Source organism: Takifugu rubripes, chromosome 13 (genome assembly GCF_901000725.2).
Source record: "Takifugu rubripes chromosome 13, fTakRub1.2, whole genome shotgun sequence".
Classification (NCBI taxonomy): domain Eukaryota; kingdom Metazoa; phylum Chordata; class Actinopteri; order Tetraodontiformes; family Tetraodontidae; genus Takifugu; species Takifugu rubripes.
In genome coordinates, this window is record NC_042297.1 from 15,174,357 (window position 1) to 15,679,451 (window position 505,095).

At 42.4% G+C, this 505,095-nt stretch overlaps 51 protein-coding genes, 5 long non-coding RNA genes and 1 other non-coding gene across 115 annotated transcripts in view; 30 read left to right on the plus strand and 27 right to left on the minus strand.

The window, feature by feature from the left end:
* Positions 1–7,924, plus strand: part of mapk6 (mitogen-activated protein kinase 6) — a 12,212-nt gene extending 4,288 nt beyond the window's left edge. For 3 of the 4 annotated variants that reach the window (XM_029845962.1, XM_029845963.1, XM_029845961.1), the window contains exons 3-8: positions 1–132; positions 4,237–4,381; positions 4,736–4,900; positions 5,026–5,221; positions 5,336–5,456; positions 5,574–7,924. The exon at positions 1–132 is cut by the window's left edge and continues 186 nt beyond it. In XM_029845962.1, the coding sequence (XP_029701822.1) occupies positions 1–132; positions 4,237–4,381; positions 4,736–4,900; positions 5,026–5,221; positions 5,336–5,456; positions 5,574–6,719 (1,905 nt within the window). In that variant the 3' untranslated portion in view covers positions 6,720–7,924. The remainder of the gene's footprint in view (positions 133–4,236; positions 4,382–4,735; positions 4,901–5,025; positions 5,222–5,335; positions 5,457–5,573) is intronic. The other variant, XM_003969650.3, reaches the window with a different exon arrangement.
* A 3,391-nt stretch (positions 7,925–11,315) lies between these two features.
* LOC115252031 (ubiquitin carboxyl-terminal hydrolase Usp2-like) lies at positions 11,316–14,296 on the plus strand. Of its 4 annotated transcripts, none has more exons than XM_029846234.1 (7): positions 11,316–12,252; positions 12,400–12,554; positions 12,645–12,788; positions 12,977–13,403; positions 13,494–13,636; positions 13,814–13,940; positions 14,034–14,296. In XM_029846234.1, exons 1-7 carry the CDS (start codon positions 11,338–11,340, stop codon positions 14,226–14,228), a joined length of 2,106 nt encoding a protein of 701 aa, XP_029702094.1. In that variant the 5' UTR covers positions 11,316–11,337; the 3' UTR covers positions 14,229–14,296. The 4 variants fall into 4 exon arrangements, with proteins under 4 accessions (XP_029702094.1, XP_029702093.1, XP_029702091.1 ...); XM_029846233.1 differs by having other exon boundaries at positions 11,316–11,626; positions 11,693–12,554; XM_029846231.1 differs by having other exon boundaries at positions 11,316–12,554.
* A 61-nt stretch (positions 14,297–14,357) lies between these two features.
* Positions 14,358–22,698, minus strand: usp8 (ubiquitin specific peptidase 8). Of its 2 annotated transcripts, none has more exons than XM_011610021.2 (19): positions 22,594–22,698; positions 21,818–21,992; positions 21,519–21,663; positions 21,312–21,397; positions 21,092–21,230; positions 20,627–20,669; positions 20,373–20,544; positions 20,091–20,253; positions 19,847–19,988; positions 19,482–19,768; positions 18,892–19,401; positions 18,486–18,560; positions 18,105–18,394; positions 17,768–17,989; positions 17,474–17,684; positions 16,407–16,643; positions 16,069–16,211; positions 15,844–15,976; positions 14,358–15,734 (listed from the first exon to the last, which is right to left on the minus strand). In XM_011610021.2, exons 2-19 carry the CDS (start codon positions 21,919–21,921, stop codon positions 15,576–15,578), a joined length of 3,261 nt encoding a protein of 1,086 aa, XP_011608323.2. In that variant the 5' UTR covers positions 21,922–21,992; positions 22,594–22,698; the 3' UTR covers positions 14,358–15,575. The 2 variants fall into 2 exon arrangements, with proteins under 2 accessions (XP_011608323.2, XP_011608324.2); XM_011610022.2 differs by having other exon boundaries at positions 22,564–22,629.
* Positions 22,699–29,034: 6,336 nt separating this feature from the next.
* On the plus strand, positions 29,035–33,094 carry hdc (histidine decarboxylase). The gene is made up of 12 exons (XM_003969845.2): positions 29,035–29,251; positions 29,327–29,499; positions 29,586–29,699; positions 30,067–30,189; positions 30,264–30,401; positions 30,481–30,624; positions 30,850–30,916; positions 31,002–31,164; positions 31,259–31,349; positions 31,425–31,523; positions 31,693–31,794; positions 32,214–33,094. The coding sequence occupies exons 1-12, from the start codon at positions 29,050–29,052 to the stop codon at positions 32,745–32,747; spliced, it is 1,950 nt and encodes a 649-aa protein (XP_003969894.2). The 5' UTR covers positions 29,035–29,049; the 3' UTR covers positions 32,748–33,094.
* A 284-nt stretch (positions 33,095–33,378) lies between these two features.
* Positions 33,379–37,162, minus strand: LOC101077645 (very long-chain acyl-CoA synthetase-like). The gene is made up of 10 exons (XM_003969651.3): positions 36,140–37,162; positions 35,650–35,859; positions 35,380–35,538; positions 35,156–35,280; positions 34,738–34,932; positions 34,554–34,644; positions 34,280–34,478; positions 34,090–34,187; positions 33,707–33,837; positions 33,379–33,622 (listed from the first exon to the last, which is right to left on the minus strand). Exons 1-10 carry the CDS (start codon positions 36,618–36,620, stop codon positions 33,449–33,451), a joined length of 1,863 nt encoding a protein of 620 aa, XP_003969700.2. The 5' UTR covers positions 36,621–37,162; the 3' UTR covers positions 33,379–33,448.
* LOC115252075 (uncharacterized) lies at positions 35,854–36,353 on the plus strand. The gene is made up of 2 exons (XR_003890513.1): positions 35,854–36,014; positions 36,120–36,353. It is a non-coding gene; the product is annotated as an uncharacterized lncRNA (long non-coding RNA).
* A 1,340-nt stretch (positions 37,163–38,502) lies between the features above and the next one.
* Positions 38,503–51,118, minus strand: LOC101064997 (immunoglobulin-like domain-containing receptor 2). Of its 3 annotated transcripts, XM_029845746.1 has the most exons (10): positions 50,188–51,118; positions 47,677–48,063; positions 46,425–46,544; positions 44,469–44,525; positions 43,261–43,407; positions 43,005–43,172; positions 42,606–42,734; positions 41,925–42,270; positions 41,063–41,768; positions 38,503–40,393 (listed from the first exon to the last, which is right to left on the minus strand). In XM_029845746.1, exons 1-10 carry the CDS (start codon positions 50,255–50,257, stop codon positions 40,358–40,360), a joined length of 2,166 nt encoding a protein of 721 aa, XP_029701606.1. In that variant the 5' UTR covers positions 50,258–51,118; the 3' UTR covers positions 38,503–40,357. The 3 variants fall into 3 exon arrangements, with proteins under 3 accessions (XP_029701606.1, XP_011608327.2, XP_029701607.1); XM_011610025.2 differs by lacking the exon at positions 44,469–44,525; XM_029845747.1 differs by lacking the exon at positions 42,606–42,734.
* Positions 46,679–48,890, plus strand: LOC115251931 (uncharacterized). Its single transcript, XR_003890412.1, has 2 exons — positions 46,679–47,111; positions 47,709–48,890. It is a non-coding gene; the product is annotated as an uncharacterized lncRNA (long non-coding RNA).
* A 139-nt stretch (positions 51,119–51,257) lies between the features above and the next one.
* LOC101065221 (cell surface A33 antigen-like) lies at positions 51,258–56,941 on the minus strand. Its single transcript, XM_003969847.3, has 7 exons — positions 56,802–56,941; positions 55,329–55,670; positions 54,452–54,615; positions 54,138–54,354; positions 53,169–53,333; positions 52,958–53,074; positions 51,258–52,851 (listed from the first exon to the last, which is right to left on the minus strand). The coding sequence occupies exons 2-7, from the start codon at positions 55,366–55,368 to the stop codon at positions 52,745–52,747; spliced, it is 810 nt and encodes a 269-aa protein (XP_003969896.2). The 5' UTR covers positions 55,369–55,670; positions 56,802–56,941; the 3' UTR covers positions 51,258–52,744.
* Positions 51,258–74,605, minus strand: LOC115251929 (cell surface A33 antigen-like). Of its 2 annotated transcripts, XM_029845749.1 has the most exons (8): positions 74,387–74,605; positions 73,495–73,658; positions 73,181–73,397; positions 72,212–72,376; positions 72,001–72,117; positions 71,756–71,894; positions 71,051–71,480; positions 51,258–52,406 (listed from the first exon to the last, which is right to left on the minus strand). In XM_029845749.1, exons 1-8 carry the CDS (start codon positions 74,424–74,426, stop codon positions 52,392–52,394), a joined length of 1,287 nt encoding a protein of 428 aa, XP_029701609.1. In that variant the 5' UTR covers positions 74,427–74,605; the 3' UTR covers positions 51,258–52,391. The 2 variants fall into 2 exon arrangements, with proteins under 2 accessions (XP_029701609.1, XP_029701608.1); XM_029845748.1 differs by lacking the exon at positions 51,258–52,406 and having other exon boundaries at positions 69,903–71,480; positions 74,387–74,604.
* LOC115251930 (cell surface A33 antigen-like) lies at positions 60,353–65,165 on the minus strand. Of its 4 annotated transcripts, none has more exons than XM_029845751.1 (7): positions 64,883–65,165; positions 64,011–64,165; positions 63,697–63,913; positions 62,727–62,891; positions 62,451–62,567; positions 62,206–62,344; positions 60,353–61,930 (listed from the first exon to the last, which is right to left on the minus strand). In XM_029845751.1, the coding sequence occupies exons 1-7, from the start codon at positions 64,920–64,922 to the stop codon at positions 61,486–61,488; spliced, it is 1,278 nt and encodes a 425-aa protein (XP_029701611.1). In that variant the 5' UTR covers positions 64,923–65,165; the 3' UTR covers positions 60,353–61,485. The 4 variants fall into 4 exon arrangements, with proteins under 4 accessions (XP_029701611.1, XP_029701610.1, XP_029701612.1 ...); XM_029845750.1 differs by having other exon boundaries at positions 64,011–64,174; positions 64,883–65,164; XM_029845752.1 differs by lacking the exon at positions 64,883–65,165 and having other exon boundaries at positions 63,697–63,879; positions 64,011–64,152.
* A 2,409-nt stretch (positions 74,606–77,014) lies between the features above and the next one.
* Positions 77,015–80,721, plus strand: grpr (gastrin-releasing peptide receptor). Its single transcript, XM_003969848.2, has 4 exons — positions 77,015–77,401; positions 78,836–79,187; positions 79,441–79,554; positions 79,640–80,721. The coding sequence occupies exons 1-4, from the start codon at positions 77,094–77,096 to the stop codon at positions 79,916–79,918; spliced, it is 1,053 nt and encodes a 350-aa protein (XP_003969897.1). The 5' UTR covers positions 77,015–77,093; the 3' UTR covers positions 79,919–80,721.
* Positions 80,722–84,694: 3,973 nt separating this feature from the next.
* On the minus strand, positions 84,695–88,160 carry vegfd (vascular endothelial growth factor D). 2 transcript variants are annotated; one of them, XM_029846181.1, is made up of 8 exons: positions 87,954–88,160; positions 86,282–86,483; positions 86,099–86,219; positions 85,824–85,893; positions 85,596–85,723; positions 85,408–85,517; positions 85,171–85,336; positions 84,695–84,980 (listed from the first exon to the last, which is right to left on the minus strand). In XM_029846181.1, the coding sequence occupies exons 1-8, from the start codon at positions 88,053–88,055 to the stop codon at positions 84,962–84,964; spliced, it is 918 nt and encodes a 305-aa protein (XP_029702041.1). In that variant the 5' UTR covers positions 88,056–88,160; the 3' UTR covers positions 84,695–84,961. The 2 variants fall into 2 exon arrangements, with proteins under 2 accessions (XP_029702041.1, XP_029702042.1); XM_029846182.1 differs by having other exon boundaries at positions 87,950–88,073.
* On the plus strand, positions 87,179–87,260 carry trnas-gcu (transfer RNA serine (anticodon GCU)). The gene has a single exon. It is a non-coding gene; the product is annotated as a tRNA-Ser (tRNA).
* A 740-nt stretch (positions 88,161–88,900) lies between the features above and the next one.
* Positions 88,901–94,316, minus strand: pir (pirin). 3 transcript variants are annotated; one of them, XM_003969850.3, is made up of 10 exons: positions 94,183–94,316; positions 93,336–93,432; positions 93,171–93,263; positions 92,279–92,359; positions 91,672–91,878; positions 91,040–91,124; positions 89,988–90,032; positions 89,586–89,668; positions 89,414–89,480; positions 88,901–89,296 (listed from the first exon to the last, which is right to left on the minus strand). In XM_003969850.3, the coding sequence occupies exons 2-10, from the start codon at positions 93,426–93,428 to the stop codon at positions 89,178–89,180; spliced, it is 873 nt and encodes a 290-aa protein (XP_003969899.1). In that variant the 5' UTR covers positions 93,429–93,432; positions 94,183–94,316; the 3' UTR covers positions 88,901–89,177. The 3 variants fall into 3 exon arrangements, with proteins under 3 accessions (XP_003969899.1, XP_011608333.1, XP_029702277.1); XM_011610031.2 differs by lacking the exon at positions 94,183–94,316 and adding an exon at positions 94,047–94,108; XM_029846417.1 differs by lacking the exon at positions 94,183–94,316 and adding an exon at positions 93,917–94,025.
* Positions 94,317–95,071: 755 nt separating this feature from the next.
* Positions 95,072–98,971, minus strand: LOC101066132 (uncharacterized). The gene is made up of 10 exons (XM_029846415.1): positions 98,882–98,971; positions 98,445–98,634; positions 98,150–98,334; positions 97,856–98,071; positions 96,660–97,050; positions 96,434–96,567; positions 96,112–96,351; positions 95,870–96,031; positions 95,680–95,769; positions 95,072–95,597 (listed from the first exon to the last, which is right to left on the minus strand). The coding sequence occupies exons 2-10, from the start codon at positions 98,632–98,634 to the stop codon at positions 95,427–95,429; spliced, it is 1,779 nt and encodes a 592-aa protein (XP_029702275.1). The 5' UTR covers positions 98,882–98,971; the 3' UTR covers positions 95,072–95,426.
* Positions 98,972–99,787: 816 nt separating this feature from the next.
* il1fma (interleukin-1 family member A) lies at positions 99,788–102,765 on the plus strand. 2 transcript variants are annotated; one of them, XM_011610033.2, is made up of 7 exons: positions 99,788–99,944; positions 100,022–100,140; positions 100,361–100,454; positions 100,650–100,989; positions 101,241–101,366; positions 101,460–101,599; positions 102,083–102,765. In XM_011610033.2, the coding sequence occupies exons 1-7, from the start codon at positions 99,933–99,935 to the stop codon at positions 102,299–102,301; spliced, it is 1,050 nt and encodes a 349-aa protein (XP_011608335.1). In that variant the 5' UTR covers positions 99,788–99,932; the 3' UTR covers positions 102,302–102,765. The 2 variants fall into 2 exon arrangements, with proteins under 2 accessions (XP_011608335.1, XP_003969901.1); XM_003969852.3 differs by having other exon boundaries at positions 99,789–99,944; positions 100,358–100,454.
* Positions 102,766–103,216: 451 nt separating this feature from the next.
* Positions 103,217–109,951, minus strand: ace2 (angiotensin I converting enzyme 2). Its single transcript, XM_029846414.1, has 18 exons — positions 109,708–109,951; positions 109,463–109,621; positions 109,269–109,362; positions 108,791–108,934; positions 108,543–108,658; positions 108,362–108,467; positions 107,911–108,008; positions 107,645–107,817; positions 106,807–107,033; positions 106,314–106,458; positions 106,089–106,187; positions 105,814–105,936; positions 105,487–105,665; positions 104,632–104,690; positions 104,407–104,504; positions 104,202–104,318; positions 103,880–104,074; positions 103,217–103,728 (listed from the first exon to the last, which is right to left on the minus strand). The coding sequence occupies exons 1-18, from the start codon at positions 109,900–109,902 to the stop codon at positions 103,635–103,637; spliced, it is 2,421 nt and encodes an 806-aa protein (XP_029702274.1). The 5' UTR covers positions 109,903–109,951; the 3' UTR covers positions 103,217–103,634.
* Positions 109,952–112,220: 2,269 nt separating this feature from the next.
* Positions 112,221–140,672, plus strand: nhsb (Nance-Horan syndrome b (congenital cataracts and dental anomalies)). Of its 3 annotated transcripts, none has more exons than XM_029846221.1 (12): positions 112,221–112,856; positions 132,312–132,464; positions 132,556–132,689; positions 132,876–132,923; positions 133,021–133,065; positions 133,172–133,222; positions 133,771–133,969; positions 134,105–134,236; positions 134,396–134,548; positions 134,812–137,973; positions 138,136–138,259; positions 138,347–140,672. In XM_029846221.1, the coding sequence occupies exons 1-12, from the start codon at positions 112,577–112,579 to the stop codon at positions 138,960–138,962; spliced, it is 5,097 nt and encodes a 1,698-aa protein (XP_029702081.1). In that variant the 5' UTR covers positions 112,221–112,576; the 3' UTR covers positions 138,963–140,672. The 3 variants fall into 3 exon arrangements, with proteins under 3 accessions (XP_029702081.1, XP_029702082.1, XP_029702083.1); XM_029846223.1 differs by lacking the exon at positions 112,221–112,856 and adding an exon at positions 129,622–129,760; XM_029846222.1 differs by lacking the exon at positions 134,396–134,548.
* Positions 140,673–143,278: 2,606 nt separating this feature from the next.
* scml2 (Scm polycomb group protein like 2) lies at positions 143,279–160,122 on the minus strand. 5 transcript variants are annotated; one of them, XM_011610205.2, is made up of 14 exons: positions 160,008–160,122; positions 157,097–157,182; positions 156,838–156,903; positions 156,412–156,482; positions 156,064–156,298; positions 155,644–155,732; positions 155,147–155,390; positions 147,023–147,339; positions 146,659–146,788; positions 146,341–146,547; positions 145,715–145,888; positions 145,351–145,563; positions 144,842–144,993; positions 143,279–144,557 (listed from the first exon to the last, which is right to left on the minus strand). In XM_011610205.2, the coding sequence occupies exons 2-14, from the start codon at positions 157,116–157,118 to the stop codon at positions 144,432–144,434; spliced, it is 2,046 nt and encodes a 681-aa protein (XP_011608507.2). In that variant the 5' UTR covers positions 157,119–157,182; positions 160,008–160,122; the 3' UTR covers positions 143,279–144,431. The 5 variants fall into 5 exon arrangements, with proteins under 5 accessions (XP_011608507.2, XP_029702086.1, XP_029702084.1 ...); XM_029846226.1 differs by having other exon boundaries at positions 145,351–145,560; positions 160,004–160,104; XM_029846224.1 differs by having other exon boundaries at positions 160,004–160,103.
* A 1,046-nt stretch (positions 160,123–161,168) lies between these two features.
* cdkl5 (cyclin dependent kinase like 5) lies at positions 161,169–188,651 on the plus strand. 3 transcript variants are annotated; one of them, XM_029846095.1, is made up of 22 exons: positions 161,169–161,302; positions 161,480–161,591; positions 163,630–163,951; positions 166,061–166,095; positions 174,654–174,699; positions 174,791–174,927; positions 175,488–175,608; positions 175,867–175,926; positions 176,549–176,639; positions 177,346–177,448; positions 178,224–178,310; positions 178,666–178,746; positions 178,845–179,023; positions 179,748–180,688; positions 180,853–181,193; positions 181,766–181,867; positions 182,095–182,200; positions 182,291–182,426; positions 182,900–183,005; positions 183,785–183,949; positions 185,113–185,316; positions 185,725–188,651. In XM_029846095.1, the coding sequence occupies exons 3-22, from the start codon at positions 163,915–163,917 to the stop codon at positions 186,139–186,141; spliced, it is 3,495 nt and encodes a 1,164-aa protein (XP_029701955.1). In that variant the 5' UTR covers positions 161,169–161,302; positions 161,480–161,591; positions 163,630–163,914; the 3' UTR covers positions 186,142–188,651. The 3 variants fall into 3 exon arrangements, with proteins under 3 accessions (XP_029701955.1, XP_029701956.1, XP_029701954.1); XM_029846096.1 differs by having other exon boundaries at positions 183,785–183,907; positions 185,113–185,358; positions 185,725–186,141; XM_029846094.1 differs by having other exon boundaries at positions 161,170–161,302; positions 185,113–185,358.
* A 40-nt stretch (positions 188,652–188,691) lies between these two features.
* rs1a (retinoschisin 1a) lies at positions 188,692–193,247 on the minus strand. The gene is made up of 6 exons (XM_011610035.2): positions 192,258–193,247; positions 192,068–192,093; positions 191,779–191,905; positions 190,318–190,459; positions 189,558–189,753; positions 188,692–189,445 (listed from the first exon to the last, which is right to left on the minus strand). Exons 1-6 carry the CDS (start codon positions 192,310–192,312, stop codon positions 189,293–189,295), a joined length of 699 nt encoding a protein of 232 aa, XP_011608337.1. The 5' UTR covers positions 192,313–193,247; the 3' UTR covers positions 188,692–189,292.
* An 84-nt stretch (positions 193,248–193,331) lies between these two features.
* LOC101077867 (uncharacterized) lies at positions 193,332–193,836 on the plus strand. Its single transcript, XR_172527.3, has 2 exons — positions 193,332–193,492; positions 193,574–193,836. It is a non-coding gene; the product is annotated as an uncharacterized lncRNA (long non-coding RNA).
* Positions 193,837–194,315: 479 nt separating this feature from the next.
* On the plus strand, positions 194,316–201,793 carry ppef1 (protein phosphatase, EF-hand calcium binding domain 1). Of its 5 annotated transcripts, XM_011610206.2 has the most exons (19): positions 194,316–194,493; positions 194,982–195,124; positions 195,540–195,572; positions 195,739–195,866; positions 195,971–196,031; positions 196,819–196,982; positions 197,060–197,174; positions 197,499–197,545; positions 197,652–197,818; positions 197,902–197,938; positions 198,023–198,172; positions 198,326–198,474; positions 198,559–198,784; positions 198,860–199,045; positions 199,118–199,260; positions 199,344–199,450; positions 199,526–199,689; positions 200,263–200,347; positions 200,428–201,773. In XM_011610206.2, exons 2-19 carry the CDS (start codon positions 195,040–195,042, stop codon positions 200,643–200,645), a joined length of 2,265 nt encoding a protein of 754 aa, XP_011608508.1. In that variant the 5' UTR covers positions 194,316–194,493; positions 194,982–195,039; the 3' UTR covers positions 200,646–201,773. The 5 variants fall into 5 exon arrangements, with proteins under 5 accessions (XP_011608508.1, XP_029701959.1, XP_029701958.1 ...); XM_029846099.1 differs by lacking the exon at positions 197,499–197,545 and having other exon boundaries at positions 194,982–195,115; positions 196,819–197,174; positions 200,428–201,793; XM_029846098.1 differs by lacking the exon at positions 197,499–197,545 and having other exon boundaries at positions 194,316–194,589; positions 196,819–197,174; positions 200,428–201,791.
* A 2,083-nt stretch (positions 201,794–203,876) lies between these two features.
* Positions 203,877–206,112, plus strand: LOC101067937 (kelch-like protein 10). Its single transcript, XM_029845708.1, has 4 exons — positions 203,877–204,324; positions 204,579–205,196; positions 205,374–205,523; positions 205,708–206,112. Exons 1-4 carry the CDS (start codon positions 203,911–203,913, stop codon positions 206,047–206,049), a joined length of 1,524 nt encoding a protein of 507 aa, XP_029701568.1. The 5' UTR covers positions 203,877–203,910; the 3' UTR covers positions 206,050–206,112.
* A 3,203-nt stretch (positions 206,113–209,315) lies between these two features.
* On the plus strand, positions 209,316–212,039 carry LOC101068166 (kelch-like protein 10). Its single transcript, XM_003969860.3, has 6 exons — positions 209,316–209,324; positions 209,408–209,590; positions 209,767–210,250; positions 210,357–210,974; positions 211,366–211,515; positions 211,622–212,039. The coding sequence occupies exons 2-6, from the start codon at positions 209,469–209,471 to the stop codon at positions 211,925–211,927; spliced, it is 1,680 nt and encodes a 559-aa protein (XP_003969909.1). The 5' UTR covers positions 209,316–209,324; positions 209,408–209,468; the 3' UTR covers positions 211,928–212,039.
* A 201-nt stretch (positions 212,040–212,240) lies between these two features.
* On the minus strand, positions 212,241–223,884 carry phka2 (phosphorylase kinase, alpha 2 (liver)). 7 transcript variants are annotated; one of them, XM_011610036.2, is made up of 33 exons: positions 223,638–223,884; positions 223,416–223,514; positions 222,531–222,689; positions 222,283–222,330; positions 221,800–221,968; positions 221,626–221,708; positions 221,077–221,157; positions 220,912–221,010; positions 220,694–220,840; positions 220,359–220,412; positions 220,132–220,254; positions 219,947–220,042; positions 219,777–219,884; positions 219,590–219,668; positions 219,384–219,518; positions 219,161–219,270; positions 218,930–219,074; positions 218,358–218,436; positions 218,110–218,273; positions 217,860–218,030; positions 217,020–217,129; positions 216,806–216,942; positions 216,536–216,698; positions 216,170–216,249; positions 215,974–216,052; positions 215,765–215,894; positions 215,596–215,697; positions 215,236–215,354; positions 215,083–215,106; positions 214,839–214,892; positions 214,003–214,236; positions 213,736–213,936; positions 212,241–213,653 (listed from the first exon to the last, which is right to left on the minus strand). In XM_011610036.2, exons 2-33 carry the CDS (start codon positions 223,491–223,493, stop codon positions 213,480–213,482), a joined length of 3,735 nt encoding a protein of 1,244 aa, XP_011608338.1. In that variant the 5' UTR covers positions 223,494–223,514; positions 223,638–223,884; the 3' UTR covers positions 212,241–213,479. The 7 variants fall into 7 exon arrangements, with proteins under 7 accessions (XP_011608338.1, XP_011608339.1, XP_029701564.1 ...); XM_011610037.2 differs by having other exon boundaries at positions 223,416–223,530; XM_029845704.1 differs by lacking the exon at positions 214,839–214,892.
* Positions 223,885–224,693: 809 nt separating this feature from the next.
* On the plus strand, positions 224,694–227,741 carry LOC101078094 (AP-1 complex subunit sigma-2). The gene is made up of 5 exons (XM_003969652.3): positions 224,694–224,870; positions 225,270–225,448; positions 225,734–225,842; positions 225,945–226,082; positions 226,487–227,741. Exons 2-5 carry the CDS (start codon positions 225,270–225,272, stop codon positions 226,532–226,534), a joined length of 474 nt encoding a protein of 157 aa, XP_003969701.1. The 5' UTR covers positions 224,694–224,870; the 3' UTR covers positions 226,535–227,741.
* Positions 227,615–231,544, minus strand: zrsr2 (zinc finger (CCCH type), RNA-binding motif and serine/arginine rich 2). The gene is made up of 11 exons (XM_003969862.3): positions 231,307–231,544; positions 231,025–231,104; positions 230,867–230,942; positions 230,657–230,765; positions 230,326–230,412; positions 229,871–229,909; positions 229,523–229,653; positions 229,214–229,427; positions 229,053–229,108; positions 228,864–228,973; positions 227,615–228,772 (listed from the first exon to the last, which is right to left on the minus strand). The coding sequence occupies exons 1-11, from the start codon at positions 231,345–231,347 to the stop codon at positions 227,898–227,900; spliced, it is 1,818 nt and encodes a 605-aa protein (XP_003969911.1). The 5' UTR covers positions 231,348–231,544; the 3' UTR covers positions 227,615–227,897.
* A 94-nt stretch (positions 231,545–231,638) lies between these two features.
* LOC101068843 (transmembrane 6 superfamily member 1) lies at positions 231,639–235,708 on the minus strand. Of its 3 annotated transcripts, XM_029845709.1 has the most exons (11): positions 235,098–235,705; positions 234,930–235,005; positions 234,739–234,839; positions 234,542–234,639; positions 234,357–234,460; positions 234,179–234,261; positions 233,928–234,043; positions 233,664–233,768; positions 233,494–233,586; positions 233,301–233,420; positions 231,639–232,194 (listed from the first exon to the last, which is right to left on the minus strand). In XM_029845709.1, the coding sequence occupies exons 2-11, from the start codon at positions 234,977–234,979 to the stop codon at positions 232,003–232,005; spliced, it is 1,062 nt and encodes a 353-aa protein (XP_029701569.1). In that variant the 5' UTR covers positions 234,980–235,005; positions 235,098–235,705; the 3' UTR covers positions 231,639–232,002. The 3 variants fall into 3 exon arrangements, with proteins under 3 accessions (XP_029701569.1, XP_003969912.1, XP_029701570.1); XM_003969863.3 differs by having other exon boundaries at positions 234,930–235,708; XM_029845710.1 differs by lacking the exons at positions 234,739–234,839; positions 235,098–235,705 and having other exon boundaries at positions 234,542–234,630; positions 234,930–234,948.
* A 238-nt stretch (positions 235,709–235,946) lies between these two features.
* LOC101069070 (BTB/POZ domain-containing protein 1) lies at positions 235,947–239,227 on the plus strand. 2 transcript variants are annotated; one of them, XM_003969864.3, is made up of 8 exons: positions 235,947–236,558; positions 236,803–236,959; positions 237,038–237,143; positions 237,223–237,420; positions 237,564–237,756; positions 237,849–237,936; positions 238,506–238,652; positions 238,743–239,227. In XM_003969864.3, exons 1-8 carry the CDS (start codon positions 236,143–236,145, stop codon positions 238,899–238,901), a joined length of 1,464 nt encoding a protein of 487 aa, XP_003969913.1. In that variant the 5' UTR covers positions 235,947–236,142; the 3' UTR covers positions 238,902–239,227. The 2 variants fall into 2 exon arrangements, with proteins under 2 accessions (XP_003969913.1, XP_011608342.1); XM_011610040.2 differs by having other exon boundaries at positions 237,627–237,756.
* Positions 239,228–245,754: 6,527 nt separating this feature from the next.
* On the plus strand, positions 245,755–262,543 carry homer2 (homer scaffold protein 2). Of its 3 annotated transcripts, none has more exons than XM_011610042.2 (9): positions 245,755–245,971; positions 253,058–253,214; positions 255,977–256,111; positions 256,341–256,433; positions 256,857–256,996; positions 257,584–257,740; positions 258,135–258,245; positions 259,636–259,716; positions 260,900–262,543. In XM_011610042.2, coding segments are annotated over exons 1-9 (1,065 nt in total). In that variant the 5' UTR covers positions 245,755–245,969; the 3' UTR covers positions 261,089–262,543. The 3 variants fall into 3 exon arrangements, with proteins under 3 accessions (XP_011608344.1, XP_011608343.1, XP_003969915.1); XM_011610041.2 differs by lacking the exon at positions 245,755–245,971 and adding an exon at positions 246,111–246,565; XM_003969866.3 differs by lacking the exon at positions 245,755–245,971 and adding an exon at positions 246,111–246,565 and having other exon boundaries at positions 255,980–256,111.
* Positions 262,544–263,689: 1,146 nt separating this feature from the next.
* Positions 263,690–272,042, minus strand: whamm (WASP homolog associated with actin, golgi membranes and microtubules). Its single transcript, XM_011610043.2, has 11 exons — positions 271,371–272,042; positions 270,090–270,263; positions 269,805–269,955; positions 269,345–269,514; positions 268,170–268,377; positions 267,786–267,967; positions 267,619–267,705; positions 267,429–267,524; positions 266,753–267,173; positions 266,229–266,371; positions 263,690–265,067 (listed from the first exon to the last, which is right to left on the minus strand). Exons 1-11 carry the CDS (start codon positions 271,947–271,949, stop codon positions 264,912–264,914), a joined length of 2,367 nt encoding a protein of 788 aa, XP_011608345.2. The 5' UTR covers positions 271,950–272,042; the 3' UTR covers positions 263,690–264,911.
* A 223-nt stretch (positions 272,043–272,265) lies between these two features.
* Positions 272,266–276,792, plus strand: fsd2 (fibronectin type III and SPRY domain containing 2). The gene is made up of 13 exons (XM_011610045.2): positions 272,266–272,577; positions 272,774–273,018; positions 273,261–273,356; positions 273,517–273,750; positions 273,838–273,860; positions 274,096–274,217; positions 274,346–274,510; positions 274,584–274,718; positions 274,873–275,026; positions 275,295–275,428; positions 275,546–275,678; positions 275,751–275,927; positions 276,433–276,792. Exons 2-13 carry the CDS (start codon positions 272,785–272,787, stop codon positions 276,680–276,682), a joined length of 1,857 nt encoding a protein of 618 aa, XP_011608347.1. The 5' UTR covers positions 272,266–272,577; positions 272,774–272,784; the 3' UTR covers positions 276,683–276,792.
* A 5-nt stretch (positions 276,793–276,797) lies between these two features.
* On the minus strand, positions 276,798–282,224 carry LOC105417272 (KH homology domain-containing protein 4-like). 2 transcript variants are annotated; one of them, XM_011610044.2, is made up of 14 exons: positions 282,068–282,224; positions 281,321–281,594; positions 281,112–281,231; positions 280,953–281,026; positions 280,811–280,863; positions 280,497–280,702; positions 280,109–280,317; positions 279,756–279,816; positions 279,418–279,475; positions 278,826–279,061; positions 278,515–278,619; positions 278,335–278,399; positions 278,138–278,256; positions 276,798–277,738 (listed from the first exon to the last, which is right to left on the minus strand). In XM_011610044.2, exons 1-14 carry the CDS (start codon positions 282,094–282,096, stop codon positions 277,608–277,610), a joined length of 1,740 nt encoding a protein of 579 aa, XP_011608346.1. In that variant the 5' UTR covers positions 282,097–282,224; the 3' UTR covers positions 276,798–277,607. The 2 variants fall into 2 exon arrangements, 1 of the variants encoding a protein (XP_011608346.1); XR_003890410.1 differs by lacking the exon at positions 276,798–277,738 and having other exon boundaries at positions 278,180–278,256; positions 278,826–278,879; positions 278,986–279,061.
* A 1,243-nt stretch (positions 282,225–283,467) lies between these two features.
* Positions 283,468–317,256, minus strand: pde8a (phosphodiesterase 8A). 2 transcript variants are annotated; one of them, XM_003969869.3, is made up of 22 exons: positions 315,732–317,237; positions 299,170–299,226; positions 296,763–296,953; positions 295,433–295,489; positions 295,226–295,280; positions 295,042–295,130; positions 294,839–294,917; positions 294,384–294,524; positions 293,763–293,851; positions 293,603–293,654; positions 293,467–293,509; positions 292,163–292,237; positions 291,947–292,017; positions 290,520–290,684; positions 289,359–289,407; positions 289,067–289,202; positions 288,775–288,973; positions 288,013–288,230; positions 287,055–287,187; positions 286,043–286,207; positions 285,838–285,967; positions 283,468–285,552 (listed from the first exon to the last, which is right to left on the minus strand). In XM_003969869.3, the coding sequence occupies exons 1-22, from the start codon at positions 315,882–315,884 to the stop codon at positions 285,446–285,448; spliced, it is 2,454 nt and encodes an 817-aa protein (XP_003969918.1). In that variant the 5' UTR covers positions 315,885–317,237; the 3' UTR covers positions 283,468–285,445. The 2 variants fall into 2 exon arrangements, with proteins under 2 accessions (XP_003969918.1, XP_011608349.1); XM_011610047.2 differs by lacking the exons at positions 283,468–285,552; positions 285,838–285,967; positions 286,043–286,207 and adding an exon at positions 286,564–286,978 and having other exon boundaries at positions 315,732–317,256.
* A 5,832-nt stretch (positions 317,257–323,088) lies between these two features.
* On the minus strand, positions 323,089–326,668 carry gatm (glycine amidinotransferase (L-arginine:glycine amidinotransferase)). Its single transcript, XM_003969870.3, has 9 exons — positions 326,516–326,668; positions 325,757–325,975; positions 325,459–325,654; positions 325,097–325,287; positions 324,816–324,953; positions 324,544–324,708; positions 324,398–324,461; positions 324,201–324,317; positions 323,089–324,109 (listed from the first exon to the last, which is right to left on the minus strand). Exons 1-9 carry the CDS (start codon positions 326,582–326,584, stop codon positions 323,997–323,999), a joined length of 1,272 nt encoding a protein of 423 aa, XP_003969919.1. The 5' UTR covers positions 326,585–326,668; the 3' UTR covers positions 323,089–323,996.
* Positions 326,669–329,256: 2,588 nt separating this feature from the next.
* LOC115252029 (uncharacterized) lies at positions 329,257–331,392 on the minus strand. Its single transcript, XR_003890475.1, has 3 exons — positions 331,226–331,392; positions 329,554–330,527; positions 329,257–329,481 (listed from the first exon to the last, which is right to left on the minus strand). It is a non-coding gene; the product is annotated as an uncharacterized lncRNA (long non-coding RNA).
* Positions 331,393–331,707: 315 nt separating this feature from the next.
* LOC101070682 (very long-chain acyl-CoA synthetase-like) lies at positions 331,708–337,417 on the plus strand. 2 transcript variants are annotated; one of them, XM_003969871.3, is made up of 10 exons: positions 331,710–332,251; positions 332,509–332,718; positions 332,808–332,966; positions 333,393–333,517; positions 334,685–334,879; positions 335,380–335,470; positions 335,568–335,766; positions 336,008–336,105; positions 336,195–336,325; positions 336,418–337,417. In XM_003969871.3, exons 1-10 carry the CDS (start codon positions 331,768–331,770, stop codon positions 336,592–336,594), a joined length of 1,869 nt encoding a protein of 622 aa, XP_003969920.2. In that variant the 5' UTR covers positions 331,710–331,767; the 3' UTR covers positions 336,595–337,417. The 2 variants fall into 2 exon arrangements, 1 of the variants encoding a protein (XP_003969920.2); XR_003890419.1 differs by lacking the exon at positions 336,418–337,417 and having other exon boundaries at positions 331,708–332,251; positions 335,568–335,749.
* Positions 336,877–341,741, minus strand: LOC101070913 (immunoglobulin-like domain-containing receptor 1). Its single transcript, XM_011610048.2, has 9 exons — positions 340,926–341,741; positions 340,211–340,381; positions 339,459–339,608; positions 339,210–339,329; positions 338,955–339,101; positions 338,755–338,877; positions 338,484–338,665; positions 337,785–338,375; positions 336,877–337,633 (listed from the first exon to the last, which is right to left on the minus strand). Exons 1-9 carry the CDS (start codon positions 340,972–340,974, stop codon positions 337,595–337,597), a joined length of 1,572 nt encoding a protein of 523 aa, XP_011608350.1. The 5' UTR covers positions 340,975–341,741; the 3' UTR covers positions 336,877–337,594.
* A 132-nt stretch (positions 341,742–341,873) lies between these two features.
* tmem39a (transmembrane protein 39A) lies at positions 341,874–348,940 on the plus strand. Of its 3 annotated transcripts, none has more exons than XM_003969873.3 (9): positions 341,874–342,011; positions 344,006–344,216; positions 344,487–344,709; positions 344,900–344,983; positions 345,108–345,262; positions 346,121–346,478; positions 346,589–346,776; positions 346,869–346,989; positions 347,413–348,940. In XM_003969873.3, the coding sequence occupies exons 2-9, from the start codon at positions 344,104–344,106 to the stop codon at positions 347,650–347,652; spliced, it is 1,482 nt and encodes a 493-aa protein (XP_003969922.1). In that variant the 5' UTR covers positions 341,874–342,011; positions 344,006–344,103; the 3' UTR covers positions 347,653–348,940. The 3 variants fall into 3 exon arrangements, with proteins under 3 accessions (XP_003969922.1, XP_011608351.1, XP_029701632.1); XM_011610049.2 differs by having other exon boundaries at positions 341,890–342,029; XM_029845772.1 differs by lacking the exon at positions 341,874–342,011 and adding an exon at positions 342,371–342,801.
* A 975-nt stretch (positions 348,941–349,915) lies between these two features.
* LOC101078320 (serine protease 23-like) lies at positions 349,916–352,579 on the minus strand. The gene is made up of 2 exons (XM_011610050.2): positions 352,330–352,579; positions 349,916–351,582 (listed from the first exon to the last, which is right to left on the minus strand). Exons 1-2 carry the CDS (start codon positions 352,353–352,355, stop codon positions 350,403–350,405), a joined length of 1,206 nt encoding a protein of 401 aa, XP_011608352.2. The 5' UTR covers positions 352,356–352,579; the 3' UTR covers positions 349,916–350,402.
* Positions 352,580–364,995: 12,416 nt separating this feature from the next.
* Positions 364,996–370,090, plus strand: LOC105417273 (interleukin-1 receptor accessory protein-like). Of its 3 annotated transcripts, XM_029846401.1 has the most exons (11): positions 364,996–365,232; positions 365,859–366,017; positions 366,800–367,049; positions 367,276–367,462; positions 367,553–367,694; positions 367,775–367,837; positions 367,912–368,035; positions 368,128–368,273; positions 368,417–368,566; positions 368,679–368,825; positions 368,901–370,090. In XM_029846401.1, the coding sequence occupies exons 2-11, from the start codon at positions 365,960–365,962 to the stop codon at positions 369,263–369,265; spliced, it is 1,632 nt and encodes a 543-aa protein (XP_029702261.1). In that variant the 5' UTR covers positions 364,996–365,232; positions 365,859–365,959; the 3' UTR covers positions 369,266–370,090. The 3 variants fall into 3 exon arrangements, with proteins under 3 accessions (XP_029702261.1, XP_011608353.2, XP_011608354.2); XM_011610051.2 differs by having other exon boundaries at positions 364,996–366,017; XM_011610052.2 differs by lacking the exon at positions 368,417–368,566 and having other exon boundaries at positions 364,997–366,017.
* A 369-nt stretch (positions 370,091–370,459) lies between these two features.
* On the plus strand, positions 370,460–373,825 carry LOC101071369 (interleukin-18 receptor 1-like). 2 transcript variants are annotated; one of them, XM_011610053.2, is made up of 10 exons: positions 370,460–370,672; positions 371,361–371,592; positions 371,688–371,856; positions 371,935–372,079; positions 372,163–372,234; positions 372,303–372,426; positions 372,507–372,655; positions 372,735–372,884; positions 372,963–373,115; positions 373,195–373,825. In XM_011610053.2, exons 1-10 carry the CDS (start codon positions 370,618–370,620, stop codon positions 373,527–373,529), a joined length of 1,584 nt encoding a protein of 527 aa, XP_011608355.2. In that variant the 5' UTR covers positions 370,460–370,617; the 3' UTR covers positions 373,530–373,825. The 2 variants fall into 2 exon arrangements, with proteins under 2 accessions (XP_011608355.2, XP_011608356.2); XM_011610054.2 differs by having other exon boundaries at positions 372,510–372,655.
* Positions 373,826–375,172: 1,347 nt separating this feature from the next.
* Positions 375,173–379,007, plus strand: LOC105417274 (interleukin-18 receptor accessory protein). 4 transcript variants are annotated; one of them, XM_011610058.2, is made up of 12 exons: positions 375,173–375,288; positions 375,457–375,658; positions 375,794–375,965; positions 376,047–376,206; positions 376,476–376,547; positions 376,650–376,779; positions 376,855–377,009; positions 377,233–377,370; positions 377,616–377,696; positions 377,765–377,902; positions 377,977–378,092; positions 378,406–379,007. In XM_011610058.2, the coding sequence occupies exons 1-12, from the start codon at positions 375,186–375,188 to the stop codon at positions 378,625–378,627; spliced, it is 1,689 nt and encodes a 562-aa protein (XP_011608360.2). In that variant the 5' UTR covers positions 375,173–375,185; the 3' UTR covers positions 378,628–379,007. The 4 variants fall into 4 exon arrangements, with proteins under 4 accessions (XP_011608360.2, XP_011608361.2, XP_011608359.2 ...); XM_011610059.2 differs by having other exon boundaries at positions 376,494–376,547; positions 377,762–377,902; XM_011610057.2 differs by having other exon boundaries at positions 377,762–377,902; positions 378,406–379,004.
* Positions 379,008–379,068: 61 nt separating this feature from the next.
* LOC101078545 (PEST proteolytic signal-containing nuclear protein) lies at positions 379,069–381,243 on the minus strand. Of its 2 annotated transcripts, none has more exons than XM_003969653.3 (5): positions 381,116–381,243; positions 380,300–380,532; positions 380,036–380,110; positions 379,901–379,956; positions 379,069–379,781 (listed from the first exon to the last, which is right to left on the minus strand). In XM_003969653.3, the coding sequence occupies exons 1-5, from the start codon at positions 381,159–381,161 to the stop codon at positions 379,670–379,672; spliced, it is 522 nt and encodes a 173-aa protein (XP_003969702.1). In that variant the 5' UTR covers positions 381,162–381,243; the 3' UTR covers positions 379,069–379,669. The 2 variants fall into 2 exon arrangements, with proteins under 2 accessions (XP_003969702.1, XP_011608358.1); XM_011610056.2 differs by having other exon boundaries at positions 380,300–380,535; positions 381,116–381,235.
* A 699-nt stretch (positions 381,244–381,942) lies between these two features.
* Positions 381,943–385,338, plus strand: stk16 (serine/threonine kinase 16). Of its 2 annotated transcripts, none has more exons than XM_003969875.3 (8): positions 381,943–382,051; positions 382,488–382,613; positions 382,711–382,930; positions 383,012–383,145; positions 383,403–383,490; positions 383,570–383,698; positions 383,803–383,924; positions 384,073–385,338. In XM_003969875.3, the coding sequence occupies exons 2-8, from the start codon at positions 382,528–382,530 to the stop codon at positions 384,194–384,196; spliced, it is 903 nt and encodes a 300-aa protein (XP_003969924.1). In that variant the 5' UTR covers positions 381,943–382,051; positions 382,488–382,527; the 3' UTR covers positions 384,197–385,338. The 2 variants fall into 2 exon arrangements, with proteins under 2 accessions (XP_003969924.1, XP_029702435.1); XM_029846575.1 differs by lacking the exon at positions 381,943–382,051 and adding an exon at positions 382,064–382,205.
* Positions 385,339–396,720: 11,382 nt separating this feature from the next.
* Positions 396,721–399,810, plus strand: mnx2b (motor neuron and pancreas homeobox 2b). 2 transcript variants are annotated; one of them, XM_003969654.3, is made up of 3 exons: positions 396,721–397,390; positions 398,157–398,317; positions 398,817–399,810. In XM_003969654.3, exons 1-3 carry the CDS (start codon positions 396,985–396,987, stop codon positions 399,222–399,224), a joined length of 975 nt encoding a protein of 324 aa, XP_003969703.1. In that variant the 5' UTR covers positions 396,721–396,984; the 3' UTR covers positions 399,225–399,810. The 2 variants fall into 2 exon arrangements, with proteins under 2 accessions (XP_003969703.1, XP_011608363.1); XM_011610061.2 differs by having other exon boundaries at positions 398,160–398,317.
* Positions 399,811–402,578: 2,768 nt separating this feature from the next.
* On the plus strand, positions 402,579–407,341 carry atic (5-aminoimidazole-4-carboxamide ribonucleotide formyltransferase/IMP cyclohydrolase). Its single transcript, XM_003969655.3, has 15 exons — positions 402,579–402,741; positions 402,935–403,061; positions 403,139–403,282; positions 403,849–403,937; positions 404,031–404,182; positions 404,923–405,079; positions 405,243–405,368; positions 405,471–405,578; positions 405,661–405,746; positions 405,819–405,908; positions 405,987–406,112; positions 406,202–406,294; positions 406,384–406,566; positions 406,754–406,909; positions 407,052–407,341. Exons 1-15 carry the CDS (start codon positions 402,723–402,725, stop codon positions 407,169–407,171), a joined length of 1,776 nt encoding a protein of 591 aa, XP_003969704.1. The 5' UTR covers positions 402,579–402,722; the 3' UTR covers positions 407,172–407,341.
* A 422-nt stretch (positions 407,342–407,763) lies between these two features.
* Positions 407,764–423,737, minus strand: fn1b (fibronectin 1b). Of its 3 annotated transcripts, XM_029845717.1 has the most exons (46): positions 423,439–423,736; positions 423,097–423,222; positions 422,744–422,881; positions 422,485–422,616; positions 422,098–422,235; positions 421,871–422,011; positions 421,613–421,783; positions 421,319–421,501; positions 420,979–421,155; positions 420,707–420,862; positions 420,455–420,583; positions 420,208–420,351; positions 419,050–419,171; positions 417,970–418,138; positions 417,718–417,894; positions 417,499–417,627; positions 417,320–417,409; positions 417,032–417,226; positions 416,345–416,623; positions 416,006–416,269; positions 415,807–415,901; positions 415,495–415,663; positions 415,295–415,378; positions 414,938–415,129; positions 414,098–414,376; positions 413,709–413,900; positions 413,532–413,621; positions 413,119–413,385; positions 412,916–413,029; positions 412,666–412,827; positions 412,426–412,581; positions 412,203–412,319; positions 411,688–411,957; positions 411,419–411,609; positions 411,237–411,324; positions 410,953–411,132; positions 410,768–410,857; positions 410,461–410,649; positions 410,273–410,362; positions 409,711–410,132; positions 409,487–409,625; positions 409,058–409,219; positions 408,847–408,972; positions 408,661–408,767; positions 408,488–408,580; positions 407,764–408,381 (listed from the first exon to the last, which is right to left on the minus strand). In XM_029845717.1, the coding sequence occupies exons 1-46, from the start codon at positions 423,572–423,574 to the stop codon at positions 408,310–408,312; spliced, it is 7,332 nt and encodes a 2,443-aa protein (XP_029701577.1). In that variant the 5' UTR covers positions 423,575–423,736; the 3' UTR covers positions 407,764–408,309. The 3 variants fall into 3 exon arrangements, with proteins under 3 accessions (XP_029701577.1, XP_029701576.1, XP_011608364.2); XM_029845716.1 differs by having other exon boundaries at positions 411,419–411,957; positions 423,439–423,737; XM_011610062.2 differs by lacking the exon at positions 414,098–414,376 and having other exon boundaries at positions 411,419–411,957.
* Positions 423,738–433,137: 9,400 nt separating this feature from the next.
* On the minus strand, positions 433,138–436,328 carry psmd14 (proteasome 26S subunit, non-ATPase 14). The gene is made up of 11 exons (XM_003969656.3): positions 436,190–436,328; positions 435,501–435,556; positions 435,098–435,169; positions 434,902–435,021; positions 434,726–434,796; positions 434,428–434,578; positions 434,199–434,306; positions 434,007–434,081; positions 433,806–433,931; positions 433,515–433,577; positions 433,138–433,310 (listed from the first exon to the last, which is right to left on the minus strand). Exons 2-11 carry the CDS (start codon positions 435,546–435,548, stop codon positions 433,212–433,214), a joined length of 933 nt encoding a protein of 310 aa, XP_003969705.1. The 5' UTR covers positions 435,549–435,556; positions 436,190–436,328; the 3' UTR covers positions 433,138–433,211.
* A 2,856-nt stretch (positions 436,329–439,184) lies between these two features.
* On the plus strand, positions 439,185–450,451 carry rbms1a (RNA binding motif, single stranded interacting protein 1a). The gene is made up of 14 exons (XM_003969876.3): positions 439,185–439,743; positions 441,512–441,654; positions 443,241–443,299; positions 443,796–443,887; positions 444,896–445,053; positions 445,439–445,518; positions 445,615–445,715; positions 445,791–445,840; positions 445,919–446,009; positions 446,785–446,835; positions 447,603–447,704; positions 447,888–447,956; positions 448,173–448,247; positions 448,529–450,451. The coding sequence occupies exons 1-13, from the start codon at positions 439,684–439,686 to the stop codon at positions 448,239–448,241; spliced, it is 1,125 nt and encodes a 374-aa protein (XP_003969925.1). The 5' UTR covers positions 439,185–439,683; the 3' UTR covers positions 448,242–448,247; positions 448,529–450,451.
* A 2,770-nt stretch (positions 450,452–453,221) lies between these two features.
* On the minus strand, positions 453,222–455,306 carry LOC115251922 (uncharacterized). Its single transcript, XR_003890408.1, has 3 exons — positions 455,175–455,306; positions 454,697–454,947; positions 453,222–453,766 (listed from the first exon to the last, which is right to left on the minus strand). It is a non-coding gene; the product is annotated as an uncharacterized lncRNA (long non-coding RNA).
* Positions 454,795–462,237, plus strand: itgb6 (integrin, beta 6). Its single transcript, XM_003969877.3, has 15 exons — positions 454,795–454,931; positions 455,207–455,286; positions 455,402–455,600; positions 455,686–455,932; positions 456,002–456,173; positions 456,251–456,412; positions 456,573–456,668; positions 456,821–456,910; positions 458,080–458,214; positions 458,940–459,357; positions 459,432–459,654; positions 460,109–460,200; positions 461,097–461,213; positions 461,288–461,454; positions 461,669–462,237. The coding sequence occupies exons 1-15, from the start codon at positions 454,877–454,879 to the stop codon at positions 461,768–461,770; spliced, it is 2,355 nt and encodes a 784-aa protein (XP_003969926.1). The 5' UTR covers positions 454,795–454,876; the 3' UTR covers positions 461,771–462,237.
* Positions 462,238–462,365: 128 nt separating this feature from the next.
* pla2r1 (phospholipase A2 receptor 1) lies at positions 462,366–475,092 on the plus strand. Its single transcript, XM_011610065.2, has 30 exons — positions 462,366–463,350; positions 464,139–464,519; positions 464,605–464,778; positions 464,920–465,084; positions 465,225–465,338; positions 465,498–465,647; positions 465,908–466,099; positions 466,182–466,342; positions 466,601–466,711; positions 467,802–467,914; positions 468,012–468,193; positions 468,304–468,512; positions 468,743–468,888; positions 469,036–469,120; positions 469,211–469,346; positions 469,427–469,462; positions 469,635–469,795; positions 469,990–470,054; positions 470,139–470,239; positions 470,314–470,450; positions 470,686–470,803; positions 470,909–471,009; positions 471,335–471,449; positions 471,574–471,812; positions 472,258–472,435; positions 472,523–472,657; positions 472,844–472,966; positions 473,040–473,216; positions 473,833–473,868; positions 473,947–475,092. The coding sequence occupies exons 1-30, from the start codon at positions 463,206–463,208 to the stop codon at positions 474,159–474,161; spliced, it is 4,401 nt and encodes a 1,466-aa protein (XP_011608367.2). The 5' UTR covers positions 462,366–463,205; the 3' UTR covers positions 474,162–475,092.
* Positions 475,093–475,504: 412 nt separating this feature from the next.
* Positions 475,505–490,107, plus strand: ly75 (lymphocyte antigen 75). Of its 2 annotated transcripts, none has more exon segments than NM_001190363.1 (35): positions 475,505–475,758; positions 476,620–477,002; positions 477,571–477,744; positions 478,002–478,163; positions 479,035–479,154; positions 480,199–480,339; positions 480,648–480,848; positions 480,937–481,097; positions 481,210–481,308; positions 481,415–481,503; positions 481,582–481,745; positions 481,864–482,063; positions 482,340–482,482; positions 482,573–482,651; positions 482,925–482,996; positions 483,408–483,531; positions 483,713–483,748; positions 483,837–484,006; positions 484,114–484,181; positions 484,297–484,373; positions 484,601–484,737; positions 485,002–485,110; positions 485,246–485,406; positions 485,882–486,011; positions 486,158–486,378; positions 486,457–486,619; positions 486,706–486,870; positions 486,956–487,078; positions 487,244–487,429; positions 487,522–487,745; positions 487,827–488,034; positions 488,136–488,297; positions 488,399–488,515; positions 488,607–488,786; positions 488,969–490,107. In NM_001190363.1, coding segments are annotated over 34 exon segments (4,884 nt in total). In that variant the 5' UTR covers positions 475,505–475,758; positions 476,620–476,866; the 3' UTR covers positions 489,151–490,107.
* A 93-nt stretch (positions 490,108–490,200) lies between these two features.
* Positions 490,201–496,965, minus strand: marchf7 (membrane-associated ring finger (C3HC4) 7). 2 transcript variants are annotated; one of them, XM_029845718.1, is made up of 11 exons: positions 496,772–496,965; positions 495,419–495,611; positions 494,346–494,489; positions 494,104–494,251; positions 493,680–493,868; positions 492,430–493,540; positions 492,158–492,327; positions 491,965–492,068; positions 491,596–491,700; positions 491,421–491,469; positions 490,201–490,896 (listed from the first exon to the last, which is right to left on the minus strand). In XM_029845718.1, exons 2-11 carry the CDS (start codon positions 495,602–495,604, stop codon positions 490,808–490,810), a joined length of 2,295 nt encoding a protein of 764 aa, XP_029701578.1. In that variant the 5' UTR covers positions 495,605–495,611; positions 496,772–496,965; the 3' UTR covers positions 490,201–490,807. The 2 variants fall into 2 exon arrangements, with proteins under 2 accessions (XP_029701578.1, XP_011608370.2); XM_011610068.2 differs by having other exon boundaries at positions 496,690–496,964.
* Positions 496,966–505,095: the final 8,130 nt, after the last annotated feature.

A 505,095-nucleotide genomic window follows, 5' to 3' on the forward strand; every position in this document is an offset into this window, starting at 1 on the left:
TATATCCACTCTGCTAACGTGCTGCACCGAGACCTCAAGCCCGCTAACTTGTTTGTCAATACGGAAGACCTGGTACTTAAGATTGGGGACTTTGGCCTGGCTCGCATCATGGACCCCCACTATTCTCACAAGGTAGGGCCTGATTCATGATTCTACTTTTCTATCCTAGAAAGTAGTAGAAACTATTCCTCCTACCTCCTACATAATAGTTTCTGTACTATTCTATATGACTGTGGGCTAAATGTGACTTACTTGTAATTCTGAATATTCAATTGAATGTCTGAAAGAAGGAAATGCTGCATGTTGCTTAAAATAGCAGTTGTTTAAATGGTAGAGACACAATCGGGTTGTCGGTGACAGCATATTCCTGGTTATTGAAGGAGAGGGGTCCACACACCACATGTTAAATGGACGTATTTTAGCACATGTTAAACCTTTGTTTTGCTTTCCTAGACAGTATGATGATGTTGAAAAGGAAGTTGCTTTAATCTTTGAGGAAAAACATGACTCAGCCTGTTAAATTGTAGAGAGCTGCAAGGAGAGAATGGCCCTTTTTGGTGTTCCTGACACGTTTCATACGACTAAATTCTAGTTGAGGGCCATGTGGTGTTTTAATATGAGCAAATCTAGGTTGGGCTGCATCGACTCTTCCCCATTTCTGTTGCAGCTGGATCCCTTCAGAGCACTGAGGCAGTCAGATGCTTACACGTGTCTCAGATTAGTCACCAGAGAGTCTGAAATGGGCGCACATGACGTGATCCTCTGGCCACAGCCTTGTTCATTTTATTACTCATACAGGATTGGGCCACATCACTTGCCACGAGACAGACTTGCACTTATTCAAACCGCTTATTTGCAGCCTCCATGATCAAGTCATACCTCTATTTTCATATGAGTCACCTTTGAAAACAGTAGGTGTTTGTGGAGAAAAGCAATCCAGTTGATGGGAAGCGAGTGAGTTTCTCACCGTTCGCTCGCTGATACTGGACACTGCTGCTGCAGCAGGGTTTGCCTTGTGGGCTTTTTTCCCTCTACATAAGCAGTTTTCCTGATGGGGAAACATGCAGACAAGTGGATATTTAAAAGCTGCTTGTCGGGGGTAGCGCTCTTGTTTGACTATTGTTCGGCTTTGGTGCTGTGGCACAGCGGCGCTACCGAGTTTTTGTCAAGAACACAAGTGCCGTAATCATGTTGTCAAACAGATTTTAACCCCATTTTCTACAAACGGTGTTGCCGTGACTGACAGATCACGGGGCTGCTGCAGCGCTTTGGTGCCCTGTCGAGGCGACCGACACTTTAAAGGACAAAGCCCATTTCCAGTGTTTAGCAGCCTCTAAATATATCAGACGGGGTGAGTCTCTGCAGCTGGGCTGCTGAGTGCAAATCATTTGAATAATGTTGCTAAATAAAGGACTGGATGAACTTGAGTTTCAATAATGTGCCATTTGTTTCACCCTCTTCTTCATCCTGTCACCCTCCTGTTGTTAATTAAATCATTGTTCCTCCCGGTTCCTGGGAAGGGTTACTTAACGCTCATGTTTGTTCTGTAAAGTCCGTCAAGATTATCCAGTATTTGTCCCATCTCTTATTTTGGGAGGCTGGTTCTGAAGGTTTTTAAGTTGGCTCACCATCAGGAATGTCAGGCATTCACGTGCACTCGCTGAACCTTCCCCCCCCGAGCACCCACCCCCATACCCCAGCCTGTGTTGTTGCAGGAGCCACACACGCTTGGGCCCTGACTTGAAATGGACCTGAAGTCTGCGTTCATGGGCAGTAAATGGAGAAAATGCTCTTCTTGGAAAAACTCATAAATACACCAGACTTTATATGTAGGGTAATTCTATCATTTGTGGTCATCCACGGAACTAAAATGTTTTAAGAGAGGGAGTCACAGGGTTCACTGAGGTCATTTTTTCCCTTCAAATTCAAACCTGGCTCTGAGAACATGCAGGCTTCTGACCTAATTATTCAAAGCTGTGAGGGTTTAAGGTGTAATGAATTTTAGATTAAAAAATCTTTTGCAGTGCGGTTCTATTTACTTTGTCAAGTATTGTTGCAGATGTATCCTGTTTTTTTAAACTAATGTGGCTTTTTAATCATGTTAACGTGTCTTGGGCATTTGGGAACTGTGGTAAATCTATCCCATCATTTAAAGTTAAATGGGTTGATTTATTCCACTTTTGGTAGATCTAACAAGTACTGTGTAGGTGCTTAGTTTTCATTGAAAATAGGCACCATTCTAACACGTAATCTGACTTTCTTATCTCTACTAAGAATGACATCAGTATACAGTTTAGAAGTTGTGGAATTGTGACCAAGAGCAGACTATTGTAGTCACTATAGCACATGAGTGAGACCTGTGAGATGCTCATCTAGTCTCCACTACAAGATGAAATATTGACTGAGTGCAATTTATTTCCTCAGCTGGTAGGTGACCCGTCATCTGCTGCTTTTTAGTACAAAGTCCATCGAGCACATAATTGTTGTTGCTCAATGTCCAGACGCATTGAAGCTAACCTGTGTGGCTGTAGCAGCGCACTGCAGCGGCTGGGAAATAGTGCAGCCATGTCACAAAATGTGCTGGTTGTGGGTTTGCAGTGGGGGATGGGTCTTTTTTTGAGCTTTGCCCAGTAAGCGTGACCCGTCTGAATGTCATTACTTTTCAATTTCCCGTGCGGCTTTTCCAGCCTTCCTCTCGCAAATACTGCTTAGGCTGGAACTATATTTGCCATCAGCATATTGTGTTGTGTTCTAGGCCTGTTAAAACAAACCACAAACGAACCCACACTCTTCAACACGATAGGGTGTTATCAAATTCTTGTGGCTAAATTAAGATGGAAACAGGAGCTGAAGTGATAATTTTGGGCAGTTCACCAACTGGATTTACCAGGCGTGTGGAGGGTGGGACTGGTATTGTTTCACCACCCACCCTGCATGAATCTAACACACTTACAGGCCAGGTTGCTTCATGTGTTGTTATAACCCCAGAGGCTGGGCAACTGCCCTGCATTACTGCTCACTGTGACATCATCTCGCCACCAAAATGAGGCATAGGTTTTTAAGAAAGATGTACATGCTAATAACCTTTTGTATATTGTGCTGTAAAATATGGTAATCGTATTGGATAATGACGCTTTGGTATTGTGTTTGCTGTACTACAGCATCTGCACTGATCCAGTTTTTTCCTGATCCAATCCAAGTACTGAATAAACACAGTTGTGCTGATACAGTTGCAGTGCTCATTAGAAGTAGAGTTAAATTCAAGTTGCTAATGCCAAAGAAGCTATGTTTTACTGACAAGTTACATGGGGGGGGGGGTACAGCCCACATCCAAGCTGTTCATTGATACATTGATATTCAAGAACTATGCTTATAAAGCAAATACCTGGAGCCATTAGGAGGTAGTTGCCAGAACTTAACTGTCTGAGAATTTCTGGTCACTGGCCAGACAAAAACAAACACTAAACAGAAGCATCAGCCCCCCCCCCCCCATTTAAAAACTAATTCCACACTAAAGACATTGCGGGTGCCAAACAGTGCCGCAGTATAGACCTATTTGAAGCTATGTAATCAAAAAACTGCGCATGCAACATGGCAATGAAAGCATTGGCTCGGATGGTGTACCACCGCCATACAGATGAGGAAGCGGGACCAAATTTAAGGCTGAACAATAACCACCGCCTCCGTCATAATGTCAAAGGTTGTTCAAGTGGTTCAAACCGGATGCCATTTGTTATGGTTAGTTTTTAAAGTGAGCTTTGCGATGTTTCACACTAGTGTAGCTTGACTTCTATTGTTTTAGTGGGCATCAGATTACATAGCGCGTTCCTTTTAACTGGTATTAAATTGTGAGGTGCACAGAAAGTAGAGAACAGTCTCGGTGGTTTGTCATTTCCAGCAGAATGAGTCGGGGGGGGCGGGGGATTATCCTACTCCCCCACACTGCTGACAGGGTCGCACATGTTTGACCTGGGTCCTTTGTCTCTGTACGTGCTGTGTTGCGTACGTGACCACTACCAAGTAGGGCCATCAAGGAGTTTTCTCTGGGGTTCTGGGTAGGATGGGAAATGTTCAAGCACATGAAGCACAGTTAATCACATTTTACTCAGGAGAAGGGACTAAACTTCAACTGGAAATGAGCTTAAGGGATCACAGCAGTGTAGAAATGTGAGATGTCTTTTTTTTCCCTAGGTTCTCAATATATATCCATTTTTGTCTCCTTTTTCCCAAATACAGGGCCATCTTTCAGAGGGCCTAGTCACCAAGTGGTATAGATCGCCCCGTCTGCTGCTCTCTCCTAATAACTACACCAAAGCCATCGACATGTGGGCAGCTGGCTGCATCTTTGCCGAGATGCTCACAGGGAAAACCCTCTTTGCTGGTAAATGCCTAAGATTTTCATGTGCATGTCATTTCTGGTGACTAATTATATTAAAAAAAAACATGGAGCACCGGTCTGATGGGGATGTATGCTCCCACTGTTTGCCAGCATACCTTTTAGAATAAACTTGGATTCAGTCTGCTGTCTCCAGTCTCATTGCCCTAAAAATCCAGTAGGAGCAGGGACAGTCTGTTCCTGAAACTGCCTTGAGCGCAGCACAAGGCAAATAACTGTTCCCGTGATCCAGCGAGCTCCAGTTTCCTGAAAAACAAACTGCATGTCATGCAGAGCTGGGATCTTATGCAATCGGACTAATTCCAAGACATTATCTGAAGTCTTTTCCTAACGTTTCAGGTGCCCACGAGCTGGAGCAGATGCAGCTGATCCTGGAGTCCATACCTGTGCTGCGGGAAGAAGACCGCCAAGAGCTCCACAGCGTCATCCCGGTCTTCATTCGTAACGATATGTCCAAGCCTCACACACCACTAGCCAAGCTGCTGCCTGATGTCTCTCCCCAGGGTGTGTATAATTTAGTTGGTTTTATCTTACCTCCATGATCACAAACTAGAAATGTCAAGCGGGTCATGTGTTCAGAGGTCCTGTGCCAGTCTCATATGCTCGTCTTTTGGTTTATCTCCCCGTAGCCTTGGATTTCTTGGAGAAGATCTTGACGTTTAACCCCATGGACCGCCTGACTGCTGAAGAGGCCCTGGCCCACCCCTATATGGCTGACTACTCCTTCCCTTTAGATGAGCCAGTCTCTCTGCACCCCTTCCACATAGAGGATGAAGTAGATGATATCCTGCTTATGGACCAGAGCCACAGCCACACCTGGGACAGGTATGTTTGCTCATCCTATTCTTCTCAAATGTCTCAGACATTTTTCTGGTTTCTGAGCTTTCTTTAAGTGGATGGTTTACTTTGTACTTCTAAAATCCACTAATTTTGTGCTAGCAGATGTCATGAAAGTCAGCTCTCTGAGGCTGACTGGCACCTACACAGCATCCACGACCCAGATGAAGTTCAGGTTGACCCAAGAGGACTCTCTGATGTAACAGATGAAGAGGAGGTTCAGGTAAGCTTAAGAATTATGATTAGGTCAAGTTTTGCACAGTTCTAAAAGTAGCAATCAGATTTTCTTGAGTTGATCGTGACTAAACGGTGACGGTTTTTTTTTTCTTTTTTTCTCCAGGTGGATCCTCGCAAATATGCTGATGGAGATTGGGAGAAGTTCCTGGATGAGCCATCCTTTGACTACTCCCTTCATTTCCTTCCAGACAGATCCTGGCAGGACAATGACCACCATGAGAATAAATACTGTGACTTACAGTGTAGCCATACGTGTAACTACAAGGCCGTGTCACCCTCATACCTAGACAACCTCATCTGGAGGGACAGTGAAGTCAACCACTACTACGAACCCAAGCTCATTATTGACCTCTCCAACTGGAAGGAACAGCAGAGCAAGGAGAAAGCTGACCGCAAGGCCAAGAGTAAGTGTGAGAAGAATGGGTTGGTAAAGGCACAGATTGCGTTAAAGGAAGCAGGAAAGACCCAGGATCCTGTGGAGAAGGACAGCGAGCAGGAAAAACACCAGACAGAAAGGCCTCAAAGCCAACAGACCCAGGGCTTTGATTTTGACTCCTTTATCGCCAGCACCATCAAACTGAGCCTGCAGCCAGAACCCTGTCCGGAGGTGACGCTGCTCAACGATGTGGGCTTCCTGAATGAGCTCAACTCCTCCGTCTCCCAGCTGGAGGCTCCCCGCTCGGGCTCTATGTCCAAGTCTGTGAGTCAGGAGAAAGAGGAGAAGTGCCTGGTGAACCTCGCCCAGTTGGGCGGAGGAGGGCTGGGATTCGGGGACAGCACCTGGCCCGTCGAGCCTTGTCCGAGTTTCGCCTTTGGGCTGACGGTTGAGGAGAGCGGCTGTTTGATAGATGAAGCATGCTGGGACATACGCAAAGAGGACCACCTGCAGAAGGAGAGCACTTACACCAGCTACCTGGACCACCTGTTCAGCCGGAAGGAAGAGAGTGTTGTGGAGACTGTGGCCAGCTTGGAGATGGAGTCATCGGAAGTGAGAGAGGTGGACGAGGGCTTCCTCAGCAGGAATGCAGAGATTGTGCTGAACGTGCAGCTCGATTCCCTGGCTCTGCCCCTGCCCCTGCCCCTGCCCCTGCCCCTGCCCCTGCCCCTGCCCCTGCCCCTGCCCGGCTTTGACAGCTCCGACGATTTGCCTCTAAAGTCCATCCAGGCCTCCCTGACTCCCTGTGCTGTCAAATGCTCCCCTCAAATTGCCCACAAAACTTACAGCAGCATCTTCAAGCATCTTAATTAAAGCAAACATCTTCCCTTACAGTGCAAACATAGGCTGTTTTATAAATGATATGGTATATTATTGTACTTGAATCATTTCATACCTTTTTTAAATTGTTACCTTTTTTTTTAATTTTTTTTTTTTTTTTAAAGAGATTAGTGGGATGATTTTATTTAAGAGTTTTGGTCATCACTTTGAGCCTTGATCATCAAGCCTTCATGGGTTAATGTGTAGCCCTCAATGCCAAACAGGCATTCACTCACACTCAAGTACTGTAGGAGAGGGAATTTAGAGAAAGCCGAATGATGGGAGACAAATTCCAACGTAGAATATGGCTTATGGGACATCAGAAAGAATACTGTCAGCATTTTGAGTGCTTTCTTACAAAAAAATTAAATCAAATTAGGAATTAATCTTCTTTGACCACCCTGAACAACCCTGTCATTCTGTATCTGTGACACATGATGCCAGCAGCAACCATTATCGTAGGCGTTAACGTAAATGTGTTATCTACCTCAAGGTAACAGCCGCGAGAGACACTCGAAGCCACACTAGTGCTTTACACACATGACCATCCTCATGCCATGATATGATGTGGTCGCGTAGATGAAATCTGTCTCACTTTAGCATTTAACATAGTGAGGTGTTTCAGTAATCATTATTTATTTCTAGCAGATGTGCGATATTTATTTTATCGAGATGTGTTCTTTCAACGTGATTATTGAAGATTATAGAGTTGGACAGACTTCGTTTTTCCTAATTTGGCAACATTTGGGCGTGCAAGTGTTCCTCTTGTTTTTACGGTAGGATGCAAATTCATGAAAAAAAAAGTTGAGGCTTTCCATTTTCCAGCAGTATTGTCCAAATGGATTTTTTTTTTTTTTTTTTTTTTAAATAGGTGTGTTCAGTCTTTAGTGCGGGAAAAAGAAGCCTTTTGGTTTAATAAAGCGCCTAAAAGTCTTAATTTTTTTGTACCTAAATGTAACGTAAAAAACAAACGTGTGCATGGAGGAAAAAGTAAGGTACATGGAAAGTAAAGTTATGGTGAGTATACTGTACATCGGTTTTAATTGTATGTTTGTTTTTGTTAAATTTCTATGTACTTTTTCCAGGCAAGCATGATCATTAGTTTAAGGTGTAGCATGTAGAACACATATGGACTTTTTTTGTAATCATCAGTTCCCCTGTTCTACAGAATATCTCTAAATAAAATTACTGGCTAATAATTTGTCTTGTCATCTTTCCATTTATTTTTATTAGGGTAACTTGGTCTACCCTGTGGACCCTTGGTCTGCCCGTATATCTTCAGGTATCTAGGTTAACAGGTTAACAGACACTTCAGGCGTCTAGTGTACTGATCCTGATCGCAGTCATTAACATTTGATTTTTATTTTCTGAGTTTTTCCACTGCAGCTACTTCCTTATAACAAACTCATCCACTTGTATTGTCCTGTTTTCTTGGCAGCGATATAAACTTTACTTTCCTGGAACTCTGATAAGTTACCTGGTTTATACTGCGTGACACAAGAGGCACATTCAATTGAGGTCACTGTAAACCCGTACTCATATTTTTGCTGCAAGCTGCGTGTCATATGCACTTTTTTTCTTTTTTTTAAATTTACAACTTCCTCTTTGTTCTGACGTCAACGTGCGCAATCACCAAATGGGCTTTCTTATCACTTCTGTTTTCTGGTCTTCCTCTCCTGGTCTGGCTCTGTCCAAACCTCCGGAACACTGTCTTCTCAGTTCTGGACCCTCCTTATGACCAGTATTCTTCTTCTACCTTCTTTCCTGCCCCCCCCAGTATCAGGTGTCTCCAGGTTAAAAATAAAACCCACGAGCACCATGATAAGCGGCTCAGCTCGCCACCTGTCAGCTGACCGAGGCACGAAGGAGCTTTTCTCTCTCCCGATGGGTCCAAACTGAAAGACACTGTTCAGCAGTCAGGATCAGCAAGGTGGAGATGGGAGAGACAAAGCAGAAGAGTTCTGAGCATGGAGCTGCTTATTGTAGCTGCTCGGTGTCAGAAAATGTGTCCATGTTCAGTCCAGAGATGTGCACATGCTCCACACTAAAGTTAGAGCAGACAGTGCTTTTATAAATAGATGTCTGTGCTCCAGGATCTGCTTCAGCACGTGCCAAAGCTCAAGAACGTCCTGACCAAAACGTTCCATCTCGTCATCTACCGGTGCTACTGTAGCATCAGCTCATCTGCTGGACTCAAGCCAGCGTAGCTGCAATGACACTTGCAACTTTCACTGAGAAATGGTGATCATTTGTGTACAAAGTTTCCAAGGGAATAACGACACTAACCAAGTGGATATAGATGGACAGTAGATTTATTCATCTATTATTCTCAGTCTTTTCCATCTGTGCTGGATGGAATTCACTTTCATGCATCTTTGGGGTGTATACTTTGACCTGTTTAGTCATATTTGTTTTCTCTGCGCACAAGTTAACAGGTTCAGATGTGCCAGACACTCTCTGAAACTGGAATAGTGGTAAATAAACTGGCATATATAGAATTGCTACAATATATCACCAAGGTGAGACCAAAACTCTATTGGTGAGGTTGATTGGTCAAAATAAGACAAAGAACTCCATCCAACCACTTCTGTAACCCTTTTCTACAGGAAAATTCCAGAAATTGATTCAATTTCAATTTAACACCTGATGCTGAATTCCTGACTTTTTTCAGGATCAAGAATAAATCCAACGGTTTTTTACAGTTATTGCATGTCCAGACACATTTCAGGGGTAAAAACAACAGATATTAGAAAACATCAAAGAAAAGCTGCTTAGCTGTTACCTATGGGACCGAGTAGCAAAATATCCTTTGAGTGTTTATCCTTTGAGACTCCCACGTGAAATCAAATCCTCAACACTGTATTTTCTTATTCACTGTGTGGGCGAGGCAGACAGGCCGCTCCACGACATCGAACATCCTATAAATGCCACAAATGGATTGAATGAATAGGCTTCACGACAGGAACAATGAGGCTCCAAAGGGTTCAGCAAATCAATAAAGATGGGCTTTGATGATAATGGATTAGCATATGTTGATGTTGCAAGAGGATATGGTTTATGCATGAGAGCTTTGAGTGTGCTCGAGGTAATTGTGTAATTCTTCCTCCCCCGTTGTGGATTGTCACGACGCCCTGATGCTGTAGCATGTTCGCCAGTTTCACCCTGGAACAAAACACTCTGCTGGTGAGACACATCATATCGTTCCGTTCTGCTTTTCGCAGCAAGAAATTAGTGTCAATCTTACATTTCACCGTGTTGCTTATGCTGTGCTTAGAAACTTGCAGGTTATATTACAAAGCAGAACTGGATAACCGAGGAACACTAAGGTTCTATCGAGACTTACACACAATGTGACCCTAATCAGGAAAAAGAAATGTGGATGCTTGTACTGAAGCCGAGCTGGAGGCTTCCATGAAGAACGACAGACCTAATTTGAGAGGAAGACGAGAGGTCCTTCTCGCTACCCTGACCTTCTCCTTGTGCACCAGTTTGGAGTGCCCGCTTATAAAAATAGGCACAGGCTGCAAAACGTCATTAAAATTGCTGCAAAATCACAAGGACGCAGTTATATGACCTATGAGAAGGTCGTAGGTAAAGTCAAGTCTCTGACAACCCCCCACCACCACCACCACCACCACCACACACACACACAAACACAAGAAAGCTAATTTTTGTGGTAACTTTAAAATCTATTTACACCATCTTTTTTTCTTACATAGTAAAGGTTAAATGCTTTGCTACGTTGCTGGTTGCACCCCCCCCCCCCCCCCCCCCCCCCCCCCGCCGGGCAAAGCATAGACTCCTCTTGACTACGGCTCCCCCTTGTGGTGCACATGAGACTTTAACTATAAATAGCTGTGAGGCAGATTGTTGTCTTGACGATGCATCAGCATTTGAGCTGTAAATAATCTGCTTTTGAGCCCTTTTGGCAGACTGATGCTGTGGTTGTGCACCAGAGGACACTACTGATGTAATTCGTGTATCAATGGAAAATTATTTCTTTATCCAAATGTGGCATGAAAACAAAGAATCTTGACGTCATGAATAAAACGAGTTGAATCCAGTCAGATCACAGCAATAGTTGAGGCAAATAATTGAATTGAGACAAAATTCATTGGTGTGTTCAGGAGTTATTTTGGAGGATTCATCAACAAAATCACCCTGAAAAAAAGCTTTGCAATAAAAGACAACTGTGCTTTCCCTCTGAGCAAATATATTTTAATAATAATATAATAATAATATATATTTTCCACACAGCAAAATTATTAGCAGAGTTGTAAACCTTCACAAGAACCTTCAACGTTGTGTTTATAGGTTGCCAAGTCACTGTCGTCTGGCGACCGTGGATGCCTGGTGAACTACTAACAACAGATTCTCAGGAGTGTAGAGAACATGTGTTTCCACCTGAGAGTAGGTGTACATGGACCTTTACACCCATAGGTCCCTCAAGTTCACAGTCCTTTTTTCTTTTCATTCCAACAACAAGTGTAAGGAGCAGCACACCCCGAAGCTGTATTTGGAAGTTCCGTTGGCCATAATGGGACCTTGTCACAGCTTCCTGTAAGGATCTTTTTTGGAATAGCTTATCTTCTGATCCCGTGTCAAGGATGAGATGAAGGCCAAGGCTCTGTCTGTAAGGGAGTGCATCTGGGAATCAGAGGAGTGCCACCTGGTGGACGAGATACCCGAGGACCTCCAGACAACAAGCGTATGTTTGCCGAACATCTTCAGGTCCAAAAAAGTCAGGCCCCTCACCAGGCTTCTGACTGGACCCACTTACCAGGTCTACTACACTGCCAGGGAGCTCTTGCTCAAAGTGCTGGACAGAGGAGCCATCCAGAAGCTGATCCGGAGAGCTGCAGGCATGAGGGCAGTTGCCAACCGCCAATCATACAACCAGGGTAAAGAGCAGAGTGCAAGTCTGTCTGAGGGGGAGTATACCGAGGCATTGACCTGGTTCTCTATAGTCCTACAGAAAGGTGTGACCGAGGGCTTGAACAGCAGTTATGACCCTGATCTGACCCTGACACTGGATGGATGGCAGGGTTTCCTGAAGAGAAACAGCTTCCAGAGCAGCCTGGTGTCACTTACCAGACTGGAGGATGGAGAGAAGCTGGAAATCCTGTCTGCTTTCTGTGGCCACATAGCCAGATGCTACCAGGCTTTATACACACCTGGTCAGAACCTGGCTGTGAAGAAATACAGACTTTTCTACCAGCAGGGATCGTGTTCGCTTCATCTGGCCCTTCTCTGTGACATCAGCTCTGGATTCATCTGTAATATGCTCCTGTACAGTCCAGAGCATCTCCAGAAGCAGAGCAGGAGGACAGTGGTGGAGCAGGTGGTCGAACACCTTCTGAGACCTTTCTGCAGCCAAAGACTCACGGTTCAGCTGGACAGCTCAGCATGGATGGACGGCACGCTCACGGACACCTTCTCCGGATTAGGGGTCGATGTCCACTTTGTTCCGACATCGTGTCCAGTGAAGGAACCTGGTCAACAAACCCCTGACGATTCACCGGTTCAGGTCAGTGCCCACCTGCAGGGCTGGACCGGACCCGCCCTGTTCCCTCTGTCAGACCAGAAAGGCTCAGGGGCAGATGTGTTTCTCCCGGGGATCTGGGTGACGCTCCACATCGTCTGCATCAACACATTTACACTCCACACGCTGCAGAACCAGGGTTCAGGAAAGCAGGTCCATCTGATGGAGTTCACCAGGACTCTGGCCTCCCAGCTGGCCATGGACAGCAGCACCGCCGTGCCCGCTCTACCACGCTTAAACAGCATTTCATACCGAGAGAGCAGTTCAGCCAATTCATCCAAGCAAAGGTTGGTTTTAACGTGCGTCTTCCAGACAGGCTGCAGTGTGACAGAACAATAACGTCCCAATTTACTTTGTTTTGATCGCTGCTCTTGAAGAACTAACATCACCAGAGCAGGAGTATGCGGTTTGGACAACTCGGGCAACTCCTGCTACTTGAACGCCGTGTTACAGTGTCTGTGCTCCACTGTGCCCCTGGTGGAGTACCTCCTTAATCAGGACACTCAAGCAGAACTGGCCCAGTAAGACCTCAACAACTGCTCTGTCTGCTTCTTTATCACATACTTCATATGTTCTCCTGTTTGTCCATAACTTGCCCCCATACCTCACAGGGCAGTAATGTGGGAAGTATTAGGAGTAGAAGGTGGTGGAGATCAGAATTCATGTCGGATGGCTGCAGTTTTTTCTAGGTGTTTGACCCTTCGTGCAGGTCTAAGTGCCGGCTGGGAGGGGTGTTTGTGCAGCTGTTGAAGAAGATGTGGATGGGGGGTTACTCCAGCTGTGCCCCTGTGGAGGCCAGGTCTGTGCTGGGCTCCATTCTTCCTCAGTTCAACAACTACAGCCAGCAAGACGCCCAGGAGCTGCTGCTGTTCCTCCTCAACGTGCTGCACGATGACCTAAAAAAGGTGACGAGGCGGCAGATGCGCTCGTCGACGCTTCAGCAGAGGCGGAAACAAGGCGATAAAAGAAGCATCGCCGCTGCAGCGTGGGAGACCACAGCCGTCTCTCAGCTGTTTGAGGGTCAAATGAGTTTCATGACCCTCTGCATGCACTGCGATCACCAGGCACACAGCTCGCAGACCTTCACAGTGCTGTCGCTACCGATTCCCACGGACACCAGTAAATGCACCATCGAGGTAACGTTTTAGAGCCGCAGACACACTGGGACACAATATTATTTCAGATGATACCCCCCCCCATCTCTCTCCTCTGCCTGTGCTGTGCAGGACTGTCTGTCACTGTTCTTCCAACAGACTATCCTTACTGGGGGGGAGCAGATGCTGTGCTCCGTGTGTGGGCTGAGGAGAGAAACCACAGTCTTCACGTGTCTGGATAACCCCCCCGAGATCCTCACGCTGCATCTGAAACGGTGGGTTGAGATGTAGGCTATGACCCAGAGTGCTGGTGATGGGCGGCATCATTAGCGTCACTGCCAGCCTTCAGGACAAACATCATGCTGTCATTTAGGGAATCCTACATTTATTCACCCTAAATGAGCCTTTTTATTAGAGGCTGAGAAATGCTGCACCCTCCCTCCCCCCTGCAGGTTTGGATGCAAAGGGAAGAACCAAGTGAAATTAAGGACCAATGTTCTTTTCAACATGAAGCTCAACATCAGCCCGTTTCTGTCCAGCCCAGAGCAGAACTCCTCGTACAGCCTCTACGCTGTGGTGGTGAGTAAAGACAAGTGTAATCCGAGATTAGACATTTCTTTAAGACTTAATGTGATAATATAAGAACCACAATCTTCTGTTTGCCTTTTCGAGAATCACACAGGTAACCTGAACATGGGCCACTACACAGCGCTGTGCCAGAGTACCATAACTGGGACCTGGCACCATTTCGATGACTCTGCGGTCAAAGAGGTGCAGGAGGACTTTGTGCAGTCCTCTAGCGCCTACATGCTGCTCTACAGCCGCAGGCTTTTTCAAAAGCCGAACATCCAGGGACTGAGTGTCTGATCACCTGGTGGGACAAATTCTCAACATTTTGTGGGGAATTTTAACTAAATAAATGGATCGACTTTTAACCGTCTGTACCGAGATGCTTTCCTCAACAATTCCGCAGTAACTGAGACACAGGCGCAGCCATTAATTTGAAGCAGCTTTAATAAATACAGATACGAGTTGTTTGAGATTAATATAATTGTTATATCTGAAAATATGGTTACGGAGGATAATGGGGAAAAAAGAATATACATATGTATAAGAAAACTGATTCTGATCTCATGCGAGGCAATAAAGCTGTCAAAATCTCTGGTCCATCCAGGACAAAAATAACAAATAAAGGTTTGTGCTTGCTTTCGTCAGTCTGTCGATCAGCAAGTCAGGCAGTGAGGTTGGACACCAACACCTAAGTGTCAAAGTGTCTTCATGCTCCCCTGGGTCAGCACTGAACATTAAAATAAAGTTAATCAGACTAATCAAACCTATATCCTCCTAGAAATGTGTTCCATCCCAACCACTATACCATTGATTTTTTTTTTTTTTTAAATAGTGTTTAAGCGGATTTAAATATGACATAAAGTGAGAATAAATTTTACAATAAACCTCTGCCACTGGCAGGAGACAAGCCATTATACTTGAGAGTATTGTTAGCGATAGATGCCTGCTGTTAAACAAAAATCTAGATTTAACAACTTAAAGTGATTGCATAATGTATAAGTATGGGAATGCAAGTCATCTAAAGAATGCTGAATTTCTGGATCCTGTTCAAACAGGTTAAAATCCCCGAAAACTGGTTTGCTCCTTTAAATGTGCTAATACTACAATGGCTGCTAGATAGACAAAAAAAGCCCCAACTTAATTTGGTCACTTTAAAAGATTGGAACACTTTGCCTTCGAGTATTTACATCTTCATTGTGCAACATTAGCATTTTTTAATGTAGACGGCATCTATGTGTTAACCCTGGTGTATAAGGTGGAGAACAGTTCCATCCACTCTAAATGCAACAGTTTTAACCAACCCTAAAGCACAACCATTATGGTCTAAAAAAGAAAAAGAAAAAAAGTCAGTAAAATCAGTAAAAGCACCATCTGCTGAGTCTCTAGATTATCAAGATTACAAACAGAATGCTCGTTTTAGCAGATGCAAAGCCCACTTCCTGCTGAAGCGGCGGGTCTCCGACGAAGGTGGGCTCCCCCTCACCCTCTTCAGAATGGCCTTGCATGCGTGTACATGACCAGTCACCTTGCTACTGCGCCTGCCCAGTCCTCACATGGATTTTATTTTAAGTGAAATTAAACACCCTCTCTCTCTGAGCATCACTGCTCAGGTGAAGTGTTTCCTCTTGTGGTCCAACAGCTCCATCACAGGGTGGAGTAAAACAGAATGTAGGCTGCGGAGGACTTGACCGAGGAGGTGGAGATGTCAGACACCTCGTGGTCATCAAACTTGAACCAGCGCTGTTTAAGGGCACTCTTACAGTAGGCTGTGTAATGGCCACCATCCAAACCCCCATAGTGGTTCTGTGGGCCAAAAAGGGAAGGTCAGCACATCAGAATATAAACAACGCTGACATACTTTACTCCTCATCATACATTGCTAGTTTTCAATAACTAATCATTTTTTACTTACTGAAACCGCATAAAGGCTGTATCTTTTCAGGCTCTGTTTGGGTCCAATGACATACTGGGCCAGGTCCAGACTGTCTAATGGGAAATCCACAGACGTTTGCAGCTTCTGTTTCCATCTGCCCTCATAGGAAAACCTGCACAAAAAAAGTAAAAGTATTATTTTTACACATGATACCAGAAACATGGGGAAAAGAAGCAAAAATGGGGAGGGAAAAGTGGTACGGACCGTTTTAAGTGCACCAGCAGAATGGGTGGGACCTTCCAGATCTCCAGTTTCTTGGTGGAGTCTCTGTGGGCTTTGCAGTGTCTGCAGAACACCTTGTTGTTGTCAGTCAGCTTCTCTTCCTTGGAGAACAACCTCAGACAATCCTGTTAAGAAACGGCAAAACCTTTAGAGAAGGCAAACAAAGCTATCCAACATTAAACATATTAAGGGTGTAAAATAGTTTCACTTCAAAGAGTTTTTGGACGCCCCCCTTAAAAAAAATAGTCAAACTATTCTAAAGTTGTCAGAAAACTAAAAATCTAGAGCCGCTTTTGATGGACAGGTGCCCGAGGACTGACCTGCAGGGAACACTTGCTGGTGGAAGCCAGAGGCAGCGACAGGTACATAAAGGTCTCAAAGGTCCGTGACTTGCGATGGCAGGTAAGACACTGCACAGTGGATTTGAACTGGCCCTGAAACAGCGCCACAATGATGGACTCATTCAACAGCTTGTGTTTCCTCCAGGCCACGTCTGCTGCAGTCTGATCATCTAGATGGTCATTTTCCTCCTCTTTGTATCGCTTTCGGTTGTCCGCCTGTCAGCAAAGAGATAAAAGTGTCAGAGGAAAATGGTACACAAGAGCACCAGCAGCGTTGGACATATGGAACACGTATAATAGTGAAGTCACAAAGCTAATGTTGACAAGAAAAAAAAAAACGGTGTTAAATTTTTAGTCTCGGCAGCATGCAGTTCAGCCAGTTCATTTCCATCATGACGAGGAAAAAAAAACTGGAAAAATAACAATTTTTGACAATAATATTGGATTATTAATTAGCCTGGAGGTAAACTGAGCTGGGACAGTCTGGATGTCACATGGTCCTGAACATCACACAGGAGAGATGATGAAATGGAGAGTGTCGTGACAAACACACATAATCAGCGTTGACAACCAAACAACTGACATGTACGGCAATACTGTACTTAACCACAGGTGGAAACAGCTTTTACACTGCTGCCTTTACCTCTATCTTTCTCTCTCATATCTTAGGAGATCTTACCAAAAATGTGAATATTACACAATCAAATCGATATCATTTGAGTCCATTACCCTATTCAAATGCAGAAGAAATCATTTAAATAAAATCAGTCCATACAGGCAATGAGGCATGTCTTGGGTCTACATGCAGATTCTGACAGCATCAGACCAGACAGATGCAGACACGCCACGCACGCTGCTGCAGGAGGAACAAACTTACTTACTCTCTAATTTGTCATCAAAATGTAACCCAGCAAAAAAGAAATAAAGAAAACTGTAAAAAGGACTAAGTTGAGAAACGTGAAAACGATTGCAAAAAACACATATTCACTCTGTATTTGATAGTTTGTGCACATCAACTCAATCTGTTGCTAAACTCCTGAAAATACCTTGTTGAGGTCCTCATGGAGCCCGTCCATGAGGAAGAGCAGCAGCTCCTGAGAGTCCTGTTGTTCATAACCAGAAAACTGCTCATTGATCTTTCCAATGGTGATCTTGAAGTCCCTCGGGCTGATGCACTTGTATAGACCAGACCACAAGGCTTTCATGATGACCCCAAACTCTTCTGCCACATCCCCTTTATGGCCAAGGATGTTGGACCTGGAGCGGAGCGGAAAGGGCGACACGGATGTTAAGTATATGCTGATGTCTGATTTTTTTGCTCACTTTATTTGACCCCTGACCGATTGATGTCATCCATGTAGTAGTTGTTGTTGAAGTACTCAGTCAAGGCAGGAGCATTGCACAAACACTGCAAGACGGAGTTCATGTAGCATGTGTTTCCAAGGTTACGCAGGCCAGTCAGTGACGCACCCAGCCCCCCGAAAGAAGGATTCAAGCTGCGAATTTTGGCTGCTGATGGTCGTGCAATTTCAACTTTGGAGTAGACTTTGGCAGGGGCGGGTCTGGAAAGCAATAAGCAGATTACTGATAGGTACCAGACAGAAGATGCTGCCCCCTTCTGAGAGTCAGCACATTTTCATTTTAACTTAAAATCACCAAAACATCCCAGGCCCTTACTTGGTGTCCCTGTTGATTGTGGGTATGACAGCAGCGGTGGTTGGAGCGACCGCCTTCTTCTGGGCCTCCTCTCTCAAGTCTTGACTGATGTCAGGGGAGGAGTAGGAACGTTTCAGTTTAGACTGCTCCCGCTCTCGTTCACGGCTGGCATCTGGCTGCGGTGCTTTCTGCTTGGCTGTCGGTGGTGTGGACGGTGGGGTCTGGGGAACGGTGACTTCAGGGGGGTAAAGGTGGACACGATTGGTAGGGGAATGGTAGTATCGGTAGGTCCCCGTCACAGTGTCGAGAAACTGGCCAAGTGAAAGTAGAATTTAGGATTAGGTGAGGATTTAACAAAAAAACGATCATGTCGAACTAATTAAAGTCAGTCAAAAAGCGTACCTTCATCCAGCCGTCTGGAAGGCCAGGTACAGTCCTACCCATCTCCTCACTCCGAGCTCTCGTCAAGGGCTCCCTCTATAAAATAAAAAGAATAAAAAGATGACATATAGCATGTAGATTCAATTTAGGGTTTGGAACAGTGACTACATTGATTATTAAATAATTGTTTTTTGATTTGAAAGGGCAAAGCAGAGCTTTCATTTTATTCTAAGTTCATTCATTTGCACAGGTTTGGGTGACGTGCACATTTCAGCCACAGGACCACACAGAACACATGAGGATTTGTCATTTTATCATCCGATCGCTGCGGTAGGTTTATGGAATTATCGATGACTTTACGCCAACGTGTGAATGGACGGTATAAGTGTCAGAATATATGCTTTTAATTCAACACTAGGGGACCCACCTTGATTTCATTGACAACATGATGTGGAGCAGGAGAGTCAAGGGACATACTCTTTGAGGGTGTGTCAGAGCTCTGCTCCTTTCCCCTCTTCTCTTTTCCCTCCCACACTTTGCTGCCTTTGTCCTCCTCCTCTTCCGCCTTCTGTCGCTCCAACTTCTTTCTCTCCTGATGCCCCCTCTCCTCCTCTTCCTTCTTGCCATTTTCCCCTTCTTCTCTTTGCAGTCTTTCTTTCTGCTGATACTTCTCTTCCTTTTCCCGCCTCTCCTCCTCTGAGCGCCGCAACTGGTTGCGTTTCTCCTGCTCTTGCTTTGCTTTCTCCATCACCGCAATGGCCTCTGAGTGGATCTGACTCTGTTCTTCTTTAGACAGAGAGGCTGGCGGAACAAAGGACGGTTTGACTGAGCGATCAGGGACAACTGGGCCATTCTGGGTCGACTCCTTTGCAGATCCATTTAGACTGTGCTTAGGTTCGTCCGAAACGTGGACTGAAGGTTTCTTGGCACGGTCGAACTAGGAGAGAAAACTAGAGGAATTAACCAACAATTTGTTTATACATTAAATTCTGTTACCTAGTATGATTGATGAAATACCTGTGGGAAAGCCTTGGCTGTTGTCGCTGTCTGGTTGGACACGCCTGCAACCGGCCCCATCTTACTGAGGTCCGGCCCAGAATTTGTGGAGCTCGTGACAGGGGAATCAACAGTGTCTGGCAAACTCTGAGCAACCACTGAGGTTTTAGAAGAGGAGGATTCTGCTGGGACTATGCCATTTACCAGCACAGGAACAGAGGGCTCCTGAAGGACCGCTTCAACATCAGGTTCTGGTTTGAGTGCAACGGGAGGCTTTGGTTCCTCTAAAGAGGGGTAACTAAAAGTCACTGTTCAGAAAAAAAGAAAAAGAAAAATAAATGACAGTGTTAAAGTTGTAATGTTTAAAAAAGGCCTTTGATACTCACATTGAGGGAGGGTACTGATGATGTTCTGTCTTGGAGGGTGCACTTTAGCATTTGTTGTGTACATGGGATAAAACAGCAGCCAGTTCTCATATCCTCCCTCCAAAACCAACGGCTCACTGCGCAGGATGGTGATGCTGTCCCACTGCAGAGTGTGAGAAAATATTATTATTGCTAATCCCACAATTCTATTGCTAATATTCAGTGTGTTTGACCCAAATACTTAAAGGTTAAGGCACACAATTACCTTAAAGAGGGCATCTTTGAGGCTCTTCAAGGTCGTACCAAGTTCAAGGTCTGTTACCGAACTGAACCAATCCAGAAGGACTATATAATCCACAAACCCCCGATGGCTCCACTTTTCTTTGGATACATCTGGCAACTTTGTTTCAATTTGATTCACAGTGATTCTGATTCAAAAATCACAAAACGAAAAAAACTATTAACACTGCAACTGAGACAATCAATCCAAATCAACATTCCCAATGTGAAGTTATAAAGTTGAGCTATTTCAAGACACAGAAATTACCCTGGAGTAATTGCCTCCTCAGGCACAGAGATGCAGGTCTGGGGTGGAACCTGTATGTGAGACTCTTCAAAATCTTTTTGGCAGCGCGCGTCCATGACAATTACTGTTATTGTCTGATCCTTCATCATGTGGAACAGCTTCTCAGCAGTGATGCCACCAGCTGGCACAGAACCTTGTAAGCAAAAAGTGTGAAATATGAATGTATGCGATATGGACATGGTCATGGCGTGGTCATCTTATGGTATTCTCCTCACCTTTTGAGGTTGAAGTCTTGAGTTGATTCTGTTCTCCTTTGATCTAACAACCACACACAGATCAACATTAGAGCCAACATATTGTCAACAACTAAAGAACAAAGATGTTGTTGTAGATAAAGTAAAGCATAATGATAATACCACTGTATACAATATTACTTGTTTTGTATATGCTATTGCGTCCAGTTGACCAGTTACTGACACATTAAATGTCATGCAACACGTAATACATTTGACTTTAATGTTTAAAATGCATATAATAATAAGCTGTTAACATGACATTTTCAGAATGAGATTATTGCTGGTTGTATTCTTCATGTAAAGTGTAAATTATCTCAGCATCTGGCAGCTTTACTAGAGTAAATGTTTTATGCTCCTGCAGAAAAGAAAAAGCAAGCATCCATTTGCAGAAAGAATAAAATATATCTGATAGGTATAAAAGTACATATACCGGTACTTCTTTACCTTTTTGCTGTCCTTGTTTGCTGCTGATGCTTTTGGAGAACTTTGACCACTATCTTTCTCTGTTATTTCCTCCTTCTTTTGCTTCTCTTCTTGTCTCTCTTTCTCCTCCAATTTTTTTCTTACCTCCACCTCCTCATATCTGTTTAAAATGGGGAATTCACAACACTTAAGTCTTGGGAGACATTAAAACTACGTGAAATTACAAACTAAACTACCCGACCTGAGTTTAAGGCTTCCAGACAACTTCTCAGCTTCTTCAATGGCTTTTTTAAAGCTGCTTGGCCCAAGCAGGGTCATGTAGTAATCCTTTGTGCATTGAAATAGTCACAATAAACTTTAAATTATACATTATCACAGGTCAAAAAAATTAGTGACACATTTTTGCATAAGGAACTTATAACAGACAGCAAATCTAACTTATCTGTACCATCTGTTTCTTGAAGTCTGGTCTTTTCTTGATTATGTCATATACTGTTAAATACTTCATGTACAGCACGTATGATCTCTCCTCATCTCTGTCCAGACGGCACTCCTCAGCCGCCTTAAAGATTTTGCAGGCACTCTGGACATAACTGCAACACAGAAAACAAAATACTTATAAGGAAACAGCCTTAAATCATCACAAGGTTCTCTTGTTCTTGATTCCAGTTTGAAGCAGGACATTTGTTACACGTTATACCGATGACCAACTACTATGCTGGCTTCATTGCAGTTTTGGTCTGTTACCTTCTGGTGCTCGTCTTCTCTGGCTTTACTTCAGCCTTTTTATTGAGGTCCCCCAGAGATGTGGACAGATACAGCTCCTTGACCCCGGAAGATACTGAAGGCATCTTTGTTGTGAGTTTGGTCTAACCTCGACAGCGGACAGCCATTCACTGCTGTAGCATAGCTCGAAACGTGTCTAGAAAAAAAACAAAATCATAAAAAGTATTTATGCTCTGCTTCCGTACCTTTTGCGTTCAGCACGGGTGGCTGTCGTAAGCTAATACTTAGCATAAGTTACTACTAGCCTCCGACATTAAAAGCGTCGGAGCGATATAAAAAGTGTCTCTTTATCGCCCAAACACCACGTTGAACGTAAAGAGACCGGAATGAAAATGTTGTAACCTCCAAAACATGACCTGTTGTTGACAAAACTTGGACTTTGATAGCGCTACCATATAATGCTGTCACTGTTAGCACACTAGCCCACATTACTTCGCTGGCGCAGAATATGTCAACATTGACGACGGGAACAGGGAAGTTCAAATTAACTTACAAAATGAAGCCCTGTACGCCTGCTAGTAAGATAATAATAATTTTACTGTAGCATGGGTAGCAACCTAACCACCAAGTTAATACAAAATGCATTTAACTAATTGGGTAGATTTAATTTAATTTGTTGCATTCCGAAATAGCAGTTGGCTACAGCGTTAGTAGGCGCTTTCATAACTCTAATAGGAGTGCGATAGATTAACAAAATTATGACATACTTAGAAAGATCGGGTAGAATATATAAATACCTCTGCTTCTTTTTTAAAAAAAAAAGATTTTTCTCCTTCCTCCTCTTCTTCTTCTTCTTCTTCTTCCGGGTTTACGGCGGATCTCATCCAGTTATGGGTCTTTTACCGCCCCCTACTGCTCTTTTGCAGAACATGAAACCAGGAAGTCCTTTTCTTATCCTGGAGAGAATGGTCTCCTTTTATGAAAATACTTTGTAAAGGACATAATCAAAGTACATCCTGATATTGAAAGAAAAATACTTTAACAAAAGAAGGCCATTGTGGGGAAATGTGACTTATACATGGCTTACAATTAATCAAGGAGAGCACTCTCAGATTTTACTCCTGGGCTTATTCAGTGTACGTCTGTCCCAATGTTATTCTTATTATTTATGTTTTAATAAAGAATGTCCTATCTCCTAACATTGCTTGTCACATTTCCAGACAATGCAATTTCATTTCTAATAAACTGTTACACTGTACTACTCCAGAGTGTGCAAATTTAATATTCTGGAGCTTCGAATGCCTGCACACCTGTATTGTACTATGCTTTAGCATAATATTTTTCCTTCTTCATAAGTGTTGAATATAGAATAAGAGCTCTTTTAATTTTTCTCTTCTCCATTGTTATAGTGCAAGATAGATTTCCTTTAAAATTTCCTTCTCCTCAGGTCTCGGTGCCCAGCCATGTCTCAGCTTGTTTGTGTGTGTGGGTGTGTGTGTTTGAGTGTGTGTATGCATATGTGTGTGTGTATCTGTGTGTGTGTCCTTTTTCTTGATTCTCTTGTTTCTCTTTGTTGTTTTTATCCTTTGTGAGCCACTTTGTGCTACCCAGTGTATGAAAAGTGCCATATAAATAAAGATTGAATTTAATTTAATTGAATTAAAAATTTCCTTGCCTTATTATTTGATAAGGCTGATTTTGAGCCTGTTTTATAAGTTATAAATACTCACCCTGTGTGAGTGTTGTGTCACTTTTACCCATTAGACAATGCACAATCTGTAAACTGCTTCTCATTATCCTGTACAAATGGATTTTAACCCTTTTTCACTCCTTTCCTTTAGGCGTCAGAAGTTGTCAACATTCTTTTCCCTCTCTGAGCACATTCATATAATAATTTATCCAAACAAAGAAGTGCATATATAGGTGACAAAAAGAACTACTCTTTTACATGTACGCACAGCAAGTACACCTAGAAGTTTAAAAAAAACACAGTACTTTATTTTTGTAACTAATATCAATAGCAAGAGTTTTCCCTACTTTCATGCTTACATTAATCTGTTTTTTTAAAAATAAAAATATAAAAAATTGTCTGACACGGTGCTCCTATTGGGTTACTTCTGTTCTTAATATTTTAAACTAGCAGTTTAATTTTAAAAAAGAGATCAGTCTGTTACGTTACCACCAGCTTCTCTCTCAGATCATCAAAATTGTGTCTCTTGTTGTCATACACTAACTCCAAGCTGAAATTTACTTGTTTCCATAAAAGCAAAAAAAAAAAGGTCCATCAGGAAGCATTTTCGCTTTGATGCCAAAAATATCAAGTTCCAATTGTACCCTACTGATTAGGAATGCTTTGATCATGCGCAGTCATCTGGATGTAAAGACATAGAAGAGGAACAATAGGCTCAGTGTATTCAATGTCCCAAATCACAAACACACAAAACATTTTATTGTGTTGTGCGAAGTAGACGAGCAGCCATTAGTCTTGACGCTACCCGTCTGGTTTCCTGCCTTCATCACGATCAAAAGTCAGGTATATTGCTCGGATTGAGATTGTGCTCTTCCAAGCAAGAAGGTCAGAGAACAACATGGCAATGTTTTAGCATTCAAACACTTGATTAGCAAGGACGATCTTGTAGAAGTTGGAATTTAAGCCATGGGCATATATGGGTGGATGTGGAGAATCTGTGACCTACATTGCTGCTTTGAAAAAATTAAAGCGGTAAATTGACAACTGAATCAAACTGGTGCAATTTTGCCTACATTGTACAAGCATGGCTTAATTATTCTCACACCTGATTTGACTGCAGATTACACTTTCATGACCTTTATCTGTTATGGACTCTATCTGGCTGCACAGAGGGAATTTAAGAATGAAAAAAATCTGAGGACAGTAAAAGAAAACTGGCGCGTAGCCACCAGCCATCATTTTGATGAGAGAGGCTCTGAAGTAGCTGGGGATTATATTATTATCATCTCCACAAATAAATTTATTTACCTTATATCCATTTGGTTAGTTTTTCCATGGATAGTTTATAGGTGCTTGCTTGCATCAAATGTCCATTGTACATTAAATCGGGGTTGTTGATGGTTGTGAAGCAATGGATTGTCATTAATGGTTACAAGAGATGAGATGAAAACCTCACTTGGTGAGGGATCTGAATAGAGCTGCTGCTCCTTTGCAATGAGAGGATCCTGATGAGGGGGCTTGGGCATCCTCAGATGCCTCCTGGACATCTTTCTGGTAAGATTTTTCAGGACACAACGAAAGGACAATGTCTGCCAAAGTGCCTTGGAATCTCCCTGGAAGAGCTGGGTGAAGTATCTGGGCACAGGGGGTCTGGGCCTGACCTCCATGACCTGACTCCACATAAGCAGCAGAATGTGGACTGATGTTTCCAGAATAATTAAAATCATGTGTGGCCTGCAGTTTTTGTTTTGTACTTTATGACTGGATCAAATGTGAGTGAACAGCCCTTTCGGAGTTTGGATGAGTGTTCCTACGGAGCTGTGAGTTTCTCTGCAAACAGTCTGAGACTGGTTGTTCAAGTAAATCTGAATGTTGTTCTTTTAAAAATACTTAAAATAGTCTGGTTAAGAAAACAAAAGAAGAAAAAATCAAATAACAAACTTAATGTTATTTTTTAAATTATATATTAAAACTGAACCTGACTTACAGTATATTGACTGTTATGTGTTTGAGTATAACATTTATTTACCACAAATTAAAGAGGAAATACTTGTTATTAGAAGTCCCTGAGGGGGCAGGTACAGCATCTCAACTAATTTTATTATGCAAATATATTTTATTTTTTTTCATGCCCATTTCTTTTTATTGGCATCTTCCCCCCAAGATGGCAGACTCTGTTACTGCAGGTCCAAAGCATTTTACTGGTGTGAAACTTTTCAAACAGATGTTTAATGGCTGTGGATGTTTAATTTTAACCTTTGGAAAAAAAACAAAACAATCAAACAACATTCTAAGGCCAGTGTGGCAAAGGTCACTCATAACTTTATGGGTCTACTAAATGGGAATTGCAGACCAACTGTTGAGGAAGCCAAGGTTGCTCCCTCGTTCAAGAAAAGTTGACTTTCAGATGTGGGAATACTCTGGTCACATTTGAAGTTGCATAAATGCACACATAGATGATCAACATTTTTGAAAATAAAATTCAAAGTAAATATGACTTTGCGAAAGCTTGAAGGAGCAGCATGTAAACGTATGGTAAAAGCACAAGTACTGTCAGGGAGAGGTTATTACCACATGCATGAATAAACATACATAATGTTATTCAACTGAAGAGAATATTTGAAATGTCTGTACCTACATTAATTAGAGCCAAGTTAGCCAAACTTACTTGAATCTTAACTGTCTGAAAATAAGCAACTTCAGAAGTAAGAAACAAATAAAAGAAAACAGAGATATGAGCAACATTATCTAAAATGAACGAACAATCTCTGAAAAATAGAATTTCATGCAGTGTCTGTGTGCTGCTACTTTTATCTCTGTCATCTTATTCTCTGACATCTGTCTCCTGCAGCAGTTGGTGTAAGCACATTAAATTGCTTTGTTGCTTTACAAATACAAACTGTCTTTATTTTCATGCCAATTAGATAACATATCTAGTGAAAAAAAAGTGGTTTAAACCTTAGGAAAAGTGAATGCTGTGACTCAGTTTCCTTTTTATTTTTACTTATACTACTACTTACACAGTTAGGCATCGGGACAAGACATTGCCCATCTTCAATTCTGTTGAAATTTATACCAAATGATTTAGATACATATTTACCGTACTGTCCTGTACACCCACATTTGTTAGGAGTTCTCCCTAGTGTTTTCCCTCTTCCCATCCCGTCTGTTTCTTGTTGGTCTTTCCCCTGTGTGTTTATTTTCAGATTGGGTGGCGCTGCTTCCCAGTTCATTCCAGTATGCCAATTACTCACCAGCAACTCATCTCTGGCTAATAATATCACGTGCCTTCCACTTTAAAAGACTAGATCACCCTTCCATCTTCGTCAATTCGTTGTTCAATCCTCTGTGGTAACAGTCTGGCTTCAAAAACTCTTTGCTTTGTATGCTCGATTATTTCTATTCTTGTGTCTTGGATCTCGTGTCTGATCCTGCTTGTCTCGCCCCTCCTGCTCTGTCCTCTTTGTGGATTTCGTCCATCTTTGTGTATTTGTCAATTTCACCTGCCCAGCCCACAGTACACTTCTGGTAACCATTATGAGCAGTTATCATTCCTTGTCATTTCAGCACCTGTGACACTGGGCTACCCTTGGTCACGCTGCCACAACCCTCAAATTGACTGGGTACTGGGTGAGTTGGAGTTCACATTGTCATTCATTCTGTCTCAGATCTGCTTTGACTCCTGGCCCCGAGTTCCTCACCAGTACTTCCCAATCCCTTGAATGTTCCCGGACATTATCATGATTCATGTGAGGTTTTCAGCAAAGAGAAGGCTCTCTCCTTGCCTCCGCATCAAACCTATGATTGCACAATTGAGCTGTTGACACCCTCAGTAGACTATTTGATTTATCACCACCTGAGAGGGAGTTGATGGAGAAGTACATCGCTGTGGGGATCAGCCGACCAGCCTCCTCACCTCTCGGGGCATGTTTTTTTTTTTTGTTGAAAAGAAGGACAAGACTCTTCGTATATTAATCAATTACAGAGGCATGAACAGCACAACGGTCACAAACAAATATCCTTTACGTTTAATATATCCTGTGTTGGAGACTCTACAGGAAGCTCAGATCTTAACCAAGCTGGATCTTCACAATCTTGGTTAGGATCCTTAAGGGTGAGGAATGGAAGAAGGCATTGAATACCCCATTAGGCCACTTTGAGTATCTGGTCATGCCTTTTGGACTCACCAATGCCCCAGCAGGGTTTCAGGCCCTAGTTGATGACGTCCTACGAGACTTCCTTAACCGCTTCGTGTATGTGCACATTGATGCTATCCTGATGTTCCCTCTCTATTTCTCAAGGTGAAAAGTGTGATTTCCATATTAACTCTTCTCCTTTCCTCGGCCTAATTATCCAAAGTGGCAGCATGAAGGCAGACCAGAAGATCACCACCCCGTGGTGGAGCAAATCGAAGGAGCCGCGGTGTCTCCCGGGATTCACCAAGTTCTACCACAGTTTTGTCTGGAATTACAGTAAGATTACCTCACCTCTCATGAAACTCACTTCTGTATATCAACTGGTTTTAACTGGTCTCCTGAGGCAGACAAAGCCTCTGAAATGCTAAAGGTGCTATTCTTCATGGCTCCAGCCTGCCTATACGGTGCGGCATTTGGTGGATGTCTGACGCCGGGGCCGAGGTCTCCAATACCGGGTCGATTGGGAGGGTATGGGCCTGAGGAGTGCTCCTGGATGCCTCATTCTTTTATCCTGGACCTGGATTTTGAGTTCCACCGCGAAAATGATAGGCCAGGTGGGATGCCTGGAGGCTCCCGTTGAGGGGGGTAGTTCTCCGGAGTGTTTTCCCTCTCCCCCATCCCAAAGACTATTTCTCGATCTGTATGTTCGCTTATTTCTATTCTCGTCCTTTGTATTCGCACTGCCTGTGTCTCATTTTCAGATTACCAACTCTGTTGCCTGATCCTGCTTGTCTTGTCCAACCTGCTTGGTCCTCTTTGTGGATTCTGTTCATCTTTGTGTACTTGACAGTTTTACCTGCATGTCCCTCAGTGAAGATTAATTCCTGATTCACTTAATTCAGTCATGTGTATCTGCATTTTGGCATTTTGTGTCTTAAGCTCTCAACAGCCTTCGCATCACCCTCTGGCCTGAAACAAAAAACTGACCAGAAATCTTTGTGAGGTAGTATAGGAATTAGGAATGATTCAAAACTATACATTGTTGATCTAAGAAGTTACATTTTGAGGGTGTTTGTGTTTTTTTTTCTTCTGTCTTTACTTATACATACCCTGTTACATTTGATCTCCATTTAATAAAGACCTTTATCTAAAAATTATGATTTTATTCTCAGCCTTATTTTTCCCAGAGGAGGATTTGTAGAAAATTTGGACTTCTAATTATCATACAACATCATGTGGCTGCAAACAGATAACGAATCTTGAATTGAATATATCACATGCAATGCAAACTCTCTTTTCTTTACGGTAACTAAAACTGCCCCGCAGCAAATGTAGTTTCCTTGTTACATAGTCAGTACTTTTTTACACTGTTGTGCTTGACAATGTTGAAAAATAAACAAGTAAACAATGGAAGGCAAATATTTGTTATGGCAGTTGTCATCAATTTTAGCAGTAAAATCCAATGTGTCAACCTTGTAGGGAGTGTTCCTCACAACAGGTTATATAGTGAGGTGACCAGAGCCGCAGTAGACACAACTTTCAGCAACCTCTTCTGTAACACATCCACTGGAAAGGCTTTCAGCCGTGGCAAAACCCTTCAGATGCAGGCAGAAGAATACAATCGCAGAGGTACTAAGAGGCGTAATTTACTATATTGACTTGTTTCATGTGTGCTCTGATGTTACAGTACGGCTTTGTGTTCAGGTAAGGAGCTGGTGGACTACATCACCCAGTATCTGCTCACCATCAGGGAGAGGAATGTTGTTCCCGATGTGAAGCCAGGTTACATGAAAGGTCTCCTGCCTGACACCGCGCCTGCAGAGCCGGAGGACTGGGACACTGTCTTTAGTGATGTGGAGAGAATTATCATGCCGGGAGTATGTTTTCAGTTTTATAGAGTTTGAGGCAAGAAATTCTGGAGTTTGAGGCAAGAAAGCTGGAATTTTTGTGTATTTCCCCACAGGTGGTTCACTGGCAGAGCCCTTACATGCATGCTTATTACCCTGGCTTGACTTCCTGGCCCTCCATGCTCGGGGAGATGCTGTGTAATGCTATCTGCTGTGTCGGATTTACCTGGGTAAGGCAAATTATTATTATTACATTTACTTCCTCTAAGAATGCCATTTTTCCCCACTTATTGTACCTCTACTAAGGCATTTGCTTCCCTTAGACTAAATCAGAGAACTGGATCATTTTCTGTATTTACGGGAATGCAGTGTTATATGAAGAATGATAGATTCAGAGCAAAAAAAAAACAAAAAAACAACCAGAATTCTCATAACATTTTTGTATATGTTGCAATTGTTATAATATTGTTACCCATAAAATACATATTTGATTTGTGTTATTAATGTAAGCTATGTATGTATTATTTATCTAAAAAGTATATTTAAATACGTATCAACGTCAAAGTGATCTCAAACACTTATTAATTATTCTGGCAGGCTTCTTGCCCGGCTGCCACTGAACTGGAAATTCATGTGATGGACTGGTTGTGTAAAGCCCTCGGACTTCCCTCTTTCTTCCTCCATCACCATCCTGAAAGCAGAGGAGGAGGGGTTCTGCAGGTCGGTGACCTCTAATCTAAGTCTTTCTTATTTCTGTGACTAAATGGAGTTGTTTCTTCTCTATATTGTGCCAGACATCCGTCAGCGAGAGCACACTTGTCGCTCTGCTGGCAGCCAGGAAAGAAAAACTACTACAGCTGAAGGCTGAGCTCCAGGAGGATGTTGAGGATTCAGTCCTCAATGCCAAACTGGTGGCCTATTGTTCAGATCAGGTCAGGGTCATTACAATAACTTCAAACTGCTCTTTAATATTTGTAAAACTGAATTAAATCTTTATTTTTGATTTCACAGACGCATTCTTCATTTGAGAAAGCGGGTCTGATCTCTCTGGTCAAGATCAGATTTCTGCCCACCGATGAACATTTATCCCTGCGAGGACATACTCTGAATCAAGCCATAGAGGATGACAAGAAGAGGGGTCTTGTTCCTTTCCTGGTAAGTGTTTCACACAACAGCATTGGTGGTTATTTAATAGGAAGATTTCCCTGAATATGTTTGCATGATTGCTTTCAAAAGTTTTCCTCGCTGTCATAAAGGTGATGTGGTGGCACTGAAAATTGTGTTGCTTCCAGAGCAATATGTCTCCAAAAATTACTCTAAATTATCTAGATTCTTTTTGGCATATATTAAACAGATTATTGATTATACGTCTTTTTTCAGGCTTGCCTAACTTTGGGAACAACAGGGGTGTGTGCATTTGACAACCTGTCTGAACTGGGACCAGTCTGTACGTTTTGACCTTCATTTCTAATACAATCCAGTTTTTCCCCGTCCCATTAAACAAATGAAATGAGGTTGAATATATCACACAGGTGCAGAAAACAAACTGTGGCTCCACATTGATGCTGCGTATGCCGGGGCGGCGTATCTGTGTCCAGAGCTGCGCTGGTCACTGCAGGGTGTCGAATATGCCGATTCATTGGTCTTCAACCCGTCCAAGTGGATGATGGTCAATTTTGACTGTATAGCTTTCTGGTGAGCACAACAGGGGCATAAAAGCCATAAAAATGGTATCATAAAAATAGAAATCCGGGTGAAATTTATTATTGCCTGATGCTGTTTTCTTCAGGGTCAAGGATAAATGTAAGCTCCAACGAACGTTCATGGTCGACCCAGTTTACCTCAGACATGAAAACTCACAGTCTGCCACTGATTTTATGGTATTGTGTGTCACATTTAATCAAGACTGTGTAAAATCCTCTTTTGTTCTAACAGTACTGCTTTCTGTGATTTAGCACTGGCAGATTCCCCTCAGCAGACGCTTCCGTGCCCTCAAACTCTGGTTTGTTATGCGCTGCTTAGGACTGAAAACTCTTCAGGCACACATCAGACACGTAAGGGACAGTCTTACTGTTTAATTGGGTCCAATTTAAGTGAATGGATCGAGGTTGAAGAGAAATCAGACATTCATGACACTGAGAAAAACACAAATCTTTTAATCTTTATAACTTTAAGTGGTCTTTTTTTTTTTAACAAGCAGCGTTTATTTGCTTCTTTTTCCAGGGGATTGAAATGGCAAAACTCTTGGAGTCGCACATCAAAAGTGACCCAAATTTTGAGGTTCCAGTGAAAAGACAGCTCGGTCTGCTGGTCTTCTGTCTGAAAGTATGTGATGTGAATTCCACCTGAAGTAGGGGTGGATTGTCTGTTCTATTCCGTTATCTTGACATAAAAAAAGAAATGATTGCCTTTGTGATGAAACCTCCCTCATTGTAGGTAATCATCATTGAGGTGAATGATGATTACCTACAGATATCATCTTTGAGCTGAATGAACCATCCTGTCACACCTTGTTCAAAGGTTAATTGCTTTTTTGATTTTATTCCACTGCAATTCTCCAGACAAAAGAAACCCGGTCTGGTCATTAAAACCAGTAAGAAAGTCAAACTGGATCATCATAAAATGTGAACTGAACTCCATTTGGGGTTAAATACTTCTGCAGCCTTCCCCCTTTTTTTTGAATCACATGACATCTTCCGTCTCAATAGGTTGACACCAACTTTGAGGTCATTTTCTTATTCTAGGCAGGAAATGCTTTGACCAAGGAGCTCCTGAGAAGACTGACCCATTCAGGGAAGATCTACCTCATCCCTGTAACCATACGCAACAAGTATATCATCAGATTTGTGGTGACCTCTCAGTTCACCACTGCAGATGACATCCTCAGGGACTGGACTGTCATCTCCCAAACCGCTGCTGTCCTCCTGGCTGAGACCACAGCTCCAAAAGAAACAAATCCTTCAGAAGCTGGGAAAGATGCCGTTTTGGAAGGTCAAGAAAAGGCCATCTCTGCCGCCAGGAGTGACAACGGAGATGCAGCCGAGTTAGAGAAGATTGAGAAGGAGCTGTGGATCGATAAGGCCCAGGAGCAGTCCAGGAAGTCAAAAAACCCTCCCAACTGCAACAGCGAGCCTCCAGTTTATACTTGCTTGGACAGCAAGAACAGTCATGAGTGTGACGAAGAGCCCAGGCTCAACGGTGCTGTGGCAGCGCCGAAAGCTGGGCCTAAACCCGGGATCAAGACTGCAGATCTAGGCATGGGTACAAAAATTCTCTAAACAAAACATTGATTCTTTTTCTAATTCTACTAAAATAACATGTAATGATTTAAATCCATTTTAGTAAGAAAGGGAACATTTATTCATAATGTAGAACTTTATTTCCTGTGAAGGTCACTAAAACAGAATCTAGATTCGCATCTTTAAGTCATTTGATGTAGTTGTTGTGTATCATAACAAACTGGTACTTAAGAAGAGAACTGACCTGAGCAAAAGTAATCAGCAGAAAACTGATGTAAAAATCTTATTGTTGCTCTGACCTTTATTATGTTATGTTGAAGTCACTGACAAAAAGCAAACTGCATGACCCTCATCGACAATATGATTAAAAAGCTTATGAGTTTAGGCAGAGTTATAATGTGAAAATAAGGAGGAAGAGTAATTGAAAACCTGATCTCCAACTATATCTGTGGTAAAACTGCCTCAGATAAACATTGGGAGCCACGAGTGCTGAAAGTGACGCCATTATAAGCACGATTCTATGTCGCATGTGTTTGTAAATTGATTTTTGTTGTACTGTTGTCCTACAATAAATAAATGTAGGGTTCTTTAATCCTTACTCAGCCAAGTTGCTTTTGAGTTTTGTCTTCCTGTTAGTAATCTGATCAGTTTAGTCCAGACCTACAGACAGTTTCTTTCTTTTCATCAATTTATTACCAGGTGTGTTGCATTGCAAAAATCCTACACATTCAATCACACATTCAGAGCCTGAGTCTCCCCTCAGTGATAGAGTTAAATATTTCCTCTGTCATGGGTATGTAACCATTGTTGTCCTCCAGGTAGAACAACCGGTCCTTGCTAACAGAAGGGTTGAAGCCCTCCTCTGCCAGAGTCATCTTCATTTGTTTAAATGTCCCTGTCACCACCAGAGTGTCCTGGCAAAAACAAAACAGTGGCAGTGTGTTTGAAAGGCGGTCTGATTTTGTTTACTTCACAGGTTGAAGGCCATATGTCTTTACCTGTATGCGAATGAAGCGTGGCCTCGCGTAGCTGGGGAGATAGTTTTTGACATGCTGATATATGGCCCCGCTGTCAAAGTCCATGTTTTCTTTCAGTTTCACAGCCGCCATTCCAATTCTTCCCTCGTGTCCTGAAGTTAGATTCAGAGAATGAATGGTGAATGAGAGGTGAATAGTGATCATAAGTTTGTTCATTTACATTCTGTTCATTAAGGCTAATTACTAATAATGTCACAAATACAAGAGGTTCAAACCAACAGTCATGATTTACACCTTAAGCAAACCTTAAAACTACGTATTTACAAACCCAAATAATATATTTATTAATATTAAAAGTTCATCATGAGTTTCAAATATGTGATGGTTACTGATAAACATTTTACCTGGCACCTTCACACCGTAAACATTAGCCTCCTCGATACAGTCAATCATGAGCAAATGATCAGCCACCTCTGTGGTCGCCACATTTTCTCCTTTCCACCTAATTTTTAGGACGTCCAAAATACAATACAGCCATGATCGCAAAACAGGTAAAGTGTCTTTAAAGCTCAGGACCGAGCTCTGTTTGCATACCTGAAAGTGTCCCCAATGCGGTCCTGGAAGTAGACAAACCCCTCGTGGTCTATCCTCAGAAGGTCCCCACTGTTAAAGTATTTGTCTCCTTTTACAAACACATCGTAGAGTTTCTTCTTCTCTGTCTGCTGCTTGTTGTTGGCGTAGCCGGTGAAAGGCATCTTGTCTCCGATCTTGCCCACCAGTAGGCCGGTTTCTCCTGTGAGTGGGAGCGGGCGGCGTTGGGAGCTGGGAGGCTGAGCGGGAGCCACATTTCGAGTGGAGATTCACTCACCTTTGGGGACTTCAATACAGAATCCCTTGGAATCTCGGACAGGCTCCTCTTTCTCCGTGTCGTACCGAATGAGGGCATATAGAGATCCCATCTAAAATGTTGGTCGCATTCAAAGTATTTCAGAGTCAGTTACACCAGCACCAACAACACGGCCCATGCAAAAATCTCACCCTCCTCTTCTCACCTTGTGAAGAAAATGCTCCTTGCCGATAGCACCGATCTTGCCAATGTGGTTGACAAATCCGATGTTTCCTTCTGTTGCTCCGTAGCATTCACAGATACGGATGTCTCCGAACCGCTCCAGGAAATCAGCCCAGGTGTCAGACCGGATCCCGTTCCCCATCGCCAGTCGCACTTTATGGTCTCGGTCTCTGTCACTCTGCAGGGAGGGGAACAAGAGCGTTGCTCACTCCCTAGTACTGGGGGTGTCAAAATTCCAGCTTTTCAGATATCAAATTTACAAAAGAAGTGTGTTCAGTTTCCCGTTGACCGCTGCTAATACAGAACCAAAACTCTGAAATCTAAACTTGAAGTCAAGTGGAAATTGCTCTTAAATCTACAAAGGGATAAAAGACGATCCAAGCATAACGCTGGAGTTTTACCTTTGGTGTGTTGCAGAGATAGCGCATAATTTCTCCGATGTACTGAATAACCGTTACGTTATACTTCCTGCAGTCGTTCCAGAACTGGGATGCCGAGAACTTACGGCGCAATGCGATTGTGATGCCTGGAAACGAAGAGGTTTGGACATTATCTCCTGCTGAACGCCATGTTGTGACCTTTCGTAAAGTTTGAATTCAACCTGTATTCATGATTGCTAAATCACCTTTTTCTATGGCTCCACACAGTCCCATCAGGAAACCAGAGCTGTGGTAGAGAGGAAGGTATAAGTAGAGGATATCATCGGAGCGCACACCAGCAATAGACTGTAGAAAGGATGCCATCCAAATCCTTTCATAGTTAATGACCGCAGCCTTGGGAAGCCCTGAAAGAGAACGCCACTGTTGAGAGCAGAATATCTTTATAGCACTAAGTCTATTGTTCAAGGTCTGCACACCTAAAAAAGAGCCGAGATTAGAGGTGAAGGCCAGATTACCTGTTGTTCCTGATGTGTAGATGTACAGAGCGGGGCTCTTTATGGTAACAGTGGCCCTCAGCTGAGGTGGAAGAGGCTCGTCCGATGCCTGCTGAATCTTATCCGAGAGGCTTTCGATTCCCTCCACGTCGCAGTGCTCTCGGAGGATCAGCACACGGCTGCCGAGCTTCTTCAGCGAGGGCAACACCTCCTCTGCAGCTCCAAGCATATCTGGGTAGAGCAAATAAAGGGCGGGTGATTCGAGGTCAATGCACCCAGAAGGAAAAACAACACACCTCAAACCAGATGAATGCAGAACATCGGAAACACATGGAAAAAGTGAGATTGGACAACTGCCTCTACTTATTTCTTTCTACACATTCAAGGTAATATTTCTGTCAAAACTAATATTTTCAGGGCTGTCCACATTTGAGACAAGCACTTACTTAAAACTACAGTACCTTCAGATTTCTAATGCAGCTATAATGCAGGAAATGTTTGCCAATCTTACCGGCGCCAACAACCAGGACTTTGGCATCACAGCAGGAGAAGCAGTGCAGCAAAGACTTGGACCTGATGTTGAAGTTCAGCAAAGAAGCCGTGCACCCCAGCTTGGCCAGGGCGAGCCACAGCCACACGAACTGGGGCTCGTTGCCGAGCAAAAGGGCGACTGTGTCACCCTCCTTCAGCTGGGCATGCTGGGACAGAGCTCTGGCCACCCTGTTGCTTTCTTTGTCGGCCTGGCTGTACGTATATGAGCTGTCCTCAAAGAGCAGAAATGTCTTCTGTGGCTCCTTGGCCGCCCTGTCCAGAAAACGATCCAAAATGCTGTAAAACGGTTTCCGCCTCCTGAATCCATTCACCTGTATGCCGATTTTAATCGCGGTCACAGCGTAACATAAATCTTGGAAAAAATAAGGGTTTCTCAGGTACAACAAGAATGGCAAGAGGGCCAGTCCTGCGAGAGCGGTGTAGAGACAGTAAGCCATCATGATTTCGACCTGCCAGTTCTGCAGCTTCGAGACCAGTAATGTTCAGATTACAACAGCAGTTGAATAAACCTGCTCAGTTTACACCTCCTGAACTTTGAACATGTTTAGAGGAGCAACACAAACGGGGTCGGCTGGTTATGCGTGAATCACACCAGAACGCGGTGTCTTTTCATGCCCTACAAATATTAATGCCAGTTAATTGATAGTTGGGAATTGGTGACAAATTAACGTATTATGACAAAATGGTGACATATTGCCTAGAAAATACTCGGTCACATAGTTTTACCGGATCAAAGTTTGATCAAAAATGTAATTGTAGTGATCTGATTTCAAGTTGTTTACAGAATTTGCTGCTGTGACAAGTTTTTAAATATATTTATTACAGATGTGGCAGAAAGTTCTGTTATCAGTTACCTTTAATGCGGTTAAAATAATCCGCAGTTGTGACTGGTATTGATATATTTAGTGATTTTTTTTCTCTATCCCGCAAAGGTTAGTGAGGTTTAAATATGCGTTTGTTTAAGATAGTGAAGTTTTATTCCGGGTGGAGGCCCCGGGTCAGACCCCGGACACGCTGACTGGCTCCCAGTCAGCGTGTCCGGGGTCTGACCCGGGGCCTCCGTATTCCTAGGCGCTCCGCCTAGGAATACGCTCCCAAGACCTGGACGGAGGAAGTGTCCGCGGAGAGACAGTCTGGGCATCTGTACATAGGCCGCTGCCCCCGCGACCCGGTTCTGGATAAAGCGGGAGAAGAGGAGTACAGACGAGTATTATTCTAAGAGCTGCTCCTCGCTCCACGTTATCCGTAACTCGTGACTTCAGAGCGGATTAAAAATATTTGGTCCTGCCTTCTGCCAACTTTTCTTCAGCACGCATGAAAGCTTCTTTGCCTCTCTGCAATTGTCCAAACATTACACGGTCAAAAAAAGCCTTTAAATTTGCAAGACTTTATTTTTCTTGTTTCAATTTTCTGAGTTCGACGTCACTGAGAGCTTTGCTCACTAGCATCCAGAATGTGCAGTCGTCGCACTTCAAAATAAAAGCATGACACGTTGTCTAAAGGATTTCTTTGAACGAGAAGCTGATGGAAAGTCATTTTTATTAGGAAAACCTTTTCCTTTTCCTTTGACGACTGTGTGAGCCGCCAATACATATAATATAATGCGCAAAAAAAGTGTGGGCTCGTCGCCTCGTAGGTTCTCATTCATCCAGGTCACGGTTATAGCATATAGGTTTTTAGCAGTTTAACAGTAATCACCTCTAGAAATATATCAGCCATGTGAAATTCATAAACCAAAGCATAAAAATAAAAGAAATAATAACCTGTCGATACCTAGATGTAACCACTAGATGGCGCCGGAAACAAACGCGCTGCAGAGGTGGCTCCTCTGTTCCCGATTGACGATTTAAATCCACAAACCGAGCTCGTTAGTCTCTGAATGAAATATGCCCTCAACATTCATTTTAAGGATATGAAACATTGTAGGACAGTTATACACCGGATTTCTGAATAACTCAAATTTAACTAATACTCATCTTCTGCTTTAGAATGATCTATTAACATTCTTTATTCAAATAACTGTGCATACTATACAACATATACATAAGATTAGTATTAAACTGAAGACTATATTTCTCTGTTGCTGAACAATGATTATCATAAGCATTAGTTGGTTGTGTTCTATGAAAGTGTGTGTATGACATCATGCTTGCTCCTTGTGCAGGAGTTGCTCAAAAACATTCTTGACATTCATGAGTAAATGTTTCTAACCCTCCCTTTCTAACCCCCCCCCCCCCCCCCCCCCCCCCTCCAACCACACACACACACACACTCACACACACAGATCTCAGCTACATACTCAAGACACTGAAGAAAATGAAACAAGATAACACCTTTTATATTGATAGTCTCATCCTACTTGATGTGCTTGGTTCTCTTGTATGTAGAATCCCACCAAACAATAAATCAACAGGCTACAGTTACATTTAAATATTATATGTTATTGCAATTTACAGAAGTTTAACTTTATTCTTTTTTAATCCTCACGTCTATAAGACAACTTTCACATTGACTTTCTTATTTATGCTGTTTACCAAAGAATTGAGAGAGCATACAAGCTGGATATTGCCCGTTTAATTGACACTTTCATTGATGTAATGAATTAATGATGATTTAACTGCAAACAGAGGCGGGACGGTGACGTGTGAGTTCTGACACAGCTGTGCAGCAACAATAGACAAAGATGGAAGTCTTTGTGCCTTACAACCATCTCATACAGAAAACCAGAGTCATCACACACACACACACACACACACACATACACACACACAAAACACACAGCAGAAAACACAATGTGAGAAGTCTAAAAGAAACATTATTTACCGAAGATGGGCAGGGAGGCAGGAAAAATTGAAATCATGCACATTGTTAGGTGGCTGTGACATAATTACAGCTGGAGATAACAGGAGAAAAAAGTGATGACTGTTGACTTGGTTAAGGTAAGAAAAAAGCTTAATCACATTAATCAAAGACAGCCATGCACATGGACACCGTGTAAAGTTTACATATTACCAATATAATAATTAGGAATTTAAAAAGTCAAAATAAAATCCCGTTACAGAACACATTTATACAGTGTACAAAAATGTCTCCAAAGTTATTTTTCAACGCAGGTGGGAATATCCTTGGATATAAAAAAAAACATGACTGATAAACGGTGATTTAAGTAGCGCTGGACGAGGCTGGACATCCCCGTGAAACAAACTCATTTCTTCTAGGCTATTAAATCAATGACTGGACGTCCTTAAGTTGCATTAAAATACATAACAATATTAAAATAGCTGAAATGTCATTTTCAATGCAGGTCAGACACCTGTCATTTAAACATTAGTTGTTTTAATTTTGCCACATGGTGGCAGTAGAGGCTGTAGACAAGAAAGGTACACTACCTACAGAATAAACAGTAAAGATGACGCTCCTCCGAAATGAAGATATTTCTCGGACGTCCTCTGGGGACAGGATGTGGGTACATACCACAGTTTGGCAGGACAAACTACTTACTGACTTGTCGTTTGTTATTTTCAGTGGATCTCATAAGGACAATGCACATGAGAGTCATCAGTACTTAGGTTAAATGTCATGTATGCAGCTGGATGGGCTAAATTGACAACTTAATCCATCATACTATATTATTAATATCAAAACGACTTTGGTGGATCTTGTAATATGCAAACAATAGACATTTAACTCATTACAAGGCAGTACTGTTTAGTATAGCCTTAAGAGCTACTGTAAGAGATGTTTACCTTATGATATTCCACTGTATGTGTCCAGATTGAAACTGTTATAACTTTTATTCACCTCAAACACATTTAAAGTTGCTTTTTACAAAAGCAGTGTTGTTGTTGTTGATCTTAAGTTTTAGAACTGTAAATGTTAAGGCCATTTAATGGAAATGAAGGCAGCCATTGTGTTGGAGGTGTGAAGCTCATCTGTTGTAAAGAGAAGAGGGGGTGGACAAACAGCGTCCTGCAGAGTAAGACAGGCCAGGTCATAGATCCACATTCAGTCCAGATGAGATATAAGACACAGGGTGACGGTGATGAACTCATCGCTAGGCGACGTCACACCCAGGAATGCGAGAAAAATGGTGCCTGCTGTCCATTTCATCAGTCAGCTTTTCTACACGGCCTGTTCCTCTCTTCATTGTCCTCGCTCAGGCTCTCTCTGTCTTTCATCAGACAATGAGGGAATCCCGGCTGAGAAGAGTGTTCTGGTGAGGTTAAGAGAAGAGTACGTGACAAAGCACAAAGTTTACTTAAACATGAAAAACATAGCTTTCGGATTAGAATGACTGATTAGTCGTACTGAAGGGTTAAATATAAAGTGGGACAAAAAAAAATCGATCCTTCAATTGAGAAAAAAAAGTAAAATTCGATTAAAATGTGATTCCATTAATGAAGTCATATTTTATATCATAAATTTGCCTTGTTAGAGTTTGGAAGGGAGGAAATAATGAATGTTACTGAGAGCATTTGAGCTGAGTATTCTACCTAGTATTCAGTGTTGTAGCATCTGAACCTCACCTGTCAAAGGTACAACAAGAACACTTACTCTGGGTTTGTACTGTAGTGCTCAGCTTTATGAACTCAATACAGCATTTAGTCCCAATTATTACCTCACAGACTGCACTGCTGTGCTCAGGAGACATTTATATATATATATTTTTCAATTACTCAGCTAAAAGCTCTTGATTTTTACAGTTCATCTAGCCTTGTGTTTGACACTGGCACTGTTCCTGATGATGTTCTTCAGATATCCTGACTATTTTCTAATATAAGTGATAAAAAAACACTAAAGGTTAACTCAAAAATATGCCAGAAGTGCAGTTCTACTCACACGTGGAGTCATTATTAACACTATGGCGAAAAAAGCAACTCACCGCTTTGCGGGTTTTGTCTCTGGGTTCTTCTCTGCGACTGGTCAGGGAATGTGCCAGAGTTTGAGAGGAGCGAGCACTTGTGGGGGGCGGCCGAGGTGATGGCCTCTCAGTCCTGCTTTGCTCTGAGTCATAGTACAGAGGCAGGGATTCCACCTCAGGTCTGCTACTGGGTGACCGGCTGCAGTGCCGACTGGACTCCCCACTGCTTTTCTTTGAGCTGCTCTTGGAAGGCGTGTCTGAATCGCCCCCACTCTTCCCCTGGACAATTCCTCGCAGCTTAGCCTTGCGCTCCAGGAGGCTGCTCAGGAATGCACTATCATAGTCCTTGTCATGAGAAGAAGATGGTGAACTGGCTGTTGGACGTGGTGAGGCAGTCCACTCGTCCTCCTCGGCGCCTCTCCTCTTAGGTGAATGAAGTGGACTTATGGGTTTCCTGCTTTTCTTGTCCTGTCTGAGGTGATCTTTAGCAATGCCGCAGTATTCCGGCTCATTGTCCTGAAAGTGCTGAGAGGCACCAACCCGGTAGGAAGGATATCGGCTGAAGTCCTGAAACTCCATCTCATAGACTCCTTGTTCTTCTTCTCCCTCTCCTGCGCCTCTTCGCTGCTTGTAGGAGGCCACAAACTCCTCCAGTTCATCAAGTGAACCCGATCGTCCCGCAGAGTGGTACTTCTTTCGATGGAGATGTTCCGAACGAGGATTCCACCTGCAACAAGCAACACAAGGTCAGTACCGAGCGTTTTGGTCACAGATTCAGGTCACCGAAGTGTTCCTAGACCCACCTATCTAAACAGTCTGATGATTCATGCTGTTCCTATCCAATGAAAATAAAGACATTTTAAAAGAATATGGATTTCTGCACCTGCTGTGGTTCTGCTCCTCGCTGTGATTCTGTTGCCGATAATTTCGACTGGGCCTGCTTGACTGTGAGGAAGGAGGCGGGTCATCGCTGTACCGCCGCTGAGGAAGAGACTCATCCTGGCTGCGGCCTGGCTCTGGCTCCCGGTCACCGCGATGTCGCTGGGGTGATGGCAGATTGTCACGGTGATGTCGTGACTCTGGACTGCGGTTGTCAGAAGAGCGTTGGGGTTCCGGCTGAGCCTCGTGGTCCAGAATGGGTGGCAGAGCTTTTTTCTGAACGGTCCGGTATATTTGGTGGAATCCTGTTTCTCCCTCATGGAGGGAGCTAAGTTCAGACAGGTTGCAGGCTGGGTGGGACAAAATAACACAAAATAGGACATAAGAAGAATGTTCTGTTTAAGAAAGAATCAGACTTCAAGAAGATCCGGGAGGTATTAAGGTCAGCGTCTGCAAGTGGTTGAAGAAAGCTCCTAAGATTGTTAAAACACAATATTTGTTCAGATGAGTAAACATGCACGACGGTTCTGCAGGAAATTTGATCAAATCCTAGGCGAAAAGGCGTGCAAGACAAGCCAAGAGAAAAATAAAGCTAAAAGACGGCCAGCGCTACAGAACATGCACATTGAATCAGCATGCTGAGTAGGAGATCCAGAGATTTCCAGGATGCAATCATGGCTCTTACACTGGTGGCTGAGGGACCTGGCAGGGTTGAAGTGAGCCAGCTGTTTTTCTACATACTGTAGCACCCTGAGAGAATCCTGTTCCTGAGGCGAGGGCACACGATAGGGCAGCCCTACAGGATGGACGGGCACTGCAGATACACACTTGATCCATCAGCATGGAAACCTTGAAGGCATCTTTCAAGTTGGGTTTCATGGGAAGGTTTTTTTTTGGCTCTAGGTTGTTTACCACCTCATTCATTGATAATTGTACCAATATTTCTGGCTAAAATGGTGGCAGGAAGTATTTAACAATGTATTAACCTGAGTACTACGAGCATTAAAACAGATAAACACAGTTTAACAAATAAAAATCTAACAAGAGGAACACTCACTAAAAAAAGAGTACCATAAATGCTTACCTGCTGTGAGCAGGCTGCCTTCTGAAGGGGGGACAGTGGAAACCTTGTCCACTAGGGAGGGGGGAGCAATTGGGACCATCGCCGGAACACCAGTCACAAAATATGGAGGATAAGCAGGAGTTTGAGGGGTGGAGGTGCCTGTCTTTATGCCTTTACCTGCTTCATAAACTGCAAACAGCAAACAATTTTTATTTAAAATAAGAATTCTCATTACTCTGAGAATAAAGTCAGAATTTCCGTCTGTGTTTGTACTGACGGTGTCTCGGGCAGCAGCATGTGTCAGGGCAGCACCAGCAACTGACGTAGCAGCAGCAGGAATGAGGACAACACTGACACCAACAAATCCCAACCAATAGCAGGAATAACACACTGCCCAGCGCTACTGAAGCCACAAATACCCACTCTGGAAGCAAGCACAACAAAGAATGCATATAAGTCACAACAAACAATGTGCACTATACTTACATTCAGTGACACACTGATGAAAGTGTGTGTTATTGGCATGAGAGTGAAATGCTTGTGACGGCATGTGACATCAGTCTGGTGCAGAAACATCAAAGGTGTTGAAAATCCCAAAAAACAAACCAATAAATCTAAATTCTAGCAATATGGAGCGTAACAATGTTGAAGTGACCACAAATTACAAGTGAATATGGCAGATACAGTATGTGCATCTGTACACAGGGACAATGGAAAGGAAGGCAGACAAGGAAATGTTCGACATGGAAGAAAGAAACACAAACACTCCGGAAATTTGGTTTAGTGCAGGAAGGAAAATGACAGTTTACGCTGCTCTGGAAGATACAGGCTGTGATGACGAATCGGCTCGTAATGGAAAAACATTTACACAATCATGACCCCCATCTCACACACACACAGATGCAGACACACACACAGAGCCACACGCTTCATAAACCGATAGGGTCACCAAAGTGGACAGTATTAATACTGACACTAGAGAAAATGGAGCCCTGGATGAGTCACTCATGTGCTATTCTGGGGGCTTTACACACAGTTAAAACATTTATCTATCACTGGCCACCGCCTCTGTTGGGGATTAAATCTGTTCCAAAAAGAATTTGTCACAAACAAACCTCTTCTGTTCTTATTCACTGGATGTGGAGGAGGCTGCGTCCCAGCGGTGATGACAGGCTGCTGACCTCAGCCGCAAATACCTCTAATGAACATAATAGCTGTTTTCCATCACAACCTATCGTAGTGGCAACTGCATTGTCATTATCTGGTGGGTGTGATCAAAACTGCTAAATATAGCGTTAAATATTTTGACCTTTTCTGAAGCTCAAAAGCAAGAGAGCAACCTGTCTCAACAGTTCTGCTTTATTCGTCTCGGTCTGTGGGTTTAGTGGTTGATTTGTCATTCCAAATGTAGCATTAGTGCAGCTAATTGGATTAGTTTGTAAATGTAAAGAACCAGGTAAGGGGGAGAGGATATTACGCCCCTACCTGGCATAATCTTCAAATCAAAGTCTGGCAGAAGGTCTTCAGGCACACTTGAAAAACCTGGAGAAAGACAGAGTGCAAGTGCAGAGAAGGGAGGAGAGGAAATGAGGTTGTTATAAATTAAAATGATCGGTTCCAAGAACGTGGCAGCTGCAGTGGCATGCAAGCAGTAAATGGATTTAAAAGAGATATAGAATAAAAGGAAGTGGGCGCCGGCATGCACTGGAGAGCTAAGCCAGAAAGTCTCCAAACCTGAATGATCGACAGGCCAATCAAACATCTCAAGGTTTCTCTGTCTCGCATGAAGGCGACCTTCAAAACAACCTGGCTGCCCGAGAGGCTGAAGCTGTTGGCAAGCTTGCGCAGCAAAGATGACAGGCAGGCACATTTTTCATGGAGACAGCCAGGAAACTGTTGCTGGAACGTTTATTTCCCAACAGATATTTTGTTTCCAATCTCTGATGTTTGACCAGCAAATATTGCATTAAACCATAAAAACACAACAAAACCGATCATCAAACCCAAAACAACGGAACGACATTAGACATTTGTATCAACTTCAAAACTGTACTGAATGAGTTCTTTCATGATAATGCGACATGTGCAGAGGTTTGGACTATTCCGTAGATTTGCTACTTCTTAGAGAAGTGTTATGTCTCATCCTAAAGCTTCACCAGGATCCACACAAGGTCACCAGATTCCACCAGGACAAAACATTAACATGGCAGATAGGGATGAAAAGCTTTAGCCTTATATTTTTGAAGGAGCAAGAAGAGGAGTCGGATATGTTGTGCCGTTTATTTAACGCATTTCTGAACCATAAAGACAAAAAACGGATTTCAAACTGGGAAGCAGCGATGTGAACTCCCTCTTGCTACACTGCCTCAGCCACTCGAAGTTCCACATCAGTCGAGAGTCTCTCTCCATCTTTTGTATCTTCCTGCTCTGCTGTCCTTCCTTTACATCATTAAATCATCCACTTCTTTATTCTGAAGCCGTTGCTTTCTCGGACAAAGGACTCTGTCCCCCTCAGCCGTTTATGGCGGCCTCAGCTGTTGTTATGGAGACACGAGTGCCTCACACGCCACCGTATATCAATAGACGACAAAACCCATTGGGATTTGAAAAAAAGTTACTTATCTAGCATCATCGTGTCCAATAAACTACATATGTACCAAATCTGTAGAAACATTTAAGCTAAATTTGCATAAACTCTTTATAAAATATAACTGCTACGTGTCTAGTGCTGGACCGGGTGTCTTTTGTGCATACACATAATTCTCTGAGTGCCAGCCATACAAAAGTTGACCTTCAGAATAAATCAGGAGACCAACAGTCACATAGTTTCAGCCGAAACGATGGTAACATTTGAGGAGTACACAGACATCGTAAAGCCAGTCTAATATCTGTTTCACTCTCCTCGGTCCTCACACAAGTTCCGTGAGGTGGAATGAAGGTACACTAATAAGCTTATTAGTGAGAATAATCAAGCTATTTCCAAGTAGCACATTTGCTACATCCAGTAGCAATCACTCTGAATGGATATACTGTAGTTGCTATGGCTACAGATTATACCCTGTAACCAATAAACCTGGGCGGTCAGTGTTGTCAGGGAAAAGCATCAGCTTTTCAAAATGGCTGAACATAAAAGAAAAATCATCTCAAAGGAGTTGGTTTGTTGATGCTCAGCACATATGGAGCACACCTGCCACAGCGAGGGATCAATCAATCAATCAATCAATCAATCAATCAATCAATCAATCTTTATTTATATAGCAAAATTGACCCCCAACAAGCAACAGTAGCAAGGAAAAACTCCCCTTTAACAGGAAGAAACCATGAGCAGGACCAGGCTCGAATCAGGACATGTGCTGCATGCCGTGGTCTTCGCCCCATGTTTCCTGGGCTATCATAAACCTGCTCGTTTCACATTAAACAGTGAAAACATTCACAACTTACCAAGAACCAGTAGCTCCACTGAGGCTTCATTCTGTCCTTCCAAATCATCAGATATAACCACCTTACACATGTACACTCCACTGTCTCCCCACTGCACCTCTCCTATCCTCAGGTCGGCCTCTGAAGGACAGAAAAAGGGAATTATTTGTAAATAACCAGCAACTATTCTGAACCAAGTCATTGTCAAAAATATAGGAATGCACACAAATATACAGTACCTACAGGACTTAAATTTGTCTAATAGTGCTGCCTACATGAACAATTCAAATACAATTTGGGAGGAAGATTGTGCAGAGAGTAATTGTGCTTCTGAATAGGTCAGACAGAAATACAGCAAACAGGAAATGAGTTGCAAGGTTCACTTCCTTTTCCTCTTGAATGAGGAAAGGGGAGGAGAGATGTGCGGGATGAACTGCAGAAGCAAACCCAGACTTTACTGCCGCCTTTTCGCATGCTTAATTTCCCTTTATTTCATATAATTTCATCCATTTAATATCTTAAACACAAGTATTCTACTGGTTTGCCATTTAAAGGTTGAAATCCTTGTTTTGGTTTATCCATCTGTTCCGTGAAATTGAAAGTCTCGAACAACCACTGGCCAGTGCACGCTGGGACAGCTTCCCTGTGGCCCTGAATAGGATAAAAAGGACACGGACGGTTGGGCATCGCAAGAGCCAACACACTGAGGTGACAACTTTCTGTTTTGTCTAGTTTGTCAGTGTATGACGGGTTTCAAGGGAGGAACTAAACTGGGAAAAACAAAGTGCCGTGGATGCACATGAGCGCAGATGATGGAGAACCAGAGAGACGGAATAAAAGTGGAAGATCAGTGGGGCAGAGTGAGAGGTCAGGATAAATGAGAGGACGGCGTGAAAGCGGCTCCTTTTGTCTCTTGTTCTGGCTGCTGAAGAGACGCTTGATTCTTCGCTCAGAGTTACAGCATCGTAAATCTGAGGCCTGCAAACAGGACTACCTCTCTCTCGCCAACCAACACACACTCTCATACACTTACTCACGCTGTCCTTCAGCTAATTTAAATGGTGTGAAAGTAACCCTGCACTCTGGACAGGGAGAGGCATGGCAATACTGGGCAATCTGCATGAACTGGTACGAACATGGCAATGCAAGTGCCTTTACTGAGAGGTTTAACACTACTGCTTTTAAATGTGTTCTAATGCTGCAGCATTTTTGCAAGCGTCACTATTAAGGTCGATATTATTCCTTTTGATAAGGTCTTAAAATTAATTCTTACTGTTATTGATGGAGATGTCTCTGTTCTTGTAGTACTCTGACAGAGTGACAGAGGAACCCGAGATGGAGGCAACCATTCGGACCGTCCTGCTGCTGTCTGCGCAATCTAGATAACTCGCTCTCATCCCCGTCTCGTATCCCCCGCCTGCCCCTCCGGACCCGCCGTTCAGCCCGCCTCCTCCCAGGCCGCCACTCAGTACATCGGCGTGGCTGAACGAATCCCGCGTGCGGTCACGGCAGTACGACTTGTACACCCACTGCACCACGGGGGTCTGCGTGGACACGCTGTTGTACTGGCACGGCAGGACCACGGACTGGAACAGCACAGCATACCGCTTCTCATCCCTCACAAACACATGGACCCCAAAGGAGGGAGGTGGGAGGACACCTGTGGGAGATAATGAGGGAGGGTTGTGGAAGTGTGAAGAAGAAAAGGTTCACTAAGACTCGGATAATCCCACCTCTAAGGCCATCTGAGCTCCACCTTTACTCAACCGAGAGAGATAGACCTTGAAGACTAGTGTCCAACATTTTTTGTACATGTATAGCAGTAATTAGTCTTCTGTTTTTACTGTAATTGGTACATTGTGTTACATCTGTTCTGCTCTGTACATTGTTAAAGCCCTCAGCCCATTGATGGGTTCTGTGTGTGCGCGCCTGTGTGTGTGTGTGTGTGTGTGTGTGTTGGAGGCTCCTGGATTTGACGGCTGGCTTGGAGCTGATCGCAGGCTGTCTTTCTCCCACTCCTCTTTGGAACCTCCATCGTGCTGCATGCTGAACTGTTTGGTCTGTTTGTCTTAAGAAGACCAGGTACAAATGAAAGTTGCAATTATATCTCAACTAGTTTGATTTAGCAGCATTAAACCACTGAATGCGTGCCTGCATTTTTTTTTAATCAGAAAAAAAAGGACTTGGAAGTGCTCTGGCTTTTTCTAATCCACCACAAATGTGAAAACACAAAATAGCCATGAAATGTGGTATTGGGACTCAAGGTTTAAGGAGACACCTGTTCTTTGCTTTTTGTACAAATCAAATCCCAGATCTGATGCTTTCCTTGAATAATGACATGTACGGTAGTAAAATCACTGTGCTTTCCAAAAGTACACGTAGTAAAGGAGACATACCAAATGTGGTTTTCCTTTAGTTTGAGTGTAAAAATCACTGTAAAGGTAGGTACAATTAAATAAAGCTGACTAAGTTGGCCAGGACTCTGTAGCTGCAGGATGCTGCTTATGAGCGGAAGCTGAAGCTCTGCAGAACAGTAAGATACAGATCAGAGGTGACCATGTGAGGAAAACACCCCCCCACACACACACCCATAAACATCTGTCTGCGCTGCCACTGCTATGTTGTGTTTCGAAGGCTAAGCAGCAGGAGATATGAGGGAATCAGACTAGAGGAAGGGGAATGGAAGAGACTTCAGCCAATTTAGGAAAACAAGCGGTTCTTTCTTCTACTAAGTGCTTCTTTGTGCCTTATAAAATATTCCCAAATAACACCACTTGCTCATCTTTAAGGCTACATCTGCCTCAAGGATTTTATATTAGGTAGAGGCCTGTCAGTGCCTCCAGAAAAAGATTTGCTGAAGTTGGTAGTCTTTATTTAATTTTCCCACTGCCCCTGGTATGTGCAGCCTTTTGTGTTTCATCTAAAGCCAATCTGGATCTGGAGCAGAGGTTTGGCTTAAGTTGTGAGGCTTTATGAAAAATGAAGCATTGTTTTGTGTCAGACTGAACAGAATCACGCTCACTAAACACATGGAAGAACTTCTTTTTCTACCTTGTTTAAATGAAATAGTTATGTTTTTTAAGGGGAAAAGCCAAGAGGTTGTTCTTCCTAGTGTTGGGGTGATCCAGGATTTATTAGTTTTGAGAATAAGCCACCCCCAGAGAAGAAAATGAAAACAGGAGGAGGCTTTTCTAATTGGTTTGTGATGGGAAAATATCATCCTTTCCGTTTGCTTGAAATTGTGTCTTAAGGTTAGTTTAAAGTGCACGGGTCAAGAGGGAAGAATTTGATAAATTACAATTTTTTGTGCCCATCCCAAATTCCCCTCACTTAAGGGGACTGTTTAAAAACTTTATGACGTCCATATGTCACAGGTGTGGGACATTAAATTATGTTAAATTAGATTATTACCGATATACGAGCGGACGGTCCATTTTTAAGGTGTTGTGTCTTTAAAACGTAGAAAATTTGAGTCAGTTAGGCCTCTTAATCCACAAACCTCAAAGCTGCTGGTCGAATCATTTACACATGGCTAAACATAGTGCTACGCTAGCATCAATTCTTTATTATTATTATAGAATCTTGTTTGAACTGGGATGTCCTCAGAACAACAAGCACCATCGTAAGAATATCTGGCGTGGAATTATGATAAAAAGATCGCAAAGTTGGAATCACTTCTTAAAGGCTTAGCTCAGCTGTTAAACTTCAGTCCCCAACTCCGACATCCAGTGAAACAACCTGCTGAACCACTTCACTCGCTGGATTCCATCTTTATTTCTCTTACCTGCCAGGCAAACGATAAAAATCCACCACTCCATCGACAACATTTTCCAAACGGCACGTATGAATTTCATCTTTGGGAGGAGGTCGTCCACCTTTTCTTTTTCATCTCACGTTGGGATTCCAGACGCTCCAGACTCGGGATAGTTTGAACCAGCAAATAACGGGACAGCGGCAGCGGGACAATCAAACTCAACAAAATAAAATTCAGAACTTCCGGTTATGACTTTCAAAATAGTAATGTGACGAGAAACTAGGATGCGCACGGATGAACTTGTTTTTTTTTAGTTTGTTCTCATGCTAAATTTACAGACTAAACACATATCTAACACATTACCACCCCTTCTTTTTGTACAATTGTGAAGAAAAAGATATGTGTGATGAGGAAAAACTGGTAGAAGGCCACTATGCTACTTAAGATCTCGATTAGCCTCATGAGAAAAAAAATATCTCGTCTGGTCAAATTTTGTTTTATTTTGGAGTTTTAATACTGCATATCCGGGGGTCGTAATCGCTGTATAAGCGCCAACAAAACTACGAGACAATGGATTGATTAAATCCGAAATAAAAGGGGGACGGTTTTACTAAAGGGAAAAAAACAAAACAGAAAAAAAATTGGCAGCTGTCTAAAGTTAGACCAATTCATAACCTGCTTTTAATTATACTGAATTTGCATGCCCATCATATGTAAATGAGTAGTAATGTTGCCATCTAGTGCACAGGATCGGTACTGTTAGACAACAATATGGCTGAAGGCAAAATAAATAACAGGCACAGCAGAGTAAAGATAGAAAAAAATATTACACACTGCTCATATTTTCGCAAATGAATCAATGCCACGGTGAATGCATGGCTGAAAAATGTAAAATTAGAGAGAAAGATGAAAAGACTTCAGCCTGCTCTCTGATCCCGGCTGGTCAGCGACGCTACTGAATTACACATCAAGCTCCATTTTTTTGTGCTAATGCAAATATGTATTCCATTACAATTTAGCATTTATTGACTAATTTGGACACAATAATATGCCTACATGACTCTATCCTCTTTATCTCATCCTCAGTCACTTGCAAAATATTGCTTTGCTTATTTTATTGAATCACTGTTTACGTCACACTTCATGGGCAATCACAAAAGGGGTTCCAGAAAACTACGACAAGGCTGATAATATTACAAAGGCTGAGTTGGAAGCATATAGCACATCCTCATATTTCTGTATTAAAAAGTAATTCTAAATATAAAAACATACATCACTGTAATGTGGCACATAAACTTTTGCTATTTGACTGCTGTACATGTTTGACATGTTTAAGTCATTTCCACATCAACATGAAAGCTTTGCACCTGCTAACATTTGCAACTCTGATGATAAAAACCTAGAGACATATACAGTTTTTAAAAAAAAGACAACTTTTCATGACCCTAAAAGTTACCCATTAAAAAAAGCATCACAGGAAAACCGGTGACCTAAAAAGTTAACCATAAAAAACAAAATTACCAATGTTTGTTTAACAGGTGTGAAATTAGTGGTGGTGGACCTATAAAATGTCATATAAGCCTTGGTATGCAATAAAACAAGGATTTAAAATAGATATCTTTAAACTCTGAATCAGTGTATGAAACTAGTCCATCCTGTCTAATGGATTCTAAAATCTTCCACATTGAATCTCTCCAAAAATGTTGCACAATACCAATTAACTAGTACAAATGTGAGATCAATGTGATGGATGCATTTTATCCAGCCTTCCCTCAGTGTATATTTTATCCAAGGTTGTGTACTTACTATACCGTATATAACAGTAGATATGGGTTCTTGGGCTGTGGAAGGAAAATACTGAAATACTGAAGTCAACGAAGAATCCTGACAGCAAAAAGAGAAAAGAAAATGAAAGAAGCTATCCAAGAAAATTGGAACCATTCCAGATAAATGCTATTTTACAGGTCGAGGTCGGTTGCTGTGGTTCAATCCCACAGCAACTAGTCTTGTGGGCCTAAGCTCTCTAATACCCACAATGACCTTGAGATCTAGAACCAACAACATATTATTATTAGTAGTAGTATCAATATCATTATTATTAGCTATTATTAAAGCCTAACAAAAATACATTACAGTGCTTAACTTCGCGTGATCAAAGTTTGATCGAAGCAAAAGCAGTAAATTTTTGTCAAACCTTACTGCAGAGATGACAAAAGAGAAAGTGGTGGATTTAATTAATCGTCATAGTCCTTTTTTGGTGGTTTATTGGCTGGCACTCGTGGTCTGGATGAAAAGGGAAATGCAGCTTTACCCAAAATGTGTGCTACACCGTCTCACTTCCCTCGCAGGTTTAGCCACCCATCTGCAAGCTCCAACAAATGATCACCGCTTCCAAAGATCTCTCAGATCGTATAGATTTTCTCTTCTTGATATAAAATTTTAAAAATCTTTGTTTTCAACAATGTTGTGCATTGCCTTGTTTTGGTCTAACCTTCCACTTCATCAGTATCACACAGGTTTCCATCACAGTGAGTGTGTGTGCACTCATGCCCTACCCCATAGCATATTCAGCATCTTGTTGCTTCTTCTACTTCCGGCGGCAACAACAATAGACGATAACGATTATTGCGATGAGCCCGATTACACCTGCGACAATGCGGATAATTGTTCCAGTGGATCCAAGGTTCATGGTGGCTGCAAGGAGGATGGGACCAAGATGTTGTGATGAAAAGATGGAGGAACTATTGATTGGATAGTTTTGATGGTGGTTTTGGTGACAAGAGGTCAAATTTATGCTTACGCGGCATGACTGCGAGGGTGATGTTGCATTGAGCGGACCGGATCTTGTTGGATGAGGTGCAGATGTAATATCCTGATGTATCTTTGGAGATGTTGTAGAGAGACAGGATGCCGTCCTCTGAAAGACAAATAAACAGCTGAATCATTAGACAATTATCAGGCAGGATGGTGCTCCATCACCACTGTTCACTGTAGTTTAGCTTTTTACTTACTGTCAGTTGTTCTAGGGTCTGGGACACGTGGCATGTTTCGGACATCACGACCTTGCCACTTATAAGTGGGCGGCGGGGAGCCTTCCTCAGACTTGCATGTCAGGTTGATGTTCTGGCCATACTCTTTCTTTCCTTCAACGGCACAGATCGGGACAGAAGGTGCAACTATTGGAAAACAAACAGATTTGACATTTGACTACTCTTGTGATTAAGGCTGAATCTCAATTCTTTTTTTTATCCCTTCCTCTTAGTCCACCCCTTTCCCTCAAAACTGAACGGTAAGGGGAGGGCGTGAAAACTGAGCACCACTTGGCTACCACTATGTTGTCAAAAGTTGTCAGACGCTAGTCTGTTGCTATGTCAGCAGAAGCGACAAGTGATAGTGATAGACGCTGTGGTTCTGGTCAATTCTACGACAAGGTGTTTGTGAAATGTAGTGAAGTACTTCTGCAGTGAAGTTACCAACAGTGTAGCCATTATTGGCCATGGATGCGTTTGATTGCTATAACGAACAATTTTGAAATAGAACTGACAATTCCAAAGGTGACTAAATATTTATGTGCAACAGCTAAGGATTTAATATCTGTTAAAAAATACGAGTGCCATAAGTGTTAAAATCAATAATTATGCTCAATTACAGATGCATGCTTTCCTTTTTTGTCTACGCTCCGCCATGACGTCAGTGGGCATGGTATATTTTGGAAAATTTATGTTCAAGTCAGGTCCTGGTTTGTCTGCATTTCAAGGCCTGTGCAGCCCTTCCCCTTATCCCTACCCTTTAAACTTACGCAGATTTGGGACCTTTGCTACAGAACATGGAAGAGTTAAAATCTTAACAGAACTCAGAACTGCACATGGAAAGTAAGAGTTTTCAAAAAAAGGACTTATTTTCTCCCTAAAACCGCCAGGAACTGCAGGATATCATGAGCAAGAATAAACTACAACTATCACGACTAAGTCAATGGTTACCTAGAACCACCAGTGTCGCTGTGTCGAAGGGTTTGCCTTCATCATCACGCGGGATTTGGACACGACACTCAAAGACTTTGTTGTCCTCCATCGTGATGGAGGACAGTTTCAGGTTAGCCTTCCCCTGGTCAACATCTACATCCAGGCTCGCTCGGCCTTCGTATGGCGGTGAGATGTCGGTAATTGCAGGAGTAGAATAATATGTGAGGATCAATGTCTGTCAGATGAAGAGCACAAGAAAAATGGGAAGAATTTGAGTTGTCTTGGTTATGAGAAACAGCCAATAATCCATCACACAAGGACAGCAATCTGACCTCTTTAGCGCCGGCTGCTTCAGCCTCAGCGGACCACCTGATGATGATCATAGATGGTTTTACACTTGGTTTAAAGTTGCAGGGCAGCGTGATGTTGTCCCCTCTGGCAAACTCATAGAGATCTTCAGGGATGTCCACGTTCAGGGCTTCGACACCTGGCCGCGCTTTCAGGCATGCACAGGAGAAACAGTAATGACAGTAAATGTGACTTTCACAGAATTATGCAGATAAACGTGGTGAAATGAAAATTGGTGAATATGGTCAGAATAGAGAAGAATTTTAAAACCGGAGACATAGCCTTCTTGATTTTCAAAACAAAGCGAACATTTCAGGAGAATATGGAAGAAATGCACTTTAAAATTGACTTTTTTGTTTAGTTTTTGTCATGGCCTGACTGTATTACTATCTGTGAGTAAGATATACAGACTGGGAATGAGATCTACAGCAGCCATATTACCGCACCCATCCTTGTACGACTACGACTACAGAAACACACACAATTTCCCTGGAATATAAAACTTCACTAAACGGGAAAAAACAAATATTTCTATTTTCATTTCAACTCGATATACATGTTAAATGTGTGTCTAATAAAGCAACAAACGTAAATATTTGTTTTCTTTGTTGCAGTAACGAAGAGTGATATTTAATGCGTAAATGTAAAAGGTGAAACATCAATTGCGCGTTGTTTTAAAAAACAATTTGTTACTTGAAAAAAGTGAGTTGTGCCACGAAAAAAGAGTAATCTAATGGCTGAACTGCGGTGGATCTGTTCTAAAAAAAAGAAAAAAGCAGGTGTAGCGGGTTTGTGGCAGGCGTTTGACAAGCGCAAAAGGGAAACATATTCAAATTCTAGACAGAGTTAATCTGTACTCACACAGACACAGCAGGGTCCAGATGAAAAATCTCCAATCCATTACCAGGAGCTATAAAGTCAGTCGATTTCTCCAAAGAAGGGCTAAAACTTTAGCGGAGAGATGCACAGCCTGCCGGCAAATACAAACGCGTCTGAGTCGAAACCTGAAGGCCTGTTCCGAGCGTTGACGGGCGGCGCTCTCCGCCAATCACAGCAGCTCTCGCAGCTCAGGTCGCATTCTACGAAGAACCAGTAGCTCCACTGAGGCTTCATTCTGTCCTTCCAAATCATCAGATATAACCACCTTACACATGTACACTCCACTGTCTCCCCACTGCACCTCTCCTATCCTCAGGTCGGCCTCTGAAGGACAAAAAAGGGAATTATTTGTAAATAACCAGCAACTATTCTGAACCAAGTCATTGTCAAAAATATAGGAATGCACACAAATATACAGTACCTACAGGACTTACATTTTTCTAATAGTGCTGCCTACATGAACAATTCAAATACAATTTGGGAGGAAGATTGTGCAGAGAGTAATTGTGCTTCTGAATAGGTCAGACAGAAATACAGCAAACAGGAAATGAGTTGCAAGGTTCACTTCCTTTTCCTCTTGAATGAGGAAAGGGGAGGAGAGATGTGCGGGATAAACTGCAGAAGCAAACCCAGACTTTACTGCCGCCTTTTCGCATGCTTAATTTCCCTTTATTTCATATAATTTCATCCATTTAATATCTTAAACACAAGTATTCTACTGGTTTGCCATTTAAAGGTTGAAATCCTTGTTTTGGTTTATCCATCTGTTCCGTGAAATTGAAAGTCTCGAACAACCACTGGCCAGTGCACGCTGGGACAGCTTCCCTGTGGCCCTGAATAGGATAAAAAGGACACGGACGGTTGGGCATCGCAAGAGCCAACACACTGAGGTGACAACTTTCTGTTTTGTCTAGTTTGTCAGTGTATGACGGGTTTCAAGGGAGGAACTAAACTGGGAAAAACAAAGTGCCGTGGATGCACATGAGCGCAGATGATGGAGAACCAGAGAGACGGAATAAAAGTGGAAGATCAGTGGGGCAGAGTGAGAGGTCAGGATAAATGAGAGGACGGCGTGAAAGCGGCTCCTTTTGTCTCTTGTTCTGGCTGCTGAAGAGACGCTTGATTCTTCGCTCAGAGTTACAGCATCGTAAATCTGAGGCCTGCAAACAGGACTACCTCTCTCTCGCCAACCAACACACACTCTCATACACTTACTCACGCTGTCCTTCAGCTAATTTAAATGGTGTGAAAGTAACCCTGCACTCTGGACAGGGAGAGGCATGGCAATACTGGGCAATCTGCATGAACTGGTACGAACATGGCAATGCAAGTGCCTTTACTGAGAGGTTTAACACTACTGCTTTTAAATGTGTTCTAATGCAGCAGCATTTTTGCAAGCGTCACTATTAAGGTCGATATTATTCCTTTTGATAAGGTCTTAAAATTAATTCTTACTGTTATTGATGGAGATGTCTCTGTTCTTGTAGTACTCTGACAGAGTGACAGAGGAACCCGAGATGGAGGCAACCATTCGGACCGTCCTGCTGCTGTCTGCGCAGTCTAGATAACTCGCTCTCATCCCCGTCTCGTATCCCCCGCCTGCCCCTCCGGACCCGCCGTTCAGCCCGCCTCCTCCCAGGCCGCCACTCAGTACATCGGCGTGGCTGAACGAATCCCGCGTGCGGTCACGGCAGTACGACTTGTACACCCACTGCACCACGGGGGTCTGCGTGGACACGCTGTTGTACTGGCACGGCAGGACCACGGACTGGAACAGCACAGCATACCGCTTCTCATCCCTCACAAACACATGGACCCCAAAGGAGGGAGGTGGGAGGACACCTGTGGGAGATAATGAGGGAGGGTTGTGGAAGTGTGAAGAAGAAAAGGTTCACTAAGACTCGGATAATCCCACCTCTAAGGCCATCTGAGCTCCACCTTTACTCAACCGAGAGAGATAGACCTTGAAGACTAGTGTCCAACATTTTTTGTACATGTATAGCAGTAATTAGTCTTCTGTTTTTACTGTAATTGGTACATTGTGTTACATCTGTTCTGCTCTGTACATTGTTAAAGCCCTCAGCCCATTGATGGGTTCTGTGTGTGCGCGCCTGTGTGTGTGTGTGTGTGTGTGTGTGTGTGTGTGTGTGTGTGTGTTGGAGGCTCCTGGATTTGACGGCTGGCTTGGAGCTGATTGCAGGCTGAACTGTTTGGTCTGTTTGTCTTAAGAAGACCAGGTACAAATGAAAGTTGCAATTATATCTCAACTAGTTTGATTTAGCAGCATTAAACCACTGAATGCGTGCCTGCATTTTTTTTAATCAGAAAAAAAAGGACTTGGAAGTGCTCTGGCTTTTTCTAATCCACCACAAATGTGAAAACACAAAATGGCCATGAAATGTGGTATTGGGACTCAAGGTTTAAGGAGACACCTGTTCTTTGCTTTTTGTACAAATCAAATCCCAGATCTGATGCTTTCCTTGAATAATGACATGTACGGTAGTAAAATCACTGTGCTTTCCAAAAGTACACGTAGTAAAGGAGACATACCAAATGTGGTTTTCCTTTAGTTTGAGTGTAAAAATCACTGTAAAGGTAGGTACAATTAAATAAAGCTGACTAAGTTGGCCGGGACTCTGTAGCTGCAGGATGCTGCTTATGAGCGGAAGCTGAAGCTCTGCAGAACAGTAAGATACAGATCAGAGGTGACCATGTGAGGAAAACACCCCCCACACACACACCCATAAACATCTGTCTGCGCTGCCACTGCTATGTTGTGTTTCGAAGGCTAAGCAGCAGGAGATATGAGTGAATCAGACTAGAGGAAGGGGAATGGAAGAGACTTCAGCCAATTTAGGAAAACAAGCGGTTCTTTCTTCTACTAAGTGCTTCTTTGTGCCTTATAAAATATTCCCAAATAACACCACTTGCTCATCTTTAAGGCTACATCTGCCTCAAGGATTTTATATTAGGTAGAGGCCTGTCAGTGCCTCCAGAAAAAGATTTGCTTAAGTTGGTAGTCTTTATTTAATTTTCCCACTGCCCCTGGTATGTGCAGCCTTTTGTGTTTCATCTAAAGCCAATCTGGATCTGGAGCAGAGGTTTGGCTTAAGTTGTGAGGCTTTATGAAAAATGAAGCATTGTTTTGTGTCAGACTGAACAGAATCACGCTCACTAAACACATGGAAGAACTTCTTTTTCTACCTTGTTTAAATGAAATAGTTATGTTTTTTAAGGGGAAAAGCCAAGAGGTTGTTCTTCCTAGTGTTGGGGTGATCCAGGATTTATTTTTTGAGAATAAGCCACCCCCAGAGAAGAAAATGAAAACAGGAGGAGGCTTTTCTAATTGGTTTGTGATGGGAAAATATCATCCTTTCCGTTTGCTTGAAATTGTGTCTTAAGGTTAGTTTAAAGTGCACGGGTCAAGAGGGAAGAATTTGAAGAATTACAATTTTTTGTGCCCATCCCAAATTCCCCTCACTTAAGGGGACTGTTTAAAAACTTTATGACGTCCATATGTCACAGGTGTGGGACATTAAATTATGTTAAATTAGATTATTACCGATATACGAGCGGACGGTCCATTTTTAAGGTGTTGTGTCTTTAAAACGTAGAAAATTTGAGTCAGTTAGGCCTCTTAATCCACAAACCTCAAAGCTGCTGGTCGAATCATTTACACATGGCTAAACATAGTGCTACGCTAGCATCAATTCTTTATTATTATTATAGAATCTTGTTTGTACTGGGATGTCCTCAGAACAACAAGCACCATCGTAAGAATATCTGGCGTGGAATTATGATAAAAAGATCGCAAAGTTGGAATCACTTCTTAAAGGCTTAGCTCAGCTGTTAAACTTCAGTCCCCAACTCCGACATCCAGTGAAACAACCTGCTGAACCACTTCACTCGCTGGATTCCATCTTTATTTCTCTTACCTGCCAGGCAAACGATAAAAATCCACCACTCCATCGACAACATTTTCCAAACGGCACGTATGAATTTCATCTTTGGGAGGAGGTCGTCCACCTTTTCTTTTTCATCTCACGTTGGGATTCCAGACGCTCCAGACTCGGGATAGTTTGAACCAGCAAATAACGGGACAGCGGCAGCGGGACAATCAAACTCAACAAAATAAAATTCAGAACTTCCGGTTATGACTTTCAAAATAGTAATGTGACGAGAAACTAGGATGCGCACGGATGGACTTGGTTTTTTTTTTAGTTTGTTCTCATGCTAAATTTACAGACTAAACACATATCTAACACATTACCACCCCTTCTTTTTGTACAATTGTGAAGAAAAAGATATGTGTGATGAGGAAAAACTGGTAGAAGGCCACTATGCTACTTAAGATCTCGATTAGCCTCATGTGGAAAAAATATCTCATCTGGTCAAATTTTGTTTTATTTTGGAGTTTTAATACTGCATATCCGGGGGTCGTAATCGCTGTATAAGCGCCAACAAAACTACGAGACAATGGATTGATTAAATCCGAAATAAAAGGGGGACGGTTTTACTAAAGGGAAAAAAACAAAACAGAAAAAAAATTGGCAGCTGTCTAAAGTTAGACCAATTCATAACCTGCTTTTAATTATACTGAATTTGCATGCCCATCATATGTAAATGAGTAGTAATGTTGCCATCTAGTGCACAGGATCGGTACTGTTAGACAACAATATGGCTGAAGGCAAAATAAATAACAGGCACAGCAGAGTAAAGATAGAAAAAAATATTACACACTGCTCATATTTTCGCAAATGAATCAATGCCACGGTGAATGCATGGCTGAAAAATGTAAAATTAGAGAGAAAGATGAAAAGACTTCAGCCTGCTCTCTGATCCCGGCTGGTCAGCGACGCTACTGAATTACACATCAAGCTCCATTTTTTTGTGCTAATGCAAATATGTATTCCATTACAATTTAGCATTTATTGACTAATTTGGACACAATAATATGCCTACATGACTCTATCCTCTTTATCTCATCCTCAGTCACTTGCAAAATATTGCTTTGCTTATTTTATTGAATCACTGTTTGCGTCACACTTCATGGGCAATCACAAAATGGGTTCCAGAAAACTACGACAAGGCTGATAATATTACAAAGGCTGAGTTGGAAGCATATAGCACATCCTCATATTTCTGTATTAAAAAGTAATTCTAAATATAAAAACATACATCACTGTAATGTGGCACATAAACTTTTGCTATTTGACTGCTGTACATGTTTGACATGTTTAAGTCATTTCCACATCAACATGAAAGCTTTGCACCTTCTAACATTTGCAACTCTGATGATAAAAACCTAGAGACATATACAGTTTTTAAAAAAAGACAACTTTTCACGACCCTAAAAGTTACCCATTAACAAAAGCATCACAGGAAAACCGGTGACCTAAAAAGTTAACCATAAAAAACAAAATTACCAATGTTTGTTTAACAGGTGTGAAATTAGTGGTGGTGGACCTATAAAATGTCATATAAGCCTTGGTATGCAATAAAACAAGGATTTAAAATAGATATCTTTAAACTCTGAATCAGTGTATGAAACTAGTCCATCCTGTCTAATGGATTCTAAAATCTTCCACATTGAATCTCTCCAAAAATGTTGCACAATACCAATTAACTAGTACAAATGTGAGATCAATGTGATGGATGCATTTTATCCAGCCTTCCCTCAGTGTATATTTTATCCAAGGTTGTGTACTTACTATACCGTATATAACAGTACATATGGGTTCTTGGGCTGTGGAAGGAAAATACTGAAATACTGAAGTCAACGAAGAATCCTGACAGCAAAAAGAGAAAAGAAAATGAAAGAAGCTATCCAAGAAAATTGGAACCATTTTAGATAAATGCTATTTTACAGGTCGAGGTCGGTTGCTGTGGTTCAATCCCACAGCAACTAGTCTTGTGGGCCTAAGCTCTCTAATACCCACAATGACCTTGAGATCTAGAACCAACAACATATTATTATTAGTAGTAGTATCAATATCATTATTATTAGCTATTATTAAAGCCTAACAAAAATACATTACAGTGCTTAACTTCGCGTGATCAAAGTTTGATCGAAGCAAAAGCAGTAAGTTTTTGTCAAACCTTACTGCAGAGATGACAAAAGAGAAAGTGGTGGATTTAATTAATCGTCATAGTCCTTTTTTGGTGGTTTATTGGCTGGCACTCGTGGTCTGCTGCTTTCGCGATCATCGTAGGGCTCATCGTACCGGCGGTCGTCATAGTGGTCTCTGCGTCCTCTGTCATCACGACGATTGTAGGGCTCATCGTACCTGTCACGGCGGTCGTCGTAGTCGCTGCGCCGGTCGTCGTAGTCGCTGCGCCGGTCGTCGTAGTCGCTGCGCCTGTCGTCGTAGTCGCTGCGCCGGTCGTCGTAGTCGCGACGACGGTCCCTGCGATCATCATAGTCGCTTCGCCGATCGTCATAGTCGCTTTGCCGATCGTCATAGTTGCGCTCACTCCGTTCCTCGCGACGGTCACGGATGTCAACAGGGTCCTCCTGTCCGTCGGGATGCCGACTTTCACCATTTTTTGCTTCCTCTTTGTCATGGTACTCATCTTCACGAACTCTGAAAATGAAAAGGGAAATCCAGCTTTACCCAAAATGTGTGCTACACCGTCTCACTTCCCTCGCAGGTTTAGCCACCCATCTGCAAGCTCCAACAAATGATCACCGCTTCCAAAGATCTCTCAGATCGTATAGATTTTCTCTTCTTGATATAAAAATTCTAAAAATCTTTGTTTTCAACAATGTTGTGCATTGCCTTGTTTTGGTCTAACCTTCCACTTCATCAGTATCACACAGGTTTCCATCACAGTGAGTGTGTGTGCACTCATGCCCTACCCCATAGCATATTCAGCATCTTGTTGCTTCTTCTTCTTCTTCCGGCGGCAACAATAGACGATAACGATTATTGCGATGAGCCCGATTACACCTGCGACAATGCCGATAATTGTTCCAGTGGATCCAAGGTTCATGGTGGCTGCAAGGAGGATGGGACCAAGATGTTGTGATGAAAAGATGGAGGAACTATTGATTGGATAGTTTTGATGGTGGTTTTGGTGACAAGAGGTCAAATTTATGCTTACGCGGCATGACTGCGAGGGTGATGTTGCATTGAGCGGACCGGATCTTGTTGGATGAGGTGCAGATGTAATATCCTGATGTATCTTTGGAGATGTTGTAGAGAGACAGGATGCCGTCCTCTGAAAGACAAATAAACAGCTGAATCATTAGACAATTATCAGGCAGGATGGTGCTCCATCACCACTGTTCACTGTAGTTTAGCTTTGTGCACATTTTTGCAGCACATAAAGGCAGGACGTACAAGCAACAATAACAGAAATGGATCTTCCTCTACTTACTGTCAGTTGTTCTAGGGTCTGGGACACGTGGCATGTTTCGGACATCACGACCTTGCCACTTATAAGTGGGCGGCGGGGAGCCTTCCTCAGACTTGCATGTCAGGTTGATGTTCTGGCCATACTCTTTCTTTCCCTCAACGGCACAGATCGGGACAGAAGGTGCAACTATTGGAAAACAAACAGATTTGACATTTGACTACTCATGTGATTAAGGCTGAATCTCAATTCTTTTTTTTATCCCTTCCTCTTAGTCCACCCCTTTCCCTCAAAACTGAACGGTAAGGGGAGGGCGTGAAAACTGAGCACCACTTGGCTACCACTATGTTGTCAAAAGTTGTCAGACGCTAGTCTGTTGCTATGTCAGCAGAAGCGACAAGTGATAGTGATAGACGCTGTGGTTCTGGTCAATTCTACGACAAGGTGTTTGTGAAATGTAGTGAAGTACTTCTGCAGTGAAGTTACCAACAGTGTAGCCATTATTGGCCATGGATGCGTTTGATTGCTATAACGAACAATTTTGAAATAGAACTGACAATTCCAAAGGTGACTAAATATTTATGTGCAACAGCTAAGGATTTAATATCTGTTAAAAAATACGAGTGCCATAAGTGTTAAAAATCAATAATTATGCTCAATTACAGATGCATGCTTTCCTTTTTTGTCTACGCTCCGCCATGACGTCAGTGGGCATGGTATATTTTGGAAAATTTATGTTCAAGTCAGGTCCTGGTTTGTCTGCATTTCAAGGCCTGTGCAGCCCTTCCCCTTATCCCTACCCTTTAAACTTACGCAGATTTGGGACCTTTGCTACAGAACATGGAAGAGTTAAAATCTTAACAGAACTCAGAACTGCACATGGAAAGTAAGAGTTTTCAAAAAAAGGACTTATTTTCTCCCTAAAACCGCCAGGAACTGCAGGATATCATGAGCAAGAATAAACTACAACTATCACGACTAAGTCAATGGTTACCTAGAACCACCAGTTTCGCTGTGTCGAAGGGTTTGCCTTCATCATCACGCGGGATTTGGACACGACACTCAAAGACTTTGTTGTCCTCCATCTTGATGGAGGACAGTTTCAGGTTAGCCTTCCCCTGGTCAACATCTACATCCAGGCTCGCTCGGCCTTCGTATGGCGGTGAGATGTCGGTAACTGCAGTACTAGAATAATATGTGAGGATCAATGTCTGTCAGATGAAGAGCACAAGAAAAATGGGAAGAATTTGAGTTGTCTTGGTTATGAGAAACAGCCAATAATCCATCACACAAGGACAGCAATCTGACCTCTTTAGCGCCGGCTGCTTCAGCCTCAGCGGACCACCTGATGATGATCATAGATGGTTTTACACTTGGTTTAAAGTTGCAGGGCAGCGTGATGTTGTCCCCTCTGGCAAACTCATAGAGATCTTCAGGGATGTCCACGTTCAGGGCTTTGACACCTGGCCGCGCTTTCAGGCATGCACAGGAGAAACAGTAATGACAGTAAATGTGACTTTCACAGAATTATGCAGATAAACGTGGTGAAATGAAAATTGGTGAATATGGTCAGAATAGAGAAGAATTTTAAAACCGGAGACATAGCCTTCTTGATTTTCAAAACAAAGCGAACATTTCAGGAGAATATGGAAGAAATGCACTTTAAAATTGACTTTTTTGTTTAGTTTTTGTCATGGCCTGACTGTATTACTATCTGTGAGTAAGATATACAGACTGGGAATGAGATCTACAGCAGCCATATTACCGCACCCATCCTTGTACGACTACGACTACAGAAACACACACAATTTCCCTGGAATATAAAACTTCACTAAACGGGAAAAAACAAATATTTCTATTTTCATTTCAACTCGATATACATGTTAAATGTGTGTCTAATAAAGCAACAAACGTAAATATTTGTTTTCTTTGTTGCAGTAACGAAGAGTGATATTTAATGCGTAAATGTAAAAGGTGAAACATCAATTGCGCGTTGTTTTAAAAAACAATTTGTTACTTGAAAAAAGTGAGTTGTGCCACGAAAAAAGAGTAATCTAATGGCTGAACTGCGGTGGATCTGTTCTAAAAAAAAGAAAAAAGCAGGTGTAGCGGGTTTGTGGCAGGCGTTTGACAAGCGCAAAAGGGAAACATATTCAAATTCAGAGTTAATCTGTACTCACACAGACACAGCAGGGTCCAGATGAAAAATCTCCAATCCATTACCAGGAGCTATAAAGTCAGTCGATTTCTCCAAAGAAGGGCTAAAACTTTAGCGGAGAGATGCACAGCCTGCCGGCAAATACAAACGCGTCTGAGTCGAAACCTGAAGGCCTGTTCCGAGCGTTGACGGGCGGCGCTCTCCGCCAATCACAGCAGCTCTCGCAGCTCAGGTCGCATTCTACGAAGAACCAGTAGCTCCACTGAGGCTTCATTCTGTCCTTCCAAATCATCAGATATAACCACCTTACACATGTACACTCCACTGTCTCCCCACTGCACGTCTCCTATCCTCAGGTCGGCCTCTGAAGGACAAAAAAGGGAATTATTTGTAAATAACCAGCAACTATTCTGAACCAAGTCATTGTCAAAAATATAGGAATGCACACAAATATACAGTACCTACAGGACTTACATTTTTCTAATAGTGCTGCCTACATGAACAATTCAAATACAATTTGGGAGGAAGATTGTGCAGAGAGTAATTGTGCTTCTGAATAGGTCAGACAGAAATACAGCAAACAGGAAATGAGTTGCAAGGTTCACTTCCTTTTCCTCTTGAATGAGGAAAGGGGAGGAGAGATGTGCGGGATGAACTGCAGAAGCAAACCCAGACTTTACTGCCGCCTTTTCGCATGCTTAATTTCCCTTTATTTCATATAATTTCATCCATTTAATATCTTAAACACAAGTATTCTACTGGTTTGCCATTTAAAGGTTGAAATCCTTGTTTTGGTTTATCCATCTGTTCCGTGAAATTGAAAGTCTCGAACAACCACTGGCCAGTGCACGCTGGGACAGCTTCCCTGTGGCCCTGAATAGGATAAAAAGGACACGGACGGTTGGGCATCGCAAGAGCCAACACACTGAGGTGACAACTTTCTGTTTTGTCTAGTTTGTCAGTGTATGACGGGTTTCAAGGGAGGAACTAAACTGGGAAAAACAAAGTGCCGTGGATGCACATGAGCGCAGATGATGGAGAACCAGAGAGACGGAATAAAAGTGGAAGATCAGTGGGGCAGAGTGAGAGGTCAGGATAAATGAGAGGACGGCGTGAAAGCGGCTCCTTTTGTCTCTTGTTCTGGCTGCTGAAGAGACGCTTGATTCTTCGCTCAGAGTTACAGCATCGTAAATCTGAGGCCTGCAAACAGGACTACCTCTCTCTCGCCAACCAACACACACTCTCATACACTTACTCACGCTGTCCTTCAGCTAATTTAAATGGTGTGAAAGTAACCCTGCACTCTGGACAGTGAGAGGCATGGCAATACTGGGCAATCTGCATGAACTGGTACGAACATGGCAATGCAAGTGCCTTTACTGAGAGGTTTAACACTACTGCTTTTAAATGTGTTCTAATGCTGCAGCATTTTTGCAAGCGTCACTATTAAGGTCGATATTATTCCTTTTGATAAGGTCTTAAAATTAATTCTTACTGTTATTGATGGAGATGTCTCTGTTCTTGTAGTACTCTGACAGAGTGACAGAGGAACCCGAGATGGAGGCAACCATTCGGACCGTCCTGCTGCTGTCTGCGCAATCTAGATAACTCGCTCTCATCCCCGTCTCGTATCCCCCGCCTGCCCCTCCGGACCCGCCGTTCAGCCCGCCTCCTCCCAGGCCGCCACTCAGTACATCGGCGTGGCTGAACGAATCCCGCGTGCGGTCACGGCAGTACGACTTGTACACCCACTGCACCACGGGGGTCTGCGTGGACACGCTGTTGTACTGGCACGGCAGGACCACGGACTGGAACAGCACAGCATACCGCTTCTCATCCCTCACAAACACATGGACCCCAAGGGAGGGAGGTGGGAGGACACCTGTGGGAGATAATGAGGGAGGGTTGTGGAAGTGTGAAGAAGAAAAGGTTCACTAAGACTCGGATAATCCCACCTCTAAGGCCATCTGAGCTCCACCTTTACTCAACCGAGAGAGATAGACCTTGAAGACTAGTGTCCAACATTTTTTGTACATGTATAGCAGTAATTAGTCTTCTGTTTTTACTGTAATTGGTACATTGTGTTACATCTGTTCTGCTCTGTACATTGTTAAAGCCCTCAGCCCATTGATGGGTTCTGTGTGTGCGCGCCTGTGTGTGTGTGTGTGTGTGTGTGTGTGTGTGTGTGTGTTGGAGGCTCCTGGATTTGACGGCTGGCTTGGAGCTGATTGCAGGCTGAACTGTTTGGTCTGTTTGTCTTAAGAAGACCAGGTACAAATGAAAGTTGCAATTATATCTCAACTAGTTTGATTTAGCAGCATTAAACCACTGAATGCGTGCCTGCATTTTTTTTCATCAGAAAAAAAAGGACTTGGAAGTGCTCTGGCTTTTTCTAATCCACCACAAATGTGAAAACACAAAATAGCCATGAAATGTGGTATTGGGACTCAAGGTTTAAGGAGACACCTGTTCTTTGCTTTTTGTACAAATCAAATCCCAGATCTGATGCTTTCCTTGAATAATGACATGTACGGTAGTAAAATCACTGTGCTTTCCAAAAGTACACGTAGTAAAGGAGACATACCAAATGTGGTTTTCCTTTAGTTTGAGTGTAAAAATCACTGTAAAGGTAGGTACAATTAAATAAAGCTGACTAAGTTGGCCGGGACTCTGTAGCTGCAGGATGCTGCTTATGAGCGGAAGCCGAAGCTCTGCAGAACAGTAAGATACAGATCAGAGGTGACCATGTGAGGAAAACACCCCCCACACACACACCCATAAACATCTGTCTGCGCTGCCACTGCTATGTTGTGTTTCGAAGGCTAAGCAGCAGGAGATATGAGTGAATCAGACTAGAGGAAGGGGAATGGAAGAGACTTCAGCCAATTTAGGAAAACAAGCGGTTCTTTCTTCTACTAAGTGCTTCTTTGTGCCTTATAAAATATTCCCAAATAACACCACTTGCTCATCTTTAAGGCTACATCTGCCTCAAGGATTTTATATTAGGTAGAGGCCTGTCAGTGCCTCCAGAAAAAGATTTGCTTAAGTTGGTAGTCTTTATTTAATTTTCCCACTGCCCCTGGTATGTGCAGCCTTTTGTGTTTCATCTAAAGCCAATCTGGATCTGGAGCAGAGGTTTGGCTTAAGTTGTGAGGCTTTATGAAAAATGAAGCATTGTTTTGTGTCAGACTGAACAGAATCACGCTCACTAAACACATGGAAGAACTTCTTTTTCTACCTTGTTTAAATGAAATAGTTATGTTTTTTAAGGGGAAAAGCCAAGAGGTTGTTCTTCCTAGTGTTGGGGTGATCCAGGATTTATTAGTTTTGAGAATAAGCCACCCCCAGAGAAGAAAATGAAAACAGGAGGAGGCTTTTCTAATTGGTTTGTGATGGGAAAATATCATCCTTTCCGTTTGCTTGAAATTGTGTCTTAAGGTTAGTTTAAAGTGCACGGGTCAAGAGGGAAGAATTTGAAGAATTACAATTTTTTGTGCCCATCCCAAATTCCCCTCACTTAAGGGGACTGTTTAAAAACTTTATGACGTCCATATGTCACAGGTGTGGGACATTAAATTATGTTAAATTAGATTATTACCGATATACGAGCGGACGGTCCATTTTTAAGGTGTTGTGTCTTTAAAACGTAGAAAATTTGAGTCAGTTAGGCCTCTTAATCCACAAACCTCAAAGCTGCTGGTCGAATCATTTACACATGGCTAAACATAGTGCTACGCTAGCATCAATTCTTTATTATTATTATAGAATCTTGTTTGAACTGGGATGTCCTCAGAACAACAAGCACCATCGTAAGAATATCTGGCGTGGAATTATGATAAAAAGATCGCAAAGTTGGAATCACTTCTTAAAGGCTTAGCTCAGCTGTTAAACTTCAGTCCCCAACTCCGACATCCAGTGAAACAACCTGCTGAACCACTTCACTCGCTGGATTCCATCTTTATTTCTCTTACCTGCCAGGCAAACGATAAAAATCCACCACTCCATCGACAACATTTTCCAAACGGCACGTATGAATTTCATCTTTGGGAGGAGGTCGTCCACCTTTTCTTTTTCATCTCACGTTGGGATTCCAGACGCTCCAGACTCGGGATAGTTTGAACCAGCAAATAACGGGACAGCGGCAGCGGGACAATCAAACTCAACAAAATAAAATTCAGAACTTCCGGTTATGACTTTCAAAATAGTAATGTGACGAGAAACTAGGATGCGCACGGATGGACTTGGTTTTTTTTTTAGTTTGTTCTCATGCTAAATTTACAGACTAAACACATATCTAACACATTACCACCCCTTCTTTTTGTACAATTGTGAAGAAAAAGATATGTGTGATGAGGAAAAACTGGTAGAAGGCCACTATGCTACTTAAGATCTCGATTAGCCTCATGTGGAAAAAATATCTCATCTGGTCAAATTTTGTTTTATTTTGGAGTTTTAATACTGCATATCCGGGGGTCGTAATCGCTGTATAAGCGCCAACAAAACTACGAGACAATGGATTGATTAAATCCGAAATAAAAGGGGGACGGTTTTACTAAAGGGAAAAAAACAAAACAGAAAAAAAATTGGCAGCTGTCTAAAGTTAGACCAATTCATAACCTGCTTTTAATTATACTGAATTTGCATGCCCATCATATGTAAATGAGTAGTAATGTTGCCATCTAGTGCACAGGATCGGTACTGTTAGACAACAATATGGCTGAAGGCAAAATAAATAACAGGCACAGCAGAGTAAAGATAGAAAAAAATATTACACACTGCTCATATTTTCGCAAATGAATCAATGCCACGGTGAATGCATGGCTGAAAAATGTAAAATTAGAGAGAAAGATGAAAAGACTTCAGCCTGCTCTCTGATCCCGGCTGGTCAGCGACGCTACTGAATTACACATCAAGCTCCATTTTTTTGTGCTAATGCAAATATGTATTCCATTACAATTTAGCATTTATTGACTAATTTGGACACAATAATATGCCTACATGACTCTATCCTCTTTATCTCATCCTCAGTCACTTGCAAAATATTGCTTTGCTTATTTTATTGAATCACTGTTTGCGTCACACTTCATGGGCAATCACAAAATGGGTTCCAGAAAACTACGACAAGGCTGATAATATTACAAAGGCTGAGTTGGAAGCATATAGCACATCCTCATATTTCTGTATTAAAAAGTAATTCTAAATATAAAAACATACATCACTGTAATGTGGCACATAAACTTTTGCTATTTGACTGCTGTACATGTTTGACATGTTTAAGTCATTTCCACATCAACATGAAAGCTTTGCACCTTCTAACATTTGCAACTCTGATGATAAAAACCTAGAGACATATACAGTTTTTAAAAAAAGACAACTTTTCACGACCCTAAAAGTTACCCATTAACAAAAGCATCACAGGAAAACCGGTGACCTAAAAAGTTAACCATAAAAAACAAAATTACCAATGTTTGTTTAACAGGTGTGAAATTAGTGGTGGTGGACCTATAAAATGTCATATAAGCCTTGGTATGCAATAAAACAAGGATTTAAAATAGATATCTTTAAACTCTGAATCAGTGTATGAAACTAGTCCATCCTGTCTAATGGATTCTAAAATCTTCCACATTGAATCTCTCCAAAAATGTTGCACAATACCAATTAACTAGTACAAATGTGAGATCAATGTGATGGATGCATTTTATCCAGCCTTCCCTCAGTGTATATTTTATCCAAGGTTGTGTACTTACTATACCGTATATAACAGTACATATGGGTTCTTGGGCTGTGGAAGGAAAATACTGAAATACTGAAGTCAACGAAGAATCCTGACAGCAAAAAGAGAAAAGAAAATGAAAGAAGCTATCCAAGAAAATTGGAACCATTTTAGATAAATGCTATTTTACAGGTCGAGGTCGGTTGCTGTGGTTCAATCCCACAGCAACTAGTCTTGTGGGCCTAAGCTCTCTAATACCCACAATGACCTTGAGATCTAGAACCAACAACATATTATTATTAGTAGTAGTATCAATATCATTATTATTAGCTATTATTAAAGCCTAACAAAAATACATTACAGTGCTTAACTTCGCGTGATCAAAGTTTGATCGAAGCAAAAGCAGTAAGTTTTTGTCAAACCTTACTGCAGAGATGACAAAAGAGAAAGTGGTGGATTTAATTAATCGTCATAGTCCTTTTTTGGTGGTTTATTGGCTGGCACTCGTGGTCTGCTGCTTTCGCGATCATCGTAGGGCTCATCGTACCGGCGGTCGTCATAGTGGTCTCTGCGTCCTCTGTCATCACGACGATTGTAGGGCTCATCGTACCTGTCACGGCGGTCGTCGTAGTCGCTGCGCCGGTCGTCGTAGTCGCTGCGCCGATCGTCGTAGTCGCTGCGCCGGTCGTCGTAGTCGCTGCGCCGGTCGTCGTAGTCGCGACGACGGTCCCTGCGATCATCATAGTCGCTTCGCCGATCGTCATAGTCGCTTTGCCGATCGTCATAGTTGCGCTCACTCCGTTCCTCGCGACGGTCACGGATGTCAACAGGGTCCTCCTGTCCGTCGGGATGCCGACTTTCACCATTTTTTGCTTCCTCTTTGTCATGGTACTCATCTTCACGAACTCTGAAAATGAAAAGGGAAATGCAGCTTTACCCAAAATGTGTGCTACACCGTCTCACTTCCCTCACAGGTTTAGCCACCCATCTGCAAGCTCCAACAAATGATCACCGCTTCCAAAGATCTCTCAGATCGTATAGATTTTCTCTTCTTGATATAAAAATTCTAAAAATCTTTGTTTTCAACAATGTTGTGCATTGCCTTGTTTTGGTCTAACCTTCCACTTCATCAGTATCACACAGGTTTCCATCACAGTGAGTGTGTGTGCACTCATGCCCTACCCCATAGCATATTCAGCATCTTGTTGCTTCTTCTTCTTCTTCCGGCGGCAACAATAGACGATAACGATTATTGCGATGAGCCCGATTACACCTGCGACAATGCCGATAATTGTTCCAGTGGATCCAAGGTTCATGGTGGCTGCAAGGAGGATGGGACCAAGATGTTGTGATGAAAAGATGGAGGAACTATTGATTGGATAGTTTTGATGGTGGTTTTGGTGACAAGAGGTCAAATTTATGCTTACGCGGCATGACTGCGAGGGTGATGTTGCATTGAGCGGACCGGATCTTGTTGGATGAGGTGCAGATGTAATATCCTGATGTATCTTTGGAGATGTTGTAGAGAGACAGGATGCCGTCCTCTGAAAGACAAATAAACAGCTGAATCATTAGACAATTATCAGGCAGGATGGTGCTCCATCACCACTGTTCACTGTAGTTTAGCTTTTTACTTACTGTCAGTTGTTCTAGGGTCTGGGACACGTGGCATGTTTCGGACATCACGACCTTGCCACTTATAAGTGGGCGGCGGGGAGCCTTCCTCAGACTTGCATGTCAGGTTGATGTTCTGGCCATACTCTTTCTTTCCTTCAACGGCACAGATCGGGACAGAAGGTGCAACTATTGGAAAACAAACAGATTTGACATTTGACTACTCTTGTGATTAAGGCTGAATCTCAATTCTTTTTTTTATCCCTTCCTCTTAGTCCACCCCTTTCCCTCAAAACTGAACGGTAAGGGGAGGGCGTGAAAACTGAGCACCACTTGGCTACCACTATGTTGTCAAAAGTTGTCAGACGCTAGTCTGTTGCTATGTCAGCAGAAGCGACAAGTGATAGTGATAGACGCTGTGGTTCTGGTCAATTCTACGACAAGGTGTTTGTGAAATGTAGTGAAGTACTTCTGCAGTGAAGTTACCAACAGTGTAGCCATTATTGGCCATGGATGCGTTTGATTGCTATAATGAACAATTTTGAAATAGAACTGACAATTCCAAAGGTGACTAAATATTTATGTGCAACAGCTAAGGATTTAATATCTGTTAAAAAATACGAGTGCCATAAGTGTTAAAATCAATAATTATGCTCAATTACAGATGCATGCTTTCCTTTTTTGTCTACGCTCCGCCATGACGTCAGTGGGCATGGTATATTTTGGAAAATTTATGTTCAAGTCAGGTCCTGGTTTGTCTGCATTTCAAGGCCTGTGCAGCCCTTCCCCTTATCCCTACCCTTTAAACTTACGCAGATTTGGGACCTTTGCTACAGAACATGGAAGAGTTAAAATCTTAACAGAACTCAGAACTGCACATGGAAAGTAAGAGTTTTCAAAAAAAGGACTTATTTTCTCCCTAAAACCGCCAGGAACTGCAGGATATCATGAGCAAGAATAAACTACAACTATCACGACTAAGTCAATGGTTACCTAGAACCACCAGTTTCGCTGTGTCGACGGGTTTGCCTTCATCATCACGCGGGATTTGGACACGACACTCAAAGACTTTGTTGTCCTCCATCTTGATGGAGGACAGTTTCAGGTTAGCCTTCCCCTGGTCAACATCTACATCCAGGCTCGCTCGGCCTTCGTATGGCGGTGAGATGTCGGTAACTGCAGTACTAGAATAATGGGTGAGGATCAATTTCTGTCAGATGAAGAGCACAAGAAAAATGGGAAGAATTTGAGTTGTCTTGGTTATGAGAAACAGCCAATAATCCATCACACAAGGACAGCAATCTGACCTCTTTAGCGCCGGCTGCTTCAGCCTCAGCGGACCACGTGATGATGATCAGAGATGGTTTTATACTTGGTTTAAAGTTGCAGGGCAGCGTGATGTTGTCCCCTCTGGCAAACTCATAGAGATCTTCAGGGATGTCCACGTTCAGGGCTTCGACACCTGGCCGCGCTTTCAGGCATGCACAGGAGAAACAGTAATGACAGTAAATGTGACTTTCACAGAATTATGCAGATAAACGTGGTGGAATGAAAATTGGTGAATATGGTCAGAATAGAGAAGAATTTTAAAACCGGAGACATAGCCTTCTTGATTTTCAAAACAAAGCGAACATTTCAGGAGAATATGGAAGAAATGCACTTTAAAATTGACTTTTTTGTTTAGTTTTTGTCATGGCCTGACTGTATTACTATCTGTGAGTAAGATATACAGACTGGGAATGAGATCTACAGCAGCCATATTACCGCACCCATCCTTGAACGACTACGACTACGACTACAGAAACACACACAATTTCCCTGGAATATAAAACTTCACTAAACGGGAAAAAACAAATATTTCTATTTTCATTTCAACTCGATATACATGTTAAATGTGTGTCTAATAAAGCAACAAACGTAAATATTTGTTTTCTTTGTTGCAGTAACGAAGAGTGATATTTAATGCGTAAATGTAAAAGGTGAAACATCAATTGCGCGTTGTTTTAAAAAACAATTTGTTACTTGAAAAAAGTGAGTTGTGCCACGAAAAAAGAGTAATCTAATGGCTGAACTGCGGTGGATCTGTTCTAAAAAAAAAAAGAAAGAAGCGCAAACAGGTGTGGCGGGTTTGAGGCAGGCGTGTGACAAGCGCAAAAGGGAAACATATGCAAATTCTAGACAGAGTTAATCTGTACTCACACAGACACAGCAGGGTCCAGATGAAAAATCTCCAATCCATTACCAGGAGCTATAAAGTCAGTCGATTTCTCCAAAGAAGGGCTAAAACTTTAGCGGAGAGATGCACAGCCTCCCGGCAAATACAAACGCGTCTGAGTCGAAACCTGAAGGCCTGTTCCGAGCGCTGACGGGCGGCGCTCTCCGCCAATCACAGCAGCTCTCGCAGCTCAGGTCACATTCTTGGCCAGCTCACCTGACGTGTCACGGCTTGTTGTCTGATGTGGAGGGATCTTCAGAACACGCTTCTCTCTCTTAGGGTTGTTGTGGCAACGGTATCGCACAGTTTTGCAAGGCCAGCGCGGTTTGGTGCACTGACGTCACAGAAAACCTCGATAGCATCATCCTCATTTATTTAATTTTAACGCATAATTGCTTTATGTTCCGAATAAACCAATGGGAGAGAACGAGAGAGAGGGAGGGGGGAGTGGGATTTTAGCAACTGACAACACTCCGTCGTAGGTGTGGGTGGTGCAGTTTTGGTCTTGTCATACTGGTTTAACCGGGGTTTATTTCCCCTACACACACGCACACACAATAACACAATTCGTCTCTCTGGTAAATACTTTCCCACAATTGCTGCAAATAAAAGAGTCTCACTATAGCCTAAAGAATTAGATCTTTATGGTGTGATGGCAGGCACCAGTTTTGATTTGAATGTTTTGGACTTCATCTAGGTCTCAACAGCTTTCTTAGAATAAACGTAAAAATGTTAATTTATCATTAAAATAGTTATGTTTAATGTGTTTTGGATAAGGTTTCCATTATTCACATTGCCTTCTAATAATGCCATTGAGTGCATTTGACATGTATGTTGCCTTCAATACTTGAATCACGTTCAAAAAAGACATATTTTCCGTGAGATGGTGGGGGGGGGAATGAGCAGTTTGTTCGGTCCACACCTATAATGCCTCTATTTTGTCATGGCCACTTGGCTCCGAATGACCACAACATAAAAGGGGAGACCACGCACTTCTAAGGATTTTAACAAAAAGGGATTTATTGAATAACTAAAGTGAAAAATCAGTGGTGAAGGTGAAAGCATGAGGTGCAACATGGTATAACAAAATCCAACGAGACTGGCACTCTCAAGTGGATGCGTTCGCCCGGCCGCAGCTGACCCTCGCCCCGATCAGATTCAGGTCCTTTATTGTCCCACACGGGGAAATTTACAGCCCCATCTCCGTCCCCGAACACGGGTTTTAAGCCATCACCTGGCTCATCAGGTTAATGAGCCCCACCTGGAGTGGTGGCTTCCCAAACAGCTCCAGACAGCTCCATCTCCAGGCCAAACACAACCCCAGACCAAGCGCAGCCAAAGACACCATTTCCAAATATTAACCCAGACGTTAGGCCATCTAGTGGGCCGTCACAATTTATGGTAAATGAATCAACATCCTGTTGAAGTTCAGAGACTGGATGTGACATGTCGTGGTGCGCAAAGCATGATTGATCTTTTAAATGGTGTGTTTAACTGTGCAAATGGCAATTACAACAAGCACGGAGTGATTATCATTGAAGATCTTTTCTTTGTAAGACGCTATATAAATATAAACATGAACTCAATATAAGGTTGTTTGTTTTAAGCTGGACAATATAGTCCATTGTGCTTTTTTTGTCATTATAGTTTATTTTGTAAGAGTAACCAATTTCATCTCTGGCGCTGCAGGCAACCTTATGTCTGCATCTCCGTTCAGAGTAATGATGTAACAACACCTTTCTTTTCTATATAATACATGGTAGCATGCAGAATTCAGCTCAGGATAAAAACACAACATCAGTGCCTTCCATGTCCCTGGAAAATTAGGTTTTGCTGGTTCATCAGTGTTCCTGTGATTTTTTGAAAATCTCATTTAGAAATTTCAGTGGATTACAAATAAATGCTTTTCATGTCTTACTTCCTGACTTAAGCCTGTTTATAGCCCAAAAAGCCTTTGTCATTTGTGGCACCCGTGAAGTTCCATTAACCTGACACTCAAGAGCCTATAGAGGCTTCATTTTCTAAAGAGAATCTCTGGGTCACTGTAGGACTCGGAGCTGCTTTAAGAGATCCGCCAGTGTGTGAAATCACCATCCCGCAGCTTAATCATGCTTAAGGTGTAATTAATCACCCTCGGCCATCTCTGGACCATAAGCTCAGTGTGAGATGCCATCGGACATGACATCAGGGTCCTGATCTTAAACAGGCACTGCATACATTTTCAACTGCTGAGCCCAAACCTTCTCAGGGTATTAGTATAAAGAGTTTTCTTCGGAGAAAAGGGTTCCCTGAGGTGCTTTTCCGTCTTAAACTTTGGGGGTACTGTAGTCCAATGGAAGATGTTGCTGTTGTTAAGATGTGATGATAAGCTGAGCTGGCTGGGCTATTTACGCCCCCGCTTCTCAAGGTCTAAAACGTGGAATATTGATGGAAACTTGTGAATGAATCAAAAAATGCTGAAGCACATAACAACGGTGGATGTATTCAAGTGCGTCAAACTACCAAGGTTGCGTCTCTTTGAAAAGGGAAGCTTTTTTATACCTCTCTATAAGGGAGTGGGAGAGAGAGGGAGAGGAAGAGGGAGAGAGATGTACAGAGAGGGAGAGAAAGGGAGAGAGGGGAGAGAGTAAACGCATCTGTACCCGAACGTTTCGCATCGCGTTGTATTTTCGGGCGAATCTTTTTGGGAACATGTTCGGCGCAGGCGTTGCCATCGCTTCTGTCTACAGTGTAATCATTGCTTTGGGACTTATTGGCAATATCACGCTCATTAGGACATTTTGCTCCTCCAAATGCGCCCGCAATGTTCCAAACCTCTTCATGTCGAGCCTTGCGCTGGGAGATGTTGTACTGCTGGTGACCTGCGCTCCGGTGGATGCCAGCCGTTACCTGACAGAGGAGTGGCTGTTCGGGAGAGTGGGCTGCAAAATCATCCCCTTCATTCAGCTCACTTCGGTCGGAGTTTCTGTCTTCACTCTCACGGCACTGTCTGCCGACAGGTAGGATGTGGGTTACAATTTACAGGTCAGAACAACTGTGACAGATAATGTCAAAGTGCACCCGTTTTAATAGTATTGGTTTGGTCTATTTAATAGTAAAGAACGTGTGGGTTTTAATCTGTGGCATTTTTACGCACAGGAGCTGTGCGCCTCACAGGGCCACCTTAACAACAGATATGGAGATGGTCGCCACTGCATCACCAGTCATCAAACGATATACAACGCCAATTTAGATGACTTTTATGGCCAAAACATTGCTGTCAAGCAAGGGAATCTATGAAAAACAATAAACTTTTGGATGATATGCCTATTATCTAAACGTAATTGTTCAATTTTTTTAAAATATATATTTAAAATGACAAATATTTGAATAAGAGGTTTCAAAACAAAAGTGATGTGAATCCATTTTTTCTCGCAAGGAAAATTTATCCTTGAATGTCTTTTCAAATGGTTTAAAACGTCTTTTCTGAGGCAGTGCAAACAGAGGGCCCATGAAAAATTAAAAAAATGAAAAGAAAAAATATTTTGTGGCGTCTTGTCAACAGGTTCAAAAAATACAATTAAGCATTAGACTGTGTCCCTTCGCATATTCAGCTCACGATGTTATCTTTGACATGAGGCTTGTTTTCTTTGAGCCTCATTTCCTATATTGCTTCCTCAACGTTTTCCATATTACAAGTCCAACAGATGCCTTCAAGATACATGCTTAAAATGACATTTGAGAGCATTCTCCTTTCAGCTTCAGCCTTTTCTCTGTTACTGATTTCACTTCATGACTCCTCCAGTGGACCATCTGATAACAAACCTGCACCAAGTCAAGTGAAGCATCAAATATACTTTGACTCAGGTTTACGTAATCCAAGCCTTTATAATCTATGGTGCAGCACACCAACACCCAAGGACAATCAATAGTTTCTGCTCTGCATGAATGTATGGAGTTTAAATAAAAATGATTTGTATTGGACATTGAAAGCTATATTATTATCATCAAACATCAAGGGTAAAAGATTTTATTAGTGAATAATATAGTGTTCCAAATGCAGGCATTAAATGGTTGTATTTGTAATATCCCATGTGTGAAATCGTAAATATGCATCAATATTGAATCTAAGTGTGGTTGACAACCAGAGAATGAGACTTGTACCCTTTGCCCTTTTAAAGTAGCAACGCTCAATATTAGTTTTGTGCTGAAGCAATAATAATCATCCATGTAATGCCTGGTTAAGGCAGACTATCTTCCAGCTCTGCTGATGTTCTGGTCAAGATGTCACTCAAAGTTTTAAAACAGTGTAATTATGTAGTGATTCATGTTTAGTATAATGTTTTTTGTTGGGCTGGTTTTGTTGGTTCACTGTCTCTTTCAAAGAAGTGGTTGCACTATAAACTTAAAAATGCAAATTAATGAGAAACATCTCAGATCTATGTGTCTCTCAGGTACAGGGCCATTGTGAAACCCCTAGACATCCAAACATCGAGCACCACTGCCAGCATTCTCCTTCGAGCAGCGCTCATTTGGGTTTTGTCCCTGGTTCTGGCGATCCCCGAGGCTATCTTCTCGGACCTTCACACATTTAACATCACCTCCACAAATGAGAGCTTTGTTACATGTGCCCCTTATCCTCATGCTGGGGAACTGCACCCCAGAATCCACTCCATGGCCTCTTTCCTCATTTTCTACGTTTTCCCCCTGTTGGTCATTACGGTGTACTACACCTTCATCGCCCAAAGCTTGATGCACAGTGCCTCGAACCTGCCCGTGGAGGGGAACACACACGCACAACAACAGGTGTTATATCTATCTATCTATCTATCTATCTATCTATCTATCTATCTATCTATCTATCTATCTATCTATCTATCTATCTATCTATCTATCTATCTATCTGTCTGTCTGTCTGTCTGTCTGTCTGTCTGTCTGTCTGTCTGTCTGTCTGTCTGTCTGTCTGTTAAAACAGCACTTTTGTTTAATTTTTAAATGCTCCTTTTGTGAAGTAGCATGAAAGATTAATTTGGTGGAACCCTGGTGTTTGATTTTACAGGTTAAGTCAAGGAAGCGCTTGGCCAAAACTGTCCTTGTGTTCGTCGGTCTCTTTGCAATATGCTGGCTCCCCAGTCATGTCATCTACTTGTATCGCTCCTATCATTATTCTGAGGTAGGTCAAATTCACTCGTTTTCAAAGGGGACATTTTATTCCTGGATTTTAGTTAAGGTTTTCCTGCATGCTGCCCCTCCAACAGGTGGACACTTCCATGGTTCACTTTGTGGGCAGCATCATTGCTCGTATCCTGGCCTTCACCAATTCCTGCCTCAACCCTTTTGCATTGTACCTGATGAGCAAAACCTTCAAGAAGCAGTTCAACCAACACCTCTGTTGCTGCTGTCGTACAGTCCTCAAACGTCCATTACCGAGCCCCACCAATTATACCGGACGGGTGACCTCCGTCCGCAGCACGCATCACTCCGTGGCATCACTTAGTATCAATGGCCGGTGGCTGTATCAGGAGGACTGTGTGTAAAAACTGTGGGCATGTGAGTGAGAGTGTGTCTGTGTGTGTCTGTGTGTTTGTGTGTGTGTGTGTGTGTGTGTGTGTGTGTGTGCGTGCGTGTGTGTGTGTGTGTGTGTGTGTTAGAGAGAGAGACAGAGACAGAGAAAGAGAAAGAGAAAGAAAGAAAATGATTGTGCTTTTCATGTTTTATTTGAATTTTGATTCACATAGTCTGTTTTTGTGCTGTACTGTACTAATGTATGGTTCTGCTGCGATAGCTGCCTTATAATGGTCTCTTCCGCTGTGATTCTTTCTGCCATTTCATTTCTGTCAACATTTACAGCTAAATGGTGATGCAGTAATCTTAACATTATGGTAACAGCAGTTCTGCTGTAGACCCATTGATGCTCCCGCGTATCAAGGCTGATAACAACAGATTCACGAAAGAAAAAACCTTTTTTGGCAGCTCGTACTATTGCTTGTTTCAATCTTTTCTAACATGTTTGATGGATTCACATGTAATATTAGCCTTTTTTCATTTATTATTGTTGTTGTTATTGTTGTTATTATTATATTGGAGTAGCAAACATAATAGAGGCGCTGTCAGGAGGATTGTATGTATAAATAACCTAGGCCAAGGTATCTTATCTTGGCTGGTTCTCTGCACCTTCACAGCTGTGTTTCAGTGTTGTCCTGTGTGGTATTTATATATGTGCTGTTTAGTACATTGTTGACAATCATTTATTGTATTGGAGTTAAGTTTGTTGTTTGTTTAATGTAACGTGGAGCAAAATTACTTATCACCAGCTCATATTCATTAAGTGAAAGCTTGAAAGACAAATGTTGATCAAATCTCTCCTTAAATTTTAGACCACATTTATGCCTAAATGGCACTTTTGCACTTCTGTGAGGAGAAACATAAAGGTGTAGGTGCACCTTAGGGATGGGGGGGGGGTTATTTTATGCAGACTTCATTTGCATCTGGTCCAGGTGTCACGTGAATGACCAAAAGTTGACAGACACCTATACCTCTTCAATAAATCTCAACTGTGATGCGAACACGAGGCATCAAAAATCCACCATAAAGCATCAAATCAATGTGACGATCTCTAGTGAAATTCAAATGATGCACACAAATCTTATCCACAACCACTGTAATCCAAACGATGTCGATGTTGGGCAGCAGCTCCTGAGCAATATTTGACAATTTCAATGTTAGAAAAGATGGAGAATTCCAGAAGAGACGGCTTCACCCTTCCTCCACTTCAGACCTCCGTGCACACCAGTTGATAGCAACACCACCAGTTTCACCAGCACACCAGGTTTGCGTCGGATTTAAGATACCACCCAAATCTTTGAAAGAGGCCACTACTACACAGGATATTTGTATGTGGAAACTAATAAAGAAGTAAAATTAGATGCAAATCTTTTGTGTCATCTTATTGGGGCATGCGTTGGCTAAAGTCTCCTAATCCTAAGCACTATGTATGGGCCATATAGTGTTATTGCTGTGTTTACTGCATGTGATTGTTCTGCTGGGTTTACAGTCTCTTCATGAAGGTCCTAATTTGCTATTTTTGCACAGAAGTGTTGCCCAATTTCCCTCCATTCTCAAAACAAATCTAGTTTATGGTCTGGAACATTTTTTCAGAAGAAAATATAAATAAATAAAGACTACCCAAAGCAGGGTGTATAAAGGAATTCTGCATAAATCATCTAATGTGAATGTTGGTAAAACAACATCTCTAAGTAGATATAGAAAGCTTTTTCTTAAAAAAAAAGGTAATAGACTTCAAAAGGATACATGATTATTTTCCTTCAGAATTTGTTGCATGAGGAGGGAAAGACATGTTATTGATGATGAACATAGAAAATGTTGCAGCAGGTTCATTTAAAAGAATAAAACAAAAGAAAAAAGTAAACCATTCTATGCAAACATTTATATCACACTTAATCATTTAAACATAGTAAGATTATAACACTAAATGTGCAGCACAAAATAAAAACAAAATTCTGAATGATGTCAGGCTTTGGTGACATGTTTTTGTACCGTTGGTAGACCTTAAAGTCTCCGTTTCAACACATCTTAAGCTCTCCCAAACCTCTTCCTCAGCCACTTTAAAGGTCGCCGTGGTGCGTAGGTGTTGTACCTGCTCACTGAGCAGAAACGCCAATGCAAAGTGTCAGAGCTATCAAAGGACATCAGACCTCTGAAATTACCTCAGTTTTATTCCCACAGTTGGTGCCAGTGCTGCTTTACAAGGAATTAGAGTTATACTTCATGAGGGGACACTGGGGCCTCTTTATAGTTTCTCTTTATCTACTAGCACAGCCACAAGCACAAATTTATTTTCCGTTCAGGTTTCAGACCTCTGCAGCTCCCTGGTACAGGAGTCAGATAAAGAAAGTGAAAAGAAGTTAAAGTAGGATTGTCTGTGGAATTCTGTTCTTGCACAGGCACCAAAAAGCTTTTTCTGTTTAAAAAATATATTTCAATCAGAAATTGAAGGTGTATATATTTTATGTTCCAAAAAATTGTAGGATAAGATGTGATTTGTTGGCTTTCACGGCCATTGTAATTGAATCTGCATTAATATGACAAACCTGATTAAAACTTTAAAAAACTTTAATACTTGAAATGACATTTCAAGAAGATTTTAGAATTTAAAAACGGACAATTGCCAGATTGGTCCACCATGCAGCCCTAGGCGTATTCACACATTTTCACACTATAGATCATTGATCAACAGGTGGCAGTATCATTCTATATATGCTGGAAAGGTGTTTCCATAAACAAAGAGGAAGAAGGTGGCAGGCAATTTTATTGTGAAATATTGAGAAAAGGTTATTTGTCAGATTGGAACTATAAATATTGAATAAATATTGTGTTTTGGTAAGAATGAAAAGAAAACATTTCGACCACTATTACCAGCAGTCTGTCTTCTGCTGCCGTTTGTATTAAACATGCTGCGGTGCTGCACCTGCTTAAGAAACCTGGTCTTGATTGTGGGCTGCAGACCACTTTCAAACCTTTTGCATAAAAGTTTTTAATGCTCAGTTGAAGTCATTTCTGGATGGGCAAGATGTCATGGAGATCTTCCAGTGGGGTTTTTAAACCCTGTATAGCATAGAGTGTTTTATGACATCCTCCTGGCAAATAAGTGGGCGACTACGTGATTATTGTCCTGCTGGGCCTAGTTTAGGCCTAACCTAAACTACCCTTAAGACTGTGGACCACAATGTCCTTGTGGCTCAGTTGCAGAAACTAGTGGGCATTTGTGGTAGCACCTTGGATTGATTCCGATCTTATCTGGCAGACAGAACTGTGTGTGCAAACTGTGGTGGTTCTGAGTCCCATTCCGCTCTGCTTTTCTCACATTAAAGCTTGGTTATGCGCTAACTTTAAAAAGAAAAGAAATTATTAAAGAAAAATTGATGTTATGGCGTTTGATCCTGCTGCTCTTGTGCATCCCCCCTGTTGACTAGGGCCCTTCGAACACTATTTGAAGCCAAAGTCTCCAACTTAGGTTGTAAGATTGACAATGATTTTTAAATTGGATCAGCAAATTGGTAACAGTTTGGTAATCTGTAACACGTTGTCAGTTGGTGCAAAATACTGCTGTTCAATTCTTGACTGCAGTACGTAAGAGGGATCACATTCATCCCATTTACTGGCTCCTTGTGCATTTAAGAGTTCATTTTAAGATTATTATATTTGTTTTTAAATCTTTAAATGATCTCACCCTGCCCTACCTCTCTGAGTTGCTCCATCCCGACGTGCCAGCTGGGTTCCTCAGGTCAGCTGATCAGCTGGAAGTACAGTGGTTTAAGAGGAAACTCTACCGAGCCTTTTCTGCTGCCAGTCCCAAACTCTGGAATGACTTATATTTTATGAATTATAATTTAGACAAGCGCCTTTATTGTCCATTTTAAAAACTCATCTTAAAACACAATTGCGCTGCATGTTTTATTGTCATTATGTTATCAGTTATTCGTATTAATGTAAAGCACTTTGATTCAGGTTGTTCTTAAACTGCTTTATAAATAAAGTTGCTGATAAATAGAGCTGATGATATAAGGAATGAATAATTCAATACTAAAATGTTCGCAGTGTATCAATTTCTAACTGTTCCAACAAAATATGCACACGTGATATCACTACTGTTACTATAGCAACAACAGTATATGAATGACATTTACAAATGTTTTGTGAGAAGTTTATCTACAGTCCAGTCACGTATTCCACAACCTTTGATAGTCATGCTCAGGTCCAAACACCTGCACCTTACATCATTTCAATGGGTTTTTATTGTTTTTATGAATTCAATATGAATATTTTCAAACAACAATTATCCCATCAGAAACTGCCAAAGTGAAAACAAACATCTTTTGTAAAACACAGGGGACGCTACACAATTGTAGCTGTGTTAAAGGGAACGACCTATTTCTACAAACATCCAAACAATTTATGTGTGCGTGCATTCGGGATGGAGGTCGCCCATGCAGTGAAGTTGTCTCAAGGTGATTACAGCGCAGACATCCGCGTGTAAAAGGTCAGTGAGCCTCAATTAAATTAAATCCATCAAGCACACATGTAAATCTGCCAGTAGCAGGTCTTTACAACCTGATGGCTGCAAAAACACAAACTAGGGAAGACGCAATGCCTGCAGGTAACATCAATATAATATAATATAATATAATATAATATAATATAATATAATATAATATAATATAATATAATATAATATAATATAATATAATATAATATAATATAATATAATATAATATATGTCAGATGTATGTCAATCCTTAACAATCATTTATCATAATATCCTATACACTATTGATGTCAATCATTTGCAGTTAAATTTACAATGAATTCAAAACAAGTTCAGAGTACAAAAATAATCTAATTAAAAAAAAATCCATTGACAAGGCCATGCAAGTTAATAACCTCTTAATTAATTAAAGCAATAGTCATAAATAGGAGTGTAAATAAATTATGAGCCTTTTTCTCTGCCTTCAAGAATCCTTGGTGAGCAGGTTGTCGTGACGAATTCCCCAGGTTGACTTCTACTTTGACCATTTGCATCTGTGAAGGTGAGAGAAACTTAAATTTTCCATTAAAACTGCTAAGTTAGCCTTCGCTGTACCAGAAGCTGCAGGTGCGTATGTTATTAAATATGCTATAGACTTGTTTGCACTAAACCCATTCTTAAATACTTTGATTTCAGATGTGTGTGCTCCAAGAATGAGTTCTTAGTAAATAATCAGTTTATTGCCTGCAGGAGACTTGATCGAAGCGCTGATGTTTGTTGGCGCAAACAGACGAGTTGAGCTGACAGCGATGGCTCAGTCGAGGCTGGGGAGTCGGCGCGAGTGGGGGAAGACAGTCGCAGCTTTCCACGTCTATCTCGCAGTCAGGCATCCATGAGCTGAGTGGAAAATCTAAGCAGGATGGTGTTAGTGTCGTTAGCCAGTTGTGTGTTGGCTTTATCTATGCTTACACACACGCTCACCTGATGTACTCGAGGGATACGGTACACATCTGTCTGTGGAACAGTCCCAAATCAAGCCATTGGCACACAGTCTTCTGGAGTCTTTTGACAGCTGTAGCATTTGAGAGCAGCTGCAAGAAGAGATAATTTAGAAGAATCCAAACATTAAATCTCCTTTGAGAAAGAACAGGGGATAGGGCTGTACTGACCCATTGCTCCTGTGGAGTTGAGCATTGCGCCGTATTATGGCAGGTTCCATGCACCTGCACTCTGTATGATTCGCAACTTTTATTAGGACTGGCTCAGGTACAAATTTGAATGTAATAACGCTCAGGACCTGCAGCACAAAGAAACACAAAAAAAGCACAAAAATAAAAGCTTAATAGGAGCATGATAAGAACTACCCATCATAATTATCCATTTGTTGACTGACTTACAGTTTTATTCACATACACTGTTGTTGTGTTTCTGCAGGAGATGCCCTCTTGGTTGCAACAGCCACCGCACCTGACAGCGACCAAAAAGAATGATCTCAAACTGTGTGTGAGGATCTGCCAGAAATATCATCCTCATTGACATTTGTGGTCTAAATATTTTGCAAACAGCTGGCTACAGCTAGGAACATCTGGAAAATAAGTTATGTCATTAGCTCAAGGCTGCAAGCCAATAATAAGCACAATCACTGCTTAAATTTCAGGAAAGGGTAACAAACCTGTGGACAGCCACACAGGGGGGCTTGAAGAATATAGAGGGATCTGTGCCCAGCTCCTTGGCCACATCAACACAGGTTTCCCTGGGCATGCACTGAGTACGCTGCCATTCTTCATCTATGGCTAAGAGGCAGACAATGTTCAGATTCATACTCCTAGCATGGTCTCTAGGTCAAAAATCCAACCTTTAAGGATCTCCGGGCTGTAAAACTCAGTAGCATAGCGTGTTGAGCGATGGGAGCCCACTGGCGGTGAGGAAGAGCTGTTCTCTTGCTGCTGCAGCCTGAGACGACACTTCCACAACTTCCAGTCGGGGAAGTCTGTGAGCCTCAGCAGCTCATCCAGACTTGAGGCTGATCGCACCTTTCTCTCCCACTGTTTCATCACCTGCACAAATCCCCAACATTCAATCCTAATGAACTTTTATCTTAACTAACTTTGCGTTGAAATGTGTGATTGAGGTGTGGGAGCTTATTCCAAGGCTTAGGTGATACCACATTTGCTGGTAATAGCACCTGTTCCCATGTCAATCCAAGCCAAAATGTGATTATCAGTGGCACATTTGTCTTTCTCTTAATCTACTTCAGCCTGGGGAACACATTACTATTCTATCAGACATCTACCAGACCACTGACACAGACCATAGAGATGAGTCCAAATTAACCCAGGACTCAAGAGAGACACATCCATCTGCAAAGTGAACAGCTAAACAGTTCAGTTCAAAATATAACTTGATGGTTTGTCACTGAGGATCTGTTTTCTCTGGGGAAAAAAACTGATGCAAAGATATTTGATCTGGTCCTCTCTAAAATACTTGGCTGAGCAGACAACACATTATTAATGTTTTGATGGTCAGTGCATAACTGTTGCCTGGAAGACTGAATCAGTGAATCATGACCTTAAATGGTTCCGTCTGAATCACAATGTTAGTTGGCTCTCCTGCTAAGAGATCCATCTGAGACCCACCTGGTAACCAGAGAGAAAGGACGCAGCTTATGGCACAAGTCCACATTTTCGAGCAGTGAAATTTAAGTCCTACCATTTGTTCATGGAATGAGGACAGTACCGACCACGGCCACTAGGACGAGGTGGCCGAGTGGTTAAGGCGATGGACTGCTAATCCATTGTGCTCTGCACGCGTGGGTTCGAATCCCATCCTCGTCGAATTGCATTTTTGAGGTGGGACCTTCCTGCCCCGCCAGAGTTGGTAACAGGAGAGGTTCTCTGACCACCTGCCCATTGCAGTAAATTACCTCATCACCTCCACTTCATTGATTTGTGTTGTGTTGTGGGTAGAAACGCTGTGAAAATGGAACTTTAGTAAATTAATTAACAGCTATACTTTATAAATGTGTGAGCCTTTGTTACACTGACCTGCAATACCATAGATCTGCAAAGCTCCAGAGATGACCACACTTGAATATGTACAAATAAATGTACCGCGATATGCAATAATACATAATTTACAAAATCAAGAACTAAAAAACATTTCTTTATAATCTCTGGGATTGGATAAATCATATATATTCAGTGCTTTAAGTAAGAGAGGAGAGATTTACACAGTGTTGCAGTACAGAGAGTGTGGCAGGTTGGATACATAAATAAATCAGAGAAGACATTTATATAAATGGGAAAATCCGATAAAGGTGGATCAGGTAGGATTGGTTTAGAAATGCCTACTCTGCTGAATTTGGTTAAAAGAGAAGTTTAGAAACTATTCATTTTGAGATTTCTTTCCATGAGAAACATTGAGCAGAGAATCACTAGAAAATATAGAAACCCTCAGGTTTGAAGATGCAGACTAAATAAGCTATAAAAGGGGTATTAAATCAGTTTAAAAGTAACTGACATACTTGCCTTACTTCCTCCCTCTCTGTACATGCCAAGGGCCACGGATATGCAGCTAAGTTCCATCGCCAGAGTCACAAAGCAAGATATTCTGTACAGAGTCCTTCTCATCTTCGTCACTCTCTGTGGTTGCACCCGCTGTCTGAGAAGCCCGCAACTGTATGAACTTGTCTCCTTTTATTGCTCAGCGCTCAGAGCTGGCTGGCTGACTGAGACTCAGTTTGCCAGACCAGTTGAGTTCATCGGACCACACATGCACACACATACGCACACACACTTTTTCATCAGCAGATACCTGCACTCAGAGAACTCTGTGTGTGTGTGTGTGTGTGTGTGTAAACCCAGCTGTATACTGTCAGACATCCACGTCTGAGTGCAGAGACTTGGGTGTCCAATTTGATAACACAGCTTGAACTTAACGAATACAAATTATTCCAGGAATAATATTTAGAAGGCCTTTTACCACCAATCAGTTTTAGGTGAATTGATAAGGTATTACAGGTACTTCAGGGGCTTTCAGATTGATGTTTTGGTTCTGATAATTCCAGTAAAATCATCCAAATCTCTATCATTTTTCCAGGGCCGGATGAGACCGTGTGCAGAGGGATTTATGTCCCATATTCACATCCCTCTAGCTGCTCCTGATGTGTCACAGCTCTTCTTATCCATTCATATGTTGTTTATCCGCTTCTATTCAAGTGCTGCCTGTTTAAAGCCCTAACAGAGGTCTTTTCCCCTCCAGTTGGCAAAGCTCACAAAGAGCAGCAACACGTGTTTTAAATGCGAACCAGACCTGTCTGATGTGTGAAGCCAGGAAAAAGCCCCACCCATGTCCTGTTTTCCCATCTCACTCATGTTGAAATCTGATGGGAACATACCTTTAGTAATAATGGACGTATGAGAACAGCCGATGAGTCACTGCAACTTGAAATCTTCATTTTCCTTAGCCCAGAATATTAATTACTTTTATTTTAATGGATTATCCTTAATAATAACAAGCAGCATTTAACTAGAGAATAGGATGCTCATGTATAATTTTTTCTTACATAAGGCAACTATGTGGATTATTGAGATCGTTACAACAGATGGCATTTTAGCTTTTCCTTCATTGATTTTACGACTTCATTAAAACATTCTTAAACATATGTCACTCAATTCGAGTTAAAAAATGGAACAAAAGAGAGAGCCTACTGCAACAACAGACACAAATAAATAAATGCAGAGTGCAGAGGTTCAGAAAGAGCCTGCAATCTTTGACCTCCAGTTTCTGGCCCTCTCAAATCCATTTCTGCCTGACTGGTAGTCGCTGATTGCTTGTTGGATCTCTTCTTCTGTGGTCATTACAAACGGACCTGAAAAGCCAAAGCAGTACATTGCAATACTTGTTCAGGTTGGGTAGTGATTTCAGCAGAATTGTTGTTTACTTGTGTGGAGTGGAGAAAAGTGGAAAAAATAACACTGTAATATACCGTGTTGAGCGACAGGTTCTCCAATCGGGTCTCCAGCGATGAGCACAAAATGGGAAGCTTCAGAGCTCTGAGGAGGAGATATGGCAGTTAGTGTACATTATCAAGCTTTAACTGTAAACTATAGAGAAAATATCAATAAAGAATATGTATTGACACAGAAAAATGAAATCACCTTGTTTTGAACTTTGACACAGTCTCCATCTCCAAAGAGGATTGTGTGATGGGCTTCTACTTCCTGTTCTTCCTCTTCAGGGCCTATAATATACAGTAAAGTCTGTGAGAACAGTTTTGTTTTCTCCTGGATTTCTACTAGATATATGATAGCAGCTATTTTTTTAAACATGTTCTCGGCATAAAACTGCAGCTTGGAGACTGAACCCAAGAAATGTTAAAGTGGGAACACATGTCTGTTGGCTCATTAGATTAAGATCAAGTGTAGGTGGGAATCATATCAGACACTTTTCATTTTTATGAAATTCAGTAGTCATAGCAACAGAAAAGTCCACAAAGACAAAATAAAACTGCAGCAGATTTGGCATTTCCTTCAGGGAATTGCATGGGGGACAAACCTTACCAACATGGATGGATCCTGAGAGGGTGTAGATGAAGGCAGTCCATCCTGGTACACACGGAAAGATTATTTATATGGATAATAAATGTGGTAAAATCACTTTTAAACCTGCACTATAAAAGGTTGGCTGCCTGCAGGAGAAAACATCACACAAATATAACAACCATTTATTTTGAATGGGAACATTTGCCTATTTACTTGTCTGGCAGACACAGACCATTAGAAACAGCTAAAATTAGATTTGTTTTAAATATCCTTGACTGAATTGACTGGGAGGATCCTACATGTAAAAAACATAATTAATGTGCCTGTTTAAGCGAAGACACAATATAGAATACATTTATGGTTGACTTTTTGTTACCTTCTCCTCTCAAGGTGACAAAAATATGGAATTTTAGAGATCTGCACTGACAACAGATTAACTGAGAAATAACACTGGACGTAATCATAAAGGGAATTTCCCTTATTTCTTGAATCACAAAGTTCTGTTTCCCATGTTTCTCATTCACTATTCATGTAAAAGTGCTTTACAAGCTTTGTGAGCCTCAGGGTTATTTTGCTGTGAGAACGGTAAAGAACTGCTGGTAACGTTTTATCGAGAGCTTTTTTACTCAGAGGTTTTGATTGAAAAACAAGCACAGGCCTTGTGTTTATTAGGGCTAATCACTTGTGAATAAATGAACCTTCTCATGACTAACAAATTTGCATGCATTTTAGTGAAAATGTTCGATTTGGAAGATGCAGAACATGAATGACAGATCAGAGATTATGAGTTTAGTGTGACTTGATTGCAGCCTTTGCATGTGTAAACACTGATAAAGAGCTGCATAAAGTTATGATCATAATTCATGTTGTTCCAGTCAACACTGAGTATGCAATCAATCATTAACAATACATTTTTACAAGGAAAATGCCTCGTTAATGAGTGATTGATTGATTGGGTGAGGGTACTTCAGAGGGAAATCATGGTTCTTATATGTAATCATGTAGATTGTGAAAATGTATTCTGGGAGTTTCATTTATTTACATCATTATTTTTTAAACAGTTCGTTTACCTGAGGGAACAGGCTGCACATGAAGGGCTCCTGCCTGCAACCAAAAGTCAAGGTACAGGATCGACGTCCTCGTGAAGACTTTAGACTAGATATATAAATATTATAGAGCAGAAAACATGCTTAGTATTGCAAAAAAATTCCTCATACTTACACACATGCACAAAGACAATATATGACAGTATATGACTGTATATTGCATATCCCCTCAGGTCTATTGCACTCGTTGCTTCATTGGATATAGTGTTTATCCTGTTATTCCATGCATTAGAAATTTTCAAAGTATAAAGACAAGAAATTATTGGAAAATAAAGAGTGAATTCACTACAATAGGAGTTCAGTGAGCTGTGTTGACTCAAGTTTTTAAAGCCAAATTAGAATTCCGTGTGTCTGGTGCCCTGCAGTAACCTCTTACACTCCAGTCACACACCAGCCAAGGCAATCTGTGTCTCATTTGCTGTTTTCTCATTTTAAACATACTCCTAAAACACTGCGGTTTACAGGCGATCTCACTTATAAACACACCGCATGTGTGAATACATGTGCGTCTATGTCACTGCTTCTCAGTTTTTGCCTTCAGCACATTGAGGTAAGTTGGATAAGAATTATAAAGACAGACGCCCACATGCACACACCTTTGCTCCTAAAGCCTCTCCAGATATCACAGCCACTGCAACGCCTCCCTGGCTGCATTTAGGGATCTCCGAGCCTTTCAGTTCCTGGTAGCTTGGCTCTGAAAGTTTATCCCGGCTTGGCAGGTTCACCCACAGCTGTAAACCCACCACTGGCTCCTCGGACATGGGCATCTCAGCGTGGACCACCCCCCGGCCTGCAGTCATCCACTAATGGAAAAAAAATTGAAAGGAACAAAAAAAAAAAAACCCATAAGGCAAATGTGACTCATGTACCCAGCTGAACGAGAACTTCCTGTGGAGGTCCACACGGTCCAATCAAAGAGGCTGCCTAGTCTACAACGGAAATGTCTCCTTCAAAGGCATCTACATGTAAGCATTCACATGTAGCATTTGCTCATCTGTGGTTTAATGATATAACTTTACATTATTTTGACTTTCTTAATGCAGATTTGGGGCATAATGTAATTTTTTTAGAACTGACAGCAACCAACATCGCACATGATAACAAATGCTCAGTGGAACGAGTTATAAAGGTACATTATTATACAAAATGAAAAGTTACTGACTTTATTTGTAAGTGAAAACAGTAAAATAATCATTGCAATACTTGCAAATCTCCAGGTTTAAGTCGTCCTGAATGGCCACAGAAGTCTTCATGGGCCAGACACCCCTCTAAAACATAAGTGACCTGTTTGAAATACAATGCTCAATCAAAAAAATGCACCTATTTACTTCATAAAACAAACATATTTGTTGTATTTTGGGGGAATTATACAAGAACAACAATTCAGTTATTAGTGAGCATAATCCTCCAGGTATGCCTGGCTCCAGTGCAGCTTTGTGAGGGTGCAAGAGTTTCACCGGCCCAGTGGAGACATTTATGAAGTTACGAGTTCAGAGGTGAACATCTGCCTGAGGGAGGATGCCTCGAACCCCTGATGCGAGCTGCCTGTGATCTATTTCCACAGCTGCGCAATTCCAAAAGTCATGTAAAAGTGTCCAAACACACCTGCTGAAAGGCACGCTGAGAGCGCAGTCTAGACCTACCCCGATCGGATCGGGTGCCAAATTGATTTGAACAGCATCTGCCAAATCAAATCCACTCTGAAGACATTACATAGAAAACAGTTCGTACATTACTTAGTCTATAAATGACACAAGAGTTGTAACCAGCTGTGAAAATTGTTGTATCTGAACATAAAAAGATGAATTATGCCTGTAACTGTTAACAACTACCAGGGATTATCTTCATTAGTTAGACAAATGTAAATTAATTAATTGAAAAGAAAAAAATCTAGCTTGATTTTTTTTAAATCCCACACTGTGCCTTGCAGTGCACTTTGACTACTTCCTTTTTCTTCTTCCTGTAATTATTAGAGGGGTCACTGTTATAAGGTACTAATCTGTATATGTACAATGCAGTTGGAGTCTCAATAAGTCACAAAATCAAAGGTTTAATCAACTTCTTAGAAAACTGGCAATGATAAAAGGGTACTTGCTGTCTCAAATCCCCTGTGAGGATGGTCTGGAAAACCTGCCGGTCTAGTCACTCTAAACTCATCCAGCATCAGGAAAGGATCCAGATTCCTGAGCTGGAAATCAGAAGTGCACCACAGTCACATTTACTGAAATGCTTTGAAATAATGACCCCAGAATGAACTTACCTCCCTCCTGCCGATGCTCCTGCGTACCCGAGCGCCAACTCCCTCTGACTGCTCCACACTCAAAACTGCCTTTTCCACCTTTCTCACCTTCATTGTTCTGAAAAAGTGGGGAACGATAACCCTCGCCATCATTTAATGGTCTTTAATTTTGTTTTTCTTAAAGGCATAACCATGAATGAAAGCCTGGAAATTGTTATGCCTGCCCACACTCCACACACGAGTGTGCACAAACAATACATAAAGAATATTATTCAATACTATCTATCTATCTAATGAAAATAAATGTATTATTCCTGACATACACCTGTCAGAAGAAGGACCCAAAAACAAAAACGGGTGCCCAGCAACAAAGGTCATCTGCTGCGTATCACAAGAAGGAAGGAGGGGGAAAACCAGCAATAATAAACACTACCAAAACCCTTGAGAGTGAATTACCGGATGTGTGACACAATCCGAGATTTCAGAGTTTTCTAAACTCCTAATCTGGTCAACTGGAAGACACCGTCAATACTGCCAACAGGCAACTTGTTTTGAGTCAAGTGAGCAGTCATCTGACCAAGATGTGACCCCATTTAACTCACTTCTCTGTCCTGGCATGATTTTCTCAGTCATGAGTTTGTTATTGCCTTTTCGAAACTACACGTTGCTGCTCTACTACACTACACCTAAACGTAGTAAAAACAAATAAATAAAAATGAGATTGTACTGTACATTCATTGAGCAAAACAGAGAAGCGGCGCGATGCGTTGGACTTAAGGGAGCGTTGGTTTAGTCGTGTGATGTTACGTCTAAACTTTAGACGTAACATCACACCATCATCGTGAGTCATCTGGGAAAATACACCCACCTCTCACGCAATTCTCAGTCGAAAAAAACCCGAGTAAATATGCGTTTTTGCAAGGTTTACGTCAAATTGTTGACAACGGTGATTAACTTGGAAGGTGACAGAACCCGGAAGTGTGCAGGAGGCGTGACTAATACTCATTTATTTATCGCTACAGTGGAATTTAAGGTAAAGATGAAGTTTACAATAGTTACAGTACATCACAACATGTGTGACACAAGTACGTATTTAATGCAGTATAAATCATTTTTATTGACATTTTAAACTACCAAATACACAACAAAGCAGCTCAATATGGAGCTACAACAAAATTGGTGATATGAAAATATTAATTTGCGTTTATCATAATGATTTACCTCAAAAATGAGAGATAAATTACAGAGAATGATTATGCATTAGGTTTTTTTTTAAAGAGGTAAAATCCACATACTATGCATGTATAGTAAACAAAAGCATGTCCCAGACATTCATTCTATGGGTATGTGTAATCAATTGATTAATTTAATGATTGAAATATATGTATCGAATAATAAACACAAAATAAATTTTAAATGAAGACAATAACGTTTAACATAAGATATACAAATACACGTTTGGTGAAGTTTATCACCACAGCATAGGAAAAGCTAGAGTTCTGCTTTTGACTCAGAGTTTGTTAAACCTGCTTTCAGGTCTATAGTTTGGGAAAGTATGTTCAAGTTATGTCTTTTGCTATTTTCATTTTATTTCAAAATGAACCGGTTTGAAATGATAAATAACAGCTTGATGTTAATGGTTTACAAATGCCCTCAATGACCTTTTCCTTCAACCAATGACATATTAACATTTTTTGCAACAATATTCCAAATTTCCTTTTCATCCACTGCTTGAAGAAACAATGAGCAAGGATTTCTCTCTTACGAGGAGTTTATTAAACCTATCATGTTATAATTTTTAATATCAGTAGCAGTGAAAAGCTTAGGCACAATATTCTGTTCAAAACCATTTCTTGTAATATTGTTTTTTATTTTCATACCTTTGATTTTACTCCTATTATCATCTTATAAGCTCCCCTAGTACTCTCTCATTGTTGTTCTTATACTAGCTAACTTATTTGTATTGTCTTCTCGTTTATTTCTCTATGTGTATGTTGAAATCTCTGTAAAGTGTATTTTTCTTTTTACATCTTATTAAATTAAATGGTTTAAATGACTGTAAACACACTTTGTCAATCTGTCTCGCTTTAAAAGTCGGTTTGTTCGCACCACTCAAAGCCACAACAGACCCTTCATTTGTTGGATGTATTCCTCTGTTTTTGATTTCTGTCCACTCGGCTGAGAAACCTTGAGGAGGTCCTGTTGCAGACGGCGTGTGATATCCGTTGTGATTCGCATGCTTGCAGCTTGTCCACCAGCCAGGTTCACTGCATGAGGACCGATCTATGTGGGGGGAAACTGAGGTTTAAGGAAGTCTGGGGGAGAATACAGGTTATCTGTTGTTTAGCTGCCAATGCAGACCAACCTGAAGAGCGGTGTACTGCCCCATCAGATAGAGTGGGCAACCCTCTGCCCACTGTAAGCTTTCTGATATACACGGCCAGCCATTAATAACCTTCATGGTGACACAGGTTGCATGTGTGATTTTAAGAGCATTCAATTTCATTCGGGTGCACATTAATATAAGCGTGCAAATGCATCTTTATAAAAATCACCTGAATTGGGAATTCCTTTATCACCCCAAAGAGCAATGGATCCTGTTTGACGTCAAGTTTGCAACCAGTGGCGAGCCAGATCATGTCTCCATTCCAGCGCTCCCCATTGCTTAGAGCAACACTCCAGGCCTGGCTACTGTAGCACCAACTTGTTTCTCTCACCTGGACAGCAGTATCAGTTAAATTAACCCAATGGGGTGCTCTGACATCGTGGACTACCTAATTCCTGCCCCGGGGGATACCTGACAGTACGTCTTCACGTCCACCTGTCCTCGCTGTATGTATGGCTGTAGATGGATGTAAGCCTCTGGGGTGACGGCGCCTCCCTTCCTCGCCTGGTGAATCATGGCCAGCCTTTTATGGAGGCTTCGTTCATTGTAGAACTGTCGCAGATAGGCTTGACCATCCATCTTTATGCCGTGCTCCACATGAGAGTAGCGACCCACTAGTGTCTCCACGTCCCCTACATCAAACTGTTTTAACTGTGGTAGAAGCGAAGAGGTGTGTTGGTGGTGGATTGCATTAACTCTTTATGATTGTGACACATGAAGATTGTGACTGGACCTGCAGGTGCTTCCTCATGAGCCAGGTCACATGACTGGCGCCTTGCTTCAGGGCAATTGAGACGACGTGAGCGCTGGTCAAACCTCCACCAACTACCATCACCCTCTGCCCTCCCTCACACACTACACATGATTCTAGACAATTAAAACCATATAGGAAAGGAATATATGGCAATTTAAAATATCACACGAGAGAGTGGAATGTGGAACGTGAAAACTGGGCTTACCTTCAACGTCTTTCTGTTGTTCACAAGCTGAGGCTGCAGCTACGTGTCCAGCAGCGGGTCGGTGGTGCATGAGCTCCACTGTGTGTCGCAGACGCTCCTCTGGGAAACTCTCTCCAATGCTTTTAACCCATGATGGGATGTTTGCCATCTGGGCGCGGGTTGGCCCCGTCGCCAGGACAACCTGTCTGGCTTTTAGGATGATGCCCTCTTGAAGTTGGACTAGAAAATAATCTACTTTTTTCTTTGAGCGTTCACTTATGCTTTCGGTCACTGTCATGGCCTCATCCTCATCTCTCTGCCCCATGACTTTGTCATGTTTTCCATCCAGCACCGGGATGATCTGTTCCACGGTTCCCTTTGTCAGAACTTTGTCCAACTTGTATCGCTTCACCTGCATATTTATATCCATCAGTTGGGTAGAGATATTCTTCTATTTGCTTATTAATACTTAACAACCTTTTTCATTCCTACCAGCCTTTCAAAATAAAATAAAAAACACTTTAATTAAGGACTTTTTGTTGCTCTGTATCCAATCACGTTTGCACAATCACATGATTAGCATGAGCATCTGATTTCAGTCATCTGGCAAAGCCATTATGTTCAGAGAACCTCTCTTCCTGCAAAGGCTCTTGAACAAACAGCTCTTCTGAGAACACCTGCTCTGATAACAGCACTTGTATTTCTTGTCCTGCTCTTATGACTTCCTCCCTTTATTACACGTGTCTTCTTTTTATAAGCTGCTGGTTGGCATTCAAGGAGATGAGCAGTCAAGCAATAACAGATAGAGAGCAGGTATGCTCATAGAGTTTTATTGTACCATTCTTTTGAGAATTTAATAAGAAATTGTTCCGCTTTTTACAAAATAAATAGTTCAAAACCTCTTAAATGTTTTACTATTGACTTAAATCACAAAATGGCACAATTGTTATTCATTCATTCTGAATTAAAATGCACAATGCATCCACTGCAGTGATGAAAAAGTCCAAGCAAGCAAAAACAGGTCAACTGATATGTTAAAAATTAGAGCATCATGCGTTTTACTTTTGAGCTTTTGAGAATTATGATAAACCAGCCAATTTTTCAAGTTATCAATATTTTCCTTGCATTCCCATGAACCTGATGATAAATGTTTATCATATACATACATCCCATATCATGCAGAACACACAGTTGCATCAAGGCTGTCTTTGTTTGACCTGATCTTTAAAGAAATCCACACTCAGTTTGGTTCCTGGCAGACTGAATGGTAAGCTTTTCCTGAGCGTAGAAGTGATGTGTAAGCGTCTCCTCTCCTTCTTCCCAAGTCTCATGTCATTAAAAAATGCATTTTCATCCAAAATGTAAACACGGTCAGGAAGGCTGTGAAGCTCCCTTGCACGATCGTGCTTTGACACAAACTCCTGCAGCGCTTCCTGTCCAAGAACGTACAGGCAATCTCTCTTAGATTCATACTAATTCATACCCTCAAGAAGAATCGTTTATGTTCATACCTTGTTGAAAGGATCTGTGTGCACCAGTGTGTGTGAGCGAAGATGGGGGATATTTAGAGATGAGAACTGGCTTTCCCACAGTGTTGTCCACTCTCCGTAGGAATCTACCACTCGCAGACTCAACTGTGGGCTCACAATCCTTTCTGATATTTCTGGTTTTGCTAGTAGTTCCTCTAATGATGTGCCTGCACATGTCAGTGACAAACCATATACAGAACCCATGCAATATTTGCTAAAACACAGCATTTGTGTGAAAAGCTGAGAATTTTCTTCCAACTCTAAAGTCAAGTCACACCAGCAGCCCTCCTTCTCTTCTTCTTGCCACCACTGTGTTTGGTCTTGGATGGATCCCGGTTTGACCCTGGGCCCTTAGGAGCCATGCAAGTGCTGGAGAGTGATAATTCATGTCCAGGGTTAGACAGCAAGCTGGCCAGTGTCAAGGCATGTGGGCCACCACCAATAATTACCACATCAAGTATCACCATCTGAAACACACACAATGCTGAAAAGTGACAGACTAAAATACAGTCTAGAATGTTTTAATTTCAAATCAGGATTTCTCTTCCCTTAACTGCAACAGGCTTAAACAATGGCACAGAGGTCACAACATGAGACACCTAGTTTTACTTTCATAGCATCATTTGTACATATTTCTCAACTCTTTGAACTGTTGTGACGCACTTCCACAAATTCAGGACAAAACCATGCACAACCTCAAGCACATGACTGTACCTGGTTCAGATTTTCAGGTTCTATCAGAGAATCCTCTGACTGTCAGAAACGTGGTAAGTATGATTCCATTCAGATTGGGCAACCTGAAGTGCTGGGACAGTGGCCGCGTGCCCCTCGTGTAACACAACCCACCTAAGCGCCTTGGAAAGCTAGAAATAGCCTCTGCCTCCGAATAGATTTAGCAACACAAGCCATCACAGTATAAAAACACACTAAAGGCAGCAGCTGCTATGTTTGCCATCATACGCACCGCAAAAACAGAAAATTCCTGTTGTATTCCGTGAAAGTTATCTCTTTCAATGACACGTGACCAAAGCAACAGTCAGTATCGTAACCTGTCAAACATTATTCAGCACTAGATGTACGTTTTTACATTTTAGTACTCTTTACATTGAGTTAAAAGATAAACTACATTCTGCCTGTGACTGATAACATGAAGAAGACTGCAGTCATTAAATGGTCATTTAATAAACCCTTGGAAAAGTGTCCACCTATATTAATGCTCATTTAATGCTTATTTGTGACCAGGATTTTATCCTGCTTGGCTATATGAAGAAAGTCCCACTGAAATAAGTAATAGAATTACATACAGTCTAATTAACTCATATTATTAGAGCATTGCTTTTCACTGTTACAGGGGAAGTTCTTCTTCCCAGTGGTAGATGACCACTTTCCGATATATGCCAATGTCATTTCTTCTTTTTTAGATGCTTATTTGACAGTTAATGACAGCTATTGTCCCTGTGTACAATTTTACAGAAAGACAATGGGCACTGAAAGGGAACAGTATATACTTAAACAGAGGCGGATATTGGTCAATAGTTTTTGTATAAAATGACCGCCTCTGCTTAAATATGGATATTACTACTCCATCACTAGTTCCTCTTGGGTCTCTGTCACAACAGTTCCACATCTATGACTGTGTCCCTGCTCTCGCTTCTTCTACTTCTTCTTCTGTATCCATAAAGCAGAAGCAGAAACCTGCCGCGGACTATAAAAGAGAGGTGCTCTTTCTGCATCGTGACTCCTGACAGCATTCGTGTTCTGCACTATGGACCTGAAGGTGGGTGAAGGAACATGATCTTGACCATGAATACTGCTAATTATGAGATACATTTGTGACTATCATTAAATGTTTAGGAATCAGAGGTAAAGGGGGGCTTGTTTCTTAGCCACAAGCTCCATGAAGGGAATCACCAGTATGAAGTGGAAAATGTGATGAAATACAAAAATGGGAGTGGAGAAAAGACATTTGCCAGGTAGCATCTATCTATCTATCTATCTATCTATCTATCTATCTATCTATCTATCTATCTATCTATCTATCTGTCTATCTGTCTATCTGTCTATCTGTCTATCTGTCTCTGTCTCTGTCTGTCTGTCTGTCTGCCTGCCTGCCTGCCTGCCTAATCTGTCTGTCTGTCCATCCGTCTGCCCACCCGCCTGCCCTGCCTAATCTGTCTGTCTGCCCCACAGAAGAGGAGACAAACTGATGCAGATAAACAGCATGAGCCTGTGTGATGTGACACCTGAAGAGTTGGCACAAATGTTAACTGAGGAGAATCCAAAACTAGTGAGTTCACACTTTTACTGTTGGTGCTTTGCGGTGGTTTTCCACCCAGTCATACAAGGCCCGCAATTCAGCAGGGTTTTACCCAGGTCGATTTGTTAAAACGGGGCAGGAAAAAGCCCCAGCTGTGGGTTTTTGTTTTATTGAAACTAATGATCCCCGCTTTACCACTCAAACTGAGACATTCATCTCCCTCAGACAGTGTACAGCATGAAGGATCACCTCAAAGAGCCTGTCCAAGACGATGACGTCTTCTATCCAGTTTCAAAGGAGTCCACGATTCTTAGTTTCAGCATGGAGATGAGGAAGAGGGATGAAGACATGGAGGAGAGTGAAGTGAGGCCAGAGAGAGAGAATGAGGGAATAAAGGAAGGTAGCTGTAATGCTGATGAAGGGGAAAATGGTGAAGGAGGAGATCTGGTCATTGTTGCCATGAAGAAAACAAGTATTTCTGTGATCAGGGGGCGGGGCTGCACGGATACAGGATGTACTGTGAATGAGGTTGTCCTGGTGGCACAGTCCAGCAAAGTGATGCTTGGTGAGTACAGGTTTGATTTATTCTCCGTGAACTTTCTACACTGATATTTTATCATTTTGTATACTGATATATTTCCTTGTAATATATTTTATACAAGAAAGTGTCATTTAAGTGTAACAATAACAAAGAGAAAACTCACAGAATCGCATAAACAGAATTCATTCAAAACTCACAATACTTTTATTTAAAAAAAACTGGGAAGGCGTTGTAACATTCCGTGACCTGTGTTTGATTCTTCCTTCGACTTACAGTTGCAAGAGGAAGCGAAAGTTTCAAACAGGAGAACTCATCGAACGTTATGATCGAACACGTGGCCTCTCATTACTACCTCAGCAGCCTCTGTTCTCAAAAGGCTATTTCTACATCACCAGATCCAGGTGTGTCATCCAGAGTCACAGTAGCAACGGCTAATTAATTGCAGAACGTGTCTTCGGAGGATTCAGCGTGTGTCATCTTTTTTCAATATTCAGAGAGAATTACCATCTACCGCTACAAGGCAAATGAGGAGGAGGGGGAGTTCAGTGGCATGCCTGTGGTCCTGAACTTCACTGAGTCCAACTGCTTCCTCAGGTGCTGCAAGAAGGACGACAGTGTGTTTCTGCAGGTGGAAGTAAGCATTGCCCTGTAACTAAGCACGGCCTAACTATACTCACCTATATGTGAGATTTAGCAACGCTACAGGTTACAGATTGCAACAGCTGCAACCTCCTTTTCGAGAGTGAAAACCTATGGTTGCTGAAGGGGGACAAAATTAGTTTTCCACACTCTTATTTCTAGCCCCAATATTCGCTGTTGCAGACATGTTTAGAAATTTGCAATGGGATTTAAAATATAGGTTTTTTTAACACTTAATCTTAAATAATAAATAAAATCATTTGAATTGAACAATTGTTTAGCGATTACAGGTGTATCATAGAGAGTATTTAGCCAATTAAAATGAAAATCAGTAAGCGTGAAATAAATAAAACGGATTACAAGAAAAATTAATGTAACAATCACCAGCTTGTCTGTGTCTCTCCATCTGTCACCATGATTTGGTAAATATTGGATACAAGACTATTGTAACAATGGTTACAAAACTGGTGTTTTGTAGGCTTGTGATAAGGGGAGGCTGAGGCAGATCTCCAAGAGTGACAAGAGCACCCTGTCCTTCGTCTTCTACATGAAGGCTGACCGAAGCAATCAGCGAACGTTTGAGTCGGCTCTGCACCGAGGCTGGTTCATTCAGGTTGTCCAAACAGACGTGGTGGAGATGTCACACCTGGAGGCAGAGACGGATGAGTACTCCTTCCTCTTTGTCATTAAGAAATGAAGGAGATTCTTTTTTTCCTCCTTCGGTTCGCACTCAATTTTGAGAGAAAGTGAATAAATTTGCAAAACAACCAAAAAAAACAACCAAAAACAAACCAAATTTCAACCATATTATTTTCTGCTATTGTAGAATTAAGTAGATATGTATCATATAAATACTGCATATATTATTCAGCATGGACTGGAAGCTTTTGATGCAACTCTGGATTTTTATTTTTGAGTTCTTATGTTAGCTAAATAAATACAACTGTTATTTCCTGGTATCATTTAAGAAATGAAATAAATCAAAAATCAAAAATAGCAACCGATTTTTTTTGTTTATTTATTTCTGTTAACATGTATGAACCTGCTTAAATTAAAAAACTGATATCAAGTGTAATAATTTCAACTTTACCTCAAGGGGCTTCACACTGTGTTGTGGATGGAAACATAGAATATGAAGTATTAAAGAGCATCAAAACTTAAGATTTCGTTGTTATAAGTGATTTGTTTTAACAGGTTCATAACATTTCACGGGGGAAATGTCAACTACAAACACACCTGATATGTGTTGAAGATATTGTAATGTCCTGTTTTAAACCAAACAGTCATTTATAGAGTGTGCCGGAGAGCACAAGAGCCTGTAAACTCACTATTGTCCCTGATGATCAGTAACAACATGACTGGACAGGACACGTGTGTCTGCAGTGACCTTCAGTCATTGTTGATGCTAAACTGCGTAGGCCACGTGAATAACAAGTGTAAAATTGTGCCTTGGAAATATTGAGCAACATTGGAACTACATGAAATAATACCAAATTTATAGTGGGATGCCGATTCATTTAAATTTCAGTCTTGTCTTGTGTCTTTTTCAGTTTGCTGAACTTCAGCTTATGCTCCTCATGTCGACTTTAGTAAATATAACTTATTGGATTGATTCATAGTTTTAAGGTCTTTTAATGAATAGTGGCAGAAAATATACAATATGCAATTCAGAGCTGAGAGCTGTAGACAGCACTTAATCAAATCATTTACACCACTTTTTTAGTCTATTATACAAATCTGAATGTCAGTGCACCGTGGATGTACTGATAAAACAGTTTAAATATGACTCCCTGTGTCTGTTTCTTGTTATAAAATAGAATTTTTACATACAAGTCAGCTATACAATTAAGTATTATTACTAATAAGAATAGCTTACTTCAAAGACAAAGACATTTACTATACATGTGTCTATAACGTCAACATTCTTATAAAATATTTAAACATATACACATTTGACATTGATGTTGTGGTTTTATTGATAGCCCTAAAATACTGTTAAGAGAACTAAGACAATTTCAGAAACCAGAAACTCAGAAACCAGTTTGTTCATTGTCACTGTCATCATAGGCTTTGTTCATGTGTCCGTCGTTATCGATGTAGGGATTATCCACAGCTATAGGTTTCCTGCAAACACACCATAGACACACACACACCATACACACACACACGCGCGCACACACACACACACACACACACAAACACACACACACACAAACAATGAGTCTCTACTCTGCAGGAATTTGTATAGTCATTATTATCTGTCTGTCTAACTCACTTTCTGCGCTCCCGGACACCAGAGATGATGAGGTAGACCCCCCCTAGCACAACGATTCCCATGACCACCCCGAATATGATCAGCCACACTTCCACCGGCTGCTCCACAGGAGGGGCCAGGGTTGGTACAATACCCACAAACTCCAGGGTGGAGTCATCCAAGTTGAATGCTTGGTTGATTCGTCCCCGACTTAACCTGAGGTCGTTGTCAAAATGCAAAGGTTGGAGGTCAGAAATTAAAGCTGGGGACTACGAATTCCAAATTTCAGAAATTCAGAAAGTTTTTTGGTTTTTTTTAGCAACAGCTATGGCAGAGAACTAACCGTATCGCCTCCTCCACAACAGCCTTTGGAATATATTTGGAGGGAGTTTTTGGGTCCATGACCAAAATGTAGAAGGAAATTCTGGGAGTCTCCTTATATGCCAGGACATTTTCAGCTCTGTGAATCCAGAGGGAACAAACATCACAATAACTGTCACTGAAGGGAAAAACAAATCGCCGTGACTTTTGTAGAGGTTAGCACCTACGTGAAGGTGGTGGTCTCATTTGTGAGGCTGTAGAATTTGTTCAAAGCGTACGCGATGTTGGCTCTGAACAGGTACAACTCATTAGGGTTCCAGGGATACTGAAAAAAATATTAAATATTTATTAGTCCTAAGGGTGGAAGTATCGGGTCACTTCAAATTTGCAAAAGGCCAGTTAATGTGTAATCCCTGATGTAATAAAGCCTTATAATGATTAATAACACTCACAGCATTATCACCCATGGCAGCCTTCAAACTGAGTCTGGTTAGAATGGCATCCTCTGAATCTGAAACAAAGAAAAATGTGTAAGAATGAACACATTCGTTCCCTCCTCACCAATACAGCCCCAATGTGACAGCAACACAAGTAGAACCCAAATTGCTGATCCACAATAATAAATGGTTCCCAGAACATATATATTACAGCACATTAAAAGAGATCAAAGGAGAAAGAGCAATAAAAGAGCTGAGCTAATCAAGTACGACTGAATGGGATGATGAGATAAACAAATGCTTATTCACGATCTTTATCTCTGTGGAGCCAATTACTCAAAAACTGGACTTTTAGCCTTAACCTTGGAATCATCTGAAGTTTTACACAGTGTATTACACAACTGGGAGAAATGGTTCATAGGTGATTGAAAAAAATCTGAAAGACTGCCATTGGAAGGAGAAAAGAAGAAGTGACAGTTGTGTATGGTAGAAAGAAAGAGGATGCGAGCTCACATCTTTTTTAATCTCAGAATCAGAATCAGGGTACTTTATACTTTAGGGTACTCAGCAATAGTTTATATTCATGTTATGGTTTCTCTCTAGTAAATGCTCTTTCTAATGAACATGGTTCGACATTTAAAGCTGTTACCCAAGACTGGGTTTTTTTCTTAGATATATACTTCCTTAAATATGCTTAATGGGATTTTATTTTGTTTTTTCCTCCTTCAGTTAATAAATTGAGGAGAGCATGTGATGCTGCTTTTGCAAAACACTTTCAGTTGGAAAAGAAGCAATTTAAAAATGATAAACCCAAAACCTCCGCAAAGGTGCAGCAAATATGTTTGTATTCTTTGGTAATTTCATACTTACATGGTTCTGTTTCGGTCTTCCAGCCTACAGTTCTGTTGTATTTTTGGTTTTCTTCTATCAGCCACTCATGAAGTTTTTTAAAGTAGTCCAGTAGGGGGCGTGCGTCCATTCTTCTGTCACCAGAAATTGTCTCCAATGCTCTGGTCCAGGACTGGGATCTTCCCAGTTCCAACATATTTCTGGCAGGAAAGATGATGATGGTGGTAAAAGATTGTTCTGTGGCTGCATTAGTACCGTGATAAGGTGATAACATTGACGCAATGTGAAAAAACATGGCCTTTTGTCAAACGTCATATCCAACATGGTACACAAGAACCTGTTCCATACCTCAGTTTGGTTCCTGCTTCTTTAGAACCAGTGATGTCACATGAGGACAAGTCACCAGTATGATTAGCTGCATCACACAGAGCCTTCTGGAACTGAAACTGGTAAATGGTTCTGGTGAAATACCTGCAGGCAGAACCGGAGGGGGTCACGATACGTAAAGCAGAAGTGAGACAGCAAATGCGCTTCCAAGGTTCTCCCTTGTTTGAACAACCATGTGCACATTCGGATTACACATGTATATGTATATGTATCTGTTTTGTTCTGTTCATTTTTACCTTATGAAAGAATAATCTCCTGATACATGGAAGAGCGCAGGCGGGTCACAGTAGGTCTCATCTCTTGGCACACCTTCCATCACTCCCACCATTTCCCTCCTGTGACAACAACACCGAGTCAACTCAGTAACATCTGGAGGCGACATGTGACCCACTCCGACCACAAATGAGCCCTTGCACAAATTGGGCTTTTCTGTGGAGTTGTCCCCACCAGTCCGTGCTTACTTCATCTCCCACCACTGCTTCATCCATTCGTCCTTGGTGATGTTCCCAGCGAACACCTGCCACCTCCACTCCTCCAGCATGTAGGTGAATGGCAGCGTGGCCACAATGGTGAGCGCCTGTTTCAGCAGGAAGTTGATCTCAGTTTCTGAAAACAACAGCTGCCATCAGTTCTAGTTAAAAATGCCTCTGAGGGATGTTAAATAAAGAACATTTCAGGGAGAGCAGTGAGATTTAGCAGTCTGCATTCACACCTACGTCAGAGTAACTAAGCTTAAAGGCTTACTTACGCTCCTGTTCTATTTGATTATGCACTTTCACTAAGGTTATGTGAGATAACCTGCTCTTTTTTGCTTGGATCCTTCAGTTTAAATCCTGGTTAATCTTGGATCTTAAACTGAAGATAGATTTTAGAGATATTGCCTGTCAGTGTGCTTCAAGACCACTGTCACAACTGTATATCAGAGAATAAGAGGAGACATCTCTCCGACAGTACCCTTGTCATAGGTAAAGTTATCAGGTAGGAGTTTCAGGCTCTGCAGATGACCGGGCGTCGCAGCAGAGAGGGACATGATTTCCCCAACAGCCTCGTGGAAGCCCTCGTTGGCTCCATCCCTCAGGAGGTAGGGCAGATTACGGTAAGCCATCTGATACTGGTTGTGCCCCATCTCGTGGTGCGCTGTGAGGAAGTCGTCCATGGTGACCTTCGTGCACATCTTGATCCTAAAGACATGGTGAAGTGAGTTCGAGCATGTCAAACAGAGCCTGGCCTGATGCCCGGTCAGATAAATTGCACCATTAAAAATAAAAATTAAGCAACAATCAGTGTTCAGGTGAGTCATCAACCAACGTCATGAAGTTGTTGTTAAGCACCTTTTATGAGATTTGGTCGAGATTAATTTACAGCTGAGGAAGCATTCAGCCCACAGGCTTTCAGGGCATTTAGAAAAGAGTCAACGCTGCACTTTGATTAATATTTGACATGTCTTATCTTTATAAGTGACAGAAAGGAAAAACAGAAACATTTATCAATATCTTTGTTCCCGCAAGTTCGTAATTATAGCTCTCATATACTGATATCTAAAGGCTCTGCTTCACATGCAGTACATGTGCACTTTATCAAGTATTGTGTGCATTTTGAGGAACCTTCATTGGATTTAATGCAGCTTCTGACTTTATCCTGTTTTATAGACATTAACTCATTTCTTCTTTTCATTACAACATGTGGATTACCATTAATGACACTGGACTCAGCATTTATGAGACAGTTTTCTAGATTTATCACCAGCATATTTTTTGTGTGTCATGATATCTGGATGGTACGTCCATCCTACCTGAAGTCCTCTCTGTTCCCCATGTCCCAGGCTGTAGGGTGACAGACCACCTGCCGCCCATCAGTGGGTTTTGTCAGCATGGAGTTTGTCCAAAAGTTAGGAAACATCTCGTAGAGTCCAACTGATACAAAGAAATCCTCTGCTGATCTGAAGATATCAGTCTCGTTCCATCCCTTGAAAGTTAAGATGACATATTAAGGATACCGTCAAACAGGACCAACACTGAAATATGATTTAAAAATGAAATATTTGAGGTGGAGTGATACCTTCGCCACCATGGTTTTGCTGACATCAATATCTGTTTTGTCAGGGTAGGGAGTTGCCAGGGAGTACAAGTTGGTCCAGAATCTTCCCCACATGTCACCTGAAATATTTAAAGAAAATCAGTCTAGACATGAATTAGTCCTTAGATATCCTTAGATATCAACACATCCTTAGTTTGAAATCGGGAAAGAAATTGGGAGGTTTTAACAATTTTAGGTGGTCGTATTAATGGTTGTACAGCAGAGGGAGCCAGAGAGACTTTCAAACGAAACCAGTTTTACTAAAATAAATCTCATCCTTTATTGTTTGCCTTATCTTTGTACTTTTTCACAATTGGCGCTGTAACTAATAATGGTAATGAAACTTGGACTCCTTGATCTATACATGGTCTCTTCCACTGTACTTATTGTGTTTCTGCCTGACATTCGAGCTCTCCCTAAATGATCAACATACCGAGGAGGTGGGCTGGCAGAGGTCCGTCTGAATCGATGTGTCCTGGGTAGACCTCCATGAGCCTGGCCCTGACGTAGGCATGCAGCTCTTTGTATAAGGGCAAGATCTGTCAGAGAACCACAATATTGGTAACCACTTACACATGATGTTGCATTAATATTTGCCCCACAAAAAAATCTACCTGATTGTACACAGAGCGGACATCATGCATGAGTTCATCTCTGGTGTAACGGTACTGGGAATCCTCCTCGATGGTCTCATAATTATACCGCCAGTAAGCTCCATAGTCTTCAAATCCTGTAAGTGCAAATGTCAGAGAATCAGTGGAGTTTAGATCTTCACATCTCCTCCATGAGACATTTATACTGAAGCATCCCGAGTGATAAAAACAGCAAAATGAAGGGACAAATATACTCTATCAACCATCACCGTTTAGTTTAGAAGCTTCATTCTTCAGATCCACGTAGTCCTCATACAAAGGCCTCATCTTCTTTCCCACAGCTCTCCTCCAGCCTTCCCATACATGCAGGCGCTCAGAGTAGTTTCGGCTGTTGGCCATTACATTTTCCAGGCCTGTAGAAAAAAGAAGACACCATCCACATTAAAATGGACATCAAACTCCTAATAATATTTTGGGCTGTTCCTGTAGTTTAAGGTCAAGGCTATTATAAAAAAAATAGTATTTTTACAATGTAATTTAATCAAACAATGTAAATAAGAATTAAACAGTTGTTTTGCTTGGGATATGAAAGAACTTCAAAATTTATTTTTTCAAACAAACCTCAACCATGTTTAACAGTTTCTTCATCAACTTTTAGAAGAAGAATGTTAATAATAAACTGTTTTATATGACCACCAGGAATCCGCGGTCAGCTGCTGTAATTTATTCTCTACTACCAGACCTTACCTGGCTCCAAAGTCTGGCAGTTATAAGGATCATCCAGAAGGCAAACAGTGGCTGTGCTGTAGATGGTGTTCATCTCACTCATGACCTTACTCAGCTATGACACAGAAGATAAGGAACCGATACATTATCAGAATAAAGCAGGAACATTAGGAAGGGGACAATTCTATAGCAGTGAGAGGAAGAAGGACACGTACATGTTGTGCTTTATCCGGAGACAAGGCACCAGATCCTTTGTCTTGTAGGAAGATGAGCTGTAGTTTAATTTCGGCATTCTTGATCTGGTCTATATTAAATTTCTGGGACTCATTTGACATTAGGGTGTAGAATTCGCTCCAAATCTGCCCTTCTTCCGCCTGATGATAGTGAAATCCAACAACAATATTGTGAGAATTGTTCACTAGGAGCTGCTTTCTGATGTTACAGGTGAACGAAGGCTTACCAGTTTCCGGGAGTTCTCCTTGGTGATGTTGGTGTTGTATGCCCATGATGCCAGTGAGTAGTTGTACATACGCTCAGTGGCCTTTTCATCAAATTCCTTTAAGAACTGTGCAGTCTGGTTCTCCATATCTGACTGGCCAAAAACGGCACAGGACATGGCCAGCAGTGCCACAAGAATCCTGATCCTCGCAGACATCCTTAGCTCGATCCAACCACTCGCAGACTGACTGTTGGCCACACACTGTACTCTGTTATACAGTTTCAATAATCATCACTGCTGCCTTGGCCTTTGGACAGCAGAGTCATATCTTAGGGCTGTATCTTAGTTTTCCTTCACAGATTAGATCTTTTGCTGCCGTATTGGACGGTGCTGTATAATTTAACTGCAGTTACAATAGAGACACAGCTTATGTGCTTTTCATTATGTTTTATAGAGGGATGATTAAGGAGGATTTAATTAAAGCTGATAAATTAAAAGGCCATGGTAAATATAAGATTAAAGTAAAATAATGCGTAAACAATGCCAAATACAGTAGATTCTAGTGCACGACTAGTAATATGTTCTTTCCAATGTCCTCTTGACAAATCCTGTTTACCTAGGAGATAATGGTGTCTTCTTTTATATGGAATTGATTTATTTAAACTATAAATAGCAGCAATTATAATACTAAAAAATAAATTAAAAAGTTATCATGGAAACAGGAAACAACATAATTCCCAGCCCATCTTATCTAGTTGAGTTACCTGTGTTTTCCAACAGCTTAAAAAATGCAAGTCAGAATCAGATAAGTCCTAAATGTTGATAAGAATTCATTCAATCATCAACACAAAGGCAAGATACAGTCACTATACAGTATATTATTGTTCTTTTTCAATCAATGATCTACGAAAATGTCTCATTTTGTCCATCTATTTCATACAGCTACATAAAATTTAGAGGTATGTGTGTATGGGTGTGTATGCATGTATTTATGCTTGCATGTGTGATTGCTTATGGCTGACAGTTGCAATTATACACGTAATCTTAAAAAGCAAAAAACACCCACCATTAACTTTATGTAACACTGACCTCAAGTGGTTGAAGTCGGTACTGTTAACACAGGAAAGCGAGCTGTTTGTTTTTTATTTAATTCTGAAGGGGGGGGTGTTTGGCTGGGAAAACAAGGACCTTTTTTTGAGCAAGGTTCAGTTGGGGGTGGTAGTTCTGTCCAAGAGAGGTCCAAAACTGGGGGTTCATCTTGTTGGAAACGACAGGTACAGCTGTGTGTCATCCATCTGGTGAGTGGATGATTGGCCCCAACGAAGTCCTGTATATGGCATTGAGCAGCAGCCCTACTGATCATTGGGGGACCCCAGTGGAGAGCTGGTGAGGAGCTGAAGGCTGACCCTGAATGTCCAGTTAAGTTAAGACTGACAACAGGAAAGAGCACCGCCAGTGGTGCCCATGCCTAAAAGAATGGAGAGGAGGAGTGGGAATAAATCTGAATCAAGGATGCTTATAGAACTCTTCAATGTGCTTAGATTACAACTAAACATAACAGCTAAAGTCAGAGTAAATCCAGATAAAAGTGTACTTTCTTCACACGTACACAACACTGTACATATCTCTAAATTTTAAAAGTGTGAATAGTCTACCTTATAGAAACAGGAAAACCAAAAAACCAAAATGTTGAACCTGAACATCATTCTGTTAGGTTGCAAAGTTAATTTTTAATTTGAGCCTAGATTGTCTCTCCTGCAGGTCTAAATGAGGCCCATGATAGGTTACTGTCAATCTCTGCTGCCTCCAAATCTGCTGAAACAGCAAGTTTATTGCACACACACCCATCTGCAGACCAGGGCTGGCGGCTATAGGTTAATCACTTTGAATGAAATACAACAGCCAGGCTTAACATCCTGGAAATTCAAACTCAGCAAAAAACGTAGAAAAAAAACCCCCCAAAACAACACCAAAAAACACTCAGTGGACAAAACAACTTTACATTCATTACGTTACTCAATATTCAGTTTCCCATATCCATGAAAGTAACATTAAATAGGGGGGAAATCCTTTTAAAGCCATTTTTGAATGGACTACCGTACTTTTTTTTTTTTACATAATTAAATTTTTCCTAAACATGTAATTAGAATCAGCATGTTTTGCATGATCAGAAAAATTATTTTCTGCCCACGCACATGTCACACATTTTACTTCAAATCTCTTTCGCCCTCTTAGCCTCCACGATTTTAAGGCCACGGCGTCAATTTATCGCTAATGCAACCATGACATAAGCGGAAACTTCAAAACCTGTACTACAAAATAAAATAAAAGTATTTGGATAATTGTGAATTCAAATGCGCTTCTTTTGGCTCTTTGTAAGGGTTGATTTATGCTTTTCCATTCGATTTTGTGGGACCACATATTATGCACATTCTTTGATAGCTCCAAAGGAGTCCGGCAGAGATCGATGCTCGTATTTTGAAAGAGTCTAACGCTGTTTTCCTGTTTGCTGTAGCTCATTTGACGCTGCACGAACGCGTCCCATGATCGCAGACTCAACACGCATCCTCACGCCACTGACCTGAGCTTAGATGTGTCCTGCATGTGTGTGCATGTGTGTGCGTGTGTGAGCGGGAGTGTGAGTGATCCCCCCCACCCCCCAACAAAAAAAAAAAAAAAAAAAAAAAAGGGAGCAGGATGGAGGATCTCAAGGAGGATCTGGGAACTTTGGATTGACGCCCGGGAATAACGCGCTGTCGGCCTGAACCTCATCGGGTTTCTGGTGGATTTAAATTATTTGGATGTTGTCCGTTTCCCGCTTTTTCGTTTTCCTTCAGCTCAGTGGGAATTTACACCTGGCTTCTAACTCCCGTTATTTCTGGCGTGCAAGATGCCATTCGCGAAAAGGATTGTGGAGCCACAGCTTCTTTACAGGCATCAGATCCCCAATGATGAGGGTCTGCTTTTCGAGGATCTCTGTGCCATCAGTAACGTGGTTCTGTCCCGGACCCTGCGACAGCTGTCCGACCTGGCCCGGCACGCCTGCTCCTTATTTCAGGAGCTGGAAAACGACATAATTAGCACCAACCAGCGGGTCTGGGTCCTCCAGAACAAAATAGTCGAGATGCAGCAGACTGCCAGTGCCCTAGACCCCAAGAAGGAGGCAGTGCGTAAGTAGAGACCACAGAACCGCCTCACGTGTGTACCTGCGCCTCAAAAAGACGCAGAAATCACCGTGTGATCTGCACCTGATGAATACGTGATCATATTCATTCATGGTACGCGTGCTTTCAGACTCCGAAGGGCGCTCGCCTCAACATTTACCCAGCGCGCACGCCCGACTGCACCCCCACTATCACCACCATCACCACCACCCCTTCATTTAAATGTGTCACACGGCTTCTTTCGCACGTTTGAGCATCCAGCAACACTGAGAATTATTTTCACTGCGCCTGATTTCGTTGACTGCTCACTCGTTTGGTGTTCCACATCGGGATGCAAAAGTGTGTTCGTCTCCGTCGACACGCGCGCGCTACGCGTGTGTATGTGTGTCTGTACGCGTGTGCGTGCGTGTGTGTGTCAGAGCGCAGGGAAGGGGCGTGTTGCGGCTGCATTGGCTCAGCCTCATACTGCGGGTAGCGCACACGTGAAGCGTGTTTCACACGCCGGTTTCGGAGAGGTGGGAATGGGATGCTCACAGTCGAGCATCCGTTAAAATAGCACGTTTATTTTAATGTTTGTAGATGCGGGTTTGCGCGCGTGCTTGTTCCAGTTTTCGCAGGCGTTTTCCCCCACCCGTGCGCCAAACCCACCCTTTCCACATGCGGCGGCACCGACACGGCATCAATAATGAATCCAGATGTTGGGGCTGCAGACTGGGCACAAACAGGCCAGGGCGAGACATCCAGGTTGATTTTTAGGGGATCGATCACATGAGGGGGAAAAAAGGGACCAGGAGGATAAATCAACTCAGCGGCTCGTTCCGTCTGTGCACCATATTATTTATGTCCTCTGCAGTCCCGCCAGTGTGGAGCTTTAGATGCCACATCATTCATCTGAATGGTTTAGTCTAATTCTGTCGGTTCGCCGGTGCTGCGGCTCATCAGAATTAGAGGACAATCGCAGATCTAAAAGCTTTTAAACATCTTTGTGTGTATATGTCTCTCTCTCTCTCTCTCTCTCTCTCTCTCTCTCTCTCTCTCTCTCTCTCTGTGTGTGTGTGTGTGTGTGTGTGTGTGGGTGTGTGTGTGTGTGTGTGTGTGTGTGTGTTCACGACCCTCAGCTGTGGATCTGTAGGATTGTCTGAGAGGAACCTTGTTTGCATCAGCCTCTCTATGGGAGGATGGATATAGTTGCTATTAATATTTGTACGGCGATGCTGATGCCGCCTGTTTCCTCCACTTCTGATTCACATAGGACTCCAGAAAATGTACTTTTTTTTGGATCAAGATCTTTTTATTTTCTTTTGTCCAGCAGAACAAGAGCGTTCGCTTGTTGAGTGGAGTCGGTGGACAGTCTGAGAACACAGTCATTGATGCTCAAAGTTGAGTTTTTCCAAAATGAAACTGATCTCAGATCCACAACTCACCAGTTTGTAACTCGTTCCCAGTATAAAAAGGTCTCATATTCCTACATTTATTGGCATCTGCTGCGTGTTCAGGATATGCAGCCACCTGGTCTCCCTTTCTGACTGTTTGCTATAGCTGTATACATCTTACTTTTATTACCTGTTGATATAATATTTATTAATGTGCCAGTAAAGTGAATATACTTCAGGAACTGAAGCTAATCTCCCTCCAACAGTTGGATCATGTGAGACTTCCTCTGGTCGCCCGACAAAGTTTGGCTATTTTTGCATAGCTTTTAAAGGGGTTATTATCTGGAGCTCAAATGGCAGCAATGACCCAGAGGAGGGGGCCACACACACACACACACACACACACACACACACACACACACACACACACACACACACACACACATTTCCTCACCTGAGTGTGGAGTGTTTGATGATTCCAGGAAGTTGATATTGCAATTAGCTTGGATTGATTGTGTGAAGGACAGCCTGATGTTTATGTAAACAGCAGCTGACATCTTTTATGAACACAACTTAACATAATTAATGCTGCCAAAACACATGCTACACAATAAACTATGCTAATTCCAAAAATGTTCTTGATTACTTAAATTCAGTCGGGGCATTAATAAAAATCTATCTTTGAACAAGCATTTGGACCATTTTGATGTCATCTTGTCCTCCGGGCCTCTTTAATCTTTCTAATGTGAGCCATATAATGACCTGCTAGCAGCAGGACATGTCAGTCGGGTCTGGGCTTGCAGAGTGGAATTTAATGTTTGGAGCACAAATGCTAATTTGCAGGGCCGTGTTTTGCAGAAAGTGTTTTTTTTTACTGTCTGTCTCTGTGTTCATGTCTGGCTGACTTTGCCAATGAAACACTCATCACCCACCACCACCAACACTACTTGTTCCACATCTACGTAGTTATTTTAGGCATAGACATGTTCTGTTACCTTCAGCCTGAACAGCATCTACATTTTTCATGCAAATAAGCTCATGGCTATGTTGCTAACACACAACAGCACTTAATTTTAAGACTTTGTGATTAGCTCCTTGTACAAACAATGTATGACCAAGGACAGTCACTTTGAATTAGATAACTCATTCACTTGTGAAGGGAGACTACAAATCAGTGTGATTCAAGACACTGAAAGGAAGAACAGCCCCGTAATGACTGACTGGCAGATACATTAAAGGCACATTTAAATTTAAGATAATACTGCCTGCAGGACTGGGTTGTTCTAACTGGCTAATCTGCATAGTAACAGCAGAGGGAGGAAACCTCTTTCTCTGTCTGGCTTCTCATCAATTTTTACTGGCTCTGTTTTGTAGTACAACTTGCACAACATTCGTCATACTAAGTTTGTTGTGGACAAAATAAGAAAGAGAGAGAGCGCCAGAGAGAGAGAGAGAGAGCCTGGCTGCTAACAGTGATGTATGGAAAACCTCAGTGGTCCAGAAGTCAATGTGTTTTATTCCCACTCACACATGCAAGGTTAGAAAATAGAGAGACATTCTCCACATTCATGCAGTTCTACTGACTTCAGACTTAGAACGTCTTTCTGTGCAATGATCATTGTTTTCTACCAGGCAGGTCATAGGTGGCCTGCTGTCTTCACATATCACATCGAACTCCACACTCAGACACACCAAATGCATCGATTCAGATGTTTTCCAAAGCCCGCCTGTGCCGATGGCTACATCTTCAATGCCTCCATCTGGCTCTCCCTCCATAATTGCACATGTTTGTGTCCATTCTTCTGTTCTTCATCCATACCTCTTCCCACACTGCCCTAGTTTCCCCGTCATCAGCAGCATGGGGAGACTTCTGCCTCTTGACAGCATATTTAATTTTTAATGCACTCTGATTTCCACCCAGAACTTTACAAGCCTGTAAGGACAGGGAAAGTTTGATAACAAAGACTACAAAGGATTGATCTGATGCGGGAGGACGCATATTAGTAAAAAAAGGTGCCTGTTGACCCAGCAACACCAGGAGTCACTGCCAACAACAGCAGCAGCAGCATTTCTACTACAGCCTGTCTAACAGTATAATTTATCTTTGTTTGCATTGTTTAATGTTGGGAAGGGTACTGAGTGAACCATTCCCCCACCTATATTTTTAGCACAGATTTTTACTGGAGTAGCAACAGTGCAAATGTATAGGTGGATCTAGAAACCCCGCAGATTGTCGCCAATCAGCTGGATCACACATGAGACCGTGACACTACGGTTTCAGCTCATCGCTGTTAACACCCTGCAAAGATATGTGCCAAAAACAAACTACCCTGAGCCACCTGCTGCATGGCAGGCAGAGACCTGGTGTCAGCCATGATGTTTAATCCCACTAATCCCTCGTCGAAACCAAATTGCTCTGAAAATTTAAATGCTTGAAGCAAATGCATGTGATAAGAGCTTCCGACAACTACAGAACTACCTTTCAACTGCCAGGTTTGGTTTGCTAGCTGGGCTTTGTGGCGTCACTTTTCCAGAGGACAGTTTTATCCTAAACTCCTCTTTCCATCTTTATTTAATGGACAAATATTGCCGGTGCAAACTCTCCATGCTCATAGAGGGTGCTAGTTTGAATCTCTCTAGAGCTTTTTATTGTACTTTATTACAGATAATCTTCATCCAATGGTCGGTTTTTTCTTGTGCATTTGTTTGCTAAGCAAAAAGGCAGTCAGAGTGAGACGTCTTGTGCAGTGAGACCATCTATCTTTCCAATTTTCCAGGACGCAGTCTCCAGTCAACATGATGTGTAATTTGACTGTAGTTGGAATCTGCATTGACCAAAATTCTAAAAGTCAACCATTTTTTTTTTTAAAAAAAGCACAATATAGAACAAGCATTCTGACTGGAATCAATAGCTTGTCTTTGTTGGTGGTGTGTTGCTGTCTCTGGCCAGCACAAACCCAGAGTTGATGCCATGGCTTGTTCAAAGCCATCTTACAATTTAATACTATTATGAGCATAAAAACCAGCGGCAACAGCCAATATAGCCGGCTAGTTGAGTCACTTATGTCATCCAGTGAGCATAAACATAACTGGACATGAAATTGCGCGCACACACACCAGAGCATCTTACACACCAACAACCCATTGAACTCTTCGGAGCCTCTTGTCTCCGTCTCTCATGTCGTCATTTGAAATTCTGCTTTAAGTGCCTCCGTCTCCACTCAGCCTGCAATAAAACATGCATGCTGAACCTCTCGGTGAGTACATCACAGCGCTCAGTCGGCTGGCATGCTTGCTTTCTGGAGATGATTCCTCGTCTGCACGAGCTGGCCCTTGGCTTTTTTCATCTTCTCACAGTTCATCGTTTTGAAAAAAAAAAAAGGGTACTTGAAAGTTTGGCTTAGGAGAAAAAGACCCAAATCTCAAGCACAGACTCCAAGAAATCAATGCAAGTCTGTATCACAGTGCAGTAATAACATTGTACATAACTACCAGGCAGCAGCACATATCAAGGGTTTGCCTTCGTTTACTCTGATTACATTAATAAGAACATTGAATGTCGGCATGAGAACTCGAAAACCTCATTGTTGTTAGATTTTCTACAGGACGTAAGAGATTTTGCGACGATTATTTGTGGACTGTGGCTTGGAGACGCCATTGATGGTTTCTTTTTTGATCCTCAAGAGAGATTAGTGTAGGGTTTTAATATGAAAAGCCCCCCAAAATCAACCATTTTTGCCAAACTGTGGGAAGCAGGAGCACAGATGTACCACCTCTTTGTGTGTAATGTCCTATTTTCTTTAAATCTGAGAGCACAAGACAGCATGAGACCTCAAGCTGTCTGATGATATGAATGAAGATATGAATGGGCCTTGGGCTAAACAGTAAAATATCTTTTTTTACTGATGTTAATCATGCTACATCCTCTTTTGCATTATTCTGTAGTAGCAGCTGTTTAGTGTCTTACTCTAGCATAACCTTTAGCAGATGCTGCTCAGAAACTACACACGGATTGAACGTCAGGCCACTAACTACCATTTGCCTGATCCACCCCTGAGTTTCAGATGTGTGTAGGTCAGACTGACATGCAGCAGAAAAGAGAACTCATTAAGCATAAGTGATGGTAACAATGCAACATGAGACTGAAAAAGCTATTTCACTCCAGTTTTTAACATGCAAAAATGATCCTGAAACAATAGGAAAGCTGAGTCGCTGTGACCCTTAATACAGACAGACAGAATACTGTCAAAGCGCTGATATGATGCAAAGTTCTCAGGCTTTCAGAGGAAGACATTTCAGGCGTTGAGATAAATCCCTGTCTGCTTTGTGCACATTTGTATGAGAACCTCTGGTGAAATGTTCCAACTGAACTGGCTGTCAGATCTGTCTGGAGACCCCATAATCATCACTGCTCTCCCCCCAAAAACCTTTGACAGATGGCTGAGGACCTCAAAAACAAACGCTCATTCTCAGCAACCGCCCCATATTCATGTGTCCACAATGCAGCAAACAAATATTCTAAAATAAAATGTCAGCACTGCTCTTACACTAAAATTGTAAAATGAGAAAAAATGTTTGTGAAGGTTCTTAACATAAATAAAATCAGGTATTTTATTTAAAAAGAGCCTGGTCCTGTGTGTCCATGCTGAAATCTAATGAAGAGGCCAAATTGTCTGTGTCTAAAAAAAAGTGTGATTTTGCCCTTTTTCTCATTCATGTGGTGATTTCCTCTCAGCATCGTAGGAAAGTCCCACACTGAGGCTCTCACACACTGACGTTTTTGTGCTTAGCAGGGGTGCTGTTGGCAACGAACAGCAGTGCTAAAACAGACATCACAGGAGAGATGCTGGAAAGGCGGAAGAAAACAGGAATATGTGAATAAATTGGACCGAGGCGCAGCGATTTTGCAAAGCCAAAACTTGCATTATATCTCATTTTCTACCCAAATCAGATGCTGCAGTGTTTAATATCTTCTGCTATTATTTCCTCTTCAGCTCTTTGCTGGAGCTGCGCTGCAGATCTCTGATTAGAAGCACACACACAAGGATTACACACACAAATTAGTTCTAATTTTGTGAGGACTTTCCTAGACACAATGCATTCCCCATCCCCTTCCCCTGTTTTCCTCACCCTAACCCTTACTCTAACACCGACCTAAACCCAATTCTATCCTCAAAACCATGTCTTAACATCAAAGATTCCTTTGAAGTTGTGATGACGGCTGACCAAAATGTCCTCACTTTGCTTGTGTAATGAGTATTTTGGTACTCAGTATGTATCAGTACAAGATAAATAAGTAAGTCTCGTATAAGTACAAGAACAGACACACACACACACACACACACACACACACACACACACACAACAGCACACCCCACAGAAACTGTAACTATGAATATGCATTTGCAGAACAGTTTTATCCACTGAAGATCCGCTGTATAGACAGCACAGATTAAGAGCATCAAGTGGGAATTTAGGGACAAAAGTAGGGACAGTTGACATGACTTCGAGCGAAGAGGCTTGAGGGTGGATTTAGTAAAACTAGCAGCACGGTGGAAACAGATGGTGACAGCAAAAGCTTAGGGGAGGTTATCTGCCACTTGTTTTAATGATTGAGCTGGTCTTGATGAGTTTCTTAGAAACAGATTGTCTTCTGTAAGAACCTTAGCGCGTCGTAAAGGAGAACCAACCTAATTGGACTCGCGATGCTGTCCTACCTCTGCAGGCATGTGTGACTGAGGAGTTTCTACCAACATTTAAAATTGTTAATGCACATTTTAATTTTTTCTTCTCCCCAAATTAGAAGTAAACACAAGCAAACCTGCGACTGGTTTATCTCCATAGATAATGAGTATATTAATCCAATTTCACAGCAGGCTGGTGAGAGGTGAGGACAGCCAAGCCAATGCTGCACTAATTATCTATGTATCTGTCACTATCAATTGTATCAGTCCGTCCACCAAAAGCAAACCACTTTTTTCTCCATCGCACAAAAATGCTTATGTACACAAACACACGCTCAGGGGTTTCAAATCAGCTCACAAACAGGCGCTGCATTTCAAAAGGCTATCGAGAAACAGGGAAACTGGCAGTAAAGATATTTAAATGCTTAAATATACAAGTACAATTTTTGTGTTGTGTTTGTATGTGAGTTATAGCCCAATTGATGGGCACGCCACCCACGCACACGCGTGCGCACACACACTCACGCAAACACACACCAGCAACATACGGCTAAATACCTCCACATAGACCAGGTCTCCGTTAGCATCTGTGCTAAATTAAGACTGTTTGATAAATAATAGGATGAAGAGGGAAAAAATAAAACTTGTTTGCAAAGAATAACATATACACAGTACTCAATATTTTACAAAAGTGTGAATAATTACAATATAGGGACAGATTCAACTCCCATTCTATGATCTGGTAATTATCAGCACAGTTAAATAATTACAGTGGTAAGATACTACAATTAACTGGCTGCTGTGTGACTTACTTCCTTCAGTGTGTGTGTGTGTGTGTGTGTGTGTGTGTGTGTGTGTGTGTGTGTGTGTGTTAGCCAGCCGATTACTCCACAGAGGCCAAGTCCCTACAGATGACATGTGATAACAGATTAATAGCCTTACATAGTAGATTCACAGGCTCTGTCATTTTCCTCCTCTTAGCTAATATCTAGAAAATTTTATTCACGATTCAGAGCTTTTAATCACAGCAAATATGTATGTTAGAGGCCGTTGAGGTTATTGTGTAATAAGATGCAAAAATGACTTTAATAATTTACACTGACTACAATCGACTCGGGCAAAGGGAACCTTTGTAATCCATATATGTAAAAGCAAAGCGGAGCCATATGGTTCGCTGTGGATGGGAGGCAATTATCCCGAGGATGATACAGCCTCAGCTGAACCTTTGCGCAGCGCGTTTAGACCATTTGATGTTCATCACTGCCGCATGAGCGTATCGCTCCTTATCACTTTCTCTTGTGCAGCTTTGGCGTTTGGACGTGGTACACTTGAGGCACTGGCGTTTCGGTGATCGTGGTTTCCTGCCTCACAAATTCCTCCTGACCTCCGACATGTACACAAACTGGCACAGAAGTGGAGATCCTGTGACCACGGCGTGGACGTCCCACGGAAACTGGCCTTCCTCTCATCCTCGGGATGAAAAGGGGAGATAATACATTATACATGTTCCCTTTTCTTGAGCTGCTCATTATAGTACGCTCAGCAACGTGGCCTAAAAACAGGTTTCTAATGAGATGCTGCTTCCCTGTATCCTCACCATCAACATGTTTCTGGGTGCGTTGGCTGCTACAACCTTGCAGACACAAACCCCAGTTTTCAGCCCCCCTGACACTGGTTAAATGTGGTCCATTTATTCATAACCAACATGCATATTTATCTCATTATATGGTGTGTTAACTATTTACAGTAAATTACTGTTGATTTCATAGTGTGAGTGTGATCTTATATTTCTTATTCCAGGAATGCAGCAAAGAGGTGAAGTCAGGTAAAAGTCATTCATCTGCAGTGACTTCTTACAGCAAATCTAGAAACTTCTGGTGCCGATAAAGAGGAAATTATGAATTAAAGTTTGAGAGTTTGGGATTATTAAAATCAAGATTATGCAGGAGCTGCTCAGTGTCAGCGAGGTGTGTTATTAAGGTCAACCAGGATCTTATGTCGCCGCTTTTGTTGGAAGCCGTTTTCTTTTGCCTTTTTATAATCATGGATTAGATTATTGTAAAATGTCATCATTTTATTCCAGAAACTACTCCTTAAGATAATTCTTAAGGAAGTTTTTGCACGAGTTTTGATCTGATATTTAGCCGTTATTGTAAATGCAAAAAAGGTTCCACCAACTCTGACTGAGTCTATAGAAAATAGCATAAATCAGAGCAAATAATTTTTGCTGACATTTATTCAGAAAACAGAAGTAAAACAGAAGTAAAAATCTTTTGCTAGAATCCCTTCTTTGTAAACAAAAGAACACACTTAAGACAGTAACGTGGTCGTAAAATCATGTAAAGGGTTTTTCTGGTTGAGGCTACAGTCTGGACAGAGCAGGGTTGGGGTTGGGATGGAAACCGGAGCTCAGGTTTTAAAACTGTTGAACAGATTGAGACAGTAGATACGTAGCTTAACTCCTGAGTAAAGAGATCTGGTGGATATGACTGACACTGATCTTGTTATGGTCCATCCATTTGCAGTGGAAGCAGGTTTGAGAGCAGGATTGAGTTGAAAGCTTGTTAAGAGCTGCCAGAAAGTCTAGTGCTGGGAGTCTGTGCATTTCAGCCCATGGTACCGGTGGACCAGGAACACATTAAAGAAGAAGTGCAGTGTGGCCGGAGCAGGACAAAAATAACTGCTGACTGCTGGACATCTTTAAACTTAAGACTTTGACCTCCTTAAACCACAACCATGACCCGGACGACTTAGAATCCACTAAGTCCACTAAGCGTTCGGACTCTGCTGCTTTTGTGATTACAACCACGGCGGCTTTGCCAAAATTTGCAAGTGGCCACTGAATAAAAGTCCGTCCAAGAGCATAATCGTGTTGCCCCTGGAAATCTTCTTGCCAACGGGTTTTACAGAGCCACGATCTCACTGCGCTTGCACTCACGAGCACGTGTAGGAAGCTTTTTTGCTCTTGTTCCGTAAGTTTCTCTTCTGACTTTCTGCGGCTGAACAACAACATCTGGACTTTCTGTAGCTGACCGGCTCAGCTGCAGGTTTACACGCGCTCACTACGGCAAAAAAGTTGCACAGGAGTCAGCTGGTGCCGACAGAACAGTGCACGTCAGCACACACACACTTTATCCAGAGCATTGAATCTCTGCAATGCCTTACCTTCTAAAAGTTAAGGTCAGTCCTGCTGGACCTGCAGGAAGAAAAAAGGTGAAGGGATAAAGAAGCGAGCAAAGCACAATAAAGTGGGAACCAGTGACTGTTCACGTGTGTCATACAGTAAGAGACTGAGCATGGTGTGTGTGTGTGTGTGTGTGTGTGTGTGTGTGTGTGTGCGTGTGTGTGTGTGTGTGTGTGTGTGTACGAGAGCAATAAGGCCGGCGCTCACTCACAGCGTCTGCTGTGGAAAATGGAGCAACGGGGTGAAGCAATGAGGCAACTTTCCTTCCAGGGCTGCAGGAGGAGATTCCACCCTTCCGCTTGAATCGTCACTCCGAAGCTGCAACAGTCAGACTGACTCAAAAGTCCCTGTCTGGCTGTGTGACATAATGTAGAATATAAAGCAGCAACAGCACTTGAGGAAGATGGCGGTGTCACTCAGCCGCACCATCACAGCCATGTGCCACAATCTGAAAAGAGAATAAGGATTTTTTTAAACCATGGATTATTACCCCCCTCAGATAATTTGACTGCAGTGTTTGATTGCGAAATAGGACAATATCTTGTCTTCAAACGGACTTTTTCATGCTCATCCTGGTGGAGAAGCTTGGTCCTAATGGTCCTTGCAGCCATCTTATCAGGATCATGGTTGTGCCATAGTGAAGAACCAGAGAAGGGGAAGATTTCCAGACGCATTTACACATGCTGCTCTGCACACTGATGCTTCTGCTTTGGTTATAACTCAAAGTGCACTCAGTGATTCAAGTGAAATGGATGAGACACTGTGAGTCCGTAAAACTCCGCAGTCTTATTTGCAGACGTGCGCTACTGAGAAACCGGTGACAGAATATATTATTGCTATTGTCCTCCTTCTGCAACAGCTTCTGGGAGGAGATTTGAAAATGGGGCAGCGCAGGCATAAAATATAAGATGACTTTTTCGCCAGTACACCAAACCTATTAATAATCAGAAATGTGTTGTGGATTCTATCAACATGCACACAAACACAGCCTTGTTGGGCGTGCCCTGCATCACCCTGCATGAGAGAACTGTCTGTGCTTGTCCTCTTCTTACTTGTGCCCTGATTGGTTCCTTTCCCATTCTGCTGTCCAATTGCATCAGCCAGAGAGAGTCTGGGCGCAGACTTGCAAATAATCCTCAGTTTTACAAACGCAAATTTAAAGCCCACAAAAACACTTTCTCTGTGCTTTTTTTAAATTATTATTATTATTTTTTAAAGAATATGCTGTTAGCCACACGTCCTGTTGTTGTTAATGTCAGTAAGGTGACATGGATCCACCCATGTCCTGTGGTCCACAAACTATTTATAGTCTTTACCAAATGCAGCTGTGAAAACTGTTGTTTTTCTGATCCTGTCATTTAATAGAGTGGAGGCTTTTCAAGCTCTGAATTATTAAGCAGGGTGAATTATGGGGCTCGAGTGGGTGAGCGACGATAAGACACACAGACAGACAGACAGACAGAGAGAGAGAGAGAGAGAGAGAGTGAGAGAGGTCTGGACAAAAATAGGTCAACATCAGCAGTAACCCATGGAAGTAGAACTGATTCCCTTGTTGAGGAGGAGCAATGTGTGTGTGTGTGTATGTGTGTGTGTGTGTGTGTGTGTGTGTGTGTGTGTGTGTCTGCTTGTTTGCATGTTTGTGTGTGTGTGTATTGGTGTTTGTGTGTGTCTGTGAGTGTACGTTGTAGAGTTGGAGTAATCTTGAGGTGCATTAAATATCGTTTTTAACAATATTTGTGTTTTGTAATGAAAAACACACACTTCTGTCAAGCAGGTCAACTCTCCACAGACCTTAGTGTGACTTACCCTGGCGAATGGAAAGAACGTAAAATTATCAAGTTCTAGTAGGGTACTAATTGTAATATTGTCCTGTACCTGTTCAAAATTCAACCACAAATTATACTTCTACATTTTACTTACTTTTGAGGAACTTGATTTTCCTGTTACCGCTATGATTTAATGTTGCAGTGAAGAATAGATATGAATATGTTTATGCCACTGCATCTACCTTAATGAAGACATATATAACAACACAACGCAACCAAAAGTTCAATAAAGTGTGTGGTGACACTTTTGTTCATCTTCTGAAGGGAAAACTCAGAGTTTGCAGCATTGACACATCTAAAAATGTTGCCTCTGTTCAGACTGCTTGTGCCTTCCTGCAACAGAAGCAGAATAAGTTCAACAAGAGTTCAAGGAATGCAGGAGACCCCCCCCCCCTCCATTGTTTGATCTACTCTGCAAATAACCGCTCATATAGATGGGAAGACGATGGGTGCGGAGGAAGAACCTAGCCTCAGATAAACAGCGTGTCCTGCGAGAAACAGCCGCACCAGTTGTTGCCAAACAGCTGAAAGTGTTGCCACTGCATGGTGCACCACCCCACCCTGAGTGAGAGACCATGTGAGTGCATGTGGAGAGGTGAGAGATGTGCTGGTGCAAGTGGGCACACCTTTGTCTGTGTGTGGCCGAAATATCTTGACGTGTGTGTGTGTGTGTGTGTGTGTGTGTGTGTGTGTGTGTGTGTGTGTGTGTGTGTGTGTGTGTGTGTGTGTGTGTGAGTATGAGTATGAGATAGAGAGAGCGAGAGAGAGTGGGGGGGAGCATGACCTACATTTGGCAAAGCTCATCGTATGAGCATGAAACTGCCTAACATCACCCCAGAGCTCCGCAGCAAAGAGCCACACGATTGGCTGCTTTCAACTCCAGCCTGACAACAGCATTGGCATCACCCAGAGGGAGGGGGAGGGTAGAGGTAGAGGAGGACATGGAAGGCACATACATTAAACCCAAAGAAGAGAAAGATGCAAACAGACAATTGGATGGATGGAAGGAGAAAGGAGAAAGGGCGGTGAAGTGGCTGGAGACGGTCGTTCACACGGTTTCACCTTGATAAAAACATCACAATTTAAGGTTGAAATGAGAAGAAATGGGCTTAAGCTATGTTCCATTAGCCCCAGGAGGGCCAGTATCAATTGTTGATGGATCACTACTTTGGTCCAAAAAGTCAACAACAAACACAAGTATGATCCGAAACATAATAAATTTCATTGTTCTTTTAAAATACTGCTGTCATTTGAACTTTCAGGTGTGGTTTTTGTCAGGTCTTTTGTCTCTGTTGTCTTGTGATGCTTTGCTGATTGAGGGCATACGTAGTATTTAATGGTGAAGAATGCCGACAATATGTATGTTCACACACAATATTTGTGTGCTTGATGCTGAGTTTAGCGTCTTCGGTCATGTGAGCTGTCACAATTGAGCGAGGATTTGTAGCACAGCACCTCTAGAGCTGACAAGCACATATCCCTCTCTCTCCCTCTCTCTCCCTCTCTCTTCCTCTCTCTCTGAGCTCCCCAGGCACAAGGCATTATGGGAATCACTCTGGCATGGCTCTCGCTCTTCACAGCTTTAATCTTTAAGTTGTTTCCATAGAAACGACTATGTTCACTCAGTTCATAACTGTCTGGTTGCCGAAGCTATAGAAGAACTGTTTTCACTGCACTTAAAACTCCTCCACAACACCGTTTCAGAGGAACATCTTAGTCACTGCAGGCTCATTGATCCATTAATTACAAATATGACAAAGCAGTTATCAATAATGTTGCGTGTCCAAGCCAAAATAGATCACACCTTGCAATTCCTCCCATAGTGGTTGGTGGTTTTTTTGGTTTTCAGTCCACCTCCAAGTCAGCTGCTACTATCTAAGGTTAAGATACCAACAACTGACCCCTCCTGGTCCTTAAAGGTTCAACAGTCAGCAGGCTGGTGTTTCCTCAGTTGCCTTGAAAGTTGCCTCAGAAGCCCTTTTTCGCTCCCCACACTCCCCTGCTTCTGTTTCCTAGCTCAGGTTGTGCACGTACACGCGCACAACACGCACACAGCATCAATGTACAGCGAAACTAATTAAGAAAAAGCACTTTTCTTATGAAGAGAGTCACAAATCACAGACAATTAATAGATTTTCACACACCCAGACACACACCCACACACACGCACACACACACGTGCACACAGACGCGCACACACACACACAAACTGCGGCCAGCGGTAGACGTCTTCCTCAACACTCGCACAGCAGGAGATTACCCACTCCTTGCATATGTGCCCGTTTCCATGGAGACACGTAGTTAAAAATAACATGGGCGATGGCTTGTCTCGTGCCATTCCGCCAACATGGCTGATGCATTCACAAACACACGTGCGCGCGCACACATTCACAGACACGAAGACACTCTCATGCTGGTCAATGCACAGCCAAACAGAAATAGGTTGCCTCTGGCGTTGGCACGACGGTGGCATTTGTTCCTCTGCTTCCTGCCATGGATACACACAGAGCTGGTATCAAAGATTAGATCCAAATGATCTGGCAATATTTCTTGATGCCAACAGTTCAACTGAAAGGAATATGTTGTAAGATAGTATTTTGTTACTTCCCAGACTGACTGAGACGTATTCTTAGATGTAATAGCTACAATAGTATATTTATTATTTATATTTATGTCAACAGGATGTTGGATCAATAGAAACGGCTCTTTTTGTTGTAAAGGGGAAAATCAATTAACACTGTTCGGACTAAAGATAAGGCGGGGAAGTCACAGGACTTTAACATGTTTTACAGAATCTACATGACCCTATTTTTCATTTCCTTCTATAATTTCTGCCTCTTTAGGAACAATGCTGCAATATTGATGAGGATCACCAAAATACTGAAGCTTCCAAATGTTTCAGCAAGAAGATGAGACCTTATAACATCTTGAGATGATAAAACATTCATTTGCTGCTGCTTTTCTCAGAAGCCAGCCTTCCACTGGCAGCAGGGCATTGTTCTCAGACTCTATAAAAATATAAAGGTTAAAAACTTCTCAAATCAAAAGGATGGATTTTTTGTTGTTCTTATTTTTTGTTTTCTTCTACGACCCAGACCCAAAATGGCCGTATGCTTGTTAACTTTCTTTACATAGTTGGGAGATTCTGATCGACACCATTTAATCTGACATGTTTGTTACTACTGTGGTAAACAAAGCTGCATCAATCAGACAGTTAGCTTTTGTAAAGCACAATAAGACAGAATGTAGCCTCTAAAGATTAATTATTAACAATTTCTACCATATTTGCCCCCACATGTCTGTTGTCTGTGCTTCTACGCAGTTCCCCTGCTGTGCCACTATGGGGCAGTAGAGGAGCGCCTGCTAAGGAGGCTGCAGAGATTGTGTAAACAGTGTTCGCATAATCCCTTGAATATTTAACCTATTGTTTTCTTCTTGGTATTTTTCCCATCCTGTCAGGCTCTCTGTGGCATATCAGATACTATAAGCAAGACTTGTGTGTATGGTCAGATGCTGCGGCCCACCTCATTCAGCACATGTGTGTTTTAATTGCAATAAAAGATGATGCTCTAAGTGATTTGGACTAAGCTTTGACAGCGGGATATTCCGCTAGCATCACAGGAATTCATGTTACAACATAGTCTGTAAATCAGCAGTGCAACTCTAATGTTGTCACACATCACTCAATACCACAACTGACAAACAACACAGACGATGACAGCCCACTAATGGACTCCTGACAGTCTTTAGAGAAACCCCCGTTAATAACAGGAATGCCCCGGGAAGCAGCTGTGCATTGAAAATTAAACGCTTTGTTTGTGCTACGCGTTGCCCTCTGCTGTAAACACGCAAGCAGAAGCCACGAGTCGTGGTTGATGTGTGCGTGCAGGCATGTTTGGCGTGTTGCCGTTCTTCCCAGACATCAGGTCAAAGGCTGAACTTTCTTAAGCAGACTGCTGCTCGTGCCAGAGCTCTGCATGACAGCAGATTACAGGGTTTGTGAGCATGTGGGAATATGTGTGTGCCTTGATTTGTTTTTTAGGTTTAGGAATGGTTTAGAAAAAGAACTTAACATTGAGGTTAGCTTAATATTTAGCTTATTGAAATATTGTTTTCTGATTAATGGCCTTTTCCAACATTGACCATCTATTTTACTGCCATGCAAACAAAAAAGTCTGGTGCTTTTTACACATGTGTTCTTAGAGCGTCACTCTTTGTTGTCAGCAGCAGAACGACCGATCACGTGATACACATTCCCAGCATGCAGTGGATTAATACATTAGTACTTTGCTGCTGAAACGCCCATCCTCTCACATATTACTGCATCATAAAGAGATTACGGTCAGAGACAGGCCATGCCAAGGCAGGATCCTACCACACGAAACCAAGGAATGGGGGGGTGGGAACTCGGGGAAAAAAATGGGAAAAAAGGGAAGATTAACTTTGTGGAACAAATGTGTCACTTTCTTTGACGGCTCCATGTGACCCTGGAAGAAGAAATACATACACAAAGCCAGATCAAAGGGAAATGTTTCGATAGTGATGTGCAGGATCCTTTGGAGGGAGGCAAAGCAGGAACAGCAGGTGGGTGGGTGAGGAGGGGGAGGGTCTGTGTCTGCAGATGCTGATAGTCTGGATGTTGAACTTGCACAGGAATGTTTAACAAATGACTGACAGAGTGGCTAAGGTGGCAGTGGTTGAGAGACAAATGAGGAGGTGTCTGCAGGAGGAAGGAAGAAGAGAAAAAGAAAAGCAGCAGTAGAAAAAAAAGGAGAGAGCAGATTGCTGCCGACCATGGCTTTGGCTTGTCTCGGGCTAGGATGTACCCCCGTCAGATCGAAAGGTACTGTCTGAAAAAAAATGTTTTTATTGGTTTACATCATGCTATCGTCATATAACATAATTTAACAACATAACATAACACTCAAGACACATTATCTTCATATTGTTACTCGTATTTTTGTTCTATTTGTGGTCCAACAGGGGGAAATAAAGAAAAACTCTGGCAGTTAAAGTTTTATATTTGAAATGTTAGTTTGAAAACTGCATGGAAGGACATTAAAGTTAAAGACTAACTCCAGTCCAGCTGTTGAGGTGTTGTGGTGTTTGGTACAGGCCCACTGATGTGCTGAAAGTGTACAGTTTTTCCTCCGCAGAGCTGGCCAGTGAGCGTTCCTTATATAACAGCTGTCTGCTATGACAAGATTCTGCAGCTACTGCCACAGGGTGTGCTGCCTGACCCAGATACACTCTAATACATTCTCCACTAATGACTCACATTCACTCACATCTGGATGAGAGGGAGAGAAATCACATGGCTGCACCAAAAAGAACTATTACATAAAAACGTCTGCGTTGCCACTGCTTGTTTTACTCTAGTATCCTCTCTCTTTAAAATGCTGGAATTGTTTACAGGCTTGCTGCAGTCCTTTAACCATCTTCATAAAATTGTCAAGACCTTTTAGCTGTCCAACTTTTGTTTTTTTAAATACCTTTTTACAGATTTTGCTATTCTCTGGATCTCAGAAACCATATCGTTTACATCCACTCTCCTGGACAAGCCATTATCTCCTCACCTGCATTTCACACATCTCAGTCTCACACTGAGATTACCCTCTCAGTTTATGACCGTCCACATGCACCATTTAAGTCATTAATTCAGTCTTGGTTTATTTTATGAGTATAGGAAAGAGACCATGCAGTGGCAGTAACAGAAGGGCAAAAAAACCCCAAACATATGAAGATGGCGATAAACGCCACAGTGATAAATGTGCTGATTAGCTAAGTGTCTCTACTCTGTGGATGCATTTGAAGGACTTTTTTGTGATTGACTTGTCAGACTCTCTTTATATTCCAATATTTATCATAGTTACTACCTTTAATAAACAAATTGCCCTAGAATAATTTTTAGCAACACATTATTTTCACTTCGGCAAAAATAAAATGTATGGCCATTAGTAAACATCGTTACCTCCGCCAAGGAGGTTATGTTACAGCTGATGTCTGTTAAAACTAAATCTAAAAGTCATACATTTATTTTTTGTTTAAAATTTCCAGAAAGGTTATTAATGGGCTAAGAAAGAGCTGATTAAATTTTGGTCATGTTTCAGATTTGGGAGGGAGCTAAGGGAGTTTGCTCATAAAGCAACCATTATGTAATGTTGCAGAACAACTGACTATATAGAATATATGCTATACTAGTGGCGTGTAAGTGACAATGTGTGGAGAAATGGTTGGGTTTTTTTGTAGTAGTAGTTTTGTAGTTTTACCCTTATTTAACAGTGAGAGGGGGGAAAATCTTGCACCTTTTCTGTGTGAATCAGGTAGCCTGATGTGCATTGTTTCCTTTTTTATCTTGAAGAGTAAACTGGTTGATGCTGCCGCAGGAGCTCTCTGGTTTAATTGCAGGCAAATATGGGCCTTGATCAACAACAAAAGGTTGCCTGGCGACTGATGTGCCATGTGGCTCTCAAGGACACAAATCCACTTTGAATTTTAGCTAAATATGAGATTAGAAAAGATGTAGTGGTCCTGAGAGCTGATAACAGAGCTGCATAATTACATCATCCATTTCTCTTTCTCATTTGTAAATCAATTTTTTTGTCCCTTGAAATTAAAGCTATATTGATAGATGTACATATTCAACGGTAGGCCTGTCTTGCTTTGTTAATATTGAAATATTGTGGCGTTGCTAAATATTAAGCTTTGATGGGGGATGAACCGGCGCAGTGGTGTCATGTGCTGCCACCTGCTGGATGATCGTGGCTTTGTCTGAGCTCTTTCATGAATATTTCAATGTAGTTCAACATAAACATATAATGTGTATATTTCTGCATTAGTTTGGCCCATATGAGACTTTTAAATTCAAAAGGACCCAAGCTTGTATTTTCAAGTAACAGTACATAAATTGTTGGTGCCTCCAGTGTATGGATGTGTGAGAGTTGTAATATATATGATGTTTTTATGGGTTACAAATCGGCAATTACTCTCTATTTAACATCTCTCTGTTATTTCTTTAAATTAGCTGTTCTTGCTGAACAGTAGGGCTCCGTAATATCGACCAAAAATCACGTCTCCGTATTTTTTTTAGCTGAATGGCGATATACGATATATATCTTGATATATCGGCCAGCCCTACTGGACAGGTCATAGTCCAAGACAGGTCACACACAGCATTCACTCACACAAAACTCCAGAGGAAACCAGGGTAGTTGGTGATAACCCTACACTGAAACTGCAAATTCCAAAACCCAAAACCTGGGTATGATCCATGTTAACGCTGTGTCTTTTCTAGAAGTCACAGCAGCAAAACAAAATAAAAGAAAGAATGTGGAATATCTATATATAGAAACGTTTAATTTAACCTGCAATTCGTTCTGTTCCTCTCGTCTCAGCGGTGTCAAACCTGGATATAGAGAGCAAGCTGTCGCTTCACTATCAGGCGCCATGGCACCACCAACACAACGTGTTTCATCCTTGTTCCCGCCCACCGTGTGTAGAAGAACTGCACAGAACTGCTCAGTTCAGCCTCAGAGCGCTGCACCGAGGTGAAGGACGCAGATTCACTGAGTTGAGGACTAAATGTAATCCACAGACATTAATGGCGTTATTTAACGTGCTGCACTTTGGGCCTTACAGACGAACAAGCCCAACGCTCAACAAGTCGGGAGAGGAACAGAGTGACTATCTCTATCTCGGTGGCGCCCCCAATGCCCACGTTCCCCTCGCCACACTCTATTCGCCGACAACAGAGGAGTCGCTTGGCAAGAGCGGTGAGGCAAACCACGTAGGACTAGAAATATTCTTAAGCCAGAGAAGAAGAATATACACTTAGTCCCTCAATGGGAAATTCAGAAACATCAATTCATGACTGATAAACAGACACTGATCACTTTTATGTCATTGCACGTGCCGTCCAATCCATTTTAACAATACTGCGTTGTTGTGTTACCATGCAGCAAGAGAGAGCAGCAAGGGAGCGGGAGTTGGACTATCAACCAAGGAAGGTACACAGACATTATTTGTTATTTGTCTTCTCTGTTGTACTGTTATTGCAGTTTGTTTCTGGGATTTCATGCAATGTTTGTCTCTGAATCGATGAAGGAGAAGACTGTAAGGGAAACAGAGATCCAAACCATACAGAAAAAAGTAAGAATACTAATCTTTTCTGAAATGGAACACATTTTATGAGGATTCATGTGTTGTTTTTGCTCCAAAATGTGTGTGTGTGTGTTTTGTTTTTTTAATTTTTTAGCACCAGGACAAGCCGGGGAGAGAAGCAGATACTCAAGCAGTCCAAAAGAAGGTGAGGCACTTGTGTGAATATACATAAGTATACTCTTCCATTCTGAAATGTAGTGTAAATGAGAGAAAATAAAAAGTTAACTGGCAAGACTGTGTTTTTATTACCATGCCGGGTGTTTTTATAACCACTAGAGTGGGACCACCTTGCTTTGTTAGCTCACTCATATTTCATCCGCTCCTTGAACCATTTTGATTCAAGTTTGGAATACTGTCAGTCATCTCTTCTTTTTCACTTTTGTTTCATTTTTTTACTTTTAGTTTAAGTGCTTTTTTTCACTTCAACCTGTTGAAAGTTGCATTCCATGGAAGACGCAGGTATTAAGCATTCACATCTTTTAAATAACTTTATACATTTTGAGTTGTGCACTTTGTTGGTTTAGGGTTCATTTGGCCATCCCTCAATCTTAGAAGAATGATACAATAGTAGTTCCTTGTATTCATTACTTCATACTCAATCATTGTGTTCATGTTTCATAAATCATCATTTTAACAGTCATCGGTACACCAACCATGTTGTATATGAGGTAATTTTTTTTCTGCTTATTTCAGGCTACCTCAACAGAGGAAATTGAGGTTGGTGAGGTCACAGGAGGCCATAGAGCAAAAGCTTCAGCTCCAACTCCTAATGCCACCTCGTGCCAGGCTAAACAGACAAATTGGTCCAAGGAAAAGCTTCCACCTTCAGAAAAGAGGACGAATGCAGATTCAAACTCTGTCTCCTCCTGTATCATCCCGATCAATGTCACAGGTAACGCGGGCAGAGAAATCAAACCAGTGCTGTCTAAATAACACAACTCATAACTACCAATGGTAATGAATGCGAGGCTACTGTATATTTTCCATAGACTGATATGAGTGTTTGGTGTCTGTGCTGTGACTACAGGAGTTGGATTTGACAGGGAAGCAAGTGCTCGTTGCTCTTTGGTACATTCACAGTCGGTTCTTCAGAGGAGAAGAAAGCTGAGGAGAAGGAAGACAATCACTGGAATCCCCAAAAGAGTGCAACATGACATAGGTATGTAATGGAGCACAACCGCTCTTGCGTGTATTTCACAGTATTTGATAATAAATTTTATGTATTGAATTGTAAAACCCAGGGACATTGTCACAGGTCATGTAGACACTATACAGATGTGCTAACAGGCCTTTTTCCCCCTTTTTCCCTTACATTTAGACTCAGATGAATCACCTGTAGCACGAGAGCGCACAGTGATCATCCATGCTAATCCCCACCAGCTCTCTCTCTGTCAAGAAGATCTCTCAATTGGCGGTCGTCTCCATCACACTCGCGACTCTGGCTGCCAAACAGACGATTTTCTTATCGCGTGTATGTTTCAGAAAAGATTATCTTTTCTTCCCTATTGCAGTTCACTTGGTTACCAAGAAAGTGGTTAAGCAAAGGAGTTTTTTTTTTTTTTAAAAAAGCTACTATTGTGATCATTGTAGGTTAAATATTGGACATCTTATACAGCTGACATTTTGAACAGTGTGATGTGACACAAATGCTATCGTGCACAAAGTTAGAAATTAAAAGTTCTTGTTTTTTTCTGTGATCCTAATGGTCCCTACCACAACTTTTTCACTTAACAGGCACGGCTGCTCCCTCCAGAAGACGCATCCGGGCTCAACGTGGCCATCAAGGAATCCCAGCATCACTGTCCCATTCAACTGGGAACATTTCTTCCCTGGGTGACCAGTCAGACTCCACATACACCAGTGTTACCACCCATGGTGGACGGCTGCGTTCTCGTAGCCTACCAAGAGAGGGTGGACGACTGATGGACAGTGATGAGGATGATGATGATGACAATTATGATGATGACGATGAAGATGAGGAGCTTTCACCGTATGAAGCAGAGGACTTCATTCCCTCCGGTCCGAGTCCAAGAATGAAGATGATGATGATGAAGGATGAGGAAGAGAGTACTGATGACCAAGCTGCTCCTGAGCCACTGCAGCTCGGAAGCCTGAAAAGGCTGCAGCGATCTGGAGAAAGAGACAGAGGCTGTGGAGGAGGAGGAAGCCCAGAGCACAGCTGGATGGAGAGAGGACGGTCCCGCTTGCCTCGCAAGGCTGACATGGGCAGCTGTGAGATCTCATCAAGTTCAGACACTTTCAGCAGCCCTATTCACTCTGTGTCAACAGCAGGAGGTCTAGGCAGCCATGTGGATCATAAAGAGGATCACCAGTCTTCAAGCGGGAACTGGAGTGGTTCCAGTTCAACCTGTCCCTCTCAGACATCTGAAAGTATTCCCCCTCCCTCTTCACCACCACTGACAGGCTCATCCCACTGTGACTCGGAGCTGTCACTAAACACTGTGCCCAATGCCATTGATGAGGGATTCTCCTTAGATCCATCATACCACTCTGACCTCAGACCCCAGGGCCAGGGCCACAGATCAAGCTCTTTCACATCCTCAGCAACAGACCAGTTGGATGACGCAGGTGTTAGTACTGCTAGTGAAGGAGAGTGGGCATATCCTCCTGACCAAGACCAGACTGATCAGGACACTGAGCCTGATCAGACCAGAACCCTGAACCGGAGTCAGGATTTACCCCAGGAATACAACTCTAAAGAAGGTCCAGAAAACCAAGTCTGTTTCAGTGACATAAAGACCAGCAATGTCGATAAAGACCCTAGCTGTACTTACTCACCTGATACAGAGGGATTCTACAGCTCATCTGAGCATTTTGGAGACTGTAATCAAGGTTATAGAGGATACATGTGTAACTATGCAGACCTAGGACCTGACTGTGCCCAATCCAACCCTACAGCAGCACCATATCCCCAGCACATAACAGGCTTAAGAGCAGGAACAATGACGCTAGGGAGGACATGCCATTCGCTGCGTAAACCAAAAGTTAAACCTCCACCACCAAAACGGTCTTCCTCTCTGAAGGAGCCTATTTGTGGTGTTGATATTGAAACAGACACACAGACAGAACAAGATCAACCAAAGATGGCTAGTGAACAAGAGGATACCTTGTCTTCCACAGATACAAACTTGGAACTGGAGCAGGATCTTGAAAGTGCTCCAGAACCCTTGCAAACAGCTTGTTTAGTGGCAGAGCCTTTGGGAACCTGGGGAATGGGACTACATGAAACAGTGGATATAGTAGAGCCCATGTCCTTCAGCTCTGCAGATACACATTCTTTTAAAGATGAAGGTGCTGTGCAATCTGACTATGCAGACCTGTGGCTTCACAACAGTGACCTGAAGTGCAACAATGGTGAGTACACATCCATGTCCAACTCAAGCACAGCCACAGGCACAACTGTCATGGAGTGTATGAAGTCACCAGACAGCTCTTCCTCCTCAACAGAAGCTTCAACACAGGCTCTTTCTAAGGCTTCAGATACCAGAGCAGCTAGTCCACCTCTACCATCAGGAGACTTCAAACTTGGGTCACCTGAGAAACTGGCTGGCCTGGCATCACCGTCAAGTGGCTACTCCAGTCAATCCGAAACCCCAACATCAACCTTACCCTCATCTTCTGCGGCATTTTTTCCAGGACCTCAGTCTCCCTCAACTGGCAAAAGAAAGCCCAAAGTGCCCGAGAGGAAGTCTTCTCTTCCTTCATTACAGCACTTCTCCAGAGATGGAACTTTAATTTCTTCTGGCTATAGGAGAGATCCAGATTTCCCTCCTCCACCTTCTCAACTCGATCTCAACATTCTTCATGGTGGTTATATCAGACACACGCTATCCCACCGGACACACCACATGCACACGCTACACCACAGTAAACACAGAGTTACAAATGCTCTAGCCACTGGAACAAAGCTTGTAAATGAGGTGTCAGATGCCAACCAATCCCCAAGTTCAAACTTATCTCAAACAACTGCCAGCCCCAGTGCATCTGTAATAACTCCATCTATGCCTCATTCAGTGCAGTTCCATCCTGTGAGCCAATCTACTGGAAGCGCTGCAACTATAGAGACTGAGGCTGCGAATGTAGCAGAAAGGGTCATCAGGCCCAAATGTCCTCCAAGCGCTTCGACTATGGCTCCGCCGAACACTAGGCCTCTTCCGCCGCGCAGACCACCTCCCAGACCACCAGTTCACGACAACACGTCCTCTCCTGAACATTTGCAACCACCTACCCCAGGCCGCCATCCAGATGGACCGCCATCATATGAAAGTCTGCTGTTCAGACAAGACCGCTATGGACCTGGCACCTTTTGGGCAATGACAGCCTTTAGAACCAGGATGGACACGTCGTCAGAACTCTCTGAGGACAGCTCACCATTACATCGACCTGTTCCACGTGCTCCTCACCCTTCACCGGTGGATCTACATACGCATATCCACTCACACAGAGAGTTCAGAGGGCTAACACACTCGGCCAGCGCACATCCCGAATTTAGGGTTTTAGGAGAGCGCTCATTTTCCCAGGATGATGATGACGATGAGGAAGATGATGATGAGGAAGAGGAAGAACACGTGAAGGAGCCCCCTTTGGCTGCATGTTCGAGAGTAAGTCGGCGATCAGACCACCCTCCGCCCCCAGCGTACGATTTCGCTGCGGGATACCACATATACTCAGGGCCTTGGGCTAGTCCAGTCAAAGTGCCTGGTACCAGAACTGAGACATCGCATCCTTACCTAATCAGCGATGCAAGAAGAGGAGGAAAAGAAGATAAGGAAGCTGATGAGAAAGTGACATCAGGTGCCACCAGAAGTGCCCATCATCTGCTGGAGAGCAAAGATGACTCCACCACTCCTGACACTGAGGATTACTTCAGTAAAGGTGGAGTTTTGATGTATTCATAAATTAAAGACAAAATAAAAGAACAGAGCAGCTGTTTATTCAGTCAACTGGTGCTGCACAAGTAAACATTAAGCTGTAAACGTTAAATGCTTGTTTAGAACTGATCCAGATGACGAGTGACAGGAATGTTGTGTCCTGCAGATTCCACACCAAGTGATAATTCACTCTCTCCCCTGATGGATGACGGCAAAGTGGATGATGACATCATTATCACATCACCGAACAAGAGTCGAACAACTGAGGACCTCTTTGCCATGATACACAGGTGTGCTAAAGTTTGTGTTGACATTGCATGACCTTGTAAAAAGTCTCTTCAACCATTCATTTACCATCCCACTACCTCTTTTTCTAGATCAAAGAGAAAGGTCCTGGGCCGAAAAGATTCTGGAGACTTAAATGTCAAATCTCGGCTCTGCCCTCCTACACCAATGGCACCTGTCCCCGCTGTCATTATGCCGCCAGCCCCTCCTTTGAACAGCCAAGTCCCCACCGGATCACAACGAGCTCCTGTTCCAATCTACCGCAGCGCCAAGAAGTCCAGTACTTCAAACGAAGAATTTAAACTCCTGCTGCTGAAAAAAGGTAGCAGGTCTGATTCCAGCTACCGTATGTCAGCGACAGAAATTCTGAAGAGCCCGATCACCCCAAAACTCCCAGGGGACTCTGTCCAGGAAGGGACCATTAGACAGTCTGAGGATTCACTCTCTGCCCTCCAGGAACCTCCTGTGTCTGGCCTGGAACCAATCCAAATACCAGGCCTTTTTCCTAGAGCCAATTCTGAGAGTTTTACACCCAAAACTATGCCTATGTCAGCTGCATCGCGACAGGGACGTTCCAGGATCCCACCTGTAGCCAACAGCAGTCGCTACAGCACACGCAGCCGCCTCTACACAGCACCCATGCAAGCCATTTCTGAGGGGGAAACAGAGAACTCAGATGGGAGCCCCCATGATGACAGGTCATCCTAAAATCACCTCTAATCTTAAATATGTGCTATATTTGCAAGTATCACTTTTCTAATATTAGGTGTGTTTTCGCGGCCGACGGTGTGATTCAAACATACAAAATTTGTTGCTGAGTATATATCTATATATATATATATCTATATATGTGTACATATACACACGTGTGTGCGTGTATATATCTATATATATACACACACACATATAGGTGTGTGTATATGTACGCATATATATAGAGAATTTTTGTTTCCTCTTAAGGGTGTCAGACAGAGTGACGTGAAAAGGCTGAATCGTGGAGAAAATTTGCAGCTACACCTACAGTAAATATTGTATCATCATAAGAATAGACCCACTCCCAATATTAAAAGAGCAAAATTTAAGAAATGTTTTGATTGAACCGTCTCTTTTTTTGTGTTTCGAAAATTCTGATAGGGAACAAAAATACGAATGAGTATTGACAGTTTGCTTGTGCACGAACAAGCACATCCAAGAACTGTGGATATTTCTGACATCTGGTGTGTGCGTGTGTGTGTGCCTCTGCTTTCACATATGAAATTTTAAAACTCTTATAAAATCTATTATTCTTACTATTTTGGTGTCCAAACATTGGCTAGCATTTCCATAATCCATATTCTTAACAAGATGTTAAAAAGTTGTTAACCACCTCATCAATACCAACTTCTTAACCCTCCGTCTGATCTGCAGACCTGGAATCAAAATCAGAGCCAATCCCATTTGTCTTTACATCAGTTATTTTAAAAACAAATAAACAGCAATGGATTCTGTCCTATTTTTCCACCTCAGAACATTAAGCTCACAGTGTTGCATGACCCTATATGGAACAACCCTCCCCCCGATCCTGGTTTCCATTGACATTTTAGCAAGGCTTTTGTATAATTATGAGTTATATTTCACTGTGAAAGGTTGTAGTGATATTTGTACCACGTTTCCACTGATCTCTAGTAATTTGTCTTGGACTTAAGTGACAAAGTAAAAGGAGCAAGGGCTCACATCTAGATGGGACTGACTCTTCAAAGACACAGGTTAATTTTGGACAATCGCACAGTGGCCTTTCTCTATTAGCAGAGGTTGTAAGCAGGGTGATGGTCCCTGTATGTGCTGGCAGATCTGCAGCGTGTTCCAACAGATACAATTACATGTTATTTTAGTCCATCCTTGAAATCTAAAATCTGCAGACAGATTTAGGTCATCCAGCGACTGGCCAGACTGTGCCAGCTTGACATAAGAAGTGTGTGGGCTTTTGTTTTTTGGCTTTTGTTTGTCTTTTTCTGCTGTTTTAAGCATTCCGTTGTGTGCGGAGGGTGAAAATGCTTGAACCCAGTTTAAGAGGAGGGTAATTTGGAAGTTTTTCCAAAAAATGACAAAGAAAGAAAGAAATTTAAAATTAAAAAAAAAAATCAACAACTCACTTTTGCACTTCATGATTCTTCAACAATATTCATTGAAAAGAAAATATATCTTATAATTAAATTACATATGTATATTTGTACTGAATATATAACACATAAATATATGAAACAAGAAATTTTATAGGGAATCAATCTGAGTGTAGCATAGAAGAACAGGTCTCACTGGCGCGTTTATTCCAGACGACTCAACAGTGTTCACTGCTCTCCTCTACTTGTTGCCTCTCCTTAATTTGCACTGACCCAGTAGCATCAGACAGGTGAAAGCTCAACCAACCCAGTGGCTGGTGTACACCGTTTTGTCTTACCATTCACACTTCATATCTCACGACCTAAAAGAGAGGACACAAGAGACGGAAACAAACCTCATGCCGGTTGCATTGCTGTAGCCTTTTTTTTCTACCCAGCATCGGGATTAGAGCAAACTCTCATCTTGGTGTGTGACGGAAGCTAATTATCAGCGGTGGCGAGGTTGGACCGTCAACTGCCTCTCGCAGCAGACACAACACGTCTTAAACCCAGAGACCATACTTCAGTTGGAACCATTCACTGTATTCTGTGAATACCTCAGCAAACATATTTTAATGTAAATCAGATAGATAGATAGATAGATAGATAGATAGATAGATAGATAGATAGATAGATAGATAGATAGATAGATAGATAGATAGATAACCACTCAGCGAATCTGAATTGCAAAACTGACACTGTGTTAAGAAGGAAGGTAAAAAGCTGTGAAATGACTATTACAGTTTTCATGCCCATGTTGCTGATGCGCACTTGTTCCTGTTAATTGTTTAATTTGTCGTGTTTGCTATCGCATGCAATAAGTATAGAAACAAACAAAAAAGATGAAGAAGAAAAAGAAAGGGCACCACCATATAATTATTTTTTATCAGAGGGGTGTCTCCCCATGGTAAGAGGAAAATTTGTACTTTATGTTCAAATGTCAAGTTCAATAGTGGGTTCTATAGTTGTACAAACTGTCTGGCTAATTCTGTTCTGTATAGTTGTGATCACCAACAGGGGTTTATCTTGTACTGTATATCTACTCACTGGACAATCATAAGGAACTGTAAAGAAAATCTGTTCAGATGGAGAATATAAACATGTATTTTGGGGGGGTGCTGGATCATATTGCTGGAGCATTAGACTGGGTGTGAGGAAAACACTTTAAAGGTTTTCTGGATTTGTTCAAATTGCATAAATGGATAATGTGATTATTGTGTAAAAAAAAAAAATCATGAGGAAACATCCACAGATCCCATAACATTGGTTGCTGTCATTGACTCCAACTGTTTACTTTCAAAGACTTTTTAACGCTGATACATTATGTATCTCGTAAAATCTTACGCGGGAACAAACGTTTAAATATTAGCGGACAAAGAATACAAGACATGTTTGTTTTTCATGATTTTCCTGTCCTTCCATTGATACAATTGTTTTTAAAGACTGTTTTCTTTACTTACAAAAGCTGCATTGACTAATAACAATTTAATTAGAAAGTAGATGTACGTATTTGCCATGAGTTTTAGCCCTGTCAAACCTAAAAATGAGAATAACTCTTTTTTTTTCATTAGATTTATTAATATACGGCATGCGAATAATCCAAAAGATAATCAATGAATATTTTTTTCTCAATTTTGTACAGTGTGGGATAAAATAAGACAGGATGTGTGTGGAGGCAAACAAAAAGCAGTGTAACTATATTATAAAAAAAATTTCCCTGTTTAAAACCAGCTAGGATTTAACAGATTTGAAATTGCTTTTGTATTTTTGTATATTGTAAATACATTTTTAAATGGAAAAAACTTTCAAAATTTCTTTTATATAAAAAATGAAGTGAAATCCAAAAAAAAAATATTTTTTTTCAAAGTTTACATAAATATTCTCAAGCATTTGTAGATTTTGGAGCTGTGCAACACATTCTGTATTTTATTTATCAGGCGGAGATGAAACAAGTGTGAAAATGTCATCATTCTATATCTAATTCATTTTACCAGCTCATCAGACTGCTCAGTATCTGTGCATAGAAAAAAAGCCAATAAATGTGATTGCGTTTAAATTTTCAGCTTTATGTGTGAGACTTCCTTCCTCCATCTGAACCGAGCGCATGTGTATGCATCACCAGCAGGGGGCGGTAGTTTGCCCAATTCCCCTGTTCTGTCCTTCGTGTCATCAGATGGGTCTAGTCACACCCATCAGCTAATCACACACTCATTCTGCGTAACTGAAAATTATGATTGATGCAATATTTGATCTTAAAAAAAATCAGAGTAAATTGTCTTCACAGCAGAAGAAGAGCTTGGTTTTAAAACTTTTAAACACATTTTTTGTTTAAAAGAATTACAAATTTACAATCTGCAAAATGACACCCCATATTTAGCCATAACAGTGTTTGACGTTAATAATTCTATGCTTCTGGTGAATATAAGAGTGTGCATCTTTATCACAGAAACATTGTCAAATACACTGAAAAAGGGTGAATAACTTATTTTCTGCTCAGGCATGTGACCTAGATGACCTTTAAACAATTACTCCATTTTGACTTTCTTTAAGTAAGACATCCATGATCCTTTGACCTTTAACCTCAGACCCCAAAGGCACATACTAACAAGCACACTTAGAACTGATCCAAACTAAAAGAACACCGATATGTTAATTTGTGCTAATTTCTTTTCCATCTTGCATTTTTTCCCATCTATTTTCACTTCCGCTGCCAACTAAGAGTTTATTGCTGTACACCCTGAACCGACGGCCAAAACACCTTGGAAAAGACCCCCGATGGCATGTAAGCAAGAAAGAACTGTAACTCTACACAAAATCCTAATCCATCACTTCATTTTGGCCTGTTCCAAATCAAAATTTTAGCACTGGAATAGAAAAAGTTGAAAGTCGGTGGATAAACATTTAATTGTGCAAATGTATACTAAACATATTTAACAAACTTTTTTATTGAACGTACAGTAAAAACATATATACACATATGTGAAATGCTGCTGAGTAGTTGATGACAAAGGCATTAAAAAATACTCATAGGTGGTTATCGTGCAGTCCCTCTATAACGAACACAAAACAATGATGTAAAACATCTTCAACAAAACAAACCCCGACCTAAAACCTGAGGTTCACATTAAAGCAACATGAATTCAAGTATCAACTTGTTACCACTACAGGAGAGCAACAGTGTGAAACGCAGGTAGGACACAAATAGTTTGGTCTGCAAAAACGGTTCTGAAATGTTCAGAAAAACCTATATTTCCACCATCCAATAAATACTAAGACCTGAATTATCACCTGGACACAACATCATCCTGCAGGTAGTTAATTGATGATCCACGCAAAGATAAGTTCAGGCAGAAATTAATCTGATTACAAATACGCTGATTATAGGTTGGTTGGTACACTTTGAGGAAGTACAAAATGATATTTAAAAAGAACAACTTTTTGTCTGACTTTATACAAAAGGGTTTCTCATGAATTGTTCTCCCAGGAGCACTTGAACAAAAGAAGTAAACAGCTTTGACATTGGGGCTTATCTGTGTTTAAATGTCAGTATTTCCTCTCAACACACCTACATGTATGTAACATATGCGAGGTGCAAAGCACAGTACAAACCTGTAGGGATGTCAGAGCCCAGGCTGAACCCACTCACGTTAGATGTCCTCTAACACAGAAAACACAAAAGACTTCAGAAACCGGTTTTCTACATTTAGAGTCTGCCCTGCCCTACATTTATACCAGCCCCACGCTGCCAGGGTTAATAAGAACCCCTCTGCTGAAAAAAAAACCCTTAGGTAGGGGTCCCTCAAGTACGGTACGAGGTGGCTCCTTCCACACATTTGAAAGAAACTCTTCCACATGTCCGAGAAAGAGACGGGACCACCACTCTTTCACGAACTTTATTGCATCGCGAGGCGATCGCCACCAGTACCTGAACTAGCCAACTGCAGAGCATCCCTCCGGAAACATCTACTCCAGAGATGAAATGGAGAGTAAGAGATGTGGCTGCCAGCGAGGAGAAGGGGAGGAAGAACGTCTCCCTCCTTTATTGTTTGGTCTGTTTCAGTTTCTCAATGTGATGACAGAGTTTGAGTGCTGGCCCCAGCTTGAGTCCCATGTACTTCATGATGATGTCACTGCGCAGCAGCATCAGTGCTTTGCCATCAATCTCCTGAGGAGAAAGAAAGTGGGCGCGCCACGTCAAAATATGAGAATACGACAGGCATTTCCTCTCAGAACAATTCAATCAGCGGCTAATCGCTGGAGACAGGGAGCTGAGGGAGGGTGTTGTTAAAGAATCGTTAAAGTTAATCTGATATAAATCTTGCTCATAATTCCACATCTATCAACATTTGCCATCACTGAAGTACCAACCCAGTTCCTCTACATTGGACAAGAGATTTTAGCATCTTTTCCATGTGTTCACGTGTAATCATTATGCCCAATAGTACTTACATGCTTCCTGAAGAGATCAATGTGTGGGCCCAGTGTCTGTGGATCAGCCTCCTGTACAAACCGGATGACGTCATCAACTGACCAGGAGGAGGCATCATTCGCCGAAGTGTCTTTGTCTTGTTTTAAATGGTCGGGGCCAGTTGTTGAACTGGCTGCTCGGAATAAAGGTGGAAGAGGACAGAGAAGCAGTGAAACAATGGCTTTGTTTCCCGTCCATGGGCAACGGGTCGTTGCTAGCATCAACAGACATCACACAAGAATATTAGAATTCAGTGACTCGGGGTGTGTGTGTGTGTGTGTGTGCATGTGTTCTCATACAAGGTACATAGTGAGGATCAGAATGTGAATTTCATCTGCAAAATGAGGACATTCTGTCAAGTCTCATTTTGTAGCTCTTTTTGAAGGTTTTAGGATTAAGGTAAGAATGTTGCTTTAGTTAAGGTTAGAATTAGGGTTAGGTTTAAGGTTAGAATTAGCGATTTAGTCGTGGAGGCCAGTGGTGGCCCTACCTTCCACTCGTCTATGTGCTGACACTTGGCCGAGCTCAGTGGGGTTGGAGCTGACACGTCGCAGAGGTGGTGGCGTGTGTGTCTGACCCGGATAATACGGCCGCTCCTTCTTTGCTGCTCTGTAGTCTGATGAGGCGTGAATGGCGCCACCAGCAGGATCCTTTGTAGAATTGTCATTGGACACCCCGTTTTCATTGTGAGACAGTGGTTCTGCTTCATGAGAAAAATAATATACACATATATATGTTTATAAAGTCATCTATATGTGTGGTTATATATACACACATGCATTATTGTGCATGGTATAGAATTTCAATTAAAGCTTTATGTTTATGCTTTTACTTCCTCCACATATTCTGCCCACCTGACTTTGTCCTGTTGTAAAAGCGCACATTATTGTTAAAGGGGCTGAAAGGCTGCGAGCTGAAAAGACAGTCACTTTCCAGATACTGGCACATGTTTTCCAAGAACCGTAGCACAGAGGATGTACTGGAGGCGGTGGGTAGCTTCACGTAGCGGATGCCATGTTCTGATCGCACTGCACAGCACAAGAAAACACACACTTATGTTTAATGCATTCATAGATGGGCAGGGAAAGAGTAGCAGATGGCTCAGGGTTAGCACCCTCCCCTTAATAAGCACAAACATAATTTTTTCAACCCATCTCACAATGCACCTCCCACCCAAGCCAAGCTTGCCCACACACACAAAATCATACCCCATCCACAGCTTTCAAAATCTAAATTCCCAAGGGAGAAACAATCCCAGCATCCCAAAGCAGGTTAGATGCACTTGTCATCTCTGATTACAGACATCACCTGATGCCATAGACTGTCTATTATTTCACTCATCTCTACTCTGACCCAACGGAGTGTCTCTGAACACCTTTTGATTTGACTGATTTCCTATGAAAGGTTTAATAAGGACAGTTTAAAAGAACAGTTTTGGAGAAATCCTTAATGGAGACTTGGGGGCTACCCTTTTCTTTACCTCGGATAACTTCTCCTCCTGTGTGTGACTGGCTTTGCAGGAATGACAGCAGCACAGAAGGCTGGTATGTGCAGTCCACACAGGCCTGAACCGCCTGCTGGAGGACTGCATTAACGGGAGCTGGACCAAAGTGGTCAGGAAGCTGCTGGACCAGTTTCCGGTCAAGATGTGGGCCATAGGCTCCATGCTTGTTCACATACACGCAAACTGGGAAGACAAAAATTTAAAGATTAACCAGCGGGAATCTTTAATAAACCTAATGGGAATAACAACACAGTTAATCATCATAGTTGATGCGTGTATTCACTGTATTCACACCTGTGCAAACTACATTTGAGCCGTTTCCATGGTTGTTCTCAGTAGAGATGTGACTGGTGCTCAATCGGGTGTCTGGTGGTGGTGTTGGAACTGATGATGCCCCATGGGATTGGACCACTCGAGGCTTCTTCTGCAGTTAAAAATAAGCAGACACTCTCATTAACTCCATAACAAATGCAGTTAATAAATGATTTATTAAAGGTGACCTGAAGCAGATGCCGCAGCTTCTCATATGTTAATTGTGCTCCACATCAAGCCTTGTTCCCTCAATACACGCAAACCTATTTCTGCTTATTACAGTTAATAAAAATGGGACTATTCCTGGATCTTGGAACGATAGCTCATAAAAGCTGTAACATCTCACCTTGTTTTTGGGCTTGGGCCCTCTCTTCTTGTGTGGTCTTGGTGCCAACTGACCCTCAAAGGCAGTTCTTGCAGGACTGAGTGAGGTTCCGTTTACTGCTGCCGCCGCTGCAGCCTCGGCTGCTGCCTTCAACAGAGCAATAGTCTGCGACTTTGGACGACGGCCTCGGACACCCTTCCGCACCGGTAGGGGCGGTAAGGGGTTTGGCAGTCGGTATGACGTCTGCATGGATGAGGAAGAGTTGGCAGAGGAACGACGTGTGCTGAAGGAGGATGAGGTGGAAGACACAGGAGCAAGGAGAGCACCAGGGAGGGTAACTGTGGATGGAGGAAATAGGACATTTGTACTGGAACTATGACATATCATTTGCAAACCAAAGGTTTTGTGTGGATAAAGCAACAATTCAAAAATATTTGATGACATATTTGCATATGTAAAAGCGTGTGCAGGTGAAAATAAAAGCGTATTGTTGAGAAATCTTACTAAAGTCAATAAGGTTTGCATTTAGAGCACATTTATAGTGGCAGGTCCTTTGTACAAAGCCCCTAACACTCAAATGTGTCAAAAGTCACATCTTTGAGACGACCTGTCCACTAGATGATTTCCCAAATGACATCTAAAATATTGATTATAGTGAAGCAATAACATTTTATCTTAAATAATATGAGCATAAACAAATATAATATCAAAATATTGAATGTGTTTTCAAATTTAGAGAAGTTGGTGTTTGCAAGCTAAGACAGATATTACCCATACTCCATGAAAATGGTGGTGGAACACTCTTAACATAATGCTCCATGTTCATGTCAAGTTAAAACCAGTTGGTGCATGCGGCACATGTCGACTCCTGCTGAAGAACATGCTCCATTTTTTTATTTTTAGCTCAGGATAGCTAGCAGGTGGTCAAACAGAAATACAATAAAAGGCAATCGCTGGCATGTCAGCAGAGCAAAACAACACAATAGGGCTCCTATTCAGTCTGGAGCATTGAATCAGACTTGATAACAAAATCATCGTATTGAACATGTGAAAGAAAGAAAACAAAAAAAGAAAGTGAATAAAAGAGAGGCAAAAAAGAGAAAGATAACATCTCATATTTAAATACAAACTCATGGCTTACTGAAAGCAGCAACCTGAGGGAGCGTAAAGCTCTCCGGGGACCGAGGCTTTCATTAGAGCCACTTGACTGAGGCGATATGAAGAGAATGTGGAAGCCTTATGGTATTCTCTGAGGGGCCCCTGAAAGCTGTTTATTTAGAGGGCACATGAATGTGCCTCCAGAAAAGACCAGTATTTGGTTTCAGACATGGTCACACAAAGCACATTCTCAGAGGACCAAACCAGCTAGCATGGTGGCACACTTATTTCACACAGCTGTAAGCTCAACGAAGGCAGATTAAAGTTTGTTTGCGGGGCACCAATCAGTATCAGCGGCTTCTAATTCACCATAGGAAATAGAGTAGGGGGGCCGACTGTGATCTCCCACTGAAAATCTAATCCATTCATGTTATGTGATGGCACCAAGGCAACACGTACCGTTTTCCCCCTGGAGATTAGTGTCATTTCCCCCGTATACTGTTTCAAGATAACGTTTACTTTGGAGAACACCTCTGCATGTTTAACTGACACTTCAAAAAAAACAGGCTGCTTATGAATGCATTTCATTCAATGCTTTCTGACGATGAGCGATCTGTTTTAACCAAAGACTTTAATTTTTCTCAAAGGTGTCTTAAGAATCGCAGGGTTTTTGACATATGTGGAAACTTTATGTAGTCAGACTTGTAAATCCTGCCAGTTTGGTTTGCAAGGATTTAATGACAGAGCCAGTGATGGAACCAGAAATGTTCATTGGAGTGGCCAGGAAGGGTTTTTAAACATCCCAGTTCTGGAACACAGTTTTCCAACAGTTTTGTTTTAATGACTGTCACATCCTTACATTGTTTTTGACAAATGCCACTTTTTCCTAATAAGAGGGCTGCACAGGGGCTGTTACAATGGGCATGGTTTTGGATTATGGGAGGAAATAGCAGTAATGTAACCAGAATACGGCTTAGAACATTCTCAATATGAGCAAACACCACCCTGGAGGCCTAGATGAACTTTTATTCAAAATAAAATGCATAAGAACACATTTTTACTTGACGCAGAACATCAATTAAGGGGATGAAGAGATGCATTCATTTTCAGTACTGTCTGATTCAACCAAGTCAAACAATTAAAAAATCATCACAATTAAAAGCTGTAAGACAACTGATCACAACCCTTCTAAATCATTAGAAAGGTTTAGCTGCTTAAACACTGGTCTCCTGATCTGTACCACCCACTGCATTCCTGGCCTATCTTTGTGGTTCATGTGTCTATTTGTTGATGAATGATTTTCTATTTAATAAAAAAAAAAATCAGAAAGTCTCTTCTTGCTTCCAGCCATCCAGGTCTGCTCTCATTGCCTTTAATAATTAGTGTTAAAGATGGTAGAGTGAAGTTATTCACCAGGAGAATAAGAGCTCCACTATCACTGATACATCAGCTTTTATACCAAATGGAGTGCTGTGATGCCCTTTTATCAGTTAAAAGTTAAATATGTGCTTTAAATAAAAGTAACAGATTTTTGTTCAAGGAAGGGGCATATTAGTCTCTTTTACCAGTAAAAGGCCTGACAATTCTGAAATAATTGAAATAAAAAAATAATTATTATATATATATATATATATATACTGTGTATATACTGTGTGTGTATATATATATATATATATATATAGTGTCTATTACTGTATTTAAACAATGTGTAGTTTTTTACACTGTTAAGATGCAAATCAAGAAAATTACAAACTTGAGTAGAGCATGTCTAGCAAGCAAAACAGAGACATATGGTTCTGATCATGACTATAGTTCTTACCGACCTGCTGGCCTAAGCCACAGCCCGAGGAGACATGTGCACATGCAATCGTGTGCACGTGTGTGTGTGTGTGTGTATGTATGTATGTGTGTGCACGCACATGCACTCATGAGAACCAGGTCGCTGAGAAGTGTGTCTCTGTTGTCTGGGACGTGGGGGAGGGCCTGCTTGGAGTTGCCTCTCATCTAATTACAACTCCCCCCAAAAGGCACCTCCTCCTTAGAGCAAACAGTCCATTCAACCACACACACACACACACACACACACAAGGCTGTATGAAAGTTATAAAGTGTAGCTTCAGGTGTGTGTAAGCGCACTTTTGTGCATGTATGGGTGTGTGTATGAGAGAAATTTTTTGAAAGTGGAAGTCACTTAAACAGTAAGAGTATAAACTTAACACACAAGGCACAATGAGTATCGGTCTTAGGGAAACTTTAAAAAAAAACTACACACTCCTATAAATACTACATATACCTATGTATACATAAATGTTGAAAACTTAAAAGTATTTCAAATCAGTGCAGTGGAAAATCTTGCTTGACTGAGCCTGCAGCAAAGTAATTATTTATGAGGGCCACACAAAAAAAGGCACGTGATCAAAAACACATGGACGCGCATGCAAAGAATACTGTCAACTACACAAACATCTTTCAGCCAGCCTCCGCTCTCTTAAAGCAAGCCAAGAAAAGTCCAAATGTCTTCAAGCCAAACAAAGAAAAATGTGCGAAAAAGGATCTTAAATCTTTTCTCCAGAGCAGGAAGCTGCTGCACGTATGAGCAAATTTAACTCTAACTTCCCATTTTTAATATTTTACCCCCCCCCAAAAAAAGGTAACGTAAAAAAAAATGCAGTTCTGTAACTTAGATTACCAGATTTTTAAACTATCAAACTATTTCAGCTTGTGTAGTGTTTCACTTCAAGTGGCACAAACACCAACACGGAGTAAAACGCTACCATTAAAACTTTACCCAATAGAGAACAACCTAAAAAAACAACACCCCCCACCTCCTCCCAAACACTTTCATTTACCGTAAGAATAGCAGACTCACCAGTAAACCATCTGCTGGTGCTACAGCCAGAACTGGAGCTGTGGCTCTCTGCAGTGGCGGAGGAAGTGGTGGTAGTGGGACTGATATATCCGTAACAATGTTGTCACTGTCGGCAGCTGCTTCCTGGTTCTCTCTAAGAAAGTCAGTCTGGCCTGATGGGTTCTCTTCTCTCTTCCTTGTTTTCTGAACTTTCTGGATTTTTAGCCTCCTTGTCTGCAACTTAATTGTCTCCCATCAGCTGCTTTCGTCTTTTTTACTCCCTGGCAGTCGCCCACAACAAAGCCCACACTGCTGCTGAAGCCCCTGCACGGTTTCCCCTCCCGATGAATGAGGAGGAGGAGGCTTACGGGGGCTAGGGGGGAGGATTTGCATAAGTGCTAAGGAGGGGTAAAGTGGGGAGAAAGGAGAGAGGGAGGGTGGGATGGGGAGGGGAGTTGAGCCTTTTATTCATGTTATCTGTAGGCTATATGGACAGACTACATCGGTCACCTGCTTTAGCGTGAGCCTGTGGGGGAGGGAGAGCGGGAGAGAGGGGTTAACGGTGGAGCTCCAGGAGTGGATGGGGGATGGAGAGAAGGGCAGGAGGGGGTAAAAGGTTAAAATGGATCTGAGGTGTCTTGATTGAAAAAGGGGCTGACTCCTGAAGTCGGTGCACACAGAAGCAAAGCTTTCTCTCCACACACAACCTCTCAGGACCCAGAGGGAGGCGTCACCTCTGTGTAACCCTAAACCATTCAGACAGTACCCGATGAAAGACGGCCGAGTCCAGCGTCAGGAAACTTTGACATGGCCCGATATCACCCCTGGCTCTGCAACAATGCGGACCGCAGTCAGAGGAAGCCTGCATGGGAAAAGTCCCTTCAGGGTGAAATGTCTTAATCTGCTTCTGAATGGACAACATGCAGAGCCAATGTTGTTCATGAAAGAAAAAGCCTATCTAAGGATATTAGATTAAGGTTTTAAGAATCGTAGCATGTGCAGTCCGTCTTTATTATTGCCAATACGCTTCCTTTGAATGAGATTAATTGGCAGTATAAAGTGCAAATTGCGTTCATGATGTTTAAAATAAAGGAAATTCACTGATAAAATAGAAATGTTGAGTATTACTTTAATGACAGTAAAGTGTCTGGCATATTCTGGTCATTTGTAAAAACATTTTGAAAATTAGATAGAGGTTTAATTCTTTTCGCACGCTTCATCATGCTTCGACATGAAATAGCAAACATGCTAGAGTTAAAATGCTACAGTGACCTCATTTAATGCTAAAATAAAGATGCAGTTTTGCGTGGTGAATGTAGTTAGTTAATTATAACACAAAGTCCTGGCACAGCATCTTGTAAAAATAGGTAGCTGGGTCAAAACAGGACAGTTTAAATTAGAAATTCCAAATGTATAAATAATTAGAGTGTCTGGCATTCCTTTATTGCACATATAAAACTAATTAACAGCTCATTAACACTTCAGCCGAGCTCTACTGTTCACCTATAAATATGCAGGGGCTGTCTGGAGGATTCTATTCTCCGCCTTCTCTCAATTACAATGTTTTGTTGAGAAAAATATAAATATGGATAGAGAGGGCTCTTTATTACTATGGCACAAAAAATCCTGTCCAGAAAATGTGTTTATGTGATGCAAATCTGCTTCGGTATGCACACATTTTCCTTTTGCATTATTTTTTCAGCTATTTTAAAAAATATATATATAAAGTAACTTGTTTGTGAAAATTTTTAGTACCTGTGAGCAACCCACGGAATAAGAATGATTACAGGAACCCTCTTCTGTGATGTTAGATTATATTAATAAATTAAGTTTTTATATGACTTGAACACAATAACCACTGAATGTAGGACTAAACAAGATCTGTGATGTCAATATTTATAAATCATACTTTATAAAGACTTTAATAGTAAGTTAATTGCTAAGCCAACTTTATTTGTAACACCTCCTTTCAAGTCGAGACTCACAACTTGACTAAACTCCAACTGGGTGTTAATGATGAAGAGACACAATTAAACATTAGATAAAAAGATATTAAATCTAGCTGCTGGTGAAGGACACGGATGAAGGTGTCACATGGCTGGCCAGTGTTTAAGCCAGTGTTTCGTCAGATCAGCCTGGTTTATGTACACATAAACAAGCTGCAGGCCACTAACTCGACTGCTGCAATCCATCAACAAAGAGGGAAAATCCAAGAAAACACACACACACACACACAACACACAAGCGTTACAGTAGCCAAGACGTCTGTAAATCTGGGTTAAAAGCCAGACGCTTTCTGATGGAGCCCGGATCATTTCAGCCAACATGAGGAGTGACATGAAAAAAACTGATGCAGTTTCTTTAGTCGCAAAACTTTAAAAAACATCTTTAGTCAAAAAACAGCCTTTAAGGGTGACAAATGTCTACAGAAACTGAGCAGCTAATCTCTAATAATGTGAAAATCACACAGTGGTAGTTCCGCAAGAGCTCAGAGTAATTAGCTGGTAATTACACCCTGACTGATAATTAGTAGTCTGAATTAAATTTCCTTTAATTTAATTAATTAACACTCTATTTCATAATTTTTTTCAAATGATAATCTGGATAATTGTTTTATCAATACAAACTGTATAATATATTAGGTCAGATGGCTTTATATATTGTAACCATAAATATTAATGTGTTATTTAGGCTTAATTGCAATAGAAAAGTTTTAAGCTAGCTGACATGTAAACACTCTATAGGGGAGTGCAGTCAGGAATTACATAAAATCACACATATAAATATATTGAAGATGGACCTTTGGGGAACTCTGCAGGAGGAAAGGAGAGCCTCTGCAGGAGGTCAGAGGAGGTCACAGAGACACAGACTGACTTGGTTCTCCAACAAAGCAAAGACTACCGTAAATTAGTCCGAAAAATATGTACAGTCAGAGGAGGTGACATTTTCTGATCTCGAGCGAAGCTGCTGCCTCTAAAGACACGACTGACGGCATGAATAGTGTTCAGAACAAACACAGGCCAGTGAAAACATCCATAGGTCAATGATATGGAAATGGGGCAGGACTCTAGAGAAGCCTTAAACCTCTCAATGGACATTTTTAAATAGAGTGTTGAATGGATGAAAATAAAATTTGATGCGTTTTGAAGAAATGTCGCATTCAAGGGTGTTTCTGCTTTTTTAAAGAATTGATCAGTAACTGCAGACCATGGTGTTTCCATTTCTTTGTCCCATCTACATTGGCATGAAAGCATAACCAAAAAGACAAATGACAAAAGTGAATAGCCAGTCACATCAGTCCTGAAAATTACTGTTAATAATTGATGACTTCAAGAATGATTCATGAGCAGTGCAAAAGCCTAATCAATAAATTAAAAGAAAAAACACTTAAAATTTTTATCAGATATGTCATGTAAAATACAAAAGCTTACCAGATGAATAGGAAAAAGAAAATTATTTTCTGCAGTTTAATCTGAAGCAGATAGAATTCTCTCACAATATGAAAGAAAGCTATTGCCTTTTTAAATACAAGTGTGCTTTATTACATATCTTAAGCGCTTTGTATCCGCAGGACTAATTATACCTCATAAACTAATCCAAATGGCCAACAAACTCTAAACAAACGGTCGAGTTATTTTGATTTAGGGATTGCAGGGATTCCGTTTGTGCTCTGCTTCCCTCTAGTGGTCAGAAGTGGTAACACAACAGGTCGACAAAGCCTGTTACTCAAAACAATAACAAGAAAAGAAAAGAAATGGCAAATAATCTGATAAACGGATTTCATGTCCAATATTTGCTGCTGATCTATATTCGCTTTCAAATAACTCATGGCACAAGAAATAAATTGCTTTATTTTAGCCATTTGGGAACTGGTAAACTGGATATGTGTCCCCTGGATTTACTTAAATGGCCTAATGATCATTAAAAAAATAATTATTTGATTTTTAAACAAGGGAAAGGCAGGCAGTCAATGAGATAATCAATTATTGTTTTTGTCATAGAACTTTTCTGCAAAATGAACTTCTTCCATTTACAGAAAATAATATACAAGCAAATTTGTGGCTATTTATATTTATTGTTGACCTTTAAAATAAAGATTCATCCAATTGATTTTCATAATGTTATGGATACAGAATGTGACTGATCTGTTATCACTAGTTATTAAAAAGCAAGCTAATGAGAGAGAAAAAGTGACTTACAGAAGTTTCCCGGTGGCTGTAAAGTGTGTTTGGTCAGAGTGCACCATCCCACGGGGAAGATGTCTCTGGAGTCGAAGGGACACCAGTAGTCGAAGGCGCCTCGCCAGCCATCAAACATGACGAAGATCTCCTGACCTCTGACCTCTCCCACTGTTGCAGGACAAATAAGGTAGGGGTTCTTCCTGTCCACAGCCTCCAGCTTCATACCAGGCTGGAAGTAGTTTTTAGTGGGACTGGGGGGTTCCTAATCATGACGAGATTTATCGTATGCTCAGTACTGATGTGGCTTACAAATCAACAACAACAACAAAAACAACAACAATAATAATAATAACCTTTATTAGATATGGAGAACAGGGAGCCTTTCAAGTTTTTATGAAGACATGAGAAACCCCTTGAGTTTTAGGTCACATTTAAATGCCACAATTAATATTAGACATTAGCCTGGGCCTTTAGGGACATCCAGGGGTTTAGCAGCGTGACTTAGGTGTGATTACCTTTTTAAAGGCAGAGGCGGGGGCCATCTCTGCCCCACTCAGGGTCCGCAGGAGGAACATGGGCCACGAAGACGCATTCATCCTGAAACCTGCACACAGACGAGTGGGAGACAAAAGTTCATTTGGGACTGAAGACGCTGAAGATCAGGTGTGCATAAAAAGATGAGACAAGCAGAAGACTGACTTAGACTTTACGTTTCTAATTATTTTCATAAGAATGACAAAAATAACAAGTGAAATCACTTAAAGTAAGTAAAAACAACACATTAAACACTGCAGGCAGCAGCCTGGAGTTAAAAAATAACACTGAGTGAAAAAACTGGATTTAAAAGCAAATTCTTTGTTCGTGTTTTTAAAATGTGATCCTGGAGAAAAGCAGGTCAGGAGTGGAAACTCCTGCAAAGAGTTTGGGGCGCTGACCCAGTGGTGGCTGCAGCATGTCTCCGTTCCTCTCACAGGTCCCTATCGGCTGGATGTCGGACGAGTCGATCAGTCTCCAGAAGTCGTTGGTGTTGTCGCTGCCGTCCAGACGCAGGCGCAGGCGAATACCCATCATGCCCATCACCGTCGCAATGCAGACAGAGTTGGAGTTGCGGGGGTCGCGGGCTTCAAGTTTCATACCTGCTTTGAATTCATTGGAAGGGGGGACTCTGGACTGCGGGGGGAGGGGGAGGGCATGGAATACAGCAGAAATACGGAATATCTTCACACAGATCAACAACCATCAAGAAAATGAACACAGGATCTTAACAATATAGATCAAGCTACCTGTTTGAAGCACGTAGGCGACGCTGCAATAGAAGAAGTCTCTCTCAGGTAGTCTTCCCAGCTGAAAGGTTCTACCAACAATTCCAACAGAAAAGCAACACTGAATACTGAGAGGAAGGAACGGGGCAGCCACCACTGAGCCTAAATGACCAGTTATTAATCTGTCAGCAGGTTCGTCTGCTTATATATTCACTCACTGTAGACTAGTTGTCACATTAGTCTCAGGTTTATGTAGCCTGCTGAACATTTATCTTCTTTTTGTTAAGCCAGGAGGAACACAGCAGCAGTTATTTACATGCAGTAATACAAGACTAACCCCAAAACCCGCTGAGGCTCACTGGCTAATAAGTCAAAAAGATTTCATTCGGGGGGCTTATGAAAAGACTAACAAAGGAGGGGAAGTGGGGCGAGATCAGAGATACCAACCGTTGGATTTGTCGAGGGCAGAGCCTGCTGAGATGCTGCTCTGTCTTTCCTTCTCCTCTTTCTGATCTGGAATCAAAAGATGATTGAAACGCTCATCAGGGTTTGGGGGAGACTGAAGCGCAGGCTGTAATTACTGCGGCATAAAACATGGGTTTGAAGCAGTTCAAGGCAAAAAGGAAATTAATCTGAGGCGCAGAAAAGAAAAAGTTTAATTAAATGAGGGAAAACATCAGTTTAAAGGTCGTGCGGGGGGGCTTACCTCTGTGTGGTGTTCGGCCCATGCTGAGGGGAAAGTGCTCTTGCAGAGGACACGGGGGCTTTTAGCGGCTTTTACCTACGCAGACACTGAAGAGGAGACACTGATTAAATCAAGGGAAGCACATCTTCAAATAAAAGGACACATTTAAGCGAGAATGCAGTTTAGAATCAACCTGTAACAGATTCCAACTCTGCTGGAGTGGAACATGCTAACAAAGTCCACCGACACCTGCTCGATTAGGCAATCTCTGCTGTTACTTCCATGGCACAGCAGCATTGTTTTAGTGAATTACTCATTTATAACAGACTTTAGTCTACAAGGAGTTTAGAAACCTGTGATAAATCACTCATAATATTTTGAGATTCTGACTATTGGCCTGTTTTAAATGCTGATTTTGTACTTTGTACTACTTAAACTGTCAAATTACCTAAAAACACAATTTACCTTTCTAGTTATTATTAATCATTATTGCAGATGACAGAACAAAGGTAGGTTCCATTTACAAACTCCTCACATTTCTGCAAAGTGTTTGTTGCTCAGACGAGTCAGCGCTCATATAATCTACAACAGTTAAGCACAAATCAACACCCTAAAATCTACTACCGCACTCTCTTAGGCAAAAATTCTGGATTCCAGTGTGCAGAGACCTGAGCAAAGTCCCACTCCATGTGAAGACAGCTGAGGGAAGACACAAAAAGAGCCAAATCTTCCAAAAATTAGGAACAGACTCCAAACACAATGAGGAAAATCTCCCGAAGGGGCCGTGTCTCCCATTCTGTTTTGTATCTGAAGCGTTCCTCTCCCTCCATCTGAAGATACCACTCCCCCCATCTCCACTCCCCCATCAGCAGCAAATCCCATTGAGCCAAAAGGAGCCATAAAGATTCCAAGCTGCCATAAAAAGCCATTAAGGATGTGGATGTGGGGGCTACATGAAAAGGAGCACGACTCTGCAGACGGGCTCACAGGTCTTCCTCCTGAGTCTTCCTCACTCAACAGGCTCAGAGGAAAAGTCCCGCAGACCAGGAACTACTTCAATTTTACTGCCTCCATTTCACCTCAGGAGGTGATAAACGACCTCACACATGCCCTAAAGATTAAAGATTTAAAGATTAAGATTAAAGATTCAACACGTGCTGATATTTATATGTTGTTTCTGAAATTTTAAAGTAATGTCAGACATTCTTTGTTTTTTTTAAACCAAAAAATAGAACTTTAGATGCCAACAGCAGATAGGATAAGGAAATTCATGGTTAAAATATCAACAAAGCCCAAAACAATTTGCTATAATATCCATAGCAAATGTGAAATTTTGTGCCACAAATCAAAGCCAACTGTTCATTTTTCATTTTCTCTGATCCTCATTTATTCATTTCAGACTCCAAACACGCTCAAATCAATGTGACATTTTGATGATTTTCCTCTTTTATCTGACATTAATGAGGATATCTTTGTTTTAAACTCTTAAAAATGTATTATTTCCAAAAACGTTAGAGAGGAAAATGACAATTACTGCACTGAGGTAATATTCAAAAGACAAATTTCCAGGGTTTGCACAGAAAACGGAAACAAATGACGGATCCAGTCAGCAATATAAATTTAAAAGAATAACTTGAAATTTAATTTTCAATTGAATTCCTTTGGACACTAAAGCCAAATTACAGAAACAATATTCTGTTCAGGAAGCAAAATAATATTAAGTAAAGCTAAAAACTAAATCTTACACACCTTTTCACTCTTTACGAAAGTAACAACTATTTTTTTTCACTAGGTGCTGCTGTAGATTTCTGAATAATCAAATTTCATTTTTCATTGCAAAGCAGAATAAGTATTTATCTGCCATGTTTTGTCTGTGGATTTTATATATATATAATGTAGGGAAAATTCTGATGAAGGGGAAGATATTTCTCATAAGATTTTATAGATTAAAAAGTTTGACAATCCTATTTCAAGACTAATCATTTTATTGGGTTATTTTTGATTGACTCAAACATTAAAATCCAGGTCTGTGTCTGTCAGAATACATTAAATAAAGATATGAAACTAGTAAAACCTTAAAATAAAGGTTTCATGATCTAACACTATTTTTGTAGAGATAAATTCCAAATTTCTTATTAAATAAAATTGATGTGATTAACCTTCAATATAATGTAAAGATAAATTGAGGGTTTTGCTGGGGTGGGGGGGTTACTTGATTTTTGTCTTTTCCTCATTCGTCCCACGTTAATGTTTTAATCAAGAAACTGATCTGAAGCAGAAGATGTCTCCTCATCCTCTGACAACATGTGAGTCCAGATGAAGCCAGCCTGAGGACTCCGTGCGTCTCCTGGTGTTCTCAGGCTGGATCACATTACTGCTGAGAGCCGGAGGGGTGTGACTCGCTGCAGGGCGTCACCTCCACGATGGGAACTTAAGAAACGGTTTCAGGCCAGCAACTTCCATCACTAAACACCCCTCCCCTCCTCCCAGTGCACGCACAGTTGCAGCCCGGCTCCGTCCAGCTACTCTAACTATCCAGCAGAGTCTTTACAGCAGCTCAGGATACATTTCATGCAAAAAGACGTAACGAATTTTTGCTTTACGGTCACATTTTGTGGGCGGGACTGGTCGGTCTGAGGGCTCGGAACTGACGTGAGAGCTGCGGCCGCGGTCCTGCAGCAGAACTGAACCGACATAAACGCTGCGTTAGCTGCGGCGGGAGGAGGTAAACAGGCGGCGAAGGCACATCTGCACGCTTGCATGTTCCTGCTGGAACGCTGGTGCGCACCATCTCTCCACCCGCACGGACGCCCCTGTAAATACGCACTGCTGTCTGCGCAGAGGCGCAGCCAATCCGGCCTCCTCCGAGCACACACACGCGCGAACCTTGTGTTCGGAGTGAGAGTAATTATGAGATATGAACCGTACCAACCGTCTGAAGAGGCTGTTTTGATGGAAGCGTCCTCACTATCTAGCAGATACATGCCGCCATATTCGCTGCAGCTCCGCGCATGTCCACAGCGCAGTGCTGTAATACACATTTTTCCACCGGAGGTTTTTCTCTCTCTCTCCCTCTCTCACACACACGGAGACACACGCACAGACACCACCAGGGTCAGAAATTATTATTTTCAGCCGTTTTATGAAGATAGATCTCGCCTTTCGTGTTGTGACGAAACTGCACACTGTGCCCGAACGAATTTTTTTAAAATTTTATTTGATTTCATTTGTTTTACATGGGGAGATTTAATTCCCCGCTTGTGGAGGGGATGTGAATGACAGATGACTGCAGAGGGTCAGATTTATGACCGGCTGCTAATCAAAGGAAAGGAATTATAAACCCCATTAGGAGATTAAATCGTCCCATTATAACAATGAGTCCGTTAAGGAAATTCACAGGATGAGATGGTTCCTGGATGGACCGCTTAGATTTGATGGAGGAAGTGCAACAATGCCTGCTGTACTGCAGTCACATTCACTCTTCAGTGGAAATCAAAAACAATAATACAATTTGATTTGAAATCATCCCATTTGAAATCTAGAGCAAGACCTTTTTCCATCGGGGATGTGATTAAATGTCCTCCCATCTCAAAAAAAAAGTCCTAGATATTGATGATGATTCATTTCCTTTAACTTGTATATGCCCTTTGGATAAAATAACAAATATGAAGTCTAAAAACCTAATAAATGCTGAGAAATAATGCAAATTCATGCAGTTTTAATCAGGCCAAAAGCATCTGGGGATCAATCCAGACTAAAGAAGTTGTTCAGCCCACATTGTGACTTTGAAGCTCAGTCGCTGCGGGACTTTAGGTGTTTAAAACTGTCCACTACAGCATGTAAAATCGATATCACGCCTTACGGTTGCACAATGAGTCTGTTACGAATGTGTCCGTGACATAATTGTTATTCTAATATTAGAGAACATTCACGGGAACAACGACGAATGGGGTTAGATGACGCAATACACGGTCTGTGGCTGCAGCCTTGAATTTAAAAGCAAGATGCATTTTAATACCAGCTGATGTGAAATAGCTCAAGTGTTCGTAAAGCCACGAGTACCGCCGATTTCGCCAATTAGTTACTGAAGGGGAGGTGTAGGTGGGGACGGGGGGAGGCAGACGCTGCAGGAAGATTTTTAATCACTTACGCCATCAACTGACCGAGAGGGACGCGGCCACAGCACCGACGCCCGCTGACGCCCTGCACAATGTCTCTAATTGGAAGGTAATTGGCTGCGTTTGCAGTATAGACCATTGCCAGCGCAAAGTTTTATTCATCACAGCCGAGAATGGCACCAGCAGTGCTGGAACGCGCGCTCGTCCGCGTTTCTATTGGCTGTGCGCAACGTCGCTCACAAGAATGACGATTTTTTTTTTTGGTTTTTTTTTCTGCTATAACCAGCTGATGCTGAGGCCATGAACACGGAGGCTCCACAGAACTACGGATGGTCCATGGATACCCCTTCATCGGCGCAGTGCCTGCGGAATCATCCTCACCTCTATCCAGACATTGAGTAAGTCCATCTTTGATTGTGTCACGATGCAGGCCCGGGCTTCCCCTCCTAATGTCGCTCCACATGATGTTTCTACGTCTCCTCGGCTATTTATTTTTAGGGAGCAAGACGCTTTGTGTTTGAGAGACAGAACATTCGCACCTTACACAGACGACAGATCACACCAGGAGGTAAAAGAGATGCGCTGGCCTTTTTTTCCCTCTTGGTTTTGTGTCATTTAGCGCGAACTGGTGTGTAATTATGGGGTTTCGGGGGCTCTTTGCGGATCTTGTTGTGCAACGCTGTCGTGAACACGGGTCCGTGAACTGGGCTTGGATATAATTTATGCACTGGTGCTGTGTAGGCTGAGAAACGCGTGGACGAAGGTGGAATGGTGGTGCGCTCCGCACCGCAGCGATGAGAGAGACGCAGTTTCGGTGCAGAGAGAGAGGCAGGAATACTAGCCCCCCTCTCTCTCTCTCACACACACACACCTCATCTTTTCGTGCACGTGGACTGACGCATGCACCTGCCTTAAATTTACGTTCCAAAAGTCAGTCATTCCACCGTGTTCTGTGCACGCATTCGCCCTCAGGTGCAAATATCCCCGTGGAAAACACGGGGATATTTGCATCTTGTTTCCATCAGCCAGCTCTTTGCGTGACGGCACCATGGGGGAAAGCAGCAGTTTATCAATGAGCAGACCCTGATGGGATCGTTTAAGGAAGAATCCACAGATTGCAGGAGGAAGAGCAGCCTTTTAGCTCCAGTTCCAGGCTCTCGACGTATATTCTGTCGAGTAAGACACGAAACCGGTCTAATATCTCACCAGTGGCGGCATTATCCTAAACTGACTGGCAAGCGATGGCCTCAACATCCACCTTATCACTTCCCTTTGGAGTGTAAGCTGCATAGGAAAACGCCCACACGGACACATGAGCCAAATGAACATTTTCTTTCTTCACTGCTGAATAAATCAAGTGTTATACAAATGATGGTGGAGTGATATTGTGAGAAGCTCGGCTGGTTCCAACCCAACAGCAATTGTGTTACACAACAGAAATTTGATAACTACAGACTTTTCCCTAAGAGTTCAAGAGTAAATGTTGTGTGTACATGTTCTGTATCAGTTGGGTTTTTAGTTCTGCCTTAGTTCTTTAGCGACAGTTTACGTGGAATCAAATAGAGTAATACTATTTCCCACCTGTTACTGACTGTTACTACTGGTGCTAGTTCCTTTAATCAGAATAAATTAAACAAAATGACTTATGTGGACAACACTGTCTTGTTTATACTGTGGGTGTTCTTTTTTTTTTTAACCTCAGCCAAGGAGGATATTTGACAGCTGTCGTTAATCTGTTGGGAACATAATAACTCCATGGATTTTAATCAAATTTGAAGAAATGCTGACAGTGGGCAAAGGAACTAGTAAGTAGTAAGAAGAGCTGATTAAAGTTGATGATGTTCCGGATTCCAGAGGGACTTCAACCTTTGATCTCGGCAAGGGGCTTTGATCATATGGCAAGCTCCTATGTTGCGTAACCTTGAATTACTACTGTATATATGTGTATATACTGTACTACAGCTGTAAGGATCATTAAGGGGGGACCTACCTGCTTGGTGGGACTCAGCACTCTGAGTGCTTTTCTAGGTTTGGATTGCATTTGGTCAGATTTTCCATATCCTGTCATTCTAAATGGGTCCACCTATCTACAGCAGGGTTAGATGGCTGTTTCTGATTTAAGATCATTAACCCTTGAGAGCAGTTTGTTGTTGCATTCCAATATAGAACAAAAAATCACGGCTTTAGGAGCCTGTGTGCACAAAGGTGTTGGACACTGAGGCAGACTCGTACACTTCCCCACTTGACAGGTGCTTTTTGCATCTTCTGATCTGACAGGAAACGACGGGATGAAATGAAGTCATGATTTAAATATGACCTCCAAGAAAGGCCATCTTGCACATAGTATTCCCCTGCAGGAGCTGCTGTTAGCGTCTGGAATGATGAATGTGAGAATAATCACACATCCTGATATTTGTGATATTTGTCCTCCTCCAGGTACTGCGATGAGCTCTGGATAGAAATTAAGGATAAGAAGCCCCCAAGCATGGAATCCTGAGAGCACTAGAAGAGATCTGTCGTTAAAAAAGTGACTTTTTTAAGAAAAAAAAGCGGAAGGGGGTGGATGAGAGAGAAGGAAGATGGGCCGTGATCAGATGCTGGCTACGTCGCTCCTGAGCGCCACAGTTTGCTCCATCAGCCATCGCTCAAAACAGGACTTCCCTCATTAAAACCCAAGAGCTTATTTCGTCTGCAGGAGGAACCCCACCCCTCTGTGATGTGATGAATAAGTTTGAAGTCCTTGGCATTGTGGGAGAAGGTGAGTGGTTGTGCTGAATATTTATAGATCACGTTTCGACTGGACGTCCATAATTGTGGACCCCGACGTCACAGTCTCACATCCTTTTCATTTAATTCCTTCCATTGTGCTGGAACACACTCCAATATTCCAATATTCTGCACACGATAAGGTTGGATTGATTGATGTTTTAAGAATGTAATGTACATTTTTTTAAACCAGATATCTTTGATATAATTCAAAAGTTGATTCTCCATTTAAGCTTCAGCAGGTGAGATTTGGTCACATTTAGTGGTGAAGACAGAAACTGCGGAATGAGATTTCTGCTGTTAAAGTCTGGTGTTGCTAGCTGTTGGGAGCTTGACAAGATTTCAATAATTTGTTGTAATTACGCACATAATTGTTAAAAGCTATAGTTGATGAAGTAAAAAGATAGAAAAGAACTACCGTCCAATAAAGCTAAGGGTCGATACACTTATGTCATGCATGCAAGTTAATATATTAATGTTTATCACCTCTTCTGAAACATTTATTGAAATGTTAATAAAAGGTCACACGTGCAGATTTGTTTATATCAGCCATTGGCAAACTAGGGCTTGTTGGGCTTCATAATCCGGCCCAATTTACTTGTTCCCAATTATAATAAAATCACATTTATTTTGATCTTGATCAAGTCAGAACTTGTTTCTCCAATGTTTCCAAATGTGCATGGATGCAGCATTACTCTTAACTTCACATTTTCACATTGCACGTTGAAAATAACCAGACCAAAGAAAATAAAATTGTACACTCCGTGACGAGTGTTTATTAAGCAGTGGGCAGCAACATATATTTTCACTGATCCGATCATTGGCTGGATGTCAGATATGTCAGGAAACTGCTTCAGTTTTTAAAGAATGCAAAACCAATGGTCACTTTGCATCAAAGCATGTTAACTATGCTAACAAGCAAGAAATAAAACATGAATTGCTCTGTTACGAAATAAGTGTATTCAGTAATTTGAATGATAAGCCTGTCATACTCATGCATTGCTGCCTGTTAAAGGCCAATGCCTTTTATAAGGCCATTTACATTAGTTCACATAAGCACACATGTGCCTGGTCCCCTGTCAAATTGTCAATGTGACCCCCCAAATTAAAAAGTTGTCCCACACCAGTTTGCATCAATGTCTAATTAGCTTCTGTTAAGTAAGAAAACCAGTCAAAAATCTGGACGGCATTAAGAAAGAAGGTTGCTTTTGTGATGCAAAACCAAGGGACAAGGTCACCGGAAGACAAGACAATTGTGGCACATTATGAAACTTGCACTGTCAGCTGAAAGATTTAAAAGAAAAAAAGAAATACACTATGCACACAGTTGAGGCTGTCAAACATGTATAATGATTAAAATGATTTTGCTTGTTTTGGGTTTTTTTATTGAAACTTTTTCACTTCGGCGTTGCTGACGTTGGTGCGGAGGAATCCCCAACGAATGTATGCTTTGTGGTGATGTGGTGCAAAAGACCTTATGAGGTTCTGTTGTTCTGTCTTGGGTTTCCTGGTGATGGGTGATGCAGTGGATTTGTTCAGAAATGAAAAAACAGTTTCTGGAATTTGATTTTAAATTGGATTAATCATTAATAGTGTGTCACACTACAGACTTATGTGACTTCGGCTCAATGATTATCTCCCTCTACATAGCTGATGTACAACACTCTGTGTGTGTGTGTGTGTGTGTGTGTGTGTGTGTGTGTGTGTGTGTGTGTGTGTGTATGTGTGTTCTAGTACATGTTACAGAGTGAGGGCCAGCTTACACACTGCACTGGCAAGGTGAAGATGTTTTTGCAGAGTTGCGACATTTTGTTTGGTCTTCACTTCATCAGACCCCCCTGATTGAAGGTTGAGACTTGGATTTAAGAGTAGAATTAGGTTAGAGTTCGGCGCTTTGATGAGAATCCTCTCAGTATATAAGTCTAAATGTGGAGGTGCTTGCGGCCATCTCACCTGTTAACTCTGTTTCTCTGCTGTTCTTTCTAACTGTTTTTGCTTTGTAGACACTTGTTCAAGGTTCACAAGACCTGACTGTAACTATAATGATGAAAAATGACTTGACCTCAATTATCACTGATCTTTTCTTCATTTCTCTGTTCAGGAGCATACGGGGTGGTGCTTAAGTGCAGGCACAAGGTAAGATAATCGTTCTTACACACCCAACTTCCATTTACATGCAAATACCAAGACATTTTTGTGCTTTAATTCCAGATAAACACAATTCTGATGATGATACAGGTCGTAAACTTAGAGTAAGATGAGATGGCTTAAGTGCTTTGTTTTGTTAAGAGCTGTTCAGCCTTCAGCTGCACATATTTAAATGACACTTATTTTAATTGTTTAAAATAATGCCAATATTCTCTTATTTGAGTGAACATGGAAAATAACTTTTCTGTTACATATCAATCTGTTGTTGATATGTATACTTTTGTTGATTTGTTCACTAAACCTCCACTGAAGAAGTTAGTTTTCAAGTACTCTGGAGTAATAACAGTATTAAAGTGTTACCTATTACTCTGGTACTTTGTGGGAACAACTATAAAACAAACACACTGTTATAAGAGATAATGGTTAAACACCCATGGCATAGAAGGTAAAGTTATCAGTTGTTTAATTTTGTAAATGTCCTTATTTAATGTAGGTCTATAAATAACATATATGATATTGATTGGCATTTCAGGGAACCAAAATTAATTTAAAATCAATGAGAATTAGGTCAATGGCAGATTACGGTCACTATTGTTATCACCTCCATTAAAGGCCTCTTTATTAAAATGACTTTTATCAAGTTTAATCAAAAAGAAAGGGGACACTTTAAACGATCACATTTTCATTTTCATGATGTAATCATGGTATAACGTCTGAAACGTTTAAACTCATATCGCATAAAGTAATTTTACCTACAACAATTAACATAGTCTGTTCTGTTGTGCCGCCATCTTTCTACAGTAGCCCAGAAAGGACAAACCTGCTGTTGGGGTAGTGCTCTTATAACGGGAAGGTTGCAGCTCTTGCAGTCTCATTTCTGACCACTAGATTCTGACAAATCTAACACAATCGATCTTTGAATAAACAAGCGCAACCAGAAAGGCGTACATTTACCTAATCAACTTTGTCATATTTATACAAAAATGTAGAAAACAGGTGAAAATGTAAAAAATATGTTTTCAGATATTGGCACGTTTTTGATACAGTTGTCCAGTGCGTCCACAGTTATGAGACAATCGTGACCTCATCTCTGCAGTGTATTTTTGTGTACTGAGCAACAAACACCATGTACACAGTTCATGAATATATACTGTATAACACTCTGCCTGCAAATCCTTCAGATAATGAAACCCTCTGCAGGCTTTATACCGCTGGCACACTGCTGTATAACCCACTTCATGTTCAAATTATTTTACTATGTCACAGTGTTAGCCCTGTTATTGCTCGTTTAGCAACACATTAATTATTTGTGGCTGTCAGGGTACTATCAGAGGACATGACTGGTCTTGTGTGCCAGAGATCAGTTATTAAGAACACTGTCAGGCAGTAAAACAAAAAAACAGGGTGCTGCATTGGCCTTTTAGGTGTGACTGGTAGTACTTGCAACATGTTAGCATGGCGTGATTCAAATGTTGCCACAGCGCCTGGACAACCTGGCTGTACGCAGACCAGAGACTGACTGCAGATGAAAAATTCAGACCCCTACTGGTGGTAAATAAATTATGACCGGCCAACCTTAACTAAAGCTCAGTGCTCTCCTTGTCAGGAGCAACATCAGCATCTCTGAACACCCACTTCTCTGCTCAAATCAACCTTCATCTATTGAAAACCACCTCCCCGGTTCTGTGGATGTGGCAAATGTGTGATTTTAACCAGCTCAGATGTATTTCTGATCCATGCTATCTGCTTGCCTCCATGACTGCAGAATGATGTTTTCATTTGTGCTTCAACTGATAATCTGGGTGTCCAGATGTTGCTGGCTGTGATACCGGGAAATCTGCAGGAGGTATAATTACACTGGGGGGAAATAAATAAATTTAAAAGATGACACTTCAAAGGATTTAAAGCATAAACCTAATTTAAACTGTTTGGTTGTTCTAAAGGTCATTTAATGGTTTACAGTAAAGACTTGAATTTAGCACAGTTTGGTTTTACTTTAAAGAAAAGCACTGTAACGCTCAACATGGCCGAGGCTATTTCATCATACAAACCTTCCCATTTTTCTGCAACAGTGGCTTGCTTATTTTAAAAATAAGTCATTTTATGGTCATGTCACGATATCTGTCATGAACAACTACGTCTCTAGATACAATTTTAAAACCAGAAATGTTTGCATTGTTTGATGATTTGACCTGCAGGAAATGTTTGGTGTTAATCCAATCTGAATGTTCAAGGAGAAAGGAGTACTAAATCAGAGCTCAGTTAATTTACAGTTGATCGCTGTCAGTGTTTGCGTTCACTCTGGAGTCTCCACAGCTCATTTGGCTTTCATTCACTTCCTACCCTGCATTCATCTGATGGACCAGAAGATCCCTCAGCACGTCATGTTTCATGAAACTTTCACATGAACCATAAATGATTCACAGGAAGTAAAATCCTGAAGATGCACGTTCGCATTCATGGATAAGACACATGATGGTGAGAGAAACACGGCTCTCACAGCTTTAGAACAATACAGTAATATCTACCCCCTAAAACATGCCTACTCTTAATGAATATGGAAAATGTCCGCAGGCAGACAAAAGCCTATATTTCAGTGTTTAGTAAATATAAGGAAGTGCATCAGATGGTGAAAAAATGTGTAAGAAAATAAATAAACTGGGAAGAAGAACTACTGATCTTAGGTTGTTGTGGGAGACAGGAATTGCTGTTGTATTTATTTATTTATTGGTGCTAGTGGTGTGAATTTTGATTTTGTGAATGGACAGCAGGGGAGAGCAGAGGGAAAGCACTGGGCTCTGGATGAATATTTTTAATTATGGACCAATTTATTCACATATGGCAACCCTTACCCATTGAAAGTGGATGACTGGTTATATTAATATGTGATCGGGCTTTGATCCTGTTGTTTACTGCTTGGATGACTTTGGAAATGTCGCTGCCATGACTGGAAATGGGATGACGTTGTCTCTGCCCTTTAGTCCTCCTGCAGGGTTTTAGATGTGCACGGACCCAGTGTTTTTTAAGTTGTTCAAGGTGTATTTATGCAGCTGTTGTGACTGATGTTACTGGCTCTCTATTGGATCTCCATTATATCTATCACCCTCTATCCTGTACTGGACCTCTTTTTTTGGTGATCACCTGCCTTTTTTTGCCACTCCTATTTTGTTGTTGGATTACCTCGGGATCTACATTGTCACTCCTTACAGAGCTAATTGGGGAGGCTCTTGAAGGCAAAGAAAAAGAAGATGAAGGCCTTTGTGTTCAAGATGATACATGAGTATATCAAACCAAAGCAGCAGAAAAAACAGATCAAGATCTTCTTCTATCAAAAACCTACTGGAGCAATGGGCTTTAAAAGCACATAAGCACATAATAAGTGGACTTAGGAAAGGCTACAGCTTTAGACAGATATAGTATCATCTATGGCAAAAATGAATGTCTCGAAGACCTCCGTATCATAAATTGGATGGAATCCTATATCAGAAAGGGAGGAAAAACCTAAACTTTAAATATTGACACTGATACATTTGCATCATCAGATGAGGATGAGCATGAGAGCAAACATCATATTGACTCACAAACCACAGGTACAAGGCCAAAACAAAAAGGGATAGATAACACTTCATACTACCATCAGGGGTCCCCAGTGCTCATACCAACTAGGAGCATAGTGGCTAGGAGCATAGCGACCCGTCCCCAAAGACTTTTGACCACTAATTTTGCTGGGAACATAAACAATGAGCAGAGTCCTATGAAATCAATTATGGAAAGGCAGAATGAACTGACCTCGATTGTGGTATGACAACAAAGTTTTTCTTCCCTGTCTAGAAGAGATGTCCAAGTATTTGTCCAAGTATATTTTCGATGACAGTCTCCTCCAGTATCATGCCTTTATGCACTCCTTTGAACAAGTCAGTGAGAGAAAGACAATACCAGCTGAGAGATAAGCGACATACGGTGGCATGTGACAGAAAGACGAGGCTGCAAGCAAAGATGGCAGAATGAAACTATCACCACATTGCTTGAAGCCACAAGGTAGTAGCTTTGCCACTACTGCTGGTTCAGTTGATAAAGGAACTGAATCAGAGAAAAATGTAAATGATGGACCCTTACCTGAGAGGATTTGCTCATACTACAAGAGTGGACACACACTTCAAACTTGCCTTCTATTGGAGTAGAAATCTTACATTAAAAAGATGGATTTCCTGATAAAGAATGGAATTTGTTTCAGCTGTTTGTGCACTGGGCATGTCAGTTAGGAATGCAGGAAGTACCTCTTGCAGGGTGTGTGGCAAACACTGTAGTTTGTCTCAATTCTGTTATTAGGAGAAGGGTCCAATGGGCAGTTCTTTGGCTGTCGTCCTGACAAGTGTTCTCACTGGGGCCGGTGACAAGACTGCAAGCTTTCCATTGTACCTGTGAAGGTCTAGTCAAGTAAGGGCCTAAGATCAGTGAAAACCTAGGCCTTTCTAGAACCAGGCAGTTAAATATCCTCTTGTACACTGGGTCTCATGGAATAACTGCATCTCTGGAAGGAAAAAACAGATTATTTCTCGCACTATAGCTGGATTGCATCTGATTTGGAGGAGGCTGGTTTGGTCAGTGATTGGAGACATGTTTATGCAACATAAACATGTCACTTAATAGCAGTAATATCCCAAGAAATTGAGATGTACAAAAATCCCCATAGATAATGAAATAGACACCAATGAGGGAATTTTAATTGTCATGAATGTCCACCGAGTATTGAAACCGCTGGAGGTCGTCCTTAGTGTGGAGAAAGGACGGCATGCCATCAGGATGATGCTTGGTTGGACTCCATGGGCCACGAGGAGAAAAACATGGTTATCTTCATGTCATCAGTCTGCCATTACCATTACAGGACCTCAGCAAGTGGCACAGCAGAAGTCCTGTAATGGCAACAGCAGACTGATGCCCAAGATTATCACAACGTTTGTCTCCATGGTTTGATGTATTCCACATCAAGGAGCATACCATCCTAAAAAAAGGCAAGATTGGGTTCTTTTTTGATTGTAGAGGGCACATCCATCACTGTACAAACTCCTGCAATGCTAAATTTGCATTCCAGAAGTGTGTAGAAGATAATATATTTCTTCAGCCAACTGGTGTTTGATACCATCATGGGCAGTTTTTATATGGATGACTGTCTTGCCTCTGAAGCTATGGAATAGGAAGCCACAAAGATCTTGGTGCCATTTACTCAATGGAAGACTTAAATTTAACAAAATGGATAAGTCATGTATGTGCTTCCATCAAAGCCTGAGGAAGAAAACAAGGGAGGTAAAATTCCAGTCGGACACCTTTTATCAGTGTCGTTCAACACTTCATTGTAAGGCTAAGACAGGAGATAGCTACATTTGGAGAATAGCATTATCTTTGCTGGTGCAGAGTGGGAGCTGAAACAGGCAATTGAAGGGTGGAATCTGCAGTACACCAATGATGTCACTGAAGGGAATCAAGTGGAGTCTAAACCCTCCCACTGGATTACCTCATTGAGGATTATGGGAAAGGTTGATCTGTTCCATCAGAAAGATTGTCAATTCCACTTTGAGGACACAAAGTCTGGATGAAGAAGTGCTCCACACCGAGCTCTGTGAAGTTGAAACAATCGTCAACAGCAGACTGATCACCAAAGATTCTACAGAACCAAATGACTTGGAAGCATTAAAACCCAAAAGTCATCTGCTGCTTCTCAAAACCAATGGAAGTGGAATTTTGATTCATTGACAGTGGAATTTTGATTCATTGACAGCCAGCGTCACTCAGACCAGTCTCCCTCTTCAGGCTCTCGGTGATCAAGTTAATTGGTTTTAAAAATTGTCACCTCCAGCTGTTTTAATTAGCAATGTAAATGTTAAAAAATACACTTTTCAATTCATTGATCTATTCATGTGTGCATCAGTTGTCCTTTCATCTATACTGTCTCGTTAATGTGCTCAGCTCTGGACTTTTTATTGACTAACTGCATTATTGTAAATTATCAGAGGGGGGGCTTTTTTGCCCACCTATATTCAATCTAAAAAATCCTTTTTACATGTAGAACCAGACCAGTGTACTACAGGCATTTTAGCTGCGCTGCAAGTGAGCAGTTATTTTTGTTTTTCTCAGCTCAAAGGAGATCAAAAAGAGAAAAGGTGGAGGAGAAAAACCGAGGAACAGCGCATGTGTGCGTGTGATGGAAGAGGGAGGTATTCCATATGTAGCCTGTACAGATGGTAAATGGGTCACCCTGTTAGGAGGACAGACCTGAGAGGATCAGAGAGACTGGGAGCGCTGGTCGAACAGACAATCAGGTGACTCCATACAGACTCCTGACTGCGCCACCAAGAAATGAAGTGCAACTTAAATGCTAAATTATTTAAACATTTACATTACAGTATGCTTTTGATGGAGCATTTAATTAGTCCGGTGGAAGGCTGCTTGTATTTCTGCGGCATTCGTTCTGTCACTTTGTGGAAGTGTTGTATTAGTGTATGTGGGTGTGTGTATGGAGGCTTATGTGTTATCCTGAATTTATGACAATAACACAACCTACACGAGATCCCATGTTTCCTGGCACCTATATGGCGTCTTTATTCCGTGTTGCTAAAGTGATATGTTAATTACCTATGGCAATTACATCCTCCAAGGAGTTTGCTTGTTTGTCTGTTAGCTAAATGAGTTCAAAAAGTTATGAATGAAATTTAATGAAATATTCAAGAAATGTTGATGATGGGCCATGTAACATTTTGGTGATATTCAAGATTCTAGAGGAACTTTGACCTTTGATCTTCCAATGCTGAGGGGCTTTGATCATAACGCAATGCACTATGTTACGTAACCTTGTATTACTACTGCCTTTATTCGGTATTTATACTATACTGTGGGTGTAAGTAACAGTATGCGGGGAAATGTCCTGCATGGCAGAGGTTTGCGCTCTGCTTTTTTCTAGCTGATTAACACTCTTTGATTGTGTAATCTTACAGAAATGCCTGATGGTTAGTTAGTGTGGATTCTGATCGTGTCTTTCTGTTGATTGTTTAAAATCATTTCTATCACAGATGCGAACGTTCACTTTAATATTCGCTACATTGAATGCATATTGCATAAAAGTGCGAGTGTATTTGCTTGAATAAATGCATTTACATGTTTCTCATTTATTTATAGAATAATGCTTGAAATAAAAGGTTAATATTGTCAGTTGAGTAAAAACCTGCTGACATCAGCTGTTGCTGTGGACCATTGCTGATGGCGTCTGCTATGCTAAAACATTAATTGCTGATATTTTTATCTGCGGAAACATGATAAATACGAGTCCTGACATTCAGCAGCTCATTTCCTCAGAAGGGAAAAAAAGAAAAGAAAAGCATGGAGCTATTTTTGGACACTCTAATTCAGATGTGGCTCAGAAGGCGATCCCGAAGTGCTGCGACAGAGCTGGAAATGTCACACGTGGTCGCATTTTCTTTTGATTGACGAACAGAGCGGATCTCCCAGCGTGTCGTCCTTTCAGCTTCAGTCTCGGGAGAACGCTTTGTCAGGGGTGTTAATCTGGGATGTTTAATTCCGGTTCATCTCTCAAGTCAAAAATCAGACAGGTTTATAATGAAAAGGTTGGTGGCAGCTCCACAGCCTCAACTTGACACTGTTGTCTAACTGTCCCTAAACAAAATGACAGCAGAGGAAAATGAGCTGAGGACACAGCGAGGCAGCTTTCAGTGTATGTTGTAATTGTCTCTGGGAAATTGTCTCTGGGAAATTGTCTCATGTTTCAGACTTATCAATAACAAACAATGCTTATGGTTTAGGAGTTGGATCCTCGAATCACAATAAGCACAGCAAGTGGATCTACCAGCACTGTTGCTTTGACCAGCGTTGAAGAACAATGGAAAGATGCAAAAGAAAAACCCAATTTATACAGGAATGTTAAAGGTTTCCTTCTGTGGTTTTATAGGGTTCTGGTGCTGAAAACACTTGTAATTCAGCAGAACTGTTGGGAAAACCCACCCAATCAAATTTCTGTCTTGTAGGTGACAAAGTAGATGAGTTAGTGCAGGCTGGGATACGTAGACGATCAGGTGGTAGAATCCTCATGAAGTTAAAAACAGCTAAACCTTTTCCCCATGTTTGATATTAAGTTCCTCTATTGTCCCACATCAAATTAGAATCCAATAAGGTAAACATGCTGAAAAATTGTTTACTTAAGTCGTTCAATTAAAAGATTCCAGTTGATGAAACCACAGATTTCTAATGAAAACGTTGCATTGTCTGAAAAGCAGCCATTTTTCTGTAACGGCCTCGTTTTTTCAGCGAGATCAATCGACGAACTGAAAGCTGGAGGTTTGTACATGATCTGTGCCAAGGATGCTGTAGGCCGTTTCCATGCGAGTACAGCGCATAAATAAAACGAGAATATTGCATTTTTCTTCCTGCAGCTTCGACACACCATTTTCTTTTCTTTTTTTTTAATGTTCCCAGTGGGCCTTTGGCTCACTTTTCTCCTTCCTTTTCTCCACTTGTGATGCATCCTTGTGTATTTACAGGAGACCAATGAGCTGGTGGCCATTAAGAAGTTTAAGGACAGTGAGGGTGAGTGAGGGAACAGGGATGAGGGGAGGTGGAGCGAGAGGAAAGGGGGAATAATTATATCACCTATCCCTCTCTTTTTTTTCTTTTACAGAAAATGAGGAGGTCAAGGAGACAACCCTTCGGGAGCTGAAGATGCTCCGGACCCTGAAGCAGGACAATATTGTGGAGCTAAAAGAGGCTTTTCGCAGGAGAGGGAAACTCTACCTGGTCTTTGAATATGTTGAGAGGGTCGGTACAACGACATAATTTCACTCTAAATGCACTAATTCCTACATTGCTCCATCTCTAGAAGTTTAGCCCTGCTGAGCCTGCTCAGTTAAGCATGGAAAAAAAAATCACCATGGCAACATACTGTATGAACTATGCTGTTTATAATGGTATTCCCCACTGTGTTGCCAAGGTATCCAGCCAAGTGTCTATTTCTTGACAGGTTTTATTTCCATGCAGTCCTCTTGCCACTATGGTTATCTAGGACTTGGGAGAATGGCTGGGGCGCACAACAGGACAAAAACACACTGGGAAAAGGGAGACACAGACCATATATAGACACGGGGGCAATGAGAAAGAGTTGGAAACAAACAGGAATCAGGGAAGAAAATGGGGCAGGTGACACCTGAGGGAAGGGACATGTGACATGAAATGAGAGGAGGGTTAGGAGACACAAACCTCACCATGGTGTTACACATGCAGTGCAGAGAGAGGAATCCCCTCCAGAAAGAAACCCAAAGATTTATTCTGGATTTCAAATCCTCAACTCATTTAAGTATTTTTTGTGGGGGGGAGTGCAGAACATGCTGGAGCTCTTAGAGGAACATCCCACCGGCGCCCCGCCTGATAAAGTCCGCAGCTACATCTACCAGCTAATCAAAGCGATCAACTGGTGTCATAAAAATGAGATCGTGCACAGAGGTCAGTTGCTTCTCTTTTTTTATTCCTTTAACCGTGCAACTCTGTTTTAAGGGTTTATATTTAAACCTTTAACTGTTGCTCTGGTGTTTGCTGCGTTCAGATGGATTAATATCTATTTGACATTTCATTATATTTAGCACCACATTTTTAGCGCTCATACTCTTGAAATGTCTTTGTTTTTACCAGCTTGTGAACTTTGAGCGGCTGCTTTTTTTGCAGTTTGAACGTTAACAACCTTTTCTCTGGAACTCTCCTCAGACATCAAGCCCGAGAACCTCCTCATCAGCTCCGATGACATTCTCAAACTCTGTGATTTTGGCAAGTCACTCTGTCACATTATTCTCAAGAAGCATTTGTCTTTAATCACAGATACTTTATTTCAAGGCTCTGGGGGAGGCTTAATTATTTTTACACTGAAATTAACTGCGATATTTCTGTACAGTGTCTGTGATTCCATTTCGGGAAGTTTAATTTCTCCTGTTTGACTTCCTGTGAGAAATTACTCCGTTCATTTATCACCTTTGTAAATATTTCTCAAGTGAATTAATTTTGCTGCACAGAAGCATAAACCCGCTGTTTGCCCAAGAACGTCATTCAAATAAAAAAATACACATTTCTTATGAGCCATGTTGTTGACACATCACAGTGTTGTCATGTCATATTTCCCGGTGGGATGGGGGGAACTGAGAATTAGCAACAATCCCGGGGCCGTTGATCTGGTTTGATAATGTAACCTCATTGAGTCAGCAGGGGTTAGATTTATTTATTATTCACTCCTGAAGCTGTTCGTTGTGATTTTCCATGCTTTTCCTGTTCTGTGACCACTTAAATGATGGTTGCAAGGAAAGTTTCTGATGTTCCTGGAGCTGCGAAAACAGTTGCACTGTACACGAGTCATTTTGTTGTCAATGATTAGCTGGTTATTGTTTGCCCTGCTCAGGTTTTGCTCGTAACCTCTCTGAAGGAACAGACGCCAACTACACTGAGTATGTGGCCACACGGTGGTACCGCTCGCCTGAACTGTTGCTGGGGTGAGTGTGCCTTCCAGACCGGCTGGGTTTAATCATTCTGACTGAATTATCATTGATTTCTGATATGACTTGTAGCATTATTAAAATGTTATCACCCAATGTTGCACAGCATTATTAATGTTCTTAACATTAGTTAGCAATCAGATTTTTGGCAAATGAGATGACCAGTGGTTCCTTTTTAACCATCTTATTTCTTTGCCATTTGGTACATACTGTCATTACATAAACAGATTTTAACCTAAATGCTACCTACCCATTATTTTGTACATTACATGTGAACAGAAGTGTGTTTTGTGGTCAGCCTGGCAGTTTCATTAATTTCCCTTATTTCTTTCCATTACCGCTGCCGTTTTTTGATACGCTGCTGCACCGACTGTCCATTCCAGCTCAGAGACAGCTGAATGTCATCTAGCTGCAATGCTGTAGCCTGATTTAGTAAATGCCCTGGAACATTTATCGAGACTGTGTTTGAATGCCACCCACTCAAATACTCTCTCTCTCCAACTCTACCGCTCCCCTGCTGCCAAATCTCTCACCATTCCTCACCAGACATCTCAACACCATCCTCTCAGATAAACCATCTTCTTTATTAGCCAAAAAAATGCACCAATCCACTTATTTTACTGGAGCGCATCATCACCATCTGCAAAGCCTCATAATCATGTCCATTTACAGCTTCATCACATCTGCCCTCTCTCTTCCTCAGAGCTCCCTATGGAAAGGCGGTGGACATGTGGTCAGTGGGGTGTATCCTCGGTGAGCTGAGTGATGGACAGCCCCTGTTCCCAGGAGAGAGCGAGATAGATCAGGTGACCACAACACGATGACTGGAAATTAATCAGTGAATGCCATGTGGGTCGCTTGTACCTGAAGAAAAGCCAGTTTGAGCCAGTTTTAAATATGTGTTAAAAAAAAAGAAAAAGAAATCACAGTTACATACTGTTGGACCAACCAAGTGCTTGTCTTTGCACTGATCAATGGGATCGGCAAAACATGAATTTGGAGTCATACATTAAAAGGGTATGTTTATTTTTTTATTTATTTACACATCACCCATGCGTTCCTGCATTAATGCATATATGCTGAGGCTCACAGGCTCTATGAGAAGCTAAACAGAGGTAGGGTTGTGCTCATTGAGACAGCTACAGCAGGCTAACGATGGTTCCTGTCAGCACACTAACGAACCCAACAAGCATGAAATTGCTTTGTCACTGTGCAGCTCTCAGACTCTGAAAACACTGAAGCCAATTTTTGATCCCCCCCCCATCCCCGCTGGCAGTCTTGTCGATGGCCACTGAGCGTCACAAAGAGGAACATTTTAGCATTGAAGTTAGCAGTTTCAGTTTCAGTAGTAGTAGTAGTAGTAGTAGTAGTTGTAGTAGTAGTTGTATTGTTATTATTATTATTGTTGTTGTTGTTGTTGTTATATAGTAGAAATCTACCTGTTCTGTTTGCTTAGAGATCCCATTATTTGCAAATCTGAAGCTAAAGGACCTTTTAAAAGTAGTAAAAAATAAGACAAAAGAAAACATCAAATCTGTATTAACTTAAATAACTTATCAATTTACTTAATTGTGTCTCCAGCTCTTCACCATCCAGAAGGTTTTGGGGCCACTCCCTGCAGAACAGATGAAACTCTTCTACAACAACCCTCGTTTTCATGGAATCAGGGTAGAAGATGTTTGTCTCTTATTCCTCCACACTTGTGTTCTTCTTTCTCTCTCTCCCTCTTTCTGTCTGTCTCTCGCTCCCTCTGTCTCTGTGTCTCTCTCGCTTTGCAGTGTTCCCAGAACCATGACTCATGAGATACGTGGCTGGTGTTCAGTTTAGCAGTAATTGTAAACGTCTTAGAAGGCTGAACTCTGTGTGTGCCTGTGCGTGCGTGTGCGCTCGCATGTGTGTTGTGTGAGTGTGAGTGACAGTTTTGTGATTCTTAACCGCCTGAGCATGTTGAAATTCACAATGTCCAGATTTTGAATTTGATGTGTCGTGCACGTGTGTGTGTCTGTGCGTGTGTGCATGGAAGTTTCCCTCTGTTACTCATCCTCAGACATTAGAGAGAAGATACCAAGGCATCTTAAGTGGCTTAATGTTGGATCTGATGAAGGTAAAACAGCTCTAAATTTTTCATGAATATATTTCAAAAATGGGTTTTTGGCTCCAGGTGCCCTGAAACACATTTCCTCCATGTCTTTCGTCCGTCAGAACTTATTGCTACTAAACCCCACCGAGCGCTATCTGACGGAGCAGAGTCTGAACCATCCGGCCTTTCAACCCCTGAGGCAGGTGGAGAGAGAGCGGCCTGCTCCTCCTGCATCTCCGAACCCTCCACGCTCCTCTAAGAGGAAAACTCACCATCATGGAGAGAACACTGTTCCTACCAGGTCCGATTTCTTTCTTTTTCTACAGCATTCAAATATAAACGGTGGATTTCTCTCATCTGATTTGCATGCATGGCAGCGTATCAGCTCTATGCTGCTGTCTGTGACTTTACTGATATCTGGCGATATTTGTCATGCTTTATTGAAAAGTAGTGCAAACATTTGATCAATACGCCTGAAAATTGGTTCCACTAGCAGGAAATAAAAGGTAAATATCTGGGAGAAGGTACACACCAATCACAGCTGATGCTGGAGAAGAGTCTCGCTGCTGATCGGCACACATTGCAAAAAGAAAATCCTCCAAAGTAGTCAGTGGGCTTCTTTTCAAATAGATGTGTTTGGATTGAAAAGAGGCTCGGCTTCCTGTCATGGCAAACAAAATGAATTTTGCTGTCCGCATGTTTTGCATTTGTATTTCTCCAGCTGGGCCTGCTTGGTGCAAGGTGGCGCTTTCCTGCAGAGCATCTCTGGCAGTGAGAGGACTTGGCAGTTGAAAGCAGGCCCCCATTAGAAGCGCGGGCTGTTTTAATAAAAGTTTGTACAGCGTAATTGAAGGTCAACTGGTGAACATTTATGATTGATGAATTTGTATTCAAGCTGGATTGTTGGGGGATCCAATATCTTTTCAAAGTTATATTCAGAAAAAAATCCAAGTGGGGTGAATTGGTCAGAGTTTTAGACAAAGCTTGGAAGAAGGATGGATTAAATAATGTCTTTTCCCATACAGGAGCCACTCTAAGAGCGCGAGCCGTCGCTCCAACAGCAAAGAATGTTCCAGCCTCCCCCGACACGGAGACCTCCATCACCTCGGAAGTAAGAGTTTCCTTAACGGTAACAAACCCCCTCCCAGCAGCTTAAGTCCTACGCTCCACCCCAAGAGTCAGTACATGTCCCAGACCCTTAATCGTTCACCTTCGTCCAGCAAAGACTTAGTGAACAACAACCTTCCGCACCTCCTCAGTCCCAAAGAAGTCAAAGGCAAGACTGAGTTTGACTTCAACTTGGGCCCGTCACCAAAGCTGCCAGACCAAGGACACGGGGCTAAATACAGCCACAGCAAACCCAGCTCCTCTCGCTCCCAGCAGCAGCAGCAGCAGCTGCAGCAGCAGCAGCAGCAGCAGCTACAGCAACAACAGCTGCAGCTGCAGCAGCAGCAGCAACAGCTGCAGCAACAACAGCTGCAGCAGCAGCAGCAACAGCAGCAACAGCAGGCCATTCGCCACACATTTCTGGAAAACAAGAACAACACGCTGCAGTCTGGGGCAGAAAAACAACACAGTCGACACACTCACAGTATGGCTGACTCCGCTCATGGGTCTATGTCGTCTTCTTCAAAGAGTTCAGCATCTTATCTCAGCCTGTCCAAAAGCCACAGCGCGCTGAGTGACGCCAAATCTGTAGGGAACCTCAGCGATGGCCGACTTCACCCGGACGACCCAAACTCCAACACAGCAGGGCTGGGACCTGGTGCTCGCTTCTTCCCTACAAGCTGCCTAGACCTCAACGCCCCTACGGGCCCTCCAGGGCCCCCCGGCAGCCCCTCTGCCCGCCACAGCGACCGCTCTGGACACAGCCCTGCCTCTCGTAGCAGCGGCAACATCCGCATGGAGAGCAGCACCCTGGATTCATCATCAAGACACAAGTCCAGGCATAAATCTTCAGCACCAGGTACGTAGATACATAACTCTTTAGCACCAGGTCCTGCTACGAAGATATTTAAGCTATTAATGCAAACTTTTTCCAAGTGTAGCAAGCAAGACAAGACCATGATGTCAAACAAGATGATGTCAGTAATTACACCTGACCGAGGTGATATTTGTGTTCTTTTCCAGAAGAGGCTGGTGCTCCAGAACTCTTAGATCCAGGAGGAGCAGCCATGCCGTCCACGCACACTCTGCCTTCCCCACATGAGTCCTATCATTATGGCCTGGGATACACCTCCCCCTTTTCCTCTCAGCAGCGGCCCCAACGGCACTCCATGTACGTGAGGAGGGAGCGTCATCGGCCACACGGAGTCGAAGGCGGGATGGCGGGCTTGCCTGCCCCGGGTCAGGGTATACCGATGCGGGCGAGCAGCCTGCAGCTCCTCTCGCCTCAGCTGCAGCACCGAACCACCCTCACTGGGCACTCAGTCAGCTCCTCCCGGGAAGACTGCACCGATGACATGACCCGGGTTAGTGGCCAGAACATTCAATACAATATGGTCTAAAATCTAATCTGCCAGTGAACAAAATATGCAAGTCATCAGTAAATAGTGTGAATAAACAAGGGTTGTAGCCCATTGCATAGAAATATTTCAGATTTCACGATAAAGTCATGCTGGTGGAATCAGAACCGAGCATTTCTAAAATTAAGGTTAACGACTGTCGTCTGACAGGGAATAACGGCGTGCTCGTTGCTGAATGTCACATTCTCTCCTCTGTGGCAGCTGACTGCAGGAGTCGCTCCTGTCTCTGCGGTAAAGGGCAACCCCTGCAGCCTGCTGCCTCTCCAAGTATGACTGCCAGTCACAGCAAAGAAGTGTCCAAAAAAAGCCATGCAACGAGCGACGTGTTTATCGTTGCTTAGCCTCGATCCCAAACATGACACTAGATGTATCACAGAAAATCTGGGTGCTTTGAAAATGCACCAATTGTTGAGATTGAGTGGGTGCGTGAGTGCCGGGGCTGTGGCTGTTTCACATCGTTATCTCTGCATCACGCTGCGTCTCCTGTCTGCTTTGACCTGCGCCTGTCTCCCCAACAGAGTGAGCAGTCCCCAAAAGACATGGGCCACCCCTGTGCCCCCATCAAAGACTCTGCGCGGGACAACACAGCAGCTTTTCACACACAGCGCTCAAAAAACGAGGTCCGACCCCCACAGATACCTCCCGAGCCGCTGGCTTCCATAGCTTTTCTATGTTTGTACCGAAGCATCACTGCACGTTGCCGCTGGTGTAAATGCTGTGTTTTGTTACGTTAACCTGAATGAAATAAGAGAGTTTGTTTATCGATAAGCAGCATTTTCAGTCCGTTACGAATCCAAAAGACATGCAAAAGTCTTCGGGCGGTCTGGTGACCTTGTGTGTTTCTCAGGCTGGCCTGTATCATGACCCCCATGGTGAAGATGGAGCTTCCTCCAAGGAGAACCGGATGATCTTCACCGAGTCCATGCCTCGCAGAGTGGGCAGCTTCTACCGAGGTGAGACGCGAATGTGTGTACACGTCGTTGAATAATATTTGAGACGTTTTTTTCAATGCATTTAAAGGTCAATCTGCATTTTCTCTTCAGTCCCCTCCCCCAGACCAGATAACTCCTCCTCTTTCCATGACGCCGTTGGACAGGGTCGAGTTCCAGTTGGTCCCGTTGTACCCGTAGATCCCGTTGCCATGGTTGGCCATTCCAAACGTCAAACCGCTTTCGACTGGTGAGACTCTTTTGGGGATTATGAGGCAACTCCAGTGTTACATAACTGAGACAGGAGACAGTTTAAACGTGTATTTTACAAACGTTCTCTATGAAATCCAGCCCGCAGATCTAACGCAACAGTTGCGTCTGACATGTTGTCATTGTTGTCTCATCAAGTCTGTCACAACACTTACTTAGATCCTTCTCAGGATTTGTTTGTGGTAAAGAGCTCAATAGCTTAAAATGAAGCATCCGTATTAATGAGCTACCGGCATTTACAACACAGCTAATTTCCCTAATTTTACCACAATGAAATATAAAATATGATACATTTGCAAAAGTGTGTCGATGGATTCTATTGTTTTGAAGAAAATTATCTTATATTGGGCCTTTCCATAGTACTGCAGATGTGACTTTGTCTAGTTCTTCCAAAGAAATCATTTCTTTTTGAAGTTGCGTTTGCAATTTTTTTTGTTGCGATTTGCTTTGTAGGACTGCGGCAGAAGCAATGGTCATGAATCCTCTGGAGCCTGTCAAAGAGAAAGAAAAACAAGGATTCTTCAGAGCCATTAAAAAGAAAAAGAAGAAGACACAAATAGTAAGATCATTTTAACACTCCTACTCTTTTGGTTCCATCCCCCCATTTGTAGGTCAGTTTTGCCAGACCACTTTCTTGCTTCAGCCTTACCTTGAAAACTCTGCAGTTAAGGAGTTGACAAAAGCTCCTCAGCAATACTGGGAGAATTACTGTCCTATTTTATGGGAAAAGGGTCCAAGCAAGCTTCTGTCAACAGTACAAGCTTTTAGTAATTTGCTGTGTGAAAAATTTGCTTTAGTTGTGTCCTCCTGTCAAAATTGTTTGTATGAATAGTAGGAGTTCAAAGAAAATGGTGCCATTATTCAGTGTTTTTAATCTATTTCAGAAGAATCGCACGATGTAATGTGTTTGAAAAAAGAAGTCTCGTGGTTATATAACATTCCAGTTGGTTTATCTTGTAATTTGTCTTCTTGACCAATTGTTGATCTCGCCATAAAAATGGGAGAATGTGATTTTCAAATGGAATCCAGAAAACAAATAATCAAAAGAAAGAAATAAAAGACACTTAGAAAAACTGGATTCTTTATACTTTTTTTAAAATAAAAACTGCACTTTTAGCATAGAGATGGACAATGTTGCCATTTATTTTTGATGTACATGTATGGTTTTTAATAGCAACAGTATAAGAAATGAACATTTTTTTATATAAGGGTGAACCTGTGGTTACACAGGCAACAAAAATGTATCATCATCTTAACTGAAATATAAAGCACTTTTTACCAAGCTAATCTGTCATTTTCTTGTTGGTGTTGAAAGTTGTGGCGTTTTCTGCTCCACAGACAGACATGGAAGACGGGAGGAACCCTAGCATCAAGAAAAGCCTTTTCCCCCTCTTCAGTTCTAAGAATAGCTTAAAGCACAACTCAGCTGTCAAAGTCCTACCTGTAGTGGCCTCGCCCATGGTACAACACCAACAGCCTCCCCCACCCTATCCTGCCTCTCCAGTAATCCAACTTTGACAATATGATCGCATGATTACGCCGCCCTCGCCGTCTGCTTTGAAATCCTCTCACCTGAAGATAAAGCCACCCAGAGGGTTTCCAGTTTGAAAGAATTTCAAACTCATATCAGGCCCCGGACTGTCGGGCGTTTGTGCACCCATTCTGGGCGGCTTTGGGGCATTGATTCATGCTTCAGTGTCTGCTGCTTGTGAGGCAACACTTTTGCATGTTCACGCTGCATAATAACAGGGTCATTAAAATGCATGTGAGCCTACATGCGCTCAAAGTCATCCTAGCCTTGTGGTGGACTGCAAATAGGAGCAGTTACTCTAATACTGCACTTAAGTACAGGTTGTAGAACAGTAAAACTGTATATATCCACAAACCTGCCCTTGCATAGCTGTAGCATTCTAATAGCTGTGAATTTGGCTTTTGATTCTATTATAATTTAAATAAATTCTATTGTATAATATTTTCTTCGCTGTCACAATTGAAAACTATAAGCTTCACTATAATTTTCTATATTAATAGCTATAGCCATTCTGATGGACACATACTTATTTTCACTTAACTTTTATTCTAGTAATATGGGTGGCATTTATCATTTATGCTGTAGTGTCTTTATTTTCTTTAAATATATTTTGTAGGTACCTTATTTCAATGCTGCTGCTATATATTACCAAAACACATAATACGAAACACATTATATATTCTATCTATAATATATAATCGACAACTATATGGATTGAGCTTGAAAAACTTTTGCTTTCTTCTAAAGCTAAACAAACTTTCCAACTGCTATCAAATTTTTAAATTACAGGGAAAGATGAGATCACTGTCATTTGGAATAAATGTCATATTCAAACAGATGCTAAATATGATTTGGCGTCTCTGCATAACCTATAAATTAGATTTCATGGAATCTTTTGGGGTTTTTTTTACCTGTAGCCATAGAATGATCAGAAATAACTGAGATGTTCCATTTTCTTTTCTCTTTCTCTTTACCATCACCACCTCACTGCGGTTTGCTCGCTGCTGCTTGAGATGCATGATGAGAAGTGTGATGACACTTGGCTGCAAACCAGATAACATCTACGATGGCGCATTGCCTAAACATTTGCGTAAATATTTGGGGAAGATTAATAACCATGTCTGTGTGTCCTTAGGTCCCTGGCAATGGACAGGAACACCTGTCGCTGCAGAGGAGCACCAAGTCATCCTCCCACCACAGCAGCAGACGGAAAAACCGAGAGCGATCCCGGGACAGACACCGGGAGAGAGAACAGAGCCGAGACCGGGACAGAGAGAGGGAGAGAGAAAGAGAGAGAGACAGAGAAAGGGAGCGGGAGAGAGGAAGAGAACTAGAAAGGGTCAGTGATTGGCCAGAGAAGCCAGTGGACTCTCACTCTCAGGTTTGAAGAGCTGTCTTTAATTTCTCTGTGACATAAAAACAAGTATTTCAAACTCACCAGAATATATAGTCACATCACCACGGTAACCACCAGCCACTGACTTAAATGCGAGATTGCTATAGTGGACTTTGACAGTTACTATCTGTGGTTGCAGCTATAACAGCTGGGATTCTACACATCGAGGGGCCCTGCAGCAGAGGGGATTACACCATATCTGTATTTATCATATCTATATATAGATCTCTTCATTCGCAGAGTCAACGATTAAAAATCAAGTCCTATTTTTAGGACTGAACAATGTGTTAACATGATAAAATTGTCTTTTTTATGGGGATGTTTCCAACTGTATTTCTTTCTCCCCTGCAGAGTCAGCCACTCAAGTCGCTACGCAGGCTCCTTCACCTCTCCCCTTCTTCCTCAAACCAGAGGCAACAGTCTCCTGCTTCCCCTGCCCCTCCACCTGACCTGCGCTTCCAAGCCCCTCTGCCTAACCCCCCTCAACCCCCGTCCAAAGCGGGCTACCCTGAGACCCGAGGGCATGCAGACAGCAGGGGTCACTCCGGGGTAAGCAGCTCCTCCCAACCCAAGAGTCGGAAGGCCAGCTACCCCATCCCTGGACAGATCGAGTCCAGCTGGCACGTGTCCGCACTGCAACGAGCCGAGGGTGCGCAGTTTACCCCCGAGCAGCTGGGCATCAAACCAGGGCAGAACGGACCCACCTTTACTCGAGCATCCCGCACCAGGATCCCAAACCTCAATGACCTGAAAGAGACTGCGCTGTAGCACAGTACCGCCTCCGATATACCTGGAAGCATCTGCCAGACGCAGATGTCTCGTCCTGTCTCAAAGGTTTACACCAGAGCCTTTTCCCCTGCATCAAGAGTAGGGCAGACTTTGACAGGCTGGTCACAAACACCGGGACCGTCGTGTATAGGGATTCAAAGGCGGGACAAGAACGACAACTGTGTATCAGTTGTTTTGTCCCTAATGGAACAAGGTGATCTAAACACTGCCCTCGTGGCCTCTCTTCTGCCACCTTCTGTCCACAGGACGCCACAGACACCCATCAGACAGCCACTGTTAAACTGGCCAACAAATGTTTTACAAGCTCAGATATTTGATATGAACTGGGGGGGGGGTTGTAGAGAGAAAGATTTATATACATATTATTTATTGAATATTTATTTGTTTTAAATTCAAGGATATAAGCTATTACACAGTATGTAGGCTATATGGGAATATTATAAGGTAATATAGAATTAAATGTGTAATTGCAAAGCTTTAGTTTCGACACAGAGAAATGCGTAGATATTTACGTGTTGATAATACAGTATGTCACAAGGAATATTTAACAATGGTGAATGTTTTTGTTGACTTTTATATTTTATTAATGGAGTGTCACAATTTATTATTTTTCTTTCTTTTTGTCACATGTAAAGAAATACTGTTAAAGTTTTTTTTTTTTGGTAAGCAATGTGACAAATGGAAACAATGGTACATATCTCCATCATTCTTTTTTTAAATTTAGCAACAGATGAGGCTATTGGTCAACATGATCTGGTAGCAGTATGGGCAACGCGAGACTGTTAGACTCTGCTTCGTGTGTTGTCACTTGCCTTTATGTCCCTCTCTTTGTTTCATTCTTTCAAAAAGGAATTAAACACCCCAGATTTGTTTTTCTTTTTTCAGTTCATATCAGCCACGACGGCTTTGTCTACAGCAGGCAGTGAGACTCAGCCAACCCCCATGTAACACCAAAGTGGTGAATGTGGTTGGCGAGCACCCTGCAAAAGGAATATCTCACCTTCAATTCCTTCAAAGTTAAGTCTGGATGTACGTTTCACCCTCTTTATGCCAAGTGATTGCCACAATAGCTGTTCAATAGCTCTTTAACACACTGATTGTATCACTATGACGACAATGGGCTTTGTAGTTGATTTAGAAGCAATAGCACATTGAACATCCTGCTGTAAATAGTCATGGGAACACACACACACACAAAGAAAAAATAACGTGGATGAATGTGGAGCTCAAATGTGTGATTTGGTCGTCTGACAAAAATTCTATTGATTTTAGTGGTAAATAGTCCGTGGCCCGCACACTTTTTGAATGACTTGATTCTGACAAGCAAAAAAAATAAAAAGCATGGTCACCTCATTCTGAACACTCGTAATGTCACCGTGTAGTTTTCGCAACTTCAGAGCTGTTTTTCTTAAAACGGGCATGATTCTGTCTACATCTGCTGTGCTCTGTTCTCAGCGGCTCCTGACTAACATGCAGCCCTCTATTTTGGACACGTCTGTGGAATTCACTAAGGCAGACGTGGATCAAGGCCAGACTTATCCTTCAACGTCACTGTTTACATTTCCCTGTGTGCGATTAACTGCTAATTGCCTTTTTATAAACCTGTCTGGTTTTTCTATCTCAATTCACATCACAACCTTTGTTTTCATTGTCAAGCAGTCATGATCAGGGATGATTCTACCATCACCGGATTATAAAGCATTTACCTGCTTACTTACACGTGGATGATTCAATAAAATGGAACACCTTGATACGGGCGCACTTTTTGTGGCCTCGGCACAATCGACAGCTTTACTTCCTGTCCTCAATTGGCCTGTTAAATTCCCCTTTCTCCATGTTGAGTAAATTGGGAGGAAAATGCTTTTTTTTAACCACAGATGGAGAGAATGAGATAAAGAAGGATGTGGACATTGCTTCATAATTCAAGACATCTGTGGGCTCCAGAGTGTTTAGTTTTACAAAACCCCTGCTTTAGCAGAGAAAAAACAGAAACAAGACAAATAAACTGATTGATTACAGGGCTGATTGAAAGTGATAAGATTGATTTAGGCCTAATTTAAAGGATTTCCAGAAAGAGGGTCTAAAACAAGCAACTCCTCGATCATGACCGAGGATGCTCGAACTGCCCCCAACTGTGTGTTCAGGAGGATCAGTGATTGTAATTGTGACTGCCGTGAGTCCGTCTGTATCATTCTCTGAACAGAGTGACAACAGTGCTTGCCTTGCTATAGACCGGAAGCCTTATCTTAGCTCATCCTGACCCAACTCTTCAGCTCCGACCACAGGCTTTGATCCCCCCCAGTGATCCAGACACATATCCTGTTTTGTTTTTTTTCTTCTTCCACAAATATGAATGTGTTTCCTACAACACCAATTGTTTGATTTGTTGATTTTTTTAAAATATTGTTTTCTTCTTACAGGGTGAAATACGAATAATGGAGTATATCTGAGAATGTGGGTCTCATAATAAAACTGTCCACTTTTGATGACGAGTGCACTCCATTTGTTGTAGAGAGACACAAGAGATAGTTTTACACATTTTTTTCATATATTTAGGGAAAAAACTTCAAGGTACAGAAAAAAGAATGTCGAGTCACAGTAAAGAAAACACTGAAATGTGTTAAATTGCGTTAAAACGAAGAGAAATCAAGGGACAAAACTGTCAGAGATGAATAAAAAGACAGCGATTTTTTACAAGGCTCTCACAATCCAAGAAACACATTTGGTGACAAGCAAAATGAGCATGTTAATTATCTTTTTCACCATTTCACCACATTTTTTTTAAGGTGCGCCACAAAAGAAAGATGAGCGGCTGCAACCTCCATAGCAACGCTGCCTGATTATTGCTTTGAATTTATGCCATTTTCATTGTAAATGATCTATCGAGTCCTCGCCGACCATTAAAGCCCCCAGACTGAGACAGTTTTACCACTGACAATGGAGACTGGAGCCTCATTGAGCATATCAAACAAATATTTAAATAAAATGACTGTGGCCAACCTGTTTTTTTGTGTTTCTAAAGAGAAACTTCTTGTGGTTTGGTGCCTGTTGCTGGACGGGGGTTCACACACTCTCAGGATGGGGATTTGGGTTAACAGGAGTTGGGGGGGCTGCAGAAACAAGAAGAGGTTTAGCTGCATTTGTTCATGCAGAGCAGCAGCTCCAGGCGCAGAGCAATACGTGTGTGCCACCCGAGGGGAAGGATGCGGATGTAGCGCGCCACAATTGGAGGCCGCAGGAGGTTCTGCACTGATGAGGACCGGTCCGAGTTTCCATAAAAGACCTGGGAGCAAGAGGACAGCAGCTTAGAGTGACACTGCTGGGGGCAGGAGCTGAATATTGTTTTAGGTTGATTATTTATCAAACATCAGAGATTGGCTCTGCACCCGTCTCACCCGGTTGTTTCCAGTTTGGTCTTTGTAGTAGATCCAGTTGAGTTTCTCATCGGTGCGGTACTGAAGGCTGTACTTGGTGATCCACTCGTCAGCATCGCAGCGGCCCTGGGTCAGGATCCCAGACACGACCTTGGCATCTATCAGGTCAATCTGCAACCACTGAGTGTTGTCCTGAAACTTAGAGAGCCACGCACACCTGCAGAAGGAAGGTGGGAAACTGGTACCAGTGCAGCAGATTTAGGGGCAGTGATTCAAGTATTTATTTCCTGAGGGCCCAATTCAGAGTTTCTCCCTCCTGCCTGGTTACTTTAACTAATCCCATAAATGTGCTAATAATATATCATAAGAATTTGGGCAGGATTTGCAGATTGCAGTTTGCTCTATCCCGTTAGAAAATCTTTGAAATGACGCAGTTTCTTGCTGAAATCATGCAGAGATTTGTCCTCCATTACTTTTGATTATATGCATTTATGCAGAACAGGGGGTCGTATTGTAGAACTGCAGTGGATAATGGTTGATGTTTTCATTCATTTTCAACTCAACAGTCAACAATATAAATACACAAGTTGATCTGCTGGAAACGCGCAGAAAAGAAAACCCATTCTCAGTGTTTGTAATCTGGTAAATTGGCTTCCCAGCGATACAATTGTACTTTTGCCTGCTCCTGATCCAGGATTACATTCCCAAATATGAGATTACAGATGGAAATTTTTCTAAGGAATATATGTAGAGCGACACAATTCCACCCAGATGAACTTACCCGAAGCCCTGAGTGTTGAGCCGGGCTTTGCTCGGGAGCCATGAGGAGAACCAGGCGGTGTACTGGTCCTGGTTGGAGCAGGTGATCTGATCCGGACTTATTGATCCAGCTTCGAAACCGAGAGGCCTGTGGTACGGACATTCTGCAGGTTGCAAATTCACAACAGGGGCTCATTAGATTTCCTTGAAAGGCATCACCGACAATTTCAGCAACAGTTACACACCACAAACAAATAATTATCCCTCCACTTGCTTACACAGCATGTGCCTGTTCTTCCATCTCTTCGTCCTTTCTGTCCTCAAGTCCTCAAACAACCAAGTTCTGTGCCCACTGCACCATTAGCTGACGTGGTGTGACCCATATCTCATCCTAAAAGCTCACAGTTTAATTCTCCACACTGGGAGATCAGTGGTGGCCATTAGGCAGCAGGCGGACAGATGGCCATACTCCACTACACACAGATTTAGCTCCATGTTGTCCTGTGTTTTCATCGGTCAATCTGCTCGCCCGCTAAAATCACAAAAATGCATTTTTGGTCATGAAAAACAGATCAGGGAAAGTAATAGGAGAGCTTTCCCGCTGGAATTATGAAAAATCATCAGATACCGTGCAACAGAAACCTGCTGTTGTTTACTACTGGCTAAATCCGGCATGAGGGGGGTTACATCCTGTCTAATCCCAGTATTACAACACACACAACAGCAGTGACCGTGTGAGTCAAGAGATAAGTGTTTGCATAATAGCAGCAGGAATGTCCATTTCCTGGTGTTTTTCCGCAATCATTTTCGTTAATCTGAATGGGGGAAAGGCAAACTGGAGGAGGAAAAGAGAGAAAAGTCCATTTCATTCCTCAGTCATCATCACAGGGTAATTACAGGTTTCTGTGATTGTGCAATCAGAGCGCTCTATTAGGAGCCCAACAGTCTGAGCATCATGTTCCAAAGTGATGATTATCTGTTTCTCTCCCCCCCCCCCACACACACACACAGACACACGCTGTCATCTCACTGTCACTGTCATCTCAGCTGTCCTCTTTACTCCAACTCTGGTTCTCAATCTTAATAAGTCTCTTTTGTGCCATTTTAAATTTTAGCTGCCCTCATCCAGCACGTCTCCTTTGGATTGGGAATCTTTTTGCGGCTCCATCTGCGTCATCGTCACCATCATCGAGGATGTCCGGTGGAGCATATCCTTCCTGTGGCGTCAAATCTGGTGTCTAATGCGCTCATGCATGTGCATCTACATATGAATATTTGCTCTATCATATTTGCACGCGTAGAGGCCTTTGATAAAGCCTCAAAATTATGTTTGAGAGACAGAGAGAAGACAGAAGACTCACTGCTGTCTCTCCAGATTGAGAGGCGGAAACTTTAATTCTAGCCTCAATTCTGAGAAAAACCAGGAACAGCAGGAAACAGATTGCACTACGCTTGGACCGTCAGCTGACTGATGTCATCATACCTGGCATGCAGTCCACTCCTCGCACCATCGAAGAACCGGTCCTGATGGAGGGGAACTCAGTCGGGGATTCTCCTCCTTCACAGTCACATTTGCAGGACTTGCTGTTCCACGTCTCAGACACTCCCAACTCAAATAAACACACAACAATAGCGTTACATACAGACATGCAGCCCCTCCAGACTACAGCAGAAATACTCAGGATCAAGGCATGGATTGCACATATATATGGATTGATAACATTGGTGGCATCTTACGCATCACTGGATAAATTGCTGTGATTTATTCATACCTCTTGACCATGAGTGCTAATGAAAACTGCTCAGGCAGGTTGACAAAACCACAAATGAGAAAAGAGAAGAACATTAGGGTGCAGATAATAATCCACATACCAAACAGTCATACTTTCCTTTTGCAGTCTCATTTGAGTTTGAATAGTTCTCTAAAATGCTGTCCAGTTTGAGGTAAAACCAAAACTCTACCGTCAGCTCCCAGCAAAACCAGGGCCAGCAGGAAAGGGCGTGCAGCAGGAGCCATCTTCCAACCTGTTCCAACTCAGACGATGCCGATGGTGAACTGAGCAACCACGGCAGCAGCGATGCCAGATTACAGTAATCCTCAGGACACTAATGGCCTTACCTAATGCCCAACCAAGCCCCTCCTACAGCTGTTCGCCATCTACTGCCCCTTTGATGGGCGTCAGCGCTCCATCAGGGGTCAAATCAAAAATCCAACCAGCCCAAAAAAACCACCACTACTGTAAGTGTGTTTATATTTAATTACTTTCTGAATAATGCATTCTTTATCATTAAGATACATACTCTCCATATGGCTAAATATCAGAACTAGTTCTATAATTTTAGATTTTTTAGTTACTAATTTTAAAGAATATTGATTAGATATTTGCTGCGTGCCAGGAGACAGAGAGAAAATACAAGAATATATACCGGTAATACGTATTATACCAACATCAATGCAGCCAACCTTGTTTAGACAAAGGAAATCATTGATAAATAATAAATAAATGGACAGATTAAACAGACGGATAAACAGGCTGAAAGCTACATTTGATTGCCATCAACTCAAAGAAACAAACTCGGTTTCCATTCAACTTTCCAAGCCAACTTTCTATTGTAAAATAAATAAATAAAATTAACATCATCACAACTGACGTTCGGCGGCTCAATACTGCACAGTTGTTGGGAGAAACAAAGGAACCATCGCACTGTCACAGGAAAATGAAATAAAGCAAAGAGACGATATTGGGTGAAATCTGTCACATTGTCAACAGCTGAGAGAAGCTTCATTGTCGCAATCTTTCTGTCTTTACAAAGACAAGAGAAAAAAAACGAATGTGGTTTTCCCATACAATCCCTTTTATCACTCCTTTTTTCAATCCTTTTTGAACAGCCCTGGTCCTATTCATAACTTCTTCCTGTCTGAACTCCTGCCCATGGACAGCTGACATCAATCGGGCCTGATTAGGGCCAAGCTGTTCTCACTCTGTGTTGGTGTCTTTTTGCCCCACTGCTCCGCCTTTGTTCCATTTCTGAAGTCCTTCTGATAAAAACAAACCACTCTCAAATCTCTCTGAGTTCTTTTCTCCTGCTGTGAGGAGGGGAAAATGAAAGCTCCAGCCAGAGCCAGGAGGAAAGCCTCACGAGGCAAATGCATGGTCCCACCACAGTCGGTGTCCATCTACAGAGCTCATAAAGAGGTCAGAGAACCACAGGGAACATTTGGAATTGCAGGAAAAAAACGGTGCAAATTTATATAGCGGTTTGAACATTTCCTTCAGGTCCGCCCGGCTGGGATGAGGAGTCCGGACTTCTTGATGACTCGGCTCAGTTTTCCCCAACAGGTTGTTCTTAGACTGGTGAGCTCGGAGGCTTCCAGGCTGTCGAGGAGCAACAGAGCAAAAGTGATCACTCTGGAGGAGATTGATGCTGCTGTTGCACTGGTGCAGAAGAAAATACAAAGCAGAATTGCTGCATGAAGAGCTGGACTCTTGTGTATTAGATTTTATTTGATGTATCATTAAAGACATATTTTAAAATTTCATTTCTGGCCTTTCCATCTTTTTTCTGTACATATGGTGACGCAGCAGAGGTCTTGGGTGATCATGCTGCAGGATGGTTCTTATTTTTGTTGAAATGTCGACAGCGAAGTTTTAAAAAATATTGTGGCTGAGTGCGTCTTAAAACGCTGGGCGATTAAACTTGACATGGAACACGATCCCTAAATTCCCCTGGTGGCACCGATGATAAATGCACTTTATTTTCCAAAATTTCGGCCTCCAAAGTCAACTCTTGTCTAGCAAATTGGCCAAAATTTTAACTTGGCGAATAATGCGCGAAATGGAAAGCCTGCAAATGTTTATTGCCTGTAAATCTTAAAAGTCAAATATCCCTAATGTTGTCAATAACACATCTAAAAAAAAACTGGAGCTAATAAATGTAGGTTTGTTTTAAGAATATAGGTTAGGAAAAAACGCTTCTTTTTCCACCTGGTAACGCTTCCTCCTCCTCTTCCTCCTTCCGTGCGCGCTCGTCTCCGACAGCAGCTCCTGATCCGGCTGCAAAAACCAGTTTCACTGCCAATGCAGCTTCTCACTGGACGTGTAGCCTGAGCGTCGTCTGCCGTTCTTGCACGATCTTGTTTTCCACGTTAACGTGTGATCCATTTCCACCTTCCGGACGGCGGCGATGAGAACAACAGGTATGGATCCTTTAAAAAACAGAAGTAAATGACGATCGATCGGCGCTTTGTTATGGCGGTTTAGTAACCTCAGCCATGGAGATGATTTCAAAGCAGGTAAATATAATAAATCACCACCAGTGCTTTCTAAGAGCCCTGATGCATGTAAATACGGTGGTGAAGGTGGAGATCTTCACCCCAAATATGCGCAAATTTACAGGATCTTGGCATTGAATGGGAAAATACATCCTTGAAATACCTTCAATAACACCAGAACACCAAAAGTCTATAAAACACCACATATGGTTAGAAATATTTATCTGGACCATAACAGTGGAGGACTTATCGCATGCATGATGACAAATGTAATCCAAATCTGGGCACAACCGGAGTACAATACAAAGTCAAGCACATTTAAGTGAACTGTGTATGTTCATGCATGTTGTTCTCTAAAAGTGAGTTCAAGGTGTTTTAAAGGAATTCTCGCTGTTCCCACCTCTCATTCCCAGTGTTACATGCTGCCACCCAGATGTGACCTACCGCTGCTAGCTCGAAAAACACCAACCCATGGTATCCTGGGACCTCATCATGGGATGTGGCACCTCTGTTGCTACGGCGACGCAAGGGAAAGATGAGAAGACGGGTAGATACGGTGATGGTCCCTTCTGTCATTTCCAAATGGTCTGGCATTCACATTTGAGCATTTAATGGGAGGAGCACTGGTAATTCAGACGTGACACCCAGGCTGTAATATAAACCGTGTTTTCCCCACCTGCGTCATAATACATGATCCGAAATTTGATGGTAATTAAATTCCAGGGCAGCAAACACTCCTCGGTTGTGCGCCCATGCACTCTTGCTCTGACAAACTCCAGATGTTTGACAGCTGGTGTTTTGCTTCTCTCTCTAACGTGTGCTGCTTCTCCAAGTTCTTTTAATTAGTTAGTTTTCCTCGTCCCACAGGTTCCTACTGATCTCCCCTGTGTCTTGTTAACTCCTCTCAGTCTGCTGTCTTTTTATTCAATTGACAATCACCAATGCTGAATGGCTGATTTTGCTTTTTACAGATGCCACAACAAAGACTCCCAGCTCGGCCCTGAGTAAGACCCCGCTCACGCTGAAAGCTTGCTAGTTTACAGCAGAAGCAAGATGAGCAGCTTCTGACTTTTGAATTACAAACTCTGTTGTTGTCTCTTTTGAATGGAAGATCTTTGCACTGTGTGTATAAGACTCCATATGTTGCCCAGTAACAGTGTTTTCCTGTAGCGATAAAGGCAGCTGTTTTGATCCAGCGGTGGTTCCGCCGCTACATGGCCCGGCTGGAGATGAGGCGGAGGTACACCTGGAACATCTTCCAGTCCATCGAATATGCCGGTGAACAGGACCAGCTACAGGTCAGCTCTCAGCCCGGGCCTCCTTATTCTCGATCAAAGCATAAATAATAATTTTCAGAAGAACCAAAAACTCAAATTTCTTTTTTTTGTCCTTCTTTCTTCAGCTCTCAAGTTTTTTCAGTTTTATGCTTAACAACGTCACTCACCTGAATGGAAATGGACCAGGTAAGATTTTTTAAGATGACACCACTTGCATTGAATTTGCTGAGAAAATGAGATAGTAGATTGTTTTATGTTTCAACAAACTATTTGGGCTTCCAGGACATGTCTCTCTCTTTTCATATATATGTATATATACACACACGTGTACACAGGCCTTATTCTACATGCCACTTTTGGTCCAGATTAGGAACCCTATTGCATATACCCTGTTGCTTAGCAACTGTTGTGAATATGGACTCCTGTGTGTTAGTGACACGGATGCGGCCATATGCATTTTGGCTCACTCATTCAACTAAACACACATAATTCTCCACTGATACGCTAATCATTAAGCTACAACAGACCGTACCCAATTCTAAAGCAAATCAGCATAAGTGATGTGAAGAGGTTGGACAAAGTGGTCCACATCCATCGTATGTGTGTGAGACAGAGGATATTCCGAAGATGCAGACAAAGAAGGAACAGTCCAAGAGGTGCCCGTTCTTACTGTCTTTGTTTGCATAAATTAGTGGTTTCATCAACAAAGCGCAGCGGTCTTGTAATAGAAAAGGGAGGCTGTACCGAAATGGCTGCTGAGCTGTCAGAAAATGACAGCTGCCGCCTCTAAATGAGTGGTGGTTTTCCAGTTTTTGCGAGCAAACGAGTGGATGTCAGTTCTGTCGTCTGCAAGCGCCTTATTCAGTAACATCTAAGAATCATATTCTAGTCAAGCTGTCAGGAAGCACAGTTTTTGTGTAAAACATGTTTACCTTCTCCCATTCCTTATCTCTTTCTCTGCTCTCTCCTCCAGACTTAATCTCCAAGCTGATGGACTCTGCGTCCGATCCCTGGTTGGAAAACGAGAACTGCTACAACTTGGTCACCGTACCAGAGACGTACACTGGGCCCCGGCTGTCTTTTCCTCTCTCTGTCTCTGATATGAATGCTCTCCTCGGTGCATTCAAGGAGCAGCAGGTCCGGAATATGGCTCTTCTTAAACTGAATTGTTTAGTTTTTGTTTTCAGGACTATTTTCTATTCCTTCCATCCAAGACGCTACACGCCAGATATGTTCTGCAGCTGCTGCACGAGACCAGAAAGCTCCTTAAACAAATGCCCAACATCATCCACTTGTCCACAACATACACCAAGGAGATTACAATATGTGGTGGGTGACTTTTCCTCATTGTAATTCATAAATGTATCATGTCCAAACATGAGCAGCTATAAAATGAGGCAATTCAGCAACTTTTTGCTGCCCGGCTGAGTAAAAATAAAAAACTGCTGAATAAATTATCACTAATTTTATAAATTTGTTGTATTTGCTGCATCTTAATGGCAGCACTCTAAAAAAGGGGGGCTTGTTTGTTTGCACACTGATCAGTCACTTGAGGCCACTTCCTCCTGCACATTTGCATCCCATTCATTAAAAACAGAAAATGGGAGGGGGATCACCACAATAATGGTGATAATGCTTTTCCTTTTGGAACAGGCGATCTGCATGGGCAGCTCGATGACTTACTTCTCATATTTTATAAGGTAAAGGTTGGCTACAACTAACTGCCACCCCTCTTTGCATCTGATGGGCAATAAACTATCAAGCACAATCAGATTTAACTTTAATGAAAAAAAAAACATTTTTCAGAATGGACTTCCTTCTGCGGAGACACCGTACGTGTTTAATGGGGATTTTGTAGATCGTGGGAAAAACTCCGTTGAAGTGATGGTGCTCCTGTTTGCCTACCTTCTGCTTTACCCCGACTACATGCACCTGAACCGAGGGAACCATGAGGACCACCTAATGAACCTCAGGTGAGCGAAAATAAGTGTGGAGAGTTGTTGAGCTTTATTTTAAAGGTGCAAATCTGATGCCCGCTGTGATGGAATCCCTCCAGGTACGGGTTCACAAAGGAAGTGATGCAGAAGTACAAGGTAAGATCAACATACATGGCTTTGGGAGAACCGGCCGCCTGTGGATCACCGTGGTGCTCCATGTTTTTATGCTGTGGCTGATAGATACACGGCTGTGAGATTCTCCAGCTGTTTCAGGATGTGTTCAGCCTCCTGCCCATCGCGACCATCATTGACGGAAAGATCCTGATTGTTCACGGAGGGATATCAGACCAGACGGATCTGGACTTCCTCAGCATTCTGGAGCGACACAAAGTCGGGGGGAAAACTCTCTGAAAGCTATTACAACATTAGATTTTCCCAATTATTAAAATAAAATAGGTGGTGGATGTGTTAGAAAATTAACAACACTTTGGGATGTTGACAATGAGGGAATTCTCTCTTTTCTGATTTCTTTTCTTCTGGCAGATTAAATCTGCATTGAGGTTTCCCCAAACTACTGTGGAACAGCTCAGCATTGGTCAGTCCAGCAGACAGGTGAAAAGAATAAGGTCTACAGACAGCTCTCGGCCCAGCAGCAGCCGTAGCCACAATATTCAGAGAACCCCACACCAGAGGTCTGAGAGCGGTGGCCCACCTGTGAAAGACTCGGGAGACTAATTCTTTTTGAATTTAAGTAACCTGCACCTGTATCCTTGTAGGGAGAGGCGATGCAGGCCTAACCGGCAAGACAGCAGCGCCTCCACTTCTTCCTCCTCATCCTCTTCATCCTGCTCTTCCATTTCCCTCTGCTCCCTGAAAACTCCGCCCTGCTTTAGGCCTCATCCGCCGCACCCTTCCTCACCCAGTGGCAGCGTCTTCCAGCTGCCTTTCCTGGACTCTCTGTCTGCTCCTTCACCTCCGCAGCATGAACAGGAATGGAAGCAGGTCAGATCCTGGCTCCGTCCTACTGTGATGTGACGCACTGTCAGAAACACTCAAACTAATTGTTTCCCCTGACAGATTGTAGATATATTGTGGAGTGACCCAAAAACCCTGAAGGGCTGCTGTCCCAACACGTTCCGGGGAGGAGGCTGTTACTTCGGCCCCGACGTCACCCGAAGGCTGCTGCTCCAACATGGACTCCAGCTGCTCATCCGATCCCACGAGTGCAAACAGGAGGGTTATGAGCTGTGTCACAGTGGACAGGTAGACATCAGCTGTGGTGAAAAGTGAAGAACATTCGTCTCAGGAAATAATGTGTGGGCGTCTGCGCTGTAGGTTATCACGATTTTTTCTGCATCAAATTACTATGAGGAAGGGAGCAATCGAGGCGCCTACATCAAAGTGGGCAGAGAACTGATGCCCCGCTTCTACCAGTATCAAGTCAGCCGTTCCACACGCAAACTCACCCTGACGCAGAGGTACAGCGTGTCTCTGGATTGACTGTGACAGCTCCACGATAGAAGACGTGAATGTAAATGATGTAATGCCTGTGGGTCCATAGGGTAAGAGCGGCTGAGGGTTCTGCCTTTAGAGCCCTGAAGGAGAAGTTGTTCACCCATCGTTCAGAGCTGATCTTGGGCTTCCAGGAGTACGACCATAACAACACCGGTTTGATATTCTCAGTTTGCTCGGTTGTGATATGCATTTATCCAGATTGAATTATTAAAAAACATCTCTTGTCAGGTACCATATTGGTGAGTGAATGGGCACAGGTTCTGGAAACCGGCCTGAGATTAGACTTGCCCTGGAGGACACTGCGACCACATTTAGTTCGTCTGGCATCAGGTGGCAGAGTGGACTATCAGTCTTGTTTCGAAGATATGGAACCAGGGGTTCCTCAGGTTGAGGTTAGTAAAGAGTGAGATGCACCAGAAGAATAATTAGTTGGTCTTATTTTTATTGTGCAGATCGAGATGTAGAGAAGTTGTGAGGATTTAATACGGAATGCACAGCATTATGAAATTATATGTAACCTAAGCTTATCTGCTTGATGAGCCGTTAGCTGCATTTACATCAATGGAGCTTCAACCAGAACCTTGAGCAGGTTCTGTAAGGAGGACTTCTAGGAATAGCAACACTTTCTGCCAAAATGTTGCTTTTTAAGTGTTTTTTTATTATTATTTTGTTCAGTTATATAAACCTTACCGTCACCCACTCAGTTGTATAAAAATTACCTAAAACTTCACTTAAGTTTTCCAGATATTGATGGATTGATCCTGGTCCCTACTTTCAGTGTTTAAACATACTTTAACATTAAATGGAAGCCTAAATTATAGCCAATGCTGTGTCTTGGTGTTTTGAATGTGCGATTGGTTATTTATCCTGATACAGTTGCTGGCAATGGAAGTAATGTCTGTCTGCGTAGTTTGTTTTTAGGAGTATAAATGGACAATTAACAACAGCAGCTTTTTTCATTTTAGGTCACCCCCAACTTGGCTGATGCTCTGTTTAGATACAGGAAGGACATTGAGATCATTTTTAGTATTATAGACAAGGACCAATCAGGTAAATCCAATATTCTTGCTGCTGAATTTAAATGTATTTCTTTGAGTGATGGAAGTTTATAGTGTGTTGACTGTGTTCAGGTCTGATCTCTATTGAAGAGTTCCGACACACCTGGCATCTCTTTAGTGCACACCTGGGGATCAAGATTGACAACCGGGCAATCGATGACCTTGCCCGAAGCATTGACTTTAACAAAGATGGAAGTATAGACTTTAATGAGTTCCTGGAGGCCTTCAGAGTTGTACATAAACTGGATAACAAAGATCAACCAGTCAACAGAATCATTGGGAAGGAGTAATCATGCACGGTAGATGGAAGTTATTAATTCAACATACTTGCAGGTTATTCTTTTCCTTTTCATCAAAATAAGTATTTCTATAGTAATCATGTGTCCAGGACTCTGATATCAGTCAGTGTATTTTCTGAAGCCACTGTGGTTATTTTACTTTTGGAAATACTAGTGCCAAAAGGCATTACTGAAAGATGGATTTCATGAAGGTCAATGTGGATATTTAATGAGTCAGCAGTCTTGAAGTATGGTGGCAGTGTTTTACCGGAATGTCATTCAATCAGCATTTAAGTCATCTATCATCTGATCTGAGATTACTGGTTTTAACATATCTGAGGGGAGATTTTATAAGTCACAGTTTTACTTTCCTGTGGTTACATTCTTGGAACATTACAGACATGTAAACAACTGACCTGTGGAACACCAAAAGGGTTATTAGAATATTCTTTTGGAAATAATTTTAGAAGAAAAAAAATTGGTTTTCCCAAAACACAACAGAAATCTGTCCAGTGTCAGTTGAAATCTACAGTTGCACTGGATGCAAATATTAATAGTTATATCACAGCTATTAGTATCTTTAGCATGGGGCATTAATGGAAATGCTGATCTTAAAACAATGCCACACTTTCTATGTATGCCTTTATCAAAGATGTTATCAGGGTATAAAGATTGTAAAACATATTTAAGTCATGTCAGCATCTGTATTACTGAGCTATTTTCGCATCTGTCCCCGTATTTGGGAAAGCTTTCACATGATTGTTAGAACAGAAAATACACTTTTTCAAATATTAGCTAAAATAAAATCCCTTTGCAGAGGCGTTTGATATCTTTCTTTTATTTATTCTCACACTTTCCCTCTCTGTCTAAAAACATTTTTGGTGACTGCTCATCTAGGTTCTAGGTTCAGGTCTTAGTAGCCTAGGCAGCGAGGGCCAGACTTCCAGACTCGGTGGTACCTTAAATCTAAGACATGTTCAGTAAATCAGGGCCTAACTGGTTATGGTATGTTGACTCATACAACTAAAACCTAATGGATGGTCTATTAATAGCTCCATCGATGGATTTGCATGTATGGTCGTAATGCTGCGTGCTTACAGCATAAATCCCAGTTTATATAGTATAAAATCAGGTAAGAACGGTGGGTAGACTCTCCATGAGGGCTCTAAGGGAAGAGCCATTGTGCTGCTAGTCAGTCCTGCGCTTGGTATTTTGGTGTTTGTTGGTCTTTAATAAATATAAACCCTGAGTATTTTTCTTAGTGTTCATTTAATGTGATTAATCATGTTAGCTTAGAAATCTGAAAGGTAGACATTATGATTGAGCTGAATTTCAACTTCATACAATACATGACTGTGTCATGGTGGTAGTTTAATAACGCACTAAATTTAAAGTTCTGACAATTTCAAAAAGATAGGTAACAGCAAAAACATTCTGTTCAGAATGTCCTGTTTTTATCTGTCATACCCATCATCGCCCCCTGAAGTATAGATTTGAACACCCCTTTTTTTTAAATTTTTCATGCTTTCAGGCAGTGCTTTTATTCCTAATTTTCTGGTGTTATGTGTTTCCAGTGTGTGCATTCATATATATATCGTATTGTTTTACCTTATGCAGTGCTCTAGAGTGCCCTGACAGCAAATGCTTGAAGGAGGGACAGTACGGTGGCCCAAATCATGACGCGAGCAAGCACACGTGGGTATACGTCAGAAAAGTAACTGGGGGCTAAGCAATCAGGTGCTTTGAAGGTTAGCAATAGTATGTTAAAATAAATCCTAAAAGTCATAGGCAACCAATGGAAATTCAGGTATAGGGGTGATATGGTTGTGTCTATTAGAGCAGCTCAGTAGTACCACAGCAGTTTTTTGCAGCCTGTTCACCCTTTAAAAAGAACAGGTTGCATTCCTTCCTTATTAGGATGCCACACATACAACCTCAATTTGCTTCCTTGGAGCACGTCCCCTCGACGTGTAACCTGTGATTCAGGATCTGAATAGCTCAAACAAATGGTCTTTCACTCAGTGCAGGCCATCACACCAAATTTAGCACAGCAATAGCTGCACAGCATTGAGTTCCATTACAAGCCTGTGATTGGCTCAACCAAATGCCAATCAACAGTTGGCCAGTGTACATTATAGGCCCTATACATGTGTAACTATCATCAGCCCTATACAATAGGGCTGGACTGATCCAGCCTACTTCCAGCCTAGTCTTATAGCAAAAAAGAATATTGAATTCCAGTTTTCCATTGGAATAAATCCTGTTATTGTATCCTGTGTTCACTTTTACTCATCCTTCTCTATCTTAATGTCTATTTGTTTTCCCGGATGGAGCTACAGGAAGTTGTTCATCACAGAATTTATCCAAGTGCTGGTATCTGACTGATGTTTCCCCAAGCGAGAACCACTGATGGGTGCAACCTTCCCCACCTATTTGGAACTACATCAGCCCAATCCATCCAATTTACTTATACAGCACATTTTTTTTTAAGTACAAGCTTTTCAAAGTGCTGTATAAGGTAAAATAATATGAAATAAATAAGAGCACTGTCTTAAAACACAAAGAACATGAAATCTAAAAAATATAAAAGCAGCAAAGCTGTGTAATAGGTTAAATAAATAAAAGCACGCAAAACACTATCTTAAAGCACAAAAATAAATCAATCAAAAGAGGCACAAACCACAAAGAAGATAGAATAAAACCCAAGGGCTGTATTAAGTTTGCAGAGAAGAACGTCTGCCAACAAGGCTACAATGAGATGGAGCAGTATCACTTCCTGGTACTGAGCCAAAATCAGATCAAAACACAAAGACAACTTTGCCAGCTTTGATGTAATATTTTTATATTGGATTTATATTTATTTTGAATGTGTGTATATATGTAAACAAACATATATGAATATTTATATACGATAAATCTGTGTGTATTTGCATCAAAAATACACTTAATATGACAGACTTTGGAAGTTCCGATTTTATTACGCCTACTTCTTTTACTGATGCAGTCATTCAAGTTCAGAATGTTCATTTCCACATCCACAAGATTATCATGTGTAAATGCAGTTCAGTCTTTAAGTATGTTGGTACATCTGTCCAATATCTACAATCTCACATCATTTGCCCCATAATGTCAATGTGTGTTTCCTGTGATCACCTGTCTGTCGTTGGTAAATAGATAAAAAACTGTCTCATTCTTTCTCAACCACAGAGCTCTCTTCATACGCTGGTCAAATCCTGAGGAAAGGCATTTCGTTGTAATAGACTTCTCTCCAGAAGTGATGCGGCTCATCTTTGAGTTCGCTTACAACAACAACATTCCTCTGTCAGAAAAGACAATCCGGGAGTTGCTCCGGGCAGCTGGTTTTCTCAATATAATGAGTATTTCAGTTAAATGCTGCACCTTTCTTGGCAATATGCTCTGCGCCGATAACTGCATCGACATCTACCAGCTGACCAAATACAACTTCTGCACCCAACTGGAGCAAAAGGCATACAAATTCATTCTAAATAACTTTGACTTGATTGAATCAGGTGAAGAGTTCTTTCAACTTGATATGGAGCATTTCTGCAGCATAATTGCCAGCGATCATCTTTGTGTGAGTAGTGAGGCTGTTGTCTTCAGGGCTGTTGTTCGGTGGATCAACCATGCAGTGGCAGACAGAAAAGAATTCACAGCCATTCTATTTTCCAAGGTAAAATCTATACTTTTATTCTTATTGCTGTAGATAATTACACAGTAGTGTAATATCTCTGACCTTTAGCCTCCTAATTCATTAACTATGTGTAGGAATATCACACACCCAAACTAGTTATTGTCTTCAGGCATCTTAATCAAGACTGAGTCCTTAACTCAGTCCTATAGTGATAGTTAAGGAGGTTTGGTCCAAAGACAAAAGCCATGTGTTTAAAGTTTGAGCTGTTATTCATTTATATTGTCTCTCTGCAGGTCCGGCTATGTTTTTTATCTTATGAATACATCCGCCTCAATATGCTGCAACATGAGCTGGTGAATAATAATTCTTTGTGCTGCCGAAATATCGAAGTGGGTTTCAACATCAAGGAGCAACTGGATGCATTTGACCCCCCTCTGACTGTTGCCCGTAATGCTATGGCTTACCCCCGCTATCCAAAAAACATCTTATTGGCTACTGGAGGCTGGAGCGGCAACAACCCCACCCACGCAGTTGAAGCATACGATATCAGCACACACCACTGGGTCGTTCCTGGAACCCAACTTGATCGTCGACGTGCCTATCATGGTGTTGTCTTTTTAAACGACAACATGTACTGTTTGGGGGGCTTTGACCGGTTGGAGAAATTCAACCTTATGCAAAGGTATGACTTCTCTACTGGCATGTGGAGCGAGGCAGCCCCCATGCACTACCGGCGCTGCTATGTCAGTGTAACTGTGTTAAATAGAAAAATATATGCAATGGGGGGCTATGATGGGTTTGAGAGACTAAAAACTGCAGAATCATACGCTCCCGAGACAAACCAGTGGACTCTTGTTGCATCAATGAATGAGCAGCGAAGCGACGCCAGCTGCACTACACTCAACAACAAGGTGGGTACGGTAAGAGAACAGCTGGCAATAACAGTTTAGGAATAGAGGCCTTGTGGTTTTTCATTCTTTATTTAAATAGCCACACTTAGAAGTGCACAGCTGAAAATAGCAAAGACAGGGTTGCAATACTGTAGCCCAGTCACGCGAGAATGATAACTCTCCCATTTCTATTGGCAGATTTATATTTGTGGTGGATTCAATGGTACAGAGTGCCTCCAAACGTGTGAGAGTTACAACCCAGAAGTGGACCAGTGGACGCTGTTTGCACCCATGAGCATTCAGCGTAGTGGAGTTGGTGTGATTGCTGCTTTAACCTATGTTTATGCAGTAAGCATCAACATTTCATACCCGCATCTTAGATGCATCAGTATATTTTCAATGGCACAAATGTTTTAGGTTTTAAGTCTTCATTGTTCTAGAATTATACTAAAAGAGTCGTACCCTTGCCAAATTACACCAGGCATTTAAATTGTGTGACTGGTTTCGCTAATTCATGCTTTTACTTGCATAGATTGGTGGTTCTGATGGGAATGTGCGTCTACGCACTGCAGAGGTCTACAACCCCGACTCAGACATCTGGAATCCATTGTCACCCATGCACAACCCCCGGAGCAACTTTGGGATTGAATTAATGGATGGTTTAATATTTGTTATCGGGGGCTTCAATGGCGAAACCACCACCCGTAAAGTTGAGTACTACAATATCGAGACTGATGACTGGAATGAAGCAGATGACATGGACGTTTCTCGCAGTGGACTGAGCTGTTGTTTAGTGACCGATCTCCCCCGTATAATCAATTATATATACCCTCGTAAAATACTTCCTTTGCTAAAAACTAAGAAAGGAAAGTGAGAAGAGCTCCTGCTCTGCAGTGTAAATGAGCCACCTTTGCAACGTTGAACATTTTGAAATCTTACAAAAGCAACTTGTTCTTGTCTCAATATTATTAACAGCATAGCTAAAGATAAGGAGATTCAATAACAGAATAGTTTTGCTGTTATCTTGCTTTCTGAAATGGCCAGAGGACTCAATTTAACTGTTATGCACATTAAATTTAGTGCCTTATTGGCTGTCACGACCATTACAATTAGGGGTTAACAGACCTTGTATTGTATACAAGGAGTTGAATGGAAGTGAATATTATTGTCTGCCTTTTAGATTTTTATATTAAAATTATTACTCAGGATTATTATTCACTGAACGTTACTTATGCAGGAACTAAGAACACAAAACCCTACGTGCTGTGCAGGTAGGTTTTGCTATTAGATATTAGGGGAAGGGGGATTATTTGGCAACATTCATTTCAAAACTGTCCAATTCTGTAATTCCTGCACTGACTATATGGTGTCTTAAAAGAAATTATAGTTCTTTTAACTTCCAAATCATTCATGCATTTATTAATCATGACTGATTTATTAATTTATTAGCTGTTTACATATTTGATATTTTGTGCCATCCAGTTTTTAAGCATTTTTCCTTTTAGAATATGTTCAGTGTCATTAAGTCTTTAAACACACTTTGATAACTAGATGTCAGAGATCAGTGACCTCTTTTATATCTATTGCCAAAAACGTGCTATTTTGGACTAGTACCTACTTAGTGTGACTGGACTTGACGAGGTACACTTTGGAAGTGGATTGACATCACTGGCGAGTCAGAGGAGTCACATGTTTCAGAAAATTCAAACCCACCATTTTTAAGTCCCCATAACAGCAACATCTGTATTTCTTAATTTCACAGCATAAATATTAACGGCTGCAAGTATGGCAGTACCCAGGTACAACGATGTACAGGTGTTTTGGAGCTGTGTGGCAGATGAGACATCACTGGACAATCAGTGGGATGAACAGAAAAGATTGGGAGGTTTTTATACAAAGGACTGGAAATGGTTTGTTTCCTGGTTGTTTACTGTATGCAGACATTAAGCTGGCTAGTTATCCACCAGCGCTAACGCCATCCTCTGCTTTTATATTGAAATTGCATTGTTACTGATAAAAAACAGAAATTCAGCCTGTTGGCAAATTTGATAAAGTGAAACAATGTTGGTATTGCTTAAAAGTTGTTTTGCATGTCACAGTTTTGTGTTTTCTTGCTACATTTTAAATTTTGCACATTGCAAATGTGTTTGGATTTTGTCCATGACTGTAATAAACACTTTATTCTATTGTGATTCTGTCTTTTGTATTAAAACATGATAAAAGAGCCCACAGTACAAAACATTTATCAGAGATGAATCAGTTGCATTTGCCAACAATGTGTGCATTTACATGCAAATCAAATTCGGACTACTTAACGCTCAATTGCGTGCATAGTTTATGCAACTGGACAAAGGAGTTTGCAGCTGGATGATGGGTGGAGTCAAGCCACCTCCTCCGCTAGGTGGTGATGTTTTGCTTTGCTGGGCCATGCTAGTTGACCTTACATCACACCGCAACAATCCATATAGAAGTTAATAAGGTAAAAGCCACGGCTAAATCAAACTCAATGCTTGGCACGGGTACCACACAACTCACCCACAGCATTACATATCACACAGACTTTTGGTTGATTCTGTTCTACACTATACTTTAGGTTTATTCATGATTTACCAAAAGATTCATTTTGGTTTGTTTAATGTGTGAACACCCTTTTCACCACTAACTGTCCTGGTTTGGAAACTGATTTCCTGCAGTAGTTCCATTACATAAAATCAGTGCTAATGCTGTAAGTGGAAGCCCTAAGAATCATCCCAAATTAGTATGTATAATGTAGCCAGACTACCACTCCCACACAAGCTCAACATCCATATGATTTCGTAATTTGAGGCCAAACTCGCCCATGCGATTCATGCTTGAACTACATTTTGTTTTATAGTTTGGTGACCTGCGAGCAGAAGCTTCAAAATGAGCAACCAGTAGTGAGCTAGTACAGGCAAGTATTAAGGGAACGATGCAATGCTTATGTAGCTGAAAAAGCTCAATATTTCTTTTTAAGTTGTGGATTGACTGGCTGTATCCTCCAGGAGGCCTTGCAATATCCATTTGCTCTGTGCCCCACCACTAACACAGCGCTCATGGTGGCTCTTAAATGCTCCAAAAGCAGAACATACAAACAGCACGTGAAGTATTGATGCATAAACTGTTAGGATTCAGTGTATTTTGTTGTTTTTCCAGTTCTTTCCCCTTTCCCTGGGAGGCAGGTTTGAAACACCACCTCTTCACCTGCAGCTCATCTGGGTTGATCAGTTCGGCAGCTTTAAAGAGCGGCTTGTTTTTGTTTGTGGTAGATCCTCTGTGGTAACACTTGGCTCACTTTACCGCCGTTTTTTTAGATTGGATTTTTGCTAGTTTGCCTTCCTTGTGAGTTTTTTACTTGTTTCACCTCTGTCTTGTTTTTTTAAATTTATTTCTGCAGCTCCCGGTTCACTGCTGCTCTGATCAGCCTGACTTGTCTCCTCACTACCCAACTATTGTGCCTTTACCTTTCTGTAACCTTTTTTGAGAATTAAACCTTACGATCAGCTGTCTGCATTTTTGGGTCCTGTTCCTGGCTTCACTTGACTTAACATAAACTCACTACCGATGCTTTAGCTGCTCCCTCACCAGCTAACTTCTTTATGGAATGATGTGGTGTGACATAAAAGGTAAACTGGTGTGGCCTAACAACAAAGTAAAACAAATCGCCACCTAGCGGAGGAAGGTGGCTTGACTCCGCCCATAATTTGGCTACTGCATACTCCTGGGGTCAGAAAGTCTGGTTCCATAAATTAAGCACACGGATTATGTGACAAGTGTACAGTAGTCCAATTGTAGTGCAGTGGAAAAAGCAACTGGCATGTTAATGATTCCACAGCTGCCACTTACCTCTACACCACGTGCACTGAGCTCATTAAGTTTTCAGACAACCTAACATGAAATGCTATAATCATTATTGGGCTTTAATATTCTTGGACAGCAGATCCAGAATCAAAAATTGTCCTGCGCGTATTTGTAGCGACACTAGGAGATAAACACACTGACTTCAGATACTGGTATAATTTGTTTCAATCTTTGTAGTGACTGTAGTTTTTCAAGATCAAAGCATTTTGAGCTATATGAAAGCATTTTGATCCTAGATTATTTGACTCATATAAGCATAAAGCACAAAGGGTATGTTAATCTTGGTGGTAACACTAGTAGCGTGTACTTTGTTCACTACTACAGAAAACTGATGCTTTTTAACATCCTTACAGAAACAAAGAAGCTGTGGTTCTCTCTAATTCAACAACCTGCTCAAGACAAACTAGCAAAAGGATGTCAGAATCATTGTATTCCAAGTCCTGCGACAACAGTTTTACTGATGCAATCATCAAAGTAGGCCATGCTGAATTTCAAATCCACAAGATCATCCTGTCTAAATGCAGCAGATATTTCCAGTAAGGGAATAGCAGCTTTTGCTGAAATTGCTTTTTATTTTAAAGCCACACTGGAATGTTGATCTTGTACGCCTATAGGGAAGGCGTAATAATGTGTGTCTCTGTATTGTATTCAGTCACTTGACATTTTTGCAATAAGAGATAATTATACATTTATATTATTTCAACTTCCACAGAGCCCTATTTACAACCTGGTCAGCACCAGACAAGAACGTCTATGAGATACGAGACCTTTCTCCAGATGTGACACGGCTCATCATTTTTTATGCATACACCAGCACTGTGCCCGTGACATCCACTAATGCCATGGAACTTCTTCTAGCAGCTGACCGGTACAATGTATTAGGAATTGTAGAAGTTTGTTGCGACTTCCTGATGGAGATGCTCTCTACTGAAAACTGCATCGGCATCTGGCAGTTCAGCGACATCTGCTACTGCTCCCAACTGCAGGAAAAGGCATTCGAGTTTATCCTTTGTAACTTTGATCAAGTTATTTCCAGTAAGGAGTTCCATCAGTTGTCTGTGGAGGAACTTTGCGACATCTTTGACCACGATGAACTTAATGTGAAAAATGAGAGCATTGTGTTTGAGGCCATCTGTAAATGGATCAGTCACAATTCTGAAAGAAGAAAGAGACATTTTGCAATACTCTTGCCAAAGGTAACTATTATCCTGTTCCTCCAATTGTACCCGATAAAAATGACATATTGGAAAGAGTGTTTGTAAAAAATCATCATGGTCATAATGCTGCATTCTTTTGTTGTAGGTCCGACTGGCTTTGTTGAGTTTAGAGTACATCATCACCAACATGGTTACCAGTGAGCTGATGAACAACAATGCTGAGTGCTGGGAAATGGTGCTCAGTTCTCTGCAGTTGAAAATGCAGATGGCTACAAGCATCCCTCCGTTAATCACCACAGGTGACACGGTTGCTCACCCTCGCGTGCCCAAAGATATCCTCCTGGCTATTGGAGGCTGGATTTATGAAGACGTTCTTGACGTTATTGAAGCGTATAATGTTCGGATTCAGTGCTGGGTCAGCATCCCACACCATCTCAACCGTCCCCGTGCCTACCACAGCAGTGTCTTCCTAAATGAGTCCGTCTACTGTTTGGGCGGCTATGACGAGCAGGAGAATTTCAGCAGCATGTGCAGGTTCGACCTTAACACGTGCACCTGGCATGAAGTGGCCCCCATGCACTATCGCCGGTGTTACGCGAGTGTGACTGTGCTAGATGGATATATCTATGCACTGGGAGGCTATGATGGGACGAGTCGACAGAAATCTGCAGAGCGCTACACGCCTGACACCAACCAGTGGAGCCTTATTACGCCCATGCACGAGAAGAGGAGCGACGCCAGCTGTACGACTTTGAACAACAAGGTGGGTAAAACAAACATGCAGCCAGAATGAAATACCTGACCAAACCCCAAAGTCCTGCTGTTCTGGTGGATGGAAGGACACCAAAAGCTCAGTGGTACAGTCTAATCATTCCACCGTTGGCTATAGATAGATGAACCATACCGCTAGTTGGAAACAGTTGGAAAACTTGTCTGACAATTTGGTCATCAAGCTCCTCAGCAGGTCACTAGCAAACGTAGAGCCTACTTTCAACATTAACTATAATGTGATTCAACTATAATCTGACCATGATCTGAATATTCAGTCTGAGCAATTTAGCCAAGGAATGTGTTCACTTGTTAGAGAAAATGTATTCTGCACAAAATACTTTTCATTATTTTATTACAAAAGTTTAAACTTGTCCCCCTCCCAGATTTACATTTGTGGTGGATATGATGGTGAAGAGAGCGTCCAAACAGGTGAGTTTTACGACCCAGAAACAAACCAGTGGACAATGATTGCCTCCATGGGCACCCAGCGTTCTGGCCACGGTGTAGTCGCCTACGTAGGTCACATTTATGCGGTAAGTGTTAGCGGCAGCACATTCTGATTTCTAAATCCTTTTTCTAATCCTGACTTGAATCCAAGTGTCTGTTCCTTCTCGTCACCTGTCCTTTTTCCTCCAACAGGTTGGTGGATTTGATGGCCGTGAACACCTAAAAAGCGCTGAGGCCTACAACCCCCAAACAGACTCATGGAATCCTGTGCCCAATATGCTTACTGCACGCAGCAACTTTGGTTATGAAGTAATTGAGAATCGGGTATTTGTTGTCGGGGGCTTCAGTGGGTTCAGGAGCATCTGCTCTGCTGAGTGCTACGATGCAGATGCTAAGAGGTGGTTTGAGGTCGAGGAAATGGAAACTCCCCGCTTCGGATTGAGCTGTTGCCTGATATCTGGGTTCCCCGACCTGACTCGGAAGTTTTTTTGCCTGTGACAGCCAGCCAGCCAGACCATGCATGGTCTAAAGGGAGGAATGAAAGTCTAGATCAGGTCACTGGGAGCTCTGAACCTGAGTTATCTGCGCTGAATAAAGATCATTTAGAGAGGACAGGAGGACCTCTGTAAATCCATACAATGACATCTCCCCAAAGCTGAGGGAAACTACTCCAGAGGAGAAGACAGTATCCAGCATATTCCTTGATGTGCTACACTGTCTGATCCAAGTTTGAATCTGGTGTCACCGATTTGGTTCAGTGTAAACAGCAAGTTTCTGCAGCTACAAATCACTCCAGGAGTTCCACACAAACTGCAATCAGCTCACATATATTTATTGCATGAACATAAAATCAGACATGGTACATTGACAGTATTGAGCACCTCTTGAACCTTATCAGTTTTCTAAATCCACAAATCCACCTTTTCCATGTTGACATTAACATGTTGGCATTCTGTTTAGCTTTCACTACACAAATCTTGGATTGTGGTGAATTTAATGGTTCTTTACTCTGAATGGAAGATTCTTCAATCCTCTGACCCATATAATCCTTCCCTAAATACGAGCCACGCTTACACTGTATACAGGTACACATCATCTTAATCACTTTACTTTAAAGCAGGAGGAATAAATGTGCCAAAAATAAGCATACCTCAACTGTCACCACGACCGCTCAGTCTTAATGACATGCTATATTTATAGTTTATACAGATTTTACTTCCATTTATTGCATAAGAAGGAAGATAAACACATTTCTCAGACTTATTGGCTCACATTAATGCTAGACTATTAGGACAATATTTCATACATGTAGCAAGTGCACTGACATTTTAATCCATTTAAAAACATTTTTTTTGGGATGATCAATATTTAGGATTATTTTCCCAAAAGTATTAGTAAAAGCAAAACAAATTATTGATCTGTTGCAATAAAACAAAATTCTGCATCACAAGACAAAACTTGTTTTTTTCCTCATACACAACAGCCCAAATTGCAAAACAGTCAAACTGAAATTCAGTCATCACAAAAATGCTGCATTTCAGTCTGCTTGAGTAATAAACTCAGACGAATATAGTATAGTACAGTATTAATACAGGCAGTAGTAATACACATTATATAACATAGTAAGTTGCAAGCCCCTTGTTTTGATCATCACCTGTGATCTTTGGAAGATCAAAGGTCAAGGTCCCTCAGAGATCTGAAACAGTACATTGCTAAATTTAATGGGATTTTCCTTGGCCCATTGTCATTTCCTGAAAATCCCATTAAAATCCATTCATAAATTTTGAGTTATTTTGCTAAAAGACAAACAAAGGCTGCCATAGAACCTTGGCAGAGGTATTAAGTTCACAGTGCTGGCTTACAGACAGTTGTTTTTATAATCATTTGCAGTCACTGCACAAGGCAACATGTAAGTTTATTATCATTTAAGAACAGGATATTTTAGTACTATTAAAAGCACAGCATAAATATTTGGAGGTGATAATGAAATGCTCTACCTTTTGAGTATTTCAAGTCTATAAGGAGTTGTGAAACATACTGGTTTTCTTTTTTACTGCATTATGCAGCTGGAGCTTGGTAGAAAGTCCTGGATGTAAGTGACCGCTGCCTTGGACAGATAAGTCATGGTTCCATAAATGCCACTAGGGGCGCTATCATAGAAAAAGTTGCAGATACCAGTCTCAGGATCCTTCTCAAGGAAATAATCACCAGCACTGTAAGATTTCTGGAAAGGTAGAGATGGAACAGAAGCTGATGTGAAAACAGATAAATGCGTGAACATGAATTCTTCCCCTGTTCGTAACTACCTGGTCAGTGAGGAAGAGGTCGTTTGCCAAATGAAGGATGCGGTCCACATAGATAATACTGCCGATGCTCTCCACATCCACATCAGCTACCAGACCCAGGACCATCACAGACTCCACAAGCAGCTGCCTGTACTCCGGCTGAGGGACGTGGTTCAAGACTGACTCCACCTGAACGGCAAACTTGATTTCTCCCGCTGTCATCTGCAAGGAAAAACACATGACATCCGTGGCGTTTAAAACCAACCCCCTCTCCCAGCGGGAGCATACCTCTCTTGTGGTGGAAGAAGGAAGCACGTATCCATCGATAGAGAGGCCGTGACACTTCTGGAGGATCTTCCAGACCTTCTGGTAGAACCCCACAGGTACTCTGTTGATGGCTCCGTCCAGCCTGCGTCTCCTCAACCACTGGCCCTGCCTCTCCACCCAGTGCAGCTGCCCGTCTGCTGGACCAGGGCCCACAGGAGAAAGGATGCCACTGGGGGTGGAGGGGCTGCTGCAGCGCTGTGGTGACATCAGTCAATGTCCTGTGTTAGTGTTTCAAACATACACTGGTGGCCTCCAACCTTACCTGCATGCATTTTAATCTAGTCGTAATAAAACAAGCCTTTATGGGCATAATTTAACGAACAAAAAACTGGCTGAAAGTGAAATGCTTTTTTATTTCTCAGTCCCTGACCTGTCAAAAAAATACATGAAAATAAGGTTGAATTATTTTTAGATTCACGGTTGTCTTTCGCAGAAAAGCTCCAGCATAAAATGGATTGAATCAATCATGCACAATTTTTTTTAGCACATTCAATAATAAGGCTTGATACTGCACATTTGTTGTATGCCAAATAATCCCAAAATCTCAAGATTTGAAAGATGAATTTACTTTATGATAAATATAGAGATGATTATTAGACAACAGTAAAAAACAGAAATGAAGTTGGAATTCAGGGTTTTGTTCTCTTTAAAATGTGGAAGGCAATAAATAAGCAGCCTTATTATTAAGTGCCAAATCACACAATTGTTAAAGCGCGTACATAAATATGAAATCTGAAGAAAAAGTGCCAGGAGAAAAATCAAGGCGATTCAAAGCAAATGAGGTGAGATGGTTTTACCGTGGAGCGAGGCGAGGTGACATTGCTACTCAAGGAATAACCCCCGCTGCAGATCTATGCATGGATATGGATGACAGATGAGAGAACGCTTTGAGATGGTTTACAGTTGTAAACAATTGTTGCAGGACGCATGAAGGAGCGGCAGGACAAGCATATCCTACAGATATGTGATGAGTTAGTTTCAGGTGCGAGCACCATTGATCTCATGAACAGGATTTAGTTTAGTTTCATGCTAAGAACCCACACTGAGAGGCCTCGATTCATCCAGCTGCAACCCAAAGCAAAAACACTGTTAGTAGAGACAGACAGACAGACAGACAGACAGACAGACACACACACACACACACACACACACACACACACACACACACAGACAATTATTTTCTATGCTTCCCACCTGCTTTATCTCACTCTTAAGTTTACGTATTCCTGTCCGTTCAGTCTTGGTGGCTCCAGTGTGGCCAATTTCATGGATGGAGATGGCAGGACTGGTGGCTGTTGACTGGATAGGACGCACTAATGGACACAAAATAACCCCTTAGATGAAAATTACAAACATGTTCTTCTCCCCTACCATGATCAAACTATCAGGAACACGGACCGTTTTGTCCCTTTTCTGGTCTCGGCCAACTATACATTTCATACGCTGAATTACTGTAACCTAACGGATTTATAATCAAGCTTGTAGTTTGTAATCAAGTGAGTATTTGGGTACATACAGTCACTACAAAGAGTGACAGACAAAAGGAAAACTCACTGCTCCTCTCAACCCCAAACTCCTTGCCGCTGAGGATATGATGCAGCAGGTTCTTCATATCAAACGGGCTCAGGCTCATCAAACTCTCAGACGCCTCTTCTCCTGTGGAAGGGTGATATTTTTTTAAGAGTTCATCTGTAGGTTTGGATGATGGAGGCTGTTTTCCTACCAGAGCAGTGCAGGCTGCGAGCAAGCTCAGTGGCCATCACTTGCATTATCAGTCCTATCCTGAGTCGCAGCATGTCTCCGAACAGCGCAGGTTGAGAGCGGATGTACATGGCCAGATACACCATAATTTCCTGTGTGGTAATCAAGCGATTTGCTCTAAGATAAGGAAACAAAAAAAGCCTAGCGGTAGCCCAGATATTAAATATTTACCTGAGTGAGAACAGCAACACTGATATCCTGACCGCTGGCTTCATATATGAGAGTGTTTAACTCCTCAGGTGGAAGTGGACTGCAGGGAAACAAGAGAAGGAGCAAGAATGTTTGGGTCCCGACACTGCATTTCTTTCATAAAAGGCTTCACAGGACCAAAGATTTTAGGTTTTTATGATGAAATGTGCTGGCATACACTGTGATGACTCTTTCCCGAGGTTCAGGAGGAAGACCTACTGTCAGCTGCTTATGATGGGAGATCAGATCTGTGCAGGCCTGAGGAGCAAACATAAAAAGGTTAAAGTATTTTTAGCGGGATGCAGACTGTGAGTCATTTTTCAGAAACTCACAGAAAATTAGAGATAAAGTTATTAAGGTAATATTAATGCCAACGCTGCCTACAAACGTCAGCTTAACAGTGAAGTGCAGAAAAACGTGTTTGCATATTTGAAAATCTTTGGCCATAAAATCTTCAGGCCAGTTTCTGATCTGGGTCTAATTATCATCTCCCCCAATATTTGATTGAGGTAAAATCCTATTTACATATTCGTGAGTCACCGACCTCAGCAAGGACTTCGACTCGTTTGCGTAGTATCCCAGAGATGTATCTGATGAGCCCCCACTCTTTGCAGGCTCCAGCTTGGATGTACAGCTCTTCCAGTAGAGTGTGCACGCTGACGCCACCCTGTCCTGGACCTGACAACTCCACCAGCCAATCAGCACCTCTGAGCAACACATACAAATGTAGGTACATAGCTCACAAAATTCTGACCCACGGATCCAGTCATCAGCATTTTCAGCTCTTCGTTCATTTCAGCTTTATTATTCATACTTCATAATGTAAAGGATGTAGAGTATGTCAGCCTGGTCCTGTAACGTCGGACATTCTTTCAGTTGCTTCACTAAGGTTGCAAAGTCGGTCTTGCCCTGTGAGTCTCGCGGCAGGTGGAGGTCAGCAGCGCTGTGGGACTTTAGTCAGCATGACAGTAAACATACTGGTCATAAAAAAGGGCACGGATAGACAGGACAGAATTGAATGTGCCTACCTTGTTCTGTTTCAGGTGTGGGCCATGTTGCGGATGAGGAACATCAAGCAGATTGAGAGATCTGCGGTGTTTGCTCTTAAGAGGGGTCACAGGTAGGTACATAGAAGACTCTGAAATGTGCAGACACTGTAAATTCACACAGGAATAACTGCAATGTCACTATTTTTTTTTTCATGTAAGTATATGACAAAAACCCCAAAGATCTTATTTTTTCCTTCAAGGGTCTTTAAGGGTAGATTCAGATGCTGTAGATTTCTGTAAATGAAACAACCTCAAGAACCATAGAGACGGCTGGATCAAGAACTCCACTGGCCTCAGAGTGCCCTCTACTGGTCATTTTGCGATGGTACATCCAAATGATTTGATCATTATTGATGTTTAAGTATTAGGCGCTCCTTAATCTTAAGGAATACAAGCATAAATGAGCTCCATGAGAGGAAGGATGTATAAATGATAAAAAATAATTTTTATTTTGTGTATTAACAATTCTGGAACTTAAATATCACCTCAAAAGCTCATCATTTGAAGGGACATTTGAAGACAGAGCACATCTTGACTATCTCGTCATCGATCTTGAGAATATCTTAGTGTCACACACTAGACAGAAAGGGCTCTTTCTCTGGCAGTGAATGTTTGGCCAGCTGTGGAATACTTTGGCCGGACAACAAAGGTCAGTGTCCTTTTTTTGGAATAGAAAACGGAACAAACTGACCCATTATATGTTGACTACTTAACTGAGTGAACTGAAACGTGCTATCTGTCTTCATTTTTTACATTTCTGAAAATTTGAGCACAGATGCACAGATAAACCAGCATATATCAGATGTATTAACAACTCACTGGGCACATTCAGGCCCTGGACCTGGGCCATAAAAGACAAGATGTCTCGGGTGGTGTGTTCAGCACTGAAGACATGGTGCTGCCCCCTCTGGATGGGAGGAAGATGGCACTTTTGTGTCGTGCTGTGGAGCAACTGGGTGAGATACTGGTCAAACTTGTCTTTTGAGACATCTAGAATAAAATAGATAAACTCCATGACTGCAAATGCATCCAACAGGACTCAGAACATCACAGCACACTTGATTATTACCTGAGGGTCCATAATTGTTGTAGTCATCTTCAAATTTATCCTCCTCCTCCTCCTCCTGCTCCTCATCATCCTCTAATAAGCTGTCATCATGTTCCTCATCCAGAAAACTGAGGCGGGTGTGGAATGAAGTGGTCTGGAAAGTGGAGAGGTCTGACATCTGCACCCTGCAGAATCATTGAAATAATACTTCTACAGCACAAACAGGAGACGCATCAGTGAAAGAAAATCAGGCTCAGGCGGAGACAGACCTCGCACCGGCAAAATAACCATCCTGTAGTTTCCGGAGGGTGGATAAAATACACGGATCAACGGCGTCTCCATCTTCCACTGAGCAGAAAAGGGTGACAAATAACAGGAGAATGAAATTTGTGAGTCTGTGGGAAGGAGATTGGTTACAGGTCAACATGTACACAAAAGGAGAGCATACAACCGAGACCGCATTATAAAATAACAATGCAGTTTCCAAAAACCTTTGATTCATCACTATCATGTCAGAAGTGTCCCCTAATCAAGTTCTGGGTTGGATTTCAGCCTGCCGGAAAATATAAGAGGCCAGTGATAAAGGTCTCTCTTATCATTCATCCATAAAGACACACTCACAATGCCAATAAACATCACCAGTGTCTCAAGAATTCAATGTATGGCGAAGCTGTGAGTAACTAATATTGATGCATACATCACACACAAGTGAAAATAATGAGCACATTGGCTACAAAATGAAAGTCTCTTTCATTGTGAAAAATACAGAAGATATAAATATTTGATTAATACCTACAGGACTAAATTGTGTCAGTTAATTTTCCATTGAAATATTCATTACCCAGCATGCTGCGAGTGACGGGGAACGTGAGCGTGGGCCGTCCTGTCATCCTCCAGCATGAGGAGAGGTATGCCAGCTCTGTCCGTAGCATCTCCACTATCATTTGATTGTCCAGGGCCAAGTAGAAATGGTGCTGGTCCAGGAACTGAGCACGGAAAGAGCAGACATTGGAGTTCGCTTTACCAGCAAAAGGCATTTGGACGGAGCTGTGAGATTTCATCGTCGTTTGACCTGAGGAGTGAATGTGTACGTGTGATTTCTGATCTCATAGAATTTAGATGTTCCCAGAACGCCGATGTGTCTGTAGGGCCTCCCGCTCAAGCTCAGCTTCTTGCAGTTTCCTGAAATAGGGACACAACGAGACCCCTCTACAGGTGTGAGATGGACTGGTATCCATTACTCCTACAGGACTGTTAAACACACATCTGCAGTAATGGAGAGCTTGCGTGTTTACCCAGTCTGACATAAATCTGGCTCAGGACGCGAGCAGACATGACCCTGATGGGTAAAACCTCCGCCACTGTCTGGACCACCATGCCCTGTTCGCTCAACAGCGCCTTGATCTCCTGCGACTCTGCGAGAACACAAACTGAAACAGATGCATTTAGAACCCTGCAGTCTGAGAGGAAATCTGCAGAATTCCCATGACCGATCACCAACCTTGTACGACCACGTCTGGTTTGAAGCTCGTCGAGAATCGCCTGTTGAGGGGATCGATCTCCCCCGGTGCTAAAAAACCCTTAAAAAGGCATTTCCAAAGTTCTGGTTAGTGAAAAAAAAATTGCAGCGATGGAGGATTTGAGCGGTGTGGCTAATGTGGGATTTGTGGGGTTCTGTGTTAGGCTACCTCAGCCAGAAGACAGCCCAGGATATAGAGCGACTGTCCCCACATGTGTGGCAGCTGTCCCGTGGCCTCTCGGTCCACTGAGTGAGGATTTCTGTACTCCTCCTCCACCTACAAGAGACAGAATTACACATTAACTAACAGATCTATGTGCACTTTCTATACATCCATACCTTGTCAAAAGGGACGGTGTAAAGTTCAGGCAACAGTTTGATGCCGTTCTTCCCTCTGATTAAAACGCCCTCCAATGCCTCACGGTATTCCTGCACCTGTTCAGAGGACACGGTCCACCTCAGTCCATCGAATTGACTAGAATGACATGTAACAGCGTGTGGATCGCATGGATTCCTTTCAGTACCTGCACTTGATCCTCAGCAAAAATGCCATCAAGGATGAGGTAAGTCCAGAACACTGGCCACTCGCATTCAATGTTCTCAAACAGCTTCAGCTCCGCAGGATCGTAGTGCAGCCGAGTTGGGTCCTGGAAGGACAACGGTTCGGAATTACAGCCGGAATTACCCTCTAGCTCGGACTACATCATCCACAACCACAGCATTGCACAGGAATGATTTAGAAAGTTTTGACCTCTTTTGGGCAGTGATATCCATCCCTGATGAAGCGGCAGCAGCCATAGCGACCCTGATTGAAAACCGGACAGGAGGAACTTTAAACTCACACAGAGATGCAAAAACTCTTCTAAAAAGAGTTTTTCCTTTTGAATAAATACTCAGATTTTTCTTTTAATAATAGATATGCGTGAATTCCTTTGATTTCATCATTACTATCCTTTTGCAAGAATGGCCTTTTCAGGGATTTATGACTATAGCTGCAGCCTTCAAGGCTGAGGTTTGCCTGGGAAACAAAAGTGAGCCCAGAACCTTATTTTTTCAAAGGACATTCACAGTAACACCAGCGTCTACCTGTAGTTTGTTTATGATTTCAGATTTAGTGATGGTCACCAGGTCAGCATCCTCGACAGCGAAGGCAGGGAAGGAAATGACGGAGAGAAGGCCGGCGTCGATCTCCTTTGATGGCGAAGCTCTCGGCAGCATGGAGCAGAGGATGGACTGAAGGAAAACACACACGTGCGCTGAGCAGGACAGGAGATGCGGTAGGTGGAGACAAAGCCAAACGCTACCTGACAATGTTCAACCTCGTCAGGCAACACGTGGATGACGGACTTGGGCCCCCCGTGGGCCCCGAAGAGATCCAACTCGTCTATCGCCTCCAGCGCCGCCTGAAAAACCACAGAGTGATTCACAAAGGGCGTCCCATGTAATAGCTGGTTTAGCACGCCACAAACCTTCGCCATTCCTACAGAGCTGCCGTTGAGCTCGGGGAGGCCCTGGTTAGTCTTGTCACCTCTCTCCCACATCCCATAATCCTAAAATAGACAAGCTGTTGAGCAATGCTGGAAGCGAGGGGTTAGCCACAAATATGTTAGTTCTTTTAGGGATTTTTCTGATGAACCCGATGAACCTGAATTCAATCCCAGCTTAAACAAGGATGATCGTTTCCTAGGAGACGCAAATCTTTCATCCACAACACAAACAAAAGGGCAACTTTAAATACAATATTCCCTGATGTCTGTTAACATAACATTTAAAGGACTAATTACTGTCAACATATAGCATCTTCTACATTACCCACAATTCCATTGGTTCAGTTTACTGGTATTGCTCAAGTGTATCCTCGGGCAGCTCAGACAGAAGAGGCGAGACCAAGACTAATTTATGTGAAGGACATAAAACCAAGCGATCACTATAATCAAATACTTTATAACAATAAACAACTTTGAAAAGGAAGTTTATTTACCGTATTTCACTAGAACTAGATACATGCTGTTATTTACCGCCACTTTGTAGGCAGCTTCTATGTAGAAGACCAAGTTCTGGACAAAGGCGACCTCATCCAGGTTTGAGATGATGCGAAGACCTGCATGATAACACGACACATTCAGCTAACACTGTTTTTGTGTTGTTTGCTGTTGTGTTCTGTTCAAATCTGAACGTCATCACTGCACCACCTGAGGCCGTCATCTGTGCCAGCATCAGCAGGTAAATAGAGGTGGCATCCACCTGGAGGTGGCCCCATTGGTCGTCTCCAACCACCGTGGCACAGGTGGACGTTTCATATTTAGCATGCAGGCAGTCCGTCGTGCTCTGGGTGTGTTTGAACTTCTCCACTTTAGCTACCTGAAGACGTAAGACACAATATACTCAAATTACCTGCACTAACATGCAGGAATAATTTTCTGCTGAGTCAGCATGTGTCAAAAGAATTATCAATATGTTGTTTATAATACTAAAAAAAATCAAGATTAGAGTCGAGTTTTCCATTTCCATCCACACATACATTTTGATTTACTTTGTTTGTCGGCTTAACACAGGAAAACAAGCTGTGACTGGCACTTGAACTCTGGTACCTGCAACGTGAAGAACTGGAGGAACTGTAAACATAAAAAAGTGACATCTGTGTGTGTTTTCCAGGAACGTGGGGGTGGCTGTACCTGTCTCATCATGCAGTGCAGAAGCCCTTGCATGAGTTTCACCACACTCTGCAAAAAAACAACACATAAATCTGTCATTCGCCAGTAAGAGAAACATTAAAGCGTTAATACTGTAAAGACTGGATAAAGCAAGGACATGAAGCTTTGTTTTTTAGAATTCTTATTTAACCCAAGGCAACAAGCAGAACAAACAAAAGCTGGTGTACACATTAACCTTGTCTTCCGCTCGCCCTCGGTCATAAACACACCTGCTCCAGTTCGTAGGCCTTGGCCTTGTCTTCATCGCGGTCAGCGTTCTTCCGGTAGGCCATGCCAAGCCCCCACACAGCCAGGATGCTGTAGACATTATCCCTCACCCAGGCGTCCTTCTTCTGGACACTCGCGGGTAAAAGTCCAGTCACTGGGTTCTGAAAAATGTTGGAATTTTAAAGCGTTTCTGGCTGAGCTACTTATCAGGCTTGTCTTTTAGGTTAAAGGTGCACAGCAGGGTTTCTTTTAGCTGCGAGCATTTTGACGTCTCCAAAACATGTTAGTCCTAACTAAGTTTTGACCATGTCTCAAAAAGCAGCTGCACGTTTCTGAGTCATTTGGTAGCCATTTAATTAACAATTAAATATATTAATTATATTGTAATTTGACATGGTCTGAGGCCCTTCCTTTATCAACTCTGAGCCTTCTGGGCCACCATTCAACTCAGACAGCTGCTGAGTGTGAACGAAAGTGCAGACAGATAAAGATGCATACTTTCCTAGACACAACCTATACAGTACACTTGACCTTTGCCCACACAGCTCAGTTTGCAAAACATTTGCATATGTAGGCCTGCAACATGGAGGTGCTGACCTGAATGCACCTAAACATAGTTATGTATTGTACTAATACTTGCAAATATTCAAACTTTACACTATGAATTCAGTCCCTATTTATGGATTAGCTGTGGAATTGACGTGTATACTGTAAAGTATTTGATATTTTACTGTAGATTGAGGGAAAACTTGATATAGGGTGGGGATGTTCCTACGGGCGCGTAAACAAGATCATATGATTCCATATTGCCACAATAACAGCTGCAGAACAACACGTATACAGTATACAGAGCTGTCCGTTGACTTAAACGGTCTATCTGGGCTCACCTGGAAACCTAAGATAGTCTCATGCACCAGCCTGGCATAGCCGTCGAGCCTCACTCCTGAGTTACTGCGGCTCCTCATCCTCGCTGTCAGAGATCATCACTGCACACACACACGACTTTACAGTATCCATCAAAGGGAATTCCACGCTTCGTGCAGCGTATGTACGCAAATGATTACCACCCAAGAGAGGACTATTCTAAAGGAATCGCGGTTAAAACTCACAGCGCAGCGAGAAATCTCTCCGGTCAGCCGATCTGATGCGACATCTTCCGCAGCGGCTACAGTCTGCTAGCCTATTAGCAGCCTGCTGATCATGGCGGCAGAAAAAAACAAAATCATAAAAATCGGAGCTCGGTCGGCACCCAGAGCTGTTTAACTGGTTCAGGTGTTGAAGGGGGCTTGTAGCTGTCAGACGTTTCGCAGTGACGTTACGCAGGCGACAGGCGACAGGACCTTTATTCTGAAAGGAAACACACCGAGTTCCTGTTTTCTCTGACATTGACAGCAGAGGGCGCCAACACGCCGATATGGGCGCGTCCATGCGGCGGAATTAGTAGCTGGACTAAAGTTGACGTTTCATCTGTTTGCGCTACATGATGTATATGATTACCTACGAAAATTGAATAACGATGTCTGAATTATCGGGGATAAATTAACTGAGCCTCCATTGTGAATCAAAATCTAATATTGTGGCAGGACGAGGAACGACTCGGACAGAGCAAATGGTTTGGACGTCTTTATACCGCATCCACCAGACAATACTAAATGGAGCTTCGAACAGTGCATCTAATCAAGGGCCAACCATCACCCCATGCATCACCTGGGTGTGAGATACACTCCTATGTGTCCGCCACACAATCAGCCTAAAATGGATCTCGGGGGCTCCTGTGGAACATGTGGACTTTGATGGGTGTAGTAGTATTGAGTTGCTGCACCTATGGATACTGTCCAAATGTGGTGGTCCAAGCCGACACAAACTTTCTGCCCTTCCCTTCGTTAAATTTAAATGGAAAACATTATATTGTACAGGTAGATCAGCCACAGGGCATAGTCAAAACATACGCGAATCTATCCGTCAGTATCAGTTCATTCAAATAACACATTTTGAAGTCGTTATTATAAGGAACACCGACGATAGCAATATTACCGTAGTCATTAAATTAAAACGTCAACAGGAAATCTAAGTGGTACAATAAACGTGACGTCGCGAATAACGGGACTCAGGGACCAATCGAATCCCAGTGCTGCAGCCGCTTCGGCCAATCAAAGAGCCGCTGCCTTCATCGCTGTTTCCCCAACAATCACCGTCCGCTGTGTAGTTTAGCATCACGCTGGCTAAGAAGCTAACTGGCAGAAACACCAGTATATGTTCTCGTTGGCCGAGCTAAACTGTTTGGGTTGATCTGAAGGGGTTTACCAGTTTCCCAGGTGTTTAAAAAGAAGGCTTGGTTGAAGGTAAACTGTCGTGTTTACTTCTTTTATCTGCTGCATCTGGCTTAGTGTCGCAGGAGGGGGCGCAAACGATACGCGGGGTTGATGTAAATATGTACTAAATATCTAGGATAGCTATCTTAAAGAATGATGTTGAAGTCAGAATTAATTTGAACATATTCGGGTGTCACTGACCTTAAAAGTGTTGAAGCATTTCCTGTCTGTGCGGGGCTTGTTTTGCATGTCTGTTTTTTCCGTTGATCAGTGCTTTAAATGCAACACATTACTTTCTTGCGTTGTATAAAGGATTTATTACAATGCCGAACATTGGCCTGCGCCTTTAGTTGTTTAAATCATTTTCTATAACCTTGCTGAATGAGTCCCCTCCCAAAGACCATGATGTTAATATTAACTTTCTCCCAGATGCAGTTCATGCTGTTGTTCAGCCGCCAGGGAAAGCTGCGGTTGCAGAAATGGTATGTGCCTCTGTCGGACAAGGAAAGGAAGAAGATATCCAGAGACCTGGTCCAAACCATACTGGCAAGAAAGCCCAAGATGTGCAGCTTCCTGGAATGGAGGGACCTCAAAATTGTGTACAAGAGGTATTCGACAGCTCCTCCAATATGTCTGAGAAGGGGACGTTCAGATAGACTAAATTGGGAGTTAACTACGTTTCATGGGGGGGGGGGGGGGGGGGGGGGCTGTGGACACTTGTGACCACTGTGATGAAATGTTCCTTTTTAAAACTACAAGCTGTGATTAAAATGCTGGGCATTTTGTTGTTACAGCTATCTGCTGAAAGATAAGGAAATTCTCATATTTAATAGCTAGGTTTCAGGTGTTTGTAACACTTTTGTGTTTGATTGTAACACTTTTTTCCTCTTTAGATATGCCAGCCTTTATTTCTGCTGTGCTGTAGAGGACCAGGATAATGAACTGATCACTCTGGAGATCATCCACAGATACGTAGAGCTGCTGGACAAATATTTTGGAAGTGTAAGTCCCATCGATGTCACGTATGGAGGGGCACCAATGAAATATTAGTGTTTATGTTAAGAAAAGTCAGAGTGAAATATTAACCTTAATGGCATTCCACAGGTGTGTGAGTTGGATATTATCTTCAACTTCGAGAAAGCCTATTTTATTCTGGATGAGTTCCTGCTGGGTGGAGAACCCCAGGAGACCTCCAAGAAGAATGTGCTGAAGGCCATAGAGCAGGCCGACCTGCTGCAGGAGGTAAAACTATGTTTTCACCTGTAATACGGTAACCCAGACGTGTTTATGCTCTGGCTTTTTACCCAGCAACCTGCTGCACATGCCATCAGCTGTTTATTTTAGGTCTGCCGAGCCTGATTGATACGTCTTGATCCCGCCCTCGTGCCAGAGCGATTTAGTCATTTGTCATCAACAGAATTTCTGCTCAGCGACTTATTTATAGCCAAGTATGTGTCGCTATTGTAATAACTCCGTGGCTGATGGCGCACGCCTGCTGGAAACTTGAACACATTGGAAAAAGGGGTCACTTATTAAACACGTTATGGTTGTGTCTCATGTATTATTTAAATTGTCGTGGTGTGACAGAATGTTTCAGTAGATCAAATCAGAAGTGCACACTGAGTCCACCTTTTGCTCATCTGCAGGAGGCTGAAGCACCGCGGAGTGTTTTAGAAGAAATCGGCCTGACATAAACCCACAAGCTGCCGCAGCTCGTCATCTTCCAGATGCAGATTTGGTAACCTCCCTGTCTCTATGGCGTCTCTTCCTGTTTGAAGTGTCAGTGTTGTATTATATATGCTCATCTGTGTACAGTACTCTTCTATGCTGTAGTGTCCTTTTGCTGTGGTGCCAACTGTGGTTTTAATGTGTCTTCTATGTACTCCGTATCCTGAACTATTCGCATACTTCTCGACCATCAGATTCACCAAGAATACTGTACAATGTAGCAACTACAGTAAAATCGATATTGTCATATTAAGGTCATAGAAGCAGTGTTGCGGGATTATTTCTGTTGTCAACTTTAGAGGTGCTGTTGTAAGCCCAGTTGGTGCTTCTCATGAATTGGGATCACAGGCATGGGTACAGTTAAATCCCATATACAGAGAAATCTCCTAATTCACTATATTACAGTATGTGATTTGTTTCTCTAACAAAAGACATTTTCCACTCATTTCGAGTCATGAGAAGCAGCAACCTGGGTTCTTATAGTCAGGCTGCTTAAATCAAACACTAACCACACCATTATCAGTGTTAATGTCACAATATTCCTCTCTAAAATGTTTGTTTGTGAACATGTCTTGGTTAATTAAAGCACCTTTTTTTTTCTGAAAGTAAAAGTACAACAATCTAAAGACCTCTACAGATTACAGTAGGTCAGATTTGGAAGGTTTTGTCCAGATTACTCAAACTTTGTTTTATGTGCTACGATAGTTTGGCTAGCCCTTAAAGACTAACATATGACCAAAGAACACTGTGTATATAAGTATTACCTTACAGAAAGGGACTTACAGAGTAGTAAGAGTTTGATAAAAACTTATGTTGGGATTATTCTGGAACAATATACAATTATTGTGAGTTTACTGAGCAGAAAACTGCACTTATCAGGGTAAACGGTTAATATTCATGACTGTCTACTTGTTATTTTCCTCATTAAAATGCAGGAAAACAAGCATAAATGAAATGAATATTCCTTTGCAACTACATGGTGGTCAACATTCATCTGCCTTGATATACCAGCAGTGTTTTAACTTTTCATATTCAGTATTCATCTCACAGATTGACCAAGTTTTTCTTGACTCTTGCAACAACAAACCACTTTTTGTATTCAGCACTGCCAACATGTTTACCAACCTTCTTTTCTTATAGCTCAAAGTTATTAATAAATGCATCCATAACATTCAACCGTGAATCACATTTGTCTTTACTCAGTGACTGGAACCACATGGTGCCGCGGCTTCAGATTGAAGCAATTTTCAAAAGAAAATAAAACTCTTTCGCCCCTAAATGTAAAACATTTACAGGGAATAAAGCACAAGTAGGAGCAGCTAAGAGGCGCTAATTCTCTCCAGCCGGCTGACTTTCTACTTCCGTGTCAGGCTGTTTACTTTCCTCGACAGGACTGATCATGTCACTGTCGGCATGATTCCCGTCCACCTCGTTGGGATTCTGGAGTGACTCTGCGTCGGGGGTCTCCTGACTGGGACTCCTTTCACTTAAATTCTTTATCTCTCCCGGCGACTCTTTCTCGGTATCCGACTCGGCGGAGGAAGTCCCCGCATCTGACACACGGCTTCTTTTTTTATGCTTTTTACTCTTTTTCTTGCTCTTTTTAGTCCGTTTGTGGTGCCGCCGCTTTTTGCAGTCAGCACTACCGTTGTTCTCGTGCTCACTGCGCTTCTTGGGGCTCCTTTCTCGGCTCCGCTTTGTTCTTTTTCCCTCCCTGCTTGAGCTTCTGGACTTTCCCCTCTCTTTACTACGAGTTTCCCTTTTTTCCCCTCTACTGTATCTTTCCTCACTTCTATTCCTGTACCCATCTTTACTCTTTCGTCTCAGCCTGTCTGTCTCTCTGTCTTGAGTTGTACTCCTGCTCTGATACCAATCGTTCCTTCTATCGCTGTGTCTGGATCTAGATGATCTGTCCTCTCTAAACGGGTGGGACATCGCGCTTTCTCGACTCCTGCTGCTCCATCTGTCGCCGGCTCGTCTGCTGTGAGACCTCTCAGATCTTGGTGGGCTTCTACTGCAGCGGCGCTGCCAACGGTCCCCGTAGCGCTCTGAATGCCGCCCATCCCTCTGGCTGCCTCTCACACTGCGGTCTGGGGACATGTGCAGGTCCCTGTCGGCTTCCCAGAATTCTTTCCCGGGATTTCGAAACACGTGCAGGAAATTGCAGTGCTTCCCTTTCGGGCACTTCTGTCTGTCAAACAGACCTGAGAGGAAGAGAGAACATAGGTACAGAGGTAAATCCTAAAGCATGTGCGCTGCAGTGAGCTCAAATGCAATGCTACAGCAGCAGCTGACCACATATGGCATTCTTCCAGCGCGTAACAGGACACATCTCGCAGTGTAGCTGCCGGCCTGCGTACCACCTGCCATTGAACTTGATGAAGGCCTCTTTACACTGCTCCTCTCTGAACATACAGGACAACATGAGACCTATCCAAATGCAAATTAAATTTGAAAGAGCCTTGCGGCAGTTTGAGGGCTTACGTTTCAAACTGAACATAAACATTTCCTCTCAGGTGTGGTTCATGATTGCAGCTGACCTAAAAGGAATGAAATAAAGAACAGCGCGCCTAATTAGTGGATCATGAATAGTGAATTTTGAAGTAGAAGTATTAGGGGTTCTACAAATACATAGCTCAACTTACCTTGAACTGTAGCACTTTCCCAACACTCTTAAACTCTGGTAGAACATCGTGGTAAAACTCCAGAAATGACTCGTACAGCTCCTCTTCGCTGTGTTCCAAACAGGCGTCGATGTCGTAGTCGTCTCGGCGAGCCTCTTCCATTCCAAACGTTTTAAACATACTGCGGATCATCATAGTCGGGCTGGCGGTGGGATAAACATGCTTCCGGGAACATCTGCATCCACAAACACAGACCAGAGACGTTGATCTGTTGCTGTCCAGCTATTCACTACTGAATGAATGTCCTACAGAAAGAACAACAAAAGGCACCTGTCTCCAAAACGGCAGGAGCCAGTCTTAAGGAAGAATGGACAGTTGCTGACATCACGCTCTGTCCCATAATTTTCAGAATTAACTGTCAGAGGTGCCTCAGGATTCATCCATGGTCCTCCATTTTGTAACTGGTGGTAAAACAGGAAAATGCATATACACATTGTACGTATTTCTAACTTAATTTCACAGATACAAATATACACATCATGTTGTGTATATCTATAAGTTCAACCTCCCACAAGATCGAAACAGAATCTTCTACATTTTCTTACAAATCATTTATTTGTTTGCCCACTTCATTGTAATAATCTCAAATATATTTAGCTACTTTAAATGCATTTGTACCTGGTTTTCTGCTTCATCCAACATTTTCTGAACAGCCTCCTACAAATGGTGCAAAAACACGGCTGGTGAAAATGTGCTGAGGTCAACATACTGTTGCATATCTGTTACGCTGTGTTAAGACCACATTATTCACCAAGAAATGCACGTGGAAACATCTTGGCTTTTGAGAAATTTCAAAGCACTTCAAATTTAAAAGATACGTCCAAGTTGTGAGAGCTGAAGGGTTTCTCTCTGTGTATCCTTATTTTAGAAGTTGGATGGTTGCTTGTGCCACTAAGTCAAGGATTATTACTTTTAAAAGAGCCACATGAACAGCAAATAATACATTTTACAAATATATACTTGGTTTGCTGTGTTAAACTCCATAAGTATCTGAATGACATAACAAAAATGCAGAAATAAAGTTGAAGAGGATATATTTCTTTTAGTTTTTAGCTTCCCGGAGTGCGTTTCACCTCTCTGTCTCGCTTCTCCAGCTGCTTCTGCTCTTTTTCTTCTTCTTCTCTTTTCCGCTGAGCCTCCCATTCCTCCTTTATTATTCTCTGAAAACATACCAAGGTGACAACGGATATCAGAATGTTATTTTGAGGTGTTGAAACCTTAAATAAACGAATTAGCCCAAACCTATAGAAAATGCAAATTCCAGAACAGCAAGTTCAAGATATGGAATGGAGCAGGCAGGCAGACAGACCCGAATTAGCCCGAATTATATATAAATATGCAACAGCTTTTAAGTTATGAACTGTAACTTATTGAAGAACTGAACACAAATCTGAAATAGTTTACCTCCTCTTCCTCTTTTCTTTTTAGAACAGCTTCCTCCCTTTCACGTTTTAACCTGAATTCCTCTTGAGCAACTCTCTCCTTCTCCATCCATTCCTCGTGTAAATGTTGTCTAGATAATCCAGACAGATATAATTCAAACATTTTGAAGGGGGAAATACACGATCGCATGCAGCTGCAGGAAGTAATCCAATGTTATTATGTAAGTATCACCTTTCCAACTCAGCCACGTCGTTATCTTCGTCCTCCTTCTCTTCTGCAGAAACGTTGTTGTCTCCATTATTAAAATCTGCAAGAGAATTTGCTCAGTCGGATTACCTGCACAATTATATCAATCTTATTTTGCAAGGACTATAACTCTGTCTCTATACCATGATCCCTGGCTTGGGCAAGAGCCTGGCGTTTACGTTTTCTTCTTTCCTTCCTCAGCGCAACCTTACGTTGTTTTTGGCTGGAATTTTAAAAAGATAGCATTTAATATTCACAGCTGAAAATCAGTTGTGCTTTTTGTGGTGGCTGCAGATACTACAAGTGTCATTCATCTTAACACGGCGAAATTACAAAACTCGTTCGTAGGAAATGTACTTTAGGTAGTGAAACACACAAGTAGTTTACGCTCAATATTTTGAAAAAAGAAGCCTAAATATACATACCTAAAAACTGGAGCAGAAAGCTGCGTGGTTGGTACAGCCATCGCATTGGCTAAAGCTATTTAAGCTAGTTAGTTGGCATTTTCTGCCAACTAGGGCTTGTACACTAATACAGAACCAATATAATATATTTAATCGAAATTAACTGTGCCCTAATGTATTTAATTTGGGGGTATTTCGGGGATATTGTGGACTTCTCTGTGAAAAGAAGCTGTACATGGAAGGCTAAGCTAAATTTGTACACGAGAGTAAAACAGGAAATGAGGTCAATGTAGTACTTCCTGATTAAGAACTTCACGTTAAAAGATCGAGTGACAAATTTAGTTCAGTAAAAATTCTGAATCAGCAGCAAAGCATTTTATTTTTTTTTATTTTTTTTAAAAAGCGAATAAAATAACCTCTTATATGATGCTTATTAAATTCCACACACAACTCTTAAAGAAATAAAGCAATTACATAGTAACACAGTTGAATGTTGCACTAAAAAAAAAGAATAAATGTGCTTTCCCATTTTCACAAAAATAAGCAGGGAAAAATGCAAACACAATTTGGCATTTTGTCATGTTTCTAAACCTTCAATCCTTTTCACAGCCAATCTCTCCTCCAGAAATAGTATCTGCTAATAACTCCAATTCACTGAGCAGTACTTTGTACTTCACCCTCTGAGTTAGGCACCCTTAGCACTCTTTTTCCAAGCTGTCAGTCAGTCTTGTTTTCTGTTGTGGTCCGTAGAAAGAAGGCCGGCTTTGTGTGACAGCGATAGCACAGAAGTTGAGGCACCACAGCGTAAAGAACATTGATGAGCAGAAAAACAGGCTGGCTGTCAACAGGTACTCTGTAGGAGAATGGTGTCCGCGTGTGGAGAGATGCACCGATGTGAGAGAACTGAGACTGAGGTGAAGTAGAGTGGGGGGAAACACAATTTCACAGTGTTACAGTTTAAGAGAAACTTAGACTATAATATGTAGTCAATATCACATGTATTGAGCTGAAATTCTCTTATTTGACTCCATATGAATATATTGTGAGCTTCCATGTGTTGTTTTCATTTTATAATAGGCTGATAATTGTTCTTATTATCCTGAAAATCATTAGAAAAACTTTTAAATCTAAAATAGGCAGTTTTCCAGAAATGACATCACAATCTTTACAAAGAGAACACACAGAGAACACCACAAATTCTTTAAATATTTCAAGGACACACACATTTACCAAGTATATAAATTTACAAAAGGCAAGAACAAGCAAATCATTAAATTAAACACCAGTTTAGGGTGTATTGTTTTAATATTGTATCACAGGAGCCAATGGAAAAAGTCCAAAATCCGGGAATTACAAACATGTTACCACTTTATTAGAAACTCACTGAAAAAAGCCTCACAGCAATGAAAGCATTCAGTTCTCCTATTTATAACCTACTGAACAGCTGAATCCTACCAATACCACCATTCCTTTTGGCCTGAAGTCAGTATCTGTCCTCGTGCTTCCGATGAGTGACACGCCAGCCGGCTCAAACACAAAGGTTGCTCTGTATTGTTGATTGGTGCGCTAGCTCACCACTTCGTAAAGTTTCCACCTTTAGATGTATATAGATAATGTATACGGCACCCGCTCAGGCTACGTCTGTTTATGTAGCAGCACCTGTGTCTGGGTGCGCAGAAAAAGCTAGAGGCCACAATGAGGCCACTGAATAGAGTTTAACAGTGAGTCTGGGCCACATGCCCATTCTTGGTCGCTCAGTATGTTTACATGCACATGCAATTAACTGCTTTATCTTTCTGCAGCAAGGACGTCGTGTCGGAAAAGAAACATCCCGACTCAGATTTTTTTCTCATTGTGTGAGAGGAAAAATGAGGAAAACTACAAGGGCCAGTAACCCTACCAAAGCTTTTGACAGATTCTCTGTGCAAAACATGGAAGCATCACCATGTAACATTTTATTGAGTGGACTACTTAATTGTTTGTTTGGTCGTCACCAGGTAAATGCAAAAACGTACCTGTGCCAGTGCTCCTGAGTGCACAAGTGTCAGGTCTGGCATCCATTCACATCCCGGCACCATCAGTCCATAAAGGGCAACGACGTAGTATGGTGCTGAGTACAACATGCTCACCAGCATCTGAGGAGCACAAATATATGCTTCAGAGGTTTGTTTAGAGATGCTGAAGGAGGCTGAGCGATGGCAGACATACCTGCACCTTAGGATAGGCGGAGGGGTCTTTCAGGTAAGGCTCATAATGGTTCCTATAGTCCTGGGCCCACGGGCTGGAGCAGTCCAGAACAATCTGTACAACAAAGACTTTAAATAACAGGATAAAGAAAAGGGCATAAAGAAGATATCCTATGTAGTTGTGGTTCTTACCAGACCCCTGAAGACACAGAAAGCAAAAGCCAGAATGAGGTAGATAACAAAGAGCAGGTCCAGAGGTCTGTGGGGTAAACTTCTTTGTTCAACCTTTTTGATGTTCTGAAAGAAAAAATATATTAGGTTCCAAATGCACTTTTAAACACATTCAGCTTTGATGCATGATGACAGGAGTGTTCATTAGAATTTTAATCAAAAGCAGTTTTTAAATATTTGTGACATAAACAGCCAAAAGTGGAAGAAAGTGAAAAGACGATTTACTGTCAGGATGCTGCGGGAGGCCGGCTGACTGAAGATGCGGAAGCAAGCCCACACAGACACAGAGACGTACAGCATGTGGACCAGAAAAAGAGGACCAAGTTTGATTCCATATTTCCCTGGAAAAAGAAGAAAGACTCAAAATGTAGCAGCATTTCCAACACATTGCACTTCTAACAGATAAGAAACACAGAGATAATTACTGGGGGGCTGTGCAGGTGGGAGCAGTACGGTATTATTTTTAGTGCACTTACCCACAGCATTTCCAAGAATGTAAACTATGGAACGCATAAGGCAGGAGCCCACCCAGTAGAGTCCAATGGCTCGGTAACTGTCCCTGTGTAAACCACGTTAACGCTGGCATTTTCGAAGACAGATGTCCAATAACCTGTCTACTAGTTTATTATTTCAAAGTCATGCAGCGTATCTTACCCCCAAGTAATGGCAGCGATCATGAGCAGATACATGAGGTAATGGAAACATCCATCCCAGTAGGAGATCATGTGCCCATGTGCTGTATTGATGTGTGGATCTGCCTGAAATGCAGTAAATGTCTCATTTGAACTGCACGGAGGTGCACAGAGACCCAGCCTCCACCCAGAACTCTTAACACTTACCACTTTGAGGTAAAAGGTCACAAATCCATCAATGATGTTGTCCTGCTCCAGGCCGATAATCAGATTGACGACACTGAGGATTGCATATACTGCATACACTACAGATGCACACATTTGTTTTAGTAAACCAATTCACAAACTGCAGCAAACTCCATAAATGTGCAGCTATTAAAAAAGAAAAAACAGACAGCTCATACCATAGAAAAGAGGATCAACTGGAGTCTTCTTGAGTATAAAACGGACTGAAAGGATGAGGATTATGACTGTTGTACACCCAGCAAAGAAGAAAGCTTCAGCACTTCATGCATTTGGGGGAAAGTATAGCCAAAGACTATTAGAGTTCTCATTTATTAGCTCAAACAAATTAAATGCAGAGACAACAACTTACCTGTTGCTGTAAATAAGTGAATTAAATAAATAGCAGGTGGGGATGGACATCAACGAGAGCACAAACACCCCCGTGCCTGCAGACGCGGTCATGTCGGGAACAGGTGTGAGCGCCAAAGATGTGCAAAAAGCTCAGAGTTTAAATCAGATTTAACCGCGGGAAACTTACATGTTTTGTCTCATGGGCAATTCTGAAGAATGCAGAGAAAAGTCAAAGCGAGTGCAACAGAGCCAAAACACGCAGATCTGCTTTCGCGGGCATGACCTGTTCTGCTGGTCTGTCTCGCGTTCTTTTACTTGACACACACACGCACGCACGCACGCACACGCACGCACACGCACGCACGCACGCATTGTGCAACTGTCCTTATTAGGACTTTGCATTGACCTGTTCATTTTGCACAGTTCCATCCGGTCACCGCCTAATCTATTAAACATCATGTGGTTCTAACTCAAAGCCTAATTAGAAATGTGTTTCCCTTTGGACCATCAGTTCTGTCAAAGCTGGTGTTTAGTGAGTCAATAACTCCCAATGGGTAAGAAAAACAAACAAACAAACAACAAAAACAACAACGCATGCACGCCTGACATCTGGTGGTCACTGCCGAACCATGAAAGCATGTAGTTGGTTGTAAACTAAATAAATACATAAATAAAAAAAATCCAACTTGTCATGAAATGCAGTTATAAGGTAAACGTTAATTGGATTGATACTTTTGTTTACTCAATAAAGATTCATTGATGAGCTATGCGTGTGTGTGTCAAGTAAAAGAACGCGAGACAGACCAGCAGAACAGGTCATGCCCGCGAAAGCAGATCTGCGTGTTTTCTGACGAATCGTGACTGCTGCAGGAGGTGTGTGTGTGTGTGTGTGTGTGTGTGTGTGTGTGTGAGAGAGAGAGAGAGAGAGAGAGAGAGAGAGAGAGACTCAGAACGGTCGTTCGGGGCGAAAGCCCAGGCTTTTGATTATTGGAGTACAGTGATGTATAATGAGGGCTACTGGGCACAAGGGGGCAGTCGCACACATGTCCAACATACGAGAAGAAGAAACGCAGACTTTGCGTCATTTCTGGACAGTCGTAGACAGGGCAGACAATAAAGATGCGTAAAAGATGGCGATGGATACTACATAAATAAACAACTACGCATGCAGTTGGCAACTTAGGTCAGTTTTCGCTGGTTCTTCATAGAATTTAGAATACTACTGCATCATTATGGCGACCAGCGGAAGGAGCGGTTTAGCATCTAACCATGAAGTCCGGGAGGCGCCGTCCAACTCGGCTCAGTCTGGAGCCGCAGCAGTGCTCGCCAATATGCAACCGTCCTCCGGTCCTGCTCCGCCCGCCTCCCCGCCGGTCCTTGGCCTTCACCGTGAGCCCATGTACAACTGGCAGGCGACCAAGAGTTCCCTAAAGGAGCGCTTCGCTTTCCTCTTCAACAACGAGCTGCTGAGTGACGTCAGGTTTATTGTCGGTAAGAGCAGACAGGCCCAGAGGATACCTGCTCATAAATTCGTCCTGGCCGCTGGCAGCGCCGTGTTTGATGCCATGTTCAACGGAGGAATGGCCACAACCTCTACCGAAATAGAGCTCCCTGACGTGGAACCAGCAGCTTTCCTCGCCCTGCTCAGGTATGACTTTTGACAGGTGCTAGTCAAAGAGGAGAGGGAGGGAACAAACCTGCAGACGAGGATTTGACCTCTGCACCCCTGGAAGCAGAAACTGCCTATTTGTGTAATTGGGTTATTTAACTGAGTAACATGGGCTTTTGGTGTTATTACCCTGTCTTAAATTGTGATTAACGGATTAGAATTCAGAAAGGTATTGCAGCTTTCACCATAGTCTGATTTGGCTGATTTTCTGACGTTGCTGCAGGTTTCTATACTCTGATGAGGTTCACATTGGTCCAGAGACTGTGATGACAACTCTCTATACAGCCAAAAAGTACGCCGTCCCTGCGTTGGAGGGTTATTGCGTGGAATTTCTCACCAAACACCTCAGAGCTGACAATGCATTCATGCTCCTCACTCAGGTGATTTTAGAACATACTGTCATCCAGATTCCACTGCTGATGATTTGCTAATATCTCCAGGTTGTGTTTTGACGATAGGCACGGTTATTTGATGAACCTCAACTTGCCAGTCTTTGCTTGGACACCATAGACAAAAGCACTGCAGATGCAATAAATGCCGAAGGCTTCACAGACATCGACCTGGGTACGTGAGTTGCTGTCACTCTTTTGTGCAACTTTTCCACCTGTGAAATTAAGAATCTTCTTTTTCTTTACGTGCGTAGACACTTTATGCGCAGTGCTGCAGAGAGACACGCTCAGTATCAGGGAGAACCGCCTGTTTGGGGCAGTGGTACGTTGGGCAGAAGCTGAGTGTTACAGACAACAGCTTCCCCCTACCTCGGAGAACAAACAGAAGGTTCTGGGTAAAGCCCTCCCGCTCATCCGCTTCCCACTTATGACTGTTGAGGAGTTTGCTGCAGGTAAGTGTTTTTCCCCCTCCTGCTAATTTTGCGCCACCTTTTACAGCATCATTTCAGCTGTCACTGAAGCACACTTGTATTCGTCATGTTCCTAAACGAATCAAACCACAGAAACCAGTTTGATATTCTTTCTTGTGCCACAGGGCCTGCCCAGTCTGGAATATTATTCGATCGGGAGGTGGTAAATCTGTTTTTACACTTTACAGTAAACCCCAAACCACGGGTCGAATACATCGACAGACCACGCTGCTGCCTCAGGGGGGAGGAGTGCAGCATTAATAGATTCCAGCAGGTCGAGAGTCGATGGGGGTACAGTGGTACCAGCGACAGAATCAGGTGAGGCAAAGATCCTCCACTCCCCCCACAGAGAAAATTGAAACAGTGTCTAATTTTTCTTTTTCTCTGTGTTTCAAATTTTCCCTCTGCAGATTTAATGTTAACAGAAGAATATCCGTAGTGGGGTTTGGCTTGTATGGTTCCATACACGGACCCACTGACTATCAGGTCAACATACAGGTAAATCCTGTCTTTAAGGATTAATTTAGGATAAAATTTGGACTTTTCCCATGAAATCCGTAGCTGAAGTGAATCTGTACATCTAACACTTGCCTGCAGTAGCTTGAACGTGCAACACATTTTTAGGCTGTTTTATTTGCTCTAGCAGATGCTTATGGACCTTCTGTGTTCAGATAAATCGAGCATGTCTATCCTGTACCAAGTTGGCAAAGGAAAACAATGGGGCAAATAAACAAAAACTGTAAGGGGGAAGACCTGGTCCTAACCCTATTTACATTTAGCCGGACATTGCACCATAACACGACCCCTGATTAGCACCTTGTTAATTCCAGATTCAGCCTTATGGAAAACACATTCTGCTCTTGTCAAGTCTCGGTTATTTTTATTTAGCCATGCAGCTAAAGCGACATGAAGCCATATAAAACACAGGATTTCGACAGTTCCAAGACCCTTAACAGTGAAATATTCTCCCTAACAAAAGAATACTGAGAGTTCCAAGCCAGATTGTTATAAATAGACTTTGTTGCGTGCTTGAGTCATTGACTTTCATCAATCATGCTGTTCTGTAGATCTTAGAGAGCGATAAACGCATCACACTGGGACAGAACGACACTGGGTTCAGCTGCGATGGCACAGCAACAACGTTCAGAGTGATGTTTAAAGAGCCTGTGGAAATTCTCCCCAACGTCAGCTACACTGCATGTGCCACCTTAAAGGTCAGTGGAAAGTTCCGCTTCCTCAATCAGGATTAGAACTCTTTCTCTATTTATTCAAGAATTAACCTGTTGTATGTTTTTACTCCTCAGGGACCAGATTCCCATTACGGCACAAAAGGGTTGAAGAAGGTAACCCAGGAATCATCCGTGGGGACCAAGGCAACTTTTTGCTTCTTTAGCTCACCTGGAAACAACAACGGCACCTCAGTGGAGGACGGACAGATCCCAGAGATTATCTACTACATCTAAATTTATCATGCTCGTGCAGGTACAGTGAACCATGGTAACCTCAGCCTGCTGCAGAGACTGGAATGTGGAAGATTTAAGTAGTGCCTCATAAACCCTTTGAATTAAGAGTGTGTGTGTGTATTTGTATGTGTGTGTGTGTGTAAATATGTATGTATGTTTGTCCGTACGGACCTGAGGGATGTGGTTTGACCATGCCACAGGTATGAAAGTCATCAGAAAATAAGTTATGATCAGCTGTAAATGACTTAAATACCAATGTTGCACTCTTGCTTGTTATCTTCCTAACACAAGTCGTTATCCAGCACACATTAAACTACTACAGAGGCTACGGCCATTTATTGGTTTGTGTCATTTCAGTTATCATTTTTGCCATTCGTTGCGTTAACCAAGTGTTTGTTGGTTGTTGGTTGTTTTTTTTTACTGTGCACTGTTAATAAGAAGGTGTCTACATGTGTTTGCCAGTGGTACATGTTTTTATTTATAATTTTGTGATTTCATAAACACCATTAAAAATGTAAAAATAATAATCCATGAATAAAATGAATGAAATGAAAAGTCTGTTTTATGATTATTTGACAAAATGTGGAGAAATAATTGTTGCGTTGTTAAACTGTCTCGTGACTGGTTTATCAATAGTAACTTCTCCCTTATTCCAACAGGTGGCGCCAGATAATTCCCAGATAAAGCATTGCGTGAAGGGCCAGTTAATGGACCTTAAGTTATACCTGACAGAATTTGAAAAAATAAGAGGTAAACATTTTAGTTGGCTCTACCAAAGTGTATAATTCAATTATCAAACTTAATAATCTGGAAAAGCTTGTGGAAAAAAGATTCAGCCTCCAATTAGGGAGACTTACATTTATGGAATCTTGTCGGAAACAGTGGGTTAATCTTTAACAATGTGTCACTGAGTCCCCTTATCAGGTGTTATATGTAACTAATTAATGGATATCTAGTCCTGAACATTTTAGTGTAGCACAGCATTGTAGTGCACCATGCTATTGTAATTTGTCAGGTTACTGAATCTGGAAACAGACAAATTCTGTTTATGACTTAAAGATGCGACCAAGCTGATGTAGGTACGTAGGAGTGATTATTGAACTAAGAATGAGTTGCCCTATTATTAGAATATAGTTTTGGCAGACTTAATTACAACTGGACAATATTTTTAAGGCCTTACATGAGGACATCATCAAGATATTTTAATAGTTATTGTCCTGAAACTTTCTCCAAACTTCATCTTCCCCCTGATAATTAACTTTCTGCCCTGTAGCTGCAAACACAATAGCTGATAATATGATCCTCAAAAGACGTTGAAATGAATGTTGAGGAACTTAATCTGCAACACACCCGACTGCATCCACAATTTATTTAAGAAATAAACCAGTGACAGGTGTCATTTTTAAGTGACTTTTTTCCGCCTCGGGAATGCACAATCCCCACATTCACACGGTGGAAACAAGGCCATTTTCTGATGACTGTGAGTGGGCTTTGACGAGCAGCCTGGTCCAGGGAGGCTGTCAGGTGAGTCACAGCCACCTGAGAAGTGCCGCTGACTGCCCACTTAGACGACCTTTGCGTCAGAAAGAGAGCCAAGAAAATCAAATCAAGACAACCTTTTTTTCCCTCTCTCCTTCTTTCTTATCACCACCCACCAGATACATAATACAGGAACATCACAGACTCTAGTCAAGGCTGGATGTTGTGTTTTAAATCTAAAGGGATTCTAAAAAAAAAAACAACACCTCATCAAAGCTCATTTTAAAACATTCAGAGGATGATTAACTGAGACATTTCCACTAAAGAAGGAAGATTTGTGTAGTGGAGAATTCTTAAGATAATCCACAACAGGGATCACTCTGCCACGCTAGATAAAGTCAAGCTCGTTCAGAGCTGCAGATTTCTGAGCAGCCATCCAACTCTGTCCCTAATCAACCACACACTGATGACAAAAGGTGCTAACCGACTGTAAAGTCCCTCTGACCTCTTCCTTCTGTCCACCACCTCAGCTTCCACTGGCTGCGTTATATAATCTGCACACTAAAATCTAGCATGGAGATGCTTTTCTATTTACAGGTGCAACTGGGCCTAATGTTGATGTTTGTGCATCGCATGAGGCTGCATGAGCTACCAAATCAGATACATGCAACAAACAAGGTCCACACAGAAAGGTCTTAAGTGGGAACAGAACCCAGGACCTTCTGTCAGCTGCACACATGCATGCATGGCAGGGTGGTGCTCCACAGCATGGTGGAGCACAGTAGTTTTTTGGTCATGTCCCAATCCAATAACACTGTTAAATTTCACAGCCCATAATTGGCTTTTATGCTGTCTTCATGATTTATTGAGTGTGTTCAAACCGCGAGTCCTCCCTGCAGATGTTTTAATATTCAGGGGGATGAATATTGTATAATGTGGATAAATGTATTCCTCACCTTTGCTGCTTTGTCTTTCTGAACTGATAACGCCTCACATTGAGTCATTTCAAAGCGGCGCTCAGACCTGTCCTGCTGTATTCTCCTGTATTCATTTGTCTTTATGTGCATGACGCACAGGGTTTAAAAATATTTCATGCAGATTATTCAGTGTGAGAGCACCAGAAGACCGTATCAACCTACGGTACACAAGCGTGCGTTTCTGCACTTGTACATCTGGTGGGAGGTATCTGTGCCTTAATGCTGTATGACTGTGATTAGTGTTAATTACAATGTGCATATATAGAACTGTGTGTTGAGCCACCAGTTAAAACAAACTGATCTTTGTTTGCCTTCTCTGATTCTGAAAGAGAGCCTTTTTTCCTTTTGTTTGTTTTATCTAATGTTCATAGTGGCAGCATGTGTAGAGAATTTCAGCCAGAGCCCTGCAATGAGCTGTGATGCCAGATACACAAATACACAGCCTACAATTCTTCTTAATGTTGCTTTAAACATAAAACAACCATTTTGCCTGGTTTAATGGTCCAATGGGCTCCTTGTGCTTGATACTAAAACACAACTGGCTCCACGGGCGGGAATGTTTTATAATGAATCAAGGATCAAAATATGGCGCATGGAACGTCAGGTCTCCCAAGATCCTCTTCATGTGTCTGCAGGCGTAAGCGAGTGAAACAATTTTTAAACAAGACTTTTGCTGGAAACCCATCCAATTTCCTAAATCTAAACTGTATGGAGTAAAGTTTTATGACGTGATGAAACCAATTTCCTGATAGGAGATAAGTCTGATGTGCATGCATGGCTCATCAAAAGAAAGCGACAGTTTTATGCTTCTAGGTGTGCTGCTAAATGGCCATGCTGTTTTGGATTAAAATCCAAACAAACACTCAGTTGCTAGGGCAGGTCAGCCTGGGTTAGCTTTGGTTGGAAAGAAAAAGTTGCAGCAATAAATGGAGAATTTGACCGTGTACTACCTCCACTAATGAGTGTTCTTAAAGGGCAACTGTCTCTTCCTGTGAAGGTATTTAATCAGACTAACAAGCTCCCATCTACAGCTGTACAACCAACTGGCTACACATGGATGACCTGAGTGTGTGCATGATTAACTTACTGAGCCTGCAGTTGCACGAGCAGAAAGCAAAATGTCATCAAACCGGTTCAAAAGCTTGACTTTGGGTCAGCTGTGATGGCAGGAATGACTGTCTGCTGTCTTTCACCCTTTCCTTCCTTTGAGAGGATACAATTGTCGCCACTTTTGCATGTAACCTAAGAAGCTGGGAGGCATTTATTTCAGAAGAAAGAGGAAAACTGCAGAGCCGCACATTAAGCGTTGCATGAACTCTCCCCAAATGTCTGCTGGGGGCAGGCTAGCCCGGGCCAACCCGAGTCCCTGCGCTCTCTAACACCAGATGTAGGTCGCTGAATGCTGTAGGGGCTGGGGGGTTTTGTCAGAACGGCATGTGTGCAAGAGTGTGTGTTTTGTGCACGTGTGTGCGGGCACTTGTATAGGGATGTAGGGGTGAGATTGTTGTGGATGAGTTCATCACCAAGGACATGGCCTCTGGCACACTGTCTCCATTGCTGTCACGTTTCATCGTCACAAACAGGCCACATGAAGCCCGACATCTCAGCGCACCCTAACCGCTCTCTCCCTCTCTCTCCCTCTTCCTCTCTCTATCTCCCTCTCTGTCCCTCTTCATTTTATATTATTTCTGTTCTCCCCTGCAAGTACACTGATTCATTAATTAAAATGTAACTGGCAGTGGTTTTTATCTGGGGAAACTTACGTTTTCATGAGATCATGTGAAGTGAAAGACCACTAACGATGAGACGATAAGATGAATAAATTAAAGGATTCTTTGGTGTTCATGGACACATAAAGGCCAGATGAATGCAGGCACAGTGTTGTGGTTCCAGAGGAGTTCCAGGGTTAGATGTCAGCATATCTGTATAGGAATGCTACATTTTTCTAATCATGCTGAAGTTCTGTTTACATTTAGAGAAGATAGTTAGATTACTAAACGTTGGCTCTGGACGACATCACTGGACATGATGATCTTAGCAGAACCTGGTAAACACTAGTGGAATAAGGCTTTAGTTCCTGTCTTGTATATTTTGCTCTGTGCAAATCCAGACTGATCTTAATCTAAACTGATTACATGAATGGGGTCCTTTCTCTGCTGTGTGCCAGTTTCAGCACCCCCCCCCCCCCCCCCCCCCCCCAACATCACAGCTGATTGCACTGCTGAAGCCCGAATGAACTGTTAACCCCGTCTTCACCGGGGGACGCAAATAGACGCAAAGAGTATTTGAGACAGCGATTAAACTATGAAGCACGTCTGCCCTTGTGCTGGGGGTCAGTGGAGGGAGCCAACACATCCAAGAGGCCCCATTTGTTACCTAACTGGGAGTTGACGCGACGATACAAATGCCGACAGCTTCATGGCAATGAGCGAAACACGTGCCACAGCCAATGACGCGTGTACTAATAATGTATTAATGATGCACATACATATTTTATAGGCTGTTCAGTGTGAACTGTTGCAATTAGACTTCTGCCTTCTGCAGTGAAGGATGCTTTCCCTTCAGATTTAGTGTTTGACCAATCTGCTAAAGAATGTTTCATCTGAACCTGCACGTAAGGTGGCGTAGAGGCTCTCATTGGTCTTTTCTGTCACTAAGCATGAAAGATTTGAGTGATCATATTGACAAATGGTGTAAAAGAGCTGAATCTAGAACCAACTCTAGCCAACCTGCTTTTTAAATTTAAAGAATTCATACAGACCCAAAATGACAATGTAAGAAAATACAGATTTATTGGCAAAATCTATTAATATGTACATACAGATATGCCAAAAAATAAACTGCATGATAAATATACTGGAATTTTAACAATACTGTGTTGTATATATAGTCATATCTGTTTGTCAAAACATGTATAAATGAAACAGTGAACATCTCCTGAGTTTTCCTTCTAAAAGATCAATGAACATTGGTTTAAGAACAGCCTGCATGCTCAGAGTTATCATTCAGTGACAATCTCGCTGAAAGTGCCATGAATCGAACTGCAAGTGTCCCTAGTTTAGAAGAAGTCCTGAAGAAATGATAGCAGTACAGTAGATAGACAGAACAAAGCAAAATGCCGACACATTCTGCAGTCATGTTAGAAATTTGGTGACAGTTTACATTGCGATATTATGAATTACAGATCTCAAATAAAGGTTTTGATTTATTGCGCAATGACAGCTTGCGGAGACGTGACAGTCTGACATACACAGAAGAAAAATTTGCACATTGTCAAAAGTATTTGCAAAGCAACTGACATCAATACTGACAACCCCTGAGATTTCAGACATCAATAGTGGTTATAATTGTGTCTCTGATGGTTGGAATTGTATCCCGGATTGGAGTTTGGCGGACCAGAGTGAACGTTACTTCCATGCCCCAATGCCTGCCTGGATCTGTCATGCCACTGTTGCTGTCCATGATAATTCTCTCGCCAATGCCTGTCTCGGTCCCCACCTCTGTCTCCACCCCAGCCAGGTCCCCCACGTCCACGACGATCCTGATACCTAGACAGGAAAGCAAATAAAAGATAATAAAAACTATATTAAAATATATTAATGTCTAGGGAACTCTAATCTCTTGTTTCTCTGATATTATGTGGAAACATAGACTAATAAACAAGCTCAATTTCTCTTCCTGTTAACAACCCAGCCTTCATACTAATAACATAATAGTCTCTACGAAATGACAACGTTACAGATGTGAAATGGCGGCTTGCCAGCCAACATTACCTGTTATCCCTCCCTCTGTAGTTTCCACCTCGACGGCTGTTCCAGTCTTCGACTATGGGAGGAGGCTCCTCCGGCCGGCTCTGATACTGCTGATATTCAGGGTCCTCCGATGTGAATCGGTGGGCGAACAGCTCCTCATACTTCTGAACGTTTTCCGTATTCTCAGCCATACTACAACACATAGGAATCGGCATTAATACTGTGCGTCACGGAAACATTTTATGGTGAAGCATTCTTAAGACTGTAAATTTACTAAAAGATCCTTCTTTTTCTTCCCTTAACGTACTCAAATGGGATATTTAATGGCATATTTCAAAGGGAAACATAGCAACTAGCTCAACCAGAATGTAATTTAGCGTTGCACAGAAACAGATTACCTAAATCAAGCTTCTCCGACCTTTCGGCGAACAATTTTACACGACGTGAATAATATTACTTTCCGCCACACTTGTTTATCATATCATGGACTATTTTGCGACAGAAATTCTTTAACGTCGCACGATAAATATTTTGATAAGCAGCAACAGAACCGTCCTTCCACTTCTAGTACGTCGCAGAATGTCTTCCCTGGAACAAACGCTTACGTTGGTTCCGGGGGCGCGCAGAGCCGCGCACCTGAGCGTGATTAGAGTGGCTGTTATCTGCCTGCAAAAACATAACGCACGGGTCTGTGTCAGACTTTAAGGAAAATCTCCTTTTTTCCTAAAAAGGTGGATGTATCCACGTTAAAGAGGCATATAATGAATTGCTAATGTAGCAAATATCAAGCTCATCTCATTTTCCTTATTTAACTTTCATTTTGTTGAATTTACTCGTGACCCTCACAAACTATTTACAATATGTAAGTACGTCATTTTTTAAAAAAAAATAACAGGTCTCATTTCGTGAATCATTTTGCAAATTTGATGTCATATTTTGGACTGACCAAGGGCTAAACCCCCGCAAACCCACAGCAACCACTGATTTTATGGTGTGGGTGGTTCGTGGATGAGTGTGAACGGGTTGAGAGCCGCTCAGTGTCGCTGCTGCTGCCCACAAATGAAACGCAATCCCGTTAGTGGGGGAAGATTCTCGGTGCAGAGAGCAAGCGGGGGAACGCGAGCATTAATTTAGAATATACAAAAGACAAAGGACGCATTGAAAAGTGGGATTTTAAGCGGTTGCGCGTGTCAATGTCATAAACAGCGATCGAAGAGGGCAAAACTTCCTGAATCGGCGAAGGTTTTGTGACAGAGCTTGACAACCCGGTGAATCGAGTTTACGAAGTGTTCTCATATTTCACTTGACGCGCAACAACGAGAGCACTTGTAAAGGAACCAACTCCTCGGACGGCCGAACGCTTGCTGACTTTGAACTGAGCTTTACACCCTAATTTTCAGCAGCCGATAAAGCCCACAGAATAGAAGGAGTTTCCCCACAAGTCCGCGGCGATGGGGTAAGTAATGTAGGAAAGCTGTGTCCTTCAGAGCGCTTCTAATGACACCTGCACCCTAATGTTCTGGGTTTATGCGGGGGCAAAAGCCGTCAACTGTACCTGTTCTGAACACATTCGGTCTCTTATGTTAAATGTGTTGTAAAGCTGCTGGTGAGACCCATTCTTTTTATTTCATTTTATTGTCTTTGACAATTCTTTGCCAATGTGGGAATGCTGAAAAAAGGACTGGTCTTCTCTGTCTTGTCCACTTCTGTTTTGGAACCACCGCTTGGTTAGATATTCCAGATTCAGGATTAATTTCGCAGAAATTCAGGTGGTTCAGCCTAATTCCCCGTTGAGTGGTTAAGCAGCTGCTTATGGTTGTGAGACCGTCTTGACAAGGAGGTGTCAGAGTCGGCACTGCCAACTAACACACAGATAATTCCTCAGGGAGTGTTTTGATTTGTTGTCCGTGAGGTGTGAGTTGGTGGTGTCAGACTCCCACAGATATTAAAATACTTTAGATCTTATCTATATAAATTTGCCTCTAAAGAGTCCACAGTGTTGTGACCGTTGTCTTCTACACTGCCATAGTTATGCAGTCGTGACCACATTTGTTGGTGTTTTCCCATTTGAAAACCTCTAGCAGGTTGCATTGATTTAATTTGGATAAGAATAAAACAGTGAAGAAGAAAATGACTGGCTCAGAATTGTCTGTCCTCACTCTAACTTTGATATGTACACATCCATGGAAAGGAATTGACAAATAGCTAAGCAAGATTTGTGATTGAGTAATGAAGTAAAATGTGACATCATTCCACAGTGCTTGTTCTCCTCCTGACATGACATATTTTTAATCTGTAAAACAAACCAGTTCAACAGTCCAGACTTCTCCTGAGTTTTGATTACTCATCAAGCAGGTTTAAGACTATAGGGAGACAATACTGCGCTTCTTTCAAGGCACGGCCCCAATAGACCAGACATCAGTCACACCCAGTGTGCAGCCACAGAGATGGCAGGAATTCTTTTTCCATGCCCCCCCACTTTCACTGGGTATCTGCCGGTAGGATGACTGGCTGCCAAACACTGAGGGAGTATCTGTCAGTAGTATCTGTCTTGTTCATTAGTTTGGGTGCCATGGTTTTTCTTTTTCCATTAAGTGTTAAAATTTCTATGGTTCTTTCCTCCCAGGCAATAATATCACAATTTACAAAATGTTATCAGTGGTTGAACACGATATAGTCTTTGATCAGGTTGTTGCTGATCAAAAATTAAGTGTCCAACTGAATAAGATAAGAAATAGTGCAGTATTCAATCAACATGTTAGGAATAAATTCTAAATATTCAGTTTTATGGAACATTTACTCAGTAATCGTCTCCCAACCAAATGCCAGTAAGGGTTATTGATGAGAAGAAATATCTCCGTTTCTTAAAAAACAAAAAACCCAAAAGCTGCACATAGTCAAATGTATAAAATGAAATGCTTGTTTGTAGTCACAGGTTTGAATTTAATGTCTGGCTGTTAAGTGTCTCATAAGCTTCAAATGTCCCCGACCCTGAATCTCTGTCCTTCTAATTGGAGTTTTTCATTGCCAACTGTAACACACACACACACACACACGCGCGCACACACACGCGTGCGCACACACACACGCACACACACACACACACACACACACACACACGTGTGTGCGTGCTTGTATTTCTATACTTGTGAGGACTTTCATATTATAATGCATTACCCAGCCCCTAACCATCCTAACTACCCCACCAACCCCAACATAAACCCAATTCTAAAATCACATCTTAACAGCTCTTTGAAGTTGTGAGGTCCAGCTGAATATTCTCACTTCCCCAAAAAGTTCTCACTTTGCTTGTAGAATGTGCATTTTGGTACTCAATATGTGGCAAGTACCAGAAAAGACACGTTATCATGCACCTTCCTGATGTTACATGTGATTATTCAGTATCTCAAGATGCGAACACCCAAAAGAAAATGACTGTTTCCTGTGTGCAGCCCACATGACCTACAAATCATATATGTTTCATGCAGTAAGAGAAGAAAGTGGTGATGGTTGTGTTTTTAAATACAGTTTCACAGCTTAAGTGCTGTATCTGTGGAATTATTCTAAAATCACCCTCGGATTGCCCCGAGAGCCTCTTATTACCAAATAATCTGTCACACAGACAGGAACGCAATCAGCATATTGCTATTTAAAATAAGCCACGCTTGAAGCAGCCCTAAAACGGGGTAGATGATAATCTCCCGGCTGGCTAGAGAGTGACGGCTACAGGCTTAACACTCATTGATTAGGCTCTGTAGCGTGTGACATGGCGGCGGGTCTCTTGGCTGCCCAGACAGGAGGGTAGACTCCTAATCAGAGTGTTTGTTCTGTCCGTGGTCAGCGCTTTGAAATGTGGATTGTGGATGTGTAGAAGCAGGTCTGGGTGTTTAAGAATCATGCATTTGAAAGGGGACAAGCTGATTGGACGTCTCCTTACCAGATGGTTGAGGCCTAGGAGGCCATCTGCTGCCATGCTGTGCTTCTGTGGAGACTTCCTTACTTTCTGTGTGCTTTTATAATAAGTTGGATTCTCCGTGTTGTTTCGATAAAGAGGCCTACTGTGGTTGTTTGGGATTTGTTCCGCTGATATATATTCCATAAATTATTGTCCTTGTGCAATATCATGTAGCAGTTGAACACGCTTCTTTTGAGGGGAAAAAAAACGTAAAGGTGGATTTTTTGAATATTAATAATAATATTAATTTGGAATACATATGGTAAATGTGCAAAACAATTGTACATGTGTATTTAAGCAATACACAATTTTCTTGTTTAAAATTGTGGACCCAGATACGTCCGTTGGTCCCAGCTTGATCCAGGAGCTCTGTCTCTGTTCTGATCTGTGCCCGTGCCCTGCTGTCTCCCACCAGCACTTCCTGGTCTGTGGTGAATCCCCTGCAGATCCTGGCCAGCCTTTTTATCCCGAGGCAACATAATTTTGGTATCACCATCAGATGTGTGAGCAGAGTGTGACGGATGGTTATTTTCGCAGGACCTGGAGGTGCTCTGGCCAAGGCTGCTTTTCCCTTTCTGCCTTCTCTGCCCAGATCTATTTAACTGCATCCTCCTCTGTCAGTGGGTTTAAAATGAAAGTGTGAAAATAGCACAGGCAATGTTGACAATATCACAAGGCCCTACAATTTATTAGAAGCAGGACTGTGATAATAATGATTCTCTGGTCATCCATCCATTATTAGTTTGGGGGGAAAAACAGCAAATATATCTGAGGCATAAATCTGTTTTTTGCAAAATGAATAATCATTTTCCCCTCCATTTGTGGAAAAAAAAAAATAGGACATTCTCATGGATATTGTCGCAGTTACACTAAAGGATAAGTAGAGGCAACATTCATGGTTTCAAAACAAGCTATAAGTCCTAAAATCTATAAGCTCGAAACATTGACGCGAAAACTGCTTAAAACGTCATTGATCACAGGTTACAGAAGGTTGAGAACAAATGTATGAAATATAAAGATTATTATTAAACTTGATCTTCTTGTTTTTGAACATGATTAGGCAAACATTTCTACTGGTAAACACTCTAATTGGAAATAATTTTTCATCTCGCAAAGGGTTTGGACTGAGTAGGTGTGATCTATGGCCACTCCTGAAGCCATGCCTGGAATGTTGTTGTGATTACTCAGTGGGCGGAGCGAAAAAATTAACCCGCTCCCGAGTTGCACCAAGTCCTACAGGTATCACCTTAATCAGGATGGCTTTTTTATTTGGAATGACAGCACTGTCGGCTCCAACCCTGGTTTATGTTGACATTTTTTTCAGTTGTGATTTTTTTTTTCATGAATTCCGACTCCCAATTCGATTTCCAACTGAAAAGGGAAAACGTGGGAAGAACACCTGTAATTCCTGAAATGAGAATGGTTTGGATGCTCATTTTCCAGATTAGGGTGATGTCTTTCCATACAGCATTTCCCAAAGAATATATTCTGTGTATTTTTTCTCTTTTCAAAGAAAAAGACAATCTGACCCCAATGTTGTGCTTCAGGGAGATTCCGGTTACCAGAGGCTGTGTGATGCCATATTTATACATAGGACACGATGCAACGTCCTATTTCCACAGCATATTGTGAACAATGTGTGTGTTTTGCAGTCTCTTGAGCTTCTAAAGTAACATGAAAGTCACTTTACTGATACATTTGGAAACCTCCCAAAGCGTAAAAAGCGTATTTAGGATTTAATTTAACCACAGACGTGATCACAAATCCGTGTTCAACTGTTGAAATATGATAATTTAGGAAAAAACAATTGCTGTAATTATTTCAACAGTAATATTAATCAGTGTTGTGTATTTGTCTGGAGGATAATGTCTCATCATGAAACTGCTTTCCTGTGTCCCTAAAAATGAAGTTATTCTACAAGGAAAAAAAATCATTTGCACTAATGCAGTAAAATTTCAGCTCAGTTGGCATATGGAGGCTAAATGGGAAAAAAATGTAATTGTCTAAATCATTGTGAACTATTAGTGTGATTGATGTTAAGGTTCTAAAGTGAGCTATAGCTCTTGGGAATCTGGATAAACCTGTTTCTTCTACTGGCGCTGAGACTGTAAATCGTGCAGGTGCAGCAAAACTTAAACGACTTGTAAATGCACACAAGCTGCCACATCAGCTGTGTTCTCCTGCATTTTTTAAGTTAACTTTATTTATTTAGCATATTTGAAACAATCACGGCTACCAAAACACAACAAGGATGGAAAGAATAAAACCTCCTGTTGTCAGTAAAGTCAAATCTGTCAGGAAAATAATGAGACCACTAACAGGATGTGACAGTAAACCACCATTACATCATTTCATTTCATTATCATGCGCTGTTAACTGGACTCACATCTGGTGGAAACAGTCGCCACAGCATCACCGTGGATGGAGGGGGGTGGTTCAGCAGGAGTACACGGCCACATTGGCAGCCCCCCTCCAGACACACACCTGTAAATAATTTAAAGCAGCAGATGGGGAACAGAGGACCTGACAGTCAGTGGGTGAAAGAATTCAACCCTGGTGAAGTCCAGTTTTATCCGATAACATCAATCGACCTACAGCTGACGCGCAAAAGCCGGATCACTGGATTCTACCCTTGTGCGAGGGCATCCCTGTGCTCGGCCGGGTCCATTGACTCCTCTTTCCATGCCAGCGCCAGCCGGCTCCAGCCTGGCTCACGGCCTCTGCAAAGGTCAGCGCGTGTGCGCATGTGTGCATGTGTATGCACAGCAACAACAGTGATCTGTTTAATGGGTTTTGTTATTCCCAAAACAGATGATGGGTGAGATTAGGCTTTAAAGGGATAGTGGAAATATTAGGCCTTCATATCTGAGAGAGCTGTGATCCCAGTGGAAGCCGGCATTATTGGCCCATGTGTTTTTGCGGTTTGATTGTCGATTGACCTCGTAGCACTTTAAAGACATCCTGATAGACTTGACACAAGTCCATCCTTTACAACAGCAGGGCTGCTGTGAAGCAGGCCGGACTGCTGAACAGCAAAATGTGCATTTTCACTCCAATTAATCGTTTGTTAATGCAAATTATTACATTTGTAAACCAAAGAGAATCGGGAAAAAATGACTCCAAATCTTAACAGCTTGTTTGACAGTGGAAATAATGGTCACCAGCTTATATTCAGTGCTCAATAACCTCCACATGCATCACACACTTCAGAGTGACATTTGACATGCAAACTATTTTATAGTCCAGTCTTTCCCAGCATGCACTGCCTTTAATGGGACATGCACAGTTCCCCCCTCACTTTAAGCTGCTTAAGTGTCAACTGTCTGTGTAGTTTATATGGAACTGAGGATATGAATGTTTTTCAAGCGGGGCGGGCTTAGAATCTACCATAGACTGGATGCAAAACACTGTTGTGTATCACTGTATGATGTGGATTGTTGGTAACTGAGTGAAATGGAAAATTCTTGTCTGGTAAACAAACAGCAACAGAAAAGCTTCCAACATGTTTGAGCACTTAACCAACTCTAAGAGACTGCATGTTTAAGTCTAAGTGAGACGGACTTATTGGTCCATTTCTAAAGTGCAGGAGAATTTGCACAGGATTTTCCTCTGGACTCATTCAATTTTGACAGGCATTCCAGTCCTCGAGTTCATCCCTAAATTGCTGCAGTTATAATTCGAATTTATTCCTAGGAGGATGATTATTTTACCCTCTCATAGACATATAAATGATTTTAAACATTTCTTATCATCATCATCATAATCATGGTTGGGCTACATTTACATATTTTCTTAATGATTCCACTTGAATACTTGAGTATATTTAAAATATACTCAAATATCCAACCGTCTCTACGTCTCCCCCCACCACCACCGCCACCACTGCCTCTCTCTTAATCTCTGGATGACAGATTCAGTTTAGCCTGTTTAGCTCAGTTGATGTAGTCTTCCTCTCATGAATATAGTCCCTGACTCCTGTTCTTTGCTTTTCAGGGAGCAGCCGATCTACACCACCAGGGCACATGTCTTCCAAATCGACCCAACCACCAAGAAGAACTGGGTCCCCGCCAGCAAACAAGCTGTCACCGTCTCCTATTTTTATGACAGCACACGCAACAGCTACCGCATCATCAGTGTGGATGGATTCAAGGTGTGTGTCTGACTGCAAATGCACAGATGCATATCAATACTATCATTACCTGCTAGAGATGCCGGCATTATGTTAAACATCCCTATGACATACTCACACCTTTTTCAGCTATATGAAAGAGTACATTGCGTTTCCATGGTGACAAGTCTTCTGTGTAAAAACACCACGAAGGCTTGAACAGGTATCCCTCTGTTGACAGTCCCAGGAGATCAGCATTTGCAAAGTCAAACAGATTACTTGCTACGTTGGAGCCTGTGTAGGCTGATATATATGTTGATGTTCATCCACCAGCACCTCTGTGTTTGTGTAAAGGCTCAACATTGACATTGTCAATCCATCAACTCTAGCATGGATCGCACCGAAACCCAAGACAGACATGGCTAAATATAGCCCAAGACTTGTTGATTAGTGATTCGTATTTCTTCCCTTACAGTTGATTTCGTAAAGCCCTCCCACAATTTGATAGCAAGGGAAGTAAAACATCAATCTCGAATAGAATCAGGTACCACCTATAGAGCAGCAGCAGCAGCACTGGGAGAACAGCGTTTATTCTTCTGAAGCAGAACAACCTCCTCGGTCTCCAAGACCAGCATTTCACTCGCTGCTCTTGCATTCCTGTCATCTCGCATGTCCTCCTGTCTCATCTGCCTTCTGTAATCTCAACCAACAGAAGCATTTTCTTTAAGTAAACTGTATAGAGTTGCCTAGTTTGGGCCGTAGCTGCAAGGGAAGCAGGTCTGTCTGAAGGAATAGGCTGCACCGATGCAAAGACTAACTCTGACAGTCAGTTACATGCATCCATCTGTCGTGGCCAGGCAACACACAGATGATGATATGGCCAACAGAACAAAGTGTCAGCACTTGCGGCTCAAAATGTTGCTTCTTTTTGAGTGATGTGAGAGGGGTGATTTTATAGCTAATATGTCCTGATCTCCCCATGTCAAACACAAGAACACCCTGTAAATGATCTATTTTTAACACCACAGCAGGGTTTAATCGTAGGTATTTATTATAATGTAACACATTAGAGGCATCTATCAGTTTCATCATATTATCTGGAGATTCTTGAACATGTGGGCAGGAAATGCCAGAGACCGAACACCAAACGAACCTTCTCTATCTACAGATACCCAGGGGTGTGCGTCATGTCTTTAAATTTCAGAATTGTGAGTTTTCACAGCCTCTAGTGCTGAGATATTGTGTAAAAAAAAAAATCCTAATATGTGCGGTAATCAAAGTGATTGGCAGGAAGTTCATAGTCCTTATCACACCTCTCCCTGTTGAGTAATTCCAGGATGCTGTCCTTTTATTTTTTTGGATGTATTTTAGTCAGAGCACAGCTGTCATGTTCCCCCTCCAACCATTATTGGCTGTCTTCGCTGTCCGTTTCTCACTTCAGGAGTGATAGCAGCTCCTTCCCTCCCGTACTCTCTGCCCTTTTTCCTTGTTCCGCACCTCTTATTTGTCTGTCATCTGTCTTTTACAGACACGATGATCTTAGAGTTAGTTCTGGGTTTTTGGTAAGTAAACAGTGGCCAGCTTCAGGCTGCAACTCCAGCACCATTCGATCCGCAGCACCAGTGCAGCTGCCACCGCCACTCCGCCTCCTCCCACACACTCGCTTACTGTGACACACACTCGCACGTGCCAGCAGACAACCACAAGGCCCATAGACATTGTTAGGATCTCACTACCACTGACTTCCTTTTATGTTGGTCAGAAAGAAGAAATCCCGGCAGAAAATGTGTTTGTGATTCGATACTTTTGGGTATCTTGCGTCCTGCTGCCGCCCATCCTATTTTAGAATTTGCGCTTTCCCAATGCACCCTCCGATTTCCTGCCCTCATGAAAGTTGCATGTGAACATTCACACCCAGAATCCTTCATGTGACCATGTTCCTTTCAGCACATTGAGTGATGTTAAATATTCATTTCAGCTGTTTGGAAGGAAAGGTGTGTGGGCAGCACCACTTCATCTGTTTGGGTGTTTTTGGTTTGTTTGTTTTCCCATGGATCTCTCTTTCTGACTTTTGTTTGGAGTGGACAGTGCAGCTCCGTTGAGACACAGTGTAAAGTGTTTCACACCTCAGTCGTTGGAAAAACAGGACACAGGAGGAGGGGTGACAAAAGACACCAGTCTGTCAGCAATTTAAATTCTCGAGTTGTTAAGAGCGATGTTGCTATGAGACAAGAGCCACACTATGATTAAACTGTCTCCTATTGTTTCTTAATTGGTGGGATAATTTGTAGGTGCCACTTTTAAGTTCCAACATGTTGGTAGATGGGGTAGAAGTAGGTTAGTCAATGAGAGATGTTTCTGTTCACACATGATTACTTTAAACAGGCGGGACTGGTTGCAGTTGCATCTATTTCGACTGTTGCTGCCTTTTGCGCTGGGTACAATTTTAGACCACAGCAGATGTTAAATCTGGCAGAACAGGTGAGATTCTGCTGTGAACGTTGCAATTTAGAGGTTAGTGGGTCAGCGCGTGTCTGTGTCAAGGGTTAATCTGTCCACCTTTTATAATAAACTTTTATTTTTTAATAAAACTTGTGCTTAAAATTATTTTAATGGTTAATATTCTATAATACAGACCATTTTTTCCCACATTTATTCATCTATTTTGACACCCACTTATTTGGGTTTTTGGTGACTGGGAGTCCCAGTCCAAAAAAGGTTTCCAAAACATTAGTAATGTTAGTTTTACCTCTGTATATCACAGGTCTCAATAAGGTTTTGAAAGAGAGCTGTTTTTGTCCTAGCAGGTGATCATCAACAGCACCATCACACCCAACATGACATTTACCAAGACGTCCCAGAAATTTGGCCAGTGGGCTGACAGCAGGGCCAACACCGTCTTCGGACTGGGCTTTGCCTCTGAGCAACAGCTGGCCAAGGTGAGACGACATGTTCCTGCAGAATCTCAGGGTCACAGAAGCTCTAGATAGGAAGCAGTCAGAAACTGATCGGAGGGAATACTCGGTCCCTAAACTATCACTGTCGCTCGCTAATTGGCTACTTTTTCTCTCCAACTCCCCTTTATTTTTTAAAGATGAACCACACTGTGTGTGACAGTTTTGCTTTCTGTGTCACTAATGGCCCCATCTTTTTATGCATCGCTCTTAGTTTGCTGAAAAGTTCCAGGAAGTAAAAGATGCAGCCAAACTAGCAAAGGACAAGTCTCAGGAGAAAGTGGAAACGTCGAGTAACCACTCAGAGGTAACCCTCACTGCTCTCATTCGCTCTGTGATACAGACGATATCGTCCATTTTGTGTCAATTACTACATATTGGATATCATGTAAGTAATCAGACGGCCATGGTAACGGCGAGTGCCTGACTGTTACACTCTTGAACTGCGCTGGCTCCAGATGGCAGGAGTCACATTCAGTTCTGCGACACTCCAACCTGCTGGGTCGTGTGACACGATAAACACCGGCAACTGTTCTCCTTCACCCCTCTGCTGTCATCGCTGACATGTTGGGGTGTTTATGCCATTTCTCAAAAAGAAGCTAAGAGCTTGTTTCACACTCAGAAGTGTATCCATGAGTCATGGGGAGAAAAGTTGAACTCGTGACATGCATGAATAAGACTTGCAGGTAAGCTTCCACTGAATCTCTGCTCTGCCTGTCTCCTCCACCAGGAGTCTGGACAAGAAACGCCCTCCAACAATCGTGCGTCCAGCATCAACGGGACGGACGATGAGAAAATCTCTCACGTCAGTCCCGAGGCTGCGGTGCTGAAGAGCGAGAATGAACATCTCAAGAGTGCTGTAGAACAGAGGTAAGGCTTTGATTTCATGAGATCATGAGAAGAGCCCATTAATGTTCGCCCATGCAAAAATATGGGTTGGAGGATTTTTGTGCTTGTACCAAACAAAAGGTGACTCTGTTTTATTACAGTTGAAACCCTGCTCCATTTGTGTCTGATACTTGTATAATAATACCGAGTCAGCCTGTAAATGGCTGTTTGGCCCACTGGTTTTTTCCTGGATTCTTTTATGCCCTATGAAGGCTTTGGGACTTTGCTCTGCAGAAATGTGTCACGGCAGTAAAGCGGCCAAGGACTGCAGAATGCTGCGCTGCAAGTCTGTCTGCATTTGACGCAGAGCAGCACACATCAACCCAGCCATGCATATGGAAGTGTTGCGCAATACATACTAAATATACATCACAGACTCCATCCCTATTGATAAGCCTGGAAAGTGCTGTGCATGCCAGGGTGACAGCTCATTAGACTTTATTGACAACCCCCACTTGTCCTTTTGTGTATCATTTGTTATTCTTATCACAGGAAATAGGTTAAAAGACAACACGTTTTCACCTTAATATATATTATGAGTTCTCTCTCATATCTGTTTTGTCTCACAGCAACACTAATGCCAAGAAGTGGGAAACGGAGCTGCAGACTTTAAGAGAGAATAATGCCAGGCTGGTGGATGCATTGCAGGAGTCCTCAGCGAATGTGGAGAGCTGGAAGAAACAACTTAATACCTGCAAGGATGAAAGTGACGCACTCAGACAAAAGGTAAGACATCAAACAGTGTTTGCAATAGAACAAGTGTTCCGTTTCCGTTAACAGGTGAGGAAAAAGAAAATGTAAGACATGATCGGGAGATTAGTACTTGGTGTTACCACTGAACACAGCAGCTAATAATGGGAGCAGCGCTTTGCTCGTCCACTGTCGTATCATTTTAGTTTCATAATCAATGTGGGATGTTGCTGCAACCACGATGCATTTCATAAAATGTTGTAGATTCTGATCTAATTGCCGGTGCCTCTTTTAAGAATAAAATATTTGAATGTGGAGGATTTTTCCATCCATCATTAAGGACTGCATGAGCCAAACAGAAGACAAACTGCACATCTTTTAAATAATTTCACAGCAAATGTATGTTAGGCATTTTACTGTATGTGTTCAGATTGCAGAACTAGAAGCCCAGTGTAACGAAGCGGATCAGGAGAAGCAGCAAAACGCCCAGCTGAGCGTCCGAGTGCAGGAGTTGGAGGCTGAGATCAACGAAAAGCAGCAGGTGAGAAGAACAGCTTACTGTCACACCCAGTATTAAAGTTACAGTATCAGTACAAGTTTCTTCAGTATGGCCATTTTGTATCATCGTTATGTTTTCTGATCTTCCTATTGCCAGTTTTAAGGTATAATAAAAAATCAGGTTAGGGAGTGGGTGCATAAAATTGTTCCTGTTCAAAAGCATCCACATCTATCTTCAGCTTGTCCTGGAGTCCTCCATCTTCTTTCTCTTCATTTCAAATATTCTCTCAGTGTACCACAGTTCTTCACAAGTTGTGCTGGCGAAGTGCCGCTTCTCCACCTCAAGAGATTCAACTGAGAATTATGTTTTTATTGTGTGACCTCAGGTTTTGTCGGGACTGATTTTTTTTATTTTATTTTATTTTCACATTACCAGCTAAACAAAGACCTTTGCTTTATTTTTTTTACAACACTTTTGATGTGCGTAGATTTCACCATGGCTAATTTCTAAGAGGGGGCACTGGACATTATTCACTGTGTTCAGTTATGGCAGCAAGAGCTCTTGCGCAGATAATCAGCTCGTTAGCAGATGCTATAATCTGAAGGAACTGATGAGTAGTATTTTATTATGGCCGATAACTTTCCTGTTTTTACTGCTTTACTGCAGTTATTATCTGACCGATTTCTGAGAGTCTCTATGTTCAACACTGGAGGACAGTGCAGGGGCACAGAAAAAGAACACAAAACCACATTTGAATCACTGGACAGGACCATCTAAAGTATAGAGAGCAGCACATTTCACGCACAACAGCGAGGATGCAGTTCAAAGATGTTTTTAAAAGAATTTAAATGAAGCATTTGGGCCCTCGGGGAGCTTAATATCCTCACAGTTTGCATCAGCCACAGTCTGTCGGACCAAAGGAGGTCACTAAACAAAGCCTTTTTGGTTGCAGTGCGATAATAAAACAGACGGCCCGACTCGCCGCCTCCTAGAAATGCACATGCTCAACTCATCCAATTAAACTGGTTCCTCTGAATTATTGAGCAATCACTGTGCTGTTGACCTGGTGATGGCCAGTCAGGTACTAACTGTACAAAGCTGCTGAAGGTGATTACGAAGCCCCACTGCTGTAACTTGTGTGAAAATAAGAATAAATGCTGTAAAATTACCTTTAGTGGGACTATGGCAGAGAAGAAAACTGCTAAAGAATTAAAAGCTGAAGGCTTAATTGGGAGGAAAAACAGTGACGTCATTTTTACCTTGCGGAGGTTTTTGGTTGATCAAGGGTTACAGAGAGTAAATACACTGAGACATCTTGATCTAAAATACAGATTTGAATTCAGTCATTTGGAATTTACCATTAACTGGATTTTATCGCTTTACTTCACTTGATCCTGCTTGTTTTTGAGTTGTTTTTTCCCCTTGTTCTCAGGAGGTGGAGAACCTGAGAAAGCAAGCAGAGATAATCCCACAGCTCATGTCGGAGTGTGAAACCATCACAGCAAAACTGCAGGTATATTTACCGGATCCATTCGGGTGGGATTTACAACAGAAATAAGAGCGTTTTGTCCTTTTGCTCCACAGCAGATGTGTGGACGCAATGTCTGTTACAGTCAGGCACAACCCAGGCTTTATGGAGGGTTTTTAAAATGGATGCGTAGAATGATTTCTTATTTACCTGTGCCCAAGGGCCAATGACATGACATTGCATCACATGTCTCTTGCACACATTGTGTTTAATGCACCTATTCATACAGGCAAATACTGTATGCACTGGAATCATTTGAAAAGGTTTCCTTAAGATATCCTCCATTACTTTCCTGTCTGCACTCAGCAGATACAGCTGAAGGCTTTTACGAGCCCCTCAGTTTTAATGACTTGAAACATGTGTGAAATGACAAAAAGTTACTGAAAACCCCCCTGATTGACATCAGCCTTTCTTCAGGAATATCTGAGCTTCTACAAGACCAGAATTGAATTGTTAGGCCATAGTGAATAAGAGCCAAATCCACCATGAGCTGTGTTCCTAGTGATTGCTACTCAGGTCAGACTCGGAGTGGGATGTGCTGCTTTTCGAGCTGGTTGGGGAATTAAACCAACAGTAGCATGCCTAAAGTCCATTGCTTCACAAAGCTGGAAATTCCTGGTTTGGTTCTGCAACAGCAGGCCGGATAATGGCATTGACATCAGAACCGGGCAACGCAGGAGTTTATCTAAGCAGTCATCCAAAGTTAAAGAAGGAGCCCGGACAAAAGGATTTCTGGAATACCAGTTTTGATCCGCGGAACACAAACTGCAAACTCAGTCGCAGTTCATTAACGGGTCAATAAAGCATCTGAGGATAGAAAAAATGAGCAAATCTACTTTTCCTACTGTATGTAATCATCGCTCCCTCCTATTTAAAGATGGCACCCTCTGCAGGGTCAGCTTTCAGGAGTCGGCTGGGGTATAGTCCTGCAGGGGCAGCACCCATTTAGCAGTCCTATTTTAAACCCCACCCTTCGGTGGTATTTCTGCATTACTGTGACCCAACTTTGACCCGACTGTCGCCTGCTCGTCTGTTTATACCACCCTTCCCCCCCTTTTGAATCTCAGTTTTGTGTCCACTTGATGTTTGGATGTTCTTGTTTAATTAAAGAACATTGGTGGCTTTCATGAGGTCCATGTTTTCTAATATCACTCTTTTCTGTCCACAGGCTGCAGAGCTGAAAAACACTGAACTAGAGGGAAGAATAGGAAGCCTCCAAACGGACATAGACGACAGTCGACAAAAGCAGGGCAGGATGAAGGGCGAGCTCAAGCAGTTCATGGATATTCTGGATGGGAAGATAGACGAGCTGCATGAGTTTAGGCAGGGGCTGTCCAAGCTGGGTGCTGATAACTAAGAGAAGCGAGTTGGAAGGGTCAGAGGTCTGATAGAAAGGAGTCACTGCAGGATGTCTTCAGGCCAGAAAACTATGTGGCATCTAGTCCCCAAGGTGGTGTCAAAACGTTCAGCTTTGGCTTCTAAAAAGAAAACAATGCACTGGGTTTTTGGAGCAGAAGAGACTGGTAGGAGGAATACCAGCGCTGGTATTCTGGAGATAAATCAAGAGTCAGTCATTTGGATTGTCAGGTCAGGTGGGAGGAGGGGGGGGGTGTTAAAGCTGGTGGTGGGTTTCTGATTCTATGTGTGGCTTTTCCTGCAGAACTGACCCTAAAGGGCTAAAATAGATCCTACACAAAGACCATACTGGCCCACAACACTCAGTAATAATTGATATTAATCTTTGTGGCCCTTCTGAGCATTAGAAATTACCCCCCCCTCCCCTCCAGATTCTTCTTGCCATTGCCTCTGGTTTATCTCAGGTGTGTTTGACAGCTTGTACTCAAAGATTATATGCACATATACTGTATGTGACAAATGGCCATGACACAAAGTGCCTCCAGGTGAGTCCTAATCTGCCTGGTGAGGAGTACTGACCAAGTGACCATCTCCGGAATAATTGATGAATCCTGTGAGAAACCTTGCTGAAAAACTAAAATCACTGGAAAACAGACTTGTCCCAAAGAAGTCTGTCGATTAATTATCTTTCAGAAAGGAAGAATCCTCTTGTCTCAGGGGTTTTCCTTTTTAAAGCTCCAGTAACAAAAGAAATCCCGTTTCGGCCATGAGTGCAGTGTCGTGTGCAGTAGTACCTCTGTCCATTTGTAGAACAAGGATGTATGCTCTTCTCAAAGGTTGTTGACGTGCTTCCTACACACTAATTTATATTATGGTGGCAGGTTTGGGGGGTGGGGGGGGGTGAAGGTGCTGCTGCAGTGGGAGGATTAATGTGAAAGTGTACTTCACTGAAAACATTGAAAGGGCATGGGCCTTTTTCACAACAAACCCTGTTTTATTTTAGTTTTGTGGGGGTGGGGTTTGTTTGACATTTATTTTCTTGTGCCTCTTTGCAGTAGTCAATCATCCTAAACCCAATTTCTCTGTAAATGTACTTTAATAATCAAAAGAAAAAGATACCAAATCAGGATGGGTGTTGCACGATGGTGCTTTGGGTCATCCACCTTGAACCATTTGCAATCCAAGTGTTGTAGTGGCATATTTATTGGCTAGTTCTCAACAGTTAAAGTCTATTTTTTCACCAATGTTCTGTTGTTCTGAGCTTGATATCTTGTATTTATAAAGGGACTTTAGCTTCTCTCTCTCTCTGTTTAGCCACACTGGTCATAAGTCACCTGGAAAACAAATGTATGATCCTTCCTTTTGAAAGAACCGATGCCTCTTGTGCACTTTTGTGACTACTGTTCAATATTGTACAATACAACTGAGAATTGTTAAAATTTAGTTTAATTATAAAGCTGACTAGGCGTCTTCTTTTATGTGCACATTTTTGGCACATGTTCCACAAAGACGAGGGGGTGGGGTATGTGTGCGTGTTTGAGTGTGTGTATGTGTTTGTGTTGTGGGAGGGGTGTCCCTTAATCTCTGCTAAAGTCAGTAGTGTGGGTTGGGTGAAAAACTTTTCTTATAACAAACAAAAATGCTGACGGTGTGGACGTCCCGAGGCGTCTTTCTTGGATTAAAAGAGCAGAAGAGGCGGAACTAACCGACGGTGCCAAAGCTGCATCCCATGCAGGCTCGTCTACAGAAGCTCCGCCACCGCACGGCTTTTTCCCTGATGTTGATTTACATTGCACTAAATTTAGCTGTAATCCTAACGGAACACAAAACAAGTCGGGTTTAGTCACCGTCTGTGGAAAGTATCAATATCTACAAACAAAGCGCTTGTCAGGATGGAGAAGGTTTGTCGTTTCTGTCAAGAAATGCCTACAGATCAGAGGGCACGTTGCCTTGGCAACTCAAACTGTGGCTGACGTCGAGAGCGTAACCTTTTGACGACAGGAGTCTGCCATTTCTGAGCTGAGCCCAGGTAATCTGATTATTGTGAGTAATTTGTTGGAACATCTGGGGGAAGATCAGCCGAGACACAAAATGAGCATCAATTATGTCCTGACGTGACTGGCACATCCAAAAAGTCTCTCATAAAAGTCCACTAAGCTTGTGCATCTATAATATAGATAAATGGATTCCTACAGGTGTTGCAACGGTCACACTTGTGTAGAGGATTAATGGGAAGAATCCTGGTAAGTACAGTAATTAGCATTTGAAAAGGTTCTGTTCACCTTTCAGTGCTGTTGGCTGCTTCAGCTGAGCACAATCTTACGTGACACCAGAAAGGAAGAACAGAACAGAGCCTTAACTAGTATCTGAAAAATTAAATGCCTACTTATGAAAGGGTTTTGGTTTTATTTGTGACATTCAACTTCTTTATGCAGATATTTTTTCATTTTAAAAATGAACATGAGTTGTGTTACAGTGTTCCCATTGTTTTTCCGAGGCGTTGATGCAAAAGGGGGGCAAAAATGGTGGAAGCTTAATTACCACTGGGAGTTTCTGTATTTATTAGTCTGGCCACAAGTGGAATTTGTTGAGAGACTTTTTTAAATCAGTCTTCTTGAAGCAGAATATTCACATTCATTCATGGTCTTGTCAGTTTTACTCTGAAGTCTCCTTCCCAGACGCTGCGTGGATATAATATGAAAAAATGGTGGAAAAATAAAATGTGAATTTGCTCCTTTTGATAAGATGAAGCAGAATCTCGTTGCGTGACTGAGTGGGCGGTTAGGGAAAGCATCATTACGAGACGTTTCTGCTTTGTACGCGTCAGGGAGAGAGAGGGCTAACCACGCACGCCACTACAGCCGCTCTCCTTGTTGCCATAGCAACGCATCGTGGAATTTCATGACGCTGGATTGGTGATTTTGTCTAAAGAAGGGCCTCTTGCGTCTTCCCCGGAGGTACATGACCCTTTCTTCTACTTGAATCACATGGGTGATGCCAGCAAATTACAGGGGCAGTGAAAGTGACAGCAGCCAGCAGAGGAGGCGGTCTCCTACAGCCGCAAACACATCTGGGAGCTGCTGCATCACAAGATCAGGGAACAGCATCAGCCAACAACATCGACAAGAAAAGAAATAATCAAAGATGATCTTGCAGTTCATTTATGTCTGAGCTGTCATTCTCTATGCTGGGACAGTGAAGCGTGACTACTCAAATGGAATTACATTAAAGCGCAATTATTTCATGAAGCTCTGAGTCACCTGTATCGCAAGCTTGCCTCTAGACTTCAAAAACAACAGTACTGCATATGAATAATTCTTCTCTTTGTTTAAGTAAAAACAAATACAGAATGTCTAGTGATGACATCAGAGCAGACATGACACTTTAAGGGGAAAGTGCACCTTAACATTCACAGCTCAAAAATAAAACAGTTTAATCTCACAGACACTAGTCAAAACCATTTGTTAAAAGGCCCAAACTACACAGCTGAGGATGAAAAAGAAATGCACCCAAAGGAAGAGCCTTCATCTGCATTTGATTTACTGCTGCTATTCTTTAAACGGGCCTCGATTTCAGCGTTATACTTGCACAGTGTGAATTTCTGCAAATAAAGTGAATCTGGACTATTGTGCCAACGCCCTGCCCTGATTCTGAAAAGCTGAATGCATCTGATAACATCACACTAAAGTCTGATGCCACGCATGGAGCCCGTCGTGTCAAAGTTCAGGGTTTTCAGAAAAACTCTAGCAGCAACATAAGCTTTAAGGCCAGAACTGTGGAGAATTCATCAATCCAGGAGCTTCTTCGGTCTGTCCACCTGTTTCTCAGTTCTCCCAGTCCAAACTCCTCGTCTCCTCGTCTCCTCTGTCTTCATCATCAGAGTCTGCCGAGACCTTCTTCATCCTCATCATGGCAGCTTTGATGCTGCGCTCCAACTCGTTATCTCCAGAGTTGTGGACTTCTGAACGAGCAGGAACCATCTATGGTACAACAGGAGAACTTCCATTGAACGTTCAGTGCCTGCTTAACTGGATTATTTCACTTACGTGTATTACAGGCTAATTAAACAGTCTCCATTTTCTCTTACGTGTCACTCAATTTTACAATAAGAAGGTTAAAACCTTAATACTGTAGTAAGACACTAACCTTTAGAAAAATACATGTGAGCAAACACTCTATATCGCCCTCTGTTGGCTGACTGCAGAAAGAAGCTACTCTCAACCAGCCCCTTTTTTAAACAACTTTTACTTTTTACAAGATTTGGTGTTAAATAAATATAAATGGCGTCTGTGGTCAAATTATAGGCAGGTGTTTATGTTAAATACAGTGAGCATTTTCTTGTTGCTTGCGAGACAGGTTTGACAGACATTTTGGTGACCAAAGCAACAGTAATACCACTTGGGCGGCTGAACTAATGTCTTCATTAGATGACATGTGAGAGAAATTTTCCTATCAACAGCACATTGGTCTGTATGTAGAGGTATTTAAGGGAAAGTAAGTTTATTACTTCATCTTAACCCGCACATATTAAAAGTTAAGACAACTGCAAATGTATCCCTGATACCACACAACAGCTCCCTCTGTAAATAGAAACATAGTTTGACTTCCAAACCTGGCCTAAAATACTCATAAAGCAAGTCTATAAAATAAATCTAAATACATTGATTTCCCGGTTTAAATGTGGCTTTAAGCCCCTAAATTCTGTTTGAATCCAAGTTAAAAATACATACCGTGATATTTTTAGAATGGTAAAAATAGAATAGCTGGCCACCGTGGTATTTACTCCAGGATTCATACAGAATTTTTATCAAGATGACTTTTCATGTGTGGTTGAAAGTACAATCAATTTAATTGTAGCAGCATGAGGTGTCCAAATTGCAGTGTCCACGTTCATGGATGCAGCAGAATGTCTCACACATGTATTATTGAAATATTGATAACGTCAAAGTGAAACCAAGACCAAACTGACAGTTTTTTTCTTGTGATAAAAGCAACTCTGCCAATTTTATTATGTCTCGATCTCCAAAGTATCCAATATTTTGTATATATATGACGCCATTTCTGATTAGCTCTGTGTCTTTTTGCATGAATTAATCAACTATACATCTGCAAATGTTGTATTTTAACTTGTTGAGTCTCACCTTCTTTAGGGCGACTCCCTTTCGGATGGCCAACATGAGGTCACTCCTCTGGTCTGCAGCAGGGGGCGCCGGCCTGGGAGGGGACACCTTGCGTAGCTGAATCTGCCCACGTTGCAACGAGGCCAACACTTCATCCATTGTTCCTGTAGTAAAACAGAACACTGAGGATGATAGAGAAAGATTCCTCCCTGGTAGATCTATTAATACAGTAATTGACAAATCCAATACCACTGAGGTTGTCAGTAGCTAATGATTCAATATCGTCTCTCCCTAAATGATCTCCATTACATAAAAGCATGAAAATCATTCTGTGTTGGGCGTTGCCTTCTCCCTGGAGCAGAGAGTGTGCATCTGCAGGAACACAAATGAGGAAAAATGCCTCCTCTGGACTCGTGGGGGTGAAATGTAGAACACCGTGTACGGACAAACAAACACCCAAAAACTCTCCCTTGCGCACATTTATCTGGAACAGGCACAACAGATCGCATCAAAACTTCAAAATGAAGCATCGCCGAGAATCTCACCAATATTTTGCTTGAGCGTGCTCCTGGCTGGGAAAGGGGGGCCCTTTTCTTCACTGAGAGGCATCGGTGCGTCTTCAGAGGAGATAGGTGGAGGAGGTAGTGTAGGGGGCAGTGGTGGTGGGGGTGGTGGTGGAGGAGGAGGAGGAGGAGGAGGAGGAGGAGGAGGTGGCAGCGCAGGAGGGCAGGTTGCTGATGCAGGTGATGGTGGTGGTGGTGGTGCAGAAAAGATTTGGACAGGGATGTCTTTAGGCTGTTGTTTCCTTTGTGTCTTTTTGCGTCTAGGTGCGGGCTGGATGGACGGGGGGGCATCAGGTGGGACAGAGGGGCCGAGGCTGATGAGGGAGAGCGGCTGTGAGGGATACGGAAGTGAAGGAGCAACCTTGGCCTGTGGAGTCTTCAGGAGGTACTGACCCTGCCGCTTCTTGGAACAGATGAATAAAAATGGTATAAAAAAAAAAAAAACAGTAACTCAGAATTTACAGATCAGTAACATGATGTGGAGCATTTGTTGTTTGTGCTGTATACATTTTAGAGTTTTGTTGCCACTGAGTTATAGGCTCACAGCACAAACTCTTCACATGCAGATTAAGCAGATTTTAATTATGAGGTGAAGTAATGAATAAAACAAGTCTCTGGGGTTTGACTGACAGGCGTTGAGACAATTAGAGAGCCTAACCTCTCTGAAGGATCTTAATCTGCCCAAGGTTTTCTCCCGCTCCTGGTCCACCCACTCTTTCCTCCTCTGCTCCTCTTCTTTTTGTTTCTCTCGTTTCTGCAGGGGCAGACAGTGAAAAGTGCGAGACGTGCAGGTTTATTTAAATCCTGTTTCATTTGCCAGTGTGGGTTCTCACTGATGAGACACCTACCAGATGAATCTGATGGTGCTGGCTGAAGAAAACGGTGCTCTGCTTGGCCTGCAGGTGCTTCTGCTCCTGGGCCTCCATACACTGATCCTAACACACAAAATAAATAAATATGTAAAGAAATATGATTGCAGTTTGATGGGCGCTAATGAGGATGCACATCCTCTAACCCTCTTGTTGCGGAGATAAGCCCGGCGGGCACATATGTTGCCTCGCTTCATCTCCAGGTTCTGTAGGCGTCGTTTCAGCTGATAGACAACTGGAGAGTCCGCTTGGTGACCAGGGTAGACGATGCTCTGCAGTTCCTCAGCGTCCTCACACACGTCATAGTACACCACCTCCTCCTTCAGTTCTACAACACAAATGCAGCCGTTTTTTTAATATATCATCTTTACTGACTAGCTGCTTGACTGACCTAACCGGCATCAGATACTGACAACCAAGCAACTAATTACAACTAGTTTCTCTCACACTGCTTTGCTGATGTAAATGGTGCTACAGTATGTTCAAAACCTGCCCTCCCTCAATAGCTCTACCAACTGGGTCTAACCTACCTTTAATCTGCCGCCGCAGGGTGTCGATCTGAGCCACCAGGAGTTGTTCTTCATGCTTCAGGATCTCAAACTTGGCATCGTACACTTCTAGCTGGATGTCATAGAACTGCAACTCCAGCTGGTCCACTGTGTCCCGCTGCTGTCCGCCCTCAGATGCAAATGCTGAGTCACTCTGCCCACCAACGACTCTGCCAGTGAAGCTCGCCAACTGCGCCGTAACAATGAAGAAAGAAACATTGAATTGTCATCATCTTCTACAATCCAAAATTGTTCTCTTCATATCAAAGTGAGGCTTAGTATACCAAATTAATCCCTCATAATGCAGCAACAAGCAGTTGATCTCATGGAAAACTGCTTGTGTCATGCTTAGAGACACCTTGAAGGAACTACATTTAAAATGTAGCTGACAAACTTCAGGTTTTAAAGTCTATAAGTACACATTTACACAGTGATGACACTGGGCTGAAACCAGCAGCTGTCTGCAATGCATTATTAAGGATACATCATATGTAGTCAGTGAGAACAGGCTGTGAGATCAGCAATCAAATATGGATGCTCAAAGGATGCATGTGTGACGTTGGCACAGCGTCAGATTCTGTGTAGGGGTAACTTACAGCTGTCCCTATGAACAGCCGCACACGGCTTTGACTGCATTTGACAGTGATAAACCCAGCTGTCGTCCTGATGCCCGGCCTTTAAAGAGCTTAACGGGATGAGTAACGCAGGTGAAAGTGTTCTCAAATGTGCAGCTTGGCACCACACAGCCCACTGCTGCATCCCTAAAACGCTGTCATCCTAGCTGAGCCCGCATACTCACTGATCTGCATGCATCAGACACATTTTTAGGATGTACATACACTGTGCAAAGAAACACTTGCTCATTCATGCATGCAGGTTTTTGGTGTCTGTCGAGGGGATTCTCTGTGTTTTCAAAGAGGCTTCATAAATAGATCAAAGGACCAAGGCAGCCACAGATTCCTATCAGACTGGAATACCAAGTGAAAGATAAAACAGAGCATCTCAACACCATGTCACATCCCAACAGACAACCGGTGCAAAAGCAATGCTGGCCATGATGTTACAAATAAAGATTTTGCTGAGAACCATTGCCTCATGCCAGTTTAAAGACAAGCAAGGATGCGCATGAGTTCGTCAGAAAAACAAAAGGCACGAACCTTCTCTCTGATCTTGTCTTGCTTGCGGTTGAGGCACATCTCTGTGGTTCTCATGTGCTGCAGAGTTTCTTTGGCCAGTAGGAAGCGAAGCTTCTCCAGTCTGGGAGCTGCTGATGCCCAGGCAGCGGCTCCAAAACGCAGCTTGTCCTCCTCCATCTTCTTTAACATACCTGAGGACGTGCAGAACAGACTGAATGAGACCCTAAAACCCATGTTTTTAAATCGATGATACCCGTCTACAGGAAGGATGTATCAATCATAAAACAACCTGTGTTGGGAACGACTGACTTACATATACAGTACATCCAAACATATTTTCAAGTGAGCAATTCTCGAAATTTTCAATATAAATTTGTTGGTTTTTCTACAGCAAGGTCTGCTACATTATTATGTAATGCTATTATTGAAAAAAATCAAGCTACATCAGGATGTAAGTATCTTTTTGATGGACAGAAACTACCAGAAAGAGCTTTTGAAGTCTGTGCAAAGTAGGTAACAGTGATGTCCTGGATGGAAGCAACTGCTTCCTCTCCTTTTATTCTCCACTCTTCTGCCTCCTTTTCCAGAGCTGCTATCCTCTTTGGGCCCAGCTCCTCAAACTCCAAAGACTTCTGCGGTGAGGAAGATATTGGTAAATAAAAAGGCTTCTCATTTTTAACAATCAGTATTTATGTAAAATGATTACAGTTTGGTAGGAAAGTTTGGTAATTTTTTTTAGCTGAATATGCAACAAATATTTCTGTACCAGTATCTCCATCTTATAGAAGCCAGCTATCTCTCTCATGTCCCTGAAAGGCTGGAGCAGATACTGGAAGAAGGTGGTTGCCACAGTGACCAGGTCCTGATAGGCTTCGTCCTCTTCCTCGTAGATTCTGAGCAGCGCCACCATTCGGTCTGTGTCACCATGACTCTGCAGCAGCTGTAAACATGGTGGACGTGAACACCATGACAAGGGTGCATTCTGAGCTCAGACAGGCTGGGGCTGGAAAAGTGACTCTTTTTATTACCAACCCTAATGAAATAAAATAAAACTTTGTTTTGATCAGGACAAGTAAACTTGAGCGGTGTGGGCGAGACACTGCAACTTCATGTCTCTTTATCCATGTCACCGTACCACAATTTAGAAATGATTAATTTTTTAAATAGATAGCTTAAAGGAAAATTGTAAATATAAGAAACAGGCAAAACTTGTAGTGATCTGAGGTTGTATATTTTACTATCTGAACAAACTTTTACAGTAAATAGATGTTGTAGCTGTTTTAAATTCATATTGCTGTCAAAAAATAAATGCATGATTTTTTCACTATATACCAAAATATGATTATAGTGTACTTTTGTTATCGAGTTACATTTTTCCTTTCATTTATGCTGCCTGTGAAAGTGAAAGTAGACAAAAACATTGAGAGACTTAATTCTTAAATACCCTAAATCATTGTGTTATTGTCAGTCCAAATTAGTAATAGTATTTAGATTTTTCAATATTCTGGTTAAAAAGTGAAAAAGAAAATTCCGAAATGACAGGGGAGGCTATGATCCTGTATTTGCTGCTTAAATATGGTCTTAAATTGGCTTAACCCTATCGTCCTGTAACTAGCCTTAGAATTAAAACTTAATAAACCTTTGAGGATTTATTCTCCATCTTAGCATCGACTATAAGCAATCTGGGGCCAATTTAATCCAGTTTAACTGAAATCGCTGCAATTCAAATATGTTTACCAAGCAGGAAATCTTAACACTGCTGTGCTGCTGCAGATTGTAATGTAAAAACTCTAATAAAGTTTAGTATGTCGTATGACCTCTTTTTCTTTTAAATATGGACATTTAAACTAATTTCGAGGCCATTTTCCCTTTCACTTGTCTATTCCAGGCGTGTTTCTCTCTTTCTCTTTCACTCTCACTCTCTCTCACACACACACACACACACGCGCGCACACACACTCGAATTGCAATAACAAACGCACCGATGTCGGCCAGTCAAATGATGCACATATTGTTTACATGTTGTTTACTCATCAACAACCCCCACCTGTCGCAGGTGAGCCTTGGCTCGCGCCATCTCCTCCTGCATGGTCTTCTTCTTGAACTCCTGCAAATTTTCGAAGTACTCCTCCACGTCTCGCTCATCTTGAGTGAACAACGTGTCGAGGACAATCTTCCGGCCGCACACATCGATGGCCGTGCTGAAATACTTTTCTAGCTTGCGGCAGGGTGGATCAAAATCCCTCTCATCGTCGTCTTGGGGCGCGGACCTCCGGGTCAGGAAAAGTAAGTCCCAAATGTTGCCCTCCTCGAACTCGGACAAATCCGGAAAGCAGCCCCCCAGGATGTCCGCCACGCACGAGAGCTGTTGGTGGATGTACTTCAGATCGCTCACGGAGAAGAGTCCGGCCCAGCTCGCCTGGGGGTCGCTGACCAGCGTCGGCTGAGATTTGCGTTTCTGCCGCTGGAGCGTGCGATTGTGGCAGGTGACAGCGAACTTACTCTCGATGACGTTCCACTCTACGATGAAGCCCAGCTTAAACGTCTCGGCTTCATCAAATATGTCACATTTAATGGCCACCCAGCCCTCCAGACTGTCAACACGTTCGCAATCAACGTTATTCATCTTAAAATAGTTGTTTTACTTCGGCCTGAGAGAAGCTCCTGCCTCTGTTTACAACCTCCGCCATGTCCGTGACGTCAGTTGCATTCACGAGTGGGTAAAACGTCGCAACGTTATAAAGTATGACATTTCAATCATTTCGCTGATATTAACCGTCGTTTTAAGATGTGAAGTTTTTAAAGAGATGTTTTGATTTAGTTATGGTCAATCACTTAAGTTAAACGTGAGCTGAATTAGCGCTTAAAGTGATGAGTTGTTTCAAAATATGGCCATTTTCGAGGTGCCTTGAAGGCAACATAATGGTCTGTCATTACATTGAACTTTGACTTTTAGATCACATGTTCGGGAATTTCCAACTCCTGATATTAAACAAAGGGAGGATGCAAAATTTATTTCTCCGCATGTTAATAAAAGGAGTCCTCTAGTTTTATTTTAAGTTTGTTTTAGTTGTTAGACAAACAACTTCTTGCATGCATGTTTCACATGCCTGTGAGAAATCTGAGCACTAATCTATTTTTGTTACTGTTTCTGGGTGGGTAAGAGGAGCTGCTCACAAAGTTGACTCGTCAGGCACTGCTGCTGGCTTGAAATGGTGGCTTAGAACTGGACTGAAATTTCCTGAATTTCCCAGGTAAATTTAACATTAAATTAAATTGCACTATTATACAGCACATAAAAGTTTGGGGTTTTTAAAAAAGGCAGTAAGGAAAGCTTGTCTTTTCGATTCATTCTCCCCTCCTTGAACTCAGCTTTTATGATATTCTGTCTATGTTTTGTCTGTCATCAGCTCCTGAATTATTAAAGCCTTGTCATTCTGCATCTGACAGTGATTCTCCTCATGGACCTGTACGAGATCAGGGGAGGAAGACTGGGTGTGATCACAGAGGAAGCTGAGCAACAGGAGTTACAAACAGATTTATCCAGCATGCAGTCCCACAAAGACAAGGTTTCAAACAGAAGAGGACGAGCTGCCCTCCAGAAATCTCTTCCATTAGAACAGGGCAAGCAAAGCTCTCCTTCCCCAACAGGGGCAGATGACAAATGTGATGCATTTAGGGAAGAAGGGATTGAGGTGAGGATACTGCTCCCTGCATCAATATTAAATCATGCCCTGATTAAATTTCTGATGTAAACATGTAAAACTGACAGCTTTTTAGTCCACTAAGGGGTTGCTTCATTACTTTTACAAAAACTAACCCAGTAATTTAACTCCCGAGCACCTTGCCTTGACATTAAAACATCAGATATTTTATTCTTTGTCAAAAACAGAACCACCATATTCAAGCTGGATGTTTAACTTTCAATTATTTTCAGTGTGAGACCGACAGAGTCAGAAACCAACTGCAAGAGAAGGTTGAAGGGATGGAAAGTTTTGTTGGTCACCTGGAAGAAATCTTTCTTACCGTAGAGGTAAAAGTCTCAGAAAGAGGCCGATGTCTTTTGGACTTTCAGAATTTTGTTTGGCTTGTGCAAGCATCTTGAATGTAGTATAAAATCCATGTGTTACACTTTAGTGTCTAACCACAAGAACTATTAATAAGGACCTCTAATGATTTCTGTGTGCATTTAGGAGAACTTTGGCCGTCGTGAACAGCACCTGGAGCAGCACTACAACGACGTGCTGCAGACGCTATCCCAGCGATACGACAAACGGTCCACCAGACTGGAGGAGGAAAAGAAGGGTAAGCTGGAGGCTCTGTACACTCAGCTGCTGGTCTGTGGTCAAGCGATGGATGCCTCCAAGGAGCTCATCGAGACAGCCCAGGAGATCTACCGCTGTCAAGACAAGAGGCTTTTCCTGAAGGTGTGTCCACTCCTCATTTAAATGATCAATGGCAAACATGGGGGCAAATAAAAATGGATATTGATATTTCTTTTCTTTAACTGACAGACTGTCATGCCCACCATTAAAAGGTAATTATGATTCTTTGCCCATGGAATGAAAATGGAAATGATAGTGGTTCAACATCAAGAACACTAACCAGTGCTAATACGCATTTAGAGGTTTCCGCCTGTCAGAGACTAACACCATGGAAGATATTCGAGTTTTAATACTATACAGCCCTACAGAGGAGATTTGATTTTCTGAAGGCTGTCTTGTCATTATATGAAGCCTTGTGATTGACAACGTGTGTGTCTGTCACTACAGAATCGAAGCGTTTGCTAAGGAGAAAGTGGATCTCACAGTAGCTACACGTCCCGAGTTCGACACTCCTCTGGCGGACCTGACCGATGTCAAAGCAATGATGGATTCGATCAATGTTATTCCAGGTGTAGTTTTCATACTGTAAAAGATCTTTGTACTCCTTCAGAATTTACCTGGTCTAGTTTAATTAACTTTTTCAATGAAGTCATGAAACACCGACTGCTCTGAACCTTATTTACTGTTGCTCTTCCAGCACCATCTGCCCCAGTAATCAACCCTCAGATACCCAACTCTGCCACCCAGACGTCCCTGCGTGTGTGCTGGAGCCTGTTCTCAGACGACACGGTGGAATACTATGAGCTTTACTACAGACCGGTGCTGGAGGACGTGCCAGCCGACGGCACCCAGGTGCCAGAAGGTGAACTACTGTCTGCTGCTGCGATTTCTGCATTGAGTAGTGCTGAAGTTACTTCTATTTTTTGTTTATTCAGTAAGCAAGGTGAACGTGAAGGAGACTCACTGCACTGTGACAGATCTGTTGCCTAATGCTCAGTATGAACTGTGGGTGACAGCGACCAACACCACAGGCATCAGTCCAGCCAGCGAGAAGGCCTTATATATGACAGGTAGCGCACTCCTACGGTGCATGAGGAGGCATTAAACACCCGGGTAAAAGTAGTGCAGCTGTCTTAGGGTGTCACTCCAAACCATTTAAAGCTATTTGTCATGCAATCTTTTGGAAGGGGTCATATATATAAATGTGGATTGCTCTGTGCGCAGTGCCGTCACCTCCGGTGATCAAACAGAGGGAGTGTACGAGCTGTACGGAGGCTGCTTTCATCAGCTGGGATTCAGGAAACACCAACCCTGTTGACTCTTACACAGTGGAGCTGAGTGAGCTAAGTGCCGCTGGCACATACAGCGATGCGACAGAGTAAGACCCTCTGCTATCCAGACAAGCCGTCTCATTAAATCTGTTCGTAGCCTTGGCTCCTGCTGCACCCTCTGCTATTCTGTCTAAAGGGTTTTAAGAGTGCAGTCAAGCAATTCATCTGAACCATTTTTGCAGACGTTGCCCTAAACCATCTTCTAAAGATGCCGTCTTTACCTGCTGAGCCACTGGAAGTATACAGTGGTTTAGTACTTTTCTTAATGCGTAACAGGAAGTGATGTCAGCTTTATCACACTGGTTAATCCCTTAGATCTATAGTAGGTGTGCCCACTTGTCAGTGTGTAGTCCAGCTGCAGAAGGGAAGCCGTTACCTCATCTCCGTGCGAGCTGTGAACATTGGTGGGTCGAGCGACAGGAGTGACGTTCTGACTGTGTCCACCACAGGTAGGCAGCCTGTTTGGTACTTCAGGAGACTTTCTGACATCAGTCCAAATCTAGCCAACTATGCAGTTCACATTGTTGGATTAACAAAACTGTAAACCGGTCTGCTTACCTGTGCAGGCACATTCTTCCATCTCCTGGAGGACACGGCCCATCCGTGCCTGTCCATCTCTGAAGACGGCTTCACTGTATTTTATGGAGACGAGGAGCTCCCAATCAGTGCCATGGCCTCGGACGAGAACGCCTTCACTAGGTCCAGTATGCACCTTACACATTTGTGAAGGAAGGGTTTCACCTTGTTAAGACAGCTACTGGTTTTGTACAGGTGTGTAGCTGTTTTAGGCGACCTGATCCCAGTTAGAGGGAGACACTACTGGGAAGTCGAGGTGGATGATGACACGGAATTTAGGATTGGAGTTGCATATGAGGACACGGAGAGAAACTCGTACCTTGGAGCCAACAGTACTTCCTGGTGTATGAGACACATTGTCACTCCCTCCAGGTGACCCCCCCCCCCCGCCACACCTTATTCCCTTAGGTGCAATGTTTGAGATATTTGCTGCAACTAAATTTTATTGGTTTGAATTTGTACACAGCTTTTTGTCGAAGCAACTGAGGTTCTATTATCAGTCTGAGGAGATTTGCATGCCGATCCACAGCGGTTAGAAAATAGGCCAGGGTTGTATTTTTAGACACCAGGAATTTTTCTTTCCTTAGCAAAAAAAAAAGAAAGTGCACCCACTCTAAGAAAAAACCCATTAGATGATCGGGGTTGCCATGGCAACTTGCCGTACCTAAATAGTGAAGATGAATTGCTAAATTTGTCAAATGACAGCAGTACTATGAGGTTTCCATTGTTGAGCACCCGGCACTAAAGCCACGTTGTTTCTTTAATCCTAGTTTTTTTGCTCTTTCAGCAAAGGGTAAGAGGAAGACTTAAACCAAACCATATGTATGTATCCGAACCAGATTTTTAACGTTGATGTTTTTCACTCCTACTTTTGAAGGCATAAATATGAGTTCCTCCATAATGGTTGGAGTCCGGACCTGAGAATCACAGTGAACCCAGTGCGGATAGGAGTGGCACTGGATTACCAGAAGGGGACTCTCTCCTTCTTCAATGTGGATCTGAAACAGCACCTGCACACCTTCCACTATCGCTTCCAGAATTATGTCCACCCCTGCTTTGGTTTCGACAGCCCAGGAGCTCTTACTGTGCACAACGCCATAGAGGCCCCTGAATACGCATTCATCTGAGCCCCAAATCGGGACAGACATGACTGACAAAGAAACTAATCTGCCAAATCCTTGGATTGAAAATAAAGAGAATATTTTTAGAAATTCAGTCAAAATATGCAATATCACAATACTGTGAGGTGTTTTCAGCTTTTTATTTCAAGCATTCCATGGGAATCACCATTTTCCAAGATAAGAAAAGTTCTGCTGACTTTTACAATTTGTATTTATACCACCAGCAGCTAGACCATAGGTTTAAATTAAAAAGGTCTTGTTTAACAAAAGTTGGTTTGAAAAATAAGTATTATATAAAATAAAATACACTTGCAATTATTGTAGTCACACTTTATCCACCCTTTACAGAAATGTAGTTAGAGTCTATAAGTTGGTCTGTGTGTTTGATGTGTCGCAAAGAAACATCAGACACTCCGAATGATGCATTATATCAGTTCAGGCTGAGGTTGAAGAAGCTTATATGATACAACTGCTGATTAAAGCAAAAATTGTACACCAGTCCTTGGGGATAACAGGAAGGCATCCTTAACAGCATACAAGAAATAGAAAATCTGTTCTTTAAAGCCCCAAATGTAGCAAAATGGATGTTTAAAATCTATATCATGGTCTGCTTTGGCTCACCAGCCTAAAAATAGCATGCACTGACCTTAAAAATAAAAATGTCCAGACTGTGGTCAGGCTACAAATGTCAGGACAAAAATCATCACAGAAATTTTGTAGAGAGAACTGAAGGCCAACCTTTATGCAGGGAAGGGAGAAAAGTGTCAAGAGGATGTGCTTAACTGCTCTGGTAGGGGACTCAATGAGTCAAATTCTGTAATAGATGTATGTTAAAGATGTAAGAGTGGACTTTTCCTTTTGAGATTTGAGAACTGCACTGATAAAAATTAATGTTTGAGTCTGTGGATATCCTGGGCAGTGGGGATGGGAGCTATGAGTAATCTGTCTTACTGCTGTGTGTCCTTTCATCGTCTTCATCAGATGAATCCCCTCCGTAAGGTACCAACCCTGATGCATCTTCAGCCACCTTAGACTTCTTCATGTATTGGTCTGCTTGAACACCTGTAAGGGCATAATAAAAATGGAGAGACAAGAGAAGAGAGACAAGGGTGGGGGTAGAGGGGGAAAAGGAAACCCATTGAGGAGCCTCATGTTAGCAGTAGTTTTTGATTTCGTATGATCCACAGCCAGGGGAGAGATCAAATGAAATGGCACCACAGCACACATCCATAACAGGCAGGTCCAGGAGGTGCATGTCGAGAGAGAAAACAAGGGAAAGACAGAAAACATATACAAGAAAAGCAGGTCAGTTGGTTCAACCAATGAGAATGTAACACAGGTCTCCACTCCTACCCCAATCCCGCATGGGGGGAGATGCCATTTTATGCAACAGGCAACACTGGAAAACACATACGATGACTGAAATTCTCACAAAGCTTCATGAATGGAAAAACCGCATACCCGTTGATGCTGTGCTGGTTGGCAGACTGAGCCGATCTTCCACTGTAGCTTCTCTCAGCCTTTTGCGCGCAACTGGGCCCGGAGCCACAAAGAGGGGTGGTGGTGGAGGCATTAGAACCCTGCCAAAAGAACCGCTACTCAAATTATGCACTTCTTGAAGAAAAACTATTGAAAGTAAATTAGATCCCATTACACACCTTGCATCTACTTTGTCCTCTTCAACTCTGGAAGCAGGAGGTGCCTCTGGAGAGCTGCTGGGAGGCTAAGAATAAAAAAGCCAGGATTATTCTCGCTTTCATAATGTGATCTGTGATAAACCTAAACAATAAACAGGAACTGAAGATACAAAGTTTATTTGCGTGCTGGTGTCTACTAACTTGTCCTTCCTTTGCTCCATCCTGGAAACTGTGCTGGGGCCTTCCTGATTCAGTGGGGCTGTTTAAAGATCCCTCAGGTTCTGCCACCTCAGTGCTGCCAGGTTTCTTAAATCAAACAAACCCATCACATATAACCTGATCATATAGTACGTTATAAAGAATTCAAACTTCACAGACCCCTGAAAAACTTTTATATATATATATATATATATATATATATTTTTTTTTTTTTTTAAACCTTAATCTATTGGGAACAAATATATTTCAGCTAACGATCAAAAATAAAATGGTATAATCTCTGAAAAATGTACCTGGACGAGATATGAATGCTGTTTTCTCGAACACACTGGATACTGAACCATTGCCTGAGAAGATTGAGGGGTTGTCGACATGTTAGATTGACTTGTGGAACCATTTTCATTACTCCAATAACCACTGGCTCCTGGGTAAGCTGCATAGCCGCCAGCATACCCATTAGCTGGGTAGTCATACCAGGACCCCTGGTTAGAGTAATTGTTACTAGGAGGAAGTCCATGTGCTGGGTATGCTGAAATGAAAGTATGGAACTCTGCGTTAAAATTAGATATCAAATTAACCAATAATGGTGTTTGTGACAACTTTGGCCTAGATTCATGGCAAAATTTTGACATGAAGAATGCAAGGCAGGAGTTATGTTCCCAAGATGAACCTTTAAGGCAGTTTTATTTTAATTATCCTTTATTTCTCTGGGAGAACCCTTAGATTAAATCATTTTGGAGGAAGATCCAGCCAAGACAGTGCATCATTATAGGGTAAAAGTAAAACAAGTAGACACATACATAGTGATTTTAAAACAGACAAGAAATATTGTAAGAGCCTGAAGGGGGTGTTTACAGTATAATAAAAGCCAGGAAAAACACTCACGTTGTGTAGAGCCTGTCGCTGTGTACACCGACACCATGTGGGCATGTTCCGCTCTGACCTGTAGAGCGAATGAAAGAAAAATCTGTTCAAGAACCCTGGAAACTATTTGTCAAAGGTGCGTTTGTTCATTTTCAACAACAGTTAGATTGTAGGTAGGTGCAGAGCACTCAGGATCTATCTCTGGAGATCAGGTGGTTCACACTACCGCTTTCACTTTTGGAGGTGGGTATCAGTGAAGACTATCTTCTTTAGTAGTCTCACCTTCTTAAACCTCCCAACAGAGTACAAACTGTTTCTAGTTAACACAACCACTGTTTAACTGTTTTAAATTAACTTACAGTTTCAAGCAGGCTCTCTGTGAGTTTCTTTGCTGCCTCCAATCCAGCTGCATTTGGGTGACTGGAAAACAAAAACATCTTGTTTAATGCATTTTAACACCAACTAATCACAAAATCAAAGATATTTTGCCACTATACAAACACTATGTCTGTCAATAGGATAGGATGTCATTTTAATAGCATGTGTTTCATGTTCAAGTAGGCAAATTTAGGCTTATTCGATAATATTAAATAATGATAGTAGTCGATGATGAATGGCTATCTAGATAGTAGCTTACTTAAACCCATTGTCAATGATGTGAATACATTTGCAGAGTGGTGTCGACAGCAAATGTTTAGAGATCCAAAAATACCTGATATAGACATGCAGCGGCTCAAAGGACTCTCGTTTTGATGCTTGCTCAATGTAGCCAGAGCTTTTTCCCCTGAGAAAGACACGAGCACCCGTCTCTGTCTGGATGTGACTCAGGTAGGACCCTCCTGGACCCTCAACCTTGTCTTTCACGTTGAATGATTGCAGTGCCTGGTCCAGCCCCACAAAAATCTTGGTGTGGACAAAGCTCTATAGAACAATGTTGGTATGAAAATAAATGTATGTATACTTGTTTTGTAAGACTTTTTATAGCCTCTGCTACTTAATTTAATAGATCAGCATTAGGCGAATATGCCACCTTTCATTGTCTTAATTTATCTATGCTTGTATCGAGGAGTCTGCTTCAATCAAGAGACTGTACGGCGTACCCCTGTATGTGGAGCTGCAGGCCGGTGTCCCTGCCCTGGCACTGAAGTGGCGTTGGGTGTCCGTGGCACAGCTGCAGGAGTGACGGGTCGAGGAGGTTGGGGATAGAGTGTAAGCGGAGGCATGATGGGGATCTGTTTACCTCCTGATGCTGCTGAAGCCCTCAACAAATCCTCAGAGATGATCTCTTTAATCCTCATCACAGCCTCTAATAGCGCAAATAAATATTTCAACATGACGTGGCCCATAGTCAACATCTTGCCACAAAAACAGGCTTCCAGCATGTCGAAAAGTGAAGCAAAACAAACGGACTTACTATTGACTTGCTCTTGATTCTTTCCCTGCACATGCAAATACAAGGGTCTTTGTCTAAAGTTAAGCAAAACAAAATGTTTTAGAATGTTTGCAGTACCGGTACTTTAAAAATATGACAAACAGGTGTAACTTCCATTCCATACCCTGCACCTCCTTTTTCAATTTCAGCCATGAAATGACCTTTTGTTGTGACAACTGCTCCACTAAACTGACGGATCTGGAAAAAGCAAAGAAAACCTGGTGAAAAATTGTGGAGACGTGTCCTCACATTAGAATACAGGAAAAGGCATCTTTCTACATACCTCTTCCTGTGTCTTTCCTTTAGTAAGTAGGTCCCTACAATTAAATGGAACATCATTTATGTCCACCTCCGTGACCACCAGCTCCTCTGTAATGACTGGCACAGGCACACTTGGGGGTGTCTAAAACATTGGCAAAAGAAGAGAGACAAAAAATAAACACACCACAGACTGCATAAACTGCATTAGACATTTATTCAAATAACTGGCACCTTTGCAAGTAACGGTGGAGGCGTCATTAGTTTTCCTTTTGCCATGAGCATGGCATTTATTTTAGCGGCCATGGCTGCAGCCATTTCAACCCCTCCCTGGGGTGCAGGCTTTACCCCCATTCCTGTTGGTTCTGACATAGTGCTGTTTCCACCAGCCGTGCCAACAACTCTGGATAAAGAGACAGGGTGGGCTGTATTTTCACTGCTCCCCTGTTGCTTTACAGCAGCACTCTGTTCAGGTTGTGCAGGCTTATCCCATCGGCTGGTCAGGCACCTGAGAATTAAAGGGGGGGGGGGGGAAACCCAACAACGTTTTCCTAAAACAAACTGTCAAATTTGATGTGGTGACATATATAATAAAAAATAATACTAAAAATAATAGACAACGATAAAAACGTTGAAGCTTTTTAGTTGAAGTGTGGAAAACAAAAAAAAAAGGCGCTGTAACTATTTTTTTTAACTTAGCTAGGTAAAGGTATAGTGGCTGAAGCTAATACTAAAACGAAATCAACACTTTGTAAACTATTCATGTAGACGCACGGATGATTAGTATTGTGAGCCAACATGTTTTAGGCCACGGCCACATTATGCTAGATGGCGTTAATGCTGCGCTAACACGTAAAGCAGAAATTCTTGGTTTAGCTTAGCGTGTTAGCCCAGTTTTCGGTGCAAGTATGCAGCGTAGTTCTCAAATTATGCGACTTAAAGTTATTTTGTTAACTGAAAACAAAGTGAACCGAAACTTACGGCGTGTGTCCAGTCATCCCTGAAGACATAGCACAACCTCACACGATTCGCAGAAAAAAGTATAATAGACGAGGCTAAACAAGGTTAGCCATCCGCCCGGTCTCCTCGCGACGACTGTTGTGACGAACTGTCGCGACGAACTGTCGCAAAATGACTGGCCGGAAGTTGTGCTTCTCTCCCCCCGTTATGCACAACGAGCAACGCGTGAAGAGTAACGTTTAATTATATTTTACCGTTTAAAGGGGCCTTTTGGACAATCAATTACTGCTAAAGCTGACGCCATGCGTGTAAACATGTTTGGTCCCATTTAGGGCTGGGTCACACAAAACCACCTTTTGATGTGAATATGGTGGGTTGGCGAGGTAAAAACGTAAACACAGCACACGGGAATCAGGTTTTGAGAATCAAGGTTGCGTGACAGCCTGTGCTTTTTAGCAAAATACAGCAAAAAGTTCTAAACTCGGTTTTTTCAAAAAGGAAAATGTTGATAATGGGTCTAGGAGGAGCTGGTTTAATTTAGGTGACGTTCCAGATTCTGGAGGGATTTGATCATTAAGCACTACTTTATGTAAGTCAAGATATTTGGGGATGACCTGCATCTATTTATACAGACCATATTTGTACATCCTAAATGAACAGATTCAGATGTCTCCAAGTGCCTTTTTCTAGATATATTGCGCCTGCGCCCCCCCCCCCCCCCCCCCCCCAAATCTTTAGCCTTTTTTGTCCAAACACCTAATTTACAGCTATATTTAACAACTAAATAGCTGACAAAAGTCCATCTTTTTTCTTTTTAGATACATCTGTAAAAACAAACCAAAAAAAAAATCCTGATTTGTTATTCATCCCTTGCTTGTGCAAAATACATTGGCACCATAGTCCATTGGAGTTTGGACAGAAAATCCTTTCAGAAGAATAAATCACGTTTTCCCTGATCTTTACTCACTACACATTGTTTCAGTTTTTGGTGTTGCTGGAAACTTAAATTACTCAACGAAACAAGTGATTCTGCTACATATTTTAACGAGACAAATTTGCAAAACCACAGCTGATATCAGACAGCAGCAGTGCAGTGGTGAACTTTAACCTGGTTCCCAGCCAACAAACATAGTTCACAAACATATTCAAACCACAGAAACTTCTGAACACAGTAATTTTTAAATGGCAGAATTTAGTGGATGCCGTCTTGCGTGGTTGCACAGTTGCCTGCAACAGAGATAAAAACATCTCCTTGTATGTCTAAAGCTGTCAAAAACAGCAAAATTTAAAGAATATCACCATATATATATTTTTTTCTTTTTCTTTCTTTCTTAATTTCAGTCCTTTGTTGATGCATCTTAAAATTAAGAGAGCAACCTAAGAACATTGTGACAGGCACTGAGTTACAAATAGACCACAAATGAATAATTAACACTATTTTATTTCTCATTGAATAGTTTCTAAATTTCTTCCGTGCCTCCAGATGTCAAAATCAGAAGGAACAAACGAATCCCCTGATTGCGTGTACAATTCTGTCATTAGAGAAAAAACAAAGACAACTGTGGTCAACACACCTTATTAACCTTCATATGTTTAGCTGTTATGGCATTTATATACTGTTTAAAGAGGAATCATTTTTTAAATATGCAATAATCTTAACATATATTAGTATCCTAAACCGAAACCAGCTTCAAAAACAAAGCTGTTGCCTGTGCATAAGAATGTGGGAAAAGTGGCCCAAACAGAACGATGTTTGACTGAAATTCAATGCAAGTGGCCTCTAGGAGAATGCTTAAAGACAGTGATAGACAACTCTGTGACCCACATCCTTCTTAACCATTTAGCTCTCTGTATACGTGCCCTACGTGATCTTCTCATTCACACGTATTCAGATCGCTATAATGGTTGATCTCATTTGCTGCAAATCCAGTGTAAAAGTCATTGTCTATAAAAATATTGAAATTTACTTGAACATAACCTTCTGACTATGTTATAAGAAAAACTCCAGGTGTCCTTTGCAGTTGCACAGTGGGATGTACTGTATAAATATTGTATAAAATAAGGCAGTCTTTTCAGTAGGATAAACCAGATACAAAAATTTCTGGGAGAAAAAATTTTCAAGTCCAGAATGTTTTCACATGTTTCTGCTGTTGTCAAATGTTGAGCGATTTCCAGCATTAAACCAAGGAGTCAGGGATTGTTGCAATGATACACCCACACCGGAATCCCAGACACACCCATGCACACACGCATGCGCGCACAGACAGACACACACAGAGAGAGACACACACACACACACACACACACACACAAACTCCTGATGATCAACGATAACAGCTTATTCTATAATGTAACGTCCCATTCCTGGACAAATCACTGAGACGTAGACATTTATAATATTGTTTACAGTGCAATACAAAAGTCTTCATTCAAACTGGTACTCAACTTTTGTTAAGAAAATTAATAAAAAGGTGAATGTGGTAATGATTCATATGCAGAATAATTGTGACGTCACTTCAGAGTAGTATTTTTCTTCATAAGCTTTGGCTTTTTCCGTCTTTTTGAGACTCATTTGTTTGTTGTTATCCAATTCCTTTGTGGATTTTATTACAGAAAATGTGGAACATCAAAGAGAAATGAACAAACAGATTCATATGTAATTAGTCACCTATGATCATCATATTGAGGTGTGCCAGTGGCGGCGTGATCATCCACTCTCTGACCAAAAGAGAAAAGCATCCACTCCCACGTGTCCTGGCAGGTACTCGTCAACGGATGTGTTTCTGAGGGACAAGTGAATATATTGCTAAACAAACAACAACAATAACCAAAAAAAGCAGTGTAGTGGCCTCCGAGGGCAGAGGGAGCCTTCCTTCATCACTGCGAGCCCCAGCCTTGTCAGTGATTGGACATCTTCCTATCCAGACCACACATCCGCACCTCCAGTGTTGCTTATTCCTTCAGTAAACAAGCAGTTTTTTTTAGACTAAAATAGCAACTTCACAGGCAAAGAGGGAGGGCCGATGTGAAAACCAGGGGACGGATGCATGGCCCAAAGGCTGTTAAGGACCCTCCTTTAGTTGTGACGCTCGAACCAGCGACACTGTTAAAGCCTGAGAGGCATGAGGAGTCACAAGAATGCTGCGTGTCTAATGTCAGTTTGTCGCAGTTGTCATCTGACAGGGCTGTAGAGCCAGCAAGGTCACTGCCGCAGCTGCCTGTCAAAAAGTCCCACTGTGGTTTCTTGATGGACGGACTTGTTGATGCTCAATGTGCTACAGAAGCAGGAGAGTGAGGGTGAGGACACCCTTTGGAGAGTGAGAACAAGAGAGACCCCCTTCAGCACAACAGGAAACGGCTACCCTGGACCGCAGAGTCCCAAAGCTGGAGCTGCAGCTCCTATTCAGGAGGTGGTCTCAGACTGTGCAGCTTCCGGTCATCCAGGCTTTTCCAGTACTTAAAGTTGTTGTCCAAGTGCTGCATAAGATTGGGAAGGTCTGCAAAAGCTGGGGAGACAATAAAAGACAGTGAAGCAGCGACAACACTGATGGGCTCTCTACATACACATACATACACACATACATTCTCAACAACAAATCTGAGTAGTAGATATTTCAAAATTCTGCTTGATCTAGCAATTTTTGGTAAAAAATTGTTTAGGTTTCATAGACTTAATATTTCCAATATTGACTTAATGCTTCCAATATTGTATATGCCACTACCAGTACAAACAAAGACATATGCATCAATGTTCAGTCTTCTACAGGTGGCATCATATTGTGAATTCTTACCATCCCATGCATCGAACATGTCTGTGATGAAGTAGTCTATGAAGGAAATCTGGGATTTTGGGATGCTACATGTATTTCTGTCAAACACAGGCATGACCACCGGTAGACCTTGTCTCTTCTCCTCATCCGTCTGCCCCAGAGAAGACAAAGTTATTTATGTTCTGCCTTGGAAAACCATCTACACCACACTATCAAGTCTAATCACCTGTGCAAAATACTCTTCCGAAATCCTCCCTGCCCATTCTATGCAGAGCTCCAGAGGCCTGCATGGATTGGATATGTCCGCACACTTAATCAACATCCGCTTGACCAGGATGCGGTTCTCAGGGGAGGTCAGAATGCTTTTGACCGATTCCTCATCGTTGCTTCCCTAAAACAGAAACATGCCAATCACACAAAAGCACTTATGTCCTACTGTCACACTGCGTTCAGATTTCTTTTCAGATCACCATGATACAGTTGGGATTGCCAACTTTTGATCAGGCACAGCGGGTTCCTTCTAGCAACTAACAACAGCAATGTTTGTAAAAACAGCATACACAGCAACATTTGGCAACTTAATGAGAGCTCTGTACAATATACTGGAAGCAAACTGTTTCACTGAGTAGAAATACAGTTTCTATCAATAATACAGCATGTAATAGCTAAACAGCTTTAAAAAGAACTGTACTTAAATTTAAAGTGGAAAAAATCAATCCCGGCAATGAAAGAACAGTAGCCACTGAGTGGGTGTGCCACACGTATCATCACAGTACACACAGTCACATGACATACATACTGTATGTTTCATAATTGAAACCGTCGGTCGGATTCCACTGAATATCTGAGATGTTTTATTTATAAAAGCTTTATGAGTGCCAAGACATACTAAATAAAACAAAAAACACGTGGCCCAAAGATTGAAAGGATTGTTAGGAAATTAATCTGATTCATCTTAAAACTCAGGTTAAGTAAACAGGAGAAAATATTAAGCACTATTGAAATGCACAGCATTTCATGCACACACAATTAGATTCCTGCCAAATGACAAAATTCTCTTGAGGCCACAGTCCTATCATTAATTCAAACGTTCTTCAGTTACTGCTGTCGCTTTCACGCTGTTCGGTTCCAAGGCCGTGACACCATGTGGCGGAATATGACACTAAAATGAAGAGAGCTATTTTCAAGCAGGTTCTACGATGAAAAGATTTGCGGCACAGGCGCGCTTTTGGCCTCACCCCGTTCTCCTCCAGAGCCGCCAATGGTTTATTGATGCTGTTGACAAATTTGTTGACATGTTCAAAGTGTTTGGTCATCTCAGTTGCGAGAACCATGTCAATGATGGCTTGTCGAAGCGATCTATATTCATTCCTAGAGAGAGAGAAAGAGAGAGAGAGAGACAGAGACGGAGAGTCAGCGTGGAGAGAATTCGGACGGGTGCAAGAGGGGAAAATGGAGTGAGATGACAGTGTGGTAAACAGCATAGAGAGGCGTGTGAACAGTTTCGCCATTCTGACTGCAGTGACAGCAGTGATGAATGGATGCTTTGTTTACTGTCCTTTGAGGGGACCAGCACATGTGAGCCATTCCGCCTGGGGATTCAAATCACATTATTCCTCAATAACAAGTATCGACTCTGCACACTTGTATACTGGCAATTCCTTCAGAGTTTAAACAGGAAAACCTAAACGTCGTCATTGTCGTGCTGTTGCAATCAACAGCCTTCATAATTACAAAAATTTACTGAACATTTTTTACTGTATTCCCTTTTATTTTTGGTCTCTTTTGTGATGTGTGTAAAAGGCAGAACCCATTATTTAAACGCACCACCTGTAATAAAAATGCTTTACGCCGTCTGCAGCTGCTGGTCGGAACACACTCAGAGAAAAAAAGTCTTTACACAGTAACTAAATGTATAATGGACATTTTCAGCTACTTCTAATCCATCAGAGAACAGAGGAGACCCAATGGAACAAGTCTGTTATTGCTTCTCAAAGAGGATGATAGTGTTGGCAGCAGCTTTGATTCCCCAAAGAAACATACAAACACACCCACCATTATGTCAGGCAGAATTTATTATATTATATTGATTAATAATTGGTATAAAATATATGGACCCAACACCAGAAAGAAAGTAGCATTTTAGCATTTAATCACGTGTGTGCACACTGTGTGCACATAAAAACAGTTCCATACCTCTCAATATTTTTGAAGATGTTGCACTTATCATCTCTTGTGGTGATCTGGAAGGCCAGGGCTGCATGATGGCTCTCTAGTACAGCTGTGTCATTGTAGAGGACCGCCAGCTCACTTCCCGCGTTGCACAGGAAGCTGTTGGTGCGGCCTGGGTGGTCCACGTCATGCACGGTAGCAGCGATCAGGGCAGCCACCTCATCAATGGGGTCTAAACTTTGCTGTTGGGCCAAACAAAATGAAAACGATGCAAAAATAAATAACACGTCTATATAAATGACCACATTTGCATTCAAAATACTTATACAGTATTTGTTAAATTATCCCAGGACAAAAGTAAACAGTCTGTTTGTATATTACAACTTTCCACCATTGTCCAAATTACATTTAATAAAGTAACTTAATTAAACACAATAGACCTTCTGAGAACTCTTTGGGTGATGTAACCTTGGAGTTTACAGGTTAAGCCAATGAAAGACCACTTCATAAGATCAGAAATAGACAGTTTGGTAATCAGCTTAGCTAGGTCATGCCCTTAACCAGGTGTTGGGCCACTGACACCGTTGGCAACACCACGGTTCTCGAGGAGAATATAGGCCCAGACCAAAGTCTGCCACTTGTTAAATTAATTCAAGCATCCAAGGAGTCAAGGAAGGAACTTTATTGCCACACCAGCAGATATTAAATGGTATGAACGTGTGAATCTAAATTGCGAGTGACAATAAAGATAATCCTGTAAAACCCAATTGCTGTTTCAATTGTTACCTTGACCCTCTCCTTGCAGAGGAAATATGCTGTTGCATGCAGGACATCAGCGGCATGACAGGAGTTGTGGTAAGAGTTACTGGAGTGGTAGTTGGCCTCAATCACTTGCAGCCAGGAGCGCAAAGTGGCCTCAGGGCAGTTCAGGAACTCGCAGACTCCAAACCTGGAGAAGATCTTCAGGCCCAAGTAGGTCAAAGTTCTGTGGGAGAGTTCAATATAATGTTGTAGCATTAGAAAAAAAATAAATCATTCTGATAACAAAAAAGGCCTCATAATTGCATTGCCTTCTCACCGTTTCATGGTCGCTGCCTCCAAGTTGAAGATGTCAAAGTCCCAAGAGTCTTCATTCTCCATCGTTTGCGCAATTCGAGGAGGAATGTCATTTAACGAGAGTGGAGTGATCAGGTGGCTGGGGATGTGGTGGGGCTCTGGTGGAGGAACGACAGACCAACGAGGTTACAAACTTCACTGCTTATGGAAGAAACACACAAGCTAAAGAGAACTTCATCTTTATAATACATTTTGAAATGTTGGTAAAACATCAACAGCATCTCACCATTTCTTTCCAATGAAAATAAACTTACGCTTTGTGGAGAAGATGTATTCATTTCCCGATAATCTGCGTAACCCGTCCTGTGACCAGGAAAATGTAAAAAGTGAGAAGGAACACCAAAGCTGAGCATGAAAAAAAACTCTCAAAAGCTCACTTAGGATAAGAATTATAATAGATTTAATTAAGTATTATAATAGATTTTCTATATGAGCACATTTCTGAATATGCATAATCATTTCTGATATGTGAATATTTAGGGGATTATTATATTATGAGATATATATATAAATAGAAATTCATGTCAATATCAATTTCTCTCTTTAAATATGTAGATATCTAAAAGGTGTGCCAAGGCTGATTTTAATTACCTTTAGGGTCCTTGGAAAAGACCTGTGTCTGTCGGAAACCTTGCACTCAGCTATACAGTAGACTGTACTTAGGGTGTGTGTCAAAGAGTGAAATGTTTACTTCACAAGTGAAAAAGGAAGAGTGGACTGGTTCATCTTTGACCCCAGCATTGTCTCATGGTGGCGCTGCCTCTGTACACACTGGATATTTTAAGACTCTCTCCCCAACAATGATGACAGCACTTCTTCCTAACTGGCTCCTGGGAGTTCAGACCCCAACACACCTCACTTTCACAAACCAGAGGCGTGTGTGTGTGTGTGTGTGTGTGTGTGTGTGTGTGTGTGTGTGCGTGCGTGTGTGTGTGTGTGTGTGCGCGTGTGTGTGTGTGTGTGTGTGTGTGTGTGCGCGTGCGTGTGTGTGTGTGTGTGAGCGAACAGTCACATCACTTAAAATCCACTGGATCCACGCTCGTCTGAGGCTTCCATTGTTTCTTCAGTAAATCACTTTTGCAATATTCACGTATGAGGTGAGCCGCGATTATTTCATTCGATCCAGATACAGGATGTTTCCAGGCCCGTGCAGTTGAGAGGAAGAGGTTCATGTGAGTGTGACTAGTGTGAAGGGGGGGTGGGGGTGGGCTAGACTTTCCTCTCCAGCCTACAGAAGCACAAAGGACAATCTAACGCTTCCTCTGGGGTCGTTGCCAAGACTGCCAACTTGGCAACCGTTCCACTTCAGAGATCTCTCTCTCTTTCCAAAATATGAGCCCGAAATCCTCGAAAAGTCCCTAAACTGGCGCTCTTGAATCTTTCTGTCTTATAATTAACAGGTTATCGCCACTTACCGTCATCAGCCCCCCGACGAGGTCATTCGTATGGGGGTCTTCATCCTTGGTGCCTAACTGCGGGGAGTAGAGCTCAGTGGTCCTCAGGATCTCCAGCACCCGATCCAAAGCCTCCGCTACAGGCATAGGACTGCTCTCCTGTGCTGCATTAATGATGTTGATGACCTGGACGAGAAAGGACGTGCGGATTGTTTAACACGGAATTATGAACAAATCCTTAGAAAAAAACCCAATACAGCTCAGGTAAAATCACTTAAAATTCATTTGTCTTTCTAAGTGAGCTTACTTTTGTGCTCAGAAGATTGAAGATATAAAGAAAGATATACACCTCATTGCAATCTACCTTTAAGGATGACTCTCATATCTTTGACTTGCTCTATAATCAAGTTACCGTATTAAATTCCGAACTGCCTAATTTAAAGGACATGTGATTATAAAAATGTGACTTCATTTATTTGGATTTTTGAATAAAATGTCTCTTTCTTTCCTTCATTAACCTGTTTTTGCTGATCTGGGACTCTGAGTACAAGCTAGTTGTTAATGCGTGTCTGCAGATGGGTTAAGCTGCAAATGATCCCTCCTCGGAGTCAATAAAGTTGTTTCTGTTGAGTTGAAACACCTTGAATAAATCAGTACGATGTTGGAGGGGGGGGGGGGGGCTTTTCAGGTTCTGATTTATTCACTTTCTCCCAAAGGGTTTCTCATATGTGCGTCTTGTGAAGGATGAAAGTGCAGGGAGGTAGCGAGCTTAGCTGAGCCACGATAGCACTGAGCTTAACCTCAGTTTGACGTATGTGGAATGATTTTAATTTGAGACAGACCCCAGCCCCTCCTGTTTCCACTCTCTTGCTAAGTTAACCTACTGTTGGCTTCAGTTTACAGCCAACAGACTATCAAGGCGGCACTGTAGAACTTCATATCAAGCCCTCCGTCCGCTCATTCTAAACTAAGACGTTGTTGAACTGGACTAGAATAAATAACACAAGTGCATAATATGAACACTGTGTTAGAAAAACAAGGCTGGATAAGTAAAAGTCATATGTACTTCAAAATGTGTGCTTAGCTCTGTCTAACACGCATGAAGACAACAGTCCTATCAGAGCTTTATTCTTAAGAGGACGTGCCTTCAGGGGATGATTGCACAGTCAAATGATACAACAGAGGAACCACAGTATGCCATGTGACCCATCTCGGGGGAACTTGTGCGTTTCCAGCTAAGCAGGCTGCCACTTTCTTGTGCATGAAATGAAACAATCCTAACATGTCCTGTGTATCCACAAGCCTCTCTCACACATCATATGTTCCCATGGCAGTTTTGGCAGAGTCATAAATCAAACGTTTATTCTTGACATAAAAGGATTTATTACAAAAGTGCTGTGATATGACAGAACTTTAAGAGCATATGATAATGAGTCTGGGGAACCCACCTTGGTAATGGGAGCCTCTATGGTCATCGAGTGGATTCGGGCCATCGATGAGTGCCTTCGCTGCGAGCTTCCTGGAAGGGCAGAAGCAATGCAAAGGAAAAATAATCTCAAGTTTGAACAACAGCAAAAATGTATCTGGTTCTCTAATGAATGTCCAATCAACACAAAGACACTCTACAAGGTTTTATAAACCAACAGAAGCATCTTCGCCCTCACCGTCACTCCCCCGAGACGTGGACCTGACGTCGAGAGAGCCTTTCCTCCGGTCTTTGTGCTTACTCGAGTGGATGTCTGGGGACCAGAAAGCACCTTGTGTTAGATCATTTAAGTTCAAGGAAAATCTCACATCTCACAAGTAATATTACTGAAGAGGAAAAAGTAGGGATCGCACTAAAACACAATATTCTACTAAATATGGGAAAAAAAATTAACACTGCCACAGAGAAGCATTTCATATTTCTTACACATACATAAAGAGAATATCTTAAGGCAGGAGGGGCGCCATTTCTAGGCATGATTAACACTAATACATGTGCGATTTGTTGAAAAACGTTATACACCGTAAAGGCAAGTTTGCGTCAAGTGACGGAGGCTTCCCTGCCTTTAGAAACAGACTCTTCCCCTTAAAGATGCCTTCAGGTTTGAATACACGAACACCAACATCCAGATAAAATAAAATAAAACAAATGGAGATATTTTTTCAGGCCAGGGAAGGAAAGAAAAGGCCTGTGCTGACTCACCGCTGTTGGATGGTTGAAAGATTACAGGCATAGTTAATCTTATGAGCCCCTATGCTTCAGAGGGCGCGGGGGTATTTTGTAAGATTTACTGCAAAATATACCCCATTGGACAATCCTGCAAAGCTTCAGGAACAAAAGTCAAGATTTCAAAGTCACTTCATCTCATTTGTTGAGAGGACACGAGTGCAGGTGAGACACGATGCCTGTTTTTAAATTTTTTTTATTTTATTTTTGGCTGTCAGGCATTCAGCCCGTTTTGAAATCACTTGCAGATGTGATTTGACTTTACAGTCGATACCACCATAAAGCAGAGAACAAGGGTCCACTTCAGACAAAATAAAACGCACGGGCAACCCTTTCAAGGCTAACAAAAGACAGAACTGGTTTCACTGGAGGGATGTTTGAGCTAGATAAACCAGGACTGGAAAACGTTGGGTCATGATTAAGGAACACAATGATTTACTGGTGTGGTGCAACGGTTTCCAAACGCCGTGAGTTTTCACTGTTCAGATTCCTGCGACTATCAAGAACTTATTGTTATTACCATCTTGGAAATATTTGGCTCTTGCAAATAATCAGCAAGGACTGAGTATCTTTCATTCCTCACTGGAACTTAATGTTAACCTTGTGACAGATCACAAGTGAAGCAATAACAGCTTGTCTCACGAATGCCGATGATGCCGTAGAAAAGGACCCCTGCTCGAATCCACAAGACTTCACGGCCTTTAAGAAGAATCCCCTGGAATGTTTGCGCAAGGATAATATGAGGATGGCTCTTACCTGTCTGAGACTCTGCTTGGACGCGTTCACTGGTTTTATCGCTCTGCAGGGACACAGAGGAGAAACCCGTTACGACCCATCCAGAAACCTCTTTTCAGTCATTAAAAAATGAAGGAAAACTGGGATCAAGCATCACCTTATTATTATCATTTAAAGGCCATTTGAGAGACACATAGTGTCTGATTTTTCTGTGGAGGAAAAAAAGAGGCAACATTAGAGGGGATGAGGTGCGGCAATCATGTTTCACTACACTTCCTGTGATGGTCACCGACGCTTCAGGCCTCGTGGTCACTCACCCTCCCTGTCCAATCACAGGTGTGATTTTCACATTTTGCTGAACGCTATCTCCATTCTTCTTTTTGGCGTAATAAATCCCCTGCCACTCCTGCAATTTAACCGTCCAAACAAAGAGATGCAAACAACAGAAATTTTTATTGGAAATAAAATTAAGAAAGTGCGACCGAACGGCTGCTGCATGGTGGCGTTTGTGGTTCCGGTTGAGCTACTTTACTTCTGAGGGTCTGGAGGGGGGCACTCCTGGGGAGCAGCATGCTTTGTTCCATGTGCCCCCACCTACAGACTGCTGTGGTAGTTAAAAAAGGCCTTTCCTGCTGTTAGTCCGTCTGTGTCTGACCTTCGCTCTCTGTGTAGTAAGATTACAGCACAGCCGTCAAGCACTGTCCTTATGTACATGAAACAGAATGGTTCCACGCGGCAGATTCACAGCACGCATGGACGCACATGCGCGCATGGATGCACACACAGGAAGGCAGGAGCAGTGATCTACAGTACCGACGCAGCCAATTCAAGAGAAATAGGGCCTATCTGCAAGACGAGCACTTGCGTAAATCCATAACAGAGGTGGTAGCCTGTCCAAAAAGTGTAAAAGATGCTGTAATTTCATGAAATCATTTTACCTTTCCTTTCCGAATGCAGGAGTTTATTGTTTCAAGGAGATCAGGCTTATTCTTCTCACTTTTAGGCACTTCTATTATTTCCTTCCCTATTAGCTCCCCTTGTTGGTAGCCCATGATGGACTCATAGGCTGGGTTCACATACTGTAAAGTAAAATGTACCATTAGCAACTTTCACCCCCAACAAATATAACATTCACATCTGTCACTGCCTGGAAATAATAATTATTTAAAAAACAAACAAACATTTGTCTCGTGAAAAACATAAAGCGAGGGAACACGACAGCGCACTGGGCTGAACAAAAAGATCTATTCAGAGGGATCGGGACCGCATCCACTGCAGAGCAGATCTGGGATCACAAGACTTTGAGCAGATGCTAAAAACAGAAGAGAATGACAGAAAGAGAAGAACTAAAGAAAGTCGAGGGCATTGACGTATTTTCGAGACGACTGCTCACCTGAATTATTTGATCTTCAGACGTGATCTCTATGCCCTCTTGGCTTTGTTCTAAGGCTGTGAAAATAGCATTTCCAGCCCTTGCAGCAAGACAGCAGCAACAGAACCATTGTTAACGTTAGTGTGAAGATGAACATTTGAATCTTCAGCTTTCTATATAGGTTGTGCCGGACTGACCATGTAAGTGTGAGGTGAAATACTCACCTTAGCTTGAACTGTGATTGCACCTCACCGTGCTCCAGCTGTAGCAATTCATTATAGCAGGCCATCATGTTGGCATTCTCCACATATCTCTGAAGGTCAAACAACACACAACCTATATGTTAAAAAAGCACTAAGCCCTACATACAGGCAGCAGAAGAATAAAATCATACACGCCATTTCTCACCCGATTAAAGCCGGCATTGATCAAGGGCATCACAGAGGCCTCCTCTCTGTCTGGCCTTAAGGAGGAGAGAGCACATTAGCAGCAAAAAAGTCATGTTTTTTTTAATTAAATCCTGATCGTCTGCAGTTTCTCTGTAATTATTTTAATGTCTCTAATTACTGAACAGCCTAATAAGGGCAAGAAAAGAAGAAAACGAGCTTCACCTACCTTTTCACAACAGCGACGATCACAGTGTTTTCTGAGAAGTTGACCGCTCTAATTGACCTGAATGTAAACAGAGGGGGGCTTTTTAGCCGGCAAGCAGGCTGGTAGAAAAGCATGTGGCATCAAATCAATGTATTTTTCACTTTTTCACGCTCCAAATCTCACAGTTCAGGCAGAACCCAGTGGTGGAGCTCTGTGAGAGGGACTAGGCCTCCTAAAGAATGCAGTGTACAGGGCCACTCATCCGCCTGTGGTTTTCCCCTGCCAGTGGCCATAAAGGCCCTTTAGTTCCCCATTGCAGCCTGTGCGTGAACACTGAACATATGGATTGGCCAAAATGAATGGAGTTTTCGTACATGCTGGGCAGGGCAAATGAATATTTCTAAATGTGTTTTTTGTTTAGACAGGGGCTAAAGATAGCGAGCTGTATGGCCAGACACCACTCATTTTTCATGCACATGTCTCTGCTCTGTAGCATACAGGGCTAGCTGGGCCAAAGTGAGCTGGCTCTATGCCCCTATGGAGTCATAGATTTTTGTCAAGCGCGCGCAAAGACGCACAGCTGAGAAGTTTTCAGAAACAAGGTTATGGACCCCAGACCACACGTTAGCATTTAACAATATTTAACATTACTAAGGGACCACCGTTATACCACCGTTTGATTTCACAGTTTTACCATTGAAATAAACCACACTTGAATTTGACCGTAACTGTAACACAGCTATTAAAAAAAGCAAGCAGAGGGTTTTAGAATCATCTAAGGCGGCCATTTTAATATTACAAAATTGACAAAATTAACGTTTAGATACAAATTATCCACATAGTGTTTCTGCACATTCCAATAAAGTTCCACATTGCATATTTTGACATTCCACAGACATGGAAAATAATGCCTTTGCTGACACAACATTGTGGTTGGTCATTACCTTTAAGAGCAAAAAACTTACTCTGGTTTGTGAGCTGAATATGGATTAACCACTCAGGTAAACCTGATGAAACCATGCCTAAAGCCATTTAAGCCATTGGGGTTATATATTAAATAAATAAATGGCTGGAATCCAGCTTAAAAGCTCCTTTTTAGAGTGGGACGGAAGTACTTATGTCTACAACAGACAGTAGTCAGACATGTCTAACTACTGCTGCTACACTGATTTCTTTAAATATATTTTCTTAAGCCCTGATAATAAAAGCTGCGTGTCGTGGCTCTCCTGTGGTTACACAAACTCCAGGTGAAACATCAACTAGGTCCAAATGTTTCAAGAACTAACTCTAAAAGTGGGACAATTGCATTCAGCATCACTGTAAAACACTGATTACAAAAGAGCCGCCTTACCGGCATAGTGCTTCAGCGTCAAAGTGTCTGGAATGTCTGTGGTCTATGATGACAAGGTCATGATGCTTCTCCAAGAAGCACTCAAGGGCTGACTCAGGTGTTCGTGCCATGTTGCACCTAAAGTTGGCCTTCTCACACGCCCAGCAGAAGCCATTACTCTGACTGTCCTCTTTGGCAAAAACTAAAAGTACCTGTAAAAAGAAAACAATCAAGAAATGAATAGCTTAGTAAGCAAATGTAAGCAATTAAATAATTTACGACTGCACCGGATGGCAGAAAGCTTAATTTATCCATCACAATAACATGGAAATTAAAGCAGTTTGAGCGCCCAGAGGACTGCAGACTAATGGGCTTTTTGCTGCATCCGTACATGAAGAGCGCCGCGCTGTCGACACTTCGCTGATGTCTCCATGCTCGTTTGCACCCGTCTTTTTAATCAGCCACTGCTGCAGAGTGGACAGTGAACCCGGGCCTTCAGCCCCTGATTGATCAGGCTCCCCTTGTACTGTACTTGAGTGCGTCAGAGATTTTATTGTCCCCTGCTATGATCTATGACACAATTAGTCGAGGTGGCCTTGACTGGCTGCAGCCCCTCCCGCCCCTCTTCCAGGGCTGAGGCAGAGTGCTGCCACTGAGAGCACATTCTCTCTCTCTCCATTTATCTATCCATCTCCAGAATTTTTTCTTTATAACCTCGTACTTGGGGTAAATACTGGACCTGAAATTGGCCCGCATCCAGGATCAGAGTCATGAGTCACACTTTCAAACACACGTCACCGCTGTCTGTTGCCGTGGGTCGGAACCAATGTAAAGAAGGGAAAGTTTGTTCACCGGTCTTCAGTTTGCATCACGTATGAGAAATTGAATTAGGGCATAAAGGCACGATTTTCCTGTTCCACACGCAATGAGGGGAGAGGGCCTCAGCTGTTTTGACAATTGCCCTTTTGACTCATTCTAAAGACTAGCTAAACGCAGCTTCGGGGCCAGGAGCAGAGAACTGTGACCAGTGAGAAAGGTACAGCTAATACAAACCATACCGCGCATACGGCTGCTCTTGCTAATAAGTGTCTTGGTCATAAATACATCACCACAGTGTCCTGGAGCTATGTTTGGTACGCACATGGAATTAGATCAGAATTCCACATTGGGATGTTGGTAGAAAAGTCAACATTCCAGCAGAGGTGGGGGGATGGGGGTAATGGGGGGTGGGGGTAGTATGGATGTAGATAAGGTCTTTTGCATGCCTGTTCTCAGACTGATTCGCTTCTCTCAGTGCTAACACACCCCATTACAAAAGAAATAAACAAACAGAGCTCATCTGAGAGTCAAGCCAAGCTGAAACACTTCAAAAGTGAGGATTCAACAGGCTGAGAATGCAGCAAAAAGGACGACAAGAGATGGGGGTGGAGTAGGGGGCTGGGGGGTGGGGGGGATCATTTTGGCAGGATCTCATCGTTCTGTCTAGAAAACATCATTGTTGCAAACGAAGAGCAGCCCGGCCAGATCCTGTGAGCTACGAGAATGAGGAGGAGTTGAGAGCAGGAGGGCATGACAGGATCAGCTGTGAGTGACAAAAACAGGAAGGGGATATCTCTCTAGCTGGTTTTCCTACTGCGGTCACGTTTAAAAATGAATCATTTTGGAGGGATCCTGAGCGAAGCGGAAGCGTCGACTCTTCGCTTATGAGCTTGCCTCTCTAGTATATTCAATTAAAGAAAATTCATTCACAGAACCCACAGATCCAGTTTATAAGCTACTCATTAGTAGTGAGTCATTTCTTGTAGTATTTCTCAGCGTGAGACTGAGAATGTGTGAACTTTATAGCGGCTTCCACAAACTATACATAGTTGCCTGGACTTTACAGGCATGTCTTTTTCTTTTTTCAAAAACAGCCAATAGCTAACAATCGTTGACCTGATTAAATTGCATAACAATCACTACATGTGATAAGTAGGTGAATTGTTTGTTTTAAAGCAAAGCAATCTTTTGTTTTTCCTTATAAAAGTCGGTTGAATCTGTAAAGTAAGACAAAGTCCATCTGAGCCCCTTTGTAAAGGCAAATGTCTTCTTCATCCAAACCTCAAAATTCACCAGATTTCTTCTCGAATACCAACATTTTCTGACAACCTGTTGCTTTTAGCAGCAAAACATGCTAAAGGAACAACCCTGCATAAACGAACCATTCAGTATGACAGAGTCCTATTTGTAGAGAAAAAAGGCCCATGGATTCTCTGCACTGCACTGTTCATTTTGGTATGTTCTCAGTTATAAATGTTTGGCTGTGTTGCCACGACAACCCGTGCCTCATTCACAACGTGCCCATTTCAATATTCTGTTCTCTTCTGGTTTTTATGTTGCGAATACAAAGCCTGGTGCATTCAACCACAAAGCATCGGTTTCACTGTACCTGAAGTGGGTCTTTGAATAACTTCATTGGTCCAAATTGCACCTCTGTTGATGTAGTCTGCAAAAGAGGAAAACACAGATTTAAAGAAACATCATTTCATTTGGATTTTTTTCCACATTTGGACAAAACAAAAATAACATTTAACATGGTTTAAAACAAATATATTGCAGTCCCCTTACTTAGAATGGAATCTATACTAATATAGGTATATTAAAAACCTATATGAGATTATCAACTGCCCCCCCCAAAACACTGAAAATGTAATAAAAGGGAAAAAGTAACTTTATGGCACATCCAAACGCTTCAGTGTGTTACATGCCTGCTGTTGCACCTGCCTGCTGTTATAAGCCACAGTAATAACTTGACATGTAGTGATTTGTCTTGACAGTGAAAATACATGGCTATGCCGTGCCTTCAACTTATAACCAAAATAAAGCACGTAGAAATTCTGGATAGCAATTCTGTTCAGTAAAATAAGAGTGCAGGTCAGGCTGATCAACTCTGAATGGCTATAACACATGCAGCCTCCTCCATTCATGCTACAGAAGGAAAGTCCTGATTGCATTTATACTCCACGAGTTTGGAATTTCGGGGTTTCACTTTAAGAAAAGTGAAATCTGACAGGATCATTTCATCATTAATATGTCAACTAAACAAAAAAACATTTTCACCTCCTGATTTGCAGCCACAAAAAAGCAATTTTCAACCCATGATTCTCTCCCCATATTAAAACTTACTCTTTTCTGTCTGCAAATAATTTAGCTTCCTTCCTGCTAAATGGAACCCAGCTTAGGGGTTAGTAACCATAGCAACCAGGCCCCTTGCGGACCACCATCCCTCTAGAATTCCTCCTCTCCGTAAACAATCTATACTTGTGAGGAGGAATACAGAGAGGAATTTTTCCAGCATGCCAGGCAGCAATAAATCACTTGCTGCTAAATTGTAAGCCTTTTGAAAGCTCCATGAAATAAACCAAGGGGGGAAGCTGATTAGCCTACGGTTGTAGCCAAATTGACGTCATCATGACACTAGGCCGTTTGTTGTAGCTGTCTCCAAACAGGCAGCATGACCAGGATGAATGCGACCTGATGTGCCGATCATCTGATCTTTCACAGACACAAGGAACTAATCACATGATGGGCTCATGTGCGCTGCAGATACAAGATCCATGTGTTGAGCAATTACACCGTCAAACAAGAATACACACCAACAGATGCACATGCCACAGGCTTACGTGTTTCCAAAGGGCCTTAGACCAAACATGAACCATTATTTCTGTTGTCAGACATGATTTTAATTAGGCACACCCCAAGTATCAGAGGGAATGGTTCCATTCCGACTTCTATTAGTTCTGATTTACAATTCAAAACATTCATTTTCTTGCGGACGCAAAACAAAGCAAAAAAAAAAACGGTCTTCCTCAGTTGATCCCAGCGTGGAAATGACACAGAAATACATCAGAGTCTGTAATTACTTGAGATCAGGGTCTCATGACGTCTGCAGTGTGACCACAGGGATGAGAGACCATCCATCTCCGTCTAGAGAAGCTTTTCTCCCCGACCAACACCAGCACAGTGCAACTGCGGCTGGGTATGTGTGACACCAGTGGCCAGAATGCCACATGCACATGCAGACACACAAAGCCAGAAGCAAGCCAGCGTCTTCAGGCGACATACGTTTCTCTCCCTTTCCCTCTCTCAAACAGACACACACACACAGATGAATCACTCTGCTAAGCATTTGAATCCAGCAAACATTATGTTGGCACTGAACCAGAGGCAAACAAAGCACAGGAAGTGAGTGAGCATGTATGCCGTGCAGGCATGGAACACAGAGGTAGTGAGTATTGCTACGTAATCCACCTCCCGCCCTCTCGTCACTCTGCTGCTGCGCACTGACGGGCGCGATCTCTCCCTCTGCCACTGAACAGCTAGTCGTACTTTATTAAAGAAGTAGGTTAATGCAACATAATCCAGTACTCATCATAGTTTAATTTGATACCTTTTCAATTAAATTAAGTAATAGTTCAGTCAGTAACGTTTATTGCTTGTGTAGTATGCACCCTCAGATGTGCCTGTATCTGCAGACAAGGCTTTCTTTCTTTCTTTCTTTCTCTCTCTTTCTTTCTTTCTTTGCATGTCCTTATTTTTTTTACTACTTGAGGATGCATCAACCTTTGGGAAGTGGGTGTGTTGTCACCCGGCTGTTACCAGTGTGCTGGGTGTAAGGGCTGCAGGTTGTGGACCGGGCTGTGCTCCAGCAGCCACAGTAAGACGGCCACGTGCTTCTTTTCCTGCTGGGCCTAATGAGGAGGGGCCAGGGCTAAACCACAACTGACAAACTTTGCTGGTTCTGCCTGTTCAACCGCCGAACCCCGCAGGCATTGCAAAATCTAAAAATTCAGCCATGTGGGGGGTCACATTACCCTTCGCAAAGTGCTAGGATAAAACAAGGATCAAGGAACTCTCAAATCATCTACATCCGTGCACATGGTGGTGGCAGGAAAATGTGCTTTGAATCTGGAATAAACATGCGACGGATCACGCAAAGGATGGATTTAAGATTGCAATGCAGATACGCATGTGGAGCATTGTGGGAAAATGCAGCAATTGATGTTTTTTTTAGTCATCACTGACCACAAAAGCGGAAAACGAAGTTGGGCAATGGAGAGACGGAGCAAAAAGGAAGGCCGGAAGATGAAGCTGCCTCTGACAGCTTGCAGTGTTGCATATCATCGAGGCTCGGAAAGTGCTAAACAAGTGCTGATAAAATGCTGTCAACACTGGCTTTATCAAGCTGTGTGTTGTGACTGAATAAAAAACATGGCGCTGATCCTTCTTGTGGCATGAATCTAGCCACTGCACATACACAGAATGAATCTCTTACGTCAATTTATTTATTTATTTATCACTGCCACAAACTTGCACTTTGCATCATATTAATATCAAACAATACACGTCTAAAAATAGACAGGCTAAAAAGATTCCAAAATGTCCTGCTCAGTGACAAAAGATGCCAGAGGCCACACCCACAATTCCAGAGTGGCATTACGTGTGCAGGGAAGGAATACGGTAAATACTTTATGGTATTATGTTACACACCCAATGAAGTCGGTATTAGTCCTGTCAGGCTGCAGATTCAGGCTCGGCTAATCAGCGATGACCCACAGCACATCAGCTGACAGCTCAGCTCATTTAATTTCAGCCAACCATTGGGAAACTTCAACGTGGTGTTATTTTAGCTGCCCTAGCCAGCTCTCTAACTGTTTCCTCTGCAAGGCTTTTTGCAACCCTCTTCAACCCCAAGTTCCTCCTTCAGTGTATAACTTATGTTTGTATGATGCAATTTCTGTTATCATTGATGAATGTTCCTTTTCTTTGGGGTCTTGCTGCTCCTACTCCCGGTTTATCTGCGGATCGCTAAACAAAAGCCATTCTCTTGTTCTTTGGAAAACTGTCTGACATCATATTATTGCACCGTTTTCATGGGAGTTTAAGCTAAACCAAGAGCAGCCGAGGACTGGGCGTCCCCAACCTTCTCCAGTGGCATTCAGGACAGTCTGCCATTTTCCAAATACTCTCATTCACTACGTGCAATGTATTTACATGGCAGACTAGCCTGTGACCCTATATCCTGCTCCCAGTGTATCCGGCCCTATAGATCTCCTCCTGTACGCCGTCAGCCCACCGGCTTTTCTGTCTCATGCTCATAGGCGCACACACGCTGCACCACACACACTGGAAGAGTGGCTTTCCACTAAGTGGAAAACAGGAAATTGGATGACATTGTTCAGCGCGCCGACGTCAGCAGTGAGAGATAGAAAGAGTAAACAGCTTCCTCCACCCTAGAGCTGGGACCAGGATGCAGGGAGCCTTGGGATGGATTTCCTAATAGCGCTTATAGGGAAAACCTGCATGGCCACCATGTATGCCGACAATCTTTAGATCCCTTTGCTGTAGCACAGCTCTTGACAAATGCTCCATTAAAACGTCTCTGCCTGTGGATAAAATGAGTATTTCATGCAAAGCAAAGACCTCTGCAGGAACTTTACAGAGGATGAGGTTTTATTTTTTATTTTTTGAGGGAGTGAGGGAGTGAAGCGTGTTGTCTTGCCACTGGTGGCGTCTGGTCTGGTCTGGATTTATGTCCCCGTCGAAAAGTGTGAATTAAATGAAGATGAACGTGGAGATGAATCAATGTTCTTCATTAACGCCGATTAAGGGGAGCTGCCACGAGTGTAGACGCACACCATGTACCAGACAGACAGTCTGTGTCTCACACACGCTGAGCTCCCGTCATGTGTTAAATGGCACCTCGCGACACTTCGGCCTCGCCCCACGCCGGCCGGCCACGCTGCATGTGCGCTACCTCAAAGGGAATAATTCTCCTTCATGCGGGGCTACTTAAATTTGATCTGCGCTGAAGGAATCGATGACAATGGGGCCGTCAAATCTGTAACCAGGTTACAGACGAATCAACAACTGACCCTGCAAACACCTCGACCAATTCACTTCCACTAATACTTCACACAGTGACAGCAGCCGACAAGTCCTAACCTCACCAGTGTTGGCTGCATTTGTTGAGCACATGCAATAACACCCTTTCTGAGGCACACATGAACAAAAAGTGCTCAAAAAGTGCTGAAAACCAACTCAACTAGCTTACTAATAATGGCGCTTTGTATGTTTGCATGCAAAGGTCAGTCAATTACTCATAATAGATAAGCTTCATGTGGCTCTTCTTATAGCACCATAGCTCTGATTTCCATCAGCTGTTCACTACACTGGTCAGGGGGATATTTTTAGTTCACTATATGGGGTACAATAACACTCACCAGTCATTTCAATGACACAAAATGGGCAAGGCAAGATGGCGTGAATCATAAAGCAAATAGTAATCCAGAAAACACCTTTGTAGTAGAGAAAGTAGCTAAAAATGACAGAGATGAAAGGGAAAACGACTGCAGTTCAGTCATTCTGATGGTCATTCTGTGTTTTGCTTTAATGTTGTAGGCAAAATGAAGTAATCAGAGTGAAGAAAAAATAACCATAGTCCAACAGCCCCCCACCCCTCCCAACTAAAGAAAAACTCCACAGCCGTCCTGTGTGTTAATGTGATTGTAGCCCATCCATTTAGAAAAATAACTGCATCGGTGTGTATTCTGGCTCCAAACACATCTCATCCAAACACAGAGTCAGCCAGGCAGAAGACTTCAGTTGACTCACTGGCATAGCTGAGGGAAACTAGGCCACTGGTGATCAGTTTGTCCCAGTGTGTCCTCTCGTTCTCTGTATTTCTGTCTCGCTCTCTCTTTCTTTCTTTCTTTCATTCCCTCTCTCTTTCTGTCTGGTGGAATGCTCACAGGGAAGACCAACCTGCCAGAACAAAAACATCCTGTAAAGAATATGCTCTCACACAGACATCCGTGCATAAAAGTCCATCGAGGCAGATATTTGCTTGGATATTCACATCAACTGGGATGTTTTTCAACTTTTCAACCAAATTTGATGAGAATTCTTCACCATAGCTGAGTATACATTTTACATGAACTCATCTATATTATATCTTCTTTTTATGTACATTATACATAACATATTATAACACCTGCTTTTTTCCTATAAATTTTCTATCTGTAATGCATCTGTAATTTTCTGCTTAGGTTTGACTGCGAAAGGTTTCATCATCTGTTTAACTTTTTTACGCAATATACATGGAATTGGTGCCGAGAAGTTGTTGCATCCTTTAGAGTTAATCGGAGTAAATAACGTTTAATACAATAACGTTTGTCAAAGAGCGTCCATTTGTAGGTCGATATTAACAATGATGATCAAAATGGACAGAAACTGATGAATGGATCAGCCAATCTTCGAGCTTTAAGATGGTTCGCAAAGGGTTTTATGAAGAGAAAGGGGTCAGATTTCATAAAGGATAGGTGATGGAGGCAAATGCCACAAGCTGGGGGGAACCGTGATGAGGCCACGGTGGGATGTTGATGCTGTGCATGACGACAGAACTGACACGAATCTGTGGTGGAACACAGAGGAAGGTCATGACGTAGAGGGAAGGGCACTATTTCCATGGTGACAATCAGATGTGCCTCCTGCTGTGCTTCTGTTGGAACAAGATACTGCATCCCCACTTTTTGCACACCACTGGAACTAATCAGATGTTCTTGCATCGGCAAAATGTTAGAAAACATCACTGACCGGCCGGGTATTTGGCCCCTTCTGGCAAAATATGCATTATAACAGAGAGGCCACGGTACGATACAGCCTGCACGCGGTCCGGGTGGCGAAGAAATATTCTCTCCCGAGCTACGGTTTGTGTGGTCGGATGCCAAGTTGCTTCAGAGCGAGCTGGGAAATGTAAAATATCTTACAGTGGAGTTGTTTATTACACAAGGTTTAAGGATTACAGATTTTATTCAAACAGTGAGCTTGAAATCTCATTTATCAATGGTCCACGTGTCCAGTTTCTTGGGAGCATGATGTACAGCAGTGAACTTCCTGAATATTCCTGAAGTCCAAAGTCTTTATCTTTTATATCACCAACATGCAAACAGTGACATCACGTCCCATTCCGACAGGTCATGGGTCCATTCTGTGGCATGCTTTTCCTCTGTAAAGTCTTTTAATTTAGGATAGGAAAATGCAGCATAAAGCAAACTCCACATGTGCAGTGTGGAACGCAGTAACCACAGCATCAAGAAGGAAAAGCTGTGTGGTCAAACAAGGCCCAGATAATGCTACATATCTCTTCCACACGCATCCCCAAACCCAACCCTTTCTAATCAGTCACGCACTCACATTCATTGTTTTTCAAACAGCGCTCCAGGGTACGCCCTGACCTTTATTCTGTCTGCAGTGACATCTCTCCTACCTCACCAGATAGTGCGGAAATTCAAGAATACGGGAATGCACACACGCCAAGGGAAGACACTGAGCAGCTCGCTGGAAACTGAACCTGTCCTGGAACTCATTCCCCAAATGCCCCAGAATGATGTCAGCGGTTTAAAAATACAGAGATTACGGAAAATGGATAGGACACTTCTTCCTTAGTGACCTGTCCTCGTTTCTCACCAGCGTCACACACCTTGCAGAAATCGCTCAAACTCTCAAACAAAAGCAGGCAGACGATGTGAACAAGAGAGAGAAAGGCTGCAAAGCAAAGTCAAAATTATAGCGGAACAAATAAATTCAGCCAGACATATGTGACATCAGAGCACATGCTTGGGCTCGTGACACCGCCTGGGCCCATGCGCGTAACCAGGTCTGCAGTGGTCAGAGTGTGTGTGCGCCATCCGTGCGTCACTGTGCCAAAGAGAGTAACCGAGGCCTGGGAGCAAAACAGCTCCTGCCAACACGCCATGACGAGGGGAAGAGAGTGCGCTCAGAGCCCTCACACACCGGCCTACAGGGATCTGTGGAGAGCTGGAGCAGGGGAGAAATGCATGAGGTCGTCCGTGACAACAAATTTTACACTTCTGCTGTGTTTATCTGAACTTGCCTCCATTTCTTTTCATCTTTATGGTCCTAGTGTGAACAAAAGGCGACCTTAATACGAAACAACACTGTGGCTCGTCCATTCTGGGTAGCTGCTTCAGCTCAATGTTCCACATGTTTTGAATTATTTGCTCATTATTTTGAATGCTTCCATATTTCTTACATGTTTTAATGTTCGATTGAATGTGAGTAAGAGAAGAATCATCAAAGTCTTTCTGAAATTTCCATCCATTTTATGAAACAAACACCTGTTTATCGAATTGGTAAATACAATTTTTGACAGTCGTGACAAGAAAAAAAAAAATCCACAAATGACATCTGAATTTGTCCGTCACAATAACAAACTTGCATCATCTGTAGTCCACCTCTGAGAGTAAAAGTAACCTTCTTTTGTAAAGCCAGTGGAACACCTCTTTAACAAACAATGCAGATTAACTCCTTTGCGTCCCCCCATCATTCAGTGTGACTTAATTAAAAGCAGATGCATAAGAAGCTGTGCACTTTCTCTACTGTTCACCTTCAAGGTATTTCTGTCCTTATCCAGATTACCCTGAAATCCCTGTAAGACCTGGACAATCCTAAGCCATCCAGGGCTCTGGGGCAACCCCTTCCTAAAACCTGCAGCTCTTCCTCTGACCATAGGAGTCTCCTTCCATATATTTTATGCTTCAGTGGGTTAAAGTTTACACACATGTACATGTTATGAAAACACATGCAAAAATGTCATCATATAGGACTTCTTTTTTTCTACACCTCTGACCCTCAGAGAAGTTAGCTTTATGTGTGAACATGAAATAAATATCTGATGTGTGTTTATTCATCACAGTCACTTCATGGCCAACATGGGCAGCTGCTGATCAGGTGCACACATTCTCCTTCTAGAGCTGAGCTCCATTTCGAGGTAAGATCAAAGGCCAATAATACAAATGGCAAGCTAAAGGAGCTTACGTGGACAAAGTTGGATAATGCTTGGTCCTGTAACATTACATGCAACCGTAACCTTACCAGGAACCTTTCAATGGCAGTCGACCACTACTCCAAGAGACATGCTACACAAAACAACTGTCTACTGACATTTCACTGCCAGAACCAAAGCAGCAGCAGAGCTCAGTCAGGGGGCCTGAATAGTGTTTTAGAATTAGCAATTCACCCGGGACAGCCACACCACCCCTGCTTTATTTACAACAAGGCGTGGCTCCACCTTCTCCTCTACCAGCATGGATGCTTTTGAAAATATCAAAAGCTGTTCACTGGGACCCTTCAGACGGCTGCAAGGGCATGCAGTAATCACCAGACTACCCCTCCCGTTTCACCTGCTAAAAGAGGAGCAGTGATGTCACCGTTGCATGAGGGATCAGTAAACGACATGAGCCGATGCACCGGCTGGCATACAAACTGTACTTGCTCCACACGCACAGGGGAATAAAGGAATAAAGAACAGGATTTGTTGGCCGCATAGCAATGCACATTTGTAGCAATACCCTAAAGTTCAGATTGGTTTAGCTCCGATACATCAAGCATGTGATATATTGTCATGATGATACCAGAGAATGGAATACTGCACAATAGGAAGCCTGATTTAAGGAAAGCTAGCTTGCTTTTAACCCTTCTAATTGTTCGTTCATTGTAGACAAATTTCACATTACGTTGATTTTTACTCCACCACTCCACTAGCGTTTGTATCCCCAACTGAAAATTTTGATAAGCAAAACTTCCCGTCCGAGTAAATCTTGAAAGAAGTGATCATCCAGCTGTGAAATCAACTCAAGACATTGGTGTCAGTTTGCAAATACAAAGCTGAGAGCTATTGGTTCTCTTGTGGAATATTTAAAAAAACCTACAAGCTGTTATTCTGGTTACGTGGCACATTGACAAACCAAATGAACTGTGAGGAATGCAATCAGGCAGGTGCAGCAGGTAGGCTACAATAACACATATGAGCATTTCCCATTCTCTTATTGAGTTTTGATTCACTGCTATATAACAACCATGAGTGTGACCAGTGTTCATGTCAACTATCTGCTCCCTCCTAGATCTTCCACTCATGCGTGTCCGGCTGTATTGTGGTTTTCCTCTCTGTGCATCACTGGCCAAATGTCACAACGTGCGTGCTGCAGTGCAAACACAGAGTACAAATAATATTAAATGCCAGTGTGACACATGAAGCTGTCTGATAATTTCGACGCAGACAAAGCAACGATCTTCAGTACACTCTGTAGTGTGTGTGTGTGCGCGGGTGTGCCCAGGCGAGTGCGATAATCACTTTTCAAGCCAACCAAAATGTACTTTCTAAAGCTACTAATGCTCCACTTTATAGCCAGATATTTGAACATTTTGGATCAATCTGAAATGTACTTCCCATTAGAATATCTATTATACATGATTATTGCTAGCCATAATAGACTCCAGTAAAGAGGCGCAACCATCACCCCCCCCCATCCCATCCTTAAATGGGCGGCTTCACTCTCAATGAGAAGAAAATGTGCACCGTCTGTGTTCATAAAACTATAAGGGATTCATCCACTGGGCGTACACTCGAGTCTTTCGAGCAAAAGCATCACGCACCCCAAAGGTTTAGTGTCATAGCTGTGTCCAATAAAAGAAGAAAGGAGACCAGCCATGAGCGCTTAATGCACCGTTCAGCAGGTGAATGAGTGGGTTGCCTGTTTCCTACAGCCAATAAGCTATAGAACCGCTTATTTAAATCCTCAGAGGCTCTTCTGTACTCGCCACTTCTATAGTGGAGAAATGCGGCATATTTAAGGATATTTTGACTCGAAAGTAGTTTGGATCAGATCAGCTGTCACATTTCATTCTGCCATGTGTATGTTTACAATTTACAACCATAAGTTTTGTTTTGTCTCTATAGAGGGTAAATAAACATCTGAAGGGTACATTAATGAGAAAAACATGCCTCAATACATTAAGTGGCAGAGATATGATGATCTGGACAACTAAATTAAACTGACACAGAAGAACAAGGGAATTTGGAATAAATTATTTAAATAAATTACACATTCGATTTTTGGAAACCATCACCCATGAAATAATATGACTCACTAGCTTAGTAACCAACATAGCTACTGTTTAAACTTATTGTGCACACTCAACTCAATGCAACTTTATCATCTGCACATCCCTAATTTATCGTTTGAACATTTCCTCTAGCTTTATGTAAATAGTTTCTGCACTTATAGTTTAAGGCACTTAATATAAATACCCATTAGTAAAATATGTTCATAGAACAACCTTGTAAACAACTGTAAACTACTGTAACAATATAAACTGCACATATTGTATATATTAACTCCTTATATCTGCACTTGCTACTTCTTTTGCACTCCTGATTAGATGGAAAACTGCATTTTGTTACTCTGTACCTGTACGTGCAATAACAATAAAGTTGAATCTAATCTAGTCCAATCTAATATGAGGATAGCAAACTTCTACAGTATAATGAGACTGGACAACAAAGGTGACGCTTATCAACAAGTAAACAGGCAGCTGCTGGGGGTCTGGGGCCTGCAGGGGGCATCTGTGGGCCGGCAAACTTAAAACCAGAGCAGCGATAATGTGCAAAGTTTGCAGTGACAGTAGGAGATCTGACCTCTCTGATACTCTAGAATCACCACTGCTGGATTCAGGGGGAACACAAACTCTGTACAAAGGTTAGAAAATGGGGGAGAAAAGAAAGAATCTGCCTAAAAGCACTTACAAACCTTACACAAAAAGTCCAACAACAACTTGTGGTTTTATGGACGTCAACCTCATGACTCCCCAAAGACCCGCTGTGCTCGTAGAATAAACCTTTCAGAACAACTCTGCTGCAAACCAGAGATTCCCAGCTTCCCCCTGACACAAACAAGATATTTTGGACTATAACTGATGAGTTATGGAGGCACGCTAAGAACTGGATTTTTCACTGTAGTTTCAAAATAAACTACACTGAAAATTTAACGTCTGTTCTTATGGTCCAGCCCATCTAGAATTTAGATGGTCGCCCTTGTTAGCTACTTGGCCTCAGTAAAGAACAAAAATACGAAGAGACGTCACAACAATCGCGAGTTCAGGAAAGCATTAAGAACACAAAGTTCCGCCTGCTGGTTACATCAGGCTGGATATATAATGAATTGATATTGCAGCGCTGAAACAGCTGTGGAGAAATCTCAGCATCAGAATAAGAAATTGCATGAAACGTATTTCCATTTTAATATCACACCCACGTTGGATATATATTTTGGAAGCCACTCTGTCACTGGGGCGGTATAAAGACCCTCGGTGGACGAGGGTCCACTCTCATCTACATTCCAGTGAGTCTCTGAAAGAGAACAGAGCTGCTACAATGTAAACACCTGTAGTTGCATTTATATAATCTCATGAAATGATTACTTGCTAACCGTAGGATAGTAACTTCTTGACCTGGGGGAGGGAGCTGAACGCAGCCTTGGTTGTCAAGTCATTCAAAAACAATGGGGGGGTTCTGTTGCTCAAGAGCATGAACAGAAGTGACACCTCATAAGTGAGCAGACTCAGAGATGACGAGTCCCGCTGTCCGAAATGAAGGTGGCAGAGAGTTGCTCAGTGATCCCAAGATCAGTTCTATATTGGAGTTAATTATTATTATTGGAGTTAACGGCAGATCTTTGATTAAATTACTAAAAATTTCCTTCCAGACATTCAAACACATTTAAAGTCACCTTTTAATTCTACCCAAGGAGGCAAGAATGTATCAGTTATTTATTGGTTAAATGAACATAAGTGCATTTCATCATTCGAAGCATCTGCTGACGTTTCCTTAAGTCCTACATTTTAGGCTTGGACTTAATTTAAAAAATAGTTTATATTCACGACCAACAACCTTAAAAAACAATTAAATACATTTATTTTTTAAAAAACAGCAAAGAATATGCATCTATTGCAATTCCCAGCAAATGGACTGTGGCTTAATGCAATGGCCCCTAGCAAACAAAAAAGCAAGTAAGCACACAAACAAACAAACATAAAAGCTGGTAAAACCTGTAAACAGACCGCGCCATAGCAATATGTGTGGAGTTTTTGAAAGAGAGGGTCCGGGTCAAGACACAGTGGCAGCTGAAGGCCATCAGATGAGGGGGGCTGTAAATAAAACATTTCCATGGTAAAAGCTGGTCCCCAACAATCAGACCTGACACTGGAATTATGGGTAGTGTAGTTCTCCCCCCAAATGTTGAAGCGACCATGTTTCTCTCAACGGATGATATTGATATTGATATCATTCCATTAATTATCCCTCTACTTCAAATTTGTACAAAATTGACACTCAAAACTGAAATTCCACCACATTACACAAACAAGGCCGCGCTCTCTTTTTCATGTCGCTGCTTCCAATCATCATCATAAGTGAATTGTCTGCTGCACCAGAAGCACATTTACTGTACAAGCATGCAAGATAGGATCAAACCACACATGTAAATCAATACATCATAAGGATAAGCAAAATCCAAGCTGACACACGTGCCAAAAACTCTGTTCTTGGTGGAAATCAAATCTGCAAACCGCTGTGCTGTGCCAGTGGTTGGTACCGTGCCCCGAGCTATAAAATACCATTATATATAAACACATGTCAGCCTTGGCAGAGACAGATGAGCACAGCCCACCTCTTGATCCCAACCACCAGCTGTTAAGATAAACAGCAGGACCATTGAAGTGAAGTGAATCCTTTTTTATGGGCTCCAAAATGGAGACGACATCTATTGTACATTACATCATCACCATCTCTTTATATTATAAGCTGAATGGACCCCAATATTGAGAATAAGCCACTTTTCTATTGGAATTGGAGGAGTTTTTCTCACGTTGTTTGTAACAGCAGAGGACAGAAATAGCTTCTGCTGAGATGGCAACACCACAGAACACAGCAGAACGTAGCTCAGAGTCGTCCCAGAAGCACCAGTTTCATCAAATATCGCTCCGGCTGCACTGCCAAGGTTGGCGCATCCTTAATTGTTTTTTTCTGATCTTCTATATTTTATGATAGTGGGAACGCGCCATTATCAGTCTCCCTTTTCTCGTCCAAGGAAGAAAAAAAAGCACAGTGGATTAATTCATCACAGAGCTGAGCCTTTGCCCTCCCCTGGAATAAATTACCCGATGACTCTCAAGTTAAGACTAAACACACACACACACACACACACCCACACACACACACACACACACACACACACACACACTGCCCAGGCCAGCAGTGTATCATGTCTTACTACAGCACTTAATAAAGCATGATTTACCACATATGTTGTTTGATTCTGAGACCAGCTTATTTGCTGTTGGCTGATGAGGCTAATGGGGTTCCCAGCAGAAATTTTAGAAGTGCAGCCTTGTGTGTTCTCTTGTCATTTCTGCACGCAAGAGGGCTTTAATGAAGAATGGAGAGGGGGTGGGGGTGAAGTATGCCTGCGCAATTCCACCACTTATGTTAATGCCGGCTGGGTGGGAATTAGCCAGCAAACAAGGTGGTACGTATTACCCTCCAGATACTTATAAGCCCAGCACCTTTTATTGCCCTTTTCCATTTATAGTCAGAGGTAAGGGTAAAACCCAGTCAACGCTCACTCTCCAGGGCCAGACCCACTTGATTTCTTTGAGTGGGGGCAATCTGACGGGAAAACATCGAGGCCAGATAAATTGTGTTGTGCTTGGCTGAGGGCTCTCCGTGCCTGTTTAGCTCTGCACATGCATGCACACACACGCGCACACTATCACAGGACCTTGTACTTGAGTCTTATCATTGCCAAAGCAGGCCAGATGGCAACATACCCTTGACAAAGACTCACATCACACCCCCAAACTTCTATTGAAACTTTCTCACACTGTAGATGCCTGCACATGTTCTGTACCAGCCACCCTCTCCCTCTCTCTCTCTCTCTCTAAGAAAATGTAAGCAGCGATACAGCACAATGAACATTTGCATCAAGTAAATTCACTGCTGCGATAACGCCATGCTTGTGTGGTAACTGCCGGCCGTGCGCCGACATTCTCCTTCCTCACATGATGGATGGATGCGTGTAATGCAACACAATTTTTTCGAATCTATTTGAAAACTGGAAGCGAATCTTAACATTTTGCAAAAGAGCTGAGATAAAAAAGAAGGAACACTAATGAGGTGCAAATCAACTGAAATGAAGGCTACCTTTGTCAGAAGATGGCGATGTAGCCAATGCAGGTGCGATTTATTATTTTTTTTTAAATGCAGAAGAAAAGACTGCAAACCAGAAAGAAAACACATAACAGCAATGAGTGGGAAGGGAAAAATGAAAAAGGGGATGACCAAATTATTTTTAACTGAGAAGCTAGCTAGCATTGGCCATGGGTACAGTTGTCAGGAGATAAAGACAAAACACTGATTAAAGGGGGGAAAAAAAACCAGCACGTGAACAGATGCCATCAGCAGAAAGAGGCATCACATGCGTTTCCATCTCCTAATTTACACAAGTCAAAAACAACCTTCTGTGTAATTACAGGGTTTTATTTGATGTTTTCATTGGCTAATTACACAATGCAGACAAAAGCTAAAACGCAGAAATATAACTGATCGTTGAATTAAGGATCACTATAGCATCCAGACTATATAAGGGTAAAGGTAGCAGCTCTGGTCATGATTGAGTGATCAGGCCGTTACTTCCCCATATCTCAATTTAAATCCACCATTTACATTTCTTTCATTGAAAATACTCTACAAACACTGCAACCTCCTTATTGATCTCTTACTGTATGTAAGTAATGTGTCCTTGAATGCATCATGGCATGTTGCATATTTGGGATCTTCAACTGACTCCTTTTACTAAAGGTTCTACATAAAAAGCAGCCCCGGAGTACCTACAGAGGACATTAAACATGACACCTTACAGAGGAGAGATTAACCATTTCCAGCTGAAGGAGATTTGGATTCCATTAGCCTAACTCAATCAGAGGACTAATTCAATCAAAGGCAGCGGGGAGGGCATCTTGATGTTGGGGCATCTGTCACGTCGACTTCTTGTTGCATCCTTCGCTGACATTTGGCCACAAAATTCAGCCTGACAGAGACCCTCAAATACCCTGCGGACCGTCGGGACGAACGCGCACTTACAGTACTGAGGAAAACATCCAGCACAGAGACCTCTAGTCACTGCTAAATTCACAGGATTGCACTTTATACAAACAGACGTTTTGTGTTTGGAGAGGCCTGCAGATGTACACGCAAACATTACAGCGTTTTATTACCAGTCTGCCAACGCTTGAGGCTACATCTTAATTTAGAAATATAATAACTGTTCTGAACTCACTATTGCTGGATTGTGGAATGGGGCCTTTTTGACACAAAAGCCAAAGTCTTCACCGGGTTGCTGCACATAAATCTCACTGTCACTCACATTCTGTCTTCCCGTTTGTTTAATTGTTTACAGGCCAGTGCACAAATAGGCCTTTTTATTTAGTTGTTTATTTATTTTTAGCACTGATGTAAAACACTGGCCACAAACTTTCTTTGAGGGGGGCAAATATGCAGCTTATTGCCGTTCACTTGCTCGTCTCCTTTTCACACTTTTGCTCCATATGAGCTCACATGTGTCTTTCTACAAGCCAACTGTGCTGTTAAGTGCATGAATCACAGATTTTATGCCTTGTTATGATCACGTAAGTGGGGATATCCTATCAGAAGGCAGACACAGTCAATCACAGGCCAAATTTGTGTCAGATAGAAAGAATCAGCCTTGGCAGCATGTCGGTTCTGTGACAAATTACACACGCGGGCCTGAAAAAGGCAACAAATGCTAATTCCATCATCATTCATAAATATTTCAGCTGGGTCTACAGACCCGTGACCCTGTGACCTTTCAGAGAGTACGTTTCATGGCATAGGTCTTAAAAAGGTAAAGTAAGCAAAAAGACGTTTGTCTGTAATGTGGTCCATGAAAACACACCATAAACATGTCACAAATCAGCCAAACTGTGGCGGAGAACTTTATCTAAGACACACCACGGACCCTTGAAAAACAAACGTTTCAGCCTCTGTGTTATGGTAATGAGTGTGGGGTCCCTCACCTTGCAGTTGGGGGCTTTGAGGGGTAGTCCAGAGAGAGGATTTCCTTGATGCTGAGTGGCGTTAGTCTGCTGGGGTGAGTGGGAATCCTCGGACTCTTTTCCACTGTGGTAGACCACCCTATCAGAGATATGAATACTTGAAGCACAGCCCATGCTTCAACCCACTTCAGCCTTTTTTTTTTTTTTTGCACAAGTGCTTTAATTTGAGGCTACCCTAGTTTCTAGGAATTTAGGTACAAGGTATAAAAGTTCCACTCTTCCCTTTCAGGGATTCATTTTTAATATATATCTATATATATAAATATGTATCATCTAGGCCGCACCAGTGCTGGTACTCCAACTGCGCTGACATAAGGCATGGATAATATCTTGCAACCCCCAGCCAGGAAGCTGATTTCCTCTCTTTTTCACATGAACTTAATTGGGGGGGGGGGAGTCTTTAATCAAAACAGCTGTCTTATTTGGGAAAACTTGATCCCCTTTTTGCATCAGACGGTTTTATCCCTCACTCTGTCTCCTTATCAAGCCTTCTTCGTACCACATCACCATTTCCCCCTCAACTTCACTGTTATCTACCAAGTAGGCCTGAAAGGACACCACGCAGTCCCCCGCCAGCTTCACGCAATAGTTTTATCCATTTTAGCGTCCAAGGTTTCATGTGTGGTCGTCCTCCCCCACCCCGGAGCCATCAACAACAAAAAAAAAAAAAAAAAAAGAGGAAAAGGATGCCTTTTTTCTCTATGACAGTCTGTTGGCCCACTTCAGCTCAAGAAACGGGCCACAAACCGGTTCTCACGACACTTTGCTCCAGTCCTGAGTGGCTCATCATCAACAGGCTGAAATATTCACACTGCAGGCTGGTCTTCTGGCCGCTTGGTCCGATGTCAAAACCCCTGGGTAAAACATGTCATGTAGTCCGACAGAACACTCCATTTATCAGGCGAGATTCATCGGTTCAGGAAGATCTCGATGGATGGTTTTGCAATCTCCATTCACGCATCCGCTGCCCGGTTGAGGATGATCCGCCTGAGAGGTCCAAACCCGGGTGCATTTGGCTACCAGGCTCGACGAATCTCTCTCATTCTACCTGGGAGGGAAGGAGAGGATGTAGAAGCTGCTGTCAGCCTTGTAAGATGTGGATGTAGCCTCCAACCTCTGGAGAATGCAATCGCTTAAGAGAGACACGCAGTGAAGGGGGAAAAACCCCTTTAAAAAGGAGAGAAAGGCAGAGAGAGAGAGACCGCTCCGTGCGTAACAAGTTTCGGATCTAGAATCGGGGACGGCGCGGTTCTCCACGGCTGACGACAGCGGAGTTAAGGCAGAAGCGAGCTACATAACGCTGATATTGTGTTTGTCTTTTCTCTGCCTTTTCTGGCGTTTGCCCTTCTAATTCTTCAGTGCTGCTTGACAGCGGCACATCCAATAAAAGCACCCGCAAGGATTGACCTACAGCCTTTACTGACGTTAATGCAAATGAGCGCCGCGCAGCTAATCGGCGTCGTGCTCTGCGCCGCTGGGTGGTCCTTCGCTTTCCGTGGGAACTTTGAAAGCCTGGAAAAAACCCTCCCGCAGCCTGGTTGCAGGTCACCTGCCTCTGTGGATTCTGCGGATTCCTCGTAAAAATAGAACTAAAAAATAAGACCCGGCGAAAACAGCTTCCGGGTGATCATTTCACCTCAGCTTCCGATCTGAGTGTATTTGTCGTTTGTTGTTTATTGATCGCAATTATGCAATTATGATCCAAATTCATCTGTAAAATTGTGTAAAAGCACCTTAGACAGAGCCTAAATAAGGTAGTTGTGGATTCGGTAAAATCATTGTTAGACTCCTGATTCCTTCTGGACAGGCCAGTGCTCACATAAACTAAGCATGGTGGTCGCCCTCTAGTGTTAGGCTGCAGTACCGCGCTATTTTATGAGGAGCGATATTCCATATAAGCATGTTGCTTTTTGGAGCATGTCGCCCCTAGTGGCGAGATAGTTGTACTGGTGGTGAAACCCAGAAACAAAGAACGTATTTAATCTATTCATGGAGATGCTTCAAGAAAGGAGCCCTTTGACCCTTCATGCAGGAAAACTGCTATTTACTCCACATTCTTTTTGTAAAAGATTCCAGTAAAGATATATAATTATGTGCTATTGGGCTATTCATGATGCTTTGTCTCTTCTTACACTTCATTTGATCAATTAAAATGGTGTCACACAAACATTAATTGGCCTCTGGACAGGAAGTTAACATACAAGCAAATGTGTGTGTGCTCATGCATGTGTGTGCACGTGAGCATATGTGTAATATTCAGAGCAGTTGCCTGATCACATTTTTTGTATTACAGTAAATGTTTTGGTAATTTGCCTAGGTTAATCACATGAGTCATGTGATTTTACTGTAGGTTTTTGCCTTTAATGATTACTGTCATCATGTTGTCACTCTCTTAAAGATCTCATCCAAACTCAAGCTGTTCTTCAGAATATCTTCAGAATTCTTCAGAATAAGTCTCGTGGTCTTTGTTTTTACAGGCCTTCCTGGACCTGTGACACTCACCAGTGATTCCAGTTTGTTTCTGGAGATCTAGCAGGGTCAACATATGCAGGGACGGTGTAACGTGATGGCCACAGAGCTCTTTTATGAAGTCCGATGGAGACTCTGGACAGGTATGCTGGCGTTCTCTCCCCTCTGAGCTTCTGAGGCTCCTTCACAGGTGTCTGTGTAGATTCCCAATCATCCAGGTCATAGTAATCCAGGGTAGATGTCAACTGGACTGTTTTTCTTCACTTTTTAAGACAATTCACCTTCTATCCAGAAGGCGTCTTCAGTTCTGAACTCGCTGGGGACAGAGCTTGAAAATAGAGCCCTTGTGGACCATTAGCATGCTAATTATCTGGGTGGTCACCTGAGAGTCGTTGGTAGGGTCATTGAACCAGTTTCAGTTGGTGTGTCTCCCCATTGTCTGCAGTCCAGTTGACACAGAACACTACCTTGGACTCCTTCACAGGTGTTTCGGTGGATGCCCTCAGAACTCACTTCCACATGAGGACAATCACAACACAAACATGGGCCCTCTCTCCTCCATCCATCAGAGTAATGGGTCAGGGCAGTTTTTGGTCTGTAGGAGGGAACCAGTGTACCCAGGGAGAGGACATCCAAGGTCCGCAGAGACCTGCATTCTGCTGCAATCTTCTGTGATCTCACCGCCGACCCGTGGCTCCGCCCACCACTCCTATGGTCAGTGAACACATCATCTGTCCCCTTTGTTGGACCTGCCAGACATCTGTGTGTTGTGGACATGCCGATGATAACCAGGTCTCACAACTGTCTGCTTACTGACGCTCTCACTTCCAGCTTCACATTTGATTTAAATGAACTTTGAAACTTGTTTAAACAATCCTTATGTAATGAGTGGATTTGTAAGATCCTAATGTTAAAACAATGAACAATATTATGGTTATCTACACTGAACTGCTACATGAGGGAGATTGTATTATTTGTATTATTATTGTAGTCATTTTAAAGTGTATGCTGCAATGTACTACTGTAGGCAGTTCTTGTCATTTTAAATAATTAATTTGTCAGAAAGAGAATAAAGTTTGTGTTTGTGTAATCATGACTCCCTGCCCCTAGGGGAGACGGATGTTCTGCTTTAAGTAACACAATCATGTGAGGGTTTGATATTTATATCTACTCAATGATGTGACCACTATAAAGGGCAGGGCTCCCTTCATGGCTACTCGCTGTATTTGGTTTTTAATTAAATCATAGTAAATATGGTAATAATGTCCCACACTCAGCCCTCATATAATACCTATCTGTGTGTATGGATGTGTTTGTTTGTGTTTTGAAATGACATTTTTATATGTTTGGCTGTCACTGATCATTACTGACCGTTCTGCTGATGTCCTTAAGCTGCAGGCTGATGTAGAAAATTAAACTTGTTGTGTGGTTTTACTTGTCCTGCTGTCAAACATCTGGTTTATTCTGCAATCTACAAAATGTGAAGATGTCAGTCTGGTGTTCTTCCCCAGTATAAACCATCAAAGTCCATTCAGATGTGTACTTTTAGGGCAAACTCTGCACATTTTAACGCTGAAATAAAGAACCCAACATAATTGAATGTTATAGTATTATAATTCCTATATAGAACAGATTTATTAGGCTACTGAAGTTAGGAATATATACAATAACATTTTCTTTCTTTACTTGATTAATATGAAAACTCACAAGAATATTTCTGCGATTGATTTGATGCTATTGTTTTAAAAACTAGATCCATTTCAAGCGTAAATGACCACTTTTGCAAAATAAATGTGTGGCTGAAATGGACCACATGAAACTTTTGTTGCACAGAAACCCATCCAAAAATTTCCTCAGACTTTCTTTTCCTGTTACCAGCTAATCGCACTGTACCTTCACCACCGTGGGTCTGAAGGTTGACCAGACCCACGCAGCTTTAGCGTTGTTCTCTGTCGCCTCCACATGGTGGCAGTAGAGCTGTGAATTTTCACGTCCTCTCCTAAGAAATGGTTTATTATCCTTAACACAGTAGTTTGAATTGAAATGATTGCCTTTAGCTTTATTGTTTTGTTTTATTTTATACATTTAAAATTTAATACAACTGTCATCATGCAAAAAAGGCTTCTCTAAATCATAACTAAAATAAATCACGTGTTTTAAGCATTTTCCCCATAACTAAATATGGTTTAATTTGTTACAGTACTCCCCCAAATCAGCAATATACAGATTTTTAAAGATGTAGTGTTTAGTGTCTCCAGACACACTAAATTGTTAATACTTACCTCCCTACCCTGCAGTCATATTTGTGTGTGCTTCATCTGTGTGCAGTGCGCCGGGAGGTTCCTCTTCTTGGTCATCATGCAACGGAAAACATTCATTTAGAATAGAAGGGTGTAGGAAGTGAAGGAGGCCTTGTTAAACACATCAAATTGCAGCCTGGATCCCCACAAATGTGGATTTACTGTTGATTCTTTCTACTCTGTATTAAGAACACATTGAATCCAGTCAAGTTTTAATAGCTGTTTTTAATCAACACCAGCATATCTGGCATCAAGTAAATCTCCTGAGAGACCAACCATCGACATAAGTTAATAATCAAAGGAGCAGGAAGTCACACAATGTTATTCAGATGGTAAAACAGAGGGACTGTTATAAAAAATAAACCCAAATTTTAACGAAGAGAAGCATTTTTATGGAGCTGTGACCTGCAGCTAACTAAGTTTCCCACTCATTTCACCATCACCTAATAACATACCTGTCTGTGTAATTACAGTGAGGGGAACAAACGGTGCACGGACAATCCCGGAGGGACGTCTTTCATGAGTTACCTTGAGCTTTTAATGGTTGTGCCTTTAACTTTGAGACAGTATCCAGTCGAGGATGTTGCAGCCCTCCAAACGTGTGGTTGGAAGTGTTTGATGGACCTTGTTTAAAGTCTGGCGTGCCAGTGACAACAGGACAAATCCACTCATGCTGATCACCACAGTCATATCCTGAAAATGACCTCTTTTAACAGATAAGAATATATTGTTTGGCATTTAACTTATTTCTGTTTTTCGTGACAGACGGGAGTCAAATAAGGATCTTGAAAGCAGACAATAGTTACAGCAGCTCGGGGTCATAAATCCACTGTATTACTCTGTTCACCTTTGCACGCTCGTCTTAAAGATCGCCTTATCGTTTCGTTCAAGCCACTACAAATGCAGCGACAGCATTTAAAAAAAAATTGATTGCATTATTGATGCCGTTTAAAATGTAATCAATCAAAGACTTTGGCAGGTTAGGGCGTCTCTGGCCTAGTGTTGTGGACTTAATACAGAGTGTAAATTGACCTTTACTGAAGGGAATCAAAGAATATGTTCTCATGCAGAAATGAAAGCCTGATCATTACCAGAATATAATCAATTTTTCCTGTTTGAGGACAGTTGATGAGGCAGCCGCAGTATTGCGCAATTCGGCAGCTGTACAAACAAGCTATGCATCTGTGAACGTGGGCCAGTGAGTACTGATCGGGGTGGAAGCAAGTTTAAACAGGCGTGAACAGAAGCAACCTGACGTCAAGTGAAACTGACCTGAGATAACTTCAATCAAGCCACAGGCCTAAACTTTGTCCACAGGTAGCACACACCCAGGTAGGGTCGAGCCAAGCCCTCGCTGTGATAGGCGTGTAGCAGCTACATTTGCAGCATCTTTCCAACTGTGTGTGTCTGTTGAAATGAAAATAAATATCTTGCTTTTTCAAAATTGTGTTTGATGTAGAAAACAATTATATAATTACAGTTTACCTTTAAAACTGGAGGGAATTGGTCTTCTTGGACACCTCTTGGAAGCATTTGGCACATGCGTGACTGTATGTGTGGTTCCTGTCTTACTCGGGTATTTACTTCCTCGGGCTTTACATCTTTACGCATAATATGTGATCTTTTAGACATTATTCAACTGACTTATTTCAGTTTAGGATGAACAATTGCGAGGCTTCTATACTGCCCAAATTCAAAACGCTTTACGCGTTTCTCGCCACTAGATGGCAGCATGTCTCAGGTGACTGGGCTGCCAGATTATTCCACCCCTGCCTGTTAAACAAATATAAAGTGAATCATGTTGTACCCTGTAGTCGGAAAAAAGGTTCATTGCTTAACAATGAATTCTAATCAATCAATTGAGAAAAGCAGTAAATAAGGAGGGTAAAAATGCAGGTGGGCACTGCTGCGACAGCGGGCTAGTCTGAATAAGTAGATTTCCCTTTAAAGTCATCAGCAGAAGCTGCATTATGTAAACCTATAGGCAGTATGTTTCAAGGGCATCAACTAGAACCTCAAGTCATCTTTGACTAGCAGTCAATGCACGTTGCTATTTTATTGTTAATGTGTGATTAGAATGTAGGAGACACGTCACAACTACTTGACCCAGCATCCATCTGGATTTTTTTGGACTTTATGTAATGAATTAGGCCTATGTGATGCAATGGTGCACTCACTGACCCGATACTGGTTAATGTTTGCACACATGTTGCACCAAACGTGTTAAGCGTGGCGCCGCGCTGAGTGCAAAGTGTGAACCAATTCCAGCTGCCCAATTTATTCAGATAAATTTGTGACTATTCATTTTAAGTTTATATTCTTCAACTATTTTATGGAATCTATGACATTATTCTTTTAATCTGTTGTCATTAATTATATCAGATAATTTCACCCTGACTACAAAGTCGGCTTGTGGTTTATGACAATGCAGAAATCTGCAAGGTCTGATTGTATTTTGTGATAAATGTAATCAAGATCAACCTAAGATAAGATGCATAAAATGAAATCATTCCGATGACCTTAATTCTAGAGAATCAATGGAAGACATGTTTCAGTTTTAATGCATTTAATGTTTCAAACAAAACATCTATCACTTTTGAGCCAAAACCTCCCAAAAATTCAGCACATTATAAGAAGCAGCCTTTATCCAACTATAAAACACACATTTTATCTTCCTTTGCTTAAGCATATCTGACTCGCACAAGCACAAAAGCAGCCAAGCGCTGAGAAGCATTAACAGCATATAACTGGCCCAGATTTGCAGTAGAAGAAAGGAACAGAGGCAAAAGGTATACAATATATGATATGGTCTGCACACATTTGAAGTAAATATATAAAAACATTTAAGTGATGGGAAAGTCCAATCAAGAGTATGAAAAAAATATTAATAGTTCAATAGTTTACAAATAAGAAATACGTAATATAATAAATGTATAATGACTTAAGTAACATTGTTTAAACACTTTCAGATTTTAAAAAAACGTTTGGAAAAAACCCTTTCCTCCTGTGCCCTTGTTTAAGATAATCGCATATACCAAATTGTACCTTGTCCTCAGATTTATGACTCTCAGATGTATAGGCCATAAATAAAACCTCACCGTAGCCAGGCCAGAAATGCAGTTGATATTGAGATGACTGATGAGCGAATTCACTTGTTGCAAAAAAGATTGATAAATGGAAGTAAAGCTGTCTGCTAAAAACACTCTGACATACAGCAAAACAATTCATTTGATTAGGCCTCAAAGATTCAGTCCAAGAACTTTGATATCGCTATCAATCACTACTACTATGCATATGTTTCCAAAGAAAAACAGCAAGAATAAGCTAAAAACACCACAAGTCGTCATCTACTCGTATCTACAATTAATTGCGAATAACGATTTAACAATTATGGCTGAAAATTCCGGACTGAGGCTTAATTCTTAAGCTCAATAAAAACTGCCTATTTCTGGCAAGGCTAGTGAAAGTAGGACTGCAGGGTACCACGGCGGCGGACATCGGTTGTCCAGCAGTGGAAGCCACCACCCAGTGAATTGGCATGACGTATGTTCACTTTGACAGTCTTAATGCCTGCGGAGAAGAGACCAAGTAGCATTATGGGAATGTGCGCAGCATCTTTGATGGTAAGGTGGGATGCAATGACTGGGATGTGTGATCGTACCAAGACTCTCAAACATTTTCTGAATGGTGGTTTCGTTGGCATCGACCATGACGCGCTTGTTGTCCAACATCAGGACATTCATGGACAGCCATTTGGAGGACATCCACAGTGGGTGGTCTATGCAGACATGGACAGATTGCATTTAAAATAAAACCTGCTGAACTATATGAGTAGCAAGACGCCGTTTAAACACTGACCATCAGGAATCAAGGGTGTGGGAGGCTTCACGATAGTCCAGCCAGCCTTTTTGAACATCTCAATCTAACCAGAGTAGAGGAAGAAAAAGGTTAAGCTAAAGTTTCTTCTGCTCAGGATGAGCTACCTGTCTGCTTTGATATCCGACCTGCTGACAGGGGCGGTCAGGGTTTGACAGCACCAGCCCAGGCCCAATAATGTTAAAGGTGGCATCGATGTGCATGGGGTTAGGATCCTTGAATGAGATTATGTGGACATTGTAGTCCGGCGCCAGATGGCGGCGCATCCACTCAATTCCCATGAAATTTGTAACCTGTGACACAATCAGAGCGGCTCTGTTTAGAAAGGAACTAAAGATCGTCTGCGTTTTCTGTGCGTTTTCTTCACGTGCAGAAAAGAAGCGAGAATATAAGCGTATACCTGGCTCCTCTGTACAAACAGATCCCTCCCAGCTCGAATGAAATCAGCAGCGTCGAAGCAGGGTTCGTGCTCTGTGGTCACAAACTTGCCCTGAGCGGCCAGCTTGTGTCGGTCCTCCACTGTGCGGATTGGATACTCCTAAAGGGAACCAGACGGCAATAAAGCTAATTGCTCTGTCATAACAACACAAGTTCCAGGTAATAAAACTCCTGTATTAAAAAAAAAGACACACAATGCAGAAGTGATTGCACACATTTATAAGTGTCTGAAATGAGTCTCACCTGATCATACAGTTCGTCGGACATGGTGGGTTTTGGAGCAGTGGTCCATTTAGCACCTTTTCTGAAGTACTCCTTGATCAAAGGTCTATAAGCGCGGTACTCAAAGAAGCGGGCCCTCCACGCCATAGGAGCCTCTATGATCTCATTTCCTACAACCAGGAGGATGTCCCTGGGCATGGCAGCATACATGCCTGTGGAGCATTAAAAACCCAGCACCTCACTGTTTGAATACAGGCAATATTTTAAATGCCCGTTTTCAGTCCTCTCCCTGTTAAAGACAGGGGGGACTGTGAGGGAGATAGAATCGTGATCCAGAATTAGCAGGTTTGAGACATTAAGAGGTCTGAAAGCTGATAGTTTACCACTTGAGGTGAAGTCAGGAGTTTTGTATACCACGGACCAGTCCATGGGTTCTGGCCTCCTCACAGTGACACCCTCATGGCGTAGAATATTGCACATTTCTTCAATCTCCGCCACGGCTTTTTTCAAGTGGTCCGCTGGAAAGGCCTGGCCTCCATTCTTTTGGTAGAAAGGCCAATACTTCTCATACGTGTTGGCCTGTTAAAAGATTGCAATCGTGACTCCACTGCAGGCTCGGATTTGTATTCACGCGTTTCAACTGCATCTTTGACCTCCTGCCGTGCGTCTTTCCCCACTTACTTTCACTTCCACGGTGAAGGGAGGCACCTGGGCGTTTTCAGCACGACCCACGATCACCTCCTCCAGTGGGTCCCATTCATTGTAGCTGCACACGGGACACTCTTGTTGCTCGGGCTCAGTAACATGTTCCTCGTCGATCGCACGCTGCGACTGCGCAGCTGCCGCGCTCGAAGTGCTCTGAAGGGCCCTCTGCGCCCATCCAGTCACCGCCCGGCCGACCTGGGGGGCAACAGGCTGCTTTCAGACAGTTCCTTAGGACCCTTTTCAGACAAATGTAGCGTGATTTTAAACAAAAGACAGAGAGATTTCTTTTGGGGTGAGAAATTAGAAAATAGCAATTTGTTGCACAAAGTTTTTGATAGAAAAAAAAGAGTGACCCCAGAGGTTTCGGCCAATATGTTTGGCACCAAAGCACACCTATCCTTCAGAAATCTATCTGCAGAGACAGCGCTGCCTCCGTTCCAGCACTTCTGAGAGTTCCAACTTTATAACAGCTGTCGACGCTCACTCAGATACCAAAACGCAAGGGTGAGGGGGGGGGAAACCCCTACATAAAGCATAGGATCAAGCGATGAGTTGATTGAGAATTCTGTTGCAGAACCCGTGATTTCTTTTCAAATAAAATAACAAATTAATCTCAAGTGAAAGAAGCCGCTCAGGTGTAGCAGAAAACATATATTCTTTATTCTTTGTGGATATGTGCTTTCCCCCAGCCTATTTAATAACACAAGAAAAAAATGAAACCACCATAATACCAACCATGGCTCCGATCAGATGGGCAGCCTCAGCCCCTCTGCTACCTCCTCTCAGACACCTGACTCGCAGCATTTTCCAATGTAATAATGAGTATCAGTGACGCCAAACGGCAGCGCAGAATCCTCCTCTCGTTTGCTGACAATCGAAGGCGCCTGATTAGCTTTATAGCCGAGGATCTACGTGACTCGGACACCATTGGCTGCTTCCATGCTGGCCAGCAACGTGACTTGAGAAAAACCTCTGAAACACAATCCTCCTGCGCCAGCAAATTCTTATCTGTGGGTAGTAGCGTTAAAACGTTTCCAAGTAAAGTAAAGTATGTGAGAATCCCGTCATTTAAAGACGGGAGGCAAAGAATGCATTTCAAAAATATGTGTATTGGCATTTTTGTACAAAATAAAAACGCCTATGAGGTGTTTCCGCCCTAAATCAACCTGTACCCTAATCAAAGTTTTATTTAAGTTGCTGACACACATACCCTCTTCTTTAATCTGCTTCTAAAATGCCAATAAAGCCACTAAATATATCCCCCTCGGAGTAATGGCTGTAGATTTTCGTGGATCTCAGCTTACTCAAATGCCATGTTTCAACACTTTTACAGGCTGGAGTGACATCAGTATATCACGCAATTACAGACATACATTTATGACATATACGTGGACGTGGAAGGGTGAAACGAGTGGAAATATGACCAGACATAGTCGCGGTGCGTTCACATGCTTGTCTGGGGTGTGCTGGCCACGAGTGCCTCTGCTCAGATACGATTGGTTCAATGCGGTCACCGTCAATTGCAGAGCAGCAGGGCCGACTACAAGAAAAAAAGGAGTTAAATATATTTTTCTACGGTGTAGTATTAGAATGTCATGCTGTTTAGTGTTCACGCACAGTAGAATTCTTCTTTTTTAAACAAAGGGGGTTTAATCTTCAATTGAACCCTTTAGTTCATATTTTAAGGTCACATTGCGACATCTAGTGGACACAAAGGAACCTTAGATTTCGGAAGTCTTAACTGGTGAATTTGGTATCAGCAAATATAATTCTAATCGCGTCTATTCCTGTAATCAGCAACAGATATCAGTCATCTTAATCAGGAGCTTCCCACTCCAGCAGCAGCCTCTCAGCTATGATGCAAAGCAGGTTGGACTGTGGTCCAGATATGCTGGATATAGTCCGGTTTTGCAATAAATGTCAAAAACAAACCAAATAAACACACAATGGACATTAATTGTGTTTTAAATATATTTTAAAAATGCATTTTAAACAGAGTAAAAATGATTGTCAGTGTGACTGCATGTATGTCCAAATAAAGAAGAATATGATATTTGTCATTATGCAATTGCTTGCACTGAGGCCAGATGCATGGCCAATCTGAACTGCTGCAACTTCACTGTCTGCAATGGCCCTGTGCCGCACAGTAGTGCCAGATCCAGACATTCATTTCCATTTCCAAGGCACTCCAGGAACTTTGGTGTTATAATCCAATAAGATGAATAGGAGAACAGTAAACTACCCATCTGACCTATTAATGTCATTTCATCCATTATCTCATGACCTTAGGACACTTTTAGTATGGAACACATGGTCTATGATTATTATTGTTAAACCTGTGGGTTAGATCATTTGGATACATGTCTTCCATGTCAAAAACACAATTTAGGTCAGCGTCATCAGATATTCCACTGAGTTTAAACAGTGGAAATCAAAGCCACTTTGTCACTCCAAAATTTGACTCTGAGGGAGTTTGTGGCGCAACCTCGGCAAGAGGGCGATAAGCAGGGAAGGCAAAAGCGAGAGTTGAGGTAGGACAGGGAAGAGCTGAGAGTGTGCTGGCATCAGGCCCCATGCTGGTCACCTGATGCTAGGAGAGAGATACAGTGATGCACCCTTTCATGTGGCATGCAAGGTCACAGCAGGATGGCTGCTGGAGGCATATTCTCTGCAGGGAAGCTTTTGCAACAAAGATTTTCAGGATTTCAGGTCATTTTGACAGATTCACCAAGATTCCTTAACTTTCTGGAATATTTGTGGAACTATTTTTCTGTTTTTTAATTATCTACTGTATCTATCACATTTATTTAATTGGCTTATTCAAAATAACACAATAAATCTTGTGCCTGAGCATGTGCATAACATCTATAGTGTTATCAGAAACGCTTCAGTGAATCTGTTGAGTCACAGCAGATTGTTCCTTTTTATGTGATTGGATGGCAGGCCGAGCACCTTTCTGCAGATGCATTTACCTCAGGTCCAGATGTGCCGGTCATTCACACCGATCATGCCTCTGAAGCAGAATCTGTCTTTGATTAGCTTCAGAGGGACGTAAAATGCCAGGTGTCCTCACAAATCATGCTGAGATCTTAATATAACTGTGAGGCATCTGTGTGGCAGGACACCGTCTTGTCTCTTTGCCAGAGATGTACTGAGTTACTCTTCATCCTTTAGCTCAAGTTTAGCGCCGTCACAAATGTGTGATGCCGTGTCAGGTAAGTAGTTTTGAGACTGGTTAAAACAGTGTTATTTCCTTTTGCCCTTAAATTTGTCCACTCGTTGGATCCGTGTCCTGAGCTGTGTTGATCAAACTAACCAGCTAATGTCTAATTTGACTAACAAAACAAAAACTAAGTGACAACACCACCCTAGAAATCTCACCCGGGAAATTATTCCAAAGTACAATTAAGTACTTTAAGTACAATTACAAGTTCATCCTTTAATAATGATTATTAAAAGTTTCAAGAATTCACACATACAGAGAAAAAAAAGAAAATCCGATATTTTCCTGGGGTCAAGTGAAATAAATAGCCGATCTGAACATGACACTTAGATCATAACTCTAAAATAATCCAGCACACGTGCACACGCACTGTTAAAACACACAAGCTTAATCAGTATCTTTGATGGAGCCGCAGGCAGCATCGGATGCAAGACCGTGGAAGACGGTGATGTCATGGAAGATGATCTGGGGACCTGACCTGTGGATGGATTCAGGACAACTGAGTAAAGGAGAAGTTGGAGATATTAATGCTCCTGAAGACAGGACACACAAATGCCTGTGCCAGGGGAGCTGCGGGCCGATGGCAGCTTGGAAAATGGTTGTCACCGATCATCTAGATGGCAGAAGTGGCCACAGAAGGTTGTTGGCCTGGCTGACATGTTATGGGAAGAGGCTTGACCAGGCCTGACGAGTCCAGACCTCCAGCAGTCCTCAGTATGGTGCGGTGGACCATGCTGACCTCTGTTTCATCTGTTAGGGTCCTGGTTTCCAGTTGCCAGACACAACACAGAAGTGGTGGGAGATTGCTGCTTATATCCCAGGACATCTCATGATGCCTACGGGTGGCGCGTCCTTGTCAGATCTACACCTGCGTACATCCATCTCCAAACATGTGTGAGGATAAGTGACCCACCGTTACACAGAAACATGCCACCAGTAGCAGCACCCAGTGATCTCAGCCTACGACTCCTGGGTTTTAAAGGTGTATCAGCGATGTGGCGACAGTATCGCCGAAACAATGAACATAACAAAGCTTGGCTGGAACTTAGACACACAACATATGAACATATAAAAGCATCACTATGTGCTTTACAGGCTCTTACTCTCTCTTACGTGCTTGTGAACATTAAAAAATAAAGGCGTGATGGATTCAACACTTGCTGTACATGTAAGGATATACACAAGGAAGTCTGTCAGTGATTCCCTGCACTGTACTTTGACAGATAAAGAGCTGGCATAGTCGCAGACATTAAGCTGATCACACCAAAGTCTCGACTTTTTCACATCATCGTTGGTAGCTCATTTTGTCCTTCAGATTGCTGGTGAAGAGCTTATCCGTTGCTTTCCCCTGGGTTTGCTGACATGGATGGAATTTTTTTTGTCTCCCAGAGTGAAGCACAAGTCATTTACCTTTCCTTTCCTTAAGACAAAGGAGCTGGACTTCCTGGGCTCGGTTCAGTCATTCCTGCCCAAGTGATGAGCCAATAGAGACCTCGAAGAAGCTGCCAACAAAAAATTCACATTCTGCAAGAGAAGGAAATATGCAAAAACATTTTAGATATCAGATTTCTCCAATTATTATTATCATCATTGCAGTGGAAATTCTGCAAGTTGTGGAACTGACATGCAGGAGACTCAGATGACTTGTGCTGAAATGAAGTTTACTGATCAGGAGAAGTGACACCAACACAGCAACAGTTTATTCATGCAGCACCAGCACCGATTCTGATAAGACGTTTGTACCGAGAGGTATATATGGCAAATGGAAGGTCACTGGTTTGTGTCAATCATGTACGGCGCCAGCCTGTCTGTCTTTCACTGTCCCAAACAGAAGATGCTAACCTTGGACCCGACAGAATCATCTAGCCTGTTTGTCTCTTCAGCTTTGCTTTGTCTCTGGGAAGAATAAAAAATAAGATATGGTGACTGAGGGTTCAAAAGCTCCTGCAGGACACTAATTGAGAGCAAAGGTCAATTCTACAGTACAAATTAGAATTAAGAGAGAAGTAGTCATTTTTATTTACTATTATTGTTATTATTTAAATCACGCTGTCTGGCTCTAACAAAACAATAATATTGAACAAAACTGGAGAGGCAGTAACAGGTACAGTACTTGTGGATTAAGCCAAGTTTGCGTCTTGTTCCAGCTTGGATGTGTGTTTATAGACTCTAGCGGCTAATTAAGGAGCAACAGCAGGGCGCCATCTGCCGGTGGCTATTACCATTAAATGCTGCTGCAGAGGAACAGTCTCTGAGAAGTTCTGATGAAGTTCTCCACTCTGATCTCTTCAAAACCCTGTTTCATCTTCCAGCCAGTCAGTCAAAGATCATGATGGAAGTGTCACTACTTGCAAACATTCAAAAGTGAAATGTATTTAATCACCCACCGTCTCAGACTCATTTCACCAAAATGACCTGGCGACCCCATCAGGACGTCCGCAGTTCATCTCGGGAAAATTTGGGGGATTTCCAAAATAAAGCGAAATGTTATGTAATTCTGGTATGTTAATGTTCTGAAAGTTTTCATTCAAACATTCTTCCACCACCCCCTCCTATTTTCTCCCTCCAAGATGTACAAACATTTGCATGGGTACCTTTTACTTGTCTTTAAATTTTTAAAAAAAATCAAGTTTCTGCATTTTGAGTCCAACCAGTTTCTCCCAGCGATTATCTCTTTTTGCCAACTAGGGGGAGAAGCACCGCCCACTAAATAAAAATGCTCTTTTCTCCGTTTTGCACGGTGTTGACGCTGTGTTTCTGAAGGATGGAGATGTTCGTGTTGTTTTCATGCCTTGTCGCGACTGCGCTCATCACTCCACTGGCCCTGAAAACTTTTTCCCCTTTCCTCTGGATGGACCTTCTTTATTGCAGGGATCTACTGTCGATTTTCCTGACCTACGTGTGGAGGAGGAGGAGGAGACCGCTGTTCTTGGTGTTGGACCGTTTCTTGGAGCAAGCTGCTGCCCATCCCAACAAAACCTTGGTTGTTTTTGAGAAGCAACGCTACACGTACGCTGACGCGGACAGAATCAGCAGCAAAACAGCCAACGCGCTGCGGGCGCAGCCTGGGTACAAAGCTGGGGACGCGGTGGCTCTTTTCATGGGGAACGAGCCTGCCTTCATGTTTACCTGGCTGGCTCTGACCAAGCTGGGCTCTCCGGTGTCTTTCCTCAACCACAACATCCGCAGCAAATCTCTGCTGCACTGCTTCCACTGCTGCAAGGCCACAGTGTTGATAGCTGCCTCAGGTCTGGGTTTAACACCAAGAAAGTTGTTTCTCCCTCAGAGTCTTGTGAAAAATGCGCAGTTATCAATGGGTCTAATTGATGGTGTTGACACAACTCAGTTCAGTCTCCAGATATGTAGAGAGCTCTTTGCAGGGCCAACACACCAGGAATGCTTAAAAAAAAAAGTCATTTATGAGAATTAAAACGTGCATTTATACAGCAGAGATCTGCCTATATTCTGAATTGTAAACGGTATTTTGACTTATGCCTCATCTCAGAGCTGAAGGACGCAGTGGAGGATGTGCTGCCCTATCTGGTGGAGCAAGGCATCACCGTCCTCCTGATGAACGAGCACTGTGACACTCCTGGAATTGAAAGCTTCGCCGACAAAGTGGAACTAGCAGCCGACAGTCCTCCACCCCAGTCCCTCAGATCACACGTCACGCTTAAAAGCCCTGCTGTTTACATTTACACCTCTGGCACCACAGGTGACGCAGCAGCTGCACAGACGGCTGTTTCGACACCCTGATTTGTGCTTGCTGTGACTTGCTGTGACCTAACCCTTGTTTCATCGCAGGTCTCCCCAAGGCAGCCGTCGTCAATCAGAACCGCCTCCTCACTGTTCTGGCTGTTTTGTCATCATATGGCGTCACGGCTGATGATGTCGTCTACCTCAACCTGCCTCTGTATCACACAGCTGGATTTTTCATCGGCTTTATTGGCTCCATTGAGACAGGTGAGATTTTAATTTCAATTTACATTTAATTTCAGATTAAAACCATTAAAACCAGAAGATAAATAAAGCCATCCGATGAAGAAAAGAGTTGAAACATCCAACTTCTGACCTAGCTCCATAGCATTTTAGTGCATCCCTTCACTGCATTAAAACTGCAATCGCTGGCCCAGCAGGTTTCTGTGTTTTAAAGATTAAAAAAGAAAGAAAAAGAAACTCCATGAAAGACTCTTTGTGCAGTAATCTTTAAGGAGCCAGATTAATTTGGACCAGATTACCTCCAAATTCTTTCCTCTCACTTAAAAAGGAAAGTAGGTTAAAGTTCACAGGACAATGAAAATCGTTATTCTACCTTGTAGATAACTAGATTTAATTGTTTCAGTTAAGCTGAGTAACTCTCAAGCACTTCACTCGTGTTTTATTTTGAAGGGTCGACCATTTTCCTGAAGAGGAAGTTTTCCGCCTCTCAGTTTTGGGAGGACTGCAGGAAACACAACGTGACCGTTGTTCAGTATATAGGAGAGGTGCTGCGTTACCTGTGCTGCACACCGAAGGTAATGTGATTATTGTTTCCAGCTCTACACCATTTAGAATGGATATAACATGTATGACATTAGAGCTTAACAATATAGAATAAAGGCACATTTACCTCCCTCTCTTGTGAGGCTGCACTAGTATAAACTGAAGATAGGAATCTATCTTCTGATTAAGATTGTTTCTGTTATCTAATCCTCTTAAATTTAGGTAAAATACAGTTTTCCAATATTAAAATAATAAAGCAGGAAAAGCAGTTACATTTACCCTGGAATCACCACGAGAGGAAATCCAATCAATTCAAGACAAAGGCCCTCATCGGGCTAAAATAACCTATCCAGCGAGACAGAGAATTTAGATATTGTTTACACTGATTATTTGTGATAAGCTCATATCAAACCAGTGGAAGAGAACTATCTGTAGAAAGAAGAGAACCGTTTACAATCCTGATCAGATACCACATCATGTGGCAAATACAGTGGAGGAAGGGTCAGTCAGGTCATGCATGGCTGCCAGCGGACCAGGCCTGCAGGTATTTATTGGCATATCTTGATATCATCGTGCCTCCTCTCTACCATCTGGCCCTGTGAAGCTCCAGTCTTGGGGGCGTCTGCAGAAACACAACGCTGTCAAGTTTAGGCTTTAGAAATCATTACTGCATGGCCATATTTATTGCAGACACTGAGAAAGCTAAAGATGAGGGATCCACATCTGCCGTATTTCGGAGTAAACCTTCATGGCCATTCAGAGTATCTAATTGCGTCACATGAAGGGGAGTGTCGCTTTACTGTGTGACCACCTCCTGTCCTGGCAAGTCACTGCATACAGTTGCGTCTAAGAATAGATTCTGGCCTTTCCTGAAGAAGACCCTATCAAATAACTTTGCAGACAAATCTCACTCCACTCCTACTTTGGGCCACTGTGAGTGGTACGTCTGTGTCGATTTATTTAGGGTGCCCGGGAGTATTTTTGGTAACTATTAGCCTGTCACTCTTCAATTTTTTTATACAAAATTAATTTAAGAGTGCTGCAGTTAGCATGGCAACCCACACACAGAATTTCATAAATGCACTTTCATCAAAAGTCAAAGTAAATGATAGAAGCTCTCTGCTTCTGCTGAAGTTTTGCTATTTAAAAGTTAATTATAGCTACATGTTTAATATACGGTATATGTTTTTTATCTACAGAGAGAAAATGATAAAGACCATAAAGTCAGACTGGCCATTGGTAACGGCGTGAGAGCAGAGGTTTGGAGAGAGTTTCTTGAACGCTTTGGGAACATCAAGATTCAAGAGTTTTATGCTTCGACTGAGGGAAACGTGGGCTTTCTCAACTATGCTGGAAAAATCGGGGCAATTGGGAGAGTCAACTTTATTCATCGGGTATACACAAATTTTTGGTTTTTTGTTTGTTTCCTACACAGTGAGATTAATCAAACTAAATGTGTTTATGAGCATTTGATCAAATTTAATCTGTCACTGAAATCAGCTGTAGACCCTGTAAACGTAGCAAGGAACGTTTCAAAATAATACAAATTGCGACATCTAGTGGCCCATATGAGGTAAAGCATCCCCTAAACAACCACGAAATACTAATCACTTTATTTTACAAAAAAAAAAAAACCTAGTTTGAGAGGCTGTCGGGTAATTACACTTATGTATACATTTTTTTGAGTCTCTTCTTTAGATATAGGCCATAATTTAAACATTGTCAAATGTTAGGATGCACTAAATCACATCCTGAAACTCATTGATTGCATGTGACATGGAAGGGTTTATTTAAAAACACGACAAAAATCTTATTGAGATAACAATTGCTGCCATCACTGTAAGGCTGAAATCACCACAAAACAAGGCTCTGTTGTCTTGACGTCCTCTTGTAGAAGCTGTTTCCCTACACTCTAATCCAGTATGACTCCGAGCGGGATGAACCAGTTCGTGATGTTAATGGCCTGTGTATTGAGTCACCTAAAGGTAAGGAAATGTCTGCACTTTAAATGGTCTTGTGTTCTTGTCTGGGCTATGAGCTATTTAATATGCATGTGAAATACTCATTCTCCTGTTCTTTAAGGTGAGACGGGACTGCTTGTGTCAAAGGTCACAGGTATTTCCCCTTTTGTTGGCTATGCCCAGAATGAGGAACAGACTGAGAGGAAAAGGCTCCGCAATGTTTTGAAGAAAGGAGATCTGTACTTCAACAGCGGAGACCTGATGAGAATCGACAGCGACAACTTCATTTACTTCCAGGATCGTGTAGGTGACACATTCAGGTACATTACTGACGTGAAGGTTTGGCGAGGCAAACAAGTCACCATTGTCCTTCAATATCTGCTTGGAAAAATGCAAATATAATGTTAAACGTCGGCTACACGAAAGGCACTTCATTCAAAGATTATAGAATGTTGTACCTTCATGTTTCTCTGCAGGTGAATTATTTCACTTCAATTTCAGCAGTTGCGAAGCATAAATCTCCAGATTTTTACTGCTTTCTCTGCCCGCTGGTCCTCACAGGTGGAAAGGCGAGAACGTGGCGACGACTGAAGTGTCGGACATCCTGGCGATGAGCGGTTGTCTCAAAGAGGCCAACGTTTACGGTGTCCGAGTGCCAGGTTCTTCCCCTGATACTGCGAAACAAATAAACCCATTTTGTGAATGGTTAAACAGCAAAGCCAACTGCTCTGCTTGTTTGGCAACGCAGGCCACGAGGGACGGATTGGAATGGCGGCTGTCGTTGTGAGAGAAGGGGAGCGGTTGGATGGGCATAGAATATATGACCATGTGGTCAGCTACCTGCCCTCATACGCCCGACCTCGCTTCATAAGAATACGGGTGATTCCAGTTCACACGCTGCAGCGTTCTGAATGATTGTGTGTCCGTGGTCACTGATGTTTATAAAGCCTGAGTATTGTTTTTGCATCCAGAATGTCATGGAGGTGACGGGAACCTTCAAACAGATGAAAATGAAGCTGGTGGAGGAGGGGTTCAACCCAGAGTTTGTTCAGGACCCTCTTTACGTCCTTGATGACGGGGAGAAGAGTTACACCCCGATGACGGCTCAGCTCTACAGCCGCATTATATCAGGAAGTCTCAAACTATGATTGTTCAGGCTGCATTCCTGCTTTTACTGTATAATGGCGTTCTAGGGACTGCTTTTGAAAAAATGGCCCCGGAGGTAAAGAATATGGCCTACAGATGTCATCCTGTGTTTCATGGGAAGTGTAGGGTTTAAATATAAGGTTGCATGATTACAAATAAAGGAGGTTTACATTTGTCCTGAAATATAGCATTATATTAATATTAAGTTGCTCAATGCAACTACTTTATTTTCCTTTTGGATGCAAAACTTAAAAAGCCAAAAAAAAAAAAATTGAAATAGCTTGCTATAAAGGCAACACGTTTATTGGCAATATTTATCAATAAAACATGTACAGTGTAAATCAATGAACCAACACAGGTAGAACTGATCATTCCATTTCAAGAAATTCCAGCTTAAATTCATTCACTATGGCAACCAAAAGAATGTACAAGAAGCTCAGCAAAACTTCCAGAGCTGAACAGTCACAATGTGCTGAAAACCCTCAACATCCGTTCAGGTTCCTGGTACTGGTATTTAGAAGCCTTAAGTGCGCAAACTCTGTATATACAAAAGCTAACAGTTCAAAACATTTTTAAAACAAATGCACAATATCAAGACACTGAAAAAAACTTGCAAACAAACAATTACCTTTAAGTTATAATTCCATATAGATCTAATGATCTGTGATGGTGGCAGATATGTCCTGTCGTGGCTCTGACACTGTTCATATGTTGTAGTTGGTGAGTAAGATTTTTTATTTTAGCTTTGTCAGAAATAAGAGTAGCTAAAGAAAGTCCTGAGTAGAAATATTTCAAAACGTATTTTAAAAAATTAAAAAAAAAAAAGAATCTAACAAGGCCTTCATCTCTTCAAAATATTTACATTTTTGAATTAGCAGAGAGTTATACAATCGCGAATTTCGCGAATCATTTACCAGTAGCCAGATAAGGCGGTTTCCAGTGCTAGTGGGAGGTTTGTACGCTCTAAACCTGAGGTGGTGGAGCAGTTCACAGCTGGAGGGTTTAGATGACGATGCTGGTGCCACTGCGAGAACTCTTGTCCTGGGAGAGACACACCAACTTTAGATTCAGGTCACTGGTCAGTATCACTACGGCTGTTTCTGTGTTGATGTATCTGAGCACTTCTCCTGACAGGAGTGCATTATTGTGGTCATCACAATGTGCACATCGCCTAAAGCAGTGTGTTTCTTACGGAGTAGCGCGCTCCTGGTTTCTGCCCAGGTTCGTATTCAGTGTAGAGAGGCGGTTTGTCCCCATAACCTCCTCCTCGACCCCCCCGAGCTCCTCCTCGCCTACTGCTATCCTCATCATCTGAGCTCCACGATCCCCCTCTTGAGCGCCGCCCTGCTGGAGGGGAGTAGTTTGCTCTGGATCTACTGTCGAACAGATCATCCCTGGAGCGGGAGCGGGGGCGGTCCATCCCCGCTCGTGCCCTGCCGTGGCTTCGGCCATCCATTGAGTCTTCGCTGTAGCTCCTAGGAATGCCTCTAGACCTAGCGGGTGACGGGTATCGCCTGCCAGCTGCACCACGCTCATCGCGGCGGCCAAATCCGCTGCGGCTGCTCTCGCTGGAGCTCGGAGGGCGGGTCTTGGGAGCAGATGGTGGATTCCTGTTTGGCCTCTGCTCTCTAATTGGTGGCAGAGTGATGATGCGACGCTCTGTGGGGGCATCATCGAGGGCAGAGATCATGCTGGGAGGACCGGGGGAAAATGCGATGGCGGCAGGCATGTGTTGGTGAGGAGGTGGGACCTGCTGCATGTGGTTTGGTGGATGTGGCTGAACCTGATGGAGACAAATACTGGCAATAAGCAATACTCTGTAGTAGAAAAATAAAGATCTTGTGAAGCCAAGATAAAACCCAAATACATGGGAAGCGCTGGTTGGACATACCTGGAGAAGAGGACTCGTCATGTCCATCCCCCTCACCTGGCTCTCCAAGTAATCAAGCATGTGATTGGTGTTGGCAGGAGTGATGTTACCATTGTGGCTGGGAGGGGGCATGCTGTAGGCGGAGGACTGAGGAGGTGGGAGTGGCATGGCTTTCAATGGAATGCTTTTTCCTGAAGCAGATCCTGGAAGAAGCGAACACATTTGCAAAATGAAGATTGACAGCGTGAGGATATAAAGGATCACACAACATTTAAAAAATAGGTGTACACACCTGAGTAAAGCAGGGGGTTCATCTGCGTGGAGGCGTGGCTTATTGGGCCGTATACCGGCTGTCCCCCCATCCAAGGAGCCATGGCCCTCTGAGCTTCCTTTATCATACGATGCTGCATCACAGCTGAAAGATGAGAAAAGAGATCTCTTTAATATTGCTAACTTGCATTAATGGCAAGCTAGCAGGTAGCTTTTCTTTACCCTTTTCTGGACAGCAGCACGTTTGGGGGCAGCAGGGACAGCGGACATAGCAGCAACATTTCTGAGGGCAACACTGGCAGCAGCAAATGCAGAAGAGCATGATGAGCAGGAGGATTCCAATGATGATGAACAACACTGTTAGCCAGTCTGAGAGAAGACAGGAAGATAGTCAAGCACATGACGGGCACGTTTTGTGAGTCTGCCGTAAAGCTCGGCCACTGTTTGATCAGACAAACAACTGTTTTCGTTACTTACGGTAAACAATGAGCTTGACTTCCTTGTCAGAATCTCCAGATGTGTCTCCCGGAGCGTCCACAGTGCAGTAGTAAACCCCATTATCCCACCACATCACCTCATTGATCACCAGATCTGCTTCTGCACATGGGCAAACATGCACAAGAACACAACTAGCATTTTGTTCTTTTACCAGATCAGGTTTACGTTTTAAACTGGATGCCGAAGCTTCGAGCTACTTTGATGAGGCCATACGAAGTTTGAACTTACTGTTCTGTATCGATATCTTGCGCTCGCGGTACTCCACTCCTAGAATTGCCTCGTTGCTTCCCCTCTTTTGAAGCACTGTGCGCACTGTGCGCTGGCGGTCTGGACAGTCATTGGACGGGTCCTGTCCCAGCTGCAGGGCCGACTGGTACGCTGCAAAAGCAGGGGCAGCGCTTTAGGTGAAGTTCAAATATTTTTTGTGTCGCCACCAATTGTCATTGCCTTTTTCCAAAAGACTACAGGCTGATTCATAAGTCAATGTCAATCCCCGTTTCACTAAGTGACATGAAACTGTGTCCTCATTGTGATGATTCACCGATTGTTCCGTTGTGTTGCTGTGACAGAGGGTTTCAGTGTTGCTTGTTCATTGAACCAATAGCAATGCTAAGCTATTAGTGTGGAAAAACATGAAATGAGACGAGTGACTCAGCTCTTTACTGTGTAGTATGTGTGCTTCATGCAGCCGGACATCCCAGCAAACTTGAGCTTAACATGAGGCCCATTTTACTTACAAGTGTAGGGAATTAAAATATTGCACAACGAAATTTGTGTCTAGAGCTAAAACACTATCTTGTAGAAAGATTTCTCAATAACTCAGAAAATAAAAAAGAAAGATTTTTCCTGCTTTATCTCCCCCAACACAACGTCATTTTTTTTAACATAACATCAAATTTGTTCAAATTTAAGACGGCGAGTCTCTTCTGATGCCAATTAACCTCGAATTTCCTCAAGACTCATCATGGGTGCATGCTCACCTGTGGAGTAGTACTCCAGGACGGGGTCCTTGCAGAAAGACTTGTACTTCCACGTGACCAGAACATCTTGGAGGCTTGCAGAAGTGGAATAATCACACCGAATAATCACTGAAGCAAACAGAAACGTGCTGCGTTGCTGCTCAGGAACATTGACCTGGATACACACCGAGACTGCAAGGGCAAGACAAATGATGGTTACACACCCACACACCACAGCGACTGTTTTCAGCATATATAAGATGCGATTTTGTGTGCCAGTGGAGGCAGCAGACTGAGTTTTGTAAAGTGAAAACAAAACGCGTGCGTCGGTTTCTCACAACGTAGGAGCAGATTTCAAAGTGGAAAAACCAGAAGAACTGGTGCCACAGACAAAGACACAGGAAACAGTTTACTGTGAAACTGACAAGCAAATATTCAGAAGCTGGAATGAAACCTGTTGGCTTTACCTTCATTGGGGGCAAGAGAATACTTTGGAAAAAAAATCTTTGCTGTTATAATAATACATTTACGAATAAACCGTAAAATCACCAAACTGGACTTGCTGTAAACAAAATTCCATTTTTGTGACACAGCAACACAACTGTCATGTGACCTACATCGGCATCTTGAGTAGTTTCGGTAGAAATTTGGAATAAACAAATTCAATTTATTCCAGGAAAAATAGAACACAAAAACAAATACTGCAGTGAGATTAGGTTGATAAAACTGCCTTTACCTTTCAGAATTGACAGGAGGAGGAGGAGGACGGCAAATAATGGCCGCATGATGACAAAACGCACCGTTTCTCACCAAACCCACAGTCAAAATGAACAGGAGTGAAACAAAATGATGAACTAAAGCAAATTTTCCTCCCTCAACTTAAACAAATGCTTGTTGTTTCCTCCCGCGCGTACGGCTGAAATTTATCTGTCTACGGAGACCAGACTAATCTGTGACCACACCCCGAAACAGGTGATTTCATCCTTTCCTGTGACGTATACAGGTGACCCCCACCACCGGAACAACCTCTGATTTAGAAAAAAAAAGAAGGCACAATTAAAAATAAAAAAAACAGCAAGTGCTCGAACCGTTTTTATTTGTTTCCTCCAGGGAAAAATTTTGATTTTGCGGACAAAACATTGAAACCTGTGTTAGTCTGGAACAGTCCCCCTACATTTTCTGCCCCCTATTGAAATATTAAATGCAGATAGAAAATACACAAGTTCATAAAAGAAAATAAGCAAATGCACTGTCCGTCTTAAACGTAATGTTTTAAAAATGTTTTTGCTTCAAACTACCTCCTCTGTCACGTTCAAAAGATTAAAAAAATCAAATTAAATCGGCACAAAACGTACTAATTTAGGTATAACATATTGAAAATAACAATATACAATTTTATATGCCTGTGCATGTGTTTTACTGTTGGTTTAGTAATCGATGGTCAAATTTTCAGAAAAAAAATGCGGTTTCCATTCACTCTTAAAAGTTAATGGCAAAAAAAAGTTTGATCAAACTGCGACTGTGCAGAGCGGCTCGGTCGCGCAGTGATGACGTCGCAGCGTGAGGAGGTGCGGATTTGCCACGTCGGTCTCCGTGCAGCGCATTTAACACTGTTGCTCCTAAAGCCCGTGGCAAACTTTAAAAGCCCTTATATGTCTTCCGCCAAAGACCGAGCGACCCTTGAGCATCACCAGCGTCCCTGTAGCTCGTCGCCACGTCGGTGCAGTTGGGGATTTTGAAAACTGGAAGGCTGTGCACTGAGGACTTGTCGAGCTGGAAGCCTCACAACTGACTGATGCATCCTCGTTCACTTCACCCTCCCGTATGTTGTCGATGTGCTGTGAGTAATAGAGGAATTACGGAGAGTTTTAAAGAGAAAATGCGTTTGTTTTGACATCCACCTGGTAGCTACGAGCTTACCTGGTTCTGGTTGTAACACAACGATGCCCCCTAGTTTGTGCGGCGTATGTCAACAACCGTGTGTCATTATTTAGACATACATCTTCGGTAGTGGCCTCAGCGAGCCCAAAACCCGTCAGAACAGTTGAAAGAGAATTGGTTAACAGTCTTTAGCTTCTAGCTCAACGTTTCTCCTGCTTTTTATACACTTTTAAAAGATTCTTTCGAAGTAAAACCCGAGAACGCATTGCACTTCCACATTGCGTCAAGATGTAATCCTCCAATCGCATAGTTGTGGTCACAATCACTAGTTCCCGTTTTCACTGACCAACTGAAAGTACTATGACAAGTTGGTGCTTCCTGTTAAACGATTCGACTTCAGTTGGGTTGAGGACTCGAAGGAGGCGCAAGCAATCTCAGCATATAATACAAGCTCTGCCACAAACCTTGTTGATATAAGGTCCAATCTCATAGCCAGGTTTGGTATCTGACCCCAAAGTTGGCTTTAACTTTGAAGAATCGAGTAGGGATTCATCAGAAACATGGCAAAGAATCATCTGTCACTCTGAATAAGGGCTGAATTCTATTTAGTTGTGTTGTTTGTGGTTGCTGGCGTACCTGAAGAGCCATTGGTAATGTTTCTACATCCAGTTATGACAAGTTGAAACAAGGGCTGTGAGGAAAGAGCTGCTATCCGCATCAGGTCTCAAATGGTGAGGTCATCCTTTTAAGTACTTGTGTCAGTGAACATTTCGTCTGTTTGATGCTTAATTACGCTAAATACTGATTGAGGTATTCCTTTCATGCAGACACACTTGTAATGGGACCCATTCCACATCAACAAAAGATCGATTCTGGTTGCAGCTGTAAGCAGACAGGCCACGTACAAGCTGGTCTGATGCTCCGGCTTTTTGTTTTAGTTAAGCAATGCTGTGGTGGCACTTGCAATTGTTGCCATTAGCCAAGCTTTGCGGTAGTTTTGGTCCTGTTGTGCAGCTTTCCTCTTGGTCGTCTGTTGACATGCCTCAATTAAACTAAGTTTCTAACGAAGTTGAAGCTATTTAACACTTGGGAGATTATAGTTGACCTACGCAACGTTTTTATTGACAGATGTGTGTGTATGTTCATCCTGAGGTGACTCATGGTGGATTATTTTTAGCCTGATGTGAACCAAGACCTGGTCGGCAGCTAACATTATCTGCTAAAACAAAATGTGAAGATTTGACACTCTGCAGCCAGCCAGAGGGCCAAAGGTCAAGCCTGTCTTAAAAAAAAAATAAAAAAAAGCACTGGGTTTCTTTGCTTGACTTCAAAATCATTTTATGTTGGCCCAGATGAAAGCAGATGTTTTTGGTTTCGGAAGAGAGAAATGTGAACTGTCACAACATGCAAATCTGATCCAGGTTTCATAATGTGACTGTAACCTTATTTTCTGTCAGTTATCGGTTATATGTCAGCAGGATTATGAACTTTAGAGTTATAACACAGGGTAATGTTGGCCATAACTCCACACAGTTAGATTTTGAAAATAATATTTCAGGATCATTGTGTGTTCATGGCAAGCTACTCCTGCGAAAATAAGGTTGTATCGTTTTGAAATGTCACTCTGGTGCGATCAATGTCATGATAACAGGTCACGTCTTTCATTCAAGTTCAACGAGGTTACTCCAACGGCCTTTTTATAGAGCTTCAGTGCTTCTGTTTTTGCCTTTCCTTTTGGTGCAACAAATTCTCCAGTTATTTCACAGGTTCAGGTTTCTCGAGGACACGCGGCTGTTATCTGTGTTTATTCTAAACCATTGAACAGGGCAAAGATTTGTTTAGCTTATCTTTCATTAATCACAGTTATGGTCGAATTGAGATTTTCGCAGTTTTGATAAACACCTTTGATTTTTGCTCTGTGTCCCTCCTCGACAGTGCCCTGGCTCTACATGGTGGCTCATTGAGAACGAGTGGAGTCCCAGCAGCTGTTGCTTGGTGGGCGGCATCTGTGGTTGCCACGGTAGCTGGCAACCATGCCAGGAGGCCGCAGGGGTCCGAGCAGACAGCAACTAAGTCGCGCTGCTTTGCCGTCCCTGCAGACTCTGGTTGGAGGCAACATTGCCAATGGCACAGGCCTCCGCAACCGGTAATACATTTAAACGTTTCTGCTAGATAACCGAATATTTATCTGCCTGAACCCGAGAGATTTACAAACCAATATCTGTCATTAAACTATTGACAAGGGGTTTCAAAAGTGTTTTATTGTGCAGTCTGCATTTAGGAGTATTTAAACAGTGATCTCATGTTATTAATTTTCCTTATCACTGCTCCCACAATGACCTGTTGAACTTACTGAAGGTGATGTCTGTGTGTGACAAGCACAGTGTTCTGAACACACTCTCTGTGTCCACCTCAGAAGCAGTAATTCCATGGGTCTCTCTGCGCCCCCGCTCTCGGCCCTCATCACTCCGGAGCCGGTGCGCCACTCGAGGATCCCCGAACTGCCACTGGACAGCAGCCTGCTTTTCGAGTTCCTGCTCTTTCTGTACTTGCTGGTTGCGCTGTTTGTCCAGTATATTAACATATACAGGACGGTCTGGTGGTACCCGTACAGCCACCCCGCTGCCTCTACCTCGCTTGTAAGAAAACACGCACTAGTGTTGCAGCATGCTTGACTCTAAGAATCTGAATTTCATGTTAGTATTTAAAGCATATTTCCTGCAGAGGTTAATGAAGAACAAGCTCTTTTGCCTGCAACTGCAACACCTTTTTAACCTTTATGGAAGCAACTATTGTTTTAAAAAAGCGTCTTTCCTATTTCGTCTTCAGAACTTCCATCTTATGGATTACCACCTGGCTATCTTCATCACAGTCATGTTAGCCAGGAGGCTTGTTTGGACAGTAGTTTCAGAGGTCAGCATACAGATTGTACAATCCCCATTTCATTTGAGTAGCAGCTGTAAGAACCTAACCTACCGGAGGTCGGCGATGCCGTTGCTGTCTCTCTAACAGCCTTTTTGTCATCCGTCTCGTGAAGGTGTCTCAGAGCAGCAGTGGATCGTTGCTCCGCTACATGTTCCTGATCACAGCTCGACTCAGCCTGCTGACCATGTGCGGCTGGGTGCTCTGCTGGACGTTAGTCCACCTCTGCAAGAACCACTCTGTGCTCAACCTGCTCTTTCTGGGATACCCGTGAGTGTCTCCATACCCCCCGCCCTCACTCCTGTTAGGCAGGAGTCGCTGATACACACTGTCCTATGATCGGAGGAAAATATCTATCTTTGTTCCGTTTGACAATTGGAGGTGTTCAATTCTACAGTTTGAGATAAATTTCACTCTGCAAATGCATTCATAGTTGACCAGCTAGCATCGCTTTGTGTTGAGGTATTGCTTTGTTGGAAATGTTGGACTGATGAGCGTGCATGTGCAGCGCACGTCTGCCACATTGCTATGCTTTTTAAGCTCCTTTGACGGACGGACTCTGTTGTCATTATCAGGATTTTATGCAAAGAAGCCTTGTAGGAGCACACATCTCAGCATCTATCCTGCTGGCCTCCTTGTTCAAACTGGCTGTTGACTGATATAGAAATGACAAGTGCTACTGTCTTGAAGTTTTGCACTGGTGGGATGAAGAGACTCTGGCAGAATGAGTGAAATTCATTTCATTTTCTGAACTGCAGCAGTCATCCTGTGGATGCATATGCACCCTAAACCTGCACCTCCAGTATTAATGAACAGTTCAGTGCTGACTTTCTTCTGCTATTTGCTGCGTGTGTGAAGCGACTGACGCTAAGAACCTGCTGATCTGATTTAAAAATGAGGGATGGGCTGTTATTAAGTTACCTTGAATTACATTTATTTGACCCATTTGACATAACTGAGGCATAAAAATGCATCTGTTTTAGAAAATTCAGAATACACTCTAATAAGGAACATATTGAGATCATTTTCTATGCATTCTGATAGTTATCTTACCTTTTTAAATCTGCATTATTATTCCAGACTTTGACTTGTTCGTCCTTGTCCCCTTCCCTTTCTCCATTGGGGCAGATTTGGTGTGTATGTCCCACTTTGCTGTTTTCATCAGGAGGGAGGGAAAAGCCCAACACCACCAGCAGACTGCGACTACCAGTCGGAAAGCCAGCAGACCGAACTCGCAGAGCCTCCTTTGTTCCGACCTCGAGACTTACTCTTCTTGTTAAGAGAGAATCTAAGGCAGCAGTTCTCAACCCCCCCACACATGCCTATTCACACGTGTCCCCCGCACACACATTCTCACACACCAGAGTTAATTAGAGCAGAGGTAGAGGAACTAAAGAGCGACTTTAACCGGCGAATCAAGGAAGTGCTGTTTAACTCCCTCTTCAGTGCTTACTATGTCGCCTTCCTGCCTCTCTGCTTTGTCAAGGTTGGTAGAGTTTTTTTCCCCCCCCCTGAAAACTCTTTACCAAAAGTTTGCGATCAAACTCTCTGGTACTGTTAAAACCTCATGATATTCCGTCTGCGACATGTCTACAGAGCACCCAGTACTATGACATGCGCTGGTCTTGCGAGCATCTGATTATGGTGTGGATCAATGCGTTTGTGATGTTGATGAGCCAGCTGCTGCCACCGAGCTACTGCGACCTGCTCCACCGCTCAGCCGCTCACCTGGGCCGCTGGCAGAAACTGGAGCACGGCTCATACAGCAACGCACCTCAGCATCTGTGAGCGCCCCCTTGTGTTTACACTAGTATGTCATCCTTTTGCACGGGTATGTGTGTGTGTGTGGGTAACTGTGGTCTGGATGTGTTTTTAGATGGTCTGAAGGCACCATTTGGCCCCAAGGAGTGTTGGTACGACACAGTCGATGTTTGTACAAGGCCGTCGGGCCTTATAATGTCGCTCTGCCCTCAGATGTCTCCCATGCAAGGTTTTATGTGAGTACTTTTTATATCATTAAAGCAGCAGCAGTAACTTGTAGGTATTGAATTAAAATAAGGCGAAGCTGTCCTTCTCTGCAGCAGAGACCTGTTTAAATTAGTGTTTAAGAAATAAACATCTACATGTACATCTGGACTTGTCTGTTCCAGAATACTTGTTTTTGATCTTGTTTTGGGGAAGCCATTTATTTTGTGGCACTATTGAGAAGAAAAAAAAACAGTTTTGGTCTCTCCAGCTCAGGAGCAGCTAGTCGGCCCAACTGTACATCCAGACCAGATCCCGAGATTCAATTTTAAGGCAACACATTCTAATAATCTAGAGTAAAATAGTTTCCATTCATGAAAATCAACTGCTACATACTAAATAGTAGAATGTTTGATTGTTTTTTTTTTAACATTCATTCCTTTTCTGTACTGTAGTTCCTTTTCCACAAGCCTTTGAGGATTCTGAACCTGCTCATCTGGATTGAGTCCAGCGTGGTTTTGTACCAGTTATACTCTCTACTGCGCTCTGAACGGTGGAACCACACCTTGTCCCTGGGCCTTATTCTCTGCTGCAACTACTATGTCCTTTTTAAACTTCTGCGTGACCGCATCGTGCTGGGTAAAGCCTACTCCTACCCTCTGTCCTCCAACAGCTTGGGGCTCAAGTCACAGTAAAGGATTTTCTGTCAGATCTCGCCTTCAAGCTGAGGACATTGAGAGAGGACGGTTAGAGGTCTGCTGAAGTCCATCTGACGTGGAGCTCTTGGTGTCAACGCGCAGACTGTGAAAGCATTCGTGTTTTGATACGGTTCTATTTTTAATGCAATGTTTATAAAAAAAACCTATTTAAAAGAATATTTTTATTTTGTATACCGTTTCAAGTTGCATCTGGTATTTCCCATTAGTGACACTGAGCGTTATGTTGTTGCTAGGCGACAGGGAAGTCGGGGAATGCCGAGAAGCGACTTTCACCAAAGAGTGTGAGTGGCTAGTCACAGAGCGGACTCGGATGCGTGATTCAGCGATGAGAGGTTCTTTACTGAAACGGATGCAGGCGCTTCCACATGTCTTCACCTTTGATTTAAGAAAAATGAGCAGGTCGGTGACATTGCAAAGTACTGCAGTCGTTCCCCACTGCTGCACCGCTCACGAGTGTCACCAGAAGGTTAGCTATTGCAGGTGCTCTTCTCAAGTCCGATTGGTTTATACTTCCTCTTTCAATTTGTTATCTTGTGATCACTATGTGCACCGTTCCTTAAAGACCTGAACAGTTGTTTACTGTTGGCATTTGGGAATCAAACCTGAAACAAAACAGATTCTGTCTTCCTGGTTGTACTCACAGTTCCCCCTGTCATTCTTTATGTGGTTCAGTGGGAAAGGAAGCAGATATGATAACAAATGTGACTTACAACCAAAGTATCTGATGGTGCATTTAGGGACATACATTTTCCTAGCCTCAGATATGGCCTTGCATGATAATTGAGTGTGTCGTCACTGTGAGTGTGTGTATGTCCCGCTCCCGGAATGGCGTTAAAAGCAGTCTGCCTTTCAGTTTGGTCTTTGTTGAACACAAACAAGAATCTTTAACGTGAGCCTTCAAGGGCTCCAGTCTGCAGTCAGTGTTTAAGTTCCGGCAGCATGTTGAATAAAGCTGAGGTCGTCCATCTTTATTTTGTGACAAAACCAACAAAACAGATTTGTTTTTTCCTCTGTTGACTTTGATTGTGCATCGACTGCTCCTATATGGTGGCAGAATGTCGTTCTCCACATCAACCAGTGTGCACCTGCTGGCCACTGTTTCTCTCTGTGCCTCAGAGGAGTCTTTAAAAGTACATGAATGCCATGTTGTGCCCATGTTTTGTTTCATTCCCCCCTGTGAAACAGACCTTAAATCAACTGCACAATGCAAAACCTCTTCATTAAAGGATTTATTTTTTCTGGCTTAATGCTGCTGATGACTTGACTTGGAATGTCTCTATAATTGTACCAAATCTGAGTTCTAAAGATTATTTTAAGTTACCATACAAAAGGCTTACCTGAACCCTGCTTCTACAATTCATTCATAATTGAAATGCCTTTTCGGGATTTGGATCAACAGGTTAGATTAAATACCCCCCAGACCACAAAGTATATTTTCTGCTGATGATGCTTTTTTCAGGTTTATATATATATATATACTGTCAGGTTTTTGTGTGTGGGTGTGTGTATGTATGTGTAATATTCCATATTCCAAACTGCTGGTTAAATTGGTTAATGAATGCATCACTGCTGGAGAAGTCATTGGAGCTGGTCCTCATATTTCGGCTTTTTACAGTGTTTTCAATTTTCACAACGGAATTTCAGAAATGTTTTACGACATCTGAAATAAAACAAGTGGTGTTTAAGCAGTGTTTTAATTATGCCCTAATTATATCATATTTGTATATACGGACTATGAAACATGGAAAACGGTTATTGCAATTTAATATATTTCATTCAAAAAAAAAATGCCAGGAACACTCTCAAAAACATGTAACGATGTGTTTTCACAAATGTTAACACAAGAAAGTAAAAAGTGCTTATAGAGGTTGATATCGAGGTGCCCAACGTATCTTGCACTGCTTTTGTTTAGCCACCAGGGGGAGCTACGCACCATTGTGCAACATTCAACGAATCGTGCAGCCTTGAACAGAATTATCTGCGTTCGGAGTACAAACTTCAGGTGGCAGAGTACACTTCAGGATGTTAGTACATTATTGTGTCCCCACCGTCATGGTTGCTTTGCAGAGAAACTTGTGAGACCTTTGGTATCTGACTTTACATTCATTCACTAAAGAGAACTCATAATCATCATTTCTTCACGGCCCTGCCCCTTGTTATCTGAACACCACCAAAACATTTTTTCTCACTTCCTGCTTGGATCAGATGTTCTTCCAGATAATTTTAGCATCTGCTGATGTTTTGTTTTTTAATTTATTTTTACCCGAGAAACAGATAAAGTGACTTCTGTGTTTCATTGCCTGTTTTGGTTACCCTGGTTACCACCCAAACAGAGCTGATATTTCTTTCTCGGTTCACAGAATGTGAAGAAAAAAAGAGGACAAAATCAAATGTAGAATTACTGGTAGCTGATATCGTAAGACATGGGAAACATTTATGGTCATATTTAAACCTTTTAAATCTTTTTTTTTTTTTTTTTTTTAATTATTAAAGCGAGGAGTCAAAGGCATGGCGACCACGTATCTGAGTTTTCAGACTCGGATACTTGGATGTATTTTCATATGCGTGAGTGTTTGTAAGGATTTCAGTGCAGTCACTTTTGGTCATCAGTGCTTTAAATATGTGATGCTCCCAAGGCTTCCAAAGCTGACCTCTATGCTGCTGTGTAATGTGTGATGATGTTTTGGGGCCCGATGGCTTCTTCGTCCCTGCTCATCCGCTGTTCTTCAGCCCTCTCTGCAGTCCACAAAGTTTCCTTTAATCCAGTAGCAGATCTGAGCATATTTAAGAGGTGTGACTCTCACAGCCACATTAAAATCCTGAGATGAGCCATGACGCTCCACCCACTGGTGCCCGGAAAACACGCCTATCACCTTTCGCTCCCAGCGCTGGCGCCGCCCATCCCACATCCTGGCATAAACCCCTGAGCCGCTGGCACCAGGCTGGGCGTCGCAGTGCTGGTATAACAGGTCTGGCGTCTCCTCGCCGGCCCGACAGAAGCGGTAGACCAGCTGGCCTGGGCGGTCATTGTCAAACCCTGAGAAGTGGACTCGTCGTCCAGGAAGCCTCTGAGCTGGGGGGCTGATGCCCAACTTCATGTGCTTGCGCTTGTGGGGTTTCTTGAGTTCAAGCAATGCATAGTCGTAGTCCATCCCGATCTCGTTTGCATTGCCTTTAATCCACCCTTTGGGGACGTGCGTGCGTTTGGCTCTGATCCACTGGAACTTCATTTTGGTGTTGGTTGGAGGGACGTAGGGGGCGGGGCCACCCTCCACATGGTTGGTGAAGTTAGATGGAGGGTGAAAAGATGATGCCTTCGTGTCCCTTTGTTTAGGTTTTAGAAAGCCAACCCGAAGCTTCTGGGCTCCTTTTACATAGTTTTTACCATCGTGAACACAATGTGCAGCTGTGAGGACATGGCGGTCCCCCACAAGTGTACCAGAACAACCAGTGGACAGTTTGACGGACACTGAAAATGGATATTTCAGCAGAAAGTCCTGTCCTGCAATGCTAAATCGCCCATCGTGTCCAAAGATCTGTCGCTTTCTCCTCACGTGTGGCCGTGCATCCTTCCCAGGTGACCCTGATGAGTAGGTGGAACTGATGTGCGAAGTGGGCTTAAAGCCATAGATCCCAATAGCCGTCTCAGTGAGTTGGCCATTGGAGTGGAGAGTCTCGTAGGCCAGAAACTCCCGCAGGTCCTGGTAGCTCGGGCGGGGGGCTTTCTTGTGGCATTCGGGGTCACAGGAGGAGCCGACATCCAGGCGGGCTTGAGACAGGAAGTGAGGAGCTGGTTGGACCTTTGTCTGCTGTGGGAGAACCACTGGGACACGCTGGAGGACCCACCGAGGATGGGAGAATGTGAGAACAGGGGGAAGGAAGAGAAGTAATAGGATGGAAGAAAACCTGTAATTATGGGAAGAAAGGTCAGGAAAAGTCTTGAAGATGTAAAGAACACATTAGACACATAAAACAGCTGAATATTTGAGAAATATCAATAATTTGGCTCTTCGGCACGATGTGGTGTTTGAGTCTTTCCCATAAACAAGAGCTTGAGTCAACATTTGTGCAGTCCTCATGCCTGTGGTTTACATGTTTGAATATCTCGGTCCCTTTTAAAATGGAAAAACATTTGAGCCTGTTTAGAAAAAAGTGTTGGAATTTGGCTGTGGTACAATGCACCATGCTCCAAATATGACAGACTGGGCAAGGATCAAGGGCTCTCATGGAAAATTCCCCACATTACCAAGGGGGGAAAATGACTAAATAGCATTTTGTTGCACCGAATGTGAGTTATTTTACCATGTTTATAATGGTTCAAGATGGGAATCCTAAACAATTCCCTTCCTCCATCTTTTATAAATAAGTAAATATTTAATCAAAGCCCACCCAGGGTGTATAAACAGCTGAACTGACTTGGGATTAGGGTTATATTTTACTAGATTGAAATGGGTATAATTGAAGCTGATAAATTTGGAGAATCAAAAAGTGATATTCAAGACAAAAGAAGGAAGAAAATGTTTAGCATTTTACGAGACTTTCTGAAAATTCTTTCCTCATCTTAAATATTTGAATTTGATACTTAGCCTCTTTTTGAACAGATGCGTTCAAGGTCTCTCTCGTCGCAGCCTTTTTAAAAATCGAATCACTTACCGTGGGAGCGCAGCCCTGGAGCGCATGGTTCTGCTTTGCAGGTGAGCTGGTGCTCGAACGCTGAAGGCATAAAAGCCCGAAAGCAGAACAGAACTTTTCTCGTCTTTCCACTCAGGATCTGCTGATTTTATGTAGCGCACAGCGGTTTGGACTCAGCCGAAAAGCGCGCAGGAGCTGGACCATGGTGCGCTGCTCGCCTCTTTAGTCTGTCTGGGCGCACGGTGCCGCGTCTGCTGTCGGGAGCGAGTATATCAGACCACTGCAGGTCATGTGACCCATCCCTGCTGATGGTATTAACTAACTTTATCCTGTCCATGCTTTAACTCCTACACGCGAGAGGGCGTATTACCATTGTCTTTAAATGTCCCAGATTAGGAATAAAAAGGGATAAATGGACAATTAATAAAGGGAAAGCGATATAGAAGATTTCTTGTTGTGCAACCATGCCCAGAGCTTTTGGCTATTAGTTAATAAATAAAATGTACTTAAACGTTACTTAATGTGATTTGATTTTAAATGTTTTTTTTAATCCCTCAGTTTTAGGTGTTTCCAGCACTTCTTCTCTTTTGCTGTATTTTTATCAGGGCACATCAAGTACATTTCATATACACCTAACCTTTAAGTCTCTCCCAGCAGACTATATTGATGAGGCAATATTCTATTATTTCCGTGAAGCATCCCTTTATTTGGTGGGGTTTTGGATGGAAGGACTGGTTCTTCAAAATAAACTAATCCATGCTGAGGTTTCCCACTGAAGCATTCAAAGCCCTCACTATAATTTAATTTTATTCATTACTACCAGTTATCTAGTCCTTCACTGTATCACAAAGTGGTCTAAGAAGACATTGCTTCTTATGACCAGAACAGGATGGAGCAGCTGTGACCTGTTTCATACTAAAATTGGGGCGACTGGATGTGTCTAAATGTAGAGGATGATGAAAAGAGGAGCTGAAAAGTTGTTTAGAGAATCACTGATATATTGCATGTGTTAATTGTCCCTTAGAGATTGACCCTGATTCACTTTTGGTCAGGAAAGAGAAAACAGACACTCCCTTCTCTCATCACATGCTCTCTGTGCCAGCGGGTGATCCACAAATGCCATCACTGTCCTTCCTCAATAAATACATGGCATCAGTGTCCAAACAAAATGATTGCCTCAAGTGAGACCATCCTCCCGATTCTTCTGTTTATTTCACAATAGAAATGGTTCCCAGATATACTCTTGAGATCATTTGATTAAAAATGGTGACCTCACTGCGAGGGATTTGCTCAGGGTACAAAAGGATCTTGCAAATATCATTTCCACTAACCGTGCTGAGTAGATGCAAGCGTCTGGTAGATGTTCAACCATCTCATCATTTTATTACTGACAGCTGCCCTCAGTAGAAGGAGTAAGACAAAAAATTGGGGTTCATGGGCCTCCTGCTGGTTACACCTGCAGGTCAACCAAATTCAGCTTATTTCCTGTACTGCAGCATTTTTGGGTATTTTTTAACTATGTATGTCATTTATAAGGAGTGTGCCTGTGATATTTCTTCTTCAACATATATGAACGCACTACTAAAATAAGAGACTTGTATTATAAAATGCTAAACACACCACTTTTTGTCAATATGCGGCATTCTTATTGAAGTGTTAACCAACAAAAGTATTCGAAAAAAAAAAGTATTGCCTCACAACCATCCAAATCATGCTCCTGCAACTGATTATAATTGAGTGACTCGGCCAGAACAAAGGGTGGACCTGCTGGCTCACCCAACTCTGTTCTAAATAACCCACCCCTGCCTGAACACACACACAATTCGGACCTGCACACATGCCCCTGTCTCGCTGCAATCTGGGGCAGGAGGGTGTTCATGCCATTTTTGCATTTAATTCTTCTCAAGGAAAATCTGTTGTTTTTTTTTACACCTTTTTAACCAGCAGAATGGAGTCCACTAATAAGGGAGACGCTTCGATTTGTTTTGCATTGTCATGAAAGGGCCTGTTTGTTTGGCAAGCTTGCTGTTGTCAGGGAAACTCACATTCCCCAGAGTGCTGTTCATGTTAATTGTTTTATTCCTCCCACTCTCTTCCTCCTCTCACTTCTGGACACTGTCATAAGTGGGGACAGTCTCATATGGCGGAATTTTCGCTATTGATGTCTGTCTCACTCTGTCTCTCCATCTATTTCCTGTTTTCCTGGGACGGTGCCTCTCAGTATTGGAATCCTCTCTCCCATCCTGGCGCTCTCCTCTCATCCGTCCCGAGAGGCTGTGAAACAGCTGTTTGGCGAAATGAAATAAACACAGAGCTCTTTGGAAAAACTATTTAGTGTGAAATCTTGGGAAGAACCTCAGCCAAGCCTCAGTGTTCGGGGCGTGGACATGATAAAACTGCTGGCCTCCACCTTTATTTTGAAACCACATTCGAATCATGTAAAATACGGTAACACTTTCGCTTTAATTTACGTTGACTTTTACACTCTTCGATTGGGGGATTTTTGGGTCTTTGCTTTTTTTTGGTGTTAGAGAACGGTATTTGGAAGTCCTGCTATTATGGATTTTATTTAAAGCTGTTTGTCATGGCCGATCTGCCTTATGTGCACATGACTGTTCCTACAATTGATGCTTCCAGGTCCAACTCCTCATTTTTCCTGTCTCCAGATAACAATTGCTCTGCCACTTCCTGGCAACATCTCCAGTCGTCCCGCCAGTCTCTTCCTGGTCTTCTGGTTTCCCACTGATTCACTTCCCTGGCTGCATTCCACACAGGTTGTAGTGGCTGCGAATCACAGGAGTCAGTGCATGAGAGGCCAGAACACAAAGTTCCAAATCCTGAACTGAAACAGTGTCAGACAATACATCCGTTTCAATTGAGCTGACTTTGATTAAGCTTTTATTGGTCTGCGGTTTAGGGTTAAACGTTTAATTTATTTAGATATTCACTGTGGATATGTCGACCAGTAGCAACAACATGGGTGGTCACCTAGTAACGCTTTAGAGAGTTACTGGGCACCATCCTTGCGTCGTTCAGTGCTTAATAATGGCCCTTTTGTCACCCCAGCCCCCTAAATTACACATTATATTGCTGTAACTTCTGTTGTGACAATAATGAATTTTATTGTTCAGTCAACATTTGTTTACAGTAACCTACTTTCACACCGTCATTGTTTCAGCCATGTGCTGATAGGAAATATGTGATTTATCTTATTGTACTTTACAGCAATAAGTAGTGAAATAATAATATTTGAAATTAAATAATGTAAAGTCCATCATCATACAGTAATTTAAATGTACTCATTATTTTGGATTCTGGTCTAATGCACAAGATACAGCACACAATGGGTTGGAAACAGTCTTGGAAATGGGGGTATCATTTTCTTTCTAGAGAAGATGCCCAACAAGACCGTGTAGTTCTGTATGTGTGCAGGTCTGAAGGCTTTGTCCACAACAAAGGCCAGGAACAGCTAATCATTCACATCTGTGGTAACAAACACCCTTAGAACACTGATAAACCATCTCCCTCTCCCCCACAAACGCGTGCACATGCGCGCACACTCACAGACGTAGATCCCCTTCCGTGTTCTGCTTTGTTGGCAGAGAACATAAACAATCCAAGCACCTTTGTACCAAGAGCTGCTTTTTTCAAAGTCTTGATCAAACACTGCAGCTCATGTAATAAGCATCCAATTCTATTTGAACCAAAGCTTTTTACAGAATTCTCTCTCTCCCACAATACAAAACACCTCTAAAACACCAAAAACAACCCTCAATAAGAGGGACATAAACAAGGAAGATTGTCTGGCATGTGAGAGGACTGCTCCTCGTGTCATCAGATGAGCTGAGATATTTTTAGATGGAACATTAACCAGAGGACTTACATTATACAATAAATGCTTTGTGAGGATGTAACTTCTGAATTTAATTGACTTAGCTTCAGTGACTAATTAATAATTTGCCAAGCTGAATGGATTATGTTAGGTGAAGCTCTCATTAATATAATAAAATAATACAAGCACAGTTGCGACAGCCGTCATAACCTCATATGCGTTGTGTTTATGTCTCTGTTACTGAGCAGCACAGAACAAACCTCCCAAAATGAGCCATATAAACCGAACATACCTTTTGCCAGCTCTTCCGCTGCTCCGTGTTTTGGAGCGTGCACATTTTATTTTGACCATCGTGGCACAACAAACCCACAAAAACAACATGCAAACATACTTGTATGTTCATTTCCTGTCAACATGTGGCCACGGCCGTGGCCAGCGTGACTTGTGGCCAGTGATGCTCGGGGCAGGGCTTTATTTATTGTTTGCATCTTTTAGTCATGCACACATTGTTAGGTGATTTAGAGCTGGCATCTCAAAGAGGCACCAAACCAGCAAACAAAGTTATAATGTTCGACAGAGGTCAGATCTGTCCGATCATCAGAACGCAAATGTCTTCCCGGGCCAAAGCATTTCCTTTCTTTCCTCAGCGTCCACCCAAATACAACTGGTTTTTATGACTAAGATACAGTATTCTCAACAGTTTTTCCATGTAGGAAAGGAGTACTTCCACCGTGATCATGGGTAAATCCCCGAACTTGATGAGCTAAGTTCAAATGAGTCGCGTCTCTCTGGAAGATATGGGTGAGTTCTAGACTTAAGTTTTGCCTTGTGCTGTTCTTATGGATTTCATTTGGTTTTATGTAGGATGAAAAGATGACCTCCAGTTTTCAGCTCTGAGGTCATTGTACATGCCAAAGGTTCAGAACGATCAGACGAATGGCATATTCACTCAAAACGCTGAGTCTGAAACAACTCAAAAGCACTCTGATAGCACCACTTCAATGGGCTGCTGTGGTTTTTTTTGTTGAACAGCAGTGATGCAGCATGTATCACACTCACCTCCACATGTGGAGCTCATGGCTTCTCAAACAGATTGGTGCCTTTCTATTCTCGTGCCTGCATGGATTCCATCCTAGTGATTCATCTTCCTTCTGCAGTCCAGGGTAGGATTTATTGCATAGATGGCTATTGTTAATTGTCTGTAATTATTGGCCTTGTGATGGTGTCCCCCACAAGGCACTTTGAGCATCTTTCATGCAGTTGTTTTTCTCTTGGACATGATTTTTCTGTGTTTTCTCCCCATGATTATAAGTAAGAGATAATGATTGACAGGTTTGTGATTTTCCTAACCCGTGCATGAGGGTCCAGGAACGGCAGCAGGGACAGTGACAGACATCCTGAGAGATCCCATCAGAGATTTATATGAATATGATCCCACTTTAATGTCTGGAAGCCATCACAATTCTTCTGCACAGCTGTTGGTCTGCAACGCATTAACGAGACTGAGACCACATGTTGAGATAATATCTCGCCCCCAAGAAATTTAACATTCGTGGTTTAATGAGTGTTTGCACGTTTTTGGGAGACCCAAGTGATTCACTAAGTGTTAAAAGCCAGGAGAGAGATGGGCCGTCCAAGAGGCTGCACATGCCTTCTCACGTTCCTCTCAGAGCGGCCAGATCAGTGTATGTTAATGTCACCCTGACTCACACCAACCAAAACGTCAGCAAGCACAATGCACCCTATTCACTGTAGTGACTATGGTGATATAGAGATACCCCCCCTCCCTGCCTTGTGTATTCCGGATGATACCACAGCTCAGAGGTTACATTTTTCCAGTCAGGCAGAAGTGGTCTGATCACAAGGCGCAGGCCTGCATTTGCCATCACATGCACAAAATTACTCATAATCATCTAAATTAGAACTATTGATGGTTATCCATATTACTTAATGGGTTGTTGTTGGATGTTGTGTGCATGTGTGTTCGATAGATGTGAATCAGGATTAAGGCATCTGGAATGACTTGGTTTGGCTGTGTTGATTGCATGTTTATAGTTAGTCTTCATTATTACTAAACATATGTTTCCCTAAAAGAGTAGATGTTTTCCTCAGGGAGCAGATCATGATGATGTGCACTGTCAGAGGAGCTCCCGTTTGCCAGGAGGGAAGCCGTCTTAATGCTGTAATGTGACAGTCTAAGGGACAAAGAGTCCCATGATTGTAAATCTTATGGGCTGCAATATTTATAATACTGTCTTAAATTTGCTGCTGACACACACATATACAGTATATGCTAAAAACACTTGGTAGAGGAAGGGCTTACCAACACATGAGTTTAGTCATTATATTTTATATTTTGGGATTTATCAATTGCCTGCCTTATTTTCTTGACTCGCAGACCTAAGATATGTGTATCATTAGTGTGAATCCATAGCTGGATTCCTAGGATCAGTCAAGTCTATTAATACTGTCTGATGTCAGCATGAGGTAATATAAACTACTCTCAAGTTTTTCCACTCAAATTTAACCTAGATGACTTTCTCTCTCAAGCCTCTTCTCTGCCCAGACACACTTGTTCCCATATAACAGCCGTTGCCATGGTGATGCCTTAACCAGAGCACAATCGCCGATCAGCAGGATGCACGGAGCATTTCAGGTTAATGAGTGTTTCCTTGTGGGAAGTTGCGTGTTAACCGCAGGAGGGAGACCTCTGCGTCATCCTGGGGGGGGTTTTCCATGTTTTTATCACACTGGGAATATTGTTTCAGTGTTATTCTGGTAGTATAGCGTCTTTCCACCGGGACTTTTTTTTTAACAGACTTTTCATGTTTTCCTGTGTGGGCGATGTAAAGTTCTCCATTGTGTATTGTCCTTGGTACCTTTAAAATATTTCCACATACCAGGGGTTGCCCTGATAAGGACAAGTCTTTTCCTCTGCTGGGTTATTTGTTTCCCATAAAATGGAAAATCTTGGTTGAAATATTCCCAAAGCCAGGCAGCAGGTATTAACTGAAGTTTAGTGAGCTCAAGAAATGTCCCTACTGCTAAAACACTTTGCCCAAAAAAGAAGGACGTTTGATCAAGGTGGAGATGAAGCTGACATTATCTCTCCTTTGCCCAAAAAATGAACATTACGTGAAAAGGCCAAGTATGAAAAAATCTCCAATCTTTTCCATACCTCATCCCCTAAAATGATCATCTGTCTTGGATTATTCCAAATGAAATTAAAAACTAAAAACACATAGTGAATAAATAACTAGATAGATAGATAGATAGATAGATAGATAGATAGATAGATAGATAGATAGATAGATAGATAGATAGATAGATAGATAGATAGATAGATAGATAGATTTTAATTTTTGACAGATTTTAATTTTTGACAGATTTTAATTTTTGACAGATTTTAATTTATGACGTCTGTGGGAAATGGAAGGCATTTGGATTGGAGACACTCCTGGGAGTCTGTGCTGAGCGCCTGTCTGCAGGTCCTGCAGCCAGCCAACTGGCCATTCATGCTCCCCCTGACCAAAACAATCTCAGACCCACACATCCGCAATGATGACTGTAGTAACAGAGGCGGGAACAATCAAGCCTCATTCAGACAGAACATCTTGAAGCGATAATGTCAACAATGTTATCATAAAACTACTGGGAATCCATCTAAGTGTATTCAGGTGCCGATGCCTGATTGGTTGCTCGGGTGTTTGCATTCATAGAATGGGTGAACCCAATTACACGAAGAGTGCAACACAGCACCTCTTAGTCGTTATGTAGCAGACGGATTTGATCGGTCACGGTCAGCCAGCAGCAGGAAGTGGCCGCCATCCAATCTGGCTTGCTGTCAGGTCAGACTGTAATTCCATGGTGCGATGTCCTTTGACCTGAACGACAGTCCACAAACACACGCAGGAAGACATGTTACTTTATCTGAGATAACACATCAAGCATTCACACTGCTCTGATAGATCATTCACACCTAATGAACACCTGAGGAACAACTCAATAGAGTAGATAAAACCTACTTTAATCACTCAAAAATCCTGAAAGTCTGAATTCAAGCAAAAAATAAATAAACCAAAGATTGTTGCTTCATTTCCAAGCCACATAATTTATCTGGTAAAGAAAATGAATCAAAAGTGTCAGTTCAATCAGTTTATCTTTAGCAGCTCTTTTGCTCTCTTGGTTTTCTCACATCCCCAGTTGTCCAGATGTGACTTCATTCATGAGCTGTGGGAAATTAAGCAGCTGTATTAAAGCTTTTACACACACACACACACACACACTAATCTGCCAAACAGTTACATAAGTAATATTCTATATTTCTGCTCTGTGTCAGGCCTCACTGCAACTCAGAGAAACATCTCTGTCCTAGTAGATGCAGTTGAGCCAGCTCTATTTGAAGGCATCTACACTGTGCAGAGTGTGTGTTCAGCATTGTCTTCACTGTGAGAGGAGCAGGAAGGGCAACTTGTCACTTGAACACTTTTGGGGTTTCCTGTATTTCCAGGAACTTTGCTGACGCTCAGCTATTGATTTAGCACCCAGGCCCTTTGAGGAATCAAGAAAGTACTCTCACTTTAAATACTTTTGTTTTTGCAAGTGTGCACATGTAGGAGCAAAACAAAATGTTTCCAACAACGTAGCACAGGACCAGCCTCCCATTTCACATTCACTGAAACCAGCACGTTAACTAGAACCACTGCTGTGGTTTATTTAGAAAAGCATGAGAGATTTTAAAGCATGTTACGAGCACTTCTTAACATCAATGCGTTTGTGCCTTTGGCAAATAATCGTGTACAGTATTTACTACAAAAAACAAACAAACCCTTGCCTAAAATGCACTTCTCCCTGTGCACAGGCAGTTTCTATATTTCCTCCTCTACCCTCTGTTTTCTGAGAGGAGCTGCTGACATAGTTTGACCATAAACAGGCAACAGAGCTTTGTGAACAAGACACAAACGTGCTGCCGACGCACGTGCGTTCAAAAACGCACCACCAAATCCTTTGCTAATCGAAAAATAAACTTAAAAAATTGTTTTTAATAAATTCTCAGGCTAAGAACATGCATGTTATTAGAGTAAAATGAGCAGATGAAACACTTTGAGTTGTCTGTTTTGAATTTGTGATGTCCCTTTTTTTTTTTATCACAAACCATATTGATAACATCACATCGTCAAATCCCTCCATCTGCACCAGCTGCCTTTATGATTGAAGACAGGTACTTCTGTCATCTGGGGTCAGCTACTACACTAGGGACTGGGAAAATTCAAAACAAAAGGTGGTGGGGAAGAAATGGAAGTCTGGTGAAGTGTGGAAAGGGAAAACTGTAAAAAAAATGTGTGTGAAGCCTGGAAGAGGAACAGGAAGGGAGGAGGCCTTCAAGAGTGCTTGGAAATGACATTATTTTGACATGTAGCGGATTTGACACGCGATGCCCTTTGGCGTGTGCCTTTACGTTTGTTATACTGTATCTGTGCGTGCGTTTATGCGTTCATGTGCAAGGCAGACTGTTAAGGGGCTGAGGGACTGGGTGTGGTGGTTTCTGGCTCAGGTCTGGTTTCATCACAGGAAACCGGTTTTTGTTCCCTCGGCTGTGCTGAACACGACTCTAATCAATAACAGACTGGGGAGGAATTGCACTTTTTCTCCTATGTCACCATCAGTTCAATCACATACCTTCTAATTATTTTGTTAGTCAGCACTCGAATACTTTGAGTGTTTTCTGTGTAGTAATGTTCAACCGATGCCTCCCTGCATTCTACTGCAGGTTTTGGATTTCTCAGTGATGATGTGCAGCATTTCAGGTAATTCAGTCACTCAGTTGGTGGATTCTGCTGGCTGAAATTCAAACTCACATGCAAATTACCATTAGATTAAACATGTCTCCAGGTTGCTTGTGATTACTTCCATCTTAATTATTGTAGAGGCCAAGATGTTGTTTTCACCCTCAACTCCAACCATCTGAGTTCTATAGATTGTGGGAAGTCTTCTGTCCCTTAATTCTTCAGTAATTCTTTAGCTTTTACATTAACAACAACTCTCTGTCCTCTTGATTTGCTGGTTGGACTGGATGTGGATCAGATAGCCAGTTTATGGATGGCTTTCTAATTTTATATCGGGCATTACAGGCCCGGGACATAACCAGAACATGCGCTTGACGGATCATTTATATGTTGTCTGTGCTGCGTGCTTCTCACGAGGGAGCATACTGTACATGCCCTCCGAGGTGGTGCTCTCCACCCCTTTTTATCTTCACAATGCACTTCAGTGGCTCCAACATCATGGTCACTGACCCGTAAACACAAAGATAATGTTTTGGGTCGGCCAAAAAATGTTTGATTCCAAGTCCCAAAGTCTTCTGTCTTTATCCAAACTCCAAGAAACACCCAGAGGAAATGTCCTCTGCATGGTATTATTAAAATAAAGAATTTTATTACATTTCCAATAATGTTTTGTGAGCCTAAACTCACCTTTTATTAGGAGAATGGGCGTCTGCATCATTCTCTATGACAGGGTGGAGGTCTGCTAAATCCACCTGGGTTTTCTGAGTATTGGCTCATTGCACAACAGGGCAATAAGCACAGAACCCTGCTGAGACCATATTTGGTTTAAGTCTGAGCTTTCACAAATACAGAACTACAGCTATGTATTATTAGAGTAATAAATATATTGCCATCACTTACGGTATTTTTTTTTACCAGCTTCACCATCTTAAGAAAGATCTCCAGTAATTCTTGTGACAAGACACGAGTGTGCTGACCAGTTAACTGGATCCGTTTCAGTAAAGAAAAATCTTAAAAATGCTTCCATAATGTCGCTGGAATTCTGGTCTTACAGCAGAACTGGGACGGAAGCCAGATGACCGTTGTTCCATTTATCATCTTTAAAAACTCTCTATAGCAAGAACCTCCCCTATCAACTCCACACACTCACCTCATCCCCATCTTGTTTCAGTTTCCTCTGTTTTTCAACATCTTTTAATTTATGAAGGAATCTCTGAAGATTTATAATGATCAAGATAAAGTGTTTCCATATGTCAGCCCTGTTCTATAGAACTATGGGGAGCACCAATTTTTCATTTATTATATAATGTACGTGTGGGCTGTGTCTCTTGTGTGCTGTTGAATTATCCTCCATGCATTACACTGTGTTGTAATTTTGTTGAACAGATTGTGAATACTGGATCTATTTAAATGTTAAACTGGGAAAGGGGGCACAGAAGTGTTGGGGTTTCTTGCTAATCTGGTCTCCTCCTACAGTCCAAAAAGGTGAATTTTTGTGAGATTCGATTAGAGACTCTAAATAGTCGTGTGAGTGAATGGCGTGTTTGCTCTTTAACGGGCTGGTGACCTGTTGAGGGTGTATTCCTGCCTTGCACTCAGTGGCTGTTGGGACTGGTGCCAGATAATGATGAATGAACAGAGGGTGGTGACCCTCTGTTTTAATCGCCCCAAATATGCTTCATACAGCACTCTACTTGAACTTGACAGCAGTTATAATTGTTGAGGTACATTAGTTCTGCTGTTGGTTGTACATCATAAACTCCACAAACAGAACCAGATGTTGGAAACAGCTGGTACTCCTCAGTTTTTGCCGACAGCAGCGTTGTTTAAACCCCTCTGTGTGGAGCTGAGCAGCAGATTTGACCATGGTAAGGCAAAATAAAGCATTAAATATCAATTGGACAGCCTGTCATTTTGTCATCCTGTATGATGGGTACACAGTATGCCCAGAAACAGAATTGTAATTATTTTTACCACACTCAGGGTAGCCTTAAATAAGTACACCACCTATACTTGAACTACTGTATAATTGGCAACTGTGCAATTTATTTATTTCCTCTAGATGGCAGCATTGGCATTGACTTACAAGAATACAGTGTAGAGTGAGTGAGTAAGTAAGTACGTAAGTAAGTAAGTAAGTAAGTAAGTAAGTAAGTAAGTAAGTAAGTAAGTAAGTAAGTAAGTAAGTAAGTAAGTAAGCAACTGTGCAATATATTTATTTCCTCTAGATAGCAGCATTGGCATTGACTTACAAGAATACATTATTTATACAATATATACAATATTTCAACCATTTCAAAAATCAACCATATCCATATCAGGTCGGTGATTTATGGCATCTCATGAACAAAACTGCATCATCGGCACCTCATTACAGTCGGAACTAGGACTGAAAAATGAATCAAAACATTAATCTTTTACTATAACTACCTAAGTTTACATATCCTACTAGCTTTGAAACGCTTGGTTGGTTTCTGTTGTTCCAAGCTTGAGATATTGAGCAATACGTCTCCTCAACAAACAGATTTTCTCCTCTAGTTTGTGCTTCTTGTCAGTTCACAGTTTATCACAGTTTCTGCATCACCTAATTTATACTGTCTTTCCAATTTTTGCAGTATCCTCCCTCACAAGATGTACAATGTGTTTCCTCTTTTTTCTTAATTTCTTAATTTCTTAATTTAACAGCACAAATCCACAAGTGGTTGTTAAGAAAAGTGGGGGGAAACAACCAAGACCTTGATAATTGCAAAAATAAAATACTACCTTCCTCAGTTGCCTCTTTTGGCAGGGAAATAAATAAAGGGTAATAAAAGTGTTATAAGCTATCTAATTGAATCTTAAGGACATGTCAGTTTTGTGAGAAACATGATATCATGCTGGCAGAAACCTTTATTGCATCAGGTTTCATTTTTCCCTATTTTGACCCCACATATTCTTATTATTATTGAAGAGATAAAGGTTGTGTGTGTGTGTGTGTGTGTGTGTGTGTGTGTGTGTGTGTGTGTGTGTGTTACTGCTAACTGCCCTCTGCTCCTATGTTCCACCGGTCTGGAGCTGTCTGGGGTGCCAGGGGACCTTTGCTCACAGCATGTCCACATTGCAGCCGTCACCTGGACAGTTTAGCAGAGACTTATATGGCTTATATTGATCCTTATATGGCTAAAAGCTAACATCTACCATCTTCCATCCTCACAGGTTAGCCATGCTCTTTAGACAAAAATGCTCTGGACACGAGAAGAAGTGTTTACAACTCTGTCATCAATCGGGTGCAAAGGTCAACACTAGTAGGACTGTGTTGATTTCACAGTAAGTTCTGAGTGCTGCGAGGAATCACTCGCAGCACTTTTATACAGAAAATCAGCCACCACAAAATTTGCTTAAGGTGGAAGGATTTTTTACCTCACTTCTGCCCTCCGGATCATAAAGATCTTTATACAATTTATTTGTTTGTTTGTTTGTTTAAACTCTATTTGACCAGATCAGGGTCACGCAGTGTTGTTTTTCAGTAAGAATAAAAAGGTGCCGGAGCTGTAACAGAAGAGCAAACAGCCATTCTAGAATCAAAACACAGACACTGTTCATGATGAAATATTGGAGACACTTTTTGAATCCCCCAAAACTGGCAAGTCAATTAAACGTTAAAAAACCTCACTGAATCATACCTTAAACTGAGAGGATAGTTTTTTTTCTATGTTGATGAAACTGAATTTCTTTTCACATGAAATGTTGTGTAAACACAAATGTGTGTCAAATGGCCATAGGAAGTTTCCCGAAATTGCCAAATCCCAGAGAGATTAATTGGTATCCTCCTCCTGATTACTGGTAGTCACGGAACACTTGACTCAAGCTGGGCTGAACCTTGTTTTGAATCAAGAGAGCTCTATGCTGCGAGTTAGGAACAGCTGCTTTCACTTCCAGTTTTTAACCGCTAGGGCAATGAAACCTTTGCGGGTCCGTGGCACCTGAGACATACAAGACGGGTTTTTACGGAAGCTGTCAGGATTCCTGTGGATGCTTGATGTGAGGGAGCACTATGACAGCGCTCAACACATCTGTGGCTCTTCTGCTCCTGCTGCCTATATTGTTGACAGGTAAGAAAGAAAATCATTTATTTCTTTTATTTTATCATTTGGTTTATTTATTTTGCATTTATTATCGTTGTTAATGAAAATCACATAATATGGTAGACAGCCCGGTAAATTAGCTGATATATTTGATGTAATAAGTCTGATGTAACACATAACTATTTTCATGAACTATTTCTAATATGTACACCTTTACTTTTAAACTTCATTGTTATATACTGTATATTATGTGTGTGTGTGTGTGTGTGTGTGTGTGTGTGTGTGTGTGTGTGTGTGTGTGTGTGTGTGTGTGTGTGTGTGTGTGTGTGTGTGTGGCAGGGAAGATGGCATATATATATACACGGTACTTGTTGTAGTCTGAAATTAGTCAAATTTATACCCCTTTACCAGGGGTCAATACTATTCAAACTGTTGGGATCAATTTGAAAAATGTTATATATTTAAAGACACCAATTCATACATGTGTGTTGTCATCTCCTTCAGGAGATGGGAAATACCTGTAGTTATATGACCTTATGAGTCACCCTCATAATGTCACTAAGGATTAATTGGTATGAACTTTGCACAAACCCTATCCATCCCGAAACTGACGGTGAAATTTTCCCTACATGCAGTTTCCTGTTTTCATATCCAGCCACAGCATTAATTACCAAAGGTTAACTTTCACTGGCGCATGGGAATATATAGTGAAACGGGAAATAAGGAAATTGAATGCCTTTGTCATTAAATTTAACCAGAATTACTTATTTAAAATGTATTTTATACATGTCATGTGGCATTTTTGACAGGCGTGTGTCCCCAGAGACCCAGAGAGGTGTATGTGAAGGCAGGGGAGATGGCTTCGCTGTTCTGTCCTCACACAGGGCACCAGCAGAGGCTGACCTGGACCAGTCACATCCTCCCAGAGAGGGACCTGGATTTGACGGAGGACATGTCCTCGTCAGAGCGCAGACGGACGGGCCTCCTGGTTCATGGGAGGAACCTCGTGGTTCTTGAGGCTTCTGTCAACCATCAGGGGAATTATTCCTGCTCTTTGGGGTAAAATATAAATGTACCCAAACAACATTACTCAAAAGAAGATAAAGCATTTACAACTAAAACGTGTTGGTCGCTATGGAAACACAATCCATTTTAGTGATTTACATAGTGTGGCGGATACACGCGGCTTTCCTTCTTGCTTTCACACATTTTGGTTGTTTGGGCTGACAGCTGTAAACGCAGCGATTAGAAGCTTCATGAATGACACGACTGACTACGTTAACAGGAACAGGAGCAGACGGTTCTGGTTCAGGCTGACCGTGTTACCAGCACAGAGCCCAGAGTTGGAACCGAGGACGACGTACTCTGAGACATGCTTCACTCCAGAGGCCTGCACGCTGAGGTGTCCTACCGTGAACACACCGGCTCAAGACATACCAAACATGACCATAAATGAAATCATGTGGCACAAGGTGCTGAATAACCCACACGCGCACGAACACACACGTTTCCATGTGCCTGTCAATCATCTGGAGCTGAAGAATCAATCTCCTGTCATGCAGGAGGGTGAATCGTCAACACCATATTATATCTCCAGTGTGGAGGAGAAAGACGGGGGCATCTACACATGTGTCAGATCCTACCTCTACGGAGGCCAAATGTATAACAAGACCTTCGCAGTGGCGCTGGATGTTCAGCCAGGCAGTAAGACACACTTGTTTGATTGGCGACCATGTTTGCTGAAGCCACTGTGAGTCTGATGTGCCTGTTCTGCTGCTGTGCAGGACAATCAGAGCAGCCGAGGATACTTTCGCCGCACGCAAATGATGTATTTCATGTGGATTTAGGTCAGTTCTGTGTGATTCCCTCGCAGTAGATCGCTGCAAACTCGATCTTAAGACTCCAAAATTCCTTTTCCTAGGCTCAGCCGTGGTGATCGACTGTCGGGCTGTTATGTACTCGGAGTTTGAAGAGGTGTTCTGGTTAAGCGGGGACTCGTTCGTGGACACCAACGAGAGCTTACCAGTTTACTACAACTACACCAGGTAAACGCCTCACACAGGCGCGCCAGTTCTTGTGGCTACAATCCCACCGTGCATACTTTCACACCTCCTTCCTGGTCGTTTTTTTTTTTCAGTGACTCGACCGGTACAGAGATAAAAATGACAGCATCGCTGGTCTTCAGAGAAGTGTCGGCGGAGGATCTGTCCAAGCGCTACACCTGTAAACTGGAATCAGAGAGCGTGCCCTCCACCTTCGTCACCGTCACTTTGGAACAAAAAGGTGCCCCTTTTACTGCTGGTGCTGACTTTGATTTATCTGCGTGAGGGTTGCATGAAATGAAGTGGGTGATCCTGTGACCAGTTCTGCTGTGTTCAACATCTCTGACACAGGTTTTTTAATTGCTTATAATTGATCCCCTGTAGCCTCTTTGAACTTCTTGGTGGAAGCTCTTTGGATTGGGATTGGGATAGTCATTGTTCTCACTATGATGGCAGCAGTTCTTTATATAAAGCTGAAAAAGAGCATAGTTTTCTCTCTGCAAGATGCTCAGACTTGCCATGGCAGCACTTCAGGTAAGACCAGTCATTTAGGACTAGAATCATCTGCTCCTCATAGCTTCTGTGAAACACCTGTGCGTTGCCGCGATGGTCACAATTTCCGCCGCTGCTTTTTGTTTTTGCACAGGTGGAAAGAGCTACGATGCCTTGTTGGTGTCTTACAAGAATGAAGAAGACACAGGAATGATGGAACTTGACAGGAAATGGATGAAGAGTATTTTGGAGGAAAGATTTGGCTATGCTGTTTATGATTGCGGCATCATGAGGGGGAAAGGTAGGCATGTCAGGTGTAGTCTGATAGAGACTGAACTAAAGCAACGGAATCAATAACCCGGACTCTTGTGTGCAGGGGACGCTCTGTCGGAGCGCATTCAGCAGAGCCGGACTGTGATCCTGGTTCCCACCTCCTCCGATGGTTGTCTGGAATCTGGCCTGCTGAGCCACAACCACATAGCCCTCATGAAGCAGAGCAGTCGTGTGGTTCTCATCAGATCTGAATCCTCAGCATCGCCAAGGTCAGAGGAACTGCAGCATCTTGCCAAAGATGGACACTGCGTGACGTGGAAAGGGACGAGCTCCAGGTTATCATCCTCCTCCTTCTGGAAGGAGCTGCAATGTTACCTACCTGTCCCACAGCAAACCAAAAGGAGACCTTTGCTGAGCACATTTACTAAGCACGATAACTGTGAAACAATGGACACGCATTACTGTTAGTAACTGCTTTCAGTTGAATACTACAGATAACTGTGGCCCAGCTTATTGTCTTTGTATTTCAAGTTATTTTAGTTCAAGCTTTACAAATGTGTTGTTTTTACATCGATACATAAACAATAATTGACTATTTATTCAACAAATTTCTCCATTTATGCATCGTAGTCTAGTCAATGAAGAGAAGAGAAAGACAGGGAAAAACGAAATGAAACTGAAAACCTACAGCTCACATTTGACCTTTAGTTTGTTTCTAGATTATTTATCTCTATGTACAGACAAGGGAAGATTTACTCCCTGTTCCAGAAAACTAGGCTGACTCACGTTGCTATTTGTCTGTTAATGATTGTCATAGTCTTGTCCAGACTTGTCCTGTTAATGTGCCGCTATTATAACACGTAATATCTCTAAATAGATATTAATCTTATTATTATCCAAGGTAGTTTTCTATGTCAACTGGATTGTTTTTCTTGGTGACTCACCACCATGTGACTCACCACCATGTGAGTCACCAAGCAGGCAAAGTGGAGACACACCAACTGAAACTAGGTGAAGGATCCTGCCAACAACTCTCAGGTGACCACCCAGATAATTAGCATTCCAATGGTTCACAAGGGCTCTATTTTCAAGCTCTGTCCCCAGCGAGTTCAGATCTGAAGAAGCCTTCTGGATAGAAGGCGAAACCTCTTCAAAAGAGAAGTGAAACAATCCAGGTGACACAGAAAACTACGTAGGATAACACTTAATATTTTAACCACATGGTGGCAGCATACACAAAACAAAACGCTTTAATCTTTCTGCTGATTAAATTGCTAAAATTGTCGGACAACAGATGTTTGTCATATTTGTCTACGAACGGCTCATTTCAATGTGCGCATCTTATTTTTCAGACAACAAAAGTGTCATTTTAAAAAATCCATTCATTTAGTTATTCTAAAAAAGGAATGCATGTTTATGCATTATTCTGAATCTGGTAAATATTTAGTGTGAAACCACATATGCTGGTGAAAATGAAACTTACGGAAGAGAGATAATGCTCCCATTGTAAACAACCCTTTAATTAGTAAAGAGAACAATATTATTAATAATAATCATTATTTGTTAATACTCATTATGCACTCTTCACACCGCCAATAATGATTATTTAATAATGATTATTAATCATATTGTTCTCTTTACTAATTAAAGGGTTGTTTACAATGGGAGCATTATCTCTCTTCCGTAAGTTTCATTTTTCACCAGCATTGTGGTTTCACGGGTTTGGGGAAACTTCGGTCGGTTTCGCTGCGCAGTTGAGCTGATTGATTTTACGCGCTTTTTGCGACGTTTCCGATCGTTTTGTGCGCATTAAAGTTGGCATGATGATGATGAAATGTCTCCTCTATCTGACTGCACTCTTCACATCATTAACAGGTAAGGGCCGTTGCCATGTAAACGCAGATTAGGAGACCAACGCGAAGAAGAAAAGAGGATACCTGGATAACGTTAAGATGGAATTTCACGCAACAGGATGCGAAAATAATAGAAACACGCTATGATGACGTCTGTCAAACTCAGACGTAGATACAATGTAAAAACGTGTCGCCTTTTAAAGAAATCTGTTAGTAAAAAAAATGTGTGGGTTTTGTAAAAGAACGGGAAATAAGACACGGACTTCTCTTCAGAGCGTGGCTTTTCTCTGACAAAACTTGACAGCTGTATTAAAACCTGACTTGGTATATGAGACGCATATCAATGTATGTATTTCTAGCAATTTAAGTTTAGACTGGAAGCTCCCTTATTTTTCACACAATGGAAAGCAATATGGTCAATACAAATAGAATTTTTATTGATGTAAGCATCAAAGATCCCCCCCTCCCCCCAACATTTGAATTCTCTTTCAATTCCTCTTTTGGTTCAAATGGTTCCTTATAAACCAAGACTATTAGACAATGTCAATTTTTCCACATGAAGACCAGGAAAAAGCAAACATCCCAGCAAGTTTAAAGGTGTTATAAGAGATTACACAGCTTTAATCCAGCAATATAGGTCTAAAATATTTATTTGTGGAGAGTTTGTAAGTCACACATGACTGTAAAACCAAATAACTTTTCATTTGCAGGTGTGTGTTCTCAGAGACCCACAAATGTACAGGTTATGGCAAGTGAGATGGTGGCGCTGCACTGTCCTTTGAACACTCCAACAATCTGGATCTATTACGCCGCCCAGGCGAAGGACCTGTCTGCGATGTCCATGGCAGAGCAGAGGCAGATGGGTGTGGTGGTGCACGGAAGAAATTTGGTGATCCTCAGCGCTTCTGTGGGGCATCAGGGGAATTACTCGTGTTCTGCAGGGTAAAGTCCAGTCAGTCCTAATGACAATCTTTAAAGACTTCTAAAATTAGAATCTGGACTGGTTTCTTGAGGCTTTTCCACAAATGATGTGACAGGAATAAAAGTGGACAGTCGTGGTTCAGACTGACGATTGAGGCGACGCGGAGCAGTCCGTTTGATCAGACCTGTAATGCGAAAGAGTCCTGCACCTTGGAGTGCCCCGAAAAGAATTCTCCTGCTGAAAACATCCCAGGTATAAAACCCAGCGGCATCACATGGCACAAGGTATGTAGCTGGAGCAGAGAACAGAGCGAGCTATCCACTGTTTTTGAGTCATTTGGTTGTCCTTGTTTCTCCTTTTAGGCGGGTGAGCGCCCAACAATGGTGTTTTACTTCGGGCGCGTGGAGGAGAAGGACCACGGTTTCTACACCTGCACCAGACATTATCAGTGTCACGATCAGTTATATAACATGACCTTCACCATGTTGCTTGACGTCAAACCAAACAGTATGCCTGCACACCTCTGCAGAAGTCCATATTCTCTCATGGTAATGTCATGAAAGTACCCTGTCGGCTTTTTATATACGCAGAAAAATACAGAGAATATCAGAAATCAGATATCATTTCACCGGGAATGGGCGAGACGTTCTATGTAGATTTAGGTGAGTTTCTATTGTTTAAAGTTGAATTCTCTGCGATTCAAACCTACGCTAACTCTGCTTTTGACCAGGCTCGAGGGTGGTGATCAACTGCAAGGCTGTCATGTACTCAGAATTCGATGATCTGTTCTGGTTGATCGGGGAGGACTTTGTTACCACTAACCAGAGTCTGCCAGTTTTCTACAATCCTACAAGGTGTACTAATGGATTTTCCAGCCCCTTTGCAACAGCAATTTTAATAACTGGTTTTAATTCAGCCGCATCCTTTGACTTAGCAGTGAATCTAAATCTGGAGAGATTAATATGACGGCATCGCTGGTGTTCAGCAATGTATCCGAGGCTGATTTGTTGAGGAATTATACATGTAAACTGGACACCGACAGCCCGCCGGGAACATTCGTCACCATCCGCTTGGAGAAAAATGGTATGTTTGTCATCCAGTGTTTAGTCACGCAGGCTACCGACGGGTCTCAAAATCATCTTGCTCTCAAATTTCCCCGCAGGGTCTTCTCCTCCTTCTTATCTTTCCCTGGCTGTCAGCGTCGGCTGCGTTGTGTTCTTCATGATTTCTGTCGTAATTGTCTACGCGAAGTTCAAAATTTACATGGTTTTGTTCCTGCGGGACACCCTCGGCTGTCACCGCAGCTCCTCAGGTACTTGTTGAACAGTCCATGTTGTACCTGTACTTGATTTCTACCTGTTTGCACTGAAAGCTGCTGCTGTTTGCTTAGATGGAAAGAGCTACGATGCATTTTTGATGTGCTACAAGAGCGACACAGACGGAGGACTCAATGAACAAGACAAATGTTTTCTAGAGAGTGTTTTGGAAGAAAGATTTGGCTACAGCCTCTGCCTTTACGATCGAGATGTCTTGCCAGGGAACGGTATGTGCAATATATAGATGCATGTTAAAGAACCCACAGAGGGAGCCCCATGAAATGATGGTCTGTTTTCTGTTTGCAGCTGCACCAGATGCAGTGTTGGACAGCATCGAGCAGAGCCGGACCGTGGTTTTGATTCCCACTTCATCAGATTCCTGTCTGGAGTCTGGCCTCCTGATCGCTGTTCACTCAGCCCTTGTGGAGCATCGGACTCGTCTAGTGTTCATCCAAACTAATGTAGAACAGGGCACGTGTTCGGGGTCTGTGTCGGAGGCCTTGCAACTCCTCGCTGAGGCTGGAGATCGAGTGACGTGGAAGGGCTCAAGCTCCGTGCCACTCTCCTCTTCCTTCTGGAAGAGGTTACGATACTACCTACCGGCCTTGCAGAATGTGAAAAAAATAAGACTTTTACCCTAGACAAATCAGGATGTTACATGGGTTAAAAATGCTAAAGTTAAAAATCTGAGATTCAGTTAAGACTGTGTGTGATTTAATAATGTGTTAGTTATGACTCCTCATACATTCATCCAAAATAGTCAACTTTAATCATCAATCAAGATCAAGATCAAGAGTACTTTATTGATCCCTTTAGGGGGTGTCCACCAGGGAAATTAGCATTGATCACAGCATCACAGCTATGATCCGTCTATGTAAGCATGTACTGTTGTGGTTTTGCTTTGTATAAACATTAAATGTTCTCCTTATTCAGTCATCATCCGAAAGCTCATGCTGCGTTTTGAACGACATATGTGCATTTTACAAAGATAAGTTTTCTGCTATGCCTCTGATGCCTCATGTCCTTGAAAGATGCTGGAACAGGCAGCAACAGACTTGTTCTAGAAACACAAGCTATGTATAGGATGGAGTTGGCTGTAAATTTGTCTTACAGTGCTTTCCTTTTTTAATATGAAAACTGGCTGTTAGCATCCAGCAGACAGTATGAGGTGTCATCCCAACTCAGAGAGGTACAGTTGGCCTGGTGAGCGTTCAGGTACCACGGAGACTGGGGGCAGTGCAGTGGTGACTAATGTTCCAGTCAAATGACCTTTTGGTTTTTTATTTACCACTAGGTTTTTGCTCAGTGCATCTTTGTTTATTTTTTGACTCATTGGCTGCAGGGCAACCTTTTGAAAAGAACAATCTCCTGGTACTCTATCTTGCATTTTTTTGGACACGAACAAACAGACAAGTGCCTTCTAAGTGGAAAGGCCTTTCCACCTTCTTCTCCTCGTCCTCCCAACATCGAGGCACTGAAGAAAAGGCTGAAAAAAATTCCTGTCAACACGAGGAATAGATAAATATATCGATGAGGTGTAGAGAAAGCAGCCATTCTGCTGTGACCTGACCGCAGATGTGAGAACTCTGAATCCGGTAAGTTGGCTTTCACACAATATATACAATATATCTGGAACAGCTCTGTGGGAGCTCAGTCTGTATGGGTGGGATCATGCCATGGCATAATTTGGCATTGTGATAGCAGGGGGAGGTTCCAGGACACGTTCTGAGCACTACCGAGGTATTCTTGAACAAGGCACCGAACCATAAAAGGCTCACATATGACCCTGCTCCCTTTGTATGGCTGCTAAGTTCAACCACCATCCCTGTCTGGAGTCATTAATGACAGTCACTGTGTTTCAGGTTGACGTACCATCAGTGCAAGAAACATTTAAAATCAAATCCAATCATATAGGCTGTAACAGCAGCCACTATCCACAAAGTCAAACTTTATTAAAATCATGCATTATCTACAGTCCACGTTGCATTTTTGTCTGCAGTTTTGTTTGTGCAGAAATGGTGCTTCCATTCACAAAACAATCAAACAGACTGGAGTCAGTATATGAAAGAATAAACTGCTGCTTGTTCAAACACAACCGACACAGGAAACCAAATACCTACTACTTCAGCTACGTGTCCTGTGAAAATCTTGCATCTCGTGTCAGAGTCTAAGAGCGAGAAGTGACGGAAAAATACCAAGAAATAACACATGTGGTTATCAACATGGGGTGTGTGGGTGTGTGTGTGTGTGTGGGGGGGGGGGGGGCATCATGACTGATCAGCAAACAGTATATACAGATGGAGAGAAGCAAGACAGACATGGGATCTGTTATCTTTTACTTTCTCTTGCCCATTTTGCTGCGAGCATGCTGCGTCAGAAACCAGAGAAGGATAACCCCGGGTAATCCGCTTCAAAATCTTATTTTATTGTAGGAGTTGAGATGTTTTTAAGAGTAAAGTTGTCATGTTGAAGGATTCAATGTCTTTTTCAATTTATATTTTAAACTAGAACAGATATTCAACCCTGTGTCTGTGGTTTAAAAAACAAACAGCTTATTAACTGTCTTAGACCTTCGAAAGGATATTACACATGAGCGCTACAGAGCTGTGGAGGCAGAAATATTTATGATGCCCTGCCTTGGACCGGAAAAGACAGACGAGGGGGTCACCTGGTCCAGGATGAGCAAAGATGGGAAACATTTAAGCTTTGAGTGTGGAATGAACTTTGTTGCTGAGACACAACATTCTGGACAGTACACATGTCTCACATGGTAAATTATCATTTGTGTTAACTGAGATTTTAATTCAATATAATTGATACTATGCAAACTCTCATTTATAAGATCTTTAACAAACGATCAGTTCAATTTTACGTGGACTGAGCATCATCTTTTTTTGCTGTCCAGCGACAAGAACTGGTCCTTCCACCTGCAGGTGCTGGAGAGAAAAAGTCTGGGATGCTACCAACCTGAAGACAGTGCAAAATATCTGCTTGCGAATCAAGGAGGGAATATTTCCTGTCCAGGTCTCAGCTGCAGTGACAACGCAGATGTAATTTGGTACAAGATGAAGCAAAAGGTGGTGTGCGTGAGCGGGCTGGAGGAACTTTGGAGGAACACACACCAGTTCAAACTAAAGTGATGCGTGTCCCCCCCCCAGGGTATCAGAGCTGTCTCCGCGCAGCGCAGAGGGTCCTGCGAGCACAGCGGCTGGCTGCAACTCTGCGGCGTCAGCACGTATGACACTGGTGTGTATTTCTGTGACAGACAAACCACAGACAACTGGATCTTCCGGAGAGCCGTTAACGTCACTGTTGTACGTAAGTGCTGTCAAGGTGCAAGGATAGCCACTTAAAGCTTATGCTACATGTATAATGCTAAATGGTGATGCTAAATATACTTTATTTATCTTTAAGCTCACCCTCTTTATCTTTTGACAGCTGGTTGTATTCTTTAGCTATTTCTTCAGCTGATATTTTACTCCCCAATGGGCTGCTCTTGTTTCACCTCATCATCATCATCATCATCATCATCATCATCATCATTTCTATTAATGGAGCTGTGTAACTGATTGCATGTACCTTAACAGCCTATTACACACCAATAGAACCTCCCAAAATCATGTATCCTGATGGAAACCTCACAGAGGAAGTGGAGCTTGGTAAGAACAACAGCGCAGTACGGTCTGATTGTGTTCTGAACAGGGGTTTGATGTTAGATTACTAGTTGTCACACAGGGGTCAGTGATTTGTACCTATTTCAGGAGAGCCTCACACTCTGGAATGCAGAATCCATTTTCCCATCGACATCATGAGAACGCATCCACCCGAGGTGCAGTGGTACATGAACCATAACATGGGGAAAACCCCCCGGGTGCTGATGGACAGTCAACAGTGAGTCATTGTTTCATTTGTTCTCATCATCAGTCAAACAAGAAAGCTGAAGTCCTGAACTGTCTTTCTGTCCAGACTGGCAAATAACATTTTTGAAGTGGTCAAGGTCACTCAAAGAGCAGTCATCGAGGAGGTGACCCCACAACATTTGCACAACACGTACACCTGCACGGCCACCAATATCAACGGAAGCAGCACTGTTACCATCAGACTGAAGCAAAGACACAAAGGTGGTGTTGTTCCTCGTCAACCTGGGCTATTTCCATTAAGTCTAAATGCGATGCCTGTTTAAACTAATTTGAAAAGAGGAACATGAATGATTAATTATACAGTAGAATTTATATGTTTAACAGCAATAATTCACAATTTGGTTAACTCAGTTCTGAGAACCATAATTACTTCTGTGATTTCAAGTGATTAAATGTGGGTTGTAATGTGGAGACTTGTTTACAGTAAAATGGCCGTCTCTGGTTCAATATCCCATTGGACCTTTGCTGCTGGTGGCCGGGCTGGGCATCATTTTGCACATGAAATGGTTGGAACTGCAGCTGATCTTCAGATCCTACTTCCAGTTTGGAAATCACAGCAGAGGTCAGGACCTCACACCCGTGGACATGCACTGACACACATGCGAAACCCAAACTTAACTGACATGCACTTCCTGACTAGAGCTACTGCTAGGCCTCACAGGATGTGGCTTCAGTTCTAGACACACTTGCTGCAAAATGTACTTTGCTTTGGATGGAATTTGGATTTCTTTATTCCACCTCATAATCACATACAGAAAGAACAATCATTGCTTTCTGCTCTCTTTCTGATTCACCGCCACTGGTCAGCTGAGAAAGAGTTCGATGTCTTTCTGTCATTTGTGTGGCCTCGTAAATCCTCTCCGTCGCCCCCTGGCACCCATGACGAAGGTAAACGCAACGCTCGAATTTGTGAGCTGGCGTGGTGTCGCATGAATATTAATCTTTTACAACAGCAGGTTGCACCAATTTGAACCTGCTCAACTGGGAGAAAGGTGGTGCCACAGAGAGACCACTGGAGGCGCTGCTGCCCCAGGTGTTAGAGGAGTGGGGGCATCGCCTCTGCCTCCTGGAGAGGGACGTGCTTCCTGGGGGAGGTCAGGTGATCAGACATCGCTGTGCGATTATGCGTGTTGGCAGTTTGACACTGATTGCTCCCGTTTTATTTCAGTGTATGCAAACGATGTGGTCCTCTCTATCCAGAGGAGCCGGATGCTTATCTGCGTCCTGTCAGCTGACTACCTCTCCAACACCGATGCTGTTTTCATCCTGGAATCAGGAATCCAGGTAGACAAGTTTCTCACGTGACGTGGATGTTGAGTGAGGTTGTTGTGGTCAATATAAAAACAATTGAAATACTGTAGTTAATTTTAGTGATTAAATACGGCTGTTTGTGGATAGTAGCCTTTATGGTGATGGCATAGTATGTTGTATTAGTTCCAGTGAAAGTACTTAAAACCATGACCTGGTTTCATTATGTCTACTGACAAATCTGTACCCACGTGTGAAACCAAAAGTAGTACCACCCTTTTAAATAGCTGTCAGAATTTGAGATTATTAAATAAATATTTAAAGGCTTTGTTTATTTCCTTTTCTTAAGGCTTTGTTGCTCAAATCTACCCCAAAACTCCTCCTGATATGGACCAATAAAGCTTCAGCAGACAAAATCAAGCCCGACCCCCCATTGCCCCTCCTGGTCCAAAAAGCCTTGAAGGTGCTGCCAAGTCTGGACTGGACCTCAGGAAATTCTGAGAGGAGAACCGGCGACTTCTGGAGATCTTTGAAAAAGTTGTTGCCCAGTGACAACATGAGTGGGTACTAGTGTACGAGAATCTAACGGTTTTATCTCTACACATGTGACTGTGCACTGAAATGTGTAAATGTCACCTGGAAACTTTCATACTCAGGGAAAAAATGAGCTACATTTTCCACAGATATGATTGGTTGTGCTTCCCTTTAAAAAGCAGGCAAGCAAACCTGTTATTTTACAATGACATAGGTTAACAATATACTGAATAAAACATGTAATTTAACAAGTAATTTAATACTGTATGAAATGATGTCTGCTTGTACCTTTTCTGTATGAGCAAGTTAGAAAGGCATATTAAAATCATATCAAATATGGACTGAATAGCTTTTCTTGTAAAATTGTTTTACTACAGTCGTCGATGTTCAGAGAAAGTCCATTTAAACAAAAGATCATAACAACACTTTAACCTTTAAGCTCTTCAGTTCGAATGAAAACAGGAAAACAGTCATACGCCACATTGAAAAGCATTGTGGTTTTATTGGTGATTTCCAGGATATTCATAGTGATAATACATGGAAAAAATATGTCCAGCAACTGTCTAACAGCAGAACTCTCCAAAAGTGAACATACAGATGCACACGAATTGACAATGGAAAAACTAAATTCAGGAAAATGCGTCATCCAGATCATACCCTAAATACGCACATCTAAGCATGCATACTGATACAAGACATTGCAATTTACAAATGTAAAAGTTAAGCATAATCACACTTCTATATACATTTTTTACATAAGTATTAGCAAAGTGAGCTGATGATCACGACCAGTGTTAAAGGAAAACACAATGTTCTAATTGGGAATCAACTGTAGCAAAATGTACACAGATTAGTTGTGTGTATGTGTGTTTTTCTAAACCTCACCTATGATCAGAGGTCTGTTGAATTAATATTAGTCCATCAGCATCAGCCAGTAGTGGTTTGAAACATTGATGTGATGAAGTCATGAAGTAGTAAAAGAAGGCTTGACATACTCTATCCACCATTTAAAGAGTAATTCAAAGCTTCAGAAACACAGCTGACGTATGTATTGTGAATGCTTAATACATGGCCGTCATTTAGGACTTTTCTGCTTGGGTCTTTATCTTTCTTTCCCAAAGCCTCTGATTATCTGAGAAGCCATGCTTGCCCTTGTTGAAGGAATTGGGTCCTGCAGACGTTGGTGTCTCCCTGTGAACATTCAGTACGATTAATAACTTCAAACAGAAAAAAACAGATTTTCCATAAACCAAAATATTACTTCCCAGTCCAATTATACAGTGTGTTGTATGTGCCAGTATTTTCTATACCTGCCAATATTTTTCATCCTCATCTTTGCTTCTGGAGGCATCTCCTCAGGTTCACTCTGGCAACAGAAAAAGTGAAGATGAGCCTCTGACATTTTGTAATTAATAGGATAACTGACTCAATTAATGTGTACTTACATCATCATCTTCATTAAAAACAGATGCCAGTCCTGGCTTTTTTGGAGGGACTGATGGCACAGGTTCTTTTGGTTTCTAAAACAAAAAATATATATCTATCTATATACATATTAATGCAGACTTCTAAAATTAAGTATCTTCAAAATGGGTCTAAACGGTCCATGTTGATTGATCAATGCGCCAATATGATAATTGTTAGCAATCTGCCATTATTTGAATACGCCTGCAACTATCAGTGGTTGACATCAATTGTCACACACTCACAGTTGCTCCAAGTTTGATGGATATGGGATTCGACTTCTTCCCCATCTGACTGCTCATGCTTAAGCCTATCTTGGAGATTTTGCAAGGTGCTGGTGGTATTTCGAATGCTTCGTCCTCGTCATCCTCCTCCTGTGTGAGATGGTGGGATGTGCGTTTGACTGCAGGCCCTTCTCCTCCCACAGTGCTACAAGAGACAGGCTTAGTTTTCACTCTGCCTTCCTCCTCCTGCGGCCCTGCTTGAGGCAAGACAACTCACCGAGGTGAACAACAGTTTCCAATGAAGCCAGTGAGAATAAAAAGTTGTTGACACCTTTACCCGTGTGCCTAACATTAGGTTACTATCCACCCATGAACCAAATGATATCTGGCTCCTTATAAGTAAATGCATTGTAATTATTTCTACGTCTAAAAAGAATATATATATAAACTTGGATAAACCCCTTAAGATGTACCGTTTCCTTTGCACGTCTAAGAACAATTTGTCTGCAGGCCCCAAATGATTTGTTTTAGATTGCTGTGTAGCATGTAATAGCATTAAATAACTATTGCAAACAGCTAAACTGAATGACGCTATAACGCTAACCGCTAAATGCAGTTGAGCATCTTGAGAAAGATAAATCTGCTAATACAAAATATAAGGGGAAATATACGGAAAATAACACGGTAGCACTAGCAAGCCTACGCAGCTAGCGTCAAATTAGCGACATGTATTGAATATATCGTTTACTTTATGGATGTGATTCGTAGGATGGACGGTACATTTTATACCGTTCGTTTCTCAACCACATTTATACGTTATACTAGCAGAATTATCACCTCCGTCGTCTGCGGAGCCACTTCTTTTACGTGCATAATCCGCCATGATTTTGCCTCCAGATCGTACTTCTTCTTCTTCTTCGGTTAATGAAACCAACAAGACGGACTATAAGGCTAAATTGCGGGGTGATGGCGCCACCTAGTCAACATGCACTTACATTGCTGAGTGGCCATAAGGAATAGAACTAGGCCTTTATTGATAAGGAAGTGAAACTTTTGTAATTGTATTTGAAACAAATGTCACATAGATTTAATGCAAGCCTTAAATCCAGGTAGAAAATGGGGAAATGACACTATGCCTTAGAACAGTGGGTAAGTACAAGGGCATTCATCCTACCATGGAAGCCAGGAATACTAATTGTTTGAGTTTCAGATAGCATGTGAACTCTTTAGTATTAAGAGCACACAAATGACAGACATAGATGAAATATCTTCTTGATAAAACCGAACAAAACGTTTCTCTGCGTGCCTGTACTACTCCCATTTACACGCCAGTTTAATCAGCGTCAGTAATTAGCCCGACAATCCAAAAACATTGAAGAACAACAGGAAGAGAAAAAAGACAGTATGCGCCACTTATTAGGTACGAAAAATAAGCAATAGCAGTTAAAGCAGTGACTGAATAAACCATAGAAATCTACAGACTCTACAGAACCACATCCTACATCTTGGACATTTTCCCCAACTTGGGAAATCAGTAAACTTGGAAGGAGAAGTGTTTAAATCAGATCTCTGTATTCCTTGTCAGCTAAATAAACCGTATCCTTCCCAACAAAACAACGTGGGAAGTAGAAGGATGCATAGACCTATCCCTTCTGCGCATGCGCTGACGTGCAGAGAGCCGATCGACTTCCGGGTGCAGATCGGGCACTGGTGGCGACCAAACGAGGGAAGGAAACGGCAACAAGAACTCAAAGAATAATAAATAGATGGCAGGTATGTTGTTGCTGAAAACAGCTTTAAATTGAGTTGTAATGTGGCATAGTTGGCGATTAGCAGCACAGAAGCTTTTTATTATTTATGCTGTACGTGGAAACAGCAATTAGCTGCTAAGAAAGTAGTCTGCATGACACGACAGACTAAACAGTTGGTATGTATTTATTAATGTATATCATATTGCCCGTTCTGTCTGATAACCATCTATCACTAATATCAGATCTGATTTTAAAAAATATATTGGATTTTGGTGGGTATTTTATGTGGTGGCTAACATTTAGCCATTTTTTGTCGCTCTATGCAAATATGACATATGTTTGTTACGAAGTTTGTCTCATAGATTAAGGAATAAGTAGATTTTTAAAATGCACCATATTGTTGACTATTTAGCTGCCTGTGTCTAAAATTTTACTGAATATTTTTCCATTTCTTCCAGCCCCGTAGAAGTTTTTTTCCTAAACAATGTTCCAGACAAGATGGGGCAGGCACTGTGCATATGCTCCCCCAGCTCCATCACCATTGAAAACAAAAAATATTACTTTGTTCAAAAACTAGCTGAAGGGTAAGGTAACGTCAACATTACACCAATTGTAAAACTGCTTTAGCAATTGTGGATCTAATGAGTAAATCGATCTCTTACTTCTGTCTATGGTTTCCAGTGGATTCAGTTATGTGGATAAAGTTGAAGGAGCAAAGGACGGGCACTATTATGCTGTAAAAAGGATCCTGTGCCATGACCGTGAGGGACGCCAGGAGGCACAGACAGAAGTGGAGATGCATCAGCTCTTTAATCATCCCAACATCTTAACCCTGGTTGCTCACACTTTTATTGATATTGGAGGCAAGACTGAAGCTTGGTTACTCCTGCCTTATTTTACAGTAAGTTGATGAGCCATTCTGTCTGGACTGATGTAGCATAAATGATAGAATGCTGATATTTTGCTGTGTTTCTATAAACAGAATGGTACCCTTTGGTGTCTCCTGGAGAAGCTTCGAGACAGAGCAAAATTCTTGTGTGAAAATGAGGTCTTGGAAATTCTTCATGGTATCTGCTCTGGACTCAAGGCCATGCATGATAAAGGTTATGCGCACAGGTATTTGCTTCCTATTGATGTGTACGTACAAAAAACATCCATTTTGGCCATTAGTTGTGTCCTAATTCCATATAATGTTTGGAACATCTTTATATTTAAGGAGAACAGGCTTCAACCCTTGAAGTGTTTCACTCTGTCACTATCTGAAAAGAATACAGAAGCTACAATTTTAAAGTCTTGAAATTCATTTGTTGCTAGAAATGTCTTAACAAAAGTTGTAGCTACCTCACATGTCATTTATTTGCTCTTTTTGATAGGGACCTGAAGCCCACAAATGTGCTTCTAGATGAAGAGAACAGACCGGTTTTGATGGACCTGGGCTCCATGAGCCGTGCCAGGATTGAAGTAAAGACACCATCTCTTGATGAGCAGTAATGGCATTGGTCAAACACAGAAATCAAACTATAATCTGACTACTTTTTAGGTCAGAGGAAGTAAAGAGGCCATGACATTACAGGATTGGGCTGCCCAGAAATGCACCATTTCCTACAGAGCCCCTGAACTCTTCAACGTGGAGAGCCACTGCATCATTGATGAGCGGACTGATATTTGGGTGAGCTGTGTGGACATTGTTTGGAAAGCCTAGAATAAACGTAACAGTGTTTGGCCTGTTTTTGACAACCTTTTTAAATTGATTATTCTTCAACACTTGTGCAGTCACTTGGCTGTGTGCTTTACTGTATGATGATGTTGGAGGGGCCATACGACATGATCTTTCAGAAGGGGGACAGTGTTGCTCTGGCAGTCCAGAATCCAGTTTCCATCCCACAGCCCTGTCGGTCAGTAACAGTGCATCTTATAGGGCATCTGAAAGATTAAAAAAGTTTATAATGAAATGAAAAAGTCAAAATAAATATCATATAATGAGTTACCAGTCCGAGGTGTATTTAACTGTATTACTTAACATTACATTCCCATTGTTCCCAGTTTCTCCCAGAGTCTACAGACGCTGCTTAGTTCCATTATGGTGTCAAACCCCCAAGAGAGACCAGATATCAAGTGGATTCTTGACCAGGTACAGGTCCTGAAAGCCCAAACCCCTGTGGTGTGACATGTGGGTTTGCTGGATATGGGCATTCCTTGGAAACTACTCTTATGTAGATCTTGATGGCATCTATTAAAAACAGTAAGAATAAAAAACTCCATTGAACATGGAGAATAAAAGGTATTGGGTAATAGTTGAATTAGTTACTAGGCTGCTGTCAATGTCAAATCATCTGAGTGGCCTTATATGTAATTTAGCCCTGAAGCATTACGTTCCATACTGTCTCAATGATGAAGTAACCTGCATATGTTTAAAACTGATTAAGTGATTAAGTGATGTTAGTTTAAGAGGTGCTGGTTATGTTGTCTTTTGACAAAGCCTGGTTAGGCATTAGTCTTTTAATATGTATTTTTTTTAATTAAATGACTGGTACTCGTGGCCTCGGCGAATTCTATAAACATTTTTCTAGTGCATATTTGCTGTTTTAATAAAAAAAAAAAAAACTATTATGCACATGCTTGCTTACCCTCCAGAGCTGAACAGTCACTATCACGTACCAAATTTATGACGTATACCCTGCCGGTTATTAATTCTAATATTTTTTTTCTTCCTCTTTGCCTCGTTTTATCCGCATTCCTATCATGTAGTGTGATAACGTTGGTGCTTAAGCTGCAATGACGCATGTAAACACGGGGAGGCGCTGTGTCGCCACAAGTATCTGCTCGTACGGTTCATGTTTTTGTTAATAGAAATGAAAGAAAGAAAAATCCTTTTGAGATGGTGCTGTGACTGCACACATTAGTCTTCTTTTAAAACAATTTACATTTCATTGATTTAAAGTTTTCTCTCAGGGTTTATCCACATCTCAAAGAGCTGGTCCTTTTTAATGTTACTAATGTTACTTTCCTCAATCTGTGATATTATGTAATTGTATTAAGATTGATAAAGAGTTAATTTATGAATTGGTGGACATCCTGTATAGTGGGGGTTTCAACAAGTCAGGGGGGTTGTCAACAGGAAACTTGTGCTTATTTTGACAGAGATATTGAGATTTTGTCATTTGATTCTAACAAATGACTTTACATTATTTCAGTTCATATCTCACAACACAGTAAATATTAAGTGTATAGCACTGTCTTGTATTTTGAAATTCAAAATATATTTAAAACAACTTCTAAACAATAAAATCAATGAAAGTATGTGGATATATAATGTGTTAGCTGTGTCTGATCCTTCACGTCTTTTTCTGCCACATCTTCAAACAAATTCTTCAAATGTTCACACGCAAGTGGCAGCATTGGTATTTTTAATATTTGTGCCTGATGGTATAATCGTTCTGTGATAGTTCTTATATAAGGAATTGTTCCTTGAACAGATTACGTAGTTTATGAGTGATAGTGAGATGCTATCTTTATCAGCCAGTCTGTGGATAAAGATGGTATCACTTTTGCTATCAAGCACTTGACTGGCACATTCAACAAAAGAAAAATGAGGGGGAAATTAATGTATGAAAAACAATATCATCCCAACAGAGGCATATGTCTGCATTTCTTTGGCTATTTCTAACGTATCGCAGTTCTGAGGATTCTAAAGCTAATTCCCACTTAATCAGGCACAAACAACAACAGAGCCATAACATAACACCGTAACACCAATGTTTAAAATGATCATAACTTTTTATGTAAAAAAAGGCCCAAGGATACGCCGTGATTGAATTATGATGTCACAAATGATTTGTTCTTCCCCGAGGACTGGCTTGGGGTGGAGGTGTTTATGTCTCTGCCCCCACCGTTGGTGCCCGCCAGCACACGCTCCAGATTGCCTGAAATGATGTCATACAAGACACGCTCAAGGTCGACTCAGTGTTTTCTAGCATTTTTTCCACCAATTTTGAGTGTTTGTTAGCAGATGGTTTGTGTGTTTGAATCTGTTTCACCCATTCACAACCCAACGTGCTTTAGTTTTCACCCTCGAAACAATCCACAGGCTTTACAGCGCTGGCGGTGAATCAGTTAGTATATTATTTAATTAGCAAAGCATTATAGGTCACATTGGCACCGTGCCCCTGCACTCCTGCCCTGGGCCTTATTTTAAATTTCTCATCTTTGGACCCATGTGGCCCCAACAATGTCAACCTATATGTTTGAAATAAGCATGCACAAGTTTCTTTCGGAGCAATTTCTGGATGGTGCCGCTGGGAAGTTTCTGCTGCTACTGCCAGACCGGAGCTGCTATTTCTTTAAAGCTTTATGTGTTCAGGCCGAGAACTGCTGTCACTCAAGTCCAGATTAGTCTTGGCTGCAGCAGAAAGAGGGAGAAATATGGACATTACGTCTGCCCTGCTGAGTGGATGAGTTATGACTTTGTGTTTGCGATGGAGGTGTCCTTTTCATCCCGGAGCTTTTCTCTCTGCTCATTAATTCACGGGAGTGTTTGGGTTAAAATGCATAATGAGTTAATTAAGGAGGATTGGCGTAATCAGGAAAGGTATTGGCTTAATTACTGGCTCAGGGCCAGACGATCTGTCCTCACAGAGATCAGCGGCCGGACCCTGTCCACGCCGCTCGCTAATTTAATTAAGTGTACAAAATGCTACACCTTAACGTCACCCTCGGGGGCAATTATGGCAGTAAAGATTGAAAGATCTCCACCGGGGGAGGGGGTATTTTACTTACTGGCAAGAGATTGCCTGTGTCAGTTAGCTGATTGCATTGATTATATTGATTTGTAACAGCTTTTCGGGTAATTTCATCTACAAAGGTGAGAGCAACATGTTGGCCAGGGGACTTTTTTAAAATTTATTCTTTATTTATTTAGACCCTGGACTCTTTTGCCAAGTGATTAGATGAAATGGACCCCTACAATAAGTCTTTTAAAGTGGGAGTTGGGGAGGGAAGATCGATAGTTTTTATTTGCTGTATAAGGTCAGTGGAGGTTGGATGTTATGAATTTTTTAAAGGCATCAAAACTCCTTCACCCTAAGTAAAAGTACTGCTGCAAAAGCAGCTAAAACCAGCAACTCTGAAAGACTGGAAGGGTCCAGCATATCAGAAATACATACCGTAAACTAATGAATTGACCCAGTAAATGTGATTGTTCTTCTATTAAACCTTCTAACCATAGGAAGAAATCAGAAATATTTGGGTTGTGGGGGACTGGGAGACAGATCTGGTCCTCTTAAATCAAAACTTGGCTTTTATTCTTTGGTAATTCCTGATGTATAAAATGCATCATAGGTTGTAAAGTGTTGGTAAATACAGCTCTCTGCTGATTTAGGCATGAAGTTTGCATTTTTCTCTAAAGTAAAATTAAAAAACACATCAAACCAGCAAATGAAACATTCATCAGTCTTTTTACAGAGGAAATCTGAGTGTGGATTCCAAGTGTCCTTTGGGTGTACACGGGGTACAGAAAGCCCCTTCATCACCTTGACAACGCACTGACAGAATTTGAGACAAATTGATGCAAATCAATCAAACTATGAATCGGAAATGAGCAAAACTTTTCTCTTGCCCGTGTTTTTTTTTTAATGATATATAATACTTCTACTCATCGTCCATGCGTCCTACTTTTGCCGTCATTGTATCTTGGAAACATCCTGACAGGAATTCTTTGGGGTTGTTGCTGCTATTCACTCAGTGGGTCAGAAGGTCAAGGTCAGAAGGTAAAGGTGAGCATGATTATCTGGCTCCACGGTGGGAAGCATCCACAGCTTCTTTATGTTTACTTTAAAACGCCAGCGTTGCTTCATAAACCCATTGGTTTTACTGACGCTGGGCTGTGGGGGCTGTCGGTGCACCGCATGGCTCGCTCTACATCCATCACCTCATTAATTACGTGCCTTCTGGGTTTTCAGTTGTACAGTTTGGCCGTCTTGGTCCACTGCAGGAGCACTCCTGAAATGACTCTTCCACCAAATAAAGAGAGAAAGCTGCCCCGGCCAGTTAGTTTTAATTACAGGCCTACAAACCTTTGCAAAGAACAAGGCAAAAGGCAAAAGGAGGCTAATCGTCTGATGAGTTCATCAGCACTGATTAAGTGGACGGGATGACCAGATAATCCACAGGAGGCAGAGTCATTAACGGCACGCGGAGAAGAGCAAATTAGCTGATTAAACAACTTCCTCCTGTGCCCGAGCCCAGCGCACAAAGAGGGAGGGCCCCGGCCATGATTGATGCACAGTGAGGCGTGGAGGAAGTGTTTATGTGACTCGCCAGCGGAGTTGTCACCGAATGAGTGAAGTGTCTTCATCAATTTGGAGCCATTATCATGTCAAAAGGAGAGGAGGGTGCTTGAAAGGGAGGGGGGGGGCAGGAGAGCATCTGCATACAACAAGCTTATTCATTTACAGGCACGTACGTGTGCTCCAGTCCCCTCCCCCTCCCCCGTGTGCAGGCGAGTTTACCGTAAGGCCGTTTAATTTTACTGAAATAGGGCCGTGACAGCTGTGTCATGCTGATGAGGAGGTGTTTGAGAAGAGTGGCACTCTGTCACATCTCATCTGGCCCAGCTCTGATGCTCCTAAGCCACCTCCTCCTCCTCCTCCTCCTCATTTGCGGTTGCCTTCATCTGAGAGGGGCCGTTGGAAAAGGACAAATGTAATAAGTGGGAGCTGTTTTTTATTTCACCTGCATTGATTGTTATAGGTCTCTTTATCATCTGACCCACCTCAATTATGCCAATGGAATAGTACAGTGACACTGTGAGGTTGCCGCCACAGTAAAATGGGCTGCAGATTCCAGCTGACGCGGGCCTATTTGGGAAAAGTGGTGTGGAAATGAGATTAGAAATTGTTCGCTGGTGGGACGTGAAGCCTGTGTTACTGCTCAGAGAAAGGGTCACTAGTGATGGTATGTCCAGCTAAACGATAAATGTAGCGGCATCACATTAATATGAACCTCTGAATGCAATTACCTCTTTTATAAAAGATGACCTGACGCTGAAGCTTTGAGCTTTAAATGGCCTCTGAAAGAATATTTTAATACCTTTTATCCAGAACAGTTCATTCACAGTTGATTGATAATTAGATGTTAAAAACTGGATTTGCTTTGTCAATAAAAATTATTTATTAAAGGCAATAGCAAAAAGGCAGTAACAACATCTAAATTTATTAATTCAAATATTTTTCTGAAGTAATATAATAATAATAAAAGTCTCGATAAAAAGGCATGATGCAATTGAAAAATAACAGTTCTAAGCAAGCTTATATACACCCAGAATTTAGGATTTATGCTATAGAATTTTATGTTATAGAGGCCCCACATACATTTGCATGATACTTATCAATCCGAAACCTATACAAAACCGCTTACAAAACCACACACTCACAATGTGAGGTTATTCTTTTTTGTGTTATTGATGACCTGGCCCTCAACTAGGAACTGTACTAATGCTTCCTGACTCTTTGATGCCGTCAATCTGACAGATTGGCCCGATCTTAAACTTTCCGTAACCTTTGCGTGCCACACAAAAGTCGTCCATGAGCCTCCGTGCCAATTCAAATACATTAATGCCATCTCATACACACTCATTACTTCCTGGATGAAAGAAAATGTCCATTAATCTGTCATACATCAAACACCGGAAAATGGACTGGATTTAAAAGATAAAGTCAACACCTGAATGAACAAAGTAAATGCTTCATTGTCAGCTTTGGAACAGCCCTGGAAAAGCAAATATTTTTTAAATTAAAAAAATATCAAGCAGTACAGTAAAGGTCCTGTTTACTTATAATTAATTTTTGTAGTCACAGCGGTCCTAAACGAGGCCTGGAGAGCAGGTATATCTCATTGAACGCTGCCTCCGAATAAAATGTTTAAATATTTTAAATTAACACCATTCAAACTGGGACAATATGCAGAGCTTCAGCCCACTTAATTGCAGTAAAACACAGTATTTTGGCATAAACTGCTCATTCAGCAGAAACCTCTTGATTCACTCTGCAGTTGTGGTAGAAAATACCCCCAGAAGCAATGAGAGCTGGGTTGGAAGGTCAGCGTCTCTGCTGCCAGCGGAGGGGAGGCATCCTCTGGAGGAAGAGGGGTGGGTTTAATTAGAGGGAGTGCCTGCTCTGGATTACTACTTGCTGTCAAGGGGTTAACTGGCCTGATGAATGGGATCAGTCACACCAGCATGTGTGTGCACATATGCGCAAAACACCTGTGTTGTAAAGGAGGAGCAGCCCGGGCCTGCGGTTAACAATCAAACAGATGCGGGCTGAAATAGCAACTTTGTTCCGCAGCAATTTGATAGGAAGCACAGACACAAGGGTTTTTTAGTAGCCCTTAATCCTGCCGGCCGAAATTGTGAAAAAGGCCGCGCGTGCCATCGTGTCGCATTTGAGAGGCCCTCCTCATGTGAGGGTTTGTGTTGTTTTATTCCTGCCCAGAAAAGAAAAACACCAATGTCTAAAGAATGCACGGTACCAGAGTGTTTTTTTCATAAATCTTTAGTCATAATCAACCACGCGACCATTAGTGGTGCGGCGTGGTTGGGTTGACAGCAGAGCTCAGTGCACCTAATGGAACAATTTATTTCCATATTGCTGCATTATCAGATGAGGAAAATAAGCCAGTGCAAGAAAAAAGAAGGACACTGAAGGTCTTTCAAAAAAAAAAAAATGGTCAGATCGGTGACGGCTGATGTGAATTAATGCTGTTGGGGGACTCCTGCAGGGTTGCACTCTGTTCTTCTACTTGCATCGCAGCCTTCTCTTCTTTAAAGAAATGGGAATCTGAGGAATCTGTGACGGGATGCTGGACGTTGTAATTAATCACCGCAGATTCACGTTGGGCTCAGAGCAGGAGACAAATCATCCGCCATCCACTTCATCATCCCGTTGTTGAGCTTGTCAGAACCTCTGACAGAGCAGACAATAATAGTATTTCTAATCCCTGAGTTACCTCTCTTTGAACCAGTCCCTTGGCACACCTGCAACATTTCCTTCAAGTCAACACGTCACAGCTTCACGAGGAATCGAGAGCGCCATTACGTCACGCTGATGTCGCATCAATATTTAAACGGTGACAAATGTTACTATCATTGCGGTGAAGCCATACAAATCTAAGGTTTTGTGTTTTTCTCTTTAAAACTAGAATCATAAAACTATGATTTTGAAATTTCAAAGGTTTCAAATTATTTATGATAAAATGAAAAAGAAAGGTGAATCGCAATAAAAAGGGAACACATCTATGGCGGATGTATAACAAAGCTGTGTACAAAATGCTAAAGTTACATCTTTCCCGCCTTTGTGCCTTCTTACCTCTTGTTAATCAAAAGGCTAGATCAGGGTCAAAGGTCAAAGGGAGGTGGAGGGAAGGAATCAACAAAACGTCACATGTGAAAACACTGCACGCTATCCTCAGGGGCATCCAAACATGTATGTCGTGTCCAACCTTGCTTCATCTAGAGGCTTGGTCAGAGCCAGTGGTTTTAGTTCTCAACCCCACTCGAAGCACAGAGGCCAGCTGGTTCAGCCCTGAAAGGCTGAATAAAAACAATTTTCCTCCACTTTAAAGATTGAGCGCACAGAGTTTATCGGGAGGAGTGGCGGCTTATTCAACCCAATTAGCGCGATGACAGAGAGATATGAGTTTCCTGACCTCTGCACCCTGGTAGTCATAAATAGCGCAAATATCACTGAGGTGAAGAAAAGTGTCAAAGTGTGCAAAAACAACCATCGTTTAACCACTTCCAAAGAACATACGTGCACTGCACAGGATTAATACGAGACTTCCTCTGAAATTGGTGTTCAAGGCAAACTAGACGTAATTAGAAATAGGAAAATAACTCAGACATTTTTATCTTGTTTAAACAGGAAAACCCATCTGGGTATAAAAGTGAGAAAGGAAGTCCGATGTGTCACACCTCTGAGGGTTTTGATCAATTGAGAGCTGTTGAATACAGAAAAAGCTGAGATTTACCTTTGCCATAACATCACAGATTGACATCTCTGAACTGTGCCCTACTAGTTTATTGACAAGGTCAAGCGACCGATCAATTCATTGAATTTTTGGGGGCAATATTGACCAGGTTCTTAGTATCATTATCTGATTGGAGTCGGCACCACAGGAGTCCTGCAGAGGTTGATTAACTTAAAGGACTGACACATAGTAGGTGTCCTGCAATATCTGTATTGTCTACAAGTTTGAAGAAGTTGTGCTTTTAAAAAAATTCTGTAGCAAAACATGTGGGGCGATCATTTTAGCTAGGCTTTAGTAGATACAGCGGAGCACATCTGCCTACCAGTCTTTGACACTTTGCCCTTTCCTTTCCTACCTCCTGCGAACTTTGCTTTGACTTAGCAGTTACAGTAAATTGGGCAATAAGAAGACATTACCTGATGGCAAAAATGGCAGAAGCTTCTTTGCCAAAAGAAAAAGCAATCATGCAGATTTACAGGCCATTGCAGACGGCAATGCGAGCCATCCTGCGGACTGAAAGGTCATTGTATTTATGGCATGGGAATGCCTTTAAAACAGTGTTGATCTGCAGAAACTGAGAAGTGGATAAAGTAAACTTAACTGTCGGAGAGGTTCAAAGCACTTGATGGGTATAAATGTCCTCATAAGTGGTCAGATAATGCCCGATGGCGAGGCATAGTGAGATACCAGGGTGAAAGTAATGATGTGTTGTCGTGGCTGATAAGGCGCATTTATCTCCTATCTTCTCATGTCTATGCACAATGGGGCCCTTGTAGACGTGATAGTAAAACACAGAGCTGTTATGGAAGGACCCATTAAATGGCCATAAAACTCACACTGAACTGGATTGTGCTGAAAGGAAGCTTTTGTTTCCAGTGTGGAAAAGGCAAACAGGTACCCTGAGGAAGAGATGGAAGTTTGCATGGTTGGAATTCCCCAATTTATATGTTAAGCAGACTCTGGACCTTTGCGATTTTATTTGTTTTTCCTCTATTGCGCTTTATCAAGTTGCCATTGATTAGCTAAGCTCATATCTGGGAGATGCAAGGAAGCAATTTCGTTCTGTTATCTGTCATTAGAGGGAAATCAAAGAGAGACCTTTAAAACCAGCAGTGTGCATGTACTCTTTTTCAATGGAGGATCAAATGTGAGCTGCCACGCATCGTAAGGCGGGCTGCCGGTAGCAGTGGCAGTTAATTCATAAGAATTTGGATTTTAGGTTAACAAGCGCAGTGTAACTGACCTTTAAAACAAGACACAATTACATGTCTGATAGGATCACCTGTCTTTTAAAACAGTAAGACATACATCCATCTTTGGTTAATTGCTGCTTTTCCCCAGTCAGGGCCATCATAGGTGGTATTGTAACGCATGTAAATGGTAAGAAAAGACATCCTAGACAAACCGCCGACCCAGATCGTTAAAATCCCCACAGGAAAATCTAAAATGTGCCAGGGGCGGATGTTTGATCGGTCAGAAAATGCAATCTCGGCATTGCAATTTTGACAACCCCCGATTTAGTTCAACCGTTCTGACACGGACTTAAAGGTTTACGATTGAATATGCTGTGGCTGATTTATCAGGAGCTTGAAGCTGCTAAATGCTGCTGTGTGTGCTACATGAGCTGCGCAGGTTCTCCTGATGTTAACATAGCTTTATCGCAGTCGCGGACTCAGCAAAAGACTAATTTGTCTCTCCTCTGAGAGCGGCGAGGGAAAAGGCCAGAGAAGCCAAGAGATGCACATACATGGGCTAGATGTCATATGGCAAAACTCAATATTGGTTAATAAATGACCGGGCCTGTAGAAGTAGAAGTAAAGCTGTAATAAATTACCTTTATCTTCTTAATGAGACAACATTAATTTTAGTTTCAAGGTCTCACAGAAAGCCAGCTGATTTATGCGTCAGGAATTAGTCTAATTACAGTGGGCATGGAGAGATGATTTCCACTCCACAGAGGGCCCATTGTGCTCCCAAATCATTTATCACAGCTGCCGCCTGACTGTCCAGCGCCTGTGGGAAAAGTGATGCTGCTCATCAGGGTCCCGAGGAAGCCCTGCTGCATGCACACGGACACTGGCAAACATGCGCCGTCGCACCCGAGGACCGGAGTGTCTTCTTACAGAGCATCAATGAAAATAATCCAAGATTCTGGTGCCTGTCCTGTTTCATTTTTTATGTGCGGGAGTTATCGGAGTGACAAATTGCCGAGGTTCTAGTTCCTTTATTTAAGCTCCCGACTGTTGTCGTCTATCAACAGTCTGAAAGAGTCTTATCAGGAGGTTAAATAAATCTGCAGCTCAGTAGGAGTCCATAACGTGCTGACGAGGCCGGCTCGCACAGAGCACCTGGATAAGTTTCAGTTCGGGGCAATTTGTCTCGGAGCTGTGGTAATGATTGAAAAATACGCCTGTAATTGCTGATAAGCTCTTTAATCTTTCAGTAAACTCCTGCTAGTCGTTGGGTTAAATGACTCAAACCTTGTCAATAAACTGGGGCTTTGTGGGGCGCCGTCAAGGACCGTCGGCCTCTTTGAACCAGTTGTCTTCCCACAGTGTGAACACTGAAGATTCCCGCAAGGGTTCAAGAGGGCACGACAGAGAAAAAGAAAGTTTGCATTTTTCTCATTTCTCAGCATTTGACGACCTCCCTCATTGCCAATGCAACGCTGTTGACACATTCTTAAACTGAATTAAGAATTTAAGGAATTAAAGACATTTACCCATAATGCAGTTAATTAAACTAAATGTACATTTAACCAGACACAGAACATGAGAATAGCCTACACACATTATTTGTGGAGTACTTTGAGACTTCAGTTTTGCCCAAGAGGAAGTAATTGAAATGATTGGGGACAAGTTTTGGGGTATTTCAGGTTTTATGTGAGCCGTTTGTTAAAATATGATAATAAACAGGGTAAAGCTTAATCTAAATATATTTAAATAATTCAGTCCACAAATTTTCACTTAATTTATCTGTAAACCTTTGAACGAGAATTAGATCCATTGTATTTGTTCTCCTTGAACGACACCGGAGTTTCAGTAAAATGATCTAGTGATATGGCTGCGTCAGAATATTTTCATTTACTTTTAGTCTTCGGTTTCCTTTTTACTGCTGTTGGTGAATGCCAACCGGCCAAACATTTTTGTTAATTGAGCTGCAAAGTGCATTTTAAGATTAAATTTGGAAACATCTGACGCTGAACAGCCATTTGATCAAGGATCGCGCAGCTGCAGCAGGGGCGCACACAGGCCAGCCTCCACCAATCCATTTAATCTGTGCGCCCCCGTCAACAGGCCCGGGTGAATTTGTACCTGGACTATTTAAATTACTTTCAACCCATAAAAGAAAGGTTCCGAGAGAGAATTGGCTGTTGGAAAGAGAGAGAAACCAGCATGGCGCAAATTAAACCAGCTCCATTTCAGCAAAGGAGGCGGTTGCGTGCGTAATCTGCCTGACAGAGAGTTGAGGGAGAGACAGAAAATCGGAAAGGGGTGAGGGACGGAGGCGAGGGATGGGGGGTGAGGGACGGAGGCGAGGGATGGGGGGTGAGGGATGGGCGTGAGGGATGGGCGGGCCCGCAAGAGCGCTCCAATTTCCTGGAGGTCAACGACAGACGGAGCAGCAGCCAATTACATATCATGGGTGGTCTCGGGTGGGTAGGTGGGGGGCCCGAATTATCCGCTTTTATTCATGTCCCGCATGGATTTCACTTTTCCCAGCGTGAATATATAGCAATGCGATGTCGTTCTTAAAGTTTAGCACCAGCATCCATAGCGTGTCAACATACGTTTCCTTATGCAACTGAGTAAAGAAAAACAGAAAATATTCATATTTCTGGGACAGCACGGAGGAGATTTTGAGTTGAACCAACTAAAACAATTAGTCTCAAGAATTATTTGAATTGTTTCGAGTATAAAATGATTAATTAATTTGTTTGTTTATTAAATCGAGTCTTTGTCCTGGCGTTCATGATGGATTAACATTAATCATGTAATTGCCCATTCTTCTATTTTCTTAGGTCAAGGTCCAGCGGACTGTTTCTGTAAAATGCATGATTAACTTATAGTAAACACTATAAACAGTTTAAACACTGTAAACACTAGTGATACTGACACAAATGCTGGTTTGCTGTTTTTACGCTTCTGTAAATATGATCTTCCAGAGGATGATGCTTTGGACCTCGATCTGAATTGTTCAACCACGATGCGGCGCCTTAATTTGGGCCTGTTGTAACATCAGCCGTGTTGTTTACATGTTTATCTATACATGTTAACACTGACCACCTCCGCGGTTTAGTTGTGTTAAGACAACTATTTAACTATTTTTGTCATTAACTTCAAGTACACATGTCTGTATGATAAAAAAAGGCAGTTAATAAATACTATTGACCAGTGTGTTTTGAGACGTTTTATCTCAGATCAGCTGAGTTGATCCGGGGATCTGGGGTGTCCAATCTACAATTGTCCAATCTTCTAATGTACCTCCGCTCCTTGATGCAGTTGAGGGTGTTTGCAGGCGGGACAGGGGTTGGACATTACCTCACTCTGAACGCTTACTGGGGTTAGAAACGAGCAGGTAATTAGCTGATTAGAGGCCCGTCAGCGCAGCTCAGGCAGCAGCCAATCCCAGCGCGCAGCAGCCTCTGAGGGGTGGAGAAGGGCGACGCGCACACCTTTGTTGTTCTGTCGGTTTCTGTTAACCAGGACGCGCGCGGAAGTGACTGACATGTATGATCTGCAGCTTTTTAGATGGACTTAAAGGGACATCAGTTGAGTCGACCTTCCTGAACCTTTGTAACAAGACAGGGAAAACGCATGAGTTTGTGAACGCGACCTCCGCTGTGACGCACGGCACAGGTGCGCGGCCGCAAAGCTCCAAGTCGGTTTGTTTTCTGGGCTTTTTTTGTGTCTTTGACCGACTCAAACAGCGATGGAGAAATCAAGAAACTTCAGAATCGATGCTCTGCTCGCAGATGAGAATAACCGGGGGAGTCGAGACCTCAGCTGCGACAGTCCGGCGGGCAGCCCGATCTCCTGTCGCCGTGCGGACACCCCGTCTCCTCGCGCCACGCAACTTCAGACTGGAATAATCCCGAAACCCGGCATTTTGAACCTCCCACATCCAGGACTGGCCTCAATTCCCGGCCTGTATCCGGCACCCATGTACCCCCTGTCCGCGCTCGGGAGTCAGCACCCTGCGTTTGCATACACCGGCTTCACGCAGCTTGCGCAGACCTACCCGGAGCACCTGAAGGCGGCCGCCTTGGCGGGATCTCTGCCCCTGGAGCACTGGATCCGCGCTGGGATCATGATCCCACGTTTGCCCGATTACAGCTGTAAGTATGAGCATGTTGTTTGAACATTAGCTGAATATAATAAATAGACATTATCAGTAAAAACTTTATGGCAGTTAGTTGATATATATGGTAAGAACACAGTTTAGAACACCTTCTATTGTATGTGCTTTTAAAACAATATTTTTTTCATTCAACACAAATTATTTGCCAACTTTTTGAAATATCGTAATTGTGTAATACACGTGTTTTGTGCATTTTTTACACGGGGATTTTCCTATTTGCCGAGATCTTCGCGTTTTGTGTTAACAGCAGCAGCACATATCTAGCTCAGTACAGTTTAACTGCTTATCTGTTTGTCATATTTTAATTCTGGCCCTTTTATTCCTCTATAAATGTCACTCTGATGAAGACTGCCTTTGTGTGATGAAGAATCTATAAAGCCAACACCTGAAACCTTCTGTAGTTCATCAATAAAAACTCCAAAGCCTTCATTGAATTTTCATTAAGTTAATGGCATGGCTGTGTTTTTATGGTCTCTGCTTCTGCTTGTCCTCCCCATCAACAATAAACTGGAGCATAGCTGCTGTAGTTAAAGATGGCCACAGAATGTGTGCAGGTGTACCACCCCCCCAGAAAAATGTAATTAAACTACATCCCCATTGTCTTTTGTTGTACATTAAATTAAGATTCATTTAGAATTATTTCAAAATCAAAAGGAAAACAAGGTGAATAAAGAACCAGGTGGGTTTGTTGGCTGCATAAATAATTTGACAAGTTCCAACAACTGTGGCTCCCGCTCCCTCAGCAGGCCCTCAGTCTGGTCTTTTGGGGAAGTGTCGGAGGCCCCGCACCGCTTTTACCAGCCAGCAGCTGCTGGAGCTGGAGAATCAGTTCAAGCTCAACAAGTACCTGTCCAGACCCAAACGCTTCGAAGTGGCCACTTCGCTCATGCTGACCGAAACGCAGGTGAGAGGGCAAATTTATTACTGAATTCACTGAAAGTTCATCACAGCACCCATCGATAACCGAGTTTTACGAGGCTCATATTTAACTCGGAGCAGCCGCATTCCTCAGATAACTCGGCAGACTGAAGAATTTATTCTGTGTTATTAGTTTTCCATTTTTTCCTCCTAGTGATTAAATAAGTTAGGTTTAACTTTTTAACACACTTAAGATAAAACAAGATACAATCACCGTCGAACGTCTGAAATGTGGAGTTGTTTATTGGGGGAAACTGCTGTGATTAAGGTTTAAAAGCTCGACTTGAGAAAAACACGACGCCGGGAAAAAAGCACAGCACCCGACAACCTCTGGGTGGTTTAGCCATCATGCCAGTATGAACTGGTGGGTTTATCTTCTGAAGAACTGCATTTGAAATTGGTGCTTCGGGTTTGTGGATGCTTCTGAGGTTTACATCTTTTGGCCCCTCAAATGAAAAAAAAACCAACAACTTTATTCCATCCAGGTCAAGATCTGGTTCCAAAACCGCAGGATGAAGTGGAAACGCAGCCGGAAGGCGAAGGAGCAGGCCGGAGCCTCGGCCCAGTCCGACATGCAGCGGCTGCGCGGTGAGGGGAAAACCACCGCTGAGAAACCTGATGAGAGCAGACGAGCCGCTGGTGCAGAGGAGAGAGGTACCGATCTGGATCTGGAAGATGGAGAGGAGAGGGATGAGGACGATGAGGATGAAGAGGAGGATGGAGAAGAACAGGAGGAGGAAGCTCAGCACGGTTTTCCAGTCGGGATGCCCAGATCCACGGACTACATGCAGTGCGGCGCCGACGCTGGCTACCCCCACAGCCCTTACACTGATGAGGAGCTGGAGGGGATTCAGGTGGGAGGAGGTGACAGAAAGATCAGGGCGGGACTGTAAAGAGACCTTTGTCAAGATATTAAAAGGACATCGCACAGAAACGTGAAGAAGGCCCACCAAAACATCCCTGCCATATCATAATGTTGGTGTGTTCGGCTCAGGTTATTTGTTGGAATCATTCACACAGCCAGCAAATACACACAGACACGGGTGTGCTGCGTAAATATCCTGTGGCTAAAACAGCTCAAATTACACGTCATTGCATTTGCATGCATAAAAAGGTGCTCATTTATTCTGCAAAATGACTCTCTGGTTACCGCTGTCTTTTGGAGCGCATCGTGAACAGGACTGAAGGATGCCAAAGGGTGTCTGCTGGTGGGGCGGGAGCCTGCAGGAGGTGTCGAGAGCAACACGCTGCTGAAACTGAAGCAAACACCTCCTCGTCCAGTCGCTTCTGTGATTTCATTGCGCAACACTGTGATTTTTTTTTTTTCTTTGTTGCCAGCAGCGTTCCCGGGCTTGTTTCCGTCGTCACATGTAAATTAATTTTATTTATTTGAATGATTTCAATGAATCATATGTGTATTTATGAGAAACTTGTTTGTGCTGTAACTGTGAAATAAAAAAAAAACAGTTTGGAAGAGCTCACAAGGATTTTTATGTGTTTTTGAGTGTTAAATTCGATATATTGCGGGAATTTAGTCATAAAGTAACACATTGTGAAAGTATCAACAGTGAGAGGCGTCTCACATGATGAAGGAAAGTTGGACCACATCCTAGTGGCCTTAACTGAACGCTCAGGTCATCACCAATGTGTTTTTTTTACTAAACATAAAAGTGGACAGCTTTTTTACAGTGGACACAACCACTGAGTCTTCCCAGCCAACGAAGCTAAGCTAATCTACAGTTAACAGCTTCAATTTATTACGAAAAGCACTCAGATATTAATTACTCCACGGGGTTTATTGATGGCCAAATAATTAAGTTAATGAAGAGAAGGTAAAGCAATCAAAAGCCTGATGGTGATGTCACACAGGACCGTTTTAATTTCCAGGGGCCCAAGCGCGATGGTGACTGTAACTGCAGCAGGGGCATTTTTATTGGGGTTGTGATTAAAGAGCAGATTTAAGGACATGCAGTACGGCATCATTTTGCCTTTTCTCGGGCCACAGTCGTACGTTTATATAGTGATTAAATGCATTCTTAACTGGCTGTGAGCAGCCCCCTCTTGTGGAGCAAAGCTTGGCTAAACTAAGAGATACTTGATGGCCCAGAACACAACAGACTGGTACTGGATGATATATGAGCTATTCTTGCTAATAATAACAAGTCTAAAAGACCAACATCATCTACTGTGAGTAAACAACTTGACCTTGAATCTGTCCATCTTATTTTGGTGACCGCAATAATTTAAATTGAAAAATTGATTTTGGAACTGCAGATAAAGAGAAGGATTTAGTAACAAAGGTACTTTGATTTCACGAAAAGAGTTTTAACCTGTAAAGCCAACAATTGATGTTGTTTGAAATAAAAGCTATTACATTATATTATTATATTGCATTTATTGTATATATAAAGGTCAAAGGTCAGGTTTGACACCTTAATTGTCTGCATAACACAGTTCTAACATATATGACCAAAGTTTTAGGAATTTTAAAGGAATGTAAATGAATGTCCATTACAAACACTTTAAACTTTTTTTTAAAATGATTAATTTATTTCCCTGAGCTCCTTTAGGATGGAGTAATTTTCTAACCTTAATTTGGAAGGAACGTTAAGGCAAAACTGTAGACACCTTTTTAATCCCGATTAATCCGAAATTACATGAAATTATAGCCACAAGGACGTACATTTCCGAGATTATTAATACGTTTTCATTGACTGCAGTGTTATGGGAGTGAACAATCTGAAAACCTAAACTGCAGTTTTTAATTTGGTTGAAAGAAAATGACGTGAATCGATGGGAGACAAATGGAAGCCACCTAATCTGTTTGTTTTTTACTTTAATCTGGATACACAGACACGTTAATTAAAAATCCTCCGCGTAAATTCGTTTAATACAGTCAGTTGTCATGCAAAAGTGCTGACGGACTGCTTTTATTTTAACCAATAAGGCATATTGAGCCTGCTTTCTTCCATAAAGTGTCTTGCTGTCTATTTAATCACTCACCAGAGGTGATGTGCTCTCCTACACGGAGCAGTTACAAGAAATTGTCCCAAATACACCGGCCTCCTCTTCTTTAAATCAGACAGCTCTTAAAATATTTACAGCCCTCCAGTTTAATCAGTCAGTGAGACGTCGGGCTCGTTACCTAAATATGAACAGATTGCGCGAACTTTTAACGTAATCAGGCGGATTCCCAGGCCCCATCCTGTCACTTAACTAATGGAGGAGTTGGAGTGAGTGACGGAGACAAATAAATCCACATTTGTCCGACCTAAAAACGCTCTTCAGGACCATAAAATGACAGATTTTGGCCAGCAAACTTTATTGGAAACGCGGGGCTGAATACAGAATATAATTTAGGCCGCAACAATTTCTTGTTGAAGGATATGTGTTGTAATTGCATTAATGCTTGTGCCATTTTGGAGTCAGTATAACCTTCATTGCAGCTGATCAGCAACAAGATTCAGGGTTTATTCCTGAGAAGACTAAGAAATATACTAATTACATTTTATTGACTGCAAAATAGGCTTGATGGGCAATGATCGCTCTTCCAAAGCAGATATTTTCCACTTCAAGTAAATGTTAAACAGTGACTTGAAAACTTTAACCCTATGTATAAATAAAATGCTTATTTTGAAGCTTAAATGAAAAGAGAAGGTTGTGATGTGGCGCATTAAAACGTCGACGTCTTAATCTCACCATGCAGTCCAACTCTGCCCTCTAGTGGTCAAACATCAGGAACCACGGTGCCTGATCACTGGCATGGCTACAGAGTTTATACTGGTTACGTTCATGAAGTTTAAACAACATACAAATATATATATATAAATATTTGATGTACAGCAACATCATTGCCAAAACAACATAGTTCAAGGGTTAAATGAATAGTTAATAAAGAAAGGATAGAAAATACAGAAACCCAAATTGAATGCTGAATCTAATTAATTTATCGATTTACTCATAAATTCATGTAAATTTAGCGAACCTGTTGTGAATGTCTTTTTACGGTCATGCGCAAGTGCACAACGATGCCATTTTGATTCAATACAAGTGAAACCTGAAATTCAAAAATACGGAAAAATGCATATATATAACCCGTTTTATATTTACATAAAACCAGAGCTTTGTTTTAGACACCAAAATAACTTGATAAGAGGAGAAAAAATGTGTTAAAATAAATTTTGCACGCCGCGTGCATGGGCGCGTTTGCTTGTGAGGGGCGGCGCGTCGCCAACCGGGCGGGTCTCTGCGCGTGATGAAATCGTGCGAATTTTGTTGATTTTTCTGCGCGTGACTCCACGCTCGCAACCTCGCGGCGTCTGTAAAGTGGAGCCGAGGGAAGAAGCCTGCTGTTGCCCGGAGAACGTCCGCTCTGCCTCTGCACCGTGAACATGGCCTCCTCGGAACTCGGTAAAAGTTTTGATTCGAGTTTGATTGATCCCATCCATCGCCACTACTTCAGGGTTGCTTCTGCTACGTTGCAGGATGCTAGCACTTGCTAATATTAGCCCACGCGTTCAGCTAAGCGTAGCCAAAGTGCACTTTTATCTGTTTTGCCTCGTCAGTAAAGTAAGTTCCATTCGTTTGCTCTCTTTCCTCGCAGCACTTTTGAGCGTGTCAGACAAGACCGGACTGGTACAGTTCGCCAAACGTTTGGTGGATGTGGGTCTGTTACTGGTGGCTTCGGGTGGCACCGCCAAAGCCCTGCGGGACGCCGGCCTGGCCGTCAGGTTGGCATCCTAAGAAATTCTCCAAGTGAAAATGAAAATGCGCGTTTTAAACTGTTGCACCTGTTGCTGTGCGGCAGGGACGTGTCTGACCTGACCGGACACCCCGAGATGTTGGGCGGCAGAGTGAAGACCCTTCATCCCGCCGTCCATGGGGGCATCCTGGCCAGAAAAAGCCCCAGTGACACTGCTGACATGGAGAAGTTGGGCTACAGCCTGGTCAGGTGAGACCGAATAACAAATATTAATGTCAAAAAGAGAAAGTGGAAAAACTATCAAATGTGCTTCTTGGGTGACGTTTATATTGATCCATACAGGAGTTAGAAGTGAAAAGAACCAAGTGTCCCTGTGAGTACAAGCTGAGCCAGTGTGCATAAAGGAGCACATGCAGCTGATTTTTGCAGCCTGCTGATGGAAAACTGCTGCTTTGGCTGTATGCTTGTCCTGTGACCCTCATTTGTATAAGGATAATGTGATTAGATCACTGATTTCACAGTGGTGTCTTTTGAAGATGTTGCTGAACTCCTGATAATGTTGGATGCTGGCAGGATTTCTGTTTAAGTTAAAAAAAAAAGAAGAAGCATTTAACAGAGTCCAACTCATGCATGCGCTTACGATGCAAGAGTTAAAGTTTGAAAGATTATCCCCATCAGATGTAAATGTAAATCTGAATGATTCAATTTAGGGATTTTATTCAGCACAATTTAAGATGTATTGTCCGATGTGTAATTTTCTGAAAAATAGTTCTGCTGATGACTTATTTGTTGCATTTTTTTCATAATTTCAAAAGAGTGGTGGTGTGCAACCTCTATCCATTTGTGAAGACTGTCTCGAACCCAAGTGTCACTGTGGACGATGCCGTGGAGCAGATTGATATTGGTACGTACTGCTGAAAAGAGCACGGAGCAGTGATAGTAAATTGTATTTTCTTCGCATTGACATAAGAGCCTCGTGATTCCCCCCCCCCCGCAGGTGGTGTAACTCTGCTGAGAGCAGCAGCCAAAAATCATGCTCGTGTGACCATCGTGTGTGACCCTGCTGACTATTCATTGGTGGCCAAAGAAATGGAGAGTTTGGAAAACAGAGATACATCTGTGGAAACACGCCGGACTTTGGCTCTTAAAGTAATTGATACTCATGAAATACTCAATTATTCAAAAATTCGGATTTATAAAAAAAAAATGATGTCCGAATTTTTGGGGGCTTGGAACATTTAATGGACTAACATACGAACACCCACAATAAATCCCGAAGGCGACGCTGGGATACAAACAAACTTGTACATATTGACGTCCCTCCTAGCCAATGGGATGACAGGAAGATGCTAGGTGATAGCCAATGGCAGAGCAGCTACAAGCATGTTTGCGTTCGCTAAACTCCACGAGCTGCGAGTAGCAGCGGTAGCGTATTTTTGCCTTTCGTATCCTGAAATCTTTCGTAACAAGAGGAAATATTTTCCCATTGAGACGTTTCGTAACCTGAAAATTACACATGTAGAGATGTTCGTAAGTAGAGGTCCCACTGTATTATCCATAAAGCTGCACATTTAAATTGTTGGAGGTACCTAAAAGACTTGCCTTTAAGATCTTCATCATTTAATCAACTCTTGTGGCTAATATTTACATTGAGTTGTTGCGAGTTTCTTTGCTGACATTTTTTTTCACCTTGCATTGGCCCTCAGCTCAAAGTCCAGATTTGTAGTCTTATCACATTGACACAGATGTGGAGCTTAGAGTTCAGTGTCTGACATTTGACATAATTTGACTGAACTTGGATACCTTTTCCCCAGATTGTAATGTAATTATCAATAGAAATTTGTATATTTCCCCCCATTCGAAGGTAATCTGTGTTATTTGCTCTCCAGGCCTTCACACACACGGCACAGTATGACGAGGCCATATCGGACTACTTTCGTGGGCAGTACAGTCGTGGGGTTTCCCAGCTGCCTCTGCGTTATGGCATGAACCCTCACCAAGCACCTGCCCAACTTTACACCCTGCGGCCAGCTCTTCCTCTCAAAGGTAGACCTGATCTCTGCACAGTGGATTTCTAGCAATGAGATATTCATTATGGAGCATATAAAAATGAAAAATGTTCAGCTAAGTTAAACATTTAGTGAGCATTAATGTGGATCATTAAGCTTTAGAGAAGTAAAAATTTGTCCCTGGTTTTGCATCGTCTCAGTGGTCAACGGTTCCCCCGGTTTCATCAACCTCTGTGATGCTCTGAATGCCTGGCAGCTGGTTCGAGAGTTAAAGAAGGCCCTTGGTATGGCTGCAGCCACCTCCTTCAAACACGTCAGTCCTGCGGGTAAGGAACAAACCCTTTGTGCAGATATGATTCTCTCAAGTTACTCTGGAGAAAAGGTTCTGATGTCATCTACTTATCAGTTATATTTTGTATTTCATGAAGGTGCTGCTGTGGGAGTTCCCCTGACTGAGGAGGAAGCCAGAGTGTGCATGGTGCATGATTTGATGAAGGATCTAACCCCACTGGCCACGGCCTATGCCAGGGCACGAGGTCGAAGCATTAAACGATGCAGGGAATAATCTGTACTGTGTTTTATTTTTGCCCTGAACTCTATGAACTCTGACATTTGCAGGTTCTGACAGGATGTCTTCTTTTGGAGACTTCATTGCTGTGTCAGATGTGTGTGACGTTCCCACCGCCAAGATTATATCAAGAGAGGTAAATAAATGAGCAAATGCATTTAATCCCTGATTGGTGAATTCATGTAGCAATAATTTGATGAACTCTCAGGTGTCTGATGGAATCATAGCTCCTGGTTATGAAGAGGAGGCTCTCAAAATCCTCTCCAAGAAGAAAAATGGCAACTACTGCGTTCTCCAGGTGAGAACTTTTGTCCCTAATACTTTAGTTGTAGTTATTTGACATTTTCTGTTTGACTTATATTTGCATTTGCTTCAGATTGATCCAGAATATGAGCCTGATGAGACCGAAGTGAGAGTCTTGTTTGGTCTGTACCTCAAGCAAAAGAGAAATGGAGGAATAATCAACAAGGAATTCTTTAACAATGTTGTATCCAAGGGTTCTGTGAGTATTTGTCATGATTTTCCTGCAAAATAATTCTATATATATCAGCACAATCCTGGACCAGCTGTTTACCCTTCGTTTGTGATAAGCTCTCGGAAGATGCTGTACGTGATCTCACTGTGGCCACCATCGCTCTCAAATACACTCAGTCTAATTCAGTCTGCTATGCTAAAGATGGACAGGTAGGATTCTGCATTTCTCACCTCTAAAGTTAGCTTTTCTCTTCATGCGCCAACTACTGATGCGTCCTTGCTAATGTTCACTGTTGCAGGTTATTGGTATTGGTGCGGGTCAGCAGTCTCGTATCCACTGTACCCGACTGGCAGGTGACAAAGCTGATAACTGGTGGCTGAGACACCACCCTCGTGTCCTGAACATGAAGTTCCGTACTGGTGTGAAGAGAGCAGAGATGGCCAATGCAATTGACCAGTATGTGAGCGACACTATTGGAGAGGTAAGTGTCCATATCTGTGTAGCTGTCTGTGTGCAGGCTGACACCAGTCTAGGACTGTACTAATCGGTGGGCATCTGAAAAGTGGGGAGAGGGTGTTTTGGGATTATTTTTGCAACCACCTGCCCACGAACTCTGATGTTCGTCCTATTAATTTATGACAAAAACGGTCCTTATTTTGTCTTGACAGGGTCCAGATTTGGCAGTGTGGAAATCCATGTTTGATGAGGTGCCCGAGCTTCTGTCTGTTGCTGAAAAGAAGAAGTGGATCGGCTCTCTGCAGTCTGTGGCTGTCAGCTCCGATGCCTTCTTCCCCTTCAGAGACAACATTGATCGTGCCAAACGGGTAATGTTACACATGCAAATTTGGGAACGCAACAATCCATGTTATGAAAATGCATAAAATGGCCTTTTTTTAAAAAAAAATCACATTCTAAAATGTGATTTATAAAAAAAAAAAAAACATTCTCTCCTGTGTCCCTGTGCAGAGCGGCGTGGAGTACATCGCTGCTCCTTCTGGCTCGGCTGCTGACGAGGTTGTCATTAATGCCTGCAATGAGCAGGGGATCACTCTGGTGCACACTAATCTACGCCTCTTCCATCATTAAATGGCACTTCCTAGTTCCTTAAACACTGCTCTATTTAGCACAGTGTGGGTCAGATCACAAACACAAAACGGCATCATGTTGAAAATGTAGAAATGCACTGACTTGTAGTCCTGATGCCAGTTGTACTGTAACTGTCAATGTTCAAATAAAGTACGAGTAAGACTTCTTGAGTAGTTGTAGTTTCCTTGTGATGACTGAGTGATAGAAGAGCACCAATATGTGTAGCTGATGTAGGTATTCCTGTGCCCTTCCCATACAACAACATTTGAGTCAGGTTGAGGTCTAACTGATGTATCTTTTTTTCTTGGTAGTCATTTTGTTGTACTTTTAGCAGAAACTCCAAGAATTGTCCTGGTACATGACCAAATTCACAAGTTTTACCTCATGTCAACTCACACTTGGCTTCAGGATTTGATAGCTAAATACAAAATATCATTTCCTGTGGTGAAAAATCTTTAGTTGTGGATTGATGGACGGCAGATTACTTGAAATTGAGCAGATGCCCTTCTCAGCCTGATGAGGACTGATTAAGGTTTATCGGCAAGGAAGCAATAAAGATGTCAAAAAGCAAAAGAAAATGCAAACGGGAAAACATTTTTCCAAGAGGATTTCTCCAATTTTATTCAAATCAGGGACTTCCACCGTCGACGGTAGCGACGTCGGTTACAGACGAAAGTACAAAAATAAACCAGGGCAAATTCTCACATCCCAGTTCACACATTCACACGTTGATCAGAGGGATAAATTAGTGAAAAGAGGAGTTGAGAATGTGGCACAGTGCAAACTCCCTCCAGTAAAGAACCCAAGCCCAGGGACAAGAGAAGCCCATTTTTGCAACTATTGACATTCTTCAGCGCAGTACTGACAGTTTCAACTCTTTGGTTTAAATTTCAAAGATGAAATAGGGAAAATATTTATAAAACACTAGTTCAGGTACAAACCCTAAATGACTTCCAATAATGGTCGTACTCAGGGCTGTTGCAGGAAACTTTTTCTTAGGCAGGAAGGCACTTAAACACTTGGTTGCTGTTAATATGCGTCTGAGACGTGGCGACTACTGTGCTGGCAGACAGCGTTAAATCTAGAGTGAAACAGTGCAGTGAGGGAGCAAAGCAGAAGTCAGGTGGTGGTGGTCCTTTTACTCCCGAGGGTTCTGAGGGACGTCGGCCAGCAGGTCGGGTCGGAGGCACTCGATCGGGCAATGGATATTCTGGAGGATATATAAAAAATGTACACATTCAAACAGATCACCTGGTGTTAAAAATGAAGACAATTGAACACAGGACAGGAAATTGAAATTAAACTACTGAATTCACCAATTTGGGTAGTTTGTCTCCGTATCTAATAGGCTGCAGCAGGCTGGCGTCAACGCTGGCACCTGGTCTCCGGCAGTTCTCACATCTCATACCCTGATGGGGGTGGGGGCAAAAAAACATGCTTATACCAGAAATGTCACGCTGTGTGCTAAACATCATGGCAGAGATCGTACCTGCTGTCGTCCAAAGCAGGTGCAAGTGCAGATGGCACCCTGGAACTCCTTCTGCCACTGGTTGCCCACCTGATAAACTTTTCCATCGTCATAGCACATTGATTCATCTGGGTTTCAGATAACAGACATTAATTCCTCTGCCAGTTGAGAGGGGAAAAAAGATTTTAAAAAGTTAAAGGGCCTTACGTGGTTCACAGTTGAACTCTCCTTTGCCATTTCCCAAACAAGTGCAACTCATCAAGTGGCCATTTTCCGCTTGGCGGTCCCATTTCTCCCCGGTTCTGTAGTTGATGCCGTTGTCGTGGCACCATTCTGACGTTGGACATACAAAAATGTCAAAATGTTTGCAGTGTATTCATTCTCAACGAGGCCCTAAAAGAATACCCCACAAACTTACTGGATGAATCGCATCTGAAGTGGCCGCTGCCCAGACCCAGGCACTTACACCACAGCTTGAAACCTGTCTCAGACATCCGCTCCCATTCACCTCCAACCTCGTGGTACGTCGCAGTAAAGGCATCATAACACAGATCCTGATTGGAAAGCACTTCCTGTGGGACTGACGTGTAACATTCAGGAAAGGGCTTTATTTAAGAGTTAATCATTAAACACTCGACTTTTTATCATAAAGATTAAAAATGGCATTCTTTTGCTAATTTGCCTCTTGGTTTTTACCTTTGCTAGTGAGGTGAATAAAGGAGATATCCCCCCCAAAAAAGCCAGTCTACAACAGGTACTTAAAAAAATACTAAAAATAAAAAATGTGGAGAGACTACTCAACCTTACACATTAGTTGCTTTCTCCTGGATTATTCTGTGTTACCTACTTGTATTTCCAACAGTGACAACCTGCTCCAAGATCTTCTGTCTGAGGGCACCCAACAGAGCCTCCACAATCACGTTGTAGTCTGCGCCGGGTGTGAGTCCTACCAGGGTGGCGGTGGTGGCTGTACCTGGCAACTCGACCTGAGCAAATGCACAGAAGAAAATTTAGTGGCCTCATGTCACATGACTCAATATGGGTTAAGTCTGAAAACCTTTGTCACCTTACCTGGAACATCTTCTCGTTTAATTTTGTGACGGGATAGCAAGACAGCACAAAAGCGTTGCTCTGAGTGTCAGGGTTCCAGGAGATGGTGGTCCTGGTTTGGACCTCCTGTGGCACGCCTGTATCATTGTCAAATGTGGAGCCTGCAGGCATGCTTAGCTTCAGGATGGGATTTCTGCGTCCTTCTGGGTCAGGAAGGGGCAAAAAGATCAGGGGCTCACGAACTTGGCCCTGGGACGTCTGTGGGTTTCTGTTTTGGCCAATGTTGTTATGCTCTGTGTACTCCACGCGTTGGTTATGACCACCCTGGCCGTCCTGGCCATTGTTTCCCACTATATTGATCTGGTTATCCGAGCCTCTGTCAGGTACATCCATGCCGCCACCAGAACCGCCGGGCTGGGGCAGGGGAAGGGCAGATTGGGGGTCTAGACAGGAGAAAAGGGATCAAGGAAGTGGACAAGTCAAGAGTGAGAGACCTTGAAATGAATAAACTCATTATGAGGTTACCATCTAAGCATCTAGATATAGTGTAATCTGCAACATTGCAACAGGTCTAAATACTCACGGGTTCTGATTTTGCCCACCAGAGGTATACTTTTGTATGGATTCTGGATGGCAGTGATTTTAATGATGTACTCTGTGGATGGGCTCAGGCCTGAAGGGGTTCATATTTTACATTTTAGCCAGACATTTACCAAAATTAAAATATAACTCAAGATGTAATGTCTCTAGTGAAGTCTGAAGCTTCCGTACCATCTATGGTGGCGTAATTTTGGCCTGCATGGGGTCGTGGTGTGAGCACTTGCGGTGCCCTCCCTGACTCCTCGTAGGTGATGTCGTATCCTGTGATCTGCGTGGAGGGGGGCTGCCAGGTGAAGGAGATCGAGGTGGGGGTGAGCAATGTAAAATGGAGGTTGGTGGGAGCTTGGACCACTGGCTCAGCTACGAAAAAAAGCCATTTTCAGTGACAAACATAAAATACAAGTTACCATATTAAATTTTATAGCCATGGGAGGATTACTTGTCTATTGACCTGAGAACTTATGAACCATTAATTCACCTGTTTTAAGAATGAGAGTGAATGGGTCACTCTTGGTGTTTCCATTAATAGTGTACAGGCTGACAGAGTAGGTAGTTCTGGGCTGCAAATCTTCGAAGAAATAAAAAAGAACACAAAAATGCAGTGAGGACAGGCAGAACTGCAAATAGGTTAAATTTTATAGAAAGAAACGGGGGTGCACTTACCTGTTAGAGTGTAGGTGTTCACATCTCCTGGAATGATTTTGGTCACTGTGGGATGCGAGCCACCGATGGGGGTGGCCTGGATGAGGTGGCCAGTGATGGAGTCAGTCTTTGAACGCCAGGTCAGCGTGAAAGAATTGTCTTTCACCTCAGAGATACGCACACGACGAGGAGGACTCATAGCTGCATGGAGGTGGGGGGGGGGGGGGGGGGGGGGGGGGGAAATATGGTCATAAAACAGAGCAACAGTAGAGCTTAATGGGTCCAGCTTCAGCGCAGCCAGTTACCTTCCAGTGTGGTCGTCTCGCCCTCCAATGGTCTGCTGGTGACAGAGTTCTTCAGAGCATAGACTTGGATCTGGTAGTTGGTTGCCACCTGTGATGCACATACAGATGATGCTGTTTCATGACTTGATGAAGACAATGACGTCAGTCCAGGTCGGACTTGTACACTGTATGGTTGTGTTTACCATGAGCCCAGGGATAGCCACACGTGTGGTATCTGGAGAAACGTTTATTTCTTTGGCAGGGCTGTTGACATTCTTGGGACTGGCAACCACACGGTAGCCGGTCAGGCGCGCAGCATTGGGAGCTTGCCACGACACAGTCAAGGAGGAGGCATCGACGTCAGAGATCTGAAGGCTGGTTGGAGGAGGAAGAACTGGAACAACAAAAAGAAATTTAGGACCGGAGGAACAAGAAGAAAGGACTTGTGTTCTTTCCTGCTTTCTCTTTCTACCTGTGGCCTGGGTTCCCACCAATGGTTTGCTGGGTCTTCGGTCATGGAAGGCAATGACTTTAACGGTGTATTCGGTCCCAGGCTGAAGATTTCTCAGCAGCGTGCTGTCATGGTCACCTCTGGGGGCTGGGCGCACCTCTCTCTCGCTTTCCTCTGGACTGGAGTACAAAATGCGGTATGCTGTCACGGTGCCATCGGGACTGTCCCAAGTGATGCGCATAGAGTTGAAGTCAATGTCAGAGAAGGTCAGGTCTTTTGGGCGGTCCATGGCTGCAGAAGAATGAAAATATGGGGAAATTAGGCTAATTTGTTGGCAAAATATGTAATAGATTACAGGATGATATACTGTATGTTGAGATAAGAAAGTGTGCAACACTGCTCAAAATATAAAAGTTTAGCTCACCTTTTTCCACCCATTTTTTTTAAACTACTGTTCTATCTACAAGGTTTGCTGCACTAAAACCAACAATGTTCCTAAACATTCACTTTCTTGTGTCATTTACAGTCAAACTAACCAGTGACTGCACTGTCCACCACGGGGGAAGATGGCTGTCCATCATTGCCAAGAGCGTAAACGCTCACAACATACTCAACAGTGGGCATCAGGCCTGTGAACGTCAACTGTCTCCGTTCTGTAACAGAGGAGCACATACAAAATAAAATCCGTAAGAGTGAATGAAATAGATCTTTCTTTATGTACAATGTTGCGTTGTGAGCAGTTGTGTATTTATGACATACGAGGGCCAACATCCTCAGTGTAGGAGGGCCCCAGGCCATTCCTGGGGACACTGGTGATTCTGTAGCCTCTAACTGGACCCTGAGCTGGTGTCCAGCTCACTGTGATGGCGTTGTCAATGACATCTGTCAGTTTCATGTTTGTGGGAGGCTCGATATCTAAAATAGAGAAAAGAAAGACTGGTATTTATCTGCTTGTTGAATGCATGTTTAGGAGTCTCATTGAGTTATGTCTTGTTGTACCAGTCCTGTGTGTGATGGAGACTGGGGTGCTGGAAGCTGGGCTGTCTCCTCGTCCTGCCACAGCGTAGACTGTGATGGTGTATTCGGTATCAGGAGTCAGGTTGGTGATGGTTGCAGTAGTCTCGGTGCCTGGGATTGAGAACTCTTGGGGAGATCTTCCTCCTACAGGCAGAAAATGAAAGAAGATCCAAGGTTGAATTTAGAATCAGCACAAGGTTTAGAGGACCATATAAAGAAAGACATGACAGACTTGGTCCATAGGAGATCTTGTAAGTCTTTACTGTGACAGAGGGAGCGTCCCAGCGAATGGTGATGGTGGTTGAAGTGGAAGACGTTACCGCCGGGTCAGTGGGAGCATTAGAGACTGGAAAGCGTCAAAATATTTAGGTCGCTCATGTCAGAAAACAAAAATAGGATTTGATGGTGACCAAAAATACCAGCAAAGAAACTCACTGGTGGCCTGTGTGCCCGTCAGGGGCTGGCTTTCCTGATTGCTGTTTACAGCGAACACGTGAACCAGATACTCTGTTTCCGGTTCCAGTCCAGTTAAAGTGAAGTAATTCCTGGTTGGCGGCACCCTCTCATCTTTTCCACGCCCGCCACTTGTCTTCTGATAGCGTATGCGGTATCCAGTGATGGTAGAGGTTGGAGCCACCCAGTGGACAGTAAAGGAGTTGGTGTTAATGTCAGAGAAGTCCAAACCGGTGGGCGAGTCCAGAGCTGAAGAAAAGGGTGATATTGCATGTGTTATCTTGGCTCTATTTTAATAATAGTACTGATCTTGTCAAAAAATGGCTTAAGTTAACTGTACGTCCAACACCATGGTTTTGGCGCTTCAAATTTCAGAGTCCAATGGTCAAACTTACTTGTTTTCTGGGTTCCTGTGGCTGGTTGGCTTTCTTGTTCCCCGTACACACTCACGACGTTGATGCGGTACTCCGTGTTGGGCAACAGGTCTGAATGAAAAATACAATTTGAATGCTAACACGCAAAACAGCCCCAGCAATTCCAGCAGGCACCAGAGGTGTCACCATTGAACTTACTTTGCAGCAGGAAGGTGTTTGTGGCTCCACCAACATTCACCTCCTTGACGTCGTCGTCCGTAGCTACAGGGTGGTAACGAATGACAAAACGAGAGATGTCGCTCGCTGTGGACATGTACGGCACTGTCCATGTCACTCTGATGTAGTCAGGACCCACCCCTCCAAACTGCAGCTTGGTGGGTGCTGGAATGACTGAAAAAATAAGAGAAAAGAGTTAAAAAAAATGAAATATTCTGTCTGGAATCTGAAAAGTATCTTAGAAAATAAAAATGTTAACATACAACTGCAAATATACATTCTTAGTTTTACTGTAATTGTGACTTTTAGTATCACCTCTTGCGACCCAAAACCCACCCCTCCCCATTGATTAAGTGAAAGAGATAAGTCACCAGCATGTGTTTGCTTTGTGTGTGTGGTCGGCCTGCTTTCTCCATCTTCTGTAACAGCGAAGATACTGATCTCATAGTCCACGCCTGGCTCCAAACCGCGAATCGTGTAATAACCAGCAGATGCCTCCACCACATCTTGAAAAAATGCCAAGCTCTGGCCTGAGGCTACTATCATTATTCGGTAAGTTGTAACGGCAGTATAGTTCAGAGGAGTCCAACGCAGGCCAATGGTGGCATCAGTAATGTCGACAAAGTCAATGTGACTCGGTGTGGGGATTTCTGAAAGGGTTAGGGCAGTTTCAAAGCGCAAGCACAATTAGAGAGACAGAATTAAAAAAAATCAAATAAAAAATAGATCATGGTCCATTGGTAGCATCATCAAAGCAGTAAAAAATACAGCCATGCTGCATGGAGATGAATCAAAAACTTCTACTAGTCGACATGGATTTTTTGTTGGTTTTCAAATTAGAACAAAGATTCAACTGTTGGAGACATGCCTCAACAAACACGCACATCCCGAGTGACAAACAGAATCCCATGCATGTAGGACATTAGTTTGCAAAGCGATTGCACAAACACAAATCAATTAAAATGAGCAGTCAGGCCCAAACAGCAGCTGCAAACAACATGTTTGTCTTAAATTATTCTGTTGGTTTTACCTCATACACTTTCATGAGGCGCACGCACTCAAAAAAAAAATTGAGTAATTGGCAAAAACATTTTGAATGTTATGCATGGCGTTATAGATCATTATAACCTGAATTCTGACCTTGGTCTGTGCTATGTATGTAGATGTGTGTGTCATTGGAAACACGTGAATGCTTTCCTCTTTCCTCGTACCTGGTGTGACAACAGTGGACACAGGCAGGCTTTCCAAAAGACCCTTGGTAGTGTAAACGCTGATGTTGTACTCAACACCGGGTGTCAGGCTCTCTAGCATGATGGATGTTTTATGAGCACCGACAGACTCATCCACGGAGCTTCCTCGCTGATCGTTCGTGGGCGTGCTTGTTACTCTGTAGCCTGTGATGCCTTCCAAAGTAGACATGCACAACAAATATGGGGGCGACATAGAACAGCATTCAAACAAGGTTTTGCAATTTTCAAGTCAATATTTGAAAGAAGTTTGTCCTAGAAAAAAGAAAATACCACGGCAAGGACAAGGTCTAGATTTACCCCCCTTCACTCAATATTTACCTGGTGTACTGGAAGCTACCCAGTGGACAGTGAGATCGGTGCCTGGCCTGGAACTCACTCTGAGGTCAGTGGGAGGGGACAACGCTGTGAGGGAATGAAAAGAAACTGTTACACAAGCACAAGACCCACGCTCTGGTTTAAATTCTGGCCAAAGTGTTGATGAGGGGGGTTGGCCCCATTAAGAGGTATTAGATACGCACAAGTGACAACGTCCCGGACGATGGGATTTCCACGGTTTTGTCCATTGAAGATGGGCTGAACGCTGTAGGTGTACTGTGTACCAGGAATCAAGCCAGTAATATAAATTCTTCCTGTCTCAGAAGTCTGCTCTTTGGGAGACTCCCCTTGCTGGCTGGGAAGCACAGAAACCTGGGGAGAGGGCCACAAACATCCAAAGTTAGGAAACAAGAGACAATAAAAACTCATCATAAACACTGAAATATAAAAGTCTCTTCCATACTACATGAAGGAAGGGTGTATTGTTTGAACGCATTGATGATGCAGCTATGTACCTTGTAGCTAAATCTGCGGATGGGGATCCAAGTGATGGTGATGGCAGTGTCAGTGACTTCTGTGTTATAGTAAGGAGCATTTCCCAACTGTGGACCTAGGATGAAATTAAAGTGGTTTAAAACATTGATTAAAACACTGTTAAATGGAATAAAATGCCACACTTTTCCCTCCATTTATGTTCTTTTTCTCAATACTGACTGGTCCTAAAATATGAAGTGACGGCCTCGCTGAGTTCGTTGTCCAGTTCAGAGTGAAGAGTGATGGTGTACTCGGTGTCTGGACGTAAATTCTTCAATGGGTACTGAGTCACCCTGCCCGGGATCCTCTTTTCAATTGGGCTGGAGCCCTCAAGGCTCAAGAAGAGCCGGTAGCCAGTGACAATGGAGCGAGGAGCATCCCAGAAGACCAGCGCGCTGTTATGGCTGACGTCACTGGAGCGCACATTAGTTGGCGAGTCGGGCTCTGCAGAGGTTGGAAATTATGAGGTCAGGTTAAAAGGCCTCACTCTGGATTTCTTTTCTCGGTGGGACCACTTACTGGTATATTTTTCTCCCACTAGTGGCTTGCTCTCCACTCCTCCATTAACGGCATAGATGTAAAAGCGATAGAGCGTGCCAGGCTGCAGGTCAGTGATGTCAGCGTATGCGTTGGGTGAGATGGGCAGCGTCGTGGGTCTCAAATCAGCTCTGTTGGCCCCAACTGGGGAGTAGGTCACCTTATACCCAGTCACCCTAGTGGGAGGACCAGTCCAGGTTATTGTGATCTTCGCATCTGAAACTTCATAGAACTGTAGATCCGTCGGCGATGGGACTTTTTCTGCAGACAGGAAGTGGTGGAGAATTAGAATCCTCCACTTGGATAACAAGACACCGTGCCTCACACAGTATGACTACAGTTCCATAAATAAAAATATGTGGTGTAAAATATAGTCAGGACTTTTTGGAGTTTGTGAAAGCTGTGTGTGCTTCAGGTTCATGTGAATATCAAAGCACAAGGTTGACTCTGGGGTCAGACTTGATAAAGAGGCAGAGAGGAGGCCTCTGAGAAGAATATAAAAGTCCCAACTTTAGCTGTAAGCATACATGTTGACAAGTCTTTCGTAAAGACCCTGGCTGTCTAAGGAATCGGTACATAATTACAACCTTTGCTTAGATTTAGCATTACTACTAAATTACTCAGGTATAAAATACAGCCCTTTTTTTTCTTAAAAAGTACTGTACGTACCTGGCAGGGAAGACCCAGCCGTGCTGACCTGTAGGAAAATAGGCTTACTCTCCTGATTCAGTTTCACAGCATAGATGCTGATGTTGTAAAGAAGACCGGGTTTGAGGTCCACAAGGTTGACTGAAGTATCTGAACCTTGCAGGAGTAGCTCTGTACTGCTGCCTTCTATTGAGGGTGTGTACACCACACGGTAACCTGGCAGGCACAATCAGCAAATGAAAATGAGGGTTGTAGATATACTGGTACGGACTTGAAATTTTGCATCATGCACAGGGGGAAGTTCTTTACCAGTGATGGGTGCCTGAGGTCTGGTCCAGCTGATTTGGATTGAAGACTCCCTAACGTCTACGATCGAATGCTGAGCAGGAGTGTCAGGAGCTGAGTAGAGGAGAGAAAATGAATGTTATAGTTTGTGTAGGAAAATTATTAAGCCATTCCCATGAAAAAGTGCAGAATTGTCCCATCACCGGTGGTCGGGGAGGTTGTGAGGATCAGGTGTGGCTCTCCCTGAGTTGGAAGCTCGTAGACCCTGACATCATACCTGCGTCCCGGCAGGAGATCGCCAATGTTGACCGACGAGGCTGTGTGTGGAAGCTCTGGAGAAGCCATTGAAAAGATGTTACAGGTGCCAGGAGATTGATTTTACTTTCTCGATCTGTAATTTATGATGAATGGGATTGTCTTACTCAGCGTTTTTCGATCAGTCCCATCCTCGCTGAGCTCATACTCCACCCTGAAGCCTGAGATGGTGGACGAGGCTGACGTCCACGACACAACGAAGCTGTTTGAAGTGATTTCTGTCACCGATTCTGAAGTGTCTACCAGCGGAGGCGGCTGGGTCGTCTCTCCCACTGTTTCTTCCACTAGGGAGAGGAAGGAGCATTTCCGTTAAAATCTCTACATGTACTGAGGGAAAGCAGCGGCTTTATTTCACTTACGAGAACCATCGGTCGTGGTGAATTCAAACCGTGTGACCTCGCGGTTTCCATAGCGCAGGATGCTAATCAGCTGACCCTCATACGTGAGGCCTGGCCGCAGCCCACTAATGGTGTAGGAGTTGACGTGGCCGGGGATGGTGGCCTCCCTCCAGGCCTTCATAGAATTTTTCTACAACAGCGGTAAATCGAATAAAGTGTGGAAAAACACACAGAGCAAAACTATTTTTAAGAACACATTTTAAATAATATCCAGTGAAATGGGACTGTACAATAGAAAACGCTGATTCTTTCTGGTAAAATGTCGCCTCTTATCTGATAGAAGTTTGAGTTTATTACTGAAATGTTTTGCCATTATTTTGAGAACACTAATCAATACGACACCTTAATACTCTTTTTTTTTTAAAAACACATTGGTAGGAATCGGCTTCCAACTTTATGAGAGAGGACTTAACTGACTGAAATCTCAAAGATAAGTGTGTCACAATGTGGATGATTTGGAAAAATCAATAAAAGACCTTAATTATTAAACTGATATAATGCAACATAGATTCTGTAATGGTGCTGCTAGTGAATTGCTTTTCAACTGAGTTGAACTTGTTTTATTGCTAGATGAAATGCATAAATCTAAAGAAAATAATAGCATAGATGACACGCTAAGAGTTTTTGATGTAGACATTAATTGAGTTTTAAGGGGTTAATATGTTCATAATGTGTTAATGTTTCCCGATTTAGGAGTTAAACTATTTTTTCCCCTCTTTTGGAAAACTACTAAGCTTGTCTACAGGAAGGCCGGACAAGGTCGTTATGTAACTCTCCAAAATATACAAACCTCTTCAGAGAAATCTGTTTCACTTGAAATGCACAAATACTTCTCTCATCTTCAAAGAAAATAGAAGGTGTGGTAAAAATAAATCATTACTAATTGGCTATTCTTCTACCTATAAATTGTGTTTTACTGCTCACATTTTTGTAACATTTCCAAAAGCATCTGACCTCATTCAGATTGTTTGTTCAGCAGTCAGCAAACAAAAAAAAATCAAACTCTGGATGACAAGAAACTTAAAAACCAAAGACGCTTACAATTCTCCATTTGAGGATGTACTGAGTAATGTGGACCGATGAAGGTGGGTTCCACTGGATGGGATGGGAGTTTGGCTGCTTTCCTGCCTCTGTGATGCTGACCCGGACAGGTATGTGGCCACCTGATTAGTAAAATAAGGAGAGGAAGACAAAAGGAGAGGGTGTGAGACCAAGAACTAGGTGTTTAGAACTACTTGTGTAGATGAGTCAGTTACTTTCATGAGTTGCTGATAATTTACATTTTGGCATAAAAACAAACCAGTAGAAAATGCAAAACCAGTTCTAACAGCCACTGACATTAAACAGAGTAACATAACAGAAATATCATATTCAGCAGTGTTTATATAGCCTTATATAATCCCTCCTAAGCAACACAGTAATTTGACTGAATGTTCTGGAACATTTGAGGTCAGTCGTTTCAGGACTCACGACCTGGTGGGGAACAAAGTTCTCCATCAAGCAATTATGACTCAACCTGTGGACATCACATTATCAGAGAAACCCCCTCTGAATAACCCACTTCCCCACAGCAGGTCATTAAACTAAGGCGGGGGAAGTACAAACTCAAAAGAGCAACGAGCGAAAGCAGACACCAAAGAACCAGAGGGTAAACAGGGGTGGTGGGACTGGCCACACTTCACCATTTGCCAAACTTCAAAGTGGAGAAGGAAGCTCAGACCCCCATCTCACCCCAGCAACCTTTTTAGTTCAGTCAGGTGTGATCAGAGGTTGCTGGTAGGTGAGTAAAGCACCAACAAATGTTGGTCTGAAAGCTACAGGAAGCAGAGGACAAAATCATTTTAATTGCAAAGGTTTAGGCTTTGGATTCTAAAACGCCTGAGTGACCAGCAGCGATTTGGATAATTGATTGTAATGTCAAACAAATAGGACATTTAACATTCATTAGAATATCAAAGATAGACTGTTTACAGGGAATTTTATGACTAATATTTATTAGTAATGGGTGTTCAGTGGGGACGGATGATTTGTGATGCTGACTGCTGTTGAAGAAGAAGTTCTCGAGGAAGCTCAGCAGCATATAAAGTTTTTTTAAAAACAAAAAAACATCGGAACACTTGCATCCACACTTAAATACAAACCAGGTGGCACATAAAGAAAAATGAGATGAAGCTGAGAGACATGATGTATCCCTCCTACCCGGCCGGCTCCCCTGAGGTTGACAACTCATCTCCCCAATTCCATTGCCGTAGCAATAACAGTGGTACTGCTTGTTATGGAGGACTTTGTCCCAGGATTCTCCTATCTGGTAGAAAGCCCTGGTTTGTGGTTCCTGGCACTGATCTGTTGGAGTAAAGGGACAACATCACTGGTCGGAACCTGCAGTAAATCTCAGATGAGATGCTCTTATTCCCCAATGGCTCAGCCAATCAACAGACAGACGCACCGACAGCGTCGCACTTCCAGCGGCCACGTCCCTCTCCGTAGCAGGTGCAGTTCATCATGTAGCCCTCGTTGTGGCGTTTGGAAAATTCCTGGTTCACCTCATAGTAAATGCCATCGACGATGCACTGGTCTGCTCACAGAACAGGAGAAGGATGGATCAAAACACCACCTTGTCTATTGGGAAGGTAAAAACTGGCAAAAAGGCTTAATCTTTTGAAAATGCTCTAAGTTTCGGGCTTGGGGCCTTTCTGACCTCGCAGTTGTGAATAAGCAACACAGTTCCATTCCCCGCGGCCGTTGCCCAAGCATGTGCACTGCATCATGTGACCCATGACATCATGGCGTTTGTCCCACTTGTCACCAACACGATGCATTACCCCATCGCTGGTGGTGCACAGCTCCTCATGAGCTATATGACAGAGAACAAAAGGTTACATTTATCTTATTTAAGCGCTTATTTACTCAGAAATTGAATTTGTTATTAAAGCTCAAACAATATTAACAATACAGCAGCCGTGTTCTCACCTGCCATGGGGCAGAACCCGTAGAGCTGGTCGGAGTCGTAGTCGTAGGTGGTACCACACCATCTCATGGTATCACGCCGCCCATCAGCGGTGCAATCAGTGTAGTTGCGGCCACCATAGATGAAGGGGAAGTGGCACAGGGCCCCATTAGAGTTTCCACCTCTTGTAGCAACAATGACTGGATTGAAGAGATTACCTGGTTATCTAACTTGTCACATTAATACCACTGATAAATATTCTGTAACAGACTTCACAGCAAACATCAATTAAAATGAACAGAGATTACATGTTGGGGATTCTAGATTGGAAAACCTTTTTCCAAATGTAGCCTTGAGTCTCACCATTCTTTTCAGTACAGAAAGAGTACTGGCGATCTTTCTCAAAGTCTGAGGTTGTTGAGCACCAGAGCTGTCCGTCTGTGCGTCCATCTGAGGTGCAGGAATAGTAGGTCTTTCCCCTGAAGACGAATGGGAGCGCGCAGGGCTGACCATTAGAGTTACCACCATATGCCTGGTTCCTGACCTCTGCACAAAAGAGGGGGGAAAAGCAAGAAAATGTGGACAAAACAATGACTTTCCAACTTATTTCACAACAGACAAGCAAAAACCGTCTTCCTCACATCTTCTTGTACTCACCGTACTCATTACAGCTGACCCCATTTCCCAGGCAGGTACAGATCATCTGCTGGCTGCCCTGGTTTCTGAACCAGCTCTGTCCATCGCTGTAGGTGACTTCAGCGTCCGTGCGACATGTCCCGTAAGTGGTGACCTTTTGATGGCTTGTGGGGGTCACGATAACACCTGTGTCTATAGCCCATAATGAAAGTCAAGCGTGTGAATGCTGAGATCAGAATAAAGCTCTGGGTGTTTTATTAAGCAAAATAAGAGTCTTACTCCTGACAGCATTGCCACACTGCCACTCTCCACGGCCGTTTCCTAAGCACTGACACTGCAGGGTGTACCCACTGGAGTCCAACTTTGTCCAAGTTTCTCCAACACGGTAGGAAGCCCTGGTGTCCTGGTCATTGCAACGGTCTATTGGGGAGCAACAAAAACATGCATTTCAGCAGCCGTTGTGCGACTGCAGTATACAAAAAAAACAGTGTTTTTGTGCTCCTTACTCCTGGAGGTACAGGTGATACGCCCATTTCCCTCGCCCAGACAGGTGCAGTCCAGCATCATCCAGCTTTGGTAGCGTTTCTCCCAAGTCTCCCCCACGACGTATGAAGAAGATGCATCGGTGTCATAGCAACGCTCAGCTGCAACACAGGGGAAAAGTCAAATTTAATTAATTTGCAGCCTGTCAAGATGGTATGCAAGCAGGCACCTTAGTCTTCTCAGAAGAGAGACAAAAGAGAGGGAAAATCAAAATCTGTGCTTTCTCACTCACACACTGGACCGCTGCCAAATATGTGCAAGAGTATCAAACGCAGTCATGATAGGCGTTAAGATTCTGTGAGTGGCCAAATTAGCAGCATTGCATGTTTAAAGGCAGTGACACTACTGACCCACGGGCTTGCAGGTCCACTCCCCTTTGCCATTTCCGAGACAGACACACTCCAGCATGTAGTCGGCTGATTCATGACGTCTCTTCCAAGTTTCCCCAATTTTGTAAGACCTTCCCCCTTCATGGCAACGGTCTGGAGAGGACAAAAGCAAAACTTTCACTCCTCAGCATACACGCCTCTGCACGTCTAAACAAAAATGCATTTAAAATTAAATTTGTAGCGCATGTGAACTGGTGAAATGAATTCAGCTGCATCTTACTTGCAATAGTGCAGCTAATTTTGCCCCGCCCAGAGCCGATACAGGTGCAGTCCCAAATCATCCCATCCTTTGGTCTCTCATATGTTTCACCAACCTGGTATGTCCGGAGATTGTGCTTATCATAACATGTTTCCTCAACTGAAAACAGAAACAATGAAAGGTTTGGATTTTGTTTTTTCCCCCCAACATCATGAGACTGTTCCAGTGGCTGCACAATACACACATGAAAATGACTTTCATTTCTTTGCTAAAATGTGTCAGATTGTTGCTGTATTTGTTTATTTTCATGGGCAGTCTGAACAGGAAGAAAAAATTTGCTCGCTGAGGAATTTTTGCACTGGTCTCACGCTGACCTTCAGGCTTAGTTTTACATTTGATGCCCTCTGCTCCATTGCAGGAACACACCAGCGTGCTGCCAAGATAGGCTTTCTCCCACTGCTCGTTTGGTCTGTAAGTGCGTCCGTTTTCCTCACAGCCAACTAGAAATCAAACCACAAAACAAGTTTTATCAAGTTGTGTAAAGATAATTATTGGTATGCATAGGCACATTTTCATTTGCCTGCAAATTGCCTATTAAATAATTTTCTACATTATTAGGAGCTACTTGGGCCAGAACTAAGGAAAAAATAGGTGCAATTATAAAGAGGAAAAAACAAACTTTACAAGTCAAATTTGTAATCAGCATTTTCACAAACCTTTTGCGTCGTCTGCTGGGACGATGTCGGGATACACCTGATACTGGCCCGTTTGTCTTTTGGTCTTTGGCAAGCCGTGGACTGCGCTGCTTACGCAAAGCGCAACCAGCAACCCTGTCAGGGGGGCGCTGGTCATTTTGAGGACAGGGTGTGATTCTAAAAAAAATTGAGGGGGGATGCAATAATCAGCAAAGAAAAGTAATTTAGTATTTTAGCTGGTTTGGAGAGATTGTTTCGGTCCCTTGTTCTCTGATCCCCGCTGCCGCCGCGCAGCTGCTGCACCAGGCTGAGCCGAGGTGCGCGCACCCCATTTATACTCGGACCACCGCCGCAGCCTGTCGAAAGGGGAGGGCTCTTACTGGATGACCCACCCTAGAAGGGGGGAATAATCCCTTTCAGGAAGGGGAATGAAAAAATGTAAAAGTTTCGTTTCACTTCTAAGATGCTTGGTTCTCGCTGTGTGGCAGGCAGAGGGCCAGGTAAAAATGCACAGGCAGATGAGAAACGGTTGTATTTAACACATTTAACAGCCATACAAATTAGGATGTGGGGGAAAATATCCATGCATGGCTCTTCCAAGAAATTAAAGATAATATCCACAATCGGAATAAAAGCTAACCACAATGTGCAGCTTTGCTCATGTCAGCTTAAACCACGAAAATGACTGCTGGTTGTGGTCTGGAGAGCAGCTACTGTAATGATTCCTGTCACATGGAACAAGTGGTAGAGCTTGAGAATGAAATGTTTTTTAGGAAAACAAGAACAGGACCCTTGTTTTGCAAACTGAGTCAGAAGTGCAGTCTATGTCTCCGAATATTTTCCATTTGTGCGACGGTGCTCCACACAGTGGAGATTTCAGATGCAAAGCAGTTTCCTGCTGCAGAGATACTTCCTGAACCAGGGAATATTGGCAGGTTTTCCACCTAAAATGGACGGAATCATGGCTAAAATATAAATATTTGTAAGAAAAAGAGACATTGACGTCCCATAATATATTTATTTAAGCATCTATTTTCTGCTTGGGTTGCACATCAGATTTATGGGCTGTCTGCGTTAAGGCTGTCTGGATTGCTTCAGAGTGCGACCTCATCTCTCTCTGCTATCCACACCTGACATCCATATTTCACCCCAGTTATCTCTGGTCTGGTTGTTTTCACATTGATTGATTTCTTGTTTAACCCCAGTGAGCAATTTGAATGTGCAAAGAGGTGAAAAGCTCAGATTAGATAATGGAACCAGCGTTGCCACAGTGCTGCATATAACGGTGCTTTGTTGCTATCTTATGCCTGTGTGGTATCTACAGATCCTTTGGCAGAGCAGAAAAGGGAGACATGTAAACATCTACTCTGGATCAGGGGTGCAGAAACTCCTCTAGGCTTCTCACAATCAAGGACAATTCCCTGCGGACTCCACTGATTCAGCATCACATTCTGCTGAAATTAAAAGGAACAATGGGCAGCATTTTCCCCCATTTGTGTATTATTCCCCCTTGCTGAACATGAGGGAAGAGATTACCGACAATGCAATAGAAAATCCCATGTGTTTTGCAGACAGCGAGTCTTTCATGGCAGCAAACACTAGATATGAAAATATTCAGCTGCTTGTTTTACCTCGAGAGTTTTTACAAATGCAAAATAAATGTTCTTGCCCTGCAGTCTTTGGTCTCACCTGGTCCAGCAGAGGGAGATGGGCGCATATAACAGGAGGATATGACTGAGGGATGTCACAGGAGGATAAAAACAAACACTTGGAGAGTTTGGAGTCAGAACGGAACAATGACTGTCTGGCTGTCTATCTGCCCCACCCTTTTTACCCTGTTGCCCTGCTGTTGGCCTTCTGAAGAAGTAAAAGAGGTAGGATTGGTATATATATATATATATATATATATATATATATATATATATATATATATATATATATATATAAAAGACAGTCCCAGCTAAGACCTGAACTGTAGAAATGAGTAGAGGATGACTGGGGAACGGATTCTGGCCTGTCAGCATTCGCCACCACTCCATCTGGATCAGCCGTCACTTTCGGCCCAGGATGTGAAGACCTTCTGCTGTCCTGCCGACCAGCAGCCGCCCCGATGAAGCATTTCCAAACATTCCATAACAAAGTGACACAACACGGCTACCGTGGAAACCAGGTCGTTTTCAGAGTGACAGCGAAGGAGTGACTGGACAAGTGAAGAGAGGTGATGCCTCGTCAACTGAATCATGGACTGAGTCACAGAAGACTTTCACACCGCTTTGAGATTGGGCAACCTGAGTGTCAGGAGCTGCGGAGAAGAGAAAGGGACCAGTCAAGAGCCGGGTCTTTTGGGCTTTCTTGTAAAGAAGCAACAATTCGGCAAAAATAGGCTGTTATTATCTGATGCTCATTCTAGCCAAAAAGGCAGCAAATGTAGGCTTAGCACAACCAATATGAAGCGTATTTCCAAAGTTTACTCAAAGTTTACTCTATTTCCTTGTAGTTGTGTGATCCTTGCAGATGTATGAAGTGTCACTTTGTTGCAAAGCGACACCTCGGTTGACCTATGACCTTCCCCTCTGCCGACTGTTGTGTGACCCTGGTTTAGTCACAGTGTAATCCTCTCCTCCATTCCAAACTGTATTTACCCGCACTGCCATTTCCAGTTCCTCTGTGACCCGGCTTCACTTATGGACGTGAATACCTCTTCTGGACTTTCACACCGTGACACCGGAGTCTAAACAATAGTGACCTTAACAGGGCTGTGTGTGCACCTCTGCTTCTACAGTGTGTCATGTTCTCTATCTAGTGAAGCAAAGGAGCTGCTTTTTCCCAGGATGATTGTCCCAAGTTTTCTTTGTGATTTTATTGATATAGCTAATTTACAATAATTCTAATTATTCCTAATCTAAAATGAATAGAGAAATGAAGTCAGGACCTCGTTTGCTCCCACAAATGAAAAGTATTAGAGAGCGAGATTCGCAGTTGTGCACAGAATTTCAGACCCATGTGAAGGAGCCTTTTCCTTTTCCTGTCAAACCAACTAAAGCTGGTTGTCTAATAAAACGCCTACTCAACATCACATGAATGAGTTCCCATATAAAGGTGCCAGTGTGATGGCGAGGATGTTCGAGCAGACGGGGCAAAATTCCAAAAGATTTACAGTCAGCACCAATGACCCTGAGGTGGAGAATCATCCCAGCCCGACGTTGGTCAGGCTTGTTACTCACACTGTGCACGTGACACGAGTTTGTGCGTCAATCCCCTCCATTAAAACACCTCTTCACCTCTCACTGTGAAGGTTGCTGTCACCTGATTAGTCGACCAGCCCTCCGGATTACCAGTGAAGGTCCGCCATGCTGTAAAAGAGTACCACAGACCAGTATTGACAATATCTCCCTAAAATATTTCCTGTGACCTCGTCTGGACGGTGCAAACACATTTTCCAGGCCAGTGAGGGGAAATGTCATTAGGTGTGCACGGTGCTGTAAGTATCACCATTACTCACTCATTCCTGTCTAGACTACGGACATGCAAGCTCACCTGGCTGATGGCAGAGGGGGAGGAGGAAGGGGGGCTACCTGTTTCCTCTCAGGTAAAGGCTGACAAGAACAGATGGTCCTGTCCAAAGAGCTCAGTGGGAATTAACGATGAACACTAAATAAAAGAGAGTCCTGTCAGAGGGACGTGACAATTGGACCGCCAAAGACCCTTTAACACGTCCCCGGTCAGACAACTCCACAAATATATGCATTCACAGAAATACAGACACCGCAGCAAACACGGTCGGCACAGAGCGCTGATGTCTGGTCTCCACCGCACTGCGTGTTGCATGTGGTTGACTAAGAATTTACTGTAAGGGCTTGAGGCCTGGATTACACTTTCAACCCCGGTCCCCAGGGGCATTCTGCTTGTTGTCCCTTAATGGAGTCTGCAGAAAGGACGTCTACCACCTCTATTCAGAGGACCTCTTGTGCTAAACTGGACATGTCACGCATCAAAAAAGATTGGTGACCATGTGACGAACATTTTGCCTTCAGGGAACATATGTGAAACCTTTGTGTGCTGTCTACTGAGAGGATTTGATGACTGATGTGTGACTGTCTCTATGTTCATTTGACAGGTTTCAGCCTATAGAAGCTAGACTTTCATTTAAAATATTGGCGGCCGTCCATCACACGTTTATTTTCTATAAATGATACACAGGCCTCTGATTTGCCACGGCGAATATCATTGATACAGAATTTTACATACGATTCTGGGTTATATTTATCCAGTACAGAATAATTACAATTTGAATCACTGTCGTTATCAGAAATCAAGCAGAAAAGCAGTGGCGACATTATCAAACTACAGTATTCTGGTAATGTAGTTTCTGTTTTAAAGAAATGTTGTTGGGTCAAACCCAAGATACTGTAAATTGTTGTTGGTTTTGAAGTGATGAACCAATTTGTGGATTAATGGAATCCCACAGGGTTCAATCTTGGGCCCTTTCTATTGTAGTGTTGGGGACAACAGCATGAGATTTTTTTAACATTTGTATTACCTTGAATGCAAATGCAAACAATTAAAACAATGTAAAACATTCACAATTGGATTGTGATGTAAAACACTTATTTGTAAGTGCAGTAAACTGGCCGTGACTGCAGGTAATAATGACGGTATAGCAAGTCCTTATCAAGTGTTACAGAACGTTCGCCAAGGTGGACCAAGGTTATGGTGGAGATGCAGATGTGCAGTTGATTGACGTCACTATACTGTGACATTTGATGCTCAAACGTGTATTTTCCTTCTTTTCTACACGTCTTTCCTCAGACAAGCTGTCATTTTCCGACAATGCTACCATCAATATGAGAGGAATTTGCCATAAAAGCAAACATTTTGTTTTCATGCATCGCAACCAAACTGCTTTGGAAATTTGAGAGGTGGTACAAGAAACGTGCAGCGAACGTGAGAGCGCTGACATCACAGACTCACAATCAAATCTTTCCGCACCGGAGGGATGACGCTACAGGTCTGCACCTCTGATCCTCATTATTGCCATTTTTGGCCGCAGCCTGAGTTTATTTGGTTCCACGTGAGATTGACCACATCCCCGCTCGCTCCGTTTGTCCCCGTCTGCTTTCTGAGAACAACGCCAGAACATTTCTCTGGTTCTGCCATAAGCTGCCAAACGCTAACCACAACTTTTTAGACTGCAGCGCCTGCTAATCGAAACCAGCCTTTAACCCTTTGCTGCCGTGCGTTGTTTACCTCTCAGAATGTCAGCTAAATTAGGCAACCACTGACCAGCGAACCCCAGGGCTTGGCTCTTTTGGCTGTGGCTATGGCCACGCTCCAGAGTGGCTGTGACTCAGACGTACAGCAACGCAGCACAAAAATCATTTAACCAGACTGTTGTTGAATGACTCAGTGGGTAGACAGCTAAACTGACAGTCCTTATTACATTATTTCCCAGCAGAATTCCGGCCTGTGGCGTGAAAACCTCCAGCGCTAACCGAAATAAAATGCTGTTTAAATGAACAGCTCTACTCCAACAGTTCCAGGCTTATGAAAAACATCCCCCAAGTTTTTTCACCCTCCTATAAAACTGTCAAAACACATTACTCAGTTGTGCCAGTAACAGCCATCCCTGTCCTCCATCACTCAGTACCAGTGGTGAGCTCAGGTTAATGTGCCCCGTCCTGCAGCGTAGACAACCGCCCCAAAGACGCTCACCGTCTCTACGTCTGTACATGCATTCAGTGGGTTTGTTGTCTGACCTCCAGGGATGACACAGTCCACCTGAAGGCAACCTGCACCACGTGTGCTCTGGCATCTGGCCTAGACTTGAACTACAGAGTACAAAAACAGATGTAAACTGCGCAAACGTCTGAATCACATTTTGTAGAGCCCAAGTCTTAATGCAGCGGTTCTGGTTGTGAAATCCTGTGTTTGTTGTGGAGATTATTTGGTCAGTGGTCGGTTTCTTCGAACTAAAGAGAAAATCTAGAGGTTTCTAGTGTGAGGTCACTATCAGGAGGTCACACAGGACCTTTTGTTCTGAATTGGAATTGCAGATGCTTCAGAAGTAAGAAGTTGAGAGAAAGTATCCAAGTGAATCTTTTTTGTTCAAGTTGAAACTGAACCGTCATAAACTAGCATAATTGCCTTTGATCCTTATCTCATGGAGTCAAACTCTCCTACACTGACAGTTTGGATTCATATGAGATGTTTCCCGAACATCCCATATTACAGGAAAGAGGTGGAGACAACCTACTGTGGTTGTTTGGCTGATTTTTCCTCCAAAAACTTTTTTTTCCCTAGAGCTGCTTGTGCAAGACTATAACTGTTCTTGAAAAAATCGGTCAGCAGCACACCTTAAACTATAAATTAGGAGAACTCTGTGTTTCTGATCATTTCCCACAGCTTGGTCATTAATACCTGAACTTATTCTACCTTAAAAGCTGCAACTCAAAGCACAGCTGCTTTAGAATTGTTTCCAACCTGCTTCAGCTGCGATGTGTCACATTAGCACAGCGCCGGTAGGAAATGAAGATGTGAAAACAGAAGAGGAACGGAGAACAAAGGCAACATAGTAATTACTGTAATTGTAATTACTCTGTAATTACTCCACCACAGCTATGATAGCGAAGGATTCACATCCCAAAACATGAAAAGAGAAATAATCTATTTAAAGTCTATTTAATTTGATCATTTTAAATCTTTGTATGGTTCCTAAAAAATGCTTGTTTTATGCTAAAAACATGGGGTGAGTCATCATTAAGGCCCCTGGGGGGGGGGGGGGGGGTGTACCATCGTATGAGGTACCTTTTGACAGGGGGAGTGTTTGTTTTTGCTTTAAAATAGGAGAGATTCTGGTAAATTCTCGCAATCATTCTTTCCCTGCCTTGTTTATGATTAGTTTTCAGTGTCTCTGTGGAAACGAAGCATATGGCTTCCTTACATAACACGCACAGGGATGACTTCACATAATTAATGGGTTGCGAGCTCTCGGCATTTCTGCAGCTTTGAATTTTTGGCAACCGGTTATACTTACAAAACCTGAGCTCTGGAACGGAAATATGAATAGATGTTTGCTTCATATTTTGGTTTTTTAAATTTTCCAGAGGCTCAGCAGTTTGCCTCAGTCTAACCAGGACCAGAAGTGAAAGAGCTGTCCCACAATGCACTGCTTTACTCAACATGAGCCGGTCCAGATTGTTTCAAATGACTATAATATCACAATATACAATATAATAATAATAATATAGAATACATAATAATATAAATTATATAAAATAATATTTACAGAAAAACAGGATCCAAACACCTGGAATCAGGAACAAGGCTGTAAATAAATGAGCTGAGTCTTATTTCTGTCCGTCTGAACTTTTACACCCACTGGTGAGGACGTGCTCGTTTTTGACCTTTGCATCTCACTGTGTTTACATTTGGTCAAAAACCAAAACACCATCGACGCCTGAGCTCAATTGCTTAAATTCCCCCTCTGTCATAACAGGACGTGCAGATGATTCCCATTTGTTCAAAATCATTATCTAAATCGTGTTTTTTTTCCTTTTTTGCCTTGATTCAGAAATAACCCCAAACACAGTTGTCAATTTCCCAGATGTGCCATTCCTCCTCGCACATCAGGAGGCACCATTTTTCACAGGTTGTATACATTACTGTTCCGCAGGTAGGGTTGACCCCCCCCCCCCAACCCCTCCAACCCCTCCCCCCCAACCCCTCCCTACCGGCCTGGAGCTGAACTGAGCAGAGGGTTTGGATCTGTTTATTTCTTGGCGGCACAGACGTGCTGAGAGTGTGAACATCTTTGCAGGTTACGTGCACATAAGCAGGGAGTCGGGCTGGAAGCTGATTTAACACAGCTGTCCAGCAGAATGCATTGAATCCCCCTCCCATTCACTTTTCTCTGTCACTTTTAATGGCCAGTGGGAAAAGGTAGAGCTTGTTCTCTACGGAGACGTTTTGCAAGCAGATCTGGAAGTGTTTAAGCTTTAAAACATGAAAAAGGGATTTTCACACATGCATTATTTTCCCAGTTCTTTTAGGATGTGGTGGAATCTATACTCTGCCTCATGTTGCACCAAACTCAGGGCATCTGTGCCTCTCTGGCCATTTTCTACCTCCCCATATTGTTCGACATTCACATTAACACATCAAAAACATGAAAGGACTTCACTTTCTTCTCTGGCTCTTTAACTGCGATGAGCTAATGCCGGGTACGCTGTGACCTTATAAAACATAATAAACAGCACCGCCATCTAATAACAAGTCGGTCTTTTTCCATTTCTCCTCCATTTAAATTCTGTTTGGATGAAAAAGAAACTGAAAATGTTTGAAAAGGTGTGCCGTGAAGGGCCGTCAGATAAGACAGGTATATTTGTACAGTTGGAGGAAACCATGACTAATGCATATTATGATGGATTCCCTGTTAGTCAGCGTCTTTTGCTTCTTTTGCTTAAGCACCGGTCTGTCCATGTGGTGCATTCAAGGACTCACTGTAAACATCTACGCTCACCTAAGAAAGAACAAGACAGTAAAAAAACATGGGTTCAGACCTGAGGGGAAGTCATATTGCGGCTGCAGAACGATAACATTGTTCTAGGTTTTCTTCTGTGCACAACATGGTAAATGTTAGTCTGTATCACACTGAGACATCAAGACATTTCTGATAGACTGGAGGGCTCCCAACTCTTTTCTGACGGTTAAAATAAACACACTTGAATATGAACCACAACTTTCAACACAGTCTTTGGCTTTTGTCGTAAGTGGGAAAGCAAAACAAGTGTTTTAAAAAATAAATTTAGCACTTCAGTGTTTAAATAATACACCTAAAAATCAAGTGGGCCGAATTGTTCTATCTGGGATTTTCATCTCGTCTGTATTTTTAATACGTGGAGTTTGGTTGGACCTTCCCAGATCAGAGAGGTGTTTCATTACACAGCCCCACATTTTATATTGTTCAAAGCCAATTTCTGCATCTGAGGGTCGTCAAGAGTTTCGACAGGAACAAAAGTGAAGTAACACACGGACCCCCGAGGTGCCAGGGAGCACATCTGTCCTGACTGTTTATTATATACTCAACAAGCCTGAGAGGGGCCATATTCTCAGGATGGGTTGGGCCTGGCTGCGATCCTGTGAACCTGTTAAAATCTTTTGTCTTTCTAAAGAAATGAATCATGGTCCGCTGAGTGTACGACCATTTTCTCAGGAAATCTCAACCAGACACGTTAGTTCATTTGCAAAAAATGCTGTCTCCTGATCCCAGGATTGGGTGAACTATGCTGCAAACCAAATCTTTGCTCAGTCTTGCAAGACCTAAACACATTTACCAGTTACAAAAATAAAATTAAACCTACTTGATCAGCTATTTCATTTAAGGTCTTGCTTATATTGAGGATGCAGCTGGACATCTAATAGGTTTGGCTGCTATTACTGTGCACATGGCCAAAAAAAATTGATTTTGAATCAGGTGAGCCTTATTTACTATATGCGAAATGCACGCGCACACACACACACACTAGTCCATATTAACCCCACACTCGAGTCTGAATTGATGTCGGTGGCGGTTTGGGTCAGTTCCATCGCGTTACCTATTGTTAGGTAAACTGAATCTGTGGCGCCACCCTGTGGTTATATTGAATATTACGTCAGTCAATTCACTGCATACAGAGACCACGCGAAAAATATCGTGTACCATATAAAAATGAAACGCATCACTTGTACATACATACATTTATTTTATATAAAAGAAAAGAAGGGTTGTAATATTAACAGTTATACACACAGAGCTGTCACTGAAAAACAACAGTGTCCAGCATGGCAGCTAGGCACTGAACAATGTTGGACGTCATTAAGACATCGACATGCTCCTCCAAGTGCCTCTTAGGATCCTGCAAGCACAAAAAAATGCAGATGACACAGGAGGAACACTCCAGTTCCAAATTTGTAATCAACTTCAGAGAAAGATTATTTGTCAGCATATCTAACCAAATTATACTCATGCAATAACGCTACAATATCTGACTGGTGCCAGTACCAGTACTGGTGCACCCTCCCAGTTTCCAGTACTGGTACATTAATGCATAAAACCTCACCTGTTTGCCAACGTTCTTGATTGCGAGCTGCTCGGGGGTCATTTTGTCCTCTTCTTCAACAGCCTGAGTTCAAAATGCAATATTTTCTTAATGCCAATGCTGATTTAATGATGACGAGTAACAAATCATCTGTGTGATTTGTTCACTTGCGTCACTCGCATGCTGAAAAGGTACTTTTGAAACCCTTTATTTTTATAACTTCAATCAATATTTGCTAGATTTTTACAGGACCAATCATGTAAGGTATCTAAAAGTCTTTTTTTTTTAATGAATGGCGACATAAATCTGTACCTTGTTGTAGTTCTTGGCCAGCTCCAGCATTTCTTTGACAATAGTTTCATTGAGCTTGCAGTGCTCACTGTAGTCCTGCAGGGTGAGGCCTTCCATCCAGCTCTTCTTATGCAGGTTCAACAGCATCTGGAGGGAAATAAAACAATGTGATGATGTTAAGTCTTCTCAATTAAAAGTAAATAAACAAGTGTGCTTTCAGACCTTTTGCTCCAGTTCATTTTTCCTGTAATTGATGGTGATGGAGTAATAATGTCGGTTAAGTCCATGAATCAGCGCCTGAAAGCCAAATGTAAATAATGTGTTTCTCCTCACATCATAATCATGACAAACCTCTGCACCACTTTACAGGGACGCCTGTATTGTGCTAACAGATTAGTCAGAAACAAATCTTACCTGAATTGAAGGCTTGTTCAGATGTCCCAGGTTGGATGTGGTTTGTCTAGGTTCATGCCCCAGCACCATCATGTTGGCATTGATCAACCTGAACGCATCGATAACAACCTGAAAGAGACGGTAGGGCAAAAATCGTTCAGCTGCCTGCCTGGCTAAAGATGAATGGTGGCTCAGTTGATCCTGAATGTATCTAGGGCCTTACAACCATTTCCAGATGAAACTTCTTTACCTTTCCTTTGACGCTCTGAATAGGATCCACCACAACCGCGACGGCACGCTCCGAGAGCGCCTCAAAACTCTGCTGTGTGTTGATGTCCACACCAGACAACCAGCAGCCAAATCCAGGGTGACTGTGGTACCATCCCACCACCATCTCTGGTCTAAACAGCACAATTTATTAAATGTATTGATTTATTAGCAGTGCCTTAATTGTAATAAAAATCTGGTCACAGTATTTTGCTGACAAATGCAGATAACAAAATACAAGTATATTTATACTGCAAAGTAATTATGTTTTCACATTTTACCTGCCAGTCTGCTTTAGCATGTCCAACATTTTGGCCTGAAACACAGGGTCCACTGCTTCCACACTCACCCCCTGTCAGGTAAAAACATTAACAATAGTGGTAAATCTACAGTAAAGGAATTATTTGCAGGTATTTTCCTCCCTTTGAATAACACCAATGCACAAAACTGAACATACCGTTCCTGACTGAGGCATGGCAAACACATCGATAACCCGCACGGTATAGTCATCCACAAATTCTCCCAGCATCAGTCCCATGACTTCCATTGGTACACCCGCACGCCCATGCTTTAACATCTAGTGAAGAGCAAATATACAGTGAACTGAGGAACAGACATTTTTTAAAATCAGGTTTTGTGGCAACACTGGGTACCTTGAGTAGGGCCAGAGAGGAGATGTAGACCTGCTCTGCTGTGTCTACAGCAGGTGCATCTGTTGGGGGCCCCTGCAAAGCAAAACATACATTTCCAAATGCCTCGCTATCAGCCAACCATTATTTTGAAGTGTAATGTATACGATTTGGACTTGGGAGTGTTTGATGTGTGTTGCAATATTAGGCTAAGATAAGTTTAGGATAGCCATGAATTTAAGAGTATGTATACAGTATAATTTAATTACTAAAACAAAAACATCGGCATGCCATGTTATAGGTGTTATGAAAACAGGTCTCCAGTTTAATGAGCTGCAAGTTATTTGTCAAATACACATGGAAGGTATTTGAACTCTTTATGATCTTGGGTCAGTCCCATATTAATGAATGTGGAAGTGAATGTTACCTGTCCAAGTCCAGGCATTCCTCCTCCAAGCCTCAGCAGTCGGTCCATTTTGGGATCTGATGACACAGCAAATACACAACTTAATGCTTGGTGGGACTTGCGTAAGACCTTGACAGTATGTATTCTATATGTTAGATATTTGGTACCGGCAGCTTCAAATTCTATATTTGCATCTTTTAAAAAAAAAAAAAAAAAAAAGCCTGTCATTAACACAATAGCGTAGTCTTTAAAGGTTAGATTTCTATATATATTATCACTATGTCTTACACAAATGTGCTTTTTCCCCCATTTTAAATAGTCGTGGACAGTCGTGAATTTAAATATATATAAACTAGAGGTCACCTGGTAATATGAAAAAGGATGAAGTTAGCATCCAACTCGCTTATTAGCTTCGGGTAGTTATGCAAGTTGCACTAAGGACAAAAATGTATAGGCTGTCATATTGACCAGCACATTATTTAAACAAGTAACCAACTCCCGTGGTTCATATAGAAATTAGGAAGAAAACTGCATCTACCCAAGGTTCCAATAACTCCGTTTGTTACTAGCTGCTTTAGCCTTAGCTTACTATTGCTACACAATCTTCACTTCGAAATTGAAAAAAAAACGCCAAATAAACAAAATGCCGAATCATTCTGGTCATATTTCTGGAAAACTGATTTCCGTGTTAAATCTGTATGTCTACATACCTGCTGTCAAATTGTTCCGATAATCACAAAAGCTTGATTCTTAACCTAGACAACTCAAACCAACAGGCTACAATGAATCAGCCAGAATGCTCCTTTTTTTTACTGTAGAAAAAACTACTTCCGTCGCACTGATGATGTCATTTTCTGGTGCCGGATTGGCAATTTGCAAATTTAAGACACAAGAGGGCGACAGAACAAAGCGTTTCACCATCGACTTTGCTTCAATATATTATTTTATTTGTGTTTCTTAAAATACATGTTGGCGTAATTATCTAATAATATATATATAACGGAAGATAAAATATTATTATGTTACGTGCAATATTGCTTCCAATGGTCCTTGTATGTTTAAACATTAATAAAACGTTTGTCACTCTCAAATGTTGTGGTTTTTCGTGAACAAGACCATTTGTCTTTTTTTTTATTATGATGTAAATGTAAATAATTGTTTGATGTCATAAAATTGCAGTATGGTTGGAACTGATCCAAGTTCATGCAGTGTAAGGATTTAATTTTTTGCAAAGTTACAACAGCAGCAAATTTATATTAATACTTTTTTTTTAATGGAACCAAGCATATTTCAAAACGTTTTATAATTTAAAAAATACACCATGGGCCTGAGTTTAAAGACTTTACATACTCCAAAACAAGATTGTCTGCTCTCTGTCACAAAATATTTGCAAGCATTTGCAAATCCATCAGAATATTGTTAACAATCTCACCCAACACTGTTACTGACCACATTGGCTAGCCAGACTGGTTAAATGTCAGTGTTTTGAAACCAGCTAATTCCTTATTGAGTTCAAATTCCTCAGTCACCTCCCTTCCCACACCCACAAAGCTTCTTTCAGCCTCAACACAATTAGCAATCTTAACCAGGATGTGCATATTATTGATGAACTAGACTGGTTACTACTGAGTTTTCTCATGCATTATTCACACTCTCTAAAGTGCAATTGCTACATTGCTCATCTTCTTTGGGATTATTGCTTATACAGTTTAAATGTTACCCACTTAAATTTGAAGCCAAGGACTTTGTCTTTAGTTTATTGCTTATTATTATTTCTGACTGGGCTTTCTTAATGAATTCAACTCCTTTTGTTACTGGCTCAAAGTGGTTCTACCTGAAATCTCTTCACAAACACAGAATCATCATTTCTGAAACCATATGATAAATTAAACAAGCAAACAATGGATGAGAGATGAATGAGACAATGGCACAGATCAATTGACCGCTGGGTGTTTGACACAACTGAAGGAAAGCAGCTTAAAAACACAATATGTTATATTTGATTTGTGAAGGTTTTAGCATGAAACATGTCACCTGAAGGTCGATTTATGCTCCAGTTAACACAATAGGATTATCTATCAATGACTAAAGAAACTGGATAATAAAATGCACAGGAAACCATTCATACTTGGGCTGGTTAAGCTGATTATTCAGATAGGAATGATTGGACTTTAGGGAACTTCAGATTGCAACCTGACACCAGCTTGGAGCCGTTACCCTACCAGTGGAGGAAATAAGGGGGGGGGGAATTTGATGCTTTAAGAGCTTCCCTGCAGTCCGATGGGATTTGGATTTAGCTTTGCATTATAAAATCTCCAGCAAGACCAGCAGAAGGATGGCTCCATTGTGGCATTTAGTGTCCATATGTAAATAAAAATGAAGTGTAAGGTAACCTGTCCCTACCCTCTTCACTGCTGTGGCTGTGCTTGTGTGTGCACAGCAAAAGATTACAATTTTGAGTGTGTTTCCTACCAATCTGCTAATGTGCTCTAGGTTTTCTGAATAAACATGTTTATAGAGGTTAAGATGGAAACCATATGCTGAGGATCAACAGCTGCAGTTGAATTTAGTCTAGGCACCCTTATTGTGCGTCATTCTTCCTTTTCATTTCACTTCCTGTCATATCTGAAAGTGAAAATATCCCAAGAATCTTCTCTCAAAACATTTAGTGATAAATGAAATAATAATAACTGCATTGGAGTTTAAACGCAAGGTGTTATCAAATGGACATTTTTGCTGATTAAATATGTAGCAACAGAAAGAAACCATATTCTATACTGCTTATGGATGAAAATGGTTATAATGGGCATAACAACACACTGGATCTTTATTCATTGGACCAAAATCTGAGTGAAAAGCAACACCTACCTATTTATGCAGCCTTATATACCCCCTCATTTTAATTATTAGGCTAATTTGTATTATTTACACAAAGAATGTCAGACGTAATTATACTGGAAACCCCTCTGTGGTGTTTTGTGAAGATATAAAGAAAAGAGCTAAAGCACTAAACGCGCTGAATTGAAATAGCCTTTGATTGATGGCATCAATGCCTGACCTGCAGTAATGAGAGAGGCTGTTCCTCATTCTGGGTGCAACAACCAAAACCTTTTATCCCATTTAGGCCATCGCCTGATTATGAACCTAAAGGGTCTCAGAGGTCAAACGCAGGACATTGCCAATTCAGGTCCAGGTTGTATGATGGAAAATTTTAAAAAAGGATGAAGAATCATTTTATAACACTAACTTCCTGTTTTTCCACAATTTGTCATGAGTAATTTCCGTGCCTCATGTAGAAAATAAAAGCTTACTCTGCACTTTTAGAAATGTCCAATCATATAAAAGCATCTCACATATAAATGAACCCTCTTCTTTCCATGGCTGAACCCCCACATCACGTGATGTACATGCAGGATAACCAACCAAAGCCTGCATAGAAGGTGGATTGCATCTCAGCTGGTGTAAAATAGGTTGCGTCCATATATTTATTGTGTTGGTGACTGCGCATGAGCTCTCTTGCGTGGTTTATAGGGAGACTCTGACCTCCAGCCTGGGCCAGTTCCCTGCTTATATTTCATTGCATCCTCATTCTGTGACATATAGTGTGTAGGATGGGGGGAAGGGTAGGAAGAGGAAGAGGGTGTGTGTGTGTGTGTGTGTTGTGGTGGGGGTGAAGAATGCTTGGTATGTGCGGACGACGACAACATGAAAGCAAACCGGTGTTCAATCTGACGCACCGTGCGCCAACAGTCCAGACCCAGACGCGCTTTGCGATAGATTCCACATTTTGGCACGGATATAAGTGGTCTGTAGGTGGCCCCATCGTAAAAATCACCCCAGTGTTGCGGGTTTTTATGAAGCCACGGTGTAGCTTTTTGATGTGGAACACCCTGCAGGGGCGGAGATGGTTTGGTCTGTAGTAGGTGGGACTGTGGAGCGGTCTGCAGCAGGACGTCGTAGATCAATGAACCGGAGGCTCGTCCCGTCGCTTGTTGTGCGCCCGACTGGATAGATGTCAGTATATCTATGCAGGAACGAAGCCGTATTCCTGATAACCAGGTCGTTCAGTATGCGGATGTTTTAAGCCCACGCGTTATTTTATAGATTTTACGCACCGCTTGGATTCAGCGCCGTGACTCGTCGTTGCGACTTATTTTTTATAGGGAAATTAAGGGGCGAAAATAAAAATCGTTTACCCTCCAGGATGATCTTTGCAAACACGGGCAACACAGGCAACCCGCTGAAGACAGCCAATCGGAAGCAAGTAAGAAACACACGCACGCACGAATTTATTATTTGATTGCTACTTTTTGGATCTCATTTAAGGCAGCATTAAGACCAGACATGGTGAGTAATCGCAGCCACACGTGACGTCAATGAGCTCCTTTAGGCTTCAAAAAAAGAGGCATTTGCTCATCATTTTAATATATACATACACACATATGTATATTTTAAAAGGCCCCGCGCGACCAGTCACCAAGAACTCCAGTTATGGATGGAGGAATAAAAGCAGCCGCCGTGGTGACTCGGCCGCTGTAGACATTAATTATTATATCCATATAACCCTGTTTGCCCAGTCTGTCTGGTCAATATGCGCAGCGGTTATTGTGAGTGTGCGTATGTTTGCGCGTGTGTCATTGTTCTGGAGAGAATAGTGCTGCCTGCATCCTTTTTTTTTTTTGACCGCCCAGGTGAACGGAAAAGTGGAAACCACGCCCCTGAGTTCCCCGCCACACCTTTGATTTGATGGAAAACGAGATTAAAACGCCTGTGCGGGGCAGCTGCTGCTGTTCGACCCTTTGAGTGTGTGAGCAGATGAAATGTCCATTCAGTTGGTCAAAATATTAACATTTGACTGGGTTTATTGTAGGGAACCATGTCACTCAAGAATCCCAAGGGTGTGGGTGTTTTTCAGTGTGGGTGTTGGGGGTGGGTTTAGTCTCCTTGAAGGTGTTTCGATGCTCTGATGGAGACTCAGGTGCCTAATTTGAGCCCATGATGGTCTGTAACACAGTTATTGAGGTAATTAGACATCAGGAAATATAAAAGCCTCTGGGCTGCTTCTTCCTCCCACTTTAATTCCTCTTCTGATAAAGCAAAATTGCAAAGCCGTGGACGCGAAGCCATCACATGATGAGTAGAGGACTTTCTTAATGGTTTAAGCTGGTGAATGTTCGCTCGTATCCATTGCTGCTCTGGCTCCATGGGAGCTGCTTGTCCTTTGGTTATGGACAGATGGTGGGATTCTGCCATGCTTTTTGTCTTTGATCGGCTCTGGAGAGGCTGGCCTGGAGCTATTTTAATGAATGAGTGAGAGGAAGGAAGTGTTTTACAGGGCCGTGCTGCATGATTTGACTCACAAATATGAAAAAAATTGTGGGTTTCCTTGCTGTGACTATTACCAATGTGTAAAATTCCATTCAAAATCACCCACCCTCTCCCATTTTCTTGACCTGTTTGAGATATTCAAAGCCTTTTTGTTAGAATTATTCATCCACAAACACAAAAGTGAGCATGATTTTTAGACTATTGCACTGACAGTCACGAGTATTTGTCACCATTCCTCTCAGTATTTGTACAGTCTTTGCTTCTCCTGCTTGCAGTTGTATGTCTGTGTGTATGTAAACTGCAGGTAATCCTAAAGTCTATATTCTGGACGTGCACACATACCATAAAGCAATAAATTGGCCAATTTGTTTGCTGCTTCTGGATCTTGTATCATAAAAGAGAATTGTAAAGTAGCACACAGGTGAAATGGAAGCAGGTTCTGGATATTAGTGACTACATATATTTTTTTTATCAATACTTTCCCAACAGACCTGTGAACTGTCAGTGGATCATTGTTTGTTTTGATGCTTGTTTTTTTAAGCTCCAAAATGGATGGGATGTGCCATAAGGAATTGTAATGTTTTCTGTGTTTTCAAATGTTTGGGTTTTTTTGGTTTACACAGAGCTTCTTGTAAACGTTGCCAAGGTTTAAATTAGATTATCTAGCTTCTGTCGAGTTGTAACAGTGGCTCTCCTGTGTGCAGTCTTACCCCATGACTCCGTCCAGTCCCGGCAGCAGCAGCAACAGCAGCAGCACAGGCCCGGAGCAGCTCAGTAAAACCAACCTGTATATCCGCGGCCTTCCTCCTGCCACAACGGACCTCGACCTGGTTAAACTGTGTCACCAGTGAGTACACCCAACACAACTTTGCAGTAGTCAAGCCTCCAGTTTGAGTCAGATCAAACAACATCTAGCAATAATCTAGCAACAATGACCCATATGTTTATATTCTCACTCTTCACCTGCACACATGCGGTCAAACATGAGCTCCGCCATTTTACCGTGAAGTTCAGAAATGTTAGCACACTATGGAGCATCGCCTTCATGGTCCTGCCACTTCATATTTAGTTCCTGGACTCAGCCACTCTGATCAGCTGACCGAGGCCTTGTAAACGAACTGCATTCACACTGCAAAAGCAAGGCAGATTGTGTCTTTTGTGATTGTGCTGTTTCCCTTTGTAGCAATTAACCTTCATCAGTTATGTCTGCAGAGCCTTTTGGAAGCTCTTAAAACACATTAGTTCTGCTTCTAATGATAACTGAGCACTAAATTGTCTAAGTACTTAATGTTGGCGTGCCCATCTGTAATCCTGTTTCTGTCTATGTTGCTTTTACTGTTAAACTGTAAAGAATTATTTAGTCTTGTGCGGAGGAACACGGGTATTCACACAACAAATAAGATGGATGCCATTCAAGATGTGTACAATTAATATTAGCTGAGAATATAGTGCAGGGTTTGGAAAAGCTTCCATTTGTAATCTCTCCGGAGCGAGCTGGCTGTTTCCTCACGGTTTCCTGTCTTTGTGCTAAGCTAACCAGCTTTGTGATCCTTGCAGAGTTTTGAGAGTTGGGTCTTCTTATATCTAATGGGTTTCCTGCCATAGCTTAAAAAATGTCATTATTGTGGTTTTCTGCTGGATTCTAATGCAGAAATATTTATTATCTGCGGTTTTGCCCCAAAACATAATAAATGTACCCTTGTAGCCACAGCGAAAACTGATGACACATGAAATGCTCCAACCATATGTCTATAAACAGAAACTGACATGGAATGGCTCAACAGTGGAATGTAGACTATAAAATATTTAAAGAAAAAGCAGAGTTGTGCATGAAGCAGCCTGGTGACACAAGGCTCAGTCTGATTGGACAGTATGGTGGATGCCATAATTACTGTAGTTTAGTCTCCTCTTGTTCCCAATGAATCCCAAACATATTGAGGGCTCCATTCACCCATGTAACCAGCCGCAGCAGCAGCTGTTTGTGTCCTGTTTGCTTGTGTTTTGTTCATGTTCCCAATGGTGTTTGCCGGCACAAAGCAGAAATGAAAGCGCTTTTCATGGCGACAAAGTCTGAATGGTGATGTAAGCTCGGCATTTATTCCTGCATGATACATGTGCTCAGACAGCAACTCACAGACTCTGACTCTGGTTCAAATGAAATGATGAAACAAATGACAAGGGATTAATATGGTTTCCAAACATTGAGAAGAACCTTTATTAGTTTATGAGACCAGATCCATAAATCCCCATAAATCTGAATGAATATAAGTATTTCATGAGCTCCCTCAAGTCTTATTTTTGACCTCTTAAACTTCCCACTAAGAGATTTCTTTATCAGCTGCTCTATAAATAGAGAATTGATGGGCAGTATGCGCAAAACAATTCATGAATTTTAATGGCATATGACAGTAACATGTATGTGATTGTACTCAGGTATGGCAAGATTCAGTCTGCAAAGGCAATTCTGGACAAGACAACCAACAAATGCAAAGGTCAGTCAAGTTATTAACATTTTAGAGTTTAATGTAGAGTTTGATGTTGTTGGGTAATCCATTAATAATTATATTGAGACCCGATGTGTCCGCTTTGTATATGTGGCATCTATGTTCTGCAAGAACATGCAGAAGCATTTTGAAATTGCATTTGGAATATATGATAGTCATATATTTGATTTTTAAAAAAAGCTAAAGCAGATTATAATGGATTACCAAAACTCAAACAGGGTTCAATGCTCTAAATGCAAATGGAGGAGGGACTTTGTAAAACACACTGAATAATCACGGCGGCCTGTGTAGTCGCTCAAAGAAAGAAGAAGTGCGTCGCTGTTGGTGCTTGGTAATATCATTTGGCTTTCTGCTGTTGAGTGTAAGCCAAAACCAAAATAACATCAATCTGCAAGTAGTAAATTCACGTATAACACATTAAAATGTTTGGTGGCACTGATTGGGACAGTATCTCTGCTTCTCTCCATGTAAATACCAACCACAGGTTACGGCTTTGTGGACTTTGACAACCCGGCGGCAGCATTAAAGGCGGTCCATGCTCTGAAAACCAGCGGCATACAGGCCCAGATGGCCAAGGTGAGCTTGTTGCAGGCACAAGTGTGTGTGTGTGTGTGTGTGTGTGTGTGGGTGGATACGTGTGTATGAGCATGACTTGCCTATGACCATCTCTGATGGGCTGTACTTGTTTAATGCGTGCCTGTGTGCAATACGTGTTCAGAGAATGACATTAGACTGGTCACATGACCCCAGCTCACAAGCTGTTCTTCCCGTGACCCCATTTATTTTCCAGATGTCATGCTTCCCTCCGCCAAATAACCTGTCATTCAGTGTGCCATGTTTTTCAGAGGACCACCATCTTGCACACTAACACACCATCCAGTTTAAAGAGACAGATAATACAAATTTATTACACCATACTGCATCTTGCTGTTCAGGTCCTAATAGATTTAGATAATGAACACGTTCTCTCTGCTTTGAGGCTGCATATGTTATCGAGGACAGTAGGATTTGATTCAGTAACACCTCTTTTGGTCCTCTAATGTACCTAACCTGGCCTCTGCCGGTGTGTGGGTAAAAGTTCAGTGACAAGGGGTTGCTCTCTTTCTCTCTCCTCTCTCTCTAATGCAAACACACACGCACACACACTCCTCTTTCTCTCTGGAGAGCAGGCTGTGCTTGGAACAAACGCAGCAGAAAACAGTTTGTGTTGTGGTAACTAGGCTACACTGCTCTCCTGCTGTTTCTAGGCAAGAGGTGCGGAGCTGCCGCTGCAATGCACAGATGAAGTGTGCGACCGTCTGTTTGTCTACCCGTGTGTATATGTGTGTACAGTTTGTGACAGCTTATTCATGTTTGGTTAAACAAATGTCTTCCTCTGACCCTTAAATATACTTTAGTTGAGCCTCAAATCCTAATCCGCACAGCAGGAGACGGGAAAAATAGATCTGCTCTTTCAGTAGACAGGAAGTAGTGCCGTGCGGCTGCTAAATGACAAATGATGCGCATGCATTTAGAAATGTGACTCTTGCAGATCAGATCACATTGTAAAACACTGTTCCTCTTGCTCTCCTGTAACGTGAGCAGCAGCAGGAGCAGGACCCCACAAACCTGTACATTTCCAACTTGCCTCTGTCCGTGGATGAGAAGGAGCTCCACAACATGCTGCAGCCCTTCGGCCAGGTCGTGTCCACGCGGATCCTCAGAGACTACAGCGGCAGCAGTCGAGGCGTGGGCTTCGCCAGGTGGGTTGTGGGACTCGTGCGATTGCTAGGTGGAGCAATGGCTAATTACATCGAGTTCGGTGACATTTTCAACATCTTTGACATCAGAGCAGGACCTTTTCTATGACGATTTTAACGGGAAGTAATCCTTCAGGCATTTTTGTGTTGACATCTCTTTCTTTTATGAGTTGCCTATTATTTCAATTTTAACAAAGGATGTGTATGTGATTCATTATAGAACAGGAGGCTGCAGGATGTGATTTAACTTTAGAATGAATCAACGTTTATTTTTTTGCCAAGAAAGCGTAACAGCGTTATCTGCGTTTGCGTCACAAGACCGCGAATGTGACTGAAGATTGCTGCTTGCAGCGGCGTAACCATGAGTCATTATCTTTTTACCCAACAGGATGGACACCACAGAGCAGTGTCACGCCGTCATTTCCCACTTTAATGGAAAATTTATCAAGATACCTTCTGGAGCTCTGGGTAGGATAAATGATTTCTTCTTTTCTTCTCACCCCTGCCTACAACCGAATGGTGTGTGATTGTTATTTTATCCTTTATTTTGTCCTCTGGGTCCAGCTCCCTCTCAGCCATTGCTGTGCAAGTTTGCAGACAGTCAACGGAAGAAACACGGTCACGGAGGATTTGTTCCTAACGGCCAAACAAGTGATCTCAGACTAGTACGTTGTCACTGCGAGTGATGTTCTCTACGACTGAATTCAAATGCAACATAAACACTTGACTCTTCGTCCTAGGGTGCGATGACTCTCACCTATGACCCTTCCTCAGGAGCTATGCAGAACGGGTGAGTAACTGCAGGTATGATAATGTTTACAATGTAAATACAGGTATGATTCCTGAAAGTTGCTCTCTCTTTTTGAAGGTATTATCCTTCTCCATATCCAATGGCTAACAGGATAATGACTGTCCAGCCTGCAGTGTCTCCCTATATGTCTACAGTCCCGGCATACCAGGTATCTCTCTCTCTCCCTCTCTCTCTCTCTCCCTCCCTCTCCCTGTCTGTTGTGTTTCAAGATATCTGCTGGTATATAGGTTACATGGGTGTATAGAGCGATGTGTGCGTTGGTTTTTAATGGTGCTATAGATATTGATACTGCTGCCATGTAGTTTTCAGTGTAAAACTGCATAATAATAGGCTGCCAGGAGTTGATTATTAATTCTGCATTCGCCATCGACGATCAGGGGGTCAGTCTATTAATTAAGATTAAGATTCAGAATTTGATGAAACAACCACAAAATGGCAAAGAACTTTTACCACATGCACAACAATCATTGACACCTTTATTATTTTCTTGACGGGTAAAAAGTTCTTTGGTTGTGAACCTGATACTTTGTGTGACCAGGGCATGGGAGGTGCTTTTAAAATCACTTATAACCTTCCAACAGGAGGCAGAGATGTAATATCTGTCAGCTTCCCAGTGATTCATGTTCCTGTTAAATGTGTTTTAAGTGCCAGACCAGCAAAGGAATGGGGTGACCATAGAAAGACAACAGCATTGGGTATTTCTCCAGTGTCTGAACACAGTCCCTGAGCATGAATAATGAATGTGTGGCTGGATTTGTTAATCTGTTGTTCCAGTTTAAATGCATCATTTATGCTGGGGATGTTCTTTCACCTTGAATATAATTGATGTAAAGTTTCTTTCTCATAAATGTTCCAGTTTATAACTCTTTTCCTTCCATCTGTTTCTTGTTTTGCCTTGTTGTTCCCGTCTGTCCTGCCATTAGGTACAGAGTCATTCTTGGGTGGCACATCAGCCATATATCATGCAACACCCTGTAAGTGAACAGCATTGTTTCACTCATACACACCTTTCTCTTGTTCTGTGGGCAAGTGGCTTTGCTAAAGCCCACTGCAGTGGCAGGCCCGTGGTGCTTTAAACAGCCTGTTTTGCAGCCACAAACTGTCTGAAACATCTCCAAATCTGGAGGTGCAGACCTGGGAGGGGAAGGGTTTCAAGGCAATACCCATTTTCTATGCATGTGCTGAGCTGGTGTACTGCAGCCGATCCATATACGAAAGGGAAGTGGAACAACCAAAAAAGACATTTAGCCACTGTCCTCCACCCCCTCCTTCCCTCTCTCTGGATCCAGCAGGAAATGCCTGAAGCAGAGACAGCCTTGTGACTGTTTTTTGACTCTTCCAACAGATGGTTTCCAATGGAACAAGTGTCTCTGCTGATTTGCCCCTCCTCCACTTTTCCCCCCCTTTTTAACTAGGAAATGGTTCATTCCCTAAAGGCGGCATGTTTAATGGTATACAGTCTGGAGCTTCATGTATGCCATGTCTTTTACAACAGCTTATTCCTTCTTGCAGCTTTGAAAAATTCCTTATTTTGAGCGACCTCAAAGCCACCAAATATTCCTCCTGCGTGTCACTCTCTGCCATCCCGCAGTTTAAAACTCTAAGTCATGCTTTATTTATACCAAACACCCCTTGCCACACATGCTCTGGTCCAAATTTAGGATTTAATCGGAATTAGTTTAGTCTGTAATGTGGAATCATGTGATCTGTGTTTGACAAAAACATCTGTCCCTTATTACAGGCTGCTGTGATGTCGCCCCCTGTAGACACTTCGATGTCCCTGCACCCAACAGCCATGCTAACACAGCAGATGGGTCAACTATCACTGGGAAGCACGGGGGCAGTGAGTGATATGGATTTTATATTCTTTTTATATGAGCATCAATATGGATGCTCATATAAAGGGGTGGGATACAGACAAAGGTGACTGAATTAAAGTGTAGGGCAGCAGAAGTCCTGGGTTTTATTAAGGCTTGGGAAATATCCATTAAATAATAATCTTTTTCATTTTCTCCCTGTGTTTCAGTATATTTCCCCCAACCCCAACATCCAGGGAGGTTACATTCCTCAGTATCCTCCCATACAGGCGGTACCTGTAAGTAGACTTGGCGTGTACCAGATCAGTCTTTTTCAGTGATTTCTGTCTTGAAATAATTGTTGTTTTACAAAGTCACTGAAGCCATACTACATTCCCATGGCCACGAGTTATCCATGACGTTTACCTCCTCTAAAACTATCAATTATCTGAAACAAACACGGTAGTTATGCTTATTACCAGGTTCTAAAAGAAAGACGCAATTTGTGTTTCCAGGAAAATGGGACGCCTCAACAAGTGGATTCTTCCAACAACTCATCTCCTTACAGCCAACTCAGCAAGTAATCACGGGTATGATTATGTTTCTGTCCCTTTCTCTTCTTTCTCCTTGCAACCTGCAAACATAATATATGAATACTTTCCTTTGCTTTAAACGCGCTTTTCCCACATCTCTGAACATTCTTCATTAAGAAAATGAAGGAAATAATCAGTTACCATGCTTATTTTATCACTTTGAAGCTTGAATATCCCAAAATGTGTAAATGTATTGCACACAATATTACAAGGTTTCCCCTTAAATCTGAATGCTAAAACATGCAGAAAACGGTGTATGTCCTTTTTATTACTATTAGATCGTTACCTGTGGAAGAGCAGCCGGGCGCTGGTTGATGACATCACGGCAATGGCAGCTGCTGCCTTCTCTGACTGGACCAGATGCGTGAACTTTTTTGCACAGCACCAGTGTTTGTGGTGATTAATGAGGACAGTGAAAAACAGACTCAAGCGGTTGGCTAGTAACGGGAAGAAAACCAGAGCAAGATTTATTTTGATAAGAACCCACACTCGCTCTCCTTTTTCTTTTTCTCTTTTTTTTCCCCAAGGATCAAACAGAAGCCAGAAGATCCACACCTCCCCAACCGCACCTTCAAGTACAACACGATAGCAGGATTCATGAGATTTCCCCCTTTAGGTTTTCTATGATTTCTAACTTCCTTGTTTGTGACATGTGGAAAGAAACTTGCAAAAAGCCTGTTTGCACTGAAGTTTGAAGTTTAAACACTTTTGTTTGTTTAAAGATGCCACAGAACAGCTTATCAGTATCAGTTAATGCTCAACTGCACCTGACAGCTGACGCAGGCGACCATTTTACGAGGAAATTAATGAATTCATTATTGGGGAAGAAAAAAATAGGTGCCTTCTTTACATCCCATGAAACATCCTCCATCGAATATGATCAGGTGTCATCTCTCAATCTGACTGATCAAAGTGTGTGAAATCACCAGTGTCTTGATATCATCTGGTAGCAATAAGATGGCGAGAGTCTCGCAGCAATACTAAGAACACGGAATGGCAACGTACTCGGAGCAACTTTGTAATCACACTGAGGATTGACATAAAACAGGCACGCTTTAGTGAAACTTTACCACACAGGCAGACATCTTTTAATGAGGGTTTTTTCTCCTGTTCTCCTGTGGTCAGTTTGACCTGCGATCTACCTCACGGTTCTGCTGGACTCTGCTGGTGTGGTGGGGTTTGCAGGTAAAGCCCCGGTTTCACCAGAGCGGACGAATCAGAACCAAAGCCACGCTCAGGAGCTGGCTAAATGATAAGACTTCTTTCTTTTTTCTTTCTCCCACACGCGGCGTTCTCTCCCAGACCTGCTAAGAAACATTGCGCTTTGTTTCTTTATTTGTAATCGCTTCAGTTGTGGTGTGTCATTCGCTCAACAACGAGTGCCGTTTTATTTTATTTTTTAGCAGAGAGCTAACTTTAGAGATTCAGAACCTTTATCGTACAACCGCTTTTGCCATTCTTTAAAGATTTTTAATGATCCTCTTATATTTTTGTTGGGTTTTTTTCCCCTTTTGACAATATAACATACAAAATAAGTCTTGTGTTACAGCGCTCCTGTGAAACTCTGTAAAATAATTGCCATGGATTTAAACTCTTTTTAGGCCGGACCACATGCCAAACGATTTGCGAGACGAGTGGAAAAATGAGAAATTTTTACCTCATGCAAACGTAGTAAATTCAATCATGAATGCTGCATAAGCACTGAAGTTACACGACTGGCTACCATTCTGTTTTTCAGAGCTTATTTTCTCCGCAATAAGATTTCTAAACGACACATTCAGGGCCAAAAATGCAAACCTGCGAGTTTTGTTGTTTGCTCTTTTTCTTTTAAAAGGATTATTTCTGATGTGAGGTCTCAACAAGAAGAGAAATGGTCAAATATTTAGGCTCACAGTGCTTCTCCCTCCCTCCCCCCATCCCCAACAGTACAATGATGTTAAATGCTCTGTGTTGGGAAAATACAAGTAACCACACTTTTACTGGCAGTACAATTGGATTCTTAGCAGTTGTTGCTGGGAAAAAAATGTAAAAAAAAAGAAAAAAGAAAAAAAAAAAGCCAAACCCAAAATAAAATGTACCGGTACACGTTATCCTCGTTGCTTCCCCTCTCCCCTTCAAGCGATAATCAATTTTCTCCTTGATCTGTCCTTGAAAACATTGGAAATAAAAACACTGCTGAATAAAAGGCTCTTTCTCAGATACCACTGCTGTCGTAATTAATTATGTGGGTGTTGTTTTTTCTCTGCATTTTGCACATTCCTAAAATTTACAACTGAAGGGTCAACACTGATGCAGCAGAGGCCAAATGATTCAGACTGAGCGTTACAGCGAGTTAATTGAATGTAATACAGTAATAAACTACATCAGAGTTGATATATTATTATATATATTTAAAATCCCACTATTCTTTGTGGACAAATGTATCTATGAGATGTTAAAGAGTCTGATTTATATAAAACAATATTAAATACATAAAGTAAAAGAAGATAAGCAATACTTAGTCCTTGTCAGCAGAGGGCGTCGTCAACCAAAACTGTCCAGAAGACGGAATACAATATTTCATTTTAAATGTCGTTTTACAGGTTTCGTGTGACCACATCTGCTCTTATGTCTGCAAATTATGACTGCTCAGATGAACAACATGTGTGCTCCCAGGCTCGGGCCCTTTCCAGGTACTATTTTAGTCGCACAGCCTTTAATATTTTCACTCTTAACACTGGATCTGCCTTCTGAAGTTCAGACTTGGCACAGCTGATCCAAGAGACATGCAGGCACCATGGCCTCATCGCCCACCAGTCAACGGGATCAAAACCGCCGGGGATACAAGATTAGACATCACACCCGACTCCCCCCCCCAACACACCGTCTATCCAAGAATATACATACATGCAGATGCCACAAAGCCCATATGCACACACACACACGTCAATCACATGCCTATTGTGAGGGTATTAACCCTTTGAATCTGATATGTTCCAAGCACAGTCTCCCCTTCTCCTTCCTTCCATCCGGCCATATCTCTCTTAATTCTTCACAGGTGAGGGGATACAAGGCACTGATCCCCAGAGGAAACCCAAGGTCACACCTGGGGCACAGAGAGGGGCCTTTGCAGGCATCGCTCCGTTAGAGGGATTTTCCACAGCAGTGCAAAATCACCCATTAATCTCAGTTGTTTAATGAACTGTTAACAGTAAATCAGAGGTATAGGGAGGGAAAATGAATTGGGAGGGCTGAATTAGTAACCCAGCTTTCTTTCTTATTTCCAAAGAGAATTTTGTCTCTATCTAACAAATTTCCATTACTGTTTAATTATATGAAATATATATTTAGAGTTTTATTTCCCAATTGAGCCTTTTCTGATAATATAGCAATCTATTTTAGTACATTTGACCAATTGGTCTTTAATAATTGCCTGCTCAAAATGTGCTTTAAGCTCTAATTCTCTCTCCAGAGAGTTGCAGATGCAGATGCAGTTGCAGATGAGCGATATAAAAAACAAATCCCGTCATGACAAATCATCCTTCACAAGAGGCATGTCAGCGACTACAGCTGTGAGGATATACATCTCATCATTTAAGTAATCACTGCAACAAGTGTGTGATTCAACACTGCAAACAACTAAGTGTGTGTGCAAACACATGTCCCATTAATCCTCTTACTAAATAAAACCACACTACATCATAGTTTTTTGTATTAGGACTAGGGATCATTAGACTATAATATAATATAATATAATATAATATAATATAATATAATATAATATAATATAATATAATATAATATAATTAATATAATATAATATAATATAATATAATATAATATAATACTTGCTGTATGTTTACTGGATTCTGGATTGGTAATAAGGATATGGAAGCTGTTATTGCTAATCATGCTTATTTCAGGCTGTTAAACAGATAAAAGGATTTAAATTCTTGTGAACTGGATGATAATCTTAAACTACATCTTCAGGTAGATGCAGCAAAAAAAATCTTTGTGTTATCTGAAAAATACACAAAAGCTAAATAAATCTCAAATAAACTGATAACTGAAGATTTCTTAATTGACCTATATTTATGCAGTACTGATTTTCATAAAATCCATTTTATTTTATTTCTATTGCTTTGTAGCCCTATTATCCCTTAAAATGGCTTTTCTTGTGGAAATGTGTGCTTGTTGAACCGATACCACTCCACGTTTCTGGAGTATAACCCAATACCATGTGTCCTTCTGGAATCTCCAAATCTTTTATGCACTATTATATTTTTTGTACTCACACATAAATGTGTACACCTGCATTCCAATCATACCATGGAAAGAAGGAGGCTGGCACTCATTCTCCTAGCTTCCTCCTCCTACTACCAGCAGGAAGTAATTGAACTTGAACAACAGGCACACATGGAGAAAGAGAAAGAGAGAGAGTGAGAGAGAAAATGCGAAACAATTACAAACCCCGTCACTTTTGCTGCAGCCACAGTCGTTTTCAGCTCCACCGGTGCCATGCAAACCCAACAATCTGGTTTCACGCTTAATAAAGAAGTTGGATTCTGTGGTGCTCTCACGGTTGCCAGTTGTTGCTGTCACTCATTATCATCACAGCCCTTCAAATGCACACACACACACACACACACACCCACACATTCGGGCAGGCTAGAGCCTGTATAAACACCCACACATGACCCCAGTATGCAGACGCACACTTGCACACTTTCTGACGCACACACACACACACACACACAAAAGCACGCAAGCTCGAGAGCATGGGCAGCAGGGTCACACCAGCGCCATGCTTCATAAAGGGCGCCGTTACAATAGGTTTACTGTTACTCTGATGACTGCCGGGATACAATAAGACTGAATGTGCTGGCCTGATGCTCGTCCAGTCCTCTCCATTCTTCACTTGATGACAAGGACGACAGACTTAGACGGGACAGCATGTTATCTCTCAGGGTTATGTGCCCTGTACCTCCACTTTTATGCACACTAAATAAGCAGTGGTGAGAGACGGCTGTAGCAGAAAAATTGAAGATTGAATTTGAAGAGCTGTGACACGTGTTGAAGTTCAGTGTTTATTTTGAGACTCTCCCTGAAGCTAAGCTGAAAAGCTTCAGCCCCAGGTTTGTAACGGAAGCACTAATTCTCTAGAAAATATAACCCAATTAATTAGACCTATATAAAAGAAGAATAAAGGAATAACTGTGAGGATTTTAAAAAGGTCTTTAAATTTGATAAAATCAATACCACATTTCTGCTAAGTGAAATGGATTAAAATACAGACCGCTGAGGATCATTCTGGAGTATTTTAAAGAGGAAAGGAGAAGCGACAGTTGAGAGGGATTAGAGTCAATGTTGGAGAGCGGGGTACAGTTTGGGGGTGACAGATGGGACTCACCCAGATCTAGATCCAGAGGGGTGTGGTGATGAACTGTGAGATTCCTCTGACTTGGGGCAAGCAGGGGTATTTTCACTGCAGCTGTCAATGGTTCAACACCTACACAGAGCCACTCTCCTTCCCACTCCTTGCAAACACAAGTGCACAGTCACATTTCAGATCATGTAAAAGGCCGTGAATGGATGTTTTGTGTTTGATTTTTCCATTTCTTAACGAGTGTTACAAATGAAAAGCTCATAACAATTATGGCTTCTGATTAAGAGATGTACTGAAGGCTGTATTTGCTTACCCTCTGTTGCCTCTTACCCTCTGTTCTATCTATCTATCTATCTATCTATCTATCTATCTATCTATCTATCTATCTATCTATCTATCTATCTATCTATCTATCTATCAACCCTATTTGTTAAATTAGACGAGTAGTGGATGGGTCACTAAGTTCAGAAAAACTGTGAGAACGTCTTCTGACTGACTGACCGAATCCTTAAATAAGATGCAGTTGTAGATGCTTAATAACAATTATGGGCGGGTAAAGATTAAACAAATGGAACTATACTGGAATTTCTGGTTTGGTATAATTACAGTGATATAAACATTGACAAAGCACCAAAAGCAAACTTCAAACCAAAATTCTAGTGTTTTGTATATCTATAATTTAGAAAATAAAACACTGGAAAGTAAGAATAATCTTTGACAGTGTATGTGTGTGTGTATAATACTTTGTAGTGCAGCTCAGAACCAGAATAATGTAATAAAATCAGGGTTAAACTTAATTTAGGACGCGGTAACTTCTGATTTAATTTCCCTTATACCGGTCATTTCCACCAATAAAAGTTTTGGATTACTATCAGACCTGATAATGCTAACTTTTGAATCGGGAAGTTCTCCTTCACGTCTTTAAAGGTTGTGGGAACGACACCTAATCGGACAATTAAAGGGCGGAGATGGAACCTCATGTCATGTACATGGGTTTGATCTCTTTCCCCGCGACCGCCTCGTTTCTCACCTGGACGGAAGTAAACATAAAAGGCGTCGCAGGTAAAGGCAGCCCCCTTACCTCCTCCTCCTTCTCCTCCTCCTCCGGCAGCTTCTCCTCCTCTGTCCAGGTAGTGCAGCCGCGCTTTCCAACTCCACGTTCGGCTGAGGACGCGCGGCGCCGGAAATATTCATGTCAACCTGAGACGACCTGAAATCTTCTTCTTCTCTCTCTCCTCATAAGCAGTAACGTCACGGACTAATGGGGCTTATACTGCTAAGCCTGATTCTGCGGTACTGGATCAACAGCGTGCAGGGTGAGCAGGGCTGACACTTAAATCAGGGGCAAAGAGCTGTTAGATAACTGTTTAGCTGTTAGAAAGATAACTTATTAAGTCCTAAATCATAAAACCTGGTATTTATTGCTCTGTGTGTGTGTATATATATATTCCTAATATATATATATATATATATATATATTCCTAATATATATATTCCTAACATATATATATATTCCTAATTTTCATTCCCGATTTTGTTTTAGCTGTTAATATTTTTACCTTTTGCTCCGTGTGTGTCCATGTGGCCACAGGGTCGTGTTCAGCTGGCAGTGCTGCGACCTGCGATGAGTGTTTGCAGCTCAGTTCTCACTGTGCCTGGTGCACGCAGGAGGTAAGCAGCACGTAACAAACCGCAACCAAAGAAGTCATCTAGGTCACACAGAGTAGCAAATCGATGCTGTGTTTTTGCAGCGGTGATGACGGTTGTCTCCACTATGGTTCTGCAGAACTTCACAGACTGGTTTTCAGTCGGCGAGAGATGCGACGCGCCGGATGCTCTGCTAGTGAAGGGATGTGCCAGGAGCTACCTAGAGTTCCCCGTTTCCAAAGCCCAAGTCCTTCAGGATCTCCCATTGGGAAAGAAATCTGAAACTCACAACAGCACTCAGATCTCACCTCAGAAGATCGCTCTAAAGATGCGACCTGGTAAGTGACGCATTTTCGATTTGATTGAGGTTTTGGCTGCCTGTTCCTCAGTAAAGATGAGGTGTTTGTGTTGGGTTTCGTGCAGGTAGTCAGGTGACTTTCCAGGTGAAGGTGCAGCACACAGAGGACTACCCTGTGGATCTCTACTACCTGATGGACCTGTCTGCGTCCATGATGGACGATCTGCAGAAGATCAAAGATTTGGGGTCCAGTCTTTCGAAGGAAATGGCGAACCTCACGAGTAAATTTCACATGGGCTTTGGCTCATTTGTGGAGAAACCCACCCTACCGTTCATCAAGATCACAGAAGAAGAGCTGGCGGACCCCTGCAGGTAGAAAACGAGACCGCTGCGGCAGTCAGGTTAAAAATCATTTCTTGACCTCTGTTTCGTTTTTCTCAGTGGCATCTCCTCCTCCCTAACCTGCCTGCCAACATTTGGATACAAACACATGCTGTCGCTGACGAGCGACACCGACAAGTTCAACCAGATCATTGCGAAGCAGCGCGTATCTGCGAACATTGACCTGCCAGAGTGTGGGTTTGACGCCATCATGCAGGCAGCTGTCTGTGGGGTGAGAGGTGTGAGCGTAGCTGCAGTCCACTTCAACTCACTTGTGTTGTTTATGCGTCGGTGTGCATCACTTGGCAGGACAAAATAGGATGGAGGAATGACTCGATGCGATTGTTGGTGTTCGTCAGTGATGCCGACTCACATTTCGGGATGGACAGCAAAATGGCCGGCATCGTGATTCCCAACGACGGCCACTGTCACTTGGATGCCAACAATGAATACTCCATGTCCACCATGCTGGTACATCAATATTAACAAATGTTATTAGGCAGCAGCTGTGATTTGTTTTTTTTTATATTGTCTTTATTTGAATACTTTTCATTCAGTGTGTGAGTCATTTCAACGCCATGAGTCAACAATGCTTTCGCTGTTATCACATGTTGTCATTATTCTCCTGAAGGAGTATCCAACTCTCGGTCAGCTAATTGATAAGGTGGTGGAAAACAACATCCTGCTGATATTCGCTGTGACAGAACCACAGATACACAATTACAAGGTGAGGGTTTGTTTACATTTCTGAGCTGTCCTTGGAGCGAGGAAAATGTTCCACTTTCATCGAGATTTTTTTTTGGGGGGTGGGGGGGTTAGTCCATCTAGACAAATACGTACACGTTTCAGTGACGTTGGTATTTTTTCCCTTTCTAACAGAACTATGCAAATTTCATACCAGGGGCCACTGTTGGAGTCCTGGCAACGGATTCGAGGAACATTTTGGAGCTGATTGTAACAGCATACAAAGTAAATAAATAGTCATTGTCGTCTGTTGTGTCAACTGTAAAAATACGCCAAATTAATTCGGAAAATGATGAGTGATTTCATTTATCCAGAACCAGTAGATCCTGGTTTCACCTATCTCTCTCTTCCCCTTTTTTCTATTCAATCTTTCCCCTACAACCACCCGGCGCTTTGAGTCAACATGTTGGACGGCAAGTCTCGGCTTGTCTCCGCAGCTTGATTGCTCTCTGTCTCTGACTTACTTTTCTCCTCTCACATGCTCTGTTGCGGTTGGTCGTTCCCTGTCCATCATGCTCTCCTGTCCTATCTAAAGCTGTGAGCCGGTCCTGTAATTACCTTGCCGGTTCCGGCAAGGAGTCCGCATTATTGCACCAACTGTGAAGACTTGGCTAACTGTTCCTCTTGATATTTACAAAATGAGCTAGCTTTTTTTGCATGTGTACTGTGCAGCTCAAGCAAGACGAGTCTAATATATAGTTAATTTCTCCATGGAGCTCACACATGGCTTTTGTTTTTTATGGCTTCGTTTTCCCTAAAACACTTATGAGGTGTTAATATTTCTGCTTAATTACTTTTTAAAGTACTTATACTTGCACTTTGCTTCTCTCCACCATGAGGAGCAGACATCCAACCTTGTTGTGCTTATGCAAAGACAACAAGGGTACTTTGATTTTTTTTTTTAAATGACCTTGATCATGGTAATCTGATGCCTTTATTTTGGGTAGATTCAACTGAGTAACAGTTATTGTCTTCTGAATCCAATACCTGCCGTGCCTTAATCCAACTTCAAACCCTTCTATCCTGTAAATCTCCTCCAGTTTTCTTCCTCCTTAGCAACAAAGATACAATATAATTACAGGCCTTTGGGAATCACAACAATTTACACTCTTTTAGCAACCATGCGGTTCATTTGTCAGCCAGACAGTCAACAAGCTGAGGTGAGCTGTCACTCTCTCCTCAGGTGCAGTTGTATCACCCAGCACACCTGGAACATGACTCATCTAAAAACTATAGATGTAGGGTTTTGCCACCCCACAGGTCGCTGCGGGGTGAAAGTGTAATTCCCAGAAAATCCCCATTCATTTCTGTATTTCAGGGTGACGTGTGGTTCAGCTCTGTGATGTGCTGATAATTGCATTTCCACGCTCAGAAATCTGTGTGCTGTGTTGCAGGAACTACGTTCAGAGATTGAACTGGAGGTCCTTGGAGATACGGAAGAGCTCCAGATGTCCTTTACAACCATCTGCCCAAATGGGACTGTGCTCCCAGATCTAAAACGCTGCACCAACATCAAACCTGGAGAGACGGTCTGTTATTATGCTCTACATTTCTCCTGCACGACATTTTTAGAGCAGAAGATTTCACGTTGCTGTTCAACTTACACTAACAAAGAAGTCAAACGACTTGTAATTATAAAGCATGTATAAACTAGAAGAAATAGAGAGATATATGACAATCAATTTATTGTTTGAGTTGACAATACCACAGAAACTGCGGTATCGTTAGCTTGTGTAGTTTAAAAACCTTTACGCAAAAGGCACCCATTGGATGATGCAGAAAAGCATTTCAGCATAATATAAAAGATTTTTGATTAATAAGGAAATTGTTTTTAAAAAAATAAATGCAGACATCTGATAAGGCTTTCTTTATAGGCAGAGTCACACAGCATTTTCACTCAGACTGTGATCAGGATGTATTTCCGACACACAATCTCAACAGACTGGGCCGGCCTACCTTTAATTGCGATTATTTGCTATTGAGCAAACAAATCCTTGGCGTAGGCCAGGCTACATGGTGAGGAGCTGTTTGTTCATCCACTCCTCAGTTCCACGCCCATTCTGATGAGCTCACCACATACACAGACACTGCCCAGCCATTAAAATAAAGCACAGCGCCACAAATGCACACAGTTCTAACATATAAATAAATAATAAATAAAAACCCTGTAGTTTTTCACTGATCTGAATGGCTGTTTTATCACCTTTGAACAATAGACTGGAATATTTATGGAACTGTGTGTTTTGCTCCGCAGGTAGTGTTTAATGTGTCCGTGGCGCTGCCAGAATGCCTGTCTGGACTTCGGCACTTGTTCCTCAAGCCTGTGGGCTTGCAGGACAGTTTAGAGGTGGAACTGAAGTCTCTGTGCTCCTGTGACTGCCAGTCACCTCCTAATGCAAACAGTAGCCAGTGCGCAGAAGGCCAAGGGACTTTCCATTGTGGGGTGTGCGTGTGTCAGCCAGGGTTTATGGGCGCAGAGTGTGAATGCAGCGAGGAAAGCACCTTGTCTAGTAACTGTCTCGCCAACAATGGGTCCGAGGTATGCAGCGGACAGGGACAGTGCTACTGTGGCCAGTGTGTGTGTCATACGTCCAACTTTGGACGCATCTATGGCCATCACTGCGAGTGTGACAATTACTCATGCGCTCGCTTCCGTGGGGAGCTCTGCGGGGGTGAGTGACACACGACCGTCATACATTATTCATGCGTTTTCGAATCTCTCATTTTGGCCACTTTGCTCCCGCAGGCCACGGAGTGTGTGACTGCGGCGAGTGTCACTGTGAGAGCGGCTGGGAGGGACACTATTGCAACTGCAGTACCGGTACAGAGGCGTGCGTGTCAGAGGATGGCACTCTCTGCAGCGGTCGCGGGAGATGCGAGTGTGGCCACTGCGTGTGCTCCATACCCGGAGCGTCCGGGGACAGGTGTGAAAAGTGCCCCACATGTGGAGACGCCTGCAACTCTGCAAGGTGAGAAGCCATTAGCGGCGTCAGTTTGTGAATCAAGATGTAACGTGATGGGTTTTGTCTCTCACTGCAGCTCCCTCTGCCGAAAGATATAAAATGTCATCGCCTCACGCCACATGATCCGTCTGTTCTTTTTAGCACAGGCGTATCCAATTCTCGCTCCCTTTTACGTGTGTCTGCACTTTCCATGTGACATCAAAAGACAGCTAATGCCCCCAACATAGCAAGAGATTTCCTTTCTGCATTGTAAAGCAGCTGTCAGGATTAGTGCCATTTAATACCACTGTTGTGAAGGAGACCTGTGATAGGGAGTGAAGCAAGCCTTGGGAAAACTGTGATAAGTGACCATCTCTGTGATTTCTTTGTGTTGAAGACTCAGTAAACTTTTTGCTTCCCAAAAGGTTTTGTGTTGCCGCTGAGTAAAACCTGATCTGTTCCTCCCCTGTTGTACCATTAGGACCTGTGTAGAATGCCACCTGGAGGAAGAGGATGCTGAATTATGTGACCAGCAGTGCAGCATCCCTAAGATTTCCATCAATTCAACAGCAGGTAAAGGATACCTTTTCACTACCTTTTAAACTTGAGCTGAATTAAATTTCAATGTAGAATGTGCTGTTGGCTCAGGCTTGATAAATTAAAAACTTAAATATTGAATTGAAATTGAAAATTGCAGTGTTTCTGGGAACCTGAATAGAATGTGTTCGTGTTTGCCTGTTGTTTGGTGCTGTGGAATGTGCAGTATTTCCACAACAAACTTTAACGTGATAAAATTCAAGGGAAACGTTGAATGAAAACAGAATGTAGGGCAAGTTTCAAATTGACCTGGGTTGGTGCTTCATGCAGAGACAAGCATTGATAAGGCATCAACTCCATGCACCAACTGCACAGCTGGAACTCTTTTTTTTACCTGAAAATGCTTGTTGTTGCTTCTGTTTATCCTACAAGCTCAGTGTTTTTGATAGTGATATCGGTGTTCAACAATGCTAAATTCTCCCATGGGTCAGAGAGTTGAAGTAATGCCAACCTACATCAACTTGGGTGTCTCCTTGCAGCCCCTCGTTCTCTTACACACACCATCCGTGTAGCGCCACCACAATGGAAACATATTATTTACCTTGTCGTACAAGCAGTGCTATTGTAGCGCATGTGAACAGCCAAAGGTACCTCGTCTTCTTTTGTGGATGAGGACATTTTAAAGAAACGATATCTAGTATCTGATCATCAGAGGAGATTGTCTGTCTTGAGATGGGAAATGCAATGATATGCTCTACACACATGCACACGCACCAGATTTTAGCCTTTGATATGGAAATCACATTCACTGACAGCACAACAGAGACAAGTGTATCCGTTTACACTCTGAGAACAAAGTGGTCCAAAGGGAAGGCGATATGGGATGGACTGCTGCTTCTCTTATGGACATGCATGTTCTCCTTCTTTCTCAGATTATGACAAGAGCGCCTCACTGCAGTGCACTGTGATGACAGAGAACGAGTGTTGGATCTCTTTCAACGTGGTGGCAAGTGAGACGCGGACCATCGCATACAATCTCCAGATATACGGTGAGTTTACAGCAAACTCTATTAAGAAAAATGGAGTTCTTGTATAAGTCCTTGATCGGCGTCTGTTTTTCCAGGTTGTCCAGAGGCTCCTGGGATGCTCGTGATTATTCTAGGGCTTTCCCTTTCCGTTGTGTGCATCGGCCTCATTCTGCTGGTTGTGTGGAAGGTGCTGGTGTCGGTCCATGACCGCAAAGAGGTGGCCAAGTTCGAGGCCGAGCGGTCAAAGGCGAAATGGCAGACGGTACGGTCTATAACCAGAAATCCAACCATGGAATGTATTTTGGTGTAGTGCAGCGTTGAATCTTTGGTCTTCAATCGATCATATGTGAAAACAAAACAAACAAAACATTACTGTTTCATTCTTGATTAAATGATGGTAGCTGTCTGAAAAGGGACATTTATAGTATTATGTGCTGCACTCATGATCTCCCTCTCTCTCTATTTTTCCTTCTCAGGGGACCAACCCTCTGTTCAGAAGCTCAACATCTACTTTTAAAAACGTAACTTATAGAGAGACTCACAGAGATAAAAATATTACACTGGATTACTGCTCATGATAAATGGAGACTATGCAAAAAGAAAAATGCACTTAAGTGTCTGCGTACGAGTGTGTGAGTGTGTGAGAGTGAGTGTGCATGGGTGTACAGATCTCTAAAAGGTTAGTTAACTTTATACTACATTTTTTTGTCTTTGGCCATTGTCAGATGAACACTACATGATAAATTAACTACTGTAAAAGTACAACTAGTGTACAAGTACACACTGCACTTCCTTTTGCATGGTCCTATAAAATTTTGCCTACTGTAACATGCATCTTGGAAATCGGTCTGCTGTATAATGCGACGTGTTCTACTACTGAAAAACAGTATGAGGTTTGCTGTATTCCAGTGATTGTAAATATGCAGGTGGATTATTTTTAATGTGCATCCTGTTGGTGTTATTTTATTGTGAAGAAAGGCTGAGCCTTGACCATTGAAAACTGTGTTTCTTAATGGCATGTAAATAAAGAGTTTTGACTTTTTGTGAAGTGATACATTGATTTAATGATGATTTTATACATTTTATGCTGATTTCATACATTGAGGTCAGTAAACTGGTGTCAAAGATGCAGGCCTACTACTGCATCAGAAAATAGTGTGAGTGCACCAACACCCTGCAAAATTATATAAAGGAACTGTGCTGACTTCCACATGATGGCTACTTTAAAACAACTTTAAAAGAATCCAGCACTTTAATTTTGAAATTCTACTTTAGCATAATTTGATCAATTTTTAAAAAATAAAACAGCCCCTTGGTATTGAGAATATATAGTCCCTCTAACGTTGTCGTGTGTATCAGCTTTTGCACATGTCTATGAACCTTCCAAAATACCCATACTTGGATTTTTGACATCATACAAATATGTTTGTTCTTGCCTGTAGATCTAGAAAGCAATCCAACATGTCATCAGAACCATAAACATTTTAACTGTAAATGTTGCATTTTAACTGCTAAACTCCTATAAGACAGTTTAAATATTCATATTCAGACTGTACGGCGTAGCCTATGATGGATTTCCTGTTTTTTTCCACCAGGCTCATGTTAATAGCAACATTATTCTGTTATTTTACTGATCCATTGTTGATCCAAGTTTTTCTTTGGTGTTGTTTTACATGTGAACCTTGTAAAAAAAACAAAAACAAACAAACATTCCAACTCGGCCCAAAATCATTTTCATCCTGAACTGGGCGTGGTTTAGCACGGCCTTACACCGTGAGGACATATTCAATCTCACATCCCTGCACATGCGATACTAGAAAACATCATCAATTAATTATTATTATGGTATCACCTGAAAATAAACCGCGACTGTCCGTCTACAAGTGACAATAGTTGACCCAAAATATTTGTGACGTGGGCAGCGGGGCGGGGCCTAGGCTGAAATACCGTGTTGGGGAGCCTCGCTCGCATCGCTCCGACTCTGTCTCCTCAACTTAGCAACTTAGCACAACAATGTTACTGCAGATCTGTCGCTGCAGCCGCCCCGTCAGTGCCGTGGCGACTGTTTGTGCGGTGCTGTGGCTGCTGAAAATCTGCTCTTGCGCCACCGACCAGAGCGATGAAGCGCTGGACAAAAAGCAGCTCACTGAGTTTTACAGTAAGTTGATTCATCTTTGCTGCTGCACGTCAAAGGACCTCCTGCAAAACAGGCTCACGCTGTATATTTGGGTAGGATTCTGCTATAACAGTGTTGGAACGCGTGATAAGCGGGTAACTTGGAAACATTACATATCTGCAGACTCCAACATGAAAATACCTTCAAAATTCCACAGTGGCCTCAAACTTTGAATCACTGTGCTTTGTTCCTGTTAGGCTATGGTGATTTTTAACGGATTGTCAGTATCTGCAGAAAATAATTACTCATTCTAAATTACTTTATTACAGACTGTATGTTAAAATAAAACTTTTTTTATTCAAAAAGTGAGGCGCCTTTGGTGCTCTCCAGTGACAGAATAAGCAGTAACAGAATAAGCCCCTCCCCATTTCCCCCCAACTAATTTCCAACCAAGTATAAACATTGTCCATGGTGGTAATAATGCTGATATGACTATTAACAAAGAAAAGTTTAATGAAAACTAAATTAAGCAACATATAATAACAAACAAGAGCATTCGGAATAAAACGATTATAAATGATTAGTTTAGAAGTTAAAGACACCCTTTGAGGTGCAAAGACTGACATGAGGTCTGATCGCAAAATATTCAAAAATTCAGATCGGATGTTGTGCAACCACATTGAATAGAGTGTGGCTTGAGTCGGACTAGACAGAATGCCCACCAATGAACTTATCAGTCAGAAACAATTAAAAAAATTCAAAGGAAAATGCTGTACCTCTTTATTTATGTAGAAATGTGAGGTATTGTCTCTTTTTTGTCTTCATCCCAGAAAAAGGCCTCTTCCTCCTGGAGAGTGAACCGCTGAAGCGCTGCATCACAGTGGATCGCTCCAACTTGGTGCTGGGCGACTGCGAGCGGCCGACGCGCAGCATGCTCTGGAAGTGGGTTTCCCAGCATCGCCTCTTCAATTTGGGCACCAGCACCTGTCTGGGGCTCAATCTGTCGAACAAGACGCAGCCCCTCGGCACGTTTAGGTGCGACACCACTCTCTCTGTACTGTGGTGGCGCTGCAGTGGAAAAATACTGCAGGGGGCTTCCCAGTGGAAGGTGACTGTGACTGGACGTTTGGTGGTGGTAAAGAGGAATGCTCATCATTTGTGGAAGAGATACAACACCGACAGAGAGGGGCCCTGCTCCCGACCGTATGAAGGTAAAATACCTCACAAGGGTTCTGAAATTCAAAGCACTTTGGTGACATTTCATAAATCATAATATATGACTTATGCTTTTTGCAGATATCCACACCTTGTTGGGAAATGCACATGGCATGCCCTGCGCTCTGCCCTTTAAGTACAACAACAAATGGTACTATGAGTGCACAGCCGAAGGCCGTGACGACCATCTGCTGTGGTGTGCTACCAGCACCCACTACGATGACACTAAAAAATGGGGCTTTTGTCCGGTTCCAGGTGAAAAAACAAATGGATAAGTGATCAGTTACTCATCGGACTAGTTGTACGGGGGTTCGAATTTCACATTTAAAATAAAGAGACTCCACCTCCCAACCTTCTTGTCATCCCTACTGCCGTTTTCATTTGTGTGTTTTGCAGGTTATAGCTGTGACCATTTTTGGGAGACAAATCAAAAGCTCCAGGCGTGTTATCAGTTCAACTTGTACACTATTCTGACCTGGAGTCAGGCACAGTCAACCTGCCATGCCCAAGGTGGGAATCTGCTTAGCATCACCAGCCTGGCAGAACAAAGTTACATTAGAGGTAGGCAACAAGTTAGAGAACCTAACTTCCCCTCTAGCATTGTAGTACTACACAATATCTGATGCGTTTTCCCCTGAATTAACACATTAAAGTCAGGAATAACAAGGCAGGCGCGGTTTTTGTTTTTTATTTTGTGGTAGACCGACTAGCAAGCATTGGAGCGATGGTATGGATCGGGTTGAACCACCTGAAGGATGGACGGGGGTGGCAGTGGTCTGACGGGGCCCCTCTGTCATTGGTTAACTTCACCACAGGTAATAATATAAGTGGTTCTGTTTAGATGCAACCGCTTTTCACACTGATATATTTCAGGACTCGTGTTCATTTTCTGCTGTGCTGAAAACACATTTGTCTAATGAACCTGGATATCAGCATGACAACAATAAGTCTTCCTATCATTGTGTGTCCCTCAGCTCTGCCCGCCAGTCCTCTCCAAGACAACAGACAGTGTGGAGTGTACAATTCAGCCTATGAGGGTCATTGGCAGAGTCTCTCGTGTGAGTCTGCGCTGCCTTACATCTGTAAGAAGACGCCCAATGACACCTGCAGAGCCGAGCCCCTAGGTGAGACCCTGCCCATCACTCCACATCCCCAAGGCCTGTTAAAAGGATAAATTATGAGCCTGTTAAAAATGTATGGGAGGGTATTTTAGGTCAAATACTAGCACTTTACTCTGCACAGCTGTATAGCATCTGGGAAATGACCTTTCACCTTCATTACTGTTGCTCTCTTGGGAGTGTGAGCAAAGCAGCCTTGGCAGCTGTGTGTATGTGATGCAAATTTTTTTGGACAGTTGTACATGTATTTATTCATTCTCTTACAGAGAACTGGCAGTATATCCATACAGAATGCAGTAGTGGTTGGTGGCCACATAAAGGGTTCTGCTACAGGTTGCTGTCTGAAACAGAAGGAACTTGGGAGGAGTCTTCTGAGGCCTGTAACTCTCGAGGAGCAAATCTCACAAGCATCCGCTCTCTTTCTGAAGTGGAAATGCTTCTCGACCTTCTGGCTAATTGTAAGAACGTTGTGGGTGAAGATCTCTGTGTTGTTAAAGGGGTGCAAAGATACAGATTTGGTGAATGCTATGCTGTGTGCAGATTCTGGGGATAGCACGGAGGTCTGGATTGGCCTTTGGAAACGGGGATCATCACCTACTGTGGAGTGGTCTGACGGCTCACCAGTAACTCTCACACTCTGGCACCAGTATCACCCCCCTCCCAACCAGACGGACATACTCTGTGCCAAAGCAGACAGAAAGGTGTCTTTTCATCGTGATTGTTGAAGAGAACAGAGGATCTTCTAATTAAATTAACCAATATATTGATGTATTTCTTTTCAGAATAGTTTTCTATAGTTTTATTTTGATGAATGACTTTTTAAAATGTTTCCTATTTCAATTTCAGCTGAACGACTGATTCATCAATCAACTATGTCAGCTATAATTTCCCAGTGATAGTTATATGTAGATATTGTAGGTGCCTTTCTCGTCAGGAGTAAAATAGTTGCTCTTTTGCAGGAAGGAAACTGGCTTTTGGTGTCGTGTGATGAGCGATTGCCTGCTCTGTGTAGGAGAAAAAGCCAGACGCCCATAAATCACAGTGAAAACTTGGACACTGGATGTCCGGAGGTGAGAACACAAATGCATGTTCTCAATAGCTGCAGCATCGCAAGACAAGTTCAAAAGGACTCGCCATGCCATGCTTCTGATTTTCTAAGCACACAATGTGGCGGTTTCGAGAACCTTAAAACATAAAACACTTTTAATTTGCCTCGGAATTTGACATCTACAATTTGGCTTGAACAGGACTTCGGTGTTCTTTTAACTGCAAACATCTTACACCCTGAATTTGTGTGCTTCTTTGCACAGCCAGCAAAGGTTTCCTGGTGTGGTCGACCTCAGCCTCTATAGCTCTCTTGGTCAGAGGCTGCTCTTGTGCCCTGATATTAACAAAACTCCCTTTTGACCTCATTCTACTCCATGAAAACTGATTTGTCATTTGTGACTCCATATCTGGTGACTTATTAACTTTTTACGGGCAGCCGCCACGAGTCAGACATTGTTATAATGGCTTTATACAGATCAGCATATGCTCGATGGGCAACTGCACGCCTGTTGTAGTTCTACTACTCCCACTTCTGATGTACAATGAGCTGATTCACTCCACTTGCTGACGTATTGTCTGGTCTTCATGTTGCTCCTTGACTCTTGTTTACAGGAATTTCAGACTCCTGACTCATCAGGCTGCTTCATGCCCTGGATCACAAGCCCAAAAATGTCCCTACAGCTACAATATCGGGAGGCATGCACATGCAGTCTCAAACAAAATTGAATTTTCCACTTCCAGGCTATTTTGTTTGCTGTGTTGTTCAACCAGGTAGTGGGGATTACTGTGCGAATTAACACTCAGAAAAGTTTTAAGGAGTGGTCTGAGTCAATGCCATGGGTAGAATCTAAGGTAAACAGAATATAGGGACAATGAAGGAGTGGTAAAGGGTTAGACAAATTTACACTGTTCGTCAAAACGCCCCCTCAAGCCAATGCAAAGCCTTGTTCAAAGTTAAAGACTAGCAGGGCATATTAATTCCAAATTAGAATCAGGCAGACTTGCAGAGTATTGATGGTTTTATCCCAGTTCCGATAAAAATGTCACAGAAAATACATGGAAACCATCTGCTTTTTATGATCGCCAATGAATTTTACTTACTTTATGGCACAGGGCTGGGAACGCCACAGGCATTCCTGCTACACTGTGACTAATCAGGAACAGATCAATGAAGATGCGCGAATCGGATATTACTGCCACGGTCATCTTCTTACTGTGGAAGACAGGTGTGTTATTTAAGACAGTTGTTTACTTTGTGGTCTTAAGCCCAAAATCATTTTTCTGCACCAACTTTTCTCATTGTCATCTTTTTTGAATTGGTAGGTTTGAACAAGCATTTGTAAACAGTTTGCTAAGTGCGAGTGGGGCCAACAGTAGTCTGTATTACTGGATTGGTCTCATGAGCACTGATGATGATGATGATGATGATGGAACGTACATCTGGGATCACAACACTGACCCGCCGGTGCCACTGACCTTCACTAACTGGAACAAACACCAGCCAGGTAGCCAGTTCTTGCAAGTTTGCTATTCAGAAATAAATACTGCTAAAGCGTTGTGGGATAATGTTTAAACGAATGTAAACATCTTCCCATCTTCCTTTTTCTTGCCCCAGTCAGTGGCAGTGGCTGCGTTGTTATGTCAGGTGGGCCCGCTTTGGGTCGGTGGGAGGTAAAAAACTGCAGGACCTTTAAGGCTTTGTCACTGTGCAAGCAAAGCATCCACAATGACAATGATTTCCAGCTGCCGCAGCACTTCAATCATCCCAACGCCCCCTGTCCTCCAGGGTGGGAATCACAGGCTGAGCTGCTGTTATGTTTTAAGGTACGACTGCTCATCACAGAAAATGAATACCTTCTTTTCTTTCTCAACATAATTGCTGTATGCTTCCCTGTTTCATGTTGTTTAGATATAACATTGAAAATGACCCATTTGTTGCCTATAGGATAAAATAATTTATGAAACCATGCAGATGGTACAGAAACATCTCTTTCCCAACAGCTTGGTCCATTTTCCCTGTAACCTGCCGCTGACAGAAGATTTTGCTCTTGTAGGTTTTTCATGATGAAAAAGTCCTGATGAAGCGTTCCTGGGTGGAGGCAGACTTTTTCTGCCAGGCCCTCGGGGCTCAGCTGACCAGTTTTACTCACTACAAGGAGCAGATGTTTGTTAAGCAGCTACTCAGCACTATGTTTGATGGGTCAGTACAGTTCCTCTTCTTCTAGAAGCAATTAAAAAAATATATATAGAAAAATTATTTGTTGCTGTTGATTTCAACACAATACATAACAAGAATGAAAACCATCTGCGCTGAATTCTTTGTTTCTCTCTCTTTTTTATTTTTTAGAGAAGAGGGTCGCTCATTCTGGGTGGGTTTGAATAAGAGAGACCCGGAGCATCCAGGAGCTTGGGAGTGGTCGGACAACACCCCCGTAAGTGCTGAGATCGCTGCGTATCTTATTGTAGTCTTCAGTAGTCGTAATCTGAGGGCGTCTCGTTGCCTGGTGTGTGCTTTCATGCAGGTGGTGACGACTTTTATCGAGGATAAAGCTGAGGATGATGACAGGCGGCACTGCGCTGTTTACAGTTACCTGACCGATGCTTTCGTACCACAGCTCTGTGATGCTAAACACGAGTGGATCTGCAAGATAGCCAAAGGTTAACACAGTCACAGTGACATTCTGAACAGATGCACAAGATGTACTGCTTTATGTGTTACAGTACGATTTATGTTGCAGGTGAAAAACTGAAAAAACCTTACTGGTACATTGAGCGTAAGTAAAATGTTTTATTTATTACATTATATCAACAAATATTCATTCATCATACGTGCAGCTTCATTTCTTGTTAATTTTATGTTAGATGTGCAGTTGCATGTCTTTAATTTATGCCAGTAACTGTATTTACTGGCATTGTCGTCTCCGTTTCCCTTGGATACGCCCACAGACAGCGAGCCGTGGGTGTTTTACCACGGAGCTGAGTACCTTCTGGTGCAGCAGCCGTTCGACTGGGACAGCGTCTCTCTGGCCTGTCAGATGATGGGAGCTTATCTGTTGTCCATCCACTCTAGAGATGAGCTACACTTCATCAAGGAGCATTTGCGACGGGTTTGTTTTCACCTCTAAAAAAATAAATAATAAAATATATATAAATATTCTCAAGCTGCTGACTTATGTGGTATTACTTAATGACACCTTTTTAACTTCAGTAACAAACTGGAGACACAATAAAGCTTAAATATATATACCTACAATCAGTCTATTTTTAACTGGATTCTGTTTTTGTATCTTTTTTTTTGCAGTTATCACTAGGCCCAACTGACTGGTGGATCGGCCTTTCTATTGGGCCACCAGGAGAGGAGGTCAGGTGTGTCCCTTATGGAGCTTTTCAAATATTGTCTGCTGCAGCCACTGATTCTCTTAGAACCTTCAACGTGGTGTTTGTTTGCAGGTGGAGTGACAGGACAGAGGTAGAGTTTCAGAACTGGGCTCAGGCAAGTGCCCTTGGCCCAAGGAAAGACAGGATGTGTGCCACCATGTCCTCATCGTCAGGTAATCACATCGAAGCACACAAAGGCACACGAGTCCACTAGACACCATTATAAATTTGTCATTGCGTGCTGCAGGGAAGTGGTTGAGGAGTAAGTGTAATGAACTCCACGGCTATGTTTGCAAGAGAAAGACCGTGTCGGTCCTGGAGACTCGACGAGAACCCCACTATATCGGACGATGCCCAGAGAAATGGCTCTACTTTGGACACAAGGTTCAGACACACTCATGGACATGCACACCAGCATTGTTTCGTAGATGCACATTTACTCTTTTTACTGTAACACAGATTTACTGGAATGTTTCTGACCTGGATTTGGTTTTCAGGTCAACAAGTTAATGTTTAGAAAATCATAAAAAGATGTCTGACCTTTGATGTGTGGAAGGCAGTGTTATAGAAGCAAGATAGATTTTTAAGTAGGTGTTTTTGTGCGTGTGTGTGCCTGCAGTGTCTCCTGCTTCACTTGCCTAGCAGTCCCAAAGAGGGCAAGACTTGGAAAGATGCCGAGTCCATCTGCTCCTCCTTTGAAAGTTCGCTGGTCACCATAGACAGTGAGATTGAACAAGGTCAGAAAAATCAAATCAACTGTCACCAGATAAACAGTAAATGGCATTTGCCAGCGACATCTATCATCAACACCCTGTGTGTTTCTCATGCTTTGATTTCTGCAGCCTTTATTACCATGTTGCTGCAGGGGAGTGCAGTAGGTGTCTGGATCAGTCTGAAATGGACCGGCTATCGCAACTGGTCTCCAATAGAGAGTGATCTTACTGTAAGTTCTCACTGTCAATTGAATTGATGTCTTATAGTACTTGTATAGTACTTCTTACACATATTTGGCTGCATTTTAGGCTTCACAATTGCTTTTAAGGGTTCTTGGCAGAACGTAGTCCACTAAAATTAGAGCAGGCAAAACAAATTATTTGGTCAGAAAATATTATTGACCAGGTTTACAATAAAAATAATGATGTAATGAAGAAATAGGAAGCCCATGAATGCATTATTAGTTCAATGTTGCTGCGGATATGTTACTAGAAGTGTTTTTTTAATAGAATGAAGTGAACGTGTATTGTTATATCTACTTTGCTAATCCCCAGGAGGAACCATTGTGCACTGTTCTGTCAAACAACCACAACATTCACATGACAGGGAAATGGTACGATGAAAAGTGCAGTGAGAGCGGGTATGGCTTTGTATGTCAGAAACTTCAGGGTGAGATACATCTGGTTTTTTTGAATTAGTATTTCATGCAATATAATAATGGGGGTGTTTTTGCTGTTGGACCCCTGTTGGTTTGTACATCTGAGTAACTTGTCATGCCTTTTTATTGTCCTAGATACAACCAAGTCTCCCACTCACTCCTACCACCACCCTCTTCCAAACAATATTGAATACAGGGGCCACAACTACAGGGTTATATCTGGCAACCTGAGTTGGTATAATGCGATGGTAATGTGCAGAGAGAATCATTTCGACCTTGTGAGCATCATGGACGCCTACCACCAGGCTTTCCTCACTGTCCTTGTCAATAGACTGGGAGCTCCGCACTGGATTGGGCTGCACAGTGAACTGCCTGTATGTATCCTCCATGAAAAGCACAAATGTTTTGTCTCATTGGTCTGCTGCTGTAGCTTTTTGCTTTATTTTATAGTCAGTGACTACCTTATTATCAACTGCTTTATAACTTTTGGGGGAAACGGGGAAGGTACACAATGGGTGAAGCTAGGCTCCACAGCTGGATGAGTCGCCAGTTCATCGCAGGGCCCCATATGAGCATTTGTGGGTTCGGTACCTTGCTCAAGGGGATCCAGCAGTGCCCTGAAGGTGTTCTGGCACCTTCCCCTTCTACCAGAACACCTTCCATGTTTTGTGTTTTGCAGTGGGGCTCGAACCAAGAACCCTTATTATTATGATGATAATTATTGTTGTTGTTATCCTCCCCTCTCCTCTCAACCGTTAACAAGGGCGACATCACATCACTTTGTCACTTTAAGCGGCTGATCGGCGACTTTTCTTCCAGGGTGGCATCAGTTATAAGTGGTCGGATGGCAGTGAAACGGTGTACACACACTGGGACGCGGAGGATGATGAAGACGCTCTGGCTGAAGACTGCGTGTATGTGGACGTCAATGGCAGATGGCGAAGGGCAGACTGTGAAACGTTGTTACCAGGCGCCCTCTGTCAGGAAATGCATCCAAGTCAGTGCTTCGAGTGAGAATCTTCACATTTCTCCCAATCAGTGGTATTCCTAACGTGTGATTAAAAACCTCTGCTCTCCCTTACAGGCAGTAAACCCTTCATCTCCAATGATGTGGTGTGTCCGACCACTTGGGTCAAATTTGGACAAATCTGTTACAATTTTGACCCTGTGGTCTACCAGCTCACATTTGAAAAATCAAGAGAGCATTGCAGGCTCATGGGTAAAAGGCCTTAAACTACAGAGACTGATTCCTCTATAAAAACAATTATAGAAATCTAGAGCTGCTCTAAAATATACAATTGTTGCCTCTTGGGAAATTACAACAAAATTTTTAAAACCTTTTTTTTCCCAGATTCCCACGCTGCTACAAGCTTTAACTTTCTGCTACTCTCTTTCTACATTCCAGCCAATAACTCAGATGTCCTGACCATTATGAGTGATCAAGAGAACCGTTTTGTTCTGGAGCAGCTGTGGACTCTGGGGCTTCTTCACCAAACCGTGTGGCTGGGGATGGACTTCAACCAAGACAGTAAGAGTCATGATCACTGCCCCTCCCCCGTTCTTTCAATCAATTTTCAGTAATTTGAAGCCTTCCCTTTTAGATAATTCAATGGTGTGGGTGGATGGCTCACCTGTGGACTACAATAACTGGCCCAACAAATCCCCGGACCCCAAACTGGTATTTCCAGACACCTGTGTCACCACCAGAGGAGTTGATGGCGTGTGGCACCTGTCGCAATGTACCGAGCAACTGGGCTTCATTTGTAAAACCACCACAAGTAAGTTAAATCACCACTTTTATTTTGCTTCATGGAGGTGTTAAAGTGATCATCCATAATGTTTGATAACCACAGATGAGACCGTGGCGTAATACAGCCTGCTACTTAATTACATAACCACTGTTGACTTGAGTTTTATGCCACAAACCCTAAAACTGAAATGTCTTCCCCATTTCTTTAGCATGCAGCACACACCAAAAACAATTCTGGTCCCAAAATAGTTTTTTTTCAGTCTATCTTGGCCAAAGGCTATTTGGGCTTTGCCACTGATACCTGTTTAAAAGCGTAAAAACCCATTAAACACAGAGAGTGTTATCTGAATGTGACTTAATTAGTATTTTGTAAAGCCTTTCTGAGAATGAATTGAATTTAATGAGTATTTACTCTCCACATTGTCCATGGAAGGGGTTTCTTCAGCAGAGCCTCTACTTTGTGGTTCTAGATGTGGCTCTATTTAGTACAAAAGCTGTTTTGCAGCGCAGGTTTTCCTGTTACGTACAGATGAATCATGAATGTACATTAGGTAAACAATTTTTAAAAGGTGAGAAAATGCTCATAAAGATCACATTTCACTGCAAAATGTCAATAAGTAATCTAATCGTTCCTGTTTCTGCAGAAGCTAACGACATGGTGGAAGTGGAATCTTTAAAAGGTAGAAAGGATTCAGGTATCTGTGAATAAATAGAACATGCTTGACTTGAAAAAATCATGTAAAATGACTGTATTTCAGGGTTTCATCACAGTGCCATCCCCGCTGCAGTGCTAGGGGCTGTACTGATCTTTGCCCTGTTGGCAGGAGCGACCTGGCTTGCATATAAGAAGAACGCCTTGTGTTTTCGGGGGCTTCCCCCCATCGGCAGCATTTATTACAGACAATCTGGAACACATACAGACTCAGATGGAAATGTGCTGATCACAGACCTGAGTCCATATTCTGGACAATAGCACTCAGAGACTTCTTTTCTTTTCTTTTTTTTTCAATCTCCTGTTACAAACACTACTGTGAAGCTGTGACTCTGCATCCTCGTTATGTCTTTGAGATAATGACAGACAACTTGCCTTACTTTCCTTTTGAATCCCTTTAAAGGATCTCGTATTCTCTTGTTCATATTTTTTGTATTACCAGTGGAGAGCACATTGAAGTTGATCACTTTTGAAGCACATACTTCGGATGTTGAGGAGGGATGCTAGTCTTTGAGGTACTGAACACTCAATATTTGTTATATTCTTGTATTGAAAGATCAGTTGTACTTCTGCTTATTGCAGGGATTGTTTATTTTCTAATGCCTCTATGGTCCAGCAATTTTGTCAGTATTATATATCTCTGTCCAGAAGAGCGCAGTCCTAGGAACAGCTAAGATCCTGCATAGAAGCCTCAGACTCCCGATATATATATATTTTTTAAGCACATTTGTCGCAGATTTTGTTGTGACTTTGGATCATGAAAATGTGCTGACCTCTCCCTATGGATAAATGTGTTTTATCGTAAATGGAATTAATGATTATTCTCAAACTTTGATCATGTTTGACATTTGATAAATGACAAAAGTATAATATATTGGAAGCAGAAGTTATGCTACTCCATATTCGATGCTTTGTTACTACTAACTTTAAAGTGAAAGTTTTCTTTTTTTTAACTGCTCCTTTAACTATTAATAGTGTTTGATGGCAGAGGGAAGAGCATGTACTTCACAAAGTAGTAGTATAAATTGTGTTTGGTTTTGGACTGACGTCCTTGTTGTTTTTAATCTTTTTTACATAAAAATGCAAAATTATCCATAATTTACATAAAATTAGTATCTATATTTACACCCAGCGACTACAACCTGTCAGCTGGACAGCAGAATCGTCTAGCCTCTCAAAAAGACATTAAAAATTAAAACGGTAACTTTTTATTTCAATTTTTACACTGACTTGTTTTTATTGCGTTATCAGGCACGGATCAAAATTGAAAGTTTGACTACATGGGGGGTGAAAATATATAGACATAAGAAAAAAGCAGCAGTATCGCCTTCAAAATAAAATCAATGTATTTTATTACGGTAAAAAGTATATCTAATCTCTTACTTCTGTTTTGTCAAAAAGGTTTCAACGTTTTCACGGGGTTCAGACTATTAGAAATTCAAATTCTTATTTATCTCCTTGTAATATGGTTTATTTCGGATTAGTTACAAAATAACGATAATCTTAACATGACGTCAACTACTACTATTATTTTGTAGGACAAACCGGAAGTGCTGTGTTTCATGGGGGGTTACATTCGTCTTGACAATGTTGAAGCGGGACTGAGGACTACGCGCTTCACACTGACAGATGAAGTGGGTTAGGTCGGAAAGTATGGTTTTGCTTTCATTCTAAAGTCACTCGTTCGACCGGAGTACTTGTATATTTACACTTAAATGCTCCTAGAGGGAATATTACCAAGACTGCGGTGTGATCATGTTAAGATTATCCGGAGCGGCACTTTGCCTTTGTTTGTTGACGGCGTTTCAGGCAAACGTTTTCTTGGGAAGTTGCTCATCGGCTAACGTTACCCACTTTGGTAAGCATCTGCGTGAAGCTTTCGTTTTCTTTCTTGCTCAGATAGATGCGGACTCAAAGTCTTAACTGCGCGAATGGCTGGAGATCAGTTTGTTAAAGGACGACAAACACAGCAAGTTGAGGCTTTTGGTGTGCTTGTAGTTTAACGCTGTTCCCTTCCACACCCTCCCATTGTGATGCACATTAGTGTGACAGGTCCAGTAAATTGCAAACTCATCCCTTCCTCCAGCCAAGGAGCTCTGTGCGCCATGTGTTCCGCCTGTGCACAAGTCTGACGTTATGTGTTTAATCCTCTAACAAAAGTCTGTAGCACAATTCTGAATTGTTGTGTGGGTTTCTTCTGTTGCTGATCTGTTGTTTGGACCGTACTGTAAATTCCAACTTCCTATATATTTCCGTCGTGTCCATTTTCCATAGTTTACGGTCAAATGCAGCCAGATTAACAATTGGAGATACGTATTCTGGAGATCCTGTGTCATGATTGATCTGGAGGTTTTCCTCAGTATGAAATCAATACGAAAACCACTTCTGTTTTGAAGGTTATTTTAGAGGCGGTGTCAGTTTTGCAATCGAGCTTCAAAATGGAGAAAAAAACCAACAACCAAAAACCCAGGGTTAGGCAATCTGATACAATTTGTCATTTAAACCTCCCACTTTTAATTGAAAATTTGCATCAGAATTGGCTGATATTCTTACCATAAAGACCAGACCAAAAGAGATTATTTCAGCTCCACAGCAGCACAGAATGCTAATGCTGGAAAAAAAGACAAAAATGCTAGTTGTTCTGAGTTGTTTGATGTTTTTCAGCATTTCTAATTGTTAGAAATCTGCATCTATGTCATAACTGTTTGTGTGTCTATCCTGTCGCCACAGACAAGGATGCGTTCACCATCCAGCACTCCGACACCAATAAGTGCCTCGGCACAGGGTCCACTGGGGCTCTAACAGTAGCACCCTGTGAACCCGACAGCCGCTCACAACAGTGGAAGTGGGGTTTGGGTCACCGACTCTTCCACGTGGGCTCGTCTCGGTGCCTGGCGTTGGATGTCCAATCCAAGACGCTCTTCCTGGCTGAGTGTGGCTCTGCTATCCTGCTGTGGTGGCGCTGCATGGATGGAGCCATTTACACCGTTTACGAGATGGCCCTGGTGGTCAACAACGGCACGTTGGCCGCAAAAAGGGACGCCGTAGATACCTGGGTGAGAGGAGGATCTCAGGATAACATCTGCCAGAAGCCATACCGTGGTGAGTGTGGTCATTTTGTTTTGGCTTTGAGTCGAACGTTTACAGAGTGCAAGTCACTTATACAGCCGTGGGGACGGATGACTGCTTAAAATGATGAGGATTTAAATGAAACTAGTTAAAAATCACCTTGCGTTGAGTGAGCCAAAACAAAATATCCTGAACAGAGCTGAACAGGGGCATCCCCGAGTCTTGGGATTGGATTTCACTCTGGTGTATACAGGTTTGACTTCCTCTGTTTTGTGCGAGTTTCCCAAACTGGTTATTTTACATTGCAGCGGTTTACGACACTGGTGGTTGCATTTAATTCCTTACTCACTCGAGCTCACAATAAACTAGGTCAAATACGAGATTAATGGATAAGACTCAAGGCGGGCCGGTACTGTAAATCAGCTCAGATCCAAAAGTTTGGTGTATTCCCACTTTGTCAAATCCTCAAGTCCAAGTCATTTGCATTCAATGTGTTAAAAGATGTTAATTTTTTTAATTCTTCCTGTGTAGTAGCAAGCTTTCCCAATTTCTGGATCATGACTAAAGAGGTTTGTGATGTCCTGTGCTTTCCCCTCTGCAGTTGTCCACACCACTGAAGGGAACTCTGAGGGAATTCCCTGTGTGTTCCCATTTAAATACAATGGATCCTGGTATCACGGGTGCATCCCAGAACCACAAATCCCTAAAGTAACCTGGTGTGCTACAACAATGGATTTTGACCAAGACCAAAGGAAGGGACTCTGCCTAATACCTGGCACGTTATTATTCTATATTGTTTTAAGCTTCTCCTTTCAGTTTTACCTTTCACTGTCCTTATTTTGCTGGATACTGTCTGAATTTGTCTGACAACTCATCTTTCTGTTTTGTTATGAAGATTCCTTTTTTCATTAATGAACTTATTGTCTAAATATGACAATTTTGATGCCTGGAAACGTGCAAAATCAGTGAACCACATGCAGCATCGAAGAACACCAAATGTCCGATACTAACACAGATTCTTTGACTTTATAGAAGAGGGTTGCCAGACTCTCTTTGCTGGGCCAGAAGACAAATCTTGCTATCAGTTTGTTTCCGGTGCCGTTGTGACCTGGCATGTAGCTTTGGACGCATGTCGCAGCCAGGGAGCCGATCTCCTGAGTGTGACTGAACTGGACGAACTAAACTCCACAACCTGTAAGATTCATCCACTCATTTTTGCTTTTCTAGTGTAAAAACATTTGGTGTGGCTAAAAGAAAGCACACAGTAAAGTTCAACAACTATTTCATTACACTGTCAGTCGCAGTTTCAGTCAACTTGATGTGTAGTTTTTTTTCTTTACACCTCTGATTTGACTGTTTAGTTCCTCCTTTCAAATGAATTTCATTTCAAGTGAACATCAACTTCTAAAAATAACCTGTGCTTTTGCGGTTTTCTTCCATCGGTTCTGTGCAATGTTGCTGTCAGAAAAGACTGCAGAGTTGTTGTGCTTATTTGATGTGTTCCGCTGTTTCATTCTGACGTTAAGTTCCTGCTATCTCGGCTATGACACAGTTGAGTATTCCCCCCCTGTTACTCCCCCACCCCCTCCCGTTACAAGCCAAAACACTGGTAGTTTCTTCTCACGAGCCAGGAAAATGCCACGTCCCTGTAAATTCAGTTGGTATTCCCAAAAAGGAACTCTTGGTTACAGTGGCAGCACTACAAATATTTGTAAAGTAAACTAGATATTCCTTTTGGCTCAGGAGTACTATTAAAGTCCACTGGTATTGTATTGAAAGTATTGAAAATGCTGGCATATCTGTATCATTTGTTTAAAGGTTACGTGATTATTATCTGGCGTGTTGTTTTTAGACAATGTCAGGCTGACCACTCATCTTGGTTTAACCACAGGTAGCAAAGTTAAAAGCTAACAATTACTAAATCTCTTTTGAAAAAGGTTCTCCCTTGAGCTGAAATGCTTTTTGTTGTTTTTGAGTTTATTAGTTCTTTGTGTGTTTTCCTGCTCACATTACTTCTTGTTTCATGCATTGTTGCTCATGTCATTTGCTGTGATGTTGCGTTTAGTGCACATAGGCTTGGAAACCATGCCTGAGAGGATGTGGATCGGCCTGCACCAGTTAGATATGGCTCAGGGCTGGCAGTGGTCAGACGGCTCCCCTCTCACCATCCTGCGCTGGGAAACTGGTATTTTTTTAAGATTATTATTTCGACTGCTTCCTTTTGTAATCTATATCTCCTCAGAGTATATCTTTGTTGGCGTATAAACACGTAAAAGTGTCCAATTTTGGCGGCAAAAGAAAAAGAACAGGGCGACCTGAACTCATGTTTAAGCTCGTTACATCTGCTCCTTGTAGCACAATAACATCTTATTGTGTGTATTTGTTTTCCCTCTATACGCTGAGACAAAGAGGCCAGTGTGGGGGAGAAGCTTCCCTCTGTGCGTCTTTAACGCAGCGACTTAAAAGCCAAATTGGGATTGTTAGTGCTGCTGAATAAACTATTGACACTACCGAAAGGTGGGGATGCACTGATGCCACTTTCAGAGTTCAGATGCTGCTCACTTGATGTTCACATTGATTTCAACTATGAAACACCCAGGACCACAAAGTCAGGAGCAGCGCAGACTCCAGATTGTTGGCAGGTGGCATTAAAAGTATTAGAACTAACTCTACGAGATGCCTCGTGCAGCATAGAAACAGCTCCTTCGGGTTGGAAGCAGCAACGAGCAACTCTGCGGCAAATGCCTGATAATCTGCTGCTGCTGTCAGTTACAATGAAGGATTTTGTCCTATATTCATCCCACTGCTGATGCCCACTCAGGAGAGTTCTGCCCATTCCTGCCTGTTCTTGTCTCTTCTAATGTGCCAACTCCATCCTTGCTACTCACTGCAGATAGTTTTTCTTTTTATCGTAGAGTTTTGGGAGATAGGAGCCCATTTTTCTGGCCGCCCACTCCCAGTAGATTTCTCTGTCTCATGCTGGGACCTGCAGAATTTGATCCCAATTCAAATTGATTCCTGTCCTCTTTGGAACTGTAACTACAGCTGTAATATGGTTCTCATCATCATGAAAACCACAATCCCTGCCCGTAAATAGGTATTTATATTGATATCGCTTATACTGGTAACATTGACCCTTCTGCTCTCAGTTTGCTCAGCAACACAAGAATTTTTTTCCATTAGCAATTCAGAGTTTGTGTTTATTTTGAAGTGGTATTGTGTTTGACAGGTATGCCATCCTCCTCTCTGATCACTGAGTCAGACTGTGGTGTCCTTAACTCCAAACTCAAATATGAATCTGAATCGTGCAACGAGCATCTGCCGTATATCTGCAAAAAGAGCGTCAGCCCTCCGCCCACAGATAAAACCGGTAGGTCATCGTCTCCCTTTCCATGCTGCCTTCTCAAATCAGCTAGAAAGGCACAGATTGTAATAGCAGGCATAAAGCAAACACCTGATACCAAAAGGGAATATAGTCAAGTGGATTCTATTCAGTAGGTTGGGAAAAGCAAAACTAAAGTCACATCAGGTGGACTCACTATCAGTTGTGACTCTAAACTACGTAGTTGCTACGTTCAGCGATCATTGTTTTTATTTCTACAGAAATCAGGAACCAGCATGTTAATCTCTGTCCTTGACTTTAACGTGTAACTGATGATGTCTCAACCCTGTCTGCAGAGCCGTTTGTATACAGAGAAACAGTGTGTGCGGATGGGTGGGTGCCATGGAATGGCTGGTGTTACAAGTTAGAGAAGGCTAACCCTCAAAGCTTCACAGATGCCAGGCTATACTGCAACAACACGGATGGAGGAGGGGGCTTCCTGGCCAGCTTCCACTCCATCGACAGTAAAGAGATGATCAGTACTAACTTTCACGCAGGTAAGTCTCATTTTTTTATTTTCTTCTTAAATGACTTTCATGTAGCAGCTTTTGGGTAATAATAATAATAATATTCTGTGTCCGCCAGATGGCCAGATTTTCGATGTGTGGATTGGTCTGATCGGCAGCGGTGTCAACCCCACTGTCTTCTCCTGGGTTCACCACGCTCCCCTCAACTTCACCTACTGGAGCCCAAACCAACCAGTCCAGCCCACTCAGGAAACCAGTTGTGTGTTCTATTCTGGAGAGGTGTGTGTGTCCCTTTGTTTCCAGCCTTTTCATGCTGGGTGTGTGTGGGAAGGCGCGACACCGGGCCTGTCCCTGTGAGACGTGCAATATTTTGACACGTGTCCATCTGCAGACGCACGGCTGGAAGATCGGACAATGCACAACAAAGCTGCCTTTTATTTGCCAGAGGGAAGGAGTGATCAATGGATCCACACTATCTGGGTGTCCCGCGGTGAGTATTGAAGTGTTATTCCCCTAAAAGGTCAATTGTGCTTTCAACACATTTTATGAATCGTTATGAAACTGAGAATATAATCTCACCGGTGTCCATTTTTCAGGGTTGGAAAAGACATGGCAACTCCTGCTATCAGATTAACACCAAACCAGTGTCCTTCAAAGATCGATGTAACGCTACTATTAGAAACAGGTTAAAGAAAATGGAATTCAGCATTGTCTTTTTTTCGTCCTTGGGCAAGAAAATCATGTGATTGCTTTTCTTTTACAGGTTCGAACAGGCGTTCATTAACCGTCTGCTGGCCGAGCAGATCAGTGAAGAGCCTCAGTATTTTTGGATCGGGCTGCAGGACATTAAGAACACAGGGCAGTACCAGTGGCAGGATGGACCTGGGGGTGTGGTTACATACACCAACTGGCAATTATTTGAACCAGGTTAGGAAAACAAAACAAAAGCTCCATAGTGCCATAATGTTCAGCATTTGATAAAATGGTATGGCTGGTTTGTTTTAGGGCTGATTTAGTTTGAATTTCAACCCCATGTGTGTTTCAGACCAGGACGGAGGTTGTGTAGTTATTTCCACAATGAAACCACTGGGCAAGTGGGAGGTGAAGAACTGCACCATTTTTAGGGCTGGCTCCATCTGTAGGATAGACCTCAGTCCAGCCTTCACTCCAGAACCGGAACCCGACTTAAACGCCACCTGTCCTGCGGGATGGGTGTCCAGATCCAACATTAAATACTGCTACAAGGTGGGATAGGGGTCATGTGTGGGTGTTTATACAGGCTCTAGCCTGCCCGTATGTGTATGTATGTGTGTATGTGTGTATGTGTGTGTGTGCGTGTGTGTGTCAGTGTCATTTGTTAGGTTTTTTTTTTTTTTTATTTTTTTATCGCGGTCTGTAGTCACTATTTAGACGTGAGCCCACTGTTGTGTTCAGATGCCATTACTTCTGTACTGTGTATGTGCTTCTGTGCGTTCTTGGGGTTCAGCCCGGTTCCTCATCGGAGCGTGTTTGAATTCTCAGGTGTTCCACCATGAACGGTTGAGCAGGCTGCGCTCCTGGGAGGAAGCTGAGAGGTTCTGTCAGGCTCTGGGAGCCAACCTGCCCAGCTTCACCAGTATTGATGAGTTGAGGGCCCTGCACGTCATTATCAGAGAGACCATCAGGTGTGCACGAGCTGGAATTGTTCACGCTGTAATGATATGTCATAAAATGTTCTATAAATAATAGCGGTTGCTTTGATGCTTTTCCTGCAGTGATAATCGGTACTTTTGGGTCGGCCTGAACAGGAGAAACCCAGCTGATCGCTCTTGGCAGTGGAGCAATGGCCAGCCTGTACGTACAAGCCTGACGCTAATCCACCTATTCACTTTTAACGAAAAGGCGTACCAACTGTATTGTAATATGTAACAGTTCTTCATGGGAAAATGTTTTAGCTGATCAGCAACAATAAAAACTGTGTAGGTGGTGAATGACTCACTAATTCAGAATTTTCAGAACAATTAACCATCACCGTCCAGAACCTCAGACTTTATCTGCCATTTACTCTCACTGTTTTTACCATGTATCTGATATATGATGCAATTTTATTAATTTCTTTATTAACAGGTGTCTGTAGATGTCTTTCATCACAATTTTCACGAAGATGATGCCTACGATCGGGACTGTACTGCATTTAAGGTGAAACATGCAATTTCATTCCTTAATTAGCTTAATAAGTCATTTTTTCTAACAGAAATGGGCATTGTTACCTTTTAGTGGCGGGTTAGCTTAGCTAGCTTCAAAGTTGAGTTTTGGTGTCATTTGTTACAGTGAGCTCGTGTTAGCCTGACTGTGCGGCGCAGCCAGAAAATCAAGGTTATTTGTTCAGTTGATTGTGGGAGTTCATCCCAGCAGGGAGTGGCCGCTGAGTCACTGGTGCCGATTTATTTCACCAGTCAGACTCTGGTCTTTGCTATCATGCAACGCGTCTTTGTTGTTGCCTAATAGCTTTAGCTGAATCCATCAATCAGGGTCAGGGATCAGCGTAGTCGTAAAACTGCTTTACTGCGGGTTCTAATATGCTTTCCAAAAACCCTGTGTCCCAACTAGACATCCAGGAGCACATTGAGAAACTTTTTTATGTATCTGCTCCACGACTTACCCCCCACACCTTTCTTCGCCATGCCCTTTCACTGCGATGCCAGGCTGGAGTGGGTCTGCCAAATACCACGTGGTAAGACCCACATGACTCCTGCTGTCAAATGTTTTGTCACAAAGCAAAATGGCTCGGCCATTAGTCAAAGTCTATCATTTGTACATAAAGGTGGTTTCAAATGACCTTTTTTAACATGTGACTGCAGTTTTTTTTCTTTCTGCGTGGTGTTGCTCATTATTATTTGTATGCGCTTCAACAGGAAAGACGCCGAAGAATCCAGACTGGTACAATCCTGGTAATAAACATCTCCATTATGACTCGAATGATCTTTTGTCTATTTTGTAGTTCTCACCATTTAGCATGTTCTGTTCAATGTCTTTCAGGTGGCCACCATGAGACATCCATCTTCATTGAAGGAGCAGAGTTTTGGTTTGTGAACGAGCCTCAACTGAGTTTTGAAGAAGCAAATCTTTATTGCAGCGCAAATGGCAGCAAACTGGCCACGCCACTCAGCCCGGCGGCTGCGTCCAAAATCCATCAGTACCTAAAAGAGGTATGTGAGAGGACGGGGTTTGGCTTTGATGCAGCGTGCAGCGAGCGGCAACACGTGCTGCTCCAGTGTTACCATTTAGTTCATGTGGTTTTGCACATTCCCCACAGATATCAAAGTCTTCCGTGCAAGACTGGTGGGCTGACTTGAGAAAACCTTCTCAGTTATTTCCAGTTCCGTGAGTCCACGCAGTCATGCACATATGCCTTTCATGTGGTGTTTCATGGATACAGAGTGTTCACAATCCTTTAAAATGTATTGGGAAGGTAATTGAAGTCCATTCTCTGTTCAAGGTTTCCCCCACTGTACCATGATCATCCCATTTTCCAGCACAGGTGCACCACTATCAGTCCCAAAACGTTCTTTCCTGGTGAGTAGACAGTACATGGGAAGTTGTTTTACAGGCAAAACGCTCTGAGAACACACACGTTGGCCTTGGAAGTAGACCTTAACGAATTAAGGTTGACTGACACAAGAGCTACGCTCGCTGAAGCTAAAGTTGACTGAGGGCAGACTTTCAGATGTGTGCAGAGTTTTTAAAAGGTTTTTGTTTTCATTTTCAAAGCTTGTCCAACTTGAAACTGTGTTTCCTTGCAGAAAAAGAGTCCAGTTGCCAGCAACGTTTGCCCTTTGTGTGCGAGAGACACAACATCACATCAGTGGAGAAGAACCCCCTGGAGCCCCAACCTGGAGGGCTGCCCTGTGGAAATAACTCCTTGTCCTTCAGAAATAAGGTCTGACTCCTCGTTTGTTCAACACGCTGCACTGCAGTCAAACTAACATGTGTCCTTCCTACACACAAAGTGCCCACGTGAGCTGGTAAATGCGATCAAAGCTGACAACATTCAGTTCATGTCGACTTGCCACCCACCCACTCTGCAACACCTGCTCACTTTGATTCAACGACACCGTCTTTTAGGATCGTATACTCGAGGACCTGAGAGGAGAATAATGGTTTCTGTTCAAAATGTGATTGTATTGATCTTTTCTCCCCCCAGTGCTACACTGTGTTGAACAGCATCAAGCCTTTGTCTTTCAAATATGCCAATGAGAAGTGTCAGTCGGTCAGAGGAACCCTGGTTACAATTTCAGATCAGGTGGAGCAAGGTGGGGGCCTGCATTTGTTCATTCTCTATATTTACACTCTAAAGATTGCAAATATATTTTTAGGGTTAATACACTTTAAAGCGCTGCTGTCGGATAAGCAGTAATATCTCTGGTTTATGTGCGTGTGTGTTTTAGACTTCATCATCACCCTGTTACCAAACATGACCAACGTGGACCGGATATGGATTGGACTCAAACTCACGCATGAAAAGTCTGAATGGATAGATCAGTCTCCAGTAAACTATGTCAATTTTAACCCCCTGCTTGTGGGCATGCACCGGTCTGTGAAAATAAATGTGAGTTCCCCTCCCAACTCGATAATCACCCCTTCATCTGTCTGTTTTCCTCCACTGATCTGGGTGTTGGTCATGGGAGCAGCATCCCACTTCCTCCCCCTCCAGCTCACCAACGGTCCCTGGGATAGAGGGGAGATCTCTCTATCCCATCCTTCCTGGTTTAGTACTTTAATGTGCGTGTAGATAGTTGTATAATGAGGAGTGGTGGTCATTTACACTGGTTTTCTCCAGAATGCTTTAAGAGAAACGGGATGATGCTCATTTTGAGTTTCTCATATACGATGAGATGAGCGGTTGGGAAATGTTATTTCCTTCCACGTTTCGCTTTCAGTCAGGTGCTTTTGGGTGCCACTTCCCACAATTTGGGTTCTGAGAACTGCTTGACCTGAATGAAAGGCTGCTTTACGCAGTTCTGTTGAAAAGTTGATGTTGTGTAATTTTTGTTGTACTTCTCTTTTTTTTTCTCTCTGATTAGCCATGGGATCTGCAGAACTTAAATTTGTGCGCCTTCCTTATGAACAACCCAAACTCCGCCATGCTGGGTACCTGGGATTATTCCTCCTGCGACCAGTTTCACCATATGGCGGTTTGCCAACACTTTGCGGGTAAATCACCAGTAACAACGCGAAATACGTGCACATGCAGCCACAAAAAGATTTGAAAGTGGTGTCACGTGACATTTTGAATTGTTTATTCCAATGGTTAAGTTATTGTTGCAACCTGGCCTTGTTATTTTAACATCTAACCACAGATAAATTAGAAGAGCCCAGCATCTCTGAGAAACCTTTCAGCGTCGGTAACCACACCTTCCTCCTGCTCGTCAAAAACATGACCTGGTTTGAGGCCCTGGAGCAGTGTTTGAGTAATAACATGGACCTGGCGAGTATAGGCGACACCTTCCAACAGTCCATCTTAACCGTGAGCGTGAGCCGTGCACGCACACCCATGTGGATCGGCCTCTTCAGTGAAGACGTAAGTGTACCAAAGATCGGCGGCCTTTATTCGGGTCTGCCCATTTTCTTGGGTTTAGAGTCCTTGTTCTGTTCCCAGGATGGAATCCACTACCGTTGGACGGACCACAGTCACACCGTGTTCAGCCGCTGGCCCTCGGAGACGACCAGCGGTGCGTGCGTGTACCTGGACACTGATGGCTTCTGGAAAGCCACCGAGTGTGAGGAACAGCTTGGAGGCGCCATCTGCCACAAACCGCACCGTGAGCATAGCGGCACAGGAACGAAAAATAAAAAGAGATACCCAAGAGCGAAGTAGTCTGAGATCCTGTAAATGTATGTCGTGCAGAAGAGGTGATCACCAAACCAGAGGATGTCGCTGTGAAGTGCCCTCACAACATGAACGGTCCCAACTGGATCCCCTTCAGAAACAACTGCTACGCCTTCCAGCTGGTTTCCACCAGATGGGCGAAGTTTGATGAGGGACACATTCAAGAAACGTGCACACACCTCTGTAGGACTCTTCCCCGAGCATGTTTTGTTATCTTTTAAAATTTGACATGGAGTGTGCTGTTAACGACCGGGGTACAATGTTTCAGATGACGGCGCAAACATCCTAACCATCCGAAATGCGGAGGAGAGCAACTTTGTCGCGCGGCAGCTGTTGCCGTTCAGGACTCTGGCCCAGTTTGTGTGGCTGGGACTCTTCAAACAGGCAAACGGTTTGTATTTCCTTTCTTGTTTCGTTTTGTAAGTCGGGAGTAGTTTACTATCCAATAATTCCTGTTGCTTTATGGCTTTTCTACATGTTTTTGCAGAATTGGTGTGTTTTCAATGCAATTTCCTGGTGCTGTGGTTTGTTTATTGTTATTTCTATTCTGCTGTAGATACCCAGATGAAGTGGTTTGATGGCACAAATGTCCAGTACTCCAACTGGGATAAAGGCAGACCAAATGTAAATACTTCGTTCATGGCCGGTCTCATGGTTGACAACAGCTGGATCCTCGTCTCAAAGCCACGTTTATTTTTAGAGTTCAAACAGAGAAGCATTGTCGTCTGTAAATTGGACCACGGTCAGTACGTCATGCGTTCTGTGGGGCTTCACCCGCGCTCTGATTGTCGTTACAATGTTTCACTTTCTGTTCTCTCATATTTCTCACCCAAGAATCAAAGGAAGAGTACAAGCGATCGTCACAAGACTTTCAAAATTACGGCTCTTTGACTTACGAGGTCCTGGCCCGGTCGCTGACTTGGTACCAGGCTCTGGAAGAGTGCGGCGTGCGTGGAGGCCACCTGGCGAGTGTCCACACCATTAAGCAAAATGAGCACCTGAATCTGATTGTCAAGACAGATGGCTTCCCTCTCTGGATTGGATTATCAAACCAGGATGTGAGAGCTTTGCTTGCAGAGTTTAGGTCAAATGTGCCACTTGCACTAAACATTTAACCTCATTCTTGGCGTTCCTCACAGATCAGTGGCTCCGCCTACGAATGGTCGGACGGAACAAAGGTTGATTACAACCTCACTATCGCCGACCCACAGGTGGGCTTTGACTCATGGAAACCGGGGCCCACCTGTGTTTTTATGGCGACCGATGGAGCCTGGATACGAACCAGCTGCAACGTTCTGCTGGATGGAGCCATCTGCTACAACACCACCATCACCACCGATTCTCAGAGTAAGACGCCGTCGCCAAGGGACGGTAGAAAGGGAGCCCAACACCACTGAATTCTAGCACCGGGCTTGTGGAGTGATTGCTGCTGTGTTGTTCTGAATCAGGAGCCAGACTGCAGGCGGCCCCAGAGGCCAACCGCTGCCCTCAGAGCGATGGTGGCTCACAGTGGGTGCAGCACCAGGACCAGTGCTACGCCTTCAACATGGGGCTCTACAACTACAGCGTGCACACCATGGAGGCGGCGAAGAAAATCTGCCAGAACTTGGGTGAGTTTTAGTCGACAAAGGTCATAATTAGCATTCATCAGAGGCCACCGTGGACGACCAGTCATGTTGCCGTTGTGGCTTTTCCTCTCTCCTGCTGACAGATGCTGAGTTGTTGACGATAAAATCCACCGAGGAGAATGAATTTGTGTCAAAGTACTTAGATAATGACCCTCTCATCACCAGTCGGACATGGCTCGGCATGACTCTGGATACTCAAGGTAACGCCATCATTTATAAAGCGCGCAAGAATAATGACCTAAATCTAAAATTTGGGATAACACATATCTTTATTTCTGTCTTTTCCTGCAGGAAAACCAGTATCTTGGCAGGATGGCTCAGCTCTGGTTTACTCCAACTGGAAGCCTGAGGCCTTAACGACGGAGAGGAGAACGGAGCAGCGATGTCCCGTCATGACGGGAGATGAAGGAACCTGGAATTTTGTCAACTGCAAAACCGCCTACAGTCGAGTCGTCTGCAAAACCGAAGCAGGTGAGTATCGACTTAAACTGAAGTCTGAGAGTCCCTGTGCCAGGACCTCTGGTGATTCAGTAGAGAACAGAAGAACGTCACCGTGTTAGGTGTTGAAATGTGATTCTTGGTTGGGAGCTAAGCCGGCTGCAGCTCTCCGTCTCCCTCCCAACCCTCTCACCGCTTGCACGTGTGTCCCTCAGGGTCCGCTGGGTCGTCAGCGGTACTGGTCCTTTTCATCATAACGGTCATCGCTCTCCTTGTAATCGCTGCCGTCGTGGTTTACAAGAAAAAGAGGGGCCATTTCTCTTCCACCATCCGCTACGAGAGGACGCTGGACGACATGGACACCACCAGTATTATTACAGATACGGAGCTTTCTTGATAATGTGCCTCAGGGAGCGTGGACAGGCCTGTCGCGCGAGGGTCTCGCTGCAGCCTTCTCCCATCTTCTTTTAAAATTATTTATTTCTTTGCTGTTGATTTGCATCTGTGGGATGCTGGGGCTGTGTTTGTTCTTCAATTTAGATTTACCAAAACTGAAAAAGGAAAACCAACAACAAAAAGAAAAGGGAACCTTGAGTCTTATACCCGGAGTTCATTCGCACCAGTGTTAAAACTTAAACTACATGTGCATCTACTGATTTTACTCAACTTAAAAAGGTCTGACGTCAGTTCATCTACAAGACTAAAGTAGCTGTCGAGAGTGGGCGTGTCGTAAACGTAGCCAAGACCAAAGACCAAAATAACTCCCCGATGTGCCTTTATTACCTTACGAGACGATGGGAGCAGGTGAACCTATTGTGACTTGTTCGTAAATCGCTGGTGGGAAAACGAGGCCACGCAGTAACAGAACCACCTTTGGCCTGAACCTCTTCCCACTGGCTTGCAGGCACTGGATGTGCTACCTTTCGTTTTATGTGCTGGGCCAGTTTTCCTCCAATGAAAAACCCAGTGTAATGTCGCCAACGTTGTCAGGCTGCAATTCTAAACTGATCCTGCTGTTTTTAAACTAAAACTGACTTTCCTATGCACCTGAGAAAGAGCGCACTTTAGTATGATTTGGAACTGTAGTTTCAATGATATTAAGCACAATGAGGTATCTTTTTTTTTTTTTTAAATCTTAAAATTGCACTGCTGTTTGCTGTGAACGCTTTGTACATATGTTTGTTTTATATAACTGAGAATGAACCAAAGATGATTGGAGCGTTAAAGCCTCAGATTTTGCTTTTGGAAACCAAATGTTGGTGTTCTTTTTAACGTTCCCACCACTTCCGAAGATGTCCCCATCAATTTCGATCAACTTACATGCTTCCAATTAAAGATCCAGTGTTGCAATGTGGATGGAGTGGTGTGTTTCTTCTCATGAACTCTCCTGCATCTCATCAGTCAAATTATCACAAACGTCTGGCTGGAAGTTTGACAAACTACCAAGTCTTGTAGGAATACTTTATTGCATATGGCAACACAAGTTTCTTAATATTGATGAGCTGAAAGGAAGTATTTCTGTACAGAGATCTGTACGATGTGATTAACACTGTTCAACAGCAGCCATTTTGACACAAAGTTGAACGTGAACGGCTAATTTTGTGAATGAATGAAATGATATTTTCCAGTGAATCAACATGCTGTAGAACAGTTGCAATGTAAATTGCAATATAAAGACTGACTTGTAGTCGTTTGCATTCAACATTTAATCTTAAACCGCAGGAAATAACTGAGCTGTTTACGGCAAACTAAAAATGTCCGGAAATTCTGACCGGATATCAAATCAAAAGAAGCTCGACAATTAAAGCAAAGCAGTTTGTCTTATTTCCCCAAGTAGAACCCTTAGTATCACTAGAACAAACTGACACATTGCTCTGTGCTTTCTTGTTCTGGATTTCACTGGCAACATAAAGCACTTGTGGTTGAACTGGTTCAAAGATGTACTTTTACATAAAGTGCACACTCAAACAGAAATGGTTTTTTTGTTGTTTTTTTCCAATATGCATTAAGGTTGCATAGTAGCAAAAACCACCGGCAACAAAGGCGAGCGAGCGCTAGTACTCGTCCTCAAGGTCATCGTCCAGATCGGAAAACTCAATGGATGGCCTGTTGTCCTGAACCTCTTCATCCTCAGCAAGGGGATCTGCAATCCAAAAACAGGATAAATGGACGCCAACACATAATAGAAGACACCAGTAGAGCTAAACTGGAACCTACAGAAGAGCACAAGGGCCACTCGCCTGAGAAAAAAAAATGTGGTGGAGGAGAATAAAGGCGGAAAGCCATCCTGGTGAAACTTTACTTCGGACTCTTATATACCTTCACTTTTCATTCACAAGCAGATTTCAGGATAAGGACTTCAAAAAACAAGATGCTGAAGTTCACTTTGAAGCTTTCTATTGGGCAGTTAAGGAGGAAGTTAAGGGAAAGTAACTCCATCACCCCGAGCGACTGATTGTTTTTATGGAGCTCTTATCAGATTAACTTTTTCTGGAACAATTCGATTATGAAAATGCTTTTTTGCATATAATGACTTCTTTCTCGAGGTGCTCAATAAAAGAAAGAAAAACAAACGTAATTGTTTCCCTCATGGGTGGTTTTGATAATCTTCTGTAGGAACCTGCTTGATACGCGAGGGCGGCTCCTCGTCAAATATGAGAAACGTACTTTCAAGATTGTCCATGTGTTCATGAAGGATTCTCAACACGTTGAATAACTGGGTGAGAAAGGGGGAAGAAACGGGTCTTTTTTCAAGATTTATTTGATAAGATTTAAACATCAATCATGTTTATATGAGCATGCATTAGCGGGCGTGTGTGTGTATGTGTGTGTGTGTTCGTACCCCAGCTCCATCAACAGCTCCCAGCACATCTGAGAACCTCTGCTCACAGAAATGAAGCAGCACCACCAGGTAGAGTCCACTGCTGATGAATTCATCATACTCTGACTGTAGACAAAAGAATCCAGAATCAAACCACTTCATTAAATCTATATTTGGAATTCATATAATATAAACACTAATTGTTCAAACCCAAGGCTTTCTGTAACAATCTAAGGCACGCTACAAAAGGATGACCAAGGTTTTAAAAACCAGTTACTCAATTCAAAGAGCAGGTGAATTATGTTTATCGCCCTCTGGTGTTAGGCTGCACGAAGGAAATAAGCCCCTCCCCTCCCCTTTATTCTCGATGGCACCTCGTGTCTCACTCACTTGTACGTGTGTCCTGTATAACTCCTGGATGTTAAAGTCGTCTATATTCAAATGCAGCTTCTCTTTGCAGAGTTCGCACGTTGTGATGGCTTCCAGGTTTGTTGCTAATGGAGGCAAAAACACGGCGGATTAGCGGGCCGATCAGACGAGGACTTAATTAGATCTGAAGGTTGGGGGGGGCTCTTTCATTCACCTGAGCTGATTTTGGAGCAAATCCACCTCTTGATGCAATCCTGATGAACATACTGCAGACTGCCTATACACCGACACGGCTGGATCAAGGGGTTGGAGGAGGAGTCCTCGCCCATCTGGCAGATGCGGCACATGTCACCTTCTTCCTCGTCAGATTCCTCTAGCAGCAGCCTGAGGGAGCAAAAAGACGGGATCACTCCACCCGAGCTGTTGGCGATGGAAATGGCCACGTCTCAAAGTTGAACGAGAGGAAACAGGAATCACACTTGATACCTCTCCTTGATCTTGCGGAGCTTCTCCTCATCCTTGCCAGACGCGTCCGTCTCCTTCTGGTCACCCGTCTGGTTCTCAACACTACTAAAACTTCTGGGAAGTGATACGTTCTCACAGACCCCGACCCTGCGGCGGGGCGAGAACTCATCGGTATCATCTTCTGACGCTGGCCGGACGCCATCCGGGAGTCTGCGGGAACCGCCGTTCCCAAATGCTGGTAAACCGGCAGCTCCTTCATCTTTCTCTTCCTCCTCCTCCTCTTCTTCATCATGATCATCATCGTGTGAGGAGCTGCAGTCATTGTTGCTCCACCCCCCAGAGGAGCGTTGACTCTCGTCCCTGGCGTGCCTTCTGAGTCGAGACAGGAGAGGAGAGCAGCGGTCGCGGATGGAGGAAGACAGCCAAGAGGAGGACATCCCTCCGTGTCTTGGGACACTGCTGCCGGCTCCAGGTTCTCTCGAGGAGGGGGGCAGCTCAGACGGGCCGCCGCGGTAGCCGCCAGGGTTGCTTTCCTGGACTGGGGCGCGGGCTGTTCTGCGATTCCTGAGGATCCCAAAGGTCGTCTCTGAGGTTCGAGTACTTGGCTCCACACAAGATGTCCTGGTCCCCTGAACCGTGACCGCGCGTTTCCCCCCAGCAGATGGACCGTCGTCATCGAGGGAGCGAATGCTGGAGCCGCTCGAAGAGTCTTGGCTGGAGCGACGTGAGAAGAGTCTGGACAGAAGGCGGCGGGTGGAGCGGGTGCCTTCCGATTCGACGCCTTCGGGATTCGGCCGTGGAGGGAGCGCCGTCTCGGCTCTGGCCGAGGGTGCAGCGTACAGGGAGGTGCGAGACGGGAAGGAGGGGGAGACGAGTGGTGACGTTTGGTAGCTTCTCTGCTGTTCCTGAGGTGGCTGCAGGCGGGGCGACCCAAGTGAGAACCGGGCTGAAGTTCTGCTGCTCAAATCGCGTCCCAGTGAAGAATACTGCGAGGTGGAAGATGTTGTGAGGTGATTCCGGGAGCTTTCTCTCGCCATGGGGGAGTAAGAAGAAGACGAGGAGGGGGAACAGTAGGTGGTCTCTTTGGGCCGAGCCCCCTGCGCATACGTGGAAGTCACCCTGTGGCTTTGACCTGAAATAAGAAAAATAAAAGTGTACATTTCCCTCCATCAATCCCTCATTTTTTAAAAACGATGTTAACAAAATGCCAGCAAACAAGTCATCACATTGTGGGGGGCAGATTATTGTGCTCAGAGTGTTGCTGTGCCTACACAATGATGGCGCAAATCCACTCCTAATCCTCCCTTCTCCCAAACCTGCGAGGCCGCTCTCATTCTTTGTCTCTCTCCTGGACCAAAGCGGATTTGAAGAGGATGAGGATGAGGAAGATGATGTCGATGACCGAGCGTGGAAACGGCACGGCGTCGGGGAGGGAGTGTCGCGCTGCTTTTCACCCACATCTGTTGAGAAAAGAGGAGGCAAACTGCTTTAAGGGGTCATACATTTGAACACAATAAACATATAGCAAGTAGAGGACGAGTAAAAAAAAACAGGTCCGTAAACTGGAAGCATGACTCAACCGGACTGTTTTTCCTCACGTTTGCCAGCCGCACATGAGGTCAGGGGAGCTACGAGGCGCACCGTGACCTCCACACACCTGATATTATGTACCTTTGGCACTGCTAAGCCCCTTACTGGTAAAGGTGGATCCTGTAGCTAACGTGCTGGGCGTTCTTGAGTAGAGTCCTCTGTTGCTGTATGACATTTTGGCCCTTTTAGAATCGCCATCATCAGCGGCGTTCAACACGACTGAGCGCATCCCCAACGTCCCCTCAGAATCAGTCTGGGAAAATAAAAACCCACATTAAAAAAAACAAAAGCTCATATTTCACCAATTATGATTCAGGAAGGACTGAATGAGAGCACAGCTCTAATACCGATTTAATCCTGCTGCCGAGAGTCGAGTCAGCCCACGGGCGATCGTAGGATCTACTGGAGGAGGTCAGAGAGGAGGGTAACTTCCAGCTGGAGGAGCGGCTCTCAGAGCTCCCGAAGTCTCTCGAGCCCAGGAGACGGGAACTCTTCAATGGAAGAAAAGGATTTGAAAGATCAGTTTAAATGTTGTCTCACCTCTGAGACCTTTTACCGCTGAACTGACCACAAGCGTCTGGCTTTAAGTGCTATAGTGCTGACTTATTACACATCTCGACCGCACATTAATGGAAAGAGCTGATGTAATTGCAGAGTTCTATGAGCACAGTTTGCATCATCTAAAATCCTGCATCATCCGCAGCAGCACAGTATGTTGTACACAGCAAAAACAACAATTTATAACGTACATACGGTATGTTTGTTCATAAGATAGGTGTTTTTGTCCTAAACAACAAATGCTAACATGGTAGAACAGAATCAAACATTAGTATTGAGGAATCTGTCTTTAAAAACACGTCCATGGCAAAAATAGCAGCAGCTGCTGCTGGGCTCAATGCACCCACAATCTAACAAGACAGAGAAGAAGTGGCTTATTCAGGGTTTGCACCTTGCTTAGGAATATTCTGGAGAGACAACAGGGGCCCGGGCCATTAGAAACACTATCCTGAGAGGGGCAAGCAGGACTAAAATACACACGAGAGCCAAGAATCTAGGCTGCTCTATAAAAAGACACTCAGTGCCGCTACTGCTGCACTGCTGACATATGCCGTTATCTACGATTCTGGACTCCAGAGGGAAACTGGAAGAAATTGGCATCTTTTAAAGTCTTTCTCTCAGTACTTAATACACGAGGCAGATGTGAAGAAATTTAAAATAAAAGTGAAATTCTGATAGAGTCGGAGGAAGGCGTGAGCCCTAAAAGTACTATTGTCGTTCATTTTAATCTTAATCCAATAATATTCCACCTGACCCTACTGCAATAATGAAATGGGCTCGTCATACACATTTAGATTAAGATAGACTAAATTCAAGACTAAGGAACAAAAGGACATCTGCGTTTACTTCTGTGCAATCATACCTGTTGGTCCAGGTCGGCTTTATAAGATGAGGACACTCTCGGAAACCTGTCATGGCTCGACGCCGTCTCCCCGCTGTGCAACCTGGTCGAGCCCAGAGATGACGAGGAGAGTCGCGGGCTAGATATGTAGGATGGCCTCGAACTGGGCAGAAAGAAAGGAAGCCTGCGAGAGCCAGAGTCCATCATGGATTACCTGTTCAAGCAGGGTGGGCGAGATGGTTGGGGTCAGCTGTTGGGCAGCCAGCAAAAGAAAACAACAACAACAACAACGCTACCCTGGACGAGTCAATTATCCCAGAACAAATGAGCAGAGATGAGGTGAACTTTACACCTGCAGCATGGCCTCATAAACAGCCTGCACCCTTGCAATCTAGTCTGTAATCGCATTTCCGCCACGGCGTTGCCAAACCCCTCGGATCCGAGTTGCAGTGTCTATCTTGGGGACTCTGAACTCAGTCACATGAATATGACACTTAAAGCAAGCCGAAGCACTTTCAACAGCATGTAAACAGGATACTGTAAAGCAATTCTGAGATGCTCTTTAACCATTCACATCTGCGTCTATAACAGTTGTTCAATGTGGAACAATGAGAGTAACTCGCTGACACCAATATTGATCTAGAAATACAGTATAGCTGTATTAATTATTATACTGTAGACAATATATAAGGAGGGGTTTTAAAGTGTTAGTACAGAATACGAACAGACTATAAATACGCTAATAAATACACAAATAAAAGTGCTATCATTAGTTAAACTACGACGAAAAACCGAGCGCAAGACTTGCATTAAAGCAGGAAAATGCTAGTGTCAGTACCAACTTAAAGTGCACCACATAAAAGTCGAAAAACAGACTCGATTTCTTTGCAGGTTGGACGACGCCAATCGACAATAACGTCGCCTTTTCCGCATTCCCAATGTTTTTAGTCACAAATCAGCCATCACTTTTTGAGTTTTCAAAGAAGGAACAAGAAAAAGCTAAAACCGCACCCTAAGATCGTTTTGTTACTAGATGGCCTTGACAGAGACGGGACACGACATTTAAACATCGTGTCATGTTTATTCTCGACTTATTTGTCCCTGTTCGGATGCGGCCGCGGAACATTTCAGCTGCTTTAGGACTATTCGATGGAGCTTTTTGCTGCATTATCAACACCGTTAGCTAGAATGCTAACGCTAAGTTGTTAGCTGGACACTTGTGCCCTGCCATGCAAGTCTGATATAAGAGTGTAATAACTGATGATGCACCCACCAAATGCTTATTGGCTCACCTTGATAACGACAGATCCCACTAATAAGATGCAGATGGTGAAATAAAGAGGACAGCGAGCTGTCAGGGCGCAAAGTCATCACCTTTAATTTTCAGCAGCGATGGCGTCCGTATTGACTCCTGTTGACAAATGATCACGTGGCGCAGGGAATCAGAGGGAGAGGTTCGAAAAGATCACTTTATAGCGATTTATCATCCACACGTTTGCTCTAATCTATTGGTAGCCACAAGATTGATGCGCGAGAAGGACCCACATTTTGGCAACATATAAATGTAAAGCTCTACCGATTGTCGACAACTTTAATGATGAAGCAACAGGATCTATAAACAGCGCCCTCTTGTGGTAACTGCGCGACAGAATGGGAGCAAATACGCAGAAGTCATCAAACGTGCACATAAACGTTTAACTACGATACTCCGCACTAATCTTTACTTAAAGCAGATTATATATTAAACACGTGTTACACGTGTGCACTGTTTTAAGGATAATAAGATTTTCTTGGGTTTATCGTGGGAAACAGGTGTTGCTGGTTGACAGTTTAAGTCTAATAAAGGGTTGCTTTCGATTGCTTTGATAATTTCAGTCACTTAGGAGACACTTTATTGGGTAAGTTTGTCATTTATTCATCCCCTTTTATTATGAAATGCAACATAACTGCATACTTAGACAACGTCACTACCTATAACAGTATTTAAGTGTGTGTGTGTGTGTGTGTGTGTGTGTGTGTGTGTGTGTGTGTGTGTGTGTGTGTGTGTGTGAGCCAGGTAAATGGAATGTTTTGATTTGCGTCTTCGGAGATAATATCTCATGCACACCCATCACTGGATTTTGACAAAACTGGGGCATGTTGATGTATCTTATGTGCATCGTGACATTTTGACATTTTCAAAATGAATGCCTGAAGGGAGACACTGTAAAATCATGTCAGAATTAATAAGCCAAATCCTATTGGCTTACAGCTCTGCAGAGGCTTTTCAGCAACATTCCAAATGGCTCTCTTTTAAATGTCTTTTTATCTTATGTATAGGGGGAAAAACAACCCAAACCTACATTGCGTAGTTGGAAAAGGAAATGTTTTTTCAAAGGCTTTTTTACTCTACCCAGATCTGATTTAATCCTTTTCTTGTACTGAGGCACAGACCTCAGAGATGGATATTTGGAATCCTGTGTAAATAAAAAACAAAGCAGTCATATTCAGCTATGCTGAATATTTTCTTTAATGGGTTTTGGGGAAACATTAACAGATAATAATTTGATATTTATATTTTATTATTTAGATTTATTAGCCATTTTGTTTGTTTTAATGGTGTAACTATCATGATGGGCTTTAAAGCAACGGCTGATGTTCTTTTGCAAACGAAATCATCAAAACTGCATAAAATGTACTTTATAGTGTTACACCTGCAGTGATTGATGCTGACAATGAAATAATTATTAATAAGATGAAGGAACAGAGATTTAATACCCAAATATACAATATTTGTACTGTATTTTTGCATTTTTACATAAAATTTGACTAATGGCTGCTATTTGCGGTCTTGAAGGATGGCACTGATAAATCACTGACCTCTAAATGTCATTTGGAGCATCTGTTAATGCTGATGATCCCACTTCATCTGAAAATCATCTGAATCTGGGTCATTGCTACAAAGGTAGCACACACACACACACACACACACACACACACACACACACACGCACACACACACACACACACACACACACACACCCTGTAAACGTGTTTACACGGTACTGTCCAGGGTTGACGTCATTAGGAAAGCCTGAGGAGCATTGATCCCCACTAGAGGGCGCTATAGCTCACTCTTTCTTCCTCTCAATTGATATAAGTGACATTGAGCCGCATTATTATTTGCATGATACGTTATAACTTGTTTGTTTAGCCAGGAAGGCAATTATGGCCAATTTCAACAGGTTTAATGAGGTTGATTTGAATAATTGCTTTGAAATCTACTGTAGATATCCGTCATCTCGGGAAATCCGGGATTAACATTTGGTTTGCATACTTTAATTTAAAACCAAGATATCAGGAAGCACCAATGAGATACAAGGCTTGTACGTATTTACATTTTCTGTTTCAGTTTGTAAAATTCCGTGTTTGTGTGCGTGTGTGTGTGTGTGTTTTGGGATAGGGCTCCACAAAAGTCCAATCAGTGCAAAGAGAAAGCACTTTTGCACAGCAGGTGCATCATAATGTGAAGGTCAACAAGACACACATCATGCTTTAAGAAGAAATGTAGCACTTAAAGGCGGGCTGGTCCATTATCGGTCATGTGTGTGCAACAGCGTTGGAGGCGAGTGTAAATCTACTCAAGGCTGGCAGAATAGGAGGTGAAGGAGAAACAGACAGTGAAAGGGATAAATATAGGAGGGTGATGCTGCAGATTAACTGCTGACAAAAAGGACACCTGACCTAGACAAATGAGGAAATGCAAGGGCTGATGGTCTGGGGAGTGGGAGGGGAGCTTAGTCCATTTGTGGGTCTGTAGGCCAGTGCACCCTAAATCCCCCACCCCACCTCACCCTTTCCAACCCCCATCTTCAGGCACATGATTCTGCATTACTATGTGAAGACCAGCCACAGGCTCTCCTCCCCCAGTGCCGCTGATAGGACGATAATGGAGCATTCCTTAGAGCTGTTTCTCATTCACGCTAGCTGTGACAAGGGAACATGCTTTTTTTCTCTCTCTCTCCTCACTGGGGGCGGCTTGCTCTTTCAGCTGAGATCACAGGCATGTAACCTGAGATTTCTACACAATGGTCCCCTCTTTCTTGAATCCTCTTGTTTATGTGCTCTAAATATGCACTAGGTACCTGTGCCATTGAGCTGGCTGTTCATTTTTTTTCTGTGCACTGTGGCACGTTGTGTTTCAGAGGAAAAGAAACAAGAATAATGAATGCAAATTGGTAGTGTTGTTTCCCCTCCACTGCCCTCAACTTCCTGCTTTACCAAGTCAAATGGCTCAAAAATGTCTCACGCTATAACGGCATAGGCACTTGAAGGCACTTCTGTTTACACTTCTGAATTTAATTCAAGGCCCACAACACAAAATGACTACAAGAATGTCTGGATTTGTCCGGCACTGTGTAATCACAAAGGAATGTCCTGAGACATTTCTGCTTTTCCTCTAAGAGCCCTCTTTTCCCACGGCTGGTCCAGGTCTGGAGAATCTGTTTCCGCTCCCTCTTTTTCTTCCCTTCCTCCGTCTGTTTGTGTGGACACATGAACTCCGCAAAAGGCGACACAATGCAAGTTTAGTGTCTTCCAGGGTGCGAAAAGCGAGCGTTTCTCAGAATCCCTTTCGGGGGAAGAATATCCAGATTAAGGTCCAAAGTTATTTCTAATCAAACAGCTTTGTGGAAGCAAACACGCGGCGGCAGCAGGGTTGAGCGAACCTTCGAAGAACAAATTGTCCCAAGGAACTTCCTGTTTTCTGACGCTTTCATTACAAGCGGACGATTGTTTTCTCCATTTGGGGGAAAAAAAGGAGCGATGATAAACCACAGGCGAAATGTGGTCGAGGAATTGTGCTGTGTGTATTCAGTTGTTTTCTGGCGGCCTCAGTGCGTTGTCTCTGTTAGTGGAGGTCTTGTGGCGACGTGGGACGCTTCAGGATGTTTTTCCTGCGCTTCATGATATTCAGCCGCATCGAAACATTTTTCAGACGTGCGTCCAAACACGAGCACAGACGGAAGAGAAAGAAGAAAAAGCGAGGCCACATGTGTTAACACTTTGGGTCACATGTTTGTAAGGGGCACCCTCTAAGATCCCTGAGAGTTATTTTCAGGAGTCTCTCCCCCTCTGCTCCCTTTGGATCAGCAAATAACTACAAATCCAAATATGTTTATTTAATCGCACCTTTGGCGGAAGACGGAACTGTTGTGCCTAATTCACGGAGACAAGCGGCCAATTTTTCGATTAGTGACTTTGAGCGAAGCGCCATGTCCCCCCACATGGCCACTAAAAGGCTTTTCTGAGGTCTCAAAGAACATTTGTTGGTCTTAATGTTCCCCAGACACAAAGTGACATCTGCCTCCCTCCCTAGATGCCTGCTGCTCTTTGTTCAGAGGAGTACCGAGGGGACGCATTGAAGGCAAAGATGATGTCACCATTGTGATCATTACTCTGCTCCGCGCTGCCCTATTTTTGACCAGGCGTCACTGAGGGCAGTCCAGAATGTCTGCCTGTATACTGCCAGGAGGAGCAGCGACCTGCCAGTATTAATTAATGCAGGGCCTGTTTTCATCAGTGTTAAAATCGTCTTAATACCACCCCCACAGGCCCACCTCTCCCTGCAGTCAGACCCTCCTTCACAAATGGATCATTTAAGCCATCGGATGATGTGTTCTTAACTGCCAGGTCTGTTCACGTTGAATTTCATTCCATTATAATGACACCAACAATCTCATTAATCAGTATCTGATCGCCGATGAATGAAAGACTTCGATAATACGAATATTGATTCAGTGATGCAAACACACAGTCACATAATGGCAATATGCATGATTAGTATTATTTTTTGTTAGGACTGGTGACGTTTCCCCCACATTCTACCAGTTCTATTCCTTAACATTGAAGTGATTTATAAAAGGGGCATTAAAGGCAGAAATTAGTTTACACTCTATCTGCTTTGGATTTTTTTCTAGATATTTTTACTGATGTAGTAGACATGCGGGTGTGACAGGCAAACGTTAGCCTCTCTTTCTCTCTCTACTTGTACAAATTACATATGTACAGTATACTAATATGTACATATACTTTTAAAACTGAAGTAAATAAATGAAGTGTCACAGCGTGGGGTGCGGTGAGACAAGAGAAGGGAAAACAACAACATGTCATTTATGGTAGGCAAAAAAAAGGGTCCTTCTCTCAACGTGAACACTCCAGAGATGTGTGTGTGTAGACAGAAATCAGTGTTAGTGTGTTAACTATCACAGACTTATTCACTGGAGCCTAACATTCAGCTGTAAAAGCCATTTCCCTTGAAAAATCCCCTTGGCTTCACCTTTCACAAAAAGCAGAAGAAAACAACGATGAAGTCACAGAATGTTAAGTGGTGCATGCGTGTTGTGCGTGTATGTGTTTACTTTTTTTGTGTCTGGGGGGGGGGGGGGGGGGGGGTTGCCTGTGGTGTTTTTTTTATTCATCCTTCTCCCCATTTTTGGATCCATCATCCTCTACTATTGCTATATTTTAATTAGGAGAAATTACAGCGCAGAAGTAACAGTAGTTAACAGCGTGGACCCTGCAGAGTGATATTCATAGACTTACAGAAAAATACCAGCCCGATTACCTTTGCTAAAGCCCTGCACTTACAGTAGGTGCGGATTTAGCAGATGGAAAATCTGCTGACATTTTCTGCCGTGCGTGTACACTCTGACGTGGGCAAAGATGTGTTTTCCTTCGATTCAAGGTCATTTGGCTGCTCAGGTTGGGGTGACATTTGCTTGTGATCTAATTCTTCATGCAGAGATGCATCACTGTGGGCTGCTGGGATTTGTTTCTTTCCTTTCCTGGCACACATGCCTCTTCATTCCCAGAAAAGGAACACACTAATCTCTCTCTCTCTCCGTCAGTCACACACCGACTACATGTGCAGCTCCTCTTTGAATGACACTGTGAATGCACCTCATCAACGAATGAGTCACTCTACTACTCTGCTATTATGATGATTTCTCCATTCTGTGTATTACATCATGCAACAGAGGGTTCTGCTCAGTTACATCCACCACAATAAACACTCTTCAAATGTGCTCATTTAGATTGTGTCAACCTTGCATGGAAAATATAATCAAAATCATTATCCATCTATAGGTTTTTTTGTACACCTAAAAAAGGAGGAGCAGAAGGCCGACGCTTGTCATAGAGTCCCTGAAGTTCCCCCAGGGGTTAAAGGGTGAGCCTTGCACACATATTTCACTCTCACATGGATTCTTCATGCCATCGGTGCAGCTTTCAGGATCTCACATGCCACCGTTAAATTTATTGCAAACCCTATTCAGATCAATAGCAGTCTTCATCTGACATGACCGCTGAATTCCGTGTCAGCGGGCGAATATGACCGCCACTCGAGGTGCAGCAGGATCCTACAGCTAGCAGCTGCAAATTGGTCCCTTGTGCTTTAATCACGCATGCCGTCCAAACCATTGACTTTCCAAATCATTACAACTCTCCGTTCATTGTGTTTGAGGGTACTGATGTATTGGAAAAGAAAATGTAGACGCTTCATGGTTGAAGGAAAAATAACAGTCCGCTTTGCAGGACTCTTGAATAAATCCAAAACAAAAGATTAAATTAAACACAGGCATCACAGTCCTGTAAGATATTGGACAAACAATAGAACTTGACTGATTCGATATAAATATTGTTTTAATTTAATTCATTTAGGTGTTCATTTAATAGTTATTACGTAGGGCATGACAGTAAGTGAAGACTAATTCAATTGTGTAAAAAGACTACCGGTACATCCTTAGGCCACTTTTGTTGTGTGTGAACACTATTTTAAGGGTCTATTTATGGTGTTAAAATTAAACATCGCAGAGTTGCTGCAAGCTTCTTGCGTTAATGGAATCCCACATAGCGGATTGCGTGGGGAGGAGTGCAGATGAATCTGTATTCCCTGAATGTGTCTGGGCAAAAATCAATAAATGCAAGCACAGCTCCTGGCTTCTTGATGGCTGTCCCTGTCTTTGCCTGGTGGACTAATAGAAAAATAATAATTAAATCCAAATCACCAGATTAATTTGTTTTCCATCAGTCTCAGGAGAGATCCCTTTTTTTCCTGTTTCTTTAGTGGCTCATTATACTTTCTAATCAAGACAAAAAAAGTCCCTCTTTTAGACAGACATGCTGTCTCCCTTCCCCCTTCTCTTCCCCGTGGTGTGCTTTCTCGCATTGCAGTCATTGTGCTGGCACTTATTATGTTACAAATGACCGAGGTACGGCAGGCATTCTCAGTGTGCATGCAAAGAGGGCCCACCCTTCTATGCTGCTAGTGCCTTCTCCTAATGACGATGCTCAGAATGCCCCCTCAACACCGCCCCATGCAGCCCTCTCCCTCATTCCCGCCCGCATGTGCTATCTTTAATGAAGATTCTCCAATGCAATTAAAAAGCCTTGCGTCGTGCTGCTACTGTATGACAAACAGAACCACTTTAATTCCTCATGGCCTGTCAGGTTTTTTTCCAGCTACATAAAGCAAGGGAGATGAAGAAATACACCAGGGTGCCAAAGAGACAGAGAGAGAGGATTGAGTGTGCGTGTGTTGGGGTGTGTGTTTGCAGGAGAGCACCCCCCCACACCTCAACAGGTAATGGAAAGGGGCAGAGAGGAAAATCAATGACCAAAGAACATGAAGCACAAGCTTATAAAATGGTTTGAACTATATGCCACAAGCCGTACGAGGTTCCGTGTTTGTCTTCAGAAACGCAGGAATCAGTTTTTCAGCCTCTAAACGACTCCTGGAACGACTCGAATGCAGCGTTGTGGTAAATCCTACGGTAATTAAAAATGTATATTGCCGTGTGACACTTCTGGATGCTGCGACATCACAGCCAAGGGAGGGGGTGGGGGGAGAAAAAGAGAAGGGGGGAGTAACACAATCCAGTTATGGTCATTTATAATGTTTATGAAGCATTAATATGAATGTGCCTGTAAACCAACCCTCCATCAAGCTGCTAACAAAGAGTTCATTGTTTGTGTATGATTTATGAGGTGCCTATAAACTAACAGTAAACAGTTTGTTAATCCACTGTAATACCTGTTACAATGCAACCAGGGATGATGGGACATGCAGCACGAGAGACACACCAGTTGGCTCTGGCACGGTGACCCATCCTGGTCGGGGTGGGGCACGTACAAACAGTTGCCCACAACACTGAAATAGAAAAAGAAAAAAAAACCCTCCCCCAAACCCTCCACCCCCTTGTTGTTTTCCAGTTGAATGAAATAATCTTCCCCCGTCTGGAAACCCAGTCTGGGTCAGAGGGCCTGCGTTCAGCCTGTTGCTTATTGTGTGTTCAGAAGAGGAGGTAAAGCATACAATTAGGCACAGATGGCTGTCTTTGCCAGCCAATGTATTGATCCCATCCTGGGGAAGATCTGTCCCATTTTTGTGTGACAAATGCGCTCTAATTTGGAGTTAGCTTGCACCTGATTTGGATTTATTTGATCAAGTATCATCTTCTGAGAGATGCTCCTTTCATCAGAGTCAAAGTAGTCTGTCCATAGATTCCACCTAATCACATTTAGTCTATTACTTTTATAACCAATCAAATAATCAATTAGTCCCTAATTCACATCTAAGCTCATCTTTTACCGTGGAAAAAAACTTCCATAAAAATTCGATTGATCAAACCAAAAATGAGTAAATAAAAAAAAATAAAAAA

Coding starts and splice junctions, on each gene's coding strand:
- LOC115252031 (XM_029846231.1), top strand. CDS start 11,338: ATGAAGGCCAAGGCTCTGTCTGTAAGGGAGTGCATCTGGGAATCAGAG. Junction 12,789..12,976: donor ACTCAAGCAGAACTGGCCCA/GTAAGACCTCAA, acceptor CCCTTCGTGCAG/GTCTAAGTGCCGGCTGGGAG. Junction 13,404..13,493: donor CCAGTAAATGCACCATCGAG/GTAACGTTTTAG, acceptor TGTGCTGTGCAG/GACTGTCTGTCACTGTTCTT.
- usp8 (XM_011610021.2), bottom strand. CDS start 21,921: ATGCCTTCAGTATCTTCCGGGGTCAAGGAGCTGTATCTGTCCACATCT. Junction 21,664..21,817: donor GAGAAGACGAGCACCAGAAG/GTAACAGACCAA, acceptor TCTGTGTTGCAG/TTATGTCCAGAGTGCCTGCA. Junction 18,561..18,891: donor ATGTTGTCAATGAAATCAAG/GTGGGTCCCCTA, acceptor TTTATTTTATAG/AGGGAGCCCTTGACGAGAGC.
- hdc (XM_003969845.2), top strand. CDS start 29,050: ATGGCAGTTGTCATCAATTTTAGCAGTAAAATCCAATGTGTCAACCTT. Junction 29,500..29,585: donor AGAGAATTATCATGCCGGGA/GTATGTTTTCAG, acceptor ATTTCCCCACAG/GTGGTTCACTGGCAGAGCCC. Junction 31,524..31,692: donor TTCAGGCACACATCAGACAC/GTAAGGGACAGT, acceptor TTCTTTTTCCAG/GGGATTGAAATGGCAAAACT.
- LOC101077645 (XM_003969651.3), bottom strand. CDS start 36,620: ATGATGGCTTACTGTCTCTACACCGCTCTCGCAGGACTGGCCCTCTTG. Junction 35,860..36,139: donor AGTCCTGGTTGTTGGCGCCG/GTAAGATTGGCA, acceptor TGCTCTACCCAG/ATATGCTTGGAGCTGCAGAG. Junction 34,933..35,155: donor ATCTCTGCAACACACCAAAG/GTAAAACTCCAG, acceptor CCCTCCCTGCAG/AGTGACAGAGACCGAGACCA.
- LOC101064997 (XM_029845746.1), bottom strand. CDS start 50,257: ATGAAATTCATACGTGCCGTTTGGAAAATGTTGTCGATGGAGTGGTGG. Junction 48,064..50,187: donor TTTTATCGTTTGCCTGGCAG/GTAAGAGAAATA, acceptor TATCTCCCACAG/GTGTCCTCCCACCTCCCTCC. Junction 41,769..41,924: donor GAGGAGCAGAACCACAGCAG/GTGCAGAAATCC, acceptor TGCTTGTTGCAG/GTGGAATCCTCGTTCGGAAC.
- LOC101065221 (XM_003969847.3), bottom strand. CDS start 55,368: ATGGATTGGAGATTTTTCATCTGGACCCTGCTGTGTCTGT. Junction 53,334..54,137: donor AGCGACACTGGTGGTTCTAG/GTAACCATTGAC, acceptor GTTTTCCAATAG/TTGCACCTTCTGTCCCGATC. Junction 53,075..53,168: donor AGACCCTAGAACAACTGACA/GTAAGTAAAAAG, acceptor TTTGTCTTTCAG/AGGACGGCATCCTGTCTCTC.
- LOC115251930 (XM_029845750.1), bottom strand. CDS start 64,922: ATGGATTGGAGATTTTTCATCTGGACCCTGCTGTGTCTGT. Junction 62,892..63,696: donor AGCGAAACTGGTGGTTCTAG/GTAACCATTGAC, acceptor GTTTTCCAATAG/TTGCACCTTCTGTCCCGATC. Junction 62,568..62,726: donor AGACCCTAGAACAACTGACA/GTAAGTAGAGGA, acceptor TTTGTCTTTCAG/AGGACGGCATCCTGTCTCTC.
- LOC115251929 (XM_029845749.1), bottom strand. CDS start 74,426: ATGGATTGGAGATTTTTCATCTGGACCCTGCTGTGTCTGT. Junction 73,659..74,386: donor CTGGACCCTGCTGTGTCTGT/GTGAGTACAGAT, acceptor CATGCCTGAAAG/CGCGGCCAGGTGTCGAAGCC. Junction 73,398..73,494: donor AAGCAGCCGGCGCTAAAGAG/GTCAGATTGCTG, acceptor TTCATCTGACAG/AAATTGATCCTCACCCATTA.
- grpr (XM_003969848.2), top strand. CDS start 77,094: ATGTTCGGCGCAGGCGTTGCCATCGCTTCTGTCTACAGTGTAATCATT. Junction 77,402..78,835: donor ACGGCACTGTCTGCCGACAG/GTAGGATGTGGG, acceptor TGTGTCTCTCAG/GTACAGGGCCATTGTGAAAC. Junction 79,188..79,440: donor ACACACACGCACAACAACAG/GTGTTATATCTA, acceptor TTGATTTTACAG/GTTAAGTCAAGGAAGCGCTT.
- vegfd (XM_029846181.1), bottom strand. CDS start 88,055: ATGAGAAGGACTCTGTACAGAATATCTTGCTTTGTGACTCTGGCGATG. Junction 85,894..86,098: donor CCCTGTGTGGCTGTCCACAG/GTTTGTTACCCT, acceptor GGTCGCTGTCAG/GTGCGGTGGCTGTTGCAACC. Junction 85,518..85,595: donor CAACTCCACAGGAGCAATGG/GTCAGTACAGCC, acceptor CTCTTCTTGCAG/CTGCTCTCAAATGCTACAGC.
- pir (XM_003969850.3), bottom strand. CDS start 93,428: ATGAAGGTGAGAAAGGTGGAAAAGGCAGTTTTGAGTGTGGAGCAGTCA. Junction 91,125..91,671: donor GAGAGGCTTTAGGAGCAAAG/GTGTGTGCATGT, acceptor TTATATATCTAG/TCTAAAGTCTTCACGAGGAC. Junction 90,033..91,039: donor TGTGCAGCCTGTTCCCTCAG/GTAAACGAACTG, acceptor CGTGTGTACCAG/GATGGACTGCCTTCATCTAC.
- LOC101066132 (XM_029846415.1), bottom strand. CDS start 98,634: ATGGTGATACTTGATGTGGTAATTATTGGTGGTGGCCCACATGCCTTG. Junction 96,568..96,659: donor ACAACAGAAAGACGTTGAAG/GTAAGCCCAGTT, acceptor TTAATTGTCTAG/AATCATGTGTAGTGTGTGAG. Junction 96,032..96,111: donor ACGTGAAGACGTACTGTCAG/GTATCCCCCGGG, acceptor ACTGCTGTCCAG/GTGAGAGAAACAAGTTGGTG.
- il1fma (XM_003969852.3), top strand. Junction 100,141..100,357: donor GGAGAAAAGACATTTGCCAG/GTAGCATCTATC, acceptor TCTGCCCCACAG/AAGAGGAGACAAACTGATGC. Junction 101,600..102,082: donor GTGTGTTTCTGCAGGTGGAA/GTAAGCATTGCC, acceptor GGTGTTTTGTAG/GCTTGTGATAAGGGGAGGCT.
- ace2 (XM_029846414.1), bottom strand. CDS start 109,902: ATGTCTGCGAGGATCAGGATTCTTGTGGCACTGCTGGCCATGTCCTGT. Junction 108,659..108,790: donor TGAAGCTTCTAAACTAAACG/GTGATGGTTGAT, acceptor TTGCACTTACAG/GATTTGAAGACTATGGAGCT. Junction 108,468..108,542: donor TCCGCTCTGTGTACAATCAG/GTAGATTTTTTT, acceptor GTTCTCTGACAG/ATCTTGCCCTTATACAAAGA.
- nhsb (XM_029846221.1), top strand. CDS start 112,577: ATGCCATTCGCGAAAAGGATTGTGGAGCCACAGCTTCTTTACAGGCAT. Junction 133,223..133,770: donor CTCAAGCAGTCCAAAAGAAG/GTGAGGCACTTG, acceptor TGCTTATTTCAG/GCTACCTCAACAGAGGAAAT. Junction 133,970..134,104: donor CATCCCGATCAATGTCACAG/GTAACGCGGGCA, acceptor CTGTGACTACAG/GAGTTGGATTTGACAGGGAA.
- scml2 (XM_011610205.2), bottom strand. CDS start 157,118: ATGGGCCGAACACCACACAGAG. Junction 146,789..147,022: donor GGCCCAAGCCCAAAAACAAG/GTGAGATGTTAC, acceptor TTTTAACTGCAG/AAGAAGCCTCGAGTGGTCCA. Junction 145,564..145,714: donor TTACAACAGGACAAAGTCAG/GTGGGCAGAATA, acceptor TTTCTCATGAAG/CAGAACCACTGTCTCACAAT.
- cdkl5 (XM_029846094.1), top strand. CDS start 163,915: ATGAATAAGTTTGAAGTCCTTGGCATTGTGGGAGAAG. Junction 174,928..175,487: donor TCTTTGAATATGTTGAGAGG/GTCGGTACAACG, acceptor GGGGGAGTGCAG/AACATGCTGGAGCTCTTAGA. Junction 175,927..176,548: donor TCTCAAACTCTGTGATTTTG/GCAAGTCACTCT, acceptor TGCCCTGCTCAG/GTTTTGCTCGTAACCTCTCT.
- rs1a (XM_011610035.2), bottom strand. CDS start 192,312: ATGGCTCCTGCTGCACGCCCTTTCCTGCTGGCCCTGGTTTTGCTGGGA. Junction 190,460..191,778: donor AGGAGTGGACTGCATGCCAG/GTATGATGACAT, acceptor TGCAACCTGCAG/AATGTCCGTACCACAGGCCT. Junction 189,446..189,557: donor ACCAAACTGGAAACAACCGG/GTGAGACGGGTG, acceptor TCTTGCTCCCAG/GTCTTTTATGGAAACTCGGA.
- ppef1 (XM_029846098.1), top strand. CDS start 195,040: ATGGTATCCTGGGACCTCATCATGGGATGTGGCACCTCTGTTGCTACG. Junction 198,475..198,558: donor CAGAGAACCCCACACCAGAG/GTCTGAGAGCGG, acceptor GTATCCTTGTAG/GGAGAGGCGATGCAGGCCTA. Junction 199,261..199,343: donor AAACTCACCCTGACGCAGAG/GTACAGCGTGTC, acceptor GTGGGTCCATAG/GGTAAGAGCGGCTGAGGGTT.
- LOC101067937 (XM_029845708.1), top strand. CDS start 203,911: ATGCGGCTCATCTTTGAGTTCGCTTACAACAACAACATTCCTCTGTCA. Junction 204,325..204,578: donor CAGCCATTCTATTTTCCAAG/GTAAAATCTATA, acceptor GTCTCTCTGCAG/GTCCGGCTATGTTTTTTATC. Junction 205,524..205,707: donor CTTTAACCTATGTTTATGCA/GTAAGCATCAAC, acceptor TTACTTGCATAG/ATTGGTGGTTCTGATGGGAA.
- LOC101068166 (XM_003969860.3), top strand. CDS start 209,469: ATGTCAGAATCATTGTATTCCAAGTCCTGCGACAACAGTTTTACTGAT. Junction 210,975..211,365: donor GTACGACTTTGAACAACAAG/GTGGGTAAAACA, acceptor TCCCCCTCCCAG/ATTTACATTTGTGGTGGATA. Junction 211,516..211,621: donor ACGTAGGTCACATTTATGCG/GTAAGTGTTAGC, acceptor TTCCTCCAACAG/GTTGGTGGATTTGATGGCCG.
- phka2 (XM_011610036.2), bottom strand. CDS start 223,493: ATGAGGAGCCGCAGTAACTCAGGAGTGAGGCTCGACGGCTATGCCAGG. Junction 221,011..221,076: donor GCTCTGTAGGAATGGCGAAG/GTTTGTGGCGTG, acceptor GTGGTTTTTCAG/GCGGCGCTGGAGGCGATAGA. Junction 216,943..217,019: donor CACACCTGAAACAGAACAAG/GTAGGCACATTC, acceptor TGCTGACTAAAG/TCCCACAGCGCTGCTGACCT.
- LOC101078094 (XM_003969652.3), top strand. CDS start 225,270: ATGCAGTTCATGCTGTTGTTCAGCCGCCAGGGAAAGCTGCGGTTGCAG. Junction 225,449..225,733: donor CTCAAAATTGTGTACAAGAG/GTATTCGACAGC, acceptor TTTCCTCTTTAG/ATATGCCAGCCTTTATTTCT. Junction 225,843..225,944: donor TGGACAAATATTTTGGAAGT/GTAAGTCCCATC, acceptor GGCATTCCACAG/GTGTGTGAGTTGGATATTAT.
- zrsr2 (XM_003969862.3), bottom strand. CDS start 231,347: ATGGCTGTACCAACCACGCAGCTTTCTGCTCCAGTTTTTAG. Junction 229,910..230,325: donor TGGAGAAGCGAGACAGAGAG/GTGAAACGCACT, acceptor CACCATTTGTAG/GAGGCTGTTCAGAAAATGTT. Junction 229,109..229,213: donor GGAAAGTGCTACAGTTCAAG/GTAAGTTGAGCT, acceptor CATTCCTTTTAG/GTCAGCTGCAATCATGAACC.
- LOC101068843 (XM_003969863.3), bottom strand. CDS start 235,021: ATGACCGCGTCTGCAGGCACGGGGGTGTTTGTGCTCTCGTTGATGTCC. Junction 234,840..234,929: donor TCACTTATTTACAGCAACAG/GTAAGTTGTTGT, acceptor AAATGCATGAAG/TGCTGAAGCTTTCTTCTTTG. Junction 233,587..233,663: donor TCTGTGTCTTCAGGGGTCTG/GTAAGAACCACA, acceptor TTTGTTGTACAG/ATTGTTCTGGACTGCTCCAG.
- LOC101069070 (XM_003969864.3), top strand. CDS start 236,143: ATGGCGACCAGCGGAAGGAGCGGTTTAGCATCTAACCATGAAGTCCGG. Junction 237,144..237,222: donor CTTCACAGACATCGACCTGG/GTACGTGAGTTG, acceptor TTACGTGCGTAG/ACACTTTATGCGCAGTGCTG. Junction 237,937..238,505: donor ACTATCAGGTCAACATACAG/GTAAATCCTGTC, acceptor GCTGTTCTGTAG/ATCTTAGAGAGCGATAAACG.
- homer2 (XM_011610041.2), top strand. Junction 253,215..255,976: donor TCAGTGTGGATGGATTCAAG/GTGTGTGTCTGA, acceptor TTTTTGTCCTAG/CAGGTGATCATCAACAGCAC. Junction 259,717..260,899: donor CCATCACAGCAAAACTGCAG/GTATATTTACCG, acceptor TTCTGTCCACAG/GCTGCAGAGCTGAAAAACAC.
- whamm (XM_011610043.2), bottom strand. CDS start 271,949: ATGAATAACGTTGATTGCGAACGTGTTGACAGTCTGGAGGGCTGGGTG. Junction 269,956..270,089: donor TCTATAAGATGGAGATACTG/GTACAGAAATAT, acceptor TCCTCACCGCAG/AAGTCTTTGGAGTTTGAGGA. Junction 267,968..268,169: donor CCTGCGGCGGCAGATTAAAG/GTAGGTTAGACC, acceptor TTTGTGTTGTAG/AACTGAAGGAGGAGGTGGTG.
- fsd2 (XM_011610045.2), top strand. CDS start 272,785: ATGGACCTGTACGAGATCAGGGGAGGAAGACTGGGTGTGATCACAGAG. Junction 274,719..274,872: donor GAAGGCCTTATATATGACAG/GTAGCGCACTCC, acceptor CTCTGTGCGCAG/TGCCGTCACCTCCGGTGATC. Junction 275,679..275,750: donor GACGAGAACGCCTTCACTAG/GTCCAGTATGCA, acceptor GGTTTTGTACAG/GTGTGTAGCTGTTTTAGGCG.
- LOC105417272 (XM_011610044.2), bottom strand. CDS start 282,096: ATGTCTTCAGGGATGACTGGACACACGCC. Junction 281,232..281,320: donor CTCCACCGTTACTTGCAAAG/GTGCCAGTTATT, acceptor CCAATGTTTTAG/ACACCCCCAAGTGTGCCTGT. Junction 278,257..278,334: donor GAGGACAAAGTAGATGCAAG/GTGTGTAATGGG, acceptor TTCTTTTGGCAG/GGTTCTAATGCCTCCACCAC.
- pde8a (XM_003969869.3), bottom strand. CDS start 315,884: ATGGGCTGTGCTTCAAGTATTCATATCTCTGATAGGGTGGTCTACCAC. Junction 292,018..292,162: donor CACGTCTCGGGGGAGTGACG/GTGAGGGCGAAG, acceptor CTGCCCTTCCAG/GAAGCTCGCAGCGAAGGCAC. Junction 285,553..285,837: donor CATGTTCGATGCATGGGATG/GTAAGAATTCAC, acceptor TTGTCTCCCCAG/CTTTTGCAGACCTTCCCAAT.
- gatm (XM_003969870.3), bottom strand. CDS start 326,584: ATGCTGCGAGTCAGGTGTCTGAGAGGAGGTAGCAGAGGGGCTGAGGCT. Junction 324,954..325,096: donor CCGACGAACTGTATGATCAG/GTGAGACTCATT, acceptor GGTTCCCTTTAG/GAGTATCCAATCCGCACAGT. Junction 324,110..324,200: donor GAAAATGTTTGAGAGTCTTG/GTACGATCACAC, acceptor TCTTCTCCGCAG/GCATTAAGACTGTCAAAGTG.
- LOC101070682 (XM_003969871.3), top strand. CDS start 331,768: ATGGAGATGTTCGTGTTGTTTTCATGCCTTGTCGCGACTGCGCTCATC. Junction 335,471..335,567: donor GTGTATTGAGTCACCTAAAG/GTAAGGAAATGT, acceptor CTGTTCTTTAAG/GTGAGACGGGACTGCTTGTG. Junction 335,767..336,007: donor CGTGTAGGTGACACATTCAG/GTACATTACTGA, acceptor TGGTCCTCACAG/GTGGAAAGGCGAGAACGTGG.
- LOC101070913 (XM_011610048.2), bottom strand. CDS start 340,974: ATGCGGCCATTATTTGCCGTCCTCCTCCTCCTCCTGTCAATTCTGAAA. Junction 339,330..339,458: donor CAAGATATCGATACAGAACA/GTAAGTTCAAAC, acceptor GCCCATGTGCAG/AAGCAGATCTGGTGATCAAT. Junction 338,666..338,754: donor GAACCCCCTGCTTTACTCAG/GTGTGTACACCT, acceptor CGCTTCTTCCAG/GATCTGCTTCAGGAAAAAGC.
- tmem39a (XM_003969873.3), top strand. CDS start 344,104: ATGCCAGGAGGCCGCAGGGGTCCGAGCAGACAGCAACTAAGTCGCGCT. Junction 346,777..346,868: donor AGCAACGCACCTCAGCATCT/GTGAGCGCCCCC, acceptor ATGTGTTTTTAG/ATGGTCTGAAGGCACCATTT. Junction 346,990..347,412: donor TCTCCCATGCAAGGTTTTAT/GTGAGTACTTTT, acceptor TCTGTACTGTAG/TTCCTTTTCCACAAGCCTTT.
- LOC101078320 (XM_011610050.2), bottom strand. CDS start 352,355: ATGCGCTCCAGGGCTGCGCTCCCACG. Junction 351,583..352,329: donor TCCAGGGCTGCGCTCCCACG/GTAAGTGATTCG, acceptor CCATAATTACAG/GTTTTCTTCCATCCTATTAC.
- LOC105417273 (XM_011610051.2), top strand. CDS start 365,960: ATGACAGCGCTCAACACATCTGTGGCTCTTCTGCTCCTGCTGCCTATA. Junction 367,050..367,275: donor AATTATTCCTGCTCTTTGGG/GTAAAATATAAA, acceptor CTACGTTAACAG/GAACAGGAGCAGACGGTTCT. Junction 367,695..367,774: donor GCTGGATGTTCAGCCAGGCA/GTAAGACACACT, acceptor GCTGCTGTGCAG/GACAATCAGAGCAGCCGAGG.
- LOC101071369 (XM_011610053.2), top strand. CDS start 370,618: ATGATGATGATGAAATGTCTCCTCTATCTGACTGCACTCTTCACATCA. Junction 372,080..372,162: donor GCTTGACGTCAAACCAAACA/GTATGCCTGCAC, acceptor TTATATACGCAG/AAAAATACAGAGAATATCAG. Junction 372,885..372,962: donor CTGTCACCGCAGCTCCTCAG/GTACTTGTTGAA, acceptor CTGTTTGCTTAG/ATGGAAAGAGCTACGATGCA.
- LOC105417274 (XM_011610057.2), top strand. CDS start 375,186: ATGGAGAGAAGCAAGACAGACATGGGATCTGTTATCTTTTACTTTCTC. Junction 375,659..375,793: donor CAGTACACATGTCTCACATG/GTAAATTATCAT, acceptor TTTGCTGTCCAG/CGACAAGAACTGGTCCTTCC. Junction 376,207..376,475: donor CGTTAACGTCACTGTTGTAC/GTAAGTGCTGTC, acceptor GTACCTTAACAG/CCTATTACACACCAATAGAA.
- LOC101078545 (XM_011610056.2), bottom strand. CDS start 381,161: ATGGCGGATTATGCACGTAAAAGAAGTGGCTCCGCAGACGACGGAG. Junction 380,111..380,299: donor CCATCAAACTTGGAGCAACT/GTGAGTGTGTGA, acceptor TTTTTGTTTTAG/AAACCAAAAGAACCTGTGCC. Junction 379,957..380,035: donor TTTTTAATGAAGATGATGAT/GTAAGTACACAT, acceptor TTCTGTTGCCAG/AGTGAACCTGAGGAGATGCC.
- stk16 (XM_003969875.3), top strand. CDS start 382,528: ATGGGGCAGGCACTGTGCATATGCTCCCCCAGCTCCATCACCATTGAA. Junction 382,931..383,011: donor TACTCCTGCCTTATTTTACA/GTAAGTTGATGA, acceptor TTCTATAAACAG/AATGGTACCCTTTGGTGTCT. Junction 383,146..383,402: donor GATAAAGGTTATGCGCACAG/GTATTTGCTTCC, acceptor TCTTTTTGATAG/GGACCTGAAGCCCACAAATG.
- mnx2b (XM_003969654.3), top strand. CDS start 396,985: ATGGAGAAATCAAGAAACTTCAGAATCGATGCTCTGCTCGCAGATGAG. Junction 397,391..398,156: donor ACGTTTGCCCGATTACAGCT/GTAAGTATGAGC, acceptor CCGCTCCCTCAG/CAGGCCCTCAGTCTGGTCTT. Junction 398,318..398,816: donor TCATGCTGACCGAAACGCAG/GTGAGAGGGCAA, acceptor TATTCCATCCAG/GTCAAGATCTGGTTCCAAAA.
- atic (XM_003969655.3), top strand. Junction 403,938..404,030: donor CGTGGAGCAGATTGATATTG/GTACGTACTGCT, acceptor CCCCCCCCGCAG/GTGGTGTAACTCTGCTGAGA. Junction 405,747..405,818: donor CCAAGATTATATCAAGAGAG/GTAAATAAATGA, acceptor ATGAACTCTCAG/GTGTCTGATGGAATCATAGC.
- fn1b (XM_029845716.1), bottom strand. CDS start 423,574: ATGACCAGCGCCCCCCTGACAGGGTTGCTGGTTGCGCTTTGCGTAAGC. Junction 413,386..413,531: donor CACAGGAACCCAGAAAACAA/GTAAGTTTGACC, acceptor CCTTTTCTTCAG/CTCTGGACTCGCCCACCGGT. Junction 408,382..408,487: donor GAGACAAACTACCCAAATTG/GTGAATTCAGTA, acceptor TATATCCTCCAG/AATATCCATTGCCCGATCGA.
- psmd14 (XM_003969656.3), bottom strand. CDS start 435,548: ATGGACCGACTGCTGAGGCTTGGAGGAGGAATGCCTGGACTTGGACAG. Junction 434,579..434,725: donor ATGCTAAAGCAGACTGGCAG/GTAAAATGTGAA, acceptor TGTGCTGTTTAG/ACCAGAGATGGTGGTGGGAT. Junction 434,307..434,427: donor TTCAGAGCGTCAAAGGAAAG/GTAAAGAAGTTT, acceptor CGTCTCTTTCAG/GTTGTTATCGATGCGTTCAG.
- rbms1a (XM_003969876.3), top strand. CDS start 439,684: ATGATCTTTGCAAACACGGGCAACACAGGCAACCCGCTGAAGACAGCC. Junction 445,054..445,438: donor CGAGGCGTGGGCTTCGCCAG/GTGGGTTGTGGG, acceptor TTTACCCAACAG/GATGGACACCACAGAGCAGT. Junction 445,519..445,614: donor GATACCTTCTGGAGCTCTGG/GTAGGATAAATG, acceptor CTCTGGGTCCAG/CTCCCTCTCAGCCATTGCTG.
- itgb6 (XM_003969877.3), top strand. CDS start 454,877: ATGGGGCTTATACTGCTAAGCCTGATTCTGCGGTACTGGATCAACAGC. Junction 454,932..455,206: donor CTGGATCAACAGCGTGCAGG/GTGAGCAGGGCT, acceptor ATGTGGCCACAG/GGTCGTGTTCAGCTGGCAGT. Junction 455,601..455,685: donor CGCTCTAAAGATGCGACCTG/GTAAGTGACGCA, acceptor GGTTTCGTGCAG/GTAGTCAGGTGACTTTCCAG.
- pla2r1 (XM_011610065.2), top strand. CDS start 463,206: ATGTTACTGCAGATCTGTCGCTGCAGCCGCCCCGTCAGTGCCGTGGCG. Junction 466,100..466,181: donor TCTCGACCTTCTGGCTAATT/GTAAGAACGTTG, acceptor TGCTGTGTGCAG/ATTCTGGGGATAGCACGGAG. Junction 473,869..473,946: donor GGAAGTGGAATCTTTAAAAG/GTAGAAAGGATT, acceptor ACTGTATTTCAG/GGTTTCATCACAGTGCCATC.
- ly75 (XM_011609736.2), top strand. CDS start 475,656: ATGTTAAGATTATCCGGAGCGGCACTTTGCCTTTGTTTGTTGACGGCG. Junction 486,620..486,705: donor CATCTGCCACAAACCGCACC/GTGAGCATAGCG, acceptor TATGTCGTGCAG/AAGAGGTGATCACCAAACCA. Junction 488,298..488,398: donor GAAAATCTGCCAGAACTTGG/GTGAGTTTTAGT, acceptor TCCTGCTGACAG/ATGCTGAGTTGTTGACGATA.
- marchf7 (XM_029845718.1), bottom strand. CDS start 495,604: ATGATGGACTCTGGCTCTCGCAGGCTTCCTTTCTTTCTGCCCAGTTCG. Junction 494,490..495,418: donor AAGCCGACCTGGACCAACAG/GTATGATTGCAC, acceptor CTTCCATTGAAG/AGTTCCCGTCTCCTGGGCTC. Junction 491,701..491,964: donor TATACAGGACACACGTACAA/GTGAGTGAGACA, acceptor TTTTGTCTACAG/TCAGAGTATGATGAATTCAT.